General features: G+C 40.4%; 3 protein-coding genes and 1 long non-coding RNA gene across 15 annotated transcripts in view; 2 read left to right on the top strand and 2 right to left on the bottom strand.

The window, feature by feature from the left end:
- Positions 1–90,117, bottom strand: part of GRIA2 (glutamate ionotropic receptor AMPA type subunit 2) — a 115,728-nt gene extending 25,611 nt beyond the window's left edge. For 3 of the 8 annotated variants that reach the window (XM_073341445.1, XM_073341446.1, XM_073341453.1), the window contains exons 1-12: positions 89,248–90,114; positions 88,560–88,700; positions 44,274–44,513; positions 38,639–38,835; positions 34,503–34,556; positions 29,360–29,521; positions 9,392–9,559; positions 8,981–9,085; positions 8,114–8,224; positions 6,143–6,349; positions 4,823–5,193; positions 305–503 (exon numbers count right to left, since the gene is read on the bottom strand). In XM_073341445.1, the coding sequence (XP_073197546.1) occupies positions 305–503; positions 4,823–5,193; positions 6,143–6,349; positions 8,114–8,224; positions 8,981–9,085; positions 9,392–9,559; positions 29,360–29,521; positions 34,503–34,556; positions 38,639–38,835; positions 44,274–44,513; positions 88,560–88,700; positions 89,248–89,341 (2,049 nt within the window). In that variant the 5' untranslated portion in view covers positions 89,342–90,114. Of the gene's footprint in view, positions 1–304; positions 504–4,822; positions 5,194–6,142; positions 6,350–8,113; positions 8,225–8,980; positions 9,086–9,391; positions 9,560–29,359; positions 29,522–34,502; positions 34,557–38,638; positions 38,836–44,273; positions 44,514–79,027; positions 79,194–88,559; positions 88,701–89,247 lie in introns of those variants that run through there. The other 5 variants (XM_073341448.1, XM_073341452.1, XM_073341454.1 and 2 more) reach the window with 4 other exon arrangements.
- LOC140910482 (uncharacterized) lies at positions 89,723–215,889 on the top strand. Its single transcript, XR_012158605.1, has 4 exons — positions 89,723–89,999; positions 92,678–92,806; positions 174,012–174,041; positions 215,754–215,889. It is a non-coding gene; the product is annotated as an uncharacterized lncRNA (long non-coding RNA).
- On the bottom strand, positions 108,866–186,004 carry GLRB (glycine receptor beta). 5 transcript variants are annotated; one of them, XM_073341457.1, is made up of 11 exons: positions 183,629–183,718; positions 177,819–178,068; positions 176,541–176,677; positions 165,647–165,753; positions 162,028–162,095; positions 153,854–154,083; positions 151,930–152,012; positions 144,958–145,098; positions 140,944–141,096; positions 132,077–132,369; positions 108,866–112,213 (listed from the first exon to the last, which is right to left on the bottom strand). In XM_073341457.1, exons 3-11 carry the CDS (start codon positions 176,588–176,590, stop codon positions 111,917–111,919), a joined length of 1,422 nt encoding a protein of 473 aa, XP_073197558.1. In that variant the 5' UTR covers positions 176,591–176,677; positions 177,819–178,068; positions 183,629–183,718; the 3' UTR covers positions 108,866–111,916. The 5 variants fall into 5 exon arrangements, 4 of the variants coding, with proteins under 4 accessions (XP_073197558.1, XP_073197556.1, XP_073197557.1 ...); XR_012158604.1 differs by lacking the exons at positions 108,866–112,213; positions 176,541–176,677; positions 177,819–178,068 and adding exons at positions 125,884–126,559; positions 127,233–127,835; positions 185,846–185,926 and having other exon boundaries at positions 183,629–183,783; XM_073341455.1 differs by lacking the exons at positions 176,541–176,677; positions 177,819–178,068 and adding an exon at positions 185,846–186,004 and having other exon boundaries at positions 183,629–183,783.
- Positions 215,890–261,297: 45,408 nt separating the features above from the next.
- PDGFC (platelet derived growth factor C) lies at positions 261,298–510,433 on the top strand. Its single transcript, XM_073341444.1, has 6 exons — positions 261,298–262,175; positions 401,531–401,726; positions 440,240–440,420; positions 490,718–490,925; positions 506,938–507,155; positions 508,795–510,433. The coding sequence occupies exons 1-6, from the start codon at positions 262,058–262,060 to the stop codon at positions 508,909–508,911; spliced, it is 1,038 nt and encodes a 345-aa protein (XP_073197545.1). The 5' UTR covers positions 261,298–262,057; the 3' UTR covers positions 508,912–510,433.
- Positions 510,434–576,716: the final 66,283 nt, after the last annotated feature.

Here is a 576,716-nt window from a genome sequence, read left to right as displayed (position 1 = left end):
GCTGTTCTGTACTCTCAGGCCTTGCTTTTTTCCATGCAGTGGAATACTATATAGGTAAATCTTCTTTTAGCCACTTTTCGCTTTAAATTTATTTTAAACAGATTGTTAAATTTCTTTAGACAAAGAAACGGTGGTGCAGTCTTTTTGCCCCATATAAACAAGGAATGCCCTACTTTTGTGATATAGTAGAGGTGTACATAACATTTTCATACAAACCTTTTAAAAGAACCTAGGAGAAAAAAGTGAGATGAATGAATGACTATTTAAGATGAAAACAGAAAGCTAGGAAAGAATAAATTCTTACCCTAAAAAACTCTTTTGTGGAGCCAGAATCTAGTGTCCCATAAGCAATTTCTGTTTGTTTAGAAAGATCCTCTGCACTTTCAATAGGAGACACCATCCTCTCAACCGTCAGGAAGGCAGCTAAGTTAGCCGTGTAGGATGAGATTATGATCAGGGTAAAGAACCACCACACACCTCCAACAATGCGCCCAGACAGGGATCTAATAACAAGTATGAAATGGATTTGTAAAATGAAATGAATGTCCTAAAAGGAACACAAGTTATCAGTTTTATGCAAATGATGCATTATAATACAGAGAAGTACTTCAGGTTATCCTGTACTGCTGCTCTGCATGCTAATCAAACAGGAAATTAATTCACTGTAAAGTTCTGCTGGGTGAGACTGTAAGCTTCACTAGATCTGGTGAACTTCGCTGAAATCAGGACTCCAGACTTGAGTTTACTTTATGGAGAATTAGTGCCCCAGTTCTTCAGAGATGTGAATATCCTGCAATGAAACTGCTCAAATCACAGTGAGCCATATTAACAAATAAGCTTTTCATGCCATCTCATTTGAGGTCCTGTATATGACACATGAAAACACAGACAAGGGAATCAAACGACATGAATGAAACAGTGTTACAGATAAACTACAAATGTATTTAAAAAACTGAATGGCTGAAAATTGCTTAATTTCATCAGACGTTCAGACAAAGACTGATATCCACAAAACAATGATTTGTGGACATACAGTAATTAGAAGGAATTAATCTATGCTGAGAAACGGGCAGCACTATTTGCAATAGGCTTTGGCCAAGTGAATTCTCATAAACTAAAGAATAAACATAACTATTTTTGAAAATACAAGCATTTAGCAAACTGGGGAATAGACATGAAACAATCAAATTGACACTACAGTAAAATGGGTGAGAAAAAGTACAGGTTTTAAATAGTAATCTGACGCTTTAACTGCAACAGGTGGGCTGTTATGGGTCTTTGTTTTGCATCTCCTGCTCAAGAAAAGAAAAGAGGTCTCAAGAAAAATAGATCAAACAATTTAGAGTTCACTACTAGAGAAATTCAGTGATTTTCAGAACTAAGAAAATATAATACAATTTTGCTGATGCTGACATCAAAGTCAAACTTCAGTCTACACTTTAAACTTTCCAATTTTAGTACTGTATTGTTTTCTAGCAATACATTATACTAGGATATACATAACCTTTGGAGTTGTGCTTAATAACTTGGTAGATATCTGAGTATATCTGAACATAGGAAGCCCATAAATCCAGTGAAACTGCAGCTCAGATATTTTGCTAATGTATCTGCACTATGTAATGTATAAAAAAATTATGCCAATCACCCAACCTACCGTAGTGTAAATGCAAATTTAAACTAAGTCATGAGAACTATATCAAGTCAGACAATAATTCTGAGATTTTAGAAACTAAAATTTTCTCTATAAACTGGGAACAAAAATAAAGAGAAACAATTCTAGACAAATCATGTTTTTGATTGTTATTGTAAAAAAAAAATCCAATGGTAATAAAGACATATTCTGAATTTCTATCTCCATTCAAGCTTCTCTTATTGGAAGCCCTACTTAAAAATCAATAGCAGGATATAGCCCAGAATATGCTACTGAAAAGGACCATAGATGAGAAATTCTGAAACCCCATCCTTTTGTTCCTAGACTTTACTCTGCAAACCCTCTTTTTTTCTCAGCTTTGAAAAAAACATTTTTTGGGGCACAGCAATCATCCCAGTGCTCTTTGTTTGCATGGTAATAATTAAACAGTTGATTACATGATAAGTGCTATGTATTTGCAAGGTAAAGTATGTGTCCTTAAAAACACTAGTGCTAATTATATGGTAGTAACGTTAAATTCACATTATATGTAATTGGCAATAATTTACTGAAATATGAGTGTAATCTTTCAGTCCTCAGGCAGGCAAAACTCCCATAATCTTTGTAAGAAGAATCAAGCCCAAAGTCATTACAACTGTTTCTTTAGCTGCCTGGTATTTTCCATGTAAAAGCTATTCAGTTATCATTTATGTTCAGAGTTTTCCCATAATATCCATCCCTAGTAAAACAAACAATTTCCTTTTTAACCTAATTTTGAACCAAAATTTCAAAGTGGTGCACCAACAATAACTCACATTTATACAAGCAAATGAGCATTAACAGCTACATATCAAGTGATTCTGCACCCAATTACTCAATTGTGTACACCGTTACCCAACTTGCACACAATGCTTTGCATGTACAAAGGTCGGAATTTGCAGGTAGAGAGCGTGCATGTGCATTTTGAAAATTTGGCTCACTTAGGTCTTTCCTGTCCTAAGAAAGTTTTGCTAAAATTACCCACCACTGCTACCACTCTTTCAGCTCCACCTGTAGTAGCCATGGTAGGAGCATTAGTGTAGACAAGGCTCCAGGGGGATGCCATGTGATCTGATCTACTCAGAGCAGGTCACGGTATTTACAACTCCAGGACCCATCGGCAATTTGTCTGCATTAGTGCTCCCCGCAATGTCCCCACTGGTGGAAATGAAATGGTGATAACAATGGTGTGAACTGTGAGCAAAAATATCCAGGTGCAGACACAGCCTAAGTCATCCTCCCTACAGTTTGGGGGGAGATGAGCAGCCCAAGAGATTTTTTTTTGGTCATTACTTTAATTAATTTGTTGGCTGTTCTGTAACCACAGGAATGGGCTTGGTATAAGAACACAGATTGATAGAAGAGCTTTCAGCCTTATTATTTTTATAGTAATACATAAATAGAAAGACAAAGAGATAATTGTAGAATTGAATGTTTTCATTATGAATTATGACTAGAAAGAAAATTGGGAAATCTCAAATGTTGTACTGACACTGTATCTTCCAAGTACATCTCCAAAATAATCTGAGTTTTATATACCTTTTTTGATGATAATGTGCTAATCTTACTCTTGACAAAAGTCTTTAAATTTTAACAAACCAAGGTGTAGCAATTCTCATGTTTTATTACTCAGCAGTGAAAAAAATTAAATCAAACTTTCTCGTTAAGCTACCAAGGGCTCGATTCATTAAAAACAAATTTTGCAGCTATTGGTTTACTTTACATGCAGCTAAAATTTCATAGTGTGGTGCCTGATAAGAGAAAAAGATTGAAATTTATACAGCTGCCTCATTATTTGAGATGATGAGCCTCAAAGGCCATATATCGTTTGGCTGGACAGGGTCTGTGATTATATCCCTGGGAAGAGTAGCCATACCCGGCCACCAAAGGCATATTGTCCTCCAGAATCAGAAGTAGCTACCTTATTTCCATACAATAGAAATGTGAAAGGCTGCCTTTTTCCTTTAGCAAGCAAGCCCAGGCCATGGGGAATGCTCCTTTATAGAATGTCCAGCGGAGGACTGATTGCATGGTCACAAATAGTATTTCTGCAGGTATTTATTCAACAAAATATTTAATAGCCTCCATATAATACAAAGAATAGGCTTTTCTTGGTAAAAAGTAAATGTGCTACAGCACACGGGAACTGCCATATCAGCGAGAGGTTTTCCTGATATCTTCCATTTTGTTTTTGCTCAGAAGTAATTATTCATACATTACTGTGTAATTAGACACAGGAAACTCAGAGGACACAGACCCTTCCCCTCTCCTATATTAGGATGTTGAGAAGAAGGTGAACTCACAGAGCCTGGTTAGAAGGCTCCACCGATTTAATTCTCATTAACTCAACTGCCATATTTCAGTTGTTCATGTAGGGTCCTGATTCAGCAAGGTAATTCAGCAAAGTACATGGCACATGCATAATCAAGGCCCCAACCACTTGTGCACAAAGGAAATAGAATATTTAATGAACTGCAAAAGAAAAAAAGTGGGGCAAGTAAAGTGCTTACTTTTCTCCCAAATAAAGCACGTGAAAATCCCTCAAGAAAGGCGTATGTATTTTTAATGAATCAGATCCTCATTTTCATCCTAGCAATTTACTTCACAATTCCTATAAAACTGAGCCATGTAAAACCATAGCAGTTGTTTGTAACTACTTCACATGGCTTTAGAGGAAATTTCATTTCTAGAGCTCTCTCTGTGGAAAAACAATAGGTTAATATGTATGTGAGATGGTATGTAAAGTGGTTTTTGGAGGGAAAGTGCTGCTTCTGTAGCTAATGAGTGGTGAGTTACCCTTTTTCCCATTCCAGTTGGTGTGAACCAGATGCACAGTTGACTGTAAAATGGGAATATGCAGCAAAAACACGGTACCCCTCCAAGAAGGCATGGAATGACAGGAACCTTATGCATTTTACAGCCTCTGCATGGTGTATATAAGTTCACTGGGGAAATGTATGATCGACGTTAGGAGGATATCGATCAAATATTTCACTTGCCTGCACCGATGGCAATTGTTTTCATTTCAAGGACTTTTGAACAAATTGGGAAAGAAGTCAGTAACCAGTTTCCTCTTGAAAGTGAATATATATGCACCATGAAACTCCATCTGAGACCAAAAATGCACAAAGCTGAAATGGGCAAGTAACCAACCTTGGCGAAATATCGCATCCTTGCTGCATAAAGGCACCCAGGGAAAACCAGAGACTATTAAATATCCCAAATTCATTAGTTGATTCGTTACTTTGCGTTTCTCTTCCATCTTCAAACTCCTCAGTGTGCCACTCGTATGGACTAAATCTGCTGACCAGGAATAAAACTACACTGACCCCAATGTAGGCAAAAACAATGCACATCCAGATCTCATATGCTAAGGGATCAAGAAACGAAAACACTCCTGGCTTAGACTTCTGTGGCTTCTTGATCATTATAGATATCCCGAGGCTCATAAAGGGCTTTGAGAAGTCAATCACCTCTTCTCTCACCAATGTTATAGTTAATGGAGCGATTGCAATGTCGGCTTTCTGTAAAGGAAACAAAGCATGGTAATAATAACTGATGTGATCGTTAACAAGGAATGGCTTCATTCCTATTGCATATCACAAATGAAGAATAGAATCATAGAATATCAGGGTTGGAAGGGACCTCAGGAGGTCATCTAGTCCAACCCCCTGCTCAAAGCAGGACCAATTCCCAACTAAATCATCCCAGCCAGGGTCTTGTCAAGCCCGACCTTAAAAATACTTAAGGAAGGAGATTCCACCACCTCCCTAGGTAACGCATTCCAGTGTTTCACCACTCTCCTAGTGAAAAAGTTTTTCCTAATATTCAACCTAAACCTCCCCCACTGCAACTTGAGACCATTACTCCTTGTTCTGTCATCAGCTACCACTGAGAACAGTCTAGATCCATCCTCTTTGGAATCCCCTTTCAGGTAGTTGAAAGCAGCTATCAAATCCCCCCTCATTCTTCTCTTCCGCAGACTAAACAATCCCAGTTCCCTCAGCCTCTCCTCAATAGGACATCAGGGACATAGATAATAGTCATTTCATGATAGTGCTGTATTGAGGGTAAACTAATTAGTAATTCATAGCTGAAAAATCTTCTTACTGACATATATACAACCATCTGATTGGACTATTCCAAGCCTTCTCCTTACATATGTATGTTATATTGCATTTACAGTTTTTAGACATACTCTTTCGAAGTTTATGGCACTTAAATATGTTAGCAAAGCATATTGTCTTGTGTCTGTAGGAAAAAAAGATAAAAATACAGACTCTTTCTCCTCATTTAACTTTCATATTTAAATCAACTTCATGTCTTAATTTTTAAATTTTTCATATCAAAACAAGCTACTATCTCCATAGCAAATATGAGTCAGACCAGTTTCCTGTATGACAGGGAGAACACCTCCCACACACACACTCATCACGATCATCAGTTATAGTATTATTAAGAAGGTTTTCTTACCCCATAAACAAGTTCTCCAACCATCCCATTCCAGATTTTTGTGTCTGCATCCCGGGCTCCATACTTGCCATCCCCAACAATTGTGAGCTTGTACTTGAATCCACAATGTTTAGCAATCTCGGCAGCTAAGTCCACACAGTAGCCCTCATATCGCTCATTTCCTTCAAGCAGTTCATGATTTTTCTTCATCATGACATATGGGGATTCCTGCACAGAAAGACTGAATTTTAGCTCGCCAATGAAGAGACAACTGTGATAACTGTGCACTTATTATACAAATATATTTGATTTTAGACAGGGAGGAAAAAAGAAAATCCAAACCATCTTACTCACAAATGTTCTGGGTCATTAGATTTGTAACTCTGATTATTCGTTCAGCATGTCTTATATAACATTTTAAATTATATGTTTCATGGTCAGATTCAAATGCCAACACTTACAGGTATAACCATCCCAGAGATGTTTAAATAACCAGCAGGACAGTGGGGTGGGAGGAGGTATTGTTTCATGATTTCTGTGTGTATATAAAGTCTGCTGCAGTTTCCACGGTAAACATCTGATGAAGTGAGCTGTAGCTCACGAAAGCTCATGCTCAAATAAATTGGTTAGTCTCTAAGGTGCCACAAGTCCTCCTTTTCTTTTTCCTATTACACTGACAGTGATTACGTATACACTGTGGAGAGAAGAGGCTCCAATATATTGTTTATTTTACTCTTCTTTGTTTGGGGTTTTGAGTGTGGATGGTGGGGTTTTGTTTGTTAAAACTGTAAAATCTGAAAGGGTTCTTCCCTATTCTGCAGCCACCTCTCTCACCCGGCCCCCTCAATATTGCAATATCTCTAGGTAATACTTGTATTCAGTTACTGCACAAAAATACTTAGGGGGTCCAGACAATAAACTAGAGCTGTGCAGCAAAATTCTTACCACCAGCAAATCTGGTGACATATAATAGGTTCACAATAAAAATGGATTTTTCCCCTTCTTGCCCCAATTTATTTTCCCCAAAAAATCTTCCAGCCAGAACAGTTAGTTGCTCACCAAAGACATATCTATGATTAAGCAGCTGTGGAAATTAGATGACATCGCTACTATACAAACAGGTTTCAGAGTAACAGCCGTGTTAGTCTGTATTCGCAAAAAGAAAAGGAGTACTTGTGGCACCTTAGAGACTAACCAATTTATCTGAGCATAAGCTTTCGTGAGCTACAGCTCACTTCATCGGATGCATACTGTGGAAAGTGTAGAAGATGTTTTTATACACACAAACCATGAAAAAATGGGTGATGAAAACCTTTTGTAGTGATAATCACCCATTTTTTCATGGTTTGTGTGTATAAAAACATCTTCTACACTTTCCACAGTATACATCCGATGAAGTGAGCTGTAGCTCACGAAAGCTTATGCGCAAATAAATTGGTTAGTCTCTAAGGTGCCACAAGACTCCTTTTCTTTTTACTATACAAACAGCATATGATGTTCTTTTAAGATGACATAGAAGATTAAGTTTCTTGTTCATTCCTCCATTTTGGCACAGACGTTCAAAATGGCTAGAGATAAAGCTCTGAAGCTCCTAAATGCTCTTTTTTCTGATTTGGTGAACTCCATTTGCTAATGTGTATGGAGAGTGGATTTTAAAAATAAATAATACAATTTTGCCACTCAGAAGAGAGTTCTTCAGAATCAGGCTATTGGTTCCTTGTGGCTGGCACAGATTGTTTTTGAATAATTTACCAACCAAATAACTGTTTGATTTTTACAAAGCAAGTCCATGTATTGATCATTCTTCCTTTAACAGCAATTGGATGGTATCAGTCCTCTCATTCATACTCCATAAAAAAATAGCATTTCAGAGTCTTCTGTCTTACAGGTATGAATTGGCATAACAGTTAACTAAAATAATGGGGTGCACCAATTCGTTATAATACTAAAACATAGATTGCCGTCTCAGAAGAAACATGTTAAATTTTTTACCAAAATAGTGGTGACAACAATAGTCTTATTTTCTAGTCCTGTGGATTCATTCCCAAGAGGCCCGTCAATGGGATTCACAACCATTTTGTCCACTTCACTCCAATATCCAATCTGAAAAAGTTTGTAAGATATATGGACGCTGGTGAATATGAATGTTCATATGTAAACATCTTATTACATTCAAGCACACCATACCCACTCCAAATATGCCACAGAAAGTTATAGTAGCTGCAGCTTTACCTATATAAACATGCAAGTATTAGACAGGAATAGACAGGAACTTGGCACAGGTAAACAAATTTTAATATTAATTTTCCTACTACGCAGGTTAAAATGTTCAGCCACATATCACCTGATGTTGGTATAAAAATCATGCTGCAGCATTGTAAAGGTTATACAAATCAGGAAGAAATGTTCACTGCTACTGCATTTGGCTTTCCTCTGAGTGGCTGGGGATGTAGGGGAGAAAAAAAATCACATTTAGAGAACCCATTAATGAGAGTTATTCTCTGAAAAGTTGTATTCTGCATCATCAGTTCAGAAAGTCATCATTAATGTTTCTTTGGATTAGTTGCTCCCACTTATCTGCTCTAACCAGCAAAGAAAAGAAAAACAAATTACACAATTTATTTAAAATAAAATAAGCTATAGTTTCACATGGTACTTACCAGAAATAAAAGCTCATATTTATTAGAAACAAACAGGGCACATTTTTTCTTTGCTCTGCAAGACCATTAAAATATAATCATACGAATAATCTTAATTGCAACATGGCCTTTAGTTGACTATACCTTACCTTTCAGTCACCTACCTTTCCATATCACTTAGCAGGGTACAACTTTTAAGGGCATTTAGAATTAAAATTACCTTCCGGGGACCAGTATTTTTGAGCTCCATGATGTTTATTGTATAATTTATTCTTTTTCCATTCTGGTCAAACTTTATATTTCCTGTTAGACCTTCCACCTGAACCTATGTGAAATAAGAATGGAAATAGTGGTAGAGTTAAATTCGTTTATCCATAAAATACATTTTGTATTTCAAATGATTGGATATTGATGCAAAAAAAAAAAAATAAAGACTGTATTTAGGTTTATCCTAAAAATTGTATATACCTTAATTACTAAGATGTTTTCCTGGGGCATTAGATATATTGATGCTGGTCTTCTAAATCTCTACCAACAAAGTCCAGTTTAGGAGGCAGAAAGATTCTTTCAGAACATTCACAGAGTATTTCATACAGACATTAAATTCCAGAACTGGTTCTAGAGAGACTACCTGCTTTAATGCCCTTTCTATTTCCACACCATGACCCCAGGGCACTGCTGGATTTGCAAGACAGTCTCCAGCATTTCCTCTTCTGGAGATCTCAATCCTCTGTTTACGCAAATTACGGAAAGCTTCGGTCATCACTTGAACAGCATCATAGGTCAGAGCAGATGTATACTGAAAAGGATTAAATATTATGCATTAAAAAGTGGTAAGGAGTTAAAGCTTCAACACATTTTCCAAGGCTATCATTATTAATCCATTAAAGATAAAAATACATTAAAAATAAAAAGGATGATAAAATATTCTTTGGGATTCCGTATCAGAGGGGTAGCCATGTTAGTTTGGATCTGTAAAAGTGGCAAAGAGTCCTGTGGCACCTTATAGACTAACAGACGTATTGGAGCATAAGCTTTCAGGGGTGAATACCCACTTCGTCGGATGCATGTAGTGGAAATTTCCAGAGGCAGGTATAAATATGCAAGCAAGAATCAGGCTAGGTTAGTTCAATCAGGGAGGATGAAAGTGAGGGATTGTTGTCCAGGATGGGTTGTAGAACACTGATGATGCGTTGGAGAGGTTTTAGCTGAGGACTGTATGTGATGGCCAGTGGAGTTCTGTTGGTTTCTTTCTTGGGCTTGTCTTGCAGCAGGAGGCTTCTAGGTACACGTCTGGCTCTGTTGATCTGTTTCCTTATTTCCTCATGCAGGTATCGTAGTTTTGAGAACGCTTGGTGAAGATCTGGTAGGTGTTGGTCTCTGTCTGAGGGGTTGGAGCAAATGCGGTTGTACCTCAGTGCTTGGCTGTAGACCATGGATCGTGTGATGTGTCAGGGATGGAACCTGGAGGCATGAAGGTAGGCATAGCAGTCGGGGGTTTTCAGTATAGAGTGGTGTTAACATGACCATCACTTATTTGCACTGTGGTGTCTAGGAAGTGTACCTCCCATATCGATTGGTCCAGGCTGAGGTTGATGGTTGGGTGGAAGCTATTGAAATCGTGGTGGAATTCTTCCAGGGTTTCCTTCCCAGGGGTCTGGATGATGAAGATGTCATCAATGTAACGTAGGTAGAGAAGGGGCATGAGTGGACGAGAGCTGAGGAAGCATTGTTCCAGGTCAGCCATAAAAATGTTGGCATATTGTGGGGCTGTGCGGGTGCCCATAGCAGTGCCACTGGTCTGGAGGTATATATTGTCACCAAATTTGAAATAATTGTGTGTGAGGATAAAGTCACAGAGCTCAGCAACCAGTTGTGCTGCGGCAACATCAGAGATACTGTTCCTGACAGTTTGTATTCCATCTGTGTGGGGGATGTTTGTGTAGAGAGCCTCTACATCCATGGTGGCTAGAATGGTGTTTTCTGGAAGATCACTAATGCATTGTAGTTTTCTCAGGAAACCAGTGGTGTCACGGAGATAGCTGGTGGCGTAGGGTCTGAGTAGAGAGTCCACATATCCGGACAGTCCTTCAGTGAGTGCCAATGCCCGAGATGATGGGGTATCCTCACGCAAAATTATTTCAAATTTGGTGACAATATATACTAGGTTTTAGAGTAACAGCTGTGTTAGTCTGTATTCGCAAAAAGAAAAGGAGTACTTGTGGCACCTTAGAGACTAACCAATTTATTTGAGCATAAGCTTTCGTGAGCTAAAAAGCTTATGCTCAAATAAATTGGTTAGTCTCTAAGGTGCCAGAAGTACTCCTTTTCTTTTTGCGAATATATACTAGCTATCCCCATCTTCCTTTCAAGACATGAGTTGGCTGATAAACTATGGGCACATTGCAAAGGTGGGTTTTGAAGGAGGAGAGGGTAGTGGCCTTATAGGTCACTTTAGGGAGAGGCAGCATAAGCGTGTCACATGTTTTTAGCCCGAGATAAAACAAAGAGTTTCGCACAGATATCTTTTGAGACATTTGGGGAGAAGTCTGCAATCACATACAGGTATTTTATTAATCTAATTAACATTCACAATAGGTTAGCTAAACTGAACAGGAAAATTCCCATCTGTATCCATTGCATGGACATGTATCCATTGCATGTATCCATTGCATCCCATCCGACAGACGTGCATAACCTCAAGTCCATCTGTGTGAATTTATCTCTTGGGATGGTGGATTTAATGAGTGCAAAAGCGTTGTTTACACAGGTTAGATGCCATTTTTGAAAATGTGGCCCATAATATAAAGCTACAGCTTTGTGAATGCAGTGAATTCTATAAAAGTTATTAGAAGTTGAAAATATATACACAAACAGTAAGCAATAATGTATAGACTGTTTGCTTCAATGGTTCATATTTTAATGAGAATTTTTCATTAGGTAGCACAACTCATGCAGAAGGCTGTAGTAATAGTAAACAAGGCAGGCTCTGGCACTGAAGTCATTTTCATATGAAACCATTAGATCATGTGGGGGGGAAAGGAGAGGGAGTTTCTTTTCTTTTTTTCAAACTATGTAAATTTATTGGTTAATTAATGTGAATTTTCTCAAAAGATTTAACTCAGTGGCAATTAGAGTAATCCATAAAGCCATCTGAATAATAGGAGATGGAAACAAAAGATTCACTGAGGCTCATGTTCATGGTCTACTTTATTGGTTGAACTTTTGATATGAAAACTCATGGGGCTTTGATTTGCTCTGGACAAGGAATACGCTTTCTTGCATGGCATTGAATTAAACAAGAAAAATATTATAGGTGAAACCAAAATCTTGGAAAACAAGTGCTGCATACAACACAATATAAATAAAGGTTTCCTAAAGATTTCCTAGGTTATGGTGTACGAATATAAATAAATATTCAAGTCATTGGAGTAGATTCAACCCTAGGTTCTGCCCAAAAGGGTAGACCTGATGCAGGGAGGCTCTTACTCTTCTGGAAGATGGAGATAACTTGCAGTTCTTTAATGCCATTCCAAAACCTAACTAATGAGGGAGTATGGTCAAGGCAGCCTGGGAATGGACTGGTTCAGTCTCATTTATCTGGGCTCCTGTGGGATCCCACATACTATTTAAAGCTTCTTCCTCTTGGTGGAACCTCCAAATGAGCACACTGGTGCAAACATAACTTGCCCTCTTCAGGAGATGAATAATTCCTGGACTTCAGTGGCTCAGAGATTTGTAGTATGAATACATAATATGTTACTCTATTCATTTATGTCTTCCTTCCACAAGCAATAATTCAAGCTGAAAGCTGATTTAATAAACTAAACTGAACATTTTAAAAAGGTAAATTCAGGGATAGCTTCTTCATCCCAGAGGTTAAGAGATGGTAAGTGGAATCTCTCTCCAAGCAGCCAGTGGGAGTCCTGCATTTTTACATGTGCATTTAAGGTTGAATTTTCAACCTGAAATGAGCATCCTCATAAAAGCTCAAAAAAAAAAAAGTGAAATACAAAAAGAACAACTTTATTTTTTTTTTACACTCTCATGGTTTCAATCCAGTGAGATTGAAGTGTCTGACACATTATGTGGAGTCCCTGAGCATGGCAATACTCTTTCTGTGTAGTTTTTCACAGTAGAAGGAAATGTGATGTGCAAAGTTTTTAATGTAAAGAACTTCGGTTAACAGACATTGCAATCAATACCTGCAAAGGGGGAATAAAAGTTTATTAGCATTTTGTACCATCCTATAATTATTTATTCCATTTATTTTACTTTCTTTTAGCTGTATGTTTATTCTTCTATGCCTCAGACGTCTAACAAGTACTCAGGGAAAATTATGTCATTATTGGGGAGAAATGTAGTGACATGAATGAGCTAAGTGTAAAGTCCCTTTGTATAAAACACTGCACATATACATCATCTTTAAAGTGAAGGGGCTCAAAGTGATATACAAACATCTTACCTCCCTGTTTCATATGGAAAATTGATAGATGGTGATCTAGTGACATTCCTATGTTAATGGTGGAGTCAAGAACAGCACCTAAGTCTCTTGGCTCCCAGACTATTTCTAATGTTATATACTTATTTGAAACGTAGACTACAATAAGTGAAATACAAGTGTTTATGTGATGGTTACCATAATTATATACAGGATAAGGAATATATATAAATACATAAATTGTGTAAGTAGTATATTGATTTTCCTATATATTGGAGGCTTCATCCTCCTCTCATTTAGGAGAGCAACCAATGAGAGTTTTATTTGGAACCAGTTTCACCGAGAGAAGGGTCAAGGTGTGACTATATAACACTGGGGCAGCTCTACACTACGGGGTTAAGTCAACCTAAGTTATGCAACTCCAGCTATGTGAATAATGTACCTGGAGTCAACGTACCTTAGGTTGATTTACTGTGGTGTCTACACTGCACTGGGTCGATGTAAGAAATTCTCCCATCGACTTAACTTACGCTTCTCATTCCGGTGGAGTACCGGAGTCGACAGGAGAACCATCTGTGGTCAATTTAGTGAGTCTTCCCTAGACCCACTAAATTGACCCCGATGAATTGATCACCACAGCATTGATCCCCAGTAACTGTAGACATACCCTTATACACCAGTGTAACTCCACTGACATCACTGCCATTACTTCTGATTTACAGATTTCAGAGTAGCAGCTTTGTTTGTCTGTATCCGCAAAAAGAACAGAAGTACCTGTGACACCTTAGAGACTGAAATTTATTAGAGCATAAGCTTTCGTGGGCTACAGCCCACTTCATCAGATGCATAGAATGGAACATATTGTAAGAAGATATTATATACATACAGATAAGCTGGAAGTTGCCACACAAACTGTGAGAGGCTAATTAGTGAAGATGAGCTATTATCAGCAGGAGAAAAAAACTTTTGCAGTGATAATCAAGATGGCCCATTTAGACAGCCGACAAGAAGGTGCGAGGCTACTTAACCTAGGGAAATAGATTCAATATGTGTAATGACCCAGCCACTCCCAGTCTCTATTCAAACCCAAGTTAACGGTATCTAGTTTGCATATTAATTCAAGCTCAGCAGTTTCGTTGGAGTCTTTTTTTGAAGCTTTTCTGTTGCCAAATTGCCACCCTGAAATCTTTCACTGAGTGGCCAGAGACGTTGAAGTGTTCTCCTACTGGTTTTTGAATGTTATGATTCCTGATGTCAGGTTTGTGTCCATTTATTCTTTTGCGTAGAGACTGTCCGGTTTGGCCAGTGTACATGGCAGAGCGGCATTGCTGGCACATGATGGCTTATATCACATTGGTAGATTTGCAGGTGAACGAGCCCCTGATGGCGTGGCTAATGTGATTAGGTCCTATGATGGTGTCACTTGAATAAATATGTGGACAGAGTTGGATTTGGGCTTTGTTGCAAGGATAGGTTCCTGGGTTAGTGTTTTTGTTGTGTGGTTGCTGGAGAGTATTTGCTTCAGGTTGGGGGGGCTGTCTGTAAGCAAGGATTGGTCTGTCTCCCAAGATCTGTGAGAGTGAGGGATCATTTTTCAGGATAGGTTGTAAATCTTTGATGATGCACTGGAGAGGTTTTAGTTGGGGGCTGAAGGTGCTGGCTAGTGGCGTTCTGTTATTTTCTTTGTTGGGCCTGTCCTGTAGTAGGTGACTTATGGGTACTCTTCTGGCTCTGTCAATCTGTTTTTTCACTTCAGCAGGTGGATATTGTAGTTTTAAGAATGCTTGATAGAGATCTTGTAGGTGTTCGTCTCTGTCTGAGGGATTGGAGAAACTGCGGTTGTATCTTAGAGCTTGGCTGTGGACAATGGATCGTGTGGTGTGTCCTGGATGGAAGCTGGAGGCATGTAGGTAAGCATAGCGGTCAGTAGGTTTCTGGTATAGGGTGGTGTTTATGTGACCGTTGCTTATTAGCACAGTAGTGTCCAGGAAATGGACCGCTTGTTTGGATTGGTCTAGGCTGAGGTTGATGGTGGGATGGAAATTGTTGAAATCATGGTGGAATTCCTCAAGGGCTTCTTTTCCATGGGTCCAAATGATGCAGATGTCATCAATGTAGCGCAAGTAGAGTAGGGGCATTAGGGGACGAGAGCTAAGGAAGCGTTGTTCTAAGTCAGCCATAAAAATGGTAGCATACTGTGGGGTCATGTGGGTACCCATAGCTGTGCCGCTGACTTGAAGATATATATTGTCCCCAAATGTGAAATAGTTGTGGGTGAGGACAAAGTCACAAAGGTCAGCCACCAGGTTTGCCGTGACATTATCGGGGATACAGTTCCTGATAGCTAGCGGTCCATCTCTGTGTGGAATGTTGGTGTAGTGGTCTTCTACAGCCACAGTGGCCAGAATGGTGTTTTCTGGAAGATCACCGATGGATTGTAGTTTCCTCAGGAAGTCAGTGGTGTCTCGAAGATAGCTGACAGTGCTCAAAGCGTAGTGCCTGAGGAGAGAGTCCACATAGCCAGACATTTCCTGGACACAACTATAATTAAGTCTCTCTAACCTACATCTCTTTTGACATGGCCCCAAGAAAGAGTTTTGTAGGGTTCTGCCAAAATGTTTTCAATCTGCCTATGTGATGGAATTATTTCCTTTGGGTAATAATGAAATAGAGCGTTTTAGTTCAAGTTCGATGTTAAATAGACACTAAAATGTACAATCTTATTATTATATAAACAGTCCATATTAAATAGAACTGGACAAAAATGGCAACTTTTTACTGAATTTTACATAATTTTCATGGCAAAATCAAAAATAGTTGTGAAAACAGCAAAATGTTATAAGCATTATCTCAACGAGATCTAACATGCAGGAAACTCTATTGATTAGATGTAAACATTGCATTTTTGTGTGTTAGTCTGTTCTCTGCTGCTCTGAAATGATTCTTTCAAGCTCATGTGGATTCTGGTTTAATTGTTCCTTGCAAGTTCTCCTGAGATATCTTGCACATTGTCATGACAGGGCTTGGTAATGTAAATAATTATTTTTAATATAAACTATAGAGCTGGTCAGCTACTATACTACTAGTGTCACAAATGCACAATGTTCATATTCCAAATGGCAGTTTGATTTGATCATGATCATGCCCCTTTTCATTTGTTCTGTGTCAGTATTAGCATGAATGAGTTTTTGTTCCCATGGGTGTTTGGCAACAGTACTTTGTATGGAATATGGTTCTCCATCCAAAGTGTAAAAGGGCTTTATGCAAGGGAACTATGGGAATATTTGGGGGAAGTCATGGTGCAAAACACCTATGCATTCTGGCTACTGATGGGCAAAACTCAAATGCTAGGGAAATTTGGTGTAGTTCACAAAAGTCCCCAAAAGGTTGACTGCTTATCCATTCCTCTTTGATCTGTAAATTGGGATGGAGCTCTTGTGAGAAAACACATTCAATATTTACAGGAGTTCTTGCTGGTTTGTAAATACCAGGGGAGCAATTTTACTGGCAGATCATCAACATTTCCATTCCCAGTCCCAAACAGAAGCAGAAAACAGAAATGAATAAAAATCAAAACAATATTAACTGAAAATTTTGAAATATTAAAGAAGTTTCAATTCTGGGGATGGTCAGAGATCCAGGTCAATACTTATTTTATCTGAACTGATTCATCCGGCCTTAATTAATGCTAGTTTCTACGGGGAGAAATTGAGATCCAGATGGATTTTCATTAAAAGTGTTTTTTATAATGGAATTACAGCTGACCTTAAACTACAGAGGCACCAAAAGCAGCTATAATAAGGTTATTACTATTTATTTATACAACGACATGGGCACACAGAATACTGCAGGACAAATAACAGGTACCCTGCTTTGAAATGCTCACATGTTCTTAAGGGCAAAAGCTGGTTCAGAAGAGCAAGTAATGTGCAGAAAATAGGGCTATTGATTAATCGCACTTAACTCATGCGATCAACTCAAAAAAATGAACTGAGATTAAAAAATTAATCGTGATTAATCGCAGTTTTAATCGCACTGTTAAACAATAATTCTAACTGAGATTTATTAAATATTTTGGATGTATTTCTACATTTTCATATATATTGTATTCTGTGTTGTAACTGAAATCAAAGTGTATATTACAAATATTTGCACTGTAAAATGATAAAAGAAATAGTATTTTTCAATTCACCTTATACAAGTACTGTAGTGCAATCTCTTTGTCATGAAAGTGCAACTTACAAATGTAGAATTATTTTGTTACGTAACTGCACTCAAAAACAAAACAATGTAAAACTTCAGAGTCTACAAGTCCACTCAGTCCTACTTCTTGTTCAGCCAGTCGCTAAGACAAGCAGGTTTGTTTGCATTCAGAGGAGGTACTGATGTCCGCTTCTTATTTACAATGTCACCAGAAAGTGAGAACAGGCATTTGCATGGCACTTTTACAGCTGGCATTGCAAGGTATTTATGTGACAGATATGCTAAACATTCATATGCCCCTTCATGCTTCGGCCACCGTTCCAGAGGACATGCTTGCATGCTGATGATGCGCATTAAAAAAATAATGTGTTAATTAAATTTGTGACAACTCCTTGGGGGAGAATTGTATGTCCCCTGCTCTGTTTTACCCGCATTGTGCCATATATTTCATGTTATAGCAGTCTCAGATGATGACCCAGCACATGTCGTTCATTTCAACAACACTTGCACTGCAGATTTCACAAAACACAAAGAAGGAACCAACGTGAGATTTCTAAAGATAGCTATAGTACGCAACCCAAGGATTAAGAATCTGAAGTGCCTTCAAAAATCTGAGAGGGATGAGGTGTGGAGCATGCTTTCAGAAGTCTTAAAAGACCAACACTCCGATCCAGAAACTACAGAACCTGAACCACCAAAAAAGAAAATCAACCTTCTGTGGTGGCATCTGACTCAGTTAATGAAAATGAACATGCGTCGGTCCACATTGCTTTGGATTGTTATCGACCAGAACCCGTCATCAGCATGGACGCACGTCCCCTGGAATGGTGGCTGAAGCATGAATGGACATATGAATCTTTAGCACATCTGACACGTAAATATCTTGTGACTCTGGCTACAACAGTGCCGTGAGAATGCCTGTTCTCACTTTCAGGTGACACTGTAAACAAGAAGCAGGCAGCATTATCTCTTGCAAATGTAAAGAAACTTGTTTGTCTGAGTGATTGGCTGAACAAGAAGTAGGACTGAGTGGACTTGCAGGCTCTAACATTTTACATTGTTTATTTTTCAATGCAGTTTTTTGTACATAATTCTACATTTGTAAGTTCAACTTTCATGATAAAGAGATTGCACTACAGTATTTGTATTAGGTGAATTGAAAAATACTATTTCTTTTGGTTTTTTACAGTGCAAATACTTGTAATAAAAATAAATATAAAGTGAACACTGTACACTTTGTATTGTGTTGTAATTAATATCAATTTATTTGAAAATGTAGAAAACATCCAAAATATTTAAATAAATTGTATTCTATTATTGTTTAATAGTGCAATTAATCATGCTATTAATCACAATTTATGTTTTTTAATCATGCAATTAATTGTGATTAATTTTTTTTAATCGCTTGACAGCCCTAGCATAAACAAAGAGATATTTCTTCATAATATTTGGAATGTGTCACAGAACAAAGTAGGATGCGGGAGGGGGTCAGCAGTCAGCAGAGAAAGGGAAAACAAAAATGGACATATTTTAAAAAAACAAGGAGTTGAGATGATCCTAGAATGCATTAAAGTTAAATGGGATGTGGATCCACCAAAACTTCAGATTTCTTCCCACCCAACAGACTATGCTTTTCACTCCTGGCCTGCATGCACAAGATGGAATTTGTTTTACACCCGTCACCAGTTATGGTCTTAGTGATGCAGGACGTCAGATTAGAGGATCACAATTTTAAAAGCCTTCTGGCTTTAACATCTATGAATACCATGGTATCCGAGCACTTCTCCCCCACAAGCCTAGAGAGACACTTGTCTTTTTCCTACTCCTAAGTCCTTGATTTTCCTCTCATGAGAAGCACCTATGCCTACTTACACAGATAGCTGGATGAAATTATTCAAAAGCGTGCAATGTTGCCTCCTGCTACTCTGGGTCCAATTACTGCTTTGTCTAAGCCTTCCCTGATCATGGACTATGGAGCTCAAGCATCCAGTCTTAATCAGCAGGTGAGATGATTTAATGATGTTTGTTCAGAGAACTAAGTTACAATTCCATTCGCTGCTGAGATAGGCATTTATTTTTCAGCTGCTATAGTCAATCATTTATGCACAATCTAGAGACAATTCAATCTTGAAGCAGACACAAAGGTTTACAAGGCATCTACTCAGTGCTGTTAAAAAGAAATAGTATCTGAACTTTGCTATTAAAACAGTGTCTCATGTCTATGACCTTTTGTCTAAATGTATTATACGATAAAGAATATAATAATATTTTTATCCCTTGATACACTTCTTATTGAACAAGAACAACATATCAAGTATTAAAATAAGCAGTGCAGAGGATGTTACAGTTTTTAACACAACTCTTTACTCAGCATCCCTTTTTCAACATACCTAAATTTAATACAAAAAAATGTGTTCTCCCTTGAGGCTTTTTTCCCTTTCCCCACAATGCCCCTTATTGTAGGTCTGTTCTAAGCAAGGACATGAAACAATGAACAAAGCATGAATTTACCATAGCCTTGCAAACATGTGAAACATGTAGCTAGCAGAAAAGAGATAATAGGATAGTAAGCAAGGTGTGATACCTTGCAGCTGTGGTCTAGCACATGGAGCAGTGCGTGAACAGCTCATGATCTAGATGGGGAGGGGCTACAAAAATCAGTAGACCAACCATAAAGTATGTGAACAGTAAAACCAACAGTATTAAGTATAAGCATATATAAGATGACACACGATTATGTACACTGGATGTGGTGTATACCCTGTACCCACCCTACACTTGAGCCTGATCAACTCAAGTATGGTTTTACTGTATGCCAATAAAGAAACCTCAGTGAGTTCAGAGTCAAGCTGAGTTTTTGGGTGACCGATTGGATAAGGTCTCAGAGGCTACTGAATGTTTAAGGTCTCAGAAGCAAACCCAACATACTCCTGAGTCTCTGGCCTCAGAGCCTACTCCAACAATTATGAGGGCTTGCAAGGAATTGAGCTTCCTCCTACCTCACCAAAAAGTCTAAATAGTGTATATAATAACATATAGCACTTTTCACAGATTGATCTCAAAGCACTTTACAAAGGGAAGTATGTGCCGTTATTTGCACTTTCTAGATGAGGAAACAGAGGCACAGAAAGATGAAACATCAATAGCATAGCCAGAAAAAGAACAAAGGCCAACCTTAATTTACTGTAAACAATTTTGAACATATTCTTTTGGATCATCATTGCATGGATGCATAAAATCTCCTTTCTGAAACACAAATTCCCATAGAAGCAGAACACTATATCACAGTTTACAAACAGCATTTTAAAAATATAAACTATTGATAAGATGCCAACAACAGCATTTCAGCCTATTATTCCAGCAGTGAAAATAGACCAGATGAAAAAATATACAATAGAGGATGAAAATGAGATGTAGAAATAAAAAAACAAAGTCTCCAGCAGCGCTGAAAATGGATTTGAAAGGACTGATGTGAATGTTAAAGTGTAAACATGTTTGATATGTAAATAAAAACTGATTGCTCATTCTGAAAGGATTATTAGATTAATATTTTGGTACGGATATACAGTTACAGGAAATATCAAACTGGTGTGAAAAGGAGATTTAAAAAGAAAAAACAACACTAACATTCCTCGGTGAATTTAAAGCTGTTCCTACCTATTTTTGGTTTTGGTTGTGGGTTGTTGTTGTTGTTTGTTTTTTAACGTGACTATGTGGCAAACTCAAAATTTAAAAAGGTCACAGTATCACCTTTTTTATTCTATAGACAAAAAATTGTAAGAGCTGAGAAACAAAGGACTAGTTTTTAATTTCTTCTGTCAGCATCCTGTATTACTATTTTTAGTATAATAAATTATATGACCGGTTGCCACTGTGGACAGAAGAATATATATTAGACTAACTTATTCTTGCCTATTGTTTCACCACTGCACTCATACCATAAGCAAATAAATATTTACTCTTCTCCACAGCCTGTTCGTCCACCCAGGAAAGAAAAAAGAAAAAGAACTCTCATAAACTAATATAAAATGTTATGTAAAAGCCATTAAGTTTCTTTGATTTACAGCAAATGTATTCCAGATCCCCAATCAACATTCCTTTTTAATTAAAATTAGTAATCAAAGCACCATTAAGTATGGTTAAAAATATCATTCATGATTCTGGGTTATTAGTCAACCAAGATGAAGTTATTGAGATGATCTTCAAAACAGTTTCTTATAATCATTTTGCTGGAAGAAATCCAACAATACTTCACTAAAAGATCATTGAAAACAGCATCTTATAGGAAGAAGGAGAAAACAGCATTTTTCACAGCAGCATAGACTAACAGCCCAGTATCTTGTAGTTGAAAATGGTCAGTGTCAGATGAATGAAAAGAGCTGTTAAAACCTCATTAAGCTCCTTAACTGTGCTATTTTTAAACATACCCTTATGGGAAAGTCCTTCACAGATTAATGGAGATAAATCCTAGGGATAAGCTTGTACAGAAATTAAATAACATTCTATAGAAATGACTCTACAGCCATATAGAATTTCATATTGAAAGGTATCCTTTCTACAGAATTTTGAGCTCAACCTCCAGAATATAACAGAGAATGACAGCCTTACAATAAGATTATTTATCTTGTTTTTTTTAAAACTGCAGAAATGTTCTCATTTTCTATTATGGCATGTAGGAGGAATAAGGGTATGGTCTTGCAATGTGCTAATCACTCAGCACGGCAATAAAGTCAGTAGGAGCTGAAGGTGCCGAAGGAAGAGTTCAGCATCTTACAGGCTCAGGATAAATGAAGGAGCACACTAATACCCCAGCAGTACCATTTTTCAAAAAAATAATATGTGCAGTACATCCCCAAAACATAATAATATGTGATAAACCAGCACCACCATTCTATGGAAAAACACCCACCGAAAATATATAAAAATCCAGCATCTACTTCCCCCTTCAATACTGTCATATACCCCCAGGAGAAACAAGCATTCACTCAGCTCCACCTTCTGACCTTCCTCATCGTCTTTGTCTCATAAGCTCCGAGGACCTTTCTTCCTCTGCTGTTTCAGCCTCGTGTCTCATTCCAATACTGTACGCATCTTTCTCTTCTGCCACATTGCCCGACTCTTCCTTTTTTCCCGCATCTTAGAACTTTCAGGCCCATTTTTACTCCTCTTTGCCCCCTCAGGTTTCTTTCTGCTTCACTTTCCCTCCTTTATAATCTGGGGGCCCTTATTCTATTTGAGCTCGTGAACCTATCCTGCTCCCCATGCCACATTTAGATTTTTTTCCCCCTGCTTTGGACTGGTGGAGGGCCTCTGCATTGCTTGGCCAGATGTATGAGTGACCCTCTTCAGGGGTGTGGAGTGCCAGGAGCAGGAGACTTAAAATGCTCAGATTAGTTATATGCAGTCTGGGCTGGCTGCTGCCTAATGCAGCCCCTCCTCAGGCCACAAAAATGTGAAGAGGAAGCTCCACTGGGGTGGACAGGAAATGGGAACAGTAGTTCTGCTGCTGCTTTTTCTGTGTGCCTGTAACCTGCCGACTGCAGATCCTACTGGTGCCACTTGACTGAGAGTAGGTCAGAGAACAAAAGAAGCTGAGCAACAAGCAGGGGCATGTCAAGATTCAGTTATATAGTAAAGATTTTGGCCCGCTGTCCTACAAATGCTTCCTTCCACAGAAGTGGAGTCTTTGGATCTGGATTTTGGCACCCATGGCATCCATTGGCACCCATGTATCATGTCACCAGATCTGTGGCTCTATGGATCCTGCATTAATCCACCCCTGCTTGCACTGATCAGTAGTTCAACTTTTTCAAAAAATCTGAAGCATTTTGGATTAATGATCATTTAAAGGACCAAAGGAGCCTTAAACTGTTAATATGGTGCATTCAGATTTATATTTGCAATTTTTTATGCATGCATTTTTTCCACCCCTAATTTTTTGCAAACTTACATTTGTAGGTCCAAAGAGTATTTGTCTAGTCAAATCAGGTAGTAAATCAGCCAACTATCAGATCTGCATCCCAATATTTTGTGCACACAAATCTGACTGGGTAAGCAAAATAATAGGCATGAAAAAATTGCATGCACAAAAAATTGCAAATGCAAAACTGCAGGCACAGTTTTAAAGGCCACTTTTGAAAACATGGCCCCAATTCCATCTCAGTGTTCTGGTTACATAAAGTCATAAATCCTAAAATTCATTAACTCAGCCTTTATAAATTACTGTAGTCTCTGTGGAATTACTTGATTGTCAACCTAATCAATCATGCTTTTCCCATTAACACTGTTGCAGGTACAGAAGAATAGCATTTATATAACCCTTATTAATAAGTTTGACATTACTGAACAATTTTACAATGTGGTGTAAACATAGGAAACATATCTACTAATGGCAGTCGTCTAACTGATAAATTGTACATTTGTTTCCACTTAATGGATTACATCTAAGATGCATGTTCTGAAATTCCATTTTAAACAAGAGTTCTCACTGTTCTTTTCCTCATTATTTATGCGTTTATTCAGTCCTTTCTTTAGTTGCAGAAATAAATGAATTATTCTATCTGATATGTAATCTACTGTATATTATGCCTATGTACATTAGGTAAAGTACCAATGCTGAAGTCAAATGGTCAGCCTTGCATTACAAACCTCATTTTTCCTGAATTAACAGTTTGGGATGGGGTGAAGTGTTGTCAACTCTCACAATGTTATCATGAATCTCACAGAACTGTTGAGTATTTTTCTTAAAGCTGCTCCTGGTATCAGGTGATTATGTCAAAATATGTTGTTGTTTTTTTAAAGTGTCCAGCTTTCATGGCTGTGAAGAAAAGCTCGAAAATATGAACCCCTGAAGTCTCAAAAAACAGAAGGCAAATAAAAAGAACCCAACACTTATTATTTTGTTAAAATATCATGATTTTGGGGGGGACCAATCTTATGATTTTTCAATGGTGCTGACAATAATGGGGGGTAAGAAACTTGAAGTGGTCAGCCATAAAAGATCTCAGTCAGTGAGCAAATTTTGAATAATTTTTTATAAGTGTCAACAACATTGTACTAATGATTGTTTAGTTAGTTATATAAGGTAGGTCTAGATTTGCTTAATAGTGTGTACATGGATCTAGTGTATGTGATCATTTAGTGATTGACCACAGTGACTACAGAGCCTACTACTTTCTCAGAACTAAAGGATTTTGCCTTGACCTCAGGCTTTCCTTTTGGTATTGACAGTACTATGTTCAATTCCAGCTGATATACTTGCTTCCTGAGTGGGTACATACGGCCATGGTTTGTTATAGAATGAGAGCTGAACTACAGTGGGCCTGCAATGCTTGACATGAGCTTGTCTAATGGGGAATTTGTACTATGTTGGCCTTGTTCGTGTAATCATAACTTCTTCTAGTTCCAGTGACCATCCAATCTATTACTATCACATACCTAATGGTGTTCAAGTTATAGGGACTTGAGCTTTTGCTGTAGCAGGTCCCAGATTTGGTTGCAGCTGATGTCAGTGGTGTCTTTATGTGCATGATGTGGCCATGATTTATTACATGTGCATGCATCATTTGCCCGTATAGTTCTTCAGGGAATGGTCTTTATTTTTGTGTTCTATATAGTTGTAGGTGCTTCACAGTAATAATGTATCTGATAGTGCTTTGAGCTTGTTATTATTTTATTATTTTGCATTTTCAAAATTAAATGTGACTTTTGCTTTGGCTGCATGACAAGGAAAATAACCACAATTCCAGTTCAGTGGGGGCCTAAAGAGAGGAGTCCAAGATCCATAGATCTGCTGGCTGTTTTAGAAATGTATATGGAAAATGAGAACCACCACAATTACAATTAATAGGATAAAATATTATAAGGTATATACCTTATAAAGTATCAATCCTGAAAGATGCTGAGTCCCAAACCAGTAAAGCATGGACTTCAGTATATTAAAAAGTATATATTAAAAATAATTAGCAAAAACATCATTTAGCCTCAGTTACAACAGACATATCTAATTATGGTGTAATTGACAAAACAAGCTTTCCCAATCTATATAATTTATGCTGCAAGACTCTGCAATCCCCAATTATTTAAAAATTATATATTAAAATTGTATTACAAAGAAAGTGATTCACTAGTGATATTGTTGTGGGTAACTTCAATAAATTTTATTTTTCTTAAAAAGCAAGTTCCCCTTAAATTCATCTTTGTGCACTGCATTCCATTTTATCATGTAAACTGGCCCTTTGCATTTCCATCTGGATGTTAGTAAGAAGAACACAAGGCAACAGTAGCACCAGTGCCACCAACCAGAGGGCATCTGCAGTGACTAGGCTGGGGGCATGTAACCTCCTTTAATTTACATATCCATAATAGAAAACTCCTATTAGCTCATGTCCATTTGATACAGAATCTGTGATGTTATCTTTGGAATTACACTTGAATAATGTGACTAAATATTACTAATACTTACCACCTTCAGACAAAACTGTGCCATATAGGCACAGCCCATGGTAGGGAAGGCATTCTGCTCTGCCCCTATCTCCCTTGTGCAGGGAACGGAGTATAGTATGTCTCTGTCCTCCTATGCACTGACAGGCAGGGCTGTCTGGCTGTGTGTGTATGAAAAGGGTAAAATGCTATACCAAAAGAATGTACTAGTGGGTATGTAGAATATTGCCCCTAGAAAGCAGGATATCTCCCGAAGCTCCCAAGTGTACGCAGTATAATGTACCTCACAATAGCGTTTGAATTACTTCTTGCATTTGTAAATTGGTTTAATAATTTTAGCATACATTTTATATAGCTGTTGTTGTTTGAACATTAAGTATTATTCATTGGACCATTCCTGCCCTCCTTGCTGAGACAACATAAAAACCCAAAGAATGCAAGTTCAGATCCAATGGTTGTTATATCATTATATTAAAACTAAACGTATTCCTTAAGATACAGTTCAGTTTTTGTTCTAATCAATAAACACAGAAGCATCAGTAGCAGATGACTTTGTTTCCCACTCATCCCTTTCAAACAATAGCAGAGGTGAAAGCTGCAGATGGAAAAATTCCTCTGGAAGATTTAGAAGAATTACACATCAGAGCTTCATAGATTTTAAGGCTACAACGGAATATTATGATAATCTAATGTGACCTCCCGCAAAACACAGGCTATAGAAGTTCGTGTAGTAACTTCTGCATCAAGGTCATAACTTTTGATTCAATTAGAGTATATATTTTAGAAAGATAGCCAATCTAATTTAAAAACTTCTAGTGATGAAGAATACACCAAATCCCTAGATGAGTTTATTCAGTGGTTAAAGTCCTTACTGTTAAAAATTTGAAAACTAGAAATTTATTTCCAGTTTGAATTTGTCTTGCTTCAACTTTCACCCATTAGAACTTATCATGCATTTTTTATAAAAATGTATACATATTAAATGAATTAGCCTACTGTACTTGATTCACACTGTCACAATTTCTGCACAGCATAGTTAGGAATTCAACAAATTTCCAACAGCCATAATACTTAAACAGTCAAGCTCCTTATATAGGCAAAGGAAGTATTAACAAAGGATGGACTAGAGTATATTGCCACATTCTACATTGCTGTTTATTTTGGGAGATACTTCAGTATGACTCTTCATAGATGCATAGAATGAAATCCAAAACCCCATTAACTTCAGTGAGACCAGGGTTTCACCCATAGATTTTTAAGGCCAACATTTTGTGGTTAGACTAGAGGTTGTCTTTCAGAAAGACATCCAATCTTGATTTAAATACTAAAGTCTTGTGCATTTAGCATATCCCTTGATAATCTGTTCCAATGATTAATTATTCTCACTGTTAAAAATTTGCATCTTATTTCCAGTTTGACATTGCTGACTTCACCTTCCGCATCTGGATCTTATTATAACTGTATCTCCTAAAGAGCCCAATAATATCACATTTCTTCACCCTGTGTAGGTACCACTATACTTATAGATAAGGTTGGTAAGTTTTGATTTCTAATATAATTTTGATGGATAATATTGATGTTTATTTTTAAGCATTTTTTTATTTTTATCGATTTAAATTTTCATGGGCAAAATTATGAGTTTTAAAGTTTTTTTTTTAATTTATCAGTTTACAGTTGTGGGAAATTATGGGTGAATTTAATGATAGTAAATGATAGTAAACATTGAAATTCTAAAAGTAAAAGCTTTGTAACTGCTAAAACACAAAAAGAGAGACAAGGTGGGAGAGATAATATCTTTTATTGGACCAACTTCTATTGGTGAGAGGGATGCCGAAGCTGGTCCAGTAAAAGATATTACCTCACCCTCTAATATCCTGGGACCAACACGGCTATAACAACACTGCATAAAACACAAGTTGTCAACATCACACATCAAACTATACAAAATAAACATCCTTAAACTCTAATAAGTTCTCAAGCAGCATTTTTCTTACTTTATTTCTAAATTTCAATGATTAATGGGGGAAACATTTTTTCATCAGTTTGCATGTGTATGGTGAAATAGACCTTTACTGACATTTACCAATAAAAGTCTAATCCTTCCTTATAAACCACGATGATCAAATGGCCTCTCAACCTACTTCCTGATAAGCAAAATAGCTTGAGCTCCTTTTGTCTTTTATTGTAAAATATACTTTTCAGACCACAATCATTTTCACTGTGATAATCTGAGGAGTAAGGTAGAGCAAGGGGGAGGGGAGGAGGAGGGAATAGGGCCCTAAGGAAAGCAGCAGCCTTCAAAGAACTCAGAAGAGAACAACTTATAGGTTGTATTCATCATTCACAGCCAAACCATACCTTCAATCTGTGCACTAGTGCAAATTGCACATGTGAACTGAGGCAGGATCCAGTCCTAACCTTGTTCTATCAGGGAAATAGGATAAGGGATTCTTGTGCACATAACTTTTTTAACCAATCATATGCACAAAGGTAACTGCAATAAAATAATGTCATTGACTGAGTCCGAAAAAACGTCACAATTAAGTAACCAGCTATATTCATTTTTACTTTACATTATATTATGGTTGTTGCACATTTTTTGTTTGTTTTCTGCACTTCATAGTCCCGATGAGAATTTTTATCATCAGACGAGAACTGTTATCTATTTCCTTATGGTTAGTATAAAGCAGTAAAGATAACATGCTACTTATGTAAACACATTTTAGTTCCAAAACATATTTCCCCTGCAACTTCTGATTATTTGATTTAATTGTGCTGAATCTATAAATAAATACTAAAATCATTAAGTATTAACAGAGCAGTGTTCATCTTCAATATGCCTTACTAACATTAATTGATCCTTACAACACCCCTATCAAGTATGAAAGTATTATTATCCTGATTTTCCCAAGAGGGGAAACTAAGACAGAAATTAAATGACTAGTTCGATGAGTCACTCAGGACTGAAATCAGACCACACCTCTCTTTTAGTATAGTACAGTTTATTGTGAATATTTTAATTTTAAAACAGGCTTTGTTTGACTTAAATATCTCTCTCAAAATACAAAGCTTTTCAACGCATTTATAAGCCACTTATTTTTCAGGATATTGCAGGAGGAAGATGATGCTGTGGACTGTGGACGTGTGTGCTCATGAGTGTGTTTGTGAGTGCATATATGTTTTCATCTAGAAGATTTAAGGAAGAGATTTTAAAATAAAGAAAAAAAAAACCTCAAAAATGTCATTGCCTATATGGTCATATCATAAACAACTGCACAACATGCTGCCAGGCACAACTTTACAGTGCTACAAAAAAATTAAAGTTATCTTGAACATTTGTGACAGTACAGGATCTCTGTTCAAACAGCCCTCAGGGAGAAAATGTTAAAAGTAGCTTGGAGGAACATAAAACGTTGTTGGCATGGCTGATTTCATATGCCTTGCTCTATCTTTTGTCTTTTTCCCCAAACCCACCCCATCTTCTATCTAAGTTAAAATAAATAAAAAATATACCTTGACTGTACTGGTGTGTGCTCCTGGATATTCTTTTTCTTCCAATGTTGACCAGCGCTGTACAAATTTTGATACCAGGGGGTCATCATAGTCCACTATCTGAAAGCCTGAGACATTAGCTCCTCCAAACTGGATTTTTGATAAATCTCCATCAGTAAATCCCTGGGCACAGAAAACATGTGTCCGTTATTTCACCACATCTATCAGATTAGTAGGTACAAGTAAAGAGAGTTACCATGCAATTTTTATTGCACAAATGTAACTCAACATTTCCCTTTCTCAGGGATCTGGGCGCAGACCAGAGCTCTGATGGCCAGCAGTGGCTGGGAACACTGAAGATACAGAAAGTGTCTTGTTACTCTCCTTTACCAATTAAAAGCTGAACTCAGCAAGTCCTTTTTAATTGTGAGAATTTACTCATGTAAGCAATCCCATTTGTTTCAATGGGACTACTCGTGTGAGTAAGTGCTCACTATCATGAAAAACAGCCACACAATCTATCCCTAACCAGTGACAGTGAGTCAGTCACTGTCTCACTCAAGGGAAGATTGCTATGATCTGCCTTCTCAGAGAGTATGTGGAAAGACCCTTATAAGCCTCCCTGTAATAAAATACTATTTTTTCTGGAATGAATATTCTTATTCCGTCACGCAAATAAAGTTGTTCTAGCCTAGAGAATGAAGGAAAGAAGAATTCATTTTAAGACAAATTGTTCGGGCCAGATTCTACCCACAGATACATGGGAACAGGGCTCCCACTAAAAATTTGTGGAAGCCAAATACATGAACCTGAGGGCCTAGTTATGTCCCTGCTTCACGTATATGCAATAAAGAGAAAATGAATTACAGTGAAGTGTCACTAGCCCACATTAAATGAGGGGAAATATGTTAATTTTGATAAACTAGCTGTCAAATAAGCAGGTGATTTTTCAATTACATCTCATTTTTTCTTTATGCTGTATGAAGAAAAGACCAGTGTAGACAGCAGGGAGGAGCAGACCTGTGAAATAGCCTTGAAGCCAAAGACTTTCTATGGCAGAAAAGGGGAAGCCAATGAAAAGGTGGTCAGAATGACAGGCAAGAAATACAGGATGATTTTAGCAGCTGCTCTGTGAACAGACTGGGCTGTGGAGGATACTGTGCATGTCAGAAAGAGCAGAGAGGAGGTTACAGTAATTAAGATGACGACAGTCTGGATAGATTTTCTCTGTAGTCTGAGTTTCTGATTTTCTCAGGGCACTGTTATAGTGAAGAGTTAAGGTAGTTTGGGTTCATATGCTGTGAATGTCGATACTTTCAAAGTATTTTTATTTCTTGTAAGTTTAACGTTAACTCTGAATTTCCTGAGTTTTTCGTGATTTTTTATTTTCTTAATTTTGCTCTCACTACAATATTCGTGGTAGGATTTTTAGTGCTATGTACCCTCACCTTCAAGATTTTCTCTCGGAAATTCCATTTTTTAAAATGGTCCTAACATCAAACTGGTGAGAACAGACAGCTGGAGAGGCAGAAGAGATGGGGGTATCCCTGCCTCCTTGAAGCGGATATGAGGGACACAACTAGGGACATTCAAAGGTCACCCGAGTGTGTCTCTAACCAAGTCAGTAATATCAGTTCCTTATCCTCCAGGAGTGGTCAGTAATATCCACCCTCATTCCCATCCCTTCACCCTTACTTGGCTCTTCACCTAAATAGTGCTCTCAGAGGATGAAGACTGTGGGAAGGAGAGGGAGATAAAGAGCCCTTTAGAGCAAGTCTACGTGGAGCATTAGTCTGGAGGAAATTCTAAAGTGTACTGGCTCGTGAACCTAGCTGGCATGTACTAAAAGTCCTGTAGTGCATGTTAATGTAGTCCCATTTCAAACAGCACTGCGGTAAAGTGCACTAGGGAATTTTTAGTGTACACCAGTAGGGCCTATCATGGACCAATTAATGCACCCAATACGCTTCAGAAATCATACTACAAAAGAATGATTCGCAACACCATGTAGACACACGCTCCCACTCCCACTGAGGTCAATTGGGCTCTACATCAGGACTGAAGGATTTGGTCCCAGCTAATGAACTGCTGATCCACGATGGGTGTATCTTTATCTTTCAGCTGTACAACTAAAATAAAGATGTTCTGTTTTAATAATCTGTTACCGCTAAACCAACACGGATAATTATGCTAATTAATGTCAATGGAAACCTTAATCTGAGACACTTAACTTGAAGTGTACCCAAAATGTTTTCACAATGAATACACAAAGAAACAGCCATGACCAAAAGCTGTCACAATTGCTACAGTAATGCACGTTAGCTGCTGCGCTCACAGTGGATGCCACATTGCTTGCTAATATGAGCATTTACATAGGAATCATGCAGTCTTTCTGAATCTGATCTTAACCGCAGGTAGTTTTGATATCAACATGCAATACATAATTCACTGTATTAACTATATATCATCGGGAATCCTTCCAAGTCAAAGATGATTGTCTTTCATGAAATGACCATTTCAAATTACCTATGGGTCCACTCATGGCTGATAAGATGTACTTACCTTATATTTGTGTAGAACATTATATAAAGATCTGTAATATTTGCATTTGAATTCTTACTGTACAATTTTGTAGTATGCAAATGTATTATTAAAAAGGAACCTCCAGAATGTTTCTGAGACAGTTTGGTTCAGTAAATTACAATCCCACAGGTTCTCTGCTGCAAAGTGAGAGCAAATGTCTGAAATATCAATCAGTGTATTGAAATGGACCAGTCACATTTTTTAATCAAAAATATTTGCTGTCCTTCGAAACTAAAAATTGATTTGAAATTAAGCAAAGTTTTGTAGTTCTTCAAATTTCATAGGCATGACATATTTCTATGTTGTTTGATAAACCTGCAGTACATGGGGGTTGGGTCTTTTATTCTCAAGAAAGATTAATTCCATATATGTTTCCACTATTCTGCTTTTAAACAGACATTCAGAATCTGATTCTGAGTTAAGCCAACACCCCTTTATATCACACTGGCAGCAGAAAGGGGCCTCAAAGTCGGTAGAAATGGCCCCTACAGAATATATCCTGCACATGCGAGTTGGGGAGGCTTCTTGATGTCTGATAGAGGGTAGACTGGGAGCAGGCAGTGGCATGTCTGGAGCTGTTCTGTTTTCCCCGAGCCCTTAGAGGGCCAGGGGAAACAGAATGTAAGTTAGAGCAGCCCTAAGCCAAGTCAACCACCTACAAAGCGCCACAATACAGAAAACAAAGCGGTTTATAGCTACTTTGCCTCCATGCTCTGTCCCTGCCCCAAGCACAGGAACTGAGTAACTGAGAATCAAGCCTTCAGAATCTGGCCTTTGGGCTAATTTCTCTGATGGTGTAAATCATCATAGCTCCATTGAGTTCAATGGCTCTTCATCTTCAGAAAAGGAAAACAGCAGTTCAGATCATTAACCTTGAAACAATGTAAAGAGTTTGCTAAATCTCTCTTAGATAGGCTATTAACTAGAGGGTCAGACTGTGATTGACCCCTATGAAAGTGTGCTGTAGGGAGAGAGGACTGTACTCAATTTTTCCTCTTTCTGTGGCCTGTCAGGGTGCAGCCCCTCTCACTCAGATGGCTTCCTCAGTGAGCCCCAGAGCCGAGAAGAGTAGGGAGGCCTCCCTTCTACATCAGCCCACCGATCAAGCTAATCACACAAACAGAAGAAGTCTACACCAGCCTAAAGATGGTGTAGTCTGGGCACTGCCCTTGTCCTTAAACAATGTGCCATTTGGGGGGCCACTCACTGCTCATAGCATGGTGCAGCTCTACACTGCCACTTCTTAAGCCAGTGGATAATGTCACAATTTGGCCTTGTGGATCCATTTTCTGTCTCGATTTAGGTCTTGGTTGTTCAGCCCGTACTCACGCTGCTGATCGCCAACACGAGTATTGTCACTGAAGTTAGTGGGATTATTTGCCTGATCAAGTGCTTACCAATGTGAATATGAACTGCAAAATTGGGCCCTGACACTAGAAGCCCTTAAAACGAAATAATGTAGCATGATCTTGGAATATAAGGTTATTTATTGGCTTTTTGCAATAGTTTAGTGACACAGTTTTACTGATCTTTGCAAAATCTAGACCAAGAGTTTTCAAAAGAGATGGCATATAAGATATAAAAACAACAAGGAGTCCTGTGGCACCTTAAAGACTAACAGATTTATTTGGGCATAAACTTTTGTGAGTAAAAAACCACTTCTTCAGATGCAACTGTTTTTTTTACCCACGAAAGCTTATGCCCAAATAAATCTGTTAGTCTTTAAGGTGCCACCAGACTCCTTGTTGTTTTTATGGATACAGACTAACACGGCTACCAACTCATATAAGATAAAGTTCACCCAACATTAATTGGGTGAGCTCAAGTTCAACTTAATATTTATTATATATACTTATTCTCAGCCCACTCCTGACCACACTAATAGCCAAAAGCAAGCCCAGTCAACATTGTGACTGGAATAAATATCAGATATCAGTATTGAGGTGCATTTGGAATAGTTTAGTTGGATGGTGGCATATTACTTTACTTTTTGTCTTTTCGTTTTAACAACACATATAATATCCAAGGTAAGAAAGATTTGCTATGGCTCTCCTATTACATTCCATTAACTTCAGTGAGAACTGCACGCATGGACTAATTACATGGACTAAATGTAAAGCCTAGGAATTTTGAAAAAAGAAGAAGGACACAAAAAACTGGTTCCACAATCAATGGCACAAATAATTTGTAATGGTAATGTTTTTTCCCTAATTAAATGATGTGGTCTACATGGAGGGCAATGAGTATTCTAATTCCCACATATGCTCGGACTGCTCTCATGTGTATAGTTTAAAAGATTTATCCTGCAAAATGCTGAACATCTTTCTGGAGGTGATGAGCACCCTCAACTCACATTGAGGGGAACATGATAGGAAGCATTCAATACCTGAATGCACCAGTCCCAAAGACATTTTTGTAAGAAATAAAATAGCAAAAGTTTAGCAAGGAGGAACAAATTTAATATCCCCCCCCACCAAAAAAATATCCACTACAAGCTCATAAAACATATTACTGTCCTGCTATGTTACTATAAACACTAAAAAGCATAATGCAGGCACATGGTAATAATGAAATCACTTACCAGATTTGCAATGATGTAATGGTATCCTTTCACATGTTTACCAATCGTAATAACCTGTAAAAGAACATAAAACTTATTTTCATTGAAAATGAACAGTTACTACATGGGTTTACCCTAAAAAACTAACCAATACCCCAAGATTAGTTCTATTCACTAATCTTTATTTATTTATATTGTGCTTGTTCAAAATATGTGCTTTTATTTTACCCAGAACACCATGGGCCAGATCCTCAGCTGGGGCAAATCAGCACATATCCCTTGAAGTCAACAGAGTTATGCTGATCTACACCAGCTGAAGATTTGTCCCCAAGACACTGAAAGATGCGTATTGAATTCCAAGGACTAGATTGTACCTTTAGGCATACTCCAACTATAGTCCCAGCAGGCACTGTGCCTCAGAAACACCTTCTGTAGCACAATTCCCTCCCTGCTTCCCCCTTACTCTGGAAGAGCAGTAATTTACTGCTGGCAGTACCTGCAGCGAATTATGACACCCTCTGTGCTGGCTCAGCTGTCCTGGACACTAAATGGTGGAGGCAAGGGGAAATGGAGCCAAGGCTTTGCCCATCCCTGCCATGCTGCCCACTCCCTACCTATCGGCTCTCGGGAAATGGGAAGGGAGGCACAAGTGGTCATGCCTGCCTCCAAGATCTAGGTAGTCGATCGACACTGGCACCCATCAAAGCTGCACCTTTTTTCTATAAAGTCAGGCTTTTGTTTGACAGAAACTTTAGCTTCATTCAATTCATGTAAGATTTATTTCTTTTACATCTTAGCAGGTATATTATTATAAAAGATTTAGGGCTCATTATCACTATTTATATTTGCTCACAGAGTGTTCTTAGGAGGTGAAAATTAATGTACCAGTCAGCTTGTAATTAGTTTTTCCTGTTATGGGGGTTTCTGTGAAGTATTGGATAACAAACTAAAATTTGGAAAATGATCACACTCAAAATTATACATGAAAGTTATTATGGACCCCAAAATACTACTTAAGCAAAAAAAAACTGCCCCTCCCCAAAGCAGTCATGTCTACTCCAAAATGGCAACAAAATATCAAAAATATAGAACACAGAATGGATTTAGATGGATAATAGTTTTGTTTGCTTGATTTTGAGACAATTTTAAAGATATTAATTATTTTTCAGTGAAGCTAGGGATGAATGAATACATGATGAAATTTGGTCAGAAAAGTTGCAATTATTGATATATCTGTGGCATTTATAGCTTTTTATATGATCTCTTCTGTACTGTAGCTGTCATACCATATGTATTACTTAATAGCTTGATTCTTCAAACACTTCCTGAGCGTAGGGCTTGTTAAGTGAGCAGTCTCATCATCACTCTGCACTACTGACTTCAATAGGACTATTCATGGGCTTCAAATTATGTACATGCTTAGGTACTTTCCTGAATCAAGATCTATACTTGGTATTTAAATTGGTATGACAGAAATAAGCACTACAGTTGGCAGGAGTGTTTGTAGAATTAGGGTCTGAAAGTGACACTGCCAACTTAAAAATCAAAACACTGTCTGAATATTTTTCTACCTACTTTGTAAATACCTCTGAAAAAGATTAGAAAATAAAAATCTCTTTTCTGGTTTGTTTGCCCTGTGCATTTGACAGTACCTTGTGTATACTTAGTTTCACTGATTCCCCTATACAATTGTTTGTCAATCAGTTTGCCCTGTTGTGTGGGTCTTTCACATAGTAACAGGAGAGAAAAAAAACATTTTTAAAATGCAACTGCAAACCTGCCAAAATTAGCAGAGACAGTCATAGATTTTTGGTGGGAGCACAGACCAGTCTGAAGTTGTATGGGGAGAAGCAGCCCTAATTATATTAAGGCTGCCTTAAACTCCCTCACTGCTGATTGTCTGCTGCTAGTTCAGCCATCTCCACAGCTCTGTAGTCAGTGTGACCTTTGGTAACATAGGGTACAGATTAATAATGTGAGAAGTAGCCTAGTCTAGTGGATCAAGCATGGGACTGATAGCAAGAACTGTCAACTCCTGCTCTTGCACTAGTCAAATCACTTAATATTTTATCATTCTTTCTGTCTTTCTAAAATTGGGATAAGAATACTTAACTAGTAATTTATATATATATATATGCTAAAATTCACCAGAATGTACACTAAACCCTTCAGTGACTGGGAGTCTAATAAATTCCAGACTCCCTGCCAATTTAGAGAATTGTCCCTTGAAAATCATTTGAAAATGCTGGCAATTCTCCATAAGCTGCTAGGCTCCACATCGCCTACATCAGGAGTCTGTTAAACTTATCCGAATGTCTGCCCTGAGCATAGTGCTGGGATTATGGTGGACAGGAGTTGGTAACTTTTCTAATATTCATTCAAAAATCCTGAGTCAGGCCCCAAAAAAATCATGAGATTGACTTAAAAATCATGAGATTTTAAAAATCACTTTTATTTGCTCTGAGGTTTTGAGTTTTAAGGGGTAACATTTTCAAGATTTTCTCCTCAAACACGAGGGGTAATAATTTATTTTTTTTAAAGCAAAAATTCTCACAATCAGTTGATAGTAAGGACTGTGGCTTTAAGAAAAAAAACACAACACACCAAATATCATGAGATTCACAACAAAATCACATGAACTGCCAATATTGCTTTTCCAGGGTTTGGAAGTCCATTCAAAATGCTAACCAGCTTTGAGTTTAGGGAGGACATTCCAGATGCATTGGGATTAGGCATTACATGGACACTTGGGACAGTCTCTTTTCTGGGAGGTGACAGTGGCATCAAAGACTCCACCCAGTCCAATAATTGTACTGAGAGGAAGGCACTCTGGGTCTGCACTATTCAGTACACCTCCCAGTCCTGAGGTCCTAATGCAAGTGCTGATCTAAAATAATTTACAATCAATCTAGAGTATTGAGGGAGTCACGTAGTTCAAAGACATTTGCATTTCCCAGCCTAGCAGGTGATGCAAGGGACCAATAGAGCCACCTGCTTTTACACTGCCCTAAAAAAAAAAAAAGAAAGACTGGAAGAAGGAGGGACTCTAGTTGATTCTCTCATTTAGTTTCTGACTAATTTAAAGAGGCAGGAATGGGCATCCTGTAATTTACATTAAGACAAGAATTAGTTGGCCAAGTTCCAGACATTGGCTTCAGTGGAGTACATGGCTATAAGTAAATGCAATATCTAACACTAAGTATTTTAAATGTAAAGGCCAGAAGGGACAATTTGAGCATTTAATCTGACCTCTTGCATGTCACAGGCCACAGAATTTCATCCAGAAACTCTTGAGTTGAGCCCACTGATGACATATGATGTATGAACTTAATTAAATTCATTATTAGTTACATGTATTAGATTATTTAAAGCCTATTTGGTTATTAAATATTTTTATTACTGAGGTGTAACAACTATGCATATATGCATGTAGTTGCTCCTCCAAGAGACATTGCAGTTAGATTGAGTAGATTAGTTACTCCATATTAAATGATTATCAATTATTGGTTTGGGACTTTATAATTGGTAATTGCAAATCTATTTATTAATGAGTATTAATTTCTGTATTGGATATAGAAAAAATAATAAAACACCCACATAAAGCAACGGACTTACTTCCTTATCCGAAGTTTCTTTTTGCTACATCAGCATCATAGAAACACATTTATTATTACTCCTCTGGCACAATGGAACTCTCAACAATAAGAGTAAAGCGTGTGTGTGTGTGTGTGGTCCGAGACTGTGGAACAAACTTTCCCATAAACTAAGGAACATCACCAATCTCACCACTCTGAGGGCAAGACCTTGCCTTCTCTAACATAAACACATGGCAATAGGTATATATATTTAAAAAAAAAAAAAACACTACCAAAACAAAACACTCCACTTCTCATGGATGAGAATGAGATGAGAGAACAAAGATGTGACAGATATGTAGTCATATTGCTTAATACACTACTGAAAGGCACTCAGATACAACAGTGATGAACATGGTATAAAAACGTATTCAAAGGGTAAAGTAACTGATCATCATAATATAATCATACACAAATAAAAACTGCTGATAAAGCAGCACTACAGGAGCACTCATTACGTATGCTTATACAACCCAGAAGACTTCCATTTCTGCTGTCATTGAAACATTGAGGGTAGCAAACCTGATCGACAATGTCGTTCACTTTATCCCGCTCGCAGTCCAGAATCACTCGTCTTTCCTTTTTCACCTCCAGATCTTGAAATAGTGAACGGTAAGTTTCATCTTTTCGGTCATTGTTAATATTTCCTACATTGATAGCAGTCACTTGCCATTTCTTTTCAGCAGCAGAATCCAGGACTGCTTGCAGTGTTGATAAGCCTGGTAAGGGGTGTGGGGGTAAGACAACAGATCAAGCTGCAAGAATAACACAGGCCCATAACGTGTAAATTGTAGCTAATTTATTTTAAAGACTACTCAGTAACTTGTGTGGTTGCCAAACAGAAAAGATAGCTGTGACAGAACTCTCCTGAAAAGGTGACGCACCTGGCTCTGATCCTGCATGCCCTGTGCACACACAACTTCCATGTAGGTCATTGCAAGGAATACAGGATTGGACCCTATAAACAACTACATTTTGTTTTTGCTTCAGCTTGCTTCAGGAAGAAATTGTATCACCCTACAATAAAAACTTGCAATGCATTTGGGAGATACTCTACTTTTCAAAAGAGGCCTTTTAGGAGAAAAATTATCCAATTACAGCAACGGAATCTCTTGTTTATTACTACATGCTATTGAACTGTTTACCTCCCCATGCTTTAGTGGCAATGCATTTAAAGCCTGATCCTGATCCCAGTGCCACTGAGGTCACGGCAAAACTCCCAATTACTTCAGTGGTTCTTCGTGAGCCCTTATTTCTGTTGACTAAAGTAATAGCCCCAGTTACAGAAGATCTGATGAAATGCTTTTCTTTCTAACCTAAACAGACTCAGTACTAACACCCCACAAGCAATTTTTACAGATGTCTAAGATGTCAATTTTTACAGATGTTATTTTATTTTATTTTGGAAGGACACGGAATCTTGACAGAGAGATGGATTCTCAGTACAATTTCAACAGCTAACAATATACTGTAAGTTCAGTAGAAATTTTACTGGTCTACATTTCCCTTACATGAAGTAAAGGAGAACAAAATAAAGAAAGATGTAATTCAGTGCCAGTAATGAAAGTCTACCCTGAAATAAACACTATTTCTCCAGCTGCCAGCAGTGAGTGAGAATTATCAGCTATAAATTTTACCCAGAGAATCCCAAAAGGAGTGTTTCTAGGACGGCATATAGTATTTATCCCAAGTCAGTAGATTTTTCACAACCACATCGATGTCTATATATAGTTTATCTACCGTAAAACCTGAGTAGTCATTTCTGACTTGTGTAAATAAACTGAGCCATGCATTTTCTTTGAGACAAATTTCGGCCACAATATATAAAGAAAGTTTTACACATTACTCTCATTAACAATAACAGCAGTAACACACATAGTTGGACAAGGATCACAACGAGAATTACATTTGAATTGTAATTTGCAAATGGCTCATTACACTAAGACCAATAGGCTTTTAACAATTAATTTTGACACTTTGAAAATGTTAATGATCTATAAGATTGGTCACCATTATTTCAGGCTTAAACCTTTATTTTCAATGTTTCCTGAAAACAACTGTGGATCTTTACATTGTGGGGGGGAAATTTTTATTTTTTGATGGATGTCGTTTTTTTAAAAAAGATATAGATATTTTATCTAAAAATCAAATCAACAGACTCTAAAACAGATCAGGGCAGGCCAACAAAACCATAATCGTTGTCCTACCTCACATTTTGCAGCTTGCAGTCCTCCTACACGTCTTTAAACTATACACTTTCTATGAGTTGGCATGGGTTGAATATTTATTGTTATTTACAATATAATCCCATGAATCTTTGCTCACAAAGGTTTCTATGCTTTAAACTTAGCTGTAGACTTGTTAAATCTCCCTTAATAAATAGAATCTTTCTTGGGAGGAGACTCCTTTTTAGTGCCTTCTCCATGGATCCCAAGTGGCAGCTTGTACCTCTTGTTTTTTTATGGGCAGGCTCATTAAAGGGCTTCATGCAACAGACTGCATCCTTAAAGAAGCACAGAGAAAAGGGGGCAGGGGGTCGAAGAGAGCAGCTACAACAAGGTCCCTAAACATTTAGGGGTAGCAGGGACAGCAGACCCCAGCGGTGGGAATGGGTCACTGCACCTCAGCAAATTAAAGCAGCAGTTCCAGGAGTGCAACATTTCCAAGTGGGAGTTGGTCAACAGGGAAAGGAAAGTGGCTCATTTACCCCAGAGCAGGACTCATGGTCCAAAAGGATCACACAATGTTATGGGAAAGGCAACCACAACTGAAACAACAGAGGGAATTTTAAGACAGTGGGGGAGGGCAGAATTTTCCTGTCTGGCATTTGGCCAGGACACTTGGGTTTACATGCCAATCCTTTCACTGAGGAGGTCAGAAACCCCACGAGATATTTAACTTCCCTCCCATACACACACTGTGTAGCACAATTTTATGTATCACTGGATAGATTATACATATATATTTTTTTTAAAGTTTGATCCAACTTTTGTGCATTTTACACTGCCTTTGATTCACACATGAAAGATGGCTAGGTGCAACAATGGTCACAAAGTTGAACTCCCTCATTATCAATAGTTGCCTCCAAGGGGCTTTCAGATTGTTATAAACGGATGTAAAGAGCGGCACAGATGAAGCCATTTGCAGTACACAACAAGACATTTTACTTGTCCTGCAAAATCAAGGAACTACATCTACTTGGACCTTATCTATTAACTATTTACATAGAGATCTAGGCTTCTCTCATAACACAAGTCACTCCTATGGCCTCCTCTACTTTTAAGGAAAAATCATATAGAGTATTTATGATTGACCTTGAGAGAAAGAGAGAGGGGAGAAAAAGGGTTGTGATTTCTGAAATCAAATGGACAAATGAATCAGGTTGTTATTGTATATTCATCAAAATTCAAATTAGGGTATTGATTCATTTACATTAAATCTCCGGATTTCTGGACCTTCAGCCTTAAGAGGACATATTGTCCCATATTACTGTTTATGTTGACATTGTGTAACTGTTATGGTGGCCCAAGTGCATAGGGAGACTGCATAAGGCCTAGTTCTAGCATATTAAATCTTCAAGTACTAATTCAGAACTTGAGAATCAGGAGTGTTTTTCCCCAAATGCTCATAATGAGCACAGACAGTTAAGTTCAGTGATCTTTTGAATGGGAGGACTAAATGGAGGCAACCGCATAAAATGTCAGATTAGCATTTTCTTTTTTGAATTAGTAATTTGGCTGCAGATGGAATCCTCTAACACCGTCTCCATTCTCCGTACAACCAAGGCAAACTCCCATACCACTCAGTATTACAAACTATGCAAAAAAAAAAAAAAAGAAGAAGAAGAAGAAGAAGAGGTATGGAAGGTAGAAAACACTAAAAAACAAAATGTGATTAATCCATATGAGAGCAAGTACTGTACTAAATAATGGTCTGATCCTGAAAGGTGAATGGAATGGGATGTGAGAGCGCTCAGCACTTCACAAGATCGGTCCCTAACAAAGGTACTGGAGCTGTAATAATAAACTCAATGTTGTAGAATAAGTAATTAAACTGAAATTGCTATAAAGTTACCTGATTCCACTTTATTAATGTTTTATCCTATGGGAATAAATCTCTCTCTTTCCACAGTAGAAGAAAAAAATAACATGCTGAATCATATATACTTTTTATAGACACCTCCTTGGCAGTGGTCACTGAGGTGATGGTGTTTTGAGCTGAAAAATGGCTTCTCCTAATTTAGGGTCCAATTTTGCCACCTTTACGGACATTGAGAAGTACTTGACTCTGCAGGTAGCCCCGCTAAAATCAATGAAAGAACTCCAGGAGTAATACACTACGCAGTATGAGTAAGTGTTGCAGATTCATGCCCCTAGAGATTTACAAATGGCACCCATCACCTTCCCTACTTGGGTGCCTGGTCATTCAGGTGAAAACACAAACAAAAAATGGCAAAACCAAAATGTGGCAATATATATTATTTCACTTAGTTATTTACTCCCTTCAGTACAGCTGACAGTAAGATGTACTATAGAAATGGGTGCTTTGAAGAATTTTCCTAAATAGTAATCACATGCAGTGTACTAGCACACACTGCAATGCTAGTTGATTGATGGAGCATTGAATAAGCTATTTGCCCTTTCTGCAAAGACAAAGAATGTTTTTAATTCAAATGTGAACTTGAAGAGAATCTGAGAGCAGTCCAGTTCAGGGATCATACTGCATGACATGAAGTCATTTTTAGAGGTCGTATGAGAGCTTTAGTTTATCTAACTGCAGGGCTTAAAAAAACACCACCACATAAACGTGCCTTGAAGAAGCCCCTTTTGATTTTTTTGAACAACACAATGCAAACCAGACCAGTGGAAGGTGGTGACATTTGAAGGTGAGTACGTAAAACCCACTTCACTGCTTGTTAAAAAAAAAAAAAAAAAGTATACCAGGGTAAATTTGAACCATCTTTTAAATCTAACTACATCTTGACCATTTTCTGCACATTTACTTATGACAAGGCAACCCTAAGGAAAGTTTTTGGTCAATGAACATACTGAAGAATCACCACACAATCGCTTTCAAAGACAGAGGACAAAATGAAAACAGAAAGAAGATGAAGAAAGATTATTAAGAAAAAATAAGGAGCACTTGGAGACAAATAAAAAAGTGGAATTCCAACAAAGATAGTCAAAACCGTTCCCCTTTTCAACTTGGTATAAAACCCCCCAAAACAACTAACACACCTGCCACCTTTGCAAATTGTTTGTTTTGATTGTATAAAATAATATGAGTACTGTAATAAAAATAATCTTGAAAGAACATAGGAATTGTGCAGGACAGGAGTGAGTGGGTCATCTGAGCCTATGGGTAGTGGAGTTTGATTTGGTACTGTAAGCCAAGTTCAACAAATGGGGGCGGGGAGAGGGTTGTGTCTAGCGATCTAGAGCTTTTTCCTTAGGTCCTGTTTTACTCTGGGTTCTCCACTTACAGATTCTGCACCTTCTTTGGAAGTGACTCTGTGCGACTGAACCATCCCTTGATGCCCTTGACTACCACCAAGTCTAATTGGACCTATGAGTGGTGTTCTAGGTGGGTGGGATTTGTGATGAGATGAAGTCCTGGATCTTCATAAATTGGACAATTATTGTTTGGAACTATGAGACTGCAGTAGTGAACTATATGTTGGGGGGTGTTGGGGGGTTGCATTTAAAGTTGCTGTGTGGTAGAAGAAATGAGCTGACTGAAATTTGGTTTGGTTCTCTAACTTTAATTGGTATGGCATTTGTAACCTTAATGTTCTAAATTCTTAAAAAATAGAGAAATGTTAAGATGCATTTTTTTAAAACACTTACATTTTAAAATAGATTTTCTAATGGAACTATTTTCCAAAGACAATATTATACTTGCATCAATGCTTATTAGCACATGTCCATAATTCTGATATATACTGCAACTATTTCATTCTCAGTTAAACGCATTTATTCTTTGACCATATACAGCAGTCAGATAAGCTTCTTTTCCTGAGACCCGAGTTTTATATTGTTAAAGTGGCATAAGAGGGAAAACATTTCTCCTTGCTCTGCTTGTCTTTGTAATACTGCTTTAGCATTTCAGTTAGGTACATCTAGCAAAAACTATACTGATAAGTTGTACTGTATCTTACCTCTGTCACTGTCATATAGATATGCAAACTTGTTCCACTGATAGTATTCAATCAAGCTAAGAAGAGCTCCCTTGAGGTCAGGTCTCATCTGAATGACAAATGGGTGTGTTCCATCAGTTGGAAAACTAGGAGTTATGAAGGAGACATGAAGAGTTCCACAAAATGATGTTATGGTATTTACTGACTTCTTGTCATAGAATCCAAAAATTGCAAAGACGCCTCTTGAAAACTGGGAGCAGACTAGAAGAGATAGAAACAAAGACAGATCAAATTGTATGAAACAGCACGGATTTGTAAAAGTTTGTTTGAAACCTATCACATATTTATATTCTACAAATGTATACTCACACACTTTAATTAATGGAGAAAGACAATATTTCTAGATATAACAATATATCTCATATTATTAATCACTAACAAAACTTAATATACCAAAAGCTACCTTAATACAATATACAATGTAATAATGTATTATGTGGCTTACACTCAAAAGAATTATTTCAGAAAGAAAACTTAACAGCTGGCTTATAAATTCCATGCACAAAAGAGAGCTGGAATTTGTTTCTTTAAAAATTGATAATTTCATGTCTGACTATAGCACAATTATGGAAATTGCTACTTTTTATCCTATTAAATACAATCTGGTTTTGGTGACAAGGCTTTTTTAGTCTTTTCTTTCTTGCAAAACACCTTAAACAAATACATTTTCCATTTGTACTGCTTGAGGAAATTGCAAATTCAAAACTACACACCAAACACACAAAACAGCAAACACAGAAAACAAGAGGATAGAGATAGTGGCACTGTATATTGTTGTGTTCCAGTGCATTGTTTAATTAAATGTTTAATATCAGCTTTTTAGGACTCAGCAAAAGCAGGTCTTCTGGATAACACTTGAGGACACATAGAAGAAAGAATAATCTCCTGGGTGTAAATAATATGCTGATCATTATTTTTTAAATCACCTCTACAGATAATTCAAGCCAATGACAATGCTGATCACTGCAGCCTGGGTAAACATCTACGCTTTCTGCGTCATTCTGTTAATCGACATGGCAAATGTCACATGTGTAGAAGAATATATGGTTCTGTTTACTAAAACTGGGGAGAGGAGGAGAATAACTGAAATATTCACTCTGCTTCTGCTGTGTATCCCTGAAACATCTGTGTTATCTGACTCACATTTCTCCTCTCTGCTTTCATGGTCTGTATGTAGTCACCTGAAATAGTAGGCAGATCCATCAAGAGAATATGCCCATTAATCTTGACTGCAGTTCTTCAACATCATGTGCTGCAATCTGCCCTCAACTGCACTGATGTAAATCTGGAGTGTAATAGAGGATGATTTTGCCCAAGTATTAATTATGATGATAATTGACCACAGAGACTATATGTTAGGGCAGTGATACTCAAACCCAAACCTCAGTGGTTCAGAAGTCAAATTAGCGGTCAACATTACCCAAAAATAAGAGTGGTGTTAAGGTGTGAATTTATTGTTTCATTTACTATAGTACTATATATTCATATTTCAACAGTATGACAGGGGAAATATTTAATATATATGTATTATTCTCACAGCAGAATGACTGACCAAGTACTATTATTTATCAACTGCAATTGGTTAATAACATAATAAAAGCATCCTGATTGGTTAATAATTAAATCACACAGTATTTTAATATCATATGCTGCAAAGAGCCAATGGAGCCACTTGCATGTGACAAACCTCAGTCGGAATATCACTGTTTTAGGGCATATGTAGAGGGGTAGAATTAAGGTTGAGTTAATTTTGGAATTAAATGACTTCTCATTGATTTTTTTCTCAGACTTTGATTAGTATTAATGAAATGTTTTCTATTTTTAATTTTCTCAGTGTCACAAGCTAGCTGGCTCTTTAAGGCAAACCAGGCTCGCCCTTGCCCGTGACCAAGCAGCTAACCTCTATCTGATGGTAATATGACAACTTAATGATAATTAGTGATCCAATCTGTGAAAGGGTTAGGAAAAGTTTATACAAATAGAGAGGAGAACTCAGTTAGGGATTGTGTTGTATGGGTTTGGAGCAGGAACACTGAGGTGGCTGAAAAGACTTGGGAAATATATGGGGTTTCAAGTTCTCCATAGCTGAAGCCAAAAGACTGATCTTTATAAAAAGGATAGCTACAAAGGAATGGAAACTGTATCTGTATGGAGAACAAATAGATATAGTTAAAAGGTTTTAATTCCTAGGACCAATATATACGAAACTAAATTATTTTGGAAAGAGCATATAGACTATGTTAAAGATAAATGCAAAGGAAGGATCAACCTATTTAAAAGTATTACTGGAACTAACTGGGAGGCAGGTAAGAAAAAACATTACTGATGGTATACAGAGCCTTAATCAGACCAGTTATCAACTGTGGCTGCCAAGATTTTTGGGTTAGCAACAAAATCAGAACTTTAAAAATTAGATTTAATACAAGCACATATGAGTTGCATATGGTGCATTTATTACAACACCCACATATGCTACACAGAGTTGCTAGTGAAATGCCAGTTAGGTCCAATAATTTCATTTGTGGTGTAACTTTCTGGGCCAAAGTTAATGGGAATTGCAAAGATGGAAGTACCAGATAAATATATGAAGTTTGTTGGGAATTCAATAGGCAACCTATAACACACAATGTTTGAGCTCCAGCTGCCTTTTGAGTGAAAATATGAAGTTGAAAGACAAGGAAAAGCTGAATGAAGTCAGAACTGTTAGTCATGGGAAAAATAGTTATGGATGGAAATTCACATCTAAATGTGGATTTAGATTTATTTTATAAACTTGTGAGTAAAAAGGAGAAAATAGGTATAAAAAATGAAGTATACCAGTATATAGATCAAAAGTGGTGTTGTTTTTGTCAACTATATATAAGTGGGTCCAAAAAAGGGAAAAAACCCATGAAGAGTAGGGACAGCATATTGTGTATGAAAATTAGGAATTAGTACATCTAAAAGAACATCCAATTTTGTAGCTATCATGACAGCTGAACTAATAGTAACAATGCTGGTGTTAAACTTAAACAGCAGTGGCGGTCATTTTTTTGGACTCAATATCAGGCCTTACGGCAATAAAAAAGGAGAGTCTCTGTAAGCAGAAGTGATTTATTCAACTAAATTATATTTCTAATAACAATACAGATGGGAATACATGTAGCATTAGCCTGCATCCCTGCACATATTGGGATAGCAGGAAACAAAATGGTGGACAAAGCAGCTAAATGACTGTAGGAATGAAAGGATTGATAATACCCTGCAGTAAATTGGAATTCAAAACCCTAGTACAGAAAAAATTAAAGGAGAAATGGCAAAAAAAATTGGATCAATGAAAAAAAAAGAGGAAGAAGATTTTTTCTGAATTTTGCTCTGGAGTTGAGGATAACTACTTATTTCAGGGCCTGGTTAGGAAAAATGAATTGATTTTGTTTATAGTACTAATGGGCCATTGTGGTTTAAACAAAAATATTTTTGAATAAACACGAAGATGGACTATGTGCATGCTGTAAGATATAAGAGAAAACTGAACATCTTTTATGGCTATGTGAAGGGTTGAGAAAGAAAGGGAAACGTTTTTTGAGGAATTTAAATGGCTCAGCGTAACAAAAGTTACATCATGTTATTTAGTTAACATATGCGGGAAATGGGGTAGCGTTAGAAAACGGTTGCTACATGACCTGAAAGACACATGGCAGAACGAGAGAATATAAACTGCCCAGTATGTAGGAATTATAGTTGGTGGTGGCTCTAGACTATCCAGTCAAGTCTGCTTCACCATGGGACGGAAAAAAAGACCAAGAAAAAGGGATGGAGAGGCTGCAGAGAAGTAGGGGTGCCAGATGCCTGGTCGAAAAGGGTACTGGTGGTGCTGACCAAGAAGCTAAAAGTCTGGTCAGTGCAGCAGTGCTAAGGCATGCTCCCTGCCTGCTGTAGCTCTGCATGGCTCCCAGAAGCAGCAGCATGACCCCCTCTGGCTCTTAGGTATAGGGGCAGCCAGGGGGCTCTGCATGCTGCCTCCACCCCAAGTGCCAGCTCCACAGTTCCCATTGGCCGGGAACCTCAGCCAATGGGAGCTGCGGGGTGGCGCCCACAGATGGGGCAGTGCACAAAGCCGCCTGGCCGCGACTCTGCCTAGGAGTCAGAGGGGGGACATGCTGCTGTTTCCGGGGGCTGCTTGAGGTAAGTGCTGCCTGGACTCTGACCCCCTCCCATGTCCCAAACCCCTGCCCCAGCCCTGATCCCCCTCTTGCCCTCCGAACCCCTCAGTCCCAGCCCAGAGCCCCCTCCTGTACCCCAAACTCCTCATCCCCAGCCCCACCCCAGAAACTGCACCTCCAGCTGGAGCCCTCACAGCCCTGCACCCTAACCCCCTGCCAAAGCCCCCTCCTGTACCCCAAATCCCTCATACCCAGCCTCACACCAGAACCCACAGCCCCAGCCAGAGCCCTTCCCCAAGTGTACAGATCTCAGAGGTAAAAGAAGAAAGTAATTAAAGAAAAAAAAATAAAGACTTCTAAATATCCTTCACTACAGTAAGATGCTGCAGATCTACGAGGGCTAGAACTGAATATATTCTATTCAGGAATTCCCTTTTAATACGATAGCATTAGAAATTTACCATTTCTATTTCTGATGGGTTATAAACTATGGACTTTAAGCCTGTTATGGGTATAGAACTTAATATTGGCAAGTGTTGGGAACATTCCACATTTGTGGGAAGGAAGGATCTCTCTCTGTGGCAGGTCATGTTGCTTCAGGATCTTTTTTTTTTTTTTTTAAATAGTCGTTTGAAAAAAATCTCAATGGAATATTAGAAGTAGACTCAGCAAGGATGGATTAGGGGGTAGAACACAGATGAGGTAGTCAAAAGTGACATTTACAAATTGCATTTATCCAATGGATTTGCAATTTATCACATGTGCATCAACACCACCTGTGGATGGTATCTGTATGTGCCTAAAATCCCCACAACTGCAGTTCATTTCTCACTAGGTATCTCTGCAGGTTTCTAAGAAAGGCTGTATACTTTCTGAAATTGTCTTCTTATGTTTTAAGCTACTGAAACTCCCAGTTCTAGTTATTACTTTTCTACTCTTGGCTGATAAGAATCAACTGTCAAAAACAACTAACTGCTTCCAACACTCCTAAGAACAAAGAATCCCTTAAACAAAGAACCCCTTAAACTCTGCCAAGTGAAGGGACTGCAATCCTGCAATCCTTGCATGGGCCACACAAAGGAGTGGGAAGCTTCTTTAAAGGTTAAAATGTGCCCCACTCCCTAACTCCGCTACTGTGTATCTAAGCAGGGGGCAGTCAGAATCCAGCCTGAAAGAAACAAAGCTAGAAAAAAAAAGTATTCGGATATCCTCAATGTAGTCTAATATCATCAGTCACACATTGTGTAATGATGTTTGCTGTGCTGTTAGAACGGATTACAGAAGTTATTTAAATGAATGATATTTAAAGGCAATAAAAATATTCACTTTGAGGCTCATTTACTTCTAGAAGGTTGCACAGATGGGAAAACAGAATTTGCTCCTGATAATCTATATAAACTGCCAAGCAGTAGAAAATAGCATACAATTTCAAATGTTAAACTATGTGGTCCAGTCAGAATACAGGTGTCAATTTTAAACCTGGACTACATTTTTCCCCATCCACAACAACAATTAATCTTACAATTGTATACTGAAATAGATGCAGCCTGTGGTGCTCTCCTGTGCAAAACTCCCGTTAAAGATCAATGGGAGGCCATCCACGGAATGTCAGCAAGAGACACATTTACAATACGCTCCTAGACTTGTCAAAAGGTGAATGGTCTCAATGATTCTGGGGGATTTGGCCTCTTGGGAGCAGGAGAAAGGAAATGAGGAAAGATGCTCATATGTATATATGAGATGAACCAGTGAATAACGTAAAAGCTCTAATTCTTTTTGGCAGAATTCCCACTCCGCAAATGTCTACAGTGATACTGCTATTGCTGGAGGACATTCGTTTTACAATGGTGAATCACAAGTTGTTCACTGTTATTAAGTTAAATAAATCATGATGATTAGGACTCACAAACCACTGTAACATGAATTATATATTTTATTAAAGACATTATAAGCAACTGCCAGAGTTCATTTCTTTCAAGCTGTCTTATTTTCAAGTGTTTTTCTTGTGTATATACTGTCCCTTTTTGTTCGGCCTGGAAAATGGCCTACCTGACAACATAAAGGTTAGTGGAAAACAAATCCACTATATAACATTTGTGGAGAGTAGTTGTCCACACTGACACATCACTGCTGATCACCAAAAATGAAGTAAAACAATGCAAGATACTGGAGAAAAAAGAAGAGACCCCAGTAGGTTTTGCTCTCATTCAGCAAAGCATTTAAGTTCGTGATTAAGTCCCATGGAAGTTGATGGAACTTAAGTACATGCCTAAACTTAAATGTGCTAAAACGCTTTGCTCGATTAGGATCTCCATTGGTTACTCCATTATAATCTCTTGCCTTGACAACTCTAACCATCTCTTCTTGGGCTCCCTGCTGTTATCATATTGTTCCCCTACAATCTGTCCCAAAATACAACAGCCAAAATTATCTTCTTTGACTTTTGGGCAGACCAGGCCAACCCTCTTTTTAAAAATAATTCCAAAGGCTTCCACTCACTTACTGTTCTGAGTTCAAACTTCTTGTTTTCATCTTCAAAGCCCTGCAAAACACTTAATTTATCAAAACTCAGCCTATATTTTAATATTATCTCTTCCCCTCCTCATCACCTTTTCAATGGCAATCAGACGATAAGCTCTCTGGGCAATAACTGTCGTGATACTTGTTTTCTTGCACGTTGTTGGTGCTAAAAATAAAAAACAGCTACAGAAATTATTTGACTCCTATCATTAGTGGCCTGCTTTAAAAAAAGGCATGTTAAATATACAGTCTACATCAGAGGTGGGCAAACTACGGCTCGCTGGACCCTCCTGCCCGGCCCCTGAGCTCCTGGGCCAGGACGCTAGCCCCCGACCCCTCCCCCGCCGTTCCCCTTCCCCCGCAGCCTCACCTCGCCACTGGCGCAATGCTCTGGGCAGCGGGGCTGTGAGCTCCTGGGGCACCACAGCTGCAGAGCCCGGCCTGACCCGGTGCTCTGTGCTGTGTGGTGGTGGCGGCAGCATGGCCTGGCTCGAGTGGCATGGCTATAGCGCCACCAGCCACCGGTGCTCCAGGCAGCGCGGTGAGGGGGCAGGGAGCGGGGGAGTTGGATAAAAGGCAGGGGAGTTTGGGGTGGTGGTCAGAGGGTGGGGGTGTGGATAGAGGTCGGGGTGGGAACAGGGGGTTGAATGGGGGCAGGGGTCCCGGGGGACAGTCAAGAAGGAGAGGGGGTTGGATGGGGTGGCAGGGGGCAGTCAGGGGACAGGGAGAAGGGGTGGTTGGATGGGGCAGGGGTCCCGGGGAGGAAGTCAGGAATGAGGAGGGATTGGATGGAGCAGCAGGGGGCAGTTAGGGGCAGGGGTCTGTGAGCAGACAGGGAGCAGGGGGGTGTGGATGGGGCAGAGGTCCTGGGGGGGCCGTCAGGGCACGGGGGGGGGGGTTTGGATGGGGCAGGAGTCCTGGGGGCAGACGGATAGGAGGTGGGGGCTGGGCCACAACCCCCTCCCCTAACCAGCCCTCCATACAATTTCTGAAACCCGATGCAGCCCTCAGGCCAAAAAGTTTGCCCGCTCCTGGTCTACATATTACATTCATTTTGGTCCTTGAATTGAATCCAATCCTTGAAATATCTAACTTTAAAAGAGTAATTGCAGATTTAAGAACTTAAATATAAAAATGCATAATATGAAAGTATCAAAAATATGTACATTTGTTGCATGATAAAATGGTCCCAGCTGAAGGGTAGTTACATATCTTCAGTCCTTATCAAGATGAACATCTACAGAGGCATAAAGTGAGTCAGAAATGGTTTCCTCAAAGTATGTATGTAGAACAGGTTTCTAGTAATGTCTTTCTAAACCAACATAATCTCCTACATAGAAGAAAGATGAGCCTAAATGTCCTTAAAACTCAAAGACAATGTAGGAAGAAAAAATCCTTGAATTCAATTAGTAAATGTTCAGTTAAGTTATTGTAGCAGGTGCTTAGCAGGATCTGCAACTAGTTAAGGTTGTAAATTGCTTAAATTATAACTTTTTTCCCCATATGTTCCTAACTTTTCAAAATATTCGCCTTTTGTGCTGTAAGTTTCTATACTTGGTCTTCACCCAAAGTCAAATATTTTCAGTATAATCCCTTTATCTGATTTTAGCCTTTTAATGCTCATATTTTGAACATCATAAGCATTAATCTACTGTAATTACATTAGTTTCTTTTGACTGTTTTGTGCTAACTAAACGGGGTGGGGGGGCTTTGAGGGGTATATTAATGGTTAATATCAATTTTTATTTTTAATCTTTTTTCTGATTTTTATCAATAAATTTTCATACCAGTGCCATTTCATACCATACCTTTAGGAGGCTCTCTGTGAGACTGGGGGGCAAGTGACACCAGATGTCTGCAAGCATAAGATGTGGCGAAGGTTATGATTCTTGTAGGACAGAGCAGAGACTGCCAGCCATGACTGCAAGGAGGAAGATGAGCCCCTGGTCACAGGTGAGGCCACCCCACTGCTGAATGACTCATGCCCACAAATAGCCCCCACATCTCAGATAGTGATTGGGGCTGTAACAGCAGGGCTGCAGGTGGAATCCCTACAAGGCCACAGAGCTGGTAACCCCAGATCCCTGCACATGCAAGGTACAGGGGAGGTTGCACTTGCTAATACAATTTCAGTGTCAGGTGAAATCTATGCCTACTGACATTTACCAATTTAAATTGAATCCTGCCAAGCCTACACACACAATTTTATTTGCTATAGAGACTATGGCATAAATTGTTGACTGAATCAGAATAATTCCAAGACTAACATAAAGACATAACTATATATCAATTTTCAGAGCAAGTTATTTAATCATATCCAATGAAGTAATGATTCCCTCACTTCTAAAGAAAATATGGCACAAGAGTAGAGAAACAGCTAAGCAGAACCTCTGTTAAAAAGGACCAGAAGATAAAGCAAAATGCATGTTGGGCTGAAAAGTTGATAGATGAAGAGGAAGCAGCCAGAAAATGAGAGACAGAAATTGAATACCCACTTGGTAATTTCAACAATCATTCAGCTTCTATGATAGGCCATGCTAGAAACAAATGGACATTAGAAGAGAACTACAAACAACAATACACTGAACAAAAGTAGTAAAGAACAATCAAGAACCACAGCTGCCAAAAGAATTCTTAGATGATAGATGCTACATTAGAAAAGCATTATGTGAATAAAGCAGCAATATGGATTGTTTTCAAAAGCTATCAACCAAACGCAGCCTAGCAGAAAGCACGGGTTTCTTCTCAGCAAGGCTGAAAGGTGAAACATACAACAATGGCAATTCAGCATCTGAAAACTATTGTAATTCAGGACAGCTTGATCTAGAAATATAGGGGGGGGGAAATAACTGTGCACAGTATTGCCAACCCCAACCATTAAAAACCGTGAGTCAAGCCCCTCAAAATCATTAGCTTAAAATTAATGAGGTTTTTTTAAAGCCATACATTTAGGTTTCTTGCAATTTGCCATCCAGTTACCTTAAAGTTCTCAAGATTTTCTCTGCAACCATGAGGGCTAGAAACCTTCTCTTTTATTTTATTTGATTGTAAATGAAGGCTGAGATTCTCATATAATCTCTAAATTCAAGCAACTGGTCCTTCAGGGGGGGGGAAAATCACAAGACTGGGGATAAAATTGCAAGGATTGGCAATGCTGAATATATAGGCTTAAATTAGACAAGTCAAGTGATTAAAACTAGGAAGATATGTTGGAATTGGAGCCTGATTTTAATTTATCCAAAGGCCTACATTTACACCAATTTTAAAGGTCCTTTTATACTGTCAGAACAGCGTAAAGAAGTCTCACTGTGAATGAGTGTCAGGCCCTGTACTGTACCTTAGCCCACATTCTTTTGCATAGTTATCTCATGCAGAACCAGAGTTGGGCCATTATGAACAAATGCTTTGTATTTCTTTTTCCTTTCGCAAATTCTGTGCATGCAGCAGATCTTCAACTTTCAACATTATTGAATGATATGATTATATTAAAGCATGCTCAGTGGAGACAATGTTTGACAGAGGAAATTCAAATTCCAAACATAAAAAAAAGGATAATCTACTCAGCGAGGAATTGCACATCTTCCATTTCTATAGAATTGTCAGGACTGTACTGGGCTCATAATCTCCAGTATTATCAATCACAGTGGATATACATTTCCCTGAACCATGGATTCTATAGTCTGGCAACTCTGTTGAACAGTGGAAGCACAAATCTGTCAGCCTTCCAAATCTATCTGAAATCACAATGTAATTCCTCAAAGCTCATCTTTCAGCACTGGTAAAGATACCTACCGATAACTGACACAAGATGACAGGAGGCTGCGGAGGCAGATTATTCCCACCTACACCCTTTTTTATGTATGAAATTTACTACTATATTTAAATTTGTGTTTATTTTTTTCCTGCTGATTAAGGCTGATCCTGCAAAATCTTACTCACATAAGCAGCACTTACTTGCACTAAGTCATTAAGACTACAGAAGAAACAAGATGGGTGAGGGAATAGCTTTTAACCTCCTTGTGTCTCTCATATCGTGGGACCAACACGGTTACAACAAACACGGCAAACATCAAGACTACTTGTGAGAGAGTAAAGAGGGCCCAGATGAGTGAAAGTTTTCAGGACTGGGCTCTATGTTTGAAAAACAATGCCAATATAATCCTGTTTCTTCTGTAGTAATTTTGCACAGTAACATGCATTTAGACTTGAATCATGAATTCTATTTGCATTTATGCCTAATAAGTATTTAGTAGGTGTTTCCATTAAAACCATTGTTAATTAAATTGGCACTATCAGGAAGCTATTTCAAAATAAGAACACATTTAAAGAGAGATTGTATTAGGTAAAAGGATATTGTACCCTGATACTTTAATTCCAAAAACATAAGCTTTTTTAAAAAAGGGAAACAAAAAGCTTTTTACAAAACCTAGCATTAAATGGAACTTTTAAAAAATTATTTCATTTATTTATTTATTATGAAAAATCTTTGTTCTTGGTTTAAATGCAAACAGTGTAGCTTAGTGCTAATGCACAAGAACTAGAAAGTGAAACAAGTCAATTCCAGGCTGAGAGAAATGCAAGAAGTGACTAAGAAGTATAAAAATTAGATACTTGTTTTATTAACACACCTGGTTTTTTTTTTTTTTAATCTCTGACTTTAACCTGACCATGAACCTTCTGTTTTGAGAAATTTTCTTCCTGTAATGCTACGGGAAATTGATGATCGATATTTCTCATATAGTTTGTGTCTTTGCCAGCACCTAAAAATTATAGTAATTTTAACACTTATACCAGTTTTCATCCATAATCTTTAAGTACTTGACAAATTATTATCCCCATTTTATAAGGGAAGGGGGGGTGACTGTCTCAGAAAGGCACAATGATTTATCCAAGGCTACGCTGCAATTCACTGGTAGGGTCAAAAATAAAATGTAGGACCCTTGATGTTCAGATCCATGCTTACTCCACTAAGCACTCACTGCTGCTCTTCATTTGAGGCTACTGCAGCTGCATAGTAACCATGAATTTTTGCCCATAATTTGAATACTGGGAAAATTGTTTTAAAATTATTACATTTATTAAAACAATACTTTTTTAACTATTATTCATTTATTTACTTTCGAATTCTTGACACACAACTAAGAATACTTCCCCAAAAGCACTGTGTATTTTTGTTTATTGCTTTAAATAATAAAGTATCGTTGCACTTTTATATATCTGAAATATCTTTAAAATACAGTATAGCATGAATAATTATTAGATGTCATGTGAATAATTTAGCATGAAATTGATTTTAATATATTGCCAAACAGAAGTTGATAAAATTCATAGTTTTCCTGTTTTGACCATTATTGTTATTGATTACATGACTAAAAGTGATAGCTAGTACTTGGTATAAAGATGAATAAAAAAAATGTTATTTTTGGCCTGTGCATAATTTTTGAAATTGCTAGTAATGAAACATGGCATAGGAAAGATAAGTTCTACTAGACAAATATCTGAAAATATCTGTTCAGTTATATAATATGTAATGAAGATGAGCGCTGCTGGGAATACTATTTGGGTCAAATAGAATTTATGTCTTCATGAATTTAAACAACAGGTCAGGTACAGTTCAGAATGCATATATTTTTTTCTATGCCAAATTCTCAGCTGATGTGAATCTGGGGTCAATTAACCTGAATGGAGTTATGATTATTTACAGCCGATGAGAATGTGATTTTCCATTTTTAACATGACTACTAATACAAACTCTGAAAAGTAAATGAAATGTACTATATTTAATAGAAGAATGTTTAAAGTTCTGTAACCTCATTTACCATTGCTGGAAGCATCTTCTTTTCTATATTTCAGCAAACTCACCATTTTTCACAGTACCTATGAGATAGTTTTTATGTATACTTGAATGTTTAAAGTCACGTCAACTGATTGAGAAGCTAGTTACTGAGTGGAAGTGCTTTGCATTAAAGTGGCTAGAGACCAGGGTTAGATTTATGAAACCAGTTTCTTACCCCCTGAACTGAAAGGGTCTGGGAGTATTGCCAAAACAGTGTGCACAGCACCTGGTTAGAGCATCTTATATTGCTCAATAACACCTCAATTCAATAAGAAGGAAACATAGTTGGATTCATCCCAGTGCTCCTTTGCTGGAAGAATAGTGGCTATATTATGAGGCTCAGAAACTGAGTCGCAAATAAAAAACTGGTGTAAATCAGAAATCATAAGGAATTTTATATGGATGAAGTCATTTCCCGTGGGGAGAAAAAACAGTGGAAAATATGGAAAGGAGGAGTAGCTGTTAGCACTCTGTTTTTGGACTATTGATGTCACAAAAATAAAATACTGTCTATTCCAACTTTATGTAGAATTACTTAGTTAATGTTGTGGTGTGTGAAATCTTTTTAAAATATTTTTTCACCAATTCCTTCCAATCCTTGAAATCAGCAAAAATTTAATGAATCTTGCACATTCTCTTTTCACAATTTCACATGTATAGGAACTGTTACTATTACACCAGGTCTATACACAAAATTATACCAGTTTAACTAGTTTAGTTAAACTAGTGCAAAGTACTGAGTAGATGCTCTTTTGTCTATCTGAACCTGGCTTACATCAGTTTGAACTGATATAAGAGTATCCAAACAAAGTTGCAACTGTTTAAATCAGTTTAGAAGATGCACTTTCAGTTAAACCAGTGCAATTGTGTGTATAGACCAAGGCTTAGGCTGCTACTTGGATAAAGGGAAGGGGATACTGTCTGTATGATGTGCCAGTGAAGCCACAGATAAATGGAAAACGATAATCCACTAAATTCCTATTTGAACACCGACAATTCCAAAGTATATGTTATTTCTTTAGCTGAGCAAAACTAACATGATGTCAAAAAATACCTACTGTGCATGCAAGACCAGTGACTCATTTTTACAAAATGAGCTTTTTTTACCACAGAGATTGTTTTCAATTCTTTAAAAGTTTATCATAAATTAATGGCAATAAACATCATTAGCATCTTTACAAACACTACTTTGTAAATACTATAATACTACGAATGTATAAATAAATCATTGCAATTTCCTTTTCAGATGTTTCATGCAATTGTATATTCAAATTTTCAGGATACCAATTTAGTTTAAAAGTGATGTTTTTCAGGCACTTTTACTTGTGTGGTGGGGCAAAAATCATCCTCTGCTTGTATCAAATATTATTTTCCATTGAGAAACAATTTTTGATTAAAGCACCAACTAGGAAACATTTCAGTTTTTTACTGGTAACATACTAAAAAAAGAATGCATGCTCAATTATCACTCGGTTTTGATGAATTCCTAAGAAAAGTCACCCTGTAACTGTGACTGTCAGCTCTCACAATTTGAGTCTCAGAATATTTGGTGCGTCTCAAAGTCCCAGCTGCTGGAACCAGATTACAATGTGAAATCTCAGCATTTTTTCTTTCTTTCTTTTTTAAGTGAGTTTCTGACTCTCCTGGTTATGAGACAAGCTTGGAAATGTGAACCTAAATGCTCCAACACCAGAAGGCAAAATAAATAAATAAGCTTCCAAAATATGTTTTTTAAAATTATGACTGGGACCTCACTCATGATTTTGGAACACCGGATGTTAGCAATTTTGTGCAGTAAACCAAGTACCCTGGCTCTGGAAGACTAGATTCAAAGGCCACTCAACACAATCTGCCATCCTAGTCAGTACTTCAGTGTTCCACCCCCACACCACTCAAATTTGGCCTCTCTGCCCCTCTGTCATGACTCAGTTTGAGTGAGCGATGTTGCAACTTTGCAGATGGGTTCACAGTGCCACTCAGTTTGGCCCAGCCACCCCTCTGCTCTGGCTTTGTTCTGCTAAGCAGCAGTTGGGGAGGCAGGGAGCTAAAGCTGTTTGCCTATGTCCTACCCACCCATCATTGGGATGGGGAAGTAAGCAGGTCCACAGCACCCGCTTACTCCTACATGCCTGGAGTCAAAGACCTGGAAGCTTATGGAAGGATAAATTCAAGCAGACAAGGCATGTACAGGCAACAATGCTGCAATTGACATAAGGATAAAATAACTGATTTTTTTCCTGGTCTGAGACTCTCCATATTTAGACATTGTCCCATCATATAGTTGTAAAGCTCTGAGGAAGAAATTACTCTTGCTCAGTTATTAAAAATAGGGAAGGAAGGCTTTATCGAGGGGCAAGCCAGAAAAAGTTGTCACTGTTCAGAAGATTCATACTTTATGCTGAGACATTTCCATTTCAAACAAAACAGAAAAGGCAAAGTTCCAGTTTCATGTGGGTTGGATAAAGAACAGGGTGTGGGGCAGGATTTCATTCACTGTTAGATGGATTTAATTGTGATATCACTACTGCACAGTTAAAAATTCTACTAATAAAAAGAGCTCAGTGCACAGACTTGAGTTTTCAGCATCAGTTTGTTGGGATTTCTCCTATATTTGTGGGTAATTTACATGAACAGGTCACCTTAATATTAATGGGAGCTTTAATTGCATATATGCTAGGCATTATGGGTGAAAGTTCCAGTATAAGGTCTATACACCTGTTAAGTTCCACTTATATAGGCCATATGTTAGACCTATGCACAAGGGTGAATTCCACCTTAAGAATAGAATATATGCATAAGAGAGTATATTTTACTTCAATTTTACCTTTGGAGGTAGAAAGTAGGGATAGTAGAAAATGGAGGATGGAAAGCATTTGAAATCATCAGTCTGTTTCATAACACTGTGACAGAGACAATTCCACACAGAGAGCACTATTTAATAAATGAGATGCTGCGTAGTGTTTAATCCCATGGATGGTCTCCTGGATATGGTTTCATCTGGCTAAGTAACATCAGACAGCAGCTTGCCTGAAGCAATGGCTTCATTGGAGCCCTGCTCTGATTTTCATATTGAGATGTCTATGCTATCGACAGTTTTGCAGTGTAAAATGTGTATTTCATTGCTTTTAGTGAATGTCACTTGTTTTCTAATCTCCTTTCATCTTTATTATCAGAGAATATATTTATAAAAATATATGAGGCAAATTCTCATATTTCATTCAGTCCTTTCTCAGGCAAAAGTCTCATTGATCTTCAGTGGGAATTCTGCCTGAATAAAAATTCAACCCTTACCTCCCTACACTCAAATCTGTAAGTAAATCTGTCTCTCCATTTGGAAGAAGGGCTCAGGCACTCATATAGTCTAGAACCATGCCCTCTTTCCAGAGGTCCAGCAGAGATCTTTCCATTGGTCTAGAGATTTAAATAAGGTGAGAAGGTTGAGAGTGGACAGGCTAGGGGAATGGGGGACTCTGTGAGGCTTTGTGGCCCTTTTACATTGCTGGAGAAGAAAATTTGTTCCTTGTTAAAAAAGACACTTCAGTATTTTACCATAGCCATCCAAACCACTGCAGTGAGTAATACTATTGTAAAATGGAGTATTTGGGACAACGGTTATTGATTATTGGAGCACTTTTGTTTCATAAGGAAGGGTTGGCCCTCTATTTTTGTATAATAGCATAGTTCAATATATACATAACACCTGTCTTCTATAAAGATACAAGGTCAGACAGTGGCATTTTCAATGAAAAACAAGTTTCAGCTGAAAACAGAATATTTTTCTGCCCATGTGGGGCATCACAATTTCTACCAGATTGTGGCCTTTGACTTTTAAGTCTCTGTGTTTCTGAATCTGGCTATGGGAGAGATTTTCATGGTTGTGCTTTAGCAGCACATAGCTCTCTGTGCCTCAGTTTCTCCATCTGTAAAATACGAGTAGTACGTCCCTACCTCACAGGGCTGCTGTAAGGATAAATTCATTAATAATTATAAGAGGCTTCAATACCACAGTGAGGAAGGCCACATAATTATATAGATAGGAAAACAATAGCTTGCCCATTTGCTGGGCTTAGAGCTAAGGATTCTATTCTATTTAAGGTACCTAATTCAGACTTCAAACCACAGAATGCACTATCTGCTGTTTCTCCTACTTGGAAGTATGAAAATCATATTCCAAACTCAGGGCAATACTATCTGAAACAAATGTATTATTGGGCTAAAAAAACAGGACCCAGAAATTAGAATATTCCAGATTATACTTATTGAATAAAGATCATGTCTAATATATGGGCCAGCATTACTTAACCAGTAGAAATATTATCAATACTGATAGCATTCAGGGCAACCCAATATTGTACACTGTCAACCCCTAGGTTGTAAAAGTGTACACAGATTTTACTCATATAGCTTTCTAATGCCCCTTCAATATTTTCAGCACCAGATAGATATGATTCTATAAATATACCTTATCAGGATGTAATGAAATAAAATGCAGCATTTTGTAGCATATGGCATGTATGTCAGTGAAGCGAAGGACATGTCTGGCACTCGGCTGCAGTATGCAACTTAATTTGTTCCATAACACTTATTTTACCATATGGCACAACCTAGGTGGTATGCCACCACTGAAATGCAGGTGTGTGTTACTTCACTTAAATCAATGAAACATGCAACAAAATACTGCAACCACCTCTCCCAGTAGGATAAGCAATGTATCTCTTTTTTATCTCTCTAACAGTGTTCTACAAGAGCTGGAAGAAAACACTGCATTACAACTGGATGCGGAGGGAATACTTGGTCCCCATAAACAAGAAGTCCAAGGGCCTGATCCAAAGTCTATTGAAATCAACACAAACCATAAAGTAGGGAGAATGAATTTAAAATGGTAGGTTTCTGCACTGATTATATCACCTTATTTTACTTATTTTTTTATAAACACTAATCATTGGCGAGGGGAGGGCGGGAGCGAGGGGATTTGGCAGGCAACCAGATTGGCTTCACAGTGAAATCCTTGCTGATCTTAAACACAAAAAAGAAGCTTAGAAGAAGTGGAAGATTGGACAAATGAGAAGGGAAGAGTACAAAAATATTGCTTGGGGATGCAGGAGTAAAATCAGGAAGGCCAAATCACACCTGGAGTTGCAGCTAGCAAGAGGTGTTAAGAGTAACAAGAAGGGTTTCTTCAGGTATGTTAGCAACAAGAAGAAAGTCAAGGAAAGTGTGGGCCCCTTAGTGAATGAGGGAGGCAACCTAGTGACAGAGGATGTGGAAAAAGCTAATGTACTCAATGCTTTTTTTGCCTCTGTCTTCACGAACAAGGTCAGCTCCCAGACTACTGCACTGGGCAGCACAGCATGGGGAGGAAGTGATCAGCCCTCTGTGGAGAAAGAAGTGGTTCGGGACTATTTAGAAAAGCTGAACAAGCACAAGTCCATGGGGCCGGATGCGCTGCATCCAAGAGTGGTAAAGGAGTTGGCGCATGTGATTGCAGAGCCATGGGCCATTATCTTTGAAAACTCATGGCGATCGGGGGAGGTCCCGGATGACTGGAAAAAGGCTAATGTAGTGCCCATCTTTAAAAAAGGGAAGGAGGAGGATCCTGGGAACTACAGGCCAGTCAGCCTCACCTCAGTCCCTGGAAAAATCATGGAGCAGGTCCTCAAGGAATCAATTCTGAAGCACTTAGAGGAGAGGAAAGGGATCAGGAACAGTCAGCATGGATTCACCAAGGGCAAGTCATGCCTGACTAATCTAATTGCCTTCTATGACGAGATAACTGGCTCTGTGGATGAGGGGAAAGCAGTGAATGTGTTGTTCCTTGACTTTAGCAAAGCTTTTGACAATGTCTCCCACAGTATTCTTGCCAGTAAGTTAAAGAAGTATGGGCTGGATGAATGGACGATAAGGTTGATAGAAAGCTGGCTAGATTGTCGGGCTCAACGGGTAGTGATCAATGGCTCCATGTCTAGTTGGCAGCCGGTATCAAGTGGAGTGCCCCAAGGGTCGGTCCTGGGGCCGGTTTTGTTCAATATCTTCATAAATGATCTGGAGGATGGTGTGGATTGCATCCTCAGCAAGTTTGCAGATGACACTAAACTGGGAGGAAGGTAGATACGTTGGAGGGTAGGGATAGGATACAGAGGGACCTAGACAAATTGGAGGATTGGGCCAAAAGAAATCTGATGAGGTTCAACAAGGACAAGTGCAGAGTCCTACACTTAGGACGGAAGAATCAATGCACCACTACAGACTAGGGACCGAATGTCTAGGCAGCAGTTCTGCGGAAAAGGACGTAGGGGTTACAGTGGACGAGAAACTGGATGTAAGTCAACAGCATGCCCTTGTTGCCAAGAAGGCCAATGGCATTTTGGGATGTATAAGTAGGGGCATTGCCAGCAGATCGAGGGACGTAATCGTTCCCCTCTATTCCACACTGGTGAGGCCTCATCTGGAGTATTGTGTCCAGTTTTGGGCCCCACACTACAAGAAGGATGTGGAAAAATTGGAAAACGTCCAGCGGAGGGCAACAAAAATGATTAGGGGACTGGAACACGTGACTTATGAGGAGAGGCTGAGGAAAGTGGGATTGTTTAGTCTGTGGAAGAGAAGAATGAGGGGGGATTTGATAGCTGCTTTCAAATACCTGAAAGAGGGTTCCAAAGAGAATGGCTCTAGACTGTTCTCAGTGGTAGCAGATGACAGAACAAGGAGTAATGGTCTCAAGTTGTAGTGGGGGAGGATTAGGCTGGATATTAGGAAAAACTTTTTCACTAGGAGGGTGGTGAAACACTGGAATGCGTTACCTAGGAAGAGGTGGAATCTCCTTCCTTAGAAGTTTTTAAGGTCAGGCTTGACAAAGCTCTGGCTGGGATGATTTAATTGGGGATTGGTCCTGCTTTGAGCCGGGGGTTGGACTAGATGACCTCCTGAGGTCCCTTCCAAATCTGATATTCTATGATTCTATGATTTCTAACTACAATTTTTTTCTACCAACTCATTCCCCAAGCTTGCCTGTATCCATTTTGCTAAGCCAAGAAGTATGAGATAGCCAGAGAAAATGCCAAATTAATCTTCACATATATAAGTGACTAGAAGTGCTTTCCCCTTTGAAGTTTCAGACTAGTGGTTGAAGGAAATAGTTATTTTTCTTTGAAAAACAATCACCTAAGGAAAGGGCAGATGGGAAGGTATGTCATATAGCATATGAAAAGGGGTCATAAAGTTAGTGTCTAATACATAAATCATATGCTACTTACATTATTAGAAGTAGTAGTATTATAGAGCCATAGTCATGGCTTAGGATCTCACTGTGCTAGGCGCTGGACAAACAGTACAAAAAGGCAGTACTTGCCTCCAAAGAGCATACAATCCAAGTACAAAACAAAAGCTAACAGATGTAGAAAGATCGACAGGGGAGTACAGTGAAACAATGAGACAATATTGGTCAGCATGATAGGCACTGGCCTCAGCCGTTGGAAGACACCCAACACCAACAACCTAGCTGCTATCACATTTTTTGTAGACATCACAGCAAAGAAGAGTTTTAAGGAAGGTTTTGAAGAAGGATCATGAGGAAGTTTGAGAATGTTCGCAGGAAGCTCCTCCTGAGCATGAGGGGCAGCATGGGAGAATTCACAAAGGCATCTGTCTGAAAATTCAACAAGTGAGGGATGGAGGTTGACATTTCCAGCCAATCAGAGATGAGAATCGACATTTCAATAGCAAATGCAAGATGATAAGAAAAGTGAGGCTAAGCCATGAAGGTCCTTGGCAGTGAAGACAAGCTACTTGTGTTTGATGCAATAGAGGAGGGGAGGAAGACAAAGAGAGGGCTGACATGGTCAAAGTGACAGGCTGAAAGAATGATCTTTGCAGCAGCGTACCGAACAGATATCAGTGGAGCAAAATTGCACTTCTCAAGGCCGAAGAGAAGGATGTGGCAATAACTGAGACAAGACAAGAGCCTGGACAAGAGTTTTAGCTGTGTGGATGGACAGGAAAGACCAGATGTTTTGCAGAAAGAATTGGCAAGATTTAGACAGTCTGGGCCTGGCTAGATAAACGTGTGATCAATTTAACTGTGTTTAGATCTTGCTTAAAATTTGTTCTGCCTGTGATATTTTCTGCCTTATGCAAAATAAGAGTTAACTTTTATTTAACATAACTGAAATTGATGTTACTTACTACCGCTACTGGATGCCCTAGAAAGAAGGAAACTGACTTCTGACCTCCATGAAGACAAAGGCAGGAGTGAGGTGATGGCTTGGTCACAAGGTCAAGGGCAAAATAGAATTGCAATTCCCCGCCCCAAACAGTAATGAAAAGGGACTGGCACAATGTGTGCACGCAGGGAGAGCCAACTGACCTGAGGGATGAAAAGCCTGGTTACACATACATTTGAGATTTTCATTATGTCTGTCATTACACAGCACTGAAACCTTAAGAGCTCCTTATTTATTAAGTTTCACTTTAGCTATATTACTGGTTACAGTATAATATTCCTAAGCTTCTGGTCATTGCTTGGCTGACTGACTGACAAGCCTTTAAAGGAACATGCTAACTGTAAATTAAAACTACTCCCAGTTTGATTGACTTGTTTGGTTACCATTTTAAATTGTCTTACTTAAATAAGCATGGCCTGTATGTGTCTAAAGAAGTTTATTTATAACCAAAATTCTCATAACTAAAATGATGTATATTTAATTTGTAAAGTTTAGCTGACCTGGAAAATATCCAGTTAATCAGTATTTTAACTCTCAAACATTGCAGAGGGCATTTAAACATACAGAACTCGGGACCTGTGAATCTGACCCCACCCTTCTCTGTGAAAGAATAAAGAGCAACTGGTACCTCTCCTGACGGGAACATCCAATGTAACATTCAGTAAAGGGATCATCTCTTCCTCCTTCAAAAAAAGTATAGTCCAACCAACAGTGAAGAAACCCATCCTGGACAGATTGGACCTGGCTCTAATATCAAGCAATAAGCTTCTTGTTAATGAGCAAGCTCATGCAGAAGCTAGCCAAAGGCTACCTTCAAGCTCATCTAACTAAGCCAATATCATAGACTCTGCACAATCTGGATACAGATCAGGACATGGAATGAAAGCAGCATTAGTGGTCTGTTGGATGATTTCCTCCTGTCAGTGGATGGAGGGCACACATCCACTCTCCTATGCCTGGACCTCTCTGCAGTATTTGACACAGTCTTTTAAGAAATATTGCCGTCCTGTCTCAGGGATGTGCACTAAAATGCTTTGTGTTCTTCCTGGAGCCAAGGGATACACTCAAAGGGGATAGTAATAGGAAACTGTATATAAAGCACCAAACCTTTCATTTGCAACATCCCACAAGGATCAGTTCTCTTTTGGTCATATTTATAACTCATGTACAACCACTAGGGGAACTGAGAAGACATCATGGACTCAAGTAAAAGTCAAGAGTCAATGATATGCAATGACATACCCTATCACAATACAGTTCTACCTATCTTTCACAACAAAGACAATAACACTGTCATTAACCTGACCAGTGCTTGGCCGAGATGAACTCATGGATGAAGAACAGTTGGTTGAAACTGAATTCAGTCAGAACAAAAATTATATTGGTTGACAGAAGAAAACACGAAGAGGAATTTACAGGCACTGGTTGGGGATAACCAGTTGGTCAAATCAATCTGCAGTTTAGCAGGCTCCTGGATTCTTTGCTTCTAAGCTCTCACACAGCAGCATCTGCACATTCTAACATCTGTTGCTGGCTAGGAACCTGCAACCTGGTGGACAATAACCTGTAACTGAAAACACACTTCTTTGCTATGCAACTTACCTGGAAACTACACTAGTACAAAAATGCATGAGCACTTGTCCTCAGGAACACAAGTTAGCACAAGCGCTTCAGACCTGTCCTCCGCTCACTACACTGGCTTCCCATAGGCTATTATGTAAAATTCAAAGTTTCAGTCATCATCTTTTAGGTGCCTAATGATCTGGGTTTGGGATACCTAAGAAATCACTTCAAGTTCTGAGAGGAGGACTGCAATAGAAAACTCCATTCTTCAGGCACGATAGAACTCTTTGCTGCAAGGGTAAAGCTTGTTTGTGTAGGAGATAGAGCTTTACCTCATCCAGTGCACAATTGTGGAACAATCTTCTGGAGAATCTAAGAAGCAGCACAAACGTCCCTCAGTTTTATGGCCAACAGTAATACTAATCTATTACTGGCCAGCCAAAGATTTTCTTTAGCTATTTTTCTGCACCAGTGATTGCCGTTTTAGATTGCAATGTAATTCTGATGCAAAAAATCTTAGTTAAACTGGAATTAAGGGGGAGTCAACTCACCAGCCCTTCTGAAAAGATTTTAAAGAATGTTTCAATTCTAAGGAACAAAAAAAAAACCCAAGAAAGCACAGAAATTATAAGTCAAGGTTCCACCTTAAAAATGACAAACAATAAGAACATAAGTGCCCATCTCAATCTCTCGCTCTCACGCACACACTCACACTCACACACCCACGCAAAGGCTTTTGATGCCAAGCTCTAAGCTGGAACCTCTCAAGCAAACCCATTGTTTTCATCTTTTGGGGGTGGAGGAGCATAATAAATTCCAAAACAGCATTATAGATCATTGTGATCGCTAAATTCAAAACTTCCAGCAAAAGGCAAAAAATAATTTTCCCATACTTGCTGAGATTTTAAAAAGGCAGTATTTAGTCTCATATCAAATGTTTCACCCCTCTGTTAATACACTGCAAGGTAAAACACAGCAAGGCAAACAACAGAGGAGGGCTCTAAAAATAGTAATACATTTTTTTCTCTCAGAAAGAGGATCATGTCTACATCTTAGACATGGATTAAAATTGGCAACATGAGCATCCAGAGCAGGCTCTGGAGTTCGTAATGCCACCTTAATTTATTGCTAGAAGGTAACACTAATTAACGATTCCAGAAAAGCACAGGAAAAACTTCATCCAGTTTCCCTAAAGGAGCCATCATACTGAATTCAGAATTTTTTGTCATAAAAGTGAATCAGATTTTCTTGATGACATGACAATTTTTTTTTCCATGTTAGTGAGTTTTCCTTGCATATTAGCAAAACTGAAAATTAATGCAACATATCATGGAATATTGCTTCCACAATGAGATTTAATAAACTATTATTAAAGAAATGTTGTGTCCTATGTTGGTGCTCTCTCTCCATTATGATAAACACAAAGATAAATCTGTTAAATATGTTTGTATTTTTGCGATTGTTTCCAATAATGTTTAACAGGAACACCAAAACCAGAACATGCATTTTGGCCAGATTTCCTGATGCACTTGAGGAAAGCTTAATCATATAAAGGGAGTGGTGGGGAGAGATGGCTTTTGGCCACTTTTGGCTTGGCTGCTGGCACATCTTAGAACAAGCCGCCCTTCATTGCATTAGGATGTAAGGGATTGCCCCCCCTTGGGGCTGTTATGACAACAAAAATCAACAGAGAATAGTATGCTACTCCAGCATGTCACTCCCTCTCTCCTGCCCTTTGCACACCCTTGACATGCCTCCTATGCTGTTGGGAGAGAAATCAGGAGGAAGTAGCATAGAGCCAGTTAAGCTTTGCCAGGAGAATCCCTAGTATACTAGTGGAGCACACATTATGGATAGCTTTAAGTGCCCTTGATAGCACAGGAATTGTGCAAAGGGGACTTGGTGGGGCTAAGGATCTGACCCACTATATATTTATGTTTACACACAATATGTTTTCAGCACTCATTTGGATGAGTTGGTTACTCATGAGTGTCACAGCAAATAATAAACAAAACTAACCAAAGATAATCTGACTTCTCACAAGTGAGTTTATCCTAAATGAGTGCTGATAAAACCATGCCACCACATGGTTTTATGTTTTACCATGTCATCACATCATGTATTCTCCATGCTCCATATATACAATACACCAAATATAGTATCATGAACTCTTTTATATAGCATAGACAAGCTATTTTACAAATATTCTAGAACATTATTTATTGAAATTTTCCTCCTCCAGGTTTAAGGACATAGTTCCAAGTGGACCAAGCTCAAAGGGGAGCCATAATAAACTTCTAAAACACTAAAAACCTACCTTTAAAATAGCTTTTCAAAATGTTATTTTAAGATCCAACCTGTTGGTATCTTCTAAGACAAGAATTAAGTGTGGTCTGTCTTTCTCAATGTTATAAAGCTCTCCTTTCCACACCTGCAGAGTTATTAAATACCAGAACTTAGGGTTCCCTAACTGAATAAGCAGAACTCTCAGAATATGATTCTCAGTGTAAATAATACTTATGGTCACAAATTCAAAATTCAAATTATGTGACTATTAACTTAAAATTCTGTTTTCTTGAACATTATTTCTGTACAAATCTGCTAGAATACTCACAGAAGGTGAATAAAGGAACATTATGTGCCCTAAGCACCACTTACACCTTCAAAATAAGGCAAATTACTACTAACAGCTGCATACCAAATACACATACATAAACATTTGTACAATTTGGCAAGTACGAAATTCTGGCAAATGGTTTTTGCTCATTCATATAGCTACCCAGATCCAGACCAGCCTTTCTCCCCTTTCCGTTTTTGTCTTAAACAACCCATAGTTGGGCCTTGTAAATCCTGACTAGCTAATCTGAAGAAAAACATATTCAGAATACCTTAATGCTCAGAATACCTTAATGGTGTTCAGGCTGTTTTTGGATGCTTAAGTGGATTATTCTGGCCATCATTGTTCGGCAAGTAAAGAATACAGGCTGACAGACTTTCCACATGTGCCACTGTTCTAGTCAACAATAAAACAGATTTCTGGGCTCTAGTCCCAATGCAGCGTTTCTAGCTTTGTAACACACATATGCCAATGGTTTACACTTTTATGTTATCTCCTCCAACCTTAATGAAGTTAATCAAATGAACTTCACCTAACCAGCAGACAAAAGCATGTGTTGCTTGAGTCAGGAGAACAGAAGCCTTGCAATGAGGTTTGTAGAATGGCATCCTAAACCATTCAAACAACTAAAAAAAAAAGTTTTTCTTTGTTTGACTAGGCTGGAGTCTTGCCACCACATCAAAGCAGAGGTAATTTTTTCATCAAGTAGCTTGTGAAAAATTTACCAAAATATTAGTACTGAAATTTTTCTAGAAATACCATTAAAATGTTATATTTTTATGGAAATCAGTAGCTTGACAGAGATGTGCCATTATCTTCCATAGGATCAGGAAACAATACAATCACATTCTTGGGAGATGGCAATTTTGGTTGTTTAGTTTCCATTGTTCTACTAAAAGAGGTAGAACTACAACTAGATCTAGCTGAAACTTTTCAACTTATTTTTTCCCCATGAAAAATGTTTAAAAAATTATACAATGTGGGTGATAATGGGGGAGGAAGGAAAGAGAGCACTACAAACCCAGCAATGGCAGCAGTAGGTGGGTTCTGGGCACTTTGATGCATCTCTCACACACCTGCAGCTACATACAGGGCTGTATAAATGGCTAACCTGTCTGGCCCCAGGATCTTAGGTATCTTGAAGAGAAGGGCCAGGAAAGAGCAAGACAGAGGGAAATGAGAGTAGGGGGAGAGTGAGAGAGAGAGTGCAACTCAGGAGTGGGGAAGAAGGAGAAACAGAGATAGATAATATAGAGGAAAAGATTGATATATAGTTAGTACTACGTATGTGAGAAAAATACAGTCAGGGGAATCTCTGGGGAGATTAGAAATGGGCATTAGAAAAGCAGACAGGGAAATTCTTGGAGAAATATACAAGAGGGGATAGAGGTACAGACTATCTGGAGAGGAACAGTTTTGAGTAGGCCAGAGAGAAAGGCATATTGAGATCTTCTCTATTTGCCAAACATGGTGAATAGAATTGTCCTTAACCAAAACACATTTTCAAATCTTCAGAAAGATTCAGTTTGCGTTTGCTATGAAGAATGAACAGTGGTTCAGGGGAATTCTTACTGAATATTTAACCAAATCAGATTGCACATCCCTAATCATTATTAAGTGCTGACATTATGTTCTGCCCTGTACAACACAGAAATAAAGACATTGCACTGGACCATGGATTTTACACTCTGGATAATTTTAATAACTATAAAGTTTATGCCATAGTTCTACTCAAACCACATGCATGCAGCAATTAATTCCCTCGAGCACTTCTCAAGCAAAGTTGTTATTTAAAAACACAAAAATGTTTTCTATATACTCTGGTTTTCATATTTGTGTGTGGCTCAAAACTAGATTAAATGTTTTCAGACACATCAAACAGCTAAAATGGATGGGAAAGTATGGGCCGAATCCTGTGAAGTGTGAACTTTGGCAATTCCCACTGACTTCAATGAAAGTTGTAGATGCGTAGGACCTTTCAGGATTTGGTCTGTGTTAGTTGTCAGAACTAGTTAGATCAAACAAATACAAAAAAAATCAAACTGTCCCTGAGAGATGCATAAGATTAGGTAATCACGGTGTTATTCCAATTCCTGTAAAGAAAAAAAAAACCACTTTTTTGTTGTTGTTTTTTTTCCATTTCCTGTTACGTGACAAATGGCTACAGTTATTCACACCAGCTTCAAATTGTTCACTTCTTGTGCTGTGCAAGAGAGGAACGTATTATGCAGGGAGTTTGGCCTGATCATATCCATTTTGTTATTTTAAAACCCTGCTAAATTTTCTATACAGCAAATGAAAAAAGAGCAAGCCATTCATACTGTATTCTGTTTGTCAGCAAGAAGAGGACAGGAGCATAAAGTGGGATATAACTTGCACCCGTTGTGCCCAGTCATCCCCAGAGTAAAAAACATTTCCACAAAACAAAATGCCCTCAAAATTGTTAACTCCCCATCTGGGAATGGAGCACTTACATGTGTACACACATATTTGTTGACTGTGTGCAAATACAGTGGAGATCTTGCATAGTTGTTGATTGATATATAAAGTGAGCTGCGTCTACATGAACAAAATGTACAAAACAGACAGTTTTGAACTCATCTAATAACTAAAACCCGAAATGCAAACAATTCCTCCCATCTCAAACCCACCCCTGGAGCAAATACTTAAGAAGAGATGGGCATTATGTTTAAAGTCACTGGGCTCCATCAAACTAGTCGGAAAAGGGAATTCAAAGTTGGGAACCCTTCATAGAAAATGTCCTGCCACCACCCCGCAGACATTTAAATCTTGGTCCTGTGAGCTTAAATGCCCATGAATATAACAGCTATGTCAGCTCATTGGGAAGAAGTGGTCTTTCATGTAGCCAGGTGTGAAGCTAAACAAAGCTTGTAGATCAACTTTAACACCTTGAATTGCATCCAGAAGAAACCAGGAATCCAGTGCAGTTATCTGAGAACTGGCGTATCATGTTGCCTTTGGCTAATACCATCTAAAAATGTGGGCAGTAACCCAGCCTAAAAGTCACAGGTACACCGATAACCCCAGGTAGAGCAATAACCCAGCCTAAAAGTCACAAAGACATGGATTACTATAACTAAGTCTGGCTCTACAAGAAAAGTTTGTAAATAGAAGACATGGGTGAAAAAAAGGCCTTTTTGGCCCCTGATATCACCAGGTTTCTTGTGAAGAAGGAGTGGAGAAGTCCAAGAGAACTCTCAAAATAAAAGCCTCCTAGAAAAACAGCAAACAAATCCCAATAATGAGGAGAAGTATAGTCCTCCTATGCCATCAAATCCTTCCCCCAACCATGAAGGTCAAATACACCTTATCTGAGCTGAACTTTGGCCTAGTCTCAGCCATCTGAGTGCCAGATTTGGCCAGGCACTGGTCAAACACTGATACTAAACTGTCCAGACACAGAAAAAACAAGGAAAATCTGTATATCTTCTTCACATTAAGGACACCACACACCCAAATTTCCTTACCACTTCCATGATGACACTCATAGATGTTGAAAGGAGAATGAGAAAACAGAGCCTTGCAAAAACCACTACAAGATTTTTCTTGCATGCAACTTCCCCAAATCACCTTCTGAGACCTACTGAAGAGAAAAGAATATCTGCCTCAACCAAGGGCTGCAGGACAGCTAACAAAACCTCATGGGCAATAGTATCAAATGATGTTAAGAGATCTAAGAGAGTCAGTATAGCCACCTGGCCATTATCCATCACCAGGAGGATATACCAGCTCCTGGGAACAGTGTCATTTCCTCCATGGTCAGCACTAAAGATGGACTGGAAGGGATCCAAGGCCTTGAACTGATACCAAAGTTGCCTCTCCACAGCCCTCTCAACAATCTGCCACAGATAGGGAATCTTCCACAGACAGTGTCAAGAGATGATTTCCGGGCTAAGGGCGTACCAGCTGTTCCTTAGAGGGAACTGGAACCCCACCTCCACTTGGGAGGCATCTACAGTATTTAACACCAATGGATCCCATATTTTCCTACTTGATTTTGCAAGATATGAGCACATGAGTTCAACATTGTAAAGTTTCTGATAGGCTTCACCAGTAAGTGGACAGAGAATATTATTGCTGTGTCTCTTAGTGCCTGAAAACTACCAGGTTTTTGACTTCATAGCTTTTCCTCTGAACACAATGATACCACCACTGAGACAGGCCACAGTTGAGTACTCTTTCAACCCTGCAGTGACTGTGGGTGGCCATCCTTTTGGACTAGTTACTAATCTGAACTCCAAAGACTTAAATGACAATGTGTGCCAAGATGATCTCTTCGATCAAATGGTTACAATTATTGACAAAGAAGATGGACTGGATGGAAAAACAATCTTCATGTACAAGTTCCTTGCTGAACTTGGCCTACTTGTCATGGTTCATCTACATCAAAGCTCTCCTTTGCAGTGATGCCTATAAAAAAAAAAAAAAAAAAAAACACACTTGACAGCGGTTGGTGCACTGAAACCACAGTCTATCATGCTGACCAATACTGTCGCCTTGTTTCTTTGTACTCCCTCACCTATCTGTTTATATCCATCCGTTGTCTCCTGTCTTATACTTAGATTGTAAGCTCTTTTTGTTCTGTGTTTGTATAGCACAATAGGGTCTATGACTAGACTCCTGATCTATAACTAGAACTTCTAGGCATTATGGTAATACAAATAATTAGTAATAAAAATTCAGTGGTTACAGTCTAAAATCTTCACTAGTACCTCCAAATGTTCAGTGAAAAAATATGGTCAAAACATCCCTAGAAAAGATATCCCCTCCAGCCCTGCCCAGCCTCTCCAATGGCAGCCATTCTAGATTGAATCCACAAAGTATAGAAAATGGAAAATTCCTCACAAAAGGAAAAACTATTTTTAAGTAGAGATAGCCTCCTAATTTTCAGCTCTCACACACTTTACAAAGAACCATCTGCCTATTTCACAGAAAAGATCACAGAATCAGGGATAACCTCATAGAAAGTATGTAATGCTACCATCCCATCTTCATTCTCAGAATCTGAGATTCACACAACAGGAAGGCCTACTAATATTAAAGACCATCCAAACCTGACCCCTAGTCCTAAGGATCTGGAGGACTGCCTGGAAATGCTCTAATCTGACTCAGAACCTTACTCTCAAAGTGCTCCCATAAGGTAGCGGTAGACAACTGCACCTCTCACTTATGAAGATGTGTGAGGCTATATTGTTCCTCTCATGTCCTATTTAATGCATCTATGGAGCTACATGGGGGATCATGAGATGTCAAGATCTACATGGTTAAACATATGTAAAAATACTCAATTATGTAGCTCCTTCACTACCATCACCATGACCCAGTTGATCCGGTGCCTATGCAAAATCAATTCCTACAGCTAGATGAAAAGTTTCTTGCTGAAGCTGAACCTGAATCTGGGAAAGTTGAAAATGATACTCGTGGGTAGAGGAATGGTCTACTGCCTAAGAACCCTGAGGAAGGAAATATTCTGGGGGCCTGTATTGGTCAAGGGCAGAGGAGAGTAGAAGAGCCCAGAAAGGGGAAAGGAGGATTTTTTGAAACAAGAGGGAGAACTAAACATTCAGACCACTACCCTCCAAAACATATGTTTGAGCTGCAATGAAGGAGGGAGCAAGGAACACAGAGACATGTTGTAACCTTCTGGGTTTTTGGTTTTTTTTTAGTAGTTACCAAAAGAGATACAGAAAGGTCACACCTGCTTCTGGGTGCAGTGAGAGCTTCAGCATCTCAAAGTTTCAAAGGATACTTACAAGGTTGAAAAGAACTTTTATTTATTTTGAATGGTCAACCTGAAAAATTGCAAGATATAAATTTCTCCATAAAGAATCGCTGGTGAATCAGAACTAGAGAGTTAATACTATTATTTTCACAAACTTTTAAAACAACAAAGTAGTAGTAGCAAAGCTCATGTTTTTGAGAACAATGAATGGGGAAGATTTAATGGCTGGTTATAAAGCAGATCTAACAGTGTAACACCTGGCTCCCTCACAACGGCGTTCACTTTTCTTTCACGTTGGAATATTTGGACTAACAAAGCTGACTTTGCAACATGATCTACTGTTTTCGAGGCTAGAAAATATGATAAACAGTACAAACAGGTGAAACAGGCAACTTCAAAACCAGGTGAATGCTGTCAAAAATATTTCACAGAAAGGAAAGAAGATAAACCTATAAGCAAAGTTCTCCCCCACTCCTTCATTTTGTTATAATGGGTTTTTGACAGTGTAGATTCAGTTTGAAATTTTTTGGTTTTTTACATGCTGAAATGTTTTCTTCTCTATTTACCATGTCAGAATGAAATATCACACACTACACAATGCAGGTTATTAGAAAGCTTTTGGATATTGACGAGATAAAGCCCAGAAATGGAGGCAGAAAAGATTAAGCAGTACTTAGTCTGAGTGTACCATAAAATGAAAGTAATACTGATAAGCATGACAGTATTCGTGGGTCCACATCTAAGCCAGAAACACCTACTTTGCAACAGAGTGGAAAACAAAATTCCTAAAGCAGAAGCAATTAGGCATTTTTGTCACCTCCAAAAGGATAAAGGGTAATGGGAAGAGAAGTATCATCATGATTCAAATGGTACTCCAAACAGTTGTCACAGATGGAAAGTATTCTGTGGAACATACCATTTATTTGACACAACCAAAAAAGACATTATGGTCTAGAATGATCCACTCCTGTCACAGCAAATAGGAATTAATCGTGTCAGAAAAAAAAAAAAGCAATCTCAGGAAGCTTCTGAGCTCCCAATAATCAACACTCTACATGTTTGCAGGGATGTAGAGATACTATTTTCATCATCACACTGAACATCATTCTGAAAGTAACACACCCTCAGACTTGATAGTTCTATGAATTATGGCATATCTTCATACTTTCAGCCGTGCAACTGCTAATTCAATGGCACTGAAATGTCATTTGGGGTGTTTTTAGTTTGATGGAAATAGCATATTTAACAGTAACTCAAGCATCACCTTTTTATAATTGTAATTATAAATCGATGTCAATGGGAGTCACACGTGCATAAGTGAGACTAAAATTTATCCCATAATTCATAGTTTAAGTAGGGATTTTTTTTTCAAATCAGTCGGGAATAATTTTTTTTAAATAAGACTTTCTTTCCCATTTCTTAACCAAAGAATACATAGTTTGAATACATAGTTTTACTACTTGATCTTAATATTCAAGATGTGTACGTGTTTTATATTGTTCCACTAAATTTACTTTAAAGTAACATGCAAGAACCAAGACATAACAATAGCCCCATTGTTTTATCTTTGATGGTAGTCTAGAGAAACAAACAAAAAATCCTACATAATATTTTAAGAAACATTTCCCAGGTGACACAAACCTACAAAAAACAATCAAATCCTTTACTTATCCCATTGGGCTTTAATATTGCACATTTCATAGAACTCTCTCATCTGAGATCCCTGCAAGACCAAGTCACACTGACAAACACAGGAAGAATGGCCTTTGAATGTATTTGCTTTTGTCACAATATTAGTGTTGTTTATTTCAGTTTAGAGTGTCAATTTATAGTCAACAAAACATTTGCACTAGAATTACAGATTTTAAAAAAGAAAAAACATTTACACAGAGGGACAGATCCATGGACCTATGACCATTTACATCAGTTCAGGATCTGCCCCAGATTGTTTGAATAAACTATATCATAGTTGGTAGCCTCAGAAATTGATTTCCCTTTTCATTATATTACTTTACAAGGACTAAAGCTAAAATCTTCAAAATGATTAGTGATTTTGGGTGCCCAATTTGAGATACCTTAAGGAAGCCTGATTTTCAGAGCATGGCTGATCAGAATTTTCTGAAAATGTGGCCCCTTTAAGGCGTTTTACATTGAGTTTCCAAAAATTGAGACACACTCACACACACACTGGCATACACACACAGAAATAAATATAAATAAAGTTGTATTTTCCTCCAAACAAATGTTACAATGCTCTGTTTCCTAGAAAATTCAGTGCTAGTAGTATGTAGTTGTGCACAGTTATTTCCAGAGTGGAGTTTTGCTACTTTCTATGGAGCCAGTTTAAGCAATCCTGCAAGTAATTCCCTTTTTACATTTCACATAGATATTGACTCAATAAAATAAGTATCATGACAATATTATTTTAAAGGTAAAATGTAAAGGAGGAAAGGGAACAAACATTATCTTTGCTTTGCTGTTCATCTTTAAGACTCATCTACACAAGCAGAAATCAAACCCATTTTCAAAAATGGCTTTACTAACACAAAAAGAAAAGGAGTACTTGTGGCACCTTAGGTTAGTCTCTAAGGTGCCACAAGTACTCCTTTTCTTTTTGCGAATACAGACTAACACGGCTGCTACTCTGAAACCTTTACTAACACAGTTTCAGCTACATACTTGAGCTAAATTACATTGTTTTAACAATCCTGCTAGTATGTCCACACTTCCTCTTAAGAAACTATGTTAGAAGTGCTTTGAAATACTTGGAATCCTGGGTCACGTAAGCTAGAGTATCTCATTATCCTCCAGAGTGTTTCTTGTCAAGAAAGGTAGATTAATGGCCAAATATTTTAGTACAATTTTCTAAAAATGTTCAGATTTCTCCATTTTACACATACACTGCAATATACTAGTCTGCCATATCTACCGTGTTGACTAGATTGGAAAACTAAAAACTCATGCTACATGCACTTAGGGCTTGATCGTGTTCCCACTGAAGTCAATAGGAGCTTTGCCATTGCCTTCAGTAGAAACAGAATCAGGCCCTCAGTTTGCTGGCTTCATACTGCAGATTATCAGATCACCTGCAGGGATGAACTCATCTGGTTATGTAGTCATCCTGTCCATATTACAAAGTAAGCTATAGCATTTAGGCATAACACTTAAATATTGACCAGACATAATGAAATGATTGAAATAAAAATTGATAGCATTTTTATAATACTAAAAAGGTATTGTCACTGGAACTCACAACCTATGGCATTGCACCTCAGTTCTGCTCTATTCCCTTATTTTTTATATCTGTCACTCTCTTTTTTAGTACTATTTAAAAAAATCACTTGCATCATCAATAAGTCTTAATCTTTCATTAAAAGTTGGCAACTAAAACTATACACTCTGGGTAAAGCTGGTCAGTTAGTATTTGTTGGTTGAATAATTTACTCAATGATTTTCATGATATTTCTACAAAAAATACCTGATTTGTTTAACTCTGTGCCCAATCCTATGAAGAGAGGAGAATCTCCAGTAAGCAGCAGCTCAGCACCCTCAAGTCTCACCACAGTCAAAAGTTTGAAGCACTGGGCCCACTGAGCAACTGGCTCTAACACTTCCAAATGAGCCATTGGAGTCTATATGGTAATGTGGTTGGAGACTTTTTAAAAGGCAGATTATTGATCCAACTGATTGCAAAAGCTTCACATGGTTTAAATCCCTATTTTGTGCATCACTGAAATGACCGATCATAACAGCTTTTTGCTGTTATGGGCACAGAGCAGAGTTAGACAAATATCACATACACGTACCAAGGAACAACTCCAGAGCCCATGGCCTAGATGGCATAACTTTGCCAGGGACTGGGCCAATGAATTGGGACACATATGAAAAGTGGGGTGGACTGTGGGAAGAATCCTTTCTTCAGGCTATAGAGCTACTCTATCGTCCACACTCTAGCTCAGCAACTGAAGTAACCTCTGAAGACCCTTAAATAATCCTCTCACTGCACAACCGTGGCTCTTCCAGCCCGACCCCCACCCCTTCCCTCTGCCACCATGCCTCAGTCTTTCCTCCTTACCTCCCATCAGAGGGGTGTTGCCACTCACAGAGCAGGGCTCTGCACCATATAAGGAGGGCATACTCCTTGAGAAGCACATTCACAACCTGTGCAGAAGGGCCATCTTGTCCCACTACCAAGAGGCCTTTCTCAGCCTTGGAAAAGGAAGCTGGATATGCCCTTAATCCTGTTAAAAAGTAACAAATGGCATTTTTTATGAAAAAGGTTAGTTTGAATGTGCAGTAGCTCCTTCTCTTTCCATCTCAAACAGGCCACTAAATGATGCTTGATGCCATGCACTAGTGGGCTGCAAAACTTCAGTAATTCAATAACAACAGTCATATAAATTCTAGGAGGTGGTAAAAAGGCAACTGAAAGCATTACCTAATGGACTGTTTTGTTTTTTGCTTTTCATTCTTAACACTTTAGAGTCAAACCCTTTTATTTTTCAAATCAACTAAAAGGAAATAAAATCAAACAATTTGCTTCCAGGCTGAAATATCTTTATGCCCCGTTTCAGCCTGGGTCAAAATTTTAACTCTTTATAAATAAAATGTCTAATAAAAATGCTGAGATGACATTCTTAACTATAGTAATATGAGAAAATGCAGTATTATGTAACTGAAATTCAATCAGAGACTAAAATGAAAAGGGATAATAGAGCAACTAGACTTCATCAGATGCTGGTTATTGTGAGCATTTTATGTACTGTCTCAGTTTCAGTATCCTTGCCTCGAGTGGACTTGAAGCCAAATCAGCCTGTCTATGAAAGAAACTGCATTTATAAGTTTTCAAGGGTGTTACAGTCTACTGGTAAACAAAACAGAAACTGTGGCACAGGTTTTCAAGAGAGATCAGTGTTCACATAGGCACCAAAATCAGTAGCCAGATTTTCAAAAGAGCTCAGCATGTTTCGTGCTGAATTTATTTCAATATTGAGCCATGAATGTCACAAAGAGAACCTGCTGAGTGCAGAACTCTTGAAAATCTAGCACCAATTGCGTATTCTGAAAACTTGAAAATCTGGTCCTACATGAACATTTTTACTGACATTCCCCCTACACTGCACATGACAAGTAAATACTCTCATGGACTTCAGTGAGAATTTTGCCAGCAAAAGGATCATGGAATTAGACCACAAATGGGAAATTGCCATTTTTCTCTTCTTTTTGGTATCTACACCAATTTAACTTCAGTGTTTAACAAATGAAGATACATTTCTGATGTGCACACTAAGCTATTCACAGAATAATTCAAGTGAGAATTCAGTTGTAGGCACAGCACCATCAAACAAACATGCAAGAGGATCCCATGCCAAGTTAAATCTGCTAATATAGCGCTGAATAGCCTGGTCTGATATAGAATAAAGGAAATTTCTTATGGCCTGATCCTGCCACCTTTAATTGCACTGAATATAGTACCTTAACCCAAAAAGCAATGTCATTAGTTTCTACAAGGTTGGCTGTGGCGTAAGATGATATTCAATGTCAGCTACTGTAGAAGAACTGGACCCTTATTTTGTAGAGAATAATTAATAACTCTTAGTGAAAGTCTTTTCTTTACTACATCTTTTGTACTTTTTATCAAGGCATACTGAAGACCAATAGAGTTACACTGTCTGAAACAGTGTAAATAAAATCAGAATCAGGCCCCAAAAGCTTTACTCAGTGACTTCATTCTCCAACTGGAAACTTTAGGGCACAAATACACTTCCCTTTTAAACTGACTGATGTATAGGTAAGAAAACCCTTAAAAGTTTCTTAAAAGCATACAAAACGTCAAAGATTTATTTAGGGATAAGTGAAAAAAAAAAAAAGAGGGCGTATTCCCCTTGATCAGTGATTCACAAAGCAGCTTTGCGCTACAGACAAAAAGATAAATGAAGCGTAGATATTAGAAGTAATACTTAAAACAGCATAATCCATATCTCCGTAAGTACACATTACAAATTAGAAATACAGTGCGGTAAATAGAGCTACACAGTATGTATTATCTTAACAGGTGATTTTTTTAAAATATGCATTCACTGTATTTGCCTAGTTCTTTTCATCTCTCCTTTCCATTCAAATAAACTGTAAAGCATTCACTAATGAAACGCCAGACTGTTTATTTATCATCAAAGTACCTTTTCAATTTTAACTAGCTTAAAACTAACATGTATTTGTAACCAATGTACAATTTTAATTAACTTTTTAAAGTAAAACCTGAAGGTTTTAAAACAAAATAATAATGCTGATACAAAACACATTAATTTCAAATAACATAAGAGAGATTTCTACAATAGCAAACCTTCTGCAACACTGAAACCAGTTTTCAGTAAACTATGTGACACAAAAGAATAAAATCACCATGGGCAGAACAACTGTAGAAAAGTACATGAGTGAATCCCTAATTCTTGGTCTTCTAGAAATATAATTTCTCAAAGTACTGTGATGCTGGCCACTGTATACCAGATAATTGTAGGTACCACAAGTTAGGTATCAGACAATTTAAAAATATAATAAAATAAAAATCTTTTGACTCAGGCGTTCTTGAATGAGAAGCACAATACTTAATCAACATGTGTGTGATGCATTTACCTATTCAACCCTCTTCTCAAAATTACTTTGAGCCTCATCCTACAGGCTTTGGCTTCAGTGCCAGTGTGCACTATTCAAGAACGCAGGACAGAGCCTTCAGAATAAAATATTGGTAATTCATGCTCCCAGCTGATTTATAGAGATTGGAAGGTTGACTTAAGATGGTAATTTTTCTTGTAAGGGCTTCTGGAATCATATTATTCAGAAAGTTACTGTGTGGTTTAAACAATTTTCTGCTTTTTCTTTATATTACACCAAAGCCAAGTATTTACTTATTAGTTGCATTCATGTAAGAACTTTACTATGGAGTATTTTCCCAACCATTTCAGTATCAAATAACTGGTCTTATTGGAACTTTCTGTAAAATCACTCAGATTTTACAAATGGTCTTATCATTACATAAACCTTTTTCTGTCAAGATGTAGACATGACAAGTTCTAGAAGAAAGTTACTGATAATTAAATTATACACATTGACATAACAATAGCATACCTTCAATTTCGTTAATAATCTTGAACTAATGAAAAACGTTTCCCCTCAACAATTATCAACTGTGCAAGTAGAACTGTAGCAGCTACACACCTCTTAATTCTCAAATATATCCTTATAATCCGAGATCTGATCCACTCTGTTGACATCAGTAGCAAGACTATAATTTACTTCAACAGCTTTAGATCAGTCCCCAGTTCATGCAGTAGGTCCAGATCATGCGAAGATTTGTGCACATGCTTAACTTTATGCACAGTAAGTAGTCCCGTTAAAGCCAATGTAAATTAGTTATTATAGTAATTAGTAATTCATACAATAAATATATTACTAAGTACAAGGAACTAAAATTTATTTCAGTAGTTATTTAATGACAAGTAAAATGATCATTCATTAAAATATTTAGAGACTAGTAAAGATTTAATTGATGTGTATCTCATGATTAGCAGTTAAACCCAGCTCATTTGGTACTTAGTTTTATTTTAATTATCTTCACAAATATAAATAGGACGTATATTTAAGACACAGACAAGATTTATGCAATCATGCAATGAAAATCTGGAAAGTCAAGCTGCCAAACCAAAAATGTCACTTATCTGTAACTCCCCAACTTCTGGATCATGGCTCTATGTATGTAAATTTAAATATCAGCAAGGAGAAAACAGACACAGCAGGGAGGGAACTATCACAAGGAACAAGTGTCCTGGGTTTAATTTTGTAAGGCCAACAGCAGCAAGAACTTTAAAGTACTTTAAAGTCTGCTAAAGCTCTTGATTTTGAGTGAAAAGGAGGGGGGAGGGAAGGTGAGGGGTTATTTGGGAGTGTGAGAAGTGTGACAGTTCATATAGCATACCATCCCGAGATATTTTTACATCATTTTTATGGTAGGTACAGTTTGGAGCTTGTCAATTCTAACTATAAGCAAGTGACTTTCCTGTGTAGAGGTGTGTAGGGGAAAAGAAATGAAAAAGAACTAACAGGAGAAAATATGAACAAACCTAAGCATAACTACTGAACAGATTTCTCCTCTCCTTAAAAAACAAAACCATTATTGTGCAATACATTTCCTTTTGGCCCAGAGTATATTTACTCCACATAAACACAGATACATCTCTCCTTGCTTTCCTGGGATAGTCTGTTTTTTTTAATTTATTTATTTTTGAAATGTTTTTACTGGTGATTCTCTTAAGAATTCCATCTGTAGTATTATAGTACAAAACAGCTAGAAAACCAAATGCCATGAATGCCTCTCTCCTTCAGAAGTTTCAATACTCTAGACATTCATAGGTTTTCAAAGCTGCTGGTTGATGATATAATGAGAGGAACTGTGATTTATGCATGAATCAGCAACTCCTTTTCATAATGTCATGGTGCAGTGAACCCTGCAAAGCTGGAAGACTTGATTTAAAATGGAAATGCTCAACCCCCTCTTGAGCCAGCAAGATTAAACTTCCAAGATCTTACATATATTACCTCTGTGCCCAGGCTACTTTATGAATAACTTGTTACTATTATTGAGCTTTTACATTACCCTGAGGAAACTTCTCTTGAAGGGACTCAAATCTCTTTTTAGGGTAAAAAAAAAAAATTAGCGTTCACAAAATAACTGGTACCGTTTAGCGTTTGAAGGGTTACAGGAAGATTGTGAAGGTTCATCACCTCAGCTGTTTTCTGTTTTGATGTAATTACACAATATAATCTATTCCTGATATTGTAGATGAGGAGTGATTTCATCAGTTGCGTTGGGTTTAGTTATACTGTGCTAAAGGAGGAATAGTTCATTTTTCTGGATAACCTCCAGTTTTACGCGATAGATCACCGCCAATACTGTAACCTTGTCACAACTGTTAAAAGCCAAAATCTCCCAAACACCAGTTTGTGGTGCATTGTAGTGACCTTGTAACTTTCCTTTCCCCTTTACTTCTTTCCCTGATTTACGTCATTGGAATCACCTATGCGCATCGAAATCTGCTGCTTCTAGCGCGCTTCCCCCTCAGAGAAAGACTGTACTCTTGGCTCCTGGGCACCACTCACACTGGTCTCATCCGCGTCAGGGCTGCACAGTCCCTCAATGAAAACCACGAACCGGAGCCTCCCCTCCGGCATGAAAGAAATGGTGCTACTCGATTGACACCAGCTGCTGAAGATCTGCCCTCAAGTATTTGCTAAAGACCAAAATGAACCCTCCCAAACGGCAGCTTGCGGTGTGTGTTACACAACTTAGTGCAACCTGTGCTACCCTCAGCAGAGCCTCCCTCCCAACGCATCTGCCTTTTGGTCATCATCTACCGATCAGAAGGACTCACTCACCGGACTGTTTGCTGCCTGTTTTGACAACTGTCAACCTCGCAAGCCTCCTTCCTTTGTTTGTGCGTATGGGAACGTAATGCTTTAAACAGTTCTGCTTTGTGTAAAAGCCACTCGTTCCGTCTGTAGACTCAGTATTTACGTGCAATTAAATGTTTTCAATAATACATATGATCTTTAACTAAGAACACTTTTTGAACAGCCTGCGTCCTGGGTTTCCTTTAGTTATTTTGGGAGGTACTTTGCTTACGGTCTAATATTGGGGTTTGATATGTCTGTGTCCGTGCTAACTTCTGAAACGTGTCTCTCTTTCAAAAGAATGATTTACAAACATTTAAAATCGATACCCAACGCTGAGTAAGACTTCCTATCCTCTCAACAATTTCACCTGGAAAAAGAGGAACTGGAAAGGCTGACTGGTGGTGGAAGTAGTCTGCCATCTGCTGGATGCTTAATCTATGCCTGACATTTTTGTCTTCGGTCTGTGAACCTACTTTTAAAGCTGCAGAACTCCATTTTTACAATGACTGGGTAGAGTTTCTAGCGGTCGGAACAGCATTTTGCTTTATTCAGTCACTGCCATGACTACTTTGAATAGTAACGGTTTCTCCTGAATGTTATGATTGTCCATTTAGCTTACTGAACTTTGGTTTAGGCGTGGGCTAAACTAGCAGAAGAACACCTCTGCTAAGCAAGGTTGATGAACTGACTATATTGTAGAATGCCTGGGTAAAGATCCAGCAGCAGTTTCCAATATCACTTTTATTTCACCTGTAAGATGCTTTGTAGGTCACCACGAGAAAACAAACTGCGAGAGAACCAGATACAGAACCTCAGTTCTCAAACAAGAACGAATTTCATAAGATGAGGTAGTGGAAACGGTAATGGGGGGGGGGGGGAAGCTAATTTTGAAATGTTCAGTACCTCCAGTTCTAAACGAACTACTAATTTTTATCTGGCTCAGCAAATACTGGTCTCCAGTATCCTCTGTTGGCTGATCACAAACCTTTCCTGGGTGGTAATCGAAGAAGTACTATTTCTAATTATTTTTAGTATGTGCCTCTCGATTCAATCCAGATCCAACAGGATACCTGCACTAAACAGTCAGTTGTGATAGACTTGAGAGACACTACCTGCTCTTACTTTACTCACTTTAGCTTGTCATGGACCGGGCTGTTATCCTAGACCCCAATCTGCAAGTCGCTCGAAAATGGAAGTTTTGGATTTGGCCACACACAGAAAGACAAGAGAAAAAGGAGAGCCCGCTGAAAGCCTATATCAGCTCTTTAATGACGTAAGAGCCTTTCATAAACCCTCCAGGGGTCCGGTAAATATTGTAGGAGTTGTCTGGAGGAAGATATTTAAGCTCAAGAACTAGTCAGGCACAAACATCAAATGTGGTTTATTAAGGAAAGCAGGATTCCTCCACTTTCTGGAAGAAATTGAAAAGCAGCCATGTTTGCCGTTAGAGATTGTTAGCAACAGGAAAATCGCTGGTGCTGCTTTAAATAAATCACATTCAGGAGTTCATTGACTTGGGAGTGGAAAAGCATGAAAACACAGAACAATCATTCAGGCTGACCTTGAATTTTGCCAGGACTAGAATTTTAAGGAACATCTAGATTCAGTTGATTAATTTCCAACAAAATGTTTTGAAAATACTACCCAGAAATAGTACTAAGTCCCTAGAGTCTCGCACGATATTTGATGAGCTGAGAACTCGTCAATTAAATAAATTGGGCAGTTCTCTCACATTACGGTAAATAACTAATGCGATAAAATTATGAAACTAGCTGGCTGTTGGAGTAAATCTGTTGTTCCCAGCCATTAATACCCGTATTCAAAGATAACAGCAAGGTTTTTCTTTAAAAGGGTACTTTCTTCTTTCATTCCCACTTTTTAAGGACAAATTAAAAAATGAGAGGCTGTGGCTGAGTATGCAGCCTACACGCAGAATTAAGGGAAACTTCAGTGTGACCATGCAATGCTCTCTTCGTAGTGTACAATAAGGGGAAGTCAGTTTCCTGAGCTAGTAACCATGTGTGTTGCCTGCTTGTCCTTGTAAACGGTGTCTCTGCAGTGGACTCATTTCACCGCAAACAGATGCGGTAGGAGAGCAAGACTGAAAGCCGGAGACTATGTCGGAAGCCATTTGGAGCATGGGGAACAAATTACAGCTTTTAATGCTCCCGATGGACAGGTGTGCCTTTTTAGGGCTCCTGGATTTGTTACAATTGTCATTTTTAAACGGTTGTCTGGGTTTGCCACTCTGTATCGCACGGTTTCTCCTTAAAGTTAGAATGACAAATTGTAGCTCCAATCGGCTGGATCTGAGATGATTTTTCTCTTTAGGCAGGCACCTAAATGGGAGTCCTCCCTGTCTTTTTTTTTTTTTTTTTAAAGGTGTTGCGCCGCCAGTGTACAATCAGGGAATCTCACAGGCTAGGCTGAGCGTTCATAATTCATTCCCAGAACTTAAAAGCGCATTTCTCATTCAATATATTGCACAGGTTTAAACAATCCTCCGACACTGAAACAATGCAAAATATGGGCGTAAAATTATCCCTTGGAATCGTTGCGTACACACATACACCACTAGATAAAATTTCCAAATGAGTCTGTAGCATACGTTATTGCAAAGCACCTTACTCTCCACGGTATGCATCCGATGAAGTGAGCTGTAGCTCACGAAAGCTCATGCTCAAATAAATTGGTTAGTCTCTAAGGTGCCACAAGTCCTCCTTTTCTTTTTACTCGAGGAATCGCTCTCTCTTTTAATCGCACTAAGACTAAAACCCCGACTCCAGCTATTTTCATATACCCCACTCAAAGGATGTATTTGTTATACATCTAGGCAGATTTATTATGTTTTCTTGGTGTATCTTTATTTTACCAAGGAGACGAAAAACAACCGTGTCTCTGCCTGTGATTTTAAGAGGAGGGGATGATCACGGCTCTCGAGTCTACCTGCTCAGCCAAATTTGCTAATCGTTCAATCAACTATTTCGGATAATGTGATGTGGTTTGCAACCAACGATGTTTGTAGGGGCTTTTCAGTGCTGGTTTTACCGTGGTATTTTCCCGCGTGACCCTGGCATTTTACCTATTGTCTGAGCCCGCTGCAAAACCACTGAACACGGGGAAACATACAGGAAATCGCGGGGATGGGAAGGGATGGCAACTGTTCTGGCCCTATGAAATTATAATACAGTAGATTATAAGAATACCACAGAGTCTGTGTCGGAAGAAAGCATCAATTTTCCAACAGTACTACCCTCGAGGTGGCAATGATTGTATACAGGGAGTGAGCGGGCTCTTTCTTAATGTGCATTTACTCCCGAAAATCCCATCTTTTTGCTGGTCTCTTTGTTAACGTGCCCCCCGCCACCCTGGAGGGGTTCCTCAGAGAGGCTTGAATTATTGGGGTAACGGTAGGAAGGGAGAACTTGATGTAATATGGAGAATTGCAAACAGTAAAATGGCTGATCCGTGACTCATTTAGCTATTGATGCTCAGACCCGAGCGGATCCACTCGCGTTTGGCTTCCCCCGCTCCCGATCGCCTCGCACATCCTGCTTTATTTGTCAGAGCACCGCTGTGCTGTACCACACCAAGGCGGAAGTCAGGACCGCCGCTCAACGGAGCTAGAACTGCACAGCTTTCGTGGGCAGCAGGCTCTCTTGGTTAAGTTTAATTGATTAATTGGAGAGCTAAATGGATCTCCGCTCAACAGCTCCTAGCTCAGCCTGGAGCGTTTAATTTGCTGACCCTGCCTGTCCAACTGGCCTGGGAAAGCGAACATATGGTCCCACGCCATGTGCAGTAAGCCAGGCTTATGTAATGTATGGAAAGAGCAGAAAAGGAACCATTTTAAACCTGGACCATCTGTAAAGCAGTGTGTGCCATCCGCGGGGGAGGCGCCCTTTAAGCCCCAAAGTCATCGCCAGAGGAGCGCCATTAGATGGGCGCGTTCTTCCCAAACCTGCCCCCACAGCTTCCCGGGGGGCAAAGCACTGCACAGCCCGCACACCACCCTCTCCCACAGCCCCATTCCCAGTGCGCACGCGTCCCTGCTCCCCTCCTCCCCCGAACACGAGAGAAAGGGGTCCAGGCGGTCTCACGCCTCCCCCAGAGCAGTCCGGTCCACAGCTATTTGAATGACACCAGCATTCAGTACTCACAAGCATTGGTGACGGCGAAGCTGTTGGCTACCTCCAGGTTGTCGATGTGGGGCGTCAGCCTAAACTCTGAAGTGGAAAACTGAACCATCCCTACCCGAAATGCACTGTATTCCTGATCGGCACCCCTCGGAAACAACCCTCCTGCAGGGAAACAAACACACATAAAACACAACAAGAGACCAGATCAGTGCTGCAAAGTGGGAAGCTTCAGCTTCAGGGGACTGACGCTTGGGCATCGCATCGCTTGGGAGCCACTTATTCTCGCTGGCAGGGAAAGAGGCAGCTACATGCACGCTCGCTCTGGGGCGGTGGATCTCTTCTAGTCAGCTGTCTCAGAGGGGCATGTTATTTGTTGGGAGCCGTTGATTCTGCATCACGCCAGAGAGATGCGAGTCTCTTAATAACGTGCATAGCCTGCATCGGCAAACCGCTATCGGACCAGCTACACGATTTCGTTTCTGTTTAAGGCAAAGGGGGGATAGCCATCATTTCTGAAGGGAGGGGGCGTCATACAAAATCACACACACACAGATGTGTGTGTGTATAATACATAGCATTCAGTGCTTGACAGGACATGAATACTCAAGCGCAATGCCAGCTGTGAATGAACGAATAAATAATCCCTCCAAATTAAACCTCAATCAGAAAAAAAAATAAATAAAAAATCCTGCAGTGCAGAGAAACCTACCTATTTGTATGCTGTTAGAATAGACCCCCCAAATCAGTCCCCAGAACACAGGAGACAGGAAGACAGAAATATGCATAATCTTTTGCATTTCCATTAAAAGTAGAGCATCCACGAAGCCACAAACGATCCCTTTCCTCCTCCTCGTTCTTTGTCAGTTCTCGCCAGCGAATTAGATCCTCTGCAATGTTGGGCGAGGGACCAGACCACCCGAAGAAAGGAAAATAACCCCGAAGCGCCGGAAGCGGGAAAAGCCTTTGCACAAGGTCTGGTCCTTGTCCCGGCTCCAGAAGTAAGAAGGCTGCTTGAACGCTGCCGTGGTCCCAGTACATCCAGCACACGCACATGCACTCACACACTCGCACCCCCTCGCGCTAGCTCACAGGCTGGGGAGCGGGGAAGAACCCGGCGCGCGTGCGCGAGCAGCACAGCGCGCGGGAGCGCGCGCCCACCCCCACTTTCCCTCCTTGCCCCCAGCTCTGGAGCGCGGCTTGAGCTGCTCGCCCGGCGCAGCATCAGGGCTGCGCTGCTGCGGCTGCTTCCCGCGTCCCCCCAGGGCCGCTGCAGCCGGGACAGCGCTAACCAGGGGGCTGGCGCCTTTGCGCACCGCGGACAGCGCCGCAGCCAGAGCGACGGAGCCGCCGCTGACCTACCCGCCGCCGGTCCCCAGTGCTGCAGGGGTCTCCCGACGGGCTCGCCTGGGGGCAGCGCGGGCGGCTCGCTGGCCTAACCGCTCCCCCGCCCAGCTGTGCTGGGTAAAGGTCTCCCTTATCTGTCAATGGCTAGGTCAAGGAGGGGGGTGGGGTGGGTGTGTTCAGCTGCGGCGGAGCACAGGGCCTCCCTTCCCCCACACCGGAGCCGTGCAGGCGCGTGGCGGCGGCAGTGCGGAGGGGCTGCTCTCCCGCATGCTGCATGCGGGCCGGCTTCCGGCTGGCAGCCGGCGTTGGCGGCACGCTGGCCCAAAGCGCCTCGTGCTGCAGCCGAAAGGGACCCGGAGCCGACGCGGGAGTCGGGCTCTGCCTCCCGCTCCACGCGCACCAGGACCCGCTGGTTCTGCGGCAGACGCGGAGCTCGCCCAGCGGGGCCCTAAGCGGCTCTGGCCCGCGGAGTCAGAGCGGGGGCGGCCGCTGAACTTTGAGCAGCGAGAGAAAGGAAACGGCCCGGACGCGCTTCCCTACGTGATTTGTTTTGTTTCAGCCACTTAGGCGCGGACTCTCAAGAGAAGCTTAAGGGTGTTGGGTGCTCAACAGGAGCTGGCGCCTAATTCCCTTAGGCTTTTTTTGAAAGCCCTGTGCCTTCACTTATAAAGATGAGAGACCCAAACATTACGGGCAACATTATCAACCTTGGGTGCCAATAATTAGGCACCTCACTCGAATGAGTGTCCTGATTTTCACAGATGCTCAGCACCTACAGCAGCCGGTAAAAGATGGATTTAGGAGCTTAACTTTAGACTCTGGCTTTTGGAAGGTTTGGCCTAAGTGAATAATAAAAAATGGAGAGAAACCTCCACAAACACATCTCTCTCCATAAAGACAGGAGAGATCAGTTTAGATGGAAAGCAGAGATGAAAAAGCTCATTTTTTTACTAGTTTTACCCTTATCCAGATCTTACCTCCATGAATATTGGCTGTATCTGCAATTCAGGTATATCTGGAAAACCTGTTTTTAATTGACACACTAATACTGTTAAGTGGCTAAAGAAGTGGTTTTATTTATGAATGCCTATCCAAATCTCAAATTACCAAATGTAATTAGCATCCACGTTTATTTTCCAAAATTCACTTCACCTCCAATAGATAAATTTACAGTGAACTACAAGTGAACATTTTTCAGTTTGCCATAAGAAGCTGCCCCAAAAATCATCTTATGTAAGAACATTTTAATACATACACTGCAAAGAAATTTGCCAATAAATGGTGAATAGTGAGTGCATTTTTTAAATTAGTTCATATCTCAAATAATAAGGGTGAGGGCAATTGCCCCTTCTTTGGAAAAACACTTTTCTACAAGGAAAACTCTGATGTTCTGTTGGATTTCCTTTTGATTTTTGTATTAGATTCTCTCTAATATTGTATTAGTTTGTCTCTCCTTTCCACAGAAGAATTAGGGCTTGCAGCTCCAAACTAGCAGTTGCCGGAGATCATGAGCACCTGAAAAAGCTTTACCCTCATCTAGTTGCTGAGAAATGCAGCTTCATTGCAGCCATGCTACCAGGAAATTCCTTTGGAAACTATTGGGATTAGGAGCGGGTTCCCCAAATGGATGGGCTCAATACAAAATAAGTACAAACAAACAAAGCCTACATCTATATTACATTGTACCCAGGTGCCCCATTTTGTGGGGGAGAGGTGGGAATTATGCAAGGCACACTATTCCTACTCTCGTCCCTCCCCATCCTTTATCTGGGCTGCCCCTTCCCAGTGCTCATATCATGTGTTACATGAAGATAACAATACAGAGCTCTGGGAAGGGGGTAGTAAGCTTCACTGAAATGACTGGCCCTGCCATACTTCACATGGTCTAGGGAAAATGTGCATATAAATAATCCCGCTGAGCATATATTTGGAGGCCTATCAAATCCAGAGTCATTACGTCTGGTAAATATTTCAGGGTCAAAATGCCATACTATATTTAACTTTAATACAGATATGTCCAGTCTATCCCTCCAGTCTCAGAGATTAAGAACTCTTACTCTAAAATTCATTCTGACACAAATTTGGCACATATCTTAATTTGAGAATGATACTTTATGTTTAAACAAACAAGCAAACGAAAGTCCTATTTGTGAGTTTGAATTGCAGAGTAAACAAGAAAACAAACAGCAAACTAACCAGAGACTATTCTGTGCTTGGATAAAAATGAAATTTAGAATAAATCCGTTATGTGGACTCATTGCCTTTACAGTTTGGAAAATAACTAAACTGGCCAATACATATAAGTAGAAAAAATATCTATTCATGTGCACATATATTTCTTTGCCAGAAATATCGAAGTATAATTTATGATGGTACATTTTATCCTTTGGTTGCTAGTAAAATGTTATTTTTATTTTTTATATCACAGTAACAACTAGGGGACTAAACCAAGTTGCGGTCCCATTGTATTAAGCACTGTACATTTATATAATATAAGACAGTGCCTGCCCAAAAGAGATTACAATTTTTGAAGGCCTTGATCTGCATTGTGTGGACCAAGCAGTCCACCTGCATGCTACATAGAATAAAGGCTTAAAAGACAAGGAACTAGAGTGAGTGAAACAAAGGAAGTGGCAAGGGTAGAAGAATGAGGACTGAATAAAAAAAATGGATGTTTAGCATAGACTAGTTGTGTGCACGGTTCTTGTGTAATAACAAGTCAGTAGTAATAATCCGATTGTGTCATTGCAGAATTTAAAATAATCAGTTTTTTGTTTTTGTTTTTATTTCACTAGGTAGTCAACTGCAGAAAAAATATAAAAGCCATTTGGCCCCACTCTCTTGTCAGCTCCACCCCGGTGACTGCAATTGAGGTGAAATGGTTCAAATAAGAGGACAATACGGTCCAATGATACTGCAAGAAGGTAATTACATCAGTAGTTACAAAAAAACATAAAAACCTATGCTGACAATACAATAAGGCATTCTACATCTCTCCATTCTTTTTCTATAAAAATCCTTAGTTCAGTGAAAAGATGCAAGACAGGCAAGGGAGAAAAAAAGAAAAACTAGCTGATAATAAATTATGCTAACATAGTAAGAATAGACCATACTAATTAATATTATATAAAAAACCCACATAATATGACGGAGATTCATGTTCAGGCCAGGGAGAAAAAAAGAAAAACTAGCTGATAATAAATGTGCATCTCCTTTGCACAAAAAAAGGAAAAGATTCTAGTGAGAAGTCTGGTAAAATTGTGATCTAAAATAAAGAAAAAAAAAGGTCATGTTCTCTTATGCATCCTTTCTCAATCCACTTTAAGAAATGTTTATAAGAATACAAATCATAAACTTAGAACCTGAACCTCCTGACTTCCGTGGAAGTATTTTGCATAAATAAGGACCATAGGATCAACCTTTATTAAAATGAATGTAAGAGTACTGTTATACTGAACCACCAAAGATAAATTACGGAAGTCCAGAGCACAAACAATAGGGAAATGCCTTTCAAAAGTTTAAGAACCTCATCTTAACTCCCCTGAAGTCAATGGGATATTTGCCACTTACTTCAAAGAATGCAGGATGATGCCCTGCGATTCCAGTATGATCATTTCAGTGTTCCTAGCTAACTGATAGGTCTCAATATATAATTGTAAAGGGGGAATCATCATCAAGTGAGTGTGTTTCTAGTGGGGTCCTTAAAGGATTGAATCTTGGCCCTGTACTGTTTAACATTTTTGTTAGTGACCTGGAAGAGAATTTAAAGTAATCACAGATAATGTTTGCAGATGACACAAAGATTACAAAAGTCATAAATAAAGAAGAGGACAGGTCACTGATACAGAGTGATCCGGATTGCATGATAAATTGGGTGCAAGCAAACGATATGCATTTCAGTACAGCCAAATGTAAAGTCATACATCTAGGAACAAAGAATGTAGGCCATAATTACAGTATGTAGGACTCTATCTTAGGAAGAGAACTAAAACTAACTAAAAGACTTGGGGGGGGTCATCGTGGATAATTGCTAAACATAACAAACCAGTGTGACATTGTGGCCAAAAGGACTAACGTGATCTCTGGATATATAAGCAGGACAATGTCAAGTAGAAGTAGAAGATATTACTTCTGCATTTGGCATTGGTATGACCACTGCTGGAATAATGTGTCCGGGTCTGGTGTCCACAATTCAAGGAGGATGTTGAAAAATTGGAGAGGGCTCAGAGGAGAACCACGAGAAAAATTAAAGGATTGGAAAACATTCCTTATATTGAAAGACTCCAGAAGCTCAGCCTATTCAACTTATGAAAGAAAAGGTTAAAAAGTGACTCAGTGTATAAGTATCTACAATGAGAACTTATATAACAGAAGACAAATCTAGAAGACAAAAGGTATAAAAATATCTGGAAGTTGAAGCTGGACAAACTCAGAAATAAGGGACAGTTTTTTAAGAGTGAGGGTAATTAACCTTTGGAGCAACTTTCCAATTGTAGTGGAGTCTCCATCACTGGAATTTTTAAATCATGATTGCTTGTTTTTCTAAAAGATAGGCTCTGGTTCAAACAGAAATTAATTCAGGCAACTCCTATAGCCTGTGTTATGCAGGTGGTCAGACTAGATGATGATGGTCTTTTCTGGCCTTACACTCTATGAATCTGCATATTTGTTTTTCATAACTAGGAATTCACCTCTAATTTTGAAATCATATCAAATACATTTTTGTCCTTTCAAAAAAACAAAGGTTTGCAGAACGCAGAACTGCAATATCTGCTCAGGTGTAAAAAAATTCTGATTCTGGACAACTAACATTCTCCAAGATTTGGTGTCTGTCAGGGAACAAAAGACTCCACTTGTCCTAAAAATATTGTTTTCTTTGGACTTCTGAAATAAGTAAATGGTTTTCTCCAATGAATGTAAAGTTCAATACAAAAGTAAATGAAAGCAAGGTGTTCAAGCCCTAAAACTGACTTACTTTAAAATTGTTTAGTCTGACGAGCAGGTTCTGGATTTCAAATGTCTCTTTAAAAATAAAAATACAGCAATGTCGCCAATGTACAAAATAAAGCCACTCGAACAATGGTTTCTGCTGTAGTGTCCCCTCTGCTGCTCTTCACCTGCAATTAACTAGCATTGCTCCCAGATATATAACTACTGTTGGTGAGCTATAAGGAAGACAGTCGACAAACACAGCCAGGTTAAATTTCTGCTTCATGGTATTGGCGGAGAAAAATTGCATCATGAAGCTTTGGAGTGGCTATTACAAATAATGAAAAGTAATAAGCAAATACCAGACAGTGTCATTAAATGCCACTTCACTGCATTTTTGGAGTGGTTTAGTTATATAAATAATATTTGGAGTTTCTAGTGCATTGGGATTCAGTATATCAATCCAGGTTATTTTCATCCATCTGAGACACATTTTCACATTATTTTGAGGATAAAGCCACTCAGATTCAGGCTAAGCTGTCTGTGTATATAATAATAAAGCCACCTCTGGTGGAGACAAATACAGTTTTTACTGCTTAGTTTTTGGCCAATGACAGCCTGCAAATTAGATCTATGATTCTTGTCCGGAAAAGAAATATGAAGCCATTTTTGGAGTTAGTTGTCAATGCCTCCCTTTGGGAATGGCTAAATCTTGTAATTTTTTCCACCACAGTAACTAAAAAAATGTATGTCTTCCTTTTAGTCCCAAGAAATAAATTGAATGTTCATGTCCTAATTATCTCCTGCCTCACCTGCTAGTTGCTCTGTTTTTTTGCCTCCTCACCTCATCCCTTTCATTTTGTCAAAAGTGCTGCTGCAAAAATAATTTTCTCATGCATTTTTTTATTACATCACCCATCTTTTAGTCCTTCCACTGGTTGTAGCAAGTTCAAGGTTTTTTGTCATTGCTTTTGAAGTCCCGCAGCACTCGGCCTTGACTTTGTCTTCTTTCAAGTTCTGCTCTTCCCATCTACTTCACCACTTATGCCAGCCTTGACTTCAACTTTTTTTTCTTATTATCACTCCTGCTTTCCATGCCTTCTTCTATGCTGACTTTTGTGCTTGAAATGCACTCCCTAAACCTATTCACCAAACTGGCTCCCTTTAATCATCCAAATCCCTCTTTAAGCCTCACTTTGCTCTGTCACCTATGAGAAATGAGTTAATAAAGATTTTAAAAGAAAAGCATTTTGAATAACCAAAACCAGAATTTCACAGACTAGCTATGCAACAAAGATTCAATAGCTCTCAGCGTTTACAAAAAATGTGATAAAAATGTTGACTGGCAAGTACCAGCAATAAAAGTGTAATCGTCCACTTTCTATTGACATTTGGCATGTACATCTGTCACATTTAGTTGTGAATTACTCATGTCTTATTACTTATATAGACAACAGCAGTGACAACGACAACAACAACAAAAATGGCTTTCAAGAATAAGCTGTTTTTTATTCAGTGATTACAGAAGTGAAAGTGCTCACACATCCATTAAGATTCTGGCCAATGCCTGAGATATAATAGATAATTAGATCCATGTCCATAAACTGCATACAGCAATGATCTATGTGGCTAACATATATCATAGCTAATGTCATCTGTGTACATCCTTACACTCCACATAGTTATGGATAGAACAATGAACAGCAAGATGTGTTCAACGTCATAGCAAGCAGAAAGAGCACTGGGGTTGAGCAAGCACTGGGGTTGAGCACTGGTTGAGCAAGGATATTCAAGCAAACCCTACTCCTACGAAATGTACCGTGGAATGATTAAAGTCCCCACAGAGCAGACTGGACCTTGGTTTTAAGGTCTTATTGACAATAACCAAACAAAGAATGTGCATACTCTACCTACCTTAGAAGGATGAAGAATTCAGTTGATCCTGTTGGAATTTGAATTGGTTGTTCCACAGAGTTTGGACATTTAAAACCCGATGCTTAGACAGAGTGAGAAATGTCAGTCACTTGACTGTTTTTTTAAAAATATATATACACATTCAATGTAGATTTATATCATGAATACTAAAATATTACAAATAATGATAGTATTATACTATTGATCAATACTGTAATTTGTGATATGATCTCTCAAAGGATTCAGCATAATAATTCAAGTAAACTTTTCAAAGATTCCTGAATAATAGCAAGACTAGTGAATTGCAAAGTCTTACATCAAAGATCTTAATCCAATTAAGACAACTTTTTATAATATTTCATAGTACAGTAGTGGATCAAGATGCTCTCAAACTAGTCTGTTTTTTTGGAATTTCCTTAATCAATTGTAATATCGTATTTTGAGGCCTTATAGGTCCTTTCAACCACAATAAACTCTGCTGTGAGGCTATTAGTGTGCAGGCCTAGATACTCAGCAACATACCATGGGGAGGAGGGGGAATCACAAGACTGGCATAGTGTATGAACTCTGTCTCTTTGGACTGAGAAGCTATATTGCTCACAAGACCAGTAGGTGATTTAACAAGCTGTCAGTGCAAGTGGATTCACAATTGTGATTGAACTCACAGATGAGAGTTGTCTTTTGCTGCTTTTCTACCACTTGGCACACTGACAGCTTTGCTGCTCCCTCTTTGGTGTAAGGAGAATAGAATTCACTGTGGTCACTAATAAAGTAAGTGAATCCCCCATTTTTCTTTTCCTCTCTTAGAGTGCTTTTCCTTTAGAAAATTTCTGAAGTAAGGCTCTGTGGAAGGATGTATAGACCTGAATTCACATTAACACTAAGGTTACTTTACCCTGAATCACAGTCACCCTCTGTAAGGCTCCTTTAAACTGCTAGACAATATAAACTAGCCTTAGTGTAAATGAGAATCAGGCCCATAGTAATCTCAAATGGGTGTTTGAAAGTTTTCTATCAACCTGTTCATTTCTAGTTATAAATTTTAACAAATAAAACAAAGAAAAGACAAAACAACCCTCCCCCCCCATTGCAAATAATGTTTGTGGTACTCCTTTATTTTACTGACAATCTGGTTTCCTTTAGCAATTTTTTTTTGGTCAGCAAAGAAGAAAAATTAAAAAGTTAGGACTATTTAGTTCATAGCATAGGTGCTGTAACTAGGGCTGCTGGGGGTGCTGGTGCACCCCCTGGCTTGAAATGGTTTCCATCTTATATAGGGCTTACAGTTTGGTTCAGTGGTTCTCAGCACCCCGGCTCAGAGGAGATGAATAAAAGACTACACAAAGATCAGTTGGACACCCCTATTTACAATTTTCATAGGAATATAACAAAGAGAATATCATGTGACATTAAAACAAAATATGCATAAAATATTAAATAGTAAAGCAAATTTCACCTATTGACTGTATTCACAAGATATTATCAAGATCAAGAACTTAGCAGTATTCAAAAACTGATTAGACATGTCTACAAATAATAGGAATATATACAGTTATATAGGATAATCCAAAACTCTTTCTTCAGGACACAACCCAACCACCAAATTGCCTAGAGTTACAAAGAATTTACCCTCATAGTTGTATTATTGCTGAATTACTCTTTTTTGTCTTTTTTTGAAGAATTTGGTACCAATCATTGTCAAAGACAGGATATTAGATCAGTGAGACCATTTGTCAGTTCTGGAATGGCAAATTTTATGTTCCCATCATTCTGATCTCCTGAATAGATCTTGCTTGAGCTTATGACCTCATAGTTTATTTGCCATAAACACCTTGAGTTTTGGCATGAGAGTTTTTCATTCCAAGGAGTTATCTTGTGAAGAAGAAGCTCATTCAAATTATCATTAAAATGTACTAGGTTGTGCCCAGTGGACATTTATTTTGAGTTTTGGGCAAAGTAACACTTGTTCTTCAATCCCAGCACTGGCTCACAATAAAGGTCAGAAGTATTTCAACTTTCACCACTGCATGGAAATAGTCTCCTAGTGATTAATTATTATGTTATGTAGTATTAGTGCAAGTATTTAAGAACATCAGAATGGCCATTCTGGGTCAGACCAATGGTCCATCTAGCTCAGTATCCTGTCTTCTGACAATGACAATGCCAGATGCTTCAGAAGGAATGAACAGAACAGAGAAATTATCAAGCAATCCATCCCGTCATCCAGTCCCAGCTTCTGGCACTTAGAGGCTTTGAACTCCCGTAGCATGGAGTTGCATCCCAGATCATCTTGGCTAATAGCCAATGATGGACCCATCCTCTATCAACTTATCTAATCCTTTTTGGAACCTAGTTATAGTTTTGGCCTTCACAGCATCCGCTTCCAATGAGTTCCACAAGTTGACTGTGCCTTGTGTGAAGTACAGAGTGGATGTTCATTAGTAGCAACATAAGTGCCCTTTTGCTATTTTGCTCCTAAGTGGCTGCTGCTGTGAGTGTTGACAATTCACAGTAGGGAAAGTGTTCCTGGGAGAAATGTTGCTTGTAAGTGGTGATGGCTCTTATAAGATGTTGCCGCAAACAAGTGTCTACTTCCTTTTGTTTGTTTTAAATTAATTTCATTAGGTGAATCCCTCCTCATGTGGAAGCTGTTCCATGCCCCTAATCATTTTTGTTGTCCTGCTCTGTACTTTTTCCAGTTCTAATATATCTTTTTGGAGATGGGGTAACCAGAACTGCACAGAGTATTAAAGGTGTGGGCATAACATGATTTATGAGGGGTGTTACGATATTTTCTGTCTTCCTCTCTATCACTTTCCTAACAAGTCCTCACATTGTTAGCTTTTTTGACTGCCGTTGCATGTTGAGCGAATATTTTCAGATAACTATCCCAAGGATTCTAATATCTCTTTTTTGAGTGATAACAGCCAATTTAGACCCCATCATTTTGTATGAAAATTGGGATTATTGTTTCTAATGTACATTACTTTGCATTTATTAACATTGAATTTCATCTGCCATTTTGTTTCCCAAACAGCCACTTTTGAGAAGTCCTTTTGTGACTCTTCACAGTCTGCTTTGGACTTATCTTGAGTAATTTTGTAACATCTGCACATTTTTCCACCTCACTATTTACTCATTTTCCATTTATGAATATATTGACCAGCCCTGGTTGCAGTACAGCTTCGTGGGGAATAATGCTATTTACCTCTCTCTATTCTGAAACTGACCATTTATTCCCACCCTCTATTGTTTCCTCTTTTAACCAGTTACTGATTCATGAGAGGGCCTTCCCTCTTATCCCAGGACAGCTTACTTTGCCTAAGCATCGTTGGTGGGGAACTCTGTCCATGTTTTTCTGAAAGTTCATGTACACTATATCCACTGGATCACCCTTGCCCGCATGTTTGTTGACCCCCTCAAAGTATTCTAATAGATTGGTGAGGCATGATTTCTCTTTACAAAAGCTGTATTGGCTCTTCCCCAACAAATCATGTTCATCTGTGAATCTAGTAATTCTGTTCTTTACTATAGTTTCTACCAATTTGCCTGGTACTGAAGTTAGACTTACAAGCCTGTAATTGCCAGGATCACCTCTGGAGTCTTAAAAATTGGCATCACATTAGCCATCCTCCAGTCATCTGGTATAGAAGCTGATTTAAGTGATAGATTATATACCACAGTTAGTAGTTCTGCAGTTTCATATTTGAGTTCTTTCAGAACTCTTAAGTGAAAACCATTTGGTCCTGGTGACTTATTACTATTTAATTTATCAATTTGTTTCAAAACCTCCTCTATTGACACATCAGTCTGGGACAGTTCTTCAGATTTGTCATCTAAAAAGACTAGCTGAGGTGTGGGAATCTCCCTCACATCCTCTGCAGTGAAGACCGCTGCAAAGAATTTGTTTAGCTTCTCAGCAATGGCCTGGTCTTCTCAGCACCTCAATTATCCAGTGGCCCCACTGATAGTTTGGCAGGCTTCCTGCTTCTTTTGTGCTTAAAAAAAAATTGCTGCTAGTTTGTGTGTCTTTTGCTAGTTGTCCTTCAGATTCTTTTTGGCCTGCTTAATTATAGTTTTACATGTGACTTTCCACAAGTTTATGTTCCTTTCTGTTTTCCTCAGTAGGATTTGACTTCCAATTTTTAAAGGATGCCATTTTTGCCTATAGCTGCTTCTTTTGCTATGTTTAGCCATAGTGGCACTTTTTTGGTCCTCTATGTTTATTTTTTTAATTTGGGGCATCATTTAATTTGAGCCTCTTTTATGATGTTTTTTAAAAGTTTCTGTGCAACTTGCAGGCATGTCACTCTTTTGACTGTATCTTTCAAATTCTGTTTAACTAGCTCTGTAATTTTTGTGTCATTCCCCTTTCTGAATGAAAATGCTGTGCTGGGCTTCTTTTGTATTTTCCCTCCCACACGGGCATTAAATTTAACTACATTATAGTCACTATTACTGAGCAAACAAAACAAATTATAATTGTAATTAGGCACTCTGATATAGCCTTATGTATGAAACTAAAACTCACAGTAAATGCACAAAAGTCCTTTCTTTCAATTGTATGATTTTTAAATGCAAAATTTGATAGCTGAGTTTTCTGTACAGAATTCCCTGCTTACCATGTTGCAGCAGTAGAGTCAAGACAAATGATTCTGAATGTGTGAGCCACAGACAGACATTCACTCCCAATAAAAAGGGGCACTCACAGCCCTGGCATTTTAGATGTACCCTTGCCTACTAGCACCACTTCTGGTTTATCTGTATTTAGCTCTCATCTGGAGATGAAACATATATATTGCTAAAAGGAGATAATCAAATCATGGGGACTAGTTACTTTATAACCACTGTGAGAGTGCAGGACTCACCCTTGTGGCACCTCCTGCTGGTCATTGGGAATTAGCTCTTTTCCAGCCTGGAGTGCCCTCTGGAGGCCAGTGATCCTCACAGCTCTGGCTCCCCATGTCCCTCACAGACCCCAGTCTCTGGGGTTCTGCTCCCTGACAGTACCCCCACACTCTGCCTCTGGGTCTCCCCTTCCTGGGGAACCCCCAACCCACTACCCCACCTTGCCTCAGTCCAGGCTACTGCCAGTCATCACCAAACCCCCATTCCCTGGGGCAGACTGCAACATAAAGGCTACTCATCATAGGCAAGGAGTTTCAGACCTGTTGCCTTCCTCTGCCTCCTAGTACCTCTGTGGGCCTTGGACTAGGCTCCTACAGCCTAGGGAGTTACCAGCCTGGAGTGCTTCCAGCCTAGCCTAGAGAGAGACTCCTTGGGCCTCTGGCTCACAGCCTTTTTATATAGGCCAGCTGGGGTCTGATGGGGCATGGCCCAGCTGCGGCTGCTTCCCCAATCAGCCATCCCCAGCCACAGCCCTCTCCAGTGCTGCTTTTAACCCCTTCTATTTTAGGAGCAGGGTAGCCACCCCACTACAACCACATTTGAAACCAGACTGGTAGGAATCAGAGACAATTTGAAATCATGAAGTAGTGAGTCCTACACCACTTTGTCAGTTGCCTTAGGCAAAAAGATATACAGTAATGGTTGATGAAAACTGAAGATGCTGTTAATATAAAAAAAATGGTTCTCTGGGGTAGGATCTCACCACAATCTACCTACTGTCCTGCTTTGAGGCTTTAATAATCCTTGCAAGAATGGGCCCCAAGTCTAATGTCTGGTAACCAACAGCTATGAGGAACAAGGGTTAAACTCACAGATAATGAGGTGCATTTACCCAACACATCTAAGACCTCACTTTGCAAAACAGAGTGAAATGCAACAAGGGAAGCCATATCTAGCTTCCTTGTCTGGCCTGTATGGATCTGGCCTTCAATTTAGCTGGATCTGGCTGAATTTCTTTCACAGAAGTAGATGGAAAATTCTTCTCAGGGAGAAAAGCTCAGTAATGTAATTAAGACAAATCACAAGCCTGCCTAGCACCCTGGTCAGTTCTTGTGAATAAGACTTCGCTAATGGTACAGCGGAAGAAAACAATGATGTGACCTCACTGCCCCAGTGTAGGAGCAGAACAGTTGTCTGTGCTACAGTTGTTCTGATTTGGAGTGAAATTTCCATCACTAGCCTTCTAAATGATTCATTTAGTACTTTATCAGTCACAGGTCATCTGTAAACTAGTGCCTTCTGAACACAATGCAAGGCTTCATATTGTGTAGATGTGAATGTGTGATGCTTGTGGATAAAAGATTTGTTTACTATCCCACTAAACAACTGGCAGAGAAATTCAATGATTGAGTAGTATTATCCTGCAAATCTGCATGAAACCTGGGTTACCACCGAAGGTGAACCATTAAAGCAAAATTTTCACTGTGATAGGCAGTAGTGCAAGTGGAATCTATTTCTTACTGGTATGGGAGGGCAGCCTGGGGGGGCATGTGACATCTCTCAACCCTACTCACCCCACCCCCAGCCTGGGGCCCCTATGCTCTCCCCGTGCCTTCCCCATGATCCACCCCCCTTACCTGGAGAGGGGAGGCTCTGTCCTTCTCCCGCTGTGCCGGAGACTTTGGAACCGCAGTGGCGAAAGGAGCAGAATGTGGGGCTGCTGGGCAGCTGTACTGTCCCCAGCCCTCTCCTCCAGCAGGGCTGCTGTACAGACGGAGGAGACCCTGCATGGAAGGGCTGGGGACGGTGCGGTACAGCTGCATCAATGCTGCCGGCAGCCCCACGTTCTGCTCCTCCTGTGTCTTTCCGGTACCCCGTATCAGCTATAAATATCTTGCTGGTACAGTGTACCAGACTGTACCTCCCTACTTGCACTGCTGCTGATAGGAACAGTTTTAGGTTCTGACTTTAACCTGAAGCAGTGGTAATCTGTTTGTGAGCATAACAAATGTGTGAAATTGATATTCAATTTCCAAAGTATATGCTGACCCAGAAGTTACCATGGTTTTGTTTAGGGATTGGATTAGCAGAACTTCATAGGAACAGGATTACTGCCCCATACAAGAGAGTATCAGAAATTGCATTGCTCACTTAAAGTGAGCTCTCTTCTTTCGTATTTATCTAATAATTTTTGTCTCACATTCCCAATTAACACATTCATGTTCTTCTAGTACTGCTTAAAAACTATTTTATTAAATGGCAAATACCAGGATATGAGCATTAATCTTCACAATGCAGGCTTATAAATTGTACTATATAAAACACTTGTTCATAACCTTAAAATGAAGAATTTATTCCAGTTCAGAATTGTATGTCTAATTATATAATTAAAAGTTACAGTAATAAATTCTCCAATTCATGGAGCACATGACTAATTAATATAGAGAACTCATAAAAATGCATACATAATCTGATACTGATGTATTTTGGAAGTAGTAGCCAACTGACAATAATAATTTAAGGGAAGATGTCAGTACTTTGTTAAATCCTGACAGACCACATTTCATGCCGCTTTAGTCCTAAGCTTTCTATTATATTAAAAGAATAAATAAAATATATTTATCACTTCCACAAAATACAGTATTTCCTATTTCTAGTAAGTGTGCAGGTGCTCCCAGAATTTTGATCAAGGGAAGAATGTGTTAGCCCATTTTAGGAATATTATTTAGAGATTCAGGAAAGAATAGTATCTAAGATTATGTGTAAACACAAAGGGCGTGATTCCTTTCTCAATCACACCAGGGTAAATCAAGAGTAACAATGCTGTAAAGCTGGTGTAAGTGAGAGGAGAATCAGACATTTTGAAGTCAGAGGGTGAATACCCTCAGCAGAAGCCAGACCACAACAGCGCATTGATGATAGGCCAAGGTGGCTTTCAACTACCTTTCTGCCCCTAGATCTGTGGTTGTTACTAACTGATCCAAGTCATTATTATTAATTATTTGTAATATGAGAGTGTCTGCTCACCTCCAACTGATATCATGACCCCATTGTGCTAGGCACAATGGTACTGGTCAATAATCATCCCAAACAGCTTCCGATCTAAATACAGAGGACAAAGAGTGAGAGAAAGGAAGTATTATTATCCTCCTTTTACAGATGGGGAATTGAGGGAAAGAGAGAAGAAGTGACCTGCCCAAGGTCATACAGGAAGTCTGTGATAGTGCTGGGAACTGAATTGAGATCTCCTGAATTACAATCCAATGGTACAACCAACAGACCATCCTTCCTCCCTGATGCTGCTCTAAATTATGCCAGGGAGCAAACTGATGTCTCCATCCCCATCTCAGGTTCTGCACCAAGCAAAATTCAGGTAGACTCAAATGATCTGGCCCATAATATTTAGCTAGAAAGTAGAAACTATTTCATCCCTTGAATTATTTAAAAGTGAACTGGTCAGAACACTGAAGCATTTACTGTAGGAAACAATCCTTCATTGACAGGGAATGGACATTACAATAATGGAAAAGATTACCTGATAATTTCAATAAAGCTATTTTTTCTTTTCCATTGGTAAATGGAAAGTATTTGAAGATTGAATGTTTTCTTGTCTTTAAATATAGAATCTCCTTTCAGCCAAAGTGGTTTAGTTCAATTGTCAATGTTCATCAGACTCTCAGCATGAGTTTTTCTTGCATTAATAGATTCACTTCTGGCTGTGAATTTTCCCCCCGCCAATTTAATTTCATCAAGACTTTCTTTATGGAGATTGGCAAATTCACTCTGAGAAGCTGTCATTTAAAATGCATCATATCCTTTTTTATATTCCTGAAGAAAATAATGTAAACTGTAATATGGTTCAATATTGTGTATATGTAAAAAATAAAAGTTACAACCCCCCCTATCTTCCTAATTTAAAATGTTTTTCCATGGGAATAGCATTGAAGAATTTTGATAAATAAAGCAATAAAATGGGATTGTGAGTAATACACGAGATAATAAATTGCTGCCAAACTTGGATAAGTAATTGGTATTTTCTGTTTAAAATCTCTTAGGGTGAATTTTTGCAGGGCAGGGATTCAAGCTCCCAATAGAATTATACTGCAGCATTCCTAATACTATTCCAAGTTGGTGTTTGGGTCATTACTATAGAACAGCAACAGAGAGGGCTTTTTGCAGCAAGAGCAGAGATTTGGCAGCTTCCCACTACCTCCACCAATGCTATGCTGTCCCCTTTTGTCGCCCCTATTGTTTTTCTTCACCTTTTCGCTCCATAAATCAAATGGGGGAGGGGAGCTTAATTATTCTTTCTGTAGCAATAGTGACGTCCTCAAATCCGCCAAGACTTATAAGACCCAAAGAAACCAGAGACTGCTTATCATATTTCTAAGGGGATAATAGCAACATTTTTTCCCACCTGTGTTGGGCTAAAGGATTCCTTCCCCTGTAGTTATGTTTCTTTAGTCTTCATTTAATAAATTCTTAGGAAATTAGGAGGTCCTAATGATCAGCCAATTAACAAATGTGAAGCATTAATAGATTAGTAGCAATATATAATTAAATTAAGTGATTAAGTATATTATAATGCATAATGTTTTTCCTATTGACGTTTTCTTGAATGTGCCATTCTCCAGCATAGGCCTGATCCTGAGAGACATCTCTGGGAGGAGCAGACACTTAGGCCTAGATGATCAAAAGGTATTTAGGTGCCTAACTCCCATTGATTTAAATAGGATTTAGGTGCCTAAATACCTTTGAGAATCTAGGCCTCAGAACCTCTCAGGAGCATGCCTTTCAGCCTTTGAAATGGCCAAACCTCAAACCAATTCCAAATTCCAATGCAAGCAGGTTTTCCAAAGTAAACGAAAGGAACATTTTAATCCAAAGAAGAAGACTGCCTGGGACACTGAGAAATACATTTGTTGTAAACACTTATTAAACATTGAGAAGACTATTTTGTTGGCCCTCTGGGTCAACAGAAAATTTAGAAGGTAATAGTCAAAATCAATAAGACTGAAAATGTTACGATTTGTTTCTCATAACTTGTTTTCAGCAAAAAATCTCTAGGTTCTAGAGAGAGCTGGAAAATATCATGTCTGTAGTGGGTATTCATCCAAACAACATATAATTCTGCAGTTACACATGTATCTAACAATGGTGAAATATAGTTACCTTTCATACATGAGCAATAAATAAGGCCCATATATTTTCATCTTATTTACTATTCACATATACTTTAACATCCAGATCAACCTTTATTCAATCACATTCACATACACAGTCTTATTACTGCTCTCAGTCCCACCCGCGCCAAATGTGTGCATGTGAGTGTGGGTTTCACTTTTGGCACTACAAGTAGTAATAAAAAGCCCAAAGTAAATCACTTCCACCACAGCTGTCAGTAAAACACAACAAAATGCAAATATGGCCGAAAGCAATTATGACTTCAAGACATACAGGGAGCACCTTGTACAGACACTTTTCACTCCATCATTGCACTTGGACAAAGCGTCTCATTGCAGAGGAAAAGCCTGTTTCGTAGACATTCAGTTAAGTTTTCCAAAGAGATTCCAAGATGACAATTTTAGTCTTATTTACCACATCAAAAACCCAAGGCTGTTACATGATATCAGCACTGATGTCTTGAAGCCAGGTCATGGTAAATGATCAGTAAGTAATTCCTGCATTAAATCCTTTCAAGAGGACCAATTATTAGGGTATTGGGTATTGTCTGATGAAATCAGAAACAAGGCAAAGGTAATGATCTGAAGATTTAAAATGAAACACAAAGTGGTATTGACAGCTGAGAAATATTCAGGTACAGATTAGCCCCACCCACTTCCTTTTCCTCTTACTCAAACTGTTAAAGACACAGAAGAAGTAAGAAAATTGGGTTGGAAGTGTGGATCGATATGGGCAATGTTTTCTAAAAGTTAGGTTATTTATTGGTACGTCTTTGTCTTTCAAAAATTGTTTGTATAGATTCCCTCTTGTAGAAAAGAAACTAGAAGTAACATCCCTTAAAGGAGAATAAAAGGAGGAGGATCATCATATAATGGTTGCAGAACTGCTCTCCAAAATTGGACATCTTATTTAGATGCCAATTCTAAAGAGTAATGATACGTAAATGTGTGATTTGTGCTCCAGGCAACAGCCAAACTCATCCCTATGGAGATTACTAATAGATGTTGTTTTGGACCTGGTGGAATGCATTCTAAGATCTTAAGGTGTGGAGTCACCTACAGGTTCTTAGCACATTTGAATACAAAGTTTGATCCACTTGGATGTTCTCTGAGTAGGAGTGTGCTGTTCAGGGGCATTTCGGAGCTCGGTGTACTAGATAGCACAGCGGAGAGAAAGGGTAACCCCATGCCTATTTTGAATTCCCTGAGGCCCAAGTGAATCTTGAAAGATGTACCAATTAAAGGGAGAATGGAAACCTGTGTTTCTTCTGCTTACAAGGGTCTAGGTGGGAAAATTTAAAGGAAACCGTGCAAGTTGAAACTTGCAGAGATTCCTCCTTTCAGAATAGGTTGCTCCACTATGTAGGTTGTTCAGAACTACTATGTTTAATCTAATTGGAAATCTGTGGTTTGCTCAGGAGGAATTTAAAGTTTTACCTTCACTATTAGAATTTCTTTATTGTTATATTGTTTTCTTAACAACCCCTATTGTATTAGTAGCTACAGTTATCAAACTTAGCTCTTTATTGAGCCTGCTAGTACTGTTTTATTCTATAACATCCCTGTCCTTAATATCTGTATCCCCCAAATAGGCAACCAGTTTTGCAATTTTGCATCCTATTCCAGAATGTAGCTGGGAGATGTCGTTCTACAGGCAGAATTTTACAACTAGAGGGAGCTGAAGGACCATGATATGATAAGATGACATATGAAACTCTTCATGACCTTTTAACAGTAGGGTGAAAAATAAAATTTAAAAGCCTTCTTATATCAATTATTGCTCACTGGAGCAAGTAGTGTTCTGCAGTGATAAAAATATTGCTACATTTGATATCCTTTGCTTGTCAAAGTACAAGGTGTCATCTATTTTAAGCCTCATATGAATGTTATTCTAAATTTTTGTGTTTTGGATTTGGTACTGCATCTTATTTCTGTCTTTAGTTTTTTGTGCTTTCAGGAAAGAAACAAAACATCTGCCATACTATATATTCCCTTTGCTTGCTCTTGTGGGAGTTGAATTGGAAAGTAATTATGGTGTATTAGTGATTAAATGTTTTGTGGTAAACACGAACACCATCAAGTAAGCAGGAAAGCAAGAAGGAACAGAGATTAACGTAACAATAAAATCTGTAATGGATTTGTACATATAACATATGGACATTAATTACAGACAAGTCATCTGATATAAAAGTACTAACAAACAAAGTATCTTTCAGACGGCATATAATTTCCAACACTGGGTAATTATTTGTTTGCCCTCCAGAACCTTAGAAAAAAAAGACAAGTATGAGAATAAATTATATATATTACTCTGCCTTTATGTAGCCTTCCCTCTCTGAATCTTCTTCGTCTCTTCTTAAGTTCTGTAATAACTTCCAAACCTCAACTGGAAAAAACTGGCAACTTTGAAACAGAGCGTAAGCCAAGGGTTCTCAAACTTGGGGTTGTGACCCCTCAGGTGGTCATGAGGTTATTAGGCGGGGGCGGGGGGTCACAAGCTGTCAGCCTCCAGCATTTATAATAGTGTTAAATATAAAAAGGTGTGTTTTTAATTTATAAGAAGGGTGCATTCAGAGGCTTACTGTGTGAAAGGGGTCACCAATACAAAAATTTGAGACTTACTGGCCTAAACAATGTTAACTCCTCCCTCTCATCCCTCAACTTGTTTTTCAGTTCAACAGTGTCCAGTAATATTTGGGTTACTTCCATCTGCTCCAGTCAGAAACCAATCTATGGGCTATATTCAGGCTGCCTATGTAAATAACCCCTGAAGGCTGCATACCTATACATTGGAGATGCAAGATTGTTGAGCACCCAATATCCTGAACAGCACCACATCTCTGAACCATACATAGATTATTACTGTTAGAATCAGAAATTATCTCCATGCATTGGAATTTTCAATGTAAGAGCTGTGCACAATGTTTTGCTGAAAATCAAAGTATACCCAAATAATGAAATTCACTTCTGTGCTTAAGCGGGGCATAGACCTTGCACCTCAGAAAAGTACTCCACCTTTGTTCACAGATGGGCAGTTATTTGTTAAAACTTGTTTTTGTTTGTGAGCTGCCCACTAAAGCTCTGGTGAACTTTTCTGTTCTATGTGTGCAGTTTTGAGGGCTGCTGGTTCAGGTGCATTTTGAGCTTAACTGCACAGGGACATATGACAAGTTACAACATAGAAGCCATGTGATGTTTTTTTCTGTTGCCCATCCCGGTTGAATCTGCCCCTGTGAACAAAAGGGTCAGCTCAGCACAAGCTTTATTACGTGCTTCTCCTTAAAGCCTGCATTTCAGTTGAACTCTCTGATTCACCTGGGAAAATCAGACTTTTCTCCCAGCCCATTTCTATCTTTTAGGGGGGAACTAGTACATATTAACTTTGGTAAATCCCCCAGTTAGTGGGAAATGTCTTATTTTAATATTTTGACTAACAACTATAACCCAGTTTTCCAAGAGGAAATGTATTCATTCCCTAAGGTCACAGTTCTGTTGCTGCATTAGGGCTGAAGCAAAGTCTCACCGGGTACTCCGGGAGGAGGGCTATGTTGCTCATACTGTCTTTGATTCCTTCAGATAGCAGAAAATGTCATTTTATTGTTAGTCTCACTTTATATCTGAGTTTCACAAAGTACAATGTAATAGTAACCACTGGAGTCAGTGAATACTGACTGCTGTACTACCTACACTAAGCTAGTATACTTTTGTAATACTAACTGATGTCATGTTACTGGGTCATAGAGTCATAAAGAGTTTAAGGCCAGCAGCAACCACCAAATCATGTTGTCCAAACTTCTGTATAGCACAGGCCATCACCATCACCTGAACACTAAACCCAGCAACTAAAATTTAACCATGATATTACAGCCCTCATGGGACTAAACTAGTAGGAAATTAAGGTCTACAAAATAAAGAGCAGTTTCTCATCAGAACTCCTGTCACACCCTTACTACATTTAGGATTTCATTCTCAACAAGCAGCAGCAGTGTAAATGGGTTGGTATGGACAGACACTGCACCCGTGCTCTCTAGCCTCTGCACAAGAAGACTTTTGTATGGTCCTCAGCCTCTGAGTTGTTCAGAATCAGAAACCTGTCCCTTTCATTATAGTTGCTAGGCCTTACTTTTGGTGATTTGTTCTAACGTGTGAAAATGCAAACCTTGAATATGGGTCATGATGGAATTTGACCATAGGAACAATGGGTTCACTTATATTCAAGCCTTTTGAACTTCAGAAACTGCAAACCCATGCAAACAAGACCAGACTGTGACTCCTACACTGCAAGCTTGGAAGGGTTTGCCACAGATGAGACAGGTACAGATTTTAAACCCTACCCTGTGATGCTGCTCCACAATTCCTGTTGCTTAGAAGCCTGGAGAGTGGCCTGTTGATCGATTTTTGGGGGGCATGTTCTAGAAAAAGGAAAGACAGCCTCTAGCCCCCATTTCTCTTCTGCTTGCAGGTTTTCAAACGTGTGCCTTTTGGAGATGGCAACCAAAATTTGGTCCAATATTTATTGCCAACACATTTGCACTCACTTTTGCAGTTGGTTTGCTTGAAGGATGCAAAGTAATATTTCTAAAATGAGCTAATTTTGCAAAATTAGTTATTCTCTGATCTTTATTTTTCCACATAGACAAGATCAGCTTAGTCAATACTTTCTCCACTTACTTACAAAGTCTAAATAATATTAATTACAACTTAGCTTTTTCTTTAACAGTGCCATTTAAAATTATACAGGAACAGATTTTTTTCTCTGAAAGTCATAAGAAGAGCTGTTAAATACTACATGTACTAGAATATTGATCTTAATACTCAACATGCACATCAGTTTCATTATCAGAAACACTTTAAATCTGTATGTTAATAATGGAAGATAATTATTTTGCTTTAATAATGTGGTATGCATCATCCGTCATATATTCAAAGCAGGATGTGTGCTGTACATTTATATACAACAGTTGGTTTCAGCACAGACATTACAGTGTCATGCTTTCATTCAAAATTAAGATGCCATATTTTCATTACAATCGCATGGCATCTCAAATGCAATATATTGCTTTGCAAATGCAAAATAATTTCACAGACTGGCCTTCATGATTGGGAAAGGGAATAATGAAATGAGACATATTTTACACAAATGAAAAAATAAAAGATTTATCATAAATATATGGACCAGTATATGACATTGAAGAACAAGAAGCAGAAAGGAAACAATGCTCTTGCATAAAGATCAATTCGCTTTGCTGCTGATGGAATGACAGGCTTGGGAGGAGGTGGCTTCTTGTTGTTCTTTGCTTGAGATTTCCCGAGCCCACTGTTGACTTCAATGGGCTTTCCGTAACAGTCATAGTTGGATAATTCAAAATCTCTCGGCAAGCTTCCAACGATGCTAAAATCATTGGATCTCAGATCAGATTTTGAGGTGCAAACTTTTTTGCATCTGGTCTCGCCAACCTATGAAATAAAGAGTTTGGGAAATCATGATTGACTCACAAATATTTTATTCACAAACATAATGCACCTGTGAGAGAACGCAGAAAACAAATATATATGAAATTACTTGTTCATGGGGATTCACCACATTAGCTTAATTTGTAGGAATGGTTGTAATATAGAGTACTTAAGTCTATCATATAAACGAATCTAAACATTGATAATTATATAATTTTGAATATACAAGTGCCTCATGCTGTGGAACTAACTACGCTATATTGCTAGATTTTCTTTTAAGGCTACAGAGAGAGAGAATATTTTTTCTAAGTGGATTCAGAGCACAAGAAAGTTCTTAGATTGATATTATTTAATACTTACGTTACACTGAGGGTCAGAAGCTCCAATTAGGATTTAAAACTGGAAATTGCAGTACTTTATGCACTAAGCTTGAGCACAGAAAGTTTCCCCATACCAGATAGCTAATATGCCTAAACCTTCTCAGAGAGGGACCCCCTCTAATGGAGAGAGAGCACCCTCCTTGTATCAATAGTCCTTGTCCCCTCTATAATGACAGCAACAAAGGTAATACAGGTTTCAGAGTAACAGCCGTGTTAGTCTGTATTCGCAAAAAGAAAAGGAGTACTTGTGGCACCTTAGAGACTAACCAATTTATTTGAGCATAAGCTTTCGTGAGCTACAGCTCACTTCATCGGATGCATACTGTGGAAAATACAGAAGATGTTTTTATACACACAAACCATGAAAAAAAATGGGTGTTTATCACTACAAAAGGTTTTCTCTCTCCCCACCCCGCTCTCCTGCTGGTAATAGCTTATGTAAAGCGATCACTCTCCTTACCAACAGGAGAGTAGGTTTGTGGGGGGAGAAAACCTGGATTTGTGCTGGAAATGGCCCACCTTGATTATCATACACGTTGTAAGGAGAGTGATCACTTTAGATAAGCTATTACCAGCAGGAGTGTGGGGTGGGGGGAGAGAAAACCTTTTGTAGTGATAAACACCCATTTTTTCATGGTTTGTGTGTATAAAAACATCTTCTATATTTTCCACAGTATGCATCCGATGAAGTGAGCTGTAGCTCACGAAAGCTTATGCTCAAATAAATTGGTTAGTCTCTAAGGTGCCACAAGTTCTCCTTTTCTTTTAAAGGCAATACAGCACTTTCCCAGAGCCACACATTGGCATGCTAGAGGATTTCATCACTGGAAAACTCCCCTAAGAAACTGAAGGGCAACCTTTCTCCCAGCTGTCTGTTCCCTCAACACTTCTGGAGCAAGGAGGAACAGATCATGGGGAAGGGGATTTAAACTCAGCTGTGTCTGTCCCAGACTTGTCCTCTCTGCTGGTACATAGAAAGGCAATTTTAAAAATAAACTGATATTTGATGTAATTCAAGGACTAAGGTTTTGAAAAACAGTTACTTGGGTCCCCATACCTGATCTGCAGAGAGTTTATATTTCAGCTGTTACAAACACCAGAAAAAGATTAAACCACTACACAATCCAGTCAGCCTGAAGAGATTTGGAGACCACTGCTAGGCATCAATGGGAGGTGGATATCTAACTGTCTTGTATGTGTTTGAAAACCTCTCCCAGTGACTTCTTTCATTTTAGAATATTCAGAGAAGTCAAAAATAAAAATGTAAGTATACTGGTTTAACAGGTAATTTCAGGAGTGGAAAGCACATCAGGACTTTTGGATCACCTGAAAAAATATTTTGGAGTTTATATTTTACCCCTCTTTGAAAACTGCCAAGGTATACTGCATAAAAATAAACCCTAGCATCAGGAGAGGTACATCACACTATCACTGCTCATTTATTTATTTTTCTATTGATGATCACAGTGATTTTGGTGGAGGTAATCAGCAAGTGTTCCATTTTGGCTCTGAGGTTCATCATATAGTGCCACATGTGCCAAACTCAATTTCGTAGACAAACACCGAGGATTTGCAAACAGAATGCACTAATGCTGTGCTAGTTACCCAACACAAATTAAAGATTTTTTTTTAAATGATACATTTTACCTCAGAGATAAGGCAAAAAAACATGTTTGGATGCTGCAACTGCATCTACCTGGGCAGCAAGAAAGGATAACTTGAAGGATTGGGGCCCAAATCAGTTTTTATTGTAAATGTTTTAGATCAAGAGTCATGGACTTCTTTTTCTTCACTTGTTATTAATCTGTATGTATTTTAGGGTGTCTGACTCATTTTGTCGTGATTAAAACCACTCAGGTTTGATGAATGGACATACCATAGAATCCTACCAGGAACCATTCATGAGCAATTTGGTACTACCTGAAACAAATTATTATGATAAAGAAATAACAAGTGCTCTCAAAATAAAACAAACAATAAAATAAATTAAGATGTCAAGATTAAAAATTAGTATAATATTTTCAAAATAATTCTCATTCAATCACAGGAGGTAGAGGTGGGAGTAAAAATATTATGTTATCTAGCCCAGTGGTTCTCAAACTAGGGCCACCACTTGTTCAGGGAAAGCCCCTGGCAGGCTGGGTTGGTTTGTTTACCTGCCACATCCGCAGGTTTGGCTGATCGCGGCTCCCACTGGCCATGGTTCGCCGTTCCAGGACAATGGGGGCTGCAGGAAGGGCAGCCAGCACATCCCTCGGCCCTCGCCGCTTCCCGCAGCTCCCATTGGCCTGGAGCAGCAAACCGCGGCCAGTGGGAGCCGCGATTGGCCAAACCTGTGGACGGGGCAGGTAAACAAACCAGCCCGGCCCGCCAGGGGCTTTCCCTGAACAAGCAGCGGCCATAGTTTCAGAACCACTGATCTAGCTTCTACTAATGCAGGATTGTTCCCTGTAGTTTACAGTCCAGGGATTTGTCCAGTGTAGTTTTAATTGTTCTATTAACTTACAAGGTTGTGCCACTCTCCTTTGGAAACTATTCTCTGTTGTAACAACTCCCGGTCTCAGGAAGTTGTTCCTGATATTCAGTCTCAATTTTCCTTTTTGTAATTTTATTATATTACTCCTAATCATGCTCCTTGTAGTGCAGGGATCTCAAACTCAAATCACCACGAGGGGCACATGAGGACTAGTACATTGGCCGAAGGGCTGCATCACTGAAACCTTTTCATACAACGATACAAAAGTATAGTCAAAAATGAAAAAAAATGAAGAGTAATATAGTATGCTATTAAAAGTCAATGTATTAACTTTTTAAAAACTGTAATGTGAAGAGGGGTTTTAATAAAATATAAAAATGCAGAAGAGATGGCCAGCCCTCTGTGGAGATAGAGGTGGTTAGGGACTATTTAGAAAAGCTGGACGTGCACAAGTCCATGGGGCCGGACGAGTTGCATCCAAGAGTGCTGAAGGAATTGGCGGCTGTGATTGCAGAGCCACTGGCCATTATCTTTGAAAACTCGTGGCGAACCGGGGAAGTCCCGGATGACTGGAAAAAGGCTAATGTAGTGCCAATCTTTAAAAAAGGGAAGAAGGAAGATCCTGGGAACTACAGGCCAGTCAGCCTCACCTCAGTCCCTGGAAAAATCATGGAGCAGGTCCTCAAAGAATCAATCCTGAAGCACTTGCATGAGAGGAAAGTGATCAGGAACAGCCAGCATGGATTCACCAAGGGAAGGTCATGCCTGACTAATCTAATCGCCTTTTATGATGAGATTACTGGTTCTGTGGATGAAGGGAAAGCAGTGGATGTATTGTTTCTTGACTTTAGCAAAGCTTTTGACACGGTCTCCCATAGTATTCTTGTCAGCAAGTTAAGGAAGTATGGGCTGGATGAATGCACTATAAGGTGGGTAGAAAGCTGGCTAGATTGTCGGGCTCAACGGGTAGTGATCAATGGCTCCATGTCTAGTTGGCAGCCGGTATCAAGTGGAGCGCCCCAAGGGTCGGTCCTGGGGCCAGTTTTATTCAATATCTTCATAAATGATCTGGAGGATGGTGTGGATTGCACTCTCAGCAAATTTGCGGATGATACTAAACTGGGAGGAGTGGTAGATACGCTGGAGGGGAGGGATAGGATACAGAAGGACCTAGACCAATTGGAAGATTGGGCCAAAAGGAATCTGATGAGGTTCAATAAGGATAAGTGCAGCGTCCTGCACTTAGGACGGAAGAACCCAATGCACAGCTACAGACTAGGGACCGAATGGCTAGGCAGCAGTTCTGCGGAAAAGGACCTAGGGGTGACAGTGGACGAGAAGCTGGATATGAGTCAGCAGTGTGCCCTTGTTGCCAAGAAGGCCAATGGCATTTTGGGTTGTATAAGTAGGGGCATAGCCAGCAGATCGAGGGACGTGATCGTTCCCCTCTATTCGACATTGGTGAGGCCTCATCTGGAGTACTGTGTCCAGTTTTGGGCCCCACACTTCAAGAAGGATGTGGATAAATTGGAGAGAGTCCAGCGAAGGGCAACAAAAATGATTAGGGGACTGGAACACATGAGTTATGAGGAGAGGCTGAGGGAGCTGGGATTGTTTAGCCTGCAGAAGAGAAGAATGAGGGGGGATTTGATAGCTGCTTTCAACTACCTGAAAGGGGGTTCCAAAGAGGATGGTTCTAGACTGTTCTCAATGGTAACAGATGACAGAACGAGGAGTAATGGCCTCAAGTTGCAGTGGGGGAGGTTTAGATTGGATATTAGGAAAAACTTTTTCACTAAGAGGGTGGTGAAACACTGGAATGCGTTACCTAGGGAGGTGGTAGAATCTCCTTCCTTAGAGGTTTTTAAGGTCAGGCTTGACAAAGCCCTGGCTGGGATGATTTAACTGGGAATTGGTCCTGCTTTGAGCAGGGGGTTGGACTAGATGACCTTCTGGGGTCCCTTCCAACCCTGATATTCTATGATTCTATGATAAACACTCAGTAATGCACCTCACTCAAATGACAAAACACGCATTTACTTTTAGAATTACTTTGGTTAACCCACCCCCACTCCACTCCTTCCATGAGGCCCCACCCTTGCCCTACCTCTTCCCACACCTTCCCTGCCCCCATTCCAACCTCTTCCCCAAAGTCTGTGCCCCAACTCCGCCCCCTCCCTGCCCCTATTCCAACCCTTTCCCCAAATCCCCACCCCGGCCCCTCCTCTTCTCTGCCTCCTCCCCTTAGCATGCCACATCCCCGCTCCTCCCCTCTCCCTCCTGGAAAGTCATAAGTGCTGCCAAACAGCTGTTTGGCGGCGGGAAGTGCTGGGAGGTAGGTAGAGGAGTGGGAATGCAGCGCACTGGGGGAGGCGGGGGGGAGGGGAGCTTGGCTGCCGCTGGAGTCGGCACCTATGGCAGGCCGTGTGTTTAAGACCCCTGTTGTAATACCATCAGTTATTCCTTTCCCTTCATGGCATTTGCACATTTATGTGTAGACTGTTCCCATTTTCTCATTTAGTCACTGCTTAGGCAAGCTTTTAATCTTTCTTCATATATCAGTCTCTCCAGCTTCCAAATAAGTTAGTTGCTCTTCTCTATATTCCCTCTAGTTTGTCTATAATTTCTGGTAGGAATGTGAAATTATCCATGTTAAATGTAGCTCACCTGCTTTTCTATTGCTAGCAACATAATATTCCTGTAAACCTATCAAAAGCCGCTGGCAGCTTTCTTTGGAAAGTCAACTAGCATGCAGATTGATTTTTGGACAGTTACACAGAAGGCTCTTAAAGACATTAAAATGTTTTAAAAGACCCTCCACTCTCCATTCCTTGTGCACATTGTCTTGTCATAACCAGGCAAAACAATATAACTTGACTGTGGAAACAATTTTATAATAGCTATTTTATAATTTGCTCAATCCTAGGTCTGGAGTAGCAATAGCTTGAAACATTACATATAGGACCTACATTTGCATGATAGTGCGGAACTTTTTAGATGTTAAGGCCAAAAGGGACCATTTTAACCATCCAGTCTGACCTCCTGCACAACACAGACCATAAAAGACATCCTTGAATTAATCCCAGCTTGAAGTCCAAGAGCATTGGTTGAACTAGAGCATCTTTTAGAAAAAAAAATTAATCTTGAATTAAAAATCTCCAGTGGTGGAAACTCCACCACAAACCTCAGTAAATTGTTTCAATGATTAATTTACCTTATTGCTACAAATCTTGCCTTATTATTAGCCAGTGGATCCTGTCTTCTAGATCTTTTGTCTTCTACATTGAAGAGCCCTCTACTATCCCCATGTAAGAACTTATAGACTGTGATCAAATTCACCTCTTAACCTTTCTCTTTATAAGCTTAATAAATTCAGCTCTTTGAGTCTTTCATTATAGGGATTTTTTTCCAATCCTTCAATCATTTTCGTGGCTCATCTGAACCCTCTCCAAATTTTTAACATCCTTCTTAAGCTGTGGACACCAGAATGGGACACAGTATTTCAGTAGCAGTCACCGGTGCTGAATACAGAGTTGATATAACCCTCCTAATTGATATTCCCCTATTGATACATCCATGGATTGCTTGAGCTCTTTTAGCTCACAGTTTCAAACTAGGGATTCTTGTTCGGCTGATTATCCACCATGATCCCCAAATCTTTTTCAGAATCACTGTTTCCCTTCAATCTGTGTGTCATCTTCAAACTTTATCAGTAGTGATTTTGTATTTTCTTCCAGGTCATAGATAAAAATATTAAACAGCATAGGGCCAAAAAACATTCCCTGAAGGAGCTCACTAGAAAAAGACATGCTCAAAGATGATTCTCCATTTACAATTAGTTTTTGAGACCCATCAATTAACAAGTTTCTAATCAATTTAATTTGTGCCATTTTGATTCAATATATTTCTAGTTTTTTAATCAATGTCATCTGGTACCAAGTCAAATGCCTTACAGAAGTATAACTATATTAACTCAACACTATTACCTTTATCAACTAAACTTGCAATTTCATAAAAAAAAAATATCAAGATAGGTTGACAAGATCTATTTTCCATAAACCCATGTTGATTGGCATTGAATATACTACCCTCTTTTAATTCTTTATTAATCAAGTTCTGTATTAGCTGTTCCATTATTTTGCCTGGATTGATGTTAGGCTGACAAGCCTATAATTACTTGAGATATCTTGTTCACCTTTTAAATATAGGTGCAATATTAACTTTCCTCCAGGCTCCAGGAACTTACCTAGTTTTTTAAGACATTATAAAAAAACAAACAAACAAAAACCACTAACAGTGCAGATAGCTCCTTAAACTGCTCTTTTAAAGCTCCTGTGATCAAAACCTGCCGATTTAGCAGTATCTAGTTTTAGAAGGTTCTATTTAACAACTTCCTTAGCAATTGTTGGAATAGAAAGTATTTAATCATCATCATATGATATGAATATCTCATCTGTCTTTTCCCCAAATACAAAACAAAAATAATTATTGAACACTTCTGTCTTTTCGTTGACAATTTTACCATTTCCCTCTAGTAATTGTCCCATACCATTTTTATGGTCCCTTTTATTCTTTTCAGAGTGGTAGCCATGTTAGTCTATATCAGCAAAAAGAACAAGGAGTACTTGTGGCACCTTAGAGACTAACAAATTTATTTGAGCATAAGCTTATGTGGGCTAAAACCCACCTCATCGGATGCATGCAGTGGAAAATACAGTAGGAAGATATATTTATACATACAGAGAACATGAAAAAATGGGTATTGCCATACACACTATAATGAGAGTGATCAATTAAAGTGAGCTATTATCAGAAGGAGAAAAAAACCTTTTGTAGTGATAATCAGGATGGCCCATTTCCAACAGTTGACAAGAAGGTGAGAGTAACAGTACGGGGGGGGGGGAATAAGCATGGGGAAATAGTTTTACTTTGTGTAATTCTTGACGCACTCAAAGGCCATATTATTCTTAACTGTTGATCATAGTTTTCTCCTTGTGTCCTTTTGCTTCTCTTATCAATTTTCTATAATTTTTAGCTTCTAATTTATATTTATTGCTATCAATTTCCTCTTTTTTCCATATGTTTTTAATTATTATTGCTGCTTTCATTTCCCCCCTAGTTTTTTTTAAAACCAATATAACCTTTTTTGATTGCAGGAATATGGATTCTGGAGTATCTAGTAAAATGTGCTTAAACAGTAACCAATCATCATATTTTGTCTCCCAACACATATGTCTCCCAACACATATGTCTTATAATTGTTTTGAGTTTTGTGAAACTGGTCCTTTTAAAGCAGTTTGTACAGCACCTAGCATAATGGGGGTCTTAGTCCAATGTATGGGCTCCTGTGTGCTATGATAAAATAAACATTAAATAACAATAAATTTATTCTGTTTGCACATAACAAATGTAATCAAGTCATGATCACTTTTACCTAAGCAACCATTAACTTTTAGTTCTGTGATCAATTCCTTTTTATTTGTCAAGATGAGGTGTGGTAATCGAATCTCCCACATAAAGGTTGCAATAATTTCTGAGTTAGTAAAATTGTCATCCATAATTTCTAGAAATTCCAAGGATGTTTTAGTACTGGCAACGTGAGACTTCCAGCATATGTTCTTAGATTTAAGTTCCTCCTGATAACAGAGTTGTTCCTCTTTACACACTATAGCTAGGTGCTTAAGGAGCCAGTCATCCTGTGCTGCAGTACGATTTGGTGGTCTATAACAGACCAGCTAGTACTTCATCTTGTGCTTTATCTCTTACTGATCCATTGAGTCTTGCCCTTAGCAGTCAAACCTGATGCTAATACACAATGTGATAGAGTTCCTAGGTTCATTATCTTGAATGTATTCTACCTATATGTTTTTAGGGCAGTTTGACTAAGTTTTTTTGCGTTTTATCAAGGAAATTGGTATGATACTTAAGTACCATCTCTTCTGTAAATTCTCAACACCTGTCCCTAAACCATCTTTATGGCAGAGCAATAGCGTCAAAAGTAATGCTTAGCCACAAAAGACACAAACCAACAAAATCCAAGGTGCCCATGGTCTGCTTGTCTTGAAGTCAGCAACAGGTAAAAGGTATTTAACATTGCTTTCACATAAATAAACAGCGGTTTAGCTGTCAAGGTCAAAACTGTGCACATAATGAATCTGCAAGAAAAATCTCTTGCACACAGGTGAAGGAAAAAGCACTTTAGTAAGATCAAAGGAATAATCATATATGTTATAAATCAGCATAGATGAACATAATATGCATCAGACGCCAAAGCCCAGAAACATGTTAGCAATGCTCTGAGAAGATTAGCAAGAAATATGCCTATTTCTCCTTAAGACTGACTGAATTGGGAGTGTTATCAGTACCTTAAGGGAGCCATTCATCATCTGCCAAAGTCATTATTCTTTTAGCAAATGTCCAGTTCAGTCATCAGCACACATGTGTGGGATGACTTCTATAAATGGGCATGATGAAAATGTGACTTTTCAAATCCAGGAGGATTTTCCAGAGTTAACAACATAATCTCTCTCTGCAATCACACCACCAGTGGTAGCAAAGAAAAGATGACTCATCTTGCAAACAGTTCTCCTTTTCCCTGTTTTTCTCACTATATGACGTTACTCTGCAGTGGAAAAAAAAAATCAAACTCCCATGGTGGTTCCCATTAAAAAGTCAGATTTTGCTAAAAAAAAAAAAAAAAAAAAAGTGACCACAAAGCTTCATCAGAGATTATCAAAATTTTCTCCATGCTTAGAACCAGTGAGAGAAAATGTGGGTAAAGGTGGCTCTTGATGCATAGATTGATATGCTTTAGAGCTTTCTGCACTAGCAAAAGCTATAACAACAACTGACTCTTCTTTTGTTTTCTCTCACACAGAGATGGTGATTTTGTTAGATTTACCAGATGCCTTTTGATAGCACTGATCATGAGGCCTTGTTAACATATCTGTAAACCCTAGCAGACTAAGACAGCACTTCCCTTTACATGTTTCAGTCTTAACTCTCAGAGATTCTAGAAGATAATCTGGGGCAATTGGTTTTCTTTACTAACAATTCTTTCATTGGTAATTCTGCAGAGTTCCATCTTGTTTCCTTTCATTCAGTATGTATATGGATAAATAGGAGATCAGATGAGATGATCTAATGGGCCCTTCTGGTCTTAAACTCTATGACTCTATGGCAGTTGGGAGGGTTAGTAAAGAGGCTGTGAGGATTGCAATAGACTGATGACACCCAGCTCTATTTCTCCTTCTCATCCAATTCAGTCAGTGCTGCTGAACACCTCATCCAGGGTTTGGGTAGAGAGGACGTTTAGCTATCTGAAATGTAGTCCGGGGAAGATGATGCTGGTAGGAACATCTGGAAATCCAGCAATAATTCTATCTGTCCTCTCAGCCATGGATGTGTACCCACTTTTTGTTTCTAGAGTTCACAATCTGAGGCTGTTATTGAAACCCCTGCTGTTCTGAGTGCAGATTTGAAGAGAAAGGCTTTTCTCCATCTTCCTCTGGCTCAGAAATTGAGACAATTTCTTGGGACACGCCATATATGATCCCTCTATCATACTGTCACAGGTGCAATCAACAGAAAAACTCAAGCTAGGCTCTCATCGGTTTAAAAGAGGGAGTTTCTACCAGGGAGGGGCTTTCTTGACTTTGGAATTTACTTTCATTCCCCACTCTCAGTCCTAAATAGCATCAATCTTAACCTTTAGAACATGCTGCAAAGGCCACCATTTTATACAGATTGGGACTGAGAGGAGTGATAAGGACTGGCATTTCTGGGTGAGCCTGGGTATTGTTTGCGTTTGATTTTAATCTCTGGTTGGTTATTTTCTAGTTTGGGGATGAGGGGAAGTTACTGTTTTTATCTGTACCTTTAATAATGTCACAGGTTCCCAGAACACAGGATAGATTCTGTTTCATTGATTATAAATTGAATGAATGAATAAATAAATAAATAAGAATAACACCTGTTGCTAGACTAAGCCCCATTCGGGCAGTATATCTGCCATACTAAGAAGAATGGTTTGGGTGCACTCTGGATGTTTACTTTTGGGTGTAATTTCAGCACATTTTTCCTACTAATGTGCTTTTTTGCATTCAAGATAATGATCGGAGCCCAAGACCTTTATTAAAGATGCTGATAACGCTAATGAAGCACTAGAGGGAGTCAGAGGGTAATTTGTTGCCAGAGTGATTATAATAAAGCAGTGGTCACCAATCGGTCGATTGTGATCGACTGGTTGCTCCTAGAGGATTTCCCAGTCAATCGTGATCTCAGGCAGCACAGTGTGCCTGCCGCTAAGACAGGATCCCTACCCCAGCCCCATGTCGCTCCCGAAAGTGGCCAGCGCAGCCCTGCGGCCTTGGGGGCAGGGGTCTCCCTCTGAGAGAGGGGCAGTGTGTAGAGCCACATGCTCCTTGTCCCTCCCATGGGCACATTGCCCCCTTCTGGGAGTGGTGTGGGTCAGGGTAGGCAGGGAAACCGCCTTAGCCTCGCTGCGCCCGCCATTGACCAGGAGCCACCAGAGGTAAGTGCTGCCCAGTGGGAGGCCGCACTCCAACCCCCATCCCTAAGCTCACCCCAACACTCTGCCCCAGCCCGGAGCCCCCTCCTGTACCCAAACTCCCTCCCAGAGCCCGCACCCTGCACCCCCCTCCTGCACCCCAACTCCATGCCTAGGCTCATCCCAGAGCCCTCTCCCACACTATGAACCCCTCAGCTCTAGCCCAGAGCCCGCACCCCCTCCCAAACCCCAACCTCCTGCCCCAGCCTGGTGAAAGTGAATGAGGGTGGGGGAGAGCAAGCGACGGACGGGGGTAGGGGGGATGAGTGGGGCGGGGCTTTGGGGAAGGGGCAGGGGCTTTGGGAAAGGGTGGAGTAGATCCTGGGTTTCCCTTAGATTCAAAAAGTGATCTTGGGCGTAAAAAGGTTGGAGACCACTGTAGTAAAGGATCCTGCCTGCATTGTTAAAGTAGTGTTGCAGAGATCTGTACAAAGCTGTACATTTCCAATCCTCATCTCAAGGTATTGAGTGCTGAAACTTTCTACACAGATGATTTTAAGTGAAGTAAAGCTATTTCTCACCTCAGTTTACAATGGCAAATTAGGACATGTCTACACTTGCAAAGTTACAGTGCCGGCAGTTACAGCACCACTCAGAGAGCACCCAAGGAAAAACACTGTTGTGTGTTCACACTGACAGCTGCCTGCGCAATAGCATGTTCACTCTTGCGGCACTATTCGGAGCAGTACACTCTAGGCAGCTATCCCACAGAGCACCTTTCTCTTTTGCCGCTAAGACTTGTGGGAAGGCGGAAGGGGTCGCAGGACATCCTGGGTCCTGTCCCAATGCCCCATGATGCATTGCTTCGCATTCCAGCAATCCCTGTGCTTCCGTCTGCATTTGGCACCATCTTTCAACGGGTTGTGTACTACGTGGCCTGCCCTGCCTCTTTCTTGCTGCAGGAATGGATCCCAAGCTGTTGACCAAAATGCTGCTTGCACTGACCAACACATCACAAGTGGCAGTGGAGTTATTCCTTAAAGTACAAAGGCAAGAGAAGTGTGACATTGATCTTGCCACGCATACTAGCTATGACAGGAGAATGCTTGTGTCATTCACGGAGGTGCTAACCACAGAGGAACGCCGTTTTGGGCTCGGGAAACAAGCACTGAGTGGTGGAATCACATCGTGATGCATGTCTGGTATGACGAGGAGTGGCTGCAGAACTTTCACATGAGGAAGGCCACATTCATGGGACTGCGGCGCAAGGACACGAGACAACGAGAGCTGCCCTGTCACTGGAGAAGTGTGTGGCAATTACACTGTGAAAGCTGGCTATTCCCGACTGCTACCGATTGGTCACTAACCAGTTCGGAATGGGAAAGTCAACTGTTTGAGTCATGTTGATGGAAGTGTGCAGGGCCATTAATCGCATCCTGCTCCGAAAGACCGTGACTCTGGGCAACATACGTGAGATTGCGGGTGGCTTTGCACAGATGGGCTTCCCTAACTGCGGAGGGACAATAGATGGCATGCACATTCCAATTCTGGCACCAGACCACCTAACCACCGAGTACATTAATCGCAAGAGGTATTTCTCAATGGTTCTTCAGGTGCTTGTGGATCACCATGGGCATTTCACAGACATTAACGCAGGCTGGTCTGGAAAGGTGCATGCCGCAAACATCTTTCGGAACACTGGTCTGTTCAAGAAGCTGCAAGCAGGGACTTTCTTCCCAGACCCGAAGATCACCATAGGGGAAGCTGAAATGCCCACTGTGATCGTGGTAGGATCCCCTTAATACCGTGGCTCATGAAGCCATATACAGGGCAACTTGACAGCAGCAAGGAGCAGTTCAACAATAGGCTGAGCAAGTGCAGAATGACTGTGGAGTGTGTATTTGGCCGTTTAAAAGCCCGCTGGTGATGCCTGTATAGGAAGCTGGACATGGCTGATGACGATATTCCTACGCTTATTGTTGCATGCTGTATGCTCCATAATATTTGCGAAGGGAAGGGTGAAATCTTCACTCAGGGCTGGACCGCAGAAGCCCAGTGCCTGGAAGCTGAGTTTGAACAGCCAGAGACCATGGCTATTAGAGGGGCACAGCACATGGCCATAAGGATCAGGGATGGTTTGAGGCAGTAATGTGAAGCTGAAAGCCACGAATTTGTTGCTATGGTCAGGATTGCAGTACTTGTAGTTCTAGGAGGTGATTGGTGCACATGATACAAGAAGGGGCCTTAACATAATTGTATGGTGCTTTGCAGTGCTCTTTTTGCTTTCAATTAATAGAATAAAGATTGATTTCAAACAAACACACTTCTTTTATTGAAAGACAACAACCAGAGGAGAGAGTCAAACAAAAAAAATCATCAGTAGGGAGGGGGATGGGGAAATGGAAGGGACTCAAGAGGAGGAGGGGTCCCAGGACAGCTATAGATTTGTGTATGTCCAGGGATCATACCCAACCTTCTTCTTTGGAGTATGATGCAGTGGGTGCTGTACTTCATCAGGGCCAAACTGCAGAGGGATGGGTGTTGAATGCAGTGGGTAGAGAGAGTCCACACTGCTGGACTGGGAGGAGTGGAATGCTGCGGGTAGAGAGTGGAGCCAGGAGGTTGATAAGAGTGTGTTGGCAGTGTGGGGGGTGTGCATGGGAAAGAGTTTTGCGACAGTGGCTGCAGGGGAGGGCAGGCGCAAAGCTGCTTGGTTTGAAGAGCTAGTATCACCTGGGGCATGTCCGCTTGGTGCTCCATAACTGTTAACAGCCGCTCCGTAGCTTCTTTTCGGTGTGCTGCGTTCTCCTTTCTTTCCCTCTTCTCGCTATCCCGCCCCTCCTTCAATTCCTTTTTCTTGGCAGCACAGTTCATCATAACCTCATGTATAAAGTCCTCCTTAGTTCTTCTTGGATGCTTCCTAATTCTTCACAACTGTTCTGCCACTGATAACAAAGAGGGAGGCTGTGCTCCCAAGGTCATCTCTGTGAATTTAAATCCAACATTTTAAAGAAACAACACGGACAACACTATTTCAGTGCTTTAAAACACAGCCAGTACTCACACACCTGTCACTAAGTGGCTGACCCCAGGCAAGCACACATAAGCCACAAGACCCCCAAAATGGTGAGTAGCTGCAGGGGCAGGGTAAATCACTGTTCCCAGACTCTGCTGTACACTGGGCACATGGCTTTTGGGGAAAGCCAGCACTGTAGGGTGGGCCTGATAATCATTCCTGGCCCCACACTTTCCACAGGAGGTGATCATAATGGAAGATATCTTGCTGCTGAGGGTGAGCAGGGAATCAAGGGAGGGTCTTCTCCAAGCCTATGGCTTCCGCCCTGGCCCCTATGCAGCTAGCCTGTGTGCAGTAATGGTCCCTCAGCTCCCCGACAGCACAGTGGTGGAGGAAAGTTACCGTTAATGGGGCAAGAAACAAATAAGCTCTGCCAAGGAACCTGCAGCAGTGGATTGCCCAATATCTCCATGAGAGTTTCCTGGAGATCTCTGAGGGAGATTCCTGCAAAGTGAGGGCTTCACATGCCTCTCAACTCGTGCTGCTCAAACTAAGCATGAGGTGGGAGACAAGCCTGCTTTCTGCAACCCTCCTGTCCCCAACAACTCTCTTCAGCAATTCCCAAAATCAGATCCACTTACCAGGGGCCTCCTCTCCTGTTTGCACTTCACCAAGATCCAACTGCTGTGACTGGCTAGGCTCCTCCGGGGTAGAAAAGAGATCCTGACTGCATGCATCTCTGGCCTCCGAGTCATCCTCTGCCTCTGGCTCCCCATCTTCATCCAAGATTGCCTCCTCCTGGCTCAGTCCACTCTTGACTGGCACGTGAGCCAACAAAATATCCACAGGGACTTCGCAACGGAGGTGGGGTCACCACCTACAAAGAGCTGAATGCGATACTCAAACCAGCAGCTTGTGGGCGCAGCACCCAAGCAACGGTTTGCCTCCCGTGCCTTGTGGTAGGCGTTCTGCAGCTCCTTCACTTTGACCCTGCACTGCAATGTGTCCCGGTCATGGCTCTTTTCGATCATGCATCTAGAAATCTGACCATAGGTATAATTCCGATGGCTGGAGCGCAGCTGTGACTGCATTGCCTCCTCTCCCCCAATGCCAATGAGGTCCAGCAGTTCAGCATTGCTCCAAACGGGGGATCGTCTGGTGCGTGGAGCAGGCATGGCCACCTGGAAAGATGCGCTGAGACCATTGCACACATTGCCGAGCAAACAGGAAAGGGACTTTCAAATCTGCGAAGGAATGAATGGGGTGGGACTGACGGTTGGTCACTTGAGGGCAGGGCAGTAGAGTTCAAACCGATGGCCAGAAAGGTGAGAACAGGCATTGTGGGACACCTTTCGGAGGCCAATCGCAGCACTGTAATCACCTCGGTGTCTACACTGGCATCGCAGCGCTGTAGCCACGGCGCAGAAAGCTCTATGCCTCTCATCAAGGTGGTTTTTTTAGAGCACTGCATCTGCACAGTTTCTGCACACTAAGTTGCTTGGCAGTGTGTACACCTTGGGAATTACAGTGATCAAAGCTGCTTTACTGCACACAAACTTGCCAGTGTAGACAGGGCCTTAGACCAATTCTTCTAATACTTAACTAAACAGTATCATTTGTCATCTTTAATGATGATTCCTCTCTGCCTTTCTTGACTTGTGAATTGGTTTTAGTCTCTTTAAGGAAATTGTAAAAAAATAAGGAGTTCTGTTTGGACAAGAGGTGCATTTGCAATTAATTATCTCTCTCCCTCTCCACCACTCAGCTTCTTTTGCCTCTGTAGTCTTCAGTCTTGGCACTACCCTTGAGGTTTATAGCTCTCCTCCTCCACCCACTGTCTCAACTCCACCTTTGGTGAAATCTTCAGGTATACCTATAGTCCTTCTTGCCTTAACCATTACAAGTCTATGTCTCCAGGACTGTAGTGTGTTCAGAAATCTGCTGCCCTCTCTCTTACGAGGAAAGCAGCATCACCATCCTCAAGCACCTCCCCTTGCTCCTCTTCATTCATTGTAGGATTAAGTTCCACATAGCTTTAATTATTCTGAAAGCTCTGTGGGTTTGACTGCAGCTTACCTCATCAATCCATTGTCTGCTTACCCCTCCCAAGACATTTAGGGCCAATCTCCACTTTTGTCTCACACGCAGTCCTATTCCCACTGTTGGTCTGAAAGCCTCCTTTTGAAGTTCCTGCCACTTGAAACAGCATTCCTATTTTTTTTTTGTCTCAAATTCTCTCTCTCTTTTAAAAGATCATTTCTCCCTTGCCTTCTTTATGCTTCTTAATGTTTTCCTCTCTTGGTCATTGGCCTTCATGACTCCTTTTGTTCACCATTAAGTATCTCCACACCATGGTTTCTGTAATCTGTACTAGAGATAGGCCCAAAATGTATAATTTGGATCTACTTCTGAGCTCCTTTTTAGCCCTTCGTATTAATAAAAACCAGCTGTGAAATGTAGATTTGGATTTCAGAGCTCTCCAAAATGTCAGGCAGTTCAGATATGGAGTTTTAGTCAGGCATACTTTTAATTTCCAAACTTGGGTGCCAAAATTTAGGCACCTAAGCCCATAGTTGGACACCTAACTAAGTAGGTTTATTGCAGAAGTGCTGAGCATGCAACCCTGCTCAGCACCTCTACCAATCAGACTACTTATGTAGATGCCTAAATATGGATTCAGGTGCTTAACTTTAGGCACCCAACTTTGAACGTTTTGACTTCCTTCCCTCAGCCCTGAAATAAGCAAAAAAGTGTGTCAAGCTCAAAAGGAATTAAAGCCGAAAAGTTGAGGATATGGAACACTTTGGCCCTCTCCAGCAAATGCTTAGTTTTAAGCATATGAATTGTCCCAATGAAGTCAGTGGAGCTATTCTAGTTTACACCAGCTGAGGTTCTGTAGATATTTGAGAAATGCATCCCATGTCCACTTCTGTTTTATGGTGTCTTTCATTTTGCTGTGATCCACTGAATGATGTGCGATACACTAGTGATTTTTTGAATCTGGGCCTGTCTCTTCACCTTGGCCCATCAAACTGCTTTCTGTCTTACTAAATTTAGGGACTGCTAAAGATCCTGAACAATGCTGCTCTCTGATGTGGCACTGCAGTCATTCTGTCTTAGTTTTACTTCTTGGTTTTTCAGTAGATCGCCCTCTTGAAAGCTGGATTATTAAACTGTCACAAATCTTTGGCTTTTCCATGCTCAAAACATTCCTTCCCCACTTGATGCAGGATCTCCACAGCTTTCCTGAGTCCCTAATCCCAGTTCAGTCTGGTGATCTTTCCAGGAACTACCAGTCTCAGAACACCTGTTCTTAAAGAGGCTGCACCTTGGAACAGAGAATCAGCTGTACCCAAACCCCACTATCATTTAAGGAGACAACCCTATTACGGAGCCAAATTCTGTCCCACTACATTAATGCTTCCAAAATTTCTCAGCAAAAACAGTGTTTCATTTGTACCTATATTCTGGCTAGCAAAAGCCGTAAGCACAGCTCTCCCTATCCAGCAAACATTATTCCCACCAGGAGAAAAAGGTGTTCACATATAAGGGTCCCTGATAGCTTGGGGGAACACACAAAACTGTGCAGGCCAAACAGTCTCCATCTTGGAGTGCCGTTCCCAGGCTCCTGTAATGGATGACCCACAGAGCAGGCCCCTGCAGTTTCTGGGGAGAGAAATCAAGACTTGAGTATAATCCTTCATCCCACTTCTGCCCCTCCTCTCTGTGTGTCTATGCGTGTGTGTGTGTGTGAGATTTCGTTTGACTGTCTATGCGTGTGTGTGTGAGATTTCTGTTGACTGTCTATGCGTGTGTGTGTGTGTGCGTGTGCGTGAGAGAGAGAGAGAGAGAGAGATATTTCTGTTGACTGTCTATGCACAATGCCTTACCTAGATCTGGCTCTTAAAATCTATAGTGATATGTCATCTTTTAGGAAAGCTTTGCAGAACACTACTATTGTATAGCACAGATGAAAGACATGATGACAGAGAAACACCTAATGTTCTTACACAGTGTGGTTAAGACAATTAAAAGGACCTCATGCAGCGGGTAGGGAATATGCAATCAGAGGAATACATGATTTGGATAGAGGATCACATAGATAGATGTGTTTTAGCTAACAACATCGTAGTCATTTTAAAATCTTAACCTTGATTAAGCTGCACAAAAGTAATCAATTTTGACAAAAGTAATCAATAGATTCCATGCTGTTCTGCTGGAATGTTGTATCTACACTATTCTATTGTAGGAAACTACTGAATTTGGTACTCATCAAATTGCTAAACACAAAGGGCAGGGGCAAACTTCCCAGCTGTTCATGCTCAGTGCACCAGAGAGTGGGGAAGCAAAGATGTTGCTATGCCACCTTTACCCCTCCCCCCAATCAAGGGAGGACTGGGGATCCAAATTGGCTCCTTGCACAAGTTAAAGCAGCCACAGGGTTGGTTTAATTTATGCCAGCCAGAATGATTTCCTAGAGACTATACTGCCATTGGGAATTGGTGGAGTATACCATAGTCCAACCCCAGCATGTTCCCAATGCTGGTGGACTAGTAGGAGTTGGTGTATGTCAGCTTTTCATCAACCCAGGATCCCCCCCATACTGGGTGAATCCTCCCATTCCTTCTTAGGGCAGCTTTTTAAGGTAATTTGTTGTCAGACTCAAAGTGTCCTTAGCAGGACCCTGGATCTGGCCTAATAGCCGTATTTTTGGGCATTTAAATTGTTGAGTCATTGAAAACCATGAGCCAAATTCGTGCCTGGTATAGCTCTATATTTCCTCCTGTGGAATAGGTATCAAGTTAAATATCATCTAGGACAGGTGGGGGTTGGCCTGTGGAGTCCACATCTCTCTGAACAAGAATGGTGTTATTGCCATATAAAGTCAGCATCAGTATAGAAACTTTGGCATGGGACAGTATGCATAACCATATAATGAGAACTAACAGATTTCTCCATCAGCTCTAACAGCACAAGAAAAGGAGGGGGACAGTTTAACAGGCAAACAAACAGAGATCTCCCTTATTTATAAATGCCAGGACTTCTGGGTCCCTGGGATTAGAAATTCTGTATGTATAATGCAGTACAGCTGTGGCCATTTCAAGCAAAGCAATGAGACTGTTGCTATTTGAGTATGCTCTTAATAAATACTTACTGGAAGCCCTGACTGAATTAAACCCAGTTATAATGTCACAGCTGCTATTAGAAGTGCAAGATCATCATAAAGTTGCTTGTCACTTGATTTACTTGAAGCACAGCAGCAGGCATCTTATTAGGGTGTTAAAAAACGTGCTTCAGGTTTTTTCACTGGGAACATCTGAACGTAAGTCATTTGTGGTAGACTGTTCAGAATGTTGCCCATTAATCACCATCGTGCACCAAGAATAATACGTTTTGGCTATTTCTAATCCCATTTTTAAGATTAAAACTATGAAAAATATTTCTTAAACAACTATGACTGAGAATCAAATATCATAGCTCTTACCTGTAAAGTGCTGATGTGCACGGGTGTCCCTGTACCATTTACCGTGTTCTTTTTGGCTACATTGCCTCCTTTCCCTTCTGCTTGCTCCGCCTTGGCAATTTTTGCTTTCTCAGCTTCAATTCTCTTTGGATTGTTCAGCATTACCTGAACCACTGCATACTCAACCAGTGAAGCAAACCCAAAAAGAAGACAAACGATCAGCCAGACATCTAAGGCCTTCACATAAGACACTTTGGGGAGTTCAGCAGCAAGAGTCATACATTCAGATGCCAAGCTGAGCACTGAGAAGATACCTAGAAACAATAAAGCAATATATTAAAGTAATGAAAACTGTGCAGTCTTCTTAGCCTCTTCCCTGCTGGAGCGCTCTTCCAATGTCCCCAAAACAGCTATACTGCTAGATTCTAATGGATGACATTTCTTATGAGTGAATGGAACTTCATGATGTAGCAGGTGTATTTTGCAAGAAATAACTATCTGCTGAATATACATGATACACATGCCTTCAGTTAACTAATGGCTTAATAATCTAGACAGGATTTTATTAATATTAATAAACCTTGAATGCCTGGAGAGGTAGATAGACACAGAGATGCTAAATTACTTATGGTTACACACACAGAGTCATTTGAGTATGTGTATCTAACTCCAGGAAGATGGAAGGGCATGAAATACACTGTTAAAACCTTGTCTTTTCCTCCATATCCTTTAGCTCTAACATGATGGCCCAGAATTAAGCCAGAGGTGTCCCAGGAATCTAGACAGCATGGAAAATACTTAAAATGGTCTGTATCAGTGTAACATGTCTAGAGTACAAGTTAAAATGAGGTTTTGGGCTAAAAATCAAAAAGAAAACCTGTCCACAATTAGCTGTGCAAAGGAAGGAAATAAAGTGGCTAGGGAATGCATGGTGTCTTATAACTTCAGCTTCAAATGACTGGTGCTCAGAGGGGGCCTTTGTATGGTCCCAATGAGCACCACTTTCCTAGAAGGTTCTTAAAGCTCAGCAACCCGCAGGGATACATCTCACTGGTGACAAAATGTGGAGATCATCTCAATGAAGCAGTTCAGTCATATGCCGATGGGATATTTACAGACACTTATGTGTCGAAAAGGCTGACTATCTAAATGGTTGTCAAATTAGGCATACTTACACCCTCTTCCCCAAGTTAGAATTGCCATTTTGGTTCTATGATCTCTATTGGTAAAATTCTTCCCTCAGTTGCACCTGTGCAACCTCAATGAAGTAAGTGATGCTGGATGGATGTAAATAACTTCAAAATCTGGCCTTAAGCAGAGGCGTCAAGTCAGCCCCATATTATCATCTAAGTTGATGACATATGTTATCCAATATACACACCAAAATATTAATTCATGCAGGGATTTTTTTTTTCTGATCCTTATCCACTTATGCTTGGAAAATGTTAATGGTCCTTATAATATTTGTACTGCTCCATCAAAGTAATTTTAAGCTGAGCAGGGCACAAAATATCAGACTTTATCACACCATTCCCTCGTTGTTTATTTTGCTTAGATTTTGGTGAGATTGTAGTGGCCAGTATATTCAGAACTGCTATAATTAGACATTTGTCTCCCATCACCTTAGAATCCCAGATTTTATTTAGTATAAGGCATTAATCTAACACTGGCAGCTTGTCAGATATTAGCTACTAAAACAAAGATGGGGGGAATGATAATAATCAAAGTGATATGATTTCAAAGTCAAAATCTTTCAATATACTGTCGAGAAAGAGATAATATCCTATATCATTCTAAAGCTTGTAATTCCAGCTTTCCATTGGTTGTAATACATTTATTTCCTGCCCTAATGAGATATCAGACTGATATCAATGGACCAAGAGTGAAAGCAGAAAATCCCTGTGCTTGGACCAGATGGTTTTCCCTGTTTCATATCTGAAGCATTTGAGCACATACAAGAAATCCCCCTTTTTTCCTTGCCTTTCACAATGTCATTATGAACCACTTATCTGTGATGATCTCATTAGAGATTCACTCCCCATTTTTAACAGTGGGGAGTGGAAATGTAAATGCAATGTTAGAGTTAATAAAGCTCTATGTCCTATTTGCTGCTCATGCTATAGAAAATGCTTAATACACCTCTCCACTTTCATTCAACAGCCCTGAAAATCAACACCTATTCTGAACCTGAATCACCTAACTAGTAGCCAAACAGACTACCAATATGGGCTAGTAAACATCTCTTTGTAACTGGATATTCTTTGTAATATGTAATTATTTTTACTATCTTTAAATATGTTTACTGGACTAATAAGCTATTTTTGTTAGTATTATGTGATAGGTGCTGAAAACACTCAGCTCTTTACAGTCACTGCCCAGAAGTACGTAAGATCTTGGAGCTTATGATCTTGGGCTTAAAGTTGGAAAACTAACTTGTAAATTCTACTGACTGAAAAGATTACAGCAGAGCTTTCATCACTTTGTTCAATAGGGCAGCTGAGGCCACAGTGACTTTCTGCTAGTTTCCATTTGTCTGGAAACCTGGGGTAAAAAGTTCAGTCTCAGAGCAAAAGAAAGGAAAGAATGTTTTATCAGATTTCAAGGAAAGAATATAATCAGGTGGAGGAAGAAGAAATATTCTATTAAATAAACATTCGCTGCAAAATCAACATTGACATGTCTTAGAGAACCTGACAACAGTTTGGTAAGTTGCACCTCTGAGTGCTGCTGTATTAGGTGCTTATCTAAACTGGCCCAAAGCAAAATGCTGGAATACAGTTGGGGAGAAAAAAAAAGAAACTCAAAAGTTGAAATATAAACAACAATATTCAATTCCCATGGAGCACTCAGAGCCCCTCCACAATTTTGTTGAAGTAGAAAAGTGCTTGGCCTGGGTTGGGAATGTACCTGTTCCTCTTCCCTCTCCTAGGGACCCAGGTTGGTGACAAAAAGGGTTTAGCCAGGAATATGGAGCAGGACTGCTCATTGCCAAGAGCAGTACCAACCTTTGCATTTCACAGGTTTAAGGTTACATTTCAATTCCTAAGCCTCACATCCTGATTTCCCTTTATGGGGATTCCCCTACTCTGTGCACACATGCACATACAGACACCCCTGCTACCATAATGTTCCTTTCCCAGTTACATGGAACTCCTAACCCTGACTTCTCTCATGACTCCTTCTAGCAGTGTGGGATTCTTTTATACCTGGATTTACTTGAAACCCCCCGTCCATATGTAACCTGTTACTTGGATTCCCTCTTTAACTTCCTCTTCTCCCAACTAATCCCTGTTGCATCTTTATTGTTTGACAAGTGAGGAGTTTGCAGGGGAACCTTAGTAGTTTCCTCCATGCAACAGAAGGATTTTTTTCTTTTTGAAACAGCCCTTGTTCAACCACGCAGCTAGTCTAAACCTGGCTCCTCTTAATTTCATGGGAGAGGTGCCCAGTAGGACAAGTAGTAATATTTCCCCTTCCTTCCCTGATTTCTGTGTGTTGCTCTGTAGCAGAGTGCTGACTCACCAGCACAGCACCTCCTGCTGGTTGTCCAGGAATTAGCTCTCTCAGCCCTGGAGCGCCCTCTATGGGCTGGTGTCTCACCCCTCTGCAGTCCCTTTATCTCCGCCACATATAGGCCCCATGTACCTGCTGGACTACAGTGCCCCTTACCTTGGGGTGCTGCCCCTCACACAGGGAACCCCACTCCTCTGGGCCCACCTCCCCTCAGTTACCCACTGCCAGTCCTCATCTAGCCCCTTTACTCAGGGGAAAACTGCAGTCTGCAATGGCCACGTATCATTGGCTAGGGGGTTGGACCTGCTGCCTCTCCCTGCAGCCCCAGTACCTCCTTAGGTCTTCCTGTCAGGCCTCAGCCTGTTAGGTCGCCAGGCCTGAGCTCCCCAGCGCCTGCCTCTTCCCCAGCACTGCTCTGTTGAAGGTACCCTGTGCTCCCAGGCAGCCTGGATCTTCCAACTCCAAGGCTGGAATGAGACTGCCTGCCTCCTAGCTCACCGCCCTCTTTATACCAGCCCTACCGGGCCCGGATTGGCTCTTCGGGGCAGCCCTTTCCCAGAGCTGGTTTTAACCCCTTTCTCTCTGGAGCGGGGTGCTCACCCCGCTACATGCTCATATAGCAAATGATAGTTCCTTTGCTCAGTGTGCAGTGTCTGGGGTCTGTGCACTGTACGACAAATGTAGGCAGTAATTAAGAACAAAAGCTGGGTTTGAGGAAACACAAGTACATAAGAATTGCCATACTGGATGTGACATGTTGTCCACATATCCCACTTCTGCTTTAGAGGGATGTGTAAAACACCCCTTGGTGGACAGTAATGGAATAACCAGTTCAGAGAAGTTTCTTTTTAACCCCGTCAGCTAGTGGTTGGCTTATGGCCCTAAGAATGACGGTTTATAGCTCTTATTTTTGAAATTCCTATCTGAGGTAACTATGGGTGTTTCCATTGGGGTCCTAATGCAGCAGAGCACTTAAGCATGTATTTTGCTGGACTGGGATGTAGCCAATAATCCCTTTTTGAATCCTTCTAGCTTCTCAGCCTCAATGTTATTTTCTGACAATGAGTTCCACAGGTTAATTATATGTTATATAAAACAGTATTTCTTGTCATCTGTTTTAAACATACTGCCTTTAAAAACCACTGGTTTCCTCTTTATACTTCTATTATGAGAAAAGGGACACAGAAGCACCTGATTTGCCTTCCTTGTGACACTGATTATTTTATAGACTTCTATCATGTCTCCTTACTCATCTCTGTAAATTAACAGACCTAATCTTGTCACATTCTCTCTTCAAATGGAAGTCTTTGCATGTTTCTAATTATTTGTGGCCTGTCTTTGTATTTCTGTTAAATTTTATATGAGATAGGGTTACCAGAACTAGCAGAATTCATAGAGAGGCATATCACTGATTTGTGTATTGACATTAAAATAGTTTCATCATTATTTTCTCTCTTATTCTCTACACATCCTAACTTTTTTCTCTTTATTTTACAACTGCTGCAGAGGAAATATCACACACAGTAACACCCAGGTCTCTCTCCTGAATAGTTAGAGTTAATTTAGAATCCAGGCATATGAGAAGTTCAAATTCTTCCTTTTAATGTGTATTACCTGACATTTGTCAATAAAATTTCATCTGCCACTGTACTGCCAATTTATGGACCTTTATTAGATTCCTCTGCAATTCTTCAGTCTTCTTTAGTTTTAACTAACATAAATAACCATATGTCATCTGCAAATTTGTCCAGTCCCGCTCGTTTGATGGATACCAGCAGGTTGTGCTGAGATCCACCTACTGAATCCCATGTGCTGCTAACCCTCCAGGTCTGAGTAGTGATTAGGCACTGTTTCAAGCTCTGTCTCTCAAGTGCTCTCCCCAGCTGCAGACCCCATGTGTGACACCCCTCTTGGACAGTGGGACCCTGAACCCTGGCTGCCTAGGCCCAGGAACCAGTGCCATAGCCCTCCTGAGCCCCCAGTTGTTTAGACCCATTCTCCCCCAAGAACAGATCTGGCTGGCGAAACTCTGATTTCCCTAGTGCCCACTGGGCACCAAATACTAGTAAAGTAAGGCACTCAGTTTAGCAAAGTAATTTCTTAAAACAGACTTTACTCTTAGAAAGTATAAGAGAATTGAGATCTATGGAAAACATCAAACTCTCGAATGCAATCAAACTTAATCTAATCTCACCCTTTTTTGGGACTCACTGGATTAGACGAAGGTTTCTAACCATCAGAGGAGTGAAGTTTTGGAATAGCCTTCCGAGGGAAGTAGTGGGGGCAAAAGATCTATCTTGCTTTAAGATTAAACTCGATAAGTTTATGGAGGAGATGGTATGATGGGATAACATGGTTTTGGTAATTAAATATTCATGGTAAATAGGCCCAATGGCCTGTGATGGGTTTTTAGATGGGGTAAGATCTAAGTTACCCGGGAAAGAATTTTCTGTAGTATCTGGCTGATGAATCTTGCCCATATGCTCAGGGTTTAGCTGATCGCCATATTTGGGGTCGGGAAGGAATTTTCCTCCAGGGCAGATTGGAAGGCCCTGGAGGTTTTTCGCCTTCCTCTGTAGCATGGGGCACGGGTCACTTGCTGGAGGATTCTCTGCTCCTTGAGGTCTTCAAACTACAATTTGAGGACTTCAATAGCACAGATATAGGTGTGAGGTCTCTTTTAGGAGTGGTGGGTGAAATTCTGTGGCCTGCATTGTGCAGGAGGTCAGACTAGATGATCATAATGGTCCCTTCTGACCTAAATATCTATGAATCTATGATTTGATCCAAATCTTTAGAGGAGGCAGAGACAGCCATTTTTTTCCACACCCTCCTGCTGAGTCATGTGCTCTTGGTGATGAAAAGTCTCCCCTTGACTTGCAGAAGCCCACTTTTTATCAATAGTCTGCGCCCCTTTGGTCAGCTAAAGAAAAAACACAGCTCTTCTAGTCTAGTCACGTGAAGTCTGCGGGGCTGAAGCCCAGGGCCCTGAGCCCTTCCACCTGGGACTGAAGTTGGACAACTGAAGTTGGACCTGACAAGTTATCTTCCTGGGGGCCCCAGGCAATTGCACTGCTTGCTACCCCCCGGCTTTTCTATGCAGAAAACTAGTTGTTGAGGCACAGGTGGGCCGTGGAGTTTTTTTTATAACATGTTAGGTGGGGGGGAGGGCTCAGAAAGAAAAAGGTCGAGAACCCCTGATCTAATTCATAATGACCGCTACAAGTACAAATAGAGTTCATAAAACCAATTCCCCACACTAACACATGTCAATTCTCTAGATTAATTAATGAACATAACAAACAGCTTTTGCCCACTGACTTTCAATGGCTCTTGTGCTCCTAAGTCACTCAAACGCTACTGAAAATCCCACCCATGGAATTTAGGCACAATTACATTTATTTCTTTAACCAACTCCTTGGGACTGAATTGACAGTAGCCACTCTCCCCTCTTGTGGCTCTCTATAGCTAGCTATTCTAGAAGCAATCTTTTAAGGTCTGGAGAAATTGCTTCTCGAAAGGTTGTACCAATGTGACATATGATCAGTCAAGACACAGGGAGTTGACAAAACCGATTACTGCTGCTTTGTTGGATTTAGTTGTCTCTGATCTCTCTCAACACTGCATATGCAATACAATTTTCCTCGTACAAAGGAAAAACATTAGTATAATTTTACAAGCATATTTGTATTTTTTGACTTGGGATTTGTTTCAATATGGATTATACTCTCAAGTCCACTTCACTCAGAAGTTTTATCTCATTAGATTATAAAAAGTCAAAACTTCAGGATGCTGCTATAAAGTTAGGTTTGTCCTGATGCCATACTGCAAAACACAATGCCTGTAATTTGTGGGGACTTAAGTCCCAACCCTCCCTTAATAACACTCACTCCAACCTCCTGAGCAAGGAGTAGGCAAATTATGTACAATCCATTGCTTCCTTTTGGGATCACACCAAATGCCACATAATTATGCTGCTGTATTACATTTGAAAAAAAACCAGACACATATATTCATTTACTGAGACCAAGAAATACTCTGAAGTTTGTATATATACATAATCCTCAAATACTGTACAATCTGCAACATGCTTCTTATAAATTGAATGTTGAATTAATTAAACCTTTCTACTATATTACTTTTAAAAGTTGTATTATTAATGCATAAAAAGTTGATATATAAAAATTCAGGTTTTAATCGTATTGGAAATGACTATATGAAAAATACTTGTTTGCAAGAGATTTTTTTATTTCACAAAAATATATATTTTCCCTATACTACTTCATAAAAATTCTTCCATCTAAACATTATTTGTCTCTGTTGCACTTCATATTCATGATCCTTGTAAAGTTGTAAACACTATAAAGTTAGAACAGGGTATACTCCATGTGCTATCAAACTAAAATAAACTATATTTCATAAACAAATAGCTATTTATGTTTTTAAAGGACAAGTAAAAAAGAAAGGAGAAAGCATATGCATGTGATGGATATGCTAAAATACGCCTTTGAAAAAGACAAATTTTAAATATATTTATTATATTTAATGTAGATTTTATTTTCATTTAACATCTATTAGAGTATCACATACAATCCAATTAGTCAAGTTTGTTTTTTCTTAATTAACTCTATGCCCCTACTGCTTGGTAGCAAATGAAGAATCTGATCTTGTTCCCATTCAAATCAATGTGACTTCTGTCATTGACTTCACCAGAAGCAGCAGCACTCCCAAAGACTAGTAATACCTCTTCTAAGCCTGACTTCAGCCCATAGGAAACCTTAACGTAAATTATTATGTGTTTTGCTGAACAGGATGAGCACATGGTTAAAGTACTTTGATAAATCAAGGCCCTGATGAGACAGAAGCCAGTCTGGTAATGGTAGCCATTAATCCTCGTCAGAACATTACTGCTATTTAATCTTCAAACAACTGCTGCAGTAGGTAGGTATTCTACACCTTAATAATCATCTTGATTAGCCATTATTTATTTATTTATTATATATGAATTTATATATTCAAGTTTCTATAAGGTGTCTATCACCACCGTATCTGTGGTGCACGCTATACGTGTATAATATAAAAGCGAGAACTTTTCTAGGTATGGAAAGGAGACACATTACAACCTCCTTGCCTCAAAACCACATTAGAAGGCAGACATAGGAAAACTGTGCCTAAACACTAGATATGGCATTACGCAAAAGCCTGGATGAAGAGATGTGTTTTATAGAGGCTAGAAATGGGAAGGTTTCAGTGAAAATGAAGACCATGCAATGGGATGTAGTTGCTTTCAATATCCCATCTTTTGCTATCAAAGCAACTGAAAAGGGTAAAGTGGTGCTAAGTGCGTTCTCACAGTAGGTGTAAATGTCGGTTACCCAGTGGCACTCTTGCAGCACTTGCATCAGGATTGATCCAAAATGACAGCCACGACAGAACAACAATTAGCAGTGTAGGAGCATAAACACCCATCATGTAAAATCCAACTTGTCTTCTTAAAGTGAAGATTACTTCTACACAAGTGTAATAACCTTTAAAGAAATAAACACATTAATGTTCTAAATGTTTTACAGGCCAAACTTTTCAGATTTGAATGCCTTAGCATTACTCAGAATCCTGCCCTGTTGAAATCAGTGGGGATTCTGCCCATGATTTCAGTAAGGCTCTCAGTGAATTAGGCTTAAAATAAATTGTTTTTCCCAAAACCAAATAGTTCATCTGAAAACACGTTTGAAGCACATATGAGAGCTCACAAAACCTGAATGAAAAGAGAGCTGTAGCTCATGACTGGCCTGGCCTCAGAAAACAGAGAAAATCACAGTGCCTGCTGCTAAATCAATCTCTAGATTTACAAGTCTTTCCACACAAGAAAAGTAGAGTAATATCTTCTTTTGTCATTGCTAGTGGGTGTTCCCACAGGCATATGAAAGGTCATATTCAGGAAGCCAAATAGGGACAAGCAAAACCAAAGGGAGAAAAGAGGACCTGGGGGGATTCTTCTGTATTCCAAGGAAGTGGAATGCATGGACAGAGACTAGGGTTTTCAATCCAAAAAGAATTAGGCTTCCCAACTCACACTGGCAAAATTCTGTTCTCAAAGATGCACTGTCTCTAAAAGCAGAATTTTGCCAAATGGGAGCAGAGCACTTATCTCCTTTAGGCTCATGTGAAAATCCCAGCTGGTATCAATTTTGTGAAAAAGAAGGAAACACTTATTAAAATAAGGTGTACAGCTATGAAGTCTTGTTCAGATTAGAAAAAAATTCAAAAAGTAGAGACCTAAAGCAGGGCTTAATAAAAATTGCCATGATAATGAAAGTTGATAAAGATAATTTTTCATGTTGGTACAAAATTTTAAAAGAAAATCCTCTAAATTTAAAATTGGGAAAAACTAGGCATACAGGCTCAGGCTTATTTAAATATGGAACTTCATCACACAAACATACTTCTGGACTACCTGGAAAAGTGACTGGAGCAAAGAGTAAAAATGAACTCCACAGCCCCCCTATATTTGCTGATAGAGAACAAAGGGATCAAGGAATATGGTGGTAAAAACAGTAGCCAAATTATGCTCATATTTAAATTCATGTAACTCTACTGACATTGTCTTATGTTCACCGGATTTGATCGTATAAAAACAACTCCATAAACTTCACTATCATCATCTCAGGGCAAGACTTTTCCCATGGCTTTTAGTCTATTCCAGTTAGTAGCTAAATTTGGTGAAAAGCAAGTAAATCTTAAATATAGAGCTTAAATAGCAAAAAGGGAAATACGTTCCTTTTTATGTTGTTACATTAATAAATTGTTCACCACACACACACACACAGTTTACAGTTAGAAGTTGTTTGAATATATAATAATCACAAAGCCAAGTACAAACAAAAACAGAAAAAAAAGAGTTTTCCTTATTATTTTGTAGGTAGAAGACATCCATATGCTCTTAATTCTTCTTCTCCCCTTTTATGATCTTTAGTCTGAGGAATTCTTCCTATGCAGTTGGTGAATGGTTTCCAGATATTTTCAAATTCTTAATTATTTTCCACATTAATTTATGACTTTTATGTGTTCAGCTGTTTGTGTTAGGTCAAATTCATTCTGACTCTGGCTAATGGCCTTGTATCATCTTTCAATAAGCAGAGTATAATATTCTTTGCCATCACCATTTATCATAAGGGTATCCATTTTGCACTTTCATGAGAAATTTCTGTCTTGCACACAAAGAAAAAGAAATGCAGGGACTTTTATTTTAGTACAGGCAATGATTATCATACAAATGTAATCCCCAGATTTTCTTTTGCTTGGACAAGTACAGAACATATGGATCCAATCCTACTTCTACTGATGCAAATGTTACAAACACCCATTGACATAAATGGGTGAACAAAGTCAGGGACTATGTTTGCAGTTGTCAAGCATTTCCAGCATAAACCATAGCTTTGAAATCCAGTTTGTACATTAATGAGGTGCCCTTGCACAGTGCATGAGATTGGTTGTAATTTGGTATTGCAATGAGATGCTCTCCCACCATATGCCTTCAAAATATGAACCTTTAGTAAATTAATATGCAAACCTAGCAATGCCTCCCTGTATCTGCAAAGAACCTATGACAATACCTCCGAGAGTCATCTCAAGGGAGTGTTAGGTCCAAAGCCTAGTTATTACAAAGGTGAACATTATTAAGAGAGTTGGTAAAAAAAAATAAATTGATTTTTGACAAAAAAGAGTCAAAATTTGACAACAACTTTCATGAAAATCTCACCAGTTCTAAATGTTAACTCTTTCTTTCATATGAGAAAGAAAAGAGAGGAACACTGAAGATATTCACAATCTACCATTAAATATCTTATTTTTCTATCATAAGGGAACACCACAACTCCATTTCTCCCCCCCCCCCAAATATAAATGTATAAATGTATTCAGGACAAAACCCCAATTAATCCCATTCAACTGTCAAATATTTTTCCAGCATCCAAGCATAACACAGCAATTGGTCCTAAGTATTCCATTTTTCACCACCCAAATAAGATGGAACAGCCTCTTTTGTATTATCTGGTGCTTCCCTATTGCTCAAATTTAATTTTTTTAGTCTAATTATTAGCATTTTTGTGAGTAATGTGTTGTTTAACTGTTTAAGAATTAAATACCCCTGTAGCTGCTACATAAACTGGTATCTTATCCAAAAGTAGGGGTGAACAGAACTGTTGACTAGCACCTCTGGCTTGTACGTTTTACAGTTGTATAATTTTGCTGGATGTGGAGTAATTCTATAATATTTTAAAATGGTAAATCAACCAGAGACAATGGATTACCTAGCAAAGATTTAACAGTTTGAGAATTCATTCCTGTTGTAGTTAAGACCATAGTTCCAAGGAATATTTACACTGAAACCTGAAATAATGCAAAGCTCAACTGATTTCAAGTTCCAATACAAACTTCAGACTCAGATCAAATTAGCTCTGAGGATTATTACGATTACCTGGGAACTCTCCAGATATAGAGTATGGCTCCACAGTACCTGCAGGATAACAAACACTATCCTTTGACAGAACAGAGTTTCTGGATGATTTTAAGGGGAGCCTCAGAGATTCCCTTCCCCTTAGCTCTCCTTTCTGTGTTTTGCTGGAGGCTTTCTGCAAGTCAGCAACATATGTTTCAAAAAGCACTGACTAAAATACAATAAAAACCATGCTCAGTTGAAAAAGAAATGCTGGTCATTGCTTCTGGATGTGAGCAATTTCCTAGCTATGATTGTTGGCAGAAATCAGTGGAGGTAGAAACAGACAATAAACCACTGGAAGCCATATTACAGAAATCACTGTACAAAGCAGAGCCTGGATTTCAGAATATCATGACATTGCAAAAGTACAAATACAGGATCTGTAAACTGTTTTTTACAGTAAACATGCTTTCAAGGAGCACCCTATCAAAAAAACTAGAAGCTGCAGGAAGAAGAGTTTGAAGTAATATTCAAGTATTCTGAAACAAAATTTGACAAGCTCAAACAAGAAAACTAACATGACTCAACCATAAAACAATTTGAAAGAGTAGTTCTAGATGAACGACTAACCAGAAAAGCCCAGGCACTTTCAAACATAAAAACTTATCAGGACAATGGAAATGAAATTGCTATGGGAAGATCAGAGACATCTAAACAAAAAGAAGGAGGTAATCTAACCTGACCTCCAACATCTCAATGTCTGTATTAGTTTATGGTTATTATATTTGGCTGTTATTGTGTTATTCATATCTAAATTATTGATTAGTTAAAAACTAATGTCCTCTTCTGCAATACAAAAACTATCAATGCAACCATTAATCATTAACAATATACAATAACTAAATGCAAATTGAAGTCTTTAACAAATAAATTAGTTAATAGAATTACATACCTGTGCCTTTATAATATTTGGTACAGTTACCATATTCAATATCCTCTTCTTTAATGTCAAACTGGGGCAAAGCAATTTTTTCTAACTGAACAGGATCTCCAGATTGCCAGATAAATCGTAAATCATCAGTTGTGTAACCAACTACAAGAAAAAAAAATTAAAAGCTACCTTACACCAGAGTCAATTCAGTAAAAATATCTATCTATCTATATATATATATGCATGTATGTATTTCTTTCATTTCTTGATTCCTGCTTCCTGTCATAAAATTATCAGTTGATTCACAACTAGATTTTTATTCTCTATTTGTTAATTAGGACTTATGGAACTCTGTAATACTGAAAATCTGAAACTGAATGAGAGCGTTATTTTAGCACTCAGTATTTAAACAGAGAAAACAGTACCTGATTCCCCACAACTTTTAACATTGTATTGTCATTTAGACTCCAATTCAGCAAAGAACATTAACACATGCTTAACCTTAAAACACGTTCTTAAGTCCCATCAACTTCTGTGGGATTTAAGACTGTTTATGTGGTTCTCTGAATCTGGGCCTTTCATGTGTAAGAAGTGGCCTTTCGTGTGTTCCCCTCTGATTTGGACAGACTTAAGGGCCTAATTCAGGAAAGCATCCCTTCAGCAAAACACTTAAGCATGTGCTTAACATTAAGTACATGGCTAAATTCTACTGAAGTCAATGCAGTTACAGAATATACTTCAATTTAAACATTTGCTTAAGTGTTCTTAAATATGCTTAAGTGCTTGCCTAAATCTGGGCCCACACAGATCACTTTAGACCACTGAATTTACACATAGTGCAAAGCAGTGGAAGCAGGCCCATGATGTTTGAGCATAAAAGAATGTTAACTAAAAGTACAGTCACGATCGTGATTTTACATGTCATTTTTCTGTCTGCCTGATATATGGAGTTAAACACAGATACAGCATGACAAGTAGTGGGAGGGATGGGGGAACATACAAACGGAAAATTGAGAATGCAATGTAATTTTTTTGTAAGAATGCAGAATCTTTAAGAAACGCTTAAAGAGTTGTTCCATTCAGAGGGTGAGAATTAGGCAGATAATTTTCACATTTGAAAAATATCTGTGATAAAAAACTAAAATGTGAATGAACCTCTAAAACTTCTCAAAACATAATACTTATTATCTACCTCCACATTTGTATCATAAAAGCTATATCATGAAAATAAGTTTTAATACACCCTTAATAAATGTATCTAATAAATGTAATAAATATGCACAGCAAATTACAACAAAACTGTTATAGTCAACTGCTGGAATACAGAGGGTGTGCTTAGTAGACAGTGAATGGTGTTTAGGATTGTTAACAATAACTGCAGATGTGAAGAATTAGTGAGGGAGTGGGAGGCAAGCATATGGTCAGGATAGCTGATGATGCAGCAAAGGATCAGAGTAGAGGGAGAATATAAGTCTAAGAGGATACCTTAATTGGCAGAGCAGAAAAGTAAAGAGACAGGAGACCAGAGGTAGTTAAGGGCATAGTCATGAAGGATACATATATATATATGAGTCAATTTTCAAGTGGCTGGGAAGTCAGTAGAGGTCTTTCAGGACAAAGGTGATAGGTATGAGAGAGTTGGTAGCACTCCCAGACTGGAGTTTGGTTAGGAGGATCCCTAGGAGGCCTTGCAGGAAATGTGTTGTAATAATCAAGGCATGAAGTAACTAATTCACAAAAAAGCAGTTCTTCGTGTACATGCTGAGGAAGACACAGACTATATTGCAGAGATGATAGTAAGGTGGACTAGTAAAAATTAGTAATGAGAGCTGCAGTGGAAATTTTGGAGTCAGGGATAACTCCAACATTATAGGCCTGTGAAGCGCAAGGAAGGTCAGAGGTGAGGAAGGAAATGCATGTCTTAGAGACATAGCTGAGGATACTTCTCTTGCAAAGGTGGAGGATACCGTCTTTCTAACATTCAATTTAACATCACATCAAAGATATATATGCTTCAGAGAGGTTGGAGAGAGTTGAGGGAAAGGTAAATGAAAGAGTTAAAAGGAGAGACAGAGTTAGATGTTACTGGCATAAAAGTGGTAGTTGTGCTTAAATTGTGAAATTTTTAGTGTAAAGAAAAGGAGGCAAATGAAATAGATAGTTTTTGGGAGACTAGAGCAGAATGGTTTAGAATCCAAGGCACAGTCAGCGCTAGAGACAAAGAAATGGTAATTAGAGATATAGTAGCCAAACTAGGAGAGGAGGGACTCATATCTACTTAGTGTTCAGGCCAGTCAAAGAGTATATTTCTTGACATTGGTGTCATATGCTGCACTGAGATGAAGAAGAATATATAGCACAAAGAGTTATCTTTAGCAAAGTGGATGAGGTAACTGAACAGTCCACGTAAAGCAGTTTCTTGCCATGGAGGAGATTGAAGACATACAGGTCTGGATCAAAAGGAAGTGAGCAGTAAAGTAATTGGAGAAAGTTTACTTCTCTAATCTCACCAACATTTTACAGAATGAATGTAACTTGTACAGATAGCAAGGAGTCCTGTGGCCTGCCTCTGGAAATTTCCACTACATGAATCCGACGAAGTGGGTATTCACCCACAAAAGCTTATGCTCCAATACGTCTGTTAGTGTATAAGGTGCCATAGGACTCTTTGCCACTTCTACAGATCCAGGCTAACACAGCTACCCCTCAGATACTTGTGCAGGTGGTAATAGTTGTTGGGAGTATTGGGGTCAAAGACAGATTTCTTATGAATTATAGAATTTTTAGTGCAGTAGTGAAAATGCTACAAAGTAAAATGATGGTGATATAGGGAGCTAAAGCTGGAAGACATATCGAATTGAGTGAGCTGAGTTAGGAACTAAGACCTACCATACCAGATCAGGACACTGGTCAATCTAGTCCAGTATCCAGTCTCTAATACTGGCCAGACCACATGCTTCAGAAGAAGGAGTATAAAACTCTATAGTTGACAATCATGGCATAACCTGCCTGGGGAAATTTTTCCTAAATCCAACACAAAGTGTGACTTATCCCATGATGCAGGAGGGTTTATATCCCTTCTGTTTTTTAGAATCTCAAACGTAACTGTAGATATTCCTTTTCTGAATCCCACCAGGCTCTGTCTCAATAACATCTAGTGGAAATGAGTTTCAAAGGCTAATTCTATTTTAAATAAAAATGTATTACCTATTATCAATTTTAAATTTGCTGCCTTTCAACTACAATAAATGTCCTCTTCTCCTTGAATTATGAGAAAGGATAACAGAAGCATTTAATTTACCTTCTCTGAACTACTATATACTCTATTATTCTTCTCCCTCTAAACTACGCAGTGCCAGTCTCTTCAGCTTCTCTTCACATAGAAGCCTTTCCAGGCTTCTGATAATTTTCATTACCAGTTTCCAAACCCCCTCTATTTCTGCTATTTTCTTATGGACACAGGGTGACCAGAGGTGGTGGTGAGATCAAGAATGAGGCGTTTTACTTTCCCAAGAGAATGTTCGTGCAGCCAGATGTGGTAGGAGCAGAACAGCTACAGATTTTTGGGGCAGCAAGGGGAAGACTAGCGGTAAAGAAAGATAGACTGTGGAGTTGGTGGCTGTGGTGCTGTTATGGATTAATGAAATTTTGTATTACGGTGATGTTACAATCTCTTGATAACTGCTAATGGGAAAAGTAAAAAGGAGTCAGGTAAATTAAGTGGTGTGATAGTGCAGAAGAGTAAGTGAAGATTTCCAGTGCCTTTGGAGATTGCAGAATAATAAAACAGCATCTTAACAGATGAAAGGAAAACATGTTCATATCTACCTGGTCTATCTCAGTTCCCAACCTTGGGCTCTCCAGTAATGTCAAAATAGGCTTTTTATGTGTCAAATAACACCCCTTCTTGGGACCTGGGTTTATTAACAAAGTTCCCAAGGAAACACAAGAACTCCTACCCAGTCCTCCTAGCTGGCTCACAACCCTTGGTGCAGGTTTCTTAGACCTGTCCCTGCTGAAGGTCTCCTCTAGCAGACTTATTCTCCACACTCTATCCATCCTCACTGACTCCTTCTCTCTGCTGACATGCGCCCCCAAACCTGCTGCTGGGGAACTAGGGAGAGTCTCTCCCTGCTCTCTATCAAGCAGCAACTACCAGGACTTTCAACGTAAGTCTTTCTTTCTCTCCCCTCTGGCTCTCCATGGGGTTTTGTTTTATCCCCATCCCAGAAACCCTGATTTAGCCATATGACTTGCCTGCCACATGACTTTGAACATTTTCTCCATATGGAGAGGCAAGCTATGTGTGTTACAGGTGAGGCTGGACCCTTCTCCCCTTAAAGAGCCAGTCACCTTGTTACATTTCTTAAGGGCTCTGTGTTCATCATTATGCCAGGGGTTCTCAAGGTGTAAGCAAGAGAATGCTTTTACAGAAGCAAGTTGTTAGGGGAAAAAAACCCAACCACCAGCCCCCCCCAAAACACAAATATAGGGCTTGATTCTGAGAGAATGTCCACAACTTCCATTATCATCAGCGGGGGTGGGGGGGGAGTTTCCAAGCCTCTCCAACTCAGACTATTCAGTGTAATTACTATCTCAAATTACATAGAGGTTACTAGAGACTTCGGAATGAGAGAAAGAAATATTGTGGGAGAGTTTCTCTTAGCAGAGATCTGGTTACAGCTCCCCTATTTTGAAGTACAGCTGCCGTATGCCAGCTGTGTATGGTCCATAAGTGATCACGTGCCAGTTAAGAACTCATGGAGTGGAACTGCACCCAAAGTGCCTTTCCTTGTCCTCTACACAGAGGTAAGAGGGAAGTCAGCAAAGGAGCTAGATTGCTGGCTTCATTCCTGCTGACAGATCCTCCTTAAACTGGATGTGACAGGGCATACCTGGCCTTTGCAGTCACCTACCAGAGGCCCAGCAGTTCTACTGTACCCCACCCCAGAAAACAGAGAAGTGACAGGAAAGCAGCAGCGAAGGTGTGACCTCCAGGGCTATCTAGACAAGCCTCATGGAAGAAGCCAATAAGAGCCCAACAGGCTCAGATAAAAGGAGCTACAGGGCCTTAGCAGGTAAGTTCCTGGCAGGGATCAGCAGATTAAGGAGAGGTGTGCCTCTGTGCTCAAAGGAACTTGAGGGATAACCAGAGTTTGTTTCTGACTGCATTTCCTTAAGCTGGGTTTGCAAGGAGAGATGAATGCCCCCATTACACTGGGGCATTCCCAGTTAGTCCACTATGGCCAGATTCCTTTGTGTCACCTGAGTAGAACAAGAAGAGAAGAGAATTTGGCCCATAATTTTTAAACTTTCAAAACAGCAAGGGAATAACCGACCGGAAAATCAAAATTTTTCTTGACTGCTGGAAGCCAGGACAATATTTATTACTTCTTTAAAACATTTGATCCATGTGATCTAAAGTAAAGCCTGGGTGGGATTTATTGTTCAGAAGATGTATCTAAAAAAACCCCCATCACTCATTAAATCCTTAAAGCCTGAGAGTCTGTATATAAATAAAGACCTCCTACTATATATAGCTCTCTGCTCATCTAGTGGCTAGCCCACTAAAACTGAGCTCTTAACTACCAGACTGGCTACCAGACATTTTCCTTTAGCTCAAGTGATATGCACCTGTGTGACTGGAATCAAGCGTTCATGATATGATCCCCAATACCATTTTAAAGCTTTCTCCAATCACTGTGATGTTTCTATGTATGCAGTTTCTGGCTTTATTACACCATTTTTAGTAAACTGTGCTGCATTTTGGTATGTTTAAGCAAAGGTTTGGATGAGATACATAGCTGTTCTAGCAGATTGTTAGAGCTACAGTTTAACATGGAGGCTTGGGCTCTTTTTTTAAATACACATATTTTGCCAATATTTTGTGACATGTGTGTATTCAATCTGAGGTCAGAATAACACCTAAATGCACACAATTGGGAAAAATGCATCCAGAGACCTTGCATCAGGGACACATTAATAAGATTGCTCTAGAATTCAAGAGCACATAGTCAAATCCATTTAATTTACTGAATTTCATGATTTTTTTTCTCCAGATGGTGACCTTTTTTAAAAAAGACTGACACTATGTAAGAAACAGTTTGATTTTGGAAGTTCCATTAGTCAAGTAATTAAGTAAAATAAAACATCTTATGTGTAACAAATAAGTGAAACAAGGAAGCATCCCCACTGTTGGAACTGGAAGGGAATACAGGTAGTTATGCCATGAGCTAACTTCTTACTGTTGCTAATTCAATAAAAAGGGGCAAAAGCTTAAATGACACTGTCACTCAAGGGAGAGCGTAATAATCAATTCCTCCTCCTCACCTGTTTGAATTTAGCACGTCTGGTATTAAAGAAAGGTCAGTGTTTCTAATAAAGTGGAGAAAACTGTTCATGAATACTTCTTCCTTGAGTAAATATGATTTCTATAATGCTGCTAAAGGGCCTTATATTGAAGTTCCTCTCAGGCAAACTTCCACTGATATCAAGTGTTTTGGGAATCAAAGGATTGGGCCCAGTATTAATTAAACATATAAAACCTAATTCAAACCTATTATAAACAGATGTAGACCTATTTAATTCAGTAGATTTACACTCAATAATACAAGAGCAAATTTATCCCAAAATATTCTGCAGAGGAAGTGTTCGTCATGTAAGTTAAAACTACCTGAGGAAACTACTAATTCATTTTTCCAAATGATATTTATGTCCTGATTTTCCCCAATACATTTTAAATGTCTTCAGAAATGCTAAACAGTGTCATTATGTGTTTGTTAGCAAAAATGTAAAAATAGAACAAATGGTGCCATAAAAATTAGATATTTTTTTTGTAGGAAAGAACCATAAATTTTAATTTGTAATGGTCATGGAATATTAATTTTAAAATTTATTAAGAAATGTTTACACTAAACAACATATATATTTCTTGTTTGATTTTCAGGCCTGCCTAGAAGGTAACTATTTTTATGCATAGACTGATTTACATACAGCTCTCCAATTGCATCTTGCAACGCTGTGTATCCATAGGAAACAAGGTCAAGTCCAAAGGGCATGACAGAGTAACGGATAATCTGAGAATGGAAAAATAGATCTTAGACACAATTTGAACTGTTTTGTAAATAACGAAGTAGAGTAAGATTATATATATATTGCTTTAAATGTAAAGTAGTACAAAAATAACAAGAGTATATAGAGTAGAGCCTCAATAATTTTCTCTGGTCACAGAGTCTGATTCCAAAATATTGAGGTATTGAACAAACATCATTCAAAATTTATTCATGTATTTTGTCAGCTAAATTCTGTATTGTTTAAAAATAGTGCAATAAGATTTTAATGGATAACATTTAGAGGGAAAAAATGCTCACCTCACTAGTCAAAGTGTGTCTTTGATGGGTCCAGGAGGACATCTCCCACACCCTAGGTAGTGGGAGGGGGAAATCTCAAGTGAGAGCAGCTGGGGAAGTACTACATTGTGGGGAGGGTGCTGCTTCTTTCTCATTCCCTCTCCCACACCAGGCTGTGGAGGAAAACGGGGAGGACCATGTCCTGTCTGCTCCTGTTGCCACTGAACAGCAGTAGGGGGTCAGGATAAGCCAGCTGATTGGCTCTCACCTGCTGGACTGGGGGAAGATTGTTTCTGCTTGCTGTTGGCAAGTAGCCAGTTTAGGCTCTTTTCCAGGCCCACTTTTGTGTAGAGAGTTGGATCTCACGATGCCAGGGTGAGGCTGATTGCCAAATTTTGTTTGGGGTCTGGAAGGGATTTTTGTTTTCCCACACGGAAAACTGTCAAACTGCTCTGTGGGTTTTATCACCTTCTATCCAGCATCTGGAAGGTTTACTTGGGGAATTTAAATTACATTCGTTGCAACTTTTGAATTGAGGTCTCTGTAACCCAATGGGCTGCTTGGGCATGAGCAACTTGGGCAACTGCATAGTGATGGGGTTGCCTCTATGTCTCATGCAGCATATGGCTCTCCTCATCTCTTCTACCTCTTGTGTGGGGGAGAGGAATGGGTTGCGACTCTGACTTCCAGCCAGGGTCTCCAGACAGGCCTGAGGGAATAAAGGGGGCATTGCTCCCATACCCACCCTCAGGTCTGTAGAACTCAAGGGCACTGATGCCAGGTGAAACCCACACAAGAGCAGCCCTGCTAGGTAGTTTGGGGAGGGGGTTCCACATTGGTCAATAATTTTAATAAGGTTGCAAGCCTCTGTATTTAACTATACTATGGCATATTGTTTCCGTTGTGTGTCTTTTACTGCTAACTCAATCCTCAATAAAAAGTTTCATTGTATTTGTAAGACAGTCTTCTAATAAAAAAAATTTGGATCCATTGAAAAACTTATATCCAGTATTACATTGACCCAAATCAGTATTTTCCTGCTACATTTACAGACCAATGGACAACCCTCTACAGCCCTCTACCTTCTGCCTCTGGCTGCGGCAATTGTTAGTAGCTATAAATCAAATTCTTATTAATGGGCATCTAATGTGATCTGAAAATTGTATCACTTACTCTGAAAGACCCTAATTATTGTCAGTTTCACTATGCTTCTGCTGAATTTGGCCAACTATCTCGCTAAGATCTTTATTCCATTGTGTAAAATCTTATTTTACCTACATTTGATCTAATAGTGATCTAATATATACCTAGGGTTCAGAATCCTTCATTCTAGTCAAAATATCAATCAATATGCTTTAGAATCTGTAGTTTTATGAGAATTTACTCTGATTTATTTTTCTGCATTTTTAATATAAATATCAGCTGAAAGGTCTACCAATTATTATCTTTGTAAATTATACATATTACTAAGCTGCAAAGCAAGATGTATGTCCTACACCAAATAACTTATTGAAGATTATTTAAATAAAACCAATAGTAAATATTTACAATTAAAAATAACACAGTACCTCATACTGACTAGAACATCTCCATCCCGAAATATAAATAGAAGAATATTTTCTTGAGTGACATCATGGAAGTTGGCATTCTTTTCATTTGCAAAGAACAAGTCTGGTTTCCACAGACATTTAAACATTGTAGGGTCCACTGTCAGTGTATCTGAACCCCTCCAGTCATTGGGCAATTTAAGTCTGGGGTCATTCCACTTTTGTCTTAGGAAGATGTTAACTCTGTAATCCTGATGAGAAGAATTTGCAAGTGTTTATTAATCTAGCCACAAAACAACAAAACAGAAACAAACAAACAAACATGCAGGCTCGAAAATGAAAAAAAGATCCATTTAGATTTTGTGGTTTTCCTATAATGGATATAGCTGATCATTCTTCAGCACACAAATTTTCTTGATTTTAAAGGAATTAGCTAAAAGATACATAAAGTTAGGTTACATAAATTCTTTGTTTCTTAAGATTAACCATGTTAAATTTAAATAATATGGGTCAAATTCTGCCCTCACTCACATCTGTGCAGCCCCAATGACACCAGTGGTGCCCCATGTGTCTAAATGAGGACAGAGTGTGGTCTTCTATTTCTACAGTATATATGTATTTCAGGCAGCAGGGTATCAGGCAGGGCCCAGGTGTATTTCACATTTACATCAACGACCTGGTAAGTGTCAACGGCAGCACATGCTCCACTTGGTTAGATGGTATGTTAACAATATGGCATTACATTGTCAAAGAAGAAAACAGAGCAGAGAAGTAATACTAAGGACCCATAGAATAAACAACAAATGAAAGAAAAATGAAACATGTTTCTAAATTTTGGTGTCAGTCCACTGCTGCACTGGAGGAATATCATTGTTATACTCCTGGAGTAACTTAGAGCAGTCTCAGAGCTTGAAATAGCCCCTGAAGCTAGCTGACGATCACCCATTCCGCCTTGCACATCACTGAACCACATGAGATAGCATAGGCACGATTAAAAATGGAATTTGGCCTGGACAGACCAATATTGAAGACCTTAGGCAAAAATTTCACAGAATCCAGCAGGAATTTTGTTTGAATATGGACTGTAGTAGAAACAGGCCCAGAGAGAGCCTAATTTTGCCTTCGGGAACTGAAGCAGCATGGGTCTGAAGGCACAATAGTATCCACATGCATTTCATCCTCAGTAGAGCTGTGTGCATGCAAGGGAACAATCTGATCCAGAATGTCAATTAGGATTTTCACCCTTATTGCTTGTTCATTTAGGTTTGAGATAGATGAATATTGTAAACCAAAAATGGGGGGAAAAGAGTTATCTTAATTTTTTTAAAGCAAAAAACCCTTATCTAGAGTAGCTCCTTGCCCTAGGTTTTGTAATACTGGTTGTGTTTTATGTGTGTCTATTAGAGAGTAAACATTCTGGGATAGGATCTGTCATGATATTCATTCCTTGTATAGCAGAGAACACTCTGCCACTGGTCTACAAATGATAATAAATTGTTATGGATGAATTGTCATTTAGTGGAGATATTCTTTGTACATTTTGATTTGTCATTGTGCCAAACCAATGATAAAAGATCATTTCTTGTACAAGTTAGTCTCTTTTCTCTTAATATAGTCTGGGCATTCTTCCAAAATATTGTATTTATGACTAAATGTAACTTTAAATAACAGAAAGTAATCAAAACTGGAAAAAACTGCAATATTAATTAAATTGAATTAATATAACATTATTATTAATAAGAATAATAAATATTAATTTATTAAGTAAAAAGATGGACATACTTTTGGAAAAGTTGTAATTAATATTAGAGATGTATGGCTTTTTGACAGTCTGTTCTTGGAGAAAATGATATATGACCTTATTTTCATTTACGTTAAAGCCCACTTTATACCACTCTGGAAGTGTAAAGGGCCTTACATAGTGGGAGTTAATGTAGGCCCCTTTGTATTGCCACATGGTGTAAAGAAGCCTAAACATACATGAGAACTCAGGCTATTCTCTATATCTCCAAATGTATCTTTTCAATTACATGTATAATTATGGCTCTGTTTGCTCTTTGTGTTGCTGAAATTCCCATCCCACATGGACTTATTTCCCAGTGGAAATTACTTAATTGTTTTGAAACCACTTGTGATTAATACAACTCATTGTTTATTCTCACTTGCATGCCATTATTGATTATACTGAAAATGGAGCTCCTCCAAAAATCTACTTTTCAAATTACCACCAAAAAACAGCTGGTAAAAGCCAAGTGTTCAAACACAGCATCTAACTCACCGATTAATAAATAAGTTTCCTTGTTCACCCTTTAGTCCTGAGCCTTCTGTCTTTGCACACACAAAACATCAAGGTCTTGATCCTTAAGTGTATGTTTGTCTCCACTGCATAGTTAACCCAGGCTCTTACCCAAGCTCCACTGCTGTCCACACATAAAAACCTCTGAGCGAGGTTTGAAGGTGCCTTAAGTGTGGGCTACCTCACACAGGCTGAGGGTATAGGTTAGAGCCCGGGCTCTGCTTTAGCTTGGGCTGGAGCCTGCCCACTTGCAGTGAGGATCCAGGCCAAAAAAAAAAAAATCAATCACACAAGTGCTGACAAGTCCTCCAGTGCCCTTTTCAAAATTCCCCCCAAAGTACAAACAAATTCTCCCACAATTGAGATAATTGACTGGAAAAGCGTCCTACTGCCTCTCTGCACAAAAGAAGTTGGGATATACCCCGGACATACACAGGAGAGTGCAGAAACAGTTAGGACACTGTAACATGGGTATGGCTTTGCTGTGGAGATGCTCTCACCCAGGCTAGGCTAACCCAGGTGGTCAAAATCAAGTGCCAATCAGCTGGGTCAACTATGTAGAGCAGGCATAGCCTACATGACATCTGAACAGGCAAATCCTTGTTCCCCTATAGACCTCTACTAAAGTTAATAGGGGTCAGCAAAATGCATTCACAAAGAACTGGTTGCAGGATTTTGGCCCAACTACAACAGGAGTCATACATGCAATTATTATTTTATGGCACAAAGCACACAGATAAAGGAATTTATCTGCTCTGAGTTAACAGCCTAAGGCTTCAATTCTGAATTTTGTGCTCTGTGAATAGCCCCCTAGGGCACAGCCCGGCAGGGTAATCTGCTGGTGGGCTGTGGGACAGTTTGTTTACACTGACCATCCGTAGGCACGGCTGCCTGCATCTCCCGGTGGCCACAGTTTGCCTTTCCTGGCCAACGGGAGCTGCAGGAACTGGCACGGGTCATAGGGATGTGCTAGCTGCCACTTCCTGCATCTCCCATTGGCCAGGAACGGTGAACTGCGGCCACTGGGAGCTGCAGGGGCCCGTGTCTGTAGACGGTCAATGTAAACAAACGGTCTCGCGGCCCGCCAGAGGATTACCCTGATGGGCTGCATGTGGCCCGTAGGCCACAGATTGCCCACCACTGCCCTAGGGTATGCCTTCACTATACTAAAACACCTGTGGCTGCCCAGGTCAGCAGACTCAGACTCACAGAACTTGGGCTACAGGGCTATAAAACTTCTGTGCAGATGTTTGGGCTCAGGTTAGAGCTCAGGCTCGGTCACCCTCTCCTCTCCCAGGAGCCCGAGTCAGCTGACACAGGCCAGCTACAGTGCAGACATAACCATACAGTCAGTGGGACTATTCACAGTGCAGAAACTGAAGTATGTGTAAGTCACTGCAGTATCAGGACTGAACAATTACATACACAGAAGACAGGATGCACTGGCAAAATCCCAGTTATGGATATCAGAAGGGTTGTTTTCTTCATAATTATCATAACTCATTTCTTATAGGCATCAACAGAACAGTGAATTCTTAGGAGGGATTTTAAGTGCTTGATCCTGCTCCCATTCAAGTCACTGGAAAAATGTCCATTAACTTTAATGGGGCACGATCAAGATATAACTGAGTAGAAGGTATTGGCATGATGAGTCACACCATGTCAATGGGCAGTGTAGAAAATGCATGGATCCAGGAGCTGGAGGAGCAACAGAGTTGTTCATGGTACAAGACCAGACCTGATTTAAGCCCTGATATAGTGCTTTCATTTTAGTAGAATATGAATTAGTATCTGGTTGCATTTCTATTATAAATCTATTTTGGGAAGAGTTTATATCATCATTAATTTGCGGGGTGAAGTTTAACCCTGAGATATTCACACTATATTTAGATTCTATAGATGGTAGGTAAGAAAGGGGGTTGCACGAGACACATTTTGCCATCTTTAAGTTAGAGTAGGGTAAAAAATCTTATATTTTTGCTGTTTCCATTATTTATTAATAATAAAATAATATTATTATTTATTATATTTAGTCCTCTCGTCTTTGTAATGGAAGAGAATTTTTGCTGCTCATCAGCATTAGAGCTAGGATTGCCAAAACAATGTCATGGAAATGTTCTCCATTTTTTTCTTCGCATTTTGTACCCCTATGAAAAATTAAGCATGAGGAAAGTTTTTTGCAGTCTGAATGAGAGAGGATATACTTCTATGAAATGTAACCTGCTGAATAGTGGGCATGTGGCCAGACCAGTTCATAGGGTGTGACAGATAAGACAGCCAATATTGCTTTCCTTGCTACAAAATATCATCTACTAGATAATAGGAAAGTTTGGGATATTTTTATATTAACTGCAATGTTAATTAGGAAAGAAAGCAACATCATTATTTCTGATATAAATTAAGATAAATAAATAAATTAAAAGAAAACAGATTTGAGCTTTCCCTGAAGCATGTGAAAATTCAAAAAATCCCTTTTGTTCAAACTTTTGAATGGGAAGAAGAGGAGGAGGTTTTCCATTTACTTCAGTGGGGCCAGTTTTTCACCCTAAGTAAAGGCCTTGAGTATGGTACTCTGGAATTCTAGGGGTGAATATATAACAAATTCCAAACATTGTATAGTTAGTCGTCTCAACCTCTCCACCCCGCCCTCACAATCCCTGGGAGGATATGGCTGGTGTATGTCAGGAAAGCTCAACCATATCCTTCACCTACAGCTTAATTAAGGCAATCCAGGGTCATAGGCACACCATGATATGCCTCCCTCCCACCCACCCACCAGAGTGGCAGCGGAAGGGGGCTCCTCCTTCTTTCAAGGAGAAAAGGACCTCTTTCCCCTGGAGAGTAGGAGAGGCAGTGACAGGCAGTCCCCTTTGCTCCCTGGCCAGTCAGGGTCAGTAGAGGAGAATCCAGTGCTTTCCATAATAGCTAGAGTATATCTGCTTGGATAGGTGGGCTGAGCTAGGCCCACTGCACTCTTCTTCTCCTGACATTCAAAGAGTCTTTTTCTGGGATGTTGCTGGAGGGATCCCCCAGAGCTTTAGAGAGTACCTTGGAGTTAACAGCCCACTGAAATTTGAAATGGAAGGGGTAGTTCCTCCCATTCCAAGCAACTGTTTCAGGCTGTCTGCAGACTCAGGCAGACATCACTGCATTGGTTACACTCAGGACACTGTTTAAAGCTTTTCTTTTTAACCTTGAGGACTAGAAACTTTCTAGCTCACTCTTCTTTTAAATTAATGCAGAAAGTGCTGTAATCAGATGACTGCAAAGCAGGGGGCCTAGGCATGAGCCTATACTTTCCAGGCCTTAATCCAGCCCTGCCCTCACCTTTCCTCACCCTAACCCTGATACCTCATTTTTGGTGTCAAGTTCTTAAGTGTACCTGTAGAGGCTGGACCCACAAGAAAACCTCAGTTGAATAATCAAACTAGATAAATATACTTCAAGCCAAGCAATTTTCATATAACCATACATGATTTTTGTGCACAAATTGGTTGCAAGGCTTTTTTATTTTTTATTTTTTGCAGGCACATCCATTACATCAATGTTTTGTTACCATTTGGTCCTTGGAGAATCATAAAGAAACCTCTGTAAAAGTCACTTTTTAAAGTGTTCAATAAATTTTAGAAACATGAAAGGACCATCTGGCCTAATATACCTGACACGTTAAACATTTATCTCACTCTTACCTTCCTGCTTTTTTCACATTTATCCCTCAATCTTCTTTTCCCCAGAAATAAACCTAAGGTTGTTTTGAGCACACTTACATTCTTTGTTTCAATTACACTTTCCTATAATACAATGCATATATTTATTATCGTTTGCAATAAAACCCATCCAAGTTCCCTACTTACTCCTTACTAAACAAACAAAAAAAGTTTATGTCCAGAATCTTCAAATATAGGTGCCTAAAGTCAGGTCTTACTGCCATGACCCTGCAAACACTTACACACATGCTCAACTTTAAGCACTTAAGCAATCCCACTGAAATTGTCTTAAGACAGCATTTATGTATGTCCTTAATTTTAAGCACATGCTTAAGTTCCATTGACATCAAAACGGGCTTTTACTATTATTATTTAACATTTATATTGTAGTCCATGTGCTTACATATTGTTCTTAACAGGGAAGTTTTCCTAAATCAGAGCCTGAAGTAAATGGACTGATTTTCAAAACTGCTGAGCTCCCAAGGGAGCTGGTGGGTGCTCAGCACCTTTGAAAAACCACATAACTAAGGACTTGATCCAAAGCCCACTGAAGTCAATGGAAAGATTCCCAGTGACTTCAAAGGGCTTCGGAACAGATCCTTGTTTAGTTAGATGTTTGAATATGGATTGAGGAGCCTAACTTTTGGCACATATTTAAGAATCGTGGCTTTAGATAGTGGAACCGTGGTTAATATGCAGTGAGGATTTAATAAAGGAAAACTCTTGCCTGACAAACTTGATTGCTTTTTTTTTTTTTGAAAGAGCCACAAAACTGGATGTAAGGAAAATAGTAGATATATGACAGGGTATATAGGCCTTAATAAAGTACTTGATACTGTGTCTCCTAAAATGTATACTCAAATCAACTCCTGATGAATGACTAAGCTAATAATAACTGAAAATAGCAGGACTGAGTTGGGGGAGGAATCCAGTGGATTACCACAGGTATTTGTGTTACATCCAGTTTGTTTAAATGAAATCTTCCTGAGTGATACAGGAGAGGAAATAATGTCATACTAATGAAATTCACAGATGAAATTGCAATCCTGTAGGAAATTGGGAGGAGTTTCAAACATCAATGAGGACAGAGATATAATATAAAAAGGACTTAAAGGGATTTAAAAAATGAGCAAAACACACAAATTAGATTCATCTTGAAAAAAGCATGTTAATATCTCTGGGGAGAAATAATCCAAAAGAAGATATTCAGTGTGAGGGAAAAACCTGAAAAGCAGTAACGCAGAGAGAGTGAGTTAATAATGCAATATGGCAACAAGAGAAGCAAATGCAATATAGGATGCGCACACACGGTGTGATGAATGTAGGTTATTGGTATTTGACCTGATACCAAATAGTTGGCCTGGGCATTTGCTGACTACTGAATATGAATCCAAACAGTGGGATGGGGCAGGGGAGGGAGCATAAAATTGGAACAGACTATGATAAATGGAAAAGTTTTAAATTTAGACTCTCCCTTCTTAAACCAAATTCCAAATTTTTCAAACTTAAATGCAAGTCTTTCACACTACTTCTGCTAATGTCATTGGGTCCAACGAGGACTAAGCTATTGAATATTCCTCAACTTTTATGTCCATAAGAGAATGCTTCTCACGCTGGCACTCAGAAAAACTACAACAGTCACAAAATGACTTACTGTAGTAGGGAGTTCCCAATCATTACCATCTGTCTTTTATCAATACTCAATTTACTTTCGCTCATCCTGGGTAACAAACATGGGTATACGTGTGATCAACTGTGCATTGATATTGCATTTCTTTACCTTCCTCCACTGTGCTTACTCATATCTTCAGGTGCCTGGAAAATTAAGAATTTGTACACTACACAGCCTTCTGCTCTTGGCATGATCACCTTTCTATGCGTCTCATTTATGGGCCAAACATTCACCTTAAGATTGCATAAGTGACAAAACTGTGTCTCAGGGAGGTCACTGACCTCACACTAATACACATTCTCCTGCTGAGCTGAATATCTTAAGCAAGGAAGACCCACATTTCACACTTCTCAGAAGCCACTAGACTCCTTTTCATTTTTTAGGCCTTGAATCCATCAGACAATAAAACCTCTCACAATTTATGAGCAACAAGATACAATCCTCTTTGTGGATAAGTAGATTTAATTTAGTTTAACTTAGTAAGAAATTTTGTATGCAAATATTCAAATTTCACACTTACCATCGTTGTCTCTTGGATTGATCCAAAGCTGTTAATGAAAATGTTGACTGTTACATCGACTGGAATTCCTAAAGAAAAAAAACAGAAAATGCACAGTGTAAGATTTAGGGCCTGATTCTCTTGTGAGCTACTGACCATTTATATCATTCTGGGTCCTTAAATTGAATTACCCCCACTTTAGGGCCTCTTTTAAATGCACTTAACACTGCTCTGGCACTGAAATATAGACAAGAATCAGGCCATCAGTATCTTTTAATCTTCTAATATACATTTGCTAGATTAAAGATATGGTGTCCAATCCTGCTCCCATTAAAATGAAAATTATGACAATTATTTTCATTCTGGTGATAACAAACTAGAAAAATTCCTCAGCCCACATCTCTAAGCTTAAAATACTACATGAATAGTAAATTGGAATCTTTTGCAAATTTTTTACAAATGTAATGCTTTTGTGTTATCACTAACCTCACAATCTAGTACCAGCCCCTGTATATAGTGTAATGGATACAGACAACATATGTACAGAGGAAAGACATACACTTTCGGCTCTCTTCACTGATTTGTGACTTATACTGACATATTTGCTTAGATTTTCCAGACCGGATGTTCTTTCTGCAAGTCTGGTGTGAGTGTGTAAAGGGATTGGTGGTTGTGGTGGGGTATAAAAATGGCCCTTTGCAGCTTCTTCATCTGAAGGTTGTTCTTATATACTCTTCCGTGAAGAGTACAACTTGACATGATGGGGCAGCTTGTGTTTTCAATGACCCTGAGAGCTATGCTGGTGGGAGTTTTAATTCCTGGTGGGGTCACTCAAGATGGATGGTCAAAGGGTAGAGAGGGATGAAAAGCAGTCCTTTGGTCCTCCAGGTTGGGGGCTGAGTAATAGGCCGACACAACAAGGTAGCCTTTCCAGCAACCTGGACAGGGACGGCGGAATCTTGTTTGTGTCCTAAATAAGGTCTGACAGCATGGGAAACATTCAGATTCAGAATCGAATATACACCTTATTTAATTAATATTGTCATAAATATAAAGGGAAGGGTAACCACCTTTCTCTATACAGAACTGTAAAATCCCTCCTGGCCAGAGACAAAACCCTTTTACCTGTAAAGGGTTAAGAAGCTAAGATAACCTCGCTGGCACCTGACCAAAATGACCAATGAGGAGATAAGATACTTTCAAAGCTGGAGGGGGGTGGGAAACAAAGGGTCTGTCTGTCTGTGTGATGCTTTTGCCGGGAACAGATCAGGAATGCTCTTCAGAACTTCTGTTAAGTTAGTAAGTAATCTAGCTAGAAATGCATTAGATTTCCTTTTGTTAAATGGCTGGTAAAATAGGTTGTGCTGAATGGAATTCCTGTTTTTGTGTCTTTTTGTAACTTAAGGTTTTGCCTAGAGGGATTCTCTATGTTTTGAATCTGATTACCCTGTAAGGTATTTACCATCCTGATTTTACAGAGGTGATTCTTTTACATTGTCTTTAATTAAAATTCTTCTTTTAAGATCCTGATTGCTTTTTCATTGTTCTTAAGGTCCAAGGGTTTGGGTCTGTGTTCACCTATGCAAATTGGTGAGGATTTTTATCAAGCCTTCCCCAGGAAAGGGGGTGTAGGGCTTGAGGGGATATTTTGAGGGAAGAGTCTCCAAGTGGGCTCTTTCCCTGTTCTTTGTTTAACACGCTTGGTGGTGGCAGCATAGGGTTCAAGGACAAGGCAAAGTTTGTATCTTGAGGAAGTTTTTAACCTAAGCTGGTAAGAATAAGCTTAGGGGGTCTTTCATGCAGGTCCCCACATCTATACCCTAGAGTTCAGAGTGGGGAAGGAACCTTGACAAATATTATTCCAATTTATGCTGCTAAGACTGACTCGTGAAAGTGTAGATTCTGCCTTATGTGCAGGCTTGATACTATGCCATGCTGAGCCCCTCCTGCAAGTGGCTGAGTACCCTCAACTCCAAACACCTTCACTGCCATTGAGGGTGCTCAGTACCTTGCAGATTTAGGCCAGGTCTATGTGCAAGCCAAGTAAATCAGTCATGCTTGAGAAATATTTTAACGTGGGCAAATCACTTGTCAGAAGATATTCTTCTTCCCACATCGCCTCCTTCTGAATTGATGTAACATTTCTCCTCTTTCTTCTTCAGTCCTGATTCTTTCTGGACTGCTGGCAATGGGAGTGTGTGTGAGAGAAGGAATCAAATATTGGCAATAAGATTTTAGGCTATATGCCTACTACCTATTGCTGAATATCAAGTAGCCTATTAGGTGGACATGCGACCCCTGTGACAATGCCTACTGTTGAAAATAATTGAGTAAGCTTCCATAGTGAACAAAAAGGGGTGAGGTTTCTTCTGAGGTAAGTATCTTCTGTAGTATCTGGCTGGTGAATCTTGCCCATATGCTCAGGGTTTAGCTGATCGCCATATTTGGGGTCGGGAAGGAATTTTCCTCCAGGGCAGATTGGAAGAGGCCCTGGAGGTTTTTTGCCAGGTTTTAGCATGGGGCACGGGTCACTTGCTGGAGGATTCTCTGCTCCTTGAAGTCTTTAAACCACGATTTGAGGACTTCAATAGCTCAGACATAGGTGAGAGGTTTTTCGCAGGAGCGGGTGGGTGAAATTCTGTGGCCTGCGTTGTGCAGGAAGTCAGACTAGATGATCATAATGTTCCCTTCTGACCTTAGTTTCTATGAATCTACAGTATTTGAGGTTGGGGGGCAGGGTTAATATGTTTATAAAGTGAGTTGAGTAGATATATCTGAAGAACTGTTTCCCATGGGAAAGAGGAAAAGTCTTTACCTTGAGGACAAGGTGGTAATGGCATATCTGTAGCACTCTCCTCAAAAGCACAATCAAGATTATAGCTTTCCAGAATAGTTTTCTTCATACTATGTATTTGTGTGTTAAAATTATATACCTACACACACATATTTATATGTGATTTTTAATGTGGCAAAAGCCACACTCACAAGCTGCAGTTCAAGTAGTGTAATAAAAATTGTTTTTTTTTTAGAAAGAATCTCATTCCTGGAAAACTTAAGATGCAGCTGTGAGAGTTATCACATATTATTTAGAGGATATATACTCCTGTCATTATTATAACAGCACAGAAGTGATAGCTGCTAAGGGCATGTACTTAAGCATACGAACCACATTAATTTCCAAAATGCAGCAATAGGACTTAGCACAGATTTAAGGGAATTATAAATTCTGTGTGCTTTAGAAATACTAACACTATAGGGCCTAAATTCTGTAGTATTTTCGTGATCATTGACAAGAACCTGTTTAAAAGAAATTAAGTAAAACTGTTTAATGTTTTAAAAATACATTGCCTTGAAAACAGTATTCAAATACTAAATAAAACCATTTTAAAACCATATAATTTAATTTTAAAAAGCTATTAATTAAAAAAAATCCCTAAAAATACTCCATGTGTTAGCAGCATGAAATATTCATATGCTATCTATCCATTGGCTAAAAAAGGGTAAATATCTTTCAGCTGTTTCCCCACCCCTTTTTCAGAAATGTAATCCTATATCTTTCCAGAAATCTAGTTTCCACAGATTCTGTGCGGAAATGTTAATAACTTGAAAAGGTAGAAAATGTCTTTTAAATGTGACAAACCTTTGAAATTTGGTCTTATCCTGGGATCATAAGTGAGCAACAGCCTATTCAAGATATTGCTGGTAGAATTAACAGGTACTCTTGCAAGATCTTCAGCTGACTGCTCGCTGTGAAAAAGTGCACTGGTTATTATTTAAGATAGCAGGTACTGTAACTTTGAACTTCCTGAGTCATTTTAAAATGCCATTCAAACTATCCAAAAGGCATCAGACATATAAAGGTCCCCCAAGTTTACCCCTTACAGTTAACTTCTATAGTATTTAATCTTCCTTTACCTAGCTTACTCTAATACACTGTAGTACTGACATTTCAATATTTTCTTCATAATGTTATAAAACGAATGAAAACTCTAATAGCTTCTGATTGTAAACTAAATAAAAAACTAAAAACATCAAATAAGCAAAAATGCACTAATGACTTTTATATCAGTGATGCTTTAATTTCTTCATTAGTAGAAGCAGCCTAAAGGACTAATTTTAGTGACTGTCAAATTAGAAAAACAAATTGACAAGCAATTTTAGATGCCAAAACATTCAGAAGTTTTTGGCAGTCCATTGCTTTCATGTGACAGACCCAGATATCCCACAAAGAGTTGAAGGCTCTTTGTAATTTAATTGGTAAATCCTGATAACCCTTTTCAATTGAAAAAAAGAGGTTGCTAATTCTCATTTTACTTTTGTCGGGAGAATTGCAATCCTCATTAACCTTCCCATTACTGTTCGTGTTTCAGGTGATCAGTAAAATTAGTTAGCTTGAGATAGGTAAGTGTAGCTTAGCTACTGAATTTTGATATTAAGGTCAGCAGGCACATGCATGCACACACCTCCACACACACACACACACACCCCTCCTTGCAATTCACCCATGCAATTCAGTGGACCATCCACACACACAGTTTGGTAATTCCAAGACTCCAGAGTAACCCCAAACAAATGAAACATCAAACCTAAGCCTGTTTGTGATTTATCATATGACTAAACAAATCTGTCATACTACTTACACCCTGACTCAGACTCCATGGAAGATAAGACAGTAAGTTTATACCTATGTGTGTTGCATCACATAACACCAGATGGTGAGGTTATTTGATACCTCATTCTAAACTGAATAGTAGGTCACAGACCTAATTTGCTCAGCTTGTTATGATGTTTCAGTTTGCTTGTACATATTTTACATGAAGTTTCATTGAATGTGTTGAGAGCTTTTGATGTTACCCTTGTTCATGAAATTTACAACTAAATGCTGTGCATGTGGAAGCCACAGAATAGATTTTATATTTAGAATCCAAGATTTCCTCCTTGGATGTGAAGTAGGGTTTCACTATTAGAGTACTACCCTCAACTTGATTATAGTAGTGTAGAGGCTGTGATTATAGGAGCAGCACTTCTAAATGAAATAATCACGTTTCTAATATCTCAGACAATGGAAAAACATACTAACAGGATCAATCTTCCACTCATCCACATATTACCACAATGTATTATTGGTTATTTCTCCAAAATGTAATTTGTGCTACAATAAAAAGGATACTTTCAGGAACAAAAATAATGGAATCCCTGAAGATTTATACAATAGTGAAAGGTCAGGAGTGCATAATGCATCACAACTGGTTGTATAATTATGACTTTCAAGATGCTCCAAAAGAAGGAGGGGGAAAAACCCTATAATCTATATGAGAACTTTCCTTGCCGATCCCTCAAAGCTGACTAAACCATATATTCTCTATCAGCAGCTGCTAAGCTACCACGAAAAACCTGGTATTTAAACTACCTGTAAGCCTGGCTTGATTAGGGTTGCCAATTTTGGAGGTTTCATCACATGACATTATCTTTAAGATTCATCTTTAATTCCTGGAGACTCCAGGACAATCCTGGAGGGCTAGCAACCCTTGGCTTGATATTCATTTCAATCACATTCATATAAAACAAGAGTAAAACCACTGAAAATAATAGAGATCATAGGCAGACAGGGCCAGACCCTGGCTAAGGCTTATTTTTGCTACCCCAGTTTTGAAAAGCAGCTTTAAAGCTTGTATAGCTGGCTACCCACTGTAGAAAAAACACTCGAACCAGCTATTTTGGCTCTACAGCAGGAGTGGGCAAACTTTTTGACCCAAGGACAACATCTGGGTATGGAAATTGCATGGCGGGCCATGAATGCTCAGGAAATTGGGGACTGGGTTGCAGGAGGGGGTGAGGGCTCTGGCTGGGAGTGCAGCTCTGGAGTAGGGCCAGAAATGAGGAGTTCAGGGTGGAGGAGGGGGCTCTGGGCTGGGACCGATGGGTTTAGAGGGCGGAACGGGGATCAAGCCTGGGGCAGAGGGTTGGGGCGTGGGAGAGGGTCAGGGGTGCAAGCTCTGGGCAGCACTTCCCTCAAGCAGCTCCTAGAAGTGGTGGCATGTCCCGTCTCCAGCTCCTACCTGGAGGTGCGGCCAGGCGGCTCTGCATGCTGCCCCATCCGCAGGCGCCACCCTGCAACTTCCAGTGGCTGCAGTTGGCCAACGGGAGCTGCAGAGGTGGCACTTGGGGTGGGGGCAGTGTGTGAGCCCCCTGGCTGCCCCTACCTGTAGGAGCCAGAGGGGGGACATGCTGCTGCTTCTGGGATCTGTGTGGAGTCACGGCATGCACCGAGCAGGGCAAGCCCCCAACCCCGCTCCCTGGCTGGAGCGGGGCAAGCCCCAGACCCCACTCCCTGGCAGGAGCTCAAGGGCCGAATTAAAACGTCTGAAGGGCCGGATGTGGCCACAGGACCGTAATTTGCACACCCCTGCTCTATAGCATCCATTACTGAGCACTTTACTCCAGCACAACAGGGAATGACTGGTGGGGGGTGGGGGAAGGGGAGTCAGAGAACTGCTGAGCTGTGGGTTCAGGTGCCAGAATGGCCCTTTCGAGGCTAAGTTACTCCTTGGCCCACTAGCTGTGTCCCCCAACACTTCTCTGATTTGTGCCAGGCAACAAACAGCCAATCCCAAGGATGTTACCCACAGTGTTAGGATCCAAAACCAAGACTTTATGACACAAGTTGTGAAATTGAAACTTTGTTAAATTGGCTTCAATTACAACATTTGTACTGCAGGCTAATTCTTTGAAAATTAAATTCTTATAAAGAAAGTGAGAATAAAACATCAAGAGTCCATACTTTTAATAAAAATATGTAATCTGTGGGGGAAATGCACAGTTTAAACCAAGAGTGTTTAAGAAACACCCTCTTCACAACCCACCAAGGTCTCAGATTTCTTTTCCACGATATGCATCTGAGGAAGTGAGCTGTAGCTCACGAAAGCTTATGCTCTAATAAATTGGTTAGTCTCTAAGGTGCCACAAGTACTCCTTTTTTTTTCCCTATATTGCAGCTGAAAGACATTTCTAAAACCTAAAACAGCATAAGCAATGCAGTTACCAAGCAGCTTTAGATTTCTGTGTGCTCTTTTATGCTGTTGCAGGTGGAGGAGAGGGAAGGAGAGTGCCTAAACTTAGTTCTTAAATTATAAATATTCATTCACTTCACCTTGAAATTGCAAACTGAGAATTAGATATTCTTTAGACAAGTTTCAGGTCAAATCAGAATTCTGAATCCTATTCAAAGACAATGCGAAGTATTACATATGTTATTGTGCCACCTCAAACTCCAGAACTAGAACATGCAAATATGAGGTAGAATTTAGGAATAATATTAAGTGGCTGCATTATACAGATCCCTGATCACATCTGGGTGAGTCACATCAACTTCTACCCCATTTAGAGGATCTGAGTAACATCATTATTAGATAGAAAATAAAATTATGATTTTTTTTAAAAAAATTATTAATATAGTCAGTGTAACAATGTGAAATAGTACAAAATATATTTATCAAGAGATAAACTGATATATATATATATATAAATATAAGGAATGAGCAGTGATAACCAGACTTGAAGTACGGTACAAGAACGATCACAGAGGTATACTGAAACTCTCTTAATCTAACATTACTGCTATTAATTAGTAGTTGTTATTAAGATCTGATATCCAGTTTTATATCCAGGAGGAAGGTTATTTCTTTTCCTTTACTCATGTTTATTGATTAGCTAACAGAGTGCCACATGTACACTCAAATGGTTACTCCTGGTGTGGATTTTCTCCTCCATTATGTAAGTGTGTGAAATTTCTCTTACCCATCCATTTTGAGATGAGGGTTTAAATACATTCATTTTCAAATAATTTTCCAAATGTCATGTCTGTGCATTCCCACATTTGACCTGGGTCAAAATGATGAAGTAGAAATGCAAAACCTGTCTCTTACACATCTTTAAATTATTTTGTGTTTAACTTTTAGCATTGACCATTGGCCACTACCAGTGAAAATATCAGCAATAGAGGTATAGCAAACAGCTTTGGATGACCTTTTTGCAGATATCACTGATCAGTTAACAAGAAACATCTAAACTTAAAGTGAAAAAGAAAATATTTTTTCCCTTCTAAATGATCAAGATCATTCTCCATTTTGAAGAGGGAGCAAGTAAGGAAAGACGAGTGTCCATACATCACATCCACAAGTAGAATTAATATAACACCATACTGGCCTGATCTTAAGAGGCACTGAGTATGTATAATTTCCACTGAAGTCATTGGTCTTCAGAAGTCCTGAGCACTTACAAACCCCACGGACTTCAGTGCAAATTGTTATATCTATCTATCTATTTAGTGGGATCTTTCCTTTCACAGGCAATAGCATTTCTTTCCAAATTATAGAAGTCCAGCATTTAAAATATGAAACATTTTAGAAACCCTTGTTAGCAGCATAAATTACCAGTTTCTGTTGCAAATTTCTAAACTGTCCTGGTTGCTATAGTATATGAATATTATAGTACTAGCCCAAAGTGGTTAAACAGAGATATTTGTCTGACTCGTGTAGCATGTTACCTGTGTATAAATTAAATTCACAGATTCTACAGAATTGGGAGATGGCAGACATAAGTAAGAAGAGAGAAATAATACTAAGGGAGCTAGAGAGACTAGGAAATGAGCAGGAAAAAAAACAAAAGGAAGTCAAATGTAGATGACATTCAGACAGGTTTACTTGTCTCTTCATTTACCAGGAATAAATGACTGTGGCACTGCGCAATCTTAGTTGAACTGGAGATCCATTTCTTGACTTAGGAAATGAGACACAGACTATTATTGTGCAGTCTTCACATCCATCATCAATTACCAGGATAGCCAGTTATCTATGGATTCCAGTGGGACAGCTGATGTATATAGTCTAGGACATTAAAGCTCAATCTTGCTTGCATCTAAATCTACATTTTCTTGCCTCTGCAACCATTGATAACACCATTTCCTCTAATGTAATGGTTTGTCTTGAAGCATAATCCTCACGGCATGTTAATACAAATGCATTTTCAGCCTGTGTGGTCACAGGCCAGTCAAAATATGATCTGCTGCCTCCGGAGAAAAACAATAGACAGGATGAAGAAAGAATGACATTAAAGATTGGGAAGTGCTCATATACTATGGTGATGGTGCCCATATAAGTAGCTAAGATACATAGTCAGGGTCTCTGCCACAAAAGTGGCAGCCCCTAATAGGAGAGACCTTTAATATTCCATGGACACTCACCTTCAGAACTTAGTTACCATACCTACAAAAGTACATTGTAATTGCAATGTTGTGAAATGTGTTAGAGAGAGAGACAGAGATAGAGAAAGATCTGTTGCTTATTCCTAGACAAGTGGGAGATATATAACCTTTTCTTGATTATCACCTCTCATCGTTATTTTTAATGAGCCTATCGCCAGGGTATCTGGACACCAAATTTAAAAATTAAGACTTCGTTAAGGTTATCCATAAAAACCCTGTTCTCCACTCCTAAGTTCAGTCACTTTACTGGAACTTTTTTTTTTTGAGGGGGGGGGTTAAAATTCACATTAATTTTGCTATCACCCTCCTAATGTCTCTATTACCTCAATAACCTTGTGATGGATTTGGATACACTCTGTGATACTTCATAAATAAAGTATATAGGGATGGGTTTTTTTGGTTTGATTACACTGGCTTCCAATCAACAAGAGGCTGTCTAGAAAAACAGGCAGGAAGCGAAAGAATGGCTCAAGAGGGCCACCTCTCCACAAACACTTGATGCTTGTTACAGGGAAGTGCCAAGACTATTAGCTTTGAATATTTTTCCTCTTCTCCACCGACTTGCAAACCTGGTTCAAAGCAGGACAGGAAGAGTCCAATGAACGCAGGAGATCAAAAGAACTACAGCAGAGTTTAAAAAAAGAACACTCTCTCAAGACAGAGGATGGGTTGTTCTGGGGAACCAGACTAAGACACAGGTATCTGCTGGGATGTCTGGAAAAGTTAAGCCTGCATAGATTGCCAGGGGATGGTAAGTCTTTAGGTAAGCTAGCCATGCAAATAGTGTTTGTTGTTTTAAAATCCTGTCTCTAAATGCTTTGTTCTTACTGCAAAATAAACAATACTTTAGCTTAAGAAGACTCTCTGGTCACTATATACACAACTGGTCACAGACTTCCAAAAAGAAGACCCACAGGCGCCCATATTCAGTTGTACCTGGTGGCTAAGTACAGTTGATACACAGGGCACTGTAGAACAGGACCTGGTCAAAGAGTAGAAATACTGTGGAATTCCACCTCAGGAAAGGTAAAGAAACAAGGCCTGACAGCTGAAAGGAGGGTGCACTCAGAGAGGTCAAAAAGGGACAAAAATACAGCTAACGTTGCAGTCGTCACAATCCAGTAGAATACATTGGCCCTCTTAATAATCATTACATGATCAGTAACCATTAGCATCATTGACAGGATGTAACAATGACGTTAAATGAAAGATTTCCAATCATCTCACCTGTGTAATCCCTGTAAACCATATGGATCCTATATCATCAACATGAACTCACAGACAGCTTACCCATATGTGATATGAAGCAAGGCATTATCAAATGTATGGTGGTGGAGATACATTTATATTGATGGTGGTGGGATCAGGAACTAATTCATTGACCAAAGGTGACTCTTAGAAGGTTTTTCAGCAAGTCTGAGCAGACATATAGGTGGCATTCTCAGTTTAAAGTCTATAAGGCTTCCTTGAGTTTGTCAGGATACATTATTTCTCATTCTTTTGGGCTTCTGAGACATACACTATGATGGGATTTATTGTCTCACACAATTCACTGAGGTTACAGGGAATCCTTCTCCTAACAGACCATGTTATACAAGGATAATTATTTGGGAAAAGAACTGCTAGTGAATAATGTTTCTTATTGTCTTGTTCTCATATCAGTTATCTGTTGTCCTAAAATCTCATTATGCTGTGGCATCTGTAATTTTAATAAGTGTGTGGTATACACTGTTGACATGTAGCATGACTGTCAGGGAAGAAATAGACATGTCTCAGACAAGTTAACCCACAGAACATTTTATAACACACTGTACTACTGTCCAGATTGTCATATGATATGTAAACCCAGTTGCCAGAACCTGCTTATAGCTTAGACGTTGGATGATTTAGCATCATGTCCCACTATTGAAGAGTTCAAGACTGCTGGTTGACTGACAGAAAGCGTGGTAAATATACACTGCTGTATTAACTTCAAGCATTTAAAAAACAAAAAACAATATACCACTCAAGCTGCAGACTTTGATTCTAGCTTATCTAACCAGAGAGATATGAGCAGATGCTTTACACAAACAGTGATACGCAAATAACAGTGATGCAGATATATGATAAAGTGAAACGTAATGAAGTGAAACATAACTTAATGCAACAAGACGTCTGACGTATCACAGTAAACCGCAAGCACTATTACTTTTTATATGAAGTATTAGTCTTTTGTGATGTGGGCATCTGATATTCTGAGTGATATGCACCATACTGCAGAAAGGGTCTAGTACTATACAATGATATAACTTCTTTCAGTATCAGGGGAATTATACAATATGTATGGGATGAATATCAGCATGTATCTAACTGCCCTATGTACAATATATCCATTTTGGGACAAGCACTGAATAATATCAGAAACAATAATCCTCCAGAAATTCTAACATGTTCACATGATTTCTCATAATATTATTTTAGAACAGTTTATCTCAGTTTATTCAAATAGTTCCATTCAATTGACCAGTTCATTGAAATTTAAGAACACCATTGGGAGCTCACAAAACAGGCAAACTTGTTTTCCTCCTTCAATCTATGGATAATCTATGGATCTACTCGTTCATACATCTTGAAACACGTGGTGACCAGAATGTATCATTTCAATTCACTAACTAAACCTCACATTTCCTTTGTTTAAGAAATCAGTTAGTTTTAAATGCAAAACATTTTTGATACAACTCTTTTCTTATGCTTCTCTTTCTAGCTCTGGCATGACCTTGCTGTGTGACCATAGGTAAGTCACTTCCGTTCTCTTTACCTCTGTATCATGGGGATGGAGAAAATTCTCTAAGTCCTAGCAGGAGAGAGATTTGAGCACATCAGGAGTTTTAGAGCCCTTGAGCTCAAAAGGACAATGGGTGATTGTTGTTTGGGGCAAGGATTTACTACTTGTCCCCCATTCAAAGCCAATAACACATCTCTGTGTTTGCAATCATGAGTTAGAAATTCTCAGTGCCCCTCTGTCTCCCGCTGCCATCAGATGTTCCTTGGATTATAGAGGCTTGGATGCTAACACGACTGGAATTTGTTACTGGCTCCCTGGATGTTCCTAGCCAATGAGGGTCTCAGTCTGGCCTCACTAGACACTAAAGATCAGGGTGGATTGATTTCATTCAAAATGTTTTTCATTTGTATTTATGAGTTACTTTCCTAATGAAAGATTGATTCTCATGAAATTCTTAGTGGTGGCAGATGGCAGAACAAGGAGCAATGGTCTCAAGTTGCAGTGGGGGAGGCGTAGGTTGGATGGGGAGGCGTAGTTTGGATATTAGGAAAACCTTTTTCACTAAGAGGGTGGTGATGACCTTGAATGGGTTACCTGGGGAGGTGGTGGAATCTCCATCCTTAGAAGTTTATAAGGCCCAGCTTGACAAAGCCCTGGTTGGGATGATTAAGTTGGGGTTGGTCCTGCTTTGAGCAGGGGTCAACTAAATGACCTCCTGAGGTCTCTTCCAGCCCTAATCTTCTATGATTCTATGATCTCTGAATAATTAGGTGTATACTCATGTAAACAGACAACTGCTAGTATCCAACCATACATTCCTTGCATATCCAAAATTTCTCAATTCACTGGGAATTTTTACATGCACAAAGATTTCAGGATTTGGCCCCTAAGTGAATTACATACACAAACTGGCATTCCATCTAGTGTTGGCATTATTATATGTACACATGAAACAAGGTCAGCATCTTCCTGTTTTAGAGAGCACTAGGCAAAGAAACATGTTTTAGACTAATCCACCCACATTTTCTCTTTTTCCTAAATATGTGCAGCCACATGCAGATAACATATAGATCTTGGGAATAATACTATCTTGGTTAGAAAATATAAATGGAGATACTTTAGTCAATTTTTAAAGATCCATTTGGCAGATCTGAGAATACAATTCAGCCCTTAAAATTTTTCTTATATGGTTATATTGTGGGACAGACTTCCAGGGGAAGTTACAAGTGTTTCTTAAACTAATAACTATAGGATGAAATACAGGGACAGATTTTGTAACCATTACTCACATGGAGTAGTATCTAATCACATCAGTGGTCAAAATACATGCAGTATAGCCATACACGTGAGCAAGCACTACTCAGAGTGAGGGTTGCAGAAATGGGCCCAGATTATTATGTGTAATATTACAGTATAAATATTTTACACAAATGATACAATGCACAGTTTATACAGAATTTTATCCCCTTACTCTCCAGAATGCCTATCCCCATTGAATAGAGGGATGTCCTGATACTGAATGCCCTCCAGGGACTGTCACTAGCTACCTGGGAGGTCAGCTATCCCTTAGTTACCATAACTTCCCATGACAGCCATGTGCCACCAGAACAATGAAACTATTGATCAACAGGGCAGGCTTATGAGTATGTGGATAATGGAATTTCACAGGAGCCAGATCTAGATTATGGAGCTTACCTATCTTCAGAAGGGCTACAAAACCTCACAACTTTAAAAACTAAATACACAACTCATTTCTTCAACTTAGCTTTTCCTCATAATTTTACTTACACCCCCAGCAACTCACCCCCAAACCCTTGTAAACTAGCAAACTATTTCTGCTACAAGCTAGGAAAGAAGAAAAAACAGAGAGATTATTGCTCATCCTTCTCCCTCCCTGCCACACTCCCCATAGTTAAATATTTGGGAGGTGCTCAGACACGGCAGTGATGGAGCCAAATAAGTACCCAGATAGATACCAGGTAAGGAAAGAAGAGGTTATTTCTTCTACTGCTGTGTGGTGTGCCAGAGAGGTTCTGTAGAGTCAAGATGCATTCTCTACTTTTCTTTTAGTTATTTAAGGAATATTTTGTGGACCGGTAGTTCACCAAGAAAAATTCTAGGATAAATTTTCAAATAATTCCATTTTTTAGCCACCTAAAAAATCTTCAATTCCACTAACATTTTAAAATTTTAAATGTATTTGTTTTCTTTTAAAATAATCAATTTATTGGACCTTGTTTTCTCTGATCTTTCTGAGTTTCTGCGTCTGGCCAGTGGCAGAAGTTATATTCTCTGAAAGGCTCAAAGGGGCTATTTCTCAGCTTCAGAAGGGGTTGATGTTGGTTACTGAGTACAGACGAGAATTTTGGAGAATACCTGGAAAAAAGGCTACAAGTTAGAGCAATAATCTCAATGTATTTCAATTTGCCTTAACCAGAAATACCAGGGAACTGAGAAGAATGTACACTGGGAAAAAACAAGTTACTTGATTGACTGCTTTGAACAAACCTTAGAAGCAGGTTACAGAATTTCAGTCTCAAAGATGCCCATCTACACATACTTATCCATCATCAACCGCATACAATACTTATATCTATGTCTAACATTTATTAGTTATCTTGTGCTCCTTTGCCCTCTGGCAGTTTCTGCAAAATAAGAACAGTTTAAAGAAATTCTCTGTGACAAGAATGAATTTTTAAATTAAATAAATACTTTTAATATGATAAACATTTCCCACCTAATTAACACTTTTATAATATACCATATATACTCGTTCATAAGCCGAATATTTTTGCTAAATCAGTGACGCATCATTAAAGAGCAGGGGTCAGCTTATAAACGGGTCTACACCACAATCTGATGATTTTAAACTCTATGGAATCATTGCATTGAATATCTAAGACACTGTAGTTTTGTTTACCTGGAGCGTCTGCAGGCATGGAGCCCCTCAGCTCCCTGTGGCGCTCCTCATCCCGCAGCTCCCATTGGCTGGGAACGGAGAACCGCGGCCACAGGGACCTGAGGGGCTCCATGCCTTCAGATGCTCCAGGTAAACAAAACGTCCCAACCTGCCAGCGGCTTACCGTGACAGGCTGGGAGCCAAAGTTTGCTGCCCCATTTATTAATGTCAATACTGCAGCCTTTTAAAGTTGCAAAGGCTTGTTTAGTGGACTAGATTGGCTTGAAAGGAATACTAAAAGAGCAGTGCTGCAGATCTGCATGACATTTGACCCAGGCATTTCACAAAATGCTATGACTTACAAGCCAATCAGAAAAGTACAATGAACGATGGTACTATAGCACTGGTGTCAGTCCACGACTGTGTAATTTGATCTCTTCATGCATTTCTACCAATGGACCTCGTAAGTCTTAAGACAATATGAAAATATAACGTGCAGAATCGATGGAATCTCTAAAAATTGAAATAGCCTGTTATCCCCACAGACATGCCACTCTACAAGGCTGCTTTGAAATAAACAAAGAACAATAATACTTTGACAGTGATAAAGCAGGTGACATTCCTATATAAAGTCCTACAAAACCTATAACAACAACAATAATAATAGTAATCTATTTTCATACTAGTATTTAAAATGAACAGTGAAATCAAAAGAAAAAGGTCTACTTATCACGCAGCGTTCAAACTTAAAGTTGCTGAACATGCAGAAGCAAACAATAATTGCGCCGCTGCTCGTGAATTCTGTATCAATGAGAAGCAAGTAAGACAATGACGAAAAATAAAACAACACTAAAAGACATGCCAAGAAGCAAGAAAAAGTGTCCAACAAGGTGCGCTTCATTTCCTGAGCTGGAGAAAGATCTCAATAATTGGGTTGTTGAATGTCGACAAAATGGGTACATTGTCACTAGAACTGGAATTCGTCTGCATGCTCTGCAAATGTCGAAAGACGACAAATACAAGTCAGTAAAGCCATCAATGTTTGTCGCATCAGCGGGTTGGTGTACTCGCTTCATGAACCGTCATAGTCTCTGTCTTCGTCAGCGAACAAAGATAGCGCAACACCTGCCGAGAGATCTGGAAGAAAAAAAATCGAATCTTTCCAAAGGTTTATTATAAAATATCAAAAGGAATATGCATTTGAACTGTCACAAATAGGAAATACGGACGAAACACAGATGACATTTGATCTCCTGAGCAACAGAACAGTAACCTGTGTCGGTGAAAAAAGAGTTTTAATTAAAACCACTGGCCACGAAAAAAATCCATTTTACGGTGGATTTATCATGTTTGGCAAATAGATCAAAGCTCCCTCCTGTTGTTATTTTTAAAAGAAAAACTTTGCCTAAAAACATGAAATTTCCTGCTGGTGTCATCATACGTGCAAACGAAAAGGGATGGATGGATGGATGAAAGTGAGACTATTGAATGGCTGGAAAAAGTATGGAATAAGAGACGAGGAGCACTTTTCAAGAAACCTGCTATGCTCGTTTGGGACATGTTCAGGGCACACAAGACAGATGAGGTGAAAAATGTGGCCAAATATATGAAAACTACTTTGGTTGTAATACCTGGAGGCTTAACTTCAGTTCTACAACCGCTTGGTGTCTGCCTGAACAAACCCTTTAAAGACAGGCTACACAAAATGTGGTCTGAATGGATGTGCTCAGGCATGGGGAAGTTGACAAAAGGTGGGAATCTTATGAAGCCCGAAATCAAGCTGGTCGCCCAGTGGATCAAGGACGCATGGGTGTCCATTCCTTCGGAAATGACAGAAAAATCATTTAGGAAATGCTGTATCAACAATGCACTCAACAGGTCAGAGGAGGATGCCATATTTGATGATGACAAAACAGAGGCTGATGATGAGAAGGAATCTGAGTCTGAAGACGACACTGCTGACATCTACGATGACAGTGCAGGTGCAGCTGTGATTGAAGCCGAGTTTAATGAACTGTTTGGTGAATCAGAGACTGATTCAGACTTTGAAGGATTTTAAGACTTTTTAAAGTCTCATATTGTTCTAAGTTACTTGTTTTAAATATCCATTTACTGATTTTAAATATTGACTGTAATTTTGAAGGTGAATACATATTTGTTTAGTTATTATTATAACAACAACAAGTTTTTCATTAGATAACATTAAAATAATTCTAGCAAAACTTTGAGTGTTTCTTGTGACGCCAGCTTTTAAAATATAGCAGGGGTTGAAAAACTTTGGCTCCCAGCCCATAAAGGTAAGCCACTGGCGGGTGGGGGCGTTTTGTTTACTTGGAGCCTCTGTAGGCACAGAGCCCCTCAGCTCCCAGTGGCCGCGGTTTGCCGTTCCCAGCCAATGGGAGCTGCAGGAAGTGGCGCCACTTCCCACAGTTCCCATTGGCTGGGAACGGCAAACTATGGCCACTGGGAGCTGAGGGGCGCCATGCCTGTGAACGCTCCAGGTAAACAAAACATCCAGGCCCGCTAGCGGCTTACCCTAACGGGCCAGAAGCCAAAGTTTGCCAACCCCTGAAATATAGGGTTGGCTTATGAAAGGGTCGGCTTATGAAAGGGTCATACAGTTTTTGCTATTTTTACCTATCCATCTTGGGGGGTTGGCTTATAAACAAATGGGCTAAGGAACGAGTATATACGGTAGGTCAAATTAGTGCCTTAATCAACAGGACAGTGTCCCTTTACGATTTTTACTACTTAGAAACCATTGTCAGTTCAGTGTTCCTCTCTTTGAAATCTTTCCAACACCCAAGGTCTTTACAAAGCTTTCAGTGGCAATCACAGATTCACTTCACAAATCCATTCATCGTGTTTTCTATACCTGAACTACTGGTTAATTGCAGCAGACACACCACAAGCATGCAGTCACCTCCACTTAGTGAACAATGGAGACAATGGGATTTATGTAGTTCCTTGAGCAAGAGTTTATGTCAAATCATTTCACAAACACATTCCCCATCTGTGGAATTCTTTGCAGGTTTATACAGCAGAGCTCCCTATTATGGCCTTTTAATTCCAATATATCAATTTGTTCTTTAAATCAGAAAATATTCAAGGGTCAGACACTACAGCAGCCTTATTCTACTATAATCATTATAGGTTTATACATAAGCATTAAATCTCAAGAAGGATAACCTGTTAAGTGTCAATTTAATGAAACAAGAGACTGCACTGTTTCAAAAAACAACTGGTAAACTGGTTCAGATCCAAACAGACTAGAGAGCAACACATCATACTACTCACCAATTGTGTAATCAAATAAAACACACAGAAAAAAAGGAATCATAAATAATCATGACAAGAGTTTGTCTTAGATAGAAACTAGAATTTTCTTGTTTGCAAAACAAGTTAGTTTCCAGTAAACATTTGTAAATAATAAAATGAATTTAATGCAACCTTTTTCCTCTGCACCCCCCATCTGGCAGTTTCATGCTGACACTAGTCAATTTCACAAGGGACAGTAGTGTTTGGCTGACAGCTACTACACTGGGAATGGTGCAGGTAAATGGGGAAAATACTAACATATTTGCCTGTATAGTACAGAGAAACCTGGTGTTAAAGTTTAAAGACAACCCTCATTAATAGTCCATTTTACAGTGTTAAATTACCTGTACTAAATTACCATCTCTCCAATCAAAGTAACCAAATATTTGTCCCAGATGTAGTATAAATTTTTCCTAGGAGAATAGCTGAATGACTTAGGACTGTGATTTACATAGTTCATTGTTCATAGTTCACAGTAGATCAGTGGTTCTCAAATTGTGGGTCCGGACCCCAAAGTGGGTCGTGACCCATTTTAATGGGGTCGCCAGGGCTGGCGTTAGATTTGCTGGGGCCCAGGACTGCAACCCAACCCCTACTCCCCAGGGCCGAAGCCCAAGGGCTTCAGCACAGGGCAGCGGAGCTCGAGCCCCCTCCCGCCCAAGGTCATGTAGTAATTTTCGTTGTCAGAAGGGGGTCACGGTGCAATGGAGTTTGAGAACCCCTGCAGTAGATCATTATAATAAGCTATAAATTTTTTCCTTCACTAATGGCTAGGGCTAATGGAAGACAGATGAACATTTTGACTTTATATATTTAAGCATATTTTCACTAGGAATTTGTATTTTAAATATTAAATTATATTAGTTTAATAAAGAATACAATAATATTTCACATCAAATAAATTTAATCTTTTATGGGATTTCCTTTCGCTTTTCAAGCAACATTCTCATCCAGCTTTATGAAAAGATCACTCCTTTGAGATTATTTTAGTCAGCCCTTAAGAGGTTACTTATTTAAATTTATTGGCGGGAAGAAGCAATATTCCCTGAATTTTTCCAGGTAAAAAGTATTAAGAACAAAAAGACTTAACTATGTCATCAGCAAAAAGCAAACAAACAACAAAACAGAAAAACCCCAAACAAACAAAACACAACTCTACAATATACAAGGTCATCAACTAAAGAAATATCCAATCTGTATCATGCAGTTTAAGGGACATTATGGGAAACAACAGGTAGTGTGTAACTTTTATAGGATTATGTGGGTCTATAGACCTGCACAGACATTTTGCAGAGCTCACAATCTAAATTCTCTCAGGTTTGGCAAACTCACACAGACTATGTATTTTTTAGGATTTTGGAATCAACTGGCAGAAACTGGTATGTTCATAGCTGAGTCATCATCTTTTCTTATCAGGACAAGAGCAAATAGAATATGAGAATATTTCTGCACAGATTCAGAGCAAGATATCATTCTACCTCAATTCTAAATATTATTTTCACCACCCATTGACATTAGAGGTGTTCTCGATGTCTTCTAACTAGTCCAACAGGAACTCCTCCACTGTTATAACATTAGGATCCCATTGGCTGTGAGTCTCTGAATTTAAGATATGCCAAATATGGGTACTTTGTTTATTTTTAGAAAATCTGATTGGGCCTACCTTTATGTTAATAACCTGAAGCCTGAGCTTCCACCTCTATAAAATAAGAATAATGATACTGACTTCCTTTTTAATGTTCGTTGAGATCTACTGATGAAACACGTTATATAAAAGTTAGGTATTATTATCAGCCTCAGGTTTTCCTTAAACAACCTCTCTACAATGACGTAAAAACATTTTATCAAAGGATTCTAAATACTGTAATAAATTCTTAAATCAAATCAATGAGGCATACTGTTCATCTGACAATTGTTCAAAGAAAAAGGCAGACGAACAAAAAGTTAAATCTACCTGTAACATTTCAGGAGATCCCTGGTCATATTTGACACTAACAACTCAGGAGTTCCAAATCCAACTGACCAGCACCCAATTCTTTGGAACCCAATCAAAATAACAAAATAAATAAATAAATCCTTCCATAGATTGATGTTTCTGATCCTATACCAAATAAACAAACAATTACTATCGCCATTGTTCAAAATGAGAGTTCAAAAAGGGTATATACAACCAGTGTTTGTGTCTGGCATTTAAAAGAAAAACAATAATGGCTTTTCCAGTTAATATTTCCTTTCTCTTTCCCCAGGAAGATATGTCCCCTAATTCCTGCCTCTTTCTTATAGTGCATTAAGCAATGACACTGGTTAAAAAGTCTACATTTAGCACAGAAGAACACAAAGTGACAGCAATATCTCAGATATCCCTGTGTAGTAACTGTGTAAAATACTGATTTTTAAACTGGTGACTCTGGTAGCTCATGCATGGCCTCTAGCCTCACCATTTAACTCTGGCAATCTCTGCATTTACAGCATGTTTTTTCTATATTTAGTGGTAACCCATTCTACCCTGTCAGTCCCTGTCTGGAGTCTTCACATCACATCATGCAAAAGATGACAAAGGGTAATTTGTCCATGAGAAAACTGTTATGCCATTCTAGAGGTTGAAATACAACTAAAGTGTTTTGAAATTAAAAATAGGGAGTCTTTGCACAATGAAATCATCTTAGGTTTTCACTAAGGGTTTTACTGTATATGCTCTCTGCTACTGATCTCTTTATAGTCAACTGGGCAATTAATAACTTTCAAGTTCTATATTTCATCAGTAGAACTGTTCGAAAAAGGCACGTGTCAGTTCATCTAATACAGCAACCATCAATGGTATTTAGTTTAATATAAAATAAATATTTACATCTTATCCATGGAGAGATGTTAAAGACACTAGTTGCATTACCAATACATTACGAACGTGAACAGCTGCATTACTTTTTGGCTGGAACAAAACCTACATATCCAGGAAATGGATTTTAATACCACATTTGAAACCCTCTTTATTAATAGTATATTTTTGATCTGATGCTAGACAACACACAATTATAAGTCTGTTCTATTATTTCTGCAAAAATCTGAGGGTATTGGACTGAAATCACAACTTTCTAAATCACAATTAAAAACAAAGTCATTTTGCCATCAGATTTTTTTCATGACACTTGAAATGAAATCCAAAGGAGTCTACGGCAGAAAACGAATGCCTTAAGACATTATACTGACCAAAAGCCCTTGCTCTCCTTCCCACCCACAAAAAAATTATTAAACAACTATATTCTTTCAACAGGAAAAATCAGGCTCCACTTTATAATTGTATGCAATCTCTTCAGATAAAAGGAAGATAATATCCATCAGTCTTGTCACACAAAAAGTATAAAAGAGATAAGGAACATACGATGGGCAGAGATATTGCTTCTTTTTCCCCTTTCCTTTCTTTGAAGATTTCTCTTTGGAATAGGCTTCTTCAACCCATAAAGACAACAAAACAAAAAAGAGAATTTCCAGTAAGAACTTCATCTTGAGGGCATAAGTCTCAGAAGTACAGCTGATCTATGGTAGATAAGAAAAAAGGGCTATATTAGTGGGCTTAATTATGGAAAATGGGACTATCTACATATAGGAAGTAAACAAATATATTTCATTCACACACAAGGATCACAGAAAACTCAGCTCAACAAATTATCTCGAGAGAGAGGTGCTCCTAGGCTACAAATGAGATATAGTGTTTGTTTTAAGTATCCTCCCAATATTTACGTACATGGATAGACTGTATGATAGTTAGGAGATACACAATAAATTGATATAAACATATTTTTGTTGCTGTGTTTTGGAGGAATACATTTAAACTCTCTAAAGGAAGCCCTAACTCAAGAGGCCTGTGAATTCTCACCTGACATGGGTAGACTTCCCCCTCTAAAAACCCACCATATTCACCCAGAGATATTTATATGCCAGAGCATGCTCCACAATATGCCAAGTATTGAGATCATAATAATTTCATATTTCATTTTAAACCACTGTGTTCAACAAATTTACCATTAATAGACAAGACACAAAGTTAGGGACTCATACTGTAACCTTAATGCACCCAAGTAGTCCCATTAATCTAAATTTTAAGCGTGAATAAAAATTGCACGTGTAGGCTCTTACATGGGATTGTATATTTGAATAGCTTTCAAATACAATACATTAGACAACAAAGAATATACCACACGTATTACAGAAATTACAGATTATAATGAACATGGTAATTATCAAGGGTGACCAATAACCTACAGAATACTATGCTTTCCTCTGCATTTTGTGTCCTAACTACCACAAGTAGCTTTTCCATCCTTTTCTCCCTAGAGCAACAGAAGCACTTTATAGATTTTTTTTTCTTTTTTAGAAACAGTAGTTGCATCTCTCTCTCCCTTGGAAGCAGCAGGATATTTATATTCCTTTTAACATCAGCAACAGAAGGAGCTTCTTGTCCACCCTCCAAAAGCAACAACAGAAGGGGCTTCTTATGCCCTAAGCAAACAGCAGCAGGGGCTCCTTGCCAAATTACAAGATATGGGACTCTCCATCTCCTTCCCAAGCAACAGCTGCAGAGCTCTGATACCTCTGCAGCTGCAGGAGCAGTCTCTTGACTCTCAGCCCCAGCAGCAGCAGGAGGATGAGGGATAGCTTACTACCATCACTCATACACAGCATCCAGGGACTTCCTGTCCTCTCTCCCAGTTAGAAAACTGTCCTCCCCTCAAAGAAAGCAGCATTAATACACGATAGTAATAATAAATAATAATCATTTATATAGGATCTTTCATTGGAGGCTCCTGAAGAGCTTTACAAAATGCACATAAAAGGATCCTTACATGCTAACTATGGCATCGAGTCCCAGTAAACTACCTCCCCCCGCACCCCACACCATTCTCCAATCACAGCAACAGTGACTCTACTCCTCCCCCAGCCAAGCAGAGCAACAGGGGGTTCCCCATGGCCTCCTTCTCCAACCACAGGAAGCTCTCTGGGGCTGGGGCTCCCTTCAGCTGTGGGTCTTGTACATAGGTGCTGGAACTAGGGATGCGGGGGGGGGGAGTACCCCCTGGCTTGAAGTGGTTTCCATTATATCCAGGGTTTACAGTTTGATTCATTGGCTCTCAGCACCCTCACTGTACAAACTGTTCCAGCGCCCCTGGTCTTGTACACTGCTAGCGGCAGGTTATTTGCACTAAACTCACCACCAACCCAGCGACAACAGGGGCTCCCCGGGCCCTCCATTCTCCAGCAGCAGCCACCCCACCTGCAACAGCAGCGCGAGCGACGCCCCGCCGGCCTCTGCCAGCCCAGCCCTGGGGCTCCCCGTCCTCCGCCTCCCGCGCGCAGTATCCCCGTCTCCCTGCTCCCCACGGCCGCGAGCAGCGGCGTCTCCACCAGCTGCCCAGTGCCGGCCGAGGGACTGAAGGCGCTTCGCGAGGAGACAAGCGCGCCCAGTGCCCAGGGGCCCCGGAGACAGGGACTCACTGGGCCAACGGGGATGATGGAGCATCTCCTCCACCGCCCCCCGCGCCCGGGCCAACGTAGCACGCACGCAGCCCCACGGCCCACCCTGCCAACACCCGGTACATACCACAGGGCGCCCCCCACCGCCGGAGCGCAGGACGCCGCAGCCCCCGATTCCCCCCACCCCTTTCCTAGAGCCGCAGGGGGCTCGGGAACCAGCAGCGCGCCATGGCAGAGCCGCGACGGACCGAGCACCTCCTCCAGCAGCCGTGGCAAAATGAACCCTGCCTCTAAATGCGCCCTGTCCCCTACTGAGCATGTGCAAAATGCTCCCCCCCCCTCCCCACTTCACCCCCGTGAGCATGTGCACAGCGCCTGTGTGCCCTGGAGAAGTGGAGCCCCTCAGTTTCCCCGAGTGCTCATTTCCCCTAGGGAATGCGGGGCGGGAGCGGTATAGTTAGGAGCGGAGAGGGAAGGGGATAAGGACGCATATTTGCTCTTTCCTGTGAGCATCACCGCTCGAATTCCGGCAGGGGAAAAAACAGGGGATCAGGGGGTAAAACGCGAGGCTCGCTCTTCCCCCCGCCCCAACCAGATCCCCTGCTCTTGTGGGCATCCCTGAGTGCTCAGATATAGAGGAGAGTGGACACCCACTGTGAGACATGAGGGCTACAGGAGGGCAGAATTCCCAGCAGAAGTCAGGTAGTGAGGTGAAACACTGGTTCGGGATATGGGGGTGGGAGTAAGTATCCAAGGGGGTTCCAAAGTAAACGGAAAAGGGCAATTAACAGGCACTGGAAATAGAAACTACACAAAAGTAGAGAAAATGGAATAGGAATGGACAGTAAATACCATTTTAAAAATAGGGGGAAAGGGGGAAGTGATATAGTTTAAAAATAGAGGGATAAAAAGAAAAATTAAAATAAGCAAGAGCAGTAATATAGTACAATTTTAGTAAATAAATAAGGAGAAATAATCTTGAACTACAAGATATATGTCACCACCCTGCTCATTCTGCTGGCATGTTTGCCCATTCTTTTTGTCATTTTTTGTTTTAGATTATGTGAACAAATCACAGAGACTATATCCTCCTATGTGTTTGTAAAGTGCCTAGCACAGATGGTTCCAGTTCCAGTTGGGACACTACCATAATGCAGATAAAAATTATAATGATAAATTCTTGTTGGAGGAGCTTTGGACATTAGACAGCATGACAGAGCATACCATTTAAACCGGTATAATTCCCCTGAAAAAAAGCAAGGATTTCTGTTTCAAAGATCATTGTAATTTTGCATCTCTCGCCGATACTGTAACTTTTATTTTATAAAATCTTTTCTAATTATTACATAAATTAGTTGTATTATAAATCAAGAGTGAATAGAAAGGGACATCATTTATAAAAAAAAAAGGAAGGCCCCAATCCTGCTGAAACATACACACACACACACACACACACAGCACTTTAACCATATAAGTAGTTCCAATGAAGTGCATAAATACTTGCAAAATTGGGGCATTAAGGCCAAATTATGGAAACACATACAGGAGTAAGTTTAGTCATCTAAGTAGACTCAGCATAGAACAAGTCCATTCGTCCATTAGCATCATGGTCCTTAGCAGGGACCTTTCCACTACCATTCCTGGTTGCAGGGCATATTCTCAATATTATGTAATATTCCTCAAAGTGTGCCCATCCTCAACTCTTCATCCATGGTTTACAGAATGACATATTCTGAGGATTGCCTCATGCCACTCAGAATGTTCCTTGCAAGGGACCATGGATGCTAGTGGAAGGGCAAGCACATTCTGCTGAGCATATGCTTTAGAATGTGTCTTGCTATAAGAGATGAGAATGTATTGATGGGCACATTCTGAGGGGTGTCATATCCCTCAGACATGCTGTGCTATGAGGCATGGGTGCTAGTGGAGGGTGAGCACATTCAAAAGGGTATTCCACACACACCAGAATGTGCCCTGTGGTAATGGAAGTGAGTGTGGGTACGCTCTGGTGATTTTTCCTTTGCTGCTATATATCAAATGCTTGCGGTACTTTCTAATATTTGCTCTGTACCCATCAGAATTTTACCAACATCTCCACAACCTCATTCAGCAACACATGTCAAAACTCAAATGAATTGGTCTTTGCATGTGTCTCCTTGACATGCAGCCCTGCCAGCACAGGGAAGAAAAGAAAACACAACAAAGTGGTTCAAATCAGATCAATTTTATCTTCAAAACACCACAAATTCTTCTCACAATGGAAAGAAACAACTTGGATAAGTCAGTCTATTCAACCAGAACCAATGTGCTGTTTAAGATTGTAGATGTTACAGAGTAGGCAAAGAAATTTTTGTTTCAGTGAGAGTACAAGAATTCAAAACAATCTGTAGGACTCAAGTCAGTTCTACATATAATATTATAAATTTAATTTTAAAATTGTACATAAGGAAATCCAATAGATTTATTTTTAAATTCAGGGTAAGGTTAGCACAAAAGTTATCTATTTTCCTTCTCACTTAGGTGCTGTAAGTCTGCACGATTTCTTCCCTGTCTAAACAATAATACAAACTATCATACCTGAAGTATATTTTGTTAACATGGTGAATGATCAGACTTTTTATAAGACCTACAATTCTATTTGCTTAAATTATGGAATCTGTCTTAGACACCTAGCAGGATCATTCTCATCTAAAACTACTGTACCAAAATAAATGTTGATAGATCTAAGTACATGACTCATTCTTCCATGACCATAACTCTATTCGACCAAGCCCCACTAGTCACACATGCCTAATAGGTCTTTCAGCCTTGAACCCTATAAGATGGTTACATAATACAGCTGGTCAGACTTTTTTTAATTAAAAAACATTTTAGATAAAAAGCGGACAAAAAAGGTAGCAAATATCAGCTGAATATTTTGTTTGTTCTTTATAAAACATGTCCCCTCCAAATTTTATGGAGTTTTGAGGAACTACATGCAAACTGCAGATTTGCTCATGTATGCAAATTAAATTAGGGGTGATGAATGTAATTAATGTATAAACATTTGTAAAACTCCAGACACAGTGCTGCTGAATGGTATTATGGTATTTGTGCTCCACTGTTCACTGACACTTGAGGAAGTACAAAAGATCATCCAAAATTTACAGACTGGACATGGAGACAGGAGTAATGGTCTCAAGTTGCAGTGGGGGAGGTTTAGATTGGATATTAGGAAAAACTTTTTCACTAAGAGGGTGGTGAAACACTGGAATGCGTTACCTAGGGAGGTGGTAGAATCTCCTTCCTTAGAGGTTTTTAAGGTCAGGCTTGACAAAGCCCTGGCTGGGATGATTTAACTGGGAATTGGTCCTGCTTCGAGCAGGGGGTTGGACTAGATGACCTTCTGGGGTCCCTTCCAACCCTGATATTCTATGATTCTATGATTCTATGCTGGCATTCCTCCTGAGCCACTCAAAGGTGCCTCTGAACCAGTGAGCATCAGCCTATATCAACTGTTCTTAAAAGTGTGGGCATCAGGCAAAATAGCAGAAGAATGGAAAGACAGCATCTCTGTAAAAGAACAAGGGATCTCATACAAAGTGTGGCAACTACAGGCCGATCTCCTTGATATTGGTTCCTTGAAAAGTTTTCATTCACATTCTCCTTGGTAGGATGCAGTCCCTCGTTAACAGACATCATCCTCCACAGCAATTATATTTAACTGTTGGGCAGCTGACAATGAACGCTGTCCTTACCCTCCAGCTTCTAGCAGAGCTGCACTGAGAATTTAACCGCCTGCTTCACAAGGCATATAATCAACATGAAACAGCTTTTTGTTTTCAGTCAACAGGTCAGCTCTTTGGCTAGTACTTAAAGGAATTGGTGTTCCAGACGTTCTGCTAAACCTGATGCATGATCTTCACACTGGTCCTGGTGCAAGGGTGTGCATTGATTCATGGCTTTCATAGCATTTCTACACAACCTCAGGTGTGTGGCAGACATGCATTCTTGCCCCAGCACTATTCTGTTAAGCTATCAAGTGGATATTAGTACTTAGCGTGCCACACCACAGAATCACGGTTGGTCAAGATGTGTTCACCGTCCAAGACTATGCCAATGATGCCTTGCTTGTAGAGAAGTCAGAGAATTTCAGCCTCATCCTCCAAGGCGCTGCTCACAATATGAAGTTGAAAATCATAGTCCAAAATCTCAGAGCTGGGCCAGCAGTAAACCCCAGCGAAGACAGGGTCAAGTAACAGGAAGAGCTGTGATGAGTTTATCTACCTAGGTGGTAAGCAGTGTTCAGATGTTCACCGCAAACCCAATGTTCTTCGATGAATAAATCTCACATCCTGCATGAAATCCAGGTGTGGCTTAAGGACTTAAAAATGTGTTTGGCTGAGACAAAGTTCAGGATCTATTAAACCTGTGTACTACCTGTATTGCTCTCTGAGTCAGAAACCTGGACCCTCTTACTTGCAGACTTGGAGTGGCTAGAGACATTCCATGTACACTGTCAGCACCAAATACTGAACATAAAATGGTTTGACCAGGGGTGAGAACACTTACCGGTACAGGGTGGGGGGAGGGGGAGAGGGGACTCCAGCCCCCAGAAGGGGCAGGGCCTCGGGCGGAAGGGGCGGGGCTGGGGGGGGTCAGCATCCCCCAGCCAGCCCTTCCATGCCGCATGGCCCATGCTGTCCGGGGCTCCCGTGTTGATTTAAAGGGCCAGGGCTCCAGACGCTGCTGCTGCAGTAACTGGGTATGGGCCGGTGCGGGTTCTTACTAGTATGCAGTACTGGCCTATACCGACTCATTTTCACCCCTGGGTTTGACTTTGTGCGAAAGGTCATAATCTCTCACAGGTCTGGCCTTCTTTCAATCACTCATTATATTCAGAAGCAGTGTTGCCTGCTTTTTAGCCATGTTGCCAAAATGAACAAAAACACCCCAGCATACCATGGTCTCACACTCTCCCTTGACATGTGAAGGGCTGAATACCATGACCCTACCTGTGGAGATTTGGGGATTACAGGATTGAGCCAAGTGTAGGAAGTGCCCTAACAATGCTTACCGCAAAACCATCAACCATGGTCAATGTGGCTGGCGCAACTGTCTGCAGTAGACTATGCATGTTTGATGCTCCACAGTTCCATCTTCTTGGTGCTAATTAATTAAATAACTTGCATGGTTGTCAAAACTAATAGAGTGTGCTCTGGTTATAACAGACATTCATATTACTAAGAGTTTCCCTTTTTATTTGCTGGAGCTAGGACATGTGTCTTCTCAGGTGTCTTGGAGTACTTGAGGGCCCCTCAGTGATGTTTAGCTTTCTAATATAAAAGAAGGGTCCCTAGCCTCTGTTTGCCAGAAGCTGGGAATGGGCAACACGGAATGGATCACTTGATGATTACTTGTTCCACTCATTCCCTCCAAAGCACCTGGCATTGACCACTGTCAGAAGACAGGATACTGGGCTAGATGGATCATTAGTCTGACCCACTATGGCTGTTCTTATGTTCTAAGGTAATCAGACAGATGGCCTACCATGGGTTCCTCCCAGCCTTATTGGTTTTATGGTTTCAAGCTGGAAACCTCTTCAAATATTTTTATATGTGGTTTTATATTATCCCTTTCTGTTGAGTTGTCTTTGCTTGTCTCCAAATTCAGATTGTTGTTGTGCTGAAGAAAATTGATAGAATTCTTCCTTGAAGATTTTCCCTCCCAGATTTGTACTGATAAAAATCCACTGCAGCAATGTCCATTTAAAAGTTGTGAAAAGCAGAGTACAGTACGAGATCTTCCTATAAGGATCATTTAGTATGGGAAGTAGAGATGAATTAGGCTTAAATATCCATATGTCAAAATAATTAGGTACATGTAAACATTTGTATCCAATGTGCTGTGAGGTCATTCCCAAAGAAATTTAGAATCTAAACCTGCACCTCTGTTATCACTAAAAGAAAAGGAGTACTTGTGGCACCTTAGAGACTAACCAATTTATTAGAGCATAAGCTTTCGTGAGCTACAGCTCACTTCCTCAGATGCATATCGTGGAAACTGCAGCAGGCTTTATATATACACAGAGAATATGAAACAATACCTACTCCCACCCCACTGTCCTGCTGGTAATAGCTTATCTAAAGTGATCATCAGGTGGGCCATTTCCAGCACAAATCCAGGTTTTCTCACCCTCCACCCCCCCCCCCCCCCCCACAAATTCACTCTCCTGCTGGTGATAGCCCATCCAAAGTGACAACTCTTTACACAATGTGCATGACAATCAAGTTGGGCTATTTCCTGCACAAATCCAGGTTTTCTCACATCCCCCCCACCCCCATACACACACAAATTCACTCTCCTGCTGGTAATAGCTCATCCAAACTGACCACTCTTCAAGTTTAAATCCAAGTTAAACCAGAACATCTGGGGCGGGGGGGTAGGAAAAAACAAGAGGAAACAGGCTACCTTGCATAATGACTTAGCCACTCCCAGTCTCTATTTAAGCCTAAATTAATAGTATCCAATTTGCAAATGAATTCCAATTCAGCAGTTTCTCGCTGGAGTCTGGATTTGAAGTTTTTTTGTTTTAAGATAGCGACCTTCATGTCTGTGATTGCGTGACCAGAGAGATTGAAGTGTTCTCCGACTGGTTTATGAATGTTATAATTCTTGACATCTGATTTGTGTCCATTTATTCTTTTACGTAGAGACTGTCCAGTTTGACCAATGTACATGGCAGAGGGGCATTGCTGGCACATGATGGCATATATCACATTGGTGGATGTGCAGGTGAACGAGCCTCTGATAGTGTGGCTGATGTTATTACTGACTTCAATAGGAGCAACGCCTTACAGAGGTTCTGACTTACAAATCAGTCTACGTAAATGTTTACGTTAATTGTTTCTTTCACTATATGAATAAGTACTGAATGTGTTCTTAAGAAGGTTGCCAAAGTGCAGCTTTATAAATTCCTAAAAGGATTTATTCAGCATGAGAAGCTTATTCCAGGACAAAAAATGTATTTGCTTGCCCACAACTCTTGTCTTTATGTTGGAACATTTTACTAGTGACACTGAACTGGCTTTAAACTCTGTGTATAAACATAGCATCCAGGATCAATATGATACAATTAAAAAATTAAACAGATTGTACACTACCATATTATAATGGAATTCATTGATGTAGTTAAGATTGAAAGGCAATATCCATAAAAAACATTTTTAGTTGTTCATGCTCATTTTCCACTTAAAGGAAAAAAAATTTGAAAAGTTTCAGCAAAATCCATCATGCCATTATTTGGCTAAAACCCACAAAAAAAAACAAGCATAACCAAAATAAATGCATGTAATGTGTATATATGCATTCACATGCACACTTGCACAAGATAAGTAAACACCTGTCCTCATTTTCTTTCCTTAAAGTGTAAATAGAAAAGAAGAGACATGCTCTGCATCAGAAGCCAAACCCTGGGAGAAAGCATTTCATTTCCAGGAACATATAATATTAATAACCATGGGAAATAAATTTTTGCTTTCAGAAATTATAAATACATAACTCTAACTGACATCAGTGGGAGTTATAAGGGCGTATATGAGTGCAGAATTGAGCCCATTGGAAAACAAAGCTCAAAAGGTTCCCCCTTGCTCGCTGTAATGCATGCATTCTGTCTAGTTACAACACCAAAGTGTCTTACCTTAACTGCTCTTTTCTGAAATGCTTCTTGATTTGTACACAGTCTGCACAGCTGTCAGCTACCTGCTAGACATATGATGCCACAGGCCCTTAGGGTGAAACTTAAAATCCACAAGATGCTCATTTTCAGTTGCCGGAACACTCTGAGGGCATTGTCAATGTATGTAGAAGGAACAGAGCCTATCTAGACCCAATGAGTGATGCCAACCAGCACTATAATGCTGAAACCCTATAGTTTATCATATGTCTGCCAGCTAAGTAATCCTAACCAAGGGAATTTTTTTTCCCAAGACAACCATTATTATGGTAGAACATTGGCACAATAGGCATGAGCTGATTTCAGTCCTTCTGGGCAACTGTGCTATAACGAATTTTAGAAAATGTTTCTTTAGCCAACCCTAGCAATTCCCTTCCACAAAAAAGTGATATCACCACTAGCATAAACTCAATTTCTAGGCAAAATGTCCTTGTTTCCATTTCACAGCAACAAATAGCTGTTTTATTTGTCCCCGTTTGTGATGGTATTGGCTGCCATAGATCTATAGAGCCAGCTACTATATGAGCCTCATTTATTTAGGACCAAATCCTGGGAGCTTTATCTATGTAAAGACTTTAGAATTTGGCTCTTAGACAATTTATACATGTCCTCTTCTTCAGATGTAATCTAATAAGAACCAAAAAATCAGAAACCGTCAGAAGTAACTGTTCATTGCTTCACTTTATTATGGTGACTACAGGCATAGCAACAGAACCAGCTTCATTTGATTGATTGCCAGTCATCATTTTGGCCGTGAACTTGGTTTGGAAATGAATCTATCAACCAGTTACTACGCTGTGTGTGAGAAATCTAAAGAATTCTGCATGTGGAGTAAGAAAGCTAAATTAAAAAACTACCTTCTGGATTCAAGAAAGCACTCAAGCACATGTTTAATTTTAAGTATACGCTCAAATTCTCTGTTGAATCAGGATATTTTATTATAGGTGTTTTAGTCAAAAACGAGTGCTGCCAAAACAAGACAAAAACACACTCAGGTGAATTTTGCCCAACCAATTACAGGGGAAAGAATTTTGCCAGCTTTTTTTTTTTTAAGCATTAAAGACATTTTTCATATTTGAATTTCAAAAATATTTAGTGAATTCCATGATTTTTAATTTTGCTGTAAATATTCATGGAAATGCAGTTTGTCATGCAGGGTACTGGACTAGATGACCCCTCGAGGTCCTTTCCAGACTTCCGATTCTATGATCATTTTCCTCCTTGTCATACAGACAAGTTGGAGAAGCAGCTCCTCCAAGTCTCCTCTCAGTCAGTTTTCATAATCTTTGTGAAAATGTTTTCACAAAGAAAAAAAATCACATTACAGTACATCAGTGCATTCCATCAACTTGTTAATCTACATAATCATAGCAGTAGTGTAGGTTTCCATAACTACTTTGTTTCGATGTGGCAGGAAGCCTTGCGTGCCCCCATGATTCCAATAGTTGTGCTGGTGGGATCTTAACTCCTGATAGGTCACCCATACCAGACAGGTTGTAAGGTAGGAACCAGACTTAATGCAGTCCACTGATCCTCTGGTAGGGGCTTGGGAGTGAGCTAATGACTTCTGTAAAAAACAAAGCCTGCATTCTGCAAGGTATGAAATTAATAAGCATTTATGTTATTTCACCTAACAATTTCTGAACATCATCTCATAAGGATGACCTATTTCTACGACAACCATTTCTATAATCATTGTTTCATAATCCAAATGACCTAACATTTATAATACAAACAAATCTAACAGAAAAAGTTCAAGGAGTCCTGGCAAGAGTTTGTGACATATCAAGCACATAGTTAGACAAGGAAAATAGTAAGATTAAAATTATGTATAAAGACACTAGGGATTTTAGTATTTTTTATCATTCAGCATTAAAGAACACACTGACCTTTCACTATGTGCTTAGAATAACTTTTTTTCTCGCTAATACATTTTCTTTTTCTCTTGGAATAGTTGTGAAATGTATGTGCTAATGGATCTGACATCAAATGCTGCTAGAAAAGAGGGAGACTTATTTTTGCCCTTGAAAACAATCTGGTTATTAAAGATATGCTTTATTCTCTGCAAGACATATCAGCATTTTAGTATATTTTTGTAAAGTAATTTAGGCCCAAATGTTTAAGCACATGAGTAATCTCACTGACTTCAACAGGACTGCTAATAGAAATTATAGATGAGGGAATCATAGACCAGTTAAGCTTAATTTTGGTACCCAGAAAGATAATGGAGAAAATAATCAATTTGTAAGCACCTAGAAGATAATAAGGTGATAAGTAACAGTCAGCATGGATTTGTCAAGAACAAATCATGTCAAATGAACCTTATATCCTTCTTTGATAGAGTAAAAAGCCTTGTGGGAAGTAACAAATGTGAGATATCTCAATTTTAATAAGGATTTTTATGCTGTCTCACATGACCGTCTCATAAACAAACTAGGAAATATAGCCTAGATGAACCTAGTATAAGGTGGGTGCATAACCGTTTGGAAAACCATACACAGAGAATATTTCTGAATGGTTCATTGTCAAACTGGAAGGGTATATCAAGTGAGGTCCCACAGGGATTTGTCCTGGTTCTAGACAATATCTTCATAAATGATTTGGATAATGGCATAAAGAATATTGCTTGCAGACAATACCTAGGTTGGAGATGTTGAAAGCGCTTTGGAGGACAGGATTAGGATTCAAAATGATTTTGTTAAACTGCAGAATGAATAGGATGAAATTCAATAAGGACAAATGCAAAGTATTACACCTAGGATGGACTAATTCATTGCATAAATACAAGATGGGAAATGACTGCCAAGGAAGGAGTACTGCAGAAAAGATCAGAGGGTTATAGTGGATCACAAATTAAATATAAATCAACAATGTACTACTATTGCAGAAAAAGTGAACATCATTCTGGGATGTATTATCAGGAGAGTTGTAAGCAAGACACAAGTAATTCATCCAGTCTGCTCAGCACTGACATGTCCAGTTCTGGGCACCATACTTCAGGGAAAATGGGGACAAATTTGAGAAAGTTCAGAGAAGAACAACAACAAAAATACTAAAGGTATAGACAACACAAACTATTAGGAAAGACTAAAAAAAATGGGTTTGTTTAGTCTGTAGAAGAGAAGACTGAGGAAGGGACATGATAACCATCTTCAAATATTTAATAGGTTGTTATAAAGAGGAGGAGGATCTGTTGTTCTCCTTATCCACTGAGGATGGGACAAGAATTAATGGGCTGAAATTGCAACAAGAGAGATTTAGGTTAGACATTAGAAAAAACTTCCTAACTGTAAGTGTAGTTAAGCACTAGAACAAATTACCGAGGGAGGCTGTGGAATCTCAGTCATTGGAGGTTTTTAAAAACAGGTTAGACAAATACCTGTCAGGAATGGTCTAAATAATACGTAGTCCTGCCTCAGTTCAGGGGATTGGACTAGATGGCAGTGAAGGTCCCTTCCAATCCTATAGTTCTATGATTCTATGAGCTTAAAATTAAATGTATGTTTAAGTGCTTTGTTGGATTAGGGCCTAGGTTTTATTTCATTGCTTATAGATTAAATACTGTTCTGCATGTAGAAGTCAAAGGGAGTTTTCTACTCTGGGCAGCTGTAGGACTGGGGCTTTGGTTTGCTTAGCCAAACCAACTGTGTGCTATATGCGGTGTAGTTGTAGCCGAGTCCACCCCAGGATATGAGAGAGACAAGGTGGGTGAGGTAATATCTTTATTGGACTAACTTCTGTTGGTGAGAGAGACAAGCTGTTGAGCCACACAGAGCTCTTCTTCAGGTCTTGGAAAGGTATTCCCAGTGTCAGAGCAAAATGCAAGGTGGAACAGATTGTTTAGCATAAGTAATTAGCACATATCATAAGGGACCATTCAAGGTATAATGGCCTGGTAACACCTCTGCAGTGATAGGACAAAAAGAGGGAGTAAGTGGGTTACAGACAGTTGTAATAAGCTATAAATCCAATGTCTCTGTTCACTCCATGATTTTTAGTATAAGTTGGTCCAATAAAAGATATTACCTCACCCAACTTGTCTCTCTAATTGTGTGCTATGTCAAAGTACAGTAGAACCTCAGTGTTCCAAACACCTTCTAGTTGTTCTTTCAAAAGTTTACAACTGAACATTGACTTAATACAGCTTTTAAAGTTGACTATACAGACAAAAAATGCTGCTTTTAACCATCTTAATTTAAATGAAACAAGCACAAACAGTTTCTTTACCTTGTCAATTTTTTTTTAAACTTTCCTTTTTTTTAGTAGTTTACATTTAACACAGTACTGTACTGTATTTGCCTTTTTTTTCTTTTGTCTCTGCTGCTGCCTGATTGTGTACTTCTATTTCCAAATTAGGTATGCGCTTGACTGGTCTGTTCATAACTCTGGTGTTCGTAACTCTGAGGTTCTACTGTATCATACTTTGTTTTTCTGCAGTTTGTGCAATTGAAATAGATTTCACATGATGTACCAGTCAATTAAGTAGTTACTGAAGATTGTCAAATTAGTGCATTGTGTTTTAATACATTAGTCATGTTTAATGAAATTTCTTTGTTAGTACAGATATACGAAAATCTTGCTTACCAAAAGAGAAAATAAAGTCATATATAGCACATAAGATTTTCTTATTTTTATACCCTGGTGAAAATCTACAGTAAAATAATATATAATAGTCCCAATAAGACAGTACATATTCTGCAAGTGAAAAAAAAAGTGAAGGTGTTTGGTAAGACAACTATAGTGTAAAGTTAAAACGGGTGCACATTATATGCAGTGCATTCAACGGCCTATTCTCCGCTAAATGTAAGGGTAACTAACTTCCATTAACTTTAATGGTAATTGAAGATGCAGATCAAAGCAACTCAATGCATCTTTAAGTCAGTTGCTAGATGAATCACCCAGAAAATGAAAAATCTGTTCTCTTTTCCATCTCAGTGCCTGTTGCATCTAGTGAAATTAAGATAAGGTTTTTGATTCAGTTGTTTATTTTAGTAAGAGCATAGAAATGAACGGATGTACTTTCCTTTAAGAACTATTTCTTATGGCCCCTTGATCTATAGCTTTTTAAAGCTCGAAGCCCTTAACAAAGAATATCTTTGGCAGTATAAAAGGCTTTTTGTTTTTAACTTTTGTTTTCTCGTCTTTTAAAGCAAAGCAGCTTTAGTTAGCTGTCATTTAACTATTTTTTAAGTTAAAAGAGCAGCAATTGGGTTAATCTACTAGGTGGTAGAGGGGTTTGGTGTGTGGGAGGGGATGCAGGCTGGGGATGGGAGTTGGGGTGTGGGAGGGGATGCAGTCTCTGGGTTGGGAGTGTGCACTCTGGGGTGGGGCCAGAAGTGAGGGGTTTGGAGTGCAGGAGGGGGCTCTGGGGTGGGGCATAGGGTTGGGGCATAGGAGGGGATGTGGGGTGCGGATTCTGGGTGGTGCTGACCTCAGACAGTTCCCAGGAAGCTGCCGGTATCTCCCTCTGTCTCCTAGTGGAGGCATGGCCAGGTGGCTCTGCCTGCTGCCCCTACCTGCAGGCGCTGCCCCGCAGCTCCCATTGGCCGGGAATCATGGCCAAATGGGAGCTGCGTAGTCGGCTGTGGGGTGGGGGCACTGTGCGGAGCAGCCATGGCCATCCCTAAGCTGAGGAGCCAGAGGGAGATGCCAGCAGCTTTCTGGGAGCCATGCGGAGCCGGGCAGGCACCCTGCCTACCCTGCTGCCAGTGGCCAAATGAACTTTTAACAGCCCAGTCAGTGGTGCTGACCGGAGCTGCCAGGGTCCCTTTTTGACCAGATGTTCCAGTCAAAAACCAGATGCCTGGCAACCCTAAACAAGGGGTGGGACCATATATCCTCTTATAGTAATCTTGCCCATTGAGAAGAACTTGAAAGCATATAGTGAAAAATGTAGTTCAAAATGAAACTATTGTCTAATATTTTACTTTTAGTTCCACTAAAATTAGTATTAAAGTTATGTTTAACTGTTCACCTGGCCCATAAATGGTTATGTCCCTCACAATTTGTAAGACAACGGTCACTCACTTGGCAGCAAGCTCAGTCTTTATTATGGGTTTAAATCTGCTCCATTGAAGTCAATGGAAGTTCATTTTCCATTGACTTTAGTGGGAATTAGACCAGAGCCTATGATTTTAAACAAATCCAGATACTAGGCCAAAATCTGTGTTCAGTTACGGTGGTGTAAATTAAAAGTAACTCTCTTTGAAGTCATAGAATTAAGCAAAGTACTGAAGGCAGACATTGGGTCACTGTGGTTGTGTGATTATATATTGATTTATATAGCACTTCTTTAAAACCTCAATATATGATGTTCCAGCCAAGCTACACTTAGCACAGGAACACAATGTGCAGAGCAAAGGCGGCTTTAAATCTGATCCTGGATCCAGCATCTGACATAATTCAGAGCAGCCTTAGGGCGAATATAATGTACACTCAGTTGCTCAGAGCCCCAAGGAGCCTTGTCAGCTTCTGAGAACAGGCAAAACACAGCAGCACTCCAACCATGCCTCTTATGCTAGATGCTGTGAGGGGCGAGTGAGGGTACAGCCATTATATCTGTTCTATCCCACACGGGATTCCCCTGCAGTTGGGGGATGGGAAGGGAGGAGAAGTAGGAGGAACATAGTACCTACTTTGTCTCAGTATAGAAATGTCTGCCTAGTGTTTAATGTTTGTGTTCCTCTATGCATTTAAATAAACCACATTACACCACAACATTTGACTTGCAGTTGGCTAATGCAGGAGACAGTTTCAAGGGCAGGAACAATAAGCTGTTTAAGAAATTGCCATTATTTAAAAACTAAACACAGTTCTTTATTTATAAGGATGGCAGAGAAAAAACATGGCAATGGCGATGATGTTCATCAGCTGCCTCTGAATCAGCCCAGTCTACTTTTCAAAAATGAAAAGAAGGTCCAGTATCTGGTTAAAAAAAATCCTCTCCTGCCCAAATACTTTCTTGTCTTGTTTATGAGTCCTGAGTTCAGGGCATATCAGGGATCGATCATAAAGTGTCAATGAATAAGAACTGTGAAGAGCAGAAACACCAAACCATCCCCGTTGGGCAGGGGAGAGTAATGTCATTCCCCCATCCTTCATTCCCATTCCAGATGAGATAACTGAATCAGAGAGAGAGAGTCACTTAGGAAATTTGCACCAGATATTTAGAATATTCTATAGTGATAAGGACTTTTTACATGCAAATAGAGATAGATTTTGCTTTTGTCTTCTACAATTGGCAGTATGCAAAGACAGGAATAGTAAAAAACATTAAAGAAATTTCTGTTGTTTGGAAAGTAGGCATGATTTCCTATAATTGAAAAGCAGGGTGGGGCAGGTCTTGAGCCAATGGAGAATATACTCTGTGCTGCAGTCCTTGACTAATCCTGTAATCCAATATCTGGAAATTGAAACTAGACAAATTAGGACTGGAAATAAGATATACATTTTTAACAGTGAGAGTAATTAACCATTAGAACAATTTGCCAAGGGTTGTGGTGGATTCTTCATCACTGAAGAAAGATTGGACGTTTTTCTAAACAGAATCATTTTTGGGAAATTCTATGGCCTGTGGCATACAGGAGGTCAGATTACATGTCAGAAAGGTCCCTACTGGCCTTGGAATCTATGAATCCTTCCATTGACCAAAGCAAAAATACCAAGTGATGTAATGCTTTTTACACAGCATGGTATCATGAATTAGTTCTTTCTGCAACCCTTGAAATTGTAAGTCTTCCTATAATAATGTGAATCCAGTTCTAATAAAGAAACTGCTTTCAAGACCAATTATCAGCTAAAGTGTCTTTTCTCAAGTAGAGAATCTTCCATAGATTATAAATAAAAGTATAACTGTTTTTATGGTGCGTTATTCTCCACCCACAGAATACAGGCAATTCCCACTGATGTCATAGAATTGTAGAAGTGTAGGTCTGGAAGGGACCTCAAGAAGTGTTCTAGTCAGTTTCCCCATTCTGAGGCAGGATTAAGTATGCCTAGAACACCCCATTCAGTGGGAGTTACTTGTATTCATTGGTGGGACAATCACTACAAGTACATCTTGGAGGACATGTCCTTTTTCATCATCTTTCATTCAGTCTGTCCAAGACATGCTCTCTCTCTCTCTGTGCATGTATGACTTCTAAGACAACAACGTAGAAGCTGCAGGCAGTTGTCTATGTGGACTCGACTCCCCACAGTTGGCAAAGCAATGTACTCTCTGTTCACATTCAATTCTGTTCAATCGCTGACAACATAAAATATGGTCCCATGTCCATCATACAGGCCATGAACTCTGAGCTGGGTAAGGAAAAGTTCAGCTCCTGAGCATTCTGAGCTCCACAGGGGTAAGATATGGAATTTCAGAGGCTTACATTGCCAAATTTTAGATAAATGGAAAAGTAGGATCTGACTAATGGGTTTTGCAGGCAAGTAATACAGGTATTTATATGGGTCACAGATTGTTTAAAATGCCTCCAGGGAGCTCTTTCTTGTTATTTTTCAAAGCCCCATGATGATTTAATAAAGTGAATGGAATATCAGTATCTTATTTGCTTTTGCTCAATACATTGTTTAGCAGCTTGGTAAACCCAAAGGGGTATGAAATTGCAGATTAACTCAAATTTTTCCCAACAAGAAAATTTAGCAACAATAGTTTAGTAATTCTTGTCAAGACACCCATGTGTATCATTGCTATTAGACTAACACATGTCTTCAGACAGTTGTCATCATACTGATAAGATATGTCATCAGCCTACAACATGGGAGTTTAAAGTTACTCGTGTAACCGGATTCTTCTGGCTACACTGCTGAATATCATTCCATAGAAATCAGTCTTATTGGAGACAGCTCATAGAAGGAAAACAGGTTAATACCTAGATTGTATTCCCAGATGATAAGCTTTCTGGCTCATGAGAATTCTACTTGAACAATGGTTACTTTTGTTCTTTCAATGACATTATGAAGAGTTTTTATTGTTTCTTTTGCTTCAGTAGCCATTCTTCCTTGATTTCTCCACTCCTAAATGATTCTTCTGCTTCAGATAATTCACTAGGCATTTTTACTTAGTGTGAGGAATAGTTTTAGCTGGATATATTTAAGATGGATTGCATATTGTGTCAAAATCTATGTGTCCCACCAATTTCACATTTCCATGAGGCATTTAGTATACTCTTAGCTTTGATCCAGAGAGATCATCTTTCCTTGACAGTTTCTCATTTCTGTGCAGAACAAGGGATAAATGATACAAGAGGCTCCAACTGGTGACAAGAAATTTCCATATGGAAATTACATCTCACTTCAATGCTTTTAAGTCATGAAGGTCAACATTTTTTCAAATATTTCAAAGCCAGAAAGGACCACTGTGATCATGTAGGCCATAGAACCTCCCAGAATAATTACTGCAGCATGTATCTTTTAGAAAAATATCCAATCTTGATTGAAAATTCCTAGTGTTGGAGAATCCACCACGACCCTTGGTAAGCTTTTCCAATGGTTAATTATTCACTATTAAATATATATATATGTTTTATTTCCAGCCTGAATTTGCCTAGCTTCAACTTCCAGCCACAGGATCCCGTTATATCTTTCTCTGCTAAATTGAAGAGCCCCCTTATCAAGTATTTGCTGCCATGTAGGCATAGACTAATCAAGTTACCCCTTAACCTTATCTTTGTTAAACTAAATAGATCAGGTTCCCTGAGTCTATCACTATAATACATGTTTTGCAATGCTTTAGTCATTCCCATGGTCCTTCTCTGAATCCTCTCCAATTTTTCATCATCGTTCTTGAATTGTTGACACCAGAAATGGACACAGTATTCCAGAAGCGGTCACATCAATCTCAGATAGAGAGGTAAAAAAATAACCTCTCTACTTGAGATTCCCCTGTTGAGGCATACAAAAATCACATTAGCCCTTTTAGCCAGAGAGTCACACTTGAAGCTTATAAAAAATGACTTGTGGCACCTTAGAGACTAAAAAACTTATTTGGGCATAAGCTTTCATGGGCTAAAACCCACTTCATTGGATGCATGCAGTGGAAAATACAGTAGGAAGATATATATACACAGAGAACATGAAAAAATGGGTGTTGCCATACCAACTGTAACAAGACTAGTCAATTAAAGGTGGGCTATTATCAGCTGGAGAAAAAAAAATTTTGTAGTGATAATCAGGATGGCCCATTTCAAACAGTTGAAATGTTCAGCTGATTATCCACCACAACTCCCAAATCTTTTTCAGAGTCACTGCTTCCCAGGATAGTAAGTATAGCCTACATTATTTGCTCCTGGATATATAAATTTAGCCATATTAAAACAACTTATTTGCTTGCTCCAGTCTATCAAGTGATCCAGATAGCTCTGAATCAGTGACCTGTCCTCTTCATTATTTACTATATCCTCAATTTTTATGTAAGCTGTAAACTTTATCAGTGATATTTTTTTCCAGGTAATTGATAAAAATGTTAAATAGCATAGAGCAAAGAACCAATCGGAGGGTCTTCCCTAGAAACACCCCCTCTCAAAGATAATTCCCCATTTACAATTACATTAAGACCTATCAATTGTCTAGTATATAATTTATTTAATGTGTGCCATGTTAATTTTATTTCATTCTAGAGTTGTTAATCAAAATAGTACTAAGTCAAATACCTTACAGAAGTCTAAGCAGAGACATAGACTTTCTAGCGAGCTGGGGAGTGCTTGACTCCCACTCTGTCCCTTCCCCCAAGGCCCCACTCTGCCTTGCCTCTCCCTGCCTTGTTCAGTCCCCCCCGAGCGTTCGCTGTTCTTGCCGCTCCCCCACCCCTCCAGCACCTCCTGCAGGCCTCAGAACAGCTGATTGTGGCGGGTGGGAGGCACTGGAAGGGAGGGGGAGGCACTGATCCGTGGGGCCACCGACTAGCTGGAGGCACTGGGGGGAGAGGGAGGAGCTGATCGGGGAGGCTGCCGGTGGGTGCTCAGCACCCACCATTTTCCCCCCTGTAGGTGCTCCAGCTCCGAAGCACCCATGGAGTCAGCGCTCATGAGTCTAAGTTTATTATGTTAACTATTACCATTATCAACCAAACTTGTAATCTCATCAAAAACAGATATCAAGTCTGTTTGACAGGATCTATTTTCCATAAACCCATGTTTATTAGGATAAATTATATTACCCTCCTTTAATTCTTTATTAATAGAGTCCAGTATCAGCTGCTCCATTATCTTTCCTGGGACCAACATCAGACTGACAGACCTATAATTACCTATGTCATCCCATTTACCCTTTAAAAAGGAAACAACACTGGCACAGTTAGTTTTCTTCCAGTCTTCTGGAACTTTCCAGTTGTTCCAAGACTTACTGAAAATCATTATTACTGGTTCAGCAAGCTCCTCCGCCAACCCTTTCAAAACTCTTCGCCATAAATTATCTGAACCTGCTGACTGATAAATGTCTAACTTTAATAGCTGCTGTTTAATATGATCCTTAGTTACTATTGGAGTGGAAAATATATCATCTGTTTCCCACCCCCCACTACAGAACAGAAATTTATTGAACACTACCTTTTCTGATTATTGATAATTCTACCATTTCCATCTGGGAGTGGATTGATAGAATTGTTATGATTCTTTTTGTTCCTAATATACTTTTAAAACTCCTTTATGTCCTTAACTCTCCTGGCCACAGATGTGCTTGTGTCCCTTTGCTTCCCATATCAATTTTCTGCAGTTCTGGGTTTCTGATTTATATTTCTTACTGTTGACTTCTTTCTTCAATTTGTGTGTATATTATTTGAGATTATGTAATTATATAAATACATACCTTCAGTTCCCTTTTAAACCAGGTGAGTTTTTTTTAAACCAGTATGGTGCTGTCAAGGTTCCTTCCCCACTCTGAACTCTGGAGTACAGATGTGGGGACTGCATGAAAACCTCCTAAGCTTACTTTTACCAGCTTAGGTTAAAACTTCCCCAAGGTACAAACAATTTTACCCTTTGCTCTTGGACTTCCACTGCCAACACCAAACTTTATCTGGGTTCCTGAGAAACCATTGTTTGGAAACTTCTTTCCCCCCAAAATCCTCCCAACCCTTGCACCCCACTTCATGGGGAAGGTTTGGTAAAAATCCTGACCAATTTGCATAGGTGACCACAGACCCAAACCCTTGGATCTTAGAACAATGAAAAAGCATTCAGTTTCCTTACAAGAAGGCTTTTAATAGAAGTAAAAAAGAATCACCTCTGTAAAATCAGGATGGTAAATACCTACAGGGTAATTAGATTCAAAACATAGAGAATCCCTCTAGGCAAAACCTTAAGTTACAAAAAAGACACACAGACAGGAATATTCATGCTATTCAGCACAGCTATTTTCTCAGCCATTTAAAGAAATCATAATCTAACACATACCTAGCTAGATTACTTACTAAGTTCTAAGACTCCATTCCTGTTCTGTCCCCAGCAAAAGCATCACACAGACAGACACAGACCCTTTGTTTTTCTCCCTCCTCCCAGCTTTTGAAAGTATCTTGTCTCCTCATTGGTCATTTTGGTCAGGTGCCAGCGAGGTTACCTTTAGCTTCTTAACCCTTTACAGGTGACAGGATTTTTCCTCTGGCCAGGAGGGATTTTAAAGGGGTTTACACTTCCCTTTATATTTATGACAGGTGCTCTCTCTGTTGTGGCTTTTGGGGCATCTAGTAAAGGGTTCTTAAAGGATTCCCAATTACCATTCACATTTTTCTGATTAAGTTCTTCCTTCCAGCTGATCTGGCTCATAATTGTTGTCAGCTTTGTGAAACTGGCCCTTTTAAAGCACCAAGTGTATATTGCTGTTTTGGACCTTATTCTGCTTGTACATTATAAATGCGATCAAGTTATAATCACTTCTAATGAAGCAACCATTAATTTTTAATTCTGTGATCAGCTCCTCTGTCAGGACAAAATCTAATATAGAAGATTCCTGTGGTGGATGCAATACTTTTTGAATAAGGAAACTGTCATCTACAATATTTATAAATTCCAAGTATCTTTTAGTACTGGGAGTATGAGACCTCCAGCATATGACACTCAATTCATGTGCCCCATGGGCATGCAGCTTTTCTCCCCTTGTACATACATAGTGGTGTAAGGAGCTGGTCATCCCATTCCCTAGCCTGTTGCAGACACCAACTAATACTCCATCTTCTGCTTTTATCTGTTACGATATTGATCCATAAGCATTCAAGAGCATCTTCTTCTGGTTTGCCAGTGACTCAGATACCATTTTTGACATTCAGGCCTTTTGCCTATCATTCCTTCCTAAATAGGTTAGAAACATTGATTTTAACATGCTAATCGTGAGAATCATTCCATCTGGATTCTGTAAAACCAACTAGATCAAATTTATGCTCATAAATGAGCACTTCTGATTCTTCTCTTTTGTTAGCTAGGCTCCTACCATTGGATAGGCAATTAAAGAATTTCTTCTCTTCATGTCATATTGTTCCATGATTAATGTTTTTCTCAGGATCTCAATTTGCAGCTAAATGAGTACTCATATCTTTCTTTTTTTTACCTTCCCCTTCCATTATTAGTTTAATGCTCTGACAATTCTAGCCAGCCTGTCCCCAATGAAGCTGGTTCCCTTTCTGCTGAGGTGAAGGTTATCCAAGCAATACAGTCTCCATTTCTTATAGAACTTTGGTTCTCAAACTTCTGTACTGGTGTCCCCTTTCACATAGCAAGCCTCTGAGTGCGACCCCCCCCCCTTATAAATTAAAAACACTTTTTATATATTTAACACCATTATAAATATGGGAGCCAAAGCGGGGTTTGGGGTGGAGGCTGACAGCTTGCAACCCCGCCCCCCCATGTAATAACCTCATGACCCCCTGAAGGATCCCAACCCCCAGTTTGAGAACCCCTGTTATAGAAGGTGGGCCACAAAACCACAACCCTCCATCCTGCGTACATCATTTACCTAGATAGCAGTTTACTTCTAGAATCTTCTACCTTCTGATTTCAAAGACTATTTAGATATTATTATTCTTCAGCACACGTCTGAGTTTCCTGAAGTCATCTATTATCTGTGAGAAATCCTGTGATGCAATGTCATTAGTGCAGATATGAACCATTGCCAATGGATCCTTACCCATCCAACTTCAGAAGCCAATATTGCCAAACCTATTAGTTGGGGGGGGGGGCGTGGGGGCGGATGTAAGGAAAGGCATTAGCCACATATCTTCCATTAAAATAATTTTTACCATTGAAAGTGCATGGTTATGTCCCAATAGCATATGAAGTCTCATCCTTTCAGACAATGTATTTTGTTTCCCTCTATTTGAAGGGCCACAACTTCTGGAGAGTACCTTCTCTTGAGATGGTACTCTTTTCAAAGTTGTTTTGTCCATATGTTCCTAGAAAGCTTTATTGATCAAAGATCACATCAACATGTCCTTGGTTATCAGAGCTTAAAATTCAATTGGGATTGTTCATTTGTTAAACTGTGAACTAGAGAAAATCTTCAGACACAAGCACTGTAGACATCTCCATTGTCAGTAATCTTTAAGCTGAAGAAACTGTTAGTGAGATGAAAATACGAACTCTTGGACTTTTTATTAAATTGGAGGCTAGTTCTGTGACCTTTCTTCAACAATGACAGAGTAAGAAGTCTGTCCTAGGGGTCATTATTTATTAGTCTTTGGTATGGTGCCAAGCATAATTTTTGATATGAGCTGAAATGTGCTGCTGGACTTTTGGGAATTGTACTCATGTGCTTAAGATGCATGAGTGCCTGGGGAATGTTATGGAGGGAGAAGGTTATAAGATTTGAAAAATCGTTCCCCAACAAAGTTCCACCATTGCTGACTGAAATTACAAATATTCTTGAAACTATGTAGGTAAAGGAATGTAAAATTACCTTTTTTCTTTTCTTTTCTTTTTTTTTAAGGTTACTGAATTTGTAAATTGATGCATATTTTTCAGCATGATTACACATATTTTGAGTGTCTCTGGATTAAGTTTAGAAGTGTGAGCAACAAGAGTGATGTAGTGGTGGGAGTCTGCTATAGACCACCAGACCAGGGGGATGAGGTAGATGAGGCTTTCTTCCGGCAACTCGCAGAAGCTACTAGATCACACGCCCTCGTTCTCATGGGTGACTTTAATCTTCCTGATATCTGCTGGGAGAGCACTACAGCGGTTCATAGACAATCCAGGAAGTTTTTGGAAAGCGTAGGGGACAATTTCCTGGTACAAGTGCTAGAGGAGCCAACTGGGGGGGAGCTTTTCTTGACCTGCTGCTCACAAACCGGGAAGAATTAGTGGGGGAAGCAAAAGTGGATGGGAATCTGGGAGGCAGTGACCATGAGTTGGTTGAGTTCAGGATCCTGACACAGGGAAGAAAGGTAAGCAGCAGGATACGGACCCTGGACTTCAGGAAAGCAGACTTCGACTCCCTCAGGGAATGGATGGGTAGGATCCCCTGGGGGACTAACATGAAGGGGAAAGGAGTCCAGGAGAGCTGGCTGTATTTCAAGGAATCCCTGTTGAGGTTACAGGGACAAACCATCCCGATGAGTCGAAAGAATAGTAAATATGGCAGGCGACCAGCTTGGCTTAACGGTGAAATCCTAGCGGATCTTAAACATAAAAAAGAAGCTTACAAGAAGTGGAAGGTTGGACATATGACCAGGGAAGAGTATAAAAATAGTGCTCGGGCATGTAGGAATGAAATCCGTAGGGCCAAATCGCACGTGGAGCTGCAGCTAGCAAGAGATGTCAAGAGTAACAAGAAGGGTTTCTTCAGGTATGTTGGCAACAAGAAGAAAGCCAAGGAAAGTGTGGGCCCCTTACTGAATGAGGGAGGCAACCTAGTGACAGACGATGTGGAAAAAGCTAATGTACTCAATGCTTTTTTTGCCTCTGTCTTCACTAACAAGGTCAGCTTCCAGACTGCTGCACTGGGCATCACAACATGGGGAGTAGATGGCCAGCCCTCTGTGGAGAAAGAGGTGGTTAGGGACTATTTAGAAAAGCTGGACGTGCACAAGTCCATGGGGCCGGACGAGTTGCATCCGAGAGTGCTAAAGGAAATGGTGGCTGTGATTGCAGAGCCATTGGCCATTATCTTTGAAAACTCGTGGCGAACGGGGGAAGTCCCAGATGACTGGAAAAAGGCTAATGTAGTGCCAATCTTTAAAAAAGGGAAGGAGGAGGATCCTGGGAACTACAGGCCAGTCAGCCTCACCTCAGTCCCCGGAAAAATCATGGAGCAGGAATCAATCCTGAAGCACTTACATGAGAGGAAAGTGATCAGGAACAGTCAGCATGGATTCACCAAGGGAAGGTCATGCCTGACTAATCTAATCGCTTTCTATGATGAGATTACTGGTTCTGTGGATGAAGGGAAAGCAGTGGATGTATTGTTTCTTGACTTTAGCAAAGCTTTTGACACAGTCTCCCACAGTATTCTTGTCAGCAAGTTAAAGAAGGGCTGGATGAATGCACTATAAAGGTGGGTAGAAAGTTGGCTAGATTATCGGGCTCAATGGGTAGTGATCAATGGCTCCATGTCTAGTTGGCAGCCGGTGTCAAGTGGAGTGCCCCAGGGGTCGGTCCTGGGGCCAGTTTTGTTCAATATCTTCATAAATGATCTGGAGGATGGTGTGGATTGCACTCTCAGCAAATTTGCGGATGATACTAAACTAGGAGGAGTGGTAGATACGCTGGAGGGCAGGGATAGGATACAGAAGGACCTAGACAAATTGGAGGATTGGGCCAAAAGAAATCTGATGAGGTTCAATAAGGATAAGTGCAGGGTCCTGCACTTAGGACAGAAGAACCCAATGCACAGCTACAGACTAGGGACCAAATGGCTAGGCAGCAGTTCTGCGGAAAAGGACCTAGGGGTGACAGTGGACGAGAAGCTGGATATGAGTCAGCAGTGTGCCCTTGTTGCCAAGGCGGCCAATGGCATTTTGGGTTGTATAAGTAGGGGCATAGCGAACAGATCGAGGGACGTGATCGTTCCCCTCTATTCGACATTGGTGAGGCCTCATCTGGAGTACTGTGTCCAGTTTTGGGCCCCACACTACAAGAAGGATGTGGATAAATTGGAGAGAGTCCAGCAAAGGGCAACAAAAATTATTAGGAGTCTGGAACACATGAGTTATGAGGAGAGGCTGAGGGAACTGGGATTGTTTAGTCTGCAGAAGAGAAGAATGAGGAGGGATTTGATAGCTGCTTTCAACTACCTGAGAAGTGGTTCCAGAGAGGATGGTTCTAGACTATTCTCAGTGGTAGAAGAGGACAGGACAAGGAGTAATGGTCTCAAGTTGCAGTGGGGGAGGTTTAGGTTGGATATTAGGAAAAACTTTTTCACTAGGAGGGTGGTGAAACACTGGAATGCGTTACCTAGGGAGGTGGTAGAATCTCCTCCCTTAGAAGTTTTTAAGGTCAGGCTTGACAAAGCCCTGGCTGGGATGATTTAATTGGGGATTGGTCCTGCTTTGAGCAGGGGGTTGGACTAGATGACCTTCTGAGGTCCCTTCCAACCCTGATATTCTATGATTCTATGATATGCATGGCATTCTTTGCTTTCTGGTTGTAAAAGAAAGGTGACTGATCCAGGCCCCTTGCCTCATACAGAGGCAACAAACACAGAGCCCACAGAATCCTCACAAAAGATCACCATATAAGCTACAAACAAACAAGGATTGCTCAAAAATACCAATTGCTCAACATACCGAAAATTGCCAGCATCAGTTTCCTCTTTAGGCAACTCACTTTATAACCTTCCCAACCCTCCAGCAATATCCTGATCGACAAAGCTCTCTGACAGTTTTGTGACAAAAAAACAAAAATTCTTGCATTGGTTTTAATGATTTTTTTTTCTTAAAACAGTCAATTTTTACATAGAATTCAGAATACAAATTTGCAAAAGCAAGGAAGCTCATCCTGGGGGAGGAAAGAGGGTGAGTAAGCCAGGCTGCACTGGTCTCTTTAAACCATTATCTTGAAATGAAGTTAGTAAACCAGATTTTCAAATAACCAGTGGACCTTCCTTTTTCCAAAAGGGTTAAAATGGTGTTGCAGAATTGGAAATTCTGTTAATAAAAATTTGCTTCTACACCATCTCAGTGGCATAGAGCTATGAAAAAGGTTTTGCAGAGAAAAGAATACCAAATTATTCACTGAAATATGAAACACAGTAGTTTATCCTCTAATTAAAATAAAAATTTGATCTATTTAGTAAGTGTCTTACTATGGATTCTTGTGATTAATCTACCTAAGCTACTCAGGAAAACCTGTACAAGCAATTTGGTAGATAAGAATAAACACAAGAAAAATGTTAGAAAATAAAACATTCTGTGTAAGTGTAACATTGCAAATAGTATTTTGAAATGTAATTAAGTTAGTGTGCATAGACAAGATTCAACAAGAAATTAGTCATGTATTAGAGCTACTAAAACCCCAGTCCTGACTCCAGTGAGACTATTTATGGGAGAAAGTTTAAGCATGTGTTACTGTTTGAAGTATCAAGCTGTCAGTCTGCAACAATCAGGGTCCAGTCTTGCCCCCATTAGAGTCATAGCTAATGCATGAAGGAGACCCTGAATTTAACAAACAAGCATGTGCAGGGTTTTAAGGATTGGACAAGGCCATTCTTTTAACTTCCAGTACCATCGTTATGAAATAGGATCACTGAAAGCCATAAAGATCTTTAGCAATTCTTCTCAGCAAGGTTTGTCTCATCTTATATTTGCACAGCACCTTGCACAATTGGGCCCGGATTTTGATCAGGGCTTTTAGGAACACAGCAATACAAACAGTACTTTCAGACCTAGACATATGTTAGGCCTTAAAAAATGTGCAGGGAAAGAAATAAAACAAGCCTTAAAGCTATAGCTGTTTATAAAATAACTATTTTCAATTAAAAGTCTTGAAAGAAACAAATATTCTTCATTTTTTAAAAATGTGAAAAAATTTTTAAAAAATAAACAGAAAAACAAAAAACGTATTTCCACCACCACTTGAATTTCTTTTCAGTTTATCATAGAAGAGTATTTTTTTTTAATGGCCATTTTTCATTGAAATTTTTTCAGCCAAATTTTTTATAAATGAATTACTGTTATTATTTTCATTATTACTATTTGTATTGCAGTAGCCCAGTCATGGACCGGACCCCATTTTGGTAGAAGGCTGTGTAAATCGTATGAGGAGACGGTCCCTTCCCTAAAGACTTGCATTCTATTTGGGATCGGCAGTGCTTTTGAGGTTATTCCCTTTGTTGGCAACAGTGAGAGCACCATCTCAGCATGGGCTTCAGGCAGGGCTCAGGAGCAGTATGGCTGCTGCAGTACCTAGCTGCAAAGTGCAGAATATTCTCCCCCTGCATCTGACCAGCTCCAGGCACGAGCAAAGCAAGCATGTGCTTGAAGCAGCACAATTCCAGGGCCGGCATTCCGGCCATCCATTTTTTTTTAAAAAAAAACACACCTTGGGCAGTTGCGCTCTTGGAGCTCAGGATGGCAAATTTTTTGCCTGGGGCAGCAAAAAACCTAGAGCCGGCCCTGGGAGGTTGGATAGGGTGGGGTCCTGGGGGGGGCAGCTAAGGGACAAGAGCAGGGGCAGGGGGTTGGATGGGTGGTGGGTTCTGAGGGGGCAGTCAGGGGACAGGAAGTGGGAGGAGGCAGATGGGGGGCAGGATCCAGACTGTTTGGGGAGGCACAGCCTTCCCTACCCAGCCCACCAGACAGTTTTGGAACCCTGATGTGGCCCTCAGGCGAAAAAGTTTGCCCACCTCTGCCTTACAAGTTGATAGTGTTGCAAGAACTAGGGTACCAGCACTATGATTATGCTTGCCTACTGCATGGATACAGAGGCAGGTGAACTTGATGGGGTTCCTTGTGTCCTGCACCCTACTTACACACACACAGTAACTAATGGCATAGTTTGGTCCTAAATGACCTATACTCTGCTATAGGATTTCATCCCAAACTTATCAGTGCACATTTCCTACTTCATTCAAAATTAGGAGACACCTTTTGCACACAAGAATCTTGAAAATAGGCTCCAAAGTTTTCCCCTGTATGTTTTTTGAATAATGTCAGCTCCCCATTTAGACACCAGTAGACAGAGGAGTAATACTGAAATGCTTCAGAAAGGCAGTGAAGCACCCTTCCCAGTCACTACTATGGAAGGATGTTGCGGTTCAATGACAAGACAGGACAAGGCTTTAAGCAAGCAAGCAAGCTGGTCTGCTAACGGGCTTCTGCCTGTCAGCTTTCCATCCTCCCTTTTATTTCTCTCCCTCCTGCGCATTACATACTCCGACCGCAAAAGGCATCAACAAAGGAAATAATATGACTTTGATTAATATTCTTATTTACCAGCCTCTATCTACTACAGTCCTTGTTCTCAGGCCTTGAGCCCAGTCCAAGGAAGCTTCCCACGGTTCATGTCCTCTGGGTGACTTCCCATGGTCCATGTCCTTGGACGGAGCAGAGTGTGCACTGCTCCTACACAACACTCAGGGTGTGCCCTGAATGTTTCCAGGTGCATGAACTCTACATGAACCCTTCAGAAGGAACTAGGTCAGAGAAAAGACTGAAAAGTTCAAGTGTCCTATTAATGACTGGGTAAACTTTTCAAGAGGGCCTACATGCAATAAATGGAAGAAAAGTGACAGTTTTTGTGTGTGTGCGTCTGTTTCAATGTAACTATTGAACTAGGGGCTAACTTCATTCCTGAAGCCTAGTGCCTCCAATACAATTTTGTTAGCTCTGACAATATTTTCATCTGCTAATTTCAGCTATTCCATAGCAACCCCTTCCACACTGAAGTGTTCACTCCCTTAGAGGGAATCATCCAGCCAGTGATTGATGGCATACTTGATGTCATAATAACTACTTAAATGAAGAATAATTTAATTTTAAATGAAATTTAATTAAATTTGGATGGAAGATGTTTGTTCATATCCCCTAGGCTGCTCTAAAGACCTCAATTAATGACCCTGAAATTCAGAACAAGAAACATTGCTTGACCCTAAAAATGTATCCATTATTTTTTTCTACCAGTTTGAAATTTAGCAAATGAAAACTACAGTGCATGGACAGTAACTAAGAAAAAAATTGTTTGGTATACTTCAGATTGCCTTTAACACAAAATCATTCATGTATAGTCATTTTGTAACATTCTCTACAGTATGCCATGTATTTACAAAATCAGAACTTGAATTAGCTTACACACATTCAAATAAGTGGAAAAAATTCTGGTTGGCAAAGCTAAAATGATGGAGTAAAGATAAAAAAACCTATCTACTAACGTGATCTACAGCTTCCATGGCCTCTACAGGCACGCAAAAACATTTGTTTTCAATTGATTGCTGCTGGACTGATCTTTTCTTTGTCTGGATTCCATTTTTTAATGTCCAATACTTCTCCTAAAATATATTCAAGCTTGAGTTGTTATTTTTACAGAAAAGTATCAACTTTGAATCAGCATTTAATTAAATCAATTGGCACAATCCTGTTAAAAAGAAATCAGTGGCTTGATCTGGCCTATTGTGTGTTTAGTTTGATGTAATATGCCAATTCTAGATGTGGAAAGTAAGTTTTGTGGGGGGAAAAAATCCTGAAGCAAAGTTACTAATGAAGTTATCATTTGCACTCAGTTGCATTGGCCCCAATTGCACTCCCATGCAAGTCATTAGAATGTTTATAGTTGATTCTGGTGGGACCAATACAGGGTCCTACCTCCTACTTAGAAACAGTGGGTATCTAATTTATGGAGTTTGAGAACACAAAATGAAAACCATGCTGTTAATATCTTACGGAGTTTTAGAATTTAGAAGGGCAACAAAAATGATTAGGGGACTGGAACACATGAGTTATGAGGAGAGGCTGAGGGAGCTGGGATTGTTTAGCCTGCAGAAGAGAAGAATGAGGGGGGATTTGATAGCTGCTTTCAACTACCTGAAAGGGGGTTCCAAAGAGGATGGCTCTAGACTGTTCTCAATGGTAGCAGATGACAGAACGAGGAGTAATGGTCTCAAGTTGCAGTGGGGGAGGTTTAGATTGGATATTAGGAAAAACTTTTTCACTAAGAGGGTGGTGAAACACTGGAATGCGTTACCTAGGGAGGTGGTAGAATCTCCTTCCTTAGAGGTTTTTAAGGTCAGGCTTGACAAAGCCCTGGCTGGGATGATTTAACTGGGAATTGGTCCTGCTTCGAGCAGGGGGTTGGACTAGATGACCTTCTGGGGTCCCTTCCAACCCTGATATTCTATGATTCTATGATTCTAATTACAGATACTCTTAATTTTTTTTCTAACTTTCCTTCCTTTCCTTCCATAGATATGAGATCAGCAGTAGATGAAGTGTGGATTGAGTTGGAATAGAAACCTGTACTTTAAAAAACTCAAAAACCATTTGTCTTTTGACCTTAAAAGTTTCTTTTTGACTCTTCAGTTTTGATAACCTATTGCAAACTTCCTGCCTACCTGCCACTTCTGATTGTAGCTTTTCCACACATCTAAGGTATGAGATTCCAGCCCTGAGAAGCTGACAATATGATGGTGGTGAAATCAAGGGGGAGAAAAAAAAAACAAGCTCTTGTTCAGACTGGAAGTATCTGTAGCTAAGAATGATAAAGAGCCCTCTGGTGCCACTTCTGTCATCAACATTCTTATTCCTTTCTATTGTATGCCAGTGCTATGGGATTTTATTGTGAGTACGGGGCTTCTAAATAAAATAAAATAGATGGGCCAACACAAACCTCAAAGAGTCAGGAAAGGTTTTCCTTGCAGACTAAACATAATGGGAACAAACAGGAGAAAACAAGAAGTTGATATATCAAGTGCTGTATAATGATTGTCAAACAGCCTTTCTGTCAATGTTATTTAATTTAAAACTTTATTTTGTCCTAGGAATCATTTATAAGCTTCTTTTTTTGTTGTTGTAGATATTGGTTTAGAAGTGACTTTTAAGTGCATAAGAAACAATGAAGAGATACAAAAGTCTGAGTGTTTGCTTGATCCCCATACTGACTGATTTTGAATAGCAGAACTCCCACTCAATAGGAACAGTACTGGGTGCTTAGCATTCAACTGCGTACCTCAGAATGTATCTAAATTAAGTGCCAGCTACTGAGTATGTACCAAATGATTCTGCAAAAATTCTCATTGGCCAGAAAACACAGATGGATGGGATGTAAGTTAATTTCATCTATCCCAATGATTCTGTTATTGACCTAAAAGAAAAAAAAAATCTTTGAACAAGTTGGTGGATTAAAGTTACAAATAAATGACTTCCACAGGTAGGCATCTGTAACTAGGACACAGTATTGTGTTTAGGCCTGCCATAAAGTTTGCCTGCTTGAATCTAAAATGGAATAAAAAGTAGGAATAGAGGCAAAATAAAGGAACACATAGTAAATGTGCATCTTTGCCTGTCATGCTGAAAGTGACAAATCTTTAAATATTAAGGGTCAAATCCTAGCCCATAGATACACAGATAATAGGGAAGCATAATCCCTTTACCTTTATGTAAACCCCCCCTACACCAGGCTGACTGATCTTCAAATTGTTGGGCGTGGTGCTGGGAGTGCATGATTTCCTTAATCCCCATGTTTATCTCCATGCATTCTGCACCTTTTTTTGCCAGCACAGGAGCAACTCTAAAGCACAGATCTGTCTTGGAGAGAAAATGGTCAAGCCAGTCTCCCCAGGCTGGCATTCCACAACACACTTGTTATATTTTGTGGAATCATGAGAAATCTCTTGTCCCTTTCCAATTGCCTTGGTGGAGGGGGACAGCTCTTTGCCTTGATACCTCTCTCAGCTGCATTTAGAACGGTCAGCCTAAAGCACAGTTTTTGGGAAACATGGTCCTTTCCCATTTCCCACAGCTGGCACTCAGCCATGGGGAACCTTCCCTCACTCTACCCCAAAACACTGCCCCACCCCAATGCAGTCAGTGTCTCTAGTATCTATCTAACATCACCCACAAGGGTACGGGTATTGGCCATCCACAGCATGGGCACAAAGGCAGGGCTTGACAACTGGCTCCAAAGCTTCATATCCCTATGAAACGTTCTAGGCTTGGGCTTCTTTATTCTCTTTTTGACCTAACATTTCTTGAAATAACTGTTTATAAGGCATCATCAGTACCTCACATTAAGAAAAAATACGAATGATACATTTTGTATAGATTTGTATTGTACAGCAGCAACACTATACAAACATTAATGTTAATAATACAGGACATCTTCTGAATCATAGTAAGTACTTTATACATACACTTAAGTATGACTGTTCTGAACTCCTCAAAGCACAACACAGATGAAAAATATCAATATTGTATCTTCAGCCAGAGTGTCAGAAGGGTATGAGAATACATGGGATGTTTTGTGAAGAAAGAAAATGTATTGCCTTCAGAAAGAAATACTGACTGCATATTGTTCACTTATAGTAAGAGATATCTAGAAAATGAGTCAAACACTCGGAAACATGCTTGTATTTTGTCATGTTTCTATATTTAATTTTAAAAACTTTTAGTAGCCTCCGAAGAAACTAAGGTTGTAGCTCAATATAGACCCTAAAAGTAAGATTCAAATAAGGTTGGAAAGAAGTTCCTTTGGTTAATCTACATAGATAAGCCTTTCCAAAAGTGTCTAGGGTTTCTTATTACAACAATAAATTCATCTTGCTGTATCTTTTGAAGTTTTTTTTAATCACATACTGACCACTGGTGTTTTTTTGGGACATATTGTAATGCATTTTTCTTTCAGCAAGAGAGGCTTGATCCAAAACTTGCTGAAATCACATTGAGTATTTCCACTTACTTCACTGGGACTTGGGCGAAGGCCTTAGCCAGAATTTTAAATGCCAACTTTCTTTGGTACTTTTAAGAACTAAACTCTGGTTTTGAGTCATATCCACATTAAGGGGTGGAGGCAGTGGCAAGAGGCATTATTCCCACAAATGCAGAAAGTGATCTTAGAGGCAACAATTTGTTCCCAATCAATCCAGTATTTTATTTTAATTCCTCAAATAAATTTGATTAAAGCATTTGAGAATATTTTGTTCTGATTGTGGACTTGATCTGCTGCTAGAGAGTGGACAGATAGACTCCTATTGCCTCCCATTGTGCCTCAATGTACAATAATTTCTGCAAGCCCATAATCTTACCCTTCATGGTTGATTCCATGCATGTGTGTTATTTGGCTTTGTCTGTCCTAGTGTGACTACCCATAAAGAGTGTCTTCTATGATGACTGTTAAGGATTTTTTAAATAGGAATTAAAGTGAGCGTACCCTCAGTTATGAATAAAACTGCTTACCTGGTCTCAAAACTTTTGCTTCCTTTCCTTATTGAAGAACACCTGGACACCAAATGAATGAGGAGACAGGAAGGCTGACCACTGATGTAGACCTTCTCTGTGATAACATCCAAGACCTGTTAGGAAACAGGCATGTTCCTTAGAGTCTCATGCTTTCAATCCATAAAGGAATCAACTTGTATTACTAGTAAAACCTAGTCTTCACATCAGCTGAACCAAACTGAAAATTCTACTTCAAGATTGATTTAGTTGGGGATTGAGCAGGGGGTTGGCCTAGATGACCTCCTGAGGTCCCTTCCAACCCTGATATTCTAGGATTCCCACTAAACATGAATGGACAGAGATGGAGAATTCATAGCAAACTAAAGAATTCACATGTAACATCATCTCTAACCTAAGAAACTTTTCTGTACTTGAATATATTGTTCTCCAGGTGACAACTTTATTTTAAGTTAACCAGAAAGTGTACCAGAGGTACAGAAAGCATATGCATGGCTTAATTCACTACATTCCTTAACTGTATGTTTACTTGTGTCTGAGTAATAAGGTTCATATTGGGAACAAAGGATTGAAAATTATTTCTCAGCACTCAGTGTCCAAGCAAAAGCTACAGGTTGCAAGGTACAGCCCACCTCCTCAGCTCTCCTCTTCCACCCTTCTGCTGTATGTTGATTATAATTTCAAAGTGGACAACCTAAGCTGCTGTTGTCAGGAGGCGGGGATCTGTCATAGGGTAGTATTTCAGTGGGTGATATGGAAGATTGCTGGGGATGCAAAAAGAAAAGGGGTCATTCTCTTTCCTCTCCCACCTCCTGTCCAGAAGGAAAAACTGGGCCAATTCACAAGAATAAGGCTGAGGGAAAATAGTCCAAGTCTGTCTCCTCTTGACTGTTCTCTCCTAGTTTGACCCGTCTCCTTCAAATCTAGCTCCACCCTACTGTCTTTCCTCCCCCATTCCATTGTTGCTTGGCTTGCAGAGGCAGCAGGGAAGGACTATGCAGAGAGCACATACTTTCTTTCTTGGGTAGATTTGCATTAACCCTTCAAAAGCCACACTTCTCTGTTCTGTGCCTCTTCCCTCATCTGTTTACAGCCAGGGCTGGCTCCAGGCACCAGCTTTCCAAGCAGGTGCTTGGGTGGCACTGAGAACGGGGTGGCAGTCCGTGGCGGCAATTTGGCAGCAACTGCTTGGGGCGGTAAAAGTGATAGAGCCGCCCCTGTTTACAGCCCATACACTGCAGGGCCTTCAAGGTTTGGATGCTTCAGGGGCCACGTGTATTCTGCCTTTGTGGTGCAAACCTGAATTAGCCCCCCAGAAGTCTATTTTGTGTGTGGGACTCCTCACGGCTGCTTCCGGTCTACATGCTGTAGAGCCAGTAGACACTCACAAAATGCAAGCATAAGGCAGTCTCCAAGAGCTGGAACAGCTTGAGCCACACCAGAAGTCTCATGGTGGTTACCGCTTGCACTGCAAGCTGCTGTACTTCAGCCACACAGAATTCAGTCTGCAATATATCTGACAATTGTTGCATTATTGGCGAGGATTAGCTCTATTTGCGCCTAATGACTAGATGCTCTTCATCCTAAGCAGGCTAGTGCTAGCCCACTGGGGGCCCTAAGCAGGAATATTTTGCCCTCTCCCCGAACACATACTAATAATTAATAGGGGGCCTCCTTGAGCTGCTCTGGGCACTAAGCAATTGCTTAGTCTTCTTATGCCTAGCACTAGCTCTGCTCCTAAGTGATTATTAAGAGTGCTGAGACCTTGGCATTTGTTATGTGCAATGTAGGGGGGGAAACCCCTCACTATATGAACTGAGACCAGCCCCTTACAGCTTAAACAGGAAGTGGTAGCGAACATGCAGAGGCAAAGTTAAGGAAGTGTGTTCAGGGCAGGACGTAGCCTGAATTGAATACTTAAATAGCTTTAAAGTGTCAGATACCAGAGGGAAAACGTCAGAGCTTAGCTTGATCCAATAGGAAATTAGAATCCTAAAATATTTACTGTAGTTTATGACTTAAAACGTAAGTTTAGTAAACCTGAAGAGGAAAAAAAAGGTAAGTTGATTATCAGTGGTTATAACTAGGGGATGCATTTCAGAAGCAAGTAAAGGCCACTATAAAAATCATTAGTGTGTATAGGGAGAGTTTGCAATGTCACATTTTGTATGTGTGCATGCACGTGACTGGATTTTGTGTCTTAATCTGGGGAAATTGGGTTTTGAATTGAATTAAACGACTGATGAATTGTTACCATTATTTGAATTTCTAACTTTAGATGCGATTTTATAACTCACTGATTACTAAATGCCACTTGACAAACTTAAGTGACCCTAAAGTGATTTGAATTAAGGATCCCTGCCTAGATGAAAGTGCTCTTCCCAGAGCAATAAAACAGAATTACGATTATCACAGTGTGAAAGTACTTTTATATGATCCTGATATGCTGATGATAGACTTCAAACAAATTCATGAGGAAGTCTGAAATGGTGAAAATGATTTAAATACTATGCTTTACAAGTGTAATGGTAGAAGAATTAAAAAACAATGTGCATGGGAAGATGGACTGTCCCTCAGCCACCATTCATGGAAGGAATTCTCTCAATATGGATTTCTCCTCTGCCTCTGTGGGACCAATCCCTCACTCCTGCATACTCTGTGGGGAGTGGGAACTAAGTGACTAGGCAATGACTGAACTGAATGAGGCCTGGGACAGGGGATATCACACATGATCTTCACACTAGTCCTGCAGACTTTTCCAAGTAAAGTAGGATGTTATATTCATGTCAAAGGAGGATGAGGAACTACCTTCCAGCTCATTAGTGACTAATGAGGATGTTAAACAGCATCTACATTTTTAAGATCAGCAGGGCCAGAACTTTCAGTGCCCTAGGGAATCATTGGCAGCCATGCTGCTGGGGAGTAGGATGTGTGTATGTGAGGGGGGCAGTGAGATGGCTGCTGTGAAGACCCTGACATCTTCTGCTAGCTCCTAAGATCCACACTCATCCCAGGCTTTCCCTGTCCCTAGTCCTCACAGTTTCTGGGCAGGCCCCATGGTCTATTCTGTGAGGGCCAGATCTCCAGGATTCTTTGGCTGTATCTACACTGAATCTATACTAGCTAGCCATGGTGCCATAGCTATGCTGGTATAACCCAGTAGTTAACACACAACCTACAGAACCTCCCCCAGTCAGTAGGAACACACTTCCACAAACAAAATTACCAATATCAATAGAAGCATTCGTCCATCAACATAGCTGTGTCTGCACAGGGGTTAGGCTGGTATAGCTATGTCAATCAGGGGTGTGCTTTTTCCACCCCGACTGGCATAGCTATGTTGATCTATCATTAAGTGTAGGCCAATAGTTAGTAATTTTTAAACAGGAAAAAGAATGCCAGTTAACTTGTAGGGTATGTTGAACTGCAAAGCATCCCTAGCCTTAGTTGATAAAGTTGAAAGAAACTGCTGAACTGCTTAGATTTGTGCAATGATTGAAAAAAAAAAATCAGCAGAGTTGCCTTAGATCAGGGGTGGGCAAACTACGGCCCGTGGGCCGTTTTAAGCTGGCCCACGAGCCGCACACCACACCACTCAGGCTCCGGGGCCGGACTCTGCAGTTCCCGGAAGCATGGCATGGCCCCTCTCTGGCTACTATATGCTACAATGGGAGCTGCAGGGGCAGTGCCTGAAGATGGGGCAGCATGCGGAGCCACCTGGCCGCACCTCCGCATAGGAGCCAGAGAATGGATGTGGCACTGCTTCTGGGAGCCACCTGAGGTAAGTGCTGCTCAGATCCTGTACCCCCTGAGCCTCTTCCCATGCCCCAATACCCTGCCCCATCCCCCATCCCTCTCCTGCTCTCCAATCCCCTCAATCCCAGCCTGGAGCACCCTCCTGTACCCCAAACCTCTCATCACCAGCTCCACACTCTCTCCCACACCCCAACCCCAATTTTGTGAGCATTCGTGGCCTGCCATACAATTTCTATTCACCAATGTGGCTCTTGGGCCAAAAGGTTTGCCCACCCCTGCCTTAGATAATTATGGGCTTTATTGTAATATTCAGGTACAGCCCATGGCAAGGGACTGTAGCATCATTCTCTACTAGGTCTCTTTCAGAGTTGTAAGTGACTACACAGGGGGCCTCAGCAGGTGTAAATAGGTGTTGCTCCACTGACATCTATACAGATAGTCCAGTTTGCACTCAGCAGAGGATCTGGCCCATGGTGTAAAGGCAGTGGAGAATGAGGCCTACTGGAGAAATGGAATTAGTCCTGGAGCAGGGGCACTGGAGTGAGGGGAGCAAGGGGTCATAGCCCAGTCCCCTGCCTCTTCTCTTCCCCCCAGAGTACCCGCCCCTTGGCCAGAGCAGAATCTGGAGCCTGGTCTGGGTAAGAGCTGCCTGGACAGCTGTGGGGAGTCACGGACCCTCCACCTGCCCAGGGTGGGGGGAGCCCAATAGCAGCCCCTGCCTGTGTCCCCACTCCCCAGGCAACCTGTCCAGGGTAGGTGGAGGGTCCATGGCTCCCCACAGCTGCCCAGGAGGCTCTTACTATGGCCAAGTTGCAGTTCTTTGGCTGCTGAGGTCTCACCCCCAGACCAGGCCAGAAGCCAGAGACGGCTTGGTGTAAGAGCCATCCTGGCAGCTGTGGGGTGTCATAGACCCTCCATCTGCCCAGGGTAGGGAAGTCTGGGGGATGAGGACACAGGCCGGAGACTGCTCTCAGGCCCCCTGACCCTGGGCAGGTGGAGGGTCTGCGGCTCTCTGACCTGACTCCGGCTTGGCGGGGGGGCAGGGCCTCGTGGCCACCCCACTTTTTGGAATAATCCATTACCCCTGGCATGGAGTGTGAAGTCAGTGTGCAAGGAAAAAATCAGACCTCAGTGTGTGCTACTGGAAGAGTATCCTACAGTCAGAACAATTAAAAACTTTACAAATAAATTACATTTAAACAGGTCTTGTACTCTTCCAGTCATTGAGTTCTTCATGGCCCAGACCCACAAAGGGACTTTGGCATTGTGATGCTCAGTGTTGCAACATTTAACTTTTCGGCATCTAGAAAGTCATAAGAATCTGCAAAGCCTGAGTTAGGTGCCCAGGCACACTGGACAATGAATAGGGAGAGAGGAGAGACAGGCTCCTAAGAATGAGATCCACAAAAAGCCAGCATGCTAGTTGGGGAGCCACTTAAGCTAACCAGTAGTCATACTTAAATACTCATTAGGTCAGAGAAAGGGAGGACTCTTTGGCCTTCTCTAATGACTAGTTATTTACCCAAAGTGAAACAGCTTCAACAGGAGAGACTGGAAGCCCCACATCAGAATATCACGTATCATATCAGTGATTAGGACACTGTCCTGAGAGGCGGACATCCTTGTTCAAATCTTCTCTCCCTATCAGGCAGTCTCCCACATCCTGGGTGAGTGCTCCAATTACTGGGCTAAAAGTTATAAAGGAGGTGGCACAGAAAAAACATCATTTCCTCCTCCTCCAGCCAGATTTTGTATGAGACCCAATCTGGTAGGCATATTCTGAGCACACCTACCTGACTGGGCCCTGCAGGCACGAGGCAGGGGAATGCCCATCATCACTTGGTCTGAGGTTCCCACCAGATCATAGGCATACAGACATCTGCACGAGGCAGCAATGTGCATGCCCGTAAGCAGAAGCTTAGGTGCTTTCTTTGGGAAAATTCAAAGGGTAAGTGAGTTCAGATGCCTAATTGGTTAGGAAGCAGCTCAGCATGGACTGAGGATCTCAGTGGCACCTAAATTTTGTACTCAGGCTCCTAAAGTGGTGAGTTACACTCCTAGGTCCTTTTGTGGCTTTCAGACCATGTGCCCACACTTACTGTAGCCAGCCTCTTCATATTACCTTTCAGGGAGGGGATCACAAGCTCTTTCCTTTGCCTGAGGGTTGAAACTCATTACCTCACTCCAGCTTCTACCACTAAATTCAGAAGCCAATTTACTTCCCTAGGTGGCTGTGATTGTCCCCAGGAACATTCCACACAGGTGATCCAAATTATCAAGAACAAAAGCTAAACCTACCTAGCATACCTTAAAAAAAATAAAGAGAATCACAAACAAAAACATTGAGCAGAATATAAACACAGTTAGACTAAAATATTATGAGCTCAGGAAGCTCAGCTGTGAACTTAGTTGCTCTGAGTATTGGCTAAGTTACCTGAAGATTTGACATAATAGTATAAAGTGTCTCTCTCAACCCAGCCAGCTGTCCGATAGAGTTTAGGATCTTCTGGACAGGAGTGAGTGTTTCCAATCATTTGTATATCCTGCCCCTGCAAGGAAAAGTGCATTTCTTAATTTCTTCCCTATTTCTTTATAGTCCTCTATTGTTTGAGTCTTGATTTCATTAGCATATTCTATATTACCTCATTCTTAAACCTAGAATTGAGCACACAGTGTCATTATATTTTAGTTTTCCCAGCTACACAGGGCCTGCGTCTGTACTGCCTGCTAATCAATTTCTTCTGGCAGAGTAACTTCCATTCTGATTAGATATGAAAAATTTACAACCAATTCCATAATGGTGGGTGGGGAGGAAGCTTACTAATGTTTAAAATTTAACACTTCATTCCAACTTGCCGTTTTTGTGGGTATGTATTTAGCTGTGTTATAATTGCAGTGCTGTGGTTTGATTCAAGAATAAGGGGGTTAATCACCTTCCTGGCTATTGTTAGTGAGGTTAATGTATTAAGATGGCCACCATGTAGTACCAAGGTTTCTGGAATCCTATTTATTATTGTGCAACTCTGAAAAGGTTCAAAATCGATGTTCAGTTTGGATAAGGCACCTATTTGAAGTTTACCTGAATTAGCCAAGACCTCTGTTTGTGAGAGCAGGCCTTGATCAGCTTTCCAGCACTTCTGCTGCATGTCCCTGCCAAAGTTTTGGGAACAGTCTCAGGCTATTTCAGCACAACTAATTACACTCCCAATCAGACAGCAGGAGTAAAACAAGGTTTGGTTCTAATAAACAAGCAAGCATTTGGAACCAGTTTGATCATCCATAACGTTTAAAGTCACAAAAGTGACCGTCTGTGTGTATTCAGAAATATATATTTTAAGAGCAATTTGAGACAATGAACTGGATTTTTATCTGGCTTCCATACCATCAGCAGAGTTAATTTTCAGTTGCTTTCTGACTGGTATAGTGAATATGGTGATATTATTCTTGCATAATACACAGATGATGTGTGATCCAGAAAGACAACAGATTCAGGTTGAATTTAGAGGGTGCATGGGGAGGAAAAAACAAAAACTTTTACTTGTCAACAAAGCAGATATGGAAATCATTGACATGGAACCTAAGTTTTACACTAACCTTTCAGTGTATAATTACATTATAATATGAAGAGTTAAGTTAAAGTTCTCAGCAGATGCAAAATGGTTCAGACAGATGGTGTCAAGTTTTGGAGAACCCCCAAATGTGTGAAACACATTTGTTTAGATGACACTTCCATTACTCATTAGAATCAGTTAAATATGCTCTATACATCAGTCCCTGCACTAGTAACATCTAGTGAAATATTTTATTTTGTATACATAGAACTGAATGTGTAGATGTGCATCTAACATTTCCCAGATGTGTTTTCAATTTTCAAAGGACAGAGGAAGATCCACTACAGAGGAGAATTCCTTCCTAGAGTTTGGTGGATTCTTATAGTTCAAACTACTTAAGCACTTCCATCCAAAAGGAGTTTTCATGGGTTTGAGGAAATCTACGTAGAGAAGGAGGCAGATTTTTGCTACTTTGTTGAGACAGCAGTAAGGCTATTAAAAATGAAATGCTAGAGTTCTGGATTTAATATTCAATTGGAGGTGATGTGTCCAGTTTAGAAAGAGGTACAATTCCTCCCCACACCCCAAAAACATGCAGTTTTCTAAATATTATTGTTCACTTTGCTACTAATTTTTTAGTTTCCTATTATTCTGACTTGGCATGTACATAAATGGCTGCAGATCAAAATGAGAAATTTCCAGTAGTTTTCTTGATACACCTCTGAAGACACAAAAATATCAAATTTCCTTGAAGTGTAGGAGGAATTTGTTTTAGGGGCCTGTTCATTTTTTAGTTATGGGGCATCCCGGCAGGAAGTGAAACTTTCACTCTGAAGTAGAGGGAAAAATCCAAGTAAGAGACATTGGTCTAGAAGTCAATCACTCCTCTCCTATCATTGTCCATGTTTTTTTGTTCAAGACCCTACAGAAGATGGGTTAGATTCACAAGGGGGAGCGATGCACCTAATTGCAACATTTAGGCACCAGTCGCATTCACAAAACCACCACCTACCCCTATAGGCACCCGAGTTTTTGCTGGTAGACACGTGCAAAGGTATCTATGTCCTGACACCACTGAACAGCTCGACCCTTAGGCCATGCACACCTAAGTCCCAGTGGGATTCATAAAATAGCTGCTCCTCTGCCTATCTCACCTGCAGGGATTGATCCAGTACTCAGAGTACACCTGAACAAAGGGAAGAGGAGAAGTCTATGGTGGTTAGAGGACTCACCCAGTGTGGGACACCTGGGTTCAACCTCTCAATCTGGATGATTCAAGGCAGGGACTTGAACCCAGGTCTCCCACATAATGGGCGAGTACCATATCCACGGGTCATTCTCTTTCTGCCCAATTGACTATTTAAGTAGTACACAGAAAAAAAGAATAATTTCCACCACACCAGAATACCCTCCGGTAGCCCAATAGGTAAGGCATTCATCTGGGAGGTGGGCAACCTAGTTTCAGGTCCCTGCTCTGAACCAGGCAGAGTGGGGATTTGAACCTGGGTCTCCCATATGCTGGATAAATGTTCTTAGCACTGGGCTAGTGGGGGCTGCAGCACCACCAGTACTACCACTTCCTCCTCTGTGGTTTTTCTTGAGCAAGCCCTGGGCAAGTTAGCCCTCCCGCGACAAGAGGATTTAGAGTCAGCACAACCTCCCTGGTTTTGAGAGTCAAGCCCGTCACTTCCTTTGCTTTTACTAAGCAGCGTTCAAAACGCCTAAAGTCTAAACAAAATGTTTCATTCAACCCCCAAACATTTTCCACTTTTTTCAATTCTCCAAGAATCCCAAAAAGTTTCAGTTCAACCCCAACTTTTTTTTGAATACCAGCAAGCCAGTAAGTCAATCATGTTCATAGCTCTACTCACAATCCTTGCTGCAGGGTTCTTAGTTCTGTCCTTGCTGACACTGTCCTGTAGCAGGCCTAGCTCCCCACACCTAGGTGGCTCTGCTCCCTGAAGCCTTCTACCCAAGAGCTACAACAAGGCTTTATGTCTGGATAACTCCCACAACCCATCTCCACCTTTGAGACTTTCCATCACTGATCTCATGCTGCTTTTGGTATCTCCCAGCACGCCTAGTTCTGAATTATATACTTCAGTCATGTGACCCCTCTATTAATTCCTTCAACCGGGAGAGGTGGGCTAAGACTGGCAGGTGCAACTGAGCTCCCTTCCTCTTAAAGAGCCAGCTCACTGTGTGACAAGCAGCCTAACTATGGACACCCAGTTTTGAAAAGTCAGTCCAATGTGCTTAACTATCATGTCCTCACCGCACTGTCAGAGATTCATTTTCCTTCCACAACAGCAGCTATGAAAATCAGTTTTCACACATAGCCAAACAAGATGACTGAAACAGAGCGTAGTTTAAAGAGTTGATTTACTGTCAACCACTTACTGGCTGAAGTTACTAATAGAACCCCATGTCCTCAAGTCTAGCACCAGGAGAGGGCATTATGTTTGTGTGTTCAGATCTTTATAATATCATTACTAGTAGAAAAGAACCCATGAGGCATGCAGAATAACTACTTTTTAGACCTCCTTCATACTGTCATTTTAAATTCTTCTTATACATGCCAAATTCAGTCTGCAACACATTTTTATGGTGTTGGCTATAAACTCCTGAAAACATGGATTTGTATCTGAAGTGTTAACAGGAGCTGAACTGATAAACATTGCTGCTGCTGCTTCCAGATTTGACACGGAAATGAGCTGACATTACAGGGCAGCCACAAATATTTGAGGGATGGTTGATAGCTATGTATTAGGTTGGGTTGCTTTTTAAATGCTGCCCACTTTTGTGGTGGAACATGAGGGCTGCTTAGTTAGTACAGTGGTTTCTAGATTGATGGCTATGTTGAGATAGATAAAACTGAAGCTCTGGTTAAGAGCTGAAGCTACTAAATAACCCCATAACCTTAATATCATTCATGATCTTTAACTCCCCTCTTCCTACAAAAATCCCTCTGTGATGGGGTGTGACTCACCTCTGCAGCATCTACTGCTGGCTGTCCCAGGGATTAGCTCTGCTAGCCAATGCACCTTCTTCTGGTGATGTCTCACCACTGTCACTTCTGCTCCTGGAAAGATGTCATTCCAAGGACCACAACATCTTCTTCAGGATACAGCCCTCCAGCTGTGCCACACTCTGTGTCCCTTTCTGGGGGGGATGTACCACAGTCCAGCCACTTCTTCAGTGGCAAGGAAGGAGGAGACCCAGGCCTGCTCGCTACTCCAGATCCTGGCCCAGGGACCCTGTAAATGGCAGCCATGCACTGCATCCCTTCCAACCTCTCAGTCTATTTTCCTGGGCCACTTCCCCACAACCTCAGCACCTTTTCTTCTCTTATCTGAGGGCTTCAGTATGCCAGTCTTAGCAGTCAGCCAGGAGCTCACACTTTCTCCTCTGATCCTGCCCAGCACTTCTCTGTCCAACATGCTAGCTTGCCTCCTCATGCAAGGCAGTCAGTACTCCCTCCTTGAGCTCCAGGGAACAACTACAGCTGTTTGGCCCAGCAGCCCTTCTTATATGAGCCTGCTCATCCCTGATTGGCTGCTCCTCACAGCCCCTCTCTAATTGGCTGTTTTCTCCACAGTCTCCCCAGGGCTCCATTAATCTCTTACTAGCCAGTGTGGGGTTACCTCTGGTTAACATGGTTACCTCTGCTACATCTCCCATGTATGGGTCTGTTGTGACTAGTCCACTGCAAAAATCATCACCCATATCTTCATATCATTTTTCTTTCACTGATTAATAGAGGCTGGTTGAAAAATCTTCAAGTGGTTCCAGAAAATGCGGATTCCTCCAAGTCAAAATGCTTCATGGGAATGTGTTGATTTTGACTACTTTTTCAATAGGAGAAAGCTGAAAGCAACTTTCCCATTTGTTTTGATAAGGTAAAACATTTTGTTTTGACTTCATCATTTCATATTACTTTGTTTCATAACACTTTTATATTAAATATTAATATAGTATACATTGCATGTGTTACAGTGAATATTTTACAATATTTTGACATTATTGCAAAAAAAGTTATCTTATTAAAATGAAATGTTTTTACCTTCTTGAAATGAAACGTTTTGAATTATCAAAATTAAACCATCATCTAAATAAAACATTTAAATGTTTCCAAATTGAAATGTTTCAGAATTTCTGGTTTACTGTAAATTTAGACTTTTTGTTCTGATTCAGAATGAAAAAAAAATCAAAATATTGGAATTTCCCATAGAATGGCTTAAACTCTGCTAATGAAATTTCTCCAGGCCTTCTTCAAGCTTCAGCTTTCCAGATTCCAGCATCTGCAGAATGCTGATGCCATGCACTTTCTTGCATATACCATGAAGCACAGTCACATCATCCTCCACCCTCCCCATGCTCCACTATCCTGCTATTCATTTTAAGATTGAGTTCAGATTTCCATCTGTGATCTAGTAGATGGAGCACAATTCTGGGAGTCTTGGTGATATTCCCAACTCTGTCACTGAATATCTATGGGGCCATGGTAATTCATTTGACCTCTCATTGCATTAGTTATTCCATCAGTAAAAATGGGCCTGATAATGCTTGACCACTTTTGTAAAATGCTTTCAGAGCTATGGTGAAAAGTGCTATAAAGTTCTAAGTTAATTCTGAATTATTGCTGTTTTTTTTAAACCATAAAAAAACCTTCCCATCTCCTTGTTTTTCTACTCTCTTAACACCAGCCTTCTCTTTCTTTCCAGAGAGGTTTTGCACTGTTGATGAGAGCCTTCTCCTCTGCAACTCCTGCCATATTGAACAACTTTCTTCTAACTCATATAGTCTTCATCACTCTCCAAATCTCATCTGAAAATACCCTTTTACTTTTGCCTTCAGCTAAGAGTATACTTGTATTAGTTCAACTGCATACAAAGTTTTGGGATACATCTGGGATAACGTTGGGGAACATTTGAAAAATGTCTTATGAGATAAAGCTGTATTATTTTTATTTTATTGAATGAACAAACAAAACAGGTTTACTTCATATTAACTTGAGGATCTGATGGTCCCTTCTTGCCTCAAACTCTATGACTATGACAGATGGCCACAGCAAATACTATAGAAGGGGTTTTCCTGAGGAAGGACAATGGCCCAGGTCCAATTCCTTTGAGGATATAGGCCTGTATACCTTTTGGAGGTCAGAGTGTTGGTTTCTGACTACAACGGCCTATGTTTAACCTGATGTTAGGAAATTAAATAGCAGATAAAAAACTATGAAAACATGTTTCATCCTAGTTTTGATTTCATCAACTTTTCTACATCAAAGTCAGAGCTAGATAACTTTGTATAAACTCTACAGTTGACCAAAGAACATAAACAGGGAAGCTTACTGTCATGGTCAGTACTACCAGGGGTGCTGGAACAATAATTATAGTGGAGGTGAGGAGAGCCATTGAACCAAACTGTAAACCCTGTATGTAATGGAAACCACTTGAAGCTAGGGGGTGCGGCAGCAGCCATAGCACCCCTAGTTCCAGCACCTATGAGTACTACCCAGAGGGGAATCTAGAGGGACTGAACAAAAAAGTCAGTTCAAAAAGTGAAAAAAGATTGTAAAAGCCTCTTTGATGGCATGGCAGCCCAAGATTGTTCTTAAAATTTTTAGCAGATACATATCAACCCTGTGTTTCACCCTTTGAGGGTTTTCAATGCCATTGGGACTCCACTATACTGTCATGTTGGAGGGTGTTGACAGCTGAGTGGAAGTGTGTCTTGGATCTCTGAGCAACCACAGCCTTCACTGAAGCTGATAGCTGCATTTCATTCAGCTAGCACAGCTAAATGAGGGAGTGATTAAATTCCCCTTTGTTTAGTGGTAGCTAAAACAATAGAAGCCACCACTGCCCAAGACATAGACCAGCATGGCAAGGTAGGAGTAGAAACTGAGCCATGAAGGCTGAAGGGTTTCCCTAGGAACTGATGGCAAACACAGGAACTAGGCATTGATTGGATTATGGCTGTGAGTAGAAGCAGAAAGCCAGAGTTAGGCACCCAGCTCCCACTGACACATAGGGTACATCTACATTGCAAATTAAAGTGTGTATGTCAGGGATAGGTATACTTGTGCTAGCTTTAATTTAGCTAGTGTGGAAGCGACAGTGAAGAGGTGGTGGCACACATTTCAGCCAATGCTAGCTGCCCCCAAACAAGCCCACTGGGGACACTGGTTACATACTTGAGTTGCTAGCCTGAATCTTCACTGCTATTATGTGTGTAAACTAAATTAAAGCTACCCCTTTATCTACAGCACAGATGTACCCACAGTATGAAAAGGGTTGTCAACAGGCTGGTTTTTTCCTGCCTTTCCAGTCAAAAGAGGTAATGGGAAGGGCTTTTGCTGCATTATTGCAGCTGTGGATGCAGTAGTCTTAACTACCAGCTGCACATATCATGGCTGGGAATGTGCCATGGCCTGGCCGGCACTTAAATCCCACTCTTATCCTCACCTCCCAGGGCTGAGAGGGGCAATAGATAGCCCTCTTTCTATTTCTCTTGTCTTACTCTTTATAAGCTACCCTTAAGACCAGTTTGGCAGCAGGTAATCAGTGCACCAGACCCCATTCCTTCTTAAAGAAACCAGCCACCCTGTCACATACTTCCACTGAACTGTTTCACAATTTTATATTCACTGTAATCCAAGAAAATAATGAGTGTCAGAAGGGGCAGTTATTGTAGAGAGTGAATTTGATTTTGTGATTAGAACCGGGGACTGGAAATGAGGAGACCTGTGTTCTATTTCTAACCATGCATGGCTTGTAGTTTGACCTTAAGTAAATCAATTAATCTCTCTATCAGTTTCCCCATCTGTAAAATAGGGATACTGCTACTTACTTACCTTTTAAAGAACTCTGAAGTCCCCAGATGAAGAGTATAATTATAGGATATTCCGCTCTTGAATAAATAGCAAGGTCACAATTGTATGACTTCTTTGCAGACTTTCAACACATCCTCTTTAGAAATTCTCAAGCCAAATTAGTGTCTTTTTGACTCAGAATGCCACTAAAGATTAAAGCAACTGAGAAATTCTCTGCTAGCAAAGGGTGCCAGCTGAGCTGAGTGTAAAATGCCTGATCTCCATAGCATTTAACACTGTTTGATAATCAGGAACAAAGTACTATTTTAGTTTATTTTGTTACCTATGGCTAGTGTTTGTATTTATTTTTCAACCTGATCAGCATTATTCTTCACCAGTACTGTGTCACTCCATCTTCTCTTGTGACCCAACCCTACAAAGTACTAAGTACCCTGCTCTGAGCATCATCAGATCCCATTGATTCTACTGTACATTTGGGGTTCAAAGCACCTTATAGATGTTTCAGGATAAGAGGTACTTTATTCACTCCTGGAACTGTGGCCTTCCCAGCCATTCTTTTGATAGAAAGAGGCTTCCTTCCTAATGTTACAGGGAATCACAACATTTTAATTTAGCCTTTGTTTTGGGGACCAATGTGATTCCAATTAACTAAGAAAGTTGCTTGGTATTTGGATTTCACGCCCCATTTGAAATCTTCCACTGGGCCAGATACTGCTTTCATTTCACTGAAGTAAATTAAATTATTTCAGATTTACAGCAGTATAACCAAAAGCAAAATCTGTCCCTCCTTACCTGCCATATCATGTTAAAGGGTCAGATCTTCAGCTGATGTAATGCAGCATTGCTCCACTGAAGTCAGTGGAACTATGTTGGATTACACCACCTGAGGTTTTGAACGTAAGAATCTTGCCCTTGTCCTTATCTCAAGGTTCTGCCCAGCTCTGCCTTCCATACCATGATGATTTTGTGTTGTTCTGTTTTCCTAATCGAAATGTCATGTGGTTCCAGATCAAATGATTTACAGAAGTGTAAGTACATTACATCAATATTATTACCTTTATCCACCAAATTTGTAATCTCATCATAAACTACATCAAGTAGTTTGACAAAATCTATTTTCCATAAACCCAGGATGATTGATATTAATTATATTACCCTCCTTTATTTTTTTATTGAGTCCAATATCAGCTGTACCTTTATTTTACACGGGGCTAAAGACAGGCTGATGATCCTGTAATTACTTGGGTCATCCTGTTTAAATATTATAGTATTGACACAGCATTAGCTTTCTTCCAGTCCACTGGAACTTTCCCAGTGTTCCAAGATTTAATAAAAATCAACATTAATGGTCCAGTGACCACATCTTTTAAAATTGGTGGATGCAGGTTATCTGAACCTGCTGATTTAAATATGTCCAACTTCAGTAACAGCAGTTAAGCATCCTCCTTACTATTGGAATGGATATGAGATATGAGTGAGATTTAAGTCACCATTGCACTCATATCCCAGACCTGTACCCTCTGTAGTTTGTATGTGGCTGCGAATTTGGCCCTTTGGCTCCAATATGTTCTATAGATCAATATGTTGCTTATCATAAATGACAATATACAAGTTGGAACCTTAAATTAATCACCTTGAAAAGCTAAGGAAACTACTATTTAAGAGACGTATCTATCACATTGTGTGCAGATTTACCTAAGAAACCTCAACACGTAGTCCCAAATGATAATATATTTACCAATATATTTACCAGTTTGGCCAATGTATAGTCTCTACGCAAAAGAATAAATGAACACTGTCAAGGTTCCTTCCCCACTCTGAATTCTAGGGTACAGATGTGGGGACCAGCATGAAAACCTCCTAAGCTTACTTTTACCAGCTTAGGTTAAAACTTCCCCAAGGTACAAACTATTTTACCCTTTGCCCTTGGATTTCCACTGCCACCACCAAACATTTATCTGGGTTTATTGGGAAAACGTTGTTTGGAAACGTCTTTCCCCCAAAAAAATCCTCCCAACCCTTGCACCCCAATCATAATCTAATGCATATCTAGCTAGATACTTATTAAGTTCTAAGACTCCAATCCTGTTCTGTCCCCGGCACAAGCATCACACAGACAGACAGTTTTTCCCTCCCCCCAGCTTTTGAAAGTATCTTGTCTCATTGGTCATTTTGATCAGGTGCCAGCGAGGTTATCCTAGCTTCTTAACCCTTTACAGGTGAGAGGATTTTTTCCTCTGGCCAGGAGGGATTTTAAAGGTGTTTACCCTTCCCTTTATATTTATGACAGACACAAATCTGACATCAGGAATCATAACATTCAAAAACCAGTAGGAAAACACTTCAACCTCTCTGGTCACTCAGTAACAGACTTAAAGGTGGCAACTTTGCAACAGAAAAGCTTCAAAAACAGACTCCAATGAGAAACTGCTGAACTGGAATTAATTTGTGAACTGGATACCATTAACTTGGGCTTGAATCGAGACTGGGAGTGGTTGGGTCATTACACAAATTGAATCTATTTCTCCATGTTAAGTATCCTCACACCTTCTAGTCAACTGTCTAAATGGGCCATCTTGATTACCACTACAAAAGTTTTTTTTCTCCTGCTGATAATAGCTCATCTTAATTAATTAGTCTCTTAGAGTTGGTATGGCAACTTCCACCTTTTCATGTTCTCTGTATGTATATATGTCTTCTTACTATATGTTCCATTCTATGCATCTGATGAAGTGGGCTGTAGCCCACAAAAGCTTATGCTCAAATAAATTTGTTAGTCTCTAAGGTGCCACAAGTACTCCTGTTCTTTCTGCGGATACAGACTAACATGGCTGCTACTCTGAAACTTTCCACTGTTACAGGATGAAGCAGCTATTTATAATTCCACCATATTCACAAAAGAATTAACTGATATAGCAAAGATTCTCATGTTGGGCAAAACTCCCAAGTCTGATAATTGTATTAGCAGTTTTGAATTCGTGTGTGCAGTGAGTAATGCTTTCCCTATCCATTCAATTAACAGTCATCTCTCTACGTTATTTAAGGCAATATATAACATTTGGATGGATAGGTTTCAGAGTAACAGCCGTGTTAGTCTGTATTCGCAAAAAGAAAAGGAGTACTTGTGGCACCTTAGAGACTAACCAATTTATTTGAGCATAAGCTTTCGTGAGCTACAGCTCACTTCATCGGATGCATACTGTGGAAAGTGTAGAAGATCTTTTTATACACACAAAGCATGAAAAAATACCACCCCCCACCCCACTCTCCTGCTGGTAATAGCTTATCTAATACACATTGTAAGGAGAGTGATCACTTTAGATAAGCTATTACCAGCAGGAGAGTGGGGTGGGGGGAGGTATTTTTTCATGCTTTGTGTGTATAAAAAGATCTTCTACACTTTCCACAGTATGCATCCGATGAAGTGAGCTGTAGCTCACGAAAGCTTATGCTCAAATAAATTGGTTAGTCTCTAAGGTGCCACAAGTACTCCTTTTCTATTTGGATGGATAGCGTCTGAGATAAATTTGCAGAAGTTAAAATTATGTCTGTAATGCTCTACAGAGAAATCTGACTATCCGTGGGTTGTGTAAAATATTTGCCCTCTTTCCTAATAACCATTTTCCATTTATTTGGAAAGGATGTAGAAATACTAATGGTTTATTTGAACTGCCTAGTCACACACACTCCCCTTCCTTAATAGGGAAACTAATAGATCTGTGCAAACAAATAGTGACCCATGACTGTAGAACTTATTTGTAGAAGAAATGAGCATGACCATGAATCTCTGTGATAATTATTCAGCATCTGCTGTAAAAGCTTGCATTTTACCAGCAAATTCTCACACCACTGTAAAATAAGCAGTAATTCCACTGAAGGATTTACACTGGGGTAAAACTGGTTTAAACACTATTAGTCGACTCCTGCTGTCCTTACCCAGGCAAAATTCCCACTGATTTCAATAGGATTTGGTCTTCTATACCATAGATTACTGCAGTGTATCTTTATTACTATAATTAGTCACTGGAACCTTTTGGCTTTTATAAGATCCCTCCTTCTGGAAGCATATGAAACTTTAAAGTGAGTATGGCTTTCAGCAAGCACAGTTTTCATGGAAGGTACTAAACAGGATTAACACAGTAGGTGTTAGTTTGTGTTTTCTTCAGAATAAAGATACAGTCAACATAGAAAACTTAGGGAAGACCAAGAATAAAAATGAATCAGTCCTGCAACATTATTGAGGGAGACATCAAGAGAACAACAAAAATGTGGTACATAACCACTGAAGCTATGCCTATCCTTCAAAACCATCATACTATTTTGCTAATACATATTTCCATGTGACGAGATATGGAATTAAAAATTATGTTCTTTTCTATTTTCATAAATGATTAAAATAGGTTAATTATACTATAAAAAAGATAGGTAGAACACATAGAATGTATCATTGGGCAATGTCCTATTTCTTTCCTATAACATGATGGATTGGTGTTTTTTCTTTCTCAATGGGTTTGGTGTTTGTTTGCTTTTTTTTTTTTTTGTAATGGAGATAAGAATTCATTCAATGAGCCATTTGCTAAAATGACTTGTAAAATGAACTGCACAGACACATGGTGAACTAGAGCATGGTCAAATCTTGTTTGCTTTACACAAGACTAGACACAATGGGACTCGTTGTGATAGGATTACTCATGAGTAAGAGTTTGTAGGGTCTGGTCCCATCTGAGTGACGGGAATGGGATTTGGAACCCAATCCTTATGAATTAGGACTACTCAGGTGAGCAAAAGTCTGCATTATCTGGCTATTCGTTAGTAGTTTAGAAATAATTTATTTTAGAGAAACAAGATGTGATGAAGTGGGGTTTCCCCCTTGTTATGTTGTATGCGAGTCTATGTGAGCTTTACTGTTTTGCATGAATACTGTGTGTACCCAGTTTCCCGGTGTCCCGGTGTATTACACCAATGCCTAGGTGGTGGGAATAAGGATATGTGACTTTTGCTGAGGCCCTCAGGGGGCAGGCTGCTCCAGCTGCCTGCACATAAGCAATGGATGGTGCCCTTCATAACCTGAGAACCAGGAGGGAGATGCGATCAGGTGACATCTTGCCCGGGAAACAAGACAAAGACCAGGAGGAGGGGCAATGGGCTTATCGGAGGTCAGGTTGCTGGAAGCTGGGCAGTTGGCTGTTGAGGACTCAAAGGCGGGGAATCCAGGGCATCAAGCCTGGGGTCCCCCCAAGATGGACTTTGCTGAAAGTCACTGATTTCTGGGCTAACAAGGTCTGTTCTACGCTGTGTCCCTGTCAACTAATAAATCTTCTGTTTTACTAGCTGGCTGAGGGTCACTGCTGACTGCGAAGTTGGAGTGCGGGGCCTTCTGGCTTCCCCAGGTGTTCCCATCCAGGTGGACCCGCCAAGGGGAAGTGTACAGTGAGAACAAGGATGCTGAATGCTTTGAGGTCAGTCCCAGGAAGGTCATAGCCAAAGGGCTCTTTGCCCTGGACAGCATGCCCTGAGGGGCGTCACACTACCCAGAGTCCTGTCTGGCTTCATACAGAGCAGTTCCAGAGCATGGGACCTGTGACTCAATCACATAAGATGGGTGAGGTATTCTCTTTTAGTGTATCAACTTTCTGTTGGTGAGAGTCAAACTTTTGCGTTTACACAGAGTTCTTCGGACCTCAACAAGATTTTGAGCTTACACAAAGGTCTGAAGAAGAGATCCATGTAAGATTGAAAGCTTGTCCGTCTCACCAACAAAGGTTGTTCCAATAAAAGATATTACCTTACCCCACCTTGTTTCTTGAATATCCTGGAATATCCTGACCAACATGGCTACAACAACACTGCAGAGTTTCTTTTATCATTTACTTCTGAAATCATTAAGGTCCAAGTTCAAGAGTACATCTCTATAAGGCAAAGTACTTAACCATGTGATTAATTTTAGGCATGTTCTTAAGTGCTTTCCTGAATTGGAGCCTTATCCTGTGAGGTCCTCAGACCAGAGCCTCAAAGATATTTAGGTGCCTACCCCACTGAGCACCTGCAACTCCTAGTGAAATGAAAGGGCATTGAGAGGACTCAGTACAGTGCAACCCCCCCAAATTCCTGCTATCACTGTTCATCTTTTCAAATTTATCCTAAATACGTAACGACAAACCAATAGACTAATCAATCCAAAGGAAAAAATAATAAGTATATTGTTCTTGTGTTATCATGGTGTGTGATATTTCTTCGTGGGTCACAATGGATCACGATGGGGTACAACACATTTCAATATAAGAACCATAATATGAAATGAGTGTTAAAATTATGCTTCAAAGACCTCTGTCGACCTGGCTATGTTTATGGGATAATCTGTGATGCAGATGGTAGTGATATTGAAATTGTTCTTTATTTTCCCCCACAGTACTTTGGGAATAAGATACTGTGATTCAATGCCATTGTATGATCAGTAAAGAAAAAGGCTGGCAATATTTTAGGGTGTGTGTAAATGGATGACCTGAAACTACGGTGATTAGTAATAGGATAACTATGAAGCTATGAAGAATTACTGGACAAAGCTTCAATGTATTTTATGGTATATTTTCATGGCATTCATTGGCAAAGAAATACCAATAATTTACCAGTACAAATAATGTCAGTCAGTACATTTTTAATACTCTCATCCAATCATCAGTCCTTGATTCCCTTCTGTTTTCTAACTTCCAGCATCAGCTGGATTTCCAGATTAAAAATATAATATATATGACTACTGAATTATGCTTTAGTTAAGATTAGCTACTTAATATCTATGAGTATCAAATGAGATTATTCTCTAGCATCTCAAAATATCCTGGTGAACAGTTTAAAAATTGCCAACATAAATTGGCCATTTCTGTTTAGAAAGGTGTCATGGGAAATTGGTAGGGTAAGTGCTTATTTCAACGATAGAATTTCTTAACAAGAAAATGCTAAAACTATTAACATTTTTGTCATATTGCCCATATCTGATATTTACATAAAATAATAATTCAGTGTACAGGATGGGTATGATTTAATTGTACTATAAAACAGGTACATATTATCCCAGTAAGAATATTATAGATGGGCTGGTAGCACTGCCTATTAATGTTGCCTGACTCTTTCTCTCATAAAACCTTGTTTTCAATTGCTTATAACTTTTCTAAACTGGGCTCAAATTTTCCATGCTGGGTCTCTGTCTCAGGATGAATTTATTTATTTTTGAAAATTTCAGCCAAAATAGTTTAGCCATTTCCGAGAACAAGGTTAGAGGGAAATATATGTTGTCTTGCTCATGTAAAAAAGATCTGTGACATTTTCTTTGAAAATCTCTATCATCCTCATGCTGCAGAGCAGGGGCTTGAAATTTGGCACAGAGGTATCCTTTGTGTCAGGAAGGTATCTTTTGCTGTCCTCATGAAAATCTGCACAAATTTGGTGATGTATTAAGCCTTTGAAAAAGCACACTTTGCACCTCCTTATTAGATACTTCTTAGGTTTTAGCAGCTAAATTCCTTGAAGATTATATCCAAAATGGGAATACTTTACTTTTCTGAGCTGCTGTGGGCCATGCTGGGTCCAGGTCTGAAAACCTGAATTGAGAGCCAGGAGACTCTCTCTCCTATACTTTCAATGACACTCCTTGCTGGGTCCAAGCCATGTGAAGGACGAAGCTGGAAGTGTGAGGGAGACTGGGACTGGGGTGGGGAGTACAGAGGGGTGAGATTAGAACTTTTTTGGCAAGGAGATTGGAACTGGGATGAGTAGACTGGAGAATGGAGACTGGGACTAGCTAGATGAGGAGAATGAGACTGGGATGAGGAGTCAGGCTTGGGCAAAAGAAGGACTGGGAGAAGAACAGCAGTTAGAAGGGATCAAACTTAGGGAGAATGGAAAGAAGAGTCCATGTCCATTAGAGAACACTCCCCTTCAGAGCCTAGAATGGAATCCCAGATTCCTGAGTCTCACCATCCCTTTGATGTCAGCAAATAGCTGTGAAACCCACAGGCAAAGTATCTATCTCATCCCCTTCTGGTGCTGAGACACAGAGGACGAAAACCTATTAGTTCTATCTATCCCTTTCTGTGGCACAGAGCTCCTGTGTGATGCTGGGAAAAATCACTAAAACCAAACTTTTCACAGATTGTCACTACGTATGTGTTTCTCATTTTCTGGGTGCCTGACTGGAGACCCTGGGGTCTGATTTGTAAATGTGCTAAGCACTCACAGCTGCAGTCAAAATCAATGGGAGCTGTGAAGTGCTATACACCAGTAAATATTCTGAAAAATCAAGTCCCAGCTGCTCAAATTGGGCACCCAAATTAGTGGATACTTTTGACCTTGATTGCTGTTGTGCCTCAGTTCTCCATCTATAAAATGGGGATAAAAATACCCCCTAATTTCATAGGGTATTGTGAAAATAAATGCATCCATATTTGTGAAACACTCAGATACTATGGTGATAAGCACCATAAAAAAGCTCATGAGAAAATTAAAAATTCTGTATTCATAGTCGGTCTTGACTAGTGTGCAGTAAATAAGGCATGGACTACACATTGAACAATAAGAAGAAAACTAAATATTGAATAGCTACTCATTAACTGAGCACTGTCCATTAACTGTGCACTGAATGAAGCAGAGGTCTTGTGGAAACAATATATGATGATGTAATTAGACAGTATCATAATGCATAAACACAAGGGGGAAGAATTGAACAACGACCTTAATTCTGGCATTTCTGGCTTGAGTCTGAAACCTTTATAATGTTCTTTTAACATAGCTTTGTGTGTGTGTGTATATATAATATAAATAGAGAACAGATGCTTTGACAGCACAAAGGGAATATAAATCTAGAACCACATGGGAAAATGCTCCTGATGCCACCACCCTTGCTGCCCAGCAGAGGAGCATTTTGGAGGTATGGCTGGGGGATAGGAAGTGTGATCAGAGAATCTCTTACTTCTAGTCGTATTTAGCTGGTGCGCAAGCTTATTGGAGATGCTGGCAGCTGACTATAAATTAGATCCTCCCCTTAAATTGATAAATGGGGAATGTCACAAACATAGCATATAGACACTGCCCTTCTTCTCCCCGCCCCTCCACACAGTTCCCTGAGCTTTGTCAGGCTCAGCATGGTCTTCACTGAAAAATAAGGTGTATATATAAGTACTATGGCATTATAAACATTGTCTCCCTAATCCTGCTACTCCTTGTGAGTAACATTTTTTCCTGTGCCTCTACTGATTAGCAGTCACTAGTATCTCATTTTAGGATATTTTCTGTGCCAAAGATAAAGTTTTTTCTCTGACTGTCTCTCATAAGAGGTTAAAAGATTGTTTCCCCTTCAAGAACATATATGCTGTGATGTACTGTCCCTTTAAATGTTTAAGCACTCTGTATTCTTTCTCCCCAGCGAAAAGCCACACTTTGGTTTCTATTTTGCTGCCAAAACAATATAGTCACTGCAGCAGATAGATCTGCTTTAAATCAGCTCCCCCTGCATCTCTATCACTTTTTCTGCTGGGTCCAAAAATAACACTGGTGATGCGGACCTTCTATCCCATGACTGTCTCATTGCCTGAGCAAGAAGAGTAAGCAAATAATATTATATAAAAAAGGAAAAAGTTCACCAACAGGTACAAAGTGGCAGACTGCTGTTTTGCTGCAAGGGACAGCCAGCAAGAGAGGGGAATTAGGCAAAGAAGAGAACAAAGTAGGAAGTGGCTGCTAAGCTGCTGGAGACAAAACAGGAGAGCAGCCATTTCTGAGAGGAGAGCAGCCATTTTTGTTCTCATGCAAGCTAGAGAGAGCAAGACTAGTGTCCACCTGCACTCAGAGAGTCTTCATCCGGCACAGGAAGCCTAAGTACAAAGGAGTGAATCCGCAGTGTAAGCACACAGCCAGCAGAGGGAGATCAAGTTCAGCCAGTGCACCTTAAAAAGGAAAAATAAAAAAAGTTTCCTTGTGGAAAAGAAGCGGTACAGGAGGGCACAAAATTAACAAGAAAAATGAAATGGCAACTTATGTGGTCAATAAAGGCGAGTTTGATGAGAACTGTGACTCATGGGCAGTGTACTTCAAATGTTTGGAACAAGTTATAGTTTGCAATTTGATTCCAGGTAGACAGAGTTTCAACCTAGCTGACAGTGATGTGTCTGAAGGTATACAGACTGCTGCAAAACCTATTGTCCTAATTATGCTGGAAATGCCATGTACATGGCAATTACTGTAGCAATGTAGGAACAATTTTCTCCTACTTCATTGATGATAGAAGAACAATGTCAGTTCCATCAGTGACATCAGGGATGTGGAGAGTTGGTAACACAGTTTGTTGCTGCTCTAAGTAAGCTGTCAAATCATTGTCATGCAAATAAACATTAAATGAGCCTTGCATGACCAATTTGTCTCTGGATTGCACAATGACCAGATTCAGAAAAAGTTATTGACTGTATCAAAGCTTACCTTCAAGAAGGCTATTGAGGTAGCTATTGCCATGGAAACTGCAAGAAATGTTCTCTTGAATTTAGTGTGAGCTGAGATGTTCACCTCCTGAATCAGTGAACCACAGGAACATAAGGAATTTCCATGTGGCCATTGTGCACAAACTATACACACTGAGAATGATTTCTGGGCATGCCAGGTCACACCAGGAAGTGCCAGAAGATCTGTCACACAGTTGAGTGACCAGTGACACAGTGACCACTTTCCATCAAAGAAGACACTTAGGAAGACAGAACCTAAGAAAGGACAGAAATTGGAAATTCATAATGGGGAAAAAGACAAGAGCTCTAGTGACACTGGCCAAGACCTAGCATGGCATGTGTTATCAGAAGTTGGAGTAAGAGGTGGCATCTGGGTCACACCATTCATTGAGATCATTCGTACAAGACTGGAGCTGCCATTTAACTGACTTCTGTATCTACCTATCACCAGAGTCTGTCACAAGTTCCTCTGGAAGAAACCTCCACAGTTTTGAAGACTTATTTTGGAGAAAGGTTAGTTCCAAAAGATATATTCCAGATGAAAGTTCAACTAGATGGACTATCAGAGGTGTTGTCCTTTATGTGACTGAAGGAAAGGAAAGTTGCTGACAGGTCATTGCCCATTAAGTTCAATTTTTGGACCAAAACATGAAATTCCATCATTAGCTGCTGCTCGTATGCAACTTTGGGCATTTTAAGTTCAGCTCATTCCTATACTATTCAATTCTGTAAAGGGACTTGTACAGCAATGCTGGTGGGCTGTCATGCCCAAGCTTCTGTCAACCCAAAGCAACTTTGGACAAAGTGTTTTATCCCAATTTGATGGATAGGTTACCCATCACTAGGATAGACACCAACAAAGAAACCACTAAGGATGATATGCTTTCTCTTGTGATTGGAATGGTACTACAAGGTACAATGTTGAATCATAAGAATCCTCATTTTACACAATTTGTGTCATGTCAACCTCAATTATATGTGAATAAAGATTGCATTTTATGGGGAATGTGTGATCATTCCAAAAAAAACAGTTCAATCTCAGGTTTTGGAAGCTTTTCATGAAGGTCATTTTGGCATTGTATGGATGAAGGCCATGTCTGGTGGCTGGGGATCAGAGACATTGAGAGGAAGGTGAAGTGCTGTACTGCATGTCAGCAAATTTAGCATGATCCTGGTCCAGCTTATCCACACATTTGATGATGGCCTCAGCTTCCTTAGACATGTTTTCATATGGACTTTGCCAGCCATTAAAAGGTTATATGGTTTTGGTCATAGTTGATGCCCATTCAAAATGGCTAGATGTTTTTAGAATGACTTCTACTTCAGCTACCAAGACCATTGGACAACTTTGTACCTTGTTTAGTCCATTTGGTTTACCGTTACAGTTAGTGAGTGACAATGAACCTCAATTCTATTCTGAAGAATTTCCATGAAGTGAGCCGTAGCTCACAAAAGCTTATGCTCAAATAAATTGGTTAGTCTGTAAGGTGCCACTAGTCCTCCTTTTCTTTAAGCTTTAAATGGAATTCAGAACATACATTCTTCTCCTTATCATCCTGCTACAAATAGACTAGCAGAACACTTTGTACAGACACTTAAGTATGCCATAAGAGCTAACAAGTCTATTTTGAGTCATCAGCAGAAATTGGACACCCTCTTCCTTATCTAACCATAAGTCACCTACAACTTTTTTTTTCAGTGATCTTTACATACTTGTTGGGACACGCTGCATCCTGATGTTGCCTCATGTGTAGCTAAATCCTGAGCTATGCTAATTGATTGATAATGTGAGACTTGTCATGATTCTTTTCAAGTAGGAAACTCAGTGTGGACTTGCACCTAGTGTTGCAGAGTGAAATGTGTACCTAGAGAACTTGTAAAGTGCAGAACCCGTTTTGTTCATGGTAAAATTATCAGATGGTATTTTACAGAAATGACATTTGGACCATTTGCAGCCTCAATAAATACCAGTATCCAGGGATGTTCCAGTAGGACTTTCTGTTCTTCTGATCAAACCTCCTTCCATTACAACTCCGATTTTCAATGACTATTTGGAAGAAACTTTGGTACCAGATCCAGCTGAGTCATTATCATTGACAGGTTTCAGAGTAGCAGCCGTGTTAGTCTGTATTCGCAAAAAGAAAAGGAGTACTTGTGGCACATTATAGACTAACAAATTTATCTGAGCATCAGCTTTCGTGAGCTACAGCTCACTTCATCGGATGCATTCAGTGGAAAATACAGTGGGGAGATTTATATACATAGAGAACATGAAACAATGGATTACCATACACACTGTAACGAGAGTGATCACTTAAGGTGAGATATTACCAGCAGGAGAGTGGGGGTGGGGGGGAACCTTTTGTAGTGATAATCAAGGTGGGCCATTTCCAGCAGTTGACAAGAACATCTGAGGAACAGTGCGGGGTGGGGGGTGGAATAAACATGGGGAAATAGTTTTACTTTGTGTAATGACCCATCCACTCCCAGTCTCTATTCAAGCCTAAGTTAATTGTATCCAGTTTGCAAATTAATTCCAATTCAGCAGTCTCTCGTTGGAGTCTGTTTTTGAAGTTTTTTTCCCTGAAGAATTGCAACTTTTAGTTCTGTAATCGAGTGACCAAAGAGATTGAAGTGTTCTCCAACTGGTTTTTGAATGTTATAATTCTTGACGTCTGATTTGTGTCCATTTATTCTTTTATGTAGAGACTGTCCAGTTTGACCAATGTACATGGCAGAGGGGCATTACTGGCACATGACTTGCAGGTGAACGAGCCTCTGATAGTGTGGCTGATGTGATTAGGCCCTATGATAGTGTCCCCTGAATAGATATGTGGACACAGTTGGCAACAGGCTTTGTTGCAAGGATAGGTTCCTGGGTTAGTGGTTCTGTTGTGTGGTGTGTGGTTGCTGGTGAGTATTTGCTTCAGGTTGGGGGGCTGTCTGTAAGCAAGGACTGGCCTGTCTCCCAAGATCTGTGAGAGTGATGGATCGTCCTTCAGGATAGGTTGTAGATCCTTGATGATGTGTTGGAGAGGTTTTAGTTGGGGGCTGAAGGTGATGGCTTGTGGTGTTCTGTTATATTCTTTGTTGGGCCTGTCCTGTAGTAGGTGACTTCTGGGTACTCTTCTGGCTCTGTCAGTCTGTTTCTTCACTTCAGCAGGTGGGTATTGTAGTTGTAAGAATGCTTGATAGAGATCTTGTAGGTGTTTGTCTCTGTCTGAGGGGTTGGAGCAAATGCGGTTGTATCGTAGAGCTTGGCTGTAGACAACGGATTGTGTGGTGTGGTCGGGATAAAAGCTGGAGGCATGTAGGTAGGAATAGCGGGGTCAGTAGGTTTCTGGTATAGGGTAGTTTATGTGACCATCGCTTATTAGCACTGTAGTGTCCAGGAAGTGGATCTCTTGTGTAGACTGATCCAGGCTGAGGTTGATGGTGGGAAGGAAATTGTTGAAATCATGGTGGAATTCCTCAAGGGCTTCTTTTCCATGGGTCCAGATGATGAAGATGTCATCAATGTAGCACAAGTAGAGTAGGGGCATTAGGGGACGAGAGCTGAGGAAGCGTTGTTCTAAGTCAGCCATAAAAATGTTGGCATACTGTGGGGCCATGCGGGTACCCATAGCAGTGCCGCTGATTTGAAGGTATACATTGTCCCCAAATGTGAAATAGTTATGGGTGAGCACAAAGTCACAAAGTTCAGCCACCAGGCTTGCTGTGACATTATCGGGGATACTGTTCCTGATGGCTTGTAGTCCATCTTTGTGTGGAATGTTTGTGTTGAGGGCTTCTACAACCATAGTGGCCAGGAAGGTGTTTTCAGGAAGATCACCGATGGATTGTAGTTTCCCCAGGAAGTCAGTGGTGTCTCAAAGATAGCTGGGAGTGCTGGTAGCGTAGGGCCTGAGGAGGGAGTCTACATAGCCAGACAATCCTGCTGTCAGGGTGCCAATGTGTGAGATGATGGGGCGTCCAGGCTTTCCAGGTTTAAGGATCTTGGGTAGCAGATAGAATACCCCAGGTCGGGGTTCCAGGGGTGTGTCTGTATGGATTTGTTCTTGTGCTTTTTCAGGGAGTTTCTTTAGCAAATGGTGTAGTTTCTTTTGGTAACCCTCAGTGGGATCAGAGGGTAATGGCTTGTAGAAAGTGGTGTTGGAGAGCTGCCTAGCAGCCTCTTGTTCATATTCCGACCTATTCATGATGACGACAGCACCTCCTTTGTCAGCCTTTTCAATTATGATGTCAGAGTTGTTTCTGACGCTGTGGATGGCATTGTGTTCTGCACGGCTGAGGTTGTGGGGCAAGTGATGCTGCTTTTCCACAATTTCAGCCCATGCACATCGGCGGAAGCACTCTATGTAGAAGTCCAGTCTGTTGTTTCGACCTTTAGGAGGAGTCCACCCAGAATCCTTCTTTTTGTAGTCTTGGTAGGAAGGTCTCTATGGGTTAGTATGTCGTTCAGAGGTGTGTTGGAAATATTCCTTGAGTCGGAGATGTCGAAAATAGGATTCTAGGTCACCACTGAACTGTATCATGTTCATGGGGGTGGAGGGGCAGAAGGAGCGGCCCCGAGGTAGGACAGATTCTTCTGCTGGGCTAAGAGTATAGTTGGATAGATTAACAATATTGATGGGTGGGTTAAGGGAACCACTGTTGTGGCCCCTTGTGGCATGTAGTAATTTAGATAGTTTAGTGTCCTTTTTCTTTTGTAGAGAAGCAAAGTGTGTGTTGTAAATGGCTTGTCTAGTTTTTGTAAAGTCCAGCCATGAGGAAGTTTGTGTGGAAGGTTGGTTTTTTATGAGAGTATCCAGTTTTGAGAGCTCATTCTTAATCTTTCCCTATTTGCTGTAGAGGATGTTGATCAGGTGGTTCCGCAGTTTCTTTGAGAGTGTGTGGCACAAGCTGTCAGCATAGTCTGTGTGGTATGTAGATTGTAATGGATTTTTTACCTTCAGTCCTTTTGGTATGATGTCCATCTGTTTGCATTTCGAAAGGAAGATGATGTCTGTCTGTATCTGTACGAGTTTTTTCATTGACTTTAGCATTGACTGTTGCTGTTGTTCAAGACAATGTTGCACCACGATCACCACATTATCACAACAGAGTCAAAAACAAGCCGTGTGCTTGAATTTATAAATTGTTTATCTAGTGAGTTGCTATTCCAGGTCAGAATAAGGCCTTGTAATTCAAGAGTCTGCAATAGTCCGCCCACAACTTTTAGTTAGGTTATATAGTGTTTTATGTTAGTCATTTAAACAATAATGTAAATATATTTGCAAAGTATTTTAAAGTAGGGTGGAGGAATATGACGTCCTGTATTTTTAAGTGTTTCGGGTGCCCCGTACTCCTCACCCCAGTGAAAAGCCTCACATTGGTTTTGATTTCTGTTTTGCTGTCAGAACAATAAAGCTACCACAATAGACAGCTGTCTTTAAATATCTCCCCACATCTCCATCACCTTCTCTACCTAGGCCAAATATAATACATATAATGGTGGTTTTGCCTTAAAACATTTTAAGTCTCAAATGGTCTAATTAAAAACAAGATTTATTATGAAAGGAGAGAAAAATAAATTAGTTGTATAATGTCTACTCAAATTATGCAAAAACTAATCCAGATAAAACAGATTCTCAGCTGGTGTAATTTGGAACTTTTTCATGAGCTTTGCGTTAGCTAATGTGTTTTTAAAAACACACTTTTTATGCTAGTGAAGACATACCCCAAGTGTCTCATCTCCCTTCCACCCCCAAGAGGTTGTCTACATGATGAAAAGAGGTGATTCTTGAAATCAAAATTAGTTTTAACATGGCCAGCTAACTGGACTGTAAAGGTGTTAAACTCTGTCAATACTGTTAAATGGACTTTCCAGTTATGTTAAAGTAATTCTACTGAACTAACTTGGTTGATGAAAACAACTTTTTTGTCATGTAGACAGGGTCCAGATAATTCATGTCATTTTATGTATAGTTTGAAATCCTTTTGATGTTAAAGGTGCTGTTCATCTTAATCCTAGATAATCCCCAAAAATTTTTACACAGGTGTCCCCTGAAGTGAGAGATTAGAGCTTCTTATAAAAGACATGTTTTTCAAATCTATCAGGGGTGTATTTGCTGAATTGGATAACCACTTTGTGGTTTCTTTGTTTCCTTTTAATTTACAATTCCAAGATTCTCTATTATCTTTGACTTTACCTTGCCCTTGAAAAGTAATAAGTATAGGGAAATGATCATTCCCCACTTCTTCTTTCTTATATATTTCCCAGTTACATTTATTTGAAATATCTGCTGTTATAATTCCCAGGTTTAAGCAGGAAAAACTACCTTCTGCTGCATTAAATCTAGTTGGGACACCATCATTTAAAACCACTGGATAGAAATGCTCATTGATGAAAACAAAGCATGCACCATTTTTATCAGTTGTCTTATTTCCCCACAATTTCTTATGACTATTTAGGTCACCCTATATAATATATGGTCTTTTAGAATTCTTCACTATTTCTTGTAGCTCCAAACGTTCTGATTTCTCACATGGGCTATAAATATTATAAATCGTTAAATCCTTGAAGAAATATTACTCTTCTGCATTGGGATCTCAACAGCATTATAGTCTAGGCTTACTTCTTCATTCTCTACGGCTATGTAGTTTAATGTTTCCCTTATGAAAGCACAAACACCTCCTCCTAATTTTTGGTCTTAACTAAATGCAAAATACCCTGGAATTTTAAATGCAAGCTTTTCAACCAACCATGTTTCCTGGATACATAAGACATCTAGTTTAGCTTTCATTTCCCTGATATTTAGTTTTAGTTCTTAACCATGTGCTATCAGACTGCACATTCCAACAAAAGATTGTGATCTCTATACTTACCATATTTCACCATTAGCTTCATTCAAAATTGCATGAATACAGTCCATTGACAAGTTGATAATATACAAGTATTTTTATGCTGCACTTCCTACCATTTTAAATTTTTTATTTTTTGCCCAGTTTGTCATGTAATCACTTCTATCATAAATGCAATAAACCTTTCACACAAGTAAAGTTAGGACTTGTCCCTAGATGATTTATGTTAGGATATAGATATTCAGGCCTGTCTGTAAAGGCCTATACTCTAAGAATTTAGGTGTATTCTTATCACTTGGCTAGTTAGAGGTATAAAAGAAAGAATCAAAATCCCTGTCTGCCAGTGTAAGGGCCTTCTCTTACTGTGACAGTCTGAGGCCCTGTTCTTAGGCTAAGGCCTTTGGCTAAGCAACAGAGGCAGCCATAAGCTGGGAAGCGACCGGTCACCTCCTCACATTCCAAACTACTCACATTGAAATAAGGTGCTATTGGGCTGTTAGGAATACAATCCTGTCCTGATAGTGCCTATCACCTCCAGAGAAAGAGAAGTGCCTAGAAAATGTAAAAGGAAACTTCGTTTGATAGCATCCTTTCTGGCAAGAACTCACTTATCAATAGCTGGGATGTGAAATCCTCACTTCTATATTGTTTTGTCATTATAGTTCCCACTTTGCTATTGTTTGTCTGTATAATCTCTGTCTGGTTCTGTGATTGTTTCTGTCTGCTGTGTAATTAATTTTGCTGGGTGTAAACTAATTAAGGTGGTGGGATATAATTAGTTACATAATCATGTTACAATATGTTAGGATTGGTTAGTTAAATTTCAGTAAAATGATTGGTTAAGATATGGCTAAGCAGAACTCAAATTTTACTATATAGTCTGCAGTCAGTCAGGAAGTGGGTGTGTGTGTGGCAAATGGGAACAGGGAATGGGGGTGGGGAAATTGGAATCATGTTTGGCTAAGGGCAGGAATGGGAACAGGGACACAGGTGTAAGGCTCTGTGGTGTCAGAGCTGGGAAGGGGGACACTAAGGAAGGAAACTGGAATCATGCTTGCTGGAAGTTCACCCCAGTAAACATCGAATTGTTTGCACCTTTGGACTTCGGGTATTGTTGCTCTCTGTTCATGCGAGAAGGACCAGGGAAGTAAGTGGGTGAAGGAATAAGCCCCCTAACATCTGACCATTATTGCAGAATATTTTGCTGCTATGCTATTAAAAAATTTTTAGTATTACCACCTGTCAGGGTTCCCTCCCGACTCTGAACTCTAGGGTACAGATGTGGGGACCCACATGAAAGACCCCCTAAGCTTATTTCGACTAGCTTAGGGTAAAACTTCCCCAAGGCACAAACTCATTGCGCTGGGAGGGTACACTGCCACCACCAAGTGATTTAACAAAGAATCAGGGAAAGGACCACGTGGAGTTCCTATTCCCCCCAAAATATCCCCCCAAGCCCTTACACCCCCTTTCCTGGGGAGGCTTGAGAATAATATCCTAACCAATTGGTTACAAAGTGATCACAGACCCAAACCCCTGGGTCTTAGGACCATAGAGAAATCAGTCAGGCTCTTAAAAGAAACAGAACTTTATGAGAAAGAAAAAAGGTAAAAGAAGCACCTCTGTAAAATTAGAAGGGAAGCTAATCTCACAGGGCAATCAGATTTAAAACACAGAGGATTTCCCTCTGTGCAAAAACTTTAAAGTTACAAAAAGAAAACCAGGAATACACCTTCCTCTCAGCAGAGAGAAAATCACAAGCCAAAACAAAAGTAAACTAACGCATTTCCTTGCTAGTACTTACTAATTCTAATGGAGTTGGATTGCTTGCTTTCTTGATCTCTCTCCGGCAAGCACTCAGAACAGACAGACAAAAGCTTTCCCCCTACCCCCCAGATTTGAAAGTATCTTGTCCCCTTCTTGGTCCTTTTGGTCAGGTGCCAGCCAGGTTACCTGAGCTTCTTAACCCTTTACAGATAAAAGGATATTTACAGGATACAGGTAAAAGGAGGGATTTTATAGTACTGTATACAGGAAGGTTGTTACCCTTCCCTTTATATTTATGACACCACCATAATACTATTTTTAGTCCTTTATAACATAATAGTAAATTTTCATTGTAGGCTGAAATTTAGCATATAATTTTTTAGTCTATGAACACTTTTTTTCTACATATTAACAAAACCTACTGCCATTTCTAAAGCATACAAGTATAAAAATGCAGGCCCCAATCCTAGAATAACATTGGCATAGGTGAATCCCTGGGCCTATATGAAGCATCACTGAAGTCAATGGAACTTGCACAGGTGCAGGGGAATGTCATTGCAGGATTGGGACTTTAGACCAATACAGGTTTAAATAACATGTTAAGCTTTTTAAAGTGCTTGTTTTCCATTTTTTAACAATGCATAAAAGGCATTTTTAAAAACATTTCATTTGTAATTAATGATACCTCATTCCTTTATGAACAGTAAGAAAAGATGGGGAAGAGAGAATCCCTATCCTTCTTTCTTCCTAACTTTGACCCTGATCCGGATCCTGCAAACTATTAAGTGCATGCCTAACTTCACTCATGTGAGTCACAGACTTGATGGGACTAGTCATGTGAGCAGTTACGCACATGCTGAAGATCAAAGCCTTTGGTTGCACTCCACACAGAAGAAAGGGGCTGTGCAAGCAGATCCTAGCATAGAATTGGGTCCATAATCTTCCTTCCATCCTCATGAAAATATCTTTCCTCCTTTCTCACCCTTCCTCTAAAGGGGAGCTCTTCTTCCATAGCATACACAATGGGAGTTTCTTTGTGCCTAGCAGAGGAGATAGCATGCAGGGAAAGGAAGAGATTATTCTTCCTTGTTAAGATTACAAGGGTCAAGATCTAAATCCCATTGAAGTCATTGACAATCTTTTCATTGACTTCTATGGGCTATGGACCAGGCCACACCACACCATTAAAAAATGCTGGGTATGCTATAGAGGAGGTAAAAAAATAAAACCAAAAACCACAAAGCCAGTTGTGGCATTTTCTGTTTTTTTATTGTTGTTGTTTTTTTGTTTTTAGTATTTTTCTGCATCTGGTTATCAATTTTTGCTAGTTGCTCTACTTTGTATTTTACATCAAACAACAGAAGAGAGGGAAAATAGAAATTAGATTGGATGTGACCATGTTGTGTCCTTGCAGCAATCAACTATACCAATCTCCACAACAACAGACATGGATCCAAATTTGTCCAATATATTTTTGTTTTGTCATTGTATTTTATATCAGCATCTTTAAAAATACAAAGACATTGACAGAAGCTATCTTATCTGAATGGTTTATTTTTTGGAGGTTGCAGGCAAAAAGGATTTGGAAAAAATAAAAATAAACATTTCAAATAATATATATTTGTTTAAATCCTATCTAATAGGGTAGCTGGCCCCTTAATTGAAATTGGGGTCAGCTCTCCTGTTCCAATATAGTTGTGCTGTGGTTGGTGTAATGAGGAGGATGGGGCTGCCCTTGGGAGCTATAAATGAAAGACATCCCAAAAGCAATAAATAACAAAGAACCCAGAGTCCAGAATGTGAGCTGGAAAGTCCTGAGACTAGAGAGAGCTTAGGAGAAGAGCAGTGCTACCTTGAGAGCTTCAGTGAAGAGATGCCTTTGAAGGAAGAAGCAGTAACAATCCCCTAAGGAGTAGTAGAGCCAAGTAAGGCAACTGGGATCACTTACAAACTTCACCAGGTCAGATAGGGCTGAAGACTGACAGCAGGAGAGGGATATCCCGGCTGGCTCTCAAAACTGGAGAGCTGAAGCCAGGGAAGGCTAAAGGCTGCAGAGTGATGAAGGGGTCAGCCTTCTGATGATTCTGGGCAAGAGTTGGATCCATGCCTGGGAAGGAAACTGTGTGGAGAAACACCCCAGCTAGAGAAGCAGGGGTAAATAGTGGTGAGAGAAGCTGGAGCCACATCTGAGTGTCTAAGTATGATGAAAAATGCCAGAGTTATACATAGTATGTTGCTGCACTGCTGGGACTTCAAAGATTGAATGCACTGTTTGGATTGTGCTGGGGATTATGGCTGTGATATGGCTGACTATTACTCTTTTAATAAATTAACCCTGCAAAGGCTGTCTGTATGTGGAGATACTGGAGACTCTGGAAAAAGGGGAAACTAAGGCAGGATCGCTTGTTATGCCATGACCTGATGAAGGAGGGTGCCCCAGCTGTGGCTACCTTCTCACGTATGGAGGACAACCTGGGCAGCTGATCAGGCCAAGGGAAAAGGAAAATTGAGGCAGGGGCACTAATATATATTAGTGTTTTTATTACATCTACCTTTCTGTATTTATGGTGCAGTACATTAAATTGAACTTGTAACTTATTTTGTGGGGAGGAGGGGAAGGACTGGAAGCTCACTGTGAACAGGGTGATGGAGGGACAGGGAGTGGGGTGAGGAGAGCTAGTGACTTGACCGGGGGAGGCAACTGGCTCTCCGCGGGAAGTGTGGGAGGTCCTGCCGGTTCCTACCTGATGCCAGGCCCTGTGGTGGTTGCTCCAGCCCCTCTGCGTCCCACGCTTGCATCTGGCCCCCACTGTGTGTGTTTGTGTGAGTTTACATGAGAATGTGTTTTTCTTTTTGTCATGACCAAAGTGTGGGTGGTCAGGGCTAGTGGCTGAAACAAGGCTGGGAACAGGAGTGATCACAGCTGCAGTCATAAGTGCTGAACAGCCAGTGACCTGCCGCTGCTAAACTTAAAAGCAGGCCTGCTGGTTCCCTTGTGTCAATCAGGTAGTCCTACTGTAAGTAACCCAGCTGAGCTTGTTCATGTGCCTGGAGGCTGGCCTGGCTAGTCCTCAGCCTCAGCTAAATGAGCTCATTCTTGACACTTCTAAATCCCCAGCTATTGCTTGCTATTTGTAAGAAAGCAAAAATCTCTTAAGCATTTTAGGGCAATAAGTGCTTGATTCAAAGTCCACTGAAGTCATTGGGAATCTTTTTATTGATGCTAATGAGTTTTAGATCGGGCCCAAAGGAAAGATCATATAAATTAGAGCTACTGTGGGTCAGCTCTAATTTATTCTTCCTTTTTTTTTGTCAAATAACTTATTCCTGTTCTTCCCCAAAACGTAACTGGCTAGCTGAGAAAATTCATTCAGTCTAATCACTGTCTCTGATCCACTTTTGCTGATCTCGATCACTGAACTCTCAAACACTTAACTTTACTCAATGTCTGCAAATAGCCTGATGGGTAATGTCAATATCATGATTTTTTCAGTTGTGTGGGCTATTTTGGGGTAGTATGGCTGCAGTATTAACATATTTAAAAGTTCTTTCTTCCTCAAGCCACATGTGACTCCCATTCATTTCAATGGAGTGTCACCTAAAATCATAAAGGACAGTATTTGTTTGTGCACAATGCCTATAAATACTAATCCAGATAAAAGATCTATGGGTTAATAATAAAGAATTTTTTGAGCTAGACTATGGCAAATCCCCCCCCCCCCCAGAAAAAGGCATAAATCCAGCTTTATGTGAGAAATCTTAACTGATCAAAGAGTTTTTATAGGTTGAATAATGAAAGAATATACCCTTTCAAGGGGGCACTCCTTCAGTCACGAGGCTGAAGTTCCATTGCCTTTAGTAGTGATACTATCTATGGAAGGACATCCAGATTTGGCTCATAATTAGTCGATTTGGGGTAATCCTAGTAATTGCAGACCAGTGAACTTCACTCCAGTACCAGGAAAATTTGTGAAATGATAATTTAAAAATGGAATTATAAAACATGATGAACATAATATAAGAAGAACAAACCAGTACAGCTTTCTCTGGAGGAAAATTCTGCCTCTCTAATCTATTAGAAATTTTTGAGTGTCAACAAAATAATGAAGTGGATGATACAATTTATTTAAACTTTCAAAAGTCTTTTATAAAGTCCCTCACATGAAGATACTGAAGAAGCAAAACTCTTATGAGGTGAGAGGTAAAGTACTGTCATGGCATAGAACTGGCTAAGAGATAAAGTGGAGGACTAAATAGCCATTTTTTGACAAGGCAATGGGTTAAGAAGATGCAATAGGTTCTGTGTGGGCCTGGTGCTGTTCAAAGTATTTATCAATGATCTGGAAAAGGAAATGAACAGTAAAGTGTCCGAATTTTAGATGACACAGGGTTAGTTTGGTTAGTCAAGACTAAAACAGACTGAGGAATTTCAGAAATATTTAATAGTGTTGGATGAACAGGTAGCCTGAGCCTAAGGGCAGGTCTACACTACCGATTAAGTCAACCTAACTTACGTCACTCAGGGGTGTGGAAACCCTTCTCCCCACAGTGATGCAAGTTTTGTGCTCTCCACACCGGCGCTTTGTCAGCATGAGAGCATCTCTCACCAGCATAGCTTCCACTTCTCGCTAAGGTGGAGTAATTATGCTGATGGGAGAGCACTCTCCCATAGGTATAGAGTGTCTTCACCAGACACGCTACAGCGGCACAGCTGCATTGGTGTAGTACTGTAGTGTAGACTTGCCCTAAGTGAAATTCAGTGTTGACAATGCAGGATAAGGTGCATTGGAAGAAATATTCTGAACAACTCATATACATTATTGTGTCCTAAAGTAACCAGCCATTCAGAAAAAATAATAGTTGGGCATTATTGTGGGTGACTCAATGTAAACCTCTGCTTAATGTGCAGTGGCAATTAAATAAATAAAAAACCCTCAAACAAATCTTGAATGCATAAGAAATGTGATGAAAAATAATAATTGAAAGATTAGTCCATGCCTGGAATACTGTTTAGTTCTGTCGCTTTCTAAAAAGGATACAACAGAAATAGAGGGGGCTTAGAGATGGACAAGAAGTACTAAATGCATAGAGACTTAATGAAGAGAGATTTAAAAGTAAAGAATTCTCTAATTTATAAAGGAAATAACAGGGGATATGGCAGAAGTATACAAAAATAATGCAAGGGATAGAGAAGGTTAATTAAGTGCTTCAATTGATCTATTCTCAGAATACAAGGACAAAGAAACATTCAGTGAAACTGAAAAGCAACAAATTTAAAAATGATAAAAGGAAATACTTTTATGCCACTAGATATCACTGAGAAGAAAAACTTAGTATGATTTTTAAAAAAGATATAAATGTCCATGCTTCAAGGAATAAGCCAATCTTTATCTGCTGGGGGTTTAGAAAAATAAAACAAAACAAAACCTCCCAAATGAGGGAACTTTTATTCCATAGTTGTCCACTATGGGGTTTCTTGCACTTCCTTTGAAGAATCTGGTGCTGGCAAGTATAAGAGGCAGGATACTGGACTAGAACCACTGGTCTAATGCAGTATGCAAATTCCTCCAGCCAAAACTTTCAAAAGCAACTAGTGCTTTAATTTGTAAGTGTCTAACTTGAAATGTTTTGAAGGTGTCTGAATTTCCAGAAAATACTCCGCATCTATCCTCTGAAAATCAGTACCCCTTAAGCTGCCTCTGGTTAGATGCTCAGTAGTGGAGGCACCCCAAATCACTGCTGAATTGATGAATGTTCCTATGTACAGTCACTTTAAAATCTTGGAAGGGATAAATAAGCATGTCACCCTAGCTATAATTTCTATTCCAGAAACATGCATTTAAATATTTGTAAGTGTGTGTGTGTATATATATATATAATGTTAACTCAAATCTAACTTGTATTTTCCAAAACAAATAAAACCTGGTTAAAATACATACTACTTTGTCTGATAATCAAATGTTATTGTTTATAATCACCCAAGTAAGATTTCTTTAAAACACTCAGTTTGTCATATTTGTTTTCTCATTTTTAAGTAACAAGGGTGGAAGATAGAAATCAAATACAGTCTCTTTTGCCTGTACCAAAGCTCTCTGGGGCAGGGACTGTCATTTACTGCATATTTGTACAGAGCTTAGAACAACCTTGTTGTGGCCTTTAAGTGCTCCTACAAAGTGATTAATTAAAAATAGAGGTTTCAGAGTAGCAGCTGTGTTAGTCTGTATTCGCAAAAAGAAAAGGAGTACTTGTGGCACCTTAGAGACTAACAAATTTATTTAACCATAAGCTTTCGTGAGCTACCGCTCACTTCATCGGATGCATTCAGTGGAAAATACAGTGGGGAGATTTCAGTGTGTATGGTAACAGCCATTGTTTCATGTTCTCTATGTATATAAATCTCCCCACTGTATTTTCCACTGAATGCATCTGATGAAGTGAGCTGTAGCTCACGAAAGCTTATGCTTAAATAAATTTGTTAGTCTCTAAGGTGCCACAAGTACTCCTTTTATTTTTATTGAAAATAGACAAAGCCTGTCCATGCCTCACTGGTTTTAGAGTCTCCTGTAGGTATGGTAGAGATGCAGGTCTGCTATACAAGAGGGGAGCAAGGTTCTGGAGGCCATAGAGCAGTTGTTTTCAAACTGTGGGTCATGACCCAGTACTGGGCTGCAAAATGTAAGGTACTGGGTCATGGTGGCTCTGGTCAGCACCTCTGACTGGGCTGTTAAAAGTCCCATCGGCAGTGCTGCCTGGCTAAGGCAGGCTAGTCCCTACCTGTTCTGACACTGCGTTGCACCCCAGAAGTGGCCAGCAGCAGGTCTGGCTCCTAGGCGGGGGGACCATGCTGCCCGCCCCGACCCGAGCACCGGTTCCCGGCCAATAGGAGCTGGGGGCGGGTGTGTGTGTGTGCCTGCAGGCAAGAGCCACATGGAGCCACTTGTGTGCCTCCGCCTAGGAGCCAGTCCTGCTGCTGGCCGCTTCCGGGGCACAGCATGGTCTGCGGTGCCAGGACAAGCAGGAAGCCTGCCTTAGCACCCCCACTGCACCACTAACCGGGAGCCACCGGAGGTAAGCTTGCATCCCAACCCCATGCCCCAGTCCCCTGCCCCAGCCCTGAGCCCCCCACGAACCCAGAGCCTCTTCCTGCACTTGAACACCTCATCCCTGGCTCCACTGCAGAGCCTGCACCCCAGCCCAGAGCCCTGACCCCCTCCACACCCGATTCCCCTCCCCCAGCCCAGAGCCCCCCCCCACACCTTGAACCCCTCATTCCTGGCCCCACCCTGCAGCCCTCACCCCTGCATCCCAACCCTCTGCCCCAGCCATGAGCCCCTCCCACACCCCAACCCCCTCATCCTCCGCTCCATTTGGGTCGCAGGCATCAACAATTTTCTTCAACTGAGTCACCAGGAAAAAAGTTTGAAAACCATTGCCATAGAGGACCCTGGTAGAGTGTAGGTGGAACTTTACTGTGGGTGAGGCTAAGCATCCATTGGTGCATAGATCTTCCCCCATAGTCAGCTCAAGGCCATTGGGTTGGAGTAACCTCTGAGGAGCTGCTGCAGAACTGCATTGTGACTAGGACAGGGAGATGATTCATCCTCCTTGACCCCTAACACATCTGTTAAGCATCCTCACCCCCTGACTCAGGCTGAGTGCTGGACTGCTAGTGTGAGGCTTAGTGCACTCAGGTTAGGCGGTCCTTGGCAGGTTTAACAATATTTTTGATTAAATTTATATAGGTCTTATCCTGAAAGATGTTGCATATCATCATTTCCTACTGAAATGAATGAGATGTGAGGGCACTCATTGATTCACAGAACTGGGGTTCATTCTGCTAAAGAAACAGCACAAAAGCTCTCCCAGAGGATAGCTGCTTTAAAAGGGACAAGGATGTAGCTTGATTCACTGAACAATGCTGTAGGTTACAAAATAACATTTCACCAGAAGGAAGATAATGGTTATCAAATGTTGAATGACACAAAGTAGGATTTCAATTTATTTACGTAAGTGGCTTAACATTCTCATTTCAAGGTAGATGAAATAATATGTAGTGATGAAAGAAAACTAAGCTGTCCAATAAGCATTTAAAAAAAAATCTCTTCCTATTTCATTTCTAAATATCAGGGGAACAATTTAAATGAAGGGTTTAACTATGCATTTATTTTTTCAAATACAAACCAATTGTCATCAAAACAAATAAACAAAACCCCATAAATATAAGAGACTTTCACAATAAACAACTGTCACCATAATGATTTCTCTTAATTAAGGAATTTGACAATGAATAAAGAAAATGAGAAATTGGCCTGAAGCACAAAGAGCCTGATTCTCCATTCAGATCCCCATGGACAACGCTCGCCAGCCCTCTCTGAAGTCAACAGGGCTGTGGGTCTGGCCCCAGGGACCTGATTGCAACAGTAGGGCCAAAGTCTGTATGTGGAGCTGAACTTCCTCCTAGTTTGGAGCCAGGCTTTTGACTGGGCCCACTATCAAGGCTGCTGCAAGCTGTGAAGTTTGGCTGGAGAGCCGAACCTGCCCAAAGCTGAGCAATGGTCCGAGCTGGGGATCGAGCCCATCTCTATTTCAAACCCCACAGCCAGGGGTGGCTAATGGGTTGTGTGCCAAAACCAGCGACGCTGGAAGGGTCAGAAAGGCTCCTTGCGCCGTACTGGAGACAAGACGCCCCGACTCAGCCAGAGCGAGCGGTGATGGGCCGTTTCCTGCGATCTGCCGTGACCTGGCACCAAACATCCCGCTGATCAAACCAGGAGCGGCGGGGGCTCGCCCATTCCCTCCCGTCTCTTGGCGGCCTTCACAAGCGCCGGGGGCTCCCTGGAGGCTTGGGGGCCGTTGTCTGGCAGGTTAACGTTTGTTTTGCTTGCTCCGACGCCTTCCCCTGTGCCCGGAGCGGGCCGAGCTCAGCCCGAGCCCGGCTGCGCCGCGCTCTGCTCTAGCACCTGTTGGGTCGCCAGCTGGAGGCCAAAGGCAGAGAGCGCGAGCCGGCGGCGGCGGGCGGCAGCAGCAGCTCCGCTTCCCCCCCTTCCCGGCTGCCCTGCGCAGCGGCAAGCTCCCCCCACCCCTAGCAGCCCCCGCCTGGGCTGGCCACTCCGGCTTCCTGCGCGCCCCTCCCGGCGACGCTAGGGGTAACCTCCGCCGGGCGGGAGCCCTGGGCCAGGGCGGTTCAGCCGGGCGGCCCCGGGCAGAGGAATTGCGGGGTGCGGGGCAGGAGGAGAAGGGGGATCCGCGCAGAGGGGGCGGGGGAAGGTGAGACAGCAGGGAGGAGGGGGACCGCGGGGAGTAGGGGCAGGCTCCTGGGGGAGGGGAGCCGGGCCGGCTTGCTGGGGGCTCCGGGCGGCGGAGGTAGTCTTTTAACGCGAACCGCTGTCGCGTCAAACTCAAACCAGGTGCCGGGCTCGGGCTGCGTGCAGCCGCTGGCGGGGGAGAGCGGAGCAGCAGCAGCAGCAGCCTGCCCCGGCTGCGTGCGCTGGGACGGGCACTTTGTTCGCGCTCCCACCCCCTCCCCTGAGGCCGGGCCGCCGGGGGGCAGGGCAGAGACACGCGAAGGAGCGGGGAGCGGAGCCCTGCGGAGGGGCTGAGGGACGCTGCCCGGCTGGCAGCGCGGCTGTCTCGCAGAGGGCGAAGAAGGGGTTTCTCAGGGAGCTCGCCTTGCTCTCCGCCCCCTCCCCGCGCCGTTCCTGCTGTTTTGCTTGTGGAGCTGACAGGTGCCGCTCCGAGGCGGCGGCGAGTCCTCTCGTCCCCTCCGCCCTTGGCCCCAGTGTGCGCTGGGCGCCTTCGCCTGCCCCGCGCGGATTGCTGAGCCCTTGCGAAGCTGGTGTGGGTCCAGCTTTTGCTTTGATCCTTTAGCGCCCCCCCCCCCCCAGACACGGAGAAAGGCGCTAGGACAAAGTTTTGGATGGGATTATGTGGAAACTACCCTGCACTTCTGCGCTGCCAGAGCGGGCTCAGGGCTGCTTTCTCCCCAGCGGCGCAGCCATCGCCTGGTGGTGGTGAAAGAGACTCGGGACTTGCCGGCGATCTGAACGTGCCTGGTGTGTGTGATAACTTCCCCCGGTCAGCCAAATGCTCCTCTTCGCCTTCCTCCTGCTGACATCTGCCCTGGCCAGCCAGAGACATGGAGCCCAAGCGGAGTCCAATCTGAGCGTCAAGCTGCAGTTCTCCAGCGCCAAGGAGCAAAATGGTAAGGCACGGACAGTGTTCCCAGCCAGGCTGGGGAAGGAGGGGAGGGTGCATTAACTCTGCAACTTCGGACGCCGGGCTGTCTCGAACCTGTGGCTCTCTCAACAGAGCGTAACTTCACAATGCACAACACACCGTGCAGGCAGTCCTGAGCGAGGCTGTAAATATCTCATTGAAACTCACTGCGGGAGGGGAAAAAAAAATCTTACGTCGCCCAAGTGAGCCTTTAAGATCGAAGCCAAAATGAATGAGACTTGGCAGGTCTGTCTTCGCTGTGTGTTTGTTACTCCAGGAAACTTGTCAGCCTCGTTAACTGAAGCAGGGGAGGTAAAAGGGCACCAATTAACTAGCCAGAAGATAGCAAAGAAGGAAGCTCACAGCCTGTTTGGAGACTTTATTTTGTGGGTGGTGGTTTAAAATGTTTCTTTTCTTTCTTTTTGTTTTTCTAACCACACCTTTGTGCCCTAATCCTTCCTTCTCTGGTAGGGTGTTTTTGTGTCGGTTGGTGAATGGGCACTATTTTGTATGTGCTGGAAACCAGCTATTCCTGCATAGGAAATGAGAATTACTTTCAGCTTTCAAGTGTACCTGAAATGTTTAGAAAACTCTCAGATGCAAGTTCCCTTGGGCGGGGATTGCTCAGAGCTGGAGAAAGGCTCCTTTCATACAGCAATGGCAGCTTCAGGGTGTGTAATTTGCTTAGCCTCTGAACTCCATATGATTTACATTATTCAGATTTTTAAGGGCCTTTTCTCTTGATCTACTATTATGAAGTCATTTTAAACACTACTTTAAAAACAGAAATGTTATGTACCACATGAAACCACACTATTTATGCAGAATGTCTACAATTAGGCTATTAAACACCCTGTTTTCCAGTGATGTATGCCAATATACAAGGGGGAAAATCTTAGCAGTTTGTCTGTTAGCTAGACTGTTGTTTCTCCTAGACAAACCAACATAAAGGTGCAAGCAGAATACTCCCAAAGTTTTAGTAGGTTATAAATGAAATATAACAAAAATGCAAATTTAAAGACTTGCTCAGTTCAGCAAAAACTGTCATCTTGAACTTGACTCTCTTGATATAAGTATTATATGCTGCATCTTTTAATACAAAACAAATAAAGAACTAAGTGGCCTGTTACAGGCATTATGTGAGTTAATAGAATGTGTGGTGTTACCAAATTTAGCAGAAGAGATTAATATTGCTGCTGTTTGCTAATGTGATGACATATGGCACCTGCAGACTGCCTGGGCTACTGATCAAAGAGCAGCACAGGGATCAGTCTCTAATCAGAGCAACTGCAAAGGGCTAGGGGAAAGTGATCAAAAGAGTCAGAAACCTGACAGGAAAATTAATCAGGCTAACCTTTGTCCTCAGTACAGGAAAATATCTATGTTGTGTGAGAATGAAATATCTCCCATCCTCCCAATTCATCTGACTGATGGAGGTTTTAGGAAGCCAGCTAGAGACAAAGTGGATTCAGGGCAAATGTAATGAAAATATGCTTTACTCTTTTATTTATGTGGTGTATACAAGGAGCATAGTGAAGTGTTTGAATTACCATTGCTTTCTCAACGCAGACAAAGTTCACGTGAGAGACATAACAGGTTGTCAGCCTTCCACAAGAGATTTGTTATATGACAGTGCAACAGGGTCTTAAATAGACACTAAGGCCTTATTGCCTAGTTGTACAATAAAAAAGTCTGAAAAGTGAAACTGCAACACAGGAGAGAGGTAGAATTGCTATAAAATAAATATTTATGGATAATATAAATAGTTATATCTGACAGCACAACTTAGGCACTGTTCATACACTGGTAATGCAGCTGCCTGAGGTCAAGCTTCAGGTGGCTAATGATCCAGTTTTTCACTTTGTGAGGTACAGTAACTACATCACAGTCTTGTAACAATTACAAAACCAGAAGAAAGAGAAAAGAGTTCCAAAAATGTTACTCTTAATATATTAAATATAGTTCATATAGTATAGCTATCTGAATAGTTGTTGACCTATGCTTTCATTTCCAGCTCTTAACTGTTGCACTTAGTCTAATGTAAAAGTTTAGCTAAAACTAAAACCAATACTTAATTTTTCTGACACACTTTAATTATTTGTGGGATCAGTAACGTTGGTCAGACCAGTTTTAACTTGATTTAATTAGAGTGATTTTTTTTAACTCTATAGCAATCTAAAGAGTGTATAGCTTTTAGCTAGAGGCAGGTTAAAACTCCATGTAGTTGGCTAGGAGATGTTGCTGTTCACATGCCAAAGCTTTATATACAATGTTTTGGTTAGAAGAAAAAAGTGTGGGGGGGAGGATGGCTGGGAGGGAGAAACCCTTATCTCCTTCATCCTAGAAATAAAAAGTTCCGACTCCTAATTGCTAAATTGATATCTAGCCAAACAATTGTACTACAAAACAAATTAAAATCGTACTGACTGCATGCTAGAGTAGCTATTATTGGTTCAAACTGCTCTGGGAGTTAGTTAATAACTTATTGCTTGAATAAAGTTAAGCATGTATATAAGTATTTGCAGGATCAGGTCCTTTTTGTCAAGAGTCCAAACCGTTAACTTGAAGATGTAACTGTACAGTGTGACTCAATGTAGTTTTTTTTTTTGGGGGGGGGGCGGAATGTAAGGTGTTCTCTTGTTATATTGCATATTAGGAATTACATTTTAGATACTGGTTTCCTAGTCTGAATTTTTGTACACAATTAAAAGGTAGAAATTCTCATCAGAAATCAGTATTTTACTGCCATCTGCCAGGAATTCAACATGATGGGTGCTGTGGGGCCAATATAGTTCTACATGAAACCACTTAAAACTACATACTTGCTTTTGTCAGCCCTCTGGTATAATCAGTTTAAGTTTCTTGAAGGTTTATTTGTAAACTCTGCTTGGCATTAAGCAGTCTTAAAATTATTTAATTCTGGAATATCTTTACTCAGTTGAATTACAAAACTAAAGATTAATAAGTTGTTACATTTGGAGGCTCAAAAGTGAGTGATCATTTGGTAGGCATGAGATTGGAGTATGTGCTATACTTGGTGGAGGCTGCTATTTATATGGATGAATTGTTTCCACATTTCTGTGTAATTTTGACCAAGAGGGTTCTGCTTGAATGGGTTGGCAAGTTTACAAAGCTTTGTAAGTTTCTATCATAGCTCTCTAAAATACATTCATTACCATCTTTGTACCCATACCAAAACAGGGTCCAAGAAAAAATTCTGAGATTCAATTACTCTTTTGAGAAGTTCCCAATCTCCCTTGCATAAGATTTTATTACATTCATTGCATTTTTTCCCTCCTATTACCCCTCCCCATCTCTCTTTTCCTGTTACTCCTTTCATCCTGCCACTTCTGAACCTCTCCTTTTGTCTTTCATTCCCCCATTCATGGTGCTATAGTTTCAACATTTGATAAGTTGGATGGGTCAAATTCACCACTGGCAGAAGTGAGTGCAACTCGTTTACCACAAAGGAGATTTGTTTATTGATCTCTCAGCAAATTTGGCCACAATATAGCAGTGACCGGAGAATGTAGGTTCTCTAGCCATATTTTTGGCTGTTGTGGGACAAGATAAGTTTTGTAAAGCAATTCTATTAAACGATAGAAATCAGGGTATACGTACAAGAATATTACATAATACTTCTTTGTGTAAGATGACAGGAAAACCTATTATCAGATGCCATGTATGACAAAATAGTTTATCTGTAATCTGCATTTAAAAAATAAACTACTGTAGAACTTCAGGAGACAAAGGCTTGAGATGAATCAACACACAACCAAAATCAACTGGTTAGAAATATTAATTCACATGGAATCAAGTTTCGAGCATGAATAACAGCAATCACAGGTAGTGCACCAGTATATCTGTTGATTTTCTACAAGTTATTGTCTCATCAACGGAGCCTCTGCTTATGATTTAGTGATCTAGTTCCTGTAACAATTTGTTAAATGATGGTAAAAAGTGTAGTTCATAAAGAATTCCGGAATGGAGAGTGACAGCACTTTTAGTAAAGCTGTCTGAATTATTTGCAACAAATCTGAAGTCTACTGGAGGTTGATACACCCAGAAACCTCCAGGCTGTGGCCTGCAAAAAGCTCCATGAACATGGGTGGAGTTTCAATGTACAGCTGAAGAGCCAGTATTCATTGAATCTCCTTCCCATGGCTGGCCTCCCACATTTCCCCACAATAACTCAAACCAAAGCATTGGTTGCCCACTTCTTACACCACATATCTTCAAAGAGAGATTGAGGCTGTGTAGGGGAAGGTAATTGACTGTAGTATGGTCAGGGGTTGGTGCTGGATTTTCCTTGGAGGATTGAGTTCACTTAACTCAATCCTCTAAGTAGTCCTGTAGAAGCCTGTGCATTTTATACATCCCCAATCCAAATCCTGCAAGACTCAGAAAGTCATGATTTCAAGAATAAACTGAATTTAAATGGAATATTTAGAGAAAAAAACTACTCACAATAAAACAATGCATTTCAAAACAGCCAGATCTAAATGTTCTGCTATCAGCTATAACTGGTCTGACAAATAGGAAGAAAATCTGCTGACTAATGCTGGGTGGTGCAGTTTTTTTTCATTGGCAAATAGATGTCACATGTTCGGAATTATTTATCTAAAAGGAAAAGTAGACATGAAAAACTTCTGAAGTTTAATCTGTTTCTGTTTAGTTCAAAATGTGGGTTTGGTGTGAAACTTTTAAAACCCTTTTATGGAAAGAGTTAAGGGTTGTACAACACCCTTTTTAAAGTTTTAAACGAGGGATTATGTGGCAAATTGGAAAAGTTTTAACAAATCTTCAAACACGTAATCACGTGTAGTAAATAACTGCAAGAACATTTTAAGACTCATCATTGGCTTTGAAGTTTACTGTTAACATTAATACCACTACTATTTATAGTACTACTTGTAACCTTTCTTTATTTCAGCTTCTCCTCTCTGTTACGTAAAGTTTGTTTTAGTAGTGTGGAAAGTTCCCTACATGTTTCCATTTCTGTGCACTCCTGCCTTTTGTCTACATTTGTTACATATCTAGACTTGAATATTGAATGCAGTTTGCTTAAAATCTGATTTCTTGCAGTTATTGTTTTCTAATAGATTTACAGAACTTGAACCACAAATTAGTATTTAAACTGTGTGGGTTTTTTTTTTTTTTTTTTTGCACCTCATGCAGTCCTTTCATATCAGAGAGGGAAACAGAATGTATACCTTGAGCCCATGAGAGCCATTCTAGTGGAGGTCTCATGTTGAACTCTGTAGATAAAGTCATCTACATGGTTAGGATTTAATCCTAACCTTTTGGTTCTAATTATTATTCCAGCCGACATGTAGTAGCAAAGTTGTGCTTTGCTGCCTGCAGCAGTGGTATTGCTTTATAGCAACGTTTTTCATGTAGTCATTAGACCTGTCTGGCAATTCCTAACTGTTGCAGTCTGCTCTCCTTTTCACAAGATTAGCTTATTTGAGTGGAATTTAGGCTGTTGCTCCACCTCTTTATGGCTTTTTGTATGTAAAAAAGAGCTATTTTCACCTCAGTCACAAAATGGATGTCATGCAAAATGGACCTCATGGTGGGTGAGCACTTTGGAGGATGTCCCAGTAGACAAGTAACTTTCAGCAGAGTACATAGCTTTGTAAAGGAATTGTACTGCAGAACAATAACAGAAGTAACATTCCCATATGTGAATGTTTAATAAGCACTTAAATAAATTTATATGTACCTGATTGCTTTGGAGCTAGTAAATGATTTGCACACTGTGGTTGACTCAGACCTGTTACTCCTTGTTCGGAAGACTTGTGCAGCTTTTATTTGAATCTGAAATATTTGGGAACACCATGTAGATGAAACCTCGTAATGTTTTATCAGCACAAAGCTGCAGTATAATTTTCACATTCTTGAGAAACTTGTGGGATACTATTTTAAGTTTTCAGAGTCCAGAAGATTTATGCATTCTTGGTCCACATTTGTGTCAGCTGCAGTATGCACCTGTCTTTTGATCCCTTTGCAGAGAGAGCATATTGCCAATATTACACTGGGGTTATATACAGTTAATCTCATGCTCCCACAACATGCTATCTGGATTCAAGTCCTATTGTATTAATGGGTCCTCTGATGTAACTACAAATAACCGATAAATAATGTTATAAAAATAGCTAATCTCTGTACATTGGTGGGAGGTTGAGTCGAAACAAAACATAAACTGGAGAAAATCTTTATGAACAGAAAGCAAGCAAGGTAATATGAGCAAAAGGAAATATCAGTTAAAAACTTCCTCAGTCTCTGAGTCAACCCAGTCCTTAGAATCAGGTTAGTGAGCGCTGACTTGCCCAGAGGTTCTCCTCCTGGGCTGGTGGGTTAATACTCCACTCTATTGCAAATGTGTCAAATGAATGCTAAGTGGTGTAAAATATTGTCATTCTTATTTGGTATTTTACATTCCCTTGCACAGGTGTAAACAACTGTGCAAGGCAGTGGAGTATCGGGCCTTCTGTCTCTGAGGGCTTGTCTTCAGTGCAGAGTTTGCTCAGGGTTGTAGCTCAACTGTTGCCCTGTGGGTTTTTTAACCTATACCCTGTGGGTATAAGTTGCACTTGAGATAGTAGAAACTCATTAGCTGCTAATACAATCCATCTGTACAGCTTGAGTGTTATTTGCCAGTGTGGCTGCTCTTACTTGAACTAGGCTAACTGCAGCGGAGTTAACTCTGCAGTGAAGACATAGTCTTAGTTCATCCTTTTTATAGCCTTTCCACTTATTCGTGGGAGGGTAAAAGAATCTGAGTGAACCTCTCATTTACTGGGGACCATGTAGTATCCCTGCACCTTGTCACATTTCAACTCTGATAGAAATAAGGTAGTGTTCAAAAGTTATTTTTCATACAGTCAAATTCTCTCATTGTACTAATAGTGGAAGAGATGCAAAGAAGGAGTCCTTAAAACATTATCTTTTTTCTATGGCAATTTGGCTCTTATTAATTAATTTTCATGAATGAAGTGTAAACATTTACTGAAAATATGATTAAAAGCAAGGTGAGAAGATCTTTCAAGTCTGTTTCCTCTGCAAAAACCCCAGATACTTCCACCCTTGAAATTCTTCCTGGATTTTTCTTAATATGTTTTTATTTTTGAATCTATCACCAGAGTAGAACTAGAGAGAGCAATCGGTTAAAATGTGGAAAGGCACCAAGTCTGGATAACATTCCCATGGGGGATTTTAAGGTGGACTCAAAGAATACAGTAGACAGTTTGACAGACCTCTTACAAAACATAATGGAAGAAGGGAAAAAACAAACAAACAAATGAGTGGGGAAAGGGTTATATAATGAAGCTGCCAAAGAAAGAAGACTTCAGTCAGTGAAAAACATGAGGGGCATTCAATTGCTGTCTCTCCCAAGTAAGATATTTACACAGATTTTTTCTAGATAGAATAAAGGTGATGATGAGAACTGGCAGGGGTCAGACAGGTGAAATCATGTATAGATCAAGTAGTAATGATAATCCTGTCATCATAGGACTGTTGGTCAAACAAATCTCATAGACTCTCAGGGTTGGAAGGGACCTCTGGAGGTCATCTGGTCCAACCCCCTGCTCAAAGCAGGACTAATCCCCAATTTTAGCCCCAGATCCCTAAAGGGCCCCCTCAAGGATTGAACTCACAACCCTGGGTTTAGCAGGCCAATGCTCAAGCCACTGAGCTATTCCTCTCCCTGGCAGTCACTCTTTTATATGAATTTTATAGATTTCCAAAAAAGTCTTTGATATAGTGGAAAGGTCAGTTTTACAGAAGTTGCTACACCACTATGGAATCCCTCAGAAATTTGTGAACAGCATTCAGAGCTTCCATGAAAATATGAAATGGGAAGTTATACATAATGGCGAGCTGACTAAGCCATTCAAGGTTACTGCAGGTGTCAGACAAAGATGTCTGATGTCACCCATGATCTTATTGGTTGTGGATTGGGTAATGAGAGAAATTATAGAATAGCCAAGAGGCATACAATGGACTTTCACAGAGAAGTTAGAGGACCTTGACTTTGCAGATGACATCAGCTTGCTATCCAATACCCACAGAGATATGATCTCCAGGCTTACGTACCATTAAAGAAAACTAAAAGCATGAGAATCAACACACAACAAAAAACACCAAGACCACTTTCTGGGACTGATACAGAAGAGGTCCGATATTTCATATATCTTGTCAGCTTTGTAAATACAACAGGTGGTACAGGTGAAGACATTAAAGCCAGAATAGCAAAAGCTAAACAGGCTTTTGTAACCTTAAAGCCGATCTGGATAAATAGAAATCTTGCCCTCCAAGATAAACGTGAAATATTTAACACCATTGTAAAGTTGGTCTTCCTGTACGGTGACTTGGAGACTTATTAAAATTTTACTATCTAAACTCCAAGTTTTCATAAACAGCTGTCTTCGACAAATCCTCAATAAAAAAATTCAGAAAAATTCACCAATGAAGAGCTCTGATGGAGGATGAAACAGAAACCAACAGGAAAGGAAATTATGGAATAAAAATGGAGATGGCTAGGACACACATGGAGGAAAGTACCATAATAAGACAGGCATTGGACTGGAACGCCAACGGCAAGAGGTGATGAAGTAGACCAAGGAGAATATGGAGATGTACAATAGAAGCAGAATTGTAAGCTATCAGAATGACTTGGTAAGAAGCTAAGACTGCAGCAGAAGACAGGCAAAGTTGGAAGGCACTAACGTTCCTCATGGACTAGTGAGGCATAAGAGAGAAGACATGATTACTTGTTTTAAAGTAGTGCTTAGGGTGCCAGAAGGCGTAGGCCTTCATTATGCTAGGTGTTGAACACACAGTGAGAGATTTTCCCTGTCCCAAAGAGCTTACAATCTAAATAGACAAGACAGATGGGGAAATGGCAGAAAATGTATTTCCTTGCAGTCACACAGCAGGTTAGTGGCATAGCTGGGAAGTCTCCTGACTCAAAGTTCAGTGCTGTGTCTGCTAGATCATATTTCTCCCAGTGTAGCTATCGTTATGCATTCCTTATTATCAGTTTCAAACTGTTAAAAAGGAGAGTGAGGGTTAGGGTTGCCAGGTGTCCAGTTTTTGAATGGACAAAGAGGGACACCTGGTTGAAAAGAGACGCTGGCAGCTCCAGTCAGCACCGCTGATCAGGCAGTTAAAAGTCTGGTTGGTGGTGCAGCAAGGCTAAGGCAGGCTCCCTGCCCGTCGTGGCTCCGCACGGCTTCTGGAAGTAGTGGCATGTCCCCTCTCTGGCTCCTAGATGTAGGGGCAGCCAGGGGACTCTGGGAGCCATGGCCAGTGGGAGAAGCGGGGGCAGCGCCTGCAGATGGGGCAGTGCACACAGCCGCGTGGTCACGCCTCCGTGTAGGAGCCAGAAGGGGGACATGCCGCTGTTTCCGGGAGCTGCCAAAGGTAAGCACTGCCTGTAGCCTGCATCCCTCACTGCCTTCTGAACCCAACCCCCTGCCCTAGCCCCTTCCTACACTCCAAACTCCTCAGGCCCAGCCCGGAGCCCCCTCCTGCACCCTAAATCCCTCATCTCTGGCCCCACACCAGAGTCTGCATTCCCAGCCAGAGCTCTCACCTCCCCCCCCGGTCCAAACACCCCAACCCCCTGCCCCAGCCCGGAGCCCTCTCCTGCACCCTGAACCCTTAATTTCTGGCCCCACCCTGGAACCTGCACCCCCAGCCCAGCCCCTGTACCCCCCTCCCACACCCTAACCCCCTGCCTCAGCCTGGAGCCCCCTCCAATATTTCAAACCCCGCAGCTCCACTCCCAACCCCCTCCTGCACCCCACACCCCTCACCCTGTCCCCACCCCAGAGCCCGCACCTCCAGCCAGAGCCCTCATCCCTTCTCACATCCCAACTTACTGCCTCAGCCCGGAGCCCCCTCCCGCACCCTGAACTCCTAATTTCTGGCCTGGAGCCTGCACCCCAAGCCTGAGCCCTCACCCCCTCCTGCACCCCAACCCCCTGAGCCAGCCTGGTGAAAATGAGTGAGTGAGTGAATGAGGGTGGGGAGAGCAAGCAACAGAGGGAGGGGGGATGGAGTGAGCAGGGGCGGGGCCTTGGAGAAGGGGTCAGGTTCGGGGCTTTGGAGGAGGGACAGAGGACGGCACAAGGGTGTTTGGTTTTATGCGAGTAGAAAGTTGGCAACCCTAGTGTGGGTGGGCATCAAAACCTTTATCAAAATTCTGGAATCATCTGTAATGATTGACAAGACAGTGTTAAACTCCATTATCATCGTCCTTACTTTGTATTTTTGAAACATTGTTATCAAGAGCCAGTATACGAAGACCGGCTTAAATTCATTGAAATCAGTATGTTAGTGTAAAATAACAAACTTATTTGAAAAAAAGATCCATAGCTGCTTATGTTCATCAAAAACTGTGTTAACATTATTTTACTTTGGTTCTTACCACATAGTCTTGATATGAATTGATAATAAATGACGTAAAAAGGAAGAGAGGCAGGAGGTTAGGTGGTGCATTTAGTTATGCATTAGCTGTGTAATCTGATAACTCTGCTTCAAAACAGCTTTAGGATATAAAAGATATACGAGTGATGTCCTTAATGTAGTTCCCAATATTTCACATCTTCAAACTGTTATTCAGTTTGGTACATATCAGTAAAGTTGTATGTTTCTACTGAGGAAAAGAGCCCAGATGTAAAATACTAGGGAGTGTTTTTTGTGAGGCGTGAATTGCACTAACAGAGGTTTTTTGCAAAAAGAAAAGGAGTACTTGTGGCACCTTAGAGACTAACCAATTTATTTGAGCATGAGCTTTCGTGAGCTACAGCTCACTTCATCGGATGCATGCCGTGGAAACTGCAGCAGGCTTTATTTATACACAGAGAATATGAAAAAATACCTCCTCCCACCCCACTGTCCTGCTGGTAATAGCTTATCTAAAGTGATCATCAGGTGGGCCATTTCCAGCACAAATCCAGGTTTTCTCACCCTCCAAGCGTGCATTACATCTGCTTGGATCGATCCAGTGCTGCTATTCTCTGCTGCTGTTTTTCAAAACAAAGGCAGTAGGAAAAATGAAAAGGAGTACTTGTGGCACCTTAGAGACTAACCAATTTATTTGAGCATAAGCTTTTGTGAGCCACAGCTCACTTCGTGCATCCGATGAAGTGAGCTGTAGCTCACGAAAGCTTATGCTCAAATAAATTGGTTAGTCTCTAAGGTGCCACAAGTACTCCTTTTCTTTTTGCGAATACAGACTAACACAGCTGTTATTCTGAAACCTGTCAGTAGGAAAAATGGGTTTGCTAATAGAGGTGCAGATTCATGAAGTAACAGGTAATACTACTGCAGCCGGAAAAATACTCTTGTCACCTTAATAGTCTTTAACAAGAAGTTCAGTTAGTATTCAGTTGTCCAGCTATGCATTTTATAATGTTCCCAAAATAAAATAACTGATTAGAGTTGAATTTCTCATTCCCCTCCCACCCCCGGCACTGAGAAATTTACATTTTTCTCAAGGTACTGAGAGATGCAAGTCTTACTGGAGGTGTCTCTCTCTGTTACTTGAATGGAAAGCGGCCCTCATTTTATACAACAGCCAAGCATTTAGAAAGACAAAAGGCACAGGAAATTCTCTTGGGGTGTGTGTTAATGTATGGTGTTTCCAATCTACAAACATTGGTCTGAGTATTTCACCGGTAGTGGTGAATTATAGGAGGCCACTTCCATTTGAGGAGGGCCTGCTTAACTTGCTTGTGGTTCTGGGGCTCATTCAAACACTCTAAAACAAAATAAAGGGAATGGATGTAATAACTTCTTTATGGAAAGGCTATAAAAAGCTACAGGGCCATGTCAACAAATTGGGTCATTTACTAGATGTTTAAGTGATGGGTTTGCAGTCCAAATTCAAGGGCGTGGATTATGTTTTATAGGCATCTTGACTAAATTTCTTCCTTTTAATGAAAGTCTCATCTAACTATTATTTTTCCCAAAGTTTCATTATGGGTGACAAATTAAAATTCACTTTTAATATTTCAGTTTCCTTTATCATAATACTAATTTGTTCTTAATATTCTCTATTTTATTTTTATTCTTTTCTGGGTGAAGAGACAACTGTTTTCCTTCATGATAGGGGCAGTTATAGAGCTATGGTAGCCTCATGTACTGTTCTAGAAGAAAAAAAATTGAACTGCAGTTTTCCTTCTGAACTCTGACGTGCTTGGACTAATCACAATATAACTGTTTTGGCTCTCAGGAGTGTTCATATAAATACAACTGTTTGTTTAATTGAACACATGATATTCTAAAAGGATAGTACTGTAAGCATCCTCGCTTAGTATTTCAGCTGCTTTCTTTAAATGTTTAAATGTGCTAAATGTCATGTTGCTACTTATCAGTTTCTTGTGTAACTTCAGAAACATCTATGCTACATTTGTTTTTAATAAACATTATGACTTGCAAATAATTATTGGAATGTCTCTAGGTCTCTCAATTACTCATTTTGTTCCTTTGAAAAAAAGAAAAGTTCCGTCTAAACTCCAGATTCGGCCCGCGGGCTGTAGTTTGCCCGACACTGCGTTAATCCATCTCTGAGAGAACAATTAATATTTAGGCTTGGCAGAATTCAATTTTTTCCCCATAATTTCAGCATATAAGCATTTTTAAAATGTTTTAATCATTTGAAATTTTCACAGTTGTGGAAAATTAGGCAGTGTCAGACAACAGTGGAGTCAGACCACTTAGTGACAGTAAATTGAGATTCAAAAAATTAAAATTTTTCAACTGTTCAAACACATTTCAAAATATAAGAAGTGAATATCTTAAGTCAATCTATGACAAGTTCTTAAGCAACATTTTTCTTTCTTTGCCTGTGTGTACATTTCAATGATTATTGATGGAAATATTTTTTTCATCAGTGTGTGTATGGAGAAATCAACAATTACCAATAAAATTCTAATAATTCCAAGTCTATTTATATTTCAACTCTGAGGAGTTTCACACTTTCTTTTTAAAAGCAGCTAGTCAAAGATATTTTTCCTTCTCCCTGTGACCCATAAATGGTCCCCTGAAAGGGCACTAACCTGAAACTGAGAAATATGTAATTCTGGGTCAGTGACAAATATCAAGACCAATATTCTGTGGGCCATATGGGTTAAAAATAGGGGGTTTTTTATACCAAGAAACTCTGCAGCTCTTGCCTTATGAGGAAGATATTTGCCTGTCTCTTGGCTAATGACAACAAATGAAAAGTGCCTGGGTTTAACTGAAATTATCAATATTGCCTTCAAAGAAGATAACCTGCCAACATGCCATGGTTCACCTTGTTCATCAACATATAATGCTCACAGGTGCTCCAGATTCTGCTGGTCCTGTTTCCAACCTTCAGTCCCTTGACAAATTAATCAAGATGATGAGTATCGAAAATCTGAGAGTATACAAACACCCTGAGCCCTCCACAATCGAGTTTCAGATTGGAATGTGGCTATTCAATCTCACTGCAATTTTCAATACAGTTGATTACAAAATGTTGCTGACTAGATTACAAGAGCTAGCTGTAATGGCTTCAATCATTCCTCTCAAACAGGGCTTGGAGTAGTGATGGGCAATTTCCACATCCCCAAGAGTCCTCACATACAGAATCATAGAATATCAGGGTTGGAAGGGACCTCAGGAGGTTATCTAGTCCAACCCCCCGCTCAAAGCTGGACCAATCCCCAATTTTTGCTCCAGATCCCTAAATGGCCCCCTCAAGGATTGAAATCACAACCCTGGGTTTAGCAGGCTAATGTTCAAATCACTGAGCTATCCCTCCCCCACAGAGTGCCCCACCGATCAATACTGTCCATTTTCCTTTTCAATATTTACATTAGACCTCTTGTGAGGTGCCACAGGCTTCATTGTCATCATAACGGTGGTAATTAACTTTATTTGATGCCACAATGCCTGCAAGAGAAAAGGACAATGATGAAAAACAAGTAGTTTAAACTGAGCCCTGAAAGGATTGTCCTACATGATGGTAGGAAGAAGAAAATTCTTTTGAAGAGCTAGACAAGGCATTGACTGACATCTCAAGTGAGGAAATTGACACTGTGATTGCCAGAGTAGTGAGTCTTGGGGTCTTATTGGCCTCTAACTCATCCTGGGTGTTTAGAGAATAGTAATGATAAGAAATCTGTTTTATTAACTTTATAAACCACCAAGTAGGCAGTTATTTAAAATGAGAATAATCCAGAGTCTTTTCAATCAAGTTGTCTCTGTCAGTAGACAAACAAGCATATTTTAGAGTCATAGAATTTAAGGCTAGAAGGGACCACTAGATCATCTAGACTGACGTCCTGTATACCACAGGCCATCAACACCACCCAACAACTGAAATGAAACCAAAGTATTATAACCTGCATGAGACAAGGATATTTTGTGCCACAGGTTGAGAATGGGAGGGACCGAAGTACACCAGTGCTTGGGGCCCCTGCAATTCCTTGGAAATGACTAAGAGATATTTCCAGATAATCTTGTCAAGTGCCCTGTACCCACATGGAGCACAGGAAGGCAAAAAAGCCCCAAGGTCACTGCCAATGTGACCTGGGGGAAAATTCTCCCCTGACCCCCAGATATGGGGATCAGTTTGACCTTGAGTATGTGAGCAAAAGCCAGCCAGTCTAACACCTGAAAGAGAGAATGCTAGGTGCCACCTCAGAGTCCTGATCCACTCTGTCCAGTGTCTCATTGCCAGTCATGGCTATCTCTGATACTTTGGGGTGGGGTCAAACAAACAGAAAACCCCAGAACACATTGGGGGAAAGAGAAATCCCTTCTTCACCCCTGCAAGTGGCCAGCTGAAACTATGAAGCATGAGCTTTTAGGGACATATGACATAAAGTGGAAATGAGCTGCAGGGCTTCTGAGCCCTTCCCCCTACCATCACAAGCAACTCCGTCATATAATCACACTCCCAGATTTGTCCGTCTCTCTCTTTTAAAACTATTTTAGTTATTTGCTCCCACAGCTCCTATTGAGAGACACACCCAGAAACACACCCCTCTGAAGGGTAGAAACCTTCTAAATTTCTATCCTGACTTTGTTCCTGGCTAGTTTATATCCATTTGTTCCTGTGCTATCCTTATCCTTTAGCTCTTCATCCTCACTGTTATTTACCCCCTAATGCATTTATTGAGAGCATTCATATCTCCTCTCCACCTTTTTTTTTTTGCTAGACTAAAGAAGCCCAGCTTTTCAATCTCCTCTCATAAAATCATTCTAGCAGCTCTTCTCTGCACTTTTACCAGTTTAAATTAATTTTTCTTGAACATAATTTCTTAAAATCAATCTTTTTTGAATTGTACGCAGTATTCAAAATGAGGTCGTACCAGCATCACGTACAATGTCATTTAATACTTTTCAATCTCTACTGGAAATTTCTTGACCTATACATCCTAGGATCGCATTTTCTTTTTTTGCAGCCATGTCCCATCGGTGTCGCATAGTCATTCTGTGATCAACCCACCCACCCAGGTCTCTCTCCTCCTTTTTTGCTTCCAACTGATGAGCCCACAGCTTGTAGGAAAAATTCTTATTGTTAGACCCTAAATGGTTGTCCTTGCACTCATTTCTATTAGCCATACTGCCTTCATGCACAGGTTCCATATTATCATAGTTATTGAAAAATGAGGCAAAATATTCATTTAGTTCTGGGCCCATACCTAGATTATCTTTCATCTCCTTCCCATCCACACTATGTAGCAACCTAACCTCATCCTTCTTTATTCTCTTTTTATTTATAGAACTAAATAACCTCTTGGTATTTATTTTAATTTCCTTGGCAAGAGCTAATTCAGTTTGACTTTCAACAATTCTCACGTTATTCCTACAACATGGAGGTTAGAAAATGTATCTTTCTTTACTGATCAAGCCTCCCCACCCCCCGAATTCCTTATAGGTTCTCTGCTTACTCCAATAATCTTTTTGAGGTAGTTACTCATCCAGCTGGATCTGGAGCCTTTCCCTACAAGTTTTTTCCCTTGCTTGGGGGATGCAGATTTCAGATGATTTTTTGTATTGTTGATATGAAGACATTTCAAGCCTTCTCCACATTGAAGTCCTTAAATTACACTCTTACTTCATCAATGACAATTTTATATAACTTAGAATTCTTTGAATTGTCTCATTAGTCAAGATATATCACAAGAATACTTGTGTACTTACACAGTATATTGACAGTAGCTAATGAAACAATTATGGGTTTTTTTTGGTACACTAAGGTTGTTGCCACTCAACTGTGTCAAAAGCCTTTTTTTCCAATGCAGGGAGAAGGCTGTGAAAAGAGACCTCCATAAAACTAACATTATGAATATCTATTTCAGAATCTTTGAAGCAGCGTGCTGCCCTTGTATAAACCTAATTTAGCTATTATGTATCAGATTGCACATACATTTATAATAATGTTTGTGGTCCTAGTCTTTCTGGTTTACATTTTTCCCAATAGAGAGATGATTTTACTTCCTTATGAACAACAGTAAACAACATAGTTTTTGTTGTTTCTGGCAGGAGGCCTTTGACACATTATTTACAAGTACTTAAATTTGTGGTTACCGTCCATTTTTGTGTGGTATATTCTAAGTATTTTCCTTCTGTCTATGTGTGTTTTGAATGTTTATTTGCTGTAATTGTTTTAGAATTAGATCTAGTTACTGAGATAACATTCAATAATATTTGAATATACTTGAATGGTTTATTTGTTTTTTCCCTTTTGTTTTGCTTTTCAGAATCTTTGTGTTTTATCTTAATGCTTACTATTTATATAAGTGTCTGTTTTTATGTAGTTTCTTAAAACTAACAAAATTCATTGATTTAGAATGATCTAGACAGAAAAATACTGAATATTTGATAGTTACTATTAGTGAATATTGGGGGTAGGTAGAGGGGGAAGTGTTTTAGACTTTATTAGAGGTAGCTTAGAAGGATACTAAAGATATCCTAAAACATACTTCCATAAGTAAAATATGGAAAATATGCAATTTTAGTATATCATAATAATGGTATTCTATGTCTATACAATGGTCAACATTTGCAAGTACATTCCAAACTATTATCACTGGTCTATCCTATTCAAATTCTAGGTGATAACTGTTGGAAAATACTGTTGGTTTTTTTAATGGCAGTTGGGGTGTGTGTGTATGGGTGTGTGTAATTTATTTTTCATATAGAATATGTGTTTATTTTTGTTCTACTTCTTATACATAGACTAATGCACTTTCCCTGATGTTCTTATACTAAAATTTAGTGTTAATTTATTTTTTCATTGAAAGGAAAGGATAGTGTACCATTTGGGATTCAGTCCTATTCCTGTATGCTAGATCACATCTCCCAACTGTCTTAGAAAACTGATTATGGATACTTATTAGTTAATTTTCTAGGATACTCAGGGATATACCGTGGTACATATAAAAATTGAGTGTGTCTTTAATATAAACAATCAATCATGCCTGGAATGATGAGGAACACATTGATTTTTTTTGTCGTCTCTTGCACCTCTGGAAAATACCTGTGGAATATGTTGAAAATAGATGGATTTGTAAACAAATCGGGACATCTTCCATATTTGTATGGCACCTAGAACAATCCCTGATCCTCATGGGGGACTTAGGGCACTACCACGATCCAAATAACACTGCACTTCAGAGAAGACATTATCTGTTGTATGCTATGTGTAGCCAATATTCCTAATAATACTAGTTACTTTTCACCTGCAGTTGCCAGCATGTTAATTGCTTGGGAAAACTCAAATTCTGTAATAAATATATTTCTTAAAAGTATATTTATCTATTTTTCCCCAGTAATTTATGCTAGGCATTCTCTTGCCTTTACTATAGCCAGTGGGAGTTTCCCTATTGATTTTAAATGACAGCAGCATCAGATTCACTACTGAGTATACTCAAAAAGAAAAGGAGTACTTGTGGCACCTTAGAGACTAACCAATTTATTTGAGCATGAGCTTTCGTGAGCTACAGCTCACTTCATCAGATGTTTACCGTGGAAACTGCAGCAGACTTTATATACACACAGAAATCATGAAACAATACCTCCTCCCACCCCACTGTCCTGCTGGTAATAGCTTATCTAAAGTGATCAACAGGTGGGCCATTTCCAGCACAAATCCAGGTTTTCTCACCCTCCACCCCCCCACACAAATTCACTCTCCTGCTGGTGCTAGCCCATCCAAAGTGACAACTCTTAACATAATCAAGTCGGGCTATTTCCTGCATAGATCAAGGTTTTCTCACATCCCCCCCGCCCGTATACTGTATGTCTGTGCACCAGTATGTAGCTTTTTTAAAAAAAGTAAAGAATGAAATTTGTCAGAGACAAAATACCAGTAAAGCCATAGTAGCTCTAGTCCATAGCTACACATTACAAACCTAAATATCTATGTATTGCAATTTTTATGTGAGTTTGCAAGGTACAATGATCAATTTGAATCACATGGAAGAGAGAGTTGTTTACTACGGGAAGTGTAAACACTTATGGCCATGAATGACTTTAATCATCATGTGAGGAGTCCCACTGAAGTTAATGAAGTAAATGGAATAACTCACTTTTGCCAATTATTCATATGTACTTTTGCCATATGAGGGCCTTTCTCATGAATTCAAAACAAGGGATAAGGAAACAACCAACAGATTTCTTTTCCGGACTTCTGATTACATCAGTGAAGCATGGAGTTAAATAAGTTCAGCAGTTATTTACTTCCATAGTATTTAGTGTGCTTTCTTATGTCTATGTATCTAGTCTATAAAATTCCTGGTTAGATATAAATTATCTCTCTATCTCTTACCTGAAAAAAGAATATATAATGGAACTTACTGAATCAAATGTGTGAAAGTCTAATTATATCTATCTATAGAAAATGCAATATAATGTAAAAGTATGACTAACTTCTGTCCTCCAAATGAGCTGCATTTTTAATTATATTAATATTCTTTTCCATTTGAGGCTGTACTTTCATCATTCATGGTAGGCAAATAACAAAGTGCAGGTTAACAGGTGGGACAGCATTTAGGGGTGACTGGTTCTGAGGCTTTTCACCTGTGGATGTAGCTCCTTGCAGCTAAAAGGTATACAGAGTATTGCTGAACTGGCAGAGAAAACTATTCTTTAATATAGGAGTTGAAAATACCTTAATAACAGACAACAGTCGTGGTCACTCTAATGTAAGATGATCTTTTAGGCTGTTCATTGAGATCCTTGACTTCTTATCCTTTTTGCTGTGGGGTAGTCTTTTTCTGTTTTCATTTTAAAAAACATTTTGATTTATGTTGGTGGAAAAAAAACATTCTCGTCCCTGCAAGGTGGCTGAGTGAAACTGGATGCGTTATGAGATAGAGAAAATGGTATGTGTTGAAAGTGAGATCAAATGTGAAGAGGAGGTCAGGGTGTTGAAAGCCATCTGCAAGAGAAAAGGATTTTAGTGTTATCAGTAAACCATGCTAAAGTGATGGCCTTTTTACATAAATACTCTACCTCCCTTGAGGGGATGGAATAAAAAGGGGTCTTAAACTTGAAACTTTTGCCCTAATTCTACTTTGCTAGTAATGTTAATTACCAAAATGATGATGACTTTTATCTTTTAAGTTTTTGTGCTTCAACTTCCGCTTTAATCTTCCATGTCTGCCACACAGAGATTTGTCCTGGTTTTTCAAGTCTTGGAGGGGAACTGGAAGTCGGTGTGCATTCTCCCTTTCAAACCTTGAATTTCCAACTCCTCACAGAATTTGAAATCTTTCACTAACATTCAGCAATGAAGCATGCTGTGTACAAGGTAGAAGGGCTGCAGTCTAGTAGTAATCTTGCAGAATATTGCCTTGTATTATTTTCCATTGTGCTTATTTTAACTTCCAGTCCTCATCAAATGAGGTGTCCGCGAAGTACCTTCTGGTTAGGTACCTCACTTCTGTCACAGACATGATTCCTGGTTTAGCTGGTGTGCAACCTCCTAATCCCTTACTAATAATTTCCTGAAATTGGTTAGTTACAAAGAAACATTGCAACACAGGCCATTGGTGTTTTATTACTCCCTAATGACCAACTTGAATGTAGTTAAACTTCTGAGGAAAAGAAACAAGTGAATGCTAGCTCCTTTTCCCTGTCAATTTTGCATGTTAATCAAAGAGTTCCTATCCTGAGGGTAAGAGGGAAATGAATACTTTCAGTTATTGCCATTATTCAAATTAAATGACTTTTTCTTCTGTGCAGTGTAAGTATTTGACAATCAACAACAAAATACTACTGCCATGCTCTGAAATCTTTTTCAGTATGGGGTCTTGAATGCGAGCAGGCCTTCCTTCTGTTTCTCTCTTTTCTCTTCCTGTGCACCAAAGACAAAATTTCAGAAGTAGCCTCTGATTTTTGAAGGCCTCATTTTGAGGGTGCATAACTTGAGATGCTACAGGCCTGATTTTTAGAAATTGCTGTGCACTCACTGGTTTGCATGGGAGCTAGTGGTGCGCATTACCTCTGAAAATCAGGCTCAGGGTGTTTAAAATTGAAAAACGGTGGCATCCAAAATCTGATGCCTCTTTTTGCAAAATGTTGGCAATAAGCCTTTCCTGACCCTCTTGAGTGCTGCTCAGCTATAGGGACAAGAGTGTGATCCAATCTGCTTCTTACTGCAGTACTAGGAAAATGAAGCCATCACCCCACAAGAACTTCCTAGCATCCAGAAACCTGATAAATGAATTCTAAGAGTGATGTTTCTTTTTTAACTGACTGGCAGTGTCCTTGGTTGGGCCTTGATATCTATGATAATTGCTCGTGTGGCCATTTGAAACTTGATTCTAATAAAGCAAAAAATAAAAACAAAACAAAAAAGCCCAAGCAACCACATGACTGCACATTGATTCCAAAATAGAATCATTGTAACCATTTGTATCTGGCACTTTTGAAGAGAAAGTAATTTCATAAGACCTAAAGTTTCTTCTGAGAGACTGCTGCCAAGATTTATCACTTCGTCTCTTTTTTACCCTTAATTTAATTTTTTTTAGACGCTAATGAACTCTAAATCCTATTTCTAAGCAATAAATGTAAATATATAGAGACATATATTTCTGTGTTTTGAACACTTGTGAAAACAGCTGGATTGTACCATAAGTCACACTTCGAGAGCTCTGTTTACAGAGAGGATTGTGTGTGTTTATAAAGTATTAAAAACAATGCTTGCAGAAGCAGCTAGCTGCAGTCTGCGTGGGCCAGTATATGTGCAGAAACTCTCATGTATGGCTTAGTTTAAATTGAGCACCTAAATAAAACTGACAATTGTTTTTGTAAAAGTGGGTATCAAATGCCAGTGGACTAGTTTCCTGGTAGATACAGATTTAGTCAAAATGACAGAAAAATGCTAATACCCCAGACACCACATTCTCTGGATAGTCAGACAGTCAATTAGCTGTTAAATTTAATATTTTCAGATGTATTTTAAAAAGCACTTTGTTTGCATGTAGCTATAGTGTCTGCTGGGAAATGCTGACTTTCTAATGGTGACTTCTGTGCAGATGGACCAATAAAGATTACCTCTGAAAATATATTTTGGGGGAAAAATATTGCCAGATGTGTTTCAATGTGTTTGTGCTTGTGCAGGGGAAATGGGATGAGCTGCAGCAGATATCTGTAGTAATTGAGTTCCATTAGGGTTACCATATTTGAACATTCAAAAAAGAGGACACTCCACATTGGGGTGCTGTTGGCCCTGCCCACAGTCCACCCCCGCTCCCACTCTGCCCCAGGTCCCGCCTCCTCCCCGCTCGGCTCCGCCACCGCACCCCTCCTCACCCCTGGCCTGCCGCTGGCTTGATGCATCCCTTCTCAGTCCCCCACCCACTGCTTGCCTCCTCCCACCTGCCAGAAACCCCCATGCCCGCCCGAGAACCCCCGCCTGCCACTGGCTCGCCGCTTGCCTCCTCACCCCCACCTGCCGCTGGCTCCCTTGCCGCTGGCTGCCTTGCCACTTGCCTCTTCAACCCCCGGCAGCTTGCCGCTGGCCTTTTCACCCCCCCACCTGCCGCTAGCCCGCTGCCTGCCTCCTCACCCTCCCTGCCTGCCGCTCGCCTCTTCACCTTCCCCGCCCGCCACTTACCTCCTTGCCTGTCAGCCAGCCACTGCCTCTCTTGCTACTCGCCTCTTCACCACCACCCCATGCTCGCCTACCACATTGGGAGAATGGGTTGACAGCAATGGAGTGTGTCTTGCACCTGGAAGAGAATGTGAACCAGTCACTCCTTGATCTGCACAAGCTGGCAACTGACAAGAATGACCCTCATTTGTGTGACTTCATTGTCCCTCTGGCTCCTAGGATCAGGGGCAGCAGAGGGGTCTCCACATGCTGTGCCCACCAAAAGTGCGAGCTCCTTGACTCCCATTGGCCGGGAGAAGTGCCAGTGGGAGCTGCCGAAGCCGTGGAGCGGGACTTGCAGGCACTGGCAGCGTGCAGAGAGCCCTCCGACCCGACCTTACCCTAGGACCCAGAGGGACTTGCCGGATACTTCCTGGGAGCTGCCCCAGGTGAGCACTGCCGGGACTCCCCACCTGATCCCCTGGCAGTTCCCTCTGGCTCTTAGGGTAAGGTGTGGGGGTGGGGCGGAGGACTCTCTGCGTGCTGCCGGCACCTGCAAGCCCCGCTCCGCGGCTCCGGCAGCTCCCATCTATGGTTACCATATGTACCTATTTTCCCGGACGTTTTTAGATATTTAAAAATTCCTCCCCTTAAGAACTAAAAAGGGGAACATGTCTGGGAAAATACGGACATATGGTAACCCTAGTTCCATACCCTAGGAGCTACCACAGCCGAAACTACAGTCACCTGCTGATACCAGGCTCAGTGGGTCAACACCCAGACGGTGGATACTGTTAGAGCATGTGTAATCATCATGGTAAGGCTACAGGAGGAGGTCTTGAATATAACTGGGGCCCTGTGTTTTTCAGGGCTTTGAAAACCAAAAGAACCAGCCTCAGATCAACCAATGTAAAGAACATAAAGCAATCATAATGTGATGATCATGACTGTTCATTCCTGTGAGCAGCTATTGCTACTGCATTCTGTACTAGCTGCAAGAACAGAAACCCTGCTAAGAGGAAATTACAGTAACAAGTTAATTGTGCAAGACTATCATGAGATAAAAGGGGGCAGCCTGTGCAAGTTGCACATCTGGAAAATCAAATTTATACCATGTTGGACAAATAACTTTCCGTAGAAAGAACACGGTAAAAAATAATGCCCAGGTTTTCAACCTGACTACTGTAAATTAGATGCCTCCTCTTTGACAGTATATGGTGGGTGAGTTGGGTATATGCCAATCCTTCTGTCTACATACAGGCAAATTTTCAGTTTCAGAATGGGAAGGTCAGGACCAGACAAGAAACAGCAGAATAATTATATAAAAAGTGTAAGTACTTCTATTAACAAGCACAACAGCCCTAATAGTAGATTCCAGTGATTTATTATTTAAGTTTTCTTTTTTGCTCTGTAGATCCTGTCTTTCTCAGCTTCTTCCAGGCTATGCTGGAACTTCCTTTCCTTCCAGAATTGTGACTGGTGTTTTATCAAGGGGCCCAAATGGCAAGTTTCTCAAAATTCAGTTCTTTCATGTTAAGTTCCTCTGTTTCTGGCCTCTTTAAAGCCACCATCACATTCTTGTTTGCTGTCTGCCTGAAGATCCAGAGTAGCAGCCGTTATAGCTCCAGTTCTTCAAACAAATGTCAGAGACTATTTCTGTGAGCAAAGTTAAGTATGTAATTGCTTGGGCATTACTCTGCTTACGAACATGCAACCTCATTAAGTGGAAAATCAAAGGATAAGAGTCCTCGTTTGGGATGCCCCTATCAGCAGCAAGACCTTTTTTTTTTTACCCCCCCCCCCATTGCGGTTGAGATAAGGCAGCTCCGTTGTATCCAGCCGGCAACGCCATCCAAACACCCTTCTGTGGTAGAAACAAAGCTAGCAGGTCCTGGTGAAAGATGTATAACTATGTTTTAGCAGCATACCACTGATTCTCTAGTTTGTGGTTTTTTTAGAAATTATCTTTCCTTACAAATACATGAGAGAACATAGGAGACAAGAGAGAACTTACAGGAACTCTGCCTTTGAAATTCCTTAGTGAAAACACACAATGTACTTACAAGACACACAAGGTGGGTGAGGTAATATCTTTTATTGGATCAACTTCTGTTGTTGAGAGCTGGTCCAATAAAATATAGTAGCTCATCCAACTTATTTCTCTAATATCCTGGGACCAACATAGCTACAACAACATTGTATACAGCACTGCGTACAACAAAGTACTTACAAAGCAGATGGAGTACTGTTGTACATTCTTCCACCTATTTTTTGAATCTTTTATAAACAAATGTAAAGTTTTCACCACACCTTCGCTGTTCTTCTTTTAGAGTAACCACGGGTAAGTGGGTTTTTCCTCCTTTTTTTAAAGCACTATTTACTAGGTCTTGTATTTTTAATACAAGCTCTATTTCTTTGATGAGATGTCATATTTAAAATAGGTTTCAGAGGAACAGCCGTGTTAGTCTGTATTCGCAAAAAGAAAAGGAGTACTTGTGGCACCTTAGAGACTAACCAATTTATTTGAGCATGAGCTTTCGTGAGCTACAGCTCACTTCATCAGATGTTCATCAGATGAAGCTCATGCTCAAATAAATTGGTTAGTCTCTAAGGTGCCACAAGTACTCCTTTTCTTTATATTTAAAATAGTAATCTCCCTTAATAACCTTAAAAACCTCAATTAAATTACCATATTTTCTTATGAAAACAAGTCTCTCATTCCTTGCATTTTTGAGACTTGATAACATTCTGCTTGCTTTGTGTATCTCAGACACAGAACAGCATTTATTTTTGGTCCAAGTTGTTAAAGTATTTTGGGTGAGGGCTTACCTCAGAATATTACCGTCTCAGCATTTGATTTATAACTTCTGAGCTACAGTTATAGATTAGGCTCCAGGCATTGTTAATGCTTTCCACAGTAGCTCAAAAAATCTTTCAATGTCTGTAAGCTGTAGGACACTTTACTTACAATTTATTTTTATTGGTTCCTTCATACAAAAATATTGCCAAGTACTTTAGCTATCTATAGACTTTCAAAGTAATGAGTTTTATGTTACAGTCTCCCTTAGGTAATAACTGCAGATACCGTAGGGCAGGGGTGAATGAGGGCATGAAGTTTGGCTGTTATCCAGTATATTCTTGAAAGTTAATCTGAGTTGGGTTTGGCAAGTAATTGGACGTGGACTTCCAAGGACATCTGAAATGTTGGAGAAAGAGGTGCTAGTGATGAAGTATGTGGCACTCCTACATCCTGGAGAAAGATGAAACAACTATGTTGCACATGTGCAGCAAACAGGAGTTTTGTGAGGGAGGTTTCCAGGTGAAGGAGGAGTGACTACGTGACACTTGGGGTGAGTTTGTTGTTGCTTGGTTGTTGTATATAGTATATGTACTGTAGCATACAGTGTTGTCTGTAGGAGCGGGGGGCAGTGTGCTGAGCCGAGTGGCCTTTGAGGCAAGGGTTAGAACTTCTTAACAGGTTTTGATCCCTAATCTCTTTAGGATTCATTAACAAGCGGGCTGGACTACTCAGGGAGAACAGGGGGTTTAAAAAGCCATGACCAGAGGAGCTAGTGAACAGGAGCAGCAAACAGGAGTTTTGCAAGGGAGTTTAGACAGTGAGTGAGAGAGCCAGATACATCTAACATTCTCTAAAATGAGGCCTGGTCTACATTATGGGGTTAGGTCGAATTTAGCCATCTTAGGTCGATTTTAAAATGAATGCGTCCACACAACCAACCCTGTTTCGTCGACTTAAAGGGCTCTTAAAATTGACTTCTGTACTCCTCCCCAGCAAGGGGAGTAGTGCTAAAATCGACCTTGTTGGGTTGAATTTGGGGTAGTGCAGACACAAATCGACAGTATTGGCCTCCGGGAGCTATCCCAGAGTGCTCCATTGTGACTGCTCTGGACAGCACTTTGAACTCCGATGCACTAGCCAAGTACACAGGAAAAGCCCCAGGAACTTTTGAATTTCATTTCCTGTTTGGTCAGCGTGGCATACTCAGCAGCACAGGTGACCATGCAGTACCCCCAGAATCGCAAACGAGCTCCAGCATGGAATGAAAGGGAGACACTGGATCTGATTGCTGTATCAGGAGAAGCATCTGTGCAGGCAGAACTCCAATCAAAAAGAAGAAATGTAAATATATTTGCCAAAATCTCACAGGGCATGTTGGAGAGAGGCTACAACAGGGAGACACAGCAGTGCTGTGTGAAAGTTAAGGAGCTGAGGCAAGCCTACCAAAAGACAAAGGAGGCAAACGGTTGCTCCAGGTTAGAGCCCCAGACATGCCGCTTCTGTGATCAGCTGCATGCCATTCTAGGAGGGGATCCTACCACTACTCCACCACTGTTCATGGACACCTGCAAGGGAGGAGTCTCACGCAACAGGGAGGAGGATTTTGTGGATGAGGAGGAGGAGGAGGAGAATGCGCAACAGGCAAGCGGTGAATCTGTTCTCCCTGACAGCCAGGACCTTTTCATCACCCTGGACCCAATACCCTCTGAATGCAGAATCCCTGACCCTGAAGCTGGAGAAGGCAGCTCTGGTGAGTGCACATTTGTAACTACAGTACAGGGTTTAAAAGCAATAGTGTTTAATGTTTGATTTGCCCTGAAGAATTGGGATGCGTTTGAGCCAGTACAGCTACTGGAAAAGTCTGTTCACATGTCTGGGGATGTAGCGGGAATCCTCCAGGGACATCTCCATGAAGCTCTCCTGGAAGTACTCTGAAAATATTCTGGAATCATTGCAGTACAAAGCATGGCAGCGAATGGTCCTGGGTTTTGGTTGCATTCAAGCAACATTTGGTCTATATCTTTCTGTGTTAGCCTCAGGAGAGTGATCATTCATGGTCACCTGGTTGAAATAGGGGAATTTTTGTAAGGGAACAGTAAAAGGACCCCGTTCATGCTGGGCTGTTTGCTCTTGGCTAAAAGGGATCATCCCAGAGAATAGCCACGTGGTGGGGTGGGGGGATGTGTGCGCTGCACATCCACCCGAAAACCACAGTCCCTCCTTTTAAATGTGAAACCCAACCCATTGCTTGCTATGGGAAAGGATGGTGCTGCAGTTTGAAACCATTCCCACATGTTATGCGTAAGAAGACAACCCTGCATACCCTTTGCCTTACCATGGCTGCATGGAAACCGAATTCTGTAGCCCAGCCGTGTGTGATGTGTCACCATACCGGCAGGCGCTCAATAGAAAAGGCAAAATGCGACCATGTACCTAAAGCACATGTGCTGCCTGCTGTGAATTGCTTGATTCACTGTGAAAGAGTCTCCCTTTTGTTCTCAGAAATGTATCATCTTAAATTTTACTCTCCCTTTTTATATCCCCCCAGGTGCAAATGTTTCTAGGCTCCCTCTATCATCTCCGCCCCTGAGGTTATCGCAGATTAGAAGGTGAAAAAAACACACTCGTGATGACATGTTTTCCAGGCTCATGAAGTCCTCCCGCACTGATAGGGCACAGCTGAATGCATGGAGGCATTCAGTGTTAGAGGCTAGGAAAGCATTAAGTGAGCGCGAAGAGCAGAGGCAGGAGGCGATGCTAAGGCTAATGGGGGAGCAAACGGACATGATGCTGCATCTGGTGCAGCTGCAGGAAAGCCAACAAAAACACAGACCCCCGCTGCATCCACTGTACAACTGCCTGCCCTCCTCCTCAAGTTCCATATGCTCCTCACCCAGGCGCCCAAGAACGCGGGGTGGGAGGCTCCGGGCACCCAGCCGCTCCACTCCAGAAGATGGCCCAAGCAACAGAAGGCTGTCATTCAAACAGTTTGATTTGTAGTGTGGCTACAATAAGCAATGTGGCCTTGTCCTTCCCTCCTCCCCTACCCCACCCCACCCGGGCTACCTTGTCATTATCTACCTTTTTTTAAATAAAGAAAGAATGCATGGTTTCAAAACGATAGTTACTTTATTTCGAAGGGGGGAGGGTGGTTGGCTTACAGGGAATTAAAATCAACAAAGGGGGCGGGTTTGCATCAACGAGAAATACACACAACTATCACAACGAAGCCTGGCCAGTCAAGAAACTGGTTTTCAAAGCCTCTCTGATGTGCAGCGTGCCTTGCTGTGCTGTTCTAATCGTCCTGGTGTCTGGCTGCTCAAAATCGGATGCCAGGTGATTTGCCTCAATCTCCCACCCCGCCATAAACGTCTCTCCCTTACTCTCACAGATATTATGGAGCACACAGCAAGCAGCAATAACAATAGGAATGTTGGTTGTGCTGAGGTCCGACCTAGTCAGCAAACAGTGGCAGCGAGCTTTTGAATGTCCAAAGGTACATTCTTCCACCATTCTGCACTTGCTCAGCCTATAGTTGAATTGTTCCTTACTACTGTCCAGGCTACCTGTGTACGGCTTCATGAGCCATGAGAGCAAGGGGTAGGCTGGGTCCCCAAGGATAACTATAGGCATTTCAACATCCCTAAAGGTAATTTTCTGGTCTGGGAAGTAAGTCCCTTCTTGCAGCTGCTTGAACAGCCCAGAATTCCTAAAGATGTGAGCGTCATGCACCTTTCCTGGCCATCCCACATTGATGTTGATTAAACATCCCTTGTGATCCACCGGTGCTTGCAGCACCATTGAGAAGTACCCCTTGTGGTTTACGTACTGGTTGGCAAGGTGGTCCGGTACCAAGATAGGGATATGCGTTCCATCTATCACCCCACCACAGTTAGGGAAATCCATTGCAGCAAAGCCATCCACTATGACCTGCACATTTTCCAGGGTCACTAACCTTGATAACAGAACATCAATGATTGCACTGGCTACTTGGATCACAGCAGCCCCCACGGTAGATTTGCCCACTCCAAATTGATTCCCGACTGAGCGGTAGCAGTCAGGCTTAGCAAGCTTCCACAGCGCTATCGCCACTTGCTTCTCAACTGTCAGGGCAGCTCTCATCTTGGTATTCCTGCGCTTCAGGGCGGGGGAAATCAACTCTCAGCGTTCCAGGAAAGTGGTCTTACGCATGTGAATGTTTTGCAGCCACTGAGAATTATCCCATACCCGCAACACTATGCAGTCCCACCAGTCTGTGCTTGTTTGCCGGGCCCAGAATTGACGTTCCACTCTATCAACCAGCAGCACTGCCACCATGATGTCCCAAATGCCGCAGCCCGTGGTTTCAGGAATGTCGGTGTCCATGTCCTCATCAAAATCGTCCTCATGCTGGCGTCTCTTAGTCCGGTTCTGCATATACTCCAGGATAATGCGTGGTGTGTTTACAATGCTCACAACAGCAACGGTGAGCTGAGCGGGCTCCATGTTTGCTGTGGTATGGCGTCTGCAGGAGAGCAGAGTTGCAGCGGAAGTGGTGGATGATGATGAATGCCACGAGAATAGATATTTATACAGAACGACGAGAGGACCTGCAAGGTGGATTTATGGCACCAGGAGAGCAGAGTTGCAGCAGAAGCGGTGGATGACGACAACATGGAGAAATTTGCTATTGAGACTGAGCTCATTTACAAGAGCAGGAGAGCAGAGTTGCAGCGGAAGCGGTGGATGATGACGGTTAGCAGTTGTACTGCACCGTCTGCTGAAAGCAGCACCCAGGACATAACAGCAGTGGTGATGGTGAGCTGAGCTGAGCGGGCTCCATGCTTGCTGTGGTATGGCGTCTGCACGGAAAAAAGGTGCTAAATGATTGTCTGCCATTGCTTTCACGGAGGGAGGGGCTACTGACGACATGTACCCAAAACTACCCGCAACAATGTTTTTGCCCCATCAGGCATTGGGAGTTTAACCCAGAATTCCAATGGATGGAGAGGACTGTGGGATAGCTACCCATAAGTGCACCGCTCCATAAGTCGATGCTAGCCTTGGTAGTGAGGACGCACGCCGCCGACTTAATGTCCTTAGTGTGGACATACGCAATTGACTGTATAAAATCGATTTCTAAAAATCTACTTCTATAAAATCAACCTAATTTCTTAGTGTAGACATACTTTGAGCCAATAAACATGCTCCCCCACCAACAAAAAAAAAAAGAAAACAAAGCTAGAGAAGTAAAAAGAATGCAGGTAGACATCCAGCAGCAGAGTGGGGCTATCCAGTTTATTGCACTGAATGCAGAATGTATGAGTACCTTCCATGTGTGTAGGTGGTGTATGTATGCATTCGGTGCAAGGAGCTCATGGCCCTCAGAGACTGAGTGCCGACTCTTGAGACTAGAGTGGCTGACCTGGAGGAGCTAACGGAGATAGAGGGGTACATAGATGAGACTTTCGGGGATACAGCAGAGTGGTCCCACTGCCAATCTGGCAGCCTCTGTGCAGCTGAGGAGGATGAAAGTCTTGGGGAAGGAGAACATCAAACTGCAAAGGAGGGAAATGATCCCATAGTTGAGACCCTTCTTTTAGATGATGTCCTGGTACACTCTCATACTGAGAATACCTCTCCAGGTGGGAGAATCCCAATGATTAGGACGAGACAGGTAATAGTAATGGGGGATTTGATCATTAGAAATATAGATAGCTGGGTTTGTGTTGACCAGGAGAACCGCATGGTGAATTGTCTGCTGGGTGTGAAGATTGGGAATCTCTCAAGACATCTAGACAGACGTAAGTGCAGTGCTGGGGAGAAGCCTGTGGTCGTGGTACACGTAGATACCAATGACATAGGGAAGGATAGGAGAGAGGTCCTGGAGGCCAAATTTAGGCTGTTAGGTAAAAGATTAAAGTACAGGACCTCCATGGTAGCATTCTCTGAAATACTTCCTGTTCCATTTGCACGACCAGTTAGAGAGGCAGAACTACAGGGTCCCAATGCGTGGATGAGATGATAGTGAAGGGAAGAGGGTTTTAGGTTTACTAGAAAATGGGAAACCTTTTGGGAAAGGGGGAGCCTATACAGGTAAGATGGGCTCCACGTAACACAAAATGGAACCAGATAGCTGGCATATAAAATTACAAAGATCATAGAGGAGCTTTTAAACTAAGGATTGGGAGAAAACTGACATGTGCAGAGAAACACAGTTTGGACAAAGGTGTCCCATAGGGGAGGATCTGTTAACAAGGATTCTCTATATCCTAGTAAAGAGGAGAGGATAGTATTATGCTTATAAGAAGCACACGGGATCTTTTTCAGAGAAAAAAGGCAATACGCCACATTTATTGAGAATACAGCAGTTTGCATATGCATTCAATTACACCACACACACACACACACAGACACACACACACATGTCCTGCAGCCGAGGCTTTGCAGGTCTGAACCTAGAGTTTCATGGCAAAACACCCCATCTTTATAGTTGTAAATTCCCATTTAGTCCATGCATTTTGCAATGTCATCCTGTAATCGTTAGCTCTTAAGTGGTGTTAATCTTGGGGTTTTCTGCTGTTATCATTTGATGGTTATTGTCAGGCTTCCCATCATTGTCTCCTATTTGTTGTCTCTCCTTTGGGGGTGCCTGCCTCACCTCTGAGGTCATCAATGTTGCTAACATGTTTAGTATTGGAAACAATGGATGTTTTCTGATTGTCTCCTAGTGTTTCCAAGTCTCTCACTTTTTCTTGACCTCTGGACATTTGTGATGGCTTTCACACTCATCCTTAACCATGCACACATCCTTTACTCAAACCAAACAATTTTACAGAGACTTTTAGACAAGATAACATTTTGGAAAGGATTATATGGTTACTAAAGGGATTACAAAATAACCTTACACAATTTAGTTGGCAATGCATAACAGAAGCAAGACCTTATAGCAAATACTGTAATGAAATCTTATCCTAAAACAAAAGGTGACCATAATCAGCCATAAGGACTATTCTGATCTATTCCTGCCTTGAAATAAAAAAGGGTGGCTGGCAGGATGAAATCAAATTATACGTTAATACATCAAATCTTACATTAATACATTTAATACATACTACATTATTATAACTGTTAATCATTATAACCTCTAATACAAATATAAAATCCTACTCCTACAATGGAAGTCGATAAAGTACGGATAGGAACTGAAGAGAAACAATCAAATGAAAAAGTCTCATTCTATTACATTACACGAAGGCGCAGAGCTAAAAAAGTGACAAATTTTCTAAGTGCTTTTATAAAAATGCTAAAAGTCTAAATATTAAGATGGGTGACTTTGAGTGCTTGTATTAAATGAAGATACTGATATAATAGGCATCACGGAAACTTGGTAGCATGATGACAAATCAATGGGACACAGTAATAGCAGGGTATAAAATATATAGGAGTGACAGAATAGGTTGTGCTGGTGAGGAACTGGCACTATATGTGAAAGAAAGCACAGAGTCATATATAATAAAAATCTTAAATGAATCAATCTGTACCATAGAATCTCTATGGATATAAGTTCTATGCTTGAATAATAAGAGCGGTTGCAATAGGAATATACTGTTAAACTCCTGACCGTGATGGTGATTGTGAAATGCTCAGGGAGGTTAGAGACACTATCAAAATAAAAAAAACTCAATAATAATGGAGGATTTCAGTTACCCAGTCAATATGGGGATAGATGTCACCTCAGGATGAGATGCAAAAATAAGGTTTCTAGACATCATTAATGACTGCTTTTTGGAGCAGCTAGTCCTGAAACCCACAAGGGGTGAGAGAATTCTTGATTTAGTCCTAAACAGAGCAAGGGTCTGGTCCAAGAGGTGCATATAGCTGAACTGCTCAGTAAAAGCAACCATAATATACTTAAATTTAACATCCTTTTCCTGAGGGGGAAAATGCCAAAGAAGTCCACCAAAGTAGTAGTTACCTTCAAAAAGGGGAGCTACACAAAAATGAGGAAACTAGTTAAATGGAGATTAACGGGAACAGTCACAAGAGTGAAATGCCTGCAAGCTGCATGGAACCTTTTTAAAAAGCACCACAATAGAGGCTGAAATTAAATGTATACCCCAAATTAAAAAGAATAGTAAGAGGATCAAAAAATGCCACCCTGGCTGAACAGCAGAGTAAAAGAGACGGTGAGAGGCAAAAAGACATTCTTTAAAAATTGGAAGTAAAATTCATCTGAGGAAAATAGAAAGGAGTGTAAACTCTGGCAAGTCAAGTGTATACACTCGAGTCATTCAGTTTAGGTGACAAATCTGAGGAATTATCCCAGATTGGAGTGTCAGAAGAGGTGGTTTTGGAACAAATTGATAAATTAAACAGTAATAAGTCACCAGGACCAGATAGTATTCACCTGAGTTTTAAAGAAACTCAAATATGAAATTGCAGAACTACTAACTGTGGTATGTAACCTATCACTTAAATAAATTTCTGTACCAGTTAACTGGAGAATAGCTAATGTGACACCAATTTTTATAAAAGGCTCCAGAGGTGAACCTGGCAATTACAGGCCAGTAAGCCTAAATGTCAGTACCAGACAAATTGGTTGAAACTGTAGTAAAGAAGAGAATTATTAGACACATAGATGAATATGATTTGTTGGGGAAGAGTCAACATGGCTTTTGTAAAGGGAAACATCTCACAAATCTATTTGAATTCTCTGAGGGGGTCAACAAACATGTGGACAAGGGTGATCCAGGAGATACAGTGTACTTGAACTTTCAGAAAGCCTTTTGGCAAGGTCCCTCACCAAAAGCTCTTAAGCACGGTAAGGAATCATGGGATAAGATGGAAGTCCTTTTGTGGATCAGAACTGGTTAAAAGACAGGAAGCAAAGGGTAGGAATAAATGGTCAGTTTTAGAATGGAGAAATAAATAGTGGTGTCCCCCAGGGATCTGTACTTGGACCAGTGCTGTTCAACATATCCATAAATGATCTGGAAAATGGGATAAATAATGAGGTGGCAAAGTTTACAGTTGATACAAATTCCTCAAGATAGTTAAGGCCAAAGCAAACTGCAAAGAGTTACAAAGGGATCTCATAAAACTGGGTGACTGGGCAACAAAATGGCAGATGAAAATCATTGTTAATAAATGCAAATTAATGCACATTGGAAAACATCATCCCAACTACACATACAAAATGATGGAATCTAAATTAGCTGGAGTCTTGGAGTCATGGTGTGTATAGTTGTCTGAAAACATTTGCACAATATACAGAATCAGTCAAAAAAGCCATTAGGAAAGGGATAGATAAAAAGACAGAAAATATAATGCTCTTATATAAATCGATGGTACACCCATACTTTGAATACTGCATGCAGTTATGGTTGCCCCATCACAAAAATGATATATTGGAAAAGGTACAGAGAAGGCCAACAAATGTGATTAAGAGTATGGAAGTTCTTTTTTATGAGGAAAGATTAAAAAGACTGGGACTATTCATCTTGGAAAAGAGACAACTAAGGGGAGATATCATAGAGATCTATAAAATCATGAATGGTGTTGAGAAAGTGAATAAGGAAATGTTATTTACTCATTCACATAACACTAGAACCAGGGGTCACCTAATGAAAATAATAGGCAGCAGGTTTAAAAAACAACAACACATAAGGAAGTACTTCTTCACACAACACACAGTCAACCTGTGGAATTTGTTGCCAGGGGATGTTGTGAAGGCCAAAACTATAACTGGATTCAAAAAGGAATTGATAATTTCATATATGATAGGTCTTTCAATGGCTATTAGCTAACACGGTCAGGGATGGAACCCCATGCTCTGGGTATACCTAAGCCTCTGACTGTTAGATGCTGGGAGTGGGCGACCGGGGATGGATCACTTGATGGTTGCCTTTTGAAGCAACTGGCATTGGCCACTGTGGGAAGACAGGACAGTGGGCTAGATGGACTATTGGTCTGACCCTGTATGGCCGTTCTTATGTTTTTATCTTGCGTCACTAATGAACGTGACTGGCTGACTCACCATGAACTGATGACAGTGCTGTGCTCCTAGGGGTGCATCTTTTGGTTGAATTGTAAAACTAACAGATTAACAATTTGTGAGCATTAAAATCTCATGGCAGTTATCTCAATAGCAGAATGGAGATGTTACATTGCTCTGGCCAAATTCTAATGGAATAATTGGTTCTCTTCCCTTCCCTTCAAATTTCTTTTCTTTTCAGTATTATTGCTATGTGTCAATAACTTCCCTACCTCAGATGTGGAAGGTGGCAGCTGTTTTACTACCTTTTTTGAGTTATAGCCCCACCCCACCCCAGCTCTCAGATGTGAGAATAAAACTACAATTCTATTGGTCACTGTTTATACATCTGTGTATCTATTCTAGAATGGCTTGGGATCTTTAGATAAAAAAAATGACATTTAATATGCATCTATTATTTATTAGCCAAATTGCAGGGAGAATAATGATATGTGATTAAACAGATTTGTGTTGACCACAGAAGAGTAAATTGACAGTCAAGGCAATGGGAAATGAAAGCATGGCTGGAGATTTTAACAGAGAGAGAGAAAAATCAGTGTTAATAAACAAAACAATGCTGCAGAGAGATGTTGACTTCCAAACATAGGAGATTTTATAGGAGGAGGAGAAGCAAGAATTAGTTAATTCCATCCAGGTTACATACCAATAAGGTAAATTTAAGATAGAACTGTTCTTGAGGCTCTTTCTCTTATTCAAATAAAACAATGCTATCTTTGAAACATTTTACTAAAAGAAGTTGAGATAAAATTGACTTACTTTGTAAAGGTAGTCATGGAATGGTTATTAAAGGTATCACAATATGTGCGCTTGGGTTTTGTCAATTGTAATTAAAAGTGAAGATTGAGATAATATGGAATAAAATACAATACTGCAGATTAGAACTAGTAATTGACTTTGGTTGGACTCCATTGTGGAGTGGTTTTGGCACAGAGAAGGCACTATCAAGAGAATGATTGGGAGAATATCTTTTAGGCAGTAGTGGAATTATGGGCATGGTCAACAGCTACATATGTAGGGAAATGATTTAGAGAGGTGGAAGATTCCATCAAGTTGTATAGAGCACTTGGGTCTTGGAATGACCAGCAGTAGAAAGGAAGTCAGCCACCTCATGAAGGAGAACTGTTTCCGTGCTATGGTCAGAATACACCTCTACTGACAATGATGAAGGATATTGTCATGTGGGAGGTGACTGTAAAGATGAGAGTAGACAGTCTCAAGAACTTTGCTGAGAAAGATAAGTGTAGGTTAGCTGTCTCAAGAGTTTAAGAAGGGATTGAACTTTCCTTCTTTTCTTCTTTCTTTACCAGTTTTGCTATTTTGTAAAAATTAAATAAGCCGAACCAGTATCTGCCTTCACCTTATGGAGATTTATGGTAGGGGTGAGGGGTGTGTGTGATGGGGTATACCTGGCCTTTGTGGCTCCCTACAGGAGGTCCTGCAGTCTTCCAACAACTATCCCCAGAAAGCAGTGAAGTGATAGGAAAGAAATATAACGAAGATGGGTCTTGCAGGTTTGCCTAGCAAGGCCTTACAGAAACAGCCAATTGGAGCCCAGGAGGCTCAGATAAAAAGGAGCTGCAGGGCCTAAGTGAGTAAGTTCTTGGCTTAAAGAATCATAGAGTCATAGAGTATCAGGATTGGAAGGGACCTCAGGAGGTCATCTAGTCCAACTCCCTGCTTAAAGCAGGACCAATCCCCAACTAAATCATCCCAGCCAGGGCTTTGTCAAGCCTGACCTTAAAAACCTCAAAGGAAGGAGTTTCCACCACCTCCCTAGGTAACGCATTCCAGTGCTTCATCACCCTCCTAGTGAAAAAGTTTTTCTTAATATCCAACCTAAACCTCCTCCGCTGTAACTTGAGACCATTACTCCTTGTTCTGTCATCTGCTACCACTGGGAACAGTCTAGATCCATTCTCTTTGGAACGCCCTTTCAGGTAGTTGAAAGCAGCTATCAAATCCCACCTCATTCTTCTCTTCTGCAGGCTAAATAATCCCAGTTCCCTCAGCCTCTCCTCATAAATCATGTGTTCCAGTCCCCTAATCATTTTTGTTGCCCTCTGCTGGATGCTTTCCAATTTTTCCACATCCTTCTTGTAGTGTGGGTCCCAAAACTGGACACAGTACTCCAAATGAGGCCTCACCAATGTCGAATAGAGGAGAACGATCACATCCCTCGATCTTCTGGCAATGTCCCTAGTTATACAGCCCAAAATGCCGTTAGCCTTCCTGGCAACAGGGGCACACTGTTGACTCATATCCAGCTTCTCGTCCACTGTAACCCCTAGGTCCTTTTCTGCAGAACTGCTGCCTAGCCATTTGGTCCCTAGTCTGTAGCGCTGCATGGGATTCTTCCATCCTAAATGCAGGACTCTGCATGTGTCCTTGTTGAACCTCATCAGATTTCTTTTGGCCCAATCCTCTAATTTGTCTAATTTGGCTTGGACCAGTGGGGCAAGGAAGTGAACTATTCTCTAGCTAGAGGAGCTTGAGAGATAACTAGAGTTTGTTTCTGGCTGCATTTACTTAAGATGGATTTGCAGGGAGGGAGAGGACCTAAGAACCTTAGCCCTAAGGTAAGGATGAAGTTAAAATAGGACAGTCAGGAAGAGTACCAGGGAAGAAACAGCAATAAACTGAAATCAAGCAATGCATAGCTGTGTTTATAGGGTCCCTGAGTTGAAATACAGAGTAGTGGGTGGTCCTGGGTCCTGCCACAGTGGCATAAACCCCAAGAAGGGGACAGGACTTATTTGAGAGACCAAACAAAGGGCTGAATTTAAAGGGCCCAGAGCAAGGGCTGAAGATATTAGCGAGGGCAATGGGACTCTTCATTTATTCAACTCTTTACTGCTTTGGAAGGGGTTCAGTTGGACTTTGTGACTTGGCCAGAAGGCCAAAACACAGAAGACCCATCAAGGTTGGCCAGCAGTCTGTAGTGGGTGCCAAGTGTGAGTAAAAGATAGCAGTACCACACCCGGCCGCTATGAGGTGCTTAAGAGGCACCCCATTATAGGTGCCAGATATTACCTCTTATGGAAAAAGTTCTGATCTGTCTGAATTCAGTTGCTTTTAAATACACTTATTCCATATACTGGAGGCTTCATTTGAATGTAGATCGCTGGGTGTTTTTCTTTAGGCAGCATCAGTATGTCATGTTGCATATAGAAGTGTTCACTTTGGCTTCAGTTAAAAAAAATACTCATTTTTACAAAAAGATTTTTTTATATAAAGATTTTTCTTCTCCCTGTGCATACCTCCGATGGATTTTTGTAATTTATACTGAGCAAAATCAGGTTAATTAACATGGGCCTCACACTGAATAGCGTCTTACTCTGCTAATAACCCAATTAATTGCATTGGGCCTACAAGTACTGACCTATAGTTCACTTGTTCTCTGACTTTCAAAATGTTAAATTCTTCAGGTGGATTACTTGGAACTATTCATTTTTGATCATGGAAACAAACTGGTTCCTAGATTTAATCTATTATGAAAGGTTAAAGTTAACCTGTGATGGTGTTTGGGTAATATTTTACAATGGGCTGTTCTATATTGAATACTATTTCTGAAAGATTATACTTTCCATCTTCTATTATGTTTTAAAAATATAAAGAAAATTAAATAGTTATTTAAAAAGGGGATGAACTCTGCAATCTTTAAGGGCCCAATCCAGCTCTCACTGAAATCACTGGGAATCTTTTCATTGATTTCAACAGGAGTGGGCTCAGGTCCTTAAGCAAAGCCCAGATTTTACTGGTGGAGAATTGATCCCTTCTCAAGGAAAGTATCATGAAGTAGTTGACAGTGGTTGTAATGTATATAATTCTCATTGGTTCTGATCAAGTTTTAAAAAGAGCAGCTGCCTTTTTGCAAGTCTCATTTGCATCCCCAAGATATTTGCATAAACAATTAAACACCAGATTCAAATCTTGGTGCTAAAACAGGCCATTCATTCAAAGTTACTACGAAACTTGTGCATAAGTAAGATAGGTAGAAGTGCAAGTGTTCGAAATTACTCATTCAAGCCACTGCTGATCAAAGAAGTTTGCCATTAGTAGAATTTCTTGTTCATTGCTATGCACAACATTTATCAGTTAGTTCTTTCTTCTCAGTCTCCTACATCTGCCCTCCTATTCTTGCAAAAATCACAATCAGCGTTTGCGTGGAGGGGGAGAAGGGAGGAAGGGTGTGGATGGGATATATGTATTTGGGGAGAAATTGCATGTCCTTGTACAGTATTTTACAGGTTGAGTATTTAAGCATTTTTCAGAAGGTAGTAACAATTTTGTATTTTTCTTTATTCAGTGAATGCTACACAGACATTTATCCACTAATATGAACATAATTAAACTGATATATGAAAGTATATGCCAAAACAAAATCATGCTGGGACAAATGCAATGGAAATTTCATATCCTATTTGTGCTAGACTGCTGGTACTTCCTTTTCTGGCTCACTTTCAACTGTGCCTGTAAGCGCAAAGGAATGGCATGTATTTAGACATTTGTAAATAAGATCCCACACACACTTTCGTCTTGAGAACATGCTTACATACCTTTTATGGTCAAAAGGGGTGTTTCCCTTTGTCTGTGTGCTAGCCACAGAGTTACCCATATCCAAGCATGCAGTTCAGAATGCTATGTCTAATACTTTGTGAATTTGAATTAAAATGCAAAAGTTGTTGGAGGTAGAATGAAACAATACATTCATCTGTTTTCATTTGTTTATAGATACTTCTGCAATAATAAAATATATTTTAAAAAACCTAGTTTCTACCTCTCCGCCTCTCCTAAATTTGTGTCCACTCCTGTTTTACTTCTAAAAATAGTAACTAAATCAAACTCACTTGAGCACATTTCTTCTCCTCTTGCAAACTGTCAGTTTTTGGGAGAGAGGTCAATTATATAGTTAGGTTTTGGGACACTGAATTCTATCTGGATGTTTGGTGTCAGTTCGTTAACTTCTGATATGAAAATTCCTGATCTATTTTTAAAAAATATTCAGATTAATGCTTTCTTGTATGACAAGTACAAAATTCTTTCAGACAACAGAAACTGATCTCTCATGTTATCCACTCTTTCACTTAATTGCTGTAGGCATTTCCTTTGATCATTTCTGAAACTATGACGTTGTGCAGAGACCAAATTTATAACTTCAATGAGTCACACAACTCTGCATTATATTTATTGCAGAAATTATTTAAATGGCATAAATGTCAGAAACTTGAAAGAACACAATTAAAAAATCTAATTTTACATGTCATAAAAGTAGAACATTAGGTTTATAATGTGAGGTACTAGTTTTTATTTGGGAAACTATATAATTTAAAATATTTATACATTTGGGCGAGTTTCCTCTCTATACTGCTGATACATCACCATCGGTATTTTTTATAAGATTACTTATACTCTGGAAGAGCCTATTGGGGCCCATTGTTAACAGAGCCAGCTCTGTAAAGGAGAATTTTGTCTTTTATATTTTTCAGTAGCCATATTATATATATGCAGAACTTTACTCTGACTGGCTACTATAACTCTTCTGTGATTGGCTCCTCTACTAAACATTTTTTCATTTTGTCTTCCATAAACTAGTTTGCTGCTCAGCTGCTTGTTCTCTTCAGCTAAAGCAGAAAAACTTCAACATTTGGATGAAAAAGAAGCAAAAATATCCACAAAATGAAGAAAAAGATATAATAATAATGATGAAAAGTTGCCAAACTGCTGGAAGGGAAATGTTTTAAAACTTTGACTCAATTTTTCCTCTTTTTGCAACTCCAATCAGTTAGTTTTGCCATTGACTTGCTGACTATTTTGTGTTGCTGAGCCATCTGATCCACATAATCTACTTATGATGCTATGAAATATCATAAATAGTTAAAATCAAACTACACATGTCAATATAAAGAGCCAAAGTTTGCATTTTACATTGAAGGAACCCTGTAGATTTTGTATGTGTGTTCATTTGGGCTCCAGTCAGTGGGGCCACTCTTGTGCTTAAAGTTAAGTTTAAGTGCTTTGGGAAGCCTTGTTTGTTCAATTTACTAGTATCAGTGATCGCTAATGACTCTAATAACACTCTGCTAATACCATGTACCATTTAAGGCCACAATCCTACAAAGACTTATGTGCATGCTTAAATTTATACACTGTGAGTTATCCCATTGCAGTAATGGGATAACCCATAGTGTGTAAAGTTAAGCTTGTGCTTAAGTCACTGTAGTCAGTGGGATTACTCACGCCTTAGTTACACATGTGTTTAAGTCTTTGAATCCACGGACTTACTAATTTTTAAATAACCATATCTTTATTCTTGAATGTGCTATCATTGAATCAATGTTCTGATAGAACAATGCAAGTGAGTATCAATTGTGTCAGGAATTTAGGCTGGACTAGGATTTAAGAGGTTGATCATTTTGGAGATGTTTTTAATAAAGTGACCTTGCTCTCTAATGGTCCTGGTCTTGTATTTATTAATGTTTGTGCAGTGATTTGAAGATGTGTAGTAAAGTGCTCTATAAGTGCTAAGCATTATTTATATTTATTAGCACTTACCCATGCAAAACTCCCTTTAACTTTAATGAGTGTTGAGCCTGGATTCCTAATAGGGAATGTGGGACCAGCCTAAAATCGAATTGTCTCAGGTTCTCCCAGTGTTAGTTAGTGGGCTCCAATTTTCAGTTTCCTGCAGGGTTTCTTTAGAAAAACAACAACAAAAACCTTTTAGGTTAAAATGATAGTAAAATGAAATACCAATAAGAGCTGAGTCTGTCTGAATCTGCAGTATTATATTTTCCTTCTAAGTGAACTTTTACCTCTTACCCGTCATATCTTGTTTATGAATGAGTCAGTAACTCACTTTCTTGTTTCAGAGTAACAGCCGTGTTAGTCTGTATTCGCAAAAAGAAAAGGAGTACTTGTGGCACCTTAGAGACTAACCAACTTATTAGAGCATAAGCTTTCGTGAGCTACAGCTCACTTCATCAGATGCATATCGTGGAAACTGCAGCAGACTTTATATATACACAGAGAATATGAACCAATACCTCCTCCCACCCCACTGTCCTGCTGGTAATAGCTTATCTAAAGTGATCATCAGGTGGGCCATTTCCAGCACAAATCCAGGTTTTCTCACCCTCCACCCCCCCCCCCCCAAATTCACTCTCCTGCTGGTGATAGCCCATCCAAAGTGACAACTCTTTACACAATGTGCATGACAATCAAGTTGGGCTATTTCCTGCACAAATCCAGGTTTTCTCACATCCCCCCCACCCCCATACACACACAAACTCACTCTCCTGCTGGTAGTAGCTCATCCAAACTGACCACTCTTCAAGTTTAAATCCAAGTTAAACCAGAACATCTGGGGGGGGGGGGTAGGAAAAAACAAGAGGAAACAGGCTACCTTGCATAATGACTTAGCCACTCCAAGTCTCTATTTAAGCCTAAATTAATAGTATCCAATTTGCAAATGAATTCCAATTCAGCAGTTTCTCGCTGGAGTCTGGATTTGAAGTTTTTTTGTTTTAAGATAGCGACCTTCATGTCTGTGATTGCGTGACCAGAGAGATTGAAGTGTTCTCCGACTGGTTTATGAATGTTATAATTCTTGACATCTGATTTGTGTCCATTTATTCTTTTACGTAGAGACTGTCCAGTTTGACCAATGTACATGGCAGAGGGGCATTGCTGGCACATGATGGCATATATCACATTGGTGGATGTGCAGGTGAACGAGCCTCTGATAGTGTGGCTGATGTTATTAGGCCCTGTGATGGTGTCCCCTGAATAGATATGTGGGCACAATTGGCAACGGGCTTTGTTGCAAGGATAAGTTCCTGGGTTAGTGGTTCTGTTGTGTGGTATGTGGTTGTTGGTGAGTATTTGCTTCAGGTTGCGGGGCTGTCTGTAGGCAAGGACTGGCCTGTCTCCCAAGATTTGTGAGAGTGTTGGGTCATCCTTTAGGATAGGTTGTAGATCCTTAATAATGCGTTGGAGGGGTTTTAGTTGGGGGCTGAAGGTGACGGCTAGTGGCGTTCTGTTATTTTCTTTGTTAGGCCTGTCCTGTAGTAGGTGACCTCTGGGAACTCTTCTGGCACTATCAATCTGTTTCTTTACTTCTGCAGGTGGGTATTGTAGTTGTAAGAAAGCTTGACAGAGATCTTGTAGGTGTTTGTCTCTGTCTGAGGGGTTGGAGCAAATGCGGTTGTATCGCAGAGCTTGGCTGTAGACGATGGATCGTGTGGTGTGGTCAGGGTGAAAGCTGGAGGCATGCAGGTAGGAATAGCGGTCAGTAGGTTTCCGGTATAGGGTGGTGTTTATGTGACCATTGTTTATTAGCACTGTAGTGTCCAGGAAGTGGATCTCTTGTGTGGACTGGACCAGGCTGAGGTTGATGGTGGGATGGAAATTGTTGAAATCATGGTGGAATTCCTCAAGGGCTTCTTTTCCATGGGTCCAGATGATGAAGATGTCATCAATATAGCGCAAGTAGAGTAGGGGCTTTAGGGGACGAGAGCTGAGGAAGCGTTGTTCTAAATCAGCCATAAAAATGTTGGCATACTGTGGGGCCATGCGGGTACCCATAGCAGTGCCGCTGATCTGAAGGTATACATTGTCCCCAAATGTGAAGTAGTTATGGGTAAGGATAAAGTCACAAAGGTCAGCCACCAGGTTAGCCGTGACATTATCGGGGATAGTGTTCTTGACGGCTTGTAGTCCATCTTTGTGTGGAATGTTGGTGTAGAGGGCTTCTACATCCATAGTGGCCAGGATGGTGTTATCAGGATCTCTGTCAAGCTTTCTTACAACTACAATACCCACCTGCAGAAGTAAAGAAACAGATTGATAGTGCCAGAAGAGTTCCCAGAGGTCACCTACTACAGGACAGGCCTAACAAAGAAAATAACAGAACGCCACTAGCCGTCACCTTCAGCCCCCAACTAAAACCCCTCCAACGCATTATTAAGGATCTACAACCTATCCTAAAGGATGACCCAACACTCTCACAAATCTTGGGAGACAGGCCAGTCCTTGCCTACAGACAGCCCCGCAACCTGAAGCAAATACTCACCAACAACCACATACCACACAACAGAACCACTAACCCAGGAACTTATCCTTGCAACAAAGCCTGTTGCCAATTGTGCCCACATATCTATTCAGGGGACACCATCACAGGGCCTAATAACATCAGCCACACTATCAGAGGCTCGTTCACCTGCACATCCACCAATGTGATATATGCCATCATGTGCCAGCAATGCCCCTCTGCCATGTACATTGGTCAAACTGGACAGTCTCTACGTAAAAGAATATATGGACACAAATCAGATGTCAAGAATTATAACATTCATAAACCAGTCGGAGAACACTTCAATCTCTCTGGTCACGCAATCACAGACATGAAGGTCGCTATCTTAAAACAAAAAAACTTCAAATCCAGACTCCAGCGAGAAACTGCTGAATTGGAATTCATTTGCAAATTGGATACTATTAATTTAGGCTTAAATAGAGACTTGGAGTGGCTAAGTCATTATGCAAGGTAGCCTGTTTCCTCTTGTTTTTTCCTACCCCCCCCCAGATGTTCTGGTTTAACTTGGATTTAAACTTGAAGAGTGGTCAGTTTGGATGAGCTATTACCAGCAGGAGAGTGAGTTTGTGTGTGTATGGGGGTGGGGGGGGGGATGTGAGAAAACCTGGATTTGTGCAGGAAATAGCCCAACTTGATTGTCATGCACATTGTGTAAAGAGTTGTCACTTTGGATGGGCTATCACCAGCAGGAGAGTGAATTTGTGTGGGGGGTGTGGAGGGTGAGAAAACCTGGATTTGTGCTGGAAATGGCCCACCTGATGATCACTTTAGATAAGCTATTACCAGCAGGACAGTGGGGTGGGAGGAGGTATTGGTTCATATTCTCTGTGTATATATAAAGTCTGCTGCAGTTTCCACGATATGCATCTGATGAAGTGAGCTGTAGCTCACGAAAGCTTATGCTCTAATAAATTGGTTAGTCTCTAAGGTGCCACAAGTACTCCTTTTCTTTTCACTTTCTTGTCTAAGTCACATTGTGCAGAATTTTGGCCTGGCTCATGGGCTCCTTAATCTAAGTCCTGTAATATACCCATCTATTGCTCTAGGATGAGTCAAGACGTGAGTTCCAGTTTTAGAGAGTAAGAAATGTTGGCATAGTGTACTTGATAGGACTTTTAGTAGTAGTGGAGCATGCGGAATTGCTGTTTTTAGGTCTAGAAATCCTAGTGCCTCTAGTTAATTAATGATGTAGTTCTGAACTTTGCTCAACTACAGGCAATGAGAGAGAGATTATTACTTTAAATTAAAATTCGTGGGCAGGACTTAAATAGAGAAAATAAGGCCTCAAGGGAGTGTGCAATGTGCTGGTGTATTCTTAGAGTTAAATTATTCATGTCACATAGTGTTTTTAAATATCTGTTGGTTCACAAGGAGTATGATACATAATTATTTAGACATGCAAAAAACTCCAAATAAAAAATAAAACAAAACCCAAACCTCCCAAACCACTAAATTATATGAACCAAAGAGTTCCTTTGTACAGGTGTTAGACTCTGCAGAAAGCATATTTTACATATCTTCCAGTCTGGAATGATCTTAAGAAAGGTTGAAAGAGGCATATAAGGTTCTCTACTGTTATGTGCTCATAAAACTCCTTGTTCGGACTTCTCTTTCTGATTCTGTACAATTGGCTAAGTCTCTTATCGAAATATAGGTTTACATTTCTTCATCAAATCCCCAAGAGTGATTCTGGTGTGGTTCACTTTTCAGAGCAATAAATGTAGAACTTTATCCAACCTTTGCACAAGGCTAAGTTTTTACTCTACCTCTGCAAACTGGGAGATGACTTTACTCCTTTTCCTTTATAACCTACCAAAGTTCTTCCATTGTAGTAGCTTTAATTTTTAACCCTATAGGGATTGCCATATTAAGTCATTCCGCAATCTGGAAATTATTGTATTATAAAGTGGTGTCTGAGAAATAATGATTGGTAAATGATGACTTTTTGTGATGACCTCTGTATCATTGCTTGTTAATGATGTTTCTGAGGAGAAGTCTACATTTCAGTTAGAGGTGTGGTTGCAACTCGAGTAGGCATACCCATGCTAGCTTTTAATTTAGTTAGCACAGCTAAAAATAACTGTGAAGATGGGACAGCATTGGCCCCAGCACAAATTAGCAATGCAAGTGTGCATATTTGGGGTTCTGGGCAGGTTTGTACAGCCCTTACTGAAGCCAGAGATGCTGCACCATCACTTCTATTTTTAGATGGGTTAGCTAGATTAAAGGTAACATAGATAACCAAAGCTGCAAGCATACCTCTGATTGCGGTGTAGACATACTCTGAGTGAGCAGTGTGGTATACTGTGGAGCAAATTAGTTTTCGCTAGTGGTTGAATTAATAACTCTACTGAGTATCAGGAACGGACATGAGCAATTCCAAATTCTTCATCACACCATGATTTAGCAAGTCCAAATATAAGGCTCCATCCTGCAAGATGTTTAGCACTTTGACCGTAATCCAGAAAAGGATGCTAAGGAACTATTTGCATGCTTCAAGTTAAACATGTGCTTAAGTTCTCAGTAGTTTGGAGAATCATTTTTCTCCATTTTGTGCATTTTTAAATTGATAATTAAATATACCTGTAGACACTTTACTGAATTATTTATTTATTTGGATTTCTCCAGCTATAAAAAGAGGCTGCTTTAGTTTGATTGCTCAGGCCTCAGAGGTATACCTATACTGCACTAAGAAAAATGCTTGGTACTGACTCTCTTGGAGCCCGGGTCAATTGACTCAGGCTCATACTGTGGGACCAAAAAATGCAGTGTAGATATTCAGGCTTGGGTTGGAGTCTGGCCTCTGAGAACCACCCCTCTCATTGGGGTTTTAGAGCCCAGGCTCAGCTCTGAACATATTTACTGCAATTTTTAGCCTTGCTTTTGGATCCCTGTGGGCCTGAATCAGCTGACCCAGGCCAGCTGTGGCTGTGCCATGAGTCTTTTTTTGCAATGTAGATATTCCCAGAGAGGAAAAATCATCATAAAATTTGATGAAACAAGAGAAATTGACCTAACATAACTACTCAACCCCTGATGTTGAAATTGTAGAGTTTGACATCCGGACCTTTCAAAATAGAAATGACTGCATTATACCACTGAGTAGGAAGATTTTTGGCTTTGTAAAATATAAAATAGTCATTTCTAGCTCCACCTCATAATATCCCTGATTTTAAATTTGTGGACTGAATGTGACCCATCCTGTTCCTTCACATCCATTTAATTTTTGGTAGGAGAGGATGAAAGGAAACAAGGAAGACCTGTAACAGCCATGAATAACAGTGTGTGTGTGTGTGTGTGTGTGTTCCTGTCTTTTGTCCTTTTATGCAAATGGCCAAAAGCTTAAAGCCTTGTTTTTTGGAGGTGGACTTTCCCACAAATCTTCCTTACCTTTGTCATACCAGGACAGGATTACTACAACATGCTCTATATGGGGAACCGTACCATGGGCTTGACAGAATAGTTATTGAAGTAAGTGGACAGATTCACATTCACTTCAATGACTGGTGGATTAGGCCCTGTAGAATCACTCAAACTTCAGCTGATGCAGAATGCAACAGCCTTTTTGTTATGGTGTGTTTTTTGCAGGGCCATATCACACCAATATCTGTACTGGTTTACAAACATATGGGTGTAAGTTAGTGTCGCTATAAGTTTTACAGGAGCTTGTTTGGTTGTCTTGAGACCTCTCATCTTTCCTTGTGTGATTCTGAGGCATTCAAACTAAGTGACAAAAGGTGGAGGTAAGCTTTTCAGTGATGAATCCTCAATTGTAAAATTTTCTTCCTTCTTTCATTTACTTGATTAAAATTTGTTGACTTTCAGGTTTTTTTGCAAGTTCCATTTGTTCCTGCTAGTTTGTCCTGGTGGTAAGGATGTGTTATTGGGTTGTGAGTGTTATTGGGTTGTGGAGCGCCAGTTATAGCGGGATCTAGGGGTAAATGCTCCATTTGTTTGGCATTAGCTCTATTTATTTTTTGTACTTGTGTGTGTGTATATGCACCCAGACCTTTACATAGGTATGTCTTTATAAACTGAAATTATTAAATGAATAATTCTGGGCTGTCAGGGTATTGAAATGCATGCACCAGCAAAAACAAGTTCATGCTCTCATGAGTTGACCAAGCCTGTAATTTTTACTCTTCTTTCTAACAGAAATATTATCTCCTTTACATTGTAGCTTCAGGGCACTCTTTACAATCTTTTTATTGTCACTGCGGGCAGTTATCTTCTCTGCATTTGAATCAGGGGAAGGTAATCCAAAAATGTTTTTTAATAACAGGAAATATTTGCCATTTCACCCACAATACAAAAGAATTCATGTTTGCTGAAGAGCTAGGTCATCCATCTGGTTTCAAGTTCTAAAGGTCAGCGTTCTGAAGCTTGTCACATGCTTTGCCTTCACAATTCTTGTCACTTTTGTCTATTCAGAATCAACTTCCCTGCTATCCCAGCAGACAGTGTCTGACTTTTCTATAGACTACAGGAAAACAGTTTGAAAATATAATTATGAGGTTTCTGGGCAGGAAAACTGAAGCATTGTTGTTAAGCTGATGAGGCAGAAAATGTGACACGAGATTATTGTACGTTATATCCAACTAAAACATATTTTTGACAGAATTTCACAAATGTAGTATCAGAGTAACAGCCGTGTTAGTCTGTATTCGCAAAAAGAAAAGGAGTACTTGTGGCACCTAGAGACTAACCAATTTATTTGAGCATAAGCTTTCGTGAGCTACAGCTCACTTCATTGGATGCATACTGTGGAAAGTATAGAAGATCTTTTTATACATACAAAGCATGAAAAAATGGGTGTTTACCACTACAAAAGGTTTTCTCTCCCCCCACCCCACTCTCCTGTTGGTAATAGCTTATCTAAAGTGATCACTCTCCTTACAATGTGTATGATAATCAAGGTGGGCCATTTCCAGCACAAATCCAGGGTTTAACAAGAACACCTGGGGGGGGGGAGTAGGAAAAAACAAGGGGAAATAGGTTACCTTGCATAATGACTTAGCCACTCCCAGTCTCTATTCAAGCCTAAGTTAATTGTATCCAATTTGCAAATGAATTCCAATTCAACAGTCTCTCGCTGGAGTCTTGTTTTGAAGTTTTTTTGTTGTAATATCGCAACTTTCATGTCTGTAATCGCGTGACGAGAGAGATTGAAGTGTTTTCCGACTGGTTTATGAATGTTATAATTCTTGACATCTGATTTGTGTCCCACCTTGATTATCATACACATTGTAAGGAGAGTGATCACTTTAGATAAGCTATTACCAGCAGGAGAATGGGGTGGGGGGAGAGAAAACCTTTTGTAGTGGTAAACACCCATTTTTTCATGCTTTGTGTGTATAAAAAGATCTTCTATACTTTCCACAGTATGCATCCGATGAAGTGAGCTGTAGCTCACAAAAGCTTATGCTCAAATAAATTGGTTAGTCTCTAAGGTGCCACAAGTACTCCTTTTCTTTTTGCGAATACAGACTAACACGGCTGTTACTCTGAAACCTGTCATTATGCAAGGCACTGCATTTAGCCATATGGAGTGGAAATCTATCAACTGCATGAAAAAACTTGTACAGATACAGACAGACATCATCTTCCTTTCCAAATGCAAACAGATGGACATCGTACCAAAAGGATTGAAGGTAAAAAATCTATTACAATCTACATACCACACAGACTATGCTGACAGCTTGTGCCACACGCTCTCAAAGAAACTGCGGAACCACCTGATCAACATCCTCTACAGCAAACAGGGAAAGATAAAGAATGAGCTCTCAAAAATGGATACTCTCATAAAAAAACAACCTTCCACACAAACTTCCTCGTGGCTGGACTTTACTAAAACTAGACAATCCATTTACAACACACACTTTGCTTCTCTACAAAAGAAAAAAGACACTAAACTTTCTAAACTACTACATGCCACAAGGGGCCACAGTAATGGTTCCCTCAATCCACCCAGCAATATTGTTAACCTATCCAACTATAGTCTCAGCCCAGCAGAAGCAGCTGTCCTAACTCGGGGCCTCTCCTTCTGCCCCTCCACCCCCACGAACATGATACAGTTCTGTGGTGACCTAGAATCCTATTTTCGACGTCTCCGACTCAAGGAATATTTCCAACACACCTCTGAACAACATACTAATCCACAGAGACCTCCCTACCAACACTACAAAAAGAAGGATTCTAGGTGGACTCCTCCTGAAGGTCGAGACAGCAGACTGGACTTCTACATAGAGTGCTTCCGCCAACGTGCACGGGCTGAAATTGTGGAAAAGCTGCATCACTTGCCCCACAACCTCAGTCGTGCAGAACACAATGTCATCCACAGCCTCAGAAACAACTCTGACATATAATCGAAAAGGCTGACAAAGGAGGTGCTGTTGTCATCATGAATAGGTCGGAATATGAACAAGAGGCTGCTCGGCAGCTCTCCAACACCACTTTCTACAAGCCATTACCCTCTGATCCCACTGAGAGTTACCAAAAGAAACTACAGCATTTGTTCAAGAAAAATCCCTGAAAAAGCACAAGATCAAATCCGCACAGATACACCCCTGGAACCTTGACCTGGGATATTCTATCTACTACCCAAGATCCATAAACCTGGAAATCCTGGGCGCCCCATCATCTCAGGCATTGGCACCCTGACAGCAGGATTGTCTGGCTATGTAGACTCCCTCCTCAGGTGCTACGCTACCAGCACTCCCAGCTACCTTCGAGACACCACTGACTTCCTGAGTAAACTACAATCCATCGGTGATCTTCCTGATAACACCATCCTGGCCACTATGGATGTAGAAGCCCTCTACACCAACATTCCACATAAAGATGGACTACAAGCCGTCAAGAACACTATCCCCGATAATGTCACGGCTAACCTGGTGGCTGAACTTTGTGACTTTGTCCTTGCCCATAACTATTTTACATTTGGGGACAATGTATACCTTCACATCAGCGGCACTGCTATGGGTACCCGCATGGCCCCACAGTATGCCAACATTTTTATGGCTGACTTGAACAACGCTTCCTCAGCTCTTGTCCCCTAACGCCCCTACTCTACTTGCGCTATATTGATGCCATCTTCATCATCTGGACCCATGGAAAAGAAGCCCTTGAGGAATTCCACCATGATTTCAACAATTTCCATCCCACCATCAACCTCAGCCTGGTCCAGTCCACACAAGAGATCCACTTCCTGGACACTACAGTGCTAATAAACGATGGTCACATAAACACCACCCTATACCGGAAACCTACTGACCGCTATTCCTACCTAATGCCTCCAGCTTTCACCCTGACCATACCACACGATCCATTGTCTACAGCCAAGCTCTGCGATACAACCGCATTTGCTCCAACCCCTCAGACAGAGACAAACACCTACAAGATCTCTATCAAGCATTCTTACAACTACAGTACCCACCTGCGGAAAGGAAGAAACAGATTGATAGTGCCAGAAGAGTTCCCAGAAGTCACCTACTACAGGACAGGCCTAACAAAGAAAATAACAGAACGCCACTAGCCGTCACCTTCAGCCCCCAACTAAAACCCCTCCAACGCATTATTAAGGATCTACAGCCTATCCTGAAGGATGACCCAACACTCTCACAAATCTTGGGAGACAGGCCAGTCCTTGCCTACAGACAGCCCCCCAACCTGAAGCAAATACTCACCAGAAACCACACACCACACAACAGAACCACTAACCCAGGAACCTATCCTTGCAAGAAAGCCCGTTGCCAACTGTGCCCACATATCTATTCAGGGGACACCATCACAGGGCCTAATAACATCAGCCACACTATCAGAGGCTCGTTCACCTGCACATCCACCAATGTGATATATGCCTTCATGTGCCAGCAATGCCCTTCTGCCATGCACATTGGTCAAACTGGACAGTTTCTACGTAAAAGAATAAATGGACACAAGTCAGATGTCAAGAATTATAACATTCAGAACCAGTCGGAGAACACTTCAATCTCTCTGGTCACGCGATTACAGACATGAAAGTTGCTATATTACAACAAAAAAACTTCAAAACCAGACTCCAGCGAGAGACTGTTGAATTGGAATTCATTTGCAAATTGGATACAATTAACGTAGGTTACCTTGCATAATGACTTAGCCACTCCCAGTCTCTATTCAAGCCTATTTCCCCTTGTTTTTTCCTACCGTTCCCCACCAGGTGTTCTTGTTAAACCCTGGATTTGTGCTGGAAATGGCCCACCTTGATTATCATACACATTGTAAGGAGAGTGATCACTTTAGATAAGCTATTACCAGCAGGAGAGTGGGGTGGGGGGAGAAAAAAACCTTTTGTAGTGGTAAACACCCATTTTTTCATGCTTTGTGTGTATAAAAAGATCTTCTATACTTTCCACCGTATGCATCCGATGAAGTGAGCTGTAGCTCACGAAAACTTATGCTCAAATAAATTGGTTAGTCTCTAAGGTGCCACAAGTACTCCTTTTCTTTTTACAAATGTAGTAGGATTCTTCAGTTACCTGTCTGAGTCCTGGGTAAGGTCAGTAGTTTAGTTAAATTTAAAATGTATAGCTATATAGATATATTCGGAATCATTGATGGTGTGACATTTTGCAGATCATCCAGAAAATCAAGAGTTCTCTAACGTCTGTCTTGTAACTTTGGGAGTCTTAATGCTAACTCTGACACCAGTAGCTAACCTACAAGCACAAAGGTCCCAACCCTGGCTTCAACCTACCTAGCTGTTCCTTGCAGGGTGACCCCACTATCTATTCTGGTCTCGAGACCTCCCAAATCTATCTTCCTGAGTTCTTAACTACCAGAGACTCTGACTTTTCCCCTCCTTTAATTACCCCCAAAGGAGTGAAACCTGTCCTCAATTATCAGTTCACTTTGGCACATATATTCCACACAATCTGCAAAGCAGAGATCTGTTTGGGGTAAAAATTAACAGGTTATTTAATAAAAATATCTTAGATTCAAAGACGAAATGGTGAGGAAAAGCAAACACATACAAGTTACACAGAAAATAAACATAAAGATGCATTCTCAGGCTTTTCACTTAGTTATTCCCCCCACCCCCTTTTCTCCTAATATAAATTACCTATTGCCTCTGAACAGTTTCCCAGCACCTCTCTTAGATGCTTGCCCTCAGTTTCTGGAAACCATCATCCCTTTCAACTGCAGTTTTCTTCCCCCTTTTTCTGATTATGGTAACTCGTGGAAACTCCCCCCTTCCTTAGTTTTCCAGTACTGTGGTTTTCTTTTTGGTTTCAATGTTTTTCCATTAATTTTCATGGTCCAGCATTGTCTTTCCCTAGGCTGTAAAACGTTAGGTGGTTGGAGTTAGTTTCATATAAGCTAGCCTGGGAGATGGCCATCCCTGCCTGCCTATTTCATTCTTGTTGTGAGGTGATGCTGCAGTTGAAATCTAGTTACAACTATAATGTTCTACCATATGCACAGGCATACATTCATAACCATAATCTGTATACAGGTCTCCTAAGGACCATCATGTTTAGAACATTACATCCTTTCCTAAAAGACCTTACTTGACATATGTTTATAAGCAATAACATGCAGTCAATTGCTTGTTCTTTGGGGTAAGACCACCTGTTCTCCTCTTGGGGAGTCTGGACCCTGATTATCACAGATGAGCACAAGTTTATTTGTCTCTCTTTTCTTATATTTTCTAAATGTATGTCTGCCTGGGTTTCCTATCTGTAAAATGGGGATATACTGATCTCTCAGTGGTCTTGTAAAAGTAAATTAATGAATGTTTGTGAAATATTCGTATACTACATTGATGAGGGACCATAGAAGTATTTAGGTGGATAAGAAAAGCCTAAATGAGCTTGAATCTTGCTTGTCAAGACTGATATGTGATTTTTTTTTTAAATGACAGTCAATACATTTTTTTTTATTTTTTGCAGTGTCTAATTGCTTGTATTAATTTAATGAAACAAAAATCCATATGGAGGAAGAAATAAGCATAGCTTATTATGAAAACAGAGCTTCAAGCCTTTAATCTATAGTTTTGTTAGCTTGTGCATAGAATTCATGTTTGTATTTTAAATTTCATTCCTTACAATATTATACATAACAGCACCAATGGACTGTGCATGTCTATGGTAGACCATTAGCAAGGTGGTTACCTAGCTTCTCTCCACACCTCCTTTTACTTTCTCATCTCCTGCCATGTCTCCCTTACCCCTTTCTTCTCCTTTTTTTCTTTCCATTTATCTTGTCCCCTACTAAGTAACCCCTCCCACCTCCACTCCCCCCACATACCCCAACCAAACAAAAAATCATGTAACTATGGTGTTTGCTGCCATCACATAATTCACCTCTTGCCCCACCTTGTGTCTGTTTTATCTAGATTATATATGCTTTGGAGCAGGGACTGTCTACTGATGGGGCTTCATTCTTGGTTGGCCCTCAGGCATTACTATAATAGACACGATTAATAAAAAATAAATAGTTCTTATTTTTACTTGATAAATGTAGACCCGGAAACAGCTGTGCTCAAGCCAGAAATAGATGGTTGAGAGTTTGTCTTGGGAATTGTCAAGATTTTATCTAAGTCGAGAAAGAATTCACTTATATATGACTTTTATTTCAAGGACAAATATGCTACCAGAAAATTTCATCTGCTCAGATACAGTAAGCCTATTTATAAAAGTTTGTATGTTAAGGTATTGATAGAGGAATATGAAGCAGAAATTCTGCACACATTCTATCTCAAGTAGATAAGTCTGTATATTTTAAAGTTATTAGCAATGTGAATACAAGTCTCATAAGTGGGCATAGAGGAAGTACAGTTAGTTCCCGGTCTTTCCCCCCTTTGTAAATTACGTGTTTAAAAAGTTCAGAGTTCAATGAAAAGAAAACTTAAAGTACAATCTTGTTGCTTTTTTTGTAGGACTACATTATAATCTGAGGATTAAGTATTGTAAACTCATAAGTACACACATGTATAAATCATATTAAGGCTAATTAGCTCTAGTGCAAATAGAAAGGGGAGAATGGACATCTAAAGATGTCTTTCAAAAAATGTGAGCTGGTTTTGTCAGGAATTCAGTTCCATAATAAACCATTTTCAGTACTATATAAATGAGGTGGGTGGAGAAAAGGAGGGCTGTTTTGGTATGGGTTTTGGGACACCCTTGAGATTTCTGGTTTTATGGCTTATCAGCAGTTGGAAGCATCACTGAATAAGTGGCACTTAAGATTTCAGGTTATGGGAGTTGTGTTTAGGAATCGTTTGTACTGTGATGATGACAATGCCATTCTAAAGCTTTAAAATCTTCACCCAAAATTTTGAAAAGACTCCACTACACGTGGTTCCTTAAGCTAATACAAAGGGTCTGCGTCTCCGAATGGGAAGATTTTGGCTTTCAATATGGACACACTTTTTTTTTTTTTTTAAACATGCACCCCTCTATACACTTTGGCTACACTGAATCCTTTGTTCTGTCTCTTTCATAATCAAACACTACTGCTGCTCTTTTTACCTCTCCTCTGTATGCACACCTGTTCTCTTCTGTTTATTGGAGACATTATACAAGCCAGTCATTTCTGAGCAGCCGCATGTAAGAATCTTATCCTTCACTATTCATCCTGGACCCCTTCAGCTTTTAGGTAGGGCATTGCCTGTTGGCTGATGAAATTACAGTCTCAGCTTCATCAGCTGCTAGTTCTTCTTTGTGTTGTGGACACCTGCATGGATCTTTAATGGACATGTTCTCTGGTATCCCTATGTAATAGTGGATAAACACAACCAACTGACTCTAATCAACAGTATGTTCTCATAAGGTTTAGAGTATTAGATAGTCTAGGGCTTGAAAAATCCACTCACTTATTCACAACAGTGAGCAGGAGCTTCCCTTCACACACAGTGCCTGTGTGTATAGATAGGGGGACAACAGGTGGAATGGAAGACATCAATTTCTGAAGAACTTTACTGTGTTATTTGAAATAAATATTGTTTCTTGTACTTATGGTTGTACAGATTACTTTCCAAATGGAAACTGAATGCAAACCACCACAGCAGTGTCTCCTGAGAGTCCAAAGAGAGAGCACTAAAGCCTGTGCTGCTACTTACAGCTTTGCCAGACAGAAACAAAGTGAAAGCAGAGAAACTGTTTAGCAGCCACTCCTCAGAACCATCTGGCTATCAGCAAAATTGACAAGAATTTGGTCAATTTAATTCTCCTTCTGTTTTGAAAAAAATATTGATAGCAGCAGAGGCAAGCCCTGGAGCAGTTTGTGGGGTAGGAGAGGGGAGAAGGCTAAAAGTAAGTTGGAGTAATGGTAGAATAGTATATTCTCAACCCAAACAGTCAGGTGGCAGAGTAACAGATCTGTTAGTCATAGGCCAATGTGAAAGATGGAAACCCCAAACAAGATCTTGGGACAGCACCCTGTTCTATCAGTTTCAGCACCCTCCATTCTTTCCCTTCCCCCCCCATCATCATCTTATTTATTTGTATTTTGTTTGCTTCTGGCTAGTAGGTTTGTTTGTATCTGGTATACTTTTCAAACTCTGAATAATTTAGAGTCACTATTTTGTTTGTTACTACTTTGTGTTAAATCAGTTCTTTTGCTTTAAGTTTATCCCATCTCTAATTAAAAATGACAGATGGATATTATTGCTCTGTGGGAACATAAGAACGGCCATACTGGGTCAGACCAAAGCTCCATCTAGCCCAATATCCTGTTTTCCGACAGTGGCCAATGCAAGGTATCTCAGAGGGCATGAACAGAACAGGTAATCATCAAGTGATCCATCCTCTGTCGCCGATTCCCAGGTTCAGGCAAACAGAGGCTAGGGACACCATTCCTGCCTATCCTGGCTAATAGCTATGGATGGACCAATCCTCTTTTTGGTTGGCTGAACCTTTTTTTCTTACAATAGGTGGCTATGAAGAGATGGATAGAGAGAGTCTCCTTAAGATACAGAATTTTGGGGCCGGGAAGGTGGTGAATATGATAGTTTATGGGTAATTCTGTTGATTTAGAAGAATTTTTGATGAAATTAATCTTTTTTCTTCCAGTGATGTAAAATTAATTTAATATCGAGAAGAAAGTTCACACTGTGGTATATAGAGGTAAAGTTTCTTAATTCTGTAGTCAAATATTAAGTGTTGAGCCAGCAGACTCCAAAATGATTAAATGATTTAAGTTTATTAATTTATCCTTTTTACTCTTACTGCTTTATGAAAAAAGGGACAAAAATGGTTTCACCAGTTTGATTTGTTATGCATTGGCCAAATTTCTTCATTTGCATGTGAATACCAGATTTAATTCTGACATTACTTTTTGGCTCTGACATGCATGATTTTGACCAAATTATACATGTATCTATTATCAATTACCAGTTGTTGCTGCTGAAGACAGGATAATGGGCTAGATAGACCATTAGTCTGATCCAGTATAGCTATTCTTAGGTTCAAATTGCCCCCATTTGCTTTATAATAAGTAACACCCTGGGTGATTAAAATTATGTTCCTTTGTGTATTTTCTCCTTTCTTCCTGTGCAATGTTGTCTGCTGAACTTATTTATCGTGCTTGGCTGTCTTGTATATTAAGAACCATGGCGTGGATAAACACTTAGATCTTCAGTAACCACAAAATTCTAATCTCATGACAACTAGTGTTTGAAAAATTGGGTTCTCATGTAAGCATCTTGTGGAAGAAAAAACATTATAGCCAAGTTCTGTTGGAAACCATGTATTGTATAAACCCATTGTCTCATGCCATAAAAGGAGTTTTCTAACTTTAAACAGAGGCAATATAAAAAAACAGAAACAAAAAGGAGGAAACATTAATTTAAATGACATTTTAGTTTGCTGACGTGGGTTTTACTGTCAACATAATACTGCAATGAAAAGAAAAGATGTGATGTGAATGTGATAATGCCCTACACACTGGTCTAAGTGGGCGGAGGGAATGATTAGAACAGCGTTTGGAATGGATGTCACAGTAAGGCCATATCTATACTAAAGAGTTAAGTTGACACAGCTATGTCGCTCAGGGTGTGAAAAATCCACACCCTTGAGCGACGTAGTTAAGCTGATCTAACTCCTGAAGTAGACAGCACTAGATCTATGGACGAATTCTTCTGTTGACCTAAGTACCACCTGTTTGGGAGGTGGATTGATTAGGTGATGAGAGAACCTTTCTATCGCTATAATATGTGGGTATGCTATAGCAGTTTAAGTGTAGACATATCCTAAAAGGACAAGGAGAAGCATGCCTAGGAGTGCACCCCGCTCCAAGTGTTCTCCGCTTTCCATTGGTTAGGCAGGGCAAACTGGGAACTGATTGGCCCATCACTTTCCCCTCATTAATTTAAAACTGCCTAGGCCTTTGGGAACCTCTGGCTCCCTTTAGCTGCCCTGCCCTCCTTCCCTGTAGCAGTAGAAACAGAGCAATGTTTTTAGAATGCTGCAGGTCTGATTTGATTGATTGATTTTTTTTTAACTGACTCCCAGAACATAACTTTTGATATTGGGGCCAAATTGCAGAGACCTGGTGGATTTTTTTCCCAGTTTCCTCACAGCACCACGATTCAGTTAAGCAGGATTAGTACTTAGAAATTTCTGTTAGAAAACTGTTGAAACTTGCAGCTGGTATTCAGTGCAATAAGGGGGAAAAGGGCTATGTCTTAAAATAAGAGATCTGGGATTTCACTTGTAGACCTTTGTGCCTATGGGAGAAGGAGATCTCTGAAGTCTTTGCAGACCAAGGTCCCCTGTTGGTATCAACTGTCCCCTGGGATGGGGGAGAGGTTGAGATGATTCAGAAGTGATGTAGGCTGAGGAGCATCTACCCCAAGCTATTGGTCACATGGTAGGCACACTGGAACCCTGCACTGGAACCAGTTAAATGCCTGGTAGGTCAGAGATGAGTTGAGGTGGGCATATAGTACCACTTCCCAGTATTTAAATTAATGAAGTTGTGGCCTGCTGCTTAAACCCATCCCTTTGTCTGTTTTCATTCACCTGTGTGTCCTGATTATTAGTGAAGGACTATTCAATTTGACCTTTGTTCTCCTCTACGAGCAACAAAAGAGCAATGAGACTCTCTGGAGCATGCAGAACAAATTAGGCCCTTAATCTTGTAAACATTTATGCACATGAATATTCCCACTGGACCCAATGCACTTCAGTCTCACTGAAGCATCCGCATAAATGTTTCCAGAATCAGAGCCTTAAAATGTAGCAGAACCAACTTCTGTTGCTCCAAAAAAAGATATTACCTATCTACCATGTCTCTCTAATATCCTGGGACCATCATGGCTATGACACTGCATACAATCTGAGCATTTTTATTTCTACAGTAGGTTTAGATTTAAATCAAATCTGTGTAGAAATTCTGATGTTCATTTCTCCACATGTTCATTTTCTTATTTTTTACAGTTTATTAGAAATACCTATTTTAATAAGACCATGTCCAGAACATGGACACACTGGTCATGTGTTGTAACGGTTATGTAAAATCAGAAAAAAACAAGAGAGCTTTCAGACACACTGCAGTGTCCTGCTCAGCAGAGACGAGTCAGGACCTGATAGTCATGAATATACAGTAAAGGGTCTTTACTTAGGCTGCAGATTTCAGACACAGATTGTGCCAAGAATATAAGGGGAGGCTGCTTGGGAAGGAAGGCTGATTTATGAACCTAGGATTATGATCTTACTGGGAAACTCTGAGATTAGAAGAATTTATTAAATTTCTAATAGTTTGTAAACTGCTTTGTGACTGCACTTCTGTAGACCCAGTATGACCTTACTGTGCTACGATTCCAGACCAATATATGGTCTAGCTCCTTCCTCATCTGGCCATCGTTGGCTATCCAGGTTTCCCAGGAGATGTCTAAGGGCATGAACCAACTGCTGGTGATGGTAATGTTGTGAGAAGCACAAAAGGACAGTAATCTTACAGAGTTGTCATTTATTGTTCCAGAGCAAAATAGCCTGAGAATAGTTTCAAACCATTTCTGGGACTTAATGTGGCATTCACATCTCAGAGTATATTAAGTTTGTTGTTCAATAGAACAGATTGTATCACTGCTGCTAGCTGTTCATAAAATTCATCTTTATTAGCATCTGTACCTTTCTTGGTGGGAATGTCAGCTATGATGATGGACAGCTGAGCATAGTGATACCTCAACCTGGTATATAGCAGTCAACCAGAAATAGGGTGCCACGTTTGTATGTCATATATTAAAAGGTGATCAGAGGATGAGTACCACCGCCTTGTTTATATGCCTGATTTCTCCAGAGTACAATAGGCTTGCATCCACCACAGAATGCTGACTTATTCACTAGTCTTGCCTCAGTGATTCCAGCAACTGCAATGCTATATCTTTCCAGCTGTCGTTAAGGGTCAGTACATTCCAGGTGGCAAATCTGGTGGATTTTCTCAAATCAATCGTGAATTATGGAGTTTGGCCTAGATTATGAACCATGTTTTATCAGATGCCCCTTGAGTCACTCTTTGGGACAGGGGAGATGTAGAGTGGTGATTTTGTTTGTGGACACCAACCCCTCCATGTGTAGTAGATGGTTTAATCGTAACTCATCCACCTCCACCACTGTTTAAGGCTCTGTTTCCCTTCTCTGTTCGGTCCACTGTTGGCCTTTGGTCATAACTCTGAGCAGGGGCCCTTATTGGATATTACCAGCTGGAACCAGCTGGAATGGAGGCTAATGTTGGCAGGAGTGACCAGACCCTGAAGTAGTGCAGCAAGTACTGCCATCATATGTGCTACCAGGACTAAAATCCCATGAGACACTGCGGCTGTATTTCTGAATCAAAATTTTTGGCTTTCAGCCAGAAATTTTCAGTTTTTGTAAAACCCAGAAACATTAGCCTTAGAAACTTTGTATAACCCACTTACGATGGTGAGAGGAAAATTCTGTGTGTTTTGACTGTCTAGATGTGTACTTGTTTATCTCTTTGGTAGGAGGGAAAGAGAATTTAAATTTCTCTTTCTCTGCTGGCTTATTCCTTGTCCCTTCACTCCCCTCCCCCCAAAAATATCAAATGTGAATAGAGGAATCAGTTTAAAATGACTTTGCTGTACAAATAAAATGTAAAGTTATCCTTCTGCATAGAAATACTTGAAATTAAACTTTTCCTCCAATGATTTATAATTTTTTTTCATTTAAACATATACTGTCCCTTTGTGTTCAGAATTTGAATACCAGTCTGTGCCCAATTAATATTTTGTAACCAATCTTTAGCCCTGTGAAAGCAGGAATTTGCTGAAGAAACATGGACAGACCCTTAATTTCAGAAATATGAGTAGTGCCCATATAACATAGTGCATGCTACTTAAATAATCCATGAATTGGTCACACATTTATCAGTTACACAGTTGCTCAGTAGAGCTTCTCACTGCACTGCAAACACTGAGTCCCAAACAGCCTTTTCCAGTGTTCAGAAAAAAAGGTTTAATAGGCCTTACTATTTATTTGTTGTATAAAAAAACCCACTAAATTTTAAAGGAATACTGTATATTTTAAATTACTGAGTAAATCTTTATCCATGTGTTTGCATCACCCATAGCTTTGAGTAAAGTGTGCATCAGTTGGCTGCTGTCAAAGAGGAACCACAAAATATTTAATTATGTATGATAAATTCAGTGGCCATTTGTTTTAAATTAATAATGGAGTGGCAGATTTAAAAATAACTAGTTTCTCCAAAAGTGTCTTAGACTTAGATTACTAGCTTGGTGGTGAGTTCTTTATTCTTGGTAGCTTTATTAACACACCAGATCATAAAGGAGCAGATAAATTTTGTACTTGGCCAAATCCTGCAACCCTTATTCCCTTGAGTAGATCTTAGTTGCACAAGTAGTCCCATTGACCTCAATATACGTAAGTAAGTAAGAGTTGCAGGATCAAGCCCAGGGTTTGTAAGTGAGAAACTTCTGATGATAGTTGTAGGGTTTAATTCTGTAGTTACTCCATGTATACAATTCCTATTGAGTTCAGTGGAAGTTCTGAATGTAATCAATTTACAGGATTTAAGACTTGTCTTAATCATTTTCGAACACTGAGCACAAGTAACACCGTCAAATAAGCCAACAAGTTGTACTATGCTAAATTTGAGATTTAAATTAGTGAATAAATACATAGAAAATTATAGATGGGGTTGTTAAGGTCTATAGATCAGATAATGAATAATTTTCAAAGTTACTATACAATAAAAGGTACTTACCTATTTTGCACTTCCTTGTGCATTAGTGAGCATTTGTTGCCTCAGGGGCTTTAAGTGGTAAAAGCCAAAACTTGTAAAATTAAGGCAAGTATTTCTGACACTGCACTGGCACTCCATAGTTGACAAATGTCTTCCTGCCTTCTTTCTCATAATAAAAGGTGCAGTGTCTGTCTTCAAGTGACAAGATAGGAAGTGCAAAGTTAAGACCTGGCCTGGTATTTAAACATAATAGGTAGTTACAAGAACAATGTCAAGTAATGTTTTTTAATTGATTTTATTTCTTGTTCTGTTTTTTGAGTGGAGCTGAAATGAACACGTGTCTCATTTTAAAAAAAATTGACAGTATTCTCAAGGTGTATATCTCCATGTCATGCTGAAACATAGTTTATGCAACCACATAACTGACTGATTATAAGAAACAAACACCTGACTATTGGAATGTTTTTGTTCCTCATAATTCTGTGATTTGATTTTAGATAGTAGTTCATTGAACAATAATATTTCACACATTGATTCAGACACTGGGCACTGTAACGGTCTACTATCCTCTTTGGAAGACACACTGGGCCAAATTCTGTTCTCAGCTATGCCTAGGTAAATGGATTGGACTTCAGTGAATTTACTCTGGATTTACCTCTGACTTTTTGTTTGGACTAATTCAGCCTTTGTGTTTCCTTTTCGTGCCTTGTCCCATCAATATTTGTTATTATAGAGATTATTGTGATATTTTATGAGCTTTCACTCACTTCTCACATTTGAGCTCAACATTAGGATACTTTTGTAGGCCTAATTATTACAACAGGGCTTTTGGTGATTTTATAAAGAGAAATATAGAGATCAAGCAGAAATTATTTAGAAGGGTCTGTGAGCCCTGAATCAAATACCCAGTAAAATGAATGGGAATCTTTGGGTGTTGTATCAGACCGAGCCTTATTTATTTAATTAATTAACTTAAACAATGATATTCTCTCTTCCCCCTTTCCCCCCCGAAAAAACCCACCCTCTTTTATACACAGTTTCTAAAACATAGGGCATTTTTAAGATCTTTCAATTTTTATTGAAAACCCCATGGATTGTTTTTAAACAAAGTTAAATAACTTGTTGGTATTAATCTCCACATTTGCTGGCTAGCTTGAGACATACAGTAGTGCAGAACCCCTCGGGGTAGTGTGATTCACTGTTGCCTTTGTTTGACCCGGCTATTGTAATCAGCTGTTTCCTCAGCATGGAGCCCCCACCCCCCCAATGCATCTTAGTAACTGGCCTCCCCCGAAGAAGCAGTGATTGAGTGTTCTTACGTGATTTATTTAATCTCTACAGTAAATCTGAAGTTCTGTAGATAAACATTTCAGCTAAATGCCTTCTTTGGTGTTGTAACTCCAACTGTGTTGTGTTCTTACGTTAAAGGGGGATTCCCTTCCCCAGCCCAGCAAAGTGATTTTTTGTGTGGTCTTCCCCTCTGACTTTGCCATCTGTCCAGGTTTTGACTGGATAAATTTATTTCCCACCCACCATCCCTAGCAGACTTTCAGCAAAGGGTTGTCTCCAAGCCATGTTCTGCTTCTCCCTAACACAGCCCCCTCACAAATACTGGTGCCTCTTGTTTTCCCATTCCTCTGCCAGCGCCAAATGGCACTGGACTGAAGGCAATAATTTCCCTCCTGACTCTCCCAACCCCTAATTCAAGAACCATCTCCCTCAAGTGGGGGATATTGGGTTCCCTGTATCTTAAATAGCAGAGTAGGAAAAGCAGACAAATTTGGCTGGTACACGAGGACAAAGATAGAGGATGGTCAGGTTGTATGCAAAACTTTTGGTTTGTATAGGAAGAGGGTAACTCCCTGTAGAAGCTGAGAAGTTAGAAGAAGGGAAGCTGAGCCTACATCACAGAGAGTCTGGGAAGGAGAGAGGAACAGCACTGAACTTAGAGATCAGGAGAAACCTGTGGAGGAAGAAGAAAAGAAGTACTTGTGGCACCTTAGAGACTAACCAATTTATTTGAGCATAAGCTTTCGTGAGCTACGTCATCGGATGCATACTGTTGAAAGTGTAGAAGATCTTTTTATATACACACAAAGCATGAAAAAATACCTCCTCCCACCCCACTCTCCTGCTGGTAATAGCTTATCTAAAGGAGAGTGGGGTGGGAGGAGGTATTTTTTCATGCTTTGTGTGTATATAAAAAGATCTTCTACACTTTCCACAGTATGCATCCGATAAGTGAGCTGTAGCTCACGAAAGCTTATGCTCAAATAAATTGGTTAGTCTCTAAGGTGCCACAAGTACTCCTTTTCTTTTTGCGAATACAGACTAACACGGCTGTTACTCTGTAACCTGTGGAGGAAGCAGGGACAAAACTGTCTAAAGAGCTTTAAAACCTATAGGAAGCAGAAAAGGAGTGAGTAGTATTGTAGTGATGGGTATGGGTAGGGTCCTACCAACTTCACAGGCACGAAAAAAGTTATGGACTGTGAAATCTGATCTCTCCTGCTGCTGGGAGCCCGGGGCTCCAGCAGGGGCTTGGAGCAACCTGGGCTCAGGGGTTCTTCCCTTGCAACTCCTGCCAGGGCTTGGGGTGACCCAGTAGAGGCTTCTCCATGGGGCTTCTTCTGGGGCTGGGGCACCCATTTTTCTTGGGGCCCCCGAAATTGGCCAGAGGCCCCTGCCTTAATCTGTCCCTGGCCTGGACTAACAGCTAGGAAGCCCCGGCTGGGGCACTCTCAACATCATGGGGGAGATTCTACCCACCTCAACCTCAGGGAACCTCCTAATTGCAGGAAGCTGGGAGGGTGCTGCCTTCAGAGCCCAGCTGTGAAGGCAGCACAAAAATGATGGTGGCAATCTTGAGATCCCCTTACAACAACTTTCTAACCCACCTCATGATCCCACTTTGGGTAAGGACCCCCATGGTTACCACACCCTGAAATTTCAGATATAAACATCTGAAATTGTGAAATTGACCAATTAAAAAACCCTCTGGCTGTGAAATTGACCAGAATGGACCATGAATTTGGTAGGGCTCTATGTATGGTGTAAATGCCTACATACATAGAGAGACCTGTGAGGATATGAATTGGTAAAAGAGGAAGAAGGGCACAAGAGGAAAAAGAGGGGCATTTAGTTCCCTTCTTCTAACTTCTAGTGTGGGGTCTGGGGAAAGAGAAAGAAATGTGGGATTCAGAGGAACAGATTTGCAAGGAGAGAAATGCATTTTCCTGTGAGGGGAGGAGGAGAAAAAATATACTGGGGATGGATGGGGGAAGTGTGTGTGACTGGATGACTTGGTTAAGTACCTTGGAGAGACAAGGCGGGTGAGCTGATGTCTTTAATTGGACCAACTTCACATTGTGAGGGAGACAAGCTTTCAAGCTTACACAGAACTCTTCTTTATGTCTGGAAAATGTACTCTAAATATCTGACATTCTGCTTCAATTGTGCACACACTGAACTTTTTGCACAAGTAGTTCCATTAAACTCACAGACAGAATTCAGTTTTGGTTGCCCAGTGTTTTCGTGTTGTAAACCATAGAACTTGGAAAACTAGGGACGCTATTTTACTGTGTTCAGTGGAAAATTGGTTAACAATAATGGATTCTGACATAGACCTGTGCTGTGCTGACAATCTTGAAAGTGAGTGGGTTTGGTACTCTAGAAGTCTGGTGGCAAAGCCCAATTTGAGAAGAAAGAACCTACTAAACTATATCTTTTGCACAATAGGATATATTATCCAATTACACAGTCCTCTCTTGTTTTCATGTTTTGATTCATTGCAAGTGTTCTCTCTCCTGTACTTTTCTTTTTCTTTTGTTGAATGCCTGAATAAAAATGGACCAGATAACAACAACAACAATGGAAACTGCAGGCACAGATAATTCTGTTGTGGTACAAGGCATTGCCTTCGGCATTGTTGGGGGGGGGGGGGGGAAGCTTTTTTATAGTACTGCTCCTTGTCAATCTCAATATTTCTCTGTCTCATAGTGCATCTTCAGCAGTTGCTGTGCAATTCCAAAATTTCCAGTGTCTAAAACTGAGTTTGATTTGGTAATGCAGGAGATAATTTATTGCTCTTAATGACAACTATTTTATAGTTCACAAAGGTGTACTATGTGCTTCACAAAACTGATCCTGAAAACTCTTGTGCCTATCCTTAACTTTCTGCATGAGTTCCATTAAACTCACATACATCTCATGTCACAATGAGTGGGGATGATGAACAATAGGGAGAGGACAGTAAGGAAGCATGAGAGCTACAGCAATACATTTTAAAAAAGGTATTCAAATGTAAATGACTTTTATGTTGTTTAGGTTACAGTTTAGGCTTTTATTACTAAAATGCATTAAACAAAACAAAAACAAACAAACAAGCAAACACACACAAAACCCATGCCAAAAGGACCTCAAATGGGCTAGTTCTCAGAGATCCTATAAGCTTTTATTTTTAGCTATATGAACCTGCACATATGAGAAATTTGCTTATGCAGTGTAGCAAGGCATGCTTAATATTCCCTCATGTTTTCAGTCAAAACTGCTGTTTGAGGTATATGCACATTCTGGTAATGCTGGAAGGCCTTAATACTTATTTCAAATCTAAAAGAGCAAGTAATTCCAATATTTAAATATGGTAACAAACATTTTATTCTTGAAGTGTCTATATTATTTGTATTTTCTTGTGAGGTCAGTTGCTGTTGTTTAGTGAGATTATTTTAAGCGAGAAATGATTTTTAGTTTTGGAAATCTTATAACTAAGCATAATTTTATTATGCCTGGCTGCTTTAGTCTTTTTACCTTGTTTGTATTTCGCCTCTATGACCTTTTGTTCTATCCAGTCCACACCAGAGCAACTCGACTGGGAAAAACAATGAGAGCGGTCACAAGGGAAATAAATACGGAAGTCTAGGCCTTGGTCTACACTAGGATTTGAGGTTGAATTTAGCAGCGTTAAATCGATTTAACCCTGCACCCGTCCACACGACGAAGCCCTTTTTTTTGACTTAAAGGGCTCTTAAAAACGATTTCCTTACTCCACCCCGACAAGGGAATTAGTGCTGAAATCGGCCTTGCCAGGTTGAATTTGGGGTACTTTGGACACAATTAGACGGGACTGGTCTCCGTGAGCTATCCCAGAGTGAGCTATCTCAGAGCTAACCCTAAGCACTCTCAACTCAGATGCCCTGGCCAGGTAGACAGGAAAAGGCCCACGAACTTTTGAATTTCATTTTCCTGTTTGGCCAGCGTGGCAAGCTGCAGGTGGGTGCAGAGCTCATCAGCAGAGGTGACCATGATGGAGTCCCAGAATCGCAAAAGAGCTCCAACATGGACTGAACGGGAGGTACGGGATCTGATTGCTGTATGGGGAGAGGAATCCGTGCTATCAGAACTCCGTTCCAGTTTTCCAAATGCCAAAACATTTGTCAAAATCTCCCAGGGCATGAAGAGGCCATAACAGGGACCCAAAGCAGTGCCGCGTGAAACTTAAGGAGTTGAGGCAAGCCTACCAGAAAACCAGAGAGGCAAACGGCCGCTCCGGGTCAGAGCCCGAAACATGCCATTTCGATGATGAGCTGCATGCCATTTTAGGGGGTTCAGCCACCACTACCCCAGCCGTGTTGTTTGACTCCTTCAATGGAGATGGAGGCAACATGGAAGCAGGTTTTGAGGACGAGGAAGAAGATGATGATGAGGTTGTAGATAGCTCACAGCAAGCAAGCGGAGAAACCGGTTTTCCCGACAGCCAGGAACTGTTTCTCACCCTGGACCTGGAGCCAGTACCCCCTGAACCCACCCAAGGCTGCCTCCTGGACCCGCCAGGCGGAGAAGGGACCTCTGGTGAGTGTACCTTTTAAAATACTATACATGGTTTAAAAGCAACATGTTTAATGATTAATTTGCCCTGGCATTTTGGCTCTCCTGGATGTACTCCCAAAGCCTTTGCAAAAGGTTTCTGGGGAGGGCAGCCTTATTCTGTCCACCATGGTAGGACACTTTACCACTCCAGGCCAGTAGCATGTACTCGGGAATCATTGTAGAACAAAGCTTTGCAGTGTATGTTTTCTGGCGTTCAAACAACATCCGTTCTTTATCTCTCTGTGTTATCCTCAGGAGTGATATCATTCATGGTCACCTGGTTGAAATAGGGTGCTTTTCTTAAGGGGACATTCAGAGGTGCCCGTTCCTGCTGGGCTGTTTGCCTGTGGCTGAACAGAAATGTTCCCTGCCGTTACCCACGGGGAGGGGGAGGGATGAGGGGCTAGCCACGTGGTGGGGGGAGGCAAAATGCGACCTTGGAACGAAAGCACATGTGCTATGTATGTAATGTTAACAGCAAGATTTACTGTGAAAGAGCGTACCCATTGTTCTATAAAATGTGTCTTTTTAAATACCACTGTCCCTTTTTTTTTCTCCACCAGCTGCATGTGTTTCAAGGATCACAGGATCTTCTCCTTCCCAGAGGCTAGCGAAGATTAGAAGGCGAAAAAAATGCACTCGCAATGAAACGTTCTCTGAGCTCATGCTGTCCTCCCACACTGACAGAGCACAGATGAATGCATGGAAGCAGACAATGTCAGAGTGCAGGAAAGCACAAAATGACAGGGAGGAGAGGTGGCGGGCTGAAGAGAGGGCTGAAGCTGAAAGGTGGTGGCAGCGTGATGAGAGGAGGCAGGATTCAATGCTGAGGCTGCTGGAGGATCAAACTAATATGCTCCAGCATATGGTTGAGCTGCAGGAAAGGCAGCTGGAGCACAGACCGCCGCTACAGCCCTTGTGTAACCAACTGCCCTCCTCCCCAAGTTCCATAGCCTCCTCACCCAGACCCAAGAATGCAGTGAAGGGGCCTCCGGCCACCCAGCCACTCCACCCCAGAGGATTGCCCAAGCAACAGAAGGCTGGCATTCAATAAGTTATAAAGTTTTAAACTTTTAAAGTGCTGTGTGGCCTTGTCCTTCCCTCCTCCACCACCCCTCCTGGTGCTTCTCTCCTCCACCACCCCTCCTGGGCTACCTTGGTAGTTATCCCCCTATTTGTGTGATGAATTAATAAAGAATGTATGAATGTGAAGCAACAATGACTTTATTGCCTCTGCAAGCGGTGATCGAAGGGAGGAGGGGAGGGTGGTGAGTTTACAGGGAAGTAGAGTGAACCAAGGTTTCATCAAGGCGAAACAAACAGAACTTTCACACCATAGCCTGGCCAGTTATGAAACTGGTTTTCAAAGCTTCTCTGTTGTGCACCGCACTCTCCTGTGCTCTTCTAACCACCCTGGTGTCTGGCTGTGCGTAACCAGCGGCCAGGCAATTTGCCTCAACCTCCCACCAGACCATAAACATCTTCCCCTTACTCTCACAGATATTGTGGAGCGCACAGCAAGCAGTAATAACAGTGGGAATATTGGTTTTGCTGAGGTCTAACCGAGTCAGTAAACTGCGCCAGCGCACTTTTAAACATCCAAATGCACACGCTACCACCATTCTGCACTTGCTCAGCCTGTAGTTGAACAGCTCCTGACTATTGTCCAGGCTGCCTGTGTACGGCTTCATGAGCCATGGCATTAAGGGATAGGCTGGGTCCCCAAGGATAACTATAGGAATTTCAATATCCCCAATGGTTATTTTCTGGTCTGCGAATAAAGTCCCTTCTTGCAGCTTTTGAAACAGACCAGAGTTCCTGAAGATTTGAGTGTCATGTACCTTTCCCAGCCATCCCACGTTGATGTTGGTGAAACGTCCCTTGTGATCCACCAGTGCTTGCAGCACTATTGAAAAGTACCCCTTGTGGTTCATGTACTCGCTGGCTTGGTGTTCCGGTGCCAAGATAGGGATATGGGTTCCGTCTATGGCCCCACCACAGTTAGGGAATCCCATTGCAGCAAAGCCATCCACTATGACCTGCACATTTCCCAGGGTCGCTACCATTGATATCAGCAGATCCTTGATTGTTTTGGCTACTTGCATCATAGCAGCCCCCACAGTAGATTTGCCCACTCCAAATTGATTCCCGACTGACCGGTAGCTGTCTGGCATTGCAAGCTTCCACAGGGCTATTGCCACTCGTTTCTCAACTGTGAGGGCTGCTCTTATCTTGGTATTCTTGCGCCTCTGGGCAGGGGAAAGCAAGTCACAAAGTTCCATGAAAGTGCCCTTATGCATGCGAAAGTTTCGCAGCCACTGGGAATCGTCCCAGACCTGCAACACTATGCGGTCCCACCAACCAGTCTGTGCTTGTTTTTCCTGAGCCCAGAATCGGCGTTGTACCGCATGAACCTGCCCCATTAGCACCATGATGCCCACATTGCCAGGGCCCGTGCTTTGAGAGAAGTCTGTGTCCATGTCCTCATCACTCTCGTCACGGCACTGACGTCACCTATTTGTCCAGTTTCGCTTTGCCAGGTTCTGGTGCTGCATATACTGCTGGATAATGCATGTGGTGTTTAATGTGCTCCTAATTGTGAAAGTGATCTGAGCGGGCTCCATGCTGGCTGTGGTATGGCATCTGCACAGAAAAAAGGCGTGGAACGATTGTCTGCTGTTGCTCTGATTGAGGGAGGGGCGACTGACGACATGGCTTACAGGGTTGACTTACAGGGAATTAAAATAAACAAAGCGGGTGGCTTTGCGAGAAACAGAATGGCCCCCTCAAGGATAGAACTCAAAACCGGGTTTAGCAGACCGTTGATTTCATGGAGGAAGGGAGGAGAAAATGAATACAAAACAAATCTGGTCTATTTCTTGTTTTGAGCCACTTCATCTATCTTTATACATCTTGCTGGTAGCAGACTGTGCAGTATGACCACTAGCCATTGTCATCTCCTGCGTGTTCGGCAGAAGACGGTGCAGTATGACTGCTGGCCGTCGTCTTCTGCTGGGCAGATTAAAAGACGGTGCACTGCCGGTAGGACTGGATCTCCATGAAACGAAACTTAAAAGGGAAATGACTTGGCTGAGTCACTCCCATGTTTGCCCAGGCACCCCTGATCTCATCGAGGTCGGTTAAAAGAGCACCTTGGACTACGTCGATGATGGCTACCAGTCATACTGCACTGTCTGCTGCCAAAAGGCAATAAACTGTTGCTGTGTAGCAATGCAGTACCACGTCTGCCAGCACCCAGGAGACATATGGTGACGGTTAGCTGAGCAGGCTCCATGCTTGCCGTGGTATGGCATCTGCACAGGTAACTCAAGAAAAAAGGCGCAAAACGATTGTCTGCCCTTGCTTTCACGGAGGGAGGGAGGGAGGGAGGGAGGGAAGGGGGGCCTGACGATATGTACACAGAACCACCCGCAACAATATTTTAGCCCCATCAGGCACTGGGATTTCTACCCAGAATTCAAATGGGTGGCAGAGACTGCAGGAACTGTGGGATAGCTACACACAGTGCAATGCTCTGGAAGTCGATGGTTGCCTCGGTACTGTGGACACATTCTGCCGTCTACATGCACTTAGAGCATTTGTATGGGGACACACACAATCGACTGTATAAAAACTCTTTCTACAAAACTGACTTCTATAAATTTGACCTAATTTCATAGTGTAGACATACCCTGAGTAAATGTCTGTATTATGCAGAATTATGCATCACATAATGCTACAATTCAGGACTTCTCAATGTAGGAAGACTATGAAGTCGCACCAATTCAACATGGACTAAAATGTGCGAGGGCATTTATTCTTGAGAGGCTTTGAATAACAAGTCCAAAAAGCCCCATTAATGTGATAGACTAAGATGAAAATTATAAAATGAGAATTGGACATGTAAGCGTAGGTTTCATAGGGAATCAAAGACTAAAATCTCAAATGAAAAAAACTTTTATTTTAAGGAATAAATATAACTATTTTGGATTTGAACTTCTTCCCCTGTTGTACAAGTTATGCGCTATAGGGAAAAACTAATTAAGGTGTTTGCAGTAAAATTCATCCAAGATGCTTTTTCTCTAAGAACCTCAGTTTATATTGATAAAGACACTATGCTTCTGTAACTTAGTGTTTTTGTTTTTTTTAAGTAAGTTCTGTACACTTGTGTGAGAATCAAGTATACTAGTGGTGAAGGCAGTGTGGTGTTGATAGCTAGCTTTTTGACAGGTAATGAAATTGCCATTAGAAGAGATTCTTAAATATGGTAGGAGAAGTTATGTACTTTTTAATCTTTATGGACTCTGTTCTGTACTAACTCAAACCCCATGCAATTCTATTTGTGGTCAGTAGACTTAATTACACTACAACTATTGACTTCACTGACATTAGCCAGTGCTAATTCTGAATTAGGGATACTTTGTGGTGCTGTCTCTTCTTAACCCAGACCCTGTTATCTAAAGTCTTTCTTTTTTAACAGTAGGTTTTTAAAAAGTGCATGAATTAGTTTTTCATTTGTAGAATGCCTGAGAACCCAAGTCTGCTGTCATTGAAATAGGTTCAAAACAACTATTGAATTCAGTATGAACAGAAATGAGCCTTGAGACAGTAAAAGCAAGGATTTAGTAAAAAGACTACCCATCTTTCATCAGGGTTCTGTGAATGGCAGAACAGTGACATTTATAAAGCTTCCTAGCTAAGATTTCTATGAGATTTTTTTTCCTGAGCCCAATACTGGTATATTTCTCTCAGCAAGCCTGTTATTTTAACTAACATAAGGCCTTTTATTTATGAGCAGTACATACTTCTCCTGAGAGAGAATATTAAAGTAGTCTGCTCCATTTTCTACCATTTGGGTCTGTTGAATAGCCAGTATTTGATTTTAAAGGAAACATAAATATATAAATAAAATCTTAAACATAAACACTTCAACGTATTTGAGTGCAATGTAACACATACACATATGAGCTATAATGTTAATAACTTCTTTCAGCATCAACAGTATCTCCTTTTGAGGTATTTGTAGTAGCTCATGTAACTACTGTAATTGCAAAGGGTCAGACTGCCCTGTTCCAGTGGAAAAATGGCAGGAGGGAACTTGAGGAGGAACACTCAGATGTTCCGTGTGTGCGTGTACGCATGTATGCCCAGGATGGGCACAAGGATGTGCCCCAGGTTTTGGCTTCCAGAATATGTTGTGCATTAGATCCCCAGGATCCATGGGTCTTTCCAGAGCTGATTGGATCTTGAAGATCTGCTAGGGGCCAGGAAAATCCATGTGACATCTTTGTGCTTCTACCATATCTGGGAGCCTCTGCCCCATCTCCAGTTCACTGTCAGCTGGTTACAGTTGAATTCCTGGACAGGTAGTCTGCAGAGATGGTACAGGGATTATGCAGATCCTCTTGACCTCACAGTTTTCACTGTAATGAGGGCCTCTAGGTATTTGCCAATATCTGTTTCTCTTGTTTGTCTTTATCAAAAGGGTATCTAGCAGGGCAAGGCACATTCTTGTTTCAAAAGTGTAGAAGAAATGTCTCAAACATTAATATTGTTGGAATGTATTTATCAGACTAAAGTAAAAAGCTTTCTGTTACATTTTTATTCTTTCTATGTCCTTTTCTGTGTATCAAATATCACATTGCTGTGCCCCAAGATTGTTTTATATTTCAATTTCATTTGTGAATAGTGCCCGTTGACAGTTAGAATTTACATTTGGAAGTGATTTGGTTTATACTCACAGACATTTTTGTGGCTCTGGAAACATTATTTTAATTTGTAAGTAATGTTGGAGACATGTTGCAACTTGGTAAGTGTTAAGTCATGTGTGTGAGTAATTTTTGTGTATTTATACACACACATTTCTCTATAAATCACAGTGTACTTCCTAGTGCAATTGCTTATTTTTTAACAATTTTTTTTCACTTTCCAAAGATTTGCACTCAGCCTTGGAATTTCAGAAACACTTTTATTGAGAATGGGTTTGTTGGCTTATGATGTGAGGGTGCAATCTACTAGTTTCCAAAAGTTCTGTGGTCTACCAAAGACAGGCAGAAAAGATATTAGTTTAACATCTTACAAATGAATAAATTGTTCTCTTAATATCATTTCAATGACCATTCTACAAATTCTGATTTATTAAAAATATTAAAATGTAGAGTTGTTAATATCCAGGTACTTTTCTTGCTCTTATTCCTGTAGAATCTGAGCATTTCATCACAATTGATGGATTTTTCCCCTCACAACATCTCTGTGAGATAAGGAAATACTATCCCCATTTTACAAGGAGGATTAAGTGAATGCCTGTGGTCAGGCAGGAAATCTGTGGCTGAACTAAGAATCGATCCCAGGTCTTTGAAGGCTAGTGCTGTATCTGATCCACTAGACCATTCTTTCTATTTGAGGGATAACAGGGAAAAATCATACATCACTCTTAAAAAAGATGAAAAAAAGGGTGGGGGGGGGAGGGCACCAATGCTGCCATACTTACTTAGGCAAATTCCCATTGACTTCAATGGGTCTGACAGATACTGAAGTCTTTAATAATCTGTTGGTACATTCCACAGATAGTGAAAAGACCAATAGTAATAGCTTTTAAAAAAATCACTTCCTAGATTTTATTGAAAAAGCCTTTTGGGAAGGCTGGTTCTAGTACTAATTTAAAGTTTAGTTGAACAGTTCAATATTTAATATATTTTTGTTACCCACAATTCATAATAAAATATTAGCTCTCATTTATACCTTCAAGGCATAATCCCACAAATGGGCTTGCACTACCCCAAAGTGGAGCAGAATCAGATGTAAAATACTCCTCTTTCCCCTTCACTCCTGAGTATCAATCTGACAACACATGCCAGTGTGGAATAGAGAACAGAGCCCTTTGAGTGTTGTGCTTCTCTGAGACAGTATGAAGGGTGCAATCCTTGTACTCCCCTGCGTGCAGGGACTCTGATTGTCCCTGGTCCTTCAGTGAATGCAACCTTCTGCTGTATTTCTTTTCCTTGATTGTTATCTTTTTGATTGCTTTCTTTCTGAGGTGGAACAAACAAAACAAACTCATGTGGCTGTTGTTCTTCTGTTATTGACCCCATATTAATTTAATCCTCTCATTTGAATATTTAAAAAATTGCCTGCAAATTTAAGCTAAATTGCATAATCCTACTGTACTAGTGGAAGTTTTATAGACATTATCTTATTGCACTAAAAAGACCTCCTGTTTTCCACTGTGAGATATCAGGTTTCAGAGTAACAGCTGTGTTAGTCTGTATTCGCAAAAAGAAAAGAGTACTTGTGGCACTTTAGAGACTAACCAATTTATTTGAGCATGAGCTTTCGTGAGCTACAGCTCACTTCATGCTCAAATAAATTGGTTAGTCTCTAAGGTGCCACAAGTACTCCTTTTCTTTTTGTGAGAGATCAGTTATGTATAAAGGGATTTTTTTTTCCAATTTGTTTACTCTGTTTTTTGGTGTATTAATTTTCAGTTTCCCTTGTATTGTGAGTTTCTTCTTTGGTGATAAAACCCTTCTAAACATCAGCCAGGGTAACTAAACCCTTAGAAATTTTAAAGGATATTTTTAAAAATCAGAACTTTTTAAACAAAAAAAACCCCCACAAAAACAAAAAAAACCCATTGCTCTGACAAAAACTAGATATTTTTGAAATCAATGAATTTTTAAAAATCTAAGTTATGTCCCTTTGAATACTTTTCAGTATTTTCTCTTTTCTTTTTAAATGAACATTTTTAAACCATATCTCATTTTTTGTGTAGGGAATGAAACTTAAATAATTTATAGTACTTGCATGTGGATTTTGATTTTCCTTTTAGTAGATTTGAGATAGAGCCTGTTTGGCAATATAGTCATAGGAAGAAGAAAAATAATAATATTTATACATCACAATGTAACTTTCGTCATCATTTACCTTCAAAAATGAGTTTAGATACACAATGTTATCATAAAAGTCCTAGCTATTCAAGGGTTCTTTTCTGTATTTTACTGAATGAGAGAGGTTTTGTTCACTTCCTATGCAAGGCACAGATTTGTTTTGAATCTGGTAGTTTATAATCCAGTTAATGTAAACAGATCATTAGCTATTTTGAACTGTTTTTCATTAATACTCAGTTTTAGGGGACATACCTGGGAATAATTCTTGCTTATCTTAAATGGATCCTGTCAAGATTGGTAGGCTTAAAATGTAGATCTACCAGCTATGCTATGGTTTACAGGCCTCAGAGTGGGTGTTGTACAATTCCTTTACCCTGAATGCATGTTCAGTTCTTGCATATTAGATATTGAACCTTACATGATGCTGGTGTCACGACACTGGTAAATATCAATCTGATGGCTGATCACAGATCATGCTGTAAGACAAATGTTTTCATCATACCATTCCTCAAAGAACCAGAATGGGAACCGTCCTGACAGAACCTCAAATGTAACAGGCTATTATTAAACTTGGATCGGAATGGAGAATTAATATTGGACGTAAAAATAGGAGCTGTGATCACACTGAGAGTAGGAAAAACAACTGACTGTCCCCTGGGTACACTCCCTGTGATTTTAATATTTGTCTTGGGTTTGGTTACCATGGTTGACAGGTGCTTTAATAATCTAAATAGATAGAGTAAAAAATCATTACTATCCTGGTGGTGTACTGAAGACCCAATCTGTTGAGGTGCTGAGCATCTCCTAAGGGGTGCTGAGCACCCTCAACTCCCATTGATTCTCAGCATCTTGGAATATGGGCCTTGAGTCCCTATCGAGCTAGAAAAAAGGACCCACACCAAGATCTTCTTTGGGCCTTTGCTTTTAGGAAAGCTCTACCTCCTGCTCCCTCAAATCTGTATCTAGGTGAAAATAGACCTACTAAATCAGGTAATTGTAACTGCCACCAATGGTCTCTGAAAAAGTAGCAGCTTTTGAGATAGTGTAGGCCTGTCCCACTAAGGGCTTTCTAAATCTGTATCAAAATCTTCAGTGAATTGCACATTTAACTGAAGAGGAGGCTATGTACATTTTATCATGGGAACAAATGCTACAGTTAAGGCCCCATAATGGTCTTCACCCTCATCCTTCCTCTACTGTCATATCTTTCCAGAAAAAAAAACTTTCACATTTTGGGCTGAAGTTTTTAGGAGTAGCATGCTGATGATTTTTTTTTAAAGCTTCAGAATAAATAGTACAATTTTTTTAAAGAATGACAACAAAAAGTGTGGGGGAAAAAGAAGACCACTTTCCCCATTACAAAAAAAAATTCTTCTGAAACTAGGTTGGGGCCGCCCTTCCCGCAGCCCTCATTGGCCTGGAGCGGCGAACCGTGGCCAGTGGGAGCCGCGATTGGTCCAACCTGCGGACACGACAGGTAAACAAACCGGTCTGGCCCGGCAGGGGCTTTCTCTGAACAAGCAGCGAACCAGCTTTGAGAACCACTGTAATAGATTACTTTTGGTCAGAGATATCAGGTTACTTTTTTCTAAGCTACATCTTGTTTTGTTATTTCCTACACACATTTCTAAATTCTGGGTCTCTTCACACAAGTTTTCTTTCCTCAGTGGTATCCCTGGCGCTTCCTAATTTAATATCAGTTGTGAATTTTATTTTCAGATTGTTCATTCCTTTTCTTATTAATTATGAAGGATGTTATTAGCAATATTATTAGGTAACATTTATCTCTGTTACAACCACACCTGCTTTTCTGTTGCACTTGATCATATTATAAATGACAGTTTGGTAAATTTGTGTGTTAATTCCCTAAGATTCCTGATTTATTGACAGCTATGCTTCCAACCCCACACGCTTTTTTTTTTTACCTTCACATATGAATCAACACATCTAGCCATCAACAGATCATTTTAAGAAACACAAACATCTCTTATTTACACTGAACAAATAGGGTAAAAGCATTGAGTACTTCAGCTTTTTCCACATCATCTGTCACTAGGTTGCCTCCCCATTCATTAAGGGTCCCACACTTTCCCTGGCTTTTTTCTTGTTGCTAACATACCCTGTTGAAATCCCTCATTACCCTTCACATCTCTTGCTAGATGAAACTCTAGTTGTGTTTTCCCCTTCCTGATTACAGCCCTTCATGCTCGAGCAATATTTTTATACTCCTCACTATTCATCTGTCCAAGTTTCCACTTCTTGTAAGCTTCCTTTTTGTGTTGAAGATCAACATAGATTTCACTGTTAAGCCAATCTGGTTTGCTATTCTTTCTTCACATTGGGATGGTTTGTTCCTTTGCCCTCAATAAGGATTCTTTAAAATACAGCCAGCTTTCCTGGCCTCCTTTTCCCTTCATATTAGCCTCCCAGATGATTCTGCCCATCAGTTCCCTAAAGGAGTCTTTTCTGAAGTCCAGGGTCTGTATTTTGCTACTCTCCTTTCTTCCTTTACAGTTCTCCAGTAATAGCCTTTAAGAGGGGCCTTTATTCAATGTTTGTCAGGTGGTTCCTTACAATTGAATGGAAAACAGAAATGTGTGTTTTTTCCCTCCTCCTCTTTTCCCCTATCAGCAAACAGCATATACAGAAAATACATTTCAAAGACTCAGAAATCAAACTGGTTTATAGGTTTCATTCATCATTAAAAGCTATGCATATATGTACAGTTCATATTAAAATTAAATATTGTTTGTTACACACTACCACTCTACAGTGGCTTCAGATCTGCATAGAGATTAAAATATCTCTATTACTGATCAGTCCAATTCCCTAGATAAGTTAGCTTCTAATAAATTTATCAGTTGGCCTATAATCAAAACAATGAAGCCTTGGCATTTGTGTTGAAACTCATTTTTGGAAATTTTTAAAGATAGTGACAGGATCAGAAAATTATTATTAATTCTTATAGCTAAATAATACATTCTAAAGACAACCTTAATTTTGGCTAGCTATAGTAAGAGATTTCCAGGTTTTTTTTGCATTACAAGTGTTTTGAGAACTATTAAAGTATCATAAAGTAAACTAAATAAATCAATGATATGAAAGCCACATTTTGTTCTATTTTCAAACTACTTCCTAATTTTTTGTGGCCTCTGTATTAGCTTTGTAAGAGAAATAGTTTATTACAGTTTTTCCTGTCTAAAGTTTGCATTCTGTCTACTCAGTTACTGAACATTTTTTTGTCAAACTTAAGTTTTTCTGAGATTATTTAAAGACAGCTATTTCAACATCCTGTTAGAAAGTACATCAAACAGATCTCACAATGGAAGGGATTAAGCACATTAAGGGTTCAGTGAATTTAATTTGAACAATTTCATTTTACCTGAGCTTTTACTGATAAAAGGATAAGCTAGAATTAACTTTAACACATATGACTTCTTATGGCATGGAAAGAGACATGAAAGTCAAACCTAACTTGAGGCACATCTGTATTCTTCAAGCATCACAGAAAAACCTTTGTTGTGTTTCAAAAATAATAATAATGATGATAATATTAAAAGGCTAAGTCAACTTGCCTTTCATACTTTTTTCATTTACCTTCAAAGCATGCTTAATTATGATGAAGTAAATATAAAATGTTTAATCTATTTCTCATCTCTTGCACTTATTTAAACATACTCCAAAGTAGTTTCATGTCAAACTCTGTGTGAATGATTCTGGAGAGAAACTAGCCTCTTGTACACAGTTAGGTGTCCCTTAAAATGTACAGTATATGAGAAAACACCTTGAAATATAAATGTACCATAATTTTTTTAAAAATGCAGGTTTTAGTAATCTGAAAAATCAATGTTTCTGGGAAGTAAAATTTATATATATCTGATTCTGGGAAAATCTTTTGTAGCATTACAGACTTTTCATATATGTTGTAATAGAAAGGACTTTTTAAAAGTGATGGAATTTGGGTAAAAACAGTACAAAATAATATTTTTAGAACTTTCAGTTTTTCTTAGGATTTAAATTACCCTCTGCAAGAGATTTTCATTTATATTAAAGAATACTTCCTATCATTTTGAACTTGATATCTTTATTGTAGCTTTTAAAAATGATATCTTTAAATTTTGTATATTACATTTGCTACGGTAAACTGTAGATACATTTTGATAAGAAATGCATATTGTGATAAAGTTCCTCCTCTATCTTGGTGGGTCCTGCGCTTATTGGTGGATTTTGCTCGCCTCAGAGATTCACAGTAGCCCTCAGTTTGGCCACTTTCATGGCTCAAATCTGCCATTCACTCAGATAACCTCATCACTGGCCAGCATGGGGAAAAAAAGAGTAAGAACAATCCCCCCAGTCTCTGCTAATCCACCGTGTGGGTCAGGGAACAGCCTAGAGACCTTCCCCTCTAGTGGAACCTCCTGTGTTGGATCAGGAGTTGGAAGGTTTGGGGGCAACCCAGGCCAGTCCCCTACCCCGGGTTCCAGCCCAGGGCCCTGTGGAGTGCAGCTGTGTAGAGTGCCTTCTGGAACAGCTGTGTGACAGCTACAATTCCCTGGGCTACTTCCCCATGGCCTCCTCCCAACACCTTCTTTGTCCTCACCACACGACCTTCCTCCTGATGTCTGTTAATGCTTGTACTCCTCAGTCATCCAGCAGCACATCCTCTCACTCCCAACTCCTTACACACACCTCACTAACTGGAGTGAGAGCCTTTTTAAACCAGGTGGCCTGATTAGCCTTAATTAATTCTAGCAGCATCCCAATTGGCTACAGGTGTCCTAATTAGCCTGCTTGCCTTAATTAGTTCTGGAAAGTTCTGGAGTGTTCTGGACTAGTCCCTGGTATTTTACCCAGGGGAAAAGGACCAGCTTAACCTGGAACTAATGTATCTCCCTTCGACCACTGTTCTGTAGCCATCTGGCCTGACCCTGTCACAATATGAATGTAGGAGGACCATTTGCTATGTCTTACTTATTAAGATATTATATGCTGGATAACAGCTGAAAGCTATTATGTAAGTTTACCAGATACGAAGAGTGAAAGATAGTGGCACTAGGATATGAAAGCAGGACATCTGCCAAAATGAAGGGCAACACATGACTGAAGTATAGGGGAACAAACTTGTAAGTGGAGGAATCTTGTTCTCTAAGAAAGAATGCATCTTGGAATGCAGATTAAATGGAATGAATAAACAGTGTGATTGACAGCAACAGAATGGATACCCAGTCGTGAGCGAATCAGTCAAGAGCTGAGTATGAAAATGAGCAGTTTAAAAGGTACTGTGTGGTGATATACAATCTAAAATGGATAATCCAGTTGCAAGAGACCTGGTAATGCTGTGGTCATTTTATTTGAGATGTCGGTAATGTAACCTATGTTACATGTTAGATGTATGTGACACAAGCAATGATTAAACCCCCCTCAAAATTACTTTACATTATTGTTTTCCCCTTTGGACCTCAGTATGATTTGAATATATTTTCCTTGCCATTTATTTTGCAAAGTTGAGCTATGTAGATTCCAGATTGTATATAATGCTTTCCTTATTTGACATATGGTAGGTTAGTAATACAGTGACAATCATGGCCATGCTAGCAATATAAAATCTATGTTGTAGATCCCATATCATAGCAATCAGTTCACATTAGGGGAATAAGGACGTGGCTTAACGTGCACTGAAAGTCAATCGTTCCTGGGAAATAAAAAAATTGTCTTCCTGCTAGAATATAAATAAATAAACCCTACCCTGAGCTGCAGTTAACTCCACTGATATCACTTTTATGACAAATCTTCTTTCCACACTTTCAAGCTCCACCAGCTGGAAATTGAGATGCTCACATTCTTAGACATAATTGGAAACAATGGAAATGACTGATGGGAGAAAATATTTTTTGGTATCTACCTTTCTTTTTTTTTTTTTTTAAATCCTATTCCTTATGAAACCTCATCAGTATATGTTCCACAATATGTGGTGGTTGCATCAGTCACTGCTTTTTCTTCAGCATTTTCTTAGGAGATTCACAAGAGAATTTACAAAGACAAATATCTTTGGGAGATGGATAAATGACAATGAGAGGGAATGATCCACACATGGTCTGGTGATTTGTTTTTTCATTTGGGTCCTCAATATTCCAGGTTCCTTGGTGGAACTAATAAGAATGAATTACTCTTATTGGAAAAATATGCCTTTGTATATAAAAATTGAAATTGCAGCATGTTCTTATCTCTAACTTCCTGAAAAATCTCATACTTCTCAGATCCTACTAGAGGTTGCAGACATGCTCAGAATGACCATCTTCAGGCTAGAGTTTTGATTTCTAGCTCCAGCCTTTCCTGTTAAAGTTGGATGGCAGTTCAGTTCTGTCATCTAACTGGAAGTGTCTGGTGGTGCCTGAAGCTTACTGTACAAGGGACAAGCTCTAACGAATTCTGTGTGCTTTTGGGGCTAGGTGGGAAGGAGCTTTGACATTTATTGTAGTGAAAAGGAAAACTTTGATTATGCAGGTTAGGAATAGAGAACCTGGATTGTTGAGTTTTAGGATATATTTGAATTACCTCTGCAAACATTTGAAAACAGCACTTACAGGATATAAGCAAGGTGCATCTATAGTGAGTTCAATGCACCTCCTTACACTAAATTGGAATTTGGCCGTTTTGGTGGAGACTCTTTGAATTAGAAAGTAAATAAGTCTTTGAAAAATCATATGCCTAACCTGCTATGCAACTACCAGTCTCGGCATATTCTCTGTGCTTCTGGGAAATATTTAAATATTGTCCAGTAAATCGCCATCTAGAAACACAAGAAAAACATTTGCCTTGGTTCAGCTGGTGGGCAGCCTTTTTCACCGGACAGAACGTCATTCCAACTGTCTGTTGGCAAAGTGTATTAAGATATGTCTGTGTAATCAGACAATAGAAGTGGATCTAGACTGTTCTCAGTGGTCGCTGATGACAGAACAAGGAGTAATTGTCTCCTTTGCAGTGGGGGAGGTTTAGGTTGGATATTAGGAAAAACTTTTTCACTAGGAGGGTGGTGAAACACTGGAATGCATTACCTAGGGAGGTGATGGAATCTCCTTCCTTAGAAGTTTTTAAGGTCAAGCTTGACAAAGCCCTGGCTGGGATGATTTAGTTGGGGATTGGTCCTGCTATGAGCAGGGGGTTGGACTAGATGACCTCCTGAGGTCCCTTCCAACCCTGATATTCTATGATTCTAAGTGTTGTGGTTTCATTTTGAATGGCTGATCAATCCTTAAAATATTACATTTAATTATTTTTAAAGGTGCACACTCTGTAGAATCCTTAGACCAGGCTCTGAAGGGCTATATTGCATAAAGAGATTCATGTCTCGCCTAAACAGGAGTCTAACTCTAAACCCGGAATGAAAACTCTACAAGTGACCACTCTTATTAGGCAACCACTTGTTTCAAGAGAATTCTACAAAGACTTAACATTGCCTTTCTATCCTGTATTGGGAGTATTTAAATTATCCTGGTCCTTATCGTCAATGCCTGAAATGGACTTGGGCCAAACTGTCTGAAGGACTCCTCAGTCAATAAACTAACTGCATTCCCAGAGTTCAGTATATTCACGCATCAAAATGTTGTGGGCACCCTCATGGAGTCTTGACCCAAGGCTTATGAATATGACCCATATCCTTCCTGGCCTGTGAAAGAGAATAATGAAAATACGTTCCCTCCTGACTGATATAGCTAATGCATCATTCAGAGAAGAAATCTTCCCTACCTACACCAAGACTTCGAGTGGATATATCTACCCTGATATATCCGTTGGATATATCCGTTCTAGCCAGCTACTCTCCAATGTCAAACCTCCCATGCCTGAGCAAGCTCATAGAGAGGGTAGCTAAAACACATCTAACTGAAGCTCATGTCTTTGACCCAGCACAACCTGGATTCAGGCCAGCACATAGAAGTGAAACTGCTTTAGTGGCACTTACACATGACCTCTTTCTGTCAATGGACATCCATTCTCATCCTGCTGGATCTAACCACAGCTTTTCCCCTGTCAACTGGGAGATAGTACTGTATCACCTGAGAGAGGTGGCAGAGTTGCATTGTAATGCACTACAATGGTTTGAGTCCTTCCTGGAGGGACTTATGAAATCAGTAATGGTGGGAAACTACATTTCCACAACTAGATCCCTCACGTGTGGAGTCCCACAAGGATCAATTCTCTCTCGGGTCCTTTTCAGTATCTTCATGCAGACATTAGTTGAAGTGGTCAGGTGACATGGACTCAAGTGCCAGCCATATGTCCATGACATAGAGCTCTATATATGACTAGGATGGTCCAGTGCTTGGATGAGATCAGTTCATGGATGAAGAACAGCTGGCTGAAGCTGAACTTGAGCAAGACACAGGTGATGCTGGGGGACAGGGGAAAACTTTTTGAAGCATTCACAGCCCAGGTGCAGTTTCCTTTTGTTGAAAGCAACACCCACAGATGGTCAGTTCCGTCCATAGTTTAGGAGTACTAATGAATTCCTTGTTGATAGTAAGCTGTTATATAGTAGCATCAGTGAATAACACTTTTTAACATCTCCAGTTGGCTGTGAAACTGTGTCCCATCCTGGTATATGATGATCTGGCCTCAGTTATTCATGCCTTCATCTGTTTTCAGCCGCCCTACAAGTAATGTGATATACCTGTGCATCAAGCCTTCGACACTTAGGAAACTCCAACATGTACAGAATATTGCAGAGCAACTCCTCATCAACACAAGCTACCATGAGTACATCAAACCTGTCCTCTGCTCTTTACACTGGGTTTCCATAGAATATCGACTCAAGTCAAGGTCTGAGTCCTTATCTTCAATGCACTCCATGGATATCTAAAAGGCCATCTAAAGCTGTGGGATGAAAATCATGGTTGACAACTTTGAACCTTTGGCAAAATGGAATCCTCTATGAGAGCAGTAAAGCTCACCTGTGTGGGAGACAGGACTTTCTAGGGGGCCAGTCCAATGGAATGAACTGCCCCTCTCCCTCTCCTCCCCGCTCCCCCCCGCACCCCAAATAAGGACCATCACAACTCACTGCTTTTGGCTCCAAGTGCAAGATACATTTAATTTAGGTTGCCTTCTCTAACACAAATAACCATGTATATTAAAAACAAAACAATTCAAAAGAACCTGCTCCCCCCCCCACACATGCCCTAACAATATGACACACCCTGAAACAATCAGTAAAAGTAGTAGAGATCTTTTTAACAGGTGTTTCTCAGCCAATGGTTTCTGTAACTAAAATTTCTAAGACCTTTCTATGTGTTGGCAGCTAAAAGTCAGTGAAGGAAACGAAGTTGGTATGGATTATATTTTATTGTAAATCCTATTACAATTCCATTTCAGCAACAGCTATTTTTCATGTCAGGCAGCAGAAAATAATTCATTAGTTATCTGAACTAAACAAAAAAGACCCATCGTTGGCTAATATATAACATTGCTTAATTATTCCATTACCATTCTTACTCTTTGTTCTTCCTTCTCCTTAAATTGTCACTCAGTTTTAGAATAAATTTATCTGAAAAAGTTGGTCTCTTTTTGCTCACTGCATATTGCTATTTCCATGTACTTCACCTTTATTCTACATTATTCAATATATTTTGCATTTTTATCTCTGTATTGATCACAAACAATTATTTGTAAATATTCAATATTAATTTTTATATTAATATGGCCTATGTTGGTTTGTCATTTAGGATAAATCAGATTGTATGATTATGTTCCGAGATTAGATTATCATACAAATTCTTCTAAAGTAAATAGTCATCCAGATTAAAAACCCTGTTTCCATAAATATTCACATATACAACTTGAAATTCACTTTCTGCAAACTTCACAGCAGTATAGCTTGATCATGTGAATATTCATGGGTCTAGAGCCCACAAGGGGCACAGGCATGGATAAAGTATATTCATTTATAAATTGGAGCAGTTATTTAAGAATGTTTGGCAGTATTCATTCAGCTCTGTTGATGTTAAAAATTATAATTCCAGGAATAGAAATGTCTCAACTGTTGTAATAATTTTCTCTCATCTGTTTGACTTGCTGCTTTAAAATTCAAAAATCAGGGTATGCTATGTAGGTGATATAATATTCTTCATTCTCCTGATAACATTAAAAAGAAGCTAAATTAATGTCATTCCTCATGATTTTATCACAAGCATTGCTCCCACAACTGTATCTCTTCTATCCAATCTGACATACAACTATAACTGAATTTGATTGGTTGTTTGTTGGGAAAGGCTGAAAAGTTGGTGAAAATGTGACTACAAGAAGTTTGATTTGTGAAATTTCAAAGGGAGAGAAGTTTTTTGGGGACGCGTGTTCAAAATTATAATCAGTAGCCTCATTTGAACATAGCTGAAGGAAAGCAGTCTGAATAGCATTATACTTTCTAGCCCTGGAAACTTTGAGTTTGCAGTAATCATTCTCAGCCTACTTGCTCGTATGATCAGATGTTCAGTTTATATTTGTGATACTATAGAGTATCACAGTAAAGATCTTTAAGGTTTTCTCACATTTTTGTTTTTTAAGCCTAATTTGATTTCAGGGAAACAGAAAACTAGCTAAAACTAATGGAAAAGAATTAACATTTTCATTTGTTTAATGGAGCATGGTTACTGGGGCTACAGCTCTAAGCAGGTTTGTTTTGTCTGCTGTTGGGTGGTGCACTGTAAAGAAATCTAACACTTTGCAGTTTCCTGTTATTCATTTTGTTTAACTTTTGGCTGTAAATTACATTAGGCTCAATTACAAGGCTTTAACTAGATAATCAGGAGACAGGAAGAAATAATGTTGATTGTTTTTATTTTATAAATCTGCTTTATCACATGCAAGTCTGGTGTAGGATGGAAAAAGAGGAAGGTTTCAGAAGACTATTCTAGTTGGTAATGCACAGTAGTTAATTAATCAGAGATGTTTATCTTTTTCAACTTATCCACTTAAGCAAACAAAATAATTTTGCAGTTTTTGTTTTTATTTTTCTGCTGCTGTGTTTTATGCATTTCTACATTGGCATGGCGTGTGAAATGCACTTGATATTTTATTGATGATTACTACTGTTATTATTAACATTGTTTAGAGCACCAAATGTGCATAGAGCTGTACAGAATTTTCACTGTAGAGCTATACAATCTGAGGGCCCATTCCTGCTAACATTAAATACTGTTTGTAGTGCTTATTGCTATGAGTACCCTGGCATTAAGTGTTTGCAGGGTTATACCCTAGATTAGACATAATATGATGGTAAGAGACTGGGGAAACTCAGGTCAGGCAGAATGAGTGTGAGAAATGGAAAGTTGTTTGATTCTGCATAGATTTTTTTTTCTACTTAGATTTTACTAGTTTGCATGGGAGTTTGGGTCACTGTTGGAGACGCTGTGGAAAAAGGTGGGTTTTGAATACAATTTTCATTTAATTAACACTAGATCAGTCATTGCTCATCCAGATGCCTATGAAGGCAGTAACTTCACTTGAAATGCAGAAGCAAAACTTGATACTAAAACACAGAGTGAGGGCCCTAGGATAACTACAACTGGAGTTCTTCAGTATGGACCAATTTGAACATGTTGAGTTGTGACACTAAATGAGAGATCAGAGACTTAAAACTAAACAAACAAACAAAACCCTCTTGTTTTATATACTTCCATCTGCAAAGCTTGTCTCTTTACCCAGGCTCAGTTATACACAAAGAACCATGCAATGAAAGGAAAAGGAAAAATAAAAAAATAAAGAGAAAAAAAATAAAGGCATAATCAGATCTATTGCTGAAATAAAGAATAACAATGTAGTGGTTTTACAGTGTGTATGTGGGGGGAGGAGTACTCTCAATTAGCTTCTTGCCTTCAAGAATGCCCATATTTGTACATTCAACCAGAGAAGAATGCTTTGACATTGAAATTAAATCTGAGTCTTCTGGTTACTAGCACTTATATAATCATCCTACCATTTCACTTGAAAGCTTTGTACAGTCAATGCGTTTTTGTATGGCATTTAACATGGAACTTTTATTTTCGTTCCAGCTGCCAATGCCTGATGAATGTGTCTACAGACGTTTTAGAGCCCATGCTTTAGAACACCACAGCTGAAAAGAACATTTTCTTTCCTAGAACCTGTGGCATGTCTATCATTTTGTCAGATGTTGTAATTCTGTCCCGAAAAGATTCTATCCTGTTGTGGAATGGTCTTAGTATGCCTGATTGGTATGTCAAGGAGATATTTGGCAGTTCCCAATCAAAACTTCCACTTTCTAGGAGTTGTTTGGGGTTTATCTATGTGGCTTTTGTTTACTTTTAATTGGACTTTTGTGGCTAAAAACTTGTGTGTTGCTGCAGAATTACACCATTGAATCTATAAAGGCCCAGTTCCTTGGGTACATGTTTTTGGGTTTTTTTGCATTCCTGCAATATGTTCAAATGGTCTCCTATTTGGTTAGAAGATTCCTGATTTTTTTTAAGAGTTCCCACCTCACATTTTATTAGGCAAACTTATGAATTTTGAGGTGCTCTGTGTTTCAGTAGTTAAATATATAAGAATATACTGTTCTAACAATTTGTACACCATTTAATCCTGTGTGACATGAAACAGTAGGAAGAACCTTACATGGAATGATTTGGCATGCAATGCCATATATAGTGACTTCACACAAAAATTGAGATATCTCTTATGGCTGCATTTTCAGAAGTTAATAAGGATATTGCAGTCTTCCCATATTAAATTTTTTCTGGCTTTTTCACAGTCTCTGGTTCTACTGTAAACCTTGCTTAGATGAAATCGCAAGCTCTGGGAATTATCAATTTGTAAGAGAAATAAATCCATGCATGATCAGTTAACAGCAATTTCTCATCAAACTTCTTCCAGATTCTTATGTCCGAGAGAAGGCTTAGCTGCCTATTCCCATGTCTCTGTGGAAGTAGTAGTTTCATGGAGGCTTTGTGTGTCTGCATCAGCTCCAACAATGCTTATCTTCTCTTTGACCTCAGTATTGCTATTCCATAGGATTTGACTGCCTATGGCTGCCTCTGGAATCTCATTAAAGGGGGCTTTGCAGTATAGAAGGGTTCTGCATAAATATTACTACGTCTACAGGCTAAAATGTCTTACCCATGGATACCCTGCAAAGCTGATATATAGTACATCTTTCCAACCCTCTGCATGTGTGGATCCCTAGGCAACTGATGGCCCACCCTCAGGGCTAGAGGAGGGGTGGTGGTGGTAGTGGGATATATTGCTGTGGACAAGACTGATGCACTCCCATGTATATATTTCCGGATGAGCAGGGGTGATGCATGCATGATGATCCACGTAAGAATCAAAAAAATTCTTGATTTCGCCATTGTTTCTTATGGTAAATAATATTTCATACATTGAGTAACATTGAAAGCGAATAACATTAAGAAGTGATAGGTAAGTGTGATGTGGTGATCTCCCATCACCTGCTAGAGAAGGAAAAAAATAGAGATATGCTCCAGGTGTAAGTTGATTGACTGCCTCATGGCCAGCAGAACTTGGTGATGAGCCATTAGATACCCAGGCCTTATAAGGTATCTGTAGGAACTCAGCTGGGGAGGAGGGGGAAGACTGCAGAGAAAGGAGGACGTGCAGAGAGAGAGAGAGAGAGAGACTGAAGGAGGGAGACAGGCTCTGATGAGGCAACCTCTAGCCCTGGGGCGGAGTAGAAGGTCTTTTTGTTTCATGGTTATTTGGCGCTTACAACATGGGCCTTTTTGTACCCTGAAAGAGGATGAGACTGGTGAAATGTCTAGCTGGAGGGCTCTTTCAGAAGACAAAAGACAAGACAGTGGAGAGGAAGCAGCCTAAAGGGGCGCTAGAGGTACAGATCAGTGAAATGCTGATTCATAGAATGGAGGCGCTACGATGGTTACAGGGAGCCTTAAAAATTACAGTTTGGTCTGAATATCTCAGACCACAATTAGTTCTGTAAAATTAGACTGGAAATCTTGTGAAATCAGGCCTTTCTTACAGAATTTTGGAAGTAGAGACGTAAAAAAAGAACTAAAAGCTAAAACAAAGTAAAATTTTTTTTCCAGTCTCAGAAAACCAAATAAACAAAAAGTTTGGGTTCATTCTGACTTAATCTGAAAAGTTTTGCCCATCCCTGTGTTAAGGATGCTCTCTTATATCACTTATATAGGATATAATAAAAATAAGATAAATAAAATAATTTTTTCAGCTGCTCTCCCTGTAATGTAAGTTCACATTCATTATATTGGAAGCAAAAACTTGCTGTGGCTGTTTTAATACTTCCAACCAGGTGCTTTTTCTGTTACTTATGTGAGTTTCTTGAAAGTAATTGCTTGTTCCTTGAATTATATCAGACAGAAAAGTCAAATTGAGTTTAAGCTCTAAAAATGGACGCCAAAACCTCTGTACTCTTGTGATTATAGGATGCAGGCCAACAGGTTGACCTTACGTTAAAGTTGACAGTGTGCTAGTGATATAAATGTTGATAGTCAAAACTATTTAAAGTGCCTTAGGTTTTCATTGGAACTTTGTAACTTGGAGGGAAAACTATTTAAAATCAAATTTTATATGATTACAGAAAGTTTTCTTATTGGAAATTCAAACTTTTAGCACCTTAGCTTAATTGCTACTATTGATTATATATGCCCATATATATGTAATATGTATAAGGAACTGTAGTAGTCTGATTATTTGGAAGAAGATCAGTTTTTAAATGGAGAAAGAGGAATTAGGCTATACTGTGTATTCCTAGCATAGATACCTGAAGTGCCATAGTGAAAAACTGGTATGAGAAAAAGATGCCAATAATAAACTGTAAAGAGAGTCGTCCAAATAGGGCTGCAACCAAGATTTATGAGGGCATGGAACTAGATGTAGAAGACGAATTGAATCCACTAAGGAAGTGGTATTTGTTAATGTTTGACTGAGGGCTTGTCTACACTTAACGGAGAATCAACGCTACAGTGATGGATGCATCGGTGGTAGATTTAGCAGGTCTAGTGAAGACCTGCTAAATCAACCGCCGATCGCTCTCCCATCAACGCCGGTACTCCACCTGATCGAGAAGAATAAGGGGAGTCGACGGGAGAGTGTCTCCTGTCGACATCGCATAATGTGGACACCACGGTAAGTAGATCTAAGCTACATTGGTTTGAGTTACGCTGTTCACGTAACTCAAATTGCATAGCTTAGATTGACTTTTCTCTTTAGTGTAGACAAGGCCTGAGAGTTGGTAAAGTCACAGGAGAGGTGTACCTGACAGCTGCTAAAGAATTTACCATAATTTGAATAAACATTATGCCATTTGTATCCCCAATTTTTTTCTGATTATTTAAGAAAATTTCATTCTACAGGGAAAAATTCCAAAAGTGAAATGATGTTTGGTTTTAGTTAAAAAAACAAAACAAAAAAAACAAAAAACAAAAAAACAAAAACACAATGCCCCCCGAACAAAACAAAACATGTATGCTGTAACTTATTTAGGGTAAGTTATAGTAAACTAACACTACAAGAATTCCACATAAAAATAGATTGTTAAATACTAACAAAAACCAAGAGAACTCTACAATATTGTATTCATATGGCTAGCAGATCAAAATCCATTCTCCATGTGGGAGAGAACAGTTTCCTTTCCTGTCAGTCTTTCAAAAAATTAAGATAGAATGTTCCATCATACATAAAATGCAAAGAAAATATATTTGAATGTTTTTAGTTTATAAAATACTTGGACATACACTATGTATATTTTTAATAATATCTATATTTTGTCATAAAATTTCAGCAGCAACTTTCTATACATATGCAGTAATTGACTTGCTTCTTTTCATTTCATTTCTTGTTTCTACATTTTTTCTTATTCTCTCTTGTTTTTGTCTCTTCTCCCTTATTCTACATTTCTAAGTTACTTGTTTGTTGATAGAGACTAACAAATTTATTTGAGCAAAAGCTTTCGTGAGCTACAGCTCACTTCATCGGATGCATTCAGTGGAAAATCTGAATTTTCCACTGAATGCATCCGATGAAGTGAGCTGTAGCTCACGAAAGCTTATGCTCAAATAAGTTTGTTAGTGTCTAAGGTGCCACAAGTACTCCTTTTCTTTTTGCGAATACAGACTAACATGACTGCTACTCTGAAACATGTTTGTTGATGTTAGTTTTACCTGAAAAGTATAAGGCACTGTATAAACATAGGAAGACATGATCTCTGTCCCCAAAAGTTTACGAGTTAAGGCCTCCGGCAAAGACTTTCACATGTGTTTAACTTTACACATTGTAAGTGAAGATGAGGACTATTCACATGCATAAAGCTAAGCATGTGAATGACTCTCGGTAGGATCAGGGCCCAGGTCTGTTTTTCTTTCAACACTTAGATATCTGCTTAACTCTATGGAGGTGAGTATTCTCTCATTACTGCTACATTTCAAGGGGGAGGAATTGGGACTCCTGGTCAGTGCCCTGTGGTCAATCTGAGCCTAGAATAAAATTTTTGGTTATTTGCCCATGATGATGGTCACCTTGGGTCCAAATCCAACCCCTCACTTTGACATTTTTTTAATGTTAAACATGTCTTTGTCATACTATGTTTATAACAAACTTCTGGAGAAAGACCTGATACGTGCCACTTCTTTTCAACCCCCTTCCCCCAGGAGAAAGAATCTAAGCACTGGGATTCTAGACATAGACTATCTGTGATTCATTACTTGTTCTTCCTACTTGTGAGTTTCAGGTGGTACATATTGAGAAATGAGCCTTGTTCCTTTGTGTCTTGTAGTGCACTTTAGTTATATATTTGGGAAATCTTACATTACATGAGATGATAGTTTACAAAACAATGCATTTCAAAGAGAGAGTTGCATATGCAGAAGTTGTACAGTGTAAAGGGAAAAATAAATGGTTTTATAGCAGAAATTGGTTAAAAGTTAATGCGTATGAAAGAGCTAGTCCAGTCCCTAATCCCCAGCTGGGGATTCTACAGTTTAACACCTCTGTACTTCTGCTGTTGATTTATCTCAAAAGTCCTAGTATTGCCCTTATTCAGGTCAGAGGATCCACACAATAGTGGATCTTCTGGCTTCACATTTTTCCTGCCCTACCATCAAACACCCGATTCTCCAACATCTCACTATCGCTTGATGTAAAGCAACTACACTGCTCCTGGTGCCAGAGGACCCTCTGCAACCATGGAACTAAGGGCAATACTTGTCCCAAAGTGTAGTTCAACTCTAAAGTGACACTATGCAAATGACACTGTAGGGGTTCTAAGTTTGTGGAGTCTCATGTTTTATTGTATTCATTCACTCAGCTTATATTAGTAAATGTGTGTGTCAATGGCAACTGAAAATTCAACTTTGGATCTGCAAGATTTGTTCTTTCTGGTTTGCATGCAACTACCAGTAATAAAAATTCTGCTTGCCAAATCTGCCCTGAATTACACCTCTGCAAATCCTATTATCTTCAAATTCTGCTTTAAGATGTATCTGTGCAAGCATTGAAGCAGTTGCAGTATTGCCAACCCAAAGAGTTCAAAAATGAGTCAGGCTCAACAAAACCCATGATACTGGCTTAAATCCTTAGTTTTCTTTAAACTATATTATGGTTTTGAGTTCTTCTTATTTGTCTTCTGGTTTCTGACTCTTCAGGGTGCTCTCACCTCACATTTTCAAACTTTTCTTCACAGCCCTTAAAGCCAGAAGCCTACTTAAAAAAAGAGGAAGTAAATAAAAGTTGAGATTCTCAGGCAATCTCATGATTCCAGCAGCTGGGACTTTAAGGAAAAAAACACTTGGTATAGTGAAACTCATGATAAAATGATGAGTTAGCCGCATTGCAGCTGCACAAATGAAACTGAGAGCAGGATTTGGAACTGCTTGGAAAATGAGGAATTTAATATGAAGCTGATTTTCTGCAGGTTTGTAAATGCCCCAACTAGTATCAGAATATGGCTGTCTGTTGGAAATATCAAAAGTATTATAAGAAATAAAATGTGTAGGTTGGTCAGGAGAAAACTTGAGCATGGTGATTCATTTTCTGATTTCATAAGGTTCTGCCAGATTGATTAAGTAAGGAATGAGTTCAAAACCAAACCAAACAATCAAACACAAAAATACACACACCTAACTGCTTTGGGGAAAACCAGGTTGTAGTGGATTTAGTTTTTGATACTTTGGGAGGTGCTCAGATACAGGTGTACAGTGAAGGAAAACATTATGAGAATTGGGTAGATCGATACTAAATACTCTGTCTTTGGATTCTGTCTTTAAATGTATCTTCAGGAAAGCATGCTTTTCACCATTACATTCATAAAGAAGACAGACCACCTTTGAGTTGCAAAATTTACAGGCCTATGTGACTTATTCATCAGGATTGCAAGATGCTTTTGAAAATATTTACTGTAATTATCCAGAGGGAGATTTTCAAAGGAGCACATGGGAGTTGCTCAATGGGATTTGTGTGCCTAATTCCCCTCTGTACCTTGGAAAAATCTCTTCCCTACAGACATGATTCATCCTGAGCAGATTTCTTAAAAAAAAAACAAACACCCACACCTAGTCTGTAGGTGATACAAAATACCTTTTAAGCAATAAAGATTAGCTATAGCTAGAAGTGTGCTCATTGTAGCTTTTTACAGTGTGATTGGTTGAGTGGAGTTCAGAAAAAAAATCCTTAAGGATAGTATATAAACTTTTTTACATGAGACCACTGCCATCTGTTGTGTATAACAGAGTGTACTCCGAGAAAGTCAGTTAAGCTGAGTGTATGCATCAGAAAGGTCTTCCGTCTCTCTTGTTGATTCATCTAGTGATGGAGCCGCTGGCAATCAAACTGGAAATAAGCTCAAATGAATAAAGAAAAGGAGTACTTGTGGCACCTTAGAGATTAACCAATTTATTTGAGCATAAGCTTTCGTGAGCTACAGCTCACTTCATCGGATGCATACTGTGGAAACTGCAGAAGACATTATATACACAAAGACCATGAAACAATACCTCCTCCCACCCCACTCTCCTGCTGGTAATAGTCCATCCAAAGTGACTACTCTCTTTACAATGTGTATGATAATCAAGGTGGGCCATTTCCAGCACAAATCCAGGTTTTCTCACCCCCCCCACCCCCATACACACACAAACTCACTCTGCTACTGGTAACAGCCCATCCAAAGCGACCAGTCTCCCCACAATGTGCACGATAATGAAGGTGGGCCATTTCCAGCACAAATCCAGGTCTTCTCACCCCCCCCCACCACAAACTCACTCTCCTGCTGGTAATAGTTCATCCAAACTGACCACTCTCCTTACAATGTGTATGATAATCAAGGTGGTCCATTTCCAGCATAAATCCAAGTTTAACCAGAATGTCTGGGGGGGGGGGGGGGGGTTAGGAAAAAACAAGGGGAAATAGGCTACCTTGCATAATGACTTAGCCACTCCCAGTCTCTATTTAAGCCTAAATTAATAGTATCCAATTTGCAAATGAATTCCAATTCAGGAATTTCTCGCTGGAGTCTGGATTTGAAGTTTTTTTTGTGGTAAGATAGCGACCTTCATGTCTGTAATTGCATGACCAGAGAGATTGAAGTGTTCTCCGACTGGTTTATGAATGTTATTATTCTTGACATCTGATTTGTGTCCATTTATTCTTTTACGTAGAGACTGTCCAGTTTGACCAATGTACATGGCAGAGGGGCATTGCTGGCACGTGATGGCATATATCACGATAACAATATTAACAATATTGCTGGGTGGGTTGAGGGAACCATTGCTGTGGCCCCTTGTGGCATGTAGTAGTTTAGAAAGTTTAGTGTCCTTTTTCTTTTGTAGAGAAGCAAAGTGTGCGTTGTAAATGGCTTGTCTAGTTTTAGTAAATTCCAGCCACGAGGAAGTTTGTGTGGAAGGTTGGTTTTTTATGAGAGTATCCATTTTTGAGAGCTCATTCTTAATCTTTCCCTGTTTGCTGTAGAGGATGTTGATCGGGTGATTCCGCAGTTTCTTTGAGAGGGTGTGGCACAAGCTGTCAGCATAGTCTGTGTGGTATGTAGATTGTAATGCATTTTTTACCTTCAGTCCTTTTGGATAAGCTATTATCAGCAGGAGAGTGAGTTTGTGTGTGTGTGTTTTTGGGGGGGGGGGGGGGAGAAAACCTGGATTTGTGCTGGAAATGGCCCACCTTGATTTTCATACACATTGTAAGGAGAGTGGTCACTTTGGATAAGCTATTACCAGCAGGAGAGTGGGGTGGGAGGAGGTATTGTTTCATGGTTTCTGTGTATATAATGTCTTCTGCAGTTTCCACAGTATGCATCCGATGAAGTGAGCTGTAGCTCATGAAAGCTTATGCTCAGATAAATTGGTTAGTCTCTAAGGTGCCACAAGTACTCCTTTTCTTTTTGCAAATACAGACTAACATGGCTGTTACTCTGAAACCTCTCAAATGAATAAGTTCTTGCAAATTGTGGTTCTATGTTAATGACATAACTCTTGCCCTGAATAAATCGGATATATTAATTCAGTCTTCAGGGAGTAATGGCATCTCATTTATTTTCTAAATTCAAGATGAAATGGGAGCTCTTAACTGCACTTATACCACTAAACTTCATTTTATCCCATGCTATCACACAATATATATTTACAACATTTAAAAGCTTTTCTTCAAAGAAAGTGTGGAGCGGGGAAAGACTATTAAAGTCTAAATGGCCTCTTTCCAGTAGGACGTTTTTACTTGTCTTATGTTTTGTTTGTGCTAATAGTAGCCTTCTTTCAATTTATAATATTTCGTATATGACAATGGAATATTTTCATTTTGTGCCTTTTTAAAGACCTTAGGGAAAATGTGTTAAAAGGATGATATATCTTATCAAAACTGGAGGCAACAAGTTTATTTATTTGTTAATGATACTTAGCCAGTGATTTTTAAAAGGAAGCCTTTCTGCCTATTTAGTACCATAAAGTTACTGTCTAAATAATACCAGCTAAAATAATAAATAAATTAAATAAAATTAACTAAACCTTAGATAAAAACGAATCTGTAACCTGAGCCCCGCCTAGGGCTGAAGCTCTCGAGCTTTGGCCATGGGTGGTGGGGCTCGGGCTTCAGCCCTAGGCCCCAGCCAGTCTAAGCCAGCCCTGGCAACCCCATTAAAATGGGGTCCCGACCCACAGTTTGAGAACCGCTGGTCTAAAGCACTGTGTAAATCTAGAGTTTTAAATAAATTATTATTGATGCCTCCCTCTTCCTACTGAAAAGTTCCAAGATTTTTTTTCTTATTTCAGAATAATCAAAACTGAGAGTGCAGAATAATCTGCAAAGAACAAAAAGTTGTCCTACTTCCTGATCATCTTGACTTTAGAGGAGTCACACATCAGCACTGGGGTCCCAGTTCGCAATACCAAACATTTGCACAACTGCTGTCCCTTTGATAGCAATGTATTGTTCAACACATGATTAGACTTTTGCAAAACCAAGAATAACATATAAAGCTATACTTGATATCCCTTATTATTGACCTATCTATGCTCCAAGTTCTAGACGCATATTGATTGTTATGGAATGTCAGAGATCCCGGGTTATTAAGGGCAAAATGGGGTATCATATTTTCCTTTAAAGACTCTTGAGTTGTTGGAAGCAGAATACTGTTACGTGGACAGTTGTACTCTCTTAAAATGGCAGTTTGGTTTATATGTTTGCATTCTTCTGAAAACCTTTGTATTCAGAGGTATCTGCACTTTGTCGAACTAGCTGAGCAATGTCTAATCTTGACTAATTGGACCATCTGTTATTTTTTTAAAGTAAATTACAAAAAGAAATTTGAGGGAGGGCAGCATTATTAGGAGGTAGAAATGAGATCAGACAGGTGATTTTTTTTTTTTTGTATGAGAATATTTCAACCTGAAGGAGGTATTAGGCTAAACTTGCCACTCAAGTTAAAGAAGGGGAGTAGGAGGGGAATCCCTTTACTGCTAACATGTTGTCATTAACCTTTTATTTAATAGTCCTCCAGTTTTATAACACATCATTAAAAACCTTATTGCTAAGAAATGTCCTTGGCCTCTTTGAGAGTCAGGTGTGCCAATACTGTACAGCATAGGTTGATTCTCTAAGGTTATATCAAAGGTAGAATAGGTCCTTAATATGAACAGCAGCACAGAACATTTCGTTTGTTAGCTCAGGGTTCTTCTTTTTTCTCTCTCTCTCTCTAGAGGATTGATCAGGCCACCCAAGATAACGATTTAAAAATAGGCGCTGCTGCTTTCCCAACTGGCATTCGCTCTGCCTACTCAGTTCCAGTTATATCAGCGTGGATTACAGAACTATTCCCCTTCTTATTTAAAAGCCGGAGAAACCATGTAAAAATATCTAGGGAGGTGGTAGAATCTCCTTCCTTAGAGGTTTTTAAGGTCAGGCTTGACAAAGCCCTGGCTGGGATGATTTAACTGGGAATTGGTCCTGCTTCGAGCAGGGGGTTGGACTAGATGACCTTCTGGGGTCCCTTCAATCCCTGATATTCTATGATTCTATGTCTCCTTTGCGTAGGAAATTAAGTTCCTTTCAGCTATCTATTGTTGTATTAAAGACTGGGGCATATACTCCTTCAGAAAGAAATTCTTAATGAGTTTAAATGCTGGCATTAATTTTTTTTTGGCATACAGTCATCTCTAGACTGTTTCTATTCCTGGCACTCTTTGGAGAATTTGTTAAAAAATTTGAAGAGTAAGAAAAAATGTCAATTCACAGATAAGACAAGAAGCCTTGTTTTAGAGATTCAGGTGTTATTGAGAAACACTTTATGTAAAAGATAGAATTTCCATTAGTGGGTCATAAGGTTGCATGTTGTGCATTCCAACCCAATCTTTCTTTAAATATATATACACACTGTGGCAAGATGGCTGATTTTAGTCTGGTGGGTCCTGCGCTTTTCTTGGCGGGGAGCTAAGATGCCACCCTTTGCCCCTGCTCTTGGGTGCCAAAGGCCCCGCTACTAGCCCGGGAAAATGATAGAGGAGAGAAGTGGGGGAGGGGTCTGGGCTTGCTCCTCGCTCTGAGTCTTAGCCCCTCTCAACTCCTGTGGGTTTCTTACCCTCGTCCCCCTTAGATGGGGTTACCCTCGGTCCTTAGATGCTGGGGGGAAGGGAGTCTCCCTGTCCTGCTGGGCAGGGTCTCCCCTACTTCAGTTCTCAGATCTTCCAAATCTCTCAATACCCTTCCAAGCTCCAGTCCTTTCTCCTTCCTCCTCCTCCCCGTCTGCCTGACGCAGGGGTTTTATTAGGTTCCTAACAGGGCCTTAATTGACTGCAGGTGCTCCAATTAACCTGCAGCCACCTTCCCTAGTCTACAGGAACCATGCCTTAATTAGCCTTGAGCTTATATATTTCCCCTCTAGCACTCTCCCACTGCTCCCAGGCCCTCCTGTATCACATGTCTTCTTCCCTCCACCCCACCCCCCCCGCTCAACACCACAGGGTTGGGCTACTTGGGACGATTAAGACCAGATAGTGGAGCTTGGCGACCACCCCTGCAGTCATCTTGGTAGTGTTCCCCTGGATCTCAATCCATATTAGAATTGTGGGGTAGAAATTTACATGCCATGGACACATGTCACTCCAGTACGCTTGGCCTGGCTCGGTTGGTCTTGTCCAACTAAATTCCCTGAGACCAATGTGACAGCACTCCCAGAGTCCACCAAAGCTATGGTCTGGATGCCGTTCATTTTTATCGGCCTGGTGTACTCATGTGGGGCCGTTGTGACCCCTACCAGGCTGATTAGTCCACATTGGTCCCCAGGATTCCCCAGATTACATTGCATGGGCTCCTCCCTATTGGGGCACTGGGCTGCTATATGCTCCAACTCCCCACACTCATAACAGTGATATCTCATCCCGGAGGTTGCCCTCTGTCTTAGACCCTCTGACTCGCTCCCCCAACTCTCTCCCCCTGGTTCCCCAGGTTCTCTTGGGGCCTCAGGCCGTTCCTTGGGGCCTGTTCTTCCAGCTATGGCTTTCTTGGCCTTCTTGATGATCTGGGTCCTCAGGGTCGGGACTGGTTTCCTGAAATGCCATGTTCCACCTCCTGGAGTTTCAAACAGTTCATGGGCTGCCAGTTGTCTCTCGATGAGGGTGACCAGTTCATCATAGGTGGAGGGGTCATTCTGGCCTACCCAGGCTCGGAGGCCCGAGGGTAGTCCTCTCATATAGTGGTCCAGCACCAGGAGCTCCATCATTTTCTCTGAGCTGAGCGCCTCCAGGCGTAACCACTTCTGGGCTAGGTGAATTAGGTCAAATAGTTGTGATCATGGTGTCTTGTCTTCGCAGTACTGCCATTCATGGAACCTCCGGGCTCGCAGGGCCGTCGTTACCCCTGCCCTGGCCAGGATCTCCACCTTCAGTCGGGGGTAATCTGCCGCCTCCTCTGTGGTCATATCATAGTAGGCCTTCTGGGTCTCCCTGCACAAAAATGGGGCGAGGATGCCTGACCACTAGTCTTGGGGCCAGGCCTCCTGCAGCGCTGTCCTCTTGAAGGCCAGGAGGTATGCCTCCACATAATCCTCCCAGGTCATTTTCTGCAGACAGTAGCTGGCCTATATGGTCTGCGTCCCATCATACCCACGTCTCCTCTCCATAAGGGCCTTCACCTGGTTCACTAGTTCCTGCAGCATGACCTGATCTTGGGTGGCCTGGTTCATCAGCAGGCGATTGGTCTCTTGCTGCAGCCGCATGGCCTCCTGCTGGGCAGCTGCCTGGACCCAGGTAGCCTCCTGCTGAGCGGCAGTGGCTTGCACCAGTGCTTTGACCACATCTTCCATTTTGAGGCAGGGTGGTTGTGACCCCACTGGACTATGTTCACGGCACAGAAATCCCACTTCTCACGCCACGTGTGGCAAGATGGCCGATTTTAGTTTGGTGGGTCCTGCTCCCCTTGAGGAGCTAAGATGCCACCCTTTGCCCCTGCTCTTGGGTGCCGAGGGCCCTGCTAATAGCCCAAGAAGGTGGTAGAGGTGGGAAGCGGGGGAGGGGTCTGGGTTTGCTCCTCACTGAGTCCCAGCCCCTCTCAAACCCTGTGGGTTTCTTACCCTTGGTCCTTAGATGTTGGGGGGAAGCAAGTTTCCCTGTCCAGCTGGGCAGGGTCTCCCTTACTCCAATTCTCAGGTCTTCCAAATCTCTCAACACACCTCCAAGCTTCAGTCCTTCCTCCTCCTCTTCTGTTTGCCTGACAAAGGGGGTTTTATTAGGTTCCTAACAGGGCCTTAATTGACTGCAGGTGCTCCAATTAACCTGCAGCCACCTTCCCTAGTCTACAGGGAACCACACATTCATTGGCCTTGATCTTATATATTTCCCCTCTAGCACTCTCCCACTGCTCCCTGGCCCTCCTGTATCACAACACATATACAGGGTTTACTAATCTGTCCAATTTTTTTTATTCCTCCAAATTTTGAAAATTATAAGATTGAATTTTGAGGTGGGAGCAAATGTGCATAGAGTTACATTATAGTTATAATATTGATGGATTATGTACCAAGTCTACTCAGCCACCTACAATGGATAATAATGAGAGTAATATAAAAAAAAATAACTAGAGGAACTGAGGGTGTTCTTAGGAACACTGGATGCATTGAATACATCCATATACAGCACCTATTTGTAGTAGAAAGGAACAGCAGCACTGCAAATCTACTGAGCTGACTTCCGAAACCATGAATATCTGAATTCTTTAGAAATTCTGTCTGGCACTGTTGAGCATTCCTGTGGAGGAAACCATTGCCAATATACTTCAATCAAGTCATTCCATAGTTCCCAGATCTTTTTAATGAAAAGAATAGCTAACTAGGTATCCTCCCTGTCCACCCTCCCAACTTCTCATGTATACTGTGGAAACAAATCTTTCAAATGGTCATTTGACCAGTGCTGGTAAATTTCTTACGATCAGTTTTTTTCCTCAGATGTGTGTGCAGCACTCCTAAAAGTTATGATACTGTTCAGGGTCAGAGTTTGTTCCTAATTCTGGTGTTATGCACAATAGACCATGACATTTAATATCTCCCATTAGAGCAATATTTTAAAAAAATTTAAATACCAAATAACATTGTCCTTACTTTATTACATGAATCTTTTCATCTTCTTTTCATTTTGTCCAGATTGTGTCATGTCTAGGCTCTTTAAGGGCACAGTCCTGTTCACTATTTCCCAGTGGTTGTTGAGAGTGCTTGGTACATTGTAGTATTGCGCCCCATACTGTCTGGGTGAATAGGAAGAGAGACAAGAGTTAACTGGGTTGACTAGAAAGAAGTTATATTAGTTTGATTGGGGAAAGATATTCTGTATATGGTGAGGGTTACTTCTCTGTCATCATTGAGGAAATTTTTGTCCCTTTGTCCAAGAGGTTTACAATTTAGGGTGTTTTTGGACTCCTGGCTATTCCTGGAATCCCAGGTACTATTAGTGGTGCAACTTTTTTCACCCGTTTTTATTCCATATGGTTAAAGTAAACACAGCCAGTTCACTCAGTTCTGTGCTTCACCACAGTCATTCTTGTTTTTATGACTTCAGATTTAGAAAAGAATGGATTACTCCAGTATGCTCTACTCTAATATGCTCTATCTTGGAAGTTGAAGCTGACACTGAATAACAGTGACTATCTCCTTGTTGGTGATGGCTGTAAAGAATATGTTTTTACTTGCGCATCATAGAAATTTCATCTGGTTTGGGTTCTGGCTATGTGAGATACCATATCTTTCTCCATGTGTTGCTGAGCCAGTTGAAATAGGTGAAGACCTTGAGCCACCAGTGTCTCAATTTAAGCATCTTGGGATCTGGGATGCTGTCACAGTATCCTCAGTAGATGATCCTGGTCTCTGGAATTCAGTTTGGCTCCATCTGATGAGCAGTGGGTGTCATTTAGTGTAGAAAAAGACCATCTTTTTTTCTCATGCTTTGTCTGAGTTGGGATGGGGTGGATGTAAGAATTTAGTTTCAGGCAGTATTCTCTTCTTGTTGACTTCTAGCTATAAGAGTTGTATATATTTAACAAATATGAGTTTAGTAATTAAAAAAAAAATCAAGGATTTTTGTTGGTGGTGGTTTAAATGAGATTTTATCATATGTGGCTATCTCTTCAGTTAGGGATTAACCCTTAATATTTTAATTACAGGAAGACTGGGCCTTAAATTGATCCTGTAACGGGATGTAACCACCCCTTGGATAGTAGTATTTCTTGAATAAATGGACTGGTACATAACCTGTCCAAAATGTATGCTGAGCCACTCCTAGCTGCAAACAATTTACTACCAGGACCACTAACCTTGTTCAAATCTACATTGCCTAGTGATCCTGAGTAGTTTTATTTCCTACAGATTAAACTTTTGCCTTCACAATAGTATGTGTGACAGATTTTTTAAAAAAATATCAATTGATTTCTCTAATATTCACAGCACCATTTGTTGACCCAGGACCAGATTCTACTCTCGTTATGGATGCTGAGTAGTATGTTACTCTGCAAGTAGTCCCTAAAGTTAGTGGGGATGACAGAATCTGGAATTTTTTTAGTCACTTAGGTTTGGGTGCAAGAATTTGCAAGAATGTATTCAGAAATTAAAGACCCCTTGAATACAAGTGTAAATAAATATTGGGAGAGTATTTAGATTGGAAAGGCTCTGAGATATTTTGAAAAGCTTATTATTTTTCACTTAATAGAGCCCTGAAGCAATTATGAATATTGAAAGTTTGAGACAGAAAAAAGGGGTGAAGGGAAGTTAGACTCCTGTTAGAGCTAGAAAATAGTAAAAATACAGCATCCAGCTAGAAAATAAGGATGTTGTGAGGACTGACTTTGATAATGAATCACATGGCACAAATTGAAGATTGTTTTTATTGCAAAAGCTATTTTTCCAAACTATGAATGATGAACACGTTTTCAGAAATTACCCTCCCTTGCAGATAACCTGTATCCAGAAAAATGATACAATTTGTTGGGTATGATACAATTATTGCAGTGCTGCTATGATGATATGAATAAATTCCTATTTATTCAGTATTTCATGTTAAATCAAAATAGTATCTTCTTTATGTACTGTAGTATAAAAGGTCATAAAATGTACTGAAGTTCAATTAATGTCCTCTTTTAAAAATAGTCAAAAATTGAAAACGTAATCTGAGGTGGGTATTTCATAGTTTACACAGCTGAACAGACCGAACAAAGACAGCTGCAGGAGTAAGCTTTTAAAAAAATTATTTATTTAGCTTGTACATTTCCCTAACCACATGCATATGGACAGCCCATCCTTCTGGAGATAGACACCTGGTATTAGAATGTTTTGTCTTGGTAAATGTTTTTGTACAGATATAGCACTTCCTTGTTTGTTGGAAAAGTAACAAGATGTATTCCGTGATTATATAAATAGAATATGTAGAGCCTCTAAATGTAAATGTAAGAAACTTATTCTGTCACAGAGGTAGCTGTGCTATCATTTCTGCAAGTATGAGAATAATTCTGTTTTTCTGTATATGTAGTGGTCGTAGTATCAATAACTGGATAAAGAGAAAGGAAAAAGCTTATCTCAGAGGAAAAATGTTTGAAAATCTGGTTTTGGAACACAGGAATATGGATAGACTTTGGAATGTATTATTTTTAAATGAACAACCACTTGAATTTGTTTCTGGTAGATAAGCGTTTTTGATCTCTGTTCTTGTAGAGGTTGTATTTTAACTGTAATTCTACAGATGGAAATGATTTAAAAGAACAGTATTACACATCAACAAGGAAGAACTCCCAAACTAGAATAACATTTGTTAGAAAAATAGGAAGTAAGATCTTTATTTACACACTCTGCCAATAATAATAATAATAATAATAATAATACATAAAATAACAATCAAATGACTTGGCACAAAGAAGGCGAGATTCTGTACTTTTTTCCTTCCTTTGAAATAATTGAGTAAACAATGTTGACCCACAATTCTTAGATTAGAATATTTTGTGGTATTCAATGCATTATAATAGAAGCCTCTTATTTGTAAACAGTGGAAAGAGCAGAAAAGCTAATAAGCTTTTTTTACCCATTTTTAAAGGCAATTATCTTGTTTAACAGAAATACATAGCTCCAACTTAGTCGCTATTGAGGGTCTTGAAAACAAGCATAGTACATATGTATTAAGTAGAGCTGGTCAAGAATAGGAAAGAGTTTTTTGGAGGAAAAAAAATAAAAAATTTGAAGTTGTTTCCTTTCCAAGGAAGAATGGATATTTTTCTTAGTTTCATTTTGCCTTTTGCCACTCTGTAACTTTTTGGAGGTTGAAGATTTTTGAAAAGGAAAAAAAAAAAGGGGGGGGGGGGAGAAATGTAGAAAAAATTGTCAATTTTTCCCTCTATCAAATTCCTTGGGGCAAAAAAGAGATTATATTATATATTCAACAGTTCACTCCTGTTAATAATCATGAACAAGGCATTCCATGTACATTGACTATGAAAAATGACTAGATACTTATCAATATTGGGGATTTGGCCTAATCACAACCATCAGTGGTGTAGCTGCACTGATGCAAACTCTCATTTTTATTATTTGTATTGTTGTACCACCTAGGGGGCCTAGTCTTGGATTGGGGCCACATCATGCTAGTCACTGTACAAACACAAAAATCCCTGCCCCAAAGAGCTTGCAGTCGAACCACTAATGTGTTCTCAGGCAAAGCTGCTATTTGCTTCAGTGGCACCAATCCCTGCTTGAAACCAGGGTAAACTCAGCTGCTGAAATAGCAGTTTACAGCTTTTTAACCCTGTCTGAACAAGGCTTTGTACTAGTGCAGGTATACTGGTGGATGGCCACCAATGACTGAAATCTGGGCAAATTCTGAGGTGCACCTAGGCCTTTTTTCACTTAATTCAATGATTTGTTTGCATCGCATCTGTCCCTAGGCTATTATTCCGATTAAGTGTCTGTACCATTCATCAGAGTGCTGATTAAGTGAATTGAGTTGAATGCAGCATGTACAATACACTGTGTCAGACTGAAAGACAAATCATCCTTCACCTTCAAAAGTACAGTGATTATATTCCTTTAATTGATGGTCTTGTATCACACTATTGGGTTCCATGTGATTGGGAAGAGGAATTTTGAATATCCGTCAACTCTATTATCAATAGATGCCTGGTGTGCCTATTAATTTGTGTGTGGTGTGTGCGCTTGTGAGACATGCAAATGGGAATAAAGGCAGTGTGACCAGGAAGAAGTATGCAACTCCTACACTCTGGTTCTGGCTGTCTGATTAACAGTGTGCCTTTGGCCCAGTCACCTAACCTCTTTGCATCTTTTTCTTCCCATCTGTAAAATGGGAGTGATGATATTTATGTATGTCATAAGGATGTTGTGTGGATTGATTGATAACTGTAGTATTGTATCAAAAAAAGTGTTCTAAATTTTCAGTCAAACTTCTGCTCTTTATCTTTGGCCAAAGTTTTCAAATACCTAATAAAAGAAGCTGAACAGCTGAGAGGAGGTGCTATATTCTATCCTTATTAGGATAGGTAATGCCATTATGGCCAGGCTAGCCACTTTGTCTCACTCCCACCTCATGGCCAATTCTGGAGGTGACCCTGCATAAGCCACAGCAGGGCTTATGCATTCTCACCCCTTTTTTGTGCAGAGAAGCCCAGAAGGCTTACTTTGATCTGCCCATCGAGGACACCGCTGACTATTCCCGGCTGAGGGCAAAGATCCTAGCACAATCAGGGGTGACGGCAGCCCAGAGATTCCAGGAGTGGAAATACCAGGAGAACAATTATACCAGGAGAACAAACCTCTGAGGTCCCAACTATTCGACCTCATACACCTCACTCGGAAGTGGTTACCACCTGAGGCATGCAGCCCAGAGGAGATTTTGGAGACTTTGGTCAATGACCATTACATGCGGGGACTGCTGCCAGATCTCCGCAAATGGGTATGCCAGAACGATCTGTCCACCTACAATGAAATGATCACATTGGTGGAAAGACGGATGACAGCCAGGGAATTGACCCAACTACCCAAGGGAGGCCCTTCATGAAGCAAACACTCGACCCTGACCCTGGGGGGGACAGGTGGCCAAACCCCCAGGGAGTCCTAGGTGGGTTCCCGAAACCCAGCACATAGCAGCCCAGTGTCATAGTGCCCATGCAGTGTAAGCTGGGGGACGGGGCAGACCCATGCAGCCTACTCAATCTTGTAGGGGTCGCAGTCACCCCACATAAATATACAAGGCAGGTAAAGTTGGATGGGGTAGAAACTATGGCACTCGTAGACTTGGGGAGTGCTAATTTTGGGTAAATTAGTGAAGCACAGCCAGTTAATGCAGGCTAAGTATACGGGGGTAACCTTTGTCCATGGGACTGTTAGTTACTACTCCGATGAAAATTGAAATTCAGGGAAATGTCACCAGAGTGAAAGCAGGGGTAGTCCCAAACCTCCCATACCCCGTGCTCATAGGTAGAGATTTTCCTGGGTTTGGAAATTTGCTTCCACTGGAGGGATTGGAGGGAGGGGAGCTCCCCAAACTTTTGGGAGGCTTCCACAGCAGAATGTCATCTCCCATTTTTCATGGAAATGTCCCAGGAACTATTCCCTGTCCCAGGGAAAGGCAAGAACACCAAGAGAGAAAGAAGGGCAGCCAAGGCCTTGGGTACCCGAATCCTGATATAAGGACAGAGGGCCACCTGTATAGGCAGACATACAAGGGGAAGGCGAAGGGGAGGGCCCCGAGATGGAGGAGGGGTCAGAGAACGGTTCCAACCCCAACCTCACGGAGCCGGCTGAGAGGGCAGGGACAGATCCCTCAGAGTAGGGACAACAGAGACTGTGGGAGTTCTCTCACCAACCTCCTTGCTGGCTTATGATGAAAAGGGCTCAGTAGACTGTAATCCTGGCCCTAGAGAGAGAAGGGCTACATGGAAGGTCGCAGTGAGCCTCTGAGGCTAGCATAAACTGCCTGGAAGCACGGGAGCCAGGGGGACAAGGTCGGAGCTCTGCCACAGTGTGCATTATGATGTAGTCTTTAATTATATGATCACATACTGTTTTCCCACAGGTCCCATCTACATATGAGTCTGGCTGCTTCTCTTTTTACTCCCTAGGGAGGGGGGAAACAGGCATTGAAAATGCAGGAGAGAGAGTCGCCCTGGTCTTTGTCTCTGGCACCACAGCATCCAGCAGCCCCTGGAATGAGCAATTGCAGGGAATGTCCTGTTCAGCCCCTGCAGCCCCAGGCTGGAGCATGCTCAGTACAGACAGAATCTTTGGTGAATTTAGCTGGAAAACTCTAACAAGTCTCTGCTGACCATGCGTGAGCTAAGATTTTAACTTGGCCAAATTTGGGCTCTTTTCCCCAGGGGCATCAAAAGGCATATCCCTGGCACAAAGGCAACCCCAAATTTCAAGACCATGCTCCAAAGCATGGAGGCACTAGAACTTCTTAATGATTGTAACATTTTTTCTAATATGGGAAAAACAACATATTTTTCACTAATCTCACTCATGGAAATGGCAGAACAATTTTTGCTGAAAAGTTTCAAAAAATTCAGCCGAAGATAGACATCTGCTATGGGAAATTTCAGCCTGAATGGTTAAAGTTTAGTAAGGCTATCATTCTGTCATAGAGATCATGGATTCTGTGACTTTTGGGGACCTCAGTGACAACTTCTGGGGCAGGACTGGAGCAGCTGTCAGTCCCGGGACCACTTGAGCAGCAGCTGCCAGAACAACTGACCAGTGGCCAGCCCCGGGGCCGTGGCCAGCCCACAACATTTTGGCATCTGAGGCGGGGAGCTCGGATGATGCCCCCATGTCCCCTCGCTTGGGCCAGAACTTTGAAAGGTCTCAATTCTGCCTTCTTCCTGTTCTTCTCCTCTCATGGTACTGCTCTGCAACCTACTCCAATAAAGGAGAACTAACAACTTAAAATGCCTTGTTCAAAAATTTTAAGTAACACTTAACTTTCAACCTGAACAGCAAATGTAACTTTTCTTGTCTGCAATGTAAACACTGGCATTTTTATCTGTTTGAATAATCAAAGTGGTGCTTTCCGTGCCTTCTTGGTTGCAAAGATTTGAACTGCTTCCTGCTGAAGGTTCACAGTCTGGCCCAGCTCATGCTCTATTGAGATGGTTGCAAGGCCGACCAGCCTCTCCTGTGTCATTGTGGAGCGTAGATGTCTTTTTATTAACTTCAGCTTGGAGAAGCTGCGTTCTCCACTGGCAACTGTTACAGGAAATGTTAGAAGTATGCGCAGAGCAACAAAAGCATTTGGAAAGAGGTCATCTTATTTGTGCGCATATATTCCAGAACAGCCTTTGGAGTTGATCCTGCTGAAATGTATCTTGAAAGGGCTTTCAGTTCATCACCTAAATCACTCACATCAATATCGTGCATGACATCATGTGTCAACACTGTCTTTAGTACCCTGCATTGCTGGTGTAGATCTTCTTCAGGTATAGGGAGGAGTTTTGTAATATCATACAATATCCCAAATATACTGCTGTGTTCCTTGAGCTGCATTAAACATTCTTCAGATGACTGTATTGCACAATCTAGCACCTGGTTAAAGAATTCAACTTTGTATTGTTGTTTGTGGTCTCCTATGGGATTATCTCATGCCTCGTAATCAAAATGTCGTCTTCTTTGGTGACTCTTGTATTCTTGAATGGGTGGGAAAATAGCTTCAGTGTGAAGTTCCTCTGCCAACTTCTGTGCATTCTTCAGAACGTTTTCAAATTCCTCATCTGACTGGTATGGTATCCCTCATCAGACTGTAGGTATGACTTTGCTTTGTCCAGTTGTTCCATTGTTCTAGATGTATCAAGGTCAACACCTTGGAGTCTCTTGCTTATGACATTTATTTCAAACAGCATGTCATACCACAACACTAAGCCACACAGAAAATTGAAGTTATGTATGTTTCTGGTGATTCCATTTCCCCCTGCCACTGTTCTCCTACAAACCGTTCCTGTCATAGCATTATCCTCCATAATGGCAACTATGGCATCATCTATCTTCCTAATTTGGTGTTTGATAGGCTTTATCGCCTCCACTTGGCTTTCCCATTGTGTGGCACTCAGTGGTTTCAGTGTCAGAGAGGATGTTCCAAGATGTTGCTTCAAGATTTGCCATCAATGAGTTGATGCAGAGAAAAATACATAGATGCTTTGAATTACATTAAAAAATTCAGCAGCCTCACTAGAAGCTGATGCTGCATCACTGACCACCAAGTTCAATGAATGAGAACCTGCATGGGAAAAAAAAAGCTTGAGGGTTTAACTCTCGGATCTGTGTCTGCATTCCTCTGTTCTTTCCTCTCATTTTGGCACCATTATCATAGCCCTGACCTCTCATGTCAGCTATCACAATTCCCTTATCTTCCAGCTTTTTAAGAAGCACATTTGTCATACCAGCTCCTGTACTATCATCAATGTCAATACATTCTAGAAAATGCTTTCTGACAGTCACCATTGCAGGGACATTTTCACTATGTTCTCTTGTTGTTACAAAACACACCATTAAAGTCATTTGTTCCATAGGGCTGATGTCAGGTGTGCAGTCCAGAATAACAGAGTAATATCTTGCTGACTTCAGATCTGCCACAATCTTCTGTTTGACTTTTGTTGTCAGTAACGGTATGATCTCATTTTGAATTGTTTTTCCAAGGTAGTGGTGTGTGTACATTTCTTGGGTGGTGACTCTTCTTAGATGCTCCTGGAGTACAGCATCAAACTCAGCCATCAGCTCCACAATTTTAAGGAAGTTTCCATTGTTTGGCACATACAGCTGATCTGAAGTGCCACACAGTGCTAGGTTTTGGGTAGCAAGTATTCTAACAGTGGCAATGAGCATTTTCTGAACATTTTGCCCGTAAAGAGACTCTGATGCAATCTTCTCTTGATGCTGATCATCTATGGTGGCCTTTAACCTTAGGCTCCTCTCAAGCTCTTTCCACCTATGGAATGCTCTCTGGTGATTTGCTGCCTTCTCATGGCATGCCAGATTTCTAGCCAGATTTTTCCAGTCCTTTGTTCCTGTAGAACCCAATGTGGCTGGAACATTAGATTGGCATTCTGGGTTTTTGAGTACATAAGCCCTGGCCTCTCCACTTTGTCACCATTGGGGATTTCACTCCAGTAATGTGTTGGATGGAAACTTCTATTTTCATTGTCTTTGGGGAACGTGAAGTTTTTCACTTGCTGTGGCCCATGCGGTACAAGGAAGTCCCTCAGGCTACTGCTCAAGTGGGTCCACAGTCCTGGATCATCTACACTTAAGGAACTAAACTGAGCAGCAGCTGTTTCTTGCGCCTCCACCGCACTCTTCTCTGATCTACACTGTTCTTCAGGAATGTGCATGGTTACATCCATTTGAGACGGAGATCATAGAATCATAGAATATGATATGATATGGATGCTGCAATAGCTGCCAGGTCACCTGCACTCTGACTAACTGGAAGATCAGGCATCTCCCCTACACTCACATCCGCACTGGGGCCGGAAGGCTTACCGTGAACATTTGTGTCTTATGTATCTCAGGAGAGCTCCTTCCTGCTTAGATAGAAAAGCTTCCTTTGCTTTCTTTCTTTTTCTGAATGCTGCCCCAGAGGGGCCTTTTCTTCTTTCACTCATGACTGCTGTTCTGTGCCAGCTATAGTGGCTCTCAACACTCAGTTGAAGGGGACAAATAAGCAGGCTGGTAGCAGGGCCTGAGTGAGGGAAGATATCAGCGTCTTAAGGGCCTAACCGTCTCCTACTACTTCAGTTGATTGCCTGTTCTCCTCAAGTGGGTTCAGGGAAGCAGCAGGAAACAGGAAGCTCCCTGAGAAGCTAGTGTTAATCAGTCCAGGCTCCTGGGGGTGCTAGAGAGGTACATAAGAGGTTGCTCTTCCTCTCTGTCCCTGCAGCACCTGCTGCTTTCTGTTATTCCCTCTCACCTTTTCTCCTGCCTGCCTGTTATGTCTCTTGTGCCCTCCTTCCTCCAGCACAGCACTCCACCATCTCTGTGCATCTAGAGCAGAGAGAATATATATGCACCAGCAGCAGACACAATTTTCTACACTCTGGGTCCTAGTGATGCCCCCCCACAGTCTGGCACCTGCGGTAGCCACCTCAGTTCTCCTTATGGTAAGGCCAGCCCTGCCTGGGGCCGCTGGAACAGCAGTTCCCTGCCACTGGAGCAGCAGCGGGGTTGGAGCGGCTGCAAGCCCCGGCAGTGCTCTCTCTCTTCTCAACCCCCCCCAGATTTTTTAGTAAAAGTCGGACAGGTTGCAGGCTTCTGTTAATTTTTGTTTATTACCTGTAACCTGTCCCTGACTTTTACTAAAAATACCCATGACAGAATCTTAATATTAGTTATAAGCAACTGGAAATAGGGTCTTATAATGGGAAGCGTTGAGTCATCATAGACTTTAAGGTCACAAAAGACCATTATGATCATCTAGTCTGACATCCTGCACAACACAAGCCACAGAATCTCACCCACCCACCCACTCCTGTAACAAATCTCTAACCTATGTCTGAGCTATTGAAGTCCTCAAATCGTGGTTTAAAGACTTCGAGGTGCAGAGAATCCTCCAGCAAGTGACCTCTGTCCCACGCTGCAGAGGAAGGTAAAAAAAACCCCCAGGGCCTCTGCCAATGTACCCTGGAGGAAAATTCCTTCCCGACCCCAAATATGGCGATCAGCTAAACCTTGAGCATGTGGGCAAGACTCACCAGCCAGACACTCAGGAAAGAATTCTCTGTAGTAACTCAGATCCCACCCCATCTGACATCCCATCACAGGCCACTGGGCATATCTACCGCTAATAGTTGAAGATCAATTAATTGCCAAAATTAGGCTATCCCATCATATCATCCCTTCCATAAACTTATCAAGCTTAGTCTTGAAGCCAGATATGTCTTTTGCCCCCACTGCTTCCCTTGGAAGGCTGTTTCAGAACTTCACTTCTCTGATGGTTAGAAACCTTCATCTAATTTCAAGTCTAAACTTCCTGATGGCCAGTTTGTATCCATTTGTTCTTGTGTCCACATTGGTACTGAGCTTAAATAATTCTTCTCCCTCCCTGGTATTTATCCCTCTGATATATTTATAGAAAGCAATCATATCTCCCCTCAGCCTTCTTTTGGTTAGGCTAAACAAGCCAAGCACTTTGAGCCTCCTTTCATAAGACAGGTTTTCCATTCCTCGGATCATCCTAGTTAGCCCTTCCCTGTACCTGTTCCAGTTTGAATTAATCTTTCTTAAACATGGGTGACCAGAACTGCATACAGTATTCCAGATGAGGTCTCACCAGTGTTGTTACCAGCTCTGCCACTAGTTAGTATTGGACTGAAATTTTTGTACATGTTTTCAATCAAAAGTAGATGTTCCATTTGCAGTGCCTTGTCCATAAAATTTGCTGACAATAGTAGGCTTCCGTTAATTTTTGTTTATTACCCATAACCTGTCCCTGCCTTGTACTAAAATATCCATGACAGAATCTTAACATTAGAATCATAGAACCATAGATTATCAGGGTTGGAAGGGACCTCAGGAGGTCATCTAGTCCAACCCCCTGCTCAAAGCAGGACCAATCCCCAATTAAATCATCCCAGCCAGGGCTTTGTCAAGCCTGACCTTAAAAACTTCTAAGGAAGGAGATTCTACCACCTCCCTAGGTAACGCATTCCAGTGTTTCACCACCCTCCTTGTGAAAAAGTTTTTCCTAATATCCAACCTAAACCTCCCCCACTGCAACTTGAGACCACTACTCCTTGTCCTGTCATCTTCTACCACTGAGAATAGTCTAGAACCATCCTCTTTGGAACCACCTCTCAGGTAGTTGAAAGCAGCTATCAAATCCCTCCTCATTCTTCTCTTCTGCAGACTAAACAATCCCAGTTCCCTCAGCCTCTCCTCATAAGTCATGTGTTCTAGACCCCTAATCATCTTTGTTGCCCTTCGCTGGACTCTCTCCAATTTTTCCACATCCTTCTTGTAGTGTGGGGCCCAAAACTGGACACAGTACTCCAGATGAGGCCTCACCAATGTCGAATAAAGGGGAACGATCATGTCCCTCGATCTGCTGGCTATGCCCCTACTTATACATCCCAAAATGCCATTGGCCTTCTTGGCAACAAGGGCACACTATTGACTCATATCCAGCTTCTCGTCCACTGTCACCCCTAGGTCCTTTTCCGCAGAACTGCTGCCTAGCCATTCGGTCCCTAGTCTGTAGCTGTGCATTGGATTCTTCCGTCCTAAGTGCAGGACCCTGCACTTATCCTTGTTGAACCTCATCAGATTTCTTTTGGCCCAATCCTCCAATTTGTCTAGGTCCCTCTGTATCCTATCCCTACCTGCCACCGTATCTACCACTCCTCCTAGTTCAGTATCATCCGCAAATTTGCTGAGAGTGCAATGCACACCATCCTCCAGATCATTTATGTAGATATTGAACAAAACTGGCCCCAGGACCGACCCTTGGGGCACTCCACTTGATACCGGCTGCCATCTAGACGTGGAGCCATTGCTCACTACCCGTTGAGCCCGACAATCTAGCCAACTTTCTACCCACCTTATAGTGCATTCATCCAGCCCATACTTCTTTAACTTGCTAACAAGAATACTGTGGGAGACCATGTCAAAAGCTTTACTAAAGTCAAGAAACAATACATCCACTGCTTTCCCTTCATCCACAGAACCAGTAATCTCATCATAGAAGGTGATTAGATTAGTCAGGCATGACCTTCCCTTGGTGAATCCATGCTGACTGTTCCTGATCGCTTTCCTCTCGTGTAAGTGCTTCAGGATTGATTCCTTGAGGACCTGCTCCATGATTTTTCCGGGGACTGAGGTGAGGCTGACTGGCCTGTAGTTCCCAGGATCCTCCTCCTTCCCTTTTTTAAAGATGGGCACTACATTAGCCTTTTTCCAGTCGTCCGGGACTTCCCCCGATCGCCATGAGTTTTCAAAGATAATGGCCAATGGCTCTGCAATCACAGCCGCCAACTCCTTTAGCACTCTCGGATGCAACGCATCCGGCCCCATGGACTTGTGCACGTCCAGCTTTTCTAAATAGTCCCGAACCACTTCTTTCTCCACAGAGGGCTGGCCACCTACTCCCCATGCTGTGTTGCCCAGCGCAGCAGTCTGGGAGCTGACCTTGTTCGTGAAGACAGAGGCAAAAAAAGCATTGAGTACATTAGCTTTTTCCACATCCTCTGTCACTAGGTTGCCTCCCTCATTCAGTAAGGGGCTCACACTTTCCTTGGCTTTCTTCTTGTTGCCAACATACCTGAAGAAACCCTTCTTGTTACTCTTAACATCTCTTGCTTGATTAGTTATAATCAACTCGAAATAGGGTCTTATAATGGGAAGCATTGAGTAATCTTAAGTATAGGTGTTGTTACCAGCTCTGCCGCTAGTTAGTACTGGACTGAAATTTCTGTACATGTTTTCAATCAAAAGTAGATGTTACATTTGCAGTGCCTTGTCCATAAAATTTGCTGACAATAGCAATTTAACAATATATAAAGCAATGTTCAGTATGTTTTGTGAAGTTATGAAGCTGAGTTGGTATTTTTTATTACTAACATCTTGCTGCAATAAACAGTCTAATATAATAGCTGTAACAGCACCATTTATTGCTGTAGCTACAATTCCACTTATAATTCCGCTTTGACCAAATGCCACTTCTACTTATTCTGTATTCATCCAAACCTAAAATTAAATATTTAGTACATCCTTAGTTTAACATTTGCATGGTGCTTTGAAAATGTAAAACTCTGTGATTATTAATATTTATTAATTAGTGTATTAATCATGTATGAGTCAATGTTTTAGCATGCTTATTTGGCAGCCCTGCTACTTGATAAATTACCTAGAGTCTGCTATGCCCTGGAACAGCGAGAGGTGGTACTGAGGTGATGAATGGGTGTTTGATGTGAAAGTAGGAATAAGATGTAAAATTTTCAAAATGCTTTAACTCCCATTTTCATAAGTTATTTAGGCATTCAGAAGATTTACGATGAGGCTTAGAAGCCTGACTTTTCTCTAAGAGAATTAATTATGATTATGATGCTGCTCAGCTCTTGTGCAGTGCTTTTCATCTATAGATCATAAAGGAAGGTAAGCATCTTCCCATTTTATAAATAGGGACAGGGACATACAAAATGTATGTGTATTTTTGTTGTTGTTAAGCTAGCACAAGAGGTAACCAAGGGGTGTCCACATTTTAGGAAAGAGAGATTTTTCTTTCTTGTGGGGAGATATCATGATAGGTTTCTTTTTAACTGAACTGACCTTGATTAGAATTAAATTAGTATGAACAGTGATAGAATAAACCTACCTTTTTGTGGGTAAAGAAGAACACTTGAGACCTAGAGTAGAAACAGGCAGCTGTGCTTTATGTTGCATCCAGATTGGATCCACATTATTATCTGAAATGTAAATGGAATAAAAGAAGGCAATGGCAGATGAGAAAGAATCCATTGGATTATGTCATCAAAGTACTGTGACTAGTCTAAATATTCAGGTGAAATAGTTCTGTGAATTGGAAGCTCCTCTTTTAAAAACTGTTAATAAACACATTGACTTGCAAAAAAACTGTAATGAATTTCTGTTATGCCACTTATATAACCTAATGCTAAATCTTAAGGGTGAACTGTCACCTGAATGTGTATTTCTGCTATTAGAGTGGCTTTTATTGGTTTTGTTAAATATTCAAGGATGCCATATGTGGTACATTTATTTCTAGCTTTGACTCTCTGGAAGACAAAATCCTATTGCATTAAAAAAACAGAAGTACTGGTGGCACCTTAGAGACTAACAAATTTATTAGAGCATAAGCTTTCGTGCGTTAAAGATGCTGGATTGGTATACATTATTAACCTCGTCTTTTCCCTAAAAGCACTTGAAAACATGCTGCCTAATGAAATGCCATTATACAGAAATACAGAGTGTATTCAACGTTATTACTCATATTAGGCTAGATTAAGTAGTCTAGATTTTGTTCTTCCTTGGTTGTGTGGAGTCATTGGGATAAAATATTTCTGTAAGAGCTAGGTGGTATTATTATTTTATTTTATTTTATCATTTTATTATTACTCATAATTAAAGTTAAATATGTGCTTAAGTGCTATGCTGCATCAGGTGACAATGCTCAGCATCTTGAAGGATTGAGCCCTAAGGATGCATAGATGTAACAGATGATTATCACTAGGTGTTTTAGCCATCTACATTTACATGTAATATCTTTAAGTGACATAAATATCTCATCTCTGGCCTTGTCACCCTACATGTAGACTATTTACTTGCCCAGTGACAGAATGTGAAATAATACCATTGAAACTAGTGGTGCTGCACTGAAATCAGAATCTGGTCCTTATTTACAGTAACTCTAAGAGAGGAAAAAGAAATATTGCTTCATTATAATCTTCTAACTTTTAGAAATGAATCAAACTAATTCCAAACACTCTTTCTTTGAAAATGGATGTGACTGGTGGCTCTTGTGGAATATTTCACTTGGATCCTTTTGTATAGGATGATCAAAAAGAAATACTTCAGAAAAAGACATTGCAACCACTAAGTAATTTAGGTGATTCTGATGAGAATATTGACTTAATGAAGCTATTTGGGCAGGTGTTATCAAGAATAGATGTCTGATATTTGCTGATCTGCAATCATCGAATCAGAAATGTTGGACTGGAAGGGACCATATAGGCAGTCTGGTCCAGTCCCCTGCACTGAGGCAGGGCAGAGTATTATCTAGATCAGGGGTTCCCAAACTTGGTTTGCGGCTTGTTCAGGATAAGCCCCTGGCAGGCCGTGAGACGCTTTGTTTACCTCAGTGTCCTTAGGTATGACCGCTTGCAGCTCCCAGTGACTGCAGTTTGCCATTCCTGTCCAGTAAATAGAAGACAGATGGAGGAAGGCTCTCTCTATATTCTGCTACAGTAGTCTCATAAGGGTTCTTTGAATGATCCTTGCTGCATATGTATAAGTGGTGGGAGGAAATCTTGAACCCTTATTGTATGTTTGGCATTGAAACTTGCTTTCTAGTAGTTAAGGAACGGATTGATTTTCAGCCCCACCTGCAGTGGGCTTCACACATCTCCAATTACAGGCAATTAATGTCAGGATCCCATAAGAACTATTTTGGTAACATTATTTTATGTGTAAAGTGATACATAAATGCATTTATAAGGCACCTACCACTGCAGGTCACTTTGCATGGCTTATATTAGTATATGATTAGCGTAGTATACTTCCACACCACCTAGAGATTTAAGACTGAGAATGCAAAGTGATCTGGCTGGTCAATTGAGGTCAGTCTATACTTAGATTAGATCAGATCAGTCAAAGAATCCAGGGCAAAGGCCTAGCAAGAGTCTAACAACTTTAAATGTGGCAAGGCTTAATCTTAACAGCATTTCTGGGAAGCCGCTCTCAAAGATGTGGGTGCAGTATCACAGTGTTGCCAAATGTGAGAATATCACATGAGATGAATGATCTTTGGCACCTCTGTCATAAAAACACTCAGATCAGCTGAGATGTCATTTATTCAGCTGGGCTGCAGGTTCACTAGGCCTCCTGGGGCTGCTGTGATACTGCACTGCAGGCAGGCAGGCAGGCAATCTTGCTGCTCCCCCTCCTGGATCTGAGTAGAGAAGGAGGAGCTAGAAGTGATCCCAGACTCCCAGCTTCCCACCTAAGTAGTCCCTGTAAGCCCAGTGCCCTACATACCCTCCCAACCCAGAGGGCGGTCGGGGGGGAAGAAAAGGGAGGAGGTGAGAAAGGAACTTCCCAGTTTTCCCACCATCTCTACCTTCTCACCTGCCCAGCCACAGCTTTTGTGCCACCCTATGCCTGGGGGCTGGTTGGAGCGCGTTGGGTGCACTGAGAATGTCCTGCCTTAGCCCCTGCTAAGATTTCCCTTCATGCAGTGCATTCCAGCATTTCTGACAGTCGTATACCATTTGTGGTTGGAGACTCTAAAATTTAAATTAACCTGAATTTAGGGTGTTGATGACTTTGTGTATAGTGACACTGAATTTTACACAAGTAGTTCTGAGTGAGTGCAGAGCAGAGCATGATTATGCTGTACTCTTATTACCAGCCCACCGAGACACGGGACAAGAAATGTCTGCATTATGGGCTAACTGGAGTTTACAAGTTGCTTTCACAGACAATCCCAGAAAGAGCCCATATGAGCAATCAAGAAGACATATCACAAAAGCATAGATGTTTAAGGCAAGATTCTCTTCTATGGAAAAGTGCATGCAGATTTTTTTGTCAGCCATAGATGAAAGCATGTGGTTCTTGTAACTGATGCAATCTGGAATAGAGAGGAGTGTAGAAAGACCATCTAGGCTGCAGACTTCTTTGACTACAATCTGGCATATACCCTTAATTGATGGAGCAATTTAAAGATTGTGTTGGTCTCTGAAAGCACATCACCCTGATGAATACATCTTCTCCATCTTGTCCAGATTGAGTTGCAACCCTTATTGTCACATGATCTTCACCCAAGTGGCTTCAGCTTAGAAGTACAACAGGAGAGGAGTCGGGTTTGATTCCTGTGCGAATCCACATAAGTGAACCTTCAATATGAATCCAGATTGGTGCAGGGGTCTGTCTCAGCAGATCCTGATACAAGAACAGGGCCTTAGTTGAAAACTTAGTTGATTTGTATAAGCACTTTCTTCCATAGGTCCCATATTTCATCTTTCGAACCCCTTGTATGCTGTTAAACATGTTCAAAAGAGGAATCATCTATTTTTATATGGGGAAAAGATTATGCCCCCTTCAAGCCTCATGATTAAAAATGGCTAAAGTGTTTTTCTTCAAACTTTCCCAAACAGTTGACTTTTGGGCAGAGACCAGTTCTGGAAAATATCAGCTTGAAATATGAATGTTTTCAGAAAGGTATGAGTGACTGAAAATACAGCTGGAGTGGAAACAGTTAAGCAACATTAATCATAGACTGGTCAAGATTTTCAGGCAGAAGTAGTGATTTTAGGTGCTCCAATTTTGGGGTGCCTGACTTGAGTCACCTTAAAGGGGTCTGGCTTTCAGAACAAGCTGAGCATCCACCCTCGGAAAACCAGGTCCCTTTAAGATGATTAAGTTAGGTACCTAAACATGGAGGAACCCAAAATCACGAATTATGTCTGAAAATCTTGGCCAGTAGCTGTTAATCACACAAATAATTAACGCAGAGTACTATGTACTAAAACCCCAGTGCAAAGGGAGATAGAGATCAGCTATATCATCTGTATATTTAGAAAGATACAATTTAAAGAGATAATTCGTTTATTTCCCTCTAGACTAGTTTTTTAATGGCATTGGTTGAAATTAGAATGTTAATAAGGGCAGTGTGATGGGGAAGGAAGTATCTCTTAACATATATTGGTAAATCTAGATTTACCAGTATTTGGGGGAAAGGGGGCAGGGGTTGTAAGAACAAGTAACCTATTCAAACAAAATCTGTTTTTTCATCTCTTTGTGTCATAGATCTGTTGTCTTTCAATCATCGTCCCCCTGCGGTTTGTCCTTATATATTGAAAAAGGGCCCTCTGAAAACTACTGTTTCATTTTGGGACAGTTTAGGGAAATTCTCTCTCTCCCCCTCTCTCTCACACACCCATCCTCCCAACCATTTCAGTAACCCAACACTTAATGTATTTTATACTTTAGAAAACAGAATCTACTTGCATAGTGGCCAATGTTTTTAAACTTGGTTGCCTAAACCAAGGCAGTTAAATCCATATTTAAGCATAGGGAAACAAGGGCTAAGAGCAAAGAGCTGGGTCGTGTGCTGTCAAAAGCCTGCATTGGTAAGTAAGTGGCTGCTACATTGGGAACCACTACCCCTCACACAAGTACACACACCAAAGATTGGTGGCTTCATTCATTAAGCCCGAAAGAGATTAATATGTCAAACACAAGTGTGATAGGGTGGATTATAGTTTTTTGACTACCTATAGATGAAATAACACATTTTCAGCCGGCATAGCTATTTAGGTAAACAAGAAATAAGTAAATGTTTACATAAATGCTTGTAAAGTATATTGCTAAGTTTCAGGGTTCTCTACTGTCAAAGTCAATATGAAGTCAGTGGAAATACTCTGGGTAAAATTACTTGGGTAAAGTGTTTGTTTGCAGCATTGAACCTATAATGTCCTCATTAAAAGTTCTATGCAGTGTCACCATGCAGAATAATCTGTTTAGAGTATACTGTCAAAAACAGTGTTGTTCCATTATTCTGTCACTGTAGGCAGTCAGTGCCATTTTAAACACCACATGCAAGAGAATAGTCAAAGAATTTCAGTGAAACCAGATCAATGGGAAGTGAGTATTCATACAGGACTAAAATATGCTGAGTCATGAAAACAGATTTTACAGGAATATCATTTATTCAGCCTATCTGCTTTCACAGCCTCCAAAAACATTGCACTATATTTATTAGCATTAAAAATATTTTAACAACTACATTTCTTAAAGACAACAACAACAACAACAAAAAACCCACTGATACTAGCTTTGCACTCAGGAATCCTTGTCCCTATTTTCAAGTTCATAGTGGAGACAGACAACATTTGGCATCCAGCACTTCATATATCTTTCCAGGAGCCAGGATCTGATGTGCAGATAATACCTTACTTTAATGTGCCTTAACTGACGCTTCAACTTTAAACAGCTGCTTTTATTTTTTTATTATGCAAGATTTTCATAAAATTAACTCAGACTATGGTATTTGGGAAATAAAAAGAAATTAATTTGGTTCAAATCTCAACAGGAACTGAATATAATCATTGTTTCAGATCAATCTCAAACTTTTTGAAGTATTCTTGAATCATTCTTTTTCATACAGTGCCATGGTGGACGATGTAAACAAAATGAGAGGCCATAAAAAATTACTAGACATTTCGGCTATTGCTAGAAGTATGCAGTGATGAACTAAGAAGTCTGACAATTATTTACTTTCTTTTCCTCTTCAGTCACCAAGTACTCAAGATATTTATAGGTGTTTTATTGCTGTCTAATTCAAAAGCCCTGTTAATTAGGGTGCTGGATTAAATTGTGAATGTTAATTTTTGTTAACTCTAAACACTGGGAGGTCACCGTCCTGACGGCTTGTTGTTCCCACTTTTTGTTTGCATTTGAACTAACATCATGTTCCTCTGCCAGTGTTTAAACCATTAATATATGCCTTCTTAAATGTTCAGCATATAAAGTTGTAAATTAAATGTGGACTAAGATATGGTATTGATGAAAGATATCCTGTTCCTCTGAATGACTTGTTGCCATGCCACACAAAACTTTGTCTTAATAGAACAAATCCAATTTACAATTCATTGGTGGAGGAGAGATGCTGATCTTCTGTTTACAATACATTTTGATACCTTTGTAACATTAGTTCATAGTTTAGCGAAAAAAAATATCCATCATACAATTACTCTTACCTTAAAATAAAGGTCACTCTGAATATATTGATTCCAGGTCTATGAAAACATCATGCAGTTGTGAGACTGGTTTACTTTCTAAATTTCAGACACATGTAATGTGGCATGATGAACTTTGACTCCTACTGGCCTGATTCACTATTGTGTTACTCCAAGCTTATGCCAGTGTCGCTCCCATGAAATCAGTGGGCCGGATCTCTCTGCTCAGGTGGCAGAAAGGGGCTATAAAGCTGCCCTAAATAGGCGCTGAGGATTTCTGTAATGGTGGGATGTTGCCAGGGGTGTGATGAGACAAGGAGGGCATCTACCTGGAACATGCTGCACACCAGTTCTCCTCAACTAGCATAATGCTCCGTAGAGGACCATTACAACTGACATAGGATGGAGTGTCTGTGGGGCTGCTCTAACTTATTCTGGTGGACAAATCACCCTGCAGCAACCATGGTGAGTAAGGAAGTATAAAAGTGGTGAACCAGATGCTTTTGGGTCCTAACCTGAGCTCCATTTAGCTGGATTCAAGTGTTTGGCATAAATTTAGAGAGAAACAGTGGTGAATCAGACCTCTTCACTATAATAGCGGCTTCTTTGCTCAGAGAAATGATATGACCTAAGACTAATGAGGGGCCTGACTTAGCTTGCAATGCTTACTTGTACTCAAGAGTTGTAAAGGAATTGGCCAAGAAGCTCTTTCCCACTATTTTAAGATTTGTTAAAAATCAACATTAATGTGTCAAAGTTCAAGAACTCTGGAAAAAAGCTAATGTTCCTGTCTTTAAAAAGGGTAATAGGGATAACCTGGGTAACTATAGGACATTTATCCTAACATTGAACTTGAGCAATATCAAAGGAAGGCTGATACTGGATGCAATCAGTAAAGAATTAAAGGAAGTATAATTAATGCAAATCTACGTGGTTTTATGAGTAATAGGTCTTGTCAAATTAATTTAATGTTTTTCATGAGATTACAGTTTTTGGTTGATAAATGTAACTGTTGATTTCATAAACTTGCATTTTTGTAAGGCATTTGACTTAGATCCACATGACATTTTGATTTAAAAAAAAATCACAAAGTCAATGTAGCCCATATTCAATGGATTTAAAAACTGGTTAATTGAAAGATCTCAAAAAATAATTGTAAACAGGGAAACATCTTCTAGTGGGGATGTTTCTAGGGGGTCCTGCAGTGATCTTTTCTTGGTCCACTGCTATTCAATATCTTTATCAATGATCACAAAGTAAATATAAAGTCATTGCTGGTAAAGTTTCCAGATGACACACATTTGTGGAGATAAATAAGGAGAGGTCAGCTCTGGTGAGATGGGTTCATTTGAACAATGTTCATTTGAACAGATGCCAGGTCATGTATCTCAGAACAAATAACATAGGTCACACTTTCCAGGATATAGTCCTCCATCCTATAAGCAGTGGCTCTGAAAAGGACTCAGGGGTCACAGTGGATAACCAACTAAAGATGAGCTGTTAGTGTGATGCTGTGTCTCAGAAGGCTAATGTAATCGTTAGGGTTATAAACAGGGGAATATTGAGTAGGATTAAGGAGGTGGGTATTACCTCTCTATATATCATACTAGTGAGACCATTTGTGGAGTACTGTGCCCAGTTCTTGTGTGTACATTTCAAAAGAGATGTTGAGAAATTGGAAAGGGTTCAGAAGAGAGCTACATGAGTGACTTGAGGGCTGGAAATCCTATTTTAGCATTTGAGACCTTAGAGTTAACATAATTCAAGAGCATGTTAAAAGGTGACTTGATAATGGACTCAAAGTACCTACATAGGGAGATTTTGGATAATAAAGGGATCTTTAGTCTTACAGACAAAGGCATTACAAGATCCACTGGCAAAAAAACCAGAGTTAAACAACTTTAGGCTAGAAATAAGGTTTAATTTTTAAAGAGTAAAGTTAATTAACCTTTGGAACAATTTACCTAGTGATGTGGTGATTTTCCATCACTTTAAGTCTTTAAATCAAGATTGAATGTATTTCCAAAAGAAACACTCTAGCTCAACCAGATATTATGGTCTTGATGCAGAAATTACTGGGTGAAATTCTGTATTGTGTTCTACAGTAGTTCAGTCTAGATCAGTGGTTTCCAAACTGTTGTTCGGAAATCCTTTGGGGTTCATGAAATGTTCCAGGGGGTTCTCGGAAAAAAATTCTGTAATGGTGGAAGAAAAAAATGCATCCGCACCAAACCAGAACCAAGGTCATTGTAGCTAATATAGCGGCGGTAACGTTCCCTCAGTTAGTTGATACTCAGTCATTCTCTGTGGAGTGCTGTTTTGCTCCAGTGAGACATGAGTGAATCTTCTCATTTACTAGTTTGTTTGTTAGCGTTCTCAGTGTGTTGGACAAGTGGCTGAAAACAGAAAGTGTAAAGACAATGTAAAGAGAAAACGAATGTTTGACATCAGCTAGTGTTTTGTCAAGTCCAAAGTGTGGAAAATCTAAGTCAGGTGATCATGATGGTCCTGGAAAGTTGCTTATGAAGAAAAGAAAATATGACGATTATTATAAAAAATATGTCTTTACATGCATTGGTGATCAAGAGTGTCTAAAACCACAGTGCATAATTTGTGGTGGTGATCTAGCAAACAGCAGCCTCAAACTTTCTCTACTTCAGTGCCACATAGAAACTAGGCATGCTGCACAACTCGACAAGCCTGTTGATACTTTCAAGCAAAAATTCGCCGAGTGGAAAAGTGACATTACTAGTTTTTTATCCAAACCAAGTACTGATAACAAAAATGCACTGGAAGCGTCATACCAAGTGAGCGACTGAGTAGCAAAAGCATCAGAATCCCATTCCATAGCAGAAACTTGATTGGTCCATGTATCAAAGACGTAGTTCATTGTATGCTTGGAGAAAAGTCTGCAAAAAGGATTGACATAGTACCTTTGTCCAATAATGAAGAATTAATGACATGTCAAGTAACGTAGAGACCACAATTGTACATAGAGTGAAAAATAGTCCATAGTATGCTATACAGTTGGATGAATCAACTGATGTTGCTAATCTGTCTATTTTGCTAGTGTTTGTACATTATGTGAATGAAGGTATGGTTGAAGAAGACTTGTTGTTTTGCTGACCATTGAAAGAACATACAAATGCAGACGATATCTTCAATCTGACTAATGCATATTTTCAAGAAAAGGAAATAGATTGGTCTTGTTGCCTAGGCATTTGCACTGATGGGGCCACATCAATGACTGGGAAGTATACCAGATTTGTAGCTCGAACAAAAAAGGTTGCATCAAACACCTCTTGGACTCATTGCAGTATCCACAGACAAGCCCTCGCGGCAAAATGCGTGCCTGAGGAACTGAAGGAAGTGCTAGACAATGCAGTGAAAATGGTGAATTTTATAAAATCCCACCCAACAAATTCCAGAATATTTCACGTACTTTGTGAAGAAATGAGTAGTGTACATATTTTTCATTTGATCCATACCGTAGTTAGATGTCTCTCCTAGGGAAAATATTTTTTGCTGTTTTTAAAATTAAATAGGCTGCTGGTTTAGAACAATAAGATGAGTATAATTATGCTAGCACCTGGCTAAAACCCTTTCTTACTTTTGGTAAATATGTAGATTATTTTGTCTCTGTTTTTGGCAGTGTTGTATAGATCAGTTTGTAAAGCACTCTGATATCCTTTGGGATAAAATTAGCTATATAAATATACATTCATATGGTCTTGTCCAATACATTGAGGAGGAAATTACTTTTGACCCCAAAGATTTTATGCATAGAAGCAAGAGGATTGATAACCCTTGTACTTTCCCCCTGGCTAGTGCATCCATAGATGTTACACACAGAAGAGGACAAAGACTTAGGTGTATTAGTTGATTGCAGGGGATGGTTATGAGACTATGGCTGCAAAAAAAGCAAATGCAATTCTAGGATGCATCAGATGAATTATTTCCAGTAGCAGTATTTATGCCATTATACAAGACACTGGTAAGATCTGATCAGAACAGTTTGTGCAATTCGGTCATGCATATTCAAGAACGATGAAATCAAACTTTAACAGTTGAAGAGAAGAGTTACAAGGATGACCAGGGAAATGGAGAGTCTGTCTTTCTAGGAGACTAAAGATGCTTGGCTGGTTTAGCCTAGCAAAACAAAGCCTGAGAGGGGATATGATTGTTCTCTATAGATACATCAAGAGGGCAAACACCAGGAAGGGAAAAGAGCTCTTTAAGCTAAAGGACAATGTTGGCTCTAGAACACATGGATATAAACTGGTCATGAGTAAATTTAGGCTGGAAACTAGAAGTTTTCTAAACACAGGGGAGTGAGGTTCTGGAACAGCCTTTCAGTAAACATAGTGGGGGCAAGAAACCTAACTGTTTTAAGATGGATCTCATTAAGTTTAAGAAATGGATTATGTGACACGGTTTCCTGTTATAAAAGGGAACTGGACTTGCTGACTCACAAGGTCCCTTCCAGTCCTATGTTCTTATATTACTTGTATCCCTAGTTTTAATTTGGGCTATTTGCCTAAATATCCTAGAGCAATTTGTTCCATAGAGGAATTTTGTTGTATGTAGTAATTTTTAAAATTCCATTTTAAGTATATTATCTAACTATACAGAGTATCCAGCTATGCTTGTATTATGGGAAGATGTAAATAGAGGAGCCCAAACACATGTTCCGAAACATTATTTTCTATACCTATCCCATGTTACTCTCTTCTCCAGACTAAATAGGTTGTCTTTCTTTAATTTCTATTCATGCATTATCCCCTCACTATAATTTTCTGACTCAAAATTGTTAACCAGCTCTCAACAGCCATATTCTCTTTGTGGCTAAAATGTAGTTAGTGTTTTTCAAAAATTGTGTGTGGTTTGGATAATGCTTTCTTTTTTAATTATATATGATCGATAATCATCATAAATGAAATGTTTAGATATTCAGAAACCTCTTTGAACTGCAACCGTTATAATAATATATTGTGGAAGGATTTTTTTTTAAAAAGCTTAGGACTATATCTTTATCTTTTATGCTGAACACCTAATACCTAACATAACCAGCCATGTCTGAAAGTGTAGCTATTGTACATCATACACAAAATTTATATATTCAGGTTAAATTCCACAGAGCCTAGAGATAAACTATTCCCACATATATTATTCTTTGCTTCTTTGACAGGGGGTGTATGTCCACTTTTAATAACACAGGTTCACAGCCTGCTAATATCTGTGGAACCACAGCTACTACTTGATGTTTTATTCCATATGCATTTGGCCAGAAGACTGTAGTCCATACTTCTGGATGTTGACCATGGTCTAATTATCCACACCTTTGTCATGCTGAAATCAGGTTATGGCAGTGTGCGCTATCTCATATGGCTACCCCCCTAGAGACAATTCAGAAACTTTAGCTAGCACAGAATGTGGCTGCCCATTAACTTTGTGGAGTCCTTCTCTCTGGGAACACATATCACATTAGCTCTTTGACCTGTAATAATCTCAAATCCATTTCCAGTGTGATTCAAGATACTATTTTTGACCAATAAAATTCTTTATAGTTTGAGAGCTCCTTACCTCCTCCTCACCTTTTCTCTTCTGATACCTCAGCAAGAGAGATCAAGTCAATTAGTCAAACTAAGAGTCCCATAGTTTAAATGGAAGGGATCACTTGGAGTGAGGACTCTTGACTAGAATGTTTTCACCTGCCCCCCTTGATTTGATACAGTTCACGTCTGCTGACTTTATGGGCACACTGCAAATGTCTGTCTGTTCCCATAAGCTTTTGAGGACATGTTAGCTTATAAGTGAGAGTTCCCTTAATTTTGATTGGCTGATTGGGCAAAGACCAATTAGTGACTTACTTTTAGTAAAGTTTTGTAAATATATTTATTGTACATGCACCCAAAAATTGTGAGTGTATTTTTAAGAAATCAAAATAATTAATTAACTTATAGTTGTATATGACACTTTAGGACCTCTACAGTGTGCTGCTGGATGATGAGATAATATAGCTATGGCGTTTAATTCCGTATTTGCATTATTAGCTTTGTAAACAATTTGTTTCTGTTAGTACTGTTATTTGGAGGGTGAAACTTATTCATGTGTTCACTGATTCAGAATTCGTATATGCTGTTTCCAAAAGCTCCTTTGATGAATCTGTCATTAAGAATTAATTAAAGGAAAAGAGTTGGAAGTGCCATAGAACTCTTGTGACTAAAAAGAGCTGTTTTTCATCAGTAAGGAAAAAAAGGTATCACTAAACAGATTGGCCTTCCAATTATAGTATTGTAAAACTCTTTAATATTTTACATATTTATGTGGTGAGCATATTTTCAAGCTGTTAAATCGTTCCCATCATGCTGATTACAGGATTATTGGTTGAAAAAAACTAAGGTTGATGGTGTACCAGTTTTATTACAAAAACCTCCTCCTATAAATATTTGAGTTTAATAAAATCTGGGTGAATTTCTGACCCCATTGAAGTCAATGGGAGTTTTGCTATCCACTGCACTGGGGCCAGGATTTCACCCCTGATATTATACCAATAGCAACACATCAATTGAGAACATTTCTTATTTAATACCCATTCAAACAAGTTAGAATAATTGGAACTTATTCTGGTATTGCCACAAGTACTGTACCTCATCTGACATCTATCAAAAGAAATCCCTAAACTTGGCTAAAGTGAAATACGTATCTAATGGAAAAAATGTTGAGACGTTGCAGATCAAGATGACTTTCCAAAAGAATTTGGTCTGAAATCAAATCTTATAAAGAGTTTACTTTTATTGCAAAAATTCTTAACATACATGTTATGAAAACTTCTTGCTTAATTGCCCTCCTCTCCTTTGAGGAGTATCCAGAGTGCTAAACTGTGGCCTGGCAGAACATACACGGGTTATAAACATTGTGCTTGTTTTGTTTCTTTATACGGCTTAGAATCAAAGGAAAGTTATCAGTGTATCTAGTAATGATTATGACCCACATCTCCAGCGCAGGATATATCCACGTAGTAGACTAGAAACTTCACCGGGCTCTGCTGCTGGGGTTTTTTCCTTGATCATTCTCTTGGGAAGGTGATTTTCCTTTCCCTCTCTGTGTCCAGATGCCAAAACCCATGGATCTTTTAGATCTCTGTGCATCACAGAGTGGATACCAGACGTCCTGTAGCTCTACACTCACTCCTATCTCTCCCTAGTCCCTTCTAGGTCCCTGAGAGTGTGGCTCCTTAAGGAGCCAGGCTGCCGAGTGCTTCCCCCCAGCTGCCACATCCCCCAGAACCTCTCTCGAGCAATTCTACAGCATGGAGAGACTGTGTGCAAAAGTTATTCCTGACTCCAGGTGGGATTTTCAAAAGCACTTAAGTGCTCAAGTTCCACTGACTTTCATTGGGACTTGTGCACCTAACTTGTGCCCTCTGTTATTAACTTGATGTGGATTTCCCATAGAATTGATGATGACAAGCTGCCTGCTGGAGGTGTAGATTCCAGTCCCACAGAAGGGATTCTGTAGACTCCAGAAGGAACATGCCACAGAGATAGCATTCCCTCTGCCTGCACCTTGCAGCATGGGATCCACAAGTATTTCATCCTCTCACCCCAGGGAGACATTATTTCAGTCTGTATTTCAAACCTCCAATGGTCAGTTTGTGAAACCATTAATGATTTTAAATGTTAATATTCCCTTCTCAGTTTCCTACCAAAGACCAAGGCTCTAAACCAGAGTTCTACTTCACCTCAGCCCTGGTTCTTATAAGGGACTGCTAGATAGATCCCAGTGTATTGGGGACTACTGAAATAAGAGGGTTGTTTACCTGTAAATGATATTTCTGAATCAGAAATATCCCAGTTTGTAGTCACCTTCTCTGATATCTTAGTAATGCCATTGTTAGGAATTTAGTTAATTTTTAGTGGTTCTGTTACTCTTAGTACATTTTTAAGTGACCATTGCCTTATTTTGTTTCATTTAGCAATAGGAATTCTCACTAACTAATTATTATGGCTCCTTAATGTTCTTATCACTTTCTACTGCTATGGATGCTTCAGCATTCAGGATCACTGCTAGTTCACGATTTCCTTTGCATTTGGGCTGCTTTACACTCTACTGTTAGATAAAGCAGCTCTACATCTGGTGTACCCAACCATTGGAGGATCACCCCAACGTAGTGGGATCCTTGTGTGCTGTTTAGTTATTCCTGTGCCATCCCATTGCTCCTCCTATGGCTGGGAGTACGGGGGCGTGGCCAGAGCTTTCCTGAGCTCTGGCAATCATCAGTTGCAGCAACAATCCTTTGAAGTCATTGGTATGGTGTAATTTAGAGCAGCTTTTGGTCTGCTGTGTTTAGGCTTGACGACTGGCTCAGTCGACATTGGCACCAGGATCAGGGGAGTGAAAAAATGGCTTACAGCCACTGTTTCAACATCCCCTCTTGAGTTGCACTTGTACTCCTTGGCTGTGATTGACAATGTTGTGCCTTCAATATACAAGCTTTTGGCACAGTTCACTCCTGGCAATCTCGTCTAGTCTCCTACTAAATCCCATTTGCCCCACTCAGGCATTTCTGAGCTGCTCAGCCAGTCTGCTCCTTTTCCACCCTTATTCCTGAAACACATGGCCAGAGATGAGAGCCCAGAACCATCAGGCTCTTATACCTTGCAATGCTTAAGACATGAGCACGCCTCCGATTGGTATACTCTGCTCCTTGTTCTGGCCATATGTTTTTAAGCAGAGCAGGAAGTTCTTCCTGGATTGACTGAGAGAGAGGAGCCAGTTGGCAGTAAGCAGGTGTAATGCTCCCACCCAGCTACAATAAAAGAGTAAGATGAGGAACAGGGGAAGAGCCAGAGGAGGTAAAGAAGAAATGGGGGATAAATAAATAACCCAAATCTCCTTCCAGTCCTGTGTAAACTCTATCCAACTCTCTGGAAGTTTCCCCTCAATCTACTTACTGGAACTTTACAGCTGACAGGCTTGGTTTATCTGAGAAGCAGATACTGCATTTACAGGTACCTCATTTATTTTTATTTTATTTTATTGTTCTAGCTCCATTGACAAATAGACTGTCTTTCTTTACCAAGCATTTTTACTCATCACATATGTACTGTAATGTAAGGTTTCTTGTGAGTGCTGAGCTTTTGGCATTCTTTTAGTCTCGGGAAAAATTCTTTAATCATTTGTTTTGGAAAACTATAAATTGATAAAGCATTTTCAGTCTGTCAAAAAGGTCAAATTTCAGGGTTTTATTTGTGAACCTCATTAAGGACTTGGTTAATAAGTTCAGGAGAAATATCATTATCCCGAGGTTAAGCAATGTGTGGAACTGGAATAGGCTACTAAAGGGAGCAATAGAGGTTATAACCATAAATACATTCACATGATCACTCAAAGAAAAAAAAACCTGAAAACATCTGGATGGACCTAGAGGCATTACATGGATAGGCAACTTTCTAAGTGTCCTAATCTAAGTGGTTTTTTTTTCTGTATATTTAATGTAAACAGGACATGTTATGTTCTCTAAATACATGCAGATTAAACTGTTGCATAACCTTTAAGTTTTATAGGTTGTAGCTATGTGTATATATATATTAGTATTTATAACCTTTTCATCAATTTAATTTAATTAAGATTTTTAATTAGGAAGTGAGTTTACCATATTCTTGTGGTTGTCAGATTTTGAGATACATTTCTCAGGGTGAAAATAATTGGAGGGTCATCTGTAGATTTTGCATATGCAATTCTATAAAAGGGTATAGGTAACACAAAACCCAGAAAGCAAGCATGCATCAGACTCGTAGCTGTCTAACTCAGAAAATTCATGCACCATACGAGATATCTAAGGTAACTATCTAATGTAATGTACCTCTAATGACATTTTGCTTGGTCAGTACTTGGATGGGAGATGTCAAAGGAAAACCCACAGATTTCAAAAAGCATTTCAGATAATTCAGAAAGAAGCCAGTGAAGAGCACTCCAGAACAGTTTTAATTTAGACTAGCTGAAATTTGCATACTCATGTAAAGTTCATTCCTATCCAGAATTTGTGTTGGGACATAAAACTTACCCACTCCAGGAAGCAGGTCAGATTTGCTTTGTAGTAAATGTAACATGGGATGAGATAAGGTACATTCTCATGATTCCTGACACTGCTTTCAGTGACCTGCATTCCATGATGTGAAGAATCCCCAAGAAGTTTAATTTTGAAGTGCATCAGGTGGTCCCACAGTTATATACACTTCCACTTATTTGACCACCTGTACAAACAAGCACAAGATGTGTACAGTATATATAGTATCTGAATATGCAGTCATTCAGAAGGTATTTTGTCAGTTTAGATGATTATACATACAAAGAGGCTGGCTCAATAGCAGAGTTTGAGCTTAAAAAAGGCCAGGCTGCATTTGTGACAAATTCTTGAGTTTGCCCTCCCATTGCACAGAATTTTTTCTCCCCATCTGTGCCCCTGCACCTATGGATTTCAGTCTGAATGTTCAGGATTCTCATCTGTTATGTTCACATTCTTCTTAACTATTTCACCTCGCCAAAAAGTTTGTCATGTCATTCCCATATAAAAAATATTGAGTTTGATGAAGAAGTCATTTATTTGCTTTCAGTCATTTATTTGCTTTCAGTAACATGTGAGATGATAAAGCCTTTTGATTTCCGATGAGGTTAATTTAAACTTTGCCTGTTAATAATTTTCCAGTCTCTGTAGTTCCTCAGTCTCTGGCATTGAAGATACTTTGTTTCAACAGTTCAGCTTCAGATGACAATGGAATTGACCATATTGTACCCTGAATTGGGTGATGGGGACCAAAACCAGTCTAATATGGGCATGGAAGAGAGGATGCTTCCTTTGAGGCATAGGACTCCTTCCTCTGAGGAAAATCCTATTGTCCAGAGACTTGGTACAAGTATAGGGTTGCCAATTTTGGTTGGACATATTCCTGGAGGTTTCATCAAATGACATAATCTTTAATTAAAGATTAATCTTTGGTTCCTGGAGACTCCAGGACAATCCTGGAGGGTTGGCAACCCTAGACAAGTAGAAGTGATATCTGGGCAACTAAGAGTGTCTCGTTTCCAGCCCTGCTTGCCATTCAAAGACAACAGGGGAGGCATGGGGGTAACAGTATTGTTAAGCTTCCAGTCGAAGCGGGGAGGGTAGGAATACACCAAATAGAGTCAAGCTACTTAATGAGTAGGGAAAGAGAAAAGTTTGCTCAGTCCTTTCTTCTTTTCTTCACTCCCACCCAGCGTGTCAAGGACCCATTTTTCTGCTTTCCATTTCTTGTCTTTTGTCACCCCCCTTTAGTTAGTTTGTGGCCAGTTTGACTTTGAAGGTGTTAGTCTGGTATAAAATCAGGCATCATGCCTAACTCCCCAAAAGGTATTTATCCAGATGTCTTCTCTCACAGGTTTCTCATGTCTTAAGAAATGTTTACTGTATGTCTTAGTCATTATCTGTTTTTAACAATTGTATGGGGTAAATCTATTACCTTTTTTCTCTAGATCTTACTTTTGAAAATAGATTCACATTACAGTAGATCAAAAGGAGGAAATAAATTAGATAAAAAATCCATTGTTTCTCTTTTCAGAATTTTGAAGAGTTGTGTAGTTGGTCAAAATAATTTTTTTAAAAAAGAAAATTTTAATGAAAATTTCAAATAAAAACCTTGGCAAAGGACAGCTGTGGCTTGCAACCCTCCTCCCTCCAGGTGAATGGTGTTGGAAGTAATCCTTTTGGCATGCTAAATTACTTCATTTCTGTTATTTCCTATTCCTGACCAGAAGTGTTTGCCTAAACAGGCATTGTTTGTTTGGTTTTTAAATTTTAAGAGACAGAACTCACATTTATAAGAAATATATCTTATACCTACAATAGAATTAATGATACGTCCTCTGTTAATCCACAGTTGTTTTTATTCTGTCACACTCTATACAATGAAAGAATGAGAGATTCCTTTACATTTTAGCTTGGCATTATTTTCCAGGCAGTGCTGAACATATACAGAAGGATGCTATTCCTGTCCCCAGGATGTCTAAAAGTCTCTTTTACGTAATCCAAATGAGAGTATTTGAAATTCATAAAGGGTTAAAGATTAATACTTAAATAATTGTCAATGTTAAAAGTAAGGAATGGTTAGCTTTACTCTCAGCTTGTTTTATCTACAGGAAGTGTACCTTGTGGGTAGTGCAGTGCAGAATTTTCTAGATCAATGTTAACAATCTCTTAAATGAATCTGCCCTCACAGTGGCACTCCCAAAGTCCAAGCTCCTCCCTCTCATTCTTTCCTCCTACCCTGCTCTCCCTGTCCCCACATCTCTATTTGATTTACTTAATTTTTACCTTATTGGGGAATCATGGCACTTACTTTAAAATAAGTATTGATTATAGTTAGGCTTGGCAGAATTCAATTTTTTCTTTTATTTTTATAATTTTGATGGATATTAATCTTTAGTTTAAACATTTTTAATTTTCTTTATCAATTTACATTTTTGTAGTTGTGCAAAATTATGCGGGAAAGGAGAATAAACATCACAGTGTCAAAATATTCAAAGTAAATACCCTTAAACCAAACTTTAATAAGTTCTCAAGTAGAATTTTTCTTACTTTGTCTATCTATAAATTTACATTATTATTGGTGGAAATATTTTTTTCAGTTTGTGTGTATACAATGAAATCAATATCTATTGATATTTACCAATAAAATCTAATCCTTCTGAACTGAAATAGTGGTGAATAGGATGAGTACTTGCTGTAATTTTAACAGGTGTCAAGACTGTTTAAAGAGAGAAGGTGGGTGAGGTAATATCTTCTATTGGACCAATTTCTGTTGGTGAAACAGACAAACTTTTAGGCTTACCTAGAGCTCTTCTTCAGGTCTGCTCTTTTGAAACCTAGAGACTTATCGTACTTTGAAAGAGACAGGATTGTGCTTGTCCAATTTGTGATTTGAGCTTTAGTTTACAGAGACAATGGCTGATCCGGTTCCTGGTATTATGATTATTTATTTCCCTTTTACCTATTCAGTTAAGGGGTCAGTACAGTGTAGTGCTTTAAGAATGTTTGGAATCCTATTCTTTTCTGTGGTGGACATTCTACCTTGATAAATGTTTAAATTAGATGATTAGTATCTGGTGTCACATTGAAGGAAACTGCTGCGAGCCTATTTCTCAGAATGGAACATCCTGTAACTAACAGCAAGTTTGTGATTTTATTGCCCAATAACCAGTGAAAATGACATCACTACATATTCACAGACCCCTTAGGCTTAGTTATCTCAGTTTTTCTCTACACAGAATTCTTTGATCTAACTTTCTTTTACCACTGATCTACAGCTATGTCCATCCCATTCTGAAACCACCAATGTGTTTTCCATTTTTCTTACATTTTTACACCCACACACACAGAAACAAACATATTGTCAACCACCTTGTCTGTTATTTCCCTCTCACTAAAACAGTAGGAGGCCTCAGCTGCTTCAGTCCCCGCTGTTCCTTAAACTGATTGTTAGAAGACGTTCATTGAAACTTTCTGCCCACATGGTCCAAAGCTGCTCTTATTTTTTTTTAATTGAAAAGCAGATGGAGCATAATAGAGAATTAATGTAAATATTTTGGAAGTTATGCTGATGGAACCATGAACTCAACTAAATTGGATCACTCCCTTTTAAATGCTGATTTTGATTGATTTATCCCTAAAATAACGAGGATATGATATGTCCTCCCCGTGAAGTGACTTTAATACTTTTGGCTCAAATCCAGTGTGAAAGGTGCTAAGTATTCTTAGCAATATTCCTGTGACATTGTTCTTCACACCCAATTTGTTCAAAAGAGGTTTCAGAAATGAATCCGCATGAACAGCCAATTAGTCTTGCTAGAAGAGACTATTTTTTCAGGTTTTTTCTGGTTGGCATGCATTTGTGTACAGTGAATGAGAAGGAATAGTACACCATCTCTAAAGACAAATAGCAAGCTTTATTCTCCAGTGACAGCAATTGCCTTTGTAGTTACATAAAATATTATTCTTGAAAGAGAAGAAATTCTACTATGCAAGAGCAAATATTTAAAATGAAACAAGCAATGCACAAGAGAAGTTGATGTGTTCATAGAACAAGGCTGTATGCTAAAGCAAATATATTTTTACATTGTAAACAGATTATGAGTTCAAGGAAATGGAGGCTCTGAAACTTCCATTGACTAAATTACCCCATAATTTTTTTTTTTTGCCCATTTCTGGTGAATTGGCTGTAATCTTTTGATGAGCCAATAGTTTTCACTCCTAACTTGCAGCATTCTTTAGAGGATAATCTTGAGTATAGAAAAGAAGGGAGGCACAAAACCCCACAGTTTTCTCAGGATATTCACGTGTGCTGTAAAACTTAGTATTAATGGCAGTTTTGTGCACATTTTAAAGGAAAATGAACCTCTAAATATGGTCTCAAAAAGTGTGGTGCTTGATGTAGTGACATGAATGCCACAGTAGCGAGGTTGAGACATAGGCAAAATAGTAGGCCATTACATACTTTGAAAATAGCACTCTCATATAATAATCTCTAATAATGTCATCTTTATTACTGTTGGCTCCAGTGTTTAGTGTGGAAATCTCAGTTTATACCTTATTGAAGAAATGCTCTGTGATTCAGCCAACAAAAAAAACTCACAAAGAGTCTAAATTAGGACATTCCTCATTGCATTTTGTTTCTTTTTTATTATTATAGGTTGTGCTATTTTAGTTGTACACAAGATTGACAGTCATCTGTAAATTGTGTGTGGATGTTCAGTAAAACCACAGTTTTCTTTATCAGTTTTATGCGAGTAGCAATTCAACTTGAAAGAGAATTTACTATTCTTGTACCACAAATAAAAGGCTTTAGTCCTTCAGACTTTAAATTATATTTAATTACAGATTAATTCCTCTGAAATTGTAATGCTATTACTGTACTCTTCCCTCTGAAATACATTCATTCTAGCTGTCAAAATTTAGCTGTGGATCTAAAAGAAGGATTACAATTGCATTGTAGTTTTCTTCACTATAAACCAATGGGTAAACATTTTTGAAATGTTCAACATAATTGAAAATATGTATTCGCATTTTTAAATAAAAATAAAAATAAAATATAATAGGATAAAATAGTAAATTGTAAGAGACTATTCCTCTGGAAACAAAATTAATAAATAATTTTCATGAACCAGTATGGCACAGTATAAAACTACAAGAAAAATTTAGTTACTATAATGATCACTATGTACATATGTGCACCATTCCCCTCTACTGGATGGGATATCATACTTGCTTATGTGTGTGATTTTTGTCATCCTCTAGTCCAGAAGTGGGCAAACATCCAGCCTGCGGGACCGTCCTGCCTGGCCCTTGAGCTCCCAGCCGGGGAGGCTGGCCCCTGGCCCCTCCCCCCTGTCCCCTCTCCCTCACAGCTATGCCACCATGTTGGATAGGGGGTGGGGTCCCGCGGGGGGGGGGGGGCTGTTAGGGGTGGGAGGTCCCGGGAGGGGGTGGTCAGGGGACAAGGAGCAGGGGAGTTTGGATGGGTCAGGGGTTCTGAGGGGGCAGTCAGGGGGTGGGAAGTGGGAGGGGGCAAATAGGAGGCAGGGGCAGGCTGTTTGTGGAGGCACAACCTTCCCTATCTGGCCCGCCATACAGTTTTGCAACTCCAGTGTGGCCCTCAGGCCAAAAAGTTTGCCCACCTCTGCTCTAGTCAGTGGCTAGTTCACAGAGGATGGAAATCCTATTACTATAACTAATGAAATTTCTTCTTTATCTGAGGTGTTGGGAACTCTATTTTGGGGGCTACAGGGTTCTATCTCATAAAATTAAAAATATTTGTATCTCATAAAAATCTATCCAGTTTTGTCAGCATCTCTTTGCAGTTACTAACTTGTTACAAACTAATGTCTAACTACTGAATGTGAATTTATGTGAATTTCGGACCCTTAGAAATAAGATTTGACTAAATATTGTAATAATGTGTGTGTGTGTACATCACCGCTGTCCAGTGAAAAAATGTTTTTTCTTCCTGTGATTCCTTATAGTAGTTAGTTCCCAACTTGAAGTAGGTAATCTTTGCAGTAGGGTTTGGTTGTTGTTTGCTTTAAAGGGCAAAGATAGTTGGTGGTTTATTCATTTCATGGTTCAAATGCTGTCTTATGGTAAGGCAAGCATTTCAGTTTCCAGTGTTTTATGATAGGCTGACACCTGTTAAGATTTTGAGGCAATGACCCCCTACGAGGAGGGTTCGCCATCATGTAAGGGTAATATGCTGCTCTAAATTCATCCATAAATGTCTTGCTTCACACATTTAGTAACCTTCTAAAACTATGACCCAGAGTCTTCCCTGTGTTTGGACAGCCCTAAAGCCAGCTTAGTCAGCCACAAGAAGAAACCACCAATTTAGGGATAACCTCTGTTGGGGTGGAGTCAGTATAACTGCTCCAACATCATCCTTTTTCCTGTGGCAGGCATAACCAGGGCTTTCCTAAACTTCAGTGACCCTTGGTTGTTGTAATGACCTATACGGGCCATTGGCAACCTGAACAGTTTAAATAGTCCTTGTGGCTGCTTTAATTTTTGCCAGGGGACTGTCCTGGCACACAGCTTGCCTGGGATCGGGGAGCACCTGCTGCAGATGTCCCTCTCCTGAGTTTCACTGTGCTCTCCTCAGCCATACCTGAGGATCTAGATCTGAAAATTTTACTTAGAAGCCAAAAAGGTAAATATGTATTTTCTTCTGCAGTCTGCTATGTTGTTTTTATATAAATCTTCCTAGATCGAGCAATCCTTGCCCACCCTTTCCCGCCCCCCCAAAAAAAACCTAAAACAAAATAAAAGCCTTTGATTGTGCAGGAAACAAACTGTTGCAAAAAAATAATAAAGACTTAACTATATCTGGTTTTGTGTATGTCTCTCTGCTATAGGAGTACAAGATCCCCAGCATGAGAAGATTATTACTGTGTCTACTAATGGAAGTATTCACAGTCCCAAGTTCCCACACGCTTACCCACGCAACACTGTACTGGTATGGAGATTAGTAGCAGTAGAGGAGAATGTGTGGATACAGCTTACTTTTGATGAAAGATTTGGGCTTGAGGACCCAGAAGATGACATATGCAAGTAAGTTACCTAGCTGATATACAACTTGAAGAGGGGATGGTGACAGCTGTGTTGGCACTGATCAAGTTTGCCAAAACACAGCACTTACACAGTAATAAAATGTACCTTAGTAATATGTTGTCTTCAGACTGATGTTAGAAAATTATCTACGCTTACAGTAAAAAGCTTCCCCCCTTCATTTAACATATAAGCCATAGAATTATGCTGGCATTAAAATGTTTAAACTCTTACCCTCTCAAAAGCAAACAGGCAGGTTTGAAAATCCAGAACAACATCCCTAACCTCAACCAAAAAATATATATAGTCATATTTGGGGGAATACAGCTTCTGTTTAGAGGTGCAGAGCAACACTACACAGTTCAGTGCAGGAAGTAAAGAAGAAAGTATCTCCAGTTGGTTCTTCAGAGGAAATTTGCATAGGCTTATGATCTCAGATGGAATTCTGGTCAAGGCATTAGAATGTAACACCCCTATTCTGATAAAAGTACTATACAATCTTATAATGTTCACAAATGGTCAGGTTCTCATTTCTATATGAAAAAGATAAAGTGCCCCTTGACATAAACTCATAGATTTTAAGGTCAGAAGGGACCATCATGATCATCTAGTCTGACCTCCTGCATATTGCAGGCCACAGAACCTCATCCATCCACTCTGGCTGAGTTACTGAAGTCCTCAAATCATGGTTTAAAGATATCACATAATAGAGAATTCACCGTTTATGCTGGTTTAAACCTGCAAGTGTCCCATGCTGCAGAGGAAGGCAAAAAAACCCCACAGTCTCTGCCAATCTGACCTGGGGGAAAATCTTTTCCTGACCCCAAATATGACAATCAGTTAGACCCTGAGCATGTGGGCAAGCCCACCAGGCAGATACCTGGGTAAAGAATTCTCTGTAGTAACTCAGAGCACTACCCATCTAGTGTCCTGTCTCTAGCCATTGGGGAGTTTTGCTACTGGCAGTCGCTGATGGGCCACATGCCATTGTAGGCAGTCCCATCATATCATTCCCTCCGTAACTTTAATAAGCTGTCTTGAGGCCAGTTAGGTTTTTGCCCCCACTACTTCCCTTGGAAGGCTGTTCCAGAACTTCATTCTTCTGATGGTTAGAAACATTTGCCTAATTTCAAGTCTAAACTTGTTGATGGCTAGTTTATATCCATTTGTATTTATGTCCACATTGGTGCTTAATTTAAATAACTCCTCTGCCTCCCTGGTATTTATCCCTGATGTATTTACAGAGAGCAATCATATCTCCCCTCAGCCTTCTTTTGGTTAGGCTAAACAAGCCAAGCCATGGCACTGGTTTCATAATCATTCAGTGTAGAGTTTCATCTATTGGATCACCAACACAGCTTTCTACTGGAACTGAGTATGTTTAGCAGCCTGATGCTGGTGAAGGTTTGTCCATAGAGAGACTTAATACACAGCAAGCTGGGTAGTAAATCTACAGTGTGCTAACCTGCCACACACTCAGTCACCATGTGGACCCTTGTACCACACACTAAAAGTTCTATAATACACTTTGGCTGTAGGTTCATCCAAGTGGGACTGTGGACATTTTAGTGTGTAGTAGCAGGGTTCACAGTCGGTTTCTGTGAAGCAGGCTAGTGCACTGTAGATTTACACCCCAGCTTGCTGTGTGCTTAATCTCCAGGTAGATGAAACTCTTAATTCATAAGATAGACAAGATCACAGTGCAGTGGGATATGGTGGCAAAACGGGAAAAAAAAGGCATATATGGATAATGATACTTCAACTGGGTTAGTTCACCTGAGCAAAATATTGAATATGTCATTGCATTTATGTGTTCATAGACAAATATTTACCAAATAGCTCCTTCTTACTGTGAGCTGTTTACCCTGTGTATTCACTTAATTTGATGCTTTCTTTTAATCTCTCTTGATTTTGTGACTTGTTTTATGTTTTCTTTACCAGTATTTTGTTACAAAATTTTAATTCTAAATGAGGATATTTTTGCACTCATCTTTATTTTGTTCTGTTTGCCTTTTTTCCTCCTTTCCATAACTAATATACAAATATACACCTTTCTTACTTCTGAAGGGAGTAATTCTTTCCTCTTATAGCAGCCTTATCAGACATACTACCTACTGTGCAGCATATGTTTGCTGAAATGCGTGCACTCCCTTTGCACAGTATTTTATATGTACATATTTCCAAGTGAAAACTTAGCTTGCTTTTTCTTTTCTTTGCATATGGCAGAGTGAAGTGACAAGTGAAAGAAAATCCAAGTAAGGTGCTTCATTTGTCCACTTGCAAAGAAAAAGTAAGACTAGTTGAAATGTTCTTTTAATTATTTAACTTGACAGCTATTGAGCGATATTTTTCTGGGAGTACACTTATTCTGAGTAAACAGTTATTGAATGCAAATAGATATTAGTGGTGAAATTTAAAAAATCCCAAAGCAAAAGGTGCACTCACAAAAATACTTACAATCATTGCATGCTCAAATTTGTGCATGTTAGGGCTGTCAATTAATCACGGTTAACTCATGCGATTAACTCAAAAAAATAATTATAATTAATCTCCATGTTAAGCAATAGAATACCAATTGAAATTTATTAAATATTTTTGGATGTTTTTCTACAGTTTCAAATATATTGATTTCTATTACAACCATGAATACAAAGTGTACAGTGCTCACTTTATATTATTATTTCTATTACAAATATTTGTCTTGTAAAAATGATAAAAAAAATAGTATTTTTCAGTTCACATCATACATATACTGTAGTGCAATCTCTTTATTGTGAACGTGTAACTTACAAATGTAGGGGTTTTTTTGTTACATATCTGCCCTCAAAAACAAAACAATGTAAAACTTTAGAGTCTACAAGTCCACTCAGTTCTACTTCTTGTTCAGCCAATCATAAGACAAATAAGTTTGTTTATATTTATGGGAGATACTGCTGCCTGCTTCTTATTTACAATGTCACCTGAAAGTGAGAAAAGGTGTTTGCATGGCACTTTTGTAGCTAGCACTGCAAGGTATTTACATGCCAGATATGCTAACCATTCATATGCCCCTTCATGCTTTGGCCACCATTCCAGAAGACATGCTTCCATGCTGATGATGATCATTTAAAGAAAATGTATTGATTAAAATTGTGACTGAACTCCTTCGGGGAGAATTGTATGTCTCCTGTTCTGTTTTACCCGCATTCTGACATATATTTCATGCTATAGCAGTCTTGAAATTACCTGATGTGCAAATGCTATAGCAGTCTTGGCTGATGACCCATCACATGTTCGTTTTAAGAACACTTTCAAAGCAGATTTGACAAAATGCAAAGAAGATACCAGTGTGAGATTTCTAAAAATATCTACAGCACTTGACCTAAGGTTTAAGAATCTGAAGTACTATCCAAAATCTGAGAGGGAAGAGATGTGGAGCATGCTTTCAGAAGTCTTAAAAGAGCAACACTCCAATGCGGAAACTACAGAACCCGAACCACCAAAAAAGAGAATCAACTTTCTGCTTGTGGCATCTGGCTCAGATGATGAAAATGAACATGCATCAGTCTGCTCTGCTTTGGATCATTATCGAGCAGAACCCATCATCAGCATGGACGCATGCTGGAGTGGTGGTTGAAGCACCTCTGGAGTGGTGGTTGAAGCATGACATATGAATCTTTAATGCATCTTGCACATAAATATCTTGCAACGCCAGCTACAACAGTGTCACGAGAACACCTGTTCTCACTTTCAGGTTACACTGTAAACAAGAAGCGGGCAGCATTATCTCCTGCAAATTGTAACCAAACTTGTTGGTCTAAGTGATTGGCTGAAGTAGGACTGACTGGATTTGTAGGCTCTAAAGTTTTACATTGTTTTATTTTTGAATGCATTTTTTGTACATAACTCTGCATTAGTACATTTAACATTCATGACAAAGAGATTGCACTATAGTACTTGCATTAGGTGAATTGAAAAATACTATTTTTGTTTACAGTACAAATATTTGTTATCAAAAATATAAAGTGAGCCCTGTGCACTTTGTATTCTGTGTTGTAACTGAAATCAATATATTTGAAAATGTAGAAAACATCAAAAAATTTAAATAAATGGTATTCTGTTATTGTTTAAAAAAAATTAATTGTGCTGTTAATCGCTTGACAGTCCTAGTGCATGCAAACCAGGAAGTTGTACAGGAAATTACCTGATGTGCAAATGTAATTGGTGGTTGTGTAGTGAATGTATATTTTTGAGGGTGTTTTGGCTTTAAAAGTTAGACTTAAGTGCTCAGAGAAGGTGAAATGTAAGCGATTAATTTAATTTCTAAACAAAACAAAAGAGAACAACCAATATTCTGACCTAATTTAAAATAAAACTTAAAATACTACTACTACTACTAAAACTAAATAAAGGAAGACGGAGGATATCAACTAACTTATCTGGTGTGAAAGGAAGATAAATAGCTATTTAAGTCAAATTCAGGAAGTATGGAAATGTGATTAACATATTACGATATTAAATGGACCCTGAAGTTGGCAATTGCTACTGAGAATTATCTGCGTGCACTCCAACTGCATCAACTGTGCTGAGTGTACCTGTTACCAGATTTGCCCGTTACTTTGGGGCATGCTCATTTATTAGGGTTACTCTTCTGGGGCGGGTGGGTGGGTTGTGTACTTCTATCAATGTACTGCTTGTGTCACTTGTGTTCTCATACGGAGCTCTACTTCTCCCTGCTGCAGGTTCCCTCCCAATGGAGCTATCCTGCAGGACCTAGGTTCCCCAGGGCTAGGTTCTTCCAGCCCCAGAATCCGATCTCACTCACACACACACACACACACACACACACACACACACACACTAACAGAGCATGGGAGGACCTGAGAGGACTGGGTTAATCAGCACGCCCAAGCTGACCCCTTATATGTCCCTGGACTCAGCAGGCTGGGTCGAACAGAACCTCCAAGCTGTCACCCTCATTTGCCATCGGTACCGCACCGGAATAGAGCATGCCTGAGCAGGCTGGGTCGAGCAGCACTTTCAAGCTGCCACCCTCATATGTCCCAGGTTCAGCACGTCTCTGTCCCCACTTTCATGTTACAATTGTTCTGGTAGTAACCCACTTGATGAGCAGACCCCACAGGATTTTTGGCGCTGCAGGGATCTTTTAGCTTAGGTACAAGGAGCGTTGCTGCAGAGCAAATGAGGAAACCAAAAAACACCCATGAGTGTAGGGGGGAGAGAGAGAGAGAAGCAACCAGCTTACTCATGAAAGTTATTTATTGCCAGGTAATAACCATAGGGGAGCCAAGGAAACAAAACAGTTATAATATTAAATCTAACTTACATTTGATTATAAAAGTTAGGTTTACAAAACTATAACTGATCATACAAGTCAGGGTCAGAAGGCTGTACCTAGAGAAAGAGAGAGAGAGAGAGAGCTGGGTTCTCACCTCTCCATGAAGCTTGAATTGATCAGGGGTCCCAGGTGGTGGTGATAGCTGAGGGTCCAGAGTGCTAGAAACAGGCAGAGCCCACAGCATGACAAGTCAGGAGAAGTTGAAGTACCAATGCAACTGATGCAGATTTTGGATCCAAGCATCAGAACACTTGCGCATGGATAATAGGGCTTTTGTAGAGAAACAACAATGGTTCAAGGGAGAACACTAGATTTGTTTATGTGTAAACAAGGGAGAATACCAAAGTTGTTTTGTTGAGGCTACACAATGGGAGCTGATCATTCCTAGCTTTGGGCAGTGTTCCTTGGAGGGAGCTCACAATGCAATTAGGGAGCTTCATTATTTTGGATACTAATAAAGGATTTATTACTAGAATTGGTCTGATAACTACTGAGCTGGGTGTGTGCAGGCATGCATTCATTAACATCTGGAGCAGAGATCCCTCATCATGCAGTGCTTCCCTGCTTTTCTGATCCTAGAGTTCCGTGCAGTTCTTGCCTTGGAATCTCTGTTCACTATTCTGTATGCTAATGGAGATGCCTCCTTGTCCCATCTTCGATGCAAATAAGGCTAGGGGAGTTTCCTTAATTCTGTCATCCTTATCACAGGGGTGTAGGTGTGTCTCCCACTGCCTTTTCATTGCTTTTTGTAAGACTTTCTTCTGATGCAGATTTTGTTCAAGCAAAGGCTAGGAGGTGCGGGTGGAGAGGTCTTTCATGAGTCAGACAGGTTGGGTACTGCGCCCTGGTTCCCCAAGAACACAGAGCTGCTAGGTTACATCTGTATTGAATGGTGGTGTAGTAAACTGATGCAGCTTGGAAGAGCTCTGATTGTGTTATAAGGAGATCTGGGTCTGAGCGTGTTATCCCTTTGCGTGTTATCAAAGGAAAGAGATACATATGTAACTTAACGTTTGAGTCTGCCTCATTTCAGTACAGAATTGTATAGGTTGTGTCAGTAGCAGGGTGCTGGGGACTTTTTTTTTTTTTTTTTTTTTTGCCATAGGTACTGTCAGTAGTGAAGTGGAATATGAGAGCAGTCTGTGGATTTAATGATAGGTAGGGGAAAGTATAGGTTTAGGTGGCACCCTGAATGCAAGTGTTCAAGGGCTGTAAAAGGTGGTTGTTAAATTTTACAAATGTGGTATTCTATTGGGGGAGTAGGATCAGTGTTTGATCATAGGGCAAGTGTAAAGCACTTGTCCATTACAGTGAAAAGGCAGAATAGGAGTGGGTGTGTTATGGGCATACTGGGGCATTGCTTAAAGGGGGAAGAGTTAAGGTTGTGTGTATGGTTACCTTAACTCTGTATTTCCTACTTTTCAGCAGTTTGAGTTTTGCTGGACTCAGTGTTCTGGAATGGGACAAGCTATCACTGAGCAACCTTAACTCTGCATTAGCACAGTTTTTTTGCCATTTCATTTTCTAATTTTTTAAACAGAAAGAGCAATGTTTGGTAGTAGGAACTGGTGGTCATTTAGGAAGTTTAGGTGTCAACTAGATTTGCAGTTGATATGCTACTGTGGTGAGGCAATAATAGAAACTAAGCTTTTATATAGTGCTTTTCATAAGTAAATCTCAAAGAACTTGACGTCATTATCACCATTTTTAATAGATGGGAGAGTGCGGCACAGAGAAGTGAAGTGACTTGCCCATGGTCAGCCAGCAAGACAGTAGCAGAACCTAGGAATAATCCCAGTTCATGGCTGTTTCCTCTAGGCCACACGGTTGCTGTGTGATTCCTCAGTGCTCCTCCCAGCTCTTGTTCATTTGCTACAGTGAATTGGAGATATTGGTCAAGCTTTGAAATGTTTGTAATGTGCAACTGCTAACAGAGCATGAAAGAGAAATTTTATCCATGGTCTATGTCCTGAAACACTGATAGTTTTATTACATGATTATTATAATAATTTTAAGTGTGCGAGAGAAGACTGGTGTATGTTTCTTCTCCACCCCCTCCCTCACCATTACTTGCAACATGTAGCCTCCCTCTCTCCTTCTAATCCTAGTAAGCCATTAGTTGGCACTACAGAAACCATTCACATGTAAGAAGTTGCTCCTTGGTGTCTCCAGCCCTATGCTGTTGCGTATATATATCACAGGTAGCAGCTTACTGAAGGGCTGCACATTACCGTGGTTATGCAGCCCAAGCTTCACACTGAGTTGGGCCCCTCACTTCCTCTACTGACCCAGCTGGTCCTCCTGCCTGTGCTTTAGCCAGGCTTCCCCAGCGAAGTCCCTGGTCCACCCAGTCTGCCCTTCCTCCAAACTGGGCCCTGTCCTCACACATTCTTGCCAGCTCCCGCCATCCCACACCAGGGTGATGTGCATCTTAACTATTCATTTTTGGATTTCAGGTGTTTACATTTCTGTTACCTTTATCCCCTCCACCCCAGATCCCAGCTCATCTGAAGTGGTAGGGAGAGGGGCACACACACCCCAAGAAAAGCAGGATTCCCTAGATTCCAGAACACACAGCCAGGAGGAAGAGAAGCTCAGACCTTTATGGAGGGGTAGGGCTCCCCCAGATCCCAGCGCATACATGGAAGGGGAGAATTCAGGGCCAACAGGCCACACTACCTCTAACCCCCCAACTTTCTTCTCTCCCTGTCACATTCCTCAACACCTCCTGTCTTCCTCTCTCCCACTCCCCCAATCCCTATCCCTCAGTCTTTTACCCGAGCCCCCTCAAACTCTCTTTCCTCCCCTACTACCATTTGAATGTATCTCCCTCCCCAAAATACCCTCATGCCTTGCTGCAGACCCAAACCTCTCTTCCCCTCTTGACCAGGGTGGGTTTCAAAATTGCTAGAATCTGTGAAGTTAATGAAATGCTATTTTGTTGGGGTTTTTTGCCCTGGGAGCTGTATCTCAGGAACTCCTTGCTCAGATGACCCCAATTTGGATCACTAACCCTGCCCTATACTCCCATGAGGCAAGGCACAAATTGCAGAACAATCCGTGGAAGCACACAGATTTTGAGTACTAAGAAGAATCATCTTTTAAAGAGAAAAGTCTTCCCAACCTTAGCTAGAGGAGAGCTGGTGCTCCCTTATAATATTGTAAAGAATTTAAGGGAGAATGGAAGGGAGGGCAGTCTCAGAGCGGCATTAAATAGTCCGTCCATTTCAGTTAGATGTTTTCAGCGAAAAGAGAATACCCAATGGAGATGAATACAGCCTAAAACAGTAGCTCTGTTCATGTCAGTGAGTGTTCCCTTCCACTTTCCCCAGTGCTGGAGGGTTTCTGGTATGCGTCAGACATATCCATTCTCAGCTCTGCACCCCTGTCTCGCCAGTGTGTTCTCGGTGCATCTGAACATGTGTGTCCTAAGCTTCCCCAGATCTTGGCTCACATGGCAAGAGTAGGGAGAGGGGCTCAGACATACTCAGAAAGGCAAGTCCCCCAGAATCTGGCACACATGGGGGGGGCAGGAAAGAGGAGTCTCATCCCCACAGATGGGCAGAAGACCCCCAGATCCTGTCACACATGATGTCAGGGAGTGGGGCTCAAACACCATTGTGGTGGACAGGGACCCCCAGATCCCAGCTCAAAAAGGAGGGAGTAAGGAAAGGAACTCAGACCCCCCAAGGTAAGTAAGTCCCCTCCAGGACCTGGCTCACAGGAGAGGGTGCAAGTAAGGGGCAGGGGGTCATGTCCTCATATATGGGCTGGGGGGGTTGCAGATCGTGACACATACATGTGAGGAGAATGTGGGGCTGACGGTGCCCCTCCCCCATTGACCCCCAGTCCTGCTGTCATTCATCCCCATGGCTCCCTTCTCCAGGTTCCATCCCTTTCCTTCCCCTCCCAGTGCACCTAATCCTCATCCCTTCCTTTTGACCTGATCCTGCAACTTCTCTTCCATTCTCACTTACTCTTTCACTCCTAATCACCCTCCCTTCCTAGCAAACATTTGCTTATGTAGTTTTTCAGTGTCTTCTGAATATTCAGATTACATTTCCCCCAAACAGAAATCCCTATTTGACAGAGGCAGATTGGAGCAAAATGCCTGGTTTTTCGTTTGTTTGTTTACTCCAGGGCTCAATTTGAACTCAGTGCCTGGGATGATACTCAGATTTGATGACTACCCTACACTCATCCTAAGAATTACCCAGGTCCTGTGAAAAAGGGGTACTTTTACAGATCGTTAGCCTGCCCCTCTCTCTGCACATGCTCAGTGTAAACCAGAGAGCTCTCCCGTCGACATAATAAAACCAGCTCAACAAGCTACGTTGGCGGGAGAGCGTCTCATACTGACATAGCACTGTGCACACGAATGCTTATGCTGGCAAAACTTATGTCTCTCAGAGGTGTGTTTTTTCATACGCCGGAGTGACAAGAGTTTTGCTGACATAATTGCTAATGTAGATATGGCCTTAGTTTGCCTAACTGGAGAAGCAGCTTTTTTTTTTTCAAATAACATTTAAATTTGATTTTCCTGAATGGGCTGGTGAGTGCCATGCATTCTGTTGGGGTAACCCTCAAATATTTCAGACTTTAGTACAGTTATCTGAATCTGTGTTTGATCTCCATCTGTGAGGAAAAAATCATTGCCAAAATGTTAGAGACACAAAGTGGGTGAGGTAATATCTTTTCTTGGACTGGTGTCTGTTGGTGAAAGAGACAAGCTTTAAACAATCTGTTCCACCTTGTATTTAGCTGTGACACTGTGAGTATATTTCCTAGACCTGAAGAGCTCTGAGTAAGATCAAAAGCTTGTCTCTCTCACCAACAGAAATTGGCTCAAGAAAAGAGATTACCTCACCTACCTTGTCTCTCTAATATCCTGCGACCAACACATCTCCAAACACTGCATATTCCCTGTGTGTCAGGCAACTTTAAGAAAAGCTGTTCTTCCCCCCACCCCCAAGAGCTCTATCTCAGGGTCAAATGGCCCCAAATTTGGATCACTGACCGTGCCCTGTGCCCCCATGAAGCACACCAAGTTTCAAGGCAATATGATTTAACCACATGGAATTTAGAGCACTTAGAAGACGGCAGCGTTAGACACAAAGCTGGTTTCAAATTTAACTTTAGCAGAGCTTTTGCTCTGCTGTAATGAAAACATCCTACACAAGCCAAGTAAATGGCTACAGTAATACCTTTTGGAACTGTGTCTAGCAATTCTAGGGTCTTTCAGTTCTCAAACTAATATGTCACAGTTTATTTTATTAATTAAAAATAACTTTTTTCCTTTATAGTTGTGTTTATTTCTGATTAATTTTTTTTTTGTAATTGTTCATTCTTCTTCGAGTGCTGCTCATCTCCACTCCATATTAGGTGTGTGCGCTCGCCACATGCACCGGTGCTAGAAGATTTTCCCTCAGCAGTATCTGAGGGGATTGGCTCTGGTGCCCCTTGGACTTGCCCCCTCATGGCGTGGTATAAGGGGTGCCACCGACTTCCCCAAGCCTGAGTTCCTTCTTGCCGCCGGTGACGGTCCTGGAACTTCTGCTGCTTCGGCTAGCGTTTTGTTCTCAGTTCTTGCGAACTTTGAAAACCTGTAATATAGTTGTATATAGTTAGTAGTTCTTAGTTACCCTGAGTAGTAGTTCCCAACTCTTCATTGGTCCTGAACTGGACTCAGCCAGGGGATGAGGCATGCCCCGGTCCCCAGGCTTGAAGCCCTGTGATTGCTGCAGACGCCCTATGCCCGTTAGTGATCCACATACCAGCTGCCTAAGGTGCTTAGGTGAAGGGCACATAAGTGACAAGTGGCATATCTGCAAGTCCTTCAAACCTAGGACAAAGAAGGAGCACAATATCCATCTGAAAGTGCTCCTGATGCCGTCAGCACTGACTCCAGCACCGGAGCAGCGGTCCGACTCTGCACCGAGCACCACGGCCTCCATGCGCAGTGATCCGCCAGTGCTGTCCTCGAGCCGGCACCAGTCCCCATCCACAGCTCCAGTGAAGAAACTGAAAAAGACTATGAAGGGAAGATCTCCTACCTCCTGTAAGGGAAAGGAGAGGGCTGAGGGCAAGCCACGACCCGTGCCAGGCAGCTCAATGCCCCCATTCGAAACTCGGGCCCCAGCTCAGGTTGAGCGGTGCAGCCCATTCCATACTTCGCCTGCGACCACGGATAGCTACGCAAATCCCTTCAAGTGGCTCAGGAAATCCTGACCCTCCTGGCTCCAGCGGTACCCCGGTCTCGGGGAAAACCTGCGTTGGGACTTGTATGTGTGTTCCAGCCTTAGCAACACCATTCCCCATCGAGAGGGGCATCCCGTCATCGCTTGCCTGCCCGAAGCCATCACGCCTCAGGGCTGGAGAGGCAGGCTCAGCTGAGCCCTCTTCAGTCCCTGCACTAGGGGCACCGATTGAGGGACTCGAGGCGTACCTCACCCGTGGAATGGCGCAGACCCTCTGGGGCACGTGCCACCTTGCAAGAACTCCGGGACTGGCCCTGACCGTCTCCAAGGGCCCTGTACCAATCCCGGGACTGATCCAACACCAGAGACCGCCGATCACAGGGCCATCATCACCCATCTCCAAGAAGGAGATTGTCCTACTCAGGACGATCCTCCTGGCAACCGGCCCACAGTAGCTCCTGGTCCCGTTCGACATCCCGGTACAGGTCAAGTAGCGTGAGGCATTGATTGCCAGGTATCCAACGCAGACCCGCTGGACACTGTCAGTCCCTGAGAGCCCAACCAAGACAATCTCGCTTGGACACGTCAGCTTCGGGATGTAATGATAGGAACCGGTCAGACAAGAGCCATCGCTCAACCCAATACTGGTTGCCCAATACAGACCACTCCGCTGGTAGCTCTGGCTCGGAGCGAGGTTCCCTGACTGCGGGACAAGCCCCAGTACCAGCGGTGCCAACTACATTATCAGCACTGCAACCTACCCCATGGCCCCAAGTGCAGTGGCCGGTGCCATGGTACCCATGGAACCCCTGGGGGTTCACCCAACCTTCCCAGGCTGCCCGATAGGTGTTGAGAGCCTCAGAGAGGCCAGCGGCCTCGGTATCCTGTCCCCCTCTGGTGCTTAAGGCTTCAGGGAGTAAGACCCTGCAGGTCCAGGAGGACCCAGGGGAGCAAGCGACTGGACCAGCAATGGACGTGGCGTTTCCTATGGCACTGCCATCATCCTCGTCATTGCCAGATGAGGCTATCACTGAGCCCCCTCACCCGGTTCCTCAGGATTATGCCAAGGTGCACCAGGAACTTTTGAAGAGGGTCGCTTCTAACCTGGGGCTTCAGGCAGAGGAATTGGAAGAGTCCTCAAACTCTCTGTTTGATATCCTCTGGTCCTCGGTGCCCTCCAGGGTGGCCCTACGGTCTCCAAAATCACTGATGCCCTGTGGCAGACCCCCTCTTCCCTGGCCCCTATCTCTAAAAGCACCGAATGTAAATACTTCGTGCCAACCAAAGGGCATGAGTACTATACTCCCACCCAGCCCCCAATTCCCTTGTGGTCGAGGCAGTTAATCACAAGGAGAGGCAGGGACAACCCAGGCCCACCCCAAAAAATAAAGACTCGAGGAGGCTGGATGTTTTCGGATGTAATGTTTATTTGTCTTCCAGCCTTCAGCTGAGCGTAGCCAACCACCAAGGCCTCCTTGGCCGACATGACTTTAGTATGTGGCTAGCCATGGCCAAGTTCGAAGGGTCGCTCTCCGAGGCTTCTAAGAAGTAGTTCTGAGTGATCCTCGATGAGGGCACGACTGCGACCAGGGCAGCCCTCCAGGCGGTGTCAGATGCTGCCGATGCTGCTGCCCACACCATGGCTTCCGCTATCTCCATGTGGCGAGTCTCTTGGCTGCTCCTCTCTTGGTTATCCACTGAGATCCAGCCGTCATTGCAGGACCTGCCCTTCGATGGCAGGGCCCTATTTGTGGAACAGACAGACAGCTAGTTGCATGGCCTCAAGGACTCCCACACCACCCTGAAAACCCTGGGTCTCTATGTCCCAGCCCCAGCACGTAAGTGGTTCAAACTGCAGCAGACTCAGGGCCGGGGAGCCAGCCTCAGCAGGACCAGCCCCATAAACAAGCCAAGGGCTAGAAGTGCTGCCCAAGCCACCCACCTCCACCCTCGGCCCAGTCGGGCTCGACCCGTAATAAGCAGGGGGCCAAACAGTCATTTTTGATGGTGCACCCAAAGGCGACCTACCAGACTATTCCCTGAATCCATCTTTTCTAGTGTTCTCCAACCGCCTTTCATCTTTCCTCCCAGCTTGGACTGCTATAACTTTGGACTGTTGGGTCCTCAGCACAGTGGAATGTGGTTATATCCTCCAATTCCTTTCTACCCCCACTTCCCACCCGCCTTCCCTATTCCTCTTCAGGGACCCTTTCACAAGAGTCTCCTCATGCAGGAGGTACAGGGGTTACTACAGCTGGGTGTAGTGGAAGAAGTTCCTCTCGAATACAGGAACTAGTGGTTCTGTTCCTGGTACTTTTTAATCCCAAAGGCCAAGGGTGGTCTACGGCCCATCCTGAACCTGCGAGACCTCAACAAGTACCTTCAGAAGCTAAAGTTCCACATGGTTTCTCTGGCTTCTATTGTCCCCTCCCTGGATCCAGTGGTATGACGCACTCGACTAGAAGGACGCATACTTCCACATAGTGGTCTTTCAAGGACAGAGACGCTTCCTCCGTTTTATGGTGGGCCCCACCACTACCAGTTTACGGTCCTCCTGTTCAGCCTGGCAACAGCACCGAGGGTGTTTACCAAGAGCATGTCGGTGGTAGTGGCTTACCTCAGGCACCGGGGTATCCAGATCTAACCATACCTCAATGACTGGCTCGTCCAGGGTGGCTCCAGGTCTCAAGTCCAAAGCGATGTTGCGGTGCTTCAAGCCACATGTCACTCTCTGGGCCTACTGGTGAATGACAAAAAGTCAGTGCCAGTGCTGGTGCAGAGGCTAGAGTTCATTGGAGCAGTCCTTGACACTGCCTGCTCCAGAGTGTTCCTGCCTCTGGAAGGGTTCCACACGTTGGCAGACCTCATCATGGAAGTCTCCACTTTCCCTCTGACTACAGCCAGGATCTGTCTGCGCCTGCTGGGCCACATAGTAGCATGTACTTCAGTGGTCTGCCGTGCCAGGCTCTGGATTTGGCCCCTGCAACAATGGCTGGCGACAGTCTATTCCCAGTTCCGAGACCCCCTGAAGAAGATGGTTACCATTCCCCAGGTGATACTTACCTTGCTGAGATGGTGGACTGACCGCAGGACAGTCCTGGAGGGGGTTCTGTTCAACAACCCTCCTCACTCCATCGTGTTAGTCTCGGATGCCTCAGACGTCAGCTGGGGTGCGCATCTCAGCAACCTCCAGACACGGGATGTGGCCCTGGAGGAGGCACGGTTACACATAAACGTCAAAGAGCTCCAAGCAGTCCGGCTGGCATGTGGAGTCATCTTGCTCCGCCTGTCAGGCTTCGTGGTATGTGTCCTGACGGACAGTACAGTCTCAAAGTTCTATATCAACAGTCAAGGAGAAGTGTGCTTGTTGGCTCTGTATCAGGAGGCACTCCGTCTGTGGGACTTCTGCATCAGCCATGAAATCCACCTGGAAGCTTGTCACCTTCCCGGCGTCTGGAATATGCTGGCAGACCAGCTCAGCAGGGACTTCTCCTCTCACCACAAGTGGTTGCTCCATACGGAGGTAGCCTGCATGATCTTCCAGAGGTGGGGAACTCCTGAAGTGGACCTGTTCGCTACCAGACAGAACAGGAAATGCCACAGTTTTGTTCTTAATAGGGTCTGAGCAAGGACTCCCTCTCCAGTGCCTTCCTCCTGTCGTGATCAGGGAGCCTGATATATGCATTCCCTCTGATTCCACTAATCAGCAGGGCCCTGGAGAAGATCAAAAAAGACCAGGCATGGGTTATCATGATCACCCCAGCATGACCTCGCCAGCATTGATTTGGCACGCTCATGAGCCTGTCAGCGGCCCCTCCCTGGCCCCTGCCCAACCGACCAGACCTGCTGTCTCAGGACCACAGTCAGCTCTTAAACCCCAACCTCATGTCCCTCCACCTCTTGGTGTGGATGCTGTGTTGCTGAACCCATAGGAGCGGACCTGTTCGGAAGGAGTCCAACAGGTCCTCCTAGAAAGTAGGAAGCCCTCAACTAGACTGACTTACCTGGCCAAGTGGATGAGGTTTTCCCACGGGGCGTCTGAATGGGGCATCTCTCCCTCGCGTTTCTCCATACAGGCTGTCTGGACTACCTGCTCCATTTGAAGAACCAGGGCCTGGCACACACTTCCATTAGAGTGCATCTTGCAGCCATCTCCCCTTTTCACCCGCCGATCCAAGGACAGATGGTGTTCTCCCATGACATTACAGTCAGATTTTTGAGAGGTCTGGAGAGACTCTTCCCGCAGGTTCGGGCACCCATCCCACAGAGGGATCTTAAGTTGCTCCTCTCTAGGCTCACTGGCCCACCCTTTGAACTGCTGGGTTCCTGCTCCCTTTCCCATTTGTCATGGAAGGTCGCGTTCCTGGTAGCAGTGACGTCGGTGAGACAGATCTCAGAAATTAAAGCCTTGACCTCAGAACCACTGTATATGGTCTTCTACAAAGATAACGTTCAGTTGCAGCCCCACCTGGCCTTCCTGCCAAAGGTGGTCTCCACCTTCTATATGAATCAGGACATCTTCCTCCCAGTGTTCTGTCCCAAACAGCACAAGACCAATGAAGAGAGGCGTCTTCACGCCCTGGATGTCCAGAGGGCCTTGGCTTTCCGTACCAAACCTTTCTGTAAATCAACTCAACTCTTCATCGCAACAGCAGATAGGATGGAGGATCATCCAGTATCCTCGGAGAAGATTTCCAGTTGGATTACCTCGTGCATAAGGACCTGTTACAACCTGGCAGGGGTTCTGCCGCTGCCGATTGTCAGAGCCCACTCGATGAGAGTGCAGGCATCTTTGGCAGCCTTCCTGGCACACATCCATATCAAGGACATCTGTAGAGCTGCAGCGTGGTCCTCTGTCCACACGTTTACCACTCATTATGCCATCACTAAGCAGGCGAGGGACGACACTGGGTCGGCAGAGCTGTGTTGTAATCTACACGTCCGTGAACTCCTACCCACTTCCAGGGATACTGCTTTGGAGTCACCTAATATGGAATGGACATGAGCAAGCACTCAAAGAAGAGAAGACAGTTATCTTTTCCGTAACTGGTGTTCTTCGAGATGTGTTGCTCATGTCCATTTCATGACCCGCCCTCCATCCCCACTGTTGGAATTTCCGGCGAGAAGGAATTGAGGAGTTGGCGGTGCCCCTTATACCGCTCCATGTGCCAGAGCCAGTCCCCTACGGATACTGCTAAGGTAAAAACTTCTGGCACCGGTGCATGTGGCGAGCGCACACACGCCTAACATGGAATGGACATGAGCAACAAATCTCGAAGAACACCAGTTACGGAAAAGGTAACTGTCTTGTCTTGAATAACGTTCACATTTTAATGATAACTTAACATCACTAAAAGGTGGTCGTAGTAATTTTTTTTTCCTTCTTTAGAGATTTATTTCATTGTTTCACATTTTTCTGAGTGAAAATAACTCAAGTTAAGTAACCTGTTTTTGTAATTAGGCATAAGTATCTCTCTAAGGCTAAGCCAAATGGAGGCCATAAAGCCTTACTCCTTTTTGTTACTGTGCTAATATACATTAGTGCTTTAAGGTACTGGATCATTTTTTACATTGTTTGATAATATTTTACCAGACTATTGACCAATTATTTTTTGCACTGATGAAATGCCCAACCCTTTTACAATCTATTGGTTAGACAAGACGAAAACCGCAATGCAGTAAGTTTTTTGGCTCTTTTAGCAGCAACATGCTACTTGTATTACAGCATTTATTTCTCTGGCAAGGTGTGACATGACCCACTGAGTTATGCCCAAAGGTCATTGTTTCCCTCTGTCTCTATTTCAGCCTCCCCTTGAGGTTAGTATGTTCTATGTAACTGAAGATGCCTTGTTTATAGTCCATTGAGACTGTGTCAATCCAAGGTGCTAAGTCTTTGTTAGTATGTTGCAGATTAGCTCTGTCTTTTAGTTCAAATCCCAATGCACAATTATAATTGTATTACAACATATTTGATTAAAGTAACTAACCATTTAAAAGTTTCTCCTAATGCGTATGGGACCAATTCACATATTGTTTACACATTTAAAAACAAACAAACCTCCAAACACATAAAGGGTTTAGCCTTTAAGATGAGCATATAAACCTTGTGAAGAAAAAAAATACTGAATTCCTAACAGTTACCTCTGACACTTTGAATCTCTTTAGTGGGTTCACACCCATTTCTGTGGGTGTGGAACAATATATTTCTGTTAATTATAATTTTAGAGTTATTAGTTGTTTTTTCTATTTTCCTAGATTATCAGTTTCATCCCCACTATAGGAGTCTGACTTGGGGAAATCTCTAATATTCTGGATATGCTGTATAGCCTCCTGAGGGGGGATGCCCCAATTCAGGAAAGCACTTAAACATGTGTTTAACTTTAAGCATGTGTGAAGTCCAATTGAAGTCTGTGCTTAAATGCTTTCCTGACTCACGGCCAGAATGATCTTGTATTACCTTCTCTCTAGCCTGTTTCTGCTAAAAATATCTCTTACCACAACTTTCTAAATTTAGAGCCAACTGGTGATAATCTTACTTGCTTACTTTGGTGAGCAGCCATTCATATTCATAGTCCAATTAATATTTTATATTATATTTAATTCTTGTCTTTCTCACTAACAGAAGTTAGTTCAATGAAAGATATTGCCTTACCCACCTTGTTTCTCAACAGTGATTTTTTTACTACTTCCTTGGCCATTCACATGGACCCTTTAAAAAAACATTATTCAAAGGATGTATGCAGTGTTTTTGTAGCTGTGTCGGTCCCAGGATATTAGGAGACACAGACCTCAGCTTGTTGTGTAGCTTGAAAGCTTGTCTCTCTCCCCAACAGAGGTGTGTCCAGTAAAAGATGTCAACACACCCACCTTGTCTCCATAATTCAAAGACATTGGTATAAGTACATCATCACTCAGGGGTGTGAAAAATCCACACCTCCGAGCAGCGCAGTTACACCAACCTAACCCCTAGTGTACACAGTGCTATATTGAGCAAAGGGCTTCTCCTGACGTCACATAGTTGCCCCCTCTCATGAAGCTCTCCTGTTGGTGTAGTAGCATCTTCACTGAAGTGCTACAACTGCATCAGTGCAGCTGCTCCACTGCAGTGTTTTAAGTGTAAACCTGCCCTCAGTTATGTCTTTAGATAGGTGAGTACAAATCCCGTTGACTTGAATGGGAGTTAGATCCATGTGTCTTAGAGCCAAAATAGCCCTTAAGTGTATTTATCAAGAGTAACATGGATATATAGGTTTCTGAAATATTACAATATTTTCAGACTCACCTGTGTGCTTTATTCCATTTGATTTCACTCATTACTTCAGAAGACAGTGGCAGATTCTCTACAGATGGTGCAAAGAGTCCAGAAAATATCCATGGTTGGCGAGCAGAGATCTCCCAGTTGGAAAGATGTGTTGGATTCAGGTCCTGCAAACCTCCCCTTCCCAATAAAGAGGGGAGGGGGTTGTGGGAAGAAGAGTTTGGAGTAGACAGGTGGCATGGCAAGCCCATAGCTCCATTATGCCAGTCTTTCAGCGGTGTATTAACCCTCTAGGTCATTAGATTAGTGGCATATTTTAGAGTAGCCTGATAGCATCTCTAAAAGTGATCAGGGAGTTGTAACCAGCTCCTTGGTGACCCCTATCTCCTATTCTGCACTGAGTGGAGCTCAGGAGAAAATTTAGCCCAATTAGTTTCCTAAATTGCTGTTTAATATCTCTAAGGATAGCAAATAATCAAAGCTTTGGTAAATTGTACAGTATCCTTATAGGGAGCTTGTGTGCGGCAGTCCCTTTTAATAGCAGGTGTTGTCAGCAGTTTGCATGCTGGAACATCACATCAAGGGTCTACAACAGAAGAAATAAAAAAACTCTGTTGTATATTAATAATTTGTCTTATGCCTCCTTTACTCTGTTTCTTTTAGGCATTCTGCATGCAATTGTTTTTCTTTGTTTTAGGTTTTTTTTAAATATCAATTACCATTCCTTAAGATTACTTTATAGGCTTTAAGAAAACACAGGAACGTGCCCTGATAGCACAGTAATGGGTGCTTTATAAATGTCTTAGATAGAATTGTGATGGTAACTGTGTGAAAGTAAAATAAGGTACAACTCATTGATTACTGAGAAAGGGGCATTTACTGGAAATGAGCTTGATTTTTAAGAAACCAAATGCATTCATTATGAAGCCCACCCAAAAAAGTAGGAGGTTCTCAGCACACGCAGGGCTGGATTAATCTTTTATGGGTCCAGGTGCCTGAACAGTGGCCCCACTCCACCCACGCTCCCTTCTGAGGCTCCACCCCACTGGGCCTTTCCCCCCCAAGAACCCGCTCACGTGGAGGGGAGGGGCCAGAGAGGAATTCCCACCATCAAAAACAAAAGTCAGCACCTCTGTTATGAAAGCTTTTTCTTCATTGCTATGAGCATTTTGAATATCAGCAGTAGCTTCACTCTGTTTTTTTTTTCAGCATCTAATATTGCTCAGGCTTCCCAGTATAGTAAACATTACTTAAACAAGGGCCTACAGTTATAATTAAAAAAAAAAAAAACTTGCACAAAGTGGGTCTAGTTTACATGTGCAATATGGAGAACTTTTTACCTGAAGACAATTTTGTTACTTGAAGGCAATTCCAGTGCTAAACTGTTAACAATGGATCAAATATCTTTGAATAATATTCTGAAGTTATGTATTTATCAAGTTATGTAACTATTTCAGCAAATATGGCCCCTTTGAGGAAACCTGAAGTGGTCCTTTGAGGTACAGAATGCATAAAAGCTTGTTGTAAAACTAAGTTAACCAAACTGGGCCGGTGGATGACTGAGGTCAGAATAAATTATTTGATGATCTCACTGCATAATGGAAAGATTATACAATAATATTTTCCTTTGAATATTTAAATGCTGGCAAAAATTTTGCCGTAGATTTTCTGCTGAAAAAGTATACAGATGCTGATTTTTAAGAACAAATGCAAATGATTTAGCACTTTCTTAAAACAAATCATGTTACATAAGAAGGTCAGACCAATGGTTCATCTAACCCGCTATTCTGTATTCTGAAAGTGGCCAATATCAGGTACTTCAGAGGGACTGAACAGAGCAGTAATCATGAAGTGACCCATCCTCTGTCATCCACTCCCAGCTTCTGGGGTTGTGTCCCTGATCATCTTGGCTAATAGCAATTGACGGACCTATCCTCCATGAACTTATCTAATCTTTCTTGAACTCCATTGTAGTTGGCCTTCACAACATCTTGTGGCAATGAGTTCCATAGGTTGACTGTGTGTTGTGTGAACTAGTACTTCCTTTTGTTTTAAACCTGCTGCCTATTAATTTCATTGAGTGACCCTCTGGTTCTTGTGTTAGGTGAAGGAGTAGATAACACTTCCTTATTTGCTTTCTCCACACCATTCACGATTTTATAGACCTCTATCATGTCCACCCCTTAGTCATCTCTTTTCCAAGCTGAACAGTCCCAATTTTTTAAATCTCTCCTCATATGGAAGCTGTTCCATACCCTAAATCATTTTTGTAGCCCTTTTCCATACCTTTTCCAATTCTAATACATCTATTATGCTTTGGAGCAACCAGAACTGCACACAATGATCAATGTTGTCATCAGATGCTGCTTACAGTTATGAATGGTCTGCCTACCAATAAATTCTCAGCTCCTCCAACACTAGTTTCTGCCCTTCCATCATATCTTAGCTCAGTCCCTCCAACCATATTTTTACTTTGCATGCAGCTTCCCTGGCTCTCACTTAATCCTACAGTCCTACTTTTGCTGCCTTTTTTAACTTTTCTTGATCCTACTGCAGGTCCTAATACCTTTTTACAACAGGTTCACATGGTGCTTGTTTGATCTTTTACAGAGATTTAGCATATTCTGTGATTCACCTTAGGTTTGAATTCAGCAGTGGCACAATGATGAGGCTTACAGAGCTTCTGGGGCCTGTTGCTGTTGGACAGGTAGAGAAGAGTCTCCTCCCCTGAAGGATAATTAAAGGTGTTGATCCAGCATAAGTTACAAGGAGGGAGCTGAAACCTGTTGACCACATGGACCAGTACAGAAGTCCTCTGGTGGCCAGATAACATAGGCAGACTATCAACCAGTTTGGAGAAGTATTTTGCAACATGTGCCTTCTGAGTACTCATTTATTTCCTTAATTAATCTGAGGCTAGAAAATTATCAACATTGTTTCTGTAGCTGTTGCTTAACTTTTGGCAGTGACACAAAAGTATAAAAAAGAAGCACACAGAAGGCTGAAATGTAGCATTCTCTGTCTAGTCTGTAGCTGTGCAATGGAAAATTATTTGCTTAGCTGTTGTACTCAGGGACATAAGTATTATACAGTGTTGAGTTATGATAAACATAATAAATAGACTAAACATTTGGATACATTATGCTCCAAGAGAGGTTTCCCTGTAACAGAAGGATTACAACATCCATAGGAACTGGACATAGTATGTGGAACAACTTTGTTCTGATGAGATGAGACCTATTGGTCCTTGACTGAGACTCTTAGGTGTTACTGCTAAAACTGATTAAGATGATTATTACTAGATACTTATGTGGCCCCCATCACTATAGTGTCGGAGCACCTCCAAAATATTTCAAAGTAGAAATAACCATATTTCTGTATCTTCCTTCACAGCTAGTAGAAAAAATAGCTTGATTCAGATGCCACTCTAGCTATAGGCAGACTTGGCAGCTTCCTGGGGTGAGAGATTGGTGATGGTGGAGCATGAGGGCAGCTGGATGGGATGTGGATGTGGGGGGCTGAGCCAGGGGATCTGGACTTGGGGTCTGGCCAGGAGTGTGGGGGCTGAGGTGTGGAGACCCCAACTCCATCCAGAACAATGCTTCCAGTCCAGGTGCCTTCATGTGTGGTTGGGGAGTGGATCTCTGCTGCCTGTTAACCAGGACCAGGTGCTGGAACGGAAGGACCAGGGGGCCATGCCCCCCCCCCTCCACACACACACACACACACTTTTTACTGGCCGTAAGGGCAAGCAAGGGGAAGAGGAGGCAGAGAAGAGTGAGCAGGGGATGGGGCCTTAGGGGTGGGGGACGGGACGCTGAGAGAGTGGGGCCTTAGGGAGAAGGGGAACTGTGGGGGCAGGGCACTGGTGCCCCCCCACATTTTAGGAAGTTTCTGCCACCCCTGGCCCACATCCCAATTGGGGGAAGGAGGCTCTGCTGTCCAGGTGTGCTGAGCCAGGGCTCACTCGCTTCCTTTTTGAGCCACAGGCGGGTGGTACTGACCTCCCAGGAAAGGGCAGCCCTAGATGAGGGTCATCGCCCACCCAGGGAGTGGGTCTTGGCCACTTTCAGGGCCTAGGGCAGAGGCTGGGGTAGGGGGACTACAATTATCATCTTGGCCTTGGACTGTTCCCATCCTGCAGAGACCCAGGGGTCTCTGCAGCCCCAGGCTTGGGTCTGCCCCACTAGCCTTTGCCCCAGCTGCATGAGGCATGTGAGTGGAAGCAGTGGGGGAGGTGCTAGCAATTGGCTAAAAACTTCTAAGGGGGCTTGAAGGGGCTGGCAGGCTGAAGTTTTGCTTAGGGCGGTAGATTATCTTGAGCAGCCTCTCAAATAAATCTAGATTTATTTATTGTTTGTGCTTGTGGGATTGGGTGTGTGTTTATGTCTATGTATGCATGAAGAACATAGTAATGTCAAGTTAAGATGAAGAAATAAGATTTACACTTAGTTCTAAAAGGGTTGATATCTGGCCATTTTTAGCTTTTTGTGGCAATGAGAGCCATAGGCTAGGCACGGTGCATGTGAAGGTTCTTTTCTGTACACTTATGAGCCAGTCCTTATTGGCTGAGCTTGAACTGGACTCTATTTAAAGGGGAACTCAAACAGAGAATGTTACTAAGAAGCTAGGTTGCTGCATTTTGTGCTTTTTTGGGTGTGTGGTTTCATTCCTGGGTGCCTGTATAATGAGTGGTGACAGACACGCTGGAAGATCATCACTGCTTGGATCACTATGTCCAGGGCTCTGTCTGATGGGGAGTGGCATTATCTTGTGGCCATTCACAGATGGAAGGACTTTTCTTTCCCCCTGCCATGGCTATTTAGGCATTCAAAAGCAGTGAGGAGCCCAAAAAGACGCCACGGCTGCAAATTGATAACAGTCTATGGCCAGGCACCCTCTCTAATAGAGGGTGTTATGGAAGAGGCCAAATCTTCATAGTGCTTCCTTCTCACAATTATCACTTCAGTATTACCTGGGTTCAGCTTTAGCCAGACACTGTTTATCCAGGCACTGATTTTGGCTATGCTTTGAGAAAGCGGAGGATGCTGCAGCACATACAAAGGTGACTCTGTACACATGGTACCTAAGTGATCTATAACATTTAAATGCCTCTTGCTTCACCAGCTATACAATCTACAGTGATTCTATAGTATAGTATCCATTTGCTGCTTGTGCTATTTTTCACTCTTAGCCCCTTCATGTGCAAAGAAGAAATGTGTGTGCACTTTGTAAGCCTGTTTATTGGGATGATTTTTAAAATATCTACATTATATTAACAATTTTTTGTTGCTGTTTATTTGGCTCTGGAAGAGAGATCCATGCCATATGAAGGGTAAGAATGTAGAATGCTGGTGTCTAGATAAGTGAGGATGAACTCCATACAGTGATGTGATTTAATTGTTTATGAGGGAGAATTAGTAGGACTGAGATAGATGACTTAAAACTGATAGACGTTTTTATGTATATTTTAATGCTTATGAACAGACAAAAAAGTGGGAGCAGGCTATAGGCAGCACCTTAAATCTTTGTGCAGATGATCTGATTCAATAACTCTCAGTATATGGCTCTCATGCCTGGTAGAGTTTCCCAACCAGTGTGGTGTAAGATGGCTGAATGATGGCACTACTTGGGAGAGATTTAAAAGCTGGGTGAAATTTAATCAAGAAGCTAAATTGATCCATGGTTGTGAGATCTTGGCGCACATGGAGCATCCTGATTCACATGAAAAAATCCTGGAAAAGGCAATAGTAAACTAATAATTCAGTTTTTAAGTGACTTCAACGGTTGTGATATTGTGGTCTAATGAACAGAGAAAAAGTATGGTTGCCTCATTCCATCTGGTTTGTTGTTATTAATGAAGCACTGGCAAACTTTGTCACATCACAGAAATGACATGATCTGCTTGTGAATAAATCCAGGATGGGTGAACTGCTGTAGTTCATTCTATGAAGATGCTAGCTTTTAGCTGAAACTACTGATGAGTAAGTTAAGGGTTTTTTTGGGGGGAGGGGGGCAGCGGAGGAAGAAACCGTTTATATCTTGACTTTTTGTTTTGGAAGATCTGTATGTGTATCCCAGGCTCTCCATGATCTCTGATAATTCTCCTCCTGGCATACAGGATAATATTTCGTAGAATCATCCATGGTGGGGCTTCACTGGGTTTGACAATCTCTGTTGAATCAGCTGTTGCCTTGAGAGCCAGTGCACAGTCTCCTGGAGACTCTATGGCACGTAGAAGTCCCAGAGCACTCCAGTTTTGTAGAAGAAACCTGGCTGATTATAAACTGCTAGACTTGCTGAAAACTTGCAGTGGAGTTGGTAGTAATATCAGCAAAGTTTAGAGAGATACATCAAGTGAAGGGGTAATCATGAATGTAGAATATGGATCTAAATTCTGTGAGGTTTGTCTATTTTATTCTACTTTTTATGCAGAGTTGATAAAGCAAAAAAGTCATAAACAATACACAAGGAGACAAAATTAGAATACTCAAAATATTCTGCAGTTACAACAAAGATTACTGAGACAACAAAATATTTAAAGCTCAAATGCACTAACTGTACTCTACAGAAGCTGAGTATATAGCTACAAATTTGACTATCACATTCACTACCTATACTTAGCTTGAAAAGCTACTGCCTCCAGTTGTTTCTATTGTTTGGAAAGCATTTGAATATCTTTTTTCACTGCCAATATCAGTTTTGTTCCTAGTTTAGCAGGGAGTGTGCCATACAGGAGACAGCTGATTTAACTCCTTCTCTTTCCTCACACCAGAGACTGCATGCATTGATTTAGAAAACATTTCATACTCCTTAAAATTCCTCACTGGTACTCTGTCTCAAGCAGGCTGTTCAAATAAAGTAAACTGGATCCCCGGTATCAAAATATTTTGGTAAATGAACCTAATCCTAATTTATTGCTTCTAAAATTGTTTCATGTTACTGTTGTTGGGTCTGTTTCTAATGGTGTAGACTGAAGTTATTTCTTTGAAAATGAGTGCTGCACTATTAGATCTAGTTTCTGTCTCTGATATTCTGGGAACAATTAATGTTGATGAAGTTTTTTCCTCTGGTTACTTATTAAAAGATACAAGTAAATGAATACACTGAAAGGCTTAAAAACAGACTTTCTTACTTCACAGCCCTGGCTTTCTATGTTCAGTGGTGTAGACAGTTTAGCAGCATTGATTCCAAGAGTCCAGATACTTTCTTGTCTGGTTTCTTAAACCATGATGTCAGGAGTTAAATGCAAACTACAAAGAAAAGGCCAACAGCATAATCTAAACTTACTATGTATAGTCTCTAAATACTGTAAGTTATACATAGCATGCACTCCCACCCTGGTGTTTTTCAGTTACTGAAAGTCTGAGTACGGTACAGTCAGCAGGCTCACTGTCAGGTTTATAAGCATCTTCCTCCTGTTTAATCAGCAGAAATAGCAGACATACCAACTGTCCTAATCCTAGACAGACATTTGTGTTTCCTCACCTGTTGTTCAGCTTCACTTCTTTTTCTCACTCTCCTTTTGTCTCATACTTTTTACCTAAATACTCAGCACCTTCAAGCAAATTATATGGATTTTTCTATATACTGGGATGAACTGCTAAATTCAGGTGAAATAAATCAAGAGTAGTATGTATTATATTTGGTTAACTTTAAAATATTGTCCCCGATCCTATTGTGCACTGTGGCTGCTTTAAGCTGCTTCACTGGTACAAAGCAGCCTGAAACCCAACATAGTCAGCTATTAGGATTGCCAGGAATCTGGTTTTCGACTGGAATGGCTGGTCAAAAAGGGACTCTGGTGGTTCTGGTCAGCACCATTGACTGGGCCACTAAAAGTCTGGTCGACAGCCCAGTGGGCCGAAAGCAGGCTCCCTGCCAGCCCTGGCTCCGTGCAACTCCTGGAAGCGTCCAGCATGTCTGGCTCCTAAGTACAGGGGTAGCCACAGGGGCTCCGTGTGCTGCCCCTACCCTGAGCACCAGCTCCACAGCTCCCATTGGCCGGGCCCCACGGTCAGTGAGAGCTGTGGGGGTGGCGCCTGTGGGTGCGGCAGTGTGCAGAGCCCCCCAGCCTCTCCACCTAGGAGCTGGACATGCTGGCCACTTCTGGGACCCACGCGGAGACTTCCTTAGCCCCGTTGTGCCTCTGACCAGGAGCCGCCTGAGCTAAGAGCTGCCCAGCCAGAGCCCACACCCCAAAACTCCTTCCACACCCCAACCCCCTGCCCCAGGTCGGAACCCCCTCCCACACCCAAACTCCCTTCCGGAGCCTGCTCCCCACACTCCCTCCGACACGCCAACCCTGAGCCCCCTTCTGCACCGGAACTCCCTCCCAGAGCCCGCCCCAGCCCTGAGTCCCCTCCTGCACCCAAAACCCCTCATCTGCTGACCTACCCCAGAGCCCACACCCCAACCCCCTGCACAGCCCTGAGCCCCCCTCCTGCACTCCAAGCTCCTTGTCCCCAGCCTGGAGCCCCCCCCTGCACCCAAAACCCTCATCTCTGGCCCCACTCCAGAGTCCGCACCCCCTCCCGCACTCCACTCCCCCGTCCCAGCCTGGAGCCCCCTCCCACATCCTGAACCCCTAATTTCTGGCCCCACCGCAGGCCCTCACCCCTTCCTGCACCCCAACCCCCTGCCCCAGCCTGATGAAAGTGAGTGAGGGTGGGGGGAGAGCGAGCAATGGAGAATTGACTGAGTGGGGGCGGGGCCTCAGAGAAGGGGCAGGGACTGGGCCTTTGGGCTGGGCGAGGCCAGGGGCAGGGCAAGGATGTTCAATTTTGTGTGAGTAGAAAGTTGGCAGCCCTACCAGCTATGGGAGAATCATTGAAGCATAGGGCAAATGTGTGGTAGTGGGGAGCAACCATGGGAAGTCTGGCAGGATGTATGCATAATGAGGACGTACAAAAATTAGATTTAGTCTGGGAAGGAAAAAACAATTCTGTAGGGCAAAGGAACAATTCCATAACACAAAACAAAGGCCCATAAAATGACAACAAATAATAGAAATACTATTTCATACAGGTCATTGGTTCACGTACTGTTGGTGGGCTTAATATAGGCTTGGATAATGTTATGACCACTAACTTGTAGCTATGCAAACTGAAATGAGAGTAAAGTCCTTAAATGCTTCAAATGTAAGCTGATCTCCTGCAAGTGTTAGAAGCACATTTCTTCCCCCATGTACAGAACTGCAAAACTGCTTGGGTGCACTATGAGGATTTTTCACTTGGTAAATCCCACAGGAAGGATCTTGGGGGAAGGAAATCTGCATGAGCCTAAATTTTGGTTAGTGTAAGATAACAATATATATCTGTTATCTTTGGTCTTCTTTGGCTGTGGCTGCTCCCATAACCCCAGGAGTGTGTGGTTGGTGGAAAAAGAACTCTGCATAAAATAAAACAAGGTACAAGGCTGGAATTTTTTTTCAGTCCTAACAATAATACAAATTATAAGAGAGAGTCCTGAATGGCAATATTTTAGTGTCTTGCCTCTGATTTTTGTCTGTAAACAGTGATGTTGTATCACTGTATTTTCTAACGATGCTTCATGCCATTTTAGTAACAGATTAGTAACAGAAAAATGCTTTATAGGTGGGTACACATTTATCCAAAAGGCTACTTAGAGCTGAATTTTGGAATGACCAAGGTCCTGATCCTGCAAACCTGTGCATTCTTTAGAACATAACATAAGAACGGCCATACTGGCTCAAACCAAAAGTCCATCTAGCCCAGTATCCTGTCTTTCGGCAGTGGCCAATGCCAGGTGCCTCGGAGGGAATGAATAGAACAGTTAATCATCAAGTAATCCATCCCCTGTCGCCCATTCTCAGCTTCTGGCAAACAGAGGTTAGGGACACCATCCCTGCCTATCTGGCTAATAGCCATTGATGGACCTATCCTCCATGAATTTATCTAGTTCTTTTTTGAACCCTGTTACAGTCTTGGGCTTCACAACATCCTCTGGCAAAGAGTTTCACAGGTTGACTGTGTGTTGTGTGAAGAAATACTTCATTTCGTTTGTTTTAACCTGCTGCCTATTAATTTATTTGGTGACTCCCTACTTCTTATGTTGAGAGGAGTAAATAACACATAGAAGGTCAGGGTTGGAAGATACCTCAGGAGGTCATCTAGTCCCACCCCCTGCTCAAAGTAGGACCAACCAAAACTAAATCATCCCAGCCAGGGCTTTGTCAAGCCAGGCCTTAAAAACCTCTAAGGATGGAGATTCCTCCACCTCCCTAGATAACCCATTCCAGTGCTTCACCACCGTCCTAGTGAAATAGTTTTTCCTAATATCCAACATAGACCTCCCCCACTGCATTGCTCCTTATTCTGTCATCTGCTGCCACTGAGAACGGAATAGCTCCATGTTCTTTGGAACCCCCCTTCAGGTAGTTGATGACTGCTATCAAATCCCCCTTCACTCTTCTCTTCCGCAGACTAAATAAGCCCAGTTCCCTCAGCCTCTCCTCATAAGTCATGTGTCCCAGCCCCCTAATCATTTTCATTGCCCTCCGCTGGCAGGCATTTGTCCACAGCAGTCCTCACCAGTCATGATTTTATAGACATCTATCTTATCCCCCCTTAGTTGTCTCTTTTCCCAAGCTGAAAACTCCCAGTCTTTTTAATCTCTCCTCATATGGAAGCTGTTCCATACCTCTAATAATTTTTGTTGCCCTTTTCTGTACTTTTTCCAATTCCAGTACATTTTTTGAGATGGATTCATGAGTAGTTCAGTATCAATGCTTAAATATGGAATTCTTTAAGCACATAACCTGTCATGGATCTACCAGTACAGCTAGTATGGGCACTACCAGTTCACTTGCACTGAATCACTAAGGCTCTGATATCAGTGCTACTACTCATATTCTTAAAATTAAGCATTTGCTTAGGTACTGCTCTTGCAAACACTTATGATAGTAGCAGTGATGGTTTATTCCCCATAGCTCTTTTTATTTCATTTTCACTGCTAGGCAGCACTGAAATATGCTCTAAGAGCTGTTAGATGAAGACAAGAGTTCTTTAATCTTAGATTAAAGCCAAAGCTTTAAGCAATGAGATGTACTGAACAAGATGTAGAGGCTCCAGCTTCAGGTGATGCCTTGGCTAAGGCAGAGTCAGAAAAAATGAAACGTGGTCTGTAAGACCAGAGACATTGCATGTTCTAGACTGAAATAAATAAAATTAGATTGGTGCAGAATCTACAGTATGTTATTGTTGATTCATATCAGATATCTCTATCACACATGTGTCTGAGGCATATCTCCCATACATATGCGTTGAACAGCAGCAAAACTTGTTCTTAGTCGCTGGATTGTGCCAGTAAATATCACTACTTCATGGTAAATATAGATATGGCGGTATATTGTTTTTCAGTACCACACTCATCTGTATATAGGCAGGAAGTAATATTTACGACTGGAAATATATAAGTTTATAAGCATTTTCCAACTACGAAAGAGTTTGTACTTTTTTTTTTTTTTTTTTTTTAATCAGGTCTGACTAGGCTGCATCTTGCTACCAGCTATTAGAGCACACAAATTATACCATGCAATATAGAGATACTAGTCTGGAAATTAGTTTCAGCTCAAATCACTGATGATGAGAAATCATTATTACATTTTTATTTAAAAGAAGCAACCATAGTCAAAATTGTAATTTAATAAGCACATCTTGTCTCCTTTCCAACTGCTGTGTAATCTGTAGTGGTGTCCTAAAGAGTTCTCTCTGACCTAGTGTAAGGTCCAGCCAAGTCCATGTAGAGGGGAGGAGGGCTAGGGGTAGTACACTACACAGGCTGCTCTCTTTTGCAGGAAAACTGCTTTTAGGCACCTTTTTACAGAAGGAGACTAGCCGGAGGTGAGTTCTTACAAACATTTTAAATTGGGGTGATGTTGTTTAGAACAGCTTTTCTCAAATTTCTTGAAATTCTCAGCACCTGGGTCACACATTTCTATTAATTGTAATCAAAATGGCTCCACCTATTCCTTTGCCATACAAACACTCAATCTTTGTTGGTGCTGATACAAGGGTTCAGAGTCTGCCAAGGTGTTTTTTTCCCCCTAAAGTATGGAGGAGTGGTGGGGTTTTTTGTTTTGTTTTGACAGCTGCTAAGTGGTCTGAATGATATCTTTTTATCCTGCCTACAAGGAAATTTGTCAGGGGAATATCCTCCTGTGGAAATGAATAAATAAATAAATGTAATGTTACCTGGTCCATTTCAAAGGCAGAAGTACTAAATGGCTGTTTTGAAGTTTCTTGGGGCTTGTCTACACTGGCAAGTTTCTGCGCAGTAAAGCAGCTTTTTGTACACACTGCCAAGCCACTTTGTGCGCAGAAACTCCTAAGTTGCAACGCTGCAAAAAATCCCACCTCATCGAGAGTTATAAGGCTATTTGCACCGAGGCTCCAGTGCTCTATTGCCAGTGTAGATACTTGATTGCTTTCTGCTCTGTAATTGGCCTCCGGAGTTGTTCCATAATGCCTCAAGTGACTGCTCTGCCCATTGTTTTGAACTCGGCTGGACTGGAGACATGCTCCCCTCCCCTTTCAAAGCACTATCTCTGACATCATTTGCATACTATGCTGATCTGCAGAGATTTCTGTGAGGGAGGCGGGGGTTGATGTTGAGGTTTCTTCCTGCCACTGTCTGAACTTAAAAGACAGCATGCTGACACACTCTCTGTCCTCCAAAGCACATTGTCTCTCTTCCCCTCCATACACACACTCACACTCCCTGTCACACACTCTTTTCCCTCCCCCCCAGTTGAAAAGCAGCTGGCAATGTAGTAGGATGCCCAGGGAACAATGGGATTGGGAAACCTGCATCATGTGATGCTGTGCCTGCCCTATGAGGCATTGCAAACCCTTCCTAAAGCACCATGTGGCCAGTTGCACAGAGGGATGGCTACCACAATGCACTGCTGTCTTTGCCGTTGCAAGAGCTGCTAATGTGGATGCACTGCAGCATCACAAGGAGCACAGTGTGGACATGCAACAGCGGTTTAATTCCAGCGTTTTAATAAAAGTGGTATAACTTGTGGTGCAGAAACTTGCCAGTGTAGACATATAAGATCTAGGAATAAAATTCTACCCTGGTGAGATGATTTTGACAATAGCTGGAGAAGGGGATGAAATCTGCCACAGTAGGAAATTCCCACTCAGTTTTCACACTCCGTCTTCCAGGTTCAAACACAGTGTACTTGTATTCATCGTGGTAACATTACTTACATTTATATTATTATAGCATTTTGGTTTTCAGTTTTTATTGTGTTTTTTTTATTTCCTGTATAAAAAGACAAGACACACAGTGCATTTGTCTTATGGGCTAACGTATTTTAGTCTCAGGGAAAGGTACTGGACTGGTAGTATACATACTAAAATGTGCAGTACAGGTAGCAATTATTCCCCCATGTCCCCCTTCTCCTCCTCCTCCATCATTGCAGGAGCCCTGAGCCCCCCATTCACCCTCTGCCACATTCCAGGAGTTCTGTATGTTCCCCATGTCCCCTTCCTCCATGCCAGGGATTTCTCTGTGCCTGATGGTGCCTAGAACATTCTCTGTAAATTTGGAATTGATCAGATGTGGTGTTTAATAGTTATCACATTACAAAAAACCAGGCAAACATAAATGCCATTAAGTTAAGGGTAGAACCTCATTTTGCTTGGCCAAAAATGACAATAGTAATGTCACCAGAAACACAGGTGTGCTGGAAGGGGGTGGCCAGGGGGCCATCGCTCCCCCCACTTTTTACTGGCTGTAATGGCGAGCAAGGCGGGAGAGGCAGAGAAGAGCAAGCAGGCGGTGGGGCCTCAGGGGGAAGGGACACAGCAGGAGCGGGGCCTTGGGGGAAAGGGGTGCCATGAGGGCGGGGCCTTGGGGGGAAAGGGTGGCGGGAGAGGCACTGCAGGGGCGGGGCCATAGTTGGGGCACTGCTGGCCCCCCTCACTTTTAGGAAGTTTCTGCTGCCCCTGAAGGAACATCTAATAATCACTTACACCACCAGTAAGTTAGAGTGAATTCTATATAGCCTGCTAGCTGCTACCAATCCCTTGGTCCCCTTATGTAGACAGATATTCAATTAATCCAACCCACTGTCCCAAGTAAGGCAGGCCAGAAACTGACTTTCCCATCCAATTGCAAAAATAAAAATTAGTTCCAAAATGTAACAAATAAATAAAAATTAAAAACAAGGCGAAATTTCCTATGGAATGTGAATTCCAAAATTTTGTTTAGCAAAAGTCAAAATGACACTTCCTTTTCACCTTTTTGAAATATTTCCTGGCAACCAAGGAGCTATCAGAAACCTAACGGATTTTGGTCAGAATTTGTTGAAATAGTCACATTCCCACCGATCTATCAATGTTGATGAATCAGCATTTTCCAAAGGCAAAACATTCGGTCAGAAAATTTTTGGCCAGCTCTAGTCCCTAACAATCTTCTCTAAAGAGAGGTAGAGCAAATATATTGACAAAGGGATCATGCAAATAACTATAAAAGTGGGAGGTTCTTACCAATTTCCTATTCTTCCATAAAAGAACAATTCTGTATTCTAACTAACAACTGAGGGAGGGAGTAATATTACACTTCACCAAAGCAAAGTCATTTTTATTAAGTAAATGTTCATTTATAAAACATAGATGCACACATAGAAGAACAGAAATAGAGCCAAGTTCTCTGAAACAGTGAATTATACTATCTATAGGCTTCTGTTTATAGATTCATTGATTTATTTTTTGAAATTACTAGAGGCATGGGGAAGAGGCAGCGGGCTCAGCGTGGAGGTCCCGGCCCAGGGCAGTCTTTGCCCTGGCCCCCCGCCATGGGGGGAGCGGGGCGATGCGGCTCCTCCCCCCAACCCCCCGCCTGCTCCTACCGCAAGTGTCACAAGCGGCGGAGAAGCCAGAGCCAAGCGGAGCCCGGGATCGGGGCAGGACCCGCAGCCAATAAGGAACCTGCTGCCCTGGGCAGCTCAGTGCTGGGCTGGCGCCCCTGGTCTGTCCCCCTCCCTGCGGCTAACCCGCCCCCCAGCCGCTCTGTCGGTTACTGTCCCCTCTGCAGGGGTGGGGCCGGGTCTGAGATCGGGCTGGGGGCCCACAGTCGGAATGTACAGCCCTGAGCACCTCACTCCAAACACTGGTATAACATTACACATTCTTTTAACATTACAAATATCAGTGGCTTCTGGTGAGCGCAGTTTCTCAAAACTGAAATTACTAAAAAATTATTTGAGGTCCATCATGTCTCAAAATCGTTTGTCAGGACTCACATTAATTTAAATTGAAAGTACCATTGCAAAAAAATTAGATTTCACTGAATTATTAAAAGACTATGCAAGTATAAAAAACAGAAAAATTCAGTTCATATAAATTCTTTTAATTTATGAGAAACTGGGTGCACCGGAAGACACTAACTTTTTCATTACAGTGTGTAGTTGAACCCAAATTGTTTGTAATTGTGATTTTGTTAAAATTAAATGAATTCACTAGTAGGAAATTATTTTATTTTACTAACTACAAATTCTCTGTTCTCTTTTTTTTAATTTTACACAGTCAAAAACAAAACAAAACAAAAAACATTGCGAAGTGCGAACGTGTAAAAGCCAAAATAAAAGGGGTGGGGAGGGGCGCAAAATTTTTTTTGCTTGGGGCGGCAAAAAACCTAGAGCCAGCCCTGCAAAACCACAGAAAAATACAGAGAGGCGGGGAAAATACATTCCTCAGGAAAAAACACATTGCCTGGCTAGAAAGCCCTTGAAATTTAGAGAGCAATTTTTGTTGCTTATTTACTCATTACAAATAAATAATCCTTTGCCGAAATAATCTGTTAATTCAGTCCGCTGTCCCGGGCACATATACCAATAATAAGTGGAATATACATGCCACCACAGAAATAGAGGAAAGAAAAATGGGCTGATCATGACTAAAAAGCCTACCTGGCTTCCTGAATAAACCGCACTGTAGTCCAAAATCTGACTAATGTTTGTATAATATACTGAAAATGTAAAGTGCTATATTAGTGCTATAATTAATTATAGTATTGAAGACAGTGCAGTCTCAAGCTAGCTTTTATACAGCAGAAGAAAAACTGGAAAGGTAGTTTATTTAAAGGCAAACTGTTTAGTGTATAAATCATCTTTGTAACTTCACTGGAAAATGTGAAACCATTTATCTGTTGTCAGCGCCTTCTCAGTTTTGACTAACAAATCTCTACATAGGAAAGTATAGTTTTGGATAGCTGTGGATTTTGCCACTGCTACTGTTCAACCTTGTCACATGAAGGTTCAGTTTTGCACATCGTCCAAGTACAGTGTGGGCCTGTAAACACTGGAGACTCCTAACCATTTTGTTTGTTTTGTTATCTTTCACACAAAGTTTAGACCCCAGTCAACACATGCAATGCTAGGAATTTGGAGATGCACATCTGATCCATTTGGCAGGCTCTGACTGAACAGTTGGTTTAGATAACTGACAGGGATAAAGTTAATTGACAGAATTTCAGTATGTCTGGGAAATGTGCTGTTTTTCTGCTGATGTAGATAGACCATGTAAAGATTCTCCCCTTTTAATGGTGTGCTACCTATTCTGTACAAAAGGCTGCCTACCGCTGTGCTCAACAGCAAGAAACTGATCTTTACAGCTTGTAGATTCCCATAAGAGAGCAGAAATTTTGTCTGAAATACCAGATTTGTTTGTTGAACATAAATCCTCAATAGGTCCCCAGGGAGATGTTAGAAAAAGGGAGTAATCATTATAAACCACTTAGTGCTGTATGTACTGTATCATGTTGCTGTGAGAAAGTTATGTTTAATTGGCTCATAAAATAGGTTTAGTAAATCCTTTAAATAGTGATTTGGGCAATTGTGCACACTGCAATACAGTATTAGTGAGTGCATTATAAGGATTACAGTGTCTCCAGAATGGTCACCTAGGGACATATGGCTTTCTACTTATCAGTGATACTGGGTTTGTTTGTTTTGTTTTTTTTCACTTGTACGTGATCTGTTCTTTTAATATAAAACCGCTTTCAAGTGTTTCAAAGTCAGGCTCAATCAAGTTATTGTTAGTGACACACATGCTGAATTAAAACTATACTGGTTGCAACAGAAGCTTGTTTTCAAATAACATGTGCAAAGATTGGAAAGACGAACTGAATATAAAAGTGAGCCAAAGATGAACCGTGTTATCTGGGCCTATTTTGCATATGAGTCATAATTCTCATTCCTGGCTTTTGTTCGCTAGACAGAATCCTTACTTAGTCTCCCATTTAGCTGAGTTATTAGTGTTCATTTAAAAAAGCTCTAGGTTTAAAGCTATGGAATTTGAATTGTGCTTTTACCCCTAGGGTGCCGGGAGTCTGGAAGGTGCAATAGAAAGAAGTGCATAAATTACATAGATGCACTGGTGACTGTAGTATGCCTGACATCCAATACTTTTGAGTCTGAAGTCAATAAATATAACACCTAACAGATTTTTATTCACATTCCATGAAACAGAAGAAGAGATGGCTTCTTTCTTTTGTTTTCTAGCTGAGGCTATAAACTACAAAAAGACCCTCTTAAAAACTTATACACTGCGTTTAAACAGCAAATTAAAACATGTTCTCAAATCCCTGAGCCTGTAGTGCTATTACATATACATTGTGTTCATGCTAACACATGATCATCAAAGAAAAATATTGATGGATGAATTTAAGAATCAAATTGTATAAATACATGATGCTGATTTGGAAAATCAAATACAATAGTGATAAAGCAATTAGTAGTATATCATGATTTCAGTGAAGATTTAAAACTCAAGTACATGCCAATAATATCTTGTGAACACATGTTAATGAGCATGTTCATTTTATTCATTTTTAATTAAGTGGAAAAAATACTGGTCCTTTAAAAGAGATAATAAATGTACGAGCCTGACTTGCACAGACATGAAACACAAGAATTTATTGCCTGCTGTCTAGCTAGGGAACTGGGAATAATTATAGAGAGTAAGTTTACTGAAGAAAAAAAATACAGAAAACTTTAATGGAAAATTGTTATGAAGTAATGATTTTCACATTAAACAATGCCTGCCTTATTTGGAAGAGTGTGTGTGTTTCTCTTCTTTTTTAAAATCAGAGTATTAGTTACAGTTGTGGGTAGTACTATTTGTTTCTAAGAACAGAATTGAACTGTATTTATGATTTATCAATTCAGGTTGCTTTGAGAAATGTATTTTGTGTGTGTTCATGTATGTATATGTGTGTGTATGTATATATGAGAATGTGAGCAATACTTGAAAAATTGAGGGAGAGTAGGAAACTTCCCCAGGCATTTGCAATCACTGTTTTCAAAATCTGAATGATATATAACATCCATCCCTAATGGTTATGAATATAACCTTCCAAAGGCACCTTTAAGCTTAAATAGCTGTGTTGCCTTTGTACGTCACCAGATGGACAACTCTAGTGCCTCTGCTGTTGCACCGAGATTCCCAGGCTGCAGCAGAGGGAAAACTGACCCAGAACTGCCACATTTTCACTCCTGTTCAGAATCATGTGAACAGCAATAATTTCCTTTCATGACTGTTTGGGGAAGGTCTGAGAATCTAGAAACTAGAGTTATTCATTGATGCAGTGTGACAGAAAAACCAAGATGGCAAGAAAGGTGGAGTAAAGGAAGTGTGTACTTTGTAGCAGTGAGAAAGTGATAGAGTAATGGAAACAAACTCCACAAGTACTCTAACTTACATTAGGGTCCACTTTGGCCTTCTACTGGTCAGGGATCTGGTTTACACAAAGGTGGCTTTAAGCACATTTGTACCCTTTTTGTGCAACATCTCCTGGGAGTTTCAGCACTGGATTATCCCTATGTGTCTTGCCCACCCCTTCCTAATAATGTCTGTGCCTCTATTTGAGGGGTGAATTAGAAAGCAGTCTGCTCCAAGGGTTATTCTTAATAACTGTTCCTTAGAGCAGATGATGAGTGGAGTGGATAGGAATGACAAAAGACTGGGATGAGATATACCTTCATTGTTTGTGTTATTTCTTCAAAACTCAATCTCCAGACCACCTATTGTGAGACAGTTGCCCAAAATGCTGGATAATGTTTGGTACATTCTATAGATAGGCCCTATCCAGCAAAGCTCTCAGTGGAACTACACACATGCTTAAAGTTAAGAATATGCTTAAGAGCTTTGCTGGACTGAGAACTTAATGCCACTTCAAGCCTTTCCAAGCTTTCTTTCCTGTCAGAGCACAGGAGGAGAAAGTTGTTAGCTGCAAAAGAAGCCATTGAACATTGATCGTCAGCAAAATATGACTACCTCTGCCGCTAATATAGCACATACCAATTACTGTATCACACTTTAAAATATTTCAAAATTATGTTATTTCTTTTCTCTTTCATGATTATTTTCTTCCTCTCTGTTCCATATATTGTACTTGTTTTCCATATAAGAAACATACATTTGTTACTGAGAGGTTTTGTTCAGAATGCTAACTCTGGAATCTAGCTCTTTTTGAACTCCACTGAATGACTTTATTATGTGTTTAAGCCAGTAGCAACTTGGATGAAGAACCTAGGAATAAAATTACTGGCTTCAGTGATATACTTTCAGCATGAAAAGAGACATTTGTTGTTGTTTTTTTTTAAAATGAAATGTGACTATGTTGATTAAATCATGAGGATTCTATAGGAAATGCATCAGTCAAGACATGTTTCATTTTCTTTTCCTTCCAGGTATGACTTTGTAGAAGTTGAAGAGCCGAGTGATGGCACTATTTTAGGGCGCTGGTGTGGTTCCAATACTGTGCCAAGCAAACAAATCTCCAAAGGAAACCAGATCAGGATAAGATTTGTATCCGATGAATATTTTTCTTCTGAACCTGGATTCTGCATCCATTATACTCTCCTTATGCCAGTAAGTAACATCTTTTCAGGACCAAAAGGTATCAGGAAAACAAAATTTTAACAATACTACTTCTCAGGATAGTTTAGGGTTAGTTACTAATTGTTTATCTTTCATTATTATCACAATGATTATTCTTAAGTCTGTCTTACAGGACCATAAATTTTATATCTGTAATATAACTAGCCAAATGTTCATGTGGTTAGCATGGATGGCTTTGGATTGGGAAGTTGTGGGCTCAGTTGTTCATGTAGAAACTTCAGAAAAACTCTTGCATTACTAACGCCGTACAGAAAAAAAGATATTTTTTCTAGTTTTGGGAAGAATTTAGCCAGCATAAAGAATCAGTTGCTTGTCTACTGGAAAACAACATTTCAAAGCTCATTGGGAAATTACACAGAGAAGCCAGCATTCTTCCAGGGGAAAAATTGAAATAATAAATTAATTTGTTAGTTGTGACTTGCCATTACAAGGGCACAGCCAAGCTTCTGTGTAGTATAAATGGTTATAAATAGCTAAAATACAGAAAAATGGTGGTCATTGCTAATTGTTTTATAGTAGAAGCAAAACACTCAATTAGTTATATCTTGCTTTTCATTACATTTTTCTTGGGGAACACACTTTGGGACTGATCCTGAGAGTTGCACTTTTAACTTCCAGGTACTCAACACATCTCAAGACGAGGTTCTCTCTCTGAAATATCACTCACTAATGTATATCAATTTTCTTCTTCAGCATATTGCTGTTGCCTTTGTTAAACAATATGGAAGCCCTCTGGCAGCCAAAATAATTTTGATATGTTTCCAAGGATGAGAAAATATTGATAAAGGGTCAAAGTCATCAGTGGAGTTACACCACGAATGAATTTGGTCCAGAATGCCTACTCTATATTTCAAAACTATATGTTGTTGTTTTTTTATCCAGTTCCTCATAGCTTATTCTGTGTGTTTTATCTCCTAATTACCCTTACTGGCCCTGTTGGCTAAAACTATTTTTAAACTCATTATTGAAGAAAAAAACATATTGGGTCAAAGTAATCCATATTGTAATAACCCATATTGTAACTCCGTTGGCTTGAAGCATAAAATTGTATGTACAATATGGTACAAATATACATCATATTAGATATACAGAAGTAGTAATACTCATTTCACTTGCATAGATATCAGTCAGGAGTATTTCCATTCAAATCAGTGGAATCTCACTGGTTTGAGTTCAGAATCAGATAAAACACCCTTGATTTAAAAAGAAAAAGGAAATCAGTGTTTATCTAGTAAACCCTGGAAAAACAGTGGAAATGGATACTTGTCTAGATAGAGCAATAAGGTGGGTGATGGGGACTATAATTTTATGTGTTGTGTATTAATTGGTCTATATAGACCTTGCTGCTGTGCACTAGGGAACATTACAGAGAGATTACAGTATATACTACTGTAATGTGGAATGTATATAATATACATTCCTCATTACAGTATATAATGGAGAAAGCCCCCCCCCCCCCATCTTGATTTTGGACATCTATGTACAAGTCAAAAATAGTAAAAATAACCCCCCAAAATTGAGTTAATAAACCCTCCCAAATAGAAGCCCTAAGAATAACAGATACCCCTTTTTCAATTTCAAAAGTAATTGTGTGGCTATGTATCCATTTCTCCCTTTGGAATAGGAAATACTCTTTATCACCCCAAATGTTATCGTGTTACAAGTTATAAGGTATAATATTTCATATTTCAATATGCAGCCCATGCAGCCATCAAATATGTGGCATTATATATTTCACATTAATCACAAGTGATGAGCTTCAAAACTGAATTTACTTAATCTAAGCTACAGATATTGAAAACTATTGCACAAAACTTACTGTCACTAATTTTGCTGTTAACTGTAATTCTGGGGGGTGGGAGATTAGCACTTCTACAATGGAAATATTGTGGGGGGCTTTACCTCCACCTAAACCTGTGTATGCTATGGAGGGAAGAGGGGCACATGATGGGAGAGGGACCCAGATGGTCTGGAGTAACCGCCATGGAGCCTGGGATCAGGAAGCAGAAAACAGAGTGTCTGGAACAGGCCTGGGAGTAGGTAGGAACCCTGAGACCCTCCTTCCCAGCCTGGAGAACACCTAACTACCTTCCTGTTCCTCTACCTCTCCCCAATTCCCAGAGACCTTCCACCCCCTCTGTGTAATCCTTTATCACACTATATTTCAAAAGAGGTAGAAATCCACATGTCCAAAAATGAAAGATGGTCCTGTTTGTGCAGAAGCAAAAAGTTTAAATGAATGCAGAGTAATGAAATGGATGCTGAGAAATAACTGGTCTACTTTTATGACTTGGTCCTAAACAGTTAACATGTTCCCACCCCCTCCCCACCCCAATTCTGGTGGGGGGGTGGGGTAGGCTGGCAGATTAGCAATGAGGATTGTTTGAGGAGAAATGAAGCAAAACTGAAATAAAGCAGTGCAAGCTTGTTTCTGTTATTGGAGGCCACACACAGTGCGGGGCACAGGACACATTTCAGGTCTCTTAAGGAGGGGGGAATGACTTTGTTTAATTCTGCTGTAATTTATAATAGTTTTTAAAAAATCTTTTGTATACTAAATTGCAAACCAACATTTTACTTGATGATTTAGTATCTGAAGAATGGTGGTAAGTCTGATGATGTTATTTCTCAGACTTAATCAGACAAAAGGAGTTCCAGCAGTAGTGTCACTAGTTGCAGCATCATTTTATAGAAAGCTCTTACTTCAGTTCTACTATATAAAGGCCCAACCCAGTGTAGATGGCAAAGATTCCCTGACCAGATCTAATGGCTTTTCTTCAAATACTTGTGTACTTATCAGACATGTGAAGCTCTTCACTTTTCGAGTACTTACCAGCTGGCCATCCCTTATTTTAGACCTAATATTACTTCATCTCCTCTGTTTTATACTTGTTCTTCAGAAACTTCATACACTTGTATATATAATTTATACTTGTAAATTATTTGTTTTGGAATCTTATGAAGCAGAAGTGTTGGAAATTGTCCGTACTATAGAAACTAATTTGGTATCATTTTAAGCTTTCAAACTTTTTTTTAAAATGTCCATCATTTTGAGTCATTCTTCCATGTTGCATCCAATTGTTTTGAGTCTTTTCTTCGTGAGAGGTACATTATGCACTAAGGATTACTTAATGATGACTTCGCAATTCAGCTTTTTTGGTGTGTAAAAGGTGTGGCAAATTGCCGGCACTACTATGATGGGTCCCGTGCTTTCTCTTCTTATGCGGGGGAGGGGTGGTCAGGGCGCCTTTTCTTACCCCTGATCTGGGGTGTTAATTGTCCCACTAGTATCCCAGAGAAGGGGAGTGGAGAGGGAGGGACCCAGGCCCGCCCTCTATTCCAGGTCCCAGCCCAGGGGCCCTAGGGATAGCGACAAACCACTTGAACTAGCAATTCCTTCCCTCTCTGGCCCTTCAGCTTGTGGAGCTTCCTGCCCTATCTCTGCTTGGGCCAGGTTTCTCCCAACCCCTTGTGTCTGTGGAGTCCCTCTGCTCTGCACAAGCCGGGTTTCCCTTTACCTAGGGTCTTGGTCTTCTGGCCCGCCACAGCACTTTTCCAAACTCTCCTCTGCTTCCCTCCAAACTGCTCTCCTTCAAACTGCTCTCTGCTCCAGTACCAAACCACTCTGCTTCAACTCCTCCAACTGTCTGATTGAAGCAGGGGGGGTTTATCAGGTGACTGACTTCAGATGCTCTAATTGGCTTCAGGTGCTCTAATTAATCTATAGCAACCTCTCTTCCCTTTACAGGGAATAAGGCTCTCATCATCCTGGGGCTTACATATCTCCCCTCTATCACCCTCCTGCTGCCCTCTGGCCATGCTATATCACAAAGGGGAAAAAAATATTGCCAAAGAAATGATTTCCAGTAATCTCCAAGTACGTTGTGAAAGCCTATTTCACTTCTACCCCTCCTCACCCCAATACATCGGTAATTTACATAGTAACCATATATGGTTGAAATAGACCTTCTGAACTATTACAATATGTGTCTGGGTAACATTCTTTCTGGTGACTTGTTTAGTTTCAATTATGTCAGTTACCACTTTGGCATAGAGAGTTTGATGTAATAAAATCTATTATTACTTGGGGGAGCAAGTGAATAGGACACTTGATGCCTGTGGTGCCATTAAGGAATGCATGACTGATTGCCAAAGTAGTTAGTAATTATTCAGCAGATTGCGAACAAAGCTTCTCCAGTTAAAGTTGAAGTCAGAGGTGACTATATCACCCATCTTTCTTGGCACATGGTAGCATGTCATTTGTCACTGAAGATCATGCCAAAATTTCTTTGCAAGGAATATACTTACCCTCTTGTACACAAGTTGAGATGGAAATGGAAATCCAAGAAGTTTCTGATAGATCACCCTAGTTTTAAAGGTAATTTGTCAGATGCTTGAGCTTTAGATGTAATAGATGGGAGGCCTGGTACCACAGGTGAAGAACATGGAGCACACCATCATCACTCCGAGAACCAGAACCAAGCTGGAGAGGACCCTGAAGGATGCCATCCACTGCCAATATGTGGAAAACCTGAAATGGAAGCCAGACCAGAGCAGGGCCTTCAAGGTGATGTGCAAGTGGGACGCCAGCAACCACTTCCTCCCCGGGGGCAACGTCTCCCGATTTGCCAAGTGGAGGTTCATCCACCAGTCCTGGCTCAACTGCATCCCACTGAACGGAACCGTCCACCGTGTAAATTGGGACAAGCGATGAAAGCAGTGCGGCTATGCCAGTGAGAGACTACTCCATATCTTGTGTAGCTGCAAGCCCCATTCCAGAGCCTGGCAGCTGTGACACAACACCATCCAAGATCATCTGGTTAGAGCCATCCTGCCACCTGTGGGGAAGGTTGCCGTGAACTTCGTCATCCCCAGAATGGACAGCCAACTGCAACCAAACATTGTCATCACCAATGAGGACCGGAAGAAGATCATCATAGTGGATGTCACAGCGGTCTTCGAAAACAGGACCCCGGCTTTCCACAATGCCTGATCTTGAAAGCTAGAGAAATATGCCCCTCTGGCCAGCACCCTGAGAGGTAGGGGCTATGAGGTCCAAATTCACATGCTGATCGTTGGAGCCCTGGGCACATGGGACCCCGTAACAAGCGAGTGCTGAGAGAATGTGGAGTCAGTCAATGCTATGCTCAGCTGATGCGGCAACTCATGGTGTCAGATGCCATCAGGTGGTCGAGGCACATCTACATGGAATACATCACCGGACATCGGCAATATCAGGAGGAATGAACTGGAGTGCCGATGAGAAGCGCAGTCAGGAAAGTAACTGAAATACTTTCATGATGGACTGTTTTTTCTCTAAATGGACAACCTATCCAAAATTCTCAATTACTGAGGAACAGTCTCACTCATTGATATATTTTGCTTTCCACCACCAACTCTCTGTATAACTTTTTTCATGAGTAATGTACCTGAATGCATGGAAGCTAATATCTAAACTGTCTTCCTAAATTCATTCAACTAAATTTGGGTTATTGCTGATTATGCACTATATGTATCTTGTGACTTTGTATTTGTGGATAATCTAAGCACTATACCCAGATGTACAAACACTCTTTTCTCAACCTATGTATTATATACTTTTTTTTAACATCAGCTTTAATAAAATTTTAAAATTTGTACTATTGGCGTAAGAGAAGAGTCTTTAAGAGAGGCCACTGGAGTAGATATTTACAGAGATCTTCTCTTTAGAACCATTTCGTCACTTTTTACTGTATTCCCTCCAGGTCAGCCAAACTGTGGAACGTCAAAGACTTGTTTCACCCCATTTAGCTTATATTAAATGTGTGTTAGTTTGATTTGCTCAGTAGTTTTTGTTGTGTCTTTATATAAGAACATATTTGTCCCACCTACCCCTCACAACTAAAAAAAAAAAAATCAAAAACTGAAACAATGAGGATAAGGGGAGGGGACCAGTGCAGCAACAAGAGAGAATGAAGGCTCTTATCCTGCAGAGTAAATCTGATGGGCAATCCTTTACTCCAAGTCAGAGCCCACTGAGGGGTGAAATCCTGGCCCCACTGAAGTCAATAGGAGTTTTGCCCTTGACTTTGCTGAGGCCAGGATTTCATCTAGCTGTTTTGCGATGTTAATTCTCATAAACCCTGCTGGGAAAAGATCATTAAAGCCAAATCTTGTTTCCCTGAGTTCTCAGAAGAAAAAGATGAATATACTTCTCTTAATAACTGCTCCACTAAATAAATGTTTTTAGCTTATCTGCTAAATTTACCAGGTTTCTTACCCTCACGCTCAACTTGGAATATACTTAGTTTACTCGGCACTGGAGTGCCTCTTCTTGTAAATTGGTCTGTAAAAGCATTTTGACAGAAGCTCATACTGAAAATCATTTTAAAAAATAAAAGGAAAAGAAAAACACTTTCAGTGCTCAGAATGTGAAAGTACTTAATGATTAATTGGGTGGAGTGTAGTGTTTGTAGAAAAAAATAGTTAGTATTTTTTGCCAAGTATTTTTGCTTAGTCTTATGAGTTCATCATGTGCATGACACAGGGATCTGAGACATGCTTAAGATTTTGTGTTATCCTGTTTATCCCACTCTTTATTCCAGTGTAACATAATATGTTTCATTGCCTAGAAATCAATGATTTTTTAAAAATGAGGAAAACATTTAATTTTTACAGAACATATTCCATGTGGCTACTCCTAACAGTTCAGAGGAAAGAGATAAAAGCAAAGCAAAACCAAACAAACCCTCCCAGAAAACATGCAAGCAATGGAAACATCCCTTCCTGACCCCTGCCAGTGGCTGGCTGAACTCCCAAAGCATGAATTTTTAGAACATAAGACATACACTCAAAGTGAGTCCCAGGGCTGTTTAACTCTGTCCCCTAACAATAATAATGAGAATAACCTCCACAAATCATCTAATTTCTGGGCACAACCACCACATGTGCAAGCATGTTCCCCTTTCCTCACAACCCCTCCAGCAGAGTGCCTTCCTACCAGCAAAAATACAATGGATATTAACTGGAGTCCAATGCTAAACAAAACATTGGAAAGAGTCCAGCAGAGGGCAGTAAAAATGATTAGGGGGCTGGAGCACATGACTTATGAGGAGAGGCTGAGGGGACTGGGATTATTTAGTCGGCAGAAGAGAAGAATGAGGGGGGATTTGATAGCTGCTATCAACTACCTGAAAGAGGGTTCCAAAGAGGATGGATCTAGACTGTTCTCAGTTGTAAAAGATGACAGGACAAGGAGTAATGGTCTCAAGTTGCAGTGCGGGAGGTTTTTAGGTTGGATATTAGGAAAAACTTTTTCACTAGGAGGGTGGTGAAGCACTAGAATGGGTTACCTAGGGAGGTGGTGGGATCTTCTTCCTTAGAGGTTTTGAAGGTCAGGCTTGACAAAGCCCTGGCGAGGATGATTTAGTTGGGGATTGGTCCTGCTTTGAGCAGGGGGTTCGACTAGATGACCTCCTGAAGTCCCTTCCAACCCTGATATTCTAGGATTCTATGATTTCTGAGCTATATAAATTGAAGATGTATATCCCCTTTCCCATATAGAGACCCACTCATTCAGATAAATTTCTTTGTCCAAATACCTCTCCCATTTTACTATCTGGGTTGTTTCTTACCAGCATCTTTGTCAATGAAAATTGTATATATAAATTGAAGTTTTTGTTCCAGTTTGCTCCTGGATTACCTCCTCGAATATGGATAGAAGTTCTCTCTTTACAAGGTTTATCTTTACAAGAGCTGCCTTGTATCCAGATTTCACAATAAAACATTTGACTTGTAAATATTAAAAATATGGGATCTTTTATTTACATTGGTACATGCTACTTGGTATGATTTCAAGTCAGGATCTAGGAACAGCTGTCCAAATTGAGTAATCTCAGCTCTTACCCACAATAAATCCAAGTTAAAATCCAAGTTAAACCAGAGCATCTGGGGGGGGGGGGTGGTCAGTTTAGATGAGCTATTACCAGCAGGACAGTGAGTTTGTGTGTGTATGGGGGCGGGGGGGATGTGAGAAAACCTTGATCTATGCAGGAAATAGCCCGACTTGATTATGTTAAGAGTTGTCACTTTGGATGGGCTAGCACCAGCAGGAGAGTGAATTTGTGTGGGGGGGTGGAGGGTGAGAAAACCTGGATTTGTGCTGGAAATGGCCCACCTGTTGATCACTTTAGATAAGCTATTACCAGCAGGACAGTGGGGTGGGAGGAGGTATTGTTTCATGATTTCTGTGTGTATATAAAGTCTGCTGCAGTTTCCACGGTAAACATCTGATGAAGTGAGCTGTAGCTCACGAAAGCTCATGCTCAAATAAATTGGTTAGTCTCTAAGGTGCCACAAGTACTCCTTTTCTTTTTGCGAATACAGACTAACACGGCTGTTCCTCTGAAACCACAATAAATAGTAACTTTGATATTTCCTAGGGATCAATTCCTAATTCTTAATGAAAGTATTTAAGGGAGAGGGCCCAAACAATGGGAATTAAAAAAAAAATTTGGCCAAAAGCTGCTTAGGTGGTCTGGATGAATGGGTGATTGCTTGATTACTTGACTGATTTTTAAAATTGGTGACCTGCATTACTTGTTACCCAAGAGTTACTATGGGGGCTCCAGTCCTGTTTGAGTAATCTGTTATTAACTCAGTTGGTCACATCTTTTAATTATGTTGCGTAATAATAATAAACCGTGTTAGGGAAAGTTAGTCTACCACACTTTGTAGGCTTATACAGAAATTTAGAACTCACCCTTTGTCTTTTGTTTCCATGTAAATTTTAATACCACATTCTGTCATGTTTTTACTGTCATGTCAGCGATATCAACAGGGATGCACTCAAACAAAAATAACAACTTCGGGAGGATATTCATCTTTGCTAGGTAGGGTAGCCTCAAAAATTTTCATATTTGTTCTATTCCTGCAAGTCTCTTATTATTTTATTCCACGTTGGAGAGTAATTTGCCTTTAAAAGATATTTTTCTCTACAATATTCATTCCTAAATATTGACCCTTTAGGGGATATAAATTCCTAACATTTCCTGCCCAAATTCCAATATCAATTGTTCTGTAATTTTTAACAAGGATTTAGATCCTACAAATGTAAGAAGACATCATCATCATACAAAACTATTGTGGGTTCTAATCCAGAAGGTGTTCTGATGCCCTTTACCGAGGAGACGTTTCTCACATTTGCTGCAAATGGCACCATTGCAAAAACACACAGGGGGATAAACCTATCTTGTACCCTAGCCAAATTAAAAGAAGGGGATTGATGACCATTAACCCAGGCAGACCCTCAAGGATGAGTATACAAGGCCAAGGTGCCCCTATAAAACGGTGATTTCCAAAGCCAAACCTTACCAAAATCTGTCTGAGGTTCTCCCACTCCAGCTGGGTTGAAGGCTTTCTCAGCATCTAAAGAAGCGTACAGCAAGAATTGCTAGAATTGACATGACATATCAAATTCAGAGTTCTTCTGATAATATCAGATTGAAGAGGGTAAGCGAATTTGGGCAAGATGATGGTCAATCTGTTTGCTAGCACCTTGGCATTAACTTTAGCATCCATGTTAATTAAAAAAATAGGCCTATATGATGCACAATTGGTAAGATATTTTCCTTCTTTAGGAATGACCACAGTTTTTGCCTCTTCCCATGAACCAGGAATCTTGTTCCCCTGCGATATACCATGAAACAATTCAGTTAAGAAAAGGGACCAATACTTGCTTTAGAGCTCTATAATACTCTGCAGAAAACCCATTGGCACCTTGAGCTTTATTCGATTTTAAATTCTTAATTACAACTTTGACTTCTTCAGCAGTAGTTTGCCTGTTAAGAGCTGCCACATCATCTTCTGAGAGCTGTTCAAGATTTGTATTTTTTGAACCATACAAAGTATGGAAAAAGTTAGGAAATGTTTCAGAGATCTGTTTCATGCCAATTAGTAAATCTCCCTTTTTACTTTTAATCAAAGGATGTCTGATTTATCCTGTTACTTTTTTTTAACTTTCTGGCTAAAAGCCTATCGACTTTATTGCCCTTTTCATAATATTTTTGTTTAATATATCTAAGTGTTTGCTCAGCCTTACCTGTTTGTAACAGGTTAATCTTCCCTCTTCTAATTTATTTTCTTATACTATTTTAGATCCTGTAGATTTATGTCTACCTTCCAAAACAGAAAGTTCTTGAACCAAACTCTCTTCTTCAAGACCTCTCATCTTTTTGAGGTATGATGCTTTATTTATAAGGATCCTCCTCTTTACCACCTTTACAGCATACCAGTGAACACTTTTATTAATCATTTCCTTATAGTTTTCATCTATATGTTGCTTAACATTTTCTTCCATCTCTTGAATTCTAAGGGAGTCATACATAAAAGCTTTGTTCAACTTCCAGGCCTTTTGTTTTTCCACTGAGTACCAGTCTTTTAATCTGATATATGCAGGGGCATGAACAGACCAATTTATATCTGCCAGATAATTTTTTTGACTAAATTAGTCAGGGTCCTAGACACAAAAATCATATAAATCCTGGAATACGATCCATGAGGAGCAGAATAATATATATAGTCCCTGACATTCAGATTCAGCTCCTGCTAGGAATGTACCTCTTAGAATAATATCATCTTCACTAAAATGTCCTAAATCCCTAAAAAACTGATTAAAAAGAGAAGTTTGCCTCTAACTGGGAGTGTACATCTTGGCTAAGGTGAAAAGTTTACTTCTAAAGGACCCCTTAATTAAAATACATCTGCCCTCTGTATCTACAGTGTGTGCTGAAACAATAAAAGGGAAGTATTTAGCAGAGTGTTGTCACCCCTCTTCTGTTAGATTGCTCTGGTGAGACATGTGGTATTTGTATCCAAGAAACGTTCAGGTATTTATACTCATTTTTCTTGAAGCGTGTTTTTTGTAAATAGATTATAATAGTAAAATATTTTCAGTGAGCAGAATATACTTTTCCTTTTTGTTGGACTGTTCATCCCCTTCACCTTAACAAACGTGATGTTGATAAACTTACCCATGACTACCAGCTCTGCTCTCACCCTGTATACTGCCCTTTGTTAAAAGTAGTGAGACACCCCACCCCTGGCCAGATGCCAGGGCTCCATTATATTTGTGATTCTTCTGTAAGTAAAATTGTTGATAGTGTTCCCATCAAACACACAGTCATTTTAAAACTCACACATATGTTGCTTTTCCTTTTGTAATGCCTATATTGTTGTACCCTGATCCTGAGTCTGATTTACCATAAACTTTTAAATTCTGTGCCCGAACATTTTTTTATTAATGTAATCTTTTCTATTAAAGCATACAACCATATTTAACATCTGTTCCCTTATCTCCTGTTTCCCTCCTTCGCCATCCCTGGGCATTCCCCCATTGTCACTTGGTCCCCTCTAACTATGAGAGCCCAGACTTTCCTTATTTCCTCCATGGGCTTGTTAGTTCCCTGCTCAAAGAGGGGTTTCTTTCTCTTTTCTTTTTTTAAATGTATATTCTTAAGAACCAAGCCTTATTTAATCGGGCCAAACACCTTTATAACATTGGATCTTGTGAGATTATTAGACCATCTTTGAGTTTACCTATTCTTAAAATATTCTACCATAGATGACCCTTCAATTAACATAAAATTTGGAATGTTTGTAATAACTCTAACGTCAAACTTACTTCAATAAGGGAGATCTGGGTCTCCTGCTAGTTTGTTATTAATTTAATGTTGTGGTTTATATTATAAAATAAGTTAACTATAACATTATATCTATTAAGTATACTGTATCCACCTAGAGTAAAATATCCTGGGTGCTATACAGCCCAGCTTTCATTTCACTATATCCCTTTATCCTTATAACCACATGAATATAGTATCTATTATCTATTGTAATGTCTTAGCCCATATACTAATCTTGTTCTTCTGGATCTGGACTGTTTCTTCTGCTGTCATATCTGTGCTGTTGTATTGGTGATGCATCTTTTTGAGCTGTTCTGGCTCTCTTTGGTCTCCCTGATTTCCAGTGATTTCTTGGTGATCTGTAGAACCGATGTCTTTAATCCCATTCAGATTTTTTTGAGCTAAATCGCCTATTCCCGTGTCCATAAGTACCTGTTTCCCTTCTTTTGGATCTGAAATAGACATATATCTGTCCTTCCATTTAAAGGACTGTCTAAATGGGAATGCCCCTTCGTATCCTATGTTCTTTCTAAGAATTGTGGTCACCTGGTATAGTTCCTTTTTGCTTTCTCAGGTTGAGGATGCCAGATCTGGGAAAATTTGTATGTACTGGTTAAGAATCATCATTGGTTCAGCTTCTCTTCCTCATTATCCTCTGTGTTTTATCCTTGTCTTGACAGTAGTTGGACAGTCATGTCTCTTGGTCTGGAGCCTGCTTGGGGGCCTGAAGAAAAGAGATCTGCCTCCTCAATATGAATGCAATCTTTATTGGCCACTTTTAATGTGTCATGGAAAATATCATCTAATGTGTCCAGTAGATTTCTCAATTCAGTCTCCTCTGGAATACCTCTCATCCTTATGTTATTCCTGCAGTCTCCATTTTCTGTGTCCTCCAGCTTTAATTCTATTTCTTTTTTTCTCTTTCAATTTTGATTTTTTTCATCTCTATTAGTAATGGTGTTCAATTGTTCAGCCGTTTCCACATCTGATATCCTGTTTCCACATCTGATATTTTCCCATTAATCTAATCAATTTTTAGGGTGCCTTAGGATTTTCAAAGGCTGGATCCAAGGGGATCCCAGCATCTGTCACTTTAGAGGGCAGAGGTCTCCTGTGAAAACTTCTCTCTCTCTCTCTCTCTCTAACTTGCAATGACACTGGCTGCATGTTGGTCTCTCAGGATATCCCACTCCTAGAGCCAACCATTCAAGCAGAGCTGACAGAAACTAGCAGGAGGCAGGGCAATTTAGGAGGGAACACTTACTCTTTACACTTACTTTGCCTGCCAGCCACCCCACAAATACCTGAACCAAGTAACTGATAACCCCCAGCCTCTGAGGAGAAAGACCCCTAGTGCCATGCTCCCCAAATCATTGCTTTCTTCCTTATCAGGCAAGTGGGGAGAACACCACTTAGTGCCCTCTCTGCCTTGACTTGTGAGGAATGAGTGGGAGAGAGCAAGGATACAACAGGGAGGATTAAACAATCAGTTTGCTAGCACCTAGAGGATAATAGGATTTGACGAGAACAAATCATGACAAAGCAACCTAATTTCCTTCTCTGACAGGGTTACTGTTGTAGTGGATGTGGGGAAGCTGTAGATGTGATTTATCTTGATTTTAGTAAGGCTTTTGTCACAGTCCCACATGACAGTCTCATAAGCAAAGTAGGAAAATGTGGTCTAGATGAAAAAATTATGAGGTGGTTGCACAGCTGGTTGAAAAAGTTTACTCAGAGTAGTTATTAATGGATCACTGTCAAACAGGAAGGTGAGATCCTGTAAATGTCTGTCCTGGTTCCATTACTATTCAATATTTTAATTAATTATTTTGATAATGGAGTAGAGTATGCTTTTAAAATTTGCAGATGACACTAAGAGAGATTTAGGGTAGATACTAGAAAAATTTTCATACTGCAAGTATAGTTAAGTATTGGAATAGATTACTGAGAGAGATTGTGGAATCCCCATCACTGCAGGTTTTTAAGAACAGGTTAGACAAACAGGTTAGACCATCTGTCAGGGATGGTCTAGGTATATTTCCTCTTGCCTCATTGCACGGGGAGAGACAAGGTGGCTTCTCAAGGTTCTTTCCAGCCTTACGTTTCAATGTATCTATGAATTGGTGTAATATTTATTTTCTGAAAATGGTAAGGCACTCAGAGAAGAGGGGATACTCTTCTCATGTCCCTCTCTACCTCTCCTCCTTCAATAGGGATAGAGAGAGATAGATGGAGAAATTTGACTGGGTGTGAAGGGTGAGAGGGGACACTGAAAAAACCCAAGGAAATTTCATACGCAGAAAGAAAGTGGGAGCAGAAAGGAAGCTGGACTCTGTGTGTTGGTGAGGGGAAGTTTGGAGCTGAGGTGAAGGGCGGGTGATGTTGTGATGAGACCAATTTAGAATCATAGAAGATTAGGGTTGGAAGAGTCTAGTCCAACCCCCTGCTCAAAACAGGACCAACACTAACTAAATCATCCCAGCCAGGGCTTTGTCAAGCCAGACCTTAAAAACCTCTACAGATGGAGGTTCCACCACCTCCCTAGGTAACCCATTCCAGTGCTTCACCACCCTCCTAGTGAAATAGTTTTTCCTAATATCCAACCTAGACCTCTCCCACTGCAACTTGACACCATTGCTCCTTGTTCTGTCACTGAGAACAGCCGAGCTCCATGCTCTTTGGAACCCCTCTTCAGGTAGTTGAAGGCTGTTATCAAATCCCCCCTCACTCTTCTGCAGACTAAATAATCCCAGTTCCCTCAGCCTCTCTTCATAAGTCATGTGTCCCAACCCCCTAATCATTTTCATTGCCCTCCACTGGACTTTCTCCAATTTGTCTACATCCTTTCTGTAATGGGGGGCCCAAAACTGGATGCAGTACTTCGGATGTGGCCTCACCAGTGCCGAATAGAGGGGAATAATCACTTCCCTTAATCTGCTGGCAATGCTCCTACTAATGCAGCCCATATGCTGTTAGCCTTCTTGGAAACAAGGGAACACTGTTGACTCATATCCAGCTTCTTTTCCACTGTAATCCCCAGGTCCTTTTCTGCAGAACTGCCGCTTAGCCAGTTGGCCCCAGCCTGTCGCGGTGTATGGGATTCTTCCATTCTAAGTGCAGGACTCTGCGCTTATCCTTGTTGAACCTCATCAGGTTTCTTTTGACCCAGTCCTCCAATTTGTCTAGGTCACTCTGGACCCTATCCCTACCCTCAAGTATATCTACCTCTCCGCCAAGCTTAGTGTCATCCGTGAACTTGCTAAGGGTGCAATCCATCCAATCATCCAGATCATTAATGAAGATGTTGAACAAAACCGGACCCAGGTCTGACCCCTGGGGCACTCCACTTGATACCGGCTGCCAATTAGACATCAAGCCGTTGATCACTATCCATTGAGCCCGATGATCTAGCCATGTTTCTATCCACCTTATTGTCCATTCATCCAATCCATACTGCTGGCAAGAATACTGTGGAAGACTGTATCAAAAGCTTTGGTAAAGTCAAGGTATAACTTGGAGGACTGTAATTGTGAGGGGTGGAAACCTTTAGGATGTTTCATATAATATCCAGTGTTTCAATCACCTGTTTCTGTGCCAGAATAGGGAATATGAAAAGTCCTCTTTACAAATTCATTATATATCACTTACTCTTTTGCGTGTCGCTCCCTTTTATTTGAAATGTCTACAAGAGAAATTAAGGGTAGACAGAAAATTTTGAAAATGTCTTCCTTTTCCTTGACTCTTACAAGTTCAAAAACCTTCTAAAAACTTTGAGCTCTTAAGATGTGTTTAGTGATCTGACTGCCATATATGTATATCACCTCAAGTAATTTGGTTTCAGCCGGGTAAATTTCTAAAGGAACAATATTTCACCAATTTTTCTGAAAAGTTCAAGAGATCAAATCCTATACAATCCTAGGAAACTGAGAACCATGCAGATCAGGTCTGTGTTAATGGAAAAAAGAAAAATGCTATGCATGTATATAAGTGCTTTGGGGAAATTGAAAAGAATTGATTGGATAGCCATTTGAATTATCACAGTAATTAGTCTTGGTATTATCCCTGCCATACAACTTGATTTTATTGACCTTAAATATAGTTTACACCTACTATGTTATTAAGGGCAGGGAATGCAGACCAGGGATCTTAAAGTAATTTTCAGTCCTGGGGTTTTAGCATTACCAGTCATGTGATTTTTCTGGGAGCCTTTCTTTAAATTTAAAGGAGAGTTTGTGAGTACTCTAAATAAGTTATAAAAATGTTGAAGTATTTCAAAAAATCTTACTGGATTAGCTCTGAGATTGCATTCACTAATCAGACAGTAGAGATTAGATAGACCTCAAGATTTTAAAATATGGATGCCTAAGGTCAGGCTCTTGAGTGCAAATGTGGGCATCTAAATAAGTGGCCTGATTTTAAATGTTTTAAATGATTTTAAAGATTTTAAAATGTTTATCTTCACAAATAAATTGTTCCTCTCATGATGCCCTAGAAATATAATCCTAACATTTATTTTTTAGTATTTTTATTTAATTTAATGAAATGTCTTTGGCAAATGCTGTTTCTTTATTTACAACTTTTAAATATCCTCAAGGTTGAAGAAATAAAACGTGCACCACCTAAAAAGTTTTGGGAACTGTATGTTGTACTTAAATATATCCTTATTTGCATTTTATGATTGACTGGACATTTGAAGGACATTTCAAATTTGCATGTAATTAACATAGTGAAAGAAACAGTTCCTATTTTTCCAAATGGTAAAACACTTTCCTAGAATATTTGGGGATTGTCTTTTCTTTTTTAAAATTACATTTATGCAAATATGGCTAACTACAGCTGATTAGTATGCAGTGTTGTTGTAGCTGTGTTGCTACCTTATCTTTCTTACAGCTAATTAGGGGAAGGCAGCTAAAAATATTGGTCTTTTTTTAAACAATTTGTTGTTTTCTGCTTGCACACATGACGAACCTTTTTTGAACTGATCTTTAGGGCTGATATTGTCTCTTCTTTCAAAGCTGTCCTTAAGACCAATTTCTGCTAGAATGTGTGTTTTTAAAAAATCACCAAATTAATTATGGCTATGTTGAGGGGGAGATGGGGCTAGTTGACCATTTATCAATTTAGAATGATACAATAAAATGTGTGTGTGTGTGTATGTAAATGTAGGCAGAGCTGGAGCACCAACTATAAGGTTGGTGAACACTTCCCATTATAAAAAAATATGAATTGCTTATGACTTTGCCAAATATTAACATTTCAGGCTGACATTTGCCATGCTGAGTATCTGCCTGAGGCTTTAGGAAAACTTCAGCTGGAATCGATGGGGGAAAAATGTTATTTTGCATGTTATGAAATTCTAGCAAACTTTTCTTTAAGAAGCTCTAGAACCTCCATGCTTTGGAGTAGGGACTTAAAATTTGTCAAGCGGTGGCCTTTGCATCAGGGATGTGCCTTTTGCTGTTCTGTAAATATCCACCCAAATTTGGACAAGTTATAAGCCTTTGAAAAACATCAGTTTGCACATATGTAGAGACTTGCTTGAGGTTCCCATCTAAAATCTCTGAAGATTCCATCTGCACAGTGCATGTTCCAGCCCAGGGCTGAGCAGGACTGTCCCTGCAATTGCTGCTCTGGGCTAGCTCTAGGCACTGGTACTGACAACTGTGAGTTTGTGTCTCCTGTGTTCTCTGTCCCCCTGCTGGGCCCTGGAAACATGGAGAAAGAAGGTGCCTGAATTGAATGCAGAGGCGCTAAGAGACAGACCAACTGGGTGGGATGGGGAGGTAGATCTGGGGATAAATGCCTTGAGGGTGCTGGAAACTGGGACAGGAGGCAGGGGTAGAGGGAAACTGGGACTCTGAATTGGGGTAGGGGAAACTGTGATTGGGAGCCAGAGGAGACAGAGTGGTTGGGCAAGGAGACTGAGACTGGGGTGAGAAAAGACTGGGACTGACTGGGAAAAAAGAGGGACTGGGAGCCAGAGCGGGAACCTGGGGAACTGGGACCCATTGGGGATAGGCTGAAATTTGGATGTGGAGTGAGCAGGGGAAGGAGACTGGGACTGGATGGCAAGGATACAGGGGTGGAAGAAAGGAAGTTGGACAGATGGATCTGAAAAGGTGCATGGGGAGAACAGGGTAGGCAAATACACTGGAACAAGGAGCCAGGAAGGGGAATAGCTATGATAGGTATTGGGAGAGCCATGGAGGGAGCGTGATTGGATAAGGATCCTGGAGAGGAAAATTAGGAGCAATGGGGGATGGGAAACATGAGTGGGAGATGGAAATTGGAGGCCAGTGGTGAGGGGAGACAAATCAGAAAAGGAGGTAGGAGGGGGAAATTGGAGCTGGCTAAGCAAAGAGAATGGGACTGGTCGTGGGAGGGAGACTCAGACTGGGATATCTGAAGTGGGAGAGTAGAACTGGCTGGGCAAGCAGACCAAGATTATGATGAGAAGTTTGGGGTGCGGAGACTAGGACTGGCTATGTGAGGAGAATGAGATTGAAACAATGAGCCATGAATGTGGAAGAGATAGGACTGGGTCAGAGATGGATTGGAAGGGGATGGGGTATATATGGCACTCTGTACCCCAAACCAACACCCTGACACCCCCATATGTACCATGGTGGTATGATTATAATGTTTTGTACAAAGTACGTCTTGTGAGGCATCATTTTAAAAGTCTTGATCTGTTGAATATTATTATCCTGTTGGATATAATGTGTTATCATTCTATGTGATGTTATGAAATTTTATTACGTATGTGTTACTGAAATATGTTGTGAGGTTGGGAATACCCACAATCAGCCTTTCAGGTTCAACAGTGGACTAGCCAGACATGCTAATGACCCATTAAAGGGAATCCACTTTCCCAACAACCGCCCCAGAAGACTTCTCAGAGAGAGCACATAAACACTGGAGGCTGCTTGACCAATGGGAGTGGATCTCCACATCACAAGCATGTTTCTTCCAGCATGCTGGAAAGATCTTATAAAGAGGGGAAGTGACATCGTGACTTGGCCTCACTCCCCCCACAACTCAAAACCTGAAAACACGTCTGGAGGACAATGACTTTGAACTGGGGAGGGTGGTCCTGGGCTGGAGGAGAGTCCCAGCCTGTGTAATTGTGTATTTATACCATCTGCCAAGGTGAGACACTGCTTGATTCAAATCTTGTTTAGTTTATAGAACTTACACTATGAATTTATTTTATTTCTTAGGTAACCAACTTTGATCTCTGTGCTTACTACTTATAATCACTTAAGATCTATCTTTCTGTAGTTAATCGATCTGTTTTATATGTGATCCAAAACAGTGTATTTTGGTTGAAGGTTTAAAACAAATAAAAGGAAGTATTTCTTCACACAATACACAGTCAACCTATGGAACTCCTTGCCAGAGGATGTTGTGAAGGCCAACACCATAACAGCATTAAAAAAAACACTAGATAAATTCATGGAGGATAGGTCCAACAATGACTATTTAGCCAGGATGGGCAGGGATGGTGTCTCTAGCCTCTGTTTGCCAGAAGGTGGGAATGAGTGACAGGGGATGGATCACTTGATGATTACTTGTTCTGTTCATTCCCTTTGGGGCACCTGGCACTGGCCACTGTCAGAAGACACAGGATACTGGGCTAGATGGACCTTTGGTCTGACCCAATACGATCGTTCTTATGAAGTGCCTTTGTAAACAGAGCTGAGATTTCCCAAGCTAGTGTGTGTCCTTTCCACATTGAGGGTGGGGTAGACCGGGTAATGAACTTACACTGGTCATGCTTCTGACCAGGACAAGATGGTACAGTTCTGGGGTGCAAGGCTGGGGAGCTGGGGGGAATTGGCTGGAGCCTCTCTATTGTTAGCTCATGAGTGGCTGGCAAAGCATTCATGTAACTCAGTTGGGTGTTCCTGCCTGTGGATGTCTGTGTAAGGGCAGTACCTGCAAGAGCTTTGTAGCTTGTCACAGCTTCGCAGTGTGAGAGGCATACCCCAGGTTGGTGGGACAGAGGATGCAGCCATTCCACAGTTCAGGTTGCACCAGACAGGACTGAGAAAGAGGGGAATGGGGGGATGGGGTATAAAGGATCAAGTTTGGGAGGAATGGGCAGAAGAGTCTGTGTCCCCTAGACAACACTCCCCTCAGAGTCTGGAGTAGAACCCAAGATTCTGGAATCTCATTATGCCTTAGCTGTCAACAAATTTCTGTGAAAATCCATGGCAAAGAGTCTGTCTCATCCCCCTCTAATGCTGCTCCACATAAAGGATGACAACATACTGCTGCTATCAGTTACACTATTTGTTCATGTGACAGAGGTCTGTGCTGTGAATCTAAAAGTTCCAACCCTACCGGTGCCCCATGTGGGTCTCAATATGATGCTACCTGATGGAATTTGTTTGATTTTTTTCTTTTCTTTAAACCTAAGAAATTTCACAGAAAAAAATATATTAAGAGTACATTGTTAAGTTTTCAAAATCAAGCTCTCATAAGTTTGGAAATGCCAATGGAAAAGTCACCAGTGCAACTATAATCCAGCCACCTTGTATTTATGCATTCTGATATAGTTTTTAATTACATTATCACATGTATTAAGGTTGCACAGGTAAGATTAGGAAATACCAAATGAAGGTTGCCTATGCAACCTTACACACACACACACAAATTAAAAAGAACAATGTGTAAGTCACTTGACTTCTTGATTGCAAGCTCTGAATGAGAGGAATTCATATATGTCTTCATATATGTTTGTATGACTCTTATCATGATGTGTCAAGACTTCTAATTGGGGTCTCTGGTCTATGGGTGCTACAGCAATATAAATATTTTCCAAATATTTCTTTATCTGATCTTTCCAATAGTTAGTTTTACATTCTTCCCCTTTTTGAAATTTAATTTCTATATTTTTACTGTTGATGACAGATTTTTAAGAGTACAGTCTCTCAGCCATTTTTGTGTCATCTTTAATTTCATCCATCTCTTCATTTTTTTTAGACCTACTTTCTTTATGTAGTACTTTTCCCCTTAATATATTTGTAAAGTCACTCTTATTCTTCTCTCACCATTGGCTTGATTTGCCTTGTTTTGCTTCATTTATCTTTTGCCTTAAAGCGCTAGGAATTATGGAATACATTTGTGTGGTTGCCTATCCCTTTCCAATTACTAATATCATGGTTCTTTTATGTCATTTTGTGCCTTATGCCCCATATATTTAAGGTACCCAACTGTCAGATTCTATTGTTTCCTCCTGTAGCTTCTTACTAGAGGCTAGCTTAATCCCTGATCCATGCACATGTGCACAAGGGAAGGCACAAGGACCTTTGTACCTTCCTTTGCAATATGACCGTCAATCTATTTATACTTTAGAAATAAAGATAAAATATAAAGATAAAATATAAATAAAGAAATAAATTTTCTGATTTTCTCACTGATGAAAAATGAAAATAGATACACATTTGACATTAGATTTTACTTAGCAGCATAATTTTTATAACAGCTAAACCATTCTCGCTGCTTTCCTGTCAAGTTAATATCCATCTCTTAGAGACTGTCATGCCAGAACACCGCCTGTCACCTCTTCCTAACAAAACAGGGCTTGAGTGAATAATTAGGGGGTATGAGTTTTCTTTTTGAACATGTAAGATAAGATAAAAATAGAAATGAAGACTATTTGAGAAAAGACAAACAAAAGAATACCTTAGTATAGCCTACTTATCCTGATGTGTATACTCTAGGTATGAAAGGGGCTGTTAGCAAAAGCAGAGTTGTGAAGGAAATGGAATAACTGATGCAGTTCTAAGCATGCAAGATCAAACCATGCAGCTGTTTCTGTAGAAGACTGGCTGCACAGTTGAATGCTATAGATGACTGAAAGCACCTTTGGAACTGAGGGGAGAAATTCTTGGCAGAATAATAACACTGTGCAGTAGCTCCAGGGCAAGTGTCTGGTCATGGAAAGGTTAATGCATAGATGTTGTTAGTGTTGTTAAAAGAATCACTTTTGTTTCTAAGAAGGCCTGGATAATATGCATTGTGGAAATGCCGAGATTTGCACCTGTCCTGTCTTTACAGTGCCTGTCCTGTGGTGATACAGAAAAGGATTATGAGCTGTCATTTTCTCATCTTTCATGAATGATCAAGAATTCGTAAATTATTATGATTAAATGTATGACAGAGCAAGCCAAGAGTTTTGCTGAAATGCTTTTTCTTGAGAAAGTATAAGTAATAGCAAAGCCATTGTACTTATGCTTTCATTCATCTCTGAATATGCATCCAGCTCTTGGAAGAAAGGAAAAGAATTCTGTGAGGTCACTAACATGCCATCTATTGATGGTTGGTACACACTGTTGAAGAACTGTATGTATTAAAAATGTTATGTGTGAGCACTGCAGGAATTTCAAGCTGGCAAAAGGCATTTCTAGAGATAGAATTCTCATGCAATTTGAGTGTACATTTCACACTACTTATGAGCTAAGTAATAAAAACATTCATCGGGGAAAAGAAAAAATATTAATAATCTTTTATGAGAGAGAACAGTATGTGCCAGGCTCTAATAGTTGAGAGAAATCAAAGGAAGCCATTTAGTGTGCCAAAGACTTGGGTTAAATGAGGGGGTCAACAAGCATGCCGACAAAGGAGATCCAGTGGATATAATGTATTTAGATTTTCAGAAAGCCTTTGACAAGGTCCCTCACCAAAGGCTCTTAAGCAAAATAAGCAGTCATGGGATAAGAGGGACAGTTCTCTCATGGATTGGTAACTGGTTAAAAGATAGGAAACAAAGGGTAGGAATAGATGGTCAGTTTTCAGAATGGAGAGAGGTAAATAGTGGTGTCCCCCTGGGTTCTGTATTGGGCCCAGTCCTATTTAACATATTCATAAATGAGCTGGAAAAAGGGGTAAACGGTGAGGTGGCAAAATTTACAGATGATACAAAACTACTCAAGATAGTTAAGTCCCTGGCAGACTGTGAAGAGCTAAAAAAAGATCTCACAAAATTGGGTGACTGGGCAACAAAATGACAGATGAAATGTAATGTTGATAAATGCAAAGTAATGCACATTGGAAAACATAATCCTAACTGTACATATACAATGATGAGGTCTAAACTAGCTATTACCACTCAAGAAAGAGATCTTGGAGTCATTGTGGATAGTTCTCCGAAATCATCCACTCAATGTGCAGCAGCAGTCAAAAAAGCTAACAGAATGTTGAGAATCATCAAGAAAGGGATAGAAAATAAGACAGAAAATATCATATTGCCTATATATAAATCCATGGTACACCCACACCTTGAATACTGGGTATAGATGTGGTCGCCCCATCTCAAAACAGATATATTGGAATTGGAAAAGGTTCAGAAAAGGGCAACAAAAATGATTAACGGCTTCCTATGAGGAGAGATTAATAAGACTGGGACTTTTCAGCTTTGAAAAGAGGTGACTAAGGGGGGATATGATAGAGGTTTATAAAATCATGAGTGGTATAGATAAAGCAAATAAGGAAGTGTTATTTACTCCTTCTCATAATACAAGAACAAGGGGCCACCAAATGAAATTAATAGGTAGCAGGTTTAAAACAAACACAAGAAAGTATTTTTTCACGCAACGCACTGTCAATCTCTGGAACTCCTTGCCAGAGACTGTTGTGAAGGCCAATGCTATTATGGGGTTCAAAAGGGAGCTAGATAGATTCATGGAAGATAGGTCCAACAATGGCTATTAGCCAGGATGGGCAGGAATGTTGTCCCGAGCCTCTGTTTGCCAGAAGCTGGTATTGGGTGACAGGGCATGGATCACTTGATGATAACCTGTCTGTTCATTCCCTTTGGGACACCTGCCATTGGCCACTGTCAGAGGACAGGATACTGGGCTTGATGGACCTTTGGTCTGATCCAGTATGGCCGTTCTTATGTTTGTATGTTCTCTTATTTTACTACCTAAAAGGGAGGGAGGGTAGGTCCTTTTTTAGCCTTGGTCCATGTAAAAAGGAAGGCTCGAGGCACCGTGTTGCCCCTTTTCATCTGGGCCTCCCACTGCATTCTGTCTTCTAGGCTATAAACTCACTCACAGGGATGCTAGAATCCCCAGCCACTACTCCTTTACTTAACTATCCTAAAGCCACTGAAAAATGAGCAGCAGAAGCTGGAATCTGGCCTGATTCATATAACCTGAATTAATAAGTGTTTTGCCTGGAAGGGAAACATGCTCATTCTCTTATTTAGAAGTTTGACAGAAACTGGTCTTAAATACAGTACTAGATGGTTCCCTTTCTGGGACTACAGAAGAAAAGTCGAATGTAAATTACAATTTAACATAAACATTTTCTTTTCAATATATCTAATATTTTGCAGTAGCAGGATCTAGTCTAATAAACGTTATTTGTTGTGAGCTGTTGTACCAGTTTGGAATGATATAACTAATTGAAAACACTTATAATTTAAAGAACTCACATTCCTAACACAAACAATATTAGTCAGCTAGCTAATAAACAAGAATCAAATCCAATACTATTAGTATTGTTCCAAATTCATGAATTAGAGATACAAAAAAACAAACATACAGGTCAGAGTGACTAGCCGTTTCATATTACCCCCAGCCATAAAGCACTGTTCCCTTCACTCGGCCTGCCACCCAAACACCCTCCTGCTTAAAGATGCAGTGCGGTCATTGTCTGGCTATGCCGAAAGAAGGACAGGAGACATTTGACATGGGGAGAGATTAATAAGACTGGGAGAGACTAATCAGGCTGCAACTTTATTATTAGATGTCTGAGACTACTCGGCAGATAACAGTGTACAGTGTAGGTAACCCCATGTTTATTCCATAATTATCCTGGGGGGGGCTTTTACCATTTCTGTCTCTTTTTCTGTCCAGGTCCCTCCAACAAATCCATTGCTGAGACCTTACCATACCCAGGGTGGGGGGCTTTCACCAGCTTACCCTCTTTTTCCCTCTCAATCCCTCCAACAAATCTATTGCTGGAACCTTACCATCCACCCCCACCCTCACAGAAGGGTTAAGATGGGCTACAACAGTGGTTCTCAGCGGGAAGGGCAGCCAGCACATCCCTCGGCCCGTGCCACTTTCTGCAGCCCCCATTGGCTTGGAGCAGCGAACCATGGCCAGTGGGAGCCGCGATCGGCCGAACATGTGGACATGGCAGGTAAACAAACCGGCCCGGCCCGCCAGGGCTTTCCCTGAACAAGCAGTGGACCAGAGTTGAGAACCACTGGGCTATAAGAATGGGGGGGTTGGCTCTCTGCTGTACCAATCATAGGCATTCCCAATTGCCCCCCATTCATTCCTTAATGAACGCCTCTTTTTAAGTCCTTTTCCAAGCCATTTATCCAGTCACTCTGTACCTTTCCTGTTGAGTGTCTGCACTGGACATCCATCACAAGGAGACGCCAGCAATTAACTTGGCTGCCTCCTCCCCATACCCAGTCGGGTTCCCAGATATCTCCTAATACAATATTTTATATCAGTTAAAAACATGACAGCACCTAAGTTGGACAGGTGAACCCCATCCTCCCGAAACAACTCTGCTGCCCCATATACTATGCCATAATCAAGGGTGCCAATTGGGGGGACAAGGGAGGGCAGAAGCCCCCCTTCTTCCACCCCCGCCTGAGTTTCATACAGGAGGTGTGCAAGCTCCCAGGTGGAGCTCTTAACTACAGCACAGCATTATTGTGAAATGTAAGTTCTGCAGAGGAGAGGTGCCCCTGGGGCAGGGAATCAGTATTTTGTTTACAAACAGAGGCAGGGTGATTAAGATAAGAAGAAAAGGAGTACTTGTGGCACCTTAGAGACTAACAAATTTATTTGCGCTCACTTCATCGGATGTATTCAGACTGAGTTTTCCACTGAATCCGGTGAAGTGAGCTGTAAGTCACGAAAGCTTATGCTCAAATAAATTTGTTAGTCTCTCAGGTGCCACAAGTACTCCTTTTCTTTTTGCGAATACAGACTAACACGGCTGCTACTCTGAAACTTAAGATAAGAAAGGGCTGGTGATTAAATTAAGGATATGGAAGTTTAGCTTGTAAAAGAGGAATCCCTCTGTGGAGGAGGGAGTAGGAAGAGGGGTTATTTTAGAGAAAACATGGGGGAGGAAATGGGGGGACTCAGAAAAAATACAGCAAAGCACTGAGCCTAGGTTACATTCAGAAAAGGGGGAGATTTGGGGTGTAGGTAAAAAGAAGAGGTCAAATCCAGGGAAGGGCTAGCAGTGTATAGAGAAGTTCCCACTCTAACTGTGGTACTTATGTGGCCCCATCACCATGGTATCTGAGGTATCACCATGTCTAACCTATTTCTTCTCCCAGTCTTTCGGTGAGGTAGAGCATTGTACAGATGGGCACTGAGGTGCACACAGACTAAGGGCCAGATTTTCAAAGGTATTTAGGCACCTAGTGAGATTTTCAAATGTACTTAGAAGGTTTGATTCTTTTTAAACCCCACTAGGTATCTAGCTACATCTTTTGGCACCTAAAAACCTTTGAAATTCTGTCCTTAAAGCACTGGCCAGGAGTCAGACAGGAAGTCCGTGGGGGGAGTAGAACCCAAGTCTTTCAGAGCTAGCTCCCTATCAAGCAGACCAGCCATTCTCCCTCTGCTGCATGCTGCGAAAAAAGAGGACTCTGATAGATGGGAGCAAAACCAAGGCGGCCAGTTCTCTGAGACTCCAGCAAATGGTCCCAGGATGGATATCATAGTTGACAGCATGAAAAGCAGCACAGAGGTTAGGAAGGACGGAGAATGAAAGTCAGATGAGAGAAGGTCACTTAACTCCTAAGGGGTGTCAGGTTCTGCCCCAGGCTGGGTTGTACAGCAATGGCTGTGGTGCAATTTTACAGTTTAACTGAAAACCATTTTGGTCAGTCATTTTTTGTTCTGAGTTTGAGAAAGGAAGGAATGAGAAAGTGTCGTACGAGTATCAGAAGTGATTATACCTTAATTTCTTAGTGTTTCAGCTGTATTCAGGCCAATTCCAGAACAAAGAACAGAAACTGCATCCACAGAGTCCATAAAGTCAGTGATTATTGTCATGATTTGTTTTATTCACTGGGCACCATCTGTGTGCTCAGCACTGTTCAGAATATACCAGAAAATCCAGTCCCTGAGCCAATACATATAAGATGTGTAACTCTGGATAAGATGGCTCAAATATTTAAGTATGAAGTGTATAGTTATTGACCACACATGTTATCACATGTTCACTGTGATGTTTATATCTATGATTGGAGGCACTGATGGGAATAGAAGTTTTAACTCTCCCAACTTTCTTTCTAAAGGAAGAGCTGTCCAGATCTCCTGTGCCTGTTTACTTTCCTTTCCTGCCTGCAATGGCCCTGATACACCTCAGAGGTCTCAGTTTTTTTTTCTCAACTTTAAAATATACAATTTTCTTGGGCGTTTGGTTTTAAATATTCTCCTATGAGAACTGCAACTCAATCACTGTAGTGTTGTATTTAAGAGCCTTACTGGGGATTGGTCCTGCTTTGAGCAGGGGGTTGGACTAGATGACCTCTTGAGGTCCCTTCCAACCCTGATATTCTATGATTCTATGAAAGTAACTAACTAGCCTTTAAACAGAAGTAAAAGCAAGTGTTGCCAGCTCTCATGATTTTGTCATGAGTCCCATGATAATTGTTTTCCTTAAAGCCGCAGCTCCTGGAGTCATGTGGATATGTGATGATTTCAGTCTTCTTTCTTAAAGAAAAATGAAGTTTCTAGTCCTTGTGGCTGTGGAGAAAGCTTCAAAATGTGACCCCAGTGCACCCTGAAGGCTCAAAAAGCAGAAGGCAAATAAAAAGAACCCCCAAATCTGTTATTTTTTCATAATCTCATGATTTTAAAGCCAATCTCATGATTTTTGGTGAGCATGATTCATGATTTTTGAACATTTGGGATTGGCAATACTGTGAAAGTGACTTGAAAGTGTCAGTTTCACTCCTGTTAGTTTCTAGTCGATTATTTGTAGTGAGGTAACACCTCTAGAGCCCCAGGCAGGTGCAGTATAAACTCACAGGGCCTTGCCCTCATAGGATGTTTCCAAAGTTAAATGATCTATTCCAGGCTTGGTGAACTGCAACAAAGTGATAGAAAGTAATCTAGATTTTTCTACAGTTGTTTAAATTGTTGTATTCAAGAGTTAGTAACAAAGAGTATGCATTAAAATTTTAAACCTAACCAGTGTTACTTAAGTGACTTGACACAAGATGTGAGAACATGTTAGTATTAGAGCTGAGTCTGATATTTATTAAATCATCTTTTTTTAAATAGGAATTAGATACAGTGCTCCTATCAGCTAATTTCTAAGTTATTTTCCAAAAAACCTAGAGTTTTCAGGTGCCTAAGTACCGCTTGGAATCATGGTTAAAGTCCCACCACCACCGCCACCAAAATCTGAAATGGCACCACTGGCCAGGATGTGAAATTACTCTCCCTCCTATGGTCTCAAGGACTTTGGCCACCTCCCTGTTCACATACCTCCTTGCCTTGTCCACCCTGGGGGGGCTCACAGCTCCCCGCTAGATCCTGCGCTGAAGCATGTCTGACCAAACAATGTTAACTCCTGGAAAAAGTTCAAGAATCAGCCTCAATTTCCTCCTTGCTCTGAGCATTAGTTCCACCCCTTTAAAGATTTCCAAATAGTTTTCCCCAAGATGCAACATAATTATATCTGGTGGCTGATTATGGGCCTGCACAGCATATAATATTGGTATCAGTTGATCCCATAACATGCCCCTCCTAGCATGCCAACTGAGTATTGCTTCATCCACCAAAGCCCAGCTGGGAACCCTTGGGCAACCTGGACGCGTGCCTATGTTCCCAAAAGACAACACTGTGCCCGTGTAACCACACCACCATCTGCATGGCTGGTCGTCCAACATCTGTAATGAGATTACAACAAATTAATGCTGACTTACCACCTGAGGTCTTACATATGTTCGGTATGTGTCCAAATGCCAATGCCCGATTGCCAGGATTGCCTCTGCTCCCATAGACAGCTGGGCTGCTGTTGCTGCTGCCCCAGTTCTGAATGAGTGGGAACCAAATTCATGGGCTGGCAGGCCCCATCGGAACATGGCAACAAATTGATATGCTGTGAGGGGACTCCCATCACCATGCATAAAATGGGGCCCTTTTCCCTTCACCATATCACTTTGTAGGACTTCAAAGCCTAAACTGGGCAGACTACAGGCTCACCACCCTGCCGGAGGACAACAAATTTGCCCCTGCCAACTTGATCTGTCTTTGACCGTCGCAAGTGTAGGATCACTGAACGCTCATGCCATTGTATATCCCGCAGTTGCAAAGCCATGCCTGTAGAGTCCCTGCTGGACCCACTGATCCTGAAAGCACCAAAAAATGCTGTCAAGAATTCAGCCCTGAATAAAGCCGCCCCGTGTCCACTATGACATGGTGCCAAGTATCTCAACGAGATCCCTGAGTATGGTAACCATGATGGGATGACGGAAATCCACCCTGGCACCACTGGTACGTGAGCATCCAGCCAAAAACCTTCGAACTAAAAAAATCCAAGGATCAGGATAACCGTTTATGGCCTACTGACGAATGTCATGGCAGAAAGGCAATTCGAGATTGTGGAGGATGCCAGTTGACGGTTTGCCAACGACAGCATGGAGCACAACACCTGGTCCTCTGTAATAGGCCATATCGTTGTCTGGCCTTTCTGATCCTGAAATGGCATTAAATCATTAAAACTTCTCTCATAGCTCTGCCACGTGCACAGAGCAACTGATCTTCGTACCACACTGACAACCATTGTACCTAGGTTCCATAGGGCTAGTGGCATCTGGCTGGGTTCCCGGCTGGCTCCTGGTACCAGCTCCAGAAATCTGTGGACCTGAAAATGAGACAAGGCATGTGTTATGCCATTGTCAAGCCCAGAGAGGTTATGAAGCAATGTAATTCCCTGGAGCCTTTTTGGGGGTCAAGCCTTGGGGCAAAACACACAAGTTGTGCACAGGCAATTGGTTGGATAGCACTGCCACTTTATTCCCAAATTAATTCTTGTGGAATTATTGTTTTAACAACATGGCCAAACCCCATCTCTGACTTTAATTATTATTATTTTACACAAAGGGGAAAAGAACACCCCATTAAACCCAACTCACAAATTTGACCCAACAGCTTTGCTGGGTATTCCCACAGGAGGCCTTAGCCCATTCCACTGCTGCTTGAAGCTAGCGTTGGGGGAGGGGGGAACCCACAAGTGGTCCACAGGCAATTGGTTGGACAGCCCTGTTACTGTACCCCAAATTCATTTGTGTTGAATTATTGTCTTAACAACATGGCCCAACTACACTCCTGACTTTAATTATAAAGGGGATAAGAATCTGCATTGAAAACCCAGCCCACAAATTTGACCCATTTGCTTTGCTGTGGTAGTCCCACAGGAGGCCCACAGCAGGTGTTGACCAAACCTGGTATTTTACCACCTAAAAGGGAGGGAGGGAGGGTGGGTCCTGCTTCAGCCTTGGTCCATGTAAAAAGGAAGGCTTGAGGTACCACTCTGCCCCTTTTTAAACCCTGCATTCCCATGGGATGAGTTAGCAACCACACTGCCCCTTTTGCAGCAGTTTTCATCTCTCCCTCCCCCTCCCAGCCATAAAGCACTCTTCCCTTCACTCCGCGTGCCAGCCAAACCCCCCCCCCCCTGCTTAAAGGTGGTCATCTCCAGTGTATTTCTTCAACATTAGTCTTTATACTCATCCCCTATTAAATTTAATATTGCAAATAAAGTTGATTTTGTTAATCTTTTAAAGTTCATCATCAGTCTGATCTGATGTACTCTCTGAAACTTCTCTCTGTGTGTGTATCCATGCTCTGAGACCTAAAAATACAGGGTGCTTTAGTAAATCATAGATATGTCTTAAGACTTCCAGGTCTTGAATTTTCTATGGAATGACCACTTGAGTGTGGAATTCACATCCTTGTTTGGTTCAAGTCGATTTGGGGCCTTAGGCTGTGCCTACACTGGCCGGCAATTTGGACTATGAGGGTACGAATAGTGGTGCACACCAAAGTGCCGTGCTGTAATTCCTCTGCATGGACATTGTGAGGGTGAACTAAATGGTTCCTAGTATAGTTCTTTTCAAAGTGGACTACATTAATGCAGGGCAGTGTTGTCAAGCCCTGTGTCTGTTCTAGCCCTGTGTCATTTGCACTAGTTTTATACCAGCCAATAAATATTACTTTTACTTTTTTAACTGCCTGGCTTCCTAAGCAACAGATAGGCATCTATCATCGAGAAAAGGCCAACAATCAAAGGCTTAAAGTATTTATACATTTTGCATGCAAAATAAATATAAACATAAGCGTCATGTGTGCATTTCCAAACCATTCACTGGCATGAAAGGCTTCAGCACATAGCTCAGCCTTTCACTGGAAACCAAAGATAGCTGAATGAACAGTAGAAAGAAAGAAAGCAATACATTGCCAAAGGGGTTTTCACAGTACATACCTAAAGGTCATTAAGAAAGAATAACTGAGGAATTACTTTTAGATCTAAATATTTATGTGGGATGGGAAAATATGTAAATTTGAAAGTAGTTTACCACTTCACTAACAAAGCAAGTCTAAAAATGCTAGAACTTCAGAGAAGCAAGCTGCAAATATATTCACTGTTCAGCTAGTGCTGAGTTAGAATGCGTGACAGTTTAAAAATGTTAGACACAAGGCTAACTAGAATTTCAAGTTGAAGAGCTCATTTTGCAAAGTTGATAAATACGTATTCTAGCTGCTACCTGAGGGTTCTTTTAATTATATTTTGTTTGAAGAGAGTTCAGTTTATTCAAGGACAGGGTAAAAATGTGTGTCTATGTCAAGCCACTTGGTCCCAGAAGTAAATTTAAAGTAAAAAATAAAAGGTATGTTTTGTTGAGATTCATAGTTTGTTAGTGAATGTAGTATGATTGCTGTATGGGTAAAACTCACCATTTGTAAAGCAGCCCACTATACAAGAGCACAAGTGCGGCCTAGTGGAAGATTGCCAACCACACAGCAGCTTTCTGTTCTACTGTGGTAAACCACACTGCTGTAGCTATGTGCTATGGAGCAGCAACAATATGTCCAAATTTAAACATTGAGAACATCTTTGGGCTGATCCCATGATGAGAGATGAACAAAGCAACCCAACTATTACTTTTGAGAGGCACTACTGTATATATTTCATTTAGTTAAAGAACACTTTCGTAGGAATAAGATTTAAGAGGGAAAAAGTTATAAGCTAAAAATGTTTGGAAATGTACTTTGCTGGCAGCAGCTACACATTTAAGATAATGGTAAAGTTTTCAGTCTTTTCTATCTCCCCCACCTCACCCCATTGTAATTAAATCACCACACATTTTTCACTTTCTTTATTTTATCATCTGCTATTCATAACTATACTTATCTTTCTCATCCCTCCCAGTAAAACTAAACTAAACAGGGGGCTGAATGTGCAACCTAAAAAAACGAATGTTTATCTTCAGAAGTTTCCATCAGTTACAATGGAAAACTGTTCCTTTAAGTTAAAAAGCAGATTGCCTTGCAGTTAAAGAAAAAAAATCATAAAATAAAATTCACATGGCACTCAGGGATTACAGAGGAAAACTAAAAAATTAGTAAATCAAAAGCAGCTTTAATGTGAACAGAAACAACACCTTTTCCTCTGAAAATGATAAAAAGATTCATAGATTTTAAAAAGAATTGTGCAGGTTCCCAAGACATCATTAAATGAGAGATGCAAGTTGACATTTCTGAAATGTGCTATAGCTTAGTATACAAAATTCGCTGAGGTTCATGGGTGTGGATTTGTCTAAATCTAAAGGTAACTCCTTGGAAGACAAGGAAAATAGTAGGATTATTACATCTATGGCAAAGGAGAAAGGAAATGTTTTTCAATAACAACTATTTAAAACACTATTTTCTGTTTGTTTACATCAAATCCCTAACCAAAACATGAGAAGAATTTTCTTTGTGAAGGAATCCACACCTTGTCCCCTTCAGTTCAGGGATGAGAAATTATATATTCTAACAGGAGTCCTCCAGCAGAAACATCTTCCTATGGCCTGGTATTATGCATTATGGACAGTTTATGGACCTGCAGGTAATTATGCATTATGGACATTTTATGTCCTCCTTTGAGGTCTGACCATTACTGGAAATAGAACACTAGATTAAATGAACTATTGGTTTCTTCCATTATGGCAGTTCTTATATTCCTATTGAAACACATTCTTATGTTCCTGTTGAAACATAGTGGCTCTTTTAAAGGGAAAAGAAAAAAAAACTTTTTAAATTATAGAGGTTTTTTTAAGTATGCAAAAGGTCTTGCAATGACCTTCTGGCTTTAAGACATATCTATTTATTCAGGCTTTTCCTCTGAGAGATGCATTAAAGGGAAGTTTTAATCTTTTGTAGAGGAGGGTACTTTAAGGGTTATTGTTAACATTATCTCAGTTTGGATTTCATAGAATCATAGAATATCAGGGTTGGAAGGGACCTCAGGAGGTCATCTAGTCCAACCCCCTGCTCAAAGCAGGACCATTCCCCAATTAAATCATCCCAGCCAGGGCTTTGTCAAGCCTGACCTTAAAAACTTCTAAGGAAGGAGATTCTACCACCTCCCTAGGTAACGTATTCCAGTATTTCACCACCCTCCTAGTGAAAAAGTTTTTCCTAATATCCAACCTAAACCTCCCGCACTGCAACTTGAGACCATTACTCCTTGTCCTGTCCTCTTCTACCACTGAGAATAGTCTAGAACCATCCTCTCTGGAACCACCTCTCAGGTAGTTGAAAGCAGCTATCAAATCCCCCCTCATTCTTCTCTTCTGCAGGCTAAACAATCCCAGTTCCCTAAGCCTCTCCTCATAAGTCATGTGTTCCAGATCCCTAATCATTTTTGTTGCCCTTCGCTGGACTCTCTCCAATGTATCCACATCCTTCTTGTAGTGTGGGGCCCAAAACTGGACACAGTACTCCAGATGAGGCCTCACCAATGTCGAATAGAGGGGGACGATCACGTCCCTCGATCTGCTGGCTATGCCCCTACTTATACATCCCAAAATGCTATTGGCCTTCTTGGCAACAAGGGCACACTGCTGACTCATATCCAGCTTCTCGTCCACTGTCACCCCTAGGTCCTTTTCCGCAGAACTGCTGCCTAGCCATTTGGTCCCTAGTCTGTAGTGGTGCATTGGGTTCTTCTGTCCTAAGTGCAGGACCCTGCACTTATCCTTATTGAACCTCATCAGATTTCTTTTGGCCCAATCCTCCAATTTGTCTAGGTCCCTCTGTATCCTATCCCTGCCCTCCAGCGTATCTACCACTCCTCCCAATTTAGTATCATCCGCAAATTTGCTGAGAGTGCAATCCACACCATCCTCCAGATCATTTATGAAGATATTGATTTGTTTTTTAAACCGTATTCATATTCCAAGACATATAGTGATGGGTACACTGTATAAATTCAAGAAATAAATCCAGTTGCACTTTCCAAACCATAGGAATTTGGAAGCTTTGGCTATTAGTGTGATTTTAATTCTGCCCTAATAGCCTTAAGGTCCAGGCATTCTGAAAATTAAGGCCCAGATTTTCAAAAGTTCTCAGCAGCAAACAGTTCCCATTGTTCTCAATGGGAGCTGTTTAGGTGCTGAGCTCTTTTGAAAATCTGGGCACTTAAATTTGGTGCCTATTAAAATGGAAGGTGAACATGTTTGAAAATCTGTCTCTCTATTGTACAACAGCTTGGAGGATATGTGTGTATTATTCTGTTACCTGGGCTCTTATTTTACAGAACCTTCTCACTCCTCTTATCTTTCTTTTTGATTGAATGTGTAATCAGAATTTAATGAACTATACACCCTGGGCCAAATTCAGCAGTGAAATAAATGGTGATGTAAATTATATATTGGTAGAAATTGTGTTTTAAAAATGGTGGAAGTGTCTACAGGTAGCAAATTAGTGGAACTTGGACCAAGTTGGCATTCAGTGTCCCAAATGCATGTACTTCATAGTGGTTTAATGTTCTGTAGGGGTGTTTGGATAGTGTGGGCATAAATTAAATGTAAATGTATGTGTGTCAGAGAGGTGCTATTCTTAACCTCCTTCAGCTCCCTCAGCATGTAACAGTTGCCTAATGTAATCTCAAGAAAAAAGCACCACACTGGAGCAAAGCCTGTAACTTGTTAAATAAATAACAAAAGGGGAAGCATATAGATTTTACTACTATGGCTAACTGTAGCTGATCACTCTGATTGTTGTCCACCATTTGGTCCAATCACCTTATTGATCCCAGAGTCAAATATTTGCCTCCCTCCCAGCCAGTCAAGACTATCTGACTATCTGATGGTTACATTGGGGTGGGGCTAAAAGGGGCAGGCAATGATGGAAATTAGTAACTTTGACCCCGGAGAACAGCACATGCCAGTAGTAGCCCTGTGGCAAGCAGCCACAGACATCAAGGGTCAGGGAGGCAAGGGCCAGACAAGCCAAGGTAGGCAAGGAGAGGATTAGAGATTTGGAGTCTGTGGAGGGGGACAAGACACAGATTTTATGAGGAGGGAGGATAAGTAGACCAGTGGCATGGGTAACACGGGACATTTGGGTTTGGTGGTGAAGGGGTTAAGTGTGGGAATAAAGTACTCCAAAATTACATAAAGGGGTCCTACTTCAAATTTATGCTTGGAGACCGATCTATTACATTTTATCTCCTATAGGTTTTTATGCTGTCCTCATCACAGTAGTATCTGAGTGCCTGATCTCAGAACTATTATCCACTTATTTATATTGTACTTGGAATTTTTAGATTCCAAATCATGCATAATTAAATTGTATTACATTGTAACTGTAATGCTATGTGGATCTGATTCTGCATTGCTTGAACCTCTAAAATTTCCCCTGCAGAATGAGGAACTGTATGTTAGAAATAAAATACGTCAACAACATCAGAATGCTGTTCAGGGCAATTTGAGATTATTAGAGAGGACATCGGAAACATATCGAAAGATGTCACTGGGATGCCAAAGGTTATATGGAAAAGATTAAATGACTCCCAGTTAGAATTTGTTATTGTATGTGTTTTATAATCAGATGAGGATTCACAGGGATAGTGAACTTTTTTTTTCATATGAACAAGAATAGAGGAATATGTGACTGTAGCCTAGCTAATTTTTACCTCTGTCCAGAGAACAGAAATCTTCACTCAAGTGTAATGCTAGTAGGGCAAATTTTAATCTCTGGTACCCTGAGATAAATCTACTGTAACTTCACTGAATGCAGTGGATTTACACCAGGTTTATAGGGTGTAAATGAGAGCAGAATTTGCCCCCTTTTCACACCTGTCTCCTAATTAATTTAAATCCTTGTAATGCACATTTACCCTAAAGGACTGCACAAATGTTTTGAGAGTTGTATTATATCTTTTAACTGAAGGGTGAGTAAAGGTTAAAAACAGAGAAACAATATTGTTTCTTTGGTAATTGAATATATTATATGAAAATGCAGTGGAAGATAAATTTTAGGACTCGTTTACATGAGGAGTTATTCCTGATTAACTCTTTGTGCTCATGCTCTTACTCTGAAATAAGACTTCCTTATTCAAAATTGGCTTAATCAACAGAAAGAGCACCAAATATAGAGTTAATCAAGATAGTTTAATCTACTGTAAATTCACACCCAAACTTATTCCACGTTAACTTCCATATGTAGAGAAGCCTTTATTCTTTGGTTATTCTCCACATATCAATTTGGAATCTTTCCTACTTTCAACAGCTCTGTTAAAACAATTACAGAGCATGGCTGATGTTGTAGGCCATTCGGTTGGCCTGTTTACACTATTTCATTTAATGTCAACATTTCTATTATTTATCTATGCCAGTTCAATTACATTTTATTTTAGCAGTGAGCAATTAAAAACTGGTTTGTTCTGGTTTAAACAAATCATCTTGTGGGGCCTCATGCCACAGCTCCAATATAGGCAGTATCCCCACGGAGAGCCTCATGACCACAGCCCTCAGCATTTGGATCATTTCAAGGGCTGTTTCTGGCCATACCTACCTGCCAAGCTTGATACTGATTTTTTTTTCCCCTCAGCAGGGTAATGCAAGAATTACAGTTAGCACCTGGGGAAAACATGGTGTCTCATATGTGGTATCTCAGTGGCAAATTCTGGAAAATGATGACTTTTTTTAAAGACAACCGTTACATATGTATTAATTTATTTGGGTAATATGTTGTGCCATCCTTCAGTAAAAGTTTTGCTTGAGTGAAGAGAGGAGGAATTGGTGTCATTTATTATCATAAGAGTATATGTCCCTGCGAGACTGTCTTTTGATCAAAGGACAGAGCTAGCAGTTATCAAGCATCTCCCAATCTGGTAAGCAAATGCAATAAATTATATAGGCAGCAATGCTGGATTCAGTAAAATATAAACAATGTCTAAAGTTCAGAGATTTACTAAAGTACTGGAGAATTCAGGTGAAATCAGTGTGGCGCATAATACAGTTCTGTGTGTGAACGAACAAAACACAGAAAACCCCCACAGCTAGCCACTTCCTAGATTGTGGAGATCAGCAGCCCATGAAACCACAATTAGTCAAAGCTTGAAAAACCACAGTTTTGATGACTCTGTTCTCTGATTATTTCCATACATTCTGCATGAAATCATCAGAAAACACCCAGTTGTAGAACAGGAAAATAAGAAGTTAAGAGAGAGAAAATATTTTTAAGTGTAAATAATTTCTGGCATAAATAAAAGCAAAAGTATGTTTCAGTCATTACTTGGTGTATTCAGTTTTTAAATTGATAAAATGGCACATGTGAAATTGAATGAACAGTGGCTTTTCTGAAGACTTTACAATATTTATGAAAACTATTCCTTTGAAATAAAATGTTCCCCTTTTTTGATGTTAATAGGGTAGAATAATGCTTTGTAAATGGGTTGAGATTAGTGGTGCTTCAGTGTGTAACACTTGTTCTTTTGCAGATGACGGTATTTGAGTTTGTTATTTCACAGCATTGCAAATTTGTAAGATAGTATAGACCCCTGTGCCTATGCAGCATGTCAGTGAAGTCAGTGGGTCTTTACATGAGATCAGGGTCCAAGCTAGACATTTGCATTACAGGAGATTCAAGCTATAGTCTCTAACTGAACAGATTATTTTAAAATCTCTGAAAGGAAATCTACAACATGCTTGAGAACACACCACACCACTGTAATTCTATCACTATCCTTATTTGATAGATTGTGTAACCTTTATTCATGTTAACCTAAAATACCCTAAGTATCATAACCTTTAAAATTCCCTAATGTGTTTGGGATTTAGCTAATTTAGAAATCACTTTACTCGCCTTGTGATATTGCCATATCTGTGATTAGTGGAGATGCTCTAGCTAAATCCCTCCCCTTCAGGTAAAGTGGAAGGTAGTTGTTTGTTGGCATGCTATTCTACATGCAGGATCTTTGGCTCTGGAACTCGATCCCTCTGTTCTACCACAATGTGCATTTGTTAACCTTGTGGATTTGTTACATGATAAAGCCCAAGTTTTTCACTTGTATTTGTACTGTGATGTGAACACACATTATCTCCACACAAACCTGGAATGAAATATAGTTTAACAAATGTAAATTGAGGGATTCTAAATCAAATTAAAATTTCTTACATTGTAGAAGACTTTTTCAGTGTTGTTAAGATCCTCAAGTACATTTGGCAATAGACAGTAGTTCCAGACACTTATAGGTTAATTAATCTTATGTGTTTATACCAGGAAAATGAAGATTTTTGACAGCAGTTATCAATTTCTAATTCACAGAGGAATCTTAAAGGATAATTAAGAGTGCCAGCAAAAGCAAAAGGCTGTCATGTAGGGGTACATGGAAATGGGTAATGGGAAATTAACACTTTATAAAAGACTTCAATAAAAGCACAAAATTATTGGTAATTTCTGATTTTTATTTTATTTTTTTGATTTAATTGAAAACAAGAAAATGGGCACAGATTTGCAGAAATTTCAGTGAGATGCACACAATTTTAAAGGTAATTCACAATGGTTAGTGAAGTTGGGTTTATTTTTGAGTGAAGATGGCTGCTCACATAAACTGCAAATTTCAGGACTTCCAAACTCTTCAGTATAAAGGAAATGGTGAACGTTTTCACTTGAAATTCAGTGTGGGGAAAATATAACTTTACACAGGTCTGAAAATTAACCAGTTGTTCTACTAAGTAAACAGAACAGGTCTCACGAAGAAATTGTCCACAAAATTCTATTGAATGCTCAGGTCCAGATCCTCAGATGTATTTAGGAGACTAACTCCCCTAGAAATCAATAAGAGCTAGGTGCCTAAATACCTTTGAGGATCTGGCCCTCAGTGACTTCTGGAATGCTGTGATGAATAGCTTTCTAATCCATTCGCGGGGGGTGTATCATATCCTCCCTATCGGACATTACACACTGTTGATCCTTTCTTTACATTGCAAAATAGCCAGCTCACAAGCAGGCTACTGTGCAAAAACTGAGAAAAATAATCTCCCACTGAGATTCCAAACACTTACAGATGCTCCGTTTAGTTTAGTTTCCATAGAACTTCACATATTTTGACTTAAATGAGTAATTTAAAAATGTGCTGCTAAGAACACATCCTTTAATTATGGCTGACCACATTCCCTGTCAGAATTGTGCACCAAGTTGCTGTTACTGGGGGCAGTTATATGCCTTTTATATGAAAACATATTAATATGTTGGGCTGTTTATTCCTTACTAACTGTCAGGTTAGTGCTCAGCAAATAAAGCAGAAAAAATAATTTTCTACTGTAGAGCATAAGAAAATGTAATTGATTCGCAAAAAGAAAAGGAGTACTTGTGGCACCTTAGAAACTAACAAATTTATTTGAGCATATGCTTTTGTGAGCTACAGCTCACTTCATCGGATGCATGCATCGAAGCCCATCCTGGTGCAAATTTTAATGTATAAATGAAACAATTAGAAATTGTGTCCCTGATCCTGAGACCGGATGTGTGCAAGTGGATCTTTGCACCAGTGTGCAGCAAGATGGAATTCATTTGGGCTCCTCATGAGCCCAAATGTCCTCTGGCATGTATCCAGTTGCAGGATTGTGGTCTCCATTATTACTTATCTGATCACAGATGCTGATAGTTTCTGTATGGATGATATCAGTTTAAAATATCAATAAATAATCAGTTTGTGGTGTTGCAAGGCCTTCTTCTTAACTGAGTGAGAGGCAGTTAGCCATGATGGTTGTTTTGCTTCTCAGTGTACAGAACAAGAGGCTTTGCTCAAACTGTTTGATACAATTCACATACAGAGTGCTTTATTTAGACCAAAGATTTAGTGAAAGAAGCTTGGCCATTTTGACATTGTTTGGATTCGCATATTATTACATAGTATAATTCAGAGTTTCTGTAAAGCTTTAGAGTCAGGAAACTTATAAACTTAAGTTTGAATTTTGATCTGAGCTATAAAAAGTACCTATTGGGATACCTTTATGAGCAGAAGAGCAGAGAAACATTCTCAAACTGTCTCTTTTATTGTGGCAAAATTTTAAAATATAATTCTTGATAAGATTTCTGTTGTAGAAAGGGATAACAAATGTACCACAAAATACCTATCAAAACATGGCATTCCAAAAATAGCATTTCATGGACAAAACATTATACAACTATGCCAATATATACTGTATAAAGAAGCGGGGTGGGAGGGAACCCCAACCAGTAAACCTGGAGAAATACTCAAAAAACCACACAATTTCTTCAATTATGTGCTAATTCCTGTTTATATCTGTACATTCTCATGTTTAAGAAATAATTGTTCTTATTTGAATTCTGTTTTTACGTGCAAACAAGGGACTTTATGCAGCTACAAGAATAGACATACTCAATATTTTGTTTTCAAAAAATGTAGTCACCCATTCAGGAAGTAGAAACGATACCACACGACTTGCATATGATTAGTCATTTCAGGAATAACGAATACTCAAAGTTGAAGAATCTGTAAACAAAGTCTTGTAAAAGTGGTTCACCCAGATTATTGAGCAAATACTTACAAATGACAAATACCATAGTGGTAATCAGAATATGTTTTGAAGAGTATGTGAACAGAAATAAGGGTTAAATTCATTAGATAATTTATTCACAGTGAATAACTTAACCAGCTCTGCCAGCTATATAATAGCCAAGTATACACCACAGAACTTCACATTTCCAAAAGCACTGTACAAACATTTATTATTTGTGTTGTGTTAACACCTTGGAGACTGTATCAGAGACCATCATGTACTAAACATTAAGTAAACACATAATGAAAAAAAAGTCACTGCTGCCAAAAGCTTACAATCCACAATAGTTATTCTTCACAATTCCTTTGTGAGGTAGAGTAAGTAAATATTGTTCCCATTTTGCAGATTGGAAAACTAAGCCACACAATAAATTTCTTGCCCGCTGCTATACAGTAGGTTAAATTGGGGTCTGGATAAGCAAGTAGATTGTAGGTAATACACTTATCTTGTCCGTGAGTCAATTTTATCACGTGTAAAATGTGGACAATGGGGATAACATTTCCTTAATTATCACATAGGGGATTTGGTTTGGACTTTCTTATACTAGAACTCAGCTTGGCCTAGCGAGTCCATGGTAAAACCAGAATTAATCCTACGCATTTCTGATTCCCAGCTGTGTGTTAATGTACTAGACCACATTGTGTCTGTAAGAAATAAATTCAGTTATGTAACCAAACAGACTCTGAAGGGGACAAAAAACAGTAAGGGGAAAAAAAACATACTTTTTTGTATGTGTTAGACCTTTTACACAAGAATTATACACATTTTGATTTACATTCAAGATTTATTTCATTAGGATACTCCCAAACATCAAAATGATTTCACACTTGCAGTTAGCAATGTATATTATCCTTAAACGTACAGCACCCTGAATTTTATGATCAGAATAAGCATTTATGATTTTCCTTTTCCTCCATAGTTTTTTTTTTGTTTGTTTAAATGTCATATGCAGTAACCCAAACAACATACATTTTTGGCAGTTCTTTCTCAGGAAAGGTTTGATAGGGTGAGAGAAACAGTATTTCAATAAAAGCAGCAAAGAGTCCTGTGGCACCTTATAGACTAACAGACATATTGGAGCATAAGCTTTCGTGGGTGAATACCATATGTCTGTTAGTCTATAAGATGCCACAGGACTCTTTGCCGCTTTTACAGATTTCAATAAATTGTTCCAGGGCATAGTTGTGCCTTTGCAGAGCCTACTCTCAGTTGTTACTGGCAGGCATTTTTGTCTGCATGCCTCATCTTCTTCCTAAGCTCTTTAAAGTGCAGATAAAAGTTTCATGTGGCCTGAATGAGATTAGCTACACCTTTGCATTGATATGGAGCTACAGTACTAAAAAGTTTGTTTTCCACTAGATTAACTCTATTTTTCCTTAGTGTTCAACAATAAAACCTAATCTTCACTCCTCACTCTTCTGTTGGATATGCACAAGGTGAAAAGGCATCTTATCAGTTTTAAATGTACCTTATGAGTTTGGCTTAAGAAAGCTGAGGCATAAATCTTTTTCAAGTTCAGAGGCCAAAATATTTTGCAGCTGTTGCTAGGACTTGAAAGGTAAACTTTCTTTTTCTTGGAGGGTGTATGGTGTGCGTGGGGTGGGAAAGGCTCATTGTAAATGAAATATTTTAAAAGTTACATTAACAAGGAAAAGACTTGTAAATGATGAGATTATGCTTGCTAAAAGATAAGCAACTACATCATTTGTGAAAACAGTAATAATTCCAATATTAATGTTCCAAAAAGAAATTCTATTTTATAGGCATTAAAAGACAGATATTAAATTAATAAAACATTCAGTGTAGCTATAGTAATTTAAATAGAAACAAACAAACCCAAAAATACCGATTTAAAGTTGGGAAATAAATGAGTTAAAGGGCTTCCTTTTGAAGCCAGCTTTGTTTGCGTTCATATGGCAAAATTGATTCATAGCAATAACTTGTATAGTTTTCGTCCTAGTTCAGCAAAGCATCGAGGCACGTGCTTAAGTCCATCCCAGTTAAGCAAAGCACTTAAGCATGTGCTTTAAATTAACCACATGCTTGTGTGTTTGGTTGAATTGGGGTTTAGTCACTGGGGATCTCATTTGCTCTTTATTACTTCTTGTCTGCTTAGGTCCTTAGACTGCATTTATCACCATGCGGTGATCCCAATACAAGCATGTGTGGCCCCATCCACAGTAAAAAAGCCTATGTTTAGAGGCTAACAGAAAGCAAAGCTCCAGGAATCATCTCCCCACCAACAAGGTGAGGCACGCATTTAAACCAGAAGCCCTATGGAGCCCAGGGAAGCCAAAGGAGATAAGCCACCTGCACAGAGGCCCTGTACATTTGCTCTGTTTCCAGGTCCTGGCAATCCCCAGGCTCTCTGGAAGCATGGCTGTTTAACAGAGCTGTTTACTACTTCTCTCATAAGTTAATAGAAAGAATGAAAGAATCAATAAATAACAGAGTTATTTCACATGGATGCCACAAGTTCTCCTGATGCTGTATTTTGTAGAATAAAGAACATACAGCTGACAGTAGGTGAGAGTGCAATTTCAATGAATTCTTCATGGGATACTGAATACTACTTTGGTGACATTTATCTTATTGTTAACTGGACTTCCTAGGACTGAACACTTCCACTTCCATAATTCCAATGTGGCCATACAAATGCATCATAGATATAGGTTCCTAAACATTTATCATTCTATATTCTCCTTTCTATGTATAGAAACATTACAACTACTGCAGTCCAGGCACATAGGCCACCAATACAGTGAATTGATTTCAAAGTCTCCAACATGACATTGGACAGCATGGCATTAGTTCTGTTTTTGTTGCATTTAGGGCAAGTTACCGTGGGTTATTTCTGACATTTGTGGTCTTAGAGAAATCCAAATTAAATAACTGTTGTTCTTTTAAAATTGCCTGCAGGGAGCCCCACTACAGATTATATACATGCCCTCAGCACGTAAGTTTGCAATTCTTCAGACAGCAGTTTTCCATGGGGCTGGGCATGCCTGATTCTCACGTCTTTGTACCACCTATGTAAAAATATATAAGGGCGCACAGCCCCAACTTCTACTCAGGTAATTATCTATACTGTAGACAAAGATCAGGAAATCAGCAATGTCACTCAATATTTCCTGATATAGTTATTATTAATGTACATTATGGTACCTCTAAGAGGATCCTAGCAGGATTGAGGGTCCACTATACTGATCATGGCTGAGGCCAAATCTACTGACTTTAAGCCCTGCCCCTTCAAGCAATGGCATCATTAAGGTAATATATAGCCCCTCTCCATAATATCTGAGAACCCACATCAATAAAGGATGATAATACTCAGTGCCTTTTCTGCCTAGGACTGGGGCACAGCCAGTCAATGCTCTGTTTGACAGTCTTTTTAAAAACTATCCACAGTGAACTTGGGGGAACTACATCTAAATGCTACATCTTGGAGATGCCTATAAGGACATCATCCCCCAGAACTGATTGAAAGCATTAACATCCAAATCCCACTCCCAGTCTGCTGAACCAGGGATGGACGCCCAGGGCAGTGCCATGTCCGGAGACATTTTTGATATCCTATCGTTCCAGGTTGTGTTGTGCCTTTTGTTTTTTGCATAACAAATACAATATGAGAAAATCATACTTGGGGTCCAGATAACTGTTTTTACTAAATATACACAACATGCAAAGTCTAGCTCTGGGGCTCTCAAACTTTTTTTGCTAGGACCCGCCTTTGAAAATATTTCAGGCTGTGATGACACCCCTCCACACACACAAAATAAAGTGATAGTAAATTACTGTAGTTACCCATAGAAGCATACTCATGCTCATGCCATCCTTACATCTGCTCTGCTGTTGGCAACAGTGCTGCCTTCAGAGCTGGGTGGCCAGAAAGCAGCAGCTGCTGTAACTCCCTCTTCAGCTTTCCCTTCCCCCAGCAAAACTGTTGTGATCTCACAACCCCCCTACAATAGCCTTCCAACCCCCTGTTGGGTCAGGACCCCCAGTTTGAGAAACTCTGGTCTAGCTACACCCACCCACCATGCAAAGTCTGTGTACGCACATGAGCTCACACACCCACTCTGCTGCTCTGACTGATTTTCAGGCAGCTTCTAAAACACAGAACACAGTAAGCACCACTAGAAAGCTCAAGCTATTTAAAGGGATATTACACTATTCCTATACATTACACAGATGGTAGGCTTCAACAACAAGGGGCAAGCTAAACCACTTTGAAGAAGCTCTTTGACTTCTTGTCTGCATTCCCAAAAATCTGATACTGTAATTTGGAAGGAGTTTGTTCAATTGGACATCTAATCAAGTTGTTCAATTGGTCATCTAATCAAGTTAGATGACGCTGCAGACCTATAGAGCCTTCAAGCCATCAAGCTACCACACATCTTCCTCTGAGACAGAAAAGAAGAAATGGAGCGATGTGCGTCTCATGACTCATCTTAACATAGTTACTGAGATAATCCTGTTATATTTTTGATACCTAGAATTTCCTTGATTTCTGGGCCATTCTGAATTGTAGCGCCAGCTGACTGATGTCATGTGATTATGTGTTTGTTTGGGTTTTTTTCTTTTTGCACAGCCACAGCTACTGAGGTAAGTGTGGCAGAAGGCAGGGCTGAGAGATGAAGAAGAAAAGGAAGGGTTTAGAAAAATAACCTGCACCAACTGTGCACCTATCTATCTAAGGTACTTCTATGGTCCTCATTACTGTAGCATCTAAGTACCTCCCCATCATTAGTGTATTGAGCCTTACCAAACCCCTGTGACATAGGGAAGAGCTATTTATCCTCATTTTTACAGATGGGAAACTGTGGCAAAGTGACATGCCCAAGGTCTCACGGGAAGTCTGTAGCTGAACAGGGCAGTGTACACAAAACTCTTGCTTTCCAGGGTAGCATCCCTACCACTGTACCATCCTTCCTCTCCTAACATCAGAATACTCACTTTGGGCTGGATTGTTACAGCTATTTCTGACCCACATAGAGGAATAAGGCCCCCTTTGCTCTCCTGTCAGTTTTGCTCAGATAAGGACTCTGGCCTCAGAGGCAGCAAAGACCACCTGACTGATATTCACCTCATCAAGTGAGTGGGTAGAGGGTGAGAGGAAGCATGGCTACATCCCTGCCCCCTTTCCAGCCAGAATAGCTAGTCATGCACATGGGAAGAATGGGGGAGGGGAGTATGGTGGGAAGGAACCTGCTGCATGAAAAGGGATGAAATAACTTACAGTCCCTGAGCAAAGAGGTAGCAGGGGAGTAATTCTAACTTTCTCAGTCAAAGTTCATTCTCTGAGCTGTTCCTGAGGCAGTGCAGCTATAAGTCAACCCTTAAATGAGGCTGATTGTAAAGTTACAGTCTAGTCATTTGGTTCCTGTCGCATCTCTTCCTCGCAACCTTCCCCTCCGCCCCAATCTTTTGCCCCCTCCCACTTTTTTTAAAGCTTGAGAGTTCCTTCAGGCACATCTGTAAGATATTCATTTCAATAGGCTCAAATGTACCCAGAAAAATACAGTATAAATAGCCTAACTGGAAATTCCATTTGATCCAACACCAATTGTCATTCTTGGCTTTTACTATAGCAGCTGCTGGTCTAGTGTATTTTACTATGGTTTTTGGTTTTTGCTCTGATTCATATTTAATAACACGGTAAAGACAAAATTGTTTGTCTCTATCTAGTATTTAAACATGTTTCATCCTATTAAAATAAATGAAAATGGTTCCCTGGGTATAAAAAAAGTTGAAAAAGTTTTAAGTTTGTTTTTAATGTGGGGGGAGGAACATGTTAAAATATATCATTTGTCAAGATATTTTTCAAATTATTATTTTGCATTTTGCAGTTTTGATGTGAATCACTCATCCTCGGGGGAGGGGGAAGCCCCAAACATTCCTATTAATCAAATATGTGGAGCTGTGAAAGAAAAGTTTAAGTGTTTAGTCCATATTCTGGAGTGCCTCAACTTCACTAGAAAGACTGGGCCAGATTTCTCCCTGGTGTAAGCCCACTGGATACAATGGGCCCCATTCATAAGCTGTATTACAGCCCCCTTGCCCATAGCCCAACTGCAAATGCCCACTATGGAGTTCCCCTGTTGGAGGGGAGCTTGCTTTTGGGGCAGTCAGTGCCTGACCTGCTACCCTCTCTGCAAAGAAGTGAGGTGAACTAGGCATGGTTAATCAAGGCCAGAGGATAGAGTGCTGACCTTGCTACCATGTGGTAAAAACTAAAGTGCCTTGTATCCACTAGGATTTCACAGTGAGATAACTGTTGTACATTAGCTATCGCACTGTAAAAGACCACTTTTTTGCACACAATCATCAGGTCTGTTGAGGATCTTAAACCAATGGTGCAATTTAAAGCTGCTGACAACAGCTTTAAATTGTGACAGGCAGCAGCAGGACCCAAGGAGCCAGAATACACCGAGATTTACTCAGTGAGATTCTAGCCCTATGGATTTTCAACAGGGATTAATTTTTTTCATTTGTATTAAGAATTTTTAATGATACTGATGGGCTTAATTAACCCTTAGGAGTTGTTACATCATAAAGCTGAGCCAGTTTTTTGGGGGAGTCACTAGGTGTGCAGTTATCAATTAAACACAAATATGGAATTTCATGATGTTTTTAAACAAACTGCGGAACAGAATCACACTTTAGATAGAACAATAAGTGCTATCGAAGTGGAGAATCTGTTAATGGCAGATGTTGAGCCCTTATGTTTGAGGGATGGTTGCTGAATTCAAATAGTTTTCATTTTATCTTGCAAAACATCAATAGCTGTATAGCTGGCAACACCCATAGATGGTTTTTATATATGCCTGATCAGCTGACTGTGCTGTGAATTTGAGTGACAGTCCAAGCACATTCCACTAACAAATGGACAGATTTTGATACTCTTACATTGTTGTCCCATTGCTACAGCAGAAAGAGAGAAACTGGTTGAGAACTTGAATATAGAGTTGTTTGCTTGAGGTTACAACTCCCGTGCTAACTCCTGAGAATTATCATCTATGCCAGTGGTTTTCAACCTTTTTTCATTTGTGGACCTCTAAAAAATTTCAAATGGAGGTGCAGATCACTTTGAAAATCTTAGATATAGTCTTTGGACCCCAGATTGAAAACCACAGATCTACACTTTGCCTTTTGCCATCTGACATCCCTGTAAAGAATGTACATACTTGTAAATAAGTTAGGATACTGTATCTTTTGTCAATTCATTTCACTCCTAACAAGAGAGTTCCCCCTCCTAGAATCCAAACTTTTGTCAGTGTTCAGAAATCATGACACTTCTACAGATCAAATAATTTTTAAAAAGCTTTGAAATGTTAGTGAATTTTTGTCGTTTGCAAGCTAGATAAAGCCACCACTCCTAATAACGTGTTATGAATGATGGGAATAGCCAAAGGAAAAATAATACTATTTATTGCTACTCTTGACATTCTGCCTAAAATGCTTAAATGAAAAATAAACAACTATTTGCAGTTTTAACAAAGAATAACATTTTAATTGTCATAAAATACTTAGCTATGCATGTAATTGAGACTTAGTCAGAAGTTGCTATGTGGTAAATATCAATTACAGTATTCACATCTTTAAAGACAATTTTGTGATTATGTACTCTATAAATTGGGTACTCAATAAACATTTTTACACTGATTTATATAATTTTATTAAACTTAATTATTTTTTATAAATGATGTTATACATTTGTAACTACGGTTCATCAAGATGTGAATCTTCAATTTTGTGCAATTTTGCTATCTTTTAATGATGTTTTATTTTGTTCTTCTAAAGTGAGACTAGTGGACAGTGATGACAATTTTTGTGTTTAAACTACTTTATCCATTTTGCAGTGAAGCAATATGGGTCTGGTTCACCAGTTCCTTACTGCAGTTTTACACTGAAACAACTGAATGATTTCACTGGAGTTACATCAGGATAATATTAGAGTACCACACTGGTGAATCAGGCCTTGTATGTGCATCAAAAATGAGAACATGCTGTAAAAAAATTGTCAGAAATCACTGATAGGAAATGAGTTTTCTTCAGAATGATTGCTAGGTTAATCTTCCTGATATTTACTTATTATTGAGCAAAAGAAAACCCCACACTTTCAAAACAGAAAACATCAATATTAACATATATTTATATATAAATACTCTTTCTGAAGGAAAACAGGAAGAAAAATCTTACAATATTTATTTTTCTTTATAGTCTGGATAGCATTACAGCACTGTTTTGAAATTTGAAGCACCATGCAGTATAAGGTTTAAATTACTGTCCAGAATATGTTGGTTTATTATCATAACCCAATGGTCATGCTATTTGTAATGTGGGCATCAGAAAGATGAGGAAAACGAACACTTAGTTTTCTGCGATCAGTGTTCATTTAAATCATTGAGCAGCTGGATGGCTTCAGCCTCTCTGTTGGAAATAATGCTAGAATGACAGGATACAGATCCCTACAGAAGTTACCAATACCAACAGTCTAGATATTGCTGTACATATTTCTATGCTTGCATGATACTTAGTTAAAAAAACAACAACCAAGGACCATGGATATGATAGAAATAAAGCAAGGACAGCCATTCTCGTGGTATTTCTTGAAAGCAAATATTGGGAAAGGCATGTTGACTACTTCCACTTATTACCTTTCCTCCTCACCCTCAGATCAGCCCTCAGACGCACACTTAATCTAGTGCCCGTCCTCCTGGAGAGTTTAAGTGTTGGCTCACTTACAGTTAGTGGAATAAAACATTGCTATAATAGCAGCAAATTCCGATGGTGTGTGTCGTGGCTTTTTCAGGGCTGTTTTCAATATTTTAAAGAAGTTCTGTTTAGTGTGCAGTGTTGAGAGGGCATTTCAGATTAAGTAATACCTAGCTGTTATATAACACTGTTAATCTGTGCAGATAACATACAATGCTACTGTTACCCTTCTGAATTATTTGGTCGGCACCATCACTATGCTTGGCACTTCACTGAACACAGTCCCTTTTTCATCAATAGGTAGCAACAGGATTTTCTACTATTGTTACACTAGAATTGTTTCATATTTGACTCTACAACACCAAACCCCACAAAAGGCCAGTTAATCCTTGTGCTAAAAACAGCATGAGAAATGTGAGTTTCTTAAGATTTCAGGAGGGAGTAATTGCTTGTAATGGAGCTATATTTTTCCATCAAAGGTTTAGCGCACCATTTGCTCTAATTATTTCTGACATATCATCCATCATTTAATGAACTTCTCCAGAAAAGAGGTATAGTAGCATGTCATTCCTAAAAAACAAGAAAATAAGAAGAAAAAAATGTGTAGTCAAATTAGCACTTTAAATGGGAGGAATGTTTAGGTGCTCCTTGGATTATCATTAGTCTTAGTCAGTAAATTGGTTAAACAGCTAGTTACTTTTATAATCTCGACTGCCAAGTTTATCCAGCTTTATAAAGTACAATGTTTGACCTAAGCAATTACATTACATATCTAACTGATACTGTTCTTTGTTTTATTGCAGCACCATACAGAAGCTGCCAGTCCATCCATGTTACCCCCGTCAGCTTTACCATTAGATTTACTAAACAATGCTGTTGCTGGATTTAGTACTGTAGAAGAACTTATCCGGTATCTCGAACCAGACAGGTGGCAACTGGACTTGGAAGACCTGTACAGACCATCATGGCAAATCCTTGGAAAGGCATATATTCGTGGGAGAAAATCAAGAGGTAACCCCCACTTCTGTAATTTATGGCTCTGCATAGAAGTTTATCTTGGCAAAGGAACAGTCATTTTACGCATTCTTCACCCTGTCTTACAGCTTTTAACTTTCTATAGTCTTTGCAGAGTATAGATACTCTCACATTTTTATGATTTGGACAAAGGGCAATAACTAAAAATGTCTCCACAAAAATATGGAGAAATTTAGCAAAATGAAATAATGAGATAGGTTTTGAAGCAGCCAATGCCAGAGCATCTCTCCATGTTTCAATGCTAGGGCCCTACCAAATTCACAGCCAGGAAAAACGCATCATGGACCTTGAAATCTGGTCTCTTGTACTATACAGATTTCCTGGGGGAACAAGTGTTTCTCAAACTGGGGTCCTGACCCAAAAGAGGGGATGGAGGAGGTTTGCAAGGTTATTTTAGGGGGATCATGGTATTGCCACCCTTACTTCTGAGCTGCCTTCAGAGCTGGGCAGCCGGAGGGTGGTGGCTGTTGACTGGGCGCCCAGCTATGAAGGCAGCACTCCACCAATAGCAGCGCAGAAGTAAGGGTGGTAATACCACAACCCCCATACACTAACATTGCGCCCTCCCCCACCACAACTCCTTTTTGGGTCAGGAGCCCTCCAATTACAATACCGTGAAATTTCAGATTTAAATACCTGAAATCATGAAATGTATGGTCTTTAAAATTCTATGACTGTGAAATTGACCAAAATGGACCTTGAATTTGGTAGGGCCCTATTCATAGCACAGGGAATATGGAGGCATTTGCACCAGGCTCATCCCTGGGAGAGAATAGCCACTCCAGGTCCTATTTAAAATAATAATATTATATTGAAATTTCCAAAATATAGAACTCAAAGTGAAGTCCCCCTTCTTCAGAGCAATAGATGGACTTTGATGGAGCTTCTTACCTAATACTGCCCTGGGTCCTGTACTCCTCCCTTTTACCAACCAGCTTGTGGGCTGGTGAGTTTGATTATGGTTGCAGAGTATCTTCCCTGTTCCCAATCTGATCAGCCATTAACTCTTTTACATCATGGCATATTTTTTTCTTACCAAAAAGATTACAGCAACTGGGAACAAAAAGGGCCATAACACCAGAAAGGGGTTTCTCTGGATGTAGCTAAGCTGCCAGGCTAACTGAGAAGAGGCATAGGCAGGGGATGAGAGTTCCAAGTGGAGATGAGAATGTTCCCATTAGAACAAAATGAGTACGGCACCTTAGGGAGTTTACTCTCAGGAAAAACAATGATGTGACCAGGTGTAAAGAATCCCAGTAGCCTTTCAGTAACAATAATGGATGTTTGCTGTAAAGGTGGACTCAGTAGATATCTGTTCAGGCCATGGAGCAGAGCTTTACTCATTTGGCTGACAAATAATGGCCTGAACTGTGTTTCCTGAACTGGGTATGTCAAGCCTGGAGGAAGGACATAAAATGATAGCCTGCCCATTCAAATGGTAAAAGCTAGCATGTACTTTTATAACTCAACTAATGTGCAATCTATGTGTAGTACTCTATGACATTGTAACTGAAGAAAATACTGTATCCTCAGATGGGGATGCAGTATCTCTCTAATCTATTGATCTAATCTATGGAGGCAATAGATTGTATACACAGAAGAGAGACCAAAGTGGGGTGAAAGGTTGCATCTGACATGTTCTGCTGACGGGTGCTGTGGGCACATGACTTCTCATTGCCTCCAAATGCAAGGATTCTGATTGTCTGTTGTGTGCAAAAAAAGGACAGTCTCTCAGCATCCAGCACACAAAGGCCAATCACAAATTGGCCAATATTCTTTACCACTTACAGTATGCTGCAGTGCTCACAAACTGTGCATTGGGGTATTCAGGAAGGAACTGTACCTTTCCGATGTGCAGCCCATCCCTGACCTTCCTTTCAGGTGGTGTAGTCTGGATTGTCTCAGAATGTGAATGTAGCCATCTTCATGGCCTCAGAGCAAGTTGTGTCAATGCCCTCTTCCACACTATTCCATGAAACAGTGGTGTCCCTGTCCACCACTTGAGGTATGTCTACACTACGAAATTAGGTCGATTTTATAGAAGTCGATTTTTAGAAACTGATTTTATACAGTAGATTGCGTATGTCCACACTAAGTGCATTAAGTCGGTGGAGTGCATCCTCACTACCGTGGCTAGCATCGACTTACAGAGCGGTGCACTGTGGGTAGCTATCCCACAGTTCCCGCAGTCTCCGCTGCCCATTGGAATTCTGGGTTAAGCTCCCAATGCCTGATGGGGCAAAAACATTGCCGCAGGTGGTTTTGGGTACATGTCGTCAGGCCCGCCTCCCTCCCTCTCTCCCTCCATGAAAGCAACAGCAGACAATCGTTTCGAGCCTTTTTTCCTGGGTTACCCAAGCAGACGCCATACCACAGCAAGCATGGAGCCTGCTCAGCTCACCATCACTGTATGTCTCCTGGGTGCTGCTGGCAGACGCGGTACTGCATTGCTACACAGCAGCAGCTCCTTGCCTTCGCGGTAGATGGTGCAGTAGGACTGATAGCCGTCATAAATCTCCTGGGTTCTCCTGGCAGACCTCAGTGAGGTCGATCAGGGGTGCTTGGACAGACATGGCTATCCTCTTCTTAAAGCACCGAATGGGAGCCAGAGACTCCAGGACATTCTCTTCTTTAAGTTTCGTCTCATGGAGATTTAGTTCTGCCTGGATATCATGCGAGCTGGAGGCTTCTGCCCCAGGCTGCTCTCCCAGCCGGCAGCACCACACGGTCACACCTACCCCAGCCTACCCCTTGCTCCCATGGCTCATGAAGCCTGGACAGTAGTAAGGAGCAGTTCAACTTTAGGCTGAGCAAGTGCAGAATGGTGGTGGCATGTGCCTTTGGACATTTAACAGCTCGCTGGTGCTGTTTGCTGACTCGGTCAGACCTCAGCGCAACCAACATTCCCATTGTTATTGCTGCTTGCTGTGTGCTCCATAATATCTGTGAGAGTAAGGGGGAGACGTTTATGGCAGGGTGGGAGGTTGAGGCAAATCGCTTGGCATCCGATTTTGAACAGCCAGACACTAGGGCAATTAGAAGAGCACAGGAAGGTGCGCTGCACATCAGAGAGGCTTTGAAAACCAGTTTCTTCACTGGCCAGGCTTCGGTGTGACAGTTGTATGTGTTTCTCCTTGATGCAAACCCTCCCACTCTGTTGATTTTAATTCCTGTAAGCCAACCACCCTCCCCCCTTCAAATTAAAGTAACTATTGTTTTGAAACCATGCATTCTTTCTTTATTAATTTAAAGAAAAAGAGAGATAACAGACAAGGTAGCCTGGGTGGGGTGGGGGAGGAGGGAAGGGCAAGGCCACATTGCTTATTGTAGCCACTCTAAAATTCATACTGTTTGAATGAAAGCCTTCTGTTGCTTGGGCCATCCTCTGGAGTGGAGTGGCTGGGTGCTCGGAGCCTCCCCCCCCCGCGTTCTTGGGTGTCTGGGTATGGAGGCTATGGGAACATGGGGAGGGTAGGTGGTTATACAGTGGATGCAGCGGGGGTCCGTGCTCTTGCTGGCTTTCCTGCAGCTCCAACAGATGCTTCATCATGTCCATTTGCTCCTCCAGCAGACGCTTCATCATGTCTGTTTGCTCCCCCATTAGCCTCAACATCGCGCCCTGCCTCCGCTCTTCACGCTCACTTAATTCTTTCCTGGCCTCTGCCACTGAATGTCTCCATGCATTAAGCTGTGCCCTATCAGTGCAGGAGAACTGCATGAGCTCAGAAAACATGTCATCGCGAGTGCGGTTTTTTCGCCTTCTAATCTGCAATAACCTCAGGGACGGAGATTATAGGGGGAGTGTAGAAACATTCTACATGCTACAATTCTGTGGGGCCTGTATGGTCACTTGTGCTGCTGAGTTCGCCACTCTGACCAAACAGGAAATGAAATTCAAAAGTTCCCCAGGGCTTTTCCTGTGTACCTGGCTAATGCATCGGAGTTCAAAGTGCTGTCCAGAGCACTCACAATGGAGCACTCTGAGATAATTCCTGGAGGCCAATACCATAGATTTGCGTCCGCACTACCCCAAATTTGACCCAGCAAGGTCAATTTTAGCGCTACTCCCCTCATCGGGGAGGAGTACAGAAGTCGATTTTAAGAGCTCTTTAGGTCAACGGAATGGGATTGGTCGTGTGGATGCAGTCACTTTTAAATCAACCTAACATGGCTAAATTCAACCTAACCCTGTAGTGTAGTCCAGGCCTAGGTGAGGTAGGCAATTGCTTAATTAAAGGTGTAAAGTATATACCCTGTATTAAGGATTTTACCTTACATAGAGTAAATCAAGGAAAGACAAGGAATCAAGGAAAGACATATCCTTCTGCTTACATTGGAGATTTGTGCATTTTCCACCAAATCTCCTGCAGATACTACTACTATTTCATATTTATGGATTCCATGTTGATGAACAGCATGCAGACAACACTCTCTTCCCTCCCTGTCACATAGCATGAAAATGAAGATATTTAAGTGTAAATGAAATGTCAGTGAGCAATGCCTATGTTGGCAAATGTAAAGTAGATTATCATTCAGTCAGCAAGGAAGAAGAGAAGGTGAATCCTTTTCATAACTCAGATTAGTTTTTTGACAGCTGATCCCTGGATCAGAGCTAAAAATCTACCCTTCTAGCCATGCTTTTATTGCTACAGCTGTGCATAGGTAAATCAAGACTTGGACAGGAGGCAGTTTGTCTTTAAAAGCTTTCAGCTATGAAGCACATCTTTCAAATATTCGTTTAGCACTTTCCTAATTAAAGAGTTTCACCATTTGTCAACTGCATTACCATTTTAAGCATATAATAAGTGAGAGAAAAGCAATATATATTTGTGGAACCTTACATAAACAAAGATGCAGGTGTTGGATAACATCTATTTAGACAAAAGCAACTTTCTACATACAAGACAGTGATCTTCCCAAGAAACGATCAGAGTAAATCTTTTAAAGACTTCTAATTAGACAATGAAATAGATTTGCCTTTGAATAAACATATCAGAGTATTGCCACATTCATCTTAAAAGGACCACCCTCAGACTGCATTACTGAGTGTGTAATGTTATAGCCTGGGGCAGAAAATGTGTCCCATTAAGATGACACAGTATTAACTGTTAGCTGCTTTGAATAGTTAGAGAATGTGAACTTTTTGCTTGTTTTTATTTTTATTGTTGTTGTTTTTAATAACATGCTCTCTACTGCATTTAAAATCTATTTTAAGAAGTATTATAGAAAATTATCTGGCCTAAAATGTTTATCAGTTAATTAAAACTACATTGTACCCTTCAAATTCTATAATTAGGCCAGATTTCTTTTTGTTTTATTCATTTTAATTTAAGGCCATATTTATGACCAGAATTTAGGACCAAACTATGATCTCAATTATATCCGTGTAAATCTGGAATACCTCTGTTAGGTCAAAGGAGTTATTCCATGTAGATAAAAACAAAATTTGGTTCTGTATTCCAAAGTATTTTCATATATAAAAACTAAGTTCCTTTTGAATATTATACATAGTAAACACTAAAAAGTGCATTGCAGTGAAAAAAAGTAGTCCAGTCTTACTCCCACAAAAATCAATGAGTAATCATTGGGCCACATTCTGCAGCCTAATTACAGCTCTTTTATGCTACATGAATGGTGCAAGAAGAAGGTACACTTGGCCTTCTTTAAAACCTTTAAACTAAACTATAATCAAAACTTCTTGATTTAAACAAACACCCTATCATTAACCTAGGTAACTGTAGGAGAAATGCAGGCAGAAGCCCAACAGAAGAGTCGGAGCTATCCTGTTAATTGCACTAAGTGTAGCATGTATGATTACCTGCCCTGTGGGCAGGTGGCATATGTGTGCATTCAGTGCAAGGAGCTCCTGGCCCTCAGAGACCGTGTACGGGCTTTGGAGGCCAGGGTGGTGGAACTGGAAGAGCTAAGGGAGGCAGAGAGGTATGTTCATGAGGCTTTCCGGGACACTGTAGATTTGTCCCACCTCCGGTCACACAGCCCCTGCGCTGTTAAGGAGGATAAAAGGCCCAGATAAGGAGAGCAGTCAATGGGAACAGAGGGAAACCTTCCCATACTTGGGACCCTCCTTCCAAATGATGTTGGGGTATCCTTTCGCACTGAGGTTACTCCAGTCATTAGGAAAAGGCAGGTGTTAGTAATGGGAGATTTGATCATTAGAAACATAGTTAGCTGGGTTTGTGATGACCAGGAGAACTGTATGGTGACTTGTCTGCCTGGTGCGAAGGTTGCAGATCTCTCAAGGCATCTAGATAGACTTATGTGTAGTGCTGGGGAGGAGCCAGTGGTCGTGGTACATGTAGGTACCAATGGCATAGGGAAGGGTAGGAGAGACGTCCTGGAGGCCAAATTTAGGCTGCTAGGAAAGAGACTGAAATCCAGAACCTCTACGGTGGCATTCTCAGAAATGCTTCCAGTTCCATGCACAGGGCCAGGTAGGCAGGCAGAGCTTCAGAGTCTCAATGAGTGGATAAGATGACAGTGTAGAGAGGAGGGGTTTAGATTTATTAGGAACTGGGGAAAATTTTGGGATAGGAGGAGCCTATACAGGAAGGATGGGCTTCACCTAAACCAAAGTGGATCCAGACTGCTGGCACTTAACATTAAAAAGGTTGCAGAGCAGTTTTTAAACTAAGAGATGGGGCAAAGCCAATTGCTGCAGAGGCGCACGTGGATTGGACAGAGACTTCTCTTAGAGGAGAGTCTATTGATAGAGATTCTCTAGGTTTTAGTCAGGAGAGGATGGAAGAGGATAAAGTATGGGTCAGATCAGATGAGAAACATTCTTATAAAGAATCTGACAATCAGAAAAGGGCAGACAAATAAGCAGTGACAAGTTTTTAAAGTGCTTGTATACAAATGCTAGAAGTCTAAATAATAAGATGGGTGAACTAGAGTGCCTCGTGTTAAAGGAGGATATTGATATAATAGGCATCACAGAAACCTGGTGGAGTGAGGACAATCAATGGGACACAGTCATTCCGGGGTACAAAATATATCAGAAGGACAGAACAGGTCGTGCAGGAGGGCAGGGGTGTGGCACTATATGTGAAAGAAAATGTAGAATCAAATGAAATAAAAATCTGAAATGAATCCAAATGTTCCATAGAATCTCTATGGATAGTAATTCCATGCTCTAATAAGAATATAACAGTAGGGATCTATTATTGACCATCTGACCAAGACAGTGATAGTGACGATGAAATGCTAAGGGAGATTAGAGAGGCTATCAAAATAAAAAACTCAATGCTAATGGGGGATTTCAATTATCCCCATATTGACTGGGTACATGTCACCTCAGGACGAAATGTAGAGACAAAATTTCTCGATACTTTAAATGACTGCTTTTTGGAGCAGCTGGTACAGGAACCCACAAGGGGAGAGGCAACTCTCGATCTAGTCCTGAGTGGAGCACAGGATCTGGTCCAAGAGGTAACTATAACAGGACCACTTGGAAATAGTGACCATAATATAATAACATTTAACATTCCTGTGGTGGGAAGAACACCTCAACAGCCCAACACTGTGGCATTTAATTTCAGAAAGGGGAACTATGCAAAAATGAGGAGGTTAGTTAAACAGAAATTAAAAGGTACAGTGACTAGAGTGAAATCCCTGCAAGCTGAGTGTCCACTTTTCAAAGACACCATAATAGAGGCTCAACTTAAATGTATACCCAAAATTAAAAAAAACAGTAAAAGAACTAAAAAACAGCCACTGTGGCTTAACAACCATGTAAAAGAAGCAGTGAGAGATAAAAAGGCATCTTTTAAAAAGTGGAAATCAAATCCTAGTGAGGTAAATAGAAAGGAGCATAAACACTGCCAAATTAAATGTAAAAATGTAATAAGAAAAGCCAAAAAGGAGTTTGAAGAACAGCTAGCCAAAAACTTAAAAGGTAATAACAAAATGATTTTTAAGTACATCAGAAGCAGGGGGGGCCCTGGACATTTGAGCTACAAAAGATGATAAAGTCATCGCAGAGAAACTAAATTAATTCTTTGCTTCAGTTTTCACGGCTGAGGATGTTAGGGAGATTCCCAAACCTGAGCTGTCTTTTGTAGGTGACAGATCTGAGGAATTGTCACAGATTGAAGTATCACTAGAGAAGGTTTTGGAATTAATTGAGAAACTTAACAGTAACAAGTCACCGGGACCAGATGGCATTCACCCAAGAGTTCTGAAAGAACTCAAATGTGAAATTGCGGAACTATTAACTATGGTTTGTAACCTGTCCTTTAAATCAGCTACTGTTCCCAATGACTGGAAGATAGCTAATGTACAGCCAATATTTAAGAAGGGTTCTAGAAGTGATTCTGGCAATTACAGACTGGTAAGTCTAATGTCAGTACCGGGCAAATTAGTTGAAACAATAGTAAAAAATAAAATTGTCAGACACATAGAAGAACATAAATTGTTGTGCAAAAGTCCACATGGTTTCTGTAAAGGGAGATCATATCTTACTAGAGTTCTTTGAGGGGGGGTCAACAAACATGTGGACAAGAGGGATCCAGTGGATATAGTGTACTTAGATTTCCAGAAAGCCTTTGACAAGGTCCCTCACCAAAGGCTCTTACGTAAATTAAGTTGTCATGGGATAAGAGGGAAGATCCTTTCATGGATTGAGAAATGGTTAAAAGACAGGGAACAAAGGGTAGGAATAAATGGTAAATTTTCAGAATGGAAAGGAGAAACTAGTGGTGTTCCCCAAGGGTCAGTCCTAGGACCAATCCTATTCAACTTATTCATAAATGATCTGGAGAAAGAGGTAAACAGTGAGGTGGCAAACTTTGCAGACGATACTAAACTGCTCAAGATAGTTAAGACCAAAGCAGACTGTGAAGAACTTCAAAAAGATCTCACAAAACTAAGTGATTGGGCAATAAAATGGCAAATGAAATTTAATGTGGATAAATGTAAAGTAATGCACACTGGAAAAAATAACCTCAACTATACATACAATATAATGGGGGCTAATTTAGCTACAACTAATCAGGAGAAAGATCTTGGAGTCATCGTGGATAGTTCTCTGAAGACGTCCATGCAGTGTGCAGCAGCAGTCAAAAAAGCAAATGGGACGTTAGGAATCATTAAAAAAGGGATAGAGAATAGGATGGAGAATATCTTATTGTCCTTATATAAATCCATGGTATGCCCACATCTTGAATACTGCATACAGATGTGGTCTCCTCTTCTCAAAAAAGATATACTGGCATTAGAAAAGGTTCAGAAAAGGGCAACTAAAATGATTAGGGCTTTGGAACGGGTCCCATATGAGGAGAGATTAAAGAGGCTAGGACTTTTCAGCTTGGAAAAGAGGAGACTGGGGGGGATATGATAGAGGTATATAAAATCATGAGTGGTGTGGAGAAAATGAATAAGGAAAAGTTATTTACTTGTTCCCATAATATAAGAACTAGGGGCCACCAAATGAAATTAATGTGTAGCAGGTTTAAAACAAATAAAAGGAAGTTCTTCTTCACTCAGTGCACAGTCAACGTGTGGAACTCCATGCCTGAGGAGATTGTGAAGGTTAGGACTATAACAGGGTTTAAAAGACAAATGGGTAAATTCATGGAGGTTAAGTCCATTAATGGCTATTAGCCAGGATGGGTAAGGAATGGTGTTCCTAGCTTCTGTTTGTCAGAGGATGGAGATGGATGGCAGGAGAGAGATCACTTGATCATTACCTGTTAAGTTCACTCCCTCTGGGCATTGGTCACTGTTGGTAGACAGGATACTGGGCTGGATGGACCTTTGATCTGACCCAGTATGGCCATTTTTATGTTCTTATGTTAAGCAGATTATTCCCCTGGTATGTGGGAACCTCCTGTTCATATGTCTGTACTGAGACCATGTGCCTCTGCTCCTTGCACGCCTGGTAAAGGACAAGAAGAGCCAGAGGCAGGTGTGTTATGCCAATCCTTTATTGTTGTAGGGGCAGTTAAATCCCCTATGCCACTGAGAGCATTTCTGTGTAACCAAGTCCCTGATGCACATACACACACATACCAACCTCCACCTGCAGGAGAAAATCTGCCCCCCCCCCCCCCGGCTTTATTTAGACTAGGATCTAGCTGGTACAATGCTTTGGGAAAGAGGGAGTATTTTTTAGTACACATCTCTGGAGATTAGTTAGAAAGTTATAGCCTCAGTTATAAAAAGCAATTCATTTCAGATTGATGTGAACTTAGTATATTTAAATTATATAAACTAATGAAGATACATTATTTTGAAATACAATTTTATTTTAGACCAACCTGCATCACTTTCTTTCTTTCTTTCTTTCCTCAGTAATATCTTGGTTCTGGGGGGAAAAAACTGCATTTTTTCTGAGCTAGTGCTAAAAAAGAACTTTTGACTTTTGCGTCAACCATGATAAATGAATGAAAGCCAAGTACATTATAACAGGTATTGTAACTTAGTTCACTTGGGAAATTATGGTTAAGTAAACATTTTAAGGGAATATATACATTCTGTCACCTAGTTTTGTGCCCACAGTATGTTAAAATACATTTTGGACAGACAGATACTCTTTGAAAAAATAAGAGCTTCATTCACACAGTTCAAAGAAATGATTACATAAGCACTGGACAAACTTGTCACAGACCTTTTAATGCAAGTGCATTACATAGGAAGATAGCTAGGGCAAGGGTGAATGGTGTGATATAAAAGCTGTATACCTTGGATACTTTGTTAGACTAGAAGCTTAATGTGAAGCTTTTCAACACCTCAGAAGTTCTGTTGTTACAATAAAGCACACTAAAATATACTGAATTGAAAATGTTGGGTCTAGGTTCACGTTCAGAACCCTTCCAGAATTGGGGTGTTTGGATCTAGGGCTTTGTTCAAACCCATCTCCAAATTGTTTCTAAAATGATAATCCATTTAATTTCCATTTTGAACAATCCCCACTCTCCTCCCTCCCCACCCTCATCCCCCGTGCCCCATGACGTGTCAGTAATAGCCATAGGCAAATGGGCATGTAACTCTGCTGTTGCTCAGGCAGGAGGTGTCAGGCAGGAGGATGAGATTTTTTTGTGCCAAGCTCTATCCTTTTTGAACTCCCTGCAGTAGCCTCCCCCCATCCTTCCACCTGGCTTGCTTCTGGCCTTGCTTAGAGAAGCATGTGACGTGTCTGGTTCAGGTCCCCATTTTAGAAGATCTTCAGGGTGGAGCAGAAAGGCAAGCCAAAGAAATGTGTCAGGAAGTCCAAAAGCTGCCCTTCAGCCCTTATTATAAGTCTGACGTGCCTGTGATTTACAGTCTGTCTCTCTCTCCACTTCAGCAGACCACTTCAATCTCAGCAGAAAACTGCTGGCGGGATTGGGAGTTTTTCCTGCACAGTAGGCACCCCATTCCCAGCTTAGGTGCAGCGCTCATCCCCTCCGCGCATGTAAAGTGATTCTGAGCCCAGGACTATTGCCTGGACCAACAAGGCTAAAACCATTCCCCTCTTTGCTACCACACATATCCCTTCCAAAAAAGTTCTCCTAGTCTAGTTCCCCTTCCTCTGCTCCCTCCTCTGTTTTCTCTAGGAATTTTTTTTCTCCACCCTGGGAGGCAGGCTGGCTTCATATCAATCACTTCAGTGGGAGCTGTTGCACACTGGGCACTTTTGAAAATCAGATTGTTCATTTAGGAGCCAAACATAACCTGATAGTAATGGAATGAAGTGCCCAGTCCAATACACAGAAGGAAAGGCAGGACTTCAGTGTATTTGACTGAACAATCCATCACAACACACACATCTTTTTGTATGCCAGTATGTGAACAGGGCACACATGAGGAATTTTTGAAAGGCTCTGGAGTGGAATTGCAGCCACAAGACTGGGTCCTGACATGATATTAATATTCATATAAGTGACATACAAGGCTGCATTGGAAAGACATAGCTGTCAAGGGAGAACTAGACAGCAGACTCAAGTCTTGAGATTCTTTCAGAGAAAGAAAGGCTTTTCTGATCTGCTATACTGATGTCTGTCCTCAGGTGGTTCAGATACTTCAGAGGATCAGGGAACATGTGACACTGTTTATAATCAGGCTGAAAGTCAGAAATAGCTATAGAAGTTTGGTGACTGCTCTGGATGCTTCCTGAAATTACTTTCCTCAATTAATCCAGTGTTCCGTTGGAGCATTCACACACAGAGACCTGATTTCTGAAAGTGGCAATTATCATGGTCTTTGTTCTGTGACACAGGTTCCAGTTTGAATGGAAGAGCTTTGTACTGGGCATGCAAGGGGCCAGACATGAATTTTAAAAAGTATCAGCTTCCCCATGCAACCGAACCATTGGATTGTCTTACTGAAAGAAGCCAGCAAATCCCCACTGTTGATCAATGCTGGGGTTGACTCCAGGGATTCCATTTGGAATTTTATACTTAGTTATTTCTAAAATGAACTAGGCCACCCCTTACATCCCTGTCATGTTTTACTAAATTCCCTTTATCACATTTGTTATGGCGGAATGGGGACTACAGCTTTCTCATGTCTTTTTAGAGAAAGTGATCAAATTTAGAGTGAAGGCTCAACATCGGTATCTTGTATTTATGGGAGAGCTAACTAGTTCTCCTTCCACTGGGGAAGGCCACAGCCTGCAACAAATCCTTATCAGGTCCTATATCATACTCTCAAGGCTTATTTAAACCATCAAGGGTAGGAACCAAGAGGAAATCCCTGCTGAAAAACACTTGGTGTTTCTGAAAACCCTCTATATCCTGAGCCATCTGAACATCCATGCTGACTACTCTCAACAGAACCCAGATCCATCCATTATTCATAGGAACATCCTTGAGGTCCCTCTTCCAAGTGGAATTCTCATGGATTGCAGGCAACATACAGATTTCATCCATGACTTGTTTGCCTAAAGCATTAGCCACCAGACACCCAAGTTCTGCAGCAGATACCCAGACCCAAGATCCAGTATTCATCTAGTCTATTCCTTATCACTTCCTTTACTCTCCTGAACGGTAGACCATTCCACTATAGCAGTAACCACTTCCTGGGAAGGGGAATAGATCTCCTTGGACAAGCTGTGCTCAATGGCCACGTGATACAATACATACACCTTCACCAAGCACATTGGCCCCTTCAGGGTTTGAATACTGAGTGCATAAAGCATTTCTCCCTTAGCAACACAAGGGTTGCTATTGCTGAGGAGAGGTTATCCAGTGCCAGCCTTCCCACCTTCCTCTTTAAACCTTTCTTTTCCGGTTTATTGTTCCCTCTGGCTGAGTGATTAGTTCTCACTCACTAAAGTTAGGTATACTATTAGTCAGAACCATCCCTCTATGACAGTGACAGTCATGCCAAGGGAAAAACATATTTTCCTACCTGATGATTATTTTTATGGGACAGCACTGCTTTCTTTGGTGCCAGCTCTAGGATGAGAGACTAGTGATAAAAAAACTCTACTTTGTTCTGAAAGTCATCAAAGTAAGCCTGCCTGCAGCAAGGTTAAAAACAAAAATATCTTTGTCCTGCTTGGCACATCCAGGCTGATGACCAGAAGAGGCAAGTATACTCCATTTGTCTGCCCCTCTATTGCCATGCCATGGCAAACAATTAATATTACACTTTATTGTATTATTAGCTAATACAAACATAATTTGTTTGCCTTCTCATCTTAGCCACAATGAGTACAAAATCCCATAACTGTATTTTAACCTTTAGATTGCAGGATTGTTATAGCAAGATGTGTGTCTTTCTTGATGTGTGGGTAATGGCTAGCCCATTGTAGTAATGATAGCAGCTTTATTTTACATTTAACATGGTGGTTTTGAACATAGAAAATTCCCAATAGGACATCTTAGAACTGAAATGACTCTTTTAAAGTGGACAAAGGGTTACTTCCTCATACACCAGGCGGGGGGGGGGAAGGGGGGGAAGGGGGTAGGAATTGGCAAACAGTTCTCACTGTGTTCTTTTTTCTGTTGTTATCAGTTAGTTTAGCAGCCAGTTTATCCCTCAATTGGCCCAACCGGTTTATAGTTGCACTGCAGTACATGTTCTTCACATGTTCGTCTTTAAAAGGAAAAACAAAGTGTTAAGCCATCTCATCTTGGCATATAGTGAATTAGCTGACAGTGTCCAGAAAACATGATATAGCCATGAGGATAATGGTGGGGAAATTATATTTAGTCCATTTGAAACCAGAGACCATCTCCCATTAAGAATACATGCCAATCAGTATTTATCAAAAGGAGCAGGTAACCATTGATTAATAATACATACATTCTTTCTTCTGTTTTGTTCATTTTCAGTAGTTACATTTTTAATTGGAACTGAAGTAATCTGTTCCAGGATTATTTTCTCCCTCCCTGAACCACTAGAAATGTACACAAAGGATTTCTTTTTACCAAATGTTAATATGAATGTATTTGTAGTATAAATCGGATGATTTGAGGTTGTTTTTTTCCCCCAGGTGTCTATCATAGGTCCTCTAGAAAAGGGTTATTTTTAAATGTCAGGGCTAGTTCGTCTGAGATTTTTATTTCAGTATTTCCAATAGCCACACTAGCAGAGGTGTATACAAAGATGAAAATGTAATGCTGCTAACCCACCAGTGAAAAGAATCGGCGATACCATTACACATTGCATCTATTCCTTGGGGGGGAGGAATCAGTACAAATATCACAGATCATTATAACCTCCTTTTCTGCCAGAAGCCAAATTACAGTGCTTTTCATCAAAGCCTGCACTAATAAAATGTGTTCAATGTTCCACAAAACCAACCCCAGTTTTTTTAAAGAATGGCATTTTCTCTTTTTAAGGTCCATTAATTCTTGCCCATAGAATAAAAGGAACAAGAAGTATACTGCCCTATTTTTGGTTTTTCCATAAGTTGTTCAGCCCTCAACATGCTAAAACTTTCATATGCTACAGTGGAACCTGTCTATAAGGAAACTGATATAGTGAAGTTTCATGTGTGGTGGAGATGGCTTAACTTGTTTTACCAAGTTTTGAACTTACTCAAATGTAACAGATTTAAAAGTTTGATTCAACGGAGGAATATTATTGAGTTCCACTTTGGTGACAGAGGGTGGGTAGTGGGAGGAGCAAGAATGAATAAATAAATAAATAAATAAATACGGTGAAAATGGCATGGAGAGAGGCAACACAGGTTGACACAGACAGACTGATTATAAAAGGGACAAGGAGGGGACAAAAGAAAAATCTTAACACTTTTCTGATAATTATTGTTTTATTTTATAAGTCCCTCTCGCTCTCCCTCTGTGTATATATATGTATAGTAAATATATAGTAAGTATATAAATGTATATATATACACACACACCCTGTATATAGGACATTCACTGATGTAAGCATAGCTTTCCAGAAGTTCCATGATTAGGCTTTAGCTAGAAAAATAGGTTTTGTTTTTCCTTTCAATTGAATCTCCCTTACTGAAAGCATGCATTGAAAATATAATGAAGACAATGTTTGCACACTTTGAACAAGTTTTACAAACTCAAAAAAAAAAAAAGATGTTTGCAAGATTCCTTAATTGCAGTGGATTTTACCAGTCCTTATTAATAATGAAGTAGAATAAAAATCCACAGACAGCTTTAGTGTATTGCAGTTTAATTTACAGGCTAAATCCTGTGTCAGTACAGTAGTTTGACAGGGAAATTACATTGGGGTTGAGGAGAGGGCGAATCCTGGGAATGTAGCCACACTAAGGCCGGTATTGCAGCCTAGGAGCTGAAGCGCACTTTGTGTAAGTTCCACAATGGCAAAGCTCTCAGGCCCAGACGCCTTAAAATATTTTAGTATCTCAGTCCCACTGAAATGAACTCCCACAGAAGTCAATGGGGGTTTAGACACTTAAATACCATTGAGGATCTGGACTGCAGTGGCTCTGGAGGCCTTGGATTTGCACTCCTTAGAGAAGCTACAAGAGCATTCAAGTGTGTTTGTTTATTGATGGCATTTGAAAGACAAGTCACAGAAAGATATGTTTGCTCTTCAGTGGTGGATCTGAATCTTCTAAAGGAGGAGGTGCGACTCTACAGCTGTACTCCTCGCAACTTCTCTGTGTCATTGAGGGAGGAGCTGAAGCGAACTGACACCATCTTCTGGCCACTATGTCTATTGGTTAAACGTTGCGGTGGAAACTGTGCCTGCTGTCACCATACTTGCAATGAGTGCCAATGCGTCCCAACCAAAGTCACCAAAAAATACCATGAGGTATGTACCTCATTTTGTGTTTTTATATTTGAGACCAGAGAAAATCCATTCAAGAAACAATCTTTATTGGGAATGTGAATGCTGACCAGAATGCAGTTGATAGGATAAGGCTAATGTCACAGTACAGTGACACATTTGGAGGAAGGTTTCAAAGTAACAGCCGTGTTAGTCTGTATTCGCAAAAAGAAAAGGAGGACTTGTGGCACCTTAGAGACTAACCAATTTATTTGAGCATAAGCTTTCGTGAGCATCCGATGAAGTGAGCTGTAGCTCACAAAAGCTTATGCTCAAATAAATTGGTTAGTCTCTAATTTGGAGGAAGCTTTCTCTTTTACTAAGAGTTAAAAAAAATCAGAGCCTGCGCTCTCTTACTCCATTCTTTTGGGGACCTCTGTGGAAAATATAACTGTTCTATTTATGTTGTAAATTATTCCAAATGTTATTTTTTGAATAGAGGTTATTTTTGTACACAAGAAGGGCTTTTACCTGTGAAGTTATTGTGGACTGAGGAGCTCTACATTTGAAGAATTTAGCTAAGTTGGGCAAAATGACATGTTCTATTTTTAAAAACAAAAGTGAATTGAAACTGCTGTTTGTTCATGCTCAGCTTAACAAGCAACTGGGCCAGTTTGAAAGTTAGCATTTTACAGTTTTGTTGTTGATATGCCAAGCCCGAAGAAATCCTCTAACATACTTTTTAGAATGTCAAAGACAATAAACAACCTCTAGGTCAAGTAAGATTTCTCCAGTGTCTGTAATTAATTGTAGACCTAAATATATCAGTTTAATATCTCTATTTATATTCTAAACTTGCATGGATTCAGTGACTCACTAATTTTTATATATATTGCCATAATGGTATGATCCAATTGTAAAGAAACAGATATGACTAGTGCTAATTTTCTAAAGGGAAAGGAAGGGGCATATGTAACACAGTGGCTTGAGTTAATTTACAGGTTACAACTAGTTACATCATCTGTGTTCTCATGTTATCACAGAAATTATAGCTTTCTAGAGAAAAAAACACTTGACATAATGTGCAAGTTCATAAATATCACTGGACCATCTAAGAGCAGATAAATTAGCCTATTATATAAATATACAACAGTATACCTTTTAAACTATATTGTATACACCTTATAATAATTTATCATTTTAAAAAGCTATTAGATATTTTTAACTGTCTATAAAAATGTTCCATAGCTGTGAGTGGAAAAACCTTTTTTATAAACTGCATATCCCTGAATATGTATAGCTAAAGTCAATATTATTTTACCAGTACCATCTAATAATATTTAATTTTTAAGTCAACTATATAAGTAGTCCTTCAAACAAAAAAGAAAAAGAAAAAACACCCAAACCCCACTGCAGTAAAGTTTTCTTTGACCAAAAAATATGTCTGTCTAGCATATCTTAATGTCTTAATCAAGTTTGTGGAAGGCTTGAGGTAAAGCCAAAAAAAAAATACAGTAATATATATTAATGAGCAGAATAAATGAAGAAACTCAGTTGTGAAGTTGATTGAGTTTCCTTTAGTAGTTTCCCTGTCTTCCAGTTTACTACTTCCAGTGTATTGTAGATCATGAACAAGATGTTTAATGATTTACTTAAAAGCCTGGCTCCAATTGTCCTCTTTCAGGTTCTTCAGCTGAAGCCCAGGAGCGGTGTAAAAGGATTGCATAAATCATTGACAGATGTACCTCTGGAACACCATGAGGAGTGTGCCTGTGTGTGCAAAGGGAATACTGAAGGATAAATGTGGCTAAGTGTGCTTCTTTCTTTCAAAGTACATTCAATCAATGGCTGATTCTGTTATGGGGCTTGTGCATTATCTCCTTCCGTAATCTCAGTTGTTTGCTTTGGGGATCTTCCATCTTCAGGATTTACAGTGAGTTCTAAAGAGAGGAGAAAACAAACTGGGATTATATGTTGTGTAAAAGCTCTGTTGCTTGGAGGCCCAGTCAAAGGATGGGAGAAAGGCATCAGTGAGGGATGATTCAAAGTATATATTGTCATTTCCAGTTGGCTTGACATTACACGGATTTAAGAATTTAGTGTAAAAAATTGCAAATTTCACACCACGAAGACTTGACTCTGCTGGCTACCTTACTTCTACAGCTCCAGTACACCTGGTCTGTGATTGACATCTGGAATCTGTCTTTCTGTACTCAGCCACTCCCACATGCTCTAAATCATAGTTCTAGGTCTTACAAACTTGCTTTAAAAAAAATGGTCTTGTTCTGAATTAAACTTAATTTGTCTGATACTAGTAGGAAAGACTGGATTTTTCCACACACACTATTAAAGCTCCTGCCTTTTAGAAAAGCTGACTGGACAATAAGCATGAGCTAAGGAGGCAAACATTGAAAAGAACAGTGGCTTTACTTTAATTACTATGGCCTATGACTTTTGTTTGTATTTTTTATCGTGTACATTTTTATACTCTCCTTTTGACAATATAACTATTTGCTTTTTCTAATCTTGTTAAATATATCTATTTTTACCAAAGGTATTTAATATTCTTTTTTATTACAACCTAGATCAACTATATTTTAGTTTTGTAAGACTTTAAAGCCAGAGGTATACAGTTGAAGGAACAGAGATGTGGTTACTATGGCAAAGCATCTATTTCTACATTGTCTGGTGCTAGACAGTGGAACAAATCTGGGTTTACACATTTAAACAGAGTAATGACAAATGCAAAGATTATCAGTGTGGATGAAGCTCTAAGCTTGATGGCTCCATGGTACTGAAAATATGAAAAACAGATGTTACTATAAATGATTTCAGAAATAGCTATCAAAATCCCTCTATATTCTGGCCTTTTGTCAAATAGGAAAAAATAATCAGGTATATATATATACCCATTCTGGTTTGTTTTATTGTTTAATTTCTTTGAAGTAGAAAGAGAACATCATGAGAAGAGAAGGTCAATGGTTTGTTGCCTTCATGAAACAGTGTGTTCATAAAAAGGCAGCCATATTTATTGCTCCAGGTGTATGGTTTTTCATTTATGGTTATATCCATTTAAAAGCAGTTGACTTCCAAGATTTTAACTCTGTTCAGAACAGTTTTATGAATTATGGTTTTGTTTATGTACAGTATATCCTTTAACCAATACACATATCCCATCCTATGCAAATTGGAAAAAAAAGAGTAAAGTATTTTGCTTGTAAAATGCTTTAACATTATGCCTAGTTTATATTTTGACTCTTGGATTTACAGATTGTAACAAAGCACCAAATAAAGTCATAAAGCTAATTTTGGGAGAAAAAATGTCTGTGTGGTTATGTATTGGGTGTCTGGTATATATTAAATGAAAATAAACCTGAAATGTATTTGCCGGAATGAAAATCAATTAGAGAAATGTAAGTCTTCTATACAGTAACTGCTAGAGAGAAATCCACATTTCCTAGTTTTTGAGTTCTTGAATTTGCAAACTTAATAATATTCTTTTAACATTTTTGTGTATAGTTTCCCAGAGTTAAAAGGAAAAAAAACCTGAAAAAAATCCCATCATATATCATGATACTGACACCACATGATTTATCAGCAAGGCTGGAACCTTTAGATCCACCTCACAGACCTCTGGCGCCAAATGCAGTAATAGGTTACCATTCTCTGTGTGGACCAGTATATGAAGGATGACACTCAGGAATCTTAGGTTCCATTCCAGGTTTGGAGGGATAGCAGGTTCTAGTGGTCACAAACTCTTTGACCCCTGACCTGATCTTTCCCTGTCCCCTTGAGCCTGACCTTGTCACAGTTCTGTCTGTCCCTGCAATCATCCCCCTGCCTTATTGTCCTAGTCTCTCTCCCATCTCCCTTTTCCAGGAAAAGTCTGCACACTCCTGGCCATCTCATCCCATTCTTCTCCCCCACCTTGGCTTCCAGTCCCAGTCTCCCTCTTCTGAGCCTTTTCCTCTACCCTACCCCCAGCTCACTGAGTTTGTCTCCTTGCCCAGCCAGTCCATCTGAATATTCAGAAAATTTAGCTGCCATACTCTAATCAGTCTATACTGAGCATGTGTGACCTGAAACTTTTCAGACTTATACCTAGGCCAAATTTGGAAAACATACTACTATGAGATATTAAGGATAAAGTGTCAGAGTCTCCTAGGTTGGATCTCAATCTCAGTGTTACTAGGGTGTGGGATTATTCATATCAATGTGCTGATAACATACATCTTGTCTATTAGTTGTATTTATTCCACTTATTTTCAATATATTTGTATTCAGAACTATAAACACTGAAGAAAAATTCTTGGTGTATGTGGTGGTTGTGAGGCATAGTTTAGATTAGATATTGACATAACTGAAAACCCATTGTAGAAATAATCATCAGCCTTTAATTAGATGTGGGTAAAAATATGATACAGGGAAACATGAGCTTTATTTATAATTTACTGAATGAGATGCTTGAAGTAAAAAACAGGAAAATCTAAATCAATAATTAGGTACCAAGCATAATATTATATAGTTCTAATGGGCTAAATTTTACCCTCAGTTCTTCTGCAACTCTTGTGAAGTCAGTGATGGGTTGCTTGAGCAGGATTTGGCCCAATAGATAGTTGTTGGTCCAGGTCTGGTTTTTGGGAGTGGGGGCCCACCTAGCAGTAGTGATACATGGTATTCTGAGCAAAGGCTGTTATCAGCACAAATAGGATTTTCAGACTCTAAAGGCTTGTTATACCCAACAGATAATCAGAGTTGTTTATTCTATAATATATTGCATGCAGGGTAAGTACTAGTGAGTTTTTGCATTATGCATGTTTTCAAAGTTGCACCAGCCATCTGTTTTAGTGTAAGTAACTTTGAATGGCAGTATTTTGCATCCACTTTGTGAGACAGGCATTTCTATATCCTGTATTGGACAATAAACAGACTCAAAGAAAACAGGCTGCACTTGGAAAACTGCAGGAAGAAATATTGTGAGAGTTTTTCCGTTTCATTACAAATTTACAAGTTGTAGACATCCATCACAGCAGTAGTAAGATTTTAGGAGGGATATGAGTAAAATGAAAGCAAAGACACAAATACAACATTTGTAATATGTATAGAATCACTGATTTATTGGGACCCTCAAGTACCAACTCCTGCCCACAGAAAAAAAGACTTAAGAGCCTTCTAACCCCTGCCAAATCAAATTAACAACAGACAACAATTTAACACTAAAATAAAAATATAGCGCCATCTAATAGCGGAGGTGCTGTCTACACTAAACATTACAATATTTAGTCACTGTAAAATGATAGATGGCCAGGTTTCTAAGGGCACATCCTGATGTTCCTGCTGGCTTCGTCAAAATTAGGAGTGTGTCTTATCTTGAATTAACATTCTGGGATATCTGGTCACTCTCCAGTGCTTCCCGTCATCTGCTCTAATCCCTGTGACTGTGTGCAATTCACACAGAAATGGCTTCAAGGGCTATGTCTCAACCATTTCCCTGCTCCAGATGATGTACTCCTTCTCAGTTGATCAGCACAAGAACTGAAGTCAACCCTGATTTGATTTACAGCTGTGAGATGCAAGTTGCACCACTGCTACCGCAACAATGGCTCCCAGCCTGACTCAGTACGCATGGGACTGTGAGCCCTGGTTGAGGCTTGGTTATTGCAAGAGGGGGGATATAGGCAGGAGTTAGAAATAATGTGGGCTTTGAAACGACAGGAGGTAAAGAACAGTCGGAGCAGGGCATGTATGGGGGACAGTATTAAAAAATGGTGAGGGCAGGAGAAAAATAATGCAGGTACAAACGTGAGAAGGGTAAATTAATAAACTCTTTGGGGCAGGCTTAGTTTCTGGGTACTTGGACAGTGCTTGGTCCTTATTAGGTCCCCTCAGTGCACTAACTATACACACAGGAAATGATGAGCATGGTGAATGGTAAGAACCACTGAAGGAAGAAAGTATCAACTAGTACTACTTTTTTTGTTTGGACACATCGTTATTCACTGACATTTAGTCTTACTTTAAATATTGTAACTGAGCTGCTTCTAATGAGATTTTTTGCAGTGGGTTACGTAATTGTCTTTAAACAAAAAAAATCCTACTGTTCTTTGACAATCACCCATAGTGCCCTGCTTGCTTTACTTCATATAAATATCCCCCATGTAATCCTTTAAAGCAGCGTTTCCCAAACTTGGGACACCGCTTGTTCAGGGAAAGCCCCTGGCGGGCCGGGCCGCTTTGTTTACCTGCCGCATCCTCAGGTTTGGCCGGTCACGGCTCCCACTGGCCACGCCACTTCCCGCAGCCCCCATTGGCCTGCAGCGGCGAACCACGGCCAGTAGGAGCCGCCATGGGCCAAACCTGCGGACGCGGCAGGTAAACAAACCGGGCCGGCCTGCCAGGGGCTTTCCCTGAACAAGCGGTGTCCCAGGTTTGGGAAACACTGCTTTAAATCATGGAGTAGTTTGTTTATTTTTGAAGATTGTCACTGTAAAATGAAATGTGACAGTAAGATAACATTAAAAAAAATGTAGTTTGTTGCTGTCACAAGGCAGACCAAAGATTTTATGTATATCCAAATCAACATCTGACATTCAAGCAATAGTCCTATGATTGTCATCTAAATAGAATTGCTTGTGCCTTATTTCAAAAGTTAATTTTTGTTATAGTGTAATCTAGCTATTAATCTTGAATCAGTAATAATATAGACAGTGTTTTCACTTCTGGTTTTGCAGGGCTCCAGTGAAGTTGAATCACCATGTAACAATGTGCTATGTGGGCAGAGGTTGAAAACTGGCAAGCTGGGTAAAAAGCCTCTGAGTTATTCATTGAAGTGGCACTGCTAAGCTTTGTTTTAGGGTTTTTCAAGCTGAGAGTTGCTAACTTACAATAGCATAGGCATTTACATGAGAAGGAAGTCAGAAGAGGTGGCAAAATAAGTATGTTGCTAATGGGCCTAACTAATTGAAACAGCTAGACTAAAGCAGCTACTGTAAGTAGCCAAGGTCAAAACACTGTAGGCAGTACAGGGAGGGTTCTGCCATGAATCACTTCAGAAGCCTTACAATACAAGTAAGCCAACCCTGTGAGAAAAATGTGGTCTCAGTGAGCCACGCTGTGCATTGTTCTATGGACACTATGAGCATTTACCTTTCTGAAACTCTTGCATCAGCCACTTCAGTGCATGAGTGATGGGCAGCACAAAAATATTGTTACTGAGAGCTTTGGTTCCTACTCACTCCCAATTGCCCTAGTTCTTGCTTTGCCTTGCTGCAGTTACGGAAGCAAACGTTGGCATTTATTGATTGTTTGATCCCTCTGGGTATCAATGTATTACAATCAAGTTCTAACTGCAGTGTAAACACCTAGTAAGAGACAGTCCCTGCCCCAGAAGCCTGCAGTCTTAGAAGATTACGCTCTCTCCTTTCCATCTGAAAAGAAAAGATTTGTGGCTCATGAAACAGAGTATGGATGAACAAAGAAAGGTGGGCAAGAAGTGTTTATCATGCAGACTCACTATATCTAACACCTACTGAGTCTTTGGTTGGGGTACCCTGAGGACTCTGAACAGTGATGGAGGACCATATCAAAGATAAGTTTTACACTTTGGCATTCAGCCATTAGTTGCTTAAAATCAACTTGTGTTGGATGCACCATGTCTACAGAAAAAGGAAAAAAAACAGTCTCTTCCACTTAGGAGCATTAGCTAGTCTAATTAGCTTAAGAATACTGGTTACTCCACCACCCAAGAGTCAGTCTGTTTCCATTAACTCAATCTTCTTCAGATCAGGGAGTTGTTCAGAGTCTGAGAAAGTCACAAAGAGCTGCTGTCCCTTGGCAACACTCCCCAGACCTTCTGCGTCCTATTTCCTCCCCTGAGCATTTCTCCCCCACAGCCCTTCTAGTCCACCAATCCTGTTGATGACACTCAGGAAAAAACCCACCATGTTCCCACCAAAATCCCAGAGGAAAATTTTAACTCCTCAGATTGGAACAGTTCAGTTTAAATAGGACAACGCTGTTTAGAGAGAAACCTGCCTCTCTGGCCATTACTGCTGAAGAAAAGGCACCTGATTGTTATTATTCCTCCATCTTTCAGTCAATACTTTAACACCTGGGGAGCCCTAAATTTGTCTTCTCTGCTTGTTAACAGATAAGCTCTGCCGTCTCTCAGCTGCTAAGCAAAAAAAAATGTTCAGGCCCTGCAGTAGGAACTTCAGTGGCCAGCTGCCTGAGCAAGCCTTCTCTCCCCACCAAAGCGAAGAGCGTCTGTAACCCTAGAAGTGCAATTACAGTGCTCTTCATGGATTTTCCGGCTATGAGGCTTCACCGCCTCATGTCCACAGAACTGATGCAGTTGTCATGGGTAACTGCTAACCTTTAACTTAGATGTACTGAGTGAAATTTCCAAAAGTGCCGAAGGCCAAATTTTAAAAGTATTTAGGCATCTAAAGATGCAGATAGGCAATCTTGAAAAATCCCACTAGGTGCTTAGGTACCTAACTCACATTGTTTGGTCTTGACCTGTTTCTGGGTTAGTCATCTTTCCCATCGGCCACCTTGCTAATTTTTCATAGCAACAATCATGGTCACAATCGCTTTCATTGTAGTCATGCCTCCCAGCATGACTGGAGTCTTTATTTTGTTTTTATTCTCTCATTGATGTTACCTGCAATAGTGGTAAGCAATATAGAAATGACAAATAAGTTAATTCAGTATCTTAAATGAACGTTATAAGCATATAATATCTGCTAAAGGAAGAAAATCAAATTTTACCAATAAAGCAGGTGATCTAATGCAAAATTTTTAAAATAACTCAAAGTTTCCAATATACATGTGGAAAGTCGTCCTGTTGCCTGCAAGTGCTCTGTATTTATGGATATGGAAAATTCTCTTTTGTCACAGGCTGTAACAGATGGGCACTGTATCTGAATGCAAATAAGTCCCTATAATTTACACACACATTCCTTCATGTACCCATTGGTGTATTATGGACTTACTTTCCTTTTAAATAACCCTAGTTATTTAAAAGTAATTTAGCTCTAGCTTTTTTATTTAAAAAATTATTTTCAATTATGTCTTCAAACTTGCAACACAGTTGCAAATAAAACCAGCAGACAAAGGGGGTACACCACTGTAGTCCTCAACAGCGATGACTATGTTAACAAGGCCAACCCACAATTCTCCAACACCACCTACTACAAGGAACTCCAAAACACCATACCACAATTCATCCAAGAATTTAAGGATATCAAATCCTTCTGCAGACAGCTCCAAGGGAAACCTCTACAACCTCATCCCCACACAAACTCACTCCAGGGACCTTCTACATGCTTTCTGTGATACACAAGCAAGGGAACCCAGGCAGACCTGCCCATGATATTCCTACAGAAGGAACATCAGTACTCTTAGAAACCATCCTCAAAGCACTCACCACATAAAGGTCTAGTTTCCTTCAGGTCACTGATGACTTCCTCTAGAAACTCTACAACATTAGCAACCTCCCTCAGAACCCCATCCTTGCCACCATAGCCTCCCTATACCTCAATATCCCTCATGAAAATAGTATTGTTGCCTGTCTCATATCTAAAAAACAAGGTATCCACCCCAAACACGTTGCCAAACTCATCCATTTCATCATCACCCTTAAAAACAACTTTACAGTCAAACACTTTGTCCAAACCAAGGGCACTAGGATAGCTCCTCAACATGCCAACCACTTCAGAGGCGACTTTGAGGAAGAATTTCTGGACAAATGCACCACAAAACCCAATGATCTACATTAGTGATATTTTCATTCTCTGCACAGATGACCTAAACTCCCTCATAGATTTCCCCCACAACTTCAGCCTCTACCCTGCATCCATCCCTCAAACTCTTTCTAGAACACTCCCACACCAGCATCAACTTCCTGGACACCACCATCAGCTTCAGCAATGGAATCCTACATATAACTATACACAAGAAAACCACAGATCACCACACTTACCTTCACTGATCCAAAACCCACCCCAAACACACCTAGAAATCTGTTATCTACAGCCAGGCACTCATACCACAGAACATACTGCAAGGAGAAACTCTGGGATACACACCTTAACATATTTAAAAGTGCCTTCACCAAACAAGGACTCTTCAGAGATCACATCATGGAACAGGCCACACAAATACCTCAACAGAACATTGTTCAATATGAGGGAGGGAAGAAACCCTTTGTATCTCTAGTTGTAATCTATCACCCCCCACTGGAATGCATACAGGGTATCATTAAATTACAACCCATACTCAATATCCTGAACAATTGTTCCTGAGTGCCCTCTTCTGGCCTTCAAACCATGCCTCCCCAAAACCTTTAAGTTAATCATCAGAAATAAGCTCCCACAGACCAGGACACTCCAACACAAAGCAGCACCAGACCCTGTGAAAACAGATGCAAAAGCCACACACACACACACACAAACCTTTCAAGATCCATCAGTTCTACACATGCTTATCACAACATGTGATGTACATCATTTAGTGCACTCAATTCCCCAATATCAATTACACTGATGAAATGAGATAGTTCATTTGAAAGCATATTGACTCACACAGAAAAGTGATAAGACAAAAAACAACATATCACCTATGGGTGAACACTTACAGAACAATCACTCCATATCCGACCTCTGTCCTCATCCTTAAAGAAAACCTGCACAATACCTTCCAAAGAAGATACTGAGAGCTTAAGTTCATAATTTTGCTAGACACTAAAAGACATGGACTTGATACTGGATTTATGGCTTATTAGCACACTTTTTTTTGTCCTTTGACTGCAGAGGGATTAACTGGCCACTTTTCCTTGAATGGTCTTTAACTATGTGTTAACTACTGATAAGTTATCTGTTCCATTTTGTATTTTGCTGTGACACTGATTACCTTTCCCATACCTGAAAAAGAGCTCTGTACGTTTGAACGCTTGTCTTGTTCACCAACAAGTTGGTCAAAAAAAAAAAATTACCTCACCCACGTTGATTCTCAATATCCTGGGACAAACATAGCTACAACATAATTGCAGAAGAGACATTCACGTTTAAAATGTGTAGTTAACATTTCTTGCCTTAACAGAAAAATTCTAAACAATCTTACAACCTTTACTCATCTGAGCAAAAATTAGTCCTTAATACAGCACTAGTATTGTGCTGTTGAAGCCAGTGGGAATGGGGAGCTCTTAATATACAAATAAATGCACAATAATTGTAGTCAATAATTGGGCAATGCGAAAAGACAACCATGCAAGTGACTGAGCCACACATGTGGCTTTGAACTGCTGTGGCATTTGGGAGATAAGTAGCAAATTTTCTGTGATTTCTTTGTTGGGGGAGAAGAAGCAAAGTAAATAAATTTCAACTTTTTTTTGTTAACAATAAAGTTAATTCAATAATAACAACACATAAACCCCAGATATTGTCTGCTTGTACAGCTTCTATACCAGCCTAATTCCTTTCCTCAGACTTTGCTGCTCATAGAGCACCTTTCCTTTAAGGCCAGTCTGTCCAAGATTCTAACTTCCTGTCCCCAGGAGGTTGTTCCCACCTTCCTTATATTCAGGTTGGGTGTCTAATGAGCCACACATTCCCCAGTAAGTCAGCACTGCACTTAGTTACCCAGAAGACATCCAATGCCTATTCAAAGGATGGAGCAGCAGGAAATCGTGCCACCTGGTTTCACGGCACTGTGCTTTGGTGGTGGCCTGAGGTACACTTGGGCCTTGTAAATCTCATAGGCCTAGCATCAAAAACAAACCAACCCTAAGTCAAACCTCTGAGTGGGAAGGGCGAGGGAGGTGGTGTGGGCTTGTGCTATACATAGCTAAGAGCCTCACCAGGCCCTTCATGTAGATGCTGCATACTTTAATGTTGTGGGGTGCTCTGATAGGATTATAATGCACTGGTGCATAAAAGATAATAAAATGCACTGCTTATAAAAGTGAAGTGCCCTGAGGCTGACCAGGAATTAGTGATTTTAAGCTTTGCTTGCACTGCTCCCCCACAATTTTAGTCAAGGATGATCTGTTTTTACCTCTGACGTAATCTATGGGGCTCTTCCTGGAATATAAGTCAGCTTCGCTGGCAGGAGAAAGGTAGGCAAAGGCATCTTTGAGTCCTGGGTTTTAAAATGTAGCCAGATCTACTCCTCCAATTCTATAACATCTTGTGTGTGAGGGTCCTCTTTCACTATGACTAGCAGACTGCCTGCCCCCTGCAGTGAAAACAAGATGGCAGATCTGCCTGAAATGGACCCCCTCTCCACTTATGTGACCTCCTTAAAATGGTAAGCAGACCTTCCATCTGATCATAATGAGCAGATACAGTAGTAAGTCAGTCTTCATATTGCTGTAAGTCATTCAAGTATATGAAATACTATTAACGCACTTCAGAGGGGAAAAATGAGGCACAAAGCCTGCAAGTGAGAAGCCACCCTCCCGGTGCCCCCTTTTGCAGTATCTTTGAGCTTTTGTAATTTCTCAGATCACATGTCTAATATTATAGGCAAACATTAATGCAATAATACATTTGAGAACTATAGCTCTCTCATGCCTGTTGTTTAAACTGAGTATGAGTTCATCCAAAGATTTATACAGTACACAATGCTGATCGTAATGAAACCTCTGCTCTGTGTTGTGTTGTGTGGTTAAGTTATAGGGTTACATGAGGACAGTTATAGACATGACTGTGGAGAGGACAGCATGGAGACCCATCACCCCAGGAAGAGCAGTGAGATGACAAGCTTAGGAAGGCACAATCTCTCCATGTTCTGCTTTTTCTACAACCAGTTTCATCCAGGGGTTAGAGCAGACATACTTTCCCCGGCCCCTTTTACAGCATCCTTTCTCCCTTGGGGGGAAGCAGCAGTGAGTCGTCCCAGTGCTCTCCAAATCACAGGGAGTGCAGTGACCGCAAATGTGAATGGTCCATAACTAGAAAGCCCATTCAGACCTGAGGAAGAGCTCTTTGAAGCTCAAAATCTTGACCCTTCCATCAAAAGATTACCTCAGTTACCTTGTCTCTCTCACTCTGGATTGGTCAGTTATAATGAGACACATAATAACCCCAGAGAGTTTAAGTAGATACAGGGCCAACAGTACAAGTTAGTAGAGATACGATATGGATTAAATGCTGGCCATGTTTGACAGATTGGTGATTTTGATAAAACATATTATTTGTAGGTTTATTATTTGATAAAACATATTATTTCCTCTAATATAACTAAGCACACATCTACACCTAACCAGATTTACTATTTTACCCAAAGATCAAGGGGAGAGAAATTTGCTGAAGATCAAAGAAATATCTTTAACAGAAGAATGGAACATTAATATATGGCATAAGCAGTTCAGTAAAAGTGATAATGTCCTTTTTGAGAAGGCTATTTTATTTACTGGTGTTCAATTATTACAAAAATAATTGATTCTTAAACTGTATCCAAAGCCATATTTTGTGGAAGATTTCTACAAAAATCTACTGGAGCAGGCAGATATATGTTTTCCTTCTATAAGTCTAATTCTATAGATGGGTGTAGTTTTCATATGGGTAATACTACTCTTCCTGCCTCTAATTTATTTAATAGTTGAGACAAGAAAACCTAAACAATTAGTTTTTTTTTTTACTAATGACAACTATAATCTAGCTAGAAATATTAAAGGACTGTAATATAAACTTGCAAGTGCAGTCGTATCTAAACAGATGAGCTGTAAAAACCTCAAAGAAAATGAGACAAAATGATTCAAACCACAATGGAAAACAAGCCTTGGCTGTGAAGAATTCCTTTCAGAAACCTTGGCAATTTTACATTTACAGTAATTCAGTAACATGTCATGTTAATGCCAAGGTAATCTAGTTCTTTCAGTACTTGTAAAAGTAAGGAATAATAGATGTATTATGGCCTTGTTGATTTATCCCTATTCGGTTTGTGGAGCTGAACCAGAGAGAGACCAACCCAGCCCAAGAAAAAGCATAAATTGTACAACTTTTGAAACCATGTCAATGAGATTCCCCCTCTCTCCCAGAAAAGCTGAATTTACACCCTAACTGTGGGAGATAATTTCAACTAGAGCAGGATTATGAATTAATACACAAAAAGTCAAATATTTCCTTATGTCATGAAAATTGTGTTTGAGTGTTAAATTGCCTTGTAATGTGTGTGATCGGATAGTTGACAAACTTTTCAGTTTCCCCTGCCCTGGACTTCTGAAGCAGTTCCTATCTGCTTTGTGAATCATTACTTTAGAGTTAAAAAAGTAAAGATAAGAATGTGGAATTATCGGATGTTATGTGATGGGAAAAGGTCTATATCTGGAACAATATCCTGTGTGAAATCACACCTTTATTTTTCCAAGTAGGATCAAGTTTCTAGTGTAAACAATAGCCTTTGAACTGTTGCCAAATAATTAACTTGCTAGTCTCTCCCAAAAGACTGGTTTGCGTTACATGATGCATATGCATATAATGGGTATCAAAAGAAAATGGCTATTTATGTGCATTTTATTTTGAGATTTTCAGACAAAAGGTGCTAGATAAGTGCAAAGAGAGGGAAAGCTGCTACCAGGAAGTGGCATCAGTTTAAAATCAGCCAGTTAGATCTTGTGGTTGACTAACATGTTATTTACGAAAGTAGCAGTGCCCAGGAATGGTGCTCTGCAGGATAATAACCACCAGTTTAGTATGTGAAATATTCAGTGGTCCAGTGGGTTGGGGTGACCACTACACATGGGTCCCTGTGGTTGAAAGTGTCCACTTTGGGCTGAGTATGATTTATCCATACTAGTCCATTTGAAGTGATTTGTAAAGACAAATGACATCACCTGTGTCTCTACTCAGAAAAAAGAACTAAGAGCCCACTACACAATCATGACACAAAGTATTTGAGTCTCTTTTCAACCCATGGGAATGTGAAGCAACAAATACAGTATTTCAGCTGCACTGCACTCCCCTTTGCCAGTGTTTTAGGATGACATTTATATCAATGGGAGCAGCATTCTTTCCAGTATGAAAGTTATACAGAGGGTCTTGTTCATAAATATTTTCCTCTATAGAGTACTTGTAATTAATATATCACTGCTATACTAATACAATTATTTCAAGCCAGTTGGTGTGTTGGGGTTAAGGGTATTGTCTTGAATATGGAGGCTCAGTTTTAAACAGTTTTTAAGGGTTGGAGAATTTTGACTTCCTTTATAGGTTACTTAGAAGGCTCTGCCTTAATGCAAACCATCATCATGGTGACCTGTGAGAGGAAGAGTATTAAGAATTGAGGGGATGAAAACCACTTTTATCTGAATGTTAGAGAAAAGGTCAGTCTCAGATTTATTCTAAGGTTTCAGAAAGATGGATAGAAGTGTGATTCTATTGGGCAGGGAAGGCAGTCCTATCCCTAGCCTTGGATTATTTTGTCATCGAAACATTTAAATTTGCCCTCCGCCTCACCCCAATCTCCCATCCCTGCCAGAGCAAACATAAGTATCTTTTCCCTACAGTTTAGTTATATTTAGTTTGTTATTTAGTGCCTGCAGTGCCTCCAGAATCTGTTTATTTTCCATTAATTTCCTGCCCACCTGAAGCTGTGCTAATGTGCTCCAGAAGGTAGAAACAATCTTTAGGGATGTTTCAGATCACAGCCATTGCAGCTGAGCAACGGAAAGAGCAACCAATGAACATATAAACGCTCAGGAGCTGCACAGACACAAATCAGGGATCCTGGGGAAGTTTTCAAAGCCAAAAATGGCAGTTAGGCTTCAGTCACCTATTAAAAGCCAATAGCAGCTCAGTGCCTAACAGTCACTATTGCCTTTGAAAATCTCCCCCTGCACTGAGAAAATGAGGACAGGAGCATTTCATCTTTAAGGAACGGGTGTGGGAGGACACAACTAAATGTGCTATTTGGGAGTGTGAATCATTCCAGGAATTGGTGAACACTCATGAGCTGCATCTGTTGCCCTTTAATTCCAGTGGGACCCATTTTCATTTACATCCAGTTAAGGTCCCATTACATTACATAAGGGGGCCTTATAGTAAATGAAAGTCAGACCCTTATTTAAAAGGATTACAGGAGAGAAATTCAAGGTTGTTGGAAGAAGAAACCATGCCTTTCTAGGGTCGTCCTAGGTGCTGTGGCTCACCATCATACCGTTTTTTAATCCTCTTTGTTGTCTCCTGATGGTCTCTACATCTTTAAAACTTTCAGAAGCCAGTATGTGGACCACATTTCAGTGAAGCTGCATGTACTATACATAGATTCTGAAGTCTTTGGGATGAAAGGTGCTATAAAATGTGCATAGGATATCTATGTACATACTTGTTTGGATAAGTCTTGAAGTTTGCACTATGGTTGAAGTCGTACCAAAATCCTCTTAACAAGGGACATGTTGTCTGATGTTCTGAGAGGCTATTTAAAATAACTTCTCATGTATTTTTAAAATGTTTATCTAAGCTGTGGTATCTTAAGGATTGGTGTGAACCACAGGTTAGTTTTATTTATTTGGTTTTGGTAAGTTAAAGAATTTTTCAGTTACAGAGTAACAGAATGACACAACCCATGCCCTGGAACTTTTTAAAAGTTAGCAGTCATTTTTAACTCATTGGATTATAGTAATTGAAAGTCGCTTTTCAGTTTCAGTCCTTGGGACTTCCCAACTGATATTTGAAGTGCCCAATTGTGCCTTAGTGGAGGGATTATGGTTTTTGTGGCATGGGCTGCTTTCCACAATTAAGACCGGTAGATCCATGTTACTTGGAGTTGATACTTCCATTATATAATTTTGAGTAGTGATTGAGCATCAAAAGCACAATCTAGTCTACAAGTTTACAGATCAGCAGATTTATAGACGTTAAAGCCAGAAGGGAATAGTATGATTATCTAGCCAGACTCGCAACGTAACTGAGGGGATACACAGTAACTATTTTTTGCTTGGGGCAATTGACTCACTGATTTAAAATCTGTAAAATATATCTATTAAACATGTACAGATTCTCTAGAGTGCTATCTTTTCAGGTACTTACAAGACAACACAACAAATGTACAAATGTTTTAAAGCCCTAAAGCTCAAATTGATGCAATACCTTGCATGAGAGGGCCCAGCTTCCATATCCATAAGGTTCCCACTTGGGGAACTAAGGCTAGCAAATGGATAAGTGATTTCAAAACAGGCTGGGACATATCCCATAGTAATCTGCTCCCACGGTGAATTGTTTTATTTTGAAACTGTTGTCCCTAGATTTCAATGTTAAGTTTCTTGGCACTGGTGTTACTGGCCTTTTAATTTTACTGTGGGAGTAGTATTTCCAGTAACTGAGACATTATATTTAGTTTTCTAGTGTTAAACAGAGACTTAGATTCTGAAGAACACAGTCCTGTATAATTCTTGGATAAAGCTAAAAAAAAAAGTCATGTCAAAGAAGTGGGAAAAAGTGAGATGGAGTCACTCATTTGTTCATGACAGTATTTTTGTTAAAAAAGATCTTAATCCAAAAATAAATCTCTAGGATCCTCATCATGTTAACTCATGTTAGACAAATGTCATGACACTGTATTAACCTCATTTATGGTCTTGCCTAATATCTTAATTTCTCCAGGAGGTGTAAGTATATAACTTGTTGCCACAGGGGCATGCGCAAGGGGCGGGGACTAGCAGAGGCATGGAATCCCCAATAATCATCAGGGCACAGACCTCCTCCAGCCCCGGGACAGGAGAAGGAAGAGCAAGCTGGGGCCAGGGGGCACAGAGTGTGCCTCCCCAAAGAGGTCAAAGTTAATTTCTGCACACGCCCTTGCCAGTACACTAAACATTATTCATATTTATTTCAATGTCTGCCCTAACTGAAGATGACTATTTTTAATCATATGTGCAATGGTAGTGTTTTCATTCTGTCATCTTCCCAAAAGAGCAGATCTCCAGATCCACCTGTCTTCAGGTTTAGTCTGCAGATACCCCCTGTAGGAATTGGGTCATAGCCCTTTAAGTAGCTTGTGATCCCTTTAGTGGCCTCAATGTCTATGTTTCTGAGGCCCTCAGAATCTTACCAGAAAAGCAGGGTTTATATGAATTTGAACAAACCTTGCATGTTGTGTACAATTAGTAAACAGTTATTTGGGCCCCACTGTGCCCATGTGGTTTCTTTATATTTTGTATGTTGTGCAAGAGATACACACTGAAAGGGAATGATTAGACACAAAAATAAATTAAATGAGTACACATTGAACACTATGATATTACACTATGGGAAAATGGTTAATCAGAAGGAAGAATTTTGAGTGCAAGTTAATAGTATTCTTCAATTAGACATACATGCATGGCTGCAGCCCCAAGCATTTTAGGAGCCTCTGTTTGTTGGTTTTTACATATCACTTTAGCTAAATAAGAGATCAACATTCAGAATCCAGCACTCGTGGATATGTGGATTTTAGATATTCCCCAGTTGCCTTTGGATCTACAGACGAATCAATGTTGTATGGAATTAATATTGCTTTTGTTGTACAACAGGGAACTTTTACTCTGATTGCTTCTGAAATTTCAAAGCACCAAAGGATCACTGCAGTGCATGAAGAAACTGAGACTATGAAATGTAAGTTAATTGGTTTCATCTTTAAAAAAACCTCATACTTCTAGAATCAACAAAGTGATCACAGCATGAGTCAGCAGCTAGGCCACTGGACTGGGAATCAGGAGACCTTTGTTCTGTTTGACTCTGCCATTCACCTGCTATGAGACGTAAAGGAAGCTACTTCATCTCCGTACCACAGGTTTCCCATCTGTAAGATGGAGATGCTGCCATCTTTTGTACAGCACTTCAATCTATGGATAAAAACAGTATACGATTTAAATAATTCTATTTATTATTATATGATCATGTGGGGATTAACACAATACAATGGAAACGGATAACCAGGATGGGATTACAGCAGGGTTTGGCATGCATTTGTACCACAAAATTGTGGTGTCATGACACAGCCTAGGTGACTCAGACCTAAAGGGTTGGAACAATGTGCCTCTCACTGGATGCAGACAGTGGTGAATTGAGGACAAACATATGCATGGAATTAAATGGCAGGTTGCAATTTTTATTAAACTTCAGCATAGGGGAGAGGCTCTACCCAACCATCATCCACACTCTACCAGGCATTTAACTGGTTAGAGTGCAGGGGTTACAGGGCTTTTTACAAGATAACCCATAACTTGAGGTAGGCTTTCCTTACTCTCCTCCTTGCAAGGCAGACAGAAGGTGCAGAAGGGTGGGGAGCTCAGCCCATGAGGTCTGACCCAGTCCCATGAGCCCAAGGCCCATCTCCTTTAGGAACCATTCATTTTTATCCTTTTAATCACACTAGAAACTAGCTGCAAGTAATGATGGGAAAAAAGAATTGGCCCACTGGAGAAAAGATTACTTCCCTACCTCCAAATGGGTAATTGTCTAGATGGGAAGAACCTGTCAGGTTCGATCCCCATTCCTAGTTCAGGGTGGGGCTGCTGGAATGGAGCTGAATGATTCCACATGGCCCCCACTCCAGGTTGAATCCTGGTAGCTGAGGTGGTGCCCACCCAGCAACCCTCCTCCCAGCTAGCCAATGGGTGCCAGAGACTTCTGGGAGAGACACTACCTTGTGTCCCTCAACAAGTATTCCCTCCCTCGCTGCTGAGACTGTCCCCTGTCACAGCAAGCCCCATCAAGTTTCCCCACTCATTGAGGCAGGTGGGGGGCATCTTCCTGGCAGGCTTACCATTCAAAAGGCTGCAGCCTGTACTGTCTTGCAGAAGGTAAATCCAGGCACACTTTCAGATACATATTAGCAAAGCTCTAACTCCATATTCCTACAGCTTTTCCACTAAACTCTAGTATTAGCAGTGCTGGGATTCTTAGTTTAGGAAATTAGGGAGGATTTAAAGAAGTTCACCCTTCCATGCTCTCCCCAATGCTTCACATGCCAGCCAAGGGCTAACATAGCTCTCCATAGTTTTATCCTCATGAAGCCACCATTTCACACCTGTACATTTTTTTCACTGGTCCTGTCCTCCTTACTGTGATCTCTTGTTCACTTTCATCTGAAATGACATCATAGTGGTCGGCTATGACGTGGAGACATTTTGCCATCAGATTGCTTTAATTAGTGCATTTAAGATTGCTTGTTCTTTTATGCGGTATAGTTTTAGCTATCTCAGGATATTAGAGAGACATAGAAGGTGAGGTAATATTTTGTTTTATTTTTGTTTCTTTCACAGGTGACAGACAAAACCCGCATTTTAAGTTCAACCTTCTGACCTCCTCCTAGTTGCTTTATTCCCAGAGAACCTTCTTTCTGGTTCTACATCATGTAAGTAATTCCAGATGCAAAGGTGAGCCATGTATCAGTAATTGGGCATGAAGCTAATTTAGCTGAGTGTAAGGGTATGTCTTTGCTTTGAACTGGAGGCCTAAAGTCCAGCTCCAGGAGACATACCCATGCTGGCTCTGATGGAACTAGTATATTCAATATAGAGTGTAGCCATGGTGGTGGGAGGGGCTAGCCGACCTGGGTACATAACTCCCCAAAGCATTATGCAAGTACTCAGGGTGGCTAGCCCCTCATGCAGCTGAGGCTACGCTGTTTTGTATCATACTAGCTTGATCAGAGCTGGCATGGCTCTGTTTTCTTGAGCTGGAACTTAGACCTCCAGCTCAAAGTGTAGCCAAACCAAACCCTAAATTGGTGTTATTCAAACAAAAGAGGCTGGAGACTGTTGTTCATATTTACACAGTTGCCTAGAGAAACTCCTCTGACTACAAGTATAACATGACTTCAGAGTTACTGCAGATTTACATGGGTACAACTAAAATCCTTCGGGGCCTATTTCTGTTCTCACATATCTATACCTTTAATACTCCACTGAATTTAATGCATAATATACATTAGCACAATATTTTTTGTGTATACACACACACACACCACTGAATGATTGTCAGATTTAAATATTATAGTCATCCCTCATGCTGCCAAGTGTCATGAGAGCCAAAAATCACAAATTTGTGGAAAAACTGTTACTTACATGGTAAGTAATTCTCCCTCAGCCTTTCAATATGGTCTGTGTTGCAGTTGTTACAAGTGAAGACAGAAATATAGTAAATAGGTTGGGGGTGGAGTGCTATGATCTTTAGAGTTCTTACAACATCTGTTTTCTTCTCTGCTTTGAGATTCAGGATTTGTGAAGTAAATCCAACAAGTCAAAAGCTCTGAACATTGTTTTGTTCCTGTGTGACATCAGGTTTGTTGTTCTCAGACTGAGTAAAGTGTCTTGAAGAGAGATTAGTCTAGAATAAAATATGTGAGGGTGTGTAGCCATCTCATGTAATCTGATGTATGTGGGATAATATTGGATGCTTTGATTTTTCTGCATCTTCCCCCATTTTAAAAGGCTGCATTTCCAGTCAAACTTGAAAATCCAATTGTAATTTAATTTCAATAATCTAATAACATCACTGCAACATATGCTACTGAGACAAGTGGTATTTGGGCATTTTCAGAAAGACAGTAGGGCACAGCAGTCTTTATAGAAAGAAGTTTTAAACCCTTAAGATTTTATCAGGGAAGTGGTGACAATTATACTGGCATATATGTTACTCATATTATATTATTCCTTATACATTTCCAATCCTTTTATAAGCCATGGAGCCACTGGAAACCAAGTGTAGTATGGAATTACAAGGACCTTCCCCCACTAATTACTTCTTAAAAACTTGCTGAACTGTATGTTGTGAGTGATTGTTTCTTTTTCAGGAACTTTAATTGATTCCTTTTCCCCCTTGTTTATGAAACTTTGTCTTTGCCCTCCCTTTTTTAATGTAGAGAAAGTTTCCCAATTCTGTTAATACTTTAAATCAGACATGAAAAATTTTGGGAAAGCTGCTAAAGCAAATTTGATAAATTAGCCCTATTATTTCCTTGCAATGAAGGATTGGAAAGTTGCTAATGGGGTACAGATTGCACATTTAAAAAAAAAACAGTCAAGGAAAAATCCTGAGAGAGTTAGACTGGTGAAGGGTATGTTTTTCAAAGACACCTAGGGGCTAGATTCACAAAGGCATTCAGGCACCTAAATCCAACATTTGGGCTCTGACGTTCAAGGATCAGGCCTTGCATAAAATACTGCCATGGGTGTGGCTCAGTCTACCCGATAATTCAATGGTTAGGGAACTCAAGTGGGATGTGGAAGTGAAAGACTCAAGTTTAAATGCTCAATCTGCCTGATTTGGAGCACAGACTTAAATCAGCTCTCTGACATCTCATGTGGGAGCCTTTACCATCCAACTATTGGGTATTCTAGGGTGGCTTGTTCTCTCTCATGAAGCTGTTCCACTTGTATAAGTAGTTAAATATTTATTGGAGCAGAGATTTGAGTGTGACTCCCACATTCCAAGTGAGTGCCCTAACCACCAGGCTATAGCATCAGTCATCTTAATTGGTATAGCCCAATGAATATTTAATTTCTAGAGAGTAAGACAGTTCCAACAGGAGAGAGACACCCATGCCAGACACCCAATAGCCCAATGGTGAGACAGAATTAGGTGCCCCCTTTGTAAATCTGGGTCCTAAATCCCAGCCATTTCCTCTGCATTTCATTGCTGGCTAGCTTAGCCGCAGATTGACAGCTGCTGAGACTCTTGTTCTTAGGCATATAGTTTCTTCCCATACATTGTGTGGGGAGCCTGGGCACCTACCTCAGGGCAGACAAGCTCACGTGGCAGCAGAGTACCTTGGAGATAGATACTGGAACTCTGAGCATTGCAACACTTCAGTACCTTTGAATCGACCTCTAAGTGACTTAGAAGCTCAAGTCCCATTGACTTTTGAAGGGGCTAATTAAAGGTAGGCTAGCGTAACATTTAAACAAATATAACTTGATCGGTTTCACATTGTCATGGTTTCAGTAAGGGAAGAATCATGCCTTTTAACCTGTGAGTAATGTCTTTTCCAAAAAGGGGCACCTTCTGCAATCCTTTGCAAATACAAGATCACATATCATCTCTTCCGGCCCCCACACCAATTGTGGAAGAAACTACATAACAAATCAAAGTAGTAATTAAGTCTTTGCCTTGGCAATAGAATGGATACTAGCGATACTTGCTGTTAAAGGAAACTAGTTTTTCCAGGTTGTCTGCAGGTGGTGAGTGTGGTGGTGGGAATCGGAGCAATGGAAATTCCTCAGCAAAACAGAAAAACAAGATGTAAGAACTAACTTTCAAAAACTCCAGAATCTGGGAATCAAGGAATGAAGGGACAGGTACTTTCTGAACTAGAAGGTTCCTTTTGACTGATTGATCCGAACAAGCTAGAGATCTTGTTGCAAGGGCAGAGCGCTTAACCTGAAGGCTGACCAAAAACCTAAAGAGCTCTTGGAGTGCGGAGGGCTCTGGAGAGAGAGATTGTGTGGGCAGGCTGTGTTACTTACAGACCCATGCAAAAATATCTGTTTTCTCTACAATAAGAAGTTCCTTTGCAAAGATTCCAAGTTCCTAGGAGTCTCATGTCCCAGAAGAGTTAAGCTGTAAACTGGAGTACCCACAAGGGTAGAGCTCTGGAAAGGGTGGTCTTAAGCTACTGGGGAGACTTGCGGTTCAGCACTGACCTCAGGAGCATAAGGGACCTGGACCATGGGTTTTACTTCTGAGAAGGGGTACCAGGACAGGAGGTCTGCACAGGAGGAGTGAGCCTGAGAAACCCAAGTCAAATGGTACCTAGACACTGCTCAGATTCAGTAGGCTTACAAGCCTGCAGGATCCAGTGCTTGGACCCAACCACAACAGCCTGGTGAGCGTCCAACAAGGGGCTCCCCAACCAAGTCTGTAATAACAATATCCAAACACAAGGGGACAGCACCAGCAGGGAGATCAGTATTGGAGGACTGCATGAAATTTTGGCTCCACTGAAGTCAATTGCAAAATTCAGTGCCAGGATTTCATTCTATGTAAAGTAGTTAGGGACCTGAAAGCATAGCAAGAGGGAGACACTTTGCCCATTCCACCCATCCTGAAAAAGCAGAGGGACTAGAAAATGCTCCTTCTCATTACTGTTTACCCTTTAGTACTGTAAGTGTTGCTTCAGGCCACTAGAAGAGGTTTCCTTTAGGTCTAAAATATGGAAAATGGGAGGCTAGATGTTCAGGCTGATGACAGAACTGTTCAACCTTTCTACTGTTGCAGGCAGTGAGAACTAGCTGAGCTTGATGAAGGATGGGCAGATGAAGGCTTGCAAGCTGAACATTCAGGCCATATTTATCTCACTGAATAGCACTCAGTTGTGCTATTTGGCAAATACAGTATTCTATTCACCTTTCCCTAATACACCTCACTTGCCTGGGTATATAGATAGACACATTCATTGAAAAAACAAGTGTACACCATAAATAAAGCTTGACTTACTACTATAAAAGTTAGAAGGCAAAGTCAAACATCTTCCTTTGAACTGTATTCCTCAAAATGTACATAGTGATTTTTAAAAGAACACTAATGCTAATATAACTTAGAATCATAGAATATCAGGGTTGGAAGGGACTTCAGGAGGTCATCTAGTCCAACCCCCTGCTCAAAGCAGGACCAATCCCCAATTAAAGCATGCCAGCCAGGGCTTTGTCAAGCCTGACCTTAAAAACTTCTAAGGAAGGAGATTCTACCACCTCCCTAGGTAACGCATTCCAGTGTTTCACCACCCTCCTTGTGAAAAAGTTTTTCCTAATATCCAACCTAAACCTCCCCCACTGCAACTTGAGACCATTACTCCTTGTCCTGTCCTCTTCTACCACTGAGAATAGTCTAGAACCATCCTCTCTGAAACCACCTCTCAGGTAGTTGAAAGCAGCTATCAAATCCCCCCTCATTCTTCTCTTCTGCAGACTAAATAATCCCAGTTCCCTCAGCCTCTCCTCATAAGTCATGTTTTCCAGACCCCTAATCATTTTTGTTGCCCGTCGCTGGATTCTTTCCAATTTATCCACATCCTTCTTGTAGTGTGGGGCCCAAAACTGGACACAGTACTCCAGATGAGGCCTCACCAATGTCGAATAGAGGGGGATGATCACGTCCCTCGATCTGCTGGCTATGCCCCTACTTATACATCCCAAAATGCTATTGGCCTTCTTGGCAACAAGGGCACACTGCTGACTCATATCCAGCTTCTCGTCCACTGTCACCTCTAGGTCCTTTTCCGCAGAACTGCTGCCTAGCCATTCGGTCCCTAGTCTGTAGCGGTGCATTGGGTTCTTCTGTCCTAAGTGCAGGACCCTGCACTTATCCTTGTTGAACCTCATCAGATTTCTTTTGGCCCAATCCTCCAATTTGTCTAGGTCCCTCTGTATCCTATCCCTGCCCTCCAGCATATCTACCACTCCTCCTAGTTTAGTATCATCCGCAAATTTGCTGAAAGTGCAATCCACACCATCCTCCAGATCATTTATGAAGATATTGAACAAAACCGGCCCCAGGACCGACCCCTTGTGATATTTCTAATCATATTTATGTGTTCCTTTTCATTTAAGTGTTTCTAATTCTATGTTACGAAAATAGCATGGGATAGCATATAGAGGGTGCATATTTGGGCATGGGTGCTGGAACAATTTTTAAAGTGGGGGTGCTGAGAGCCATTGACTCAAACTTTAAACCATATATATATATATATAATGAAAATCACTTCAAGCCAGAGGGTGCAGCACCTATGTATATGGGTAGCCTAAAGCCCTAAGTTTAAAATCTTCATATAGTATTTAGAATCTAGGTCATCCTTTCCTTACCTAGATAAGCATATGTTATAACTGTACCTTTCAATATAATTAGGCGGTCCCAATTAGGACATGTGTCTGTAATTTTTTCATACAACACCTCAGACTCAGTAAAAGAGATTTTTATAACCCAGAAGTGGTTTTAAGAATGACTACCTGGCTGTCACAGGTTACATCTCAGGGCCTCTATCAGGGTGAATATGTCGGAAAAAATTCAGGCTTAACCACTTAAAATATGCAAGAAGAAAGTCCACAGTTGAAAGAAGGGGGAAAACTAGTAGGTGTGAAGGAATATGTCTGTACTTGTATGTGCTATGCTGAATCATGTAGGTGAGATCAAGATATATGTATGGAAAAAAATATTTTGGTTTAAGCATGAAGAATAGACTTTTAGCACAATTCAGCACTGTCCTAACTTTGCTTCCATTGAAGTCATCAGGAAATCTCTGACTTCAGTGGAAGCAGAATTTGGCCAACACTGAAAATCCCACCCAGAGTTATTAATGCTGTCATTGGGACACACGAGGCCAAAATAGAGATTTCAGCAACTAAGTAACTCTATTTGTTTTCAGACCTTATAACTTTTATTCAAAGAAATAGGTTCTCCCCACCCCTTTAACTGAAAAGCCAGTTGGGAGAAGTTTTAGGATTTTCTCCAGTTTTGTCAAGATATTCCAGATACCTTGTGAAAGAGCTAGAACTTTAATGACAGACAGACTTTGATCTGAATTCTTTGAATTGCATGCATGCATCTCCCCCCTCTTGCTCTCATCACTCTCCTTTTGTCTTTCTGCTCTGTGTAATCTTAAATCTCATACCATTATTGAAACTTCTAGCTTCAGGAATCATTAATGTTTAAAATGATATGAATTATGATTGGATTCTACCTTCTCTACACAAAACAGTGGGATGCCAGTGCCATTTCAATACCTAAGCAATTATATAGTACCATACACATTCCTTCTGTCTGCAACAGAGAGGTAAAAGCTCACATACAGCAAAGATTTAATAGAAAATCTGACTCATTCATAAAGATGAACAGCAGGTAGTAGAAGCTAATGCCTCCCACACAGTTCCATTTTCAGATTTCTGTGGGTTTGAGGAAAGTGCTTGAAAACTTCAGTATCTGTACTGTCATTTCTGATTTTAATTCTACAGCATAATCTATGGACTTAGTCCTTTAGCATGTGTGTGACATGAGTCACAAGTGCCCTGGGTAAATATGTGTTTACTAGTGTGCCAATTCATGCTCCTTAAGAGCACCAGCATAAAAGTCTAAGTTTTTAATTGCTTTCATGAGATAAGTGATAGATATCTGAAGGTTTTTGTTGTTGTTGTTGTTGTTGTTTTAAAGAAAAACAAACTCTGAACTTCATATATATATACACATGTATTCAAACAGGGAGACCAAAAGCTTCAGAATGAAAATTGGCAGTTATGCACAAAACAATGCTCTAAAATATCAAAAGCCAATAAATTAAAAACAACCACCACCACCACCACCACCCCCCCCAAAAAAAAAACCCACCAAAAAAACCAAAACACAAAACTTGGATTATGTGGCCTTGAAAGACATAGTAGCGTACTAATTAGTTGCTAATTTTTTCTTAATACAGTTAAAACCAAATTCTCTCTACGGGCAATTCTTTATTGTAGCCACAGTAACAAAAAGGAACTTTATAATTACTTACGTATTTGCTGCTACTTCTTATCTCCTGAAATAAGTATAACTCTCCCTACTTACAAAGCTCTGCATTCCGATTGTGGTATTTGCAGTGTTTTCCTGTGTTTCAAGCATTGTTTAATTGGTTCTCTTCATTCATTCATTCAGAATGTTGAATTATTCTCAACAGCTCATTATAGATTTCATTTGAAAAATATTGTTCTGTTTTAGAATACCCTTTAAATACCATTCAAAATAAATTCCAGTTTTCAGGATTTTAAAATGTATAGTGAAAATGTCTACTAAATGCAACAAAATTAAGTACTTGTAAAGATATTTAAATAGCAGAAAGTTTGCACACAGGAGTATAACAAAGAAGGGTAAAAATGGGCAATTGATTAGAAACTCTTCAGACAAAAGTTAAATAGCTTTCTGTAATATGGAAGAGTCTTATGGAATGTTCTCTTTAAAGAACTATGGGTTTTGGGAACACTATTGATTTCATTCCTTTTATATTAAAAAAGACTTTTCCCATCACTGTATGCATAGGCTTAAAGCCAAACTTAAATCTAACTGTTCCTGGCCACCATTGTTCTGACTTTAAGATTATATAGATTTGGGGACTTAACTCTATACTGTTTTGAGGGAATTTGATTCATAAGTGGAACAAAGACCTTTTGGGGCAAGAGGAAAAGTTTTTTGTTTGAACTATCAGCTCTTCTCTAAGTCAAGCAGAGCCAATAGAGCTGAGAGGAATCACTCCTCGCTCTGGGCCTGATTAAAAGCAAGTTGAAGTCAATGGGAAAGTTTCCAGTCACTTTAATAGAGTTTGGACCGGGCATTCTAAGCAGGAAATGATTAAGTGAGATTCATTAATCCTTTCTCACTCACTATTAGGACAAAGTTTCACTACTACCTATATTCATTTATCACACCCTGGGCAGCCCCCTGCCCTATTTACTAATGGAGGGGAACTGTGCAAAGATCCCCCCCACACCCACGTTCTGTTCACTGATCAATGGGGAGGAAGAGGAGAAGGAACAAGAGACCTAGCAGAGAGGAGTGATCAGAAGGTCTGTGAAGTACAAAGAAACAAAAGTAGTAAATAGCAACTGATAGCCATCACAGCCTATTCCACCCTTATATGCCCACATGTTATTAGAGCATCTATGACAAAAGAACCAAAATTATTGAGCTTTATGCTCAGCTCACAGGTGCATGCTGGCCTTTGGGGTGTGCCTGTGTTGTTGGAGTATTTGTGCATCTGTGACCCTAGCATGGTCAGGAGCTGTGCTGAAGCCTATGACTGTTTCGGCCCCCATCCAGACCTATAAAGCCCAAGACAGGTACTCAGCCTCTTACGTCCCCCAACCCTTCCAGTCCTCTTCCCTGCTGTCCTCTCTTTTATCTCTACAGTAGCCACAAAGCCCTTAACTTGGTCTGTCTAAGGATCAGAATCTCTGTCACCCAACCTGCATGTGTTTGTTTTAGTAGGGTTGGTCAGAAACTTTTGAAATGTCAACAAAACACAGGGGAAAAGCTGTTAGTTCTCCTCTCCCCCTCTCCAATATTTTGAGCACTTTAATAATTTTGGAGTGATGTTACTGGATGTGTTGTATGCAGAGCAACTGAGTGGTTCTGGTACCTGTAAACTGCATGGCTTAATCTGGGCCTACAGGCTCAGCAGTGTCCCTGACAACAAATGAGGAGCATAGGGGAGCTTTTAAGCACTCTTGAAAACCCCAGATGAGCATCCAGTTGTGGAAACACACAGAGAACATGGGAGACTTGGATCTTACAACAAGCTATTCTGAGATATCCGGAGTGCCTAACATGTACTGAGCCTCAGATCACACAACCGGCCACCTCCAGCTGTACAAAATTTGAGAATTCTACCAGTAGTGCATGTAGAAGATTATTGCACATCTACCACCTCCACCTGCTATACTGTCTGCACTGGTGGTTTCTTCATTTGCATATTTTCCCCCTATCTGAAGTTAAATGTTGTTTACCTCCTTTTATATTGTTAAAAAACTTCAGGTTTGTTAATGTTCAGTTTCATTTTCTATTAAAGTAATAGAATCAGTCAGCCAACACAGGGTAACAAAAGCAGAAGTTTAGAGTTAGACAAGAACTATTACATAGATACAGAAACTGCTTAATCCTCACTTTTGGATATTTACATAGAGGGCCTTTTAAGTCAATATCAACTCACATACTGGTAGATTTAAGGACTGAATATCACAAAAATATCCTCTCACTTTACAAGCTATACAGGTACTTGTTTTCTCTGATTTCTCATGGAGATTCACTTCATTGCTGTTTTTACACAACGATCCGAACAACATTTTTTACTGTCTTGAAGAGTTTTCCAAGTGTTGGTACTGATCCTTTTCCCAGTTAAGTCAATGGCAAAATTCCCATTAATCAGAATGAAGGATTTTTTCAGGCTATCTTTACTCACAGGCCTGTCTTTTATTCTCCATCCTTTCCTGTTTTTTTGCAGATTTTTCATTTTGAAACATCCTTGTGAAATTCTTATCCTTGTGAAGCTTTTAATCAGTTTTAGAGGCTGGTTTAGCATCCCTCCTCAGCTCTGAAACTCCAAACTGTCTGCCTTTTCCAACTTAGTCCCACCACTCTCATAGGCTGGTTATCAAGAAGAACTGGACGCAGCTTGCTCCAAAGCACAGAACCCCAAATGCGTATACAAACCTCATATGCCCTGTGTGACAGAGGACTGAGAACCACTACCTGAGGCCGCATTCCAATCACACACCTGACTGCCTAATTAGTGGGGATTAGAATGAGCTGGGAAGCTCTAAAGCACTAATTAGCCCATTAACAGAGGGTAGAAAGCAGCATAGGAAGTAAATGCTTGGTGAGAAAGGCAGGCTAGAAGTTAGACCCAGAAGATCTTGGGGTGGAGAGAGCTCTTCCTTTTCTCCTTAGCAGAGGTTTGAGGAGAACTGAAGCTGCAAGTGATGTGGTGTATGGATCACTAAGGTGGGTGGGGGGAGAGTTATGTAAATAAGTTACATAGTGGTGTTTGACAACTGAAGGTCTCTGACTAGTCTGTGTAGACACAGGTGGGACCTTGTCCAGTCACACCATATCTTCCTATTGCAGCACTTACATGGAAAAAGCAAAAATGGGAGAGAGGGGTGAAAAATCACCTGATGTCCGAGACCAGCATGGATAAAACAACTCATGAAACCTTGGTTCTTTGGTGCACATTTCTCATATTCTGCATGCAAAAAGGAGAAAGAGGGAGCAGAGTTAAGATTACATCACCAACTTGTGCCTGCAATTTTATCTTAGCATTTTTTATTTACGTATGTACTAACCATGGACACCCAGTAGAGATAAGAAAAAAGAAAGGCCTAATCTTTAGAAAGTAGCCCGCCTAAAACTTTACATGTTGAATAGCCAAGAAGCTATTGCAAAATAATTACACTAGAGTAAACTAGTAGGAATTAGGGTAGCATTACCCTAGAGCTCTGAATAGGTGTTTACATTTATCAGACATGGTACCTAGTGCAGGTTATCCTTTATAGTGTTTCTCAGAGAATGTTAGCGAATCTGTTGATTTGGGGGCAGAGGGTGCTAATAGTGTGCACGGTGCAGTGGTGGGCAGTGAGCCAGGCAGAGATTTGTATGGGGTAAAGTAAATGTGACTAGGTTTTCAGTGCTGCTAGAAGACAAACAGAAGCACTGACAGAGTTAATTTGAATTTTTTAAAAAACTTTTCTTCATTAATATCACAGGCAATGGGAATCCAATCTGACAACTTTCAAGCACCATCCCAAACTTAGCTAAAGATTTAGCCAAAAGGTTGTTTCCAGTCAAAGTCGTAGAGCAAAAGCTTGACTGAGAGTCAACTGAGCCAAGGATCAAAATGTAAATCATAATCGTCACATCTTTATCACCAGATTGTGTTCCCAGATTTAAAGAGAACAGAAAGGTCTTTTTTCCTCTCATGTATTTCCATTGTAAAACTATCTAAGATAGTCCATTTACTAGGTTATCTTGAAACTTCAGAAACTTAAAAGCATGTTATATGGGAAGTGTAGTACTGCATAAACCCTCTGACTTCAGCCAGCAAAATAAAAGGGAGATTTGATACTCTAATAGTATTAACATTGTATTTACAGCTGCTGCTGCCCACATGAAAAAAATGTTTCCCAGGGGCGGAGATCAAAGGCACTGCCACAGTGTGACATGCTATGGGACTACACTATAATAATTTTACAGTGTTAACAGATTGTTTCCAATGAACGTGCATGCGATATAACTGCAGGTGTTCATAAACAGATTGCAGGATCAAAAGATTTTGAAATTCCGGACTACGTTTTTAAGTTAGCCCCTTCTGGTGTACAGTAGCTTAATTGTGGGTCTCCAAAAAGCACCTTCTTGCAAACTGTAACTAAATGGACTATCTTAATTTTTTGGGTAGTAACACTTCAGTTATATGACTGCCAGCATAGCTCTTATATTAAATCAATATGTGTTTTAGATTTTGCTGACAGTGTTCTCAGATGCTTTCAAAATGTAACTGAAGCCATTTGCCATGTCTTTTTGCTATTTTATGTAAGTCTTATGTACGTGACCATACATTCTCCCTTAACTTTTAAACCAAAAAGCTATTGTGTTGCTTTGCAGAGTCTTTATTTACAAATGTTCAGCCAGATCCTCAGCTGGTATATGGCAGCTGAACTCCCCCGCTTCAGTGGAAGTACACATTAGCTGAGGCTACCCCCCGCCCGCACCCCCCATAACATTTAGAACTTGCAGCAGGCTCTTTGCCAGACCTTTGAGTACATTGTTAGAATGGCGCACAGACATTTACCCTCATGACTCCTTAATGTTAATGGGACAGTTAAATCTCTGTACCCCATGCCCCAAACATAGCCACTGACAAACAGTCTCCAAGGCTTCCATGTAAGAGCTTTTGAAATTGCTGCTCTTTTCATGTAAGATTTCTGATTAAAGCTGCCTACAATTCATAGAATTACATGCAGAATCTATATCTGAATACAAGTAAGGCTGAGGTTGGTGCATGCTACCAACGGCAAAGCAGCATGAGGTAAAGCAGCAGCATAAAAGGGAGCCGAGTTTTTTAAAGTTCTGATTTAATTGTCTTGAATGCATCTGGGATTCTGCTCCAGGCATATCTTAATATTATGGGAGCTGTGTTAGGCATCTTAGCACACCAGATGCTTAGCCCTAGTGCAGCTTTATTATTCTGAACTGGCGGTGCAAAGTGGCTGTAAAGTCAGTTTCTCTTTCTTCCCCTACACTATTGAAATATTCCATGAATACTTAAGTGGTATAGGACTGGCCCTACGGAAGTCCCCTCTTGGCCCATGACTTAGGGAACAGGGGTGTTAGCCAGAGGCCTGGTTGGAGTCCTGCTGCATTTCAGTGATCCTCAGCTGGCAGAACACCCCACTGGAAGCTGTTGTAATCAGACAACTTAGAGAAATCCCAGCACTGAACTGGTTTCCAGATAGCCTCAGAACTGGATAGGGAGACATTGTATAAAGCCCCCTTTACTTGTGCAACTACTGACAGAGCACCTAGGTTCTAATTCTCCATTGCTTTCTACTCGGTGTAGTAATTTACAACAGCACAAAGTAAAATATGGATATACCACTTACAACCACATTGTGACTGTACAAGATTCAAGGCAGTGAAAAGCCAGGTTTCTAATTAAGATCCGATTCCTTACCTACACTGCTTTGAGTCAATGCAGCTACACTGCTGAAAACTGTCAGTGGAAGGAGAATCAAACTCCTTATTTCTAAAGACAGTGTTTTGAATTCTAACTGCTCAATTGCAACAGCATAGTTAAATGGCTCCAAGTTAAGCCAATTTTCAATCTGTGCAATGTTCACAGCCAGACTAGAGCCCATTTTCTTTCTTTACATACTGTACTAAGGCCAGAGCAATGGAGGGATGCCAATTTACACTAACTGAGATGACACTAAATTTCTCTCAAACCCAGATAAAGAACCTGAGACATAACAGAAGGGAAACAGGGAAATGTGGATGGATAAAACATACCCAATTTTGAGCTTCTTAGGGAGAAATTGCTTAAACCAAATTGTGATGAACTGGCAGGTTGCAAAACTATGTGTACAGTGGTCAGTTTTCTAATGGTGATTCTTCACTCAGTCAATGCAGATTTTAAAGGATAAGTTCACAATATAGCCACATCAGATGTGGCATTTCTGCAAGTGAAGAGAAAAAACTGAACTCAATGCTCAAGCCATACATTTGACGTTACAGCTATGTCCATGCTACGAGCTAGGGGTGTGATTCCCATGCTTGCGTACACATACTTACAGTAACTCTGTGTTTCAGATGGGGTTCTGCTTGGCACAGCTCAGTCATGCCTCTCCGATGCTGCTACTGGGCTATTTCTACTCATTCTAACTCAATGATTGTAGTGCAAGTATGCATACACCTGCAGGAAAATCACACCCCTTGTTCATAGTGTAAGCATAGCCCAAGAGGCCATTGGAAGCACAAATGAGTCTGCTTGCTCTAGAGAAATGTGATCAAGATGCAAGCAGCAACAATTCACTATGTTGAGACCCATACACCTTGCTAACCCTCAGGAGGTTCTCTCATGCCATGGTGAAGCTCAGAGTTAGAGAATTGTTTTAAAAATAACCATAATAAAAATCACAAACTTCTCACCTTCCATCCCTCAGAAGATGATCATGGGTTGCCAGAATACACCAATAATGATTTATTTTTACTTGGGCAAGCTGTTTGTTTTTAATTTTGTATGAGTTTGTTTCAAGTCCATATAGTCTATTTTATCCTAACCATCAAAATGTTGGGGGTTCAGACAAAAGGTTCCAGATGTTGAAAACTACATGTAGATGTCAAAAGATGGACAAGCTCAGCACATGGGTGAGGCTTTTACAGGTCATCCACAGGTATCACTATCATGCAGCATCCTTTGAGAGCCACATAAAAAATGTTTATCAGGTTTAGAGGCTTCTGAAAATACCTAACTCCCTCTTGAAGAGTACAACAAACTGTGCTTGATACCATAAATCATAGAAAATTCTGACCACCAACTTTCCTGTAGTACACAGACAAAATGGAGCACGAAATACAAACATTGCAATGTAAACTAAGCCTTAATTATTGAGCAGAGCAATCTCCAAAGCATGCCTGGTGAAAGCTAATTCTTGTCATATCTAAGGTCCAAGTTGTATTTTTGTAATAAATAAGAAGCTATCATAATGACAATACTCTGCACCTAACTACAGCCTTACATCTGAAGATCTCAGATCGCTTTACAAATATTAACAGATTAAGTCTCATAGCACCCAATGAAATAAGGATGATTATTGCCATTTTATAGGTGGGGAGAGTAAGGTACAAGGTTTAAGACTTGTGCTAGGTCACAAGATGTGTACAAAAGCCTAGGAGTAAAACCCAGGCTTCCATGCTTGCCTACAAAATCATGCCTGCTATTTAGACACATAGGTTGAGTGTGATGGGGCAGCACTCACCTACTGAGTGCCTCCTACTAGCAAGGTGTGGTATGCCACTTTTTTCACTCCTGGCACCCCCTGTTGTTTGCTGAGGGTGTGCAGAAGAGGGGCAAGCTGGGACACAGGCCCCCCCAGTCAGTGAGGGCACAGAACTTCTCTAGGGGCCAGGGCAGGGAGAGCATGAGCCAACACCTCAAGCCATGTGGGGGGCAAGCTACTGCCTCCAAAAGAAGACAAATTTTTATTCCTGTGCATGCTCCTGGTGATCTCATTAGGTGGGTCTTCATAGGCTCAGCCCTTAAGTCAAGTCACTTGGTCAATATGAGCCCCTCCCAGGGTAGCAATGGGTTCACCATACTGTCCCCACCAGGGTCTTCAGCTCCATCTTTGGGCCTTTTAAATCAGCCCTTTGCTCAGGCCTCTAAAGGAGCCTTGTCCTGTGCTCAGAGTTCAAGCCCCTTCACTGGTGAAGGGCAGCAGAACCCAGGCCTACCCAGTACTCCCTGTTTCAGCCCAGGAACCCTTTAAACGGCAGCCACATACAGCTTCCTTTAATTAGTTGTTGTTTGTTACTGCTGCTTTCCCCCTTGAACCCTTTATCTTTATTCATTCATTCCCTTGGGGTTACAGTTCTCAGGTCCCCCTTTCCCCCAGTCCAGCCACCCACTTTTGGCCAGCAAGGAACTGACCTGCTTGGCACCTGCAGCTCCTTTTATCTGAGCCTGCTAGGCTCTGATTGGCTGCTTCCACACCTCTCTAGGCAGGTCTGGAGGACTCACCTCCACTGCTCCTTCCTGGGACAGGGTGTACTAGGACCACAGGACCTCCAGAAGGGGGCCTCGAAGGGCCAAGTATGCCTCATCAGCACAATCTGTTTAACATTCAAAAGAAGGAAAGTGAACCTGAAGACTGAAACATTTTTTAATTACGAAAACCAATGCATTTCTTCTGACTGTCAAAGATTTAAAAAGTCCTACAATAAATTCCGGGTGTAACAAATAACATTTGTTTGTTCATTTTAAGCAGCAAGACAGATGTGACCTGAAGAGTCAGGAATGTTAATTGCCATGACAGTACAGGCCCATTCAATGTGCCAACTTTCTTAGATCATTGGCCTATCCTACTCCATGTAGTAGTCAATAAGTGATACACCAGAGGTAGGAAAACTCATTTCCATCTTTGCAGCTCTCAACATACACACAGTAATGCACCTAGCTTTTGGTACAGTACTTGTCTCAGATTCTATTTGTACCTTTTCCTGTCTTACACTAAGAGGGAGGGGGTGCATCAGAGTGACTACACTTTTGGCCAGTGGCTGTAACCCGGGCAAGTCACAGAATCATAGAATATTAGGTTTGGAAGAGACCTCAGGAAGTCATCTAGTCCAACCCCCCTGCTCAAATCCACAGCTTTGACAAGGCCTAAATTAAAGCAGTCCTCAGATTGCTCAAAAGTTCAAGATTCTCACAATCAAAAGAAACTTCTGCCACAATCATTTGCATAGAGCATGGAAATGCATTTCTAGAGTAAGGAAAGACTAAAAGACATTGAAAGGTAAAAGACTAAATCAAATAACTCCATATTCCTAAAATCCTAGCATTTAAAGTAAGAACGTACAGTTGTTGCACACAGTATATTTTCCAGGGTTGTTTTTGTTTTTAATGATTACTTGTGATGCGGCTTTCACTACTTCTCTAGAGAGATGATTCCACAGTCTAACAGATCTCACTTTTAAAGATTTTTTTCTGAAGTTCAGCCCAAATGTTTTGTTTCTTAATTTCATCCTAATGGAGCAGAAATTTACCATATAACAATGACAGTATGTCTCACTTTGTCAAAGGGTATGAGTTTATAGCCTTTACCGAAAAAGAAAATCTGAGCAATTCAGGCTTCAAGCTCCAAAATGATAGCCTACGAAAGGTTATGCTCAAATAAATGTGTTAGTCTCTAAGGTGCCACAAGTCCTCCTTTGCTTTTAATTATATAGTATCTTCCAAACAGGAAACTGAAATTTACAAATATAAAGAAAATTATACTCCCTATAATGAACATTCTACCCATGTAACCCATTTTTCTGGGCACCTGTGAAACAAATAACTAGTAACTCCACATGTTAATTTTAATGTTGAAGTCTGTCTATTTGCATGACAAGCTATAGTTAATTTTCATACTACATGATATAATGGGTCTGATTCTGATCTCCCAAAGGTTGTGGAGTCTATGGTATAATGTATGGCCATAGCAATCTGATTGACAGTGCATAATAGGGGCCTTACATTGGTGTGATTCCAGTGACTACAGTGGAATTATTCTTGATTCACACCATTGTAAGTGTGATCAGAATCAGGCACGATGTTCTGTGGGAGTAGGACTATATAATTCAATTGAAAATGAGGAAGGAAGACATTTGTATTAATTTTTCCAATAAATTGTCAATTTGAAAAACAATGGATGTGTTTGAAATATTTATTTCTCTGTTGTAATAAAATAATTTCTAAACAACATATAAAATTCCCAGTCTAATTAAAGACTGCTGGTTACATGTTATTATGGCTTTGCAAAGATATAAACAAAGGAATAACAAAGTACAAAAACAATGTGGGATTTGTTTTAATTCCTTGTGCTGTGAAAAACAAAATCATAGCAGGGAGATGTCAGTTTTTACAAACCATTTCTTATAGGCCAGAATATCTGTGTATCCAATTGAAGCCAAGAAGCAATTTTTATCATGCAATTTATATATACTTTCTCCCCCTTATTCTTACAATATGTGGTCAGAAACAGAAAAAAAATCAACAAATTTTCATCGTTTTAATTTCTGTTTTGTTGTTGATGTTTGTTTCTGTGGCAAAATCTCATTTTCTGCACTTTTTGTAACCAGCTCTAATCCCTCTTGATGGAAGTAGCATTGATGTCCCCTCAAATAATTTTGCCTGGGAAAATCAGAAAATAGCTCATGTGATTATAGTGGTGATGATATATGGCAGCAGCCTGTTCCCGCATATTTTCCTTTGTGACTGGTTGGTCCCAACTATTCCTATCTCCAGTACATATACTGCCCTTTTGTAGGAACTTTTTCCTAGTATTCCTTTCTGAGCACTAGCCCTTTAAATTGGGTAGACGTAGGCAGCTGTAGTCCTAAAGTGGCCATGTTGCAATTAGCTGCTTTTTTTGTTATATCTCCCTCTTAACCAGCTGATAAACATTTTTAACACCTGTTAGGTTTTCCCTCAGGCCCTAATCCGATCCTGCAATCTGAATCATGTAAGCAAACATCACTGGGGCTCTGTGAAAGCACAAGTTTTACTTGCACAGATTTAGTTGCAAAATTGGAGTCTTTGGTTTCTCTTTTTCTGAGGACAAGACACCTTTTCATCAACCACAAAGGTAAGCAGCTGATCCACATTCTTCACCAACACAAAGAAAAGTAGACTTATTCATTTGGTTTTAAATGGATAGAAAAGTATACAAATGAAAATTAAGGATATATATAATGTACCCTCTGAAAGGAAAGTTTGGCATTATTTCACATTCTGGCAGTATATATGTCTGATACTAAAACATCACAAGTATTCCTACGATATGGACTAATGAACAACAAAGTTCAGAGCTGAACTCTAAATCTGAACTTGCCCAAGGTTCAGCAGATGTGTACAGTCAGGATTTTGGTTTGATCTAGTCTCTAGCACAAAATGCCTGGTATGAAGTTTAAGAAGAATATTCCAGGGCTGAGTTCTGGAAATGTACTGAAAGCATATCTGTGGCAAAGCCTATAGTTGCCAGCAGAAGGTAATATGCCAAGACACAAAAAGTTAGTGTATTGAGCTATTTGCATCCTCCTTAGTTTCACTGAGTTTATGAAACATGCATCAGTGAATGTGATAAACTACAGAATTGAATGACGCTGGGACTTGGTCATGGGATACAGAGCTGTTCCTCTTGTGTCACTCATTCTAAACCAGTCCAAACAGACAGTGACTAAGCGTGTAATCCACAAAGCAATTTAGGCACCAACAGTCCAGAGTTAAGCACCTAAATCCCAGTGTGTAGCATCCACAAAAGTCCCACTTGGCTGCTGCCTAATCTGTAGGTGCCAAAAACTCACTCCGCTCCTAACTTGCAATCATCAGTGTACCAGTGGCACTCTGCTGCCCCACTCTAGGTATCTGGGCACCTGTCTCCTGCCTAAGCAACAGAACAGTTCACCAACTGGAGGAACATATATATTCAGCTATCTACATTGCATTTGGTGCCCGATCCAGTAGGTGGTCTTTGAGCATGTCTACCGGATTGGTCCCATTCAAAATCTGGCCTGTGGTGTTGCGTACTTCATAACTTTTAGCCCAGTGGCTAGAGAACTTCCTGGGATGTAGGAGACCCAGGTTAAATCCCGCCCTCTTCTGGGCGATGGGGGGAGGGGAAGAATGATTTGAACAGCCTCTCTCCTACCTCTCAGGAGAGTGTTCTAACACCTGGGCAATGGGATATTTTGATGTGAGGCTCCCTCAGTCTCTTCTGTTGGAGCTGTTCCACTGTGGATAAATAATGAAAGGCTGATTGGAGCCCAGGGACTGGACTCTGGGTCTCCCATCTGGGTGCCCTAACCACTGACCGCGTTGTGTGCCTAACTTTTAGGCTTCTAGAAAATCACAGGAAGAACGCTGTGATCCAAAAAGCCTGAGTTAGGTGCCTAGTTCTGAAAGGGGAGAGATAGGTGCCTTAGACTGCAATCCGCTGAGCCACGTGCTGGGTAGGAGCTGCCTAAGATAGCTAATGGGAAATGCCATGGAAATAGGTGCCTAAATCCAGGCTGCAGGGAGACGACTAGCTCCGCTAGAGATCCATGAACTGGGGTAAGATTGGAAGAAGGAAGTTGCATGCAGAGCCTGAAACAAAATAGCTGGGGGCAGGAGGAGGACTTCTCTCATAAACATTAGAGCAGCGGATAGGGGACTAACCCAGGATGTGGGAAGTCTCCCCTTCTCCTAGAGAAGGGATTTGAACAAGGATCGTCCTCATGTCAAGTGAGTACCTATAGCCTAGTGGTTAAAGCTCTCACCAGCGAGGTGGCTGATCCTTATTCAAATCCCCATTTTTTTCCCCTTGGGTTGGGGGAGGACTTGATCCAGGGTTCTCCCACATCCTGGGTGAGTGCCCTATCCAGTAGGCTAAAAGTTATAAGGGAGGCTGTGTTGTTTGAACTTGCCTGAGGGGCCTGATGTGGTAGGTTACCTCTGAGCACACTTACCAGATCAGGACCTTGCATGTGAGAGGCTGAGCACCTATCTTTCCTGGTTTGTGAATCGCTCTAGGGCTTAGGCAGGAGACAGGTGTCCAGATGCCTAGCATGAGGCAGTAGCATGTATGTTCAGGCAGGAGATGGGTGCCCAGGCACCTAGAGTGAGGCAGCAGCAGCAGCATGCATGCCCAGAGGCAAAAACATAGGTGCTAAGTAAGTTTAGGTGTCTACAGGGTTAGGTGGCATCTAGGCTGGGGTTTAGTCCCATTTTAAGGAATCATTCCAATCCACAAAAGTGCTTAAGTACCTTTGTGGATTGTACCCTTTGTGACCATGGTGTGGTTCCCACTACATGTGTCAACAATACAAAAACATCTTAATAACTGACATTGATAGTGGTCTCAGCAAAGCTGAAGGACTGAATGAGAAGGGAAACGAAATTACTGACCTTACATATAGTTTCTCTAGGGCAGAGATGAGGCACAGTGGTGAGTGTGGGTGAATAAGGCTCTGTTATAACAAACATGTATTTGACTTTACAACTGTGGGAAGTTCCACTGAAATCAGTGGGGCTACTCAGGGGAGGAATTATTTAAGTAGTTTAATAAGTATTCAGTATCTGGGTCTTTGCTTTTGTGGTTCTCCCAAGATGCAACTGTGCTATGGCAAAAGGACTTTTGCCTCCATTTCAGTTCAGCACTTTTTCATTCACCTTAAATCCACTGAAAAAAGGAATGTTTGAAAATATCTAGAAGGAAACCACCAATGACCAGTTAAAATAGCAGGAGCAAAATGTGTGTGTTCCCCAGATTAATCATTTACAACTCCAACCTTTAGAATTATCTACAGATTCCATGTGTGCTGACTAGCTGTAATAAAACACAACTTTTAACAAGACAGGAATATTAAATATTACAGGCCAGGAAAATTATTTTCAAAATTGCTTTAATCATGACACATGTTTAGATAAAAAATAAAATAATTGGGAAAAACGGTTACATATTTGAAGGTGGAAAGTTTTTGGTTGCATAATATCAGAAGCTAGAAAAAGCCTTTTTTTTCATCTTAATTATCTAAATGCAGTACTGACCTGAAATCAGAATGATTCATACAAAATAAGACAGTCTCAAGGCAGACAGCACTTTTGATTTATTTTAGGATAATAATTTTTTGTTTTCTGAATAAATGCAGAGGTAAATGGTTTTTGCTGAATAAACACCTTTCACACAGCTATCTCTTTGTATGCAGTATCTCAGGCAGTCTTTGTTTAAACACATTTATACATTGTCAGGAATTCAATAGTTTAAGATTTCAACTCCCTTTTCATAAAGGTTTTAAAATTAGGTGCGGAATGACAGCTTTAGCTCTGAATTATTTAAAACAAATCCCTAAGCTATGTTGCAGCCCAATTTAACCCATCTGTATTTTACAAAGGATGGGAATAGAAGAACTGTTGCTTTGGTTTGGGTCAGAGTATAAACGAGTAACTGATCAGTTTTCATTATGCAGTAAAATCTTAGTGATTTTGTTCATCACTTAGAGACTTTATCCTCTAAGTTATAAAATGGTGCCATGTAATGTGCATAAAACTAAAGCATCTCTAATACAGTACAGCCCGGTTAAACCCTCCTTAATGCTGTTATAGGTCCTGTGTATGTTTCAGACTCTCTCTCTCTCTCTCGCTTATATGAAAAGTGGTTTAGCTAAATCTTTTTGCTGTCCCAGAAACGTTTTTGGGACAATAGAGTCTACTATTTTTAGATGCCAGTTTTGCAAGGTATTTGAGCATATGCTTAACTTCAAGCATGAGAGTAGTCCTATTGATTATGCGTCCATTAAAGTGGGGCCTTACTGGTTTTAACTTTCCTATGTATTAACTATCTCACGCATCACATGTAATATAGTAACTTGTGAATGTAATATTTTATATACTCTCTAGTGGCTGTTGTAATTGTACTGTTGGATTTCTCTACCCAGAACGCCTAACAAGGAGATGGGGTTTAAACCTGAAGAATAAAGCATAGACAGCATCACACATCGAGGCCTACTGTTTGAACACATACAAGCTTCTGTAAAATGTACCACCTCATGGTAAGGTACAGTAGTTATGCCCTAACTTTCAATAATATGTTATATAAATACTGGATATTTTGAAGCAGTTGAGTCATTTGTGTAATCTAGTTCAAAAACAGGAGCACTGGGCCTAAGTTTCCTTTCATTTATATCCATTGTCACCCCATGTAACTCCATTGACTTCAGCAGCGTTCCCCCTGATTTATGCTGATATAAAGGGATAATCAGGATTAATGTTCTTTATTTTTTTTTTAAAGAAAGTTATGAGCTGGCTAGTGTATCTATCACTGCCTTCTACCTTGTGCAATTAGTACTGTTCAACCATTTGTCATAGATGCTATATTGATACGAGCTAATCGAGATTCTATTTTAACTTGAGTTGTAGGGGACTGCATTTTTGAAGCAGGAGAATCTGAATTCTGTCTTTGCTGCTGTGAAGTGCTCAGAGTGCATGTTGTATACAGCACTGTGACAATATGAATTTCTAGATAGCTAGGGATTTAATGAAATTCACTAACAAAAAAATAGGTTTGAATAGAAATGGAAAAAGAGGTCAGTGTCGTCATCAAGAAGAATTTTAAATGTCATGCAATGCAGTTTCAACTTTATACTGAATTCACAGTATCTTTTATAATGATAAATATGATGTTATAATGGAGGCTTAAACTAAGGGGAGTGCTGTTTGGTTATTGTTGGAGTCAAAGATATGACTGATGTGGCAATGCAGAGATGCTGGTGAAATCCTGGCCCCATTGAAGTTAATGGGAATGTTACCATTTACTTCAGTGGGAGATTGGGTTTTTTCACCCAATCTTGTCTCTTCTCTTTCTTCCCATCATAACAGGTGGACTCTATGAAACAGTAACAATCCAGGATTCACTTGGTGGTGGGGATGTCTGAGAAAGGAGTGCAAATTGTCACTTCACAAAATGGTGTCTTTTTAGTTTGGTAAATAATGTGCTTTTGCTTTTTTTCTCCAGGCTATTGCAAAAAGAAACATGTATGTCTTCACTGTAGAAATTTCATGAACATAAACACAAATACTAACCCCTTATCTTCCAGTGGAAGTTTGACAAACTGAAAGTGAACAGAGAAATGGTTGCATCAGGCAACTCTATGTAGAAATGACAGGTTTCAGAGTAACAGCCGTGTTAGTCTGTATTCGCAAAAAGAAAAGGAGTACTTGTGGCACCTTAGAGACTAACCAATTTATTTGAGCATGAGCTTTTGTGAGCTACAGCTCACTTCATCGGATGCATACCGTGGAAACTGCAGCAGACATTATATACACACAGAGATCATGAAACAATACCTCCTCCCACCCCACTGTCCTGCTGGTAATAGCTTATCTAAAGTGATCATCAAGTTGGGCCATTTCCAGCACAAATCCAGGTTTTCTCACCCTCCACCCCCCCACACACAAACTCACTCTCCTGCTGGTAATAGCCCATCCAAAGTGACCACTCTCTTCACAATGTGCATGATAATCAAGAAATCAAGAAATGAAGACCTATGCATTTTGCAACACATGACATGATCTTCTCCATTGCCAGGTCCCTCCTTGCTCACCTCCATAATGGGGAGGATATCACCTCTGTCCATACTACTCTGGTCATAGGTTATGCTAATAATCTGGGGGGGCGGGAGAAAAGGGGAAGGAAGATGGTAATTTATTGACAGGCAGATTATGGGAAAGGGTGTTCAGGCTACAAAAGTAACAGACTTAATAAAGGAATTAATGGAAAATAGTTTAAAACAATTATGGGATTCTGTATCTTTTTGGAGGTGAGAAAGCAGGGATCTAGCATTCTTTTTATAATGAATCTTTTGCATGAGGGCCCTATGGTTGACTGCTGCAATCCTACAAATTAAGGTTTATGATTTAACTGGGAATTGGTCCTGCTTTGAGCAGGGGGTTGGACTAGATGACCTTCTGGGGTCCCTTCCAACCCTGATATTCTATGATTCTATGATTCTATGATAAGGTTGGACAAAGTGTACTATATGCAGTTTCTGAAAGGATTATAATGAGATTGTGTACCTAAGCAGAGGTAGGTGAAAATTTTTGATGAAACTTTTTTCCACCAAAAAATGCAGATATGGCAATACTGGAACATTTTCCAAAATCATGTTAGTTTCTCTTAATTGTTTTGGTCAACCCATTTTCTCCGCCACCCAAAATTTAAAACAAAACAAAACATTTTGTTTCAAAAATTGCAAAAATAATGTTTGGACTATTTGGTTTGAAATTACTTTTTTTTCCTTCAAAACTTCCTTTTCATTTTATTTTTTAAGAGCAAACATTTAAAAGCCGTCCAAATCAAAATGAAGTGTTTTGTTTTTTGTTAAAACAAAGCATTTCATTTGACCCCAAACAATTTTTTTTTAATTTTGCTTTGAATTGCCAGTGAATGAAAAATATCTGTAATTCACATCATTCTAATGCTAAATTATTTTAAAATACTTTTCAAAAATTTCTTCATTTTTTAAAATTTGTTTCTTTTCTTTGACTTACTCACATTAATGAATTCATCCTTACAATACCACTGTGAGATGAGAAACTATTGTTATCCCCATGTTACTTATGGAGAACAGAGGCACAGAAAGATTAAGGCCACATTTTTTGAAAGCTTCCACTAATTTTGGGTGTCCCAATTTCTGATAGTTTTTTTCAGAGATGTTGAACACCTGCAATTCCCATTTACTCTAAATGGGGTTGAAGATGCTCAATACTTCTGAAATGAATGGGACTTGTGCTCTCTAAGCCCCTTTTATCACCAGTGTGTGGGATTTTCAGAAGGTACCTTTTTTCAGATCATGTTGATGTAGTACAGTAATTGGATACACATTGGCAGAGAACTCTACCTCTGACATAGAAAAGGCTTCCCTGTTAAATATTTTTAGATAATCATATATGCTTCCGGAGCAAATGATCAAAATAATTGATTATTACCTGAAATTTTACCAGTTACCTATGGTAACTGTGGTACCTACACGAATAATTATATGTATAAGTTGGTTGTCAAACACCTTCTGACCAAATGGAGGTCTCTTTCTTTAGCAGTATGTTTATGGTTAGAATGGAAAGGGGAATTTGGTGTATTGTTAATGGCTTCCTCCCTTTTGTTCCCTGTGTTTGCAGCTTGGTTTCAAGCTATTCTTTTATAGTTAAAGTGAAAATTTAGGAGAATGGGACTTTGCCTTCTTCAGAAATCTCTGATTGAGCAAATCATTTAGGCATGTGATTTAGGGGAATGTCTACACTGTAGTCATGGGGTGTGTCTGAAGCTCATTTAGATATATCCAAGCAAGTTTCAATCTAGCTAACTCAGGTCTTAGATCAATGAAACCATGGCAGTGTGAGCTTCAGCATTGGCTAGCTGCATGGGTAATTACCCAGGATTCTGGGCAAACTTGTACAGTCCATGCTGAAGTGCATGCTTCAGCCTCACTGCTTTTGTATCCAAGCTATCTAGATGCTAGCTATCTAGACGCTATGCTAGCTAGGGTATGTCTACGCAAGTGGAAACCATACCTTGTGATTGAAGTGTCGACATACCCTAAGTCGAGTGCTAGTCAACAAAGCACTTCACCATAGGCTTAAATGCCATGGAAGTCAATGGAACTCTGTTTACATGTTCTCTGATTAGGAATGCACTTAAGCGCCTCCTCAATTGTTTTGCTGAGAGCACCTCAATGTTGAAAAACCTCATTTTGTTAATATTTTTGTCTGCATTGTCATCCATATTCTGGTTACTTTCCTGGATATAGCATATCTTATCTGGGGGTTGCATTTTCAGTCTGCTTCCCAGTTTCCTTGGTCTATTCTTGAAGCTGGTGCCAACCTCTGGCTTTTTATTTCCACCTAATTATTTTCAGTTACACATCTGCATGTCATCACAACCATTCAGCACCAGGACAGGAGACCTATGTATGCCTACCTGGAATAGTTACGTCTCATAACTAATTTGCTAGCCTGATTGGGGATGGGGAGTAAATTCTCATGAGTTTTGTGGTTTTATAGCTTCCTGATAACCTGGGGGAAGTTTCAGTAGGAACTGTTCCAGAGGCTTATACATTTGGCAATGCATATCTGGATTCCCATTTAAGATATATATATTTTTTCTCCTCTTGCCCAGATTTTGAGCCTTGCAGCAACATCTGCTTAATGCAAATAGCTCCTATCTGATGTGGGTGGATATTTTCACAGCTTGCTGCCTTGGGCACTCACCACATACTGTATAAAATAAATGCTCATTGCAAACATGTTCTCTGCACAAGGTATCAAAAGACCAACATTTTTGATTCCTGTCCCCTTGCTGCCAACAATATGCAATACAGGTGCATTGTGAAGATTACATGATTTAGGTGAGGCATACCCTAAAATAATCAATGTAGTGGAGCTTTGCATTATCTGGCTTTACAACTCACACACTCTGTTTCTGATATGTCCTAGGGAAACTGACGACCAGATGTTGTAAGCCCGTTAATGCTGATGTGAGGTCAGACCCTCTCATACCTACACTGCAGGTATAATTTGGCCCAGAAGACATTTTAAACAGCTTGGTGGAACACCTCAGTGCACAAAGCTGATGCAGGGACTCTTAACTCACACATACCTCCACTGCCAGCTCAACAGGCAAAAGGGAACATGGCTGGACAAAGAGAGGAAGCTTTTTGAAAGGCCCTTGGCCTATGCTAATCCTCTGCTGTGGTTACATCTTCTTGAGGCATTGGCAGCTGGAATAAGTTAGAAGCTGCTGTAACTGTACCTAAGAGTACTGGCGATGCACAGGGAATGGAAAGACAAGATAAGCCACTATTGCCTTCCTACGTTCCTTACCTGCTCTCAGTGTAAGTCAGCTATATCCCGGTATCTGGCGTCTGATCTTTTGTCCAAACATTACATTCCTATATAGTATATTCTGAGGCCTCAGAGCATGTCTATGTAGCATGTCTATGCTACAGTTAGGTTTCAGAGGAACAGCCGTGTTAGTCTGTATTCGCAAAAAGAAAAGGAGGACTTGTGGCACCTTAGAGACTAACCAATTTATTTGAGCATGAGCTTTCGTGAGCTACAGCTCACTTCATCAGATGTTTACCGTGGAAACTGCAGCAGACTTTATATACACACAGAAATCATGAAACAATACCTCCTCCCACCCCACTGTCCTGCTGGTAATAGCTTATCTAAAGTGATCAACAGGTGGGCCATTTCCAGCACAAATCCAGGTTTTCTCACCCTCCACCCCCCCACACAAATTCACTCTCCTGCTGGTGCTAGCCCATCCAAAGTGACAACTCTTTACATAATCAAGTCGGGCTATTTCCTGCATAGATCAAGGTTTTCTCACATCCCCCCCACCCCCATACACACACAAACTCACTCTCCTGCTGGTAATAGCTCATCTAAACTGACCATTCTCCAGGTTTAAATCCAAGTTAAACCAGAACATCTGGGGGGGGGGGTAGGAAAAAACAAGAGGAAACAGGCTACCTTGCATAATGACTTAGCCACTCCCAGTCTCTATTTAAGCCTAAATTAATAGTATCCAATTTGCAAATGAATTCCAATTCAGCAGTTTCTCGCTGGAGTCTGGATTTGAAGTTTTTTTGTTTTAAGATAGCGACCTTCATGTCTGTGATTGCGTGACCAGAGAGATTGAAGTGTTCTCCGACTGGTTTATGAATGTTATAATTCTTGACATCTGATTTGTGTCCATTTATTCTTTTACGTAGAGACTGTCCAGTTTGACCAATGTACATGGCAGAGGGGCATTGCTGGCACATGATGGCATAGATCACATTGGTGGATGTGCAGGTGAACGAGCCTCTGATAGTGTGGCTGATGTTATTAGGCCCTGTGATGGTGTCCCCTGAATAGATATGTGGGCACAATTGGCAACGGGCTTTGTTGCAAGGATAAGTTCCTGGGTTAGTGGTTCTGTTGTGTGGTATGTGGTTGTTGGTGAGTATTTGCTTCAGGTTGCGGGGCTGTCTGTAGGCAAGGACTGGCCTGTCTCCCAAGACTTGTGAGAGTGTTGGGTCATCCTTTAGGATAGGTTGTAGATCCTTAATAATGCGTTGGAGGGGTTTTAGTTGGGGGCTGAAGGTGACGGCTAGTGGCGTTCTGTTATTTTCTTTGTTAGGCCTGTCCTGTAGTAGGTAACTTCTGGGAACTCTTCTGGCTCTATCAATCTGTTTCTTTACTTCTGTAGGTGGGTATTGTAGTTGTAAGAAAGCTTGACAGAGATCTTGTAGGTGTTTGTCTCTGTCTGAGGGGTTGGAGCAAATGCGGTTGTATCGCAGAGCTTGGCTGTAGACGATGGATCGTGTGGTGTGGTCAGGGTGAAAGCTGGAGGCATGCAGGTAGGAATAGCGGTCAGTAGGTTTACGGTATAGGGTGGTGTTTATGTGGCCATTGTTTATTAGCACTGTAGTGTCCAGGAAGTGGATCTCTTGTGTGGACTGGACCAGGCTGAGGTTGGTGGTGGGATGGAAATTGTTGAAATCATGGTGGAATTCCTCAAGGGCTTCTTTTCCATGGGTCCAGATGATGAAGATGTCATCAATATAGCGCAAGTAGAGTAGGGGCTTTAGGGGACGAGAGCTGAGGAAGCGTTGTTCTAAATCAGCCATAAAAATGTTGGCATACTGTGGGGCCATGCGGGTACCCATAGCAGTGCCGCTGATCTGAAGGTATACATTGTCCCCAAATGTGAAATAGTTATGGGTAAGGACAAAGTCACAAAGTTCAGCCACCAGGTTAGCCGTGACATTATCGGGGATAGTGTTCTTGACGGCTTGTAGTCCATCTTTGTGTGGAATGTTGGTGTAGAGGGCTTCTACATCCATAGTAGCCAGGATGGTGTTATCAGGAAGATCACCGATGGATTGAAGTTTCCTCAGGAAGTCAGTGGTGTCTCGAAGGTAGCTGGGAGTGCTGGTAGCGTAGGGCCTGAGGAGGGAGTCTACATAGCCAGACAATCCTGCTGTCAGGGTGCCAATGCCTGAGATGATGGGGCGCCCAGGATTTCCAGGTTTATGGATCTTGGGTAGTAGATAGAATATCCCAGGTCGGGGTTCCAGGGGTGTGTCTGTGCGGATTTGATCTTGTGCTTTTTCAGGAAGTTTCTTGAGCAAATGCTGTAGTTGCTTTTGGTAACTCTCAGTGGGATCATAGGGTAATGGCTTGTAGAAACTCGTGTTGGAGAGCTGCCGAGCAGCCTCTTGTTCATATTCCGACCTATTCATGATGACAACAGCACCTCCTTTGTCAGCCTTTTTGATTATGATATCAGAGTTGTTTCTGAGGCTGTGGATGGCATTGCGTTCCGCATGGCTGAGGTTATGGGGCAAGTGATGCTGCTTTTCCACAATTTCAGCCCGTGCACGTCGGCGGAAGCACTCTATGTAGAAGTCCAGTCTGCTGTTTCGACCTTCAGGAGGAGTCCATCTAGAATCCCTCTTTCTGTAGTGCTACAGTTAAAGTGTATGCTACAGTTAAAGACCCATGACTGGCCTGGGTCAGATGACTTGGGCTTATGGGGCTCAGACTGCAGGGCTGTAAAATTGTGGTGTAGATGTTCCAGCTTGGGCTGGAGACTGGGCTCTGAGACCCTCTCCTCTCACATGGTCTCAAAGCTTGGCCCAAGCCCAAACATCTATACACAATTTTACAGCCCTGAAGCCCAAGCTCAAGTCAATTGATATGGGCCAGCCATGGGTGGTCGGGTATGTTTACACAATAATTTGAGAGTCTCTTGGATATTACCGGGTGGGGATGGAGGAAGAAAGGGGTGAAGAGGAGGTGGTGTTTATAACCAGTGGGTATACTCCTATTACACAGTATTGAAGTTACAAGGATATAATATGGTATTTTTCCTTGATACACAAATCTGTTTCCTGTGTAATGATGGTACTTGCTTTTTTTAATGTGTGTGTTCTCTAATCTGTCTAGATATTGATTCACCACTGTGGTATCTGAATGTCTCCTCGAGACTGTGTATCTGATGTGGTGCTGGTACATGCATGTTCTACATGTAAGCATAAAGAGACAGAGCCTGGACAGGGCAACATTCAGGCTTTATTCTTCCTTTATTCATTGCTGTCTCTCATCAAACCTTTCCTGAAAGTACTTTCTGAGCACTTAGACATAATCACACAAGTTCTAGTGGCCCGTACTGGGAAGCTCTGTAATGTAACAACACCCTTAGTTGTGTTGCTGTTAATGAGGTACTATATTGTGCTTTGAGTCTCCACTGAGAAGACTAATTTTTGGCCCCTGACTGTCTATTTTGAAATGGCATCTTAGTGATCAATGAAAGAAAAATCATATAGTATCTTGTTGCTCGGGAGATGATGGAAAGGGATACAAATAGCATACTTAAGGGAAAACAGTGTGAGACTATATAAATCCTCAACCTCATAGATCTGACACTGAGAAATTACCAGCATTAAGATTTGAATTGGAATGAAGTTGTGGTCCTCTTGTCCCTTACGAAATAGTATGTATAATTTTTCTGCTACCATGTTGGTACGAGTGTGTCTATTCTGATGACTAAATTAAGCTTCTAAGCATGTCCACTGTGTTTCCAAAAGCATGTCCAAGATCAGAAGGAAGTGGATGCTTCTGCAGTTAAACTGACTGCAGTGGAGTTGGATTAGGCCTTTAATAAGAGGACCATATCTCTTCTCTCCTAACAAACCCAGCTCCTGAGTGTTAAGTAAACTCTGTCAGAAATTATATAACAGCAAAGACGGAATGCTTATTTTCTCCAAGTCTGCTGGATTTGTAAGGAAAAAAAAGTATCCATGTAAGCAACACCAATATATTCTCACAGAAGCATGTACTGTATCTGCGTACTTTGCATCCCAGAAGCAGTGTGTGTGTTTACATTAAGGAGTATTATATAGTGAAGTACAAACTGAGAACTTGCTTTGATTTTTTTTTTCTAAAATAAACAAACAACAATCCCCCATCTTCATACTTTGAATTCCTACAGATCTCTTTTCAATTGTGTATTTCCACTTTAATGTTATGTATTTGCAATTACAAATGACACTTTCAAAAAATTAAAAATAGGATCCTTTAGCACTTTGCTAGCACTCCAGTTTATTATTAACTCCACTCTTAGTATATTATTACTCAGTGAAATCAGATCATTGGATTACAATTTTCTCCTGACTTGTTTGGTCTCTTGGTAAACTACATAACTTCATGGTAACCAGCAACATGTTAAGCCATTTAGAAGGTTCCTCACCCTGAAGAATAATGGAAGAAGATTGCTGCATTTCTGAGTTCTTTGCGGATGGATGAAATCAATTATTTCAGCACTATTAAGAAAGGGCTTGTGTCTCAGATAACAATTACAAAGCAGATGCTCTTAAACACCCAGACCAACCATCTGGATCATGTTGACTTCTTTACCATGGTGAAAAGGGTGAATGAAATACAATTCCTGCTTGCTGATGTCATGAGGATTCCTTCAGTCTAACCCCAGCTGGAGCTCCCAATCCTAAAGCATTTATAATTTTTAAAAAAGTTACAGATGTTATGTGTAAAAAAATGGCTTTAGTTTGCATTAAAGCTACTGCAGTCTGAAAAAAAGATCAATTGATGTACCTACTATATCTGCAATGTTCTTTGTCAGTCATTGGTTTTGAACAAAACAATTAAAATATTGATGTCTTTGGATAGGAATACATGACATTTGTAACTTCTAGCACTAGTAAATTTCTCTTTAATTAATGTTTATATATACATAAACTTGCTTAACCAGTATCATTTTTTTTTTACACATTTATTCTCATGGTGTATTGAAGTATTTTCTTGCCTTTTTGCTTTATGGTTTTGCCACGGAGTTTTCTCATTTCAGGTATCAATGCAAAATGCTCTCTCTAAAGTGGTATTCTCAATAGGGTATAAACTTTGGTGACAAACTGTAGCAGGCATTTCTATATGACACAGACAAAACTGTGCTACATTTTAGGTTCTTTGCTAGGTTTTAAAAACAAGGAAGTGCATTCCAACAAATCCAGTCTGACTCTTTCATGTGGTAGATTATCGCACATTTACTGCTTTGAAATCTGGTAATCAGATAAAGTTCTGCATAAAGCAACTGCAGCTTTTTGCTCTAATGTTTACAGTCTGGGCCAATTTGAGATAATTGATCAAGATGAAGGTACATTTCAAAGAAGAATTCCTTCAATGAATGCTGAGCACTACTGATTGATCAAAAGCATTGATCTTTTACAGTGAATAGAAGCAGATAAGCAGTTACTGTCTTGGGTGCGCATGTTGTGGCCCAGTGGCACTCAGTAGTCTTTAAAATGTGCAAGGTTGTTGGAAAAGTGAAGACGCAAAATCCAGTTTTGCTGTTCCTGTCAAATGTCTATAAGTTTAATCTTCTGAATCCAAATTTTTAATTTGCCACTTTCATGTCTAGACAGCTAGGCTCTAATGCTGGTTTAGGTTTCAATAGAGTAAATCCAGCCCATTTGCCTGTGATTGTGGAGGGCCCTTTGACAGCAGAACTGATTCGGTTTTGCTGAGCAAGATGTCTGGATGGCATGGTGGCGTGGGGTGGGTATGCAACTTGAAGATTTACCACAGCACAGAACCCTCCTCCCCTTCCTGCAGGAGGCTATACTAAAGCACATAACAACTTGTGCAGCCACTCCAAAGCTTGGGAGAAGTATTCCCCTTCCTGTCCCTACTTAGCACAGTTCTCTTGGCTGAACTCTGTGCTCTAGATTTGAGCACAGGTGAAAATGGGTGAATAAAACAGCAGTAGGTCATAGCGTACTACAGAACTTTTAGTGTCTGGTAGCAGGGCCCACATGATAACTCTAGTGTACAGCAGGCTAGTGTTCTGTAGATTTACACCCCAGATTGCCACACGCTAACTCTCTGTACAGACAAGCCCATGGTCTCTTTGTGATCACATCACAAAATCAGGGCTGGTTCAGAGTGGATTGACTCTTGCTCCCAAAGTGGCAGGCACAAGCCAAAGTGCCGTAAATTGCTTGCTTTTGAATTATTCCTGCTCTCCTGAGAGGAGAATCAAACCTATTGTTCATAACCAAATTCTGAAATGTAAAAAAGAGGCTAGTATATATGCTACTGCCTTTTAATTAATGCAATCAGAACTACTCATTGTGTGACATAGACCCTTACTCCTACCAGCTAACGTTGATTCTCGGGTAACAAATGTTGAATGGATTACTGATTATGGAGTGGGAGGACCTGAATTCACTATCCTGGCTGCTGCCATGAAATTCTGAGTGACCACGAAGTGCAGCATAACTCTGCATAGCCTTGCAATTGTTACAAAATACAGGAAGAAGGAACTGTTTCTTTTCAGCATAAGATGTATTGCATAGGAAAATTACAGGCATAGGATTTATTGCTTTTGCCCTCCTAATTAATCCAAAAAATAGTATCCAACTTCTATCTAGCAATTTTACCATATAGTACCGACACCTTTAATGGATAATATACAATTAACTCTACTTTGCTTTTTAAACCCTTCCCATAGTTCGTTTCTTATGGATGCTCCTCTGCTTTATTGAATTTTTTACCTCCATGCTAAGAACAGTCTGAATACTGTCCCTTGGACTGTATTGATGTGACAAACCGCAGCACTGTGCAAGGTGACAGCAGATATCAGTGGTCCAGAAATAGTCTAGAAATCCTCCAAAATGACAATGAACCATTAAAGAGAAGATGCTGGGTAAAGGATAAGCAGTGTCAGCATTTACTGGCAAGAAGAGTGATTTGAAATAGAGAATACATGAAGTTTAAACATTGGGATGATTTTATCGAAGCAATCTTCTCCCAATGTACTTTCTATCTGGGTTATAGATGCAGTGGGCCCAAGATAATGGTTTAAAAATGATGAATATGTTGAAATGCCTGGAAAGAGGTATTTGATCACTGAACAGCAAAGGTGCTTACAAGTTTACAAGTAGTGACACACCCTTGGGACTGTAGCGATTTGTGTGTATTTTAAAGCCTCTATTAATCAAGCAGGACAGAGAAGGCTTTATGCTGTATATCAGTGTTTTCCAAACTTGGGACGCCCCTTGTTCATGGAAAGCCCCTGGCGGTCTGGGCCGGTTTGTTACCCGACCTGCCAAGGGCTTTCCCTGAACAAGGGGCATCCCAAGTTTGGGAAATACTGTCCTAGACGATGTTGGGTGTAGTCAAATATTTTTGGGATGTGTGTAAATGGGCACTTAATGTTGAGTAGTGTTTAAATTTTAAGCTTTTATTTCATGTGCAGAAAGAGGTTTTTTTGCTGTATTTTATTGCATTGTACTTCTGTATACTATCTTACACTGTGCATAGAATTTTATACTTGGATTAAGACTAATCAGAAAACTTATCTTCTATTTTACCCTTCTTGAGGTATTCTAACTCTCAAATGCCAGTAGCTTTGCTTCACCCCTTTGACTGAATTGCCACAGATAATGAAATGATCTTTGATACATTGTTACCATAATCTGCCTACTTTGTTTGCAGAAATGTTTTGTTTTATACAACAGAATATATATGTGTATCTACTATCTCAATGCATGCTGTAGTTAATTTGTACAAGTAATTTGCATATATTGTATAAATAAATAATAGAAGCAGCAGAGAAATCAAAAACGTTCCCTATGAGCAGATTATTCTATACTTATCTATTAGGAAGTGTCTTGCCTTTGTTTTGAAACATCTGGGATGTTATCCAACACCCATCTGAAGTCAGTGGGAGCCTTTTCACTTGTCATGGAATCAGGACCTTGGTGAACAAAATATTGGACTAGAAGGACAACTGGTCTTATCTCCTTCTGCTGTTCCTTTGTTCCAGTGTTAACAGAATATTTGGCAGTAGAAATTATAGGTCTGCTCCTATTTTCACAGAAGCTAAAAGCAAAATTCTCCGTAACTAGAAAAGGCACAAACAGCACTGTTTCACTACACAGGAGTGCTTGCTCTTTACGCTGGTTAGGGAGCTTTTAATTAATATATTATATTTCACATTTTGCTTCAGTGATTCTGCAATGTAACTATGTTTCTTGCTAAGAAAAAAAGAATGCATTTACATATTCTGCTTTTAAATAGTGCATCTTGGACTGGGGCTTCATTGACATTGCATTACAATATAAACCCCACACACCTTGACTAGTTGCATAGAGGCAAAAGCTACAGTGCCTTGTCTCCCCCAGTGGCACCAACTGGCTATTTAGTAGGGTGAATTCTCTTTCCCCATGCCTTGCTCAAAGTTTCATGGGCTATGGAGCCGTAGGGCCGTACTAACTAATGTGGTTACTACTGCAGCAGTCCAGAGCATTGCTCCAGCTGAGTGGTCGCAACACCATTGAGATTTAAATCAAGCATACTTATGTCCAGAGGGCAGGGTGACTGGGCTAACATCAGTGAGTGGTGTTGCAACCTGGCCCATCGGGAGTCTGCTTCTGTATGGTGGAGCACCAGGGAGTCTCTGAGAACTTGACTCCTGGAAGCACTGGCTCATGCATGGTGTGGATTAATGAGAGGGGAAACTCCCCTGCTTTGAGAGACCAGGGGAATCAAGGACTGGACTCTTGTACACCCCCACAAAGAAATATCTGTGAGTTTGGGCTTAGTTTTTGATGGGTGGTGCAGCACTGAAATTGGGGACCATCTTAAAATACAATATTATAATAAAGAATTAGTATAGTTCTTATAAAGTATCCGCCCCAAGGATGGTAAGATCGTCTTTGTGGCTCTCTGGTCTGGATTCAAATGTATAGGTAAGCTGGCTCTTGGGAACCTAACAGTGACTCTCCTCAGCCTCCTGAGTTTCTGGTCTGTCCTGAGATAACACTGTCCAATGTCCTACAAATCCCAAAGTCTTCATTTGAGTAGGAATGTGGAGGGTAAAAGGGGCCTCCTTATTGTGTCTCGGCTCCACTCCAAAGTCCAAACTCTGCCAATAGTAAAAACAAATTCTTTGTCTTGGAGTTCCGGCTTGTAATTGGTTCTGGTAGTGTTTCTAGCCAGTTCTGTCTCTGCCCCACATCCTAGGCAGTCTGGGAAAAAGAGTTTTAAGCCTCTACTACCATTGCTACTAAAGTCTGGGGTACGTCCCCTGGAGAGTCAGTGTGATATTTCAGAAGCACCATCTCCAAAGGAGTTGCACGTATTATCCTAAATGATGATCATCCTCAATAATTGGAGCAGTGCACTGTTTAGCACAGCCACATGGCGGGGGGATAGCTCAGTGGTTTGAGCATTGGCCTGCTAAACCCAGGGTTGTGAGTTCAATTCTTGAGGGGGCCATTTAGGGATCTGGGGCAAAAACTGGGAATTGGTCCTGCTTTGAGCAGGGGGTTGGACTAGATGACCTCCTTAGGTCCCTTCTATCCCTGATATTCTATGATTCTATAAGCAGATGGCAAGACAAGCATAGGCAAATTATTCTTTGCTGCTGGGATTAGTGGGCCTTTACATGGAATTCTGTTTTACATTTTATGCCTCCATAAATGAGCAACTTACTCTATTGTTACATCAGAAAAAAACAGCTCCCCAGTTATTTGATCACTATTAAAATATGATGTCCTTTTTGATGTTTGTAGTCAAGCAGCACAAACGGTAAGCAAAATTCTGTGGGTAAACTACTCAACAAAGTTTTAGTAAATGAATGCTATATCCAGCCAGCAAAGTGGTCATCTTTCAGGGGGAAAGACTGATTTTAAGTTACTATGTGGAGCAAAGCTGTGGGAGTAAATAAATTATTGTTTGACCTTTGAACTATCATTGTAATTACACAAATGAAACCAAGAAGAACAATATTTTGCTTCAAACATTAATACATTTCCTTCCAAACTCTCCACACTGTCAGCTAGATTCTGATCTCGGCTACACCGCTATACATCTGAAGTAACTCAGCTGAACTGAAAAGCTATTCCAGGTTTACAATGGTTTAATTGAGAGACTGGAATCTATTCTTCTACTACAGAGCACAAGCCTGTTGCAGTTCTGCAAATGGTTCTGTGCGGTGGGATTTTTGACAAGGTGGTTGTTTTGATGAGATTTAGAGAGTCAGTTCTGGTTGGATTTGTAACAGCTTTTGTCCCTGTCATCTTTTATTTAGTCAATAGAGAGATGGGAATAATAGTAACTGGAGCAAAGCAGAAAATGAACTACTTTTTGTATTCACAAGTGTAACATTTGGGTTTTTTAGGTTATTTGGCAGCAGCTAGGCCATTGCCATGACATACTGGTTCTATATGGTTATTCAGTGGAGATGTCCGGAGATAAATTGTGTTTAATGAGGAGCCTGCAATTTTACTGAAAAGCAAGCAAGAAGTCTTGAAAATCTTTCATAGGCTGAGGCCACCAATGCTCTACATTTCAGAGGTTAACTATTCTTGGAGTGTAATATATTTAGTTTTTCCTCCTTAGAGGTGGGAAACTCAAGGAATATCTTTTTAAAAAGAGGGATTTGCTTGCCAGGAGTATAATTCAAAGCTCCCACAACTCTAATGTAGAACAACATTTGGATTTTAGATGTGTAAAGTAAAAGTGAAAAGCTATGATGAAATGAGAGAATGACTTTGAAAGATACACATTTGATTTACAAGTTGTTTCAGGGATTTTTTTGAGCAATCTGTTGTCAGTGTTTCATTATAGAGAATTGCAATCAAGCTCCCCAGGAGAGAAGGAATATCAACAGATGGTGATTATCCTAATTGCACAGAATTCATATTCTTGGAAGTGGAATAACCTTATCCTGCAAGATAGATTTACATGCTCAGTCAAGTTACAAAATGCTTCTGTTTTTCTCATGTTAAAGATTTCAGCCAAAATTGTGAAACATACAAATATAACACTGAAACTTTACTTGAATACTGTGGGTTTTTTAAAATAAAATATAATGTGTCTTGACTGTGTAGGAAACATATACACAAACATTTTGACTCATGTACGAAAAACACCACAAAGTACATTTTTTTCAGATATATAAATTTTAACAAATGTGTTTTTTTTAAATAGATCATCTTTTAAATTTTAATGAGTAGGTCTCGTGATGACCGACCTTGTTAGTAACTGGCATTTCATATCATTGTTTTCTGGACTGATATCTACATATGAGCCAGTTTCTGTAAATAAAGACATTCTTTTAATAAAAACTTCAAAAGAACTTGTATCATGTGAATTCAATGAGCACGTACAACAGCCAGATTGACATTAAGAACAGAGCCTTTGGGAGACCAATGGAGAGAGGAGGATGAACTGTTTAAAGAAATGCTGAAGGGAGGAAAGGGTAATGGCTAAGGAAAGGGGCACAGGGGAGAGGGACTGGATGAGAAAGTCAAGTCAGAACTACCTTCTCCGTAGAGAAATTAAGGAGATCCCGGGAAGAAGAGGAGGAGGAGGAGAAAGGGTTTAAGGCAGAGACAAGTATTGTGAGTTTATAGAGAGGATAGAAGAAAAGACAGATGACCTTTATAGTAGAGGAAGTTCATGTGGTCCTTGGATGTCTATAAAAGACAAGATCAAAGGAATGCATTGAAATAAGCGCAGAGGAAGTGGCTTGGGATTGGTGGTATAGAGTGAGGGATGAAAACAGAAGGCAAAGGATGTTGAAAGGGAAGTTGAAATTGGAGCAGTTGGTATCCGTGAAGACAGTAGGGGAAGGAAGGGGACTGAAATCTTACAAACCTGGAAGACAGGACTAGTATTCAAAATTATCTTGACAAACAAGATGGTCTGAAATAATAGGATGGAATTCAGTAATAACCAACTGCACAAATACAAAATGGGAATGCCTAAGAAGGAGTTTTGCAGAAAAGGTGATCATAGTGGATCACAAACCAAATAAGAGTCAACAATGTAATACTGTTGCCAAAAAAAGCAAACACCATTCTCTGGATGTATTAGCAGGAGTGGGAGTGTTGTAATCAAGAGACTAGAAGTAATTCTTCCACTCTACTCAGCACTGATAATGCCTCAGCTGGAGTACTGTGTCGAGTTCTTTGGGAAAGATGTGGACAAACTGGAGAAAGTCCAGAGGAGAGCAACAAAATTGATTAAAAGTCTAGAAAACATGACCTACAAGGAAAGATTGAAAAAAAAATTGGGTTTGTTTAGTCTGGAGAAGAGAAGACTGAGGGGGGATATAATAACAGTCTTCAAGTACATTAGTTGTTATAAAGAGGAGGATGATAAATTGTTCTGCTTAACCACAGAGGACAGGGCAAGAAATAATGATCTTAAATTGCAGAAAGGGAGATTCAGTTTAGATATTAAGAAAGCCTTCCTAACTGTAAGGGTAGTTAAGCAGTGGAACAAATTACTAGGGAAGCTGTCTAATTTGTTTTTTAAAATCTCCAATGACAGAGATACCACAAACACCTGTCAGGGATGGTCTAGATAATACGCAGTCTTGCCTCAATGCCGGGCACTGGAGTAGATGACCTGTTGAGGTTCCTCCCAGTCCTACTTTTCTATGATTCTATGAAAAAGTCAGGGATGCTGGTGGGAAGAAGGTCATGGGAAAATGATTAGTAAAGTCAGAGAATGCAGAAGGAGGAACTTATTTTACAGACAATATGGTGATGACTGGAAAGACTGAAGTGGCACTTTTGTGAAGAGTAGGCAATAGGGTGACCAAAGCAGTAAGTCCATGAACTGACTCAGAGTTTCAGATCAAACGAGGAAGTTAGAAATCAGAAATGTACAGGGGCACTGGAACAATTTGTATAGTGGGGGGGCTGAGAGCCACTGAACCAAACTGTAAACCCTGACTATGATGGAAACCACTTCAAGCCAGGGAGTGCAGCACCACCCCCAGTACACCTAGTGCTAGCACCTATGGAAGTGAAAGACAGCAGAGTCAGGTAGGTCATCACCAGAGGTTAAAATCACTGAGAGTAGGGGGCTGAGATGAAAGCAAGAGGGACAGCCAAATGCTGCTTTATTTGGCTAGGAAGACCTTCAGGACAGAGACCTTAGCTTGTTATTTGTTTGTAAAGTATATAGCATACTTTAGGTGTTATATGACAAATAATAAATTCAGGGGGGGAAGATTATGTAGAACCAGAGGACAACCAACAGTAGCCATGTGGAGGGAGAAGGAAGAGAAAACTCAGATGCACTTTGCAATCGGAAGCACTTTGAATGAGGAGACTGTGTGGGAGATGGGAGCAGAGAGGTACTGGAAACATGCAGTGAGGAGATAGGGGAGGGACTGCGAGTAACAAGAATTATAGAGCCTGATTCCAGGACTACCACAAAGACCATTAGGGTGGGAAGCATAATGGAGTGAGAGGCCACCAATGGCCTAATGAGGTCAGCTAGAGATTGATTAAGCCCTAAATGAGCCACAGTCTGAAGAGGAGAGCCAGGTTTTGGTGAGTACAATGGGTTAAAGGGATCAGTCATTCATTTTAATTTGGCAGGTATTTCCTCCCTCCAACTCTCTTCCAGTGCCATGCCCTGGTGATGGCTTCAGAGGAGCATGGGGATCTGAGTGGCCAGACACCATACTTTTCTGTATTTAACCCCCTACATTTGCTCCAGGGGATCTGTGGACCATGTTGGAGCAGGCGGTTCCAAAACACTCCCTCTCTTTATACTGTTCTGTAATGACCACTTCTTTGGCCTAATCCTAATCTCAATCATGGTGCTGTAACTGACTTCTAGTTTTGATTTATTTGGAATTAACCTCTTAATTGCTACTGAACTCTACATACACTCCAGCAACAGTAGTGTTTACACTGAAAGGAATGGAATATAAACACACACTGTACAAAATATGACTGGTAGTGCATAGATCTGAGGATGTACACATGAGAAACGGTTAACTCCCTGTATTTTAATCCAAACTTTGTGTGTCGATTTTAAAATATTTATGTAAGCTTGCTTGGTAGTTTCTCTCTATTGTAATATAAATGGTATTTATTCCCACTGCCACCAATGCTGCTGCTACAGTTGTCCCTATATAAATGTTTCAAATAGATTCAACTTATTGTGACCTTCTTTGTGCATTTTTGGTGCCAGTGTCTTTTATTAGAGGTCTTGCTCAATGAGCCCCGTTGCCTGCAGAACTAAAATTAAATAATTGCTCAGGAAGAGTCCCACTAAAGTTGTTTTATTCCATAGTATTTAATGACAAATCTGCCCAACAATCTAGCTTTGCAGTTGTAAATACACTTGCAGTGTGCTTAATTTATTGCAGGTTGAAATGAATATATTTATGGCTATTAAAGGGATGGTTAGTGGGTAGACTGCAAAGCTGATTGAGGGGGAGTACTAAATTTTGTGGGAAAGTTGAATATGGGAGGAGTGGTAGATAATTAAACCAGAGTAGAGAGGAAAAGGTTTGGGTTTCAGGAGGCCACCTGGATGGACTAATTATTTTTCCATACTTTTTATTTTGCTTTGTTGTTTTTTTTACCAGAATATGGGTTTATACTGAGTCTAAATGCTTAAGAAGTAGGTCAGTAAGCATTACACCATCATAACAATCTCTGACACCTGAAGTAAGTCTTTATATTAAATTTGCTGTGAGGTTTGTGGAAAACATTTTAACACTCAGCATATTCAATTTCTTCTGGTTTTTTTTCTTTCTTAAAAAATCCTCAGATTAGTCTGGGAATCATTAAGTGCCAAATGCTTTCATAAAACCCATAAACAGTAGGCAATTCCAGAGTAAATCCATTTACTTCTCGGGAGGTTTCAACAAAACACATTCTTACTTATTCAAATCAGGGGGAATAAATCTGGACCTCTTTTTAAAAAGACTAGCTTTCAGCCCTGGAGACTGACACTGTACTGGATTTAAACAAAAGCTGTAACAAAGGAGTCATTGACAGGCTCAGTAAATTCTGGTGACATTTTGTAGATCTGCAATACATCTGCATGTGAGAGCTATTCTGTTAGTCCTCATTAAATTCTGCTCATCCTAGCAACATCAATATCCTATGAGAGAAAAATATGAGCTACACAGATGCTGAGTTTTGATCAAGCACAATAACAGTGACTGAGTCAGCTTCTGGGCAGAAAGAAAGATGGGCCTTATTTTCAGTGAGTTGCACTGAAGCAAAGCTTAAAACAATAATTTCATGTTTTACCTGTATTTAATCACCACATACTTTTCTATGAGTTTTCTTTCCCTTCAGAGCTTCTTTTTATACAAAAGATATCCTGGTAATTAACTTTGCATGATTTATTTTGAGATGACACAGTCCCTTCCTTCCTAGTGACTGCAGGCTCAAGCGCGGGGCTCCTATTACTGCTTAAGTAAAGCACGAGAAGCTGGCTAACTACAAAGGTGAACATTCTATATGCACATGCATATCTTGGGTTGCAGCCAGGTTAGGGTAGACCCATATGTCTGGAGCCATCTGTCTCTTGTCTTTTACTTAGATTATAACCTTTTGGGGGCAGGGGCTTTCTTTTTGTTCAGTGTTTGTACACCTCCTAGAACAATGGGATCCTGGTCCATGACTAGGGCTCCAAGGCCTGACTCCACCAAGTGCTGCAGTTCTAGGTGTTGACTGTGGAGTGATTCTCACATTAAAGGTGTGATTGTAGCTCCGGCAGGCATACCCTGCTTTAACCTAGCTAGTGTGGCTAATGATAACAGTGATGGCACAGGGGTGCAGGCTTCAATGTGGCCTGCACAAATCCTCTAGCAATGCAAGTACATCCCCACATTAAGGCTAGCGTGGGCAACCAGAGCTGCAATCACACCTCTCACTGCAGTGTAGACATACCCTAAAAGTATAACACATACAGAAGCAATGCAATCAAGAACAAAGTGGAGCAAGTCAGACATTTTTTTTTCTCATAGATGATTTAGATGGAAACAAATAATTTTGTTTTACTGAATTTTTTTATAGAAAATTTCAACTTTTTCATCAGAATCCCCAAAACTGGAAGGTCAAAACTTTTGGCAGAAAGCAGTTTTTTTACATTGAAAACCCACTTTTCCATCCAACAAACAAATAGCATGAACAGAGTTACAACAGACACAAATGTTGCAAGACCATTACAGCGGGAACACTATTCGGATTTCTAGCAAATGCAACCTAGAAGGTGGTGGTTTTTCTTTTTTAACAATAACCTCAGTTTGCAGGAGTGGTACCAACTCTCATGATATTTGGTGTTTTTCTTAAAACGCAGTCTCCTGCAATGAGGTGATCACTTGATAATCTTTGCTTGTGTGTGTGTTAACAATAGAGGGGGAAAGGCAAGTTTCTGGTCCTTATGGTTGCAAAGAAAAAGCTGAAAAACCATGGACACTAAGAGCTCAAAAATCAGGAAAATTAAAAGGCCTAATATTTTTTAATTCATATTTTTAAACCAGTCTCATCGTGTTGGGGGCCTGACTCACAATTTTTGAATGCCTGCGGTTTTTGAATGCCTTGCACGGTGTGCAAAGCTGTGGTGCAGATCAGGTAATACTGAAGATATGCTTGTACTCTGGTGTGCACTGCTCTGATTCCCTCGGCAATGTCCCTAGTCATAATGGGGGTGGATTATAAGAACACAGAGTCAAATTCTCTGCTTGTGTTCATTGGTGCAGCTCCATTCAAGTTGATGGCTCATACTCTTGGCTGCTAATAGCAGACTTAACTTTGAATTTTGCTTTTTATTTTATTTGCAGATGAAGTAATGAAAATAACTAGGGAAAGGTTTGGAAAAGTAACAGCTGTGTGTGGAAGAGAAGACTTAGCAAGGTGTGGACGTCAGCTGTTAGGATTGCAATATTGCCATTCAGCTATGGGTGTTGAAAAAAATAAATAAAAGTTGCCCTTAAAAGTACATGCTCTTTTTTTGCTATAATTACATTAGAAAGCTCACAGGCATAAAATGGTAAGGCATGTTGAGGTATCATACTCATGCATAGTGGAGAACTCTGCAAAGCAGCATATTGGAGAGGTTTTGAGACTAAGATTTTACGTTGATAGGGCACTGTATTCAGGATGAGTGCCCAAAGCAAACCGCATATTTAATCCCAAAACATAGAAGACACAAGCATAACCCACTAGGGAACAGGATTAATATGTTAGAGATGGGTTGTTTAGCATCTGCAACCAGAAAGAATTTGGGAGGTTAAAAGAGGATGGAATGAATGAATCACTCTGTGTGTCATCTCCAGACTGGATACATAAAAAGTAATAATCTGCAGAAGAAATAGAGCACTTTCTTATTGCTAGAATGTATTTAGCCCATAGCACTTGACTTTAATAATAAAAACCAGTGTTACTTTTCAGGGACAGAACTGGGGACATGGCATCATTATTCCAGTACTAATAATCCAAAGCAGTGAATGCATTAACTCCAGTTTGGCTGTGCTATCTATTGGGGTGGGTATTTGCTAGCAGGGAAGAGTTAATGGGGAGAGCCATTGCATCGTCCCAGCAGGTGATTGATGGGCCCTATAGCACAATGACCATATTCAGGAGTTATTAGGTACTTTCAGCATTTAGACATACACTGACCTTTGCAATGGTACCTGAAAAATATTTGCATAAACATCAGTCAGGCGTAAAGTTCTGGTTTGGCTAGGATGACAAAAACCCCTGACTTTGTTTCCACCACTACCATTGTGCTACTGAGTGACAGAGCAATGCCTGGGTTAGACAACTCAAGTGAAGTGGCAGTAGCAGAAGCAAGTTAGATGACCTAAGTGCAGACCGGGGTTACCAGTGGCAGATCTTCTCCAGGTTGGACCTAAGCAGGAGTTAGAGGAACGGCTGACAGAAGAAAGGAACAACTCAGCCTAGTATACAGAGAAGCAGGACCATACTGAAATGGAGGCCCAAGAGCAGCAGTAAAAGGCCCTCTCACTGGGCAGAGTTTTGGAGGAAATGCCAAAGTAAACAAACTTCTGTTTCTGAAGGCTTCTTTTTTCCAGTCTCCCACTTCCCTCCAAGACTCTTTAGATGGAGAGACTGCCAGCAGTTTATGAATCTGCATCTCTCCTAGGCAGACTTGAAAGAAGGGAGACAGGCCTCTTCTTATTCCCTCTGACCACTTTCAAGCTGCTGTCTTTTCCCAAATATGTGTGTGATCTGGTGACACTACTACTAATTAGCAGGTTGAGCAGCTTCTTCAGGGCATGAAAAGTCCTCTGCCTTACTTGTTTCTTATAGAGAATTAACCCTTTTCCTGCCTGAACAAGTATAGAGTGTGCCCACCCCAGCACAACTCTGCTAAGGTCAGGGACGACACGTCTTCTATGGTTCTATTTCTATACTGTGTAATTAAACCTCTTTTCAATGCTTACAATTTCAATTTCTAATGAATAGAAGAAACACCGTTACTCATCAGCAATAGACTTGTACTCTACGAGTTAAAGGCCTGGAAGAAGATACTACTTGACAGCATTAAGATTTATTTATATTTTTTTTAAATTCAAGTGGAAGAGCAATGGCCTTTGGAACGGTTGGATCCTTGGCTCGACATTCTAGTGGAGAGTGAGTCTTCTCAGATTGAAAAGGCACGTCTAGATCAAAGCGATTTTCATAATTCTCCCATGAGGGTTGCTGGAAGGCTGCTATTTGACTTCCGTGGAGCTTTTGTATACTGTAGGCATTGCATGGCAAGGCACCAGTAGTGGCAGAAGAAATTTTTGTTTGAGCTTTATATTCTCGCTCCTCAATCTTTGTTCACATGGTTAGGCACAGCACTTATTTATCACTAGTGTCAGAGAATGAAACTTTTCCTTTTGGGGCATTATTTCAGCTTGGGTTTCTCAAGGGCTGTGGGAGTATGTAAATTATGCTGCAACTGTACTGCTAGAATTGTGGGAGTTAGGTGAGGGTGGTATAGAGAGTGGACATTCTGATTCTTCATAGCTATAGAAGATAAATGAACATGATGGAAAGCATTCCTGGCTTCTTAAAGCACTATATAGAACAAAGTCTTGTCTCTGTAGATCTGTAACTTACTGAACTTCAGAAATGGCTTTTTTTAAACTTGTTAATTACTTCCCATAAGAGTTAAAAACCTTGACTTTTAAAACTTTTCACAGTTTTTGTTTTTTGTTTTGCAATACTTAAAAAGAAATAATTTTCTTTCTCTTGTTAGCTGTAACTTTCTGGCAGATTTCTTTTGAACAGCCCTGCAAATTGAGGCTTCTGGCTCTCTTCCTCATAATGACTGAATGATGAATGCAGTTTCTCTTGGCTTTCAGTACACACAGTGGAAGTCCCAGCTTGGAGTCATGAACCTCAGGCAATACAGTACACAACATGGGCTGAGCTGTGAAAATTGGAAATATGCACTTAGAGAGAGCAGGCTCTTATTAAATAGGAGGAGGGAAGGTAAAAACTTCTTCAATTTCACAAGTCAAAACTGTGATCAATTTGTGTCAATCAAGACTATTGCTAAATAAGTCTTATGAAATACAGTTAACTAATTAAAGTCTAACCCAAACTTTGTAGAATTTTATTCAAAAGTTAGAAAATGCTACTTTTTCCAACTGCAATAAGCATCAGTTAGGTACAACAGTCATTGACTTATCTGTATGATATTTATATTTGTAATATAATGTATGTGTCTTAGAGCTGGGACTAGATACACTCAGTTCCTCCCTGAAATGGGAGGAAAACTGCCATAGAAATGTATTGGGTACCAGCCATTTGAATAGCCTTAAAGACTTTTCAATCCAGGCATAAGTATCAACAGTGAACGACCATAGATCTCTTGCAGAGTGAGGTGATGATACTAGAGTTTCCAAAGAAAAAAGGTTTGTTAAAGTGAGATGGTGAGGTTAAAGGTGTAAATATACAATAATTTTAAAGGATATGTGACGGGGGTAGACCTTAATAGAATGTTTAACATTCTAAGAATGCAAACATCCCAAATGCCATGAAATTCATAGTTATGGTTACAAGTTGGAAAAAAAAAATTAAACAAAGGGATAACAAATGAAAGAATGAAAATGCAGCAAAGTGCCCCAAACAGTCTTCAGCTTTGCTGTCATGTTGCTGTCATCCTGTGCCCGTCCCGCCTCATGAAAAGTAGACAACATATGTGACAGATATCACAGCTAGTTGATATGTTAAACCCTGGATAGCTTTCTGGACCTAGAACTGAGGTGTCTGGTATAACATAAATATTGGCATTTTGCCCCCAATATAATCCATCTATATAAGCCATACTAGATGTAGTTTAAGATACCTCCACTATGGGTGATACAGATGGATTATTTTGTCAGGATTTAAAGGGACCTGCAACCACAGAGACCTCTGTGAGTAGCAAAGGGCTAAACTGGTTGTAAGATGTCCATCTCTTGAGGTGAGGGAAGTAAACCCCTGATTCTGTAGAGACTTAAACACGTGCTTCACTTTTATGCATTGACCATAATTTCAGTGGGACTATACACAGCGCATATAATGAAGCACATGTGTAATTCTTTGCAGGATTCGGGACTATGTTAGGAAGGTGGAGAGAGAGAATCTCCCCCACTTACTGAGAAAATAGTGTGGTACTGAGTTCTTGCTCTGACTGGATATTTGCAAAGTTCAAATCCAGAACTGTATTGGAATTTACCTGATGTCTGGGGCATTCAGATCTTGCATTTTGATCTAGTCCTTTTTTAGAGATAATGGGTTACCAAGAAGTATTTTATGTGTGCAGGACTCAATTTTTTACAACATATGTGTCTCTACAATGTATGCATGATGTGAAAATGAATGATCCATTTGCATTCACAGTATTCCCTTTCCGAGTCTGGAAAGTGGACATACTGATAAATATTTGTCACTCATTTTAAAAGCAATCATGGGCCTGATCCTGGGATTTTTTTCCTGAGCAAGGTGGCAGGCCTGCAAGATTGGTCTACAGTTTGTTACACTTAGAAAGAAAACATACTTTTTCCTTCATTCCTTCAGAGGGTGATTAAGGTTATGGCCCCAAAACGGTGGCACATGTGGACACTTGCTCCCATGCAGAGTCTCACGATAGTCAATGGGACTTCTCTCATGGAGGTAAGGCTCCACAAGGGTGGGTCAGTTTGCAGAACTGAACTATTACAGTTGTGTTGAAAAGTATCTCCATAATGCTAGCTTTCTTAATTCTCTGAAGCCTGGTTTTACTACTGCACCCCCACACCAACTCTTTGTGTGGACGTGCTTAAATACCCCAAAAGACTGATTCTTAATACAGGCAGTTCATAAATTAATAATGTCGTCAGTTTTGATTTTACTTCTTCAGGAAAGAGGAAATCCAAAGCAAAATAGGAGAAACAATGAGTTGTGAAAATCAGTGTTGTGACTTGACAGAGTTATCAACAGATAATATGAGAGAAATCTTGGAATTTAGATTTTTTGACTGCTGGAGCAGTAGCTCCCTGTGGACTGGAAAGATGCATAAATATTCATAAGATGAGATTCTTCACATTCCTGAGAACTGAGATTTTGAAGACCATTGGTATGTGGCCCCATTCCAGCTTTTATGTATAAGAGACAATTACTTACCACTCATGTATATAAACCTGTAAGCTATTCTCAACCTTGACTATTCTGATTGTATTGCTCCATTGTAATATTTGTATCTGTGTGGATCATTTACTAGCGATACATTGCTAAATGAGCTCTATACTATTGAAGGCAAACAGGTATCTACTGGGAATAAATAATATCTTAAACTGTCCGAATTTGAGACCTATTTGCATTTTGTAATTAGTGCTCCATATAAAATGCCCCTGCAACTACAGTAGTACTAATATTAATCATCATAATGATTAATTATAGCAGTGTCAGACACAATCAAAAACCCCACACAGTTGACAAGATAAGTGCCTAAAGCTTATGATTTCACTCTCAAATGGGAGGGAAAATGTAGCCAATATGTAATAATTAAATTACATATATAGCCACTATAAAAATAATTTAGCAACATCTTCTGTTCAGATCGTTTGGGTTTGTTTAGCCTGCATCAGGTGCTCTAGCTACAGGCCAAATTCCGTCACTGACATTCTGACCTGGTTTGGGGCTCTGACTGAGGGTGGAACATGTAGCATTGCATGGCTGATCCTTGGCTTTTCTCAGTGTTTCTTGTGTGGTTCATGGATCACATAGTACTTTTGTAAAGGAGTTGGAGATAGAAAATGAAGATAGAAAATGAAATGTCATACATCTTCACCTTTGCTTTATAGCTGCTCATCTGGAGATTTTTCTTCCCTTTGATAATTGCCGGAGGCAGAGTGGGGACAGAGAGCCCCAAATCCTCAGCTGGTGAAAACAGTCATAGCTCTATCAACTATACTGATTCACAACAGCTGAAGATCTGTCCAAGGGACTGTATCTGTTTTTAAAATAATTCAGTCACCTTTTATTTGGCGACACT

The sequence above is a fragment of the Lepidochelys kempii genome, chromosome 4 (assembly GCF_965140265.1).
Source record: "Lepidochelys kempii isolate rLepKem1 chromosome 4, rLepKem1.hap2, whole genome shotgun sequence".
NCBI classification, from domain to species: Eukaryota; Metazoa; Chordata; order Testudines; family Cheloniidae; genus Lepidochelys; species Lepidochelys kempii.
The sequence above is the reverse complement of the archived record's forward strand: the minus strand, read 5'-3'. Positions and strand labels throughout refer to the sequence as shown.

What these genes read in the sequence shown, in the direction of transcription:
- PDGFC (XM_073341444.1), top strand. Translation starts at nt 262,058, where the DNA reads ATGCTCCTCTTCGCCTTCCTCCTGCTGACATCTGCCCTGGCCAGCCAG. An exon ending in ATTATACTCTCCTTATGCCA is followed by an intron (nt 440,421 to 490,717) that starts GTAAGTAACATC and finishes GTTTTATTGCAG; the next exon opens with CACCATACAGAAGCTGCCAG. An exon ending in TCGTGGGAGAAAATCAAGAG is followed by an intron (nt 490,926 to 506,937) that starts GTAACCCCCACT and finishes TTTGCTCTTCAG; the next exon opens with TGGTGGATCTGAATCTTCTA.
- GLRB (XM_073341455.1), bottom strand. Translation starts at nt 183,750, where the DNA reads ATGAAGTTCTTACTGGAAATTCTCTTTTTTGTTTTGTTGTCTTTATGG. An exon ending in AAGCAATATCTCTGCCCATC is followed by an intron (nt 165,754 to 183,628) that starts GTATGTTCCTTA and finishes ACTTTTTCACAG; the next exon opens with CGAGCAGTCAGCTGAAGATC. An exon ending in TGCTGCAAGAGTGCCACTGG is followed by an intron (nt 132,370 to 140,943) that starts GTAACCGACATT and finishes TATTGTTTCTAG; the next exon opens with GTATCTTCTCAGTGCTCAGC.